The sequence below is a fragment of the Podarcis tiliguerta genome, assembly GCF_965153285.1.
Source record: "Podarcis tiliguerta genome assembly, chromosome: 10".
In the NCBI taxonomy this organism is placed as follows: domain Eukaryota; kingdom Metazoa; phylum Chordata; class Lepidosauria; order Squamata; family Lacertidae; genus Podarcis; species Podarcis tiliguerta.
Genome location: NC_139543.1, coordinates 43,885,395 through 44,354,852, shown reverse-complemented (window position 1 = coordinate 44,354,852; position 469,458 = coordinate 43,885,395). Strand labels below are relative to the sequence as shown.

Genomic DNA, 469,458 nt, shown 5'->3' with positions numbered 1-469,458 from the left:
TCATTTGAAATTAAAAAATCAGCTAGCAAAACCATGCCAGTTCCTAATGAAATTGACATACCCATTGTCAGTCTAAGCAAACAGAAGTAAAATCAGGTGATTCCCACCCCACGCCCAGCACACACAACTAAAGCTTAAATACATACTGCTATGGTCGGATTTGTAATGTTGCTTACCCTTCAGCAGCAAACATGAAAGAAATGTTTTGTTTAGAGAACTTTCCTCCAACAGCAATGACAGTATGTGAGTTATATAAAGTAGATATCTTCAACCTCATCATCCATGGGACTGAAGACCCACTTTAAACCCAAACATGCATTTCAGGACCTATTTCTCCATTTTTTACTATATATTTACATGGTTGCAACCCACCTTGGCTCAGGCCAGACTCACTAGTGAGTCACAACCCACCAACTGAAGACCAGTGACACACAACATATAAGAGCTGAGGGAGTACATGGGAATGAAAGGGAATTTTCCTCACAGGAACGAGATGACAAAAGCTAGTAAGAAAGTGCTAATTCTTTTAATAGTAAGTGAAGGTTTGGTTAAAGCACAGGTTGTTAAGTACTGCTCTCAGCTGGGTTGTTCTTGAGACTACCTTTTTGCCCTTGGAATGACAGAAATCCATACTTTCATTTACAGGGTCCCTGTGGTTAATAAAAAGGAATTAAATGAAAGCTTTAATGTTAAAGGAGACTCCAACGCTATTGTGTGCTGCCAGTAGAGTAATACTTCTCTCACAGTCGGGCACAGGGGGGAAATGGAGTCCTTCTACAGCTTGCTTGCGCTGCTACTGAGCCACAATGCAGGAATGCCAACTTAAATATAAAATATTGGGGGAGGGGGAGGTAGTGCTTTTTTCCTTTAAAAAAACAAGTTTAAGGATTCTCTCATTATGACTCAAGAAAAGTTCAAATGGTGGAAAATAAATACTGCAAATGGACAAAAGTACAAAGATTCACAAAATGTTTAGGGGTATGCGCACCTCTGCGTACCCGCCGGAAAAAAAGCACTGGAGGTAGGTATGCCCTGTCCCGTATAAACAATTACAAGACACAGTGCACACATACACCAGTTGAATGGTAATTCCCATCAACTTTGGGGGACAGCAGGCCCCCTCAAATACTTTATGGGGGCCGTGAGGGGACCTCAGCCCCTAGGAGTTGGCTCCTATGCCACAAACCTGGGCCCTGTGTGCACAATATATTTAAAGCAGTGTCATACCACTTTAAATAGTTATGGCTTCTCCCAAAGAATCCTGGTGCTGAGGGTTATTAGAAGGCCCACATCACCCTTTACGGAACTACAGTTCCCTGGGGAGAGGGATTGGTTGTAAAGAACTCTGAGAATGGAAGCTCTGTGAGGGGAATAGGGGTCCCCTAACAACTCTCAGCACCCTTAACAAACTACAGTTCCCAAGATTCTTTGGGGGAAGAAGTCATGACTGTTTAGAATGGGATAGTACTGCTTTAAACGTGTAGTACAGATGGGGCCTAGGGCATGCCAGTTGTCTCTTCATTCTGGGAGCTTTTTCAATCTGAAGGACCTCATTACCTCACCGGGGGGGGGCAGAGAATATGGTGGGCAGGGTTGGAGCTAAACATGGATGGTTGCATATCTTTCTCTTACAGCCCCACCCTTTCTTGTTCTGCTACCCCACCCCCACCCCCACCCCCACACACCTGCTCACTTGGGGCTGAGGCTAAGGAGGAACATCTGGGCTAGTGAGAGGATCTTGTGTGCTACATGGGAATCCCTCCATGGGCCTGATCTGTCCTATAGGCCAGCAGTTCTCCCCCCCACCTCTGTGAAAGAACCTCTGGGCCCTTCCCATTCCTCCTCAGTGCCGCTGCTGCTTGCTTACTCGCTCTGAGAAGCTGAACCATTAGAGAAATTTACAGAAGGAGCAGTAACTGTAACATAACTTGTCCTATCTGTCTGGAAGTTGGTGCAGTTTTGCCCCAGAGGAACAATTAAGTGAAAGGGCAATGGCAACAGTGTTGGTGAGATCTCACTCAGAGAAGGTGGTGACCATCTTAACCAAGCCCCCCCCCCCCATCCAACTTGGAACTAGCACACAATAGCGTGCTTGATTATTTATTACAAATACACATTTGCTGTGCCAGAAACAGTGTGTTTGCTCTGTATTGCCTGAATCCTTCCACCTATAATTCATTTTGCACAGATGTTGTGTGTTTCACCTGTGGCCCTCCAGATTTTTGCAAAAGGAAATAGGTAGGGTATCACCATGTTATACAATATTTGTCAGAGTGGCAGAGCACTGCCAGCTACTTTCGCTTTCAGAGGAGTCTTTAATGTGACATTTTTTGTGAAGTGGGTTAATTTGCATGAAACATGAAAGATGCCATTTACAGAAATAGAACTGACAACCGGAAAGGGCTGTATATGTAGCTGTCAGCTACTAGTCTGTGGGAAATAGACAAGTGAAGCAATAACTCATGATGAACCCAGTGCAAAGGAAATGTTCAAAGCACATTGTATGTATTAGTGAGAAATCAAAGCCACAAATCTGACAAAGAATGTACTAGAAAAGACGCATGAAGTATTGCAGAAGACAAGTCATGACAACTCTCTGCCTAGTAAACCTTCTATGGTGCCCATCTAAAAGAAAGGTGGAATTTTGCCAGTATGAGACAAAAGAAGTGGAAGGAACAGGAGCTCTGATCCAGATATACCAGGGTTTTTTAAACACTGAGCAAATGCTTCTGAATTTATTCTACCTGTTGCTTCCTTCCAACCCAAGACCAACGGATGATTTTGAGAAGATTCTCATGAGCCGCTGTACACAGACAGACCTGCTATATGCAAGGATTTGTGGATTGAGGTACTACAAATCCAGTGTTTAAGGCCTAGTTGTTGGAGGGAGTTTGACACCATCTGTCTGAGGATCTTTGTTGTTGTTTAGTTGTTTAGTCGTGTTCGACTCTTCGTGACCCCATGGACCAGAGCACGCCAGGCACTCCTGTCTTCCACTGCCTCCCGCAGTTTCGTCAAATTTATGTTGGTAGTTTCGAGAACATTGTCCAACCATCTCGTCCTCTGTTGTCCCCTTCTCCTTGTGCCCTCCATCTTTCCCAACATCAGGGTCTTTTCCAGGGAGTCTTCTCTTCTCATGCGGTGGCCAAAGTATTGGAGCCTCAGCTTCACAATCTGTCCTTCCAATGAGCACTCAGGGCTGATTTCCTTAAGAATGGATAGGTTTGATCTTCTTGCAGTCCATGGGACTCTCAAGAGTCTCCTCCAGCACCATAATTCAAAAGCATCAATTCTTCGGCGATCAGCCTTCTTTATGGTCCAGCTGAGGATCTTACCCTTCCCTTAAACTCCCCCCCACCTTCATGTGCCCTGCATGCATGCCACAAAGCAGGAGGGTGCTGCTCCACAGTTTTACAATTGCTATGCTCTGTGTGCATACATGTGTGAAGCCACTGTTCTGACAAATCTGTGTGAAATATTATGCTTACTGTTGCAGTAAAGATAATAAACTGAATGTCAGTGACCTGTACATCCTGATGATTGGATACTGAAAAGCTGGAATTAGTTTGAACTAATCCCATGATCATGCAGTTAGCGGAATTTAGAAGGAACCATCAGGAAATGAGGGTATATGGTGCTGTGGGAGAGATCTTATCAGAGCCGTATAGCTAGGTGATCTTGCTCCCCTGGCAGAACCATCCAGATTGCGCACCCTAGCCACGAACAAATTAGTGCTTCTTTCCGCCTCTCCTCCAACCCCCCCCAACCCCCTGCACCCATTCAATTCACCCTCTAACCATTTCCAATGAGGCAATAATTGATATTTATATTTATGGACATATTTTTAGCTGATTTTGCACCACCCCCATTGCCTGCACCCCTAATGGGGGCCCACCTCACCACCCCCTAGCTACAGCCCTGGATGTTATGGGGATAATGTTTGGGGGGCATTAGCACCAGGTGGCTTGGGGTTCTGCTAGAATGTCAACTGAACCTGTGGCCTTTGTTTCATATTGTAGGGAGACGTCTTTCGCACAGTTGTTTACAAAGACATTTATCCATGTATCACATATCTCATGTAACAATTATAGCATTTAACTAAGCAGTAGCAAAAGTAGCACAAAATTAGAATAATCATTAATTATTTTTAGCAGTAAATGTCATCAATTATTTTTAGTAAGAAAAGGAGGTGGAAGGAACCTTGCATGAAGAGGAGGAGGCATAAAAAGTGGAGAAAGACAAAGGAAGAGTTAAGTGAGAACAATCTAACACAATTAGCTTCTGTGGTCTTGGTTTAAAATGAGGCGACACTAATGGCACTAAAAAAACCACCCTTGATTCCAGTGTCATCTGTCTGTGCTATGGGGTGAGGTCCTGTCCTGGTCTGACCAGAAGAGGTCTAGTCCTACCTGCAAGAGTGCCTCTCTCCCAACTCTCCAAGCAGTGCATCCAGCAGCAGAGGCCCTACTGGCTTCATGCACACCACACTTCAAAAGCACATGATATCTCCCAAAGAATCCTGTGAATTGTAGTTTGTTAAAGGAAACCTCAGTGCCTAGGACTTGCCGATTGCATGGTCGGCGGTTCGAATCCCCGCGGCGGGGTGCGCTCCCGTCGTTTGGTTCCAGCGCCTGCCAGCCTAGCAGTTTGAAAGCACCCCCGGGTGCAAGTAGATAAATAGGGATCGCTTACCAGTGGGAAGGTAAACGGCGTTCCGTGTGCTGCGCTGGCTCGCCAGATGCAGCTTGTCACGCTGGCCACGTGACCCGGAAGTGTCTGCGGACAGCGCTGGCTCCCGGCCTATAGAGTGAGATGAGCGCACAACCCTAGAGTCTGGCAAGACTGGCCCGTACGGGCAGGGGTACCTTTACCTTAAAGGAATTGTAGCTGGGAATTGTAGCTCCACAGGAGGGGTAAACTACACTTCCCATAATTATTGGGGGGGGGGGAGTAATGTGTTCATATTATTTTTCAGCTAACTTGACCTTCACATAGCCGATTATTCTAGTTGCAGGTCGGTAGCCATGTTGGTCTGCTGTAGTCGAAAGAATATAAAAAAATTCCTTCCAGTAGCACCTTAAAGACCAACTAAGTTTGTTATTGGTATGAGCTTTCGTGTGCACACTTCTTCAGACACTTCTTCAGGTAACACACTCTCTGCATGGAGGAGGAAGATCCCTGCCTTCCCCTTCCCCTGGCCTACGCATTCTCTCCACCAGTGAACAGGGGAGGGGGATTGGCCGGTGCTATGTGCCTCCCCTCCACCTGCAAAATACCCCACCTAGAAATGTGGCTGCCCCACATGTGATTGGTCTACATAACAAAGAAGGCTGGCTACAGGGCTGGACCCCTGGATCAACCCAGTTAAAGCTTGCATCCTGTTTAAAACAGAAAATCAGTCGAAGTCCTTTCATTACATAAAATATGATTGCACTCGGAATCTAAAATGTATAGCTTCTGCATCTCCGTACCCTCCAAATTCAGTTTGCCCAAAAGGTTGCTTGTTTGGGGGTGGGAGAAGGAATTAACAAATGCTCATTAAGATTTTCTGATTGTGCTCCAAACTAGTTCAACCAGAAAGTCTTGTTGCTGATACCCTTTTGGGTTGGGTGCAGCAGCTATCTCTCCTGCTGATCAGTCGGTTAAACCTTCCAATGCTTACGCATCAAAGTCTTGAACACAGCATGAGCAGATTTATAGCCAGAGCCTATCATCTGGAATCTGCATAGTTTTCATTATTCTAAAAGCATTGTTACAACAATGTTCTAATGCTGACTATGAACGTTTCACTATCACTTCTGATGTTAGGCCACAAAAAAATAAGTTGTCAGCTATGGCTGCTTTCTGTTTAGATAAACCATTGAATTGACAAGATAGAAGGCTGCACTGGCTCTTACGGGACAAGAAGTAAACACTTTATACTTTAACTAGGAAAAAAAGAGGTGGATGGAATTAATCTGATGAAAGCAAGTAACTGCTGGTCTAGGAAGTAGGCACTTGAGCATTGTGCAAAAGCATTTTGTAGCATAAACTGATTTTATTTATGTTCCTGCATTTTTATTGTTGATTATATAGTATTCATTTAATTGTGAGTGCATATGGGGAAGTGGGTGTGCCTTGTACATTTCCCCATCTGTTAAAAAAAAGTGGATAATGATACTCAATTACCTTCCTTGCAGGGATGTTACACTGGCAGATGAAGAAGATTCTGTATAATACTGTGTAAATACTGTGGTGGGAAAGTTGTCTTGATTTCACGCTCTCAGCATTTGAAATGTAGCCACTTGTCCAAAAGGGCTAGTGGCCCTTGAGAAACACACACACACCCCTAGTCCAATGTAAATAAAGTAAAGACCGAGGGCGAGGGAATATCTGCTTGTTGGAAGAACAAGTTCTCCAACAGGTGCTGAGAAGATAATAGAGATTGCACCCATCTGATATGCAGTGAGAGGGTGTTCCAAAGGACATGTAGACAAAGGACAAAAGATGCCACACTACTGCAGGTGATGAGCCATAATCTCAATACGGGTCAAACACCTCAGATGTGTCAACTGACAAGAATTATATTAACTCATGCTCAGCAAGTGTTCTCTGTTTCCCTGTTATGGTTATGCCATCAACCACATGCAGTAAAACCACATGCAGACCAATCCTGAACACCTAAAATGAGCACTTGTGTGTTTTAAAACCATTTGGAGTGCAGTGGTCACACGGATGCACAGTGACTGCCTCATTTCACAAAAGTTGCTAAGAAGGGTACCTGCACATTTTGCTTAATAACTTTTTTTTTTAGATGGGCTAGATGATTTGTTTATTTTTATTTTTTAAAGAAAGTTTAGTGTATGGGGCCTGTGGCAACCTATACGTTCTGTTGCTGATGCTTTTGTTGATAATTTGCTTTGGGATGTTTCATGGGAAGTGATTCAGAAAATAAATGCCTAGTTGTTCCACATGTATACCTAAGGAACACAATTTGCATTGTTAGCTTAGGTCATGGTACGCCACAGCAAGAAGTGGTATTTCCTGGAGGGAGAATTAACAACAGGAAAGTCACCTAGAGTTTGGACGGAATGCCAAGTCAAAGCTTTTGGTTTGGTTACAGCTCATGGTTAGTAAGGAGAGAGCATAACCACAAATGCATATTGTTTTCCAGACAAGGTAGTCATTGATTGTTCTTTTGTGTTTTCCCTGCTTCCTCTCCCTCTACACACACACACACACACACACACACACACACAATATGTACCTATTTGTTTGTGGGAAATTATTATTATTATTTTTTTTAAAAGTTATTGTTCAGACCTAAGGTTGCCATATTTCAAAAAGTAAAAACCAGGACCCCCCCCCCAATTGTTGAGTTTTTTTTTATGAAAAAAGATCCCAGACAAACTGCCATATTCTTAAAATCCCCCCCTTCCAGACATCAGTTCCGCCTTTGAAATCCCGGTAACGTATGACAGCCCTAGACAACATGCTAATCAAAATCTTGGGTTAGTCCAGTGCAGTGTAGCACAAAGCATCAGGGAAGATCAAAGTGGATCTTCTCCAGAAGCCTTCGTATTTGCACAATTTGGCTCAGTATCTTGTGTAAACCAGGTCAACAAATTGGAATATAGAGTCCTCAAATACATGGTTTATTATATAAATATGTAAACAAAACACATGTGAAGCTAGACTGGCAATGAATGAGTCAGAGTCATAGAGGAAGCCTATGCCTTGGCAGACCAGGCAGGAACAAATAACAGATGGGAAGTATTTGAGATCAGGGCTTTCCTAGAAAAAATTGTCTTTTATTGAGAAAAATACAATGAAACAGCAATGAAACAACTACCAAGGCATCTTTTCAGATGGAGAGAAGGGTTGTTCCACAGGATGACTTTAGGCTGCCAAGGAGTTGAAACAGAAAAAAGGGAGATTGCAGCATAAGTTGGGGGAAGAGGGCAAATGTAAGGTATGCATTTTTCAGTTAAATATCTGGCACATGGCCAGGCTGCAGAGGTTGGTTGCTACTTCATGCATGGTGCAGGCTTATAGGCTTCATACGAAATAAAAAATGTTGTTTAGTCACTAGCTCAGCTCAGACAATGGAGCAGTGAATCAAGATGCAGGTACCAACTGCAATGCCAAAGTGTGTCCTCCCTAAAAGAGGGCACGTGTTGTGGTGAGACCTGGAGACCGACCTCCTGGTTTTGGGTGGGTCTATTGGATAGCCACAACCCCCCAAATTGGTAGGTCCCTCGGACCTACCAAATTGGTAGGTTCCTCGTTGCTGGGTGTAATCTGACCAATGGGGTAAGCCTAAATGATTTGAGGGACCTATTTAATCCCTTGCATGTGACCCAGAGATTCTCTTTTGGCTCGTGCAAACAGAACACCCCCCCACCTCTCCCTATATTTAGGGTATTTTGCGATTGACCTTGCTATGCTGTTGTGTGTCGTCTGTCATTGGGACAGGGGCACGGCAGGAATTTTCCCCACTTGGCTGATTGGCTGTTGCCATTTGGGTTTTGCCTGCCGCGTAGCAAATCGTCACAACTTGTAAGGTTGCGGATAGGCACTGGTTCAGGTGATAGGGATGGGAGAACGGTCTTGCCATCCCTATGTGAAGGGTATTCTGTTAAAGGAATCCAGGGACTCAGCATGGTTTGGTCAACCCCGAGAGGGGGTTGTGCCTGTGCCTGAGTCCAGGGGAGCATCTGGGAGACTGGACAGAGTCTGTTCCCGGGCTTTCCGCCTACCTCAGGTATTCACCCTTGGTTGACCTATGCTACCTGCAACTGTGTAGGGAGCTAGTCGAACCAGAGCCTATGCAACCACTCACTAATCTGTAATCAATAAAGTTGTGGCCTAAATTCTGCCAAAAACCAAAACTAAAATTTGAGTCAAATGTGTTTTTATTTAGGAGGGAGGTCTCTGGGTCTGAACATGCAAAACAGGTCTGCTAGGAAAACTAACTTGTGGGGGTTGAAGAGAGACACAGGCGTGGAAGGAAACCCTATGGAGAGTATGAGGCAAGAATGGTGTTTCCATTCCAGGCACACACACGCAACAGAGAGAGTTGTTCTCAGAATGACTGACAAGCTGGTGGAGTGGCAGGTGGTTTTTTCCCTTATCTTTTATTTGACAATGGCCTGTTTTTAAGGTGAGGCTTTTCCTCGTACAAACTAAAAGTGAAAGGAATGTAGATGACAGTGGCGGAATTTCCCTCTGCAGGCAATGAGTGCAGAGTGCAAGAGGAGGTTGTGTGTAGCATTTGGGTGGAGTCTCCAAACTTGAATGGGTGTAAGTGCTTTTAATAGAAGCTGCCAGACAACTTGTTTATTGAGCATTCATTGTGATTTGTTTTCAGGGAGGCTAGCTGACATTTATTTATTTCACAAACTTTATGTACCACTTGATGGCAATGAAATCTCAAAGTTGCTTCCAATGAAAACCACTAAACAATAAAATTATCAACAGAAAGTTTAAAAACAATAACAGTATTCAAAACATAATTTAAATCCACAATAAACTAAAAACCAGATTAAAACGTGTGGGTTTTTTTTCTACTGGAGAGCTTCAATAGCACATTTCAATCCTATAAATGCTACTCCCTCCACATGCATGCAATGTAGCTAGCATGTTTAAACAAAACAAGCAAAAGCCTTATGCTCTGGATCACTGAAATAGCATCCACTGATTATGAAAGAAAAACACCACTGTGTACTACTATGTGTGACACATTCCTAGTATAATCATCATATTATATTTGTTCTGCAGTTTATTCCTTAATAAAATGCTGACTCATTCAGGTACTGGTGCCATTTGTTCCAATTTGCCTGTTGCACAAATGTAATTTGCTCTGTAAGCAATTCCAATTGAGGTCAAATAAAAGCCATGTGGCCTATTTAGTTCCCCAACAAATAAAGAGCTTAGGAGAAGAGGGCAAGGCATGCCACATGACTTCCTGAGGTTGAACGCTGCATGAAACCCTGGTCCAGCAGGGCCAGGCCACCCAGGGGGCAAGGTGATCCCAGTGTTTATCTTTATCCCCACCACTACCACCTTGTTCTTGATGCAGAATATGTACGGTGTTGGGATTGTACAGTTAAATATATGCTGTATCCAGTTGATTAGAGGAGCAGACTTTAATCAGTGTTGCTGAGAGTTCATGTTATTTTGCTTCTGGGAAGTTAGAGCAATAGAAAACGAGAAAGGAAATATTAATTAATGTGCATTGCCTCTGTCAGTGAGTGGTAGCTTTCCCTTACTAAATTATAAATCAACCTCATCCTTCATTCAGTATCATAGAAGAGTACCCATATTGAGCTTTCTGATAAATCGGGGCAAATTAATTTAAATTTAATTGATTACAGCAATTTAAATGGCCATGAATGCATTATATGGGTGAAGAATTGGATTTTCCAGGTATAAGATAGTGAACTTTAATTGCTATGGAGACTAGGGTAGAGGATGAGGAAATCAGATATCTCTACTATAATAATTCCATCAACAGCAAGCCGTACAGGGTTGAGACATAACTAGCAGCTATAATCTACAAAAGTAAAATAACTGCTTTGCCCCTAAGGGACAATGGCACCATCCGTACTATACATTTAAAGCAGTATCATACCACTTTAAAGAGTCACGGCGTCCCTCAAATAATACCTGGAACTGTAGTTTAAGAGTGCCAAGAGTTGTTAGGTAACTCCTCTTCAGCTCATAGAGCAACAATTCTCACAGAGATTGACTGTTAAACCGCTCAGGAAGTTGTAAATCTGGGAGGGGAATAGGAGTCTCCTAACAACTTTCAGGGACGCGGGTGGCGCTGTGGGTTAAAGCACAGAGCCTAGGACTTGCCAATCAGAAGGTCAGCGGTTCGAATCCCTACAACGGGGTGAGCTCCCGTTGCTCGGTCCCTGCTCCTGCCAACCTAGCAGTTCGAAAGCACGTCAAAGTGCCAGTAGATAAATAGGTACCACTCTGGTGGGAAGGTAAACGAGTTTCTGTGTGCTGCTCTGGTTCGCCAGAAATGGCTTAGTCATGCTGTCTGCGGATCAACACTGGCTCCCTCGGCCAATAAAGCGAGATGAGCGCCGCAACCCCAGAGTCGTCCACGACTGGACCTAATGGTCAGGGGTCCCTTTACCTTTACCTAACAACTTCCAGCCCTCTTAACAAACTACAGTTCCCAGGATTCTTTGGAGGAAGCCATTATTATTTAAAGTTGTGTGATACTGCTCTAAATGTATAGCATACATGGGATCCCTGCCAGCATTTCTAAACTGTATAGTGCCCTTCTCCAATCAGGTGCCCTCCAGATGTTTTGGATTAGAAATCTTATTAGCCCCAGGCATGTTAGGAAACATTCCCAAATGCCAACAGCTGATATATCTCACAGTTTAACAACAACTGAAACACTGCCATGAGGAAAATAATGAAGAGTTTGTGAAATAAATGAAAAACAAATGTGATTTTATTTATTAGTGCCATAAAGTAACAGTGATGCCTAGAGAAAAAAAATATATCTTGCCTTAATTACCTATACTGAAAACGCTAGAAGAACAAGCAAAAGACCACATACATTCAGACTTATTCCCTGTGGGCGCTATCTCCAATTTAAGAACCTCTAAGAAAAAATTGGCTTGAAAGCCTTTTTTGTTCTTTCTTTTTCCCATTAGAGGACTCCCCAGTCAGATCCACAACTCACCCCTTTGCATAGGAACAGGAGGTGAAGAAAGGGATGAAAAGCCTGGTTTTCCTGGGTCATAGACCGAAAGAGAGAGGTCATGTGAACACATTGTGACTCAACTAGAACAATTTTCCAAATCAGCAGTCTGCTTTTTCTGCCAGAGGCTGAGCAGCAAGACAGGTAGAAAAACATCTGACACTTTTTCTTCCTTCAGTTAAGACCCTGTCAGCCTCTAGCTGTCTTGCCACATAACTATATCCCTTCCCCTTTTTGCTTAGATTAGACCTAGGAGTCTTGAGCTGGGGTGGTGGAACCTCAGGCTTGGTGAGGGCTGAATATGGCCCTCCAAACCACTCTATCTGCCTTAGGGACTCTAGCCATGCTCTCTCCCCAGGCCACACCTCCTGCACATCCTCCTGGAGGGCTATTGTCTGGCTGGGATGTTTTTATGCCTCTTACTTGCCTGGATGAAGGATAGAAGACTATGTGTATTTGTGTAGAAGCCTCCAACTTTTGCAGGGGTGGAATGTAGCGTGCTGTACAAAGGAAAGTCACATCCCTTGTTCCACCCATTTTCCATTTCTGGTCCCAGCCAGTTGATGCCTCTTGCCCTGCTCACCACTGTCATGTGCCCCTTGGAGCATTGCAACAAGAGATTGTGTCTTTGGGGCAGAACATACTGGGGTGCTGGTGGCAGAGGAGCAGAAGAGGATCTTTCATACTTTTCCTTCACTGTACAAATTATGCCAGGTGGGACCAGCATTTCACAGTTGTTGTTTTTTACATCGTTACTGATTATGGCACACACACCCCTTTTTGAAGACGGGGACTACATTTGCCCACCTCCAGTCTTCAGGGACCTCACCTGTTCTCTAATAATTCTCAAAGACAGGGGTCAGCAACCTTTTTCAGCTGTGGGCCGGTCCACCATCCCTCAGACCATGTGGTAGGCCAGACTATATTTTTTTTTGGGGGGGGGGGGGGAATGAACGAATTTCTATGCCCCACAAATAACCCAGAGATGCATTTTAAATAAAAGCACACATTCTACTCATGTAAAAACACACAGATTCCTAGACTGTCCGCAGACCGGATATAGAAGGCGATTGGGCCACATCCAGCCCCCAGGCCTTAGGTTGCCTACCCCTGCTCAAAGAGAAGGGCTCTGATATTACATCCGCAAGGTCCTTTAGTACCCTTGGATGCAGCTCATCAGGCCCTGGAGATTTAAATTCATTTAAAGTAGCTAGGTGTTTCCTTACTACCTCTTTTCCTATCTTGCGCTGCAGCCCCCTCCTTACATCACTTATTCTGTTATCACCAGGTTGGGCATCACTTTCCTTTTGGGTGAAGGCAGAGGTGTTGAGTAGTTCCGCCTTCTCTGTGTCACCCAATAGCATTTCCCCAACATCTCCAAACAGAGGACCTACTGCTTGCTTGTTCTTCCTCTTGCTTTAGACATAGCTGAAGACACATTTGGAATGAGATGTTACAGCACAATTTCATCTATTAATGATTATATACAAGTTCTCTCGTTTCATTGAGGGATTTGCTTTTAAAACACTGCAGGCTATTGAGTAAACAGCTGTGAAACTTCACTAAATACTGCTGTAAATGTGCTGACTGTTCAGCTCTTGCATATGGAAAATCTTCTTAAGAGGCAGCTGCCATACAACCAGTTTAATATATAAGCATCTTTTCACTTTTGGACATAGCTAAGCACTTCAGTCTCTGTTGACCATTTAGCAGATCAAAGGCTTCATGCTGTAATAGGAATACTAACTAAGACACAGTAATGTCTCCACTTATTGGTAATTGCATGCCTGATCCAAAAATTAGACCCGCAAACACCTGCCAGACGGTAATAAAATGGAGTTTCCCTAGGACCAACCAGGCAACAGACTTCCAATGCTCTTAGTTTTCAGCTTGTGCAATAAAATTGAAAATGCAGGGAAAGGGAGCAAAGTGAGTATCATGAGGAAAATACTGGCACCTTTGGTTCCCAAGACACACATTTTTAAATCTCTCAGTATACTAGAACAAGGGAACATAGAAGCAAAGCCATATAATAGCTATGTGTATTTTACATTCCTGACATAGGGTTGGTTGTGTATTAACATAATTAGTCTGTATAACATAGGTTTAAACTTTGCCATTATACTGGCAGCTCCCACATTGCAGAGTGAGCTATCAATTTCCCACCCCTCTTAATTAGTATAAACAAAATGTACAAAATTGCACTAGTGTGCTGACATGCATTCTTTTATCATTGACATGCAAAATAAAAGGGAGCTAAACTGCCAAACACTCCACAGGCTTTCTGCAATTCTTTGGTGGCTAAACTGAACATTCTGACATTTGATTTTGGGGAGCTGGGTCTTGTGGTTGGCAACTGTGGGGAAACATGATGCAAAATTATACAGGCTTCCCTCAAATAATCATGAGAACTTCTTGACACTAAATCTCAGTCTGTGGGATCAGTGTCCCTCTTTTTACAACTACATGTTGATGCCTTTCAAGCAGGGCAGATTCTTTTTATGGTCTCTCAAGGTTAAATTAAACATGTATAGGGTTGGCAGCAGTGGGTCAACTAATAGCTCCTTCATGGGCAGTTCATTTCCTCACATCCACCTCACCTCACATGGAAGAAAATGACAAACCCTTTCCTTTGTTGTTCCAAGTTTGGCACAAGAAACTATAACATCCTTTCTTTCTCCTGTCATCTCTCTCCCTTTTTATCCATCATTTTAAGTGCCTGACAAGTGCACTTTGAATGTCATAATGCACAAAGTGGTCTGTCTTATTTATGAGTCTGTCATTTGCAGGAGGCAAGATTAATGTTTGAGGGCAATGGGTGGGGTTTGTTTAGGTTCAAGGCTGCTGTGGTTATGGGAGAAAGCAGAACCTCTTGGGGTATGAATGCTGTGGACCCCATCATTATAGGCTCAGGTTGCTTATGTGTGAATAAACCATATATCATAAAGACACCACAGTCTTCGCTGTGCCTCATTTTCCAAAGGAAGCAGACCCTGGTTGGTAAGGCGCACTATGAACTCCCTGGAATCTCAAACCACTTGGAGACTGGGGGTGGCAGGTAACAATACTCTGTTGTTGCTTGAAGGGGTCAAGCAATGCTGTGCATTGGCAGAGCTTAAATGAGACGGGGACTTATTGGCAACTCTGATGGACTTGTCTAGACCCTTTGGGAAACAGGTGGTGAAAGAAATCGGGGGAAACTTGATATTGGTCCCCAAGTAATGTTTGTTGTTGGTGTTTGAGAGGAAGAATGTATATTGTGAAGAAAGAGCTAGTAATTTAACTGTTGCAGCTCAATTGGTCATTTCACAGAGCTGGAAAGATTCCTCATAAGTTACTTTGAATACAGGGTATTCAAAGGCATGGTTATTGCCATTTTGGAAACGCTAACCCATCATTTAAAGACTCTCAGAGGCCAGGCAGCCCCAGAGGATTTTGGAACAATTTGGTATTTCCACACATGAACAAACAACCATTTTGGATTTTCATTCAATTAAAGTATGAGTTTATCTGGCCACTTTTGCCTGTCCTTATTATCCTTGCCTCAGCTCAGTGGATATCCCTGTTCTTATCAGATATATTGGAAGTATTTATTATGGCAATTGTTTGGGTCACTCTCTATATATTTATCATATGCACATGCCTTTCTTTCGAAATTAAAAGGGAATAAAGAAAATAAATATTTAAATAACATTTTTGAAATGAAATGAAACGAATGAAATGACAATTAAACATACAAAGAAAAATGGAGCTACACACTGAGGTTGTTGATTGCATTCACAGTCCGTGGGAAGAATAATTATTATTGGTACTGGAGGGTAATAACAGTTTTTAAAAAGTGTTTGTTGTCAACCACGTGGCAAACCATTATTATATATATATATATATAAATGATGACAACAATGTTCAAATGCCTCTGGTGAAATATGCTACTATTTGGAATTCTTAGTAATTCTCCAGCTTCAAAGAGATAATATCACAAGACCTCAAGGGCAATACTGTGATACTCACAAAAAGCAGGGCTCTTATGTTCTTAACCACAACCAAACATTTGACCATAAACTTTTGGGTTACTGCCAAAACATGAGACCAAAGGTATGAACCTCACTGTTCTTCAAGGTCTGCTAGAGATTTGTATCTCATCCTAATCACTATTCACTTTCCTTCTCAAAGCTCGCTTTTATTTGGCATATTGCACCAGTTGTTTTTAGCATGGAAACTGTTTATTGGTGCATTTGAAGTGGAGCGGGGAGCTAGCTGTTAAAGTGAAAAGGCAGCAAATGAGGATTTTGCATTTGAAGAACTGGGTATCAAAAGTTTTATAGCAAGAGTTTGTGACGGAAATTGCTACAAGGAGGAAAAGAAAAGCACCACTAGGGAATTTAACTAAGAATATATCATGAGGCAGGCTATTTAGGGACTAAAATTACACAGGAGAGACTGGCAAGGGACACATACACTAAAGACAAACACAGCTACAATTAAATGTTAAATATAAGGTGTCACATCTTTTATCTAGTAGTACACAACCTGCAAGCCTCTGTAAAGTGAAGTAATTAGGGCCAAGTAACCAGAATATACGTGGGAGGCATTTGGCAGAGGAAGGTTCAAAGCTAAGTAATGAGAAGATTTCAATGAGAGGCCATATTTCTTGAAAGGACATTTTAGTAGCTTTGGGAAATTATCTGGAACCAGGCCAGGAACATAAGCATACAGCCAATAAGATTTGCCTGAGAGAAAACCAGCACATTTAAAGGCATGAAATAGGCCTTCTTTTCTATTATTTACTCCATACATCTCCTGATCCCATTCCTGTTAAAGCCAATGTGATAAAAAGTAGATGGCATGTAAAGAAATGGATCCAATTAAAAATGTAGTAGGAGGGAACAGAATACATTATTTTGCACTTTTCGCACCTTCAGGTTTATTGCCTGCTGAAAAATAAGGTTTAGCTCCATCCCTGTACTGTATTAGATAACTCAGAACAGATGGGTAGAGCCTTCCACTGAACAGAGGGTAAAGCGGAATTAGAAGCATTTTTGCCCGTAAGATTTTAATGGCCACTTCGGAGCCTCTCTCTCACTACTTATGTGCAGCTTTTATTTATGTTAACATGGAATGGAGAGCAGAAGAGACATTTATAACTTACACGTGCATTCTTTTCCATGTATGTTTTACATTCAGATTACAAACTGATTTAGGCAAAAAAATGTTGAAGTCTTGTGCGTAAATGTTGAAGTCTCGTGCGTAAAAAGCCTTGTGCCATGGGAACCGCTCTTCTTTCTTCTTCTTCTTGCCACAGCGTTGTTTGGTGGGACTTGGCATGTTTCATTCACAAAGACCCCGTAAGTCCCAGACTGATTACTGAGATCATATATAGGGAGTCCCTATTAGTGGTTCTCCCACGGACCAGAAGCACAACTCATGTCAATGAGGAATCATGCCTTCATTATAGTGGGTCCAACTCTATGGGACTGTCTCCCATTAGAAATCAGGCAGGCACTATGGTTTTCCGTGTGTGGTTAAAACAATTTTATTTCAGGAGGCTTTGGCACTATGAATGGTTTAATATTTTTATTTCCTGATATTTTGAACTACTGTATGTTGCAAATTTTGTATGCCCTGTATTTTTTTCTTGTAAGCCTCTTTGAGACTGTAGTCCTGTACAGTGTGGCTCATGGGGAAATTGGGGGTCGGAGACAGGCTTCCAATCATCCACAGCTCAGTAGGGAAGCACATGCTGCACATGCAGACGTTTTCCGTTTCAATCCCTGGCAACTCTGGTTGGAGTACCAGGGCTGGGAAAAACACCTGTCTCAAACCAGACATATAATACTGGACTAGACATTCCAATGCAGCTTTCATATATGTTCAAGCTGCCACACATCTGAAGCTTAATGGGAATACTTTTATAAGAAGTGGGAACAGGACAGGTTTTTGCCTTCTGTCTCATTATTTGCATACAATTAATTTATGTGAACAATCCCTCTTAAGTCACTGGGTCTAATTACGTGCAGGCGGTGAAGCACACCTGTATGGAAAACAGAAGCCCAAGGTTTCTGTGAACTTCAAACAACAAAATAGTTAAATTAGCATTGTTACTCAGTCAGAAGGCTGCCATTTTGGTTCATCTCCATTTATTTTTGTTTTAAATTATTAGGGCTTAACCAGATGACTCATTTAAAACATACTTCTGTGGCATCTTTATGGCCTTTATGGACAGTCCAGCAATCCTATATTACAGGGTGAGGTGCAATGTAGGGAGCAAGAAGCAGAGTGTGTTGAAATGCTAGAAAAGGGGAGGAGGAAAAGGCCTATAAAACTAAGCACGGGGAAATGATGACGTATTGAAGGGTGGCTTCTCTGGTTTAGGCAATGGTACAGCAGTCATCCTCTAAAATTTAACAGGAAAACATAGGAAATAGACTATGTAACTCACAAAATGCCATTAGACTTGGAGACAGGAAGAGTTGCATAGTTCATCACTAGTGACAGAGCAGGCATTAGCCAACCAGTGACCTGATACTTGTGCAACTACATTCCACAATGTATTCACAATCCAAACAAACTATATTTCCGTCACAAATGGGAAAGGGGGAAATGCATTTTAACAATGAGTTAAACAATGAGTGTGCCTTGGGTTAATTATTGGAAAAATGATATTTCTGCTGTATGGAAGCCCCTAAGTCACCAAGGGTTTGCAGATTCATTGGCTACCCTCACCTGGTTTAGCTGGCAAGTCAAAGCTGTTTCCTGGGGTGTGGCCACTGTCGCACGTGTACAGCTTCTAGGAGCCACAGGTGAGAGCTGAGTGGAGGGTGGACAAAGGTGGACAAACTACCCCAGGAGCACAGTATGTCCCCCACCAGAGGTACCACCCCTCCTCTAACACCCCATACAACACCACAATACATTATATTTCAAGCAGATGACAACACAAATGTTTGTTTCTTATTGGACAGTATAAAAGAAAATAGAACCATAAGAACAGTTAAAAGCAGCAGTTTTAAAGGCCTGGAGAACAAAAGTAAGGAACAAGATATTGATCTCACTGGCTTTAGTATAAGCAAAAGCTGTTTAAATGCATGCCCGCCCCCCCATCCTGTAGGTCCAATCCGGCATGGTTAAATATGGAATTTCCCTTTTGCATTGGTACAGGCACATCTATTTTATTTTAAAAGGCAGAGATACAAAGTGATGCTCTCTAGTGATCTTGCCATAAAAGTGGACTGTTACGAGATGGCCTAAGTGTACAATGAATGCACATGGCAAATAAGCACACACTGATGCACCAGTGCCATAGCAAACATATTTGACAAACTACAAATCTGTACTATAAATTGATTTATCAAGCACATTTGCCGCCTTACCAACCTTTGCCATGCAATTCATCTACCTCTCGATTTTTCCTCTCTACTGAGCAGCCTGTCAGACAGCCCAGCCATCTAGGTTGTTAAAAATAAAACAAATAAATCCTGGAAGCCAAAATGTTTGCTATTTGCCTCTCTCAATTTTTTCTCATCTTCTCCCAAGAAATATTACTTGTCCGACACATGCAATGAGCAGTTCAGCTCAGACTCCAGTTTGACATGATACTACCCCATCAGAGCATTTTACACTGTAAGATAAAGATAGACTACCTTTTATCCACCCATAGAAGGCAATTCCTCCCACTTCTGGCAACTGTAGTGCCATTAAAAATCGCAGAGCACTTGGGGGGGGGGGGCGGGCAGAGTGCAATCCACCAGGAACTGAGCTCTCCCACACAGCAATACATGCATGGCACTGCTGTACCAGGCGGTACTATTGACACAAGTGACCAAATTGTTCCCTTGTAACTGCAGTGAGACTTACATAGGGAATCCTATAGAATGGCTGTCATAAAAATAACAGGGCAGACATTGATCTATTGGACTGGAGTACTTTTAATAGTAGTTTCTGCTGTTATGCATTTCTTTAAAGAATTCATTAAAGGATGGAATCATAAACAAGAAAAATGTAATAAATAGTAATTATATAGGAGGCGTTATTGTTTTCATTTGTTGTTACAGTATGTATTTTTGTGTTTTTATATTGTAAACCGCCCTGTGATCTTCGGATGAAGGGCACTATAGAAATGTAATAAATAAATAATAAAATAAAGATACGCTTCTACACATGTCTACTCACAAATTACTTCAAATGATTGGGACTTACTCTTGGGTAGGTGGGTACAGGATTGCAGACTAAAGCAAACGCCAGAATATCACCGGCAAAAAGAATTTAAGTTGGGCCCTGGATTTGCTTTTCTCCCTTCCACATCCTTTTTTCCTTTCGTGCTGTGTCCTTTTGACTGCACTAAGCCTGCAGACAGGGACTGTTTTAACGGATTGTATGCCAGTTGCTCTGGATGCCTTTTTGGCTGGCAAGCAGGTTAAAAACACTCTCGGGTCGACAAATAAAATATGAACTGCTTTCATGCGTAACACACCCACCCACTCACCCCACCTCTTAGGACAGAGCTCTCCTAAATTGGCTTAACACAGAACACGTACAAAAATAAAGTACAACTTCACATTACAAGAAAATCCTTTAAGAGAGCAGTAAAAGCAACAGGCCAGATAACAACTGAATATCTGAATTAAATTTTGGTGGTGTGTGGATGTCAGCGTCCCTCTAGTCTTGGCCAAAATAAGAAGTCAGAAGGGGCGAAGTCAGGCTAAAAAAAGCCCTGGAGCGCAGCGGGGCGCGCCTGGCTTCTTCCTTCCCTTTTTGGGTCTTCCCACGCGGAGCAGGAGACGCGCGCCTCAACCCGCGGCCCTTTGCTGACTTCGCAGCTCCCGCGCAGCGCGTTGCTGGAGGCGAGCGCCGGCCCAGGTGAGGCGAGGCGGGACATGCCGGCTCCTCCCCTCCTCGCCGGGCTCCAGGTGTCGTTGGCAGCTCGGCAGTTGAAGGAGCCGTGGCTGCGGGGCGGCGGGAGAATGGCGGACTCTCAGCTGCTGTGCCTGGACGACGCTCACGTGAACGAGCGGGTCAGCGAGCACCACCCGCGCTACTACTACAGCGAGGAGCAGCGGAGGGCGCTGGAAGTCCTGCTGGCCAAGGGGGAGAAGGCGTACAAGGAGCGCCTCAAAAAGGACCAGCTGCGAGACTTCCTCTCCAGCCGGGAGCTGCAGGCCTTGCGGGGCGGTTGGCGCGCTTACGATGCCCACCTCGAGGGGGGCAAGCCGGTCATCGGCCCTTCGGGGAAGCCCCTGTCCTTGGCTTACTGGCCCGAGAGGTCCGACACCGAGATCCCACCGCTGGACATGGGCTGGACCAACACTTTCTACCGGGGAGTCAGCCGCCTCGGGCTGTATACGCACCCGCGCAAGGAAGACAACGCGCCTCACGTCAAGCAAGTGGCGCGCGAAATGATCCAGCAGGCGCAGAAGGTGGGTATCTCGCCTGGGAGACCCTCGGAGGCCGCGAGGGGAAGGCGCGCCTCTTCGGAGGCCTCGACAGCCGCCTGCTTCGTGCCTTTAGAAGCGCGGATTCAGGGGGCCGCGTCACTTCTGAGTGTTTTTAGGTGAAAGGGGACTGAGGCGTCAAGAGGAAACTTCTTACTTAGGGCAACGTTCGTTTTCAGCTCCTCAGGACCCAAGGCCGCTTCTCCTTCCGTAACAAACAAGCACTTGCGCCTTTCTTCTGCTAACAGGCAACTTTTTTAGTTTATTTTCAAGGGTTGCCTTTCTCATAGAATTGTAGAGTTGGAAGGAACCCTGAGGGTCGTCTGGTCCAAGCCCCTGCAAGGCAACGCAGCCCAAGGGACCTCATAGATATGCCTTATTATGGAACGACCCAACTCCACAGGACAAGCCCCAACATGATTTTGTAGTGTCCTGTATTTTGAGTTTTTCATCCAAGAAGTTCCTCCATTATGCCATGTGGATTTCTCCTGCAGAATATATACTGCAATCACATGCCCTCTTCAGAGGAAGGGCACTTGATAATAACCATAAATCTACAATCTGTTGTGCTCTCCTCTTCAGGTCACATTGAAATGAATTACAGGTGTACAAGTACTAACCAGCCATTGTTGTGCCCTTCCCGCTTACTTTGTTTTATGGCACTTTTATCCCTTACTTCCTCTAATGGGTTTTCCCCATTTCCTTAATACCTCACAACACTTTGTTAGGGTGGGCCTAGAAGTGGCGAGTGGCTGAAGATTATTTAGTGAGCCTGGCTGCGTAGAGACTTGATATTAGGTCTTCTAAGTCCTCACATCCTCACCATACATTTAAAACATGCTTTACTATCAGACTATCACACAGTCATGGCTTTCCTGCAAAGAATCCTGGGAACTGTAGTTTATGGGTGCTGTGAAGTGTAGCTCTGTGAGGGGTAAAATATAGCTCCCAGGATTCTTTGGGGAAGAAACTGGATTATTTGGAGTAAATGATACTCCAGCCAATACACCAAGGACTGCTGGGAAAAATAAACAAATATTGGGTGAAAAAAATTGAAAATATAAAATCCAGCAGCTACTCACACATATCTCCACTGCTTTCTCTGTGTTTTAGGATTGTGGTGCATGTATGTCAAGGACTGTATCCTTACTTGTTAGTCTTCTATTGAGCCACAGTCTTAGACACATTTAGGGTAAATAAACTGAGTTTAGTGGACTTTATTTTCTTGTAAATAGGCCTAGCCATGAGCAGTCTAAGTCATAAGACATTGGTCATGAAAGGCATTTTTTTATATAGGGAAAATCCTGGAAGTTTTGAAGAGCACTGAAGTAAAAGACAGTCTGAGGAAGTGTGAAATATAAAATAGGTTCTAGACAGGAAAACTGGCTGAAACGTCCTCTTTAATAGAGGGCAACTAACAACTTTAAGGGCACCCTGCAAATTACTCAGAAGTAAATATTCCTAGACAATTTGCTTATAGTATGTTTAAGAACTTCCTAAAATTATAATCACTGGTACTTAGAGGAGCCAATTTTAATCATTATGACTTCATTTGAAGGCTCTAGATTCTGTTTTGACTTGTATGGCGTTAAAATACCACAAATGAACTTATTATTTCTACTACATTTGTAGTGTTGTTGTTGTTCAAAGTGTCATACATGGTTCTCCCCACCACCTTTGATACTCACAAGAATCCCATGAACTCCACTAGACTTCCTTCCCTAGAGACACCTGAGTAGAGACTACTGCATTCTGTCAGAGATACTGTACAGTAGTTGCAATATTCCTTCATTAAGCAGGGAATTGAACTTTCTGATCTCCAAGGTCCTTCTATTTATTACAATTCTATTCTAAACACAGGGGCGGGGTGGCGCTGTGGGTTAAACCACAGAGCCTAGGACTTGCCGATCAGAAGGTCGGCAGTTCGAATCCCCTCGACGGGGTGAGCTCCCGTTGCTCGGTCCCTGCTCCTGCCAACCTAGCAGTTCAAAAGCACATCCAAGTGCAAGTAGATAAATAGGTACCACTCCAGCGGGAAGGTAAACGGCGTTTCCGTGCATTGCTCTGATTCGCCAGAAGCGGCTTAGTCATGCTGGCCACATGACCCGGAAGCTGTACGCCGGCTCCCTCAGCCAAAAAAGCGAGATGAGTGCCGCAACCCCAGAGTTGGCCACGACTGGACCTAATGGTCAGGGGTCCCTTTACCTTTACCTTTACTTTTTTATTCTAAACACACGAGTGGATTGCACTGGCCCAGGGTCACCCGTTGACATTGATGAGTCTGAGCAGGCATTCAAGTCCTGACCTTCTTGATACTAGGAACATAGGAAGCTGCCTTATACCAAGTCAGAACCATTGGACCATCTAGCCTGTACAGTATTGTCTATACTCACTGGCAGCTCCTCTGCCAAACTTTCAGGCAGGAGTCCTTCCAGCCCTACCTGGAGATTGAACCTGGGATCTTTTGTATGCAAGGCAGAGGTCTACCACTGAGCTGACCCAATATTCTAACCATTACACTACATTTGTGCTACTCATATAGTTAAAATTAAACTGTATTCCATAAAAGTATGAGTACTCTGATGTATGTGTTTTGTGGATAGCAGTCTTAGGCCTAAATACTGAGCATGCACTGCTTACTAAGCTTCACATAAGACAGAGTAGTAACACCTCAGACATCCTTTTCCTGGAGACTGTCAGGATTGTGTAGTAAGTATTCTATTCTAATTACACAATTGTTAGTATAGAGTTCTAGATTAATTAATTCATATGAATTTTAAAGGTGTGATCCAATATGCAATTGTATATACAGTACATAAAAATTACTATTGTATCCACCCTTGTATGTGTAATCTTGTTTTAATTGGTTGGTAGCCAAGCCATATTCAGAGTTGACCCACTGAAATTAATGGACTCAATTTAATCTAATTCCATTCCATTAATCTAATTCCATAACAGAATAAGCAATGGAAGGAGAGAGTTACAGCCCAAGATAGAAAAGAGGTGGTAAGGGGACACCTAAGTACTTTAAAGGAATTCAGATCTCCAGGGTCTGATGGGCTGCACCCAAAGGTACTAAAGGAGCTTGCAGGTGTAATCTCAGAGCTTTTGTCTTTGAGAATTCTTGGAGAATTGGTAAGGTCCCTGCAGACTGGAGGCAGGCACATGTTGTTCCCATCTTCAAAAAGGAGAAAAGATTCCCTTTACAAATATGTTCAAATGAAAGTATTATTCACCTGTGAGCTCCATCATTATTGAGAGTAAAGGTTCTATAAAGTCTTAGATGAGCTATACTTTTGTAGTCATTCGACCTCCAGCCTTTAAATACTTTTAGCTGATGTCAGGGAGGGCAATTTGCCAAACCTTCGAGTACCAGCAATCCAAATGGGTAAGACTGGAGGTCTTACAGTATTTGGCAGTGGAGCCCCAGGCTTAAGAGATAAGTTATTTGCTTTTCAAATCCTGCTGTTTCCATACACAGGTTCAAAAGTGCCAGGTGGAAAGATGGAGCAATAATTTGTTTAGTTATCAAAGAGATCTCAGCAAACACCTTATTCCAAAAATCAGCCAGCCCACATGTGCTTATATGTGCCAACTGCACAGCAGCCCCTCCAACACAGTGAATATGTACCTGGGTGCACAAAGGAGAGCTGTCATTGAGTAAGGTACTAACCATGTACCAACTTGAAAGAGGGCTATTGAGTTTGAGACTACAAACTTCTGTATGTCCCAACTGGATTCCCACCATAACTTTTGTCTCTGGGCCCCAAAAGAGACATTAATAAGGAATTTTATAAGTACAATATAGAGACCAGTGCCTGTGTCATGTCTTTAACAGATTGTTCAAAAGCAGTTCATTACCTAGTGTCATCTCTTTTAGTAGTGGGACTGATGAGAAAGGACCTCAGTTGACAGCCAGGGAAAGGTTTCATATCAGCTCTGTATGGTTTCATATCAGCTATAGAAAGGGATCTGTTTCTGTATAATAACTAATTAAGCAACATAGTTCACAGGATTTCCATGACACAATATCCTAAGATCCTAAGATATCCCTTTTTTCCTAAAGACTGGATAATACTGTAGTGGTTTAAGCAAAGACAAGCCTGGTGCTAATTAATATCATTGCCCATTTAATCCAAACCTGAAAGGTCATTAGAGAAAACATGCTGGTTACCCATGTCAGGATCTAAATTTGTACAAACCTGGCAATGGATATACCATGATCATGACTACAGTGTATTATTAACTAATTAACTAAGGGCAAAGTGGTGGGACCACCATTGCATCTGCAGTCGTGCCGCTCATTGTGGCCATGGCAAAGGGTGGGGTCGGGACCCAATTGCTGCACCAGCTCCTGGCTGGTGTGTGATGAGGCCTGATGCCATTGTGTGGCAGCAGTAAGAGAGTCTCAGGATCCAACAAACCCAAAGCTGGCTTGGCCTTGCTCCCTCCTCACTCTTGGAACATGACAGGGAGAGCAGGGCTGGGAATTCTCAGTACCTTTCTCTCTGCCTTCTGATTATTTTGATCCTTGTTCAGATTTCCTGGCTTCCTTCTCAAGTGTCATTGGAGGCATTTCCAGAGAGCTTTCATTGTCAGGACCTGAGAGTATTGTTCCATACTTGTTTAGACAAGTGAGGTGCTTTTAACTCTTGCTTGTCTCTGCTGGGTCTATAGAGTGGACTGGGGTCAGTGCAGGCTGTGCCAGACATACTTTGGTTTCTCATGCTTGTTGTTGGCCAGAAGAGTGGAGTTACTTTGCCTTTCCCTAGGACACTGCATGCTTCCAGGGGCCTTCTCTGATCTTATAATTGAGACTGAGAAGGCTAGAGTTCCGCTCTGAATGGAAATTCATTTATTGCAGCTAATGCAAAAATAAACAGTATGCCTCAGAAATTTTCAGAAGCCAGTAAATGCAAAGTAAAGTTCATGGAATTAGTTCTTTTCCATTAACTGTGCACTGATGAAGTTTAGTGTTATTAAACCGGTGCTCAGTGAAGCCTCTGTGTATCTCTTGCCACTTCATTAGTAATCAAAATAAACTCGCGATGCCTTACCATGTCACGTAAGTGGTCTATCTGGCTCAGTTTCCTCTGCACTGATTGGTAGTAGCTCTCCAGGGTTTGAGACCAGAAACTTTCCCTCCCCAACCCAGAGGTGCCAGGAGTTGAAGGTGGGACCTCATACATGCAAATCATGTACTTTACCGCTGACATATTTCCCTTCAATGAACTGTGCCATTGCATCTTAAAAATCTGCTTTGTAGCCATAGATACATATATACATATACACTGCACATTGAGATCTTAATCAGAGGATTTCTCGGTGTGTCTGCTTTCGAGGTCTGTGAGGTGGGCATTCACAAGAGAGATGGCATTTTTCAGGGCTGGCCCACCCATGAGGTAATGTGAGGCGACCACCTCAGGCAGCTGCATCCACAGGGGCAGCAGTTATAGCCTCCAAGGACTGTATTGCCCGTTCCAGCTGCTGGTTGGATCTGTCATCTGTTCAGCAGCGCCCGCCCCCCTGCTGCCTCTACAGTGGCCTGTTGGTCAATAGGAGGTGCTGCTGGTCTTCTTCCATCCTTGTTCCTGATGTAGATCTTCACTTAGTACTCCTTTCTCCCTGACTGGGAGGAGGTGGCACCATTTCGTGATTTGCTTCAGGTGCCAAAATGTCTTGGGCTGGCTCTGCCTTTTCTGCACTGGCTTCATGCCTTTGGAACTCCCTTTCAGTAGAACTGCAGTGGGCAGCTATACTTCAGGTTTTAGGGGAGGCCTTGTTATCATAAGTAAACCCCACCTGCGATCACTGGATGGAGACTGGAATATTATGTCTGAGTCTGTTTCCACCTTCTGTGAATGCTGTTTTATTGTTGGCTTTAGTAAGAGTTTTTATATAGATGCTATGGAATTTTAAAATGGAACACATTACCTCTCGGTATACTCAAAGGTTTCCTCTTCAGATTTTTCAGTCTCAGGTCTGCTCATCTGATGCATGACCTTTTGGCTACACAAGTCTCCTGGGAAGCAGACCAGTGGCGAAAAAATGTATAGGATGTATACATGTATGTTACATGAATGTCAGATGCAGCTAAATTTTTCATGGCTTTAAGAATGGATGATTTGTAGATTACAGCCTTAGTGAAATACTTGCAAAGCATTGGGGAATTGCCTAGAGTCAACTTGGATACCAGGAAAGGTTGCATCCTTCCTTCAACTCCATAATTTTTCCAACTCTTCTCAATTTGCCTTCTGTTGGAAATGGGGCTTAATATTTTCCTCTGAATATACCCTGTCATTTGAAAACCAAGCCCTCTTTCCATCCCCATATTGTTTCTGTCTCTTTCTGCCGCCTGCTCTCCCAGTGCTATATAATATCTACCACTGGAGTAATCATACTTGCTTGAGCCATAGCAATGCTTTGCAAGACTGTATATTTCAGCCACCGATACACTGGTTTACAGTGTGTTCATTTTAATAATTTCAAGATTTTTTGCTGGCTTTAAAAAACGGGAAAATCTCCAACCAGCAGTCTGAAGGTGGTTGCGTTTAAGAGAGTAATCGGCTTTCTTAATAGGTTGGCATCTGTTTGTCTCGTGAGACAATGGAAGAGTGCACCTTCAGAAGTGAGGTCAAGCTGTTGGAGAGTTACAGCGCCTGCTCTGGCTGTAGAGACTAATACAGAAGAGACCTGTTTTGTTACAGCTGGGGCAGATGAAGGCGTCCAGTTGTGCTGATGCAGGAGTACTATGGCATTTCTTCTTTCTGCGCTCCTCCCAGCGTTTAAGAGAGCAATCAGCTTTTGTAATAACTGCTCATGTTACCACATCCTAAGGCTCTTCTTTACTCCTCTAGAAGCATTGAGATGTTCGCTGCCATTATCTGTGTTAAAGCGCGAGTCCTATGAGGAAAGTTTGGAGGAGTTGGGTGTGTTTAGCCTGGAGAAGAGATGATTAAGAGGTGATATGGTAGCTTTCTTCAAATTCATTTTCTGTTGCTCCAGAGGGTAGGAGCCAGCAGGTTCAAATTACAAGGGAATTTTAACTCAACATTAGGAAGAACTTCCTTAAGAGTTTGAGCTGCCCTTTAGTGGAAGAGATTGCCATAGAGAGGTGTTCTCTCCCTTGTTAGGGAATTTTAAACAGAGGTGTTGTAGCATTGAATTTCCTTCATTGGCAGGGGGGTTATGCTAGATAACTTGTGAATCTCTTCTACCTCAATGGGTTGTAGCCAGTTCTGTGCAAGGGCATACGGAGTTTCACTCATGCAATGTGACTTCCACTTCCTCTCCTTCCATGCCTCTCCCCCAATCTGCTCTAGAGGGTCCTTGAGCTGATTTTGAGGAAGCGGGGAGGGGTTGGAGAGGATAGGACAGTAGTCTGTTTTGCATTGTTGGAATACAGTCCTATGATTATCTTAAGTACAAATGTTACATCACAGAGTTTGTGGAGATAAAATAACTTGGTCAACACTTGTAGGCATATGCAAGTAATTTTTAATCTGAGCTGTTTTTGGGAATTGAGGTATGTTAAGGAATACCATAACATCTGAATATCCTAAAAGAAAGCCTTGTTTTTACCTGCTGCCATAAACTCACCACAAACAGTCAGGCAGGTGAGATAGAGACCTCCATTCAGATAACCTTCAAAAGAATGTTTTGGAGAATTGGGATTCCGTTCCCTCTGATATAGTGCTAACATGCTGCAGAAGGGTACAGTTCTGCAGTGAAGAGGAAGCTGAGAGAGGGAGTGCTGGATTATTTTCATTTGAAATTTGTCTTCCTCCATTTGCTTTTGTTGATTTATCGTCCAGATTATCTGCCATCCTGTTAAACATACTGATTCTATTATACCTCTTATGAGAGGCATCACCTTTACAAAATGTGTGCTGTTCCACCACCAAGCTCTAGTTAGAGTTGCACATAATCTAGAAAGGCTAAGTAATTTAGCTATGGATGCAGAATAGTACATTGTTTCTCAGTCCTACGCCCAAATACATAAAAAGAGATGGTGGCCTTTGTTGTAAGAATCCAGTGATGCAGGATACATCAAAACCCCCAGAGCAAAGAAAGAGGGATCCTATTTAATAAGCAGTGTCTGGGCTCTATGACGCTTCCAAGTTCCAAGGTAATGCACACCCTCAACAGGTAATGTATGTAGCAGTGCAGATTGGCCTCTAGGTCTGTAGAGCACCTCCCTGTTTCTCACTTGTTCTTTCTGGCCCTCTAGTCTGCTTGTATAGTCCTGTCTTCATTAAGGGGAGTATTTAACAAGTTCCAACCTTTCTGGAACCCAGTTGACCTCCATCAGGATTGGCAGCCCTGCAAGATTTGCACAGGCAAGACTTCCAAAGAAAATGCCTCTAATTTAGAAGGAGAACGCAGCTAATGGCAATCTGCCCCAAAGCAGGACTAATAAGTAGTGTTGCTAGTATTTGAGTTCAAACAGTTTTTGTAACACAAACCTGCACAATGTATTTTAGATATTAAGGAAGGGCCAATATAGCAAAATAGATGCTCATTCAAATAAGTATTACTAATCCAAAAATAGTGTGGTCTATCTGAAAAACAAGTGAGCACTACGCTTGGGTATAAGTCACACTGAATTCCACGGGACCTATGCACACATGTATATAGAACTTGTATAAGAATCCTCTTAATGTTATGTATCACTATCCAAAGATAGGAAAGAAGCAATTTAAAAACCCTTTTGGGGGGCATACTTTAAAATCTCTTTCCACTGCAATATGGAACCAGTGGTATTCATTTTTGAGGCCTCCACAGGAAGTTCAGACTATCTGTCCATCTAGCCCAGTATTGTTTGCTTTGATGAGTAGTGGCTCTCAGTCCAAGTTCTTTCGCATTACATACTACCTAATCCTAGGAATTGAACTTGGGATCTTCTACATGCCCAAGCATGTGCTCTACCACTCAGTTATGAACACCTGCATTGGTGGAGCTCATTATTACCATCAACTGCTAAAATGATCAATTGTAACATTCCACCTCATTGAGAGGGTGAGGACTGTTAAAAAAGGGGGGATATTTTGATTAAATCCTGCATTGGGGGTTGACTATGATTCCTATCAGGTGGGTGAATACTAGATTGGGTTTTTGGGAGTGGGTGGTTACGTCACTTCCAGAAAACGGGTCAAATCATTGTGAGAAGTCAGGTCATGCAGTTAGATGAGAGCAAATACAGTGTTTTTCAGGCACTACTCAACATGGAACACTCAATGAAAACCCTAGGGTGGCTCTGAACAAGAACTAACAAGCTTTCTTGTCTGTTCAGGCAGTAAAAACCACACTGTCAAATAATGTACTCCTGAATATGTTGAAGCATATGTTTTTCATAGCTTGTAGCATGTCATGGGTGTATGTGATAAGCCCTGGTGGCATAAGGACAGAAATCTCTGCCTTATTGCAGTATTGCTTTTTAAAATAACTGCTTGTTCTCTTTCTGTTCGTGGCCAGATCATTGCAGTAGTCATGGACCAGTTCACTGACAGGGACATCTTCCGAGATATCGTAGATGCATCATACAAGCGTCGGATCCCCGTTTATATAATCTTGGACGAAGAAGGCTCTAAATTTTTCCTGGAAATGTGCAAAGGCATGGAGCTGAGTGATTTCTATATCCGGGTGAGCTGATGATGTGCACTGTGATTAATGAGAATCCTAGCTGAGAGGTATCAAAGCACAGTTTTAATATAAATTTTGAGTAGATTGAAGAATTATTGTATTGATAGAGGACTTGATTCTTTCTTCACCTTCTGTTGCCACTGATCACCTAGCCAGGTGTCCCCTCCATCTTCTCTTTGTGCAGTTGGTTCTTCCTGTCTTAAATGTAAAACCTTGCATTTGTCCCTATTGGGATTCATTATTAGTTTCTCCAACTGTTAAGGTCATATTGAATCCCAATTCTGCCTTCTGTGGAATTAGCCATCCCTCCCAGTTTGGTGTCATCGGCAAATTGGATGAGCATCCCTTCAATTCCTTCATCCAAGTCATTTATAAAGATGCTCAATAACAACGGGCCCAGGACAGAAGCCTGTACTTCCCCACGTGTCACTTTTCCATGATGATGAGGAACTATTAATGAGCAGTCTTTTTGTGTGGTTGTTTCACATTTCATGACTTTATGTACATCTTGTTGTTCATGAATTATTACTTATTTATTTATTATGGAATCAGTCAGTGATTTATTGTATGGTCACAGACCCTTTAACTTATTATAGAATTGTTACGTGACTTACATTGTAAGCAGGGTTGAGCACAAGTCACTTCTCCACCTTCGCTGGAACCTTTGTCCTCCAGTGAAGATGCAGGGTGAATTGTTGTAATCTTAATGGGACTCGAGCAAAGGTTGCAACGTTTTCAGATAGTGGAGTACCACTTTATGAGGCAGCCTTTCCACCTTTTCCTTTCCTTTTTAACATGAAAGAAAGGCAAGCTTCTATACTCAGCAGCAGCTGCCAGTTGCTTCTAAAATTGTTTCACAATAGTGCTGGGAACATTGCTAGATGATGGCAGAGTGTGGTTCCCAGCAATTTTGTATGAAAAGAAAGATGGAGGTCCATATGTGCATCAGGATTTATTATCACTGGCCCTTGCTTCTGAATAATTTTCTCAGCATTGCTGCCTTAGCTGCAGTGCTCTGTAATGCTCTGGTATTTGCTTCATTCTCTCTGCAAAAAAAAAGGGGTGCGGATTCTTTCTTTCTTCAGTTTAAACATTCTCTGTAGATTCCCACAAGTTTTATTGCATGAAGAGGTGCTCTTGCTTTCTTCTAAGACTGAATAGCATCTTTGTTCACGGACTTTCACCTTTATAGATCTGGTCAGCCTTTTGCAATGCATGGTCTCTGATCCTCTGTTCCCCCAACTGTTACATTTGAATGTCCATTGTCTACTTTTGCAGAGCTGTTCAGAGGAATGAAGTAAGAACTGTCAAGCACTTTTTATATTCAGCATACTATGGAAATTATTATTGTTGATAATCATCACCACTTTTTTTCAGGTGCAAAGAACCTTCCCTAAATTAGGGTGTTCCTAATCATGAAGGTTCTTATTCTTCACCAGACAACTACTTTTCAAGGCTGAAATAAGTTTACCTTTCTTTCTTTCTTTCTTTCTTTCTTTTTCTTTCTTTCTTTCTTTCTGAAGACGGTTAAGAAACTTCAGCTGGTGCAGAATTTGGCAGCCAGGTTGTTCACTGTTTGGCAAGATTGTTTGAGCTTATTTTACCAATCCTGCCCCAATTGCACTGGCTGCCAATTAGTTTCTGGACCCAATTCAAAGTGCTGGTTTTGATCTATAAAACCTTAAAGGGCTCAGGACCAAAACACTCCAAGGGGCAACTCTCGGCATATGAACCTACCCAGACCCTGAAATCATCATCTGAGGCCCTTCTTTGTGTGGCTCCTCCACAAAGAGCAGAGAGTGGCAACACATGAACAGGCTTTTTCCGCAGTGGCTCCCTTGTTGTGGAATGTGACTTCATAAAATATCTTTAGGCTCCAGGCAAAAACATTTATCTGTAACCAGGCCTTTGGCTGATTAACATTCTATGACCTTTTACATGTGTTTGTCGGAGGGGAGGTTATTGGTTTATTTTAATTTTATTATGTATTTTGGGTTCTCATTTTGTCTTTGTATGTTGTGAACTGCTCTGTGATCTTCAGATGAAGGGTACTATATGATAATAATAATAATAATAATAATAATAATAATAATAATAATACTGTGCTTTTTCTTTCTGTCAGAATATCCGTGTGCGTTGTGTGACTGGAGCTGGGTTCTACATGCCATCAGGGAAGATCCAAGGCAACTTGGCTACACGCTTCCTGATGGTGGATGGTGAAAAAGTTCTTACTGGATCATACAGGTCAGTTGCTAATTCAGGGTGGACGTTCCTTTTACATATATAGCTACGCTTGTAACTTTCCCTCTGATAACTGGGACACAAAACGTGTCCTAATCCTTTCGTAACTTAGCTTAATCATTTGTTCCTAGTTTCACACATGAAGTCAGACCTTTGGTTCATCTAGCCCAGAATTGTTCTCACGTTGCCTATGTTTCTAAGTAAAAATGCACAAGATTGGGAAGAATGACGGCAAAGCGGGATGTAGAAGGAGTAAGAAACACAGAACAAAGGTAGAAAGGAAGAGAAGTATGTGAGCAATATGAAGCAGGATTAAGAGGGGAAGAAGGGACGTAAGAGAAACAATATACACAGAAATGACAAAAATGTTTGACTGTCACCTGTCTATCTTCCCAGTACTTTCTCTGCTATGTGTGTCTACAAATTAACAAATGTACTTGGATAATAAATATGCTTCCTGATTACTGCGACATGTTTTCCTAGATGTGAGAGGGTAACTGTTTCTGACTGCAGTGCTTTAACAACAATATCTCTTGTTTGATAGTTTCACATGGACCTCATCCCACATAGACAGAAACATGGTCTTGTACTTGACCGGGCAGCATGTGGAGATGTTTGATATCGAATTCCGTGAACTCTATGCTATTTCGGAGGAGGTCAACCTCTACAAGGAGCTGAACCTTCCATGCCCTTTCCGCCAAGGTGTCGGGAGAATGGGATTTTCCTCCTCTACAGTGGCCCGGAAGGCCATCAGCCCAAAGTATGGACTGGTAGTGGCAGTTCCCCCAGGGGAGATGATGCGCTGGGCCTCCCGCCAGAGGCACGAGTCACAAGGGACTCAAGAAGCACAGGAAGAAGAAAGTGAGTCCAATAGGCGACTACAGACTTTTCTGAATGACCTTATCACGGTGGAGCAAGTGCTGCCAGATATTGAGCCTCCACTTGAGGACCTGAACAGAGGAAACCGGAGTCCTCAGAAACTATTTTCCCTATTAAAATCCAAATCCAAATCCAGGGAGTCCATCCGTGACCTCAGGAAGGATGATGTAGCCAATGGGGAAGCTGGTTCCAAACCAGTCAAGAGGTTTGGCAGTGGATTTTTCAGACGGGCCAAGCGGCCACCACCCTTCAATGCTGATGCCAGTTCTATTGCCAGTGATATTGCTGAAGACTTTGTGGTTGTGAAGACAGGAAAGGAAAGCCAGGCTAGCCCTCGCCCTGTCAGTGTCCGTAGTAGTGGGGCTAATTCAGGTAAATAATCCTGGGGAAGACTCTTTATTTTTTGTTTTTACCAACAAAATAGTTACTCTTTCAGGATTTTTTTTTCCAGAAAAGCTTGCCCTTCTCTATTCTGCTTTCAGATCCCCAAACTTCTATACTGGGTGATAGACCAGTCAATGTATGGGCAGAGTGAAAGGAGGGCAGCTATATCAAGTATTAGTATAATCCTGAAGTCTGACACTAACCTCATCTGATAGCTTTGTTTCTAGATGAGTTTAATTTAGGGGGCTAATGGGATAAATTCACATTTCTCTCTCTTTCATAAATTAGGTTCGTGAATCAGGTATTTTGATTCCAAGAAGGAAGCAGATTGTCATTCTGTGTTGCGTGAGTGTAATGTAGGTTTATTAGCAAAACTGAGATGCCTCATGCCACTTACCTTTATATGACTGGGAAGAAAGTTGCTTTGACAATCATGGAAGGTATTTGTATTCAAAATGCGCCCCCGGGTGCACCAGCTGAGGCTTAAATAGACTCCTCTTATGTTGTTTGACTCTTTTATGAGACGCCTTGGTACATTTAATTTGCTTTCTTACACTCTGCAAGGGTGAAGGGTGAAATTCTGACGTCTTTGTTTTGTTAATAGCAAAATATTTTATCATGGGGTTAGGAATGAGACATGTCAGAGCAGACAGATCCACTCAGCATCTACCGTGTGTGTGTGTGTGTGTGTGTGTGTGTGTGTGTCCCCATGTGTCCCTATCCTCTGAAGAACAGAACACCAGTAGAACACACTTCCCTTCCCTGGAGCTCTCATTTGCAGTGTGGTTTGGAGAAGGAAACAAGTGTTAAAATGAGACTCCAGGTGGTGTTTTTTTTCTGCATTTTTCATAACCTCGCATAAATGAGGCAGTATCCTGCCTGTCCCCTAAGCCCGCTGTGCATTCTAGAGGGGGAAATGCTAGCAACAACCATTAAAAGGGTCTCTTGTAATAAACTAAGCCAGCATTTGTGGAATCTTTATATGAGGCCTTTTGGAATTCCCTTACAACAATTCTTTCTTGTTTATAATTACTGGCTACAGTATGGCTTGCAGTTGTTTAGTCTTCTTAACTTTGGGGGGGGGGGAACTAACCTGTGGCCCTTCAGATGTTGATGGACTCCGGTTTCCATCCGCTCCAACCAATAAGGCCCAGTGGTCAGAGATGGTGGAAGTTGCAGTGCAACAATTTGACTGATGGTCAGTTTTGTAGCTTTTAATGACCGAAGTCCTGTAGCTATTAACTACTTCCTCTAAAGCAGACATGGCTAACCCATGGGCAGCATCTGTCCCTCAATACATTTTTGTGAGTCTCCTACTGCCCCCGCTCCCCATCGTATGCCAGTTTGGGGATGGAACTGGTTAGTCAAGTTTAAACAACAGCCTTGCTGTGTATGCCAAGTTGATCAGGCTTGACCTGAAACACTCAGTTTGGGAATCTTTTTTTGCACAAGGAATGCAAGGATACCCAGTTGAACAAAACCCCACAACCTGGCATATTCCTTTGCAAGGGAATACAAAAACAAATAACCAGACAAAAAAATTTTCAAAGCTTTTATTGCCTAAAATACTGATTACGCAGCTTGGGACATTTCTTCCCCTGTGAAGAAAATGTCTGGGAAGTGGAGGACTAGAGATTGAAGTGAATGAATTACCCTATTTTAATACACAAAGGAGGAGAAAAATATGTACACAAAAAGAGGATCCTGGCTAGGGAGCCTCAAAAATAGGAAAAACAGGAACGGTAGGAAAACAAAATGCCACCATCACATGTTGTCTTTTGAAATCTCTGCTATTCAATACTTTCCCAATTTGTAATCCTTTTGTGAATTGGTTAATCTCTGCCTTGGCATTGGGGGCTTATCCACACTTACTTTTTGCCCTGGTCTTTCCAGGCACATGTCTGCACTTTAAAGCTCTGTGTCCCAGGACACCCCCCCTTCCCCCCACCCCACCCTGGAGCCTTCCCCACAATTTGGGTTTTCTGCAGATTGCTTTTTGCTCCAATTCAGCTTTGAAGAATGTATTTTTGCAGGGAAAGCTCTGGAGCAATAAAAAGTGTGCTGGAGCTTTAAAACATGCACCGTGCTTGGAAAGCGCATAGGAAAAGTAAGTGTGGATAAAGCCATAAAAGTAAGATATTCTGTAGTCATATATCTCGAGAAGCAAAAGTTCTGTCCCATAGAATCCAGAAATTTGATTGGCTTGTGAAAACATTCTTCTCTGCAAAGATTCAGGTATGAATTGTCACAGTAATGTTCTCTCCATATGCATGGGAATATCCTCCATTTGCGTGGGTACTAAAATTTCTCATAGTAAAATAGCAAAAGTCTGCTTTTTGCCCCCTTGCATCACAGGCCCAACTTGATTGTCTTCATGCTTCCTGTTAGCAAAACCCATTCACACACAAACTTGATGCATGCCTGTGGTTTCCAAGCAACTACTAAAGCTTGTCTATTGTTCTTGAGAAGTAACCACAGCTTCAAGACTGAATATCTTACAAAAGCTAAGCTTCAAACTAGGTTACAAACACAGCTTTGCTAATAATGAAAAGATAGCATTGAATCTGAGAAGTTTTACACATTTTTAAAAAAGTATTATATGTAATAAAGAAAGAATATATCATAAGCATAAATGTGTCTAGCCAGCATTAACTTCCTAGGTTACCAAATACACAAGTTGGCCCTAGTGCGTCTGCTTGTTAGGGTTGCCAAGTTACTAAAACCATGTTTCAAGATGCATTTTAATCATGACACTCCTAATGAGTCATTTGTTTTTTAAAAAATGAGTTTATAATTATTGTTGACTCCAGGGGGGTCTCCTGCTGTGATGGCATGATGCCAGAAGGTTTTTTTGTGGGGGCCCCATATATCCCTGAAATTTCCATTAAAATTAAATAATACTCTTTTAAAATTAAATAAAAGATTTGCTGCCTGCTTCCATATAGTCTCCACAGGTGCTGCTTTGTCGAGTAAAAAAAAATTTTTTTTACTGAATATAGAACAATGAGTGGTGATGAAATGATTTCAAATAATGTAGAATGGCTGATGGTAGTGCTTGGGAAGGCAGTTCTTGCCACGGCTATTTTGACCCTTAGGGTTGACCCTGGGTCAGTGTGGCCCTCAGTCCAAAAAAGATTAGCTACCCCTGCTCTGAAGTTAAATCTGTTCACTGTCTAGCCTATCCTCTAACAGTGGCTGTGTAGGATGAAATAGAAGGAGCTGCAGAACCAGCACAAACTGTGGAAGAGGGGAGAGCTGTGCAGTAGTCAGAAGTTTCTATACACGCCCCCCCTCCACATCTCACAATCTTTCCAGGCAAACAAGAGGCACAGTCACAGTTCAAGTACCCATTCCAGCCACACTTGCCCTCCAGGCCTGAGCTTTCCTACCCCTGGATTAGAGACTTTGGTTTAATATTTGTATTCTGCTTTTCCAACAACAAATGTTGAGCTCAAAGCAGCTCACAATATTCACAGTAGCACTTAAAAAACAAGCATTGCAATCACTAACACCGCAGTATATAAATAAAGCAAACAACCAATTCATCAGAGCAATACAATTCAATAATTGGAATCCCAGAGGTGATACAGTATGTGAAGTTGTCTCAAAATACAATATACACTAAGCCCAACAATTTCAGATACTTCAGTAGGAAGGAACCCACTTAAGGCTGTCGAAACTACTAATCACCACAGTTCAGAATTTGCTCCACTTGCCTCTGCATAAATGTTTTATACTTGCAGCCAGTGCAAGAAAGCACTTTGTCCTTGTGTGTTTATTTCCACCTCACGGGGGTCGGGGGTCCTCGAACCACAATCTATGGCAGCCTGAAAGACCTATGGCATATAGCAAGCTATAGTGAGAAGCCAGCCACATATCATGTATAAAACATTAAGCTGGCCACCAGACCTGGATGGTATTTGAGAAGATGGGAAATTGGGTAACAGGGCATAAGCTGTGCTAATAATATTTCTAGGTATTCAGGTACTGTCTTTTAACACTGAATGGTTATCACTCACAGTAACTAGAGTTTCCCCAATTGGAATATGCATGGGGAGGTTCCCAGCTGTTGAAGAAAGGAAATAGGAAGATGAGGAAACTCTGGTTGGATATCTTGAGGTTTCTGCCATTTTAGCATGGAAGCGATGGTCAGAAGCACCCCCCCCTTTTTTTTTTTAACTGGAGTATGAATTATAACACAGAAAGTTTATTTACATTTCAGCTTAATACATTTTGAGACCCTTCTTGGAGATGGGCAGTCTGTTTCTTTTGCGTTGAAATCTGCATAACACAAGACATGCACAGATTCAAACATTGTGTTTTAATTCACAGCAGAGAAAAAAATCATTTATCATTTGTAACATTTTATTAAAGTTGACCAGAGGGCATGCAGCAACCCCTAGTGATAAAACTAGAAAATAACAGAGGCCTGGATAGGTATATAATCCAAAGTGAAGGTTATTAAGCTTTCTGTATGTTGAAATTTTTCATTCTGTGTATGCAGTGAAAAAAGTTTTAGATTGTAGCAATTAGAGCACAAAAAGAACAGCTCAACTCAGGTGCCAAATGGGCAGGTTGATATAGTGTGTATGGAGGACCAGGGCTGAATCTAAAGCTTAAGTTTTGAACGTGGACCAGTGTCCTGGTACCTATCAACTAGTAATTTTACAGCGGACTATTCAAGTAAATAATGTCTAAATATAAGTCACATGAACAAAGTGGTACATGTCTGCGCATGCAATGCCTGGTGGAGAGCGCTTCCTGGACTGGTTGCCTTTCTGCCTACTCACCCAGTTAGGGGATTCTCACTGGTATTGTCTGTGGCACACGGGGGGGACGGGGACTGGGGACTGCTTTTCGAGGGCACCAGCTAAAGAGGATGAGAATGGCAGGGGGAAGCTAGGTGGGAAAGCCAAGAGAGGCTACTTTCACCCTTAGCATCTGCTGCCTGAGGTGATTACCTCATTCTTCTTAACTACCCTTAATGTAGTTTGCAATTATCTAAATAATTTTACTTTGAACAAGATGCATTTTAAAAAAGGTTTTGTTAATGTTGCGTCTAATAATCCTGAAAAAAATGAATTGGCCTTCTCAATGGCCTTCATTTGATAACTGTATATATAATATGATGCTTAAATACTGAAGTTCTGCTTTATTTACAAGAACTGTTCAAATGCATACAAGTCTATAAAAGTATTAGTAATTAAACATGGTGCCTTGATGGTATCTGCACCTCTGTTAATAAGCTGAAAAGACCATATTTTGTGCCATAACGAAATTTGTAAATTAATTGGGAATAAACAATCGAAATAGTTTGAAAAATGCCTTCACTATGGAAACATTTCTGGAATATGTTTCCTGGGGCTGTAGGTGGGGATCATGAGTTGCAGAAGGGAAAAGGAAAAGTGAGAAGGTATGCCTGAATGTGTGAATTTTCTTTTTTAAAAGCACACTTGAAATCTTTTCATTAGAAACATTTGGTTCATTTTGTTTTTCTGATACAGAAAGAATGAGACCAAGTTCCCCTTCAGGGGACAGAGCCAAACAGTCCAACTGTGTGGTGTCATGATCTGAGGAGAACAGCGACGGGAAAACCGAGAAGCCAAAAAGACAAGTGTGGCTGTGGAATATACAGCTGTGGGCTGATTTCAAACCTACAGTCCCAAGTTCGTCACAATGGTCTGTATCAACACTCTACTGTCAAAGGTCGGAGCTGGTACATCCAGCTAAAGTGCACATGCAGAGTAAAACACATGACATGGAAGATTCCTATGTGGAGAGGTAGCAGCATGAATTAAATAACAGTGATAAGTGGAGTTTGGAGTTTAAATCTGTGCTGACATACATGTAGGGGTGCTTTCTATTTCTATGTGTTGCTTCTTAAATTTGGTTACAGACTTAAGAAGAACACGGTTATATTGTTGATAATTGTACCGTACTGCTGTTGATTTTGTGAGTCAGAAACGCAAATCAGAGTTAAAAGGTAGAATCCAGAGAAGATGGTCAAAGCTGGGGATTTTGTATGTCTGAGGCAGCATTTCTCAAACATCCGAACATCTCCAATCATCTGCACACCTTTAACATTTACTAGATCTTCTGCACCTCCCATAACCTTTTCTGTAATCCTGATGTATGGATAGCCACCATGTGGCACCGGTGCTGGCAGTGACAAAGACAAGAAGGGGCTGTGGAATTGCTAGAGAAGGTCTGGGGGGCTCATGCTCCCGGCTATGGCACAGAGTTGGGCCTATGCTCCTGCTTCCTTCTGCTGAGCTGCACAACTCCCTACCTGGACTAAAACAGTTGTGCTAAGGACCCGGGAGCTGCATGTATATTGTACAGTGGCACTAGTTCAGAACCTCAGGTTCATGGCCCATATGCAACCCTTCAGGCCTCTCCATCTGGGCCAGACCCCTTCACCAGCCACACCCCCTGCCAGACCTGCTTTCCCCCCTCCTTGAGTGTTTTTGTCTGGTTGGAATGATATGTCCTTGAAGCCTGCTGTAACAAACGTAAAATTAACATTCGTTGCTGAGCCCACCAGTGACATGTGGCCTCTGGAAAGTTGCCCAGGAGGTAACGTGTCCCCCTGCCCATCATTAATCTAATGGGACTTGCACACTTATAGAAATGCACTAAATTATATGGGCTGCCCCCACTTCCTCTGATGACTCCTGATTTCCATTGGGGGAGGGGTGGCCTAAGGATTTCTGTACGTGTTTGTTGCTCCTCTTCAGAAATCTATTGAGATTCCTCTAGGCAATGCAGAAAGAGTCAGTGAAATTGATATCCAATTCCTCTTCATTCCATATAGAACTTGACATTTAAGCAAATTTTATGCCCTGTAATGGTTATTTGGATGAAAGCATGGGTCATAATGTCAGGTGATGCTTATTAAGGTGTGCAGGTGAGATTCTACATGATCTCTATTAAAAAAACACAACTTAAAAGAAGCACTGATAAGAGTAACAAGATTGGTATAAATGAAATCATTTAATCTTCCCTTGCATCTTGTTACTTTTGTCCAGATTTATAATGACAAATGATTAAAAGTACCTAATTCAGTTCCTTATTCCAGCGCTTAAAAAGTCAAGGTTGTTAGTGCAGAGTCACACTACTTTATACAAGCCCAGTGGATTAATTCAATATACGGACATTTGTTTTCCAGACAGCTGTCCTATAGTCAGTCTATGGCTTTATGCTGCCTGAAACAGTAGCTTTCAAGCCCTACCAGAGGCTGTCTGCCTTTTTGTATCCAGCCTGTCTGTTACAGAATACTAATCATCAGAGAGTGAGGTGCAGAGTTTGCCTTGTTTAACACACATGCTAGCTCTGTTTGAGAATGTTCAGTAAGAAATACGTCCAAGAGAAAATGTCACACACACTGTGCTGTCGAATTGCCTGCTGTGTCAGCTTTTATAGCAAGGGGTCTTCTAGAAATTGGATTACGTTTGGATGGTTGAGGGGTTACGGGTGGGGGAGCTCATGCCTAGCCAACCATCTATTTATTAGTGCTGTTTAACATTGATTTAATGGTATGCGGGGCATGTGCTGTACTCTGCCTGGAAGCTGTTCATTACAGCGATTTCCCTTCCTCTGTACACATGGCTAGTTAAACTGGATTCCATGGAGATGAACAGTGTATTAAAACCGCAATGGTATTCACCCACTTCTCCATCTATATTCAGATGGCCAACTTTCAGCCAGACGTGGTATATGCACGCAGTACATTTAACTTCCAAGTGGGATGATTGTACTTCAAAAATATATCAATGCAACCATTGTTGTAATAGTCACAGCCTCTGCCTTCACTCTGCTGAACATAAGCAGTTCACTTGTGTCAAAACTGCCTTGAATCCCTTGAAAAAGGTAGTCTGTTTTGATCTGGAGTAGCTCCAATTGAAGAATATGTACATATTAAAACATCCGGGCAAATTTATATTTAAAAGGTAATTTATTTTTAAAAACTAATTCTATATTTTAATTCCATGTGCACTTGCAAGTTTTTACAGGGCTCAATCATGCATTCCAAAAACTATAAATCCAAGTAGGTTTTGTTTTTGTTTTTAGAATAAGTCCCATGAATTGTTTCCATCTATCCCCAGATACTTTTTTTGTGGCTCTTGTATTTGTTCATGATCTTAAAAAGCCACTTGATTTCAAAAGTGTTTCATGATTGTGGGTATGTATTTTTAAATGTGATGATACTTTTGTTGTTGTTGAAATGCAGAAACCACAAAATGAAATGAAACTAAATCTTGAACATCATGTTTTTCTAAAGCCACAGATAATTTGAAGGGACTGAATGATGTGTCTGAATGTTTTAACACCCAGATGAAATTAGAATTGATGTGGTACTGGAATTGTACTTTAGAATGATAGTAATGCCCATTGCATTGCAAAGCAATTCAAAATATGCTTAGGTGCATACAGATATGCATGCAAACAAGGCCTGAATTGTTTCTATTTGACTGCTGAAGCCCAGTTTCCCCTATTTGAAATCAATTTCTGATCTAATAGTCCAGCGTTAGTCAACCCAGTGCCCTTCAAATGTTGGATTCCCCTCCCAGCATCACTGATTAGACATGTTGGCTGGAGCTGGTGGGAGTTGGAATCCAACATCAACTGTGAACCACCCTGTGATCTTATGATGAAGGGTGGTATATAAATCTAATAAACCATCTGGTTGGCACTACATAGCTACCGCTTCAATAGTCAGATCTTGGTTCCCATGTCCACCATTTTAAAATGTACATTTTTAAACTTTGAAATTGCTGCATGTACATAAGCATGTGTACATTCATTCACCCCATGATCAATGTGTGTGTAAACATTGGCAAATTGTTTTGGGGGAGGGGGAGATGAGTTAGTGATGATACCTGTTTAGGGCCAATTAGTACTGTGCTTTTGCTGCAAACGCTAATGGTTTCCTCTGAACTTGACCCAGAAGATAAGTTAGTATATTTTAATAAAAACATGAGTGTGTTTTGATAATGGGTTTACCACTCAGGTTATGGTCATATGTGCACACCCTTCTTTATGGAAAGCTTCGACTGCAATTAAATTCTCCGACAATCAGATCTACACAAGGAGTTTGCACTTTGACAGCGGTATTGGGAACTAGAACTTTCATGAGGAAGATGTACAAGCACATATTGCACAAAAAACCCCAATGCTACACAAATTGCATTTTGGGATAACCATTTCTGAACACATTCTACCAGAGATGTGTTTCAAAGTTCTCCTTAACACTAAGTCAACTAAACTATGCCTGGGGTGAACAAAGTAGCCTGTCATCAGGTATTCTATTCTAGGGTGGTTTAGTTGGGTCACTCTGCCCGAGTCATAACACCCACCATGAACTTTTGGGAAGGGATTGTGACATGGTGTTGGGCTTTGCACCCAGAAGGTCTCAATTTCATTCTCTGGCATCACCAGTTAAAAGGATCTTCGGTAGCAAGTGATGAGATAGACCTCTGCCTGAGAAATTGTGGAGGTGCTGTCAGTCAGAGTGGACTGGACAATACTTGGCTAGAGGAACAAATAGTGTGAATTCATGGAGCAATTCTCTCTGTGTGAGAGAGGGAAGGAGGGTCTGGCTGACTTGGTGAGAGCACAGAACATCTACTTGGTGAAGTTTTTAATGACGTCTGAAGCTGATCTATATTATGCTAGCAAGCAGACCTTGTCATTGCTGAGGCTTTGATATATGCAGGTTATAAATCTACACGTAATAATACGCACCTAAGTTCCATTTAGGTTGGTGTGATTTAAGAGGGCATAAAAGAGATCAAGATTTCAGTGAGAGTTTGCAATTAATTGATGATCATCTTATAAACATCTTAGGACCCATTCGTTCTAGTTACTCCCTGTAATCTGGTAGCATAGTGGAACTGAATTGGCCTAACTCACCCATGTGAATGTTATGCAAATGATGTTTAGTTATTTTATTTGTGCAGCATACTTCTTCTGTAGCTTATACTAAAAGTGTTGTGTATATTTGGAATTTATTTCATTATATTGCACAGGATTGAAGATAAGTGGATCTGGTCATAATTCTAAAATAATGTCTTTGAAAATTCACCACTTTTCTTCAGTCCCTTGAAACTTTCTGTTTTCCATGATGAACAGATTTTGATTAAAAACTGATCTCAGGAGTTTATTAGAAGATTCATCTCATAGCCTGTCGACTTATTGTATACCCATCTTCTGAGTAATTTTCATCAATATTTTTAAAGGTCTTCAATACTTCCTAGTTATCCAGAAATTATTTGCTGCATATTTCCCATTAAGGCTAGGCTTAAAAGGAAATCTTTCAGCTGACTTTCAGCTATTGAATTTAACCCTGTGCTCACATATAAAATTACTGAGTGCTTCCCTGATTATAAAACCTCTTGGTCCACTTCATATACAACATGAAAAAAGAATATGGATTATCAGCTGCCTTTCTATAGGGGGGGAGGAATACTAGTGCAGCCAATATCTATGGAAGGACACGTCTAATTAATTGGATATAGACATAGGTGGATCAATAGTTTTGACGGTATAAAGCAGATTTGTAGGTTAATTTCTGGGGTGCAGTGTGGTCTGTTATGAATGCACAAACCTGCACACATTGTTTACAAGCCTCAGTAAAATAGTTGTGCTGCAGCCTAGGTTCACCTTTTTCTTACACTGAGATTATCTACATGAAGGAAAAATGTCATGTGGAAAGAGGGCTGTACACTAGAGCAATTCCAACTGTGCAGATTCAACATGAAAATATGCTTTACTAGTCCTCCCCTCCCCCCACTTCAGAATCTGCTCTTGAGTGCCTTAATCTTGAACCTCTTCCTAGAATGGATCTTTAGTGGATCTTGAAATTGGTTTCTCTGTGCCTAAGCTACGGCATTTAATCTCAGATCTTATTACACAGTGTTTAGCTTTTTAACATTCCTTTCTACACTATGGGTTTTGTTTAACTTTCGCGACACTTGTTCTCTTATGCCCTAGTAGTCTTTAATACCAATTTTCTGCCTTGACAGCATCAGCTGAAACTTTTTTTTGCTTGTGTTGAAAGCTTGGATTTACTTTTGACTTTCTAGTGTGAAGTTCAGGTCTTTGGAGCATGTAGAAATTTATTGACACATTAAAATGGTGCTGGCAGCTTCCGTGAGACCAGGGATGGGCAACGGTGGTGGTGATGGAAATAATTATGATTTATTTTGGCCAGTGCCATTTATCATGTGTCAGCACTTGAGAAATAATGTGGCAATGGATGTATGGGGCATCTCCCTTGCTAGCAAAGTACGGGAAAGGAAAACGTAAGCCTCAGGGTACATCAGGTCTGCACAGAACACTTGCGGCGCTTCTTGCTGTGGGACTGTAGCACCAGGTTGGAGGCATGAAAAACAAGCGTGGTTTGCCACAAGCAAGCCCTCAGCCTGCACCATAGGTCAGATCATGACAACTTCACATCCTCTGCTGGCTCTAGAAGCACTTTTCTGCAGTGAAAATAAGTGTGTATGTGGTGGTAGAGGAACATTCCAGGCTTGAAACTTTGATATTTGTGAAGGTCTGGTGTACATGACTCCTCAAAAGAAGCCCACCATGATCCAGCATGTTGCATTCCCAGCATTAATTCATTGAGTTGTGGCTTTTGCTCAGGGAAACTTTATTTGAAGTGCCATTGGATAACAATCCCTGCCCCCTTCTTATATCCTTCCTTGGTGGAATAGACTGAGCACATTGCAAAGCAGCAGTGTTGTTCACTTTCCATGGGATAAGGAAGGGATCTGTAGTTCTTTAACCTCTTTCCCTTTTTTGGGCTCGCAGTGCCTGAGTTGATCGTGCCTTGTAGCTATATGGACTAGAATAGTCTACACTGGCTGTTGCTGGCAACAGCAGACCCAGGTTTGGTGGGCAGCCTTTTGACAATATGCCATATTGTTGCGCGTAAACATACTTGTTTGGTGTGTACATGTGCCTTACTGTCATAACAAATGCATTTTATACAACAAATAAATTCAAAACTGTTATAAGTAGCCTTGTGTTTATTGGCATGGTATCATCTAACTGATTGTGATCAATTCTCTCTCTCTAGTTTTGTAATGAATTACGGGCGAACAATGTGGGGCACCTCTGGAAAGATAGGTATTTTGGTGAGCGATACACAGCTCTGCTTACAAAGAAATCAAGAAAGGGCATCAGCCCTCGAGGGAAACTCTTGAGAGGCCAGGCAGTGGCTGGGGATTAGCAGCTGATTAAACTGACTAAAGTTAAGTATCCATACTTCATTATACATAATACTAATTGACACGGCATATTTCTATGAAAGAAAAAAACAAAACCAAAGTAATTATATAACTACTACATATGTCAGGATTATTGTATATTATAACTTAATAAGATTTTTGAGTTTGGGAAGGGGCCTCAAGATTGTGGGCCCTCATGCACCGCACCCCATATGACTGCCATTGTGGACAATAGTAAGGCTGCTCTGCATTGGCTTTTATTTTTTACAATCAACCTTTAATCACAAGGAAAACAAAACTAACTAAGATACAGGGGGAGATAATAAAGGGAATTTCACATTACTAAGGAAGTACATATTATAGAAAGGTGCCCTTACTAGTTGTTTAGCCTGCCTTAATTTCCAGGATAATTTTTAGCTCTGTTTTATCTTTCTGCTTTTCAGAGAAGAGGATGTAAAATGAGAGTGCAACATAGAGGTTATTTAAAATAAAATAAATGGGCATTGAAGACCACCACCCTCTCTAGGGAAGTAATCTGCACACGCCCAAAGGCATTCATTATTGGTATTAGTATTTAGATCTATCTTATCCGAAGATCTCCAGGCAAAATACAACAATTTTTACAGCACTGGGACCTGCCTGAAATTGTCCTAGGCACAGGGGTCAGCAAACTTTTTCACCAGAGGGCCGGTCCACTGTCCCTCAGACCTTGGGGGGGGCCCCGGACTATATTTCTTTTGGGGGGGAATGAATGAATTCCTATGCTCCACAACTAACCTCATGTAAAAACACCAAGCAGGGCCCACAAATAACCCAGAGATGCATTTTAAATAAAAGGACACATTCTACTCATGTAAAAACACGCTGATTCCCAGACCGTCTGCGGACCGGATTTAGAAGGCGAGTGGGCCGCATCCGGCCCACGGGCCTTAGGTTGCCTACCCATGTCCTAAGGCTACCATCAAAAAGGATAGGCAAGCTTTTGGGGGGGGGGGAGACTTATTTGAGGCTTTCTACATGAATAGAGATTTTTATCTTCATGGAGGGTATATATACTTTCCTATATCTTTGACAAGAAAATTGCCCAGTCTTCAAAAAATATTGGCTTAGCTGTTAAAATATTTGACACGCTCTTGAATTCAAGAGAAACAAGCACTTTGTTATCTCCAACCTGCCAGGAACTCTCTCCCATCTGCCAACAATACTTGCACTGAGCACTTGCAATTGAAAGGCAGAGGTTGGGGGGGGGGGGAGCAAGTCTTAAAATGTGATCACTCTTAGCTGTCTTGTTAAGTATGCTGCATTTGTACAGAAAGATCAGTTCTGATTCAGCATGGACATTGCCGACATTGTACTGCTGCTTGAAAGAATGGGAAGATGGCTCTGCCTTAGTGCGCTGAGGGATAACTGCAACAATCATAGGAGAGGGGAAAGCATGGGGGTCATCTTGTCCATTACTTTTCCCCAGTGCCATTATTCTCCTCAGTACATTTTCTGCCAATCTGTAAATGATTCAACCATTTGTATTTCTCAGAAGTCTATTCCCCGCTCTCTTGCCCTGTCAGAAAGTTACAAATAACATTGACTGAATTACTCAGTATATAGAAGCCCTGATAGCTGAAGCAGTGAAAGAAAATGACTGTTTCCCTCCTTCAGCTTACCAAAGTGTCTGCTTTTTATGTCTTCAAGATAGGAGCAGACTAATAAATGCAGAGCAAGGGAAATGAATCCAAGCTAAGGAGCACTTCGACAAATCACAGGATTTCTAGGAAGAAAGGCTGGATGTTTTTTTTTTCTGGACTTTTCCAAACTTTAAATGGCGAAGTTTGGCCAAAATATATTCTTGCTTTCTATTTTTAAATGGACTTAAATAAAGTTCTTGAATAAAGATAACATGCAGTTGCATACATGGGAGCATATTTTCTCTCTCGTACAAAAGCTTGCATGCATTTTCTTGTTGCAGGGGCCATAACTTGGAACAGGGCTCAAATTTGTATATAAATAACACTGCATTCTTATCGCTAATGTTTAGGAACTCTATAGCATAGTTAATTAGTAGTGAGATGAATTTATTTATTTAGAGTATTAATATCCCACCCTTCAATTAATTCTTCTGAGATAGGGGGCAGAGGAGGGGTTAGCTCCACAAGGAAAGAGATCCACAGGTGGGTCTGAGACCTCAACCCCCCCCCCATGCCAATTTATCCTAAGAGCCACTGGCATGAAGATATCCCCCCATTTCATTGCCCCTCCTTTTTGTCTTTCAGCAGTCTTTGAATCCTTCAGCCATTACAGCTTGTGGTATGAGAATGGTTTTTCTGTCTTTCCCAAAGCATGGAATTTAAAGACATGCCACTGTGTGGATGATGCCAATTTATGGATGTATTACTTGTATGTCTAGCCAACTTTTCACCAAAAGGTCCCAGGGAGAGTTATAAAAAATAACACAATTAAAAAACAAATACAAATTACATTAAAATAACAACACACACACACACACCAACAGTAGCGGAAACCTCCTTGTTCCCTCTGAATCGGAAGAGGTCGCTGAGGTGCTAGACCAGTGTTTGCAGGCAGTGGTGGGCTGGATGTGGGACAAGAAACTGAAACTGAATCCTGAAAAGAGGTGGGAAACTGAAACATCATCCTTTAATTGTGGACTTTGTTTGACTTGTGTCCATTTATTATTCTTTTGTACAGAAATTACTTGTTTGTCTTACGTAGACAGAAGAATGGCATTGTTGAAAGGTGCTGTAAGAAATTATTTTTAAAATATTAAGCGGTTTAGAAAATGGCTGTTCAAAATCTTAAATGGTTTTTAAATGCTAGTAAATAAATAAAATGAGCACACTGAACAGACTCACGGTGTAGTCTTGGACTTGTCTACTTATAAGTAATCTCCAGTGAATTCAGTAGTAATTACTTGCCTAGTGGAACAACTATCTACTAGTATAATAGTGACACACAGTGGCTAAAGGAGGCAATGCATTTTCTTCACCTTTAACGAAAAGTAACAGCAAATGGGATGTGGATGGCGCTGTGGGTTAAAACCACTGTGCCACTTGGGCTTGCGATAGTCATGCTGGCCACTTGACCCGGAAAAACTGTCTGCGGAAGCGGACAAACGCCGGCTTCCTCAGCCTTTAAAGCAAGATGAGCGCCGCAACCCCAGAATCATTCGCGACTGGACTTAATTGTCAGGGGTCCCTTTAACAGCAAAGTTAATGAAACAACATTGAGAGTGGGGACATGTTCAGACTTACGTAGGCAATTAAGAATACATCTTTCCACAATAGTTACTTGATTTCTGATCTAAACTTTAAATACGATTTCAGGGGCGGACTTTGGTCTTTCAAATTTTAGCGGCACCCTGTGCAAAGCCAAAATTTGTCATGCCCCTCACCTTCTATTCTCCTCAATTCACTATATCATAAATGTGACACCCTACAGCACCCCTAAGCTCTGCACCTAGTGTGGCAGAACCTATCGGCTGCCCTAAATCTGCTGGAGGACTGCCAAGGAGAGGAGAGAGAAGAGGAAGCTGTGGGAACACAGGGAGGAGTGAGGGGCTGCCAGCTCTGCAGGCAAGGGGTAACATAACTGGGCTTCTGAGGCTTGGGGTGCGTTTTTCCACAGGGAGGGCTGTAGAATGTGGTGGTCAAGGGAGCCATGGACTCAAAAAGGTTGAAAACCTCTGCCCTAACGCTTTTCTTTTCTCAGAGCTTTTTTCTTACATACTAGAGCCAAGCTGATGAGTCCAGCCTAATTCTTCCTGCCATTGTGAATGTCTCTCACCCTCAGAACACTCTCCAGTCCCCACCTCTCTCTCTCTCTCTCTCTCTCTCTCTCTCTCTCTCACACACACACACACACACACACACTCCCCAGATCTCACTCCTCACCGGCCCTGCTTCACATAAGTGCTTTTGCCTGCCTGGACTATGCCCTTCAACTCTGATAATGCTCCTTGCTTGTCTGTCTGGAGGATAGGAGAGGTGTGTGTGTAGACATTAGTCTACTGTAAGAAGGTAAACTGTGCATTCATTGCTCTGCCCACTTTTGCCTCTAGCCTCTCCTACCATGGGTATATGCTGCTGTGAATGTTGCCCAGAAGGGGATGCAGCACAATCCACATCCCCAAACCATAACACCAGGGGAGTAGGGTGGTCCACCCTTGAACAACTCCACCAGCTTTTGCTCACAGAGCTGTTGACACAGAGCTTCCTGTTCTACCCACTGAAAGTGTGTGTGGAGAGACGTATCACCTGTGGAACTGCCCCTTGCAGTATTATTATCATTTATTAAATGATTTGGTGATGAGCTTTCTTTCTTTCTTTCTTTCTTTCTTTCTTTCTTGGGACAAAAATATAGATGAAACCATCGGGAATGAACAGTGAAATGCTCCTAAGCATACGGTTGGTGGAATATACAGTACAAATACCATAATGTATAAGGTACAACATTTATTACAAAATTGTGAAGGGGGGAAATAACTATGACACGTAATATAATAATAATAATTTATTATTTGTACCCTGCCTACCTGGCTGGGTTTCCCCAGCCACTCTGGGCGGCTTCCAACAAAGATTAAAAATACATTAAAATGTCACACATTAAAAACTTCTCTGAACAGGGCTGCCTTCAGATGTCTTCTAAATGTCAGGTAGTTGTTTATCTCTTTGACATCTGATGGGAGTGCGTTCCACAGGGCGGGTGCCACCACCGAGAAGGCCCTCTGCCTGGTTCCCTATAACGTGGCTTCTCGCAGTGAAGGAACTGCCAGAAGGCCCTTGGCACTGGACCTCAATGTTCGGGCAGAATGATGGTGGTGGAGACGCTCCTTCAGGTATACTGGGCCGAGGCCGTAATATTAAAATGTATGCATAATTGTTTATTAAAAACATGGATATAAATAAATATTTACAACCAGGGACTTTTTACAGCATGGGTAGGTAAACTAAGGCCTGGGGACTGGATCTGGCCCAAACGCCTTCTACATCTGGCCCACGGACGGTCCGGGAATCAGCGTGTTTTTACGTGAGTAGAATGTGTCCCTTTATTTAAAATGCATTTCTGGGTTATTTGTGGCGCATAAAAATTTGTTCATTTCCCCCCCCCCCAAAAAAAATATAATCCGGCCCCCTTCAAGGTCTGAGGGACAGTGGACCGGCCCCCTGCTGAAAAAGTTTGCTGGCCCCTGTTTTACAGCATGTTAGATACAAATTGGCTAATGTCTGCCACCAACAATGAAAAGGAAAATGTCACTGGTATTTAACAGGTCCTTTAGCAGAGCGAATGAATGATACATTAATTAATGTGTGCCAACAATGTTCAATAGGACCTCAAAAGGGAAAAGGAAGCTCCAGCTCTACTGGTATCTAGTAATTACCCTGTGTTTTGTTTATTCTTCTCCAGGTGTTCGTTATGACAATTCAGCTGGCATCCCCTGAGTGCCCTATGCATGCTTTCAAACATTTCTTTATTCCAGAAATATATTTGAATAAATCTGAAGCCCCATAGCCCCCTCTAAGTGAACTTCATTCAATTTTAGGGCAGGAGGGATGCTATACAATAATCAAGAGGACCTCTTTTTCTTCTCTTTTTTTGCCATGGTAGCACTGCCATGAAGCACTGGAGCTGTGATGTTTAGATCAGGGGTGGGCAGAATATAGATCTGGCTTGAGTTTTCAGAAGTTTGGGTGATTTTCAGAAGATTGGCAAGGATTTTTGAATCCCAGTGGTTTAATAATAAAAGCAAGAAATGGCATGCACCCCCCTTTAATAACACTGCTAAAGTGAAGAACGCATGGGGGTAACCATGGATAGATGTTAATGTGGCAGCACTTGAAGCTCCATTCACTTCTGATATTTAAAAAGATATTCATGGGAATAATTCTAATTTATGAGTTTAGCCTCTGCTTGGCGGAACTTGGGGGTTCTAGTAAAACAAGCACACACATGAAGTAGATCCTGCAAATCTGAAGTCTGCTCACCCAAATTAAATTGTGAGTCCACTGGGAAGAGAAATTGTTATTGTAAGGAGCCACTGGCCATGGGTGGGGGTTGCCCCCACAACCACAACGCCCAGCTTTTTAAAGACGAAGTTTCTTACATTTGAAGCACTTGACATATGAACAAAACATACATGCACTATTCTATTCTCAGAGAAAATAGCATGCTTCCTTTCAGTGCTTTACTGCCCTTTCAGAAAAAAACCCCAACTTTATGGCAGCACTCCTGCCTGTTGTCTTGTTCTTAGTAAAGTGTCACATACTTTGATTGTTAATAAAATAATAATATACAAGCAAGTGTGTAGTGGTTTGTGTGGCAAACTAAGACTGGAGTGATTTATTGACAGTCATAGCCAATTAGCCGAACTTTCCTCCCAGGTTGCTACCAGGATAAAAAAAATGAGGGAAGAACCACACGTGGCCTTCACCTCACTTGAGGAAAGGCAGGATAAAAATGTAGTTAATAAACCAGGCCAGTTATGGACACTGAGGTGTGATTGATCCTATATTTGGCTGGTTTATGTAAAACCACATTAGAGTTGTTTAGTGACTGAGTGGTCTATAAATGCTGAATAAATACCGTAAATTAAAAATTAAAATATCACGAGGAATTTTACTTCCTCTCCCATCATTGTTCAGCATTCTTAATTGTTGTTAATGCAGGTTATGTGCTAGTTTGGCAGGACTAAGTACTGCACTAAGCGAGGCTGTCCTATGGAGAGGGTGACTGGCACGTAGCTAGTCATCCCCGTGCCAAGGGAGAGCTCCACGGCTGGATACGGGGATTGAAAGAACCAAGCGGACTGAGGCGCCTCACAGATCCGCAGAAAGGCAGCGCGTCACCGCCACCCAAATGGACGCCGGCTGTCACCGTCACGTGGAGGCAGCCCAAGGCCACGTGCGAACACCAGCCTCAAGGACTCACGTGGTACTCCAACTGCGCACAGCGCGGGGCACTGCGGCTGCGCAAACCTGGCTTGTTATTACAGTATTTGCCTCTACCCCCTCCCTAATTCATAAGAAGGCGGGGCTATTCTTGGCAATCTGAGGGACCGTGGCATATTACCCAATCGCATGTCGCCTTCTGAGAAATTAGCCCCACCCCCGTCAAATTGGTCACCTAGGCGACCAATGACGTTTCCAGTCTTGAGGCCAGAGAGGTACGCGACTCGGCTGTACCGAAGGCTTCGAGATCTGCGATTAGCCGGTTTAAGATTGATTGACATATTCAGGAGCGAAGACCAAGCGCACGCGCTGTGAAATATTTATTATTATTTTCGGCTCCGTTTTTACGGCGATGCGAATTCGCTGGCCATGATTGGCCGGCTATAATGACGAAATATGTAGCCAATAGCCTTGCAGTAAGGAACAATATAGGTGGGACAAATGCGTGACTTGACCAGACGAGCTGTGTTTTTGTCCAATTGGAAAAAAGCTAGGGCGGAGAAAGCAGAGGAGTGCAAGTTAAAACAGCATAGGTAGCTGGTTTCACCAATAAGGAGTCGGGTGGTTTGCATGCTGCCCAATTATTATCATAAACTTATGAGGCGGAGCTTTGCTTGATATGCAGCCACTGCGACTAATGCATCTTGAGATGGTTGAAGAGTCGCCCAATGGGAAATGAGGAGGGGGATGGAAAAGGGGGCAGGTCGCCTTGAGACGGCCAGATAACTTTGCCAATCAGTGTTAACATTATTGCGGTGGTAGCCAATGGACGGCCATTGAGGGCGGGACCCGATGTGTTTGGGTTCGTGCTCCTCCAGGGAGTGAGACGGCGGCGACGAGGAAAGTTTATTTTTTGGTGGCGGTTGACCCCCCCTCCCCCCGCCATTTGTTTTGATCTCTGTATCTGGCGGCTGGATTTCCCCGGCGGGTAAAACGGGCGGGAAAAGCTGCTCCCGCAGCAGCGCCCGTGGAAAGGAGGTGGGCTCTCCGTGTGCACCGCTGCGGGCGAAGAGGCGACGGCTGCGGCTCCTCGTAGGTGAGTGGCGAGGCAGGCCTCGGGGGCCCGTGGCGCGCTTCTGCGAGGCTGCTGGAGCGGGTGAACGGCGAGGCCTCTTCGCTCTCCTCGCAGAAGACGCCGCAAATCCCCTCAGAGGGGCCGAACGGCTCCTTCGGGCCCCTCCAGCTGTCTCTCAGCGCCGAGGGTGTCATTGTTGTTAGTATTATTATCATAATAACATGTGTGTTGAGGTAATGATGGTTCCTGGGGATGCCTCTCAGGTTCCAGTTTCGCGGCTGTAGCTGCAGGAGCTCCGTTGGGTAAAAGAATTTGGGGCTGTTTAACATTGGGGCGCCGGTGGGGGCGGGGGCGGGAGGAGGAGAGGGTTTTCCGTCGCTTTCACTTGCGCGTGCGCAGTGGCGCTTCCTTCTCTGAGGGCATCGGCGGTGGAGGAGCAGAAGGGGAGTTTAGTATACAGTATTTGGAGTGGGACGTGAAACTCGCTCCTTGGATAATGACGACCTGAAAGGGTAACGGGGCTTGAGAGTTTTTCTCTCCCGAGCTAATGGTGAGATTATTCTCTCTCTTTTCTCTCCCCTCACACCGTCCAATAACTCGGGATGGAAACTCAGGTTCTGTGGTGCAACCAGTCAAGATCGGGTGGAAACAGCCAAGTACCCCGAGTGTTGCCGTAAAGGCTTATTTATAGCAGCGCTGGTTGTAGCAAGCCCCAGCTCTACCCATGCAGGATGAAAAATGATCCTAAAAGATATAAATAAACACAGCCGACTGGCGGCCTCTTGCTTTCTGCTCTCCTTTGCTTCCGTGAGTGGGGCTCTCTTCCACCCAAGGGGCGATGACCACCTCGAGCGTAACTCGTTTGGCATAATAATATTTGAAGCGGATAAGAAATGTTAGAACTGTTGACTCGCGGTGTAGCGTTGGGTGCCCACTCCTTAGCAGGGTCAGAGCCTTTTAATTGAGAGAGGCCCGTGGGAATAGTTTAACATACAGTGGTACCTCGGGTTACATACGCTTCAGGTTACATACACTTCCAACTCTACAGTGCTATGCTATGCTATGCTATACATATGCTTCAGCTTACAGATTCCGTTAACCCAGAAATAATGCTTCAGGTTAAGAACTTTGCTTCAGGGTGAGAACAGAAATTGTGCTCCGGCGGCAGCAGGAGGCCCCATTAGCTAAAGTGGTGCTTCAGGTTATGAACAGTTTCAGGTTAAGTACAGTCCTCCGGAACGAATCAAGTACGTAACCCGAGGTACCACTGTACAAGGTACTGTCAAGCTACATATTCTGGATTAACATTAGTGTGTAAATAGGTGGCAAGAGAAGGGGGTAGCAGAGTCAGAAATGTTTTTGTTTTTGGTACTAAGTGTTGTGAGGACAGCTCTTTCTAAAGATGAAGGAACAGCTGGTGTTATGCGCCTCTGAGAACCCCATTTCTGGTGCATAACATTTTGCTTTGTGTTTTGTGTTGTGTACTGATCAGGACTGAATTGGAGCTACTGGAAACTTGGAGGCAATGATCTCCTCTTGCCATACCTCCTCTGCCTTTCCAATGCCATGGGTAGTAGAGTAAAACTGGCATTTATTTGCTCTTGTGAAATAACATCAGTGATGGAACTTTGTTTCAAATCCACATTTCAGGGTTAAATCAGGCCATAACCTTTATTCACTGAAGTTATCTAAACTCTTAAGAACATGTTGTTGTGGACATAGAGTGGTAGGGTAGTCTTATTCTCTCATTACTCCAAAGTAATGCTAATTATTTACATTGAGCTTTGTTAGATTCTGTGCAGCACTCTTGTATTTCAGAAGTATTGTAGTGTTAAAAGGAAATGCCTATCTTAGTGTAATTGGGTTTCCTGTACAATTTCCTTCAGAGTCCATATAGCTGCATACCCTTGGTGGGATCCTATTATTTTTAATTAGGTGACCTAGGGATTTTATTATGAAGTAAAACCTTTTTATTTTTCTGTTCTGAATTGGGATAATACATTTGGGGTTCTTTTTTGAATATAAGGAGAGTTTTCTGCAGCATTTGTGCCGGCAATCCAAGTTTTAACTTTATAAAGAGTGCTTTCATCATGTTACTTATGCTTTAAAAATGACATTTCTACTATATCGAAACAAAATATATCATAGTTATTCATTTTAAAATTGTAATGCAGTATTTATTACTTTGGTATATTATCAGCTACTTTGTAGACAATTTCCTCTAAGTGGAGTATAAATCCCATAATTTTTCTTTTTTGCTTTTATATGTGTCATAATGCTACCAAAAAATCTTATTAGTTCAAACTTTTTTATTTGGATTGCTTGCAGTGTACACTATAGGGTAGCCAAGAGCAGTGTCTTCTCTCACCCTGCTAGTTCTGATATGGGGTGGGGAGTGGCAGAATTAGTGGAGGCTGGAAAGGTTTTAATATACCCCCAAACCTTCAGAATTTTCTTCTCCTGCATGTCCATAAAGGCCAGATCAGAATTTTGTGGCTAAGTAATATGGAGTTGATTAGTAAGTTGCTTTTTTCAGATAGTGATGTTGATGTTATCAAGTTCTCTTAATCACAGAATTCTTTTTTGCGAACAAAGCACTTTCATTGCCTAGCATAAGTAGAGCATTGGCTAACAACAATGCGGTGCCTGGTCATTCACAATGGAAGTGGGTTAGCCTCCTTAGTATGAGGGTTAGCCTCGTATGTAGGGGACGCAATTTGCACTGAGGATAGCTCATAGCAATTCAGACAGGGGTCCTGTGAAATCAACATTGGTTAGTGTTAACCATGGTTACAATCTGTACCAAAACATTCCTTAATCGTGGTAAAAGTTGGGGATGGGCTTCTAGTTGACCTAAGTGCTTCATATTGCAGGTGGTAGGCTGGAGAAAGAGAAAAGATTGGATGTTCTTCATGTATCCACTTCTGGTGAGTGCACATAACCTCAGCTAAAAGCTGGTGTGGTATAGTAGTTAAAGTTCTGGATTAGGACTGGGAGACTAAGGTTGAGAACACCATTCAGCCATAAAGCTCATTTGGGTGACCTTTGGCCAGTAACAAGGTTGCTGTGAGGATAAAAGGGAAAGGAAGTGAATATTGTATGCTACATTGATCCGTTTGGAGAAAGGTAGGATATCAACACAGTATAAATAAATACAGGATAAAACTTCAACATAAACTGTGGTTAGTTAAAAAGCTTCCAATTTCCCTGTGACACTGCCAGAGGAGAAGAGACAGTACTTGAGCCTGAGCTGATCAGCCATTGTGGCTTCTACTCCAATTTCCCCCAATTGCTGTGGGGGGAAGGGAAAAGTGAAAAGGTGACTGCAAGCCAGATGGGGTGGTCCTACCTATCAACCAGCAGACAAAGGATTCCCCACCACTTTTAAAAAAATATAATTTGACTTACTCAGGGGGGAGTGCGTGATTTTTCATTTCTGGTAAGCATTCCTAGTACTTCGTATGGGAGTGAAAATACTCACCTTAGCTTATCTGTGTGGATTTGCTGAAGAGGAGACTCAGAAGGATGGTGTGTGTGTGGAAGGACAGTAATGGTGTGTGATTGCTTTTGTCTGGCCTCATCATATGCTGAAATGCCGCTCCCAACACCTTTACAACATGGAAATGTAACTTTGGGTCTGAAAAAAGTTCCCCATCTTTGGTTTAAGTTTTAACCCCCTGTTACTTTGTATAAAGAATAGTGGCTACCATGAGAGAGTGTACCGTTTTGTGTCATCAGCTCCAGTTATTTTGCTGTTTTTAGAGCAGTCATCTTACCAGCCTCTGTGTAAGTTCCTTAGGAAATGCAAAATTTGTTTTTAAATATGCAAATACTTATTTGCATGTATTTTAGTGGATAGAAGGCATTTTGCTGTTCTGAAACAAGTTGTCACCTTGGAAAATATAATGGCATATACCATAAAATTGATTCTGCATTCATCTGTGATAGTGACTACCTGTACAGGCTTGAAAACACTGGACAGTGCTGCAACCACTCTAGTTGCCTTCACTTATCTTTATGCTCCAGTGGCCAGAGGCGTAGGAAGGGGTGTGTGGTGGGTGCGGTCCGCCCCAGGTGTCATGACAGGGGGGTGACAAAATGGCAGGTGAGTGGGCAGCACACCTTGTGCCCGGCGGCAGCAGCCCTCCTCAGCCATGGCGAGGCACACCCGGCGGCGGCAGCTCTGTTGCCGGGTCATGTTTGACCCGGCTGCAGAGAGCAGGAGGAGAGTGAGCAGCAGCTTCCCAGCCCCTCTCCTACCCTGCACTGTGGCACATGGGAGGGCACCTGCTGCGCCCCCTCAGGAGCGCGCCCGCCCTGTGCAACACAGGTATATGCTTTGCCACTGCCAGTGACTAACAAAATGCTGCTGTTGCATTGTATTAGGCAAGAGTATTTGTTTTCCAAACTTTTCTGCAATCATTATAGCTGAACAATTTGCTGTTCTTCGAAAATTAAAATGTTTTAACTCATATGCTATGTTAACATATACCACATGTGCTTGATATTAGTGTGAATCTCATAAAGAAACTATTGCTAGTATGTAATAATGTTAATCTATGTCTGAGCATAATATAAAGGTGAGAACATTCACCTTGAAATAGATCTCCATTTTCATTTCATATTTAAAATCAGAAATCAAGCCACCCAAACCAGCACTGTGGTAGTATGCCTGCATTCTTTTTAATATGGGTTTAACTACACAGAAAGCTTGACTGATGGAAAATCTGAAATGCTTGTCAGCAGTAATCTGCAGCCTCTTTGGTGTAGAGGTTTGAAGTGAAGTCTCTGAATATATATATTCTTTCCCCTGAAACATGTTAACGTTCTTTAATTTGCCATTTCCCTTAACTACCAGCTAATATGTTCCCTTATGCAAATATGTATTTACTGCCAGTCCTCTTTGGAATCAAATGTATGTCAAGGTAACTTTTTGGGAAGAAAAATTTAAACTTACAACTTGATTGATGCTTTCCATTCATGTCAGGGTGCAAAACTGCATGTTAGTGGTTCCTACTATGACTTTCTGGTTACCATCTTTTGGATTCTTTTGGTGATTAGGTGCTGCAGGGTATACCGTATTTTTCGCTCTATAAGACACACCAGACCACAAGACGCGCCTAGTTTTTGGAGGAGGAAAACAAGAAAAAAAATGTTCTGAATCTCAGAAGCCAGAACTGCAAGCGGGATCGCAGCGCAGTGAAAGCAGCAATCCCTCTTGCTGTTCTGACTTCTAGGAGAGCTGCGCAGCCTGCATTCGCTCCATAAGACGCACACACATTTCCCCTTACTTTTTAGGAGGGAAAAAGTGAGTCTTATAGAGCAAAAAATACGGTAATTTAGTACACTACTGAGTATGTGGAAATGTTCGATCTGAACAGCCACAATGCATTTTAGCCAGTTCCATTATTATACAAATTTGTAAGACTGTGTTGGAATGCAATATTTCTTTTCAATTATCAAGTCTAACTACAGACTTTGAATTTTCTGTCATCTTTACCAGGTGTAAAAAAATACCAACTGCAAAAAAGCAACCAGGATTGCTTATGTTGCTTTGTTTCTTGAGAGGAATTTTTGTATGTCATGCTTATGTGCTTTGAATAATAGTATTTTTCTCTCTCTTTTTTTGCAGTGGTTTGACTTTTGCACTGAATGTAGCCGGGATGGGTCCTTTCGGGCTTCAGCAGCCCTGAGAAGCTGTCGAGGTAACTTCTGTTTAAAATACAAGTGCACTATTAGTAGAAGGCAGAGGTGGGTAGAGAAGGTAAAGGTGTACAGAACAGTTGTCATGAAAGTCATGAAAGTCATGAAATTGAGGGAATACATTCTCTCTTTTACAGGGAATTATGATACATTGATTATGGTCTAGAGAAGTCACACAGAATGCCTATTATTAGAGAAGTGTTTTATGTTGTCCTGTTTCATGTGAAGCTTTGTATGTACAGTTTAAGCATGTCATGTTAAGATAAAAAAGAATTTTTTTACTGCCAGTATAAACATACTTTCAGTAATACAGTCATTGATACTTCTGATAATTTTTTGCTCAGCTGAAAAGCTGTGGCATAACTGAATACTGGAGAGAGTTGTATGCATTTGGAGACTTCAGCACAGTAGGCATTAGAGATGGGTTCCTTATCCTCTAGTTTATGGGTTGGCACTCTCCAGCATGGGGGCCTAGTTAGGCCTGGCATGAGTCCTAATTTGGCCTTTGAGGACATTTCCCCCAAACCTTGGCTACCTGTTCTTTCTTAAAACTATTTAATCTGAAATAGCCACATGATTAGCAGATGAGTGAATAACTACTAGCCTTTCCAAAGACTACATCTACCAACTCCAAACTCCTTTATGTGTGTGTTTCTCCCCACTTGCCTGTCTGGGCCCCTTGTGCCTTTACTCCTGAGACATTTGCGCCAGTCACTGAATGTCCCTGATTGCAATCTGGGTGATTTTTTTTTTAATGGCCTAAGAATCCTCAGTATTTACAATGTGCAGTATGACTCATAAAATTTCAGATTCCAACTATTTTATTATAACATCCTTCATTTTATTTATTTTTAGGCAGAATTTCGTGTTTCAGCAGAGTTTTGCACAGATTCTGTTCCCATGCAAACTGATGAGGGAGAAATTTTGTCGGAAGCTGGTTCCAAGGTCAGTAAATTCACAGAATGAGACTAGGGTAAATGTTGATACAATTAACTATTACTGTGAATATGTAGGTTTGAAATATGAACATGGTGATTCCAGATATAATTCATTGTATTGATAAAGATTAAATACATACAAAGTCTTAATTTAGTCCTGTGCTGATATTAACAATACCATAAAATGTGGCAATTAGTACAAGAATATTGTTTCCATGGGAATATTTATATCTTAGAGTCTTTCCTCATCTTTGTGCAGCAATTATTCCTGATAAACATACACATTTCAAATGGGGATGTAAATAGTCACTCACCTGGTTGTTTGTGACAAGAAAATGTTGCCTTTAGGCAATTGGGCAGGGAAGATTTTGTAAACTGGAAAGAGCTGAATGTCCCTTCTAGACCACTGATGAACTGTAAATACTATAGAGCTGTATAGGCTAGACATATTGTATTGGTTAGTAACTTCTGTGGACTGGCTTAAATCAACCTTTTAAGAAGCTTATCTACTGAAGAAGTGTATACTGTATAACTCATTTGAACCAATTCACGTAACACTTAGGGTAACATAAAATATCTTTAGTTTAGCTAGTTTTAGCTAAGTTTCAAATGTCACAAATTATTACTGTTTTCTTGAACAAGTACTTGATGGAAAGTGTATAAAACTCATTCATTACAGCTACTATTTGAATTGGTAACTGTAGCCCATCTTGAAAATGCAGCAGCATAAATCTGTATTCTGAATAAGCCTTTTCAGTCTAGATAAAGGTTGTAGAACAGTTCATATTAGGCTACCAACACAATCACAAAACACTGTTCCCTGATAATTAACAGTAAGTGTTACACTCCTGCTTGCAAATTTTGCAGTGTTCACCTATGCTTCTCTGATAGCCCACTTGTTACCTGTGATATGAAATTAAGTGTTGTGTGATAGTAGTTTTATTTAAGACTAGAGGGGGTGGAGCCTTCACACATTCTTCAGAGGTTTAAAGGCCAGAACACTGAGGCCTGTTAGTGCAGCTGTCATGGTGCTGGTTCCCCAGCTTGGCAAGCATAGTGCTCTGCTTGCAGCCTAGGCATGTGCAATTTGTTTGTGGTATTTACAAGTAATCCTTCTGCTCAAGTGTGTGAGGTGATATGCAAGCATTTATGTATGTGTACATAGCCACTTATCTGAGGATAACTGCTACTTGCTACAGATATCTAGCAAATTGCTTGGCTAAAATTAATATTGGAAGTATGGTATTGGCACTAAACATATGAATCTGCTTTTTATGGAGTCTGAGCACTCATCCATTTGGGCCAGTACCATCCATTCTTGCTTTTACAGCTTTGTTACCTGATCTTATAACTGGAAGTGTTTGAGTACTGTAATTTGTTCAGTGTGTGCTATCACTGAGCTATGGTCTTTCCCACAATCAGATAAACACATTACTACCTTAATTTGGATAACACTGAATGGATTGTGGTACTGAGAGTGCGCAGTGATGGGATGTAGATATTACAGGAGCTAAGCAGTATGCACATGCAAACTGGTTCATCATCCAACCTTTGGCTATCTGAACATGGACTTTTGAATTTCAGTATGCTTTGGAGCTTTTCCTGAGTAATTGCTAATACTTGCTACAGAGACCCAGAGCAGTCAATTATGTTGAATGATTTTAGTATCAGTTGTGCACTCTAAATTATTGCTCAGCAATTTTCTTCAGAGTCTTAGGCAAATTACATTCTGCCCCAGTAAAAGGTAAATTTTTATAATTGGTTATTGAGATGAATGAGGCATAGTTGTACACAGTACTCTTTTTCTAGAAAAAGAGGTGCCGGAACTCACCTCCTTCGTTCTCTTAGAATGGCAACAGTGCCCACATGAGAGGTGCCGGAACTTTGTTCTGGTGAGTTCCTGCTGAAAAGAAGTCCAGATTGTACAACATTTGTTAAAGTAAAAGTGTTGTAGTAATATTTGTTTGAAGTGATCCAATCCAGTTCTTATTTGATTTTATTTGAGATATTCCAAGCTAGCTAACCTCTTGGAATCAGTTGTCAAACTGGCCACTTTACGTTTGGGCTTTGTTTCCTCTGGGCTCACAAGGATGAGTTGGCTTGTGCTTCTTTTGCTCATGCTGGAAAAATGTTTTGTTTCTGTTAGTCTTGTGTTTGTAATGGGAGAGTAAGACAAACACTTTTATGAAACCCTTTAGCTATTAATGCTATTGTGGCTAGTGGAAAGGAAAGAAACTAGGTTGTAAATCCTCTCATTGTTAAAGCATCTCCAAAGATACTGAGCATAGTACATAGGAAGCTGCTTTGCTTCATGACTTCGTTCACATTACCTTGCTCCCCCCCCCCAAACTTTTATAACAGCTATCCCCAAAATTGGCCCCTCCAGATGTTTTGGGACTACAACTCCCATCATCCCTAGCTAACAGAACCAGTGATCAGGGATGCTGGGAATTGTAGTCCCAAAAACATCTGGAGAGCCGAGTTTGGGGATGCCTGTTTTATAAGATCTGTTCTTATCAAACATAAAAAAGACTCAGAGGATGCAGGTTCAAATCTCCAGTTGGCCGTGAATTTCACTAGAGTGACCTTTGGCTAATGACACACACAGAGAGAGAGACAGCTATTGTGAGGATAAAATGGATGGAGGGGAATGGAGAGGGAAGGGGACCATGTGAACCACACTGAACTTGGGGGAAGGGTATGATAACATAAACTAAAATATTGTAGGGTGATGATCTCACAATGTACTTGATAAAGCCTAAAGCAAAACATTTTAATTGTTTTAAAATGTTTTTATGTTGCTGCACACAAGTAATTTATGAAAGGCTGATATATAAATATTTTTATAAGGTAATAAATATAATTTCCTGCTCTTGGGGAAACCATTCTTATGTTATTTGCCTGCCAAATGTGTTGGAGTGGCTCTGTGACAAATCCGAAGCTCATTTTATGGCATACTCTTGGTTTGTATGATATACTGGCCAGGCCTGTTGTGCTTAGCAGTTGCCCCTGGACAAAGTGAGTGTACCGTTGAACTTGCCTAATATGCCCCCCCCCCATGCGCAATTGCATATTGGTAAATAGTAAGCAAATTGCCCAGAAGCTATTCACCTATTACAGTCGTTCCTCGGAAGTCGAACGGAATCCATTCCGGAAGTCCATTTGACTTCCACAATGTTCATGTACCAAGCCGCAACAGACATTCGGGTTCCAAAGAATGTTCACAAACCGGAACAATCACTTTCGGGTTTGCGGCATTTGGGAGCCAAAACGTTTGTCTCGCAAGGCGTTTGACTTCCGAGGAACGACTGTACTAGTTTTCTCAGGAACCCTAGGCCTTTCTACCCCAATAGTCTACCTGAGGCAAGTAAAAACGGGTATTTTTGGAGGGGAAGGAAAAGGTGTAAGTTGTCTGTGAAAGAAGAATGGGAGAACAAATTATAAAAGATAGGTTGAGAGGCATGTGGTTGTGGAAAGGGAAAATCTGTAAGAGCCTCTGGATCAGCATGTTTTGCCTAAAACAGGGAGGCTGTCACAATACCTCCAGAGAAATGTTATGCTTAGCCTGAGTAAAGGTGAGCAGTGGAACTCCTTTCCATGAGGAAATGTGGCAAATAACTTTAGCAATTTCCAAAGATGGGTTAGTTAGCAGGAGAACGCGATGATGTTGGTGCCCTCCCATCAGATGTAAAGGAGATAAGGTAACTGTACAACCTTTAGAAGACATCTGAAGGCAGCCCTGTATAGGGAAGTGTTTTTTTTTTAATGTTGAATATTTTATTATGTTTCTATATATGTTGGAAGCCACCCAGAGTATCTGGGACAACCCAGTCAGGTGGGCAGGATGCTTACCACTACTACTACTACTATTAGTATTATTATTCCAAATTGTACCTCCATCCTTTTTGTGACTAGCAGCCTCTGACATTTTTTACATTCCTCTTCCCTGGTTCTTTTACATTCACTTCTTCCTCCCATAATAGCTTTCCTTATTTAACTCCCTTCCATTGTAGTCCCAGTTTGTTTTCTTATTTATTATTACATGTCAATGTTTATCTTATTTTCTTATTTCCTTTAACACCTCCTCTTTCCTTTTCCCCTCAGAGGAGGGATACCTTCCTTCCTTCCTTCCTTCCTTCCTTCCTTCCTTCCTTCCTTCCTTCCATCCATCCATCCCTCCCTCTCTCTGCCGGAACCGCTCTGTCTTCTGGTCGCCAGCATGCAAGGACCTTCAGGTGGTGGCATTAGTCTGACTAAAAGACTGTGGCAGGGCTAGGGGGCACTGAGCAGGCTATGACACTGAAGCCCACCTGAAAATGACCCAAGCTCTCTTGTTCAAGAAACACTGCCATAGAATGTTGGGGAAAATGGTAGTAACTAAATAAGACACATGCTTAATTTTGGGATTACATAACCATTGCTTAGGTTTTAAGAAGGACCAGTAGAATATCCTCATGGAACATTGTGGTCAAAAGTGGAGTCTCCTACAGTGGTCTGTGTAGATGTGCACATTCCTGAAGTAAATGAATACTATTTGTTGGATAGGAAAGTTGAGTGAATACTGTACTTGCCCATGGCCCTTCATCTGATGCGTAGAGACTTTTAAAACTTGGTTGCACTTTATGGTTCTTTTCACATGTAAGGGAAGTGATAATTTCTGCCACTTTTGTGCCCAAGTGTCAGGTTTGTGCACTCTATCCTCCTCTTGTGAGGGGGCAACCTAAGTACACATCTTTGCATAAATCATTGTATCTTAAACTGGGAAGAGAATTTAACTGCAAACAGAACTGGAAGCCATAGTTTGAATGTAGATAAACTATGGCTTGCAGAACTCAAAACTTTGCCTGTTTCTACAATGAAGTAAGTGAGTGAATTGAAGAATGCAAGGTGGGAGAAGAGTAATTAGCCAGACCATGGTTTGCCATTAAAAGCGTAAAGCAATGCAGTACTGGTGTACACAAAATAATTTATACCCATGTAAGTGAAGGGAAGTAGCCCATTTTGAAATTTTAGACTTCTTACTCTTTGGTGTTCAAAGCAACTTACACAGAAAAATAAAATACTTTTTAAAAGAGAAAGCTGATATGGTGTATTTCATACGCTGCATTACCCCTTGAGATAATAGTCATACAGCCACATTTGTACTCTTAATTTATTCTTTGACCTATGGCAGATTTCTTTCATCTTTATAATAAGTTTTTAAAGTGAATTCAGATAAATTGGATTCTAACATTTGTAAAGCAGCAAGTAATGACAGTCTTCCAATTGGTTATGCAAGACAGGAGTTTAAAATTGGCCAACTCATGTTGCACAACCAAACAGTGGATGTCTGGAGATGATAAGAGCTTATCTCTAAAGCCCAGCAAGGTGTTAGGCTCATACTTAAAGCAGAGGCTCCTGAGTTTTAAGAATTCTGGCAATGCCATTGGGCTGAAGCGGTTAGAGAAATATGGAGAGTAAATAGTTGGTGAAATTTTAAAAGGTAAGGGATTTGTAGAATTTATTAGTCTACTTGGATCAGAAAAGGAGGTGCCTGTTATGAATCATGTATGGCTTGAAGACCAAGAAATATTGTTAACCCTTATTTCCAATAATTCTTTAGTTTTATTCTTTAGTTGTATGCCCTCATGTACCCCATAACTGGTGAGTTTTTTTACCATGTATGTCTTAATTATAGAATCATAGAATTGTAGAGGTGGAAGGGACCCTGAGGGTCATTTAGTTCAACCTCCTGCAATGCAAGAATATTTTGCCCAATGGGGCTTGAACCTACAACCCTGTGATTAAGAGTCAACTAAAGCATCCAAGACAGATGGCCATCCAACCTCTGCTTACAAACCTCCAAGGAAGGAGAGTCCACCACATTCCACTGTTGAACAGATCTTACTGTCAGAAAGTTCTTCCTGATGTTATCTAGGAATCTCCTTTCATGTACCTTGAAGCCATTGGTTTGCGTTGTGCCCTCAGTAGCAGGAGAAAACAAGCTTGCTCTATCTTCCATGTGATATCCCTTTATATATTTGAAGATGGCCATCATACCTCCTTCTTTTTTAAAAAGTAATTCTGTAGCCTTCCTAGAAAGTAGGTTATGGGTAAAGTGATTTATTTGAAATGAGAGGGGTGTAGCTACCTTGTATATTTTTCCTGGTACTGAGTAATGCTCCCTGTTGTTTTGCAGCAGCAGCATCTCTGTGTGTGTGTTCGTTCTCAGTATTCAGAACCAGCAGGACATGGAATAAAATCGTCAGGGATGGTTGTTTCTGTAATTTTGTGTTATAATATGCTCCCCATTGCAACCATTTTGTGAATGGTCCCCCAACTCTCTAAAAATTCAGAGTGTACCCACTAGTGCAAAACATTTGGTGACCTCAAGAGTAAGGGTTTTTTCCCATTTGAAAGTCAGCCTAAATTTGCATCTAAGCATATAAATTAGCATAATACTTTATGCACATGAGTCATGGACCTGTTCCCTTAGTCTTTTAAGTATCTAGCAACACCACTGTTAAGGTACTTCTGGACAGGGTAAAAAGCTGAAATATATGGCCCGGTTTGCTAGAGAAGTGAATTTTGGAATTCTAATAACTTGTACAGGAGTATTGGACATCATACTACCCAGCCCTAGAAGCGGCACATGTAAATAGCTTCAGAAACAACCAAGAAGAAAAATACTTTAAATCTTTTAAGTCACTGGTAGTCACACCCAAGTGATTGGTAATGTTCCAGGTTTTTTTTAGCTGGTGTACTGTATTTCAGCCATTTTTCATCTAATCTCTGGAATTTGGGTAGTACGCACTCATCACCAAAGAGATGCCCCATGATTAAAAAAAATAGTGATGTGACCAATCTCAGTTTTCATAAGGAAAAAATTTGGTAGTTTACTAGAAAATGTGAAATGCCTTAATTATGCAGCTACTCCTGTAGCTCTATATAATGTTAGTGCTAAGGTTTCTAGCTAGTTTCTTACCCACAGGAAATTTTGTTTGTTTGGAGAAGCGTTCAGTTATTTGAGTCTTTATTTGCAGTTTGAAGTGATGTATACCAGACACAGGTTTGCCATCTCAGTAAGAACTAGACATTGGATGCCAGGGCAGGATGTGGCCTTCAGCCACATCATAAGTTGTGGAAGTTCTGCGAATTATTTGCAAAAATAGTGTCAAAAATTCACCCTTTCACAAGAGACCATTTCCACGTCCATATTTTTCTTTCCCCACTAGCTTTTCCTCACACTGTTGCCCAGCCTCTGCTTTCCCATATGCTTTCAGTCTCTGCCTGTGTCCCCAAATCAAGGTTTGTTAAACCCTCACTATTCATACTTGAGCATCTTTCTAATCTATGTATGAGGGGAGTGAATGACAGCAACATTTTAATCTCTCCGGGGGTGACACAGTACCTTGGCCATATCAGTGTGAATCAAATTTCCTGACACCCACTCCTCCACCCATAATGACTGTTGCCACCGAGCATGCGTAATATAGATGTATAGAATGGGAGATGGAAAATCCACAATGGACTTTAAATTCTAAATGAAAGGCAAGCCTTAATAACACATTTAAAGTTTTGAAAGCATCAATCACTTTGGCAGATGTTAAAGCCTTCTTAAAAGAAGATGGGTTATTCTTAGAGGAAAGAATCCTTCTGTCCCCAATGTTTAAATGATACTCATCTGGCTATTGTGTCCAATTAAGTTTGGGAAATTCAGACTCTTCACTGAGGAGAATTCTCTATACCAAATTTAGAATGGTCAGACAAATGTTGATTTTTAATAAAGGAAAAACACATCTCAATGTATATAATCAACTTATACAACTTATGCAGAATAAAAATATGGAAGCCCTTATATGAAAAAGTAAAGAATCTAGGTCCCATATTTACTCATTTCATGTTTCAACATATAAAACTTTCTTCTTCATGTTTTGGCTTATTGTAACTATGAGTGATAACCTTGAGAGTGGCAATATGACCGTGGGGTGTGCATTTGTTAAACTTCAAATGGCAATCTCTTGGTTAGAGCTAACAGTAGAAACTGGTGATAAATTCTGATAGGGAAAAGGGCCACTTTGGACAAAATGTATTTTGCTCCATCAATGCTGACCTGCAATGCTTGCCTTCGCAGATGGAACATGAGGATTTTGTAATGGAAGGGCATGGCAAGACTCCACCTCCTGGTGAAGAAAACAAACAGTGAGTCATGTTTATTTAAAAAGGGCCTTAATCAGTAAATTATACAAAACATGCAGGATAAATGTGTCTGAAGCATTGCTTCCTTTTTAACATATTCACAGTTTTGTTGTTTTACGACTAAATCTTAAGTGGCTAAAATAAGGGTTATAATCCTAAACACACTTACTAGGGAGTAAGCCCAATTGAACACAGTGTGCCAGGTTCAGCTAATGAGCCACACTCATGGAAACCCAGACAAGGACCTGCTAGGGCAGTGCATTTCCCCCTGCCCCCCCCATTGGCTTTGGTGTGTGTGTTGAAAGAACCCCCAGAATAGCACAGGGAAGAGAGGAGAAGAGGGATCGTTCTGTCTGGCAAGCTGAAATGCTTGGGCTGATTGAATGATTGTCATAGTGCTACATTAAATACCTCCCAGTAGAACTTACTTTTGAATTGACATGTGTAGGGTGGCCTTTCCTGGAGAACATAACATATTGCTAGTGGTGTGTGCAACTTTACATCACTTTGCTAGAGAAATCACAGCAGTATGCAAGGTAGGGCCTCCCTATTAAGTTTATGATGTTTATCTTAGAAAGTATCCTTTTTCAAATGTGGGCCTTACCTTTCAAAGGTAAATTTGGATTTTTCACTTCTAATATGCCCAGACATTAACATGTATTCCGGTATGGTAGCATAGTGAATTATTTTTGGCAGTGCGCTCTGATTTTACAGTTTCTGCAGGAGAAAATTGTTTACATGCTCAGTACCACAAGAAGGTATGTGGTTGCATTGATGGATGCATTAGCCTTTTATTCCTCCACCCATTGTTCTTAGATTCCTAGTTCTCATTCCACACGGTCTTCTGTCCCCTTCCAGCTACTCAACTTCTGTACCCTGTCTTCTTTTTCCTCCCTCGTAGGCATGCAGATTGAACTTTCTAGGCCTCAACCCTTTGAGCTGTCCAACGTCCTTGTCTCTGCACTCTGCCCTTTTCCCTCTCAGTGTCCCCCCCCCCCCATTCTTGTATGATATTCTCTGTTCTATCCCTCCTCTACCACACTTTGAATGTTCTTCAGTATTACTGATTCTCACCCCAAAAGAGAGAGGGTGGGTTTACAGGTAATAAACATATTCTTTTATATGCTTATGGATGGGTAACCTGTTCCAGTCAGAGGACCACATTCCCTCATGGACAACTTCTCTGGGGCTTTGCGCCAGCAGTGAGGTGGGTCTAGCTCAGGGATAAGGGAACCTGTTGGGCTCAACTCCTGCCAGCACCAGCAGGCATGGGCAGTGGAAAAGGTTCTCTATTTATCTCACCAGCTCTATTTAATGATTAAAATGTATTCAATTCATTTAAACATTTTTAAAAGAATATCCTCTTCTCTCATGGTAATACAACTGAAACCTATGATTTCCTACACACTGCTGAAATTGAAACCAGACTCAATACAATATCTCACTAAGAGACTCCCAAGAGTGGTCCTCCAAGAGTGGTCCTCCTCGGTGCAATACAATATCCTATGGCTCCCAGAGGCTATGGAATTGCACTCTCAGAAACCCTTGGGCTTTGAAATTGAGGATATTTTATAATAGACAAAACTTTAACTAGTATGTGTAACTTTATCTTTTAAGGTCTCCTACTTTTTGCTGATAGCAGTGTTTTTTTTTACTATTTGCCATTAAAGTATGACAGTTGTTCTGTTTTTTTGGATAAAGTCTAAGGAGCAGGAACTTCTGGATGGGACACAGAACACTCATTACAAATTTGGCAGAAAATAGTAAAATACACACCTGTTTAAAAATGCCCTTAAATTTGTTTGGTTGTCTGCAGTGGATTCCACTCTTAAGTTGCAGCAGTCTAAAGTTGTGCAGGAATAACACAAATGTGCTTTTTTAAGGTTTCAGGAGAGTTAATAAATGTAATTCTTAGGATGTACATGACTATCTAACATAGCCTTTCATAATTTTCTATCTCTCCTACTTTCATAGTCATACTTTAAAATAGCACCTGGAATGAGGCAATGCGGAGACTTGAGTACGCCATCAGCCTTTCCCCATCCTTGTGCTCTTCATATGTTTTAGACTACAGCTCCTATCATGACCATTGGCCATGCTGGCTGTGTCTGATAGGAGTTGGGCCACCTACCACTTGAAAGGCATCAGATTGGGAGAAAGCTGGTTATGTCATTAGTTTTGAACTGGAGGATTTCTCTCCATTTCTGAGTCTTGGTGACTGAATTAAGTTGCATCAGCAGTTGCATTACTATTTTTGTTTCCTCAATTCTTACTCCTCCTTCTTGCAAAAAGAAAAAAAGAACATGAGCAAAGATGATAGCCCTAAATCAAGATTTTTACTTTTACTCTTAAAATTACAAGGGTTATATATATATATATATATGGGTTGCATTGGAAGATGGGTTTTAAGTTTGGATTAGGAGAAACTGGGGTCTGCACTGTTAATCATTTCTATAAGACTGTGGTTTATTTTGTATAATGAACTCTTTAATGACAGTGAAATTAACAATCCTTTTACATAAATTAGGCCACCGAATAAGGCTGTTTAGATGTTTGTTTTCCTCTGCTGGGGAAACAATGGTTTCAGTATTCAGGGTTAGGAGTGACCTCTGTGCAATGGCTATGGTTTTGATGTTCACTTCTACATATTGTGAGGGAACTGAGCGCGGAAGCATGTGAACTGCATGCATGTGTGGGGAGTAGCATCCAGCAACATCTTACTAACTTGCTCAAAGCTGTCATGTGAGTTATAAGGTTAGACCGATTAGTACCTAGGACCTTCTTGTCCCACAGCTGAAGTGATACAGTGCAGGAAAATGTTGAGGTCATCACATGCTGACCCATGATTTGTCTCTGTGTGGAACTGCATTCTGTATCATACTGAGCTTTGAGGTAAGTAGAATAACAGCACAGCGTGGAGGTAGTCTTTGTGGGCAATTGTTGGACTGATTACTCTTGGTATTTTTTTAAAGAATGAAAGACAATAATAATAATAATTTATTTGTACCCTGGGTGGCTTCCAACATACTGGGTTGACTGGGTTACTCTGGGTGGCTTCCAACATATATAAAAGCATAATAAAACATTTAACCTTAAAAAGCTCCCCTATACAGGGCTCCCTTCAGATACTGGGGAAACCCAGCCAGATGGGCGGGGTTTATTATTATTATTATTATTATTATTATTATTATTATACTGCTTTTGAGCTTTTCCATGTCATGCAGAAAGAGTACTGTATTTTACCTGAAATTCCATTTCCCATCAAAGCATTTGCTTTTGAAGTAAATGTGTAAATACAAGCTTTTGATTGTGACTGTACAAATGAAGTAGGCATTCAAATTATAGCCCCTTTATCTAGAAGCGGCAACAGTCATTTACTAAAATAGTCCCTTCATGAGCTTTTGAAGCAGAAGGAAAAATAGGATTCATGATGTCCAGACCTTTTTATATAGGTTCACGCAGCTGGTTATTCCTTCTGTCTCAATGGAGGCAAGAGAAACATCACATAAACAGTAACTATTATAAGGAAGCTCATTAATCAGCTGTGATACCTCAGTACACTGTCAAGTGACCTGGTAACTGCCATGCCACACTATATTAGTAAGAATTTGTGTGTAAATGTCAAGTTATTTAGAAGGCTAGTGTAGCTAAAACAAATGAAAACAAAATTGGGGGCTTGCAATAGTATCTTGTGAAAACAATTAATGTAGCACACCCATGCATTGCTTTTATCATCTCCTTGAATTGAATACTTAAAATGTTTTTTGTGCAAAACATGATAACATGTCCATGCTGCAGGGAACTCCTAAGTAATTCTTGTTATCGCTTTTTGGGGAAGGGGTAATGTGTGTTGTTGATATAATGAGTGAAAGAGCCAAGGTTTTGGATGATGATGATGATGATGTAGATGTAGATGTATAGTCTGATTAGAATGTTCTAATGGAAGAGGGATGGTCTAGTTTGGCTGGCACTGATGTGATGTACTTCACTCAAGTTACCAAAGTTCACTCATGCAAGCACCCCTTTCACTCACAAACATACAGATGCCCGTACCTTTCATTCTCACTTCTCTGGTGTAGTGCTTACTAAGGCATTACAGTAGTACCTTGGGTTACATACGCTTCGGGTTACAGACTCCACTAACCCATAAATAGTACCTCGGGTTAAGAACTTTGCTTCAGGATGAGAACAGAAATCGTGCTCCGGCGGCAGCAGGAGGCCCCGTTAGCTAAAGTGGTGCTTCAGGTTAAGAACAGCTTCAGGTTAAGAACGGACCTCTGGAACGAATTAAGTACTTAACCCGAGGTACCACTGTAGACATATTGAGCTGCAATGTGCTTTTCCTTTTGAGTCATATACGGCTAACAAAATCAGAAGTGCTGCAGGAAAGAGCCTTGGATTTTCCCCAGTTGTTGTTGTTGTTTAGTCGTTTCATCGTGTCCGACTAAAATAGGTAGTTCTGTTCTGTTTTTAACCATTCTATTCCTCTCTGACCCTTATTCATTCTGTTCCTCTATGTACTATACTCTTGAGTTGGTTACTGCCAGCTGATGACTACTAGATAATTGCCTCGTATTTGGAATCAAAGCTTCATGCAATGAGTCATCTGTTCAAGAGGTTTAGGATGAATAGTTCCAAGATGTATGAAGTTGTTTCAGTTAATTAAAAATAGGTCTTCAGGTAGTAGTTGCTGTTTTGAGGTGGGTGGGGGTAGATCTAAGAACTTCCAAATGGCTACAAAATGATTCCAATCCCAATGCTAGGAAGGATTGTGTGTTTAAACTTGAAAAAAGGCTCTAGTTTTTAAGAAATAACTTTTTTTTGTAAAATTCAAGCTCCCATTGTTTAGAGCCATCAGTGGTTTACAGCGGTAAAATACCATACATTCTTAGCTTCTATATATAATTTATTTCTGATAAAGTTCAGAGCTTGCATATACAAATTGATAAGAATTGGTTTATCATTTATTAGTGAGATTTTTTGTTTATAGTTATTACAGATGATAAACCAGATTTAATGTCCCTAGTTATCTAAACTTGCAGTGGTGTTTGCTATACCTGGGACACGTTCTGTTTGTTTTTATGGTATTTTTAATAAGGATTCCCAAAACTGTGGCTAGCGTAGAAGGAAGGCATCTCTCTCTCTCTATCTCACTTTCATCGATTATTGTATGTGAAGGTTTGTCTGCATGAACTAAGTACCACAGTACTTTTTCATAATCTAAATCTGAATATCCATTGATTGAATTTTGACTGTTTAGGGCACATGTAATGATCTTCAAACTTGCTAAGTTTGACATTGCTCCGATACTCATAACCAATAGTCTAGTTGCAAAGCTCCTCTGGCTCAGTTGCTTTAGGCCTGCTCAGGATTCTGATGCTGATTAGACTTTCTAGAAGGAGCAGATAATAATACACAAACTAAAACAGATGCTTTATTTGCATAGCCACTTTCATCACAGAGCTGCTTTTTTTGTGTGAAAGCAAATATCATGCAACTATTGTAGTTCTTGTAGTAGACAAGTGTTCCTTTTGGTCCTGAAATGCAGAATTGTGTGTGAACAATCCACAGTGTAAGTGCATCATATAAATGATGAGGCAGAGTTTAGTTGTAAAGGTCTGCATACCGTACTGTTTACTCATAAGTAGCAAGCTTGGCCTACACAGTTACAACCCAAGCCAAAATCCATGGAAACTGACTCATAGAGGAGCATTCTGTGTTTATATGCTGCCCACACCAACCAATAACTAAACATTTGTTTTCAGTTTCTGTAAAAATGTGATGGTTTCATCTTTCCTTTGCTGTTCCTTGTCTCCTCCCTCCCCTGCCATTCTCACATTGGTGATAAGCTAATTGCCAGCTACACTTTAATTTAAACTGTTTCTTGTAACAGTAGCTACACTTTGGAGATCCTTCATAGATATATTTGCTTTATTTTATTTTGGGTCACAACCTTTGAAATCTTCTCGTATTCTGATATGTTTCTTCAAGATTCTGTGGCTGTTCTAGCATTGTATTTATTGGTGCCTTATTTATTGGTGCCTTATTTATTGGTGCCTAGTACATTGTTGTGTATTCTCACTTTGTAGGTTGCTTTTTGTACATACATACATACATACAAAGATAGAAAGATGTGGGAGAGGGAAGACTTTTTAGAGGGTGAAAATGCATTTATTTTTCTAAAGTTGGAGGAACTACAGTATGAAAAGTGAAATGGTCCCTGTTAAAAACATATAGTGAAAGAAAGCTCCAAAGCAGCAACACTTATAGTTTCCCATGCTGGGCTGACACCACAGTGATCCCTGCCCATCCTGCTGGTGGTGCTGTGGCAGTTTGCCACTGTTTGTTATTTAGCTTTTGCAGTTTAGGGTTGGGTGTATATATCTGTAGGAATCACTCTGTTGCCCTAATTAGTGGTGAAACCTTTCTTTTTGGTCTAGCCAGGTTTAGATTTTTATGTGCCTCTTGACTGGGCTAGATTACTACTGTATTTTATGTTTTTAATATACAAAAGCTATTCAATAGCCTTCTCTACAAATAGCCTGTAGTCTTTTGGGGTGTTGTAGTACAACAGATGCAGATCCATATTTAATCTATATGCTTCATCTTTGTGGCCTTATCTCAAAGTAGCCTCAACTAGCATAGAGATCATGGGGACTGTAGTGCAAAGCATTTGGAGGAACAGGCTTCTTCAGATTGATAATGATATGCTGCATATTTTTGCTTTGGAGCCTGTTGAAGGTTCAGATGACATAGAACTTGACAATAGACCTGCTAACTGTGATACGTTGCTGGAAACATATTACCGTATTTTTCGCCCTATAGGACGCACTTTTCCCCCTCCAAAAGTGAAGGGGAAATGTGTGTGTGTCCTATGGGGCGAATGCAGGCTTTCGCTGAAGCCTGGAGAGCGAGAGGAGTCGGTGCGCACTGACCCCTCTCGCTCTCCAGGCTTCAGGAAGCTCTGCGCAACCCTCGGGAGACCGGTTCCCGCGCAGAGCTGCCTGCAGTCCCGGGCTCAGCACAGCTCTGCACGGCCATCGGGAGCCGGGCGCGAAGTCCCACCCGGCTCCCGATGGCTACGCAGAGCTGCCTGCAGTCCCGGCTCAGCACACTTCTCCCCATCGCCAGCCCCACAAGCTCGTGGGACAGCGGGGAGGCGGAGCGCGCCTTCCCGCTGTTCCCCAACCTGGTTCTTCCAGCTCCGCACCTGGGGGGGGGGGAATATTTTTTTCCTCTATTTCCCTCCCCCCCCAAAAAAAAACTAGGTGCGTCCTATGGGGCGCAAAATACGGTAATACATTTCTAGTTGTCCTGGTATATTTCAAAGTGCTGGCTTTGATCTTTAATGCCCTAAGCTCCTGGGGTAGAAAGTATCTTGCAACAACTTCCTCCCCTGCATCTCCTACAAGTTTAATTTAGTACATTGAGCTGATTTTTAAATGACAAGTAACAATTATCTTTAATTTATACAGCCTGAAAAAGAGTTCTGATGAAGTGGAAAGCTTGCTCACTGCTTATTTAAATTGGTTCTAATGTTGCATTTGTATTTTTCCCAATTGGTCTTCAAACAGACCAACCACTATTTTGGAGTAAGGGGAGTGGAAAGCATTTCCTCAAGGTAGGTTTTAAAAAACAATACAGAAAATGTGTTATTCTTCTGGAGCTAAGAAAGGTTTTTTTTATGGAACAGGATTGTTAATGAACTATTTCACACTTTGAAGTAGTTGTCAATTTCTGGATATGGTGCAAATTTAGAAGCATTTGCAGGTATGTGTGGTGCATTACTTTTTTGCTATTTACTAATAGAGCTTTCACACACACCATACAAAAGTCCTGTGGAATGGAATAGGCTTCAGATACTGTCTGGAAGAGATAGGGAGGAGACCTTCAGGAGCACAGTTAAAAATGTGTTAGGGCAAACATATTTCATAATAATTCTCAACTTTTTCTGTAAACCATTGTTGCAGCTTGCACTATTGTGGCAACAGTGGTTTACAAACTAGGTTGATAACTGTTATTCAGGAGTGCCTCCAAAGCAAGGTTTACTGCTTTCCTGTGCACATGGAAGTCTCCTCCCTATTTCTTCCTGTTGTTAGTGCCTTCCTGTTTGTCATAGGGCCAGGGGGAGAGGTAGTCCTGAGTTTCATGGCTGAAAAGGGATTTGAAGCTAAATCTTCTAGTCCATGTTCATTTGGTCCACCATATCATGGAGAGAACGTAGCCTTCATGGCTATTAATTTTTTATTCCATAAATTTGTCTAACCCTCTTTTAAAGCCATCCAAGTTGATGGCTTTCACTGCCTCCTGTAGATGCAAGTTCCATAGTTTAACTCAAGGGTCAGGAAACTTATTCAGCAGGGGGCTGGTCCACTGTCCCTCAGACCTTCTGGGGGGCCAGACTATATTTTTTTTTGGGGGGGGATAAACAAATTCCTATGCCCTACAAATAACCCAGAGATGCATTCTAAATAAAAGCACACATTCTACTCATGTAAAAACACCAGACAGCCCCCCCCCAATAACCCAAAGATGCATGTTAAATAAAAAGATACATTCTTCTCATGTAAAAACACGCGGATTCCCGGATCATCCGCGGGCCGGATTTAGAAGGCGAATGGGCCGGATCCAGCCCCCGGGCCTTAGTTTGCCTACGCATAGTAACCATATGCTGCATGAAGTTCTTTCACCTTTCCTGAATATTCCAATGTTCAGCGTTATTGATGTCCCTCATTTCTAGTGTTAGTGGGAGAAAACTTTTCTCTGTTTCTTTCATGCAATGCATAATTTTATAAACTTCTGTCATGTCACATTTTCTCTAAACTAAAAGTCCCAACACTGCAGCCTGTACTGATACGGGAATTGCTGCTTCCCCTTGATCATTTTTGTTACCCTTTTCCAGCTCTGAATATCCTTTTTGAGGCAAGGTGGCTGGACCTGCACACAGCATTCCAGATGCAGTCACACCAAAAATTTGTATACTGGCATTGCCATATTGGCAATTGCATCTTCTATTCCTTTCCTAAACATGGGACAGGACCTCCACATTTGAGATCCTCTGCTTGTAGTATTGTACTCTTATCTCTGAATACTACTTGCTGGAAATTGTAATGGGTGGAAGGACTGCTGTTACCCTCAAGACATGCAATGCAGTCTTCCTGTGGGCACTGGGCACAAAGTACTGAACTAGAGGGGCCTCTGGCCTGATCCAGCAGGGCGCTTCTTATGCTCTTTCCCCCCAGGGAAGCTTGCTGGACACCCACTCTGTCATTTGAGTGTCTGATTAAAGATTCACATTTTCCCAGGCTTCTAACTTTTGAGATAGTTTAAGTTTGATTTTATATTTTTTATTATGACTTCACAATTTTCATTTTTAATTTTGTAAACCACTCTAGAAATATTTATACTGAAGGCTGGGTTCCATTAATTATCTCATGTTATGTAGAGCTTGCTTTTGACTTGAAACATAGACTCATTCCACCATGCAGCTCACTAGTGGCTTCTGGCAAGTCACTATATTTCAGCCTAGCCTATCACAGGGGAGTTGTGATGACTAAGGAGTATTTCAAAAAATATTTTGTGCACTGAAATGGACTATAGAATATTCAGCCTTTATGGTTGGTAATAGCAGTAAGTGTAAAGGCTACTGAACAATGGATAAAATGTATGTCCATTCATGTATATGCCACTTCCTTGCCAAAATGTCTTCTTAGACTATATTAGTAAAGGACACAATTTAAGCCACTTTGTGCAGCACTGTATAAAATTTTGCAGTATAGTGTGCCTTCATATATAAGTAGTTACTGAATATGCTAAATTATAAGAATACAAATGAGTAAGGACTACATTGAATAATATTGCAGTCACAGGACTTGTATCGCAGTGCCATAAAGTATCTGATCCCTTTTTCCATACATTTGGAATCTGAATATTGAAGAGTGATTTTGATAAAAATGTTGGTAATTTTAAATTGCAAAGAGTAACTCTTTGAGTTTGTTTGAAAAGCTGGTTTTTAGTTATTAACCACGCAGAGTTTGTTGCCTTTATTGATTGAGCAGCTGACAGAAGTGATGGGGTACAAATTATAACAGTAACAATGTTATTTGGGGTTGTAGTGCTGTTACCAGTTAATTGTAACGCGTGGATTTATATATTTTTGGGTGTTGGTAAGCATTGGTGAGAAATGCAAAGTGAAATTGAGAAGCTTAAAATGATGTCTATCTATCCATCCTCCGATGTGTCCTGGGCGGCGGACGACAAGGACTGCAGCTTTTTACGAGATTATTATTTTAGAATGTGTAATACTGTTGATTATACACTTGAGGAATAGTAGAAAACGTGCGCTGTTGCAGCTTTCACAAACGGGAGCGCGCGAGAGAATGAAAGAACTGCGTTTCCTTTAAGATTCTAGCTTTCCACCCTCCTTCCTGATTGACAGCGTGCGCGAGTCACATGGCCTGCCTCTATTTGAAGGTCACAAAAAGCTGCTTCCTTTATAGAGACGGAGGGGGAGAGCGAGGAAGAGGGAGTGTGTTGTGTGCGCGCGCGCGCGAGCGAGGGAGAGAGGGAGTTCAAGCCAAGATGGCCGACGGAGTCTCTGCTGGCTTTTGAACATTTCAAATTGAAATCATAGAAATATAGCAAAATCATTTTTGAGATCTCTTAACTTCCATTTTTACCCTGTATGCCTCAACTTGCTGGATTTAAGCACTGTTGCACTTTATGAGGTTAGTAGTAGTTCTATCTTTCTTTGTCGCGTATTGATTTTTTCTTTTTTAGGGGGTGCGTTTAGTTTGACGGTTTCGTCTGATAATTGCAGCACGACGTTTGTCTCGCGTAAGCGTCTGTGAATCGCTTTGATCTTAGATCAAGTGCAGTTGCCAGGATTTAAAGAAAAATCTAAAAGAAATACGTGGCATATTTTGGGAGGTTTTAAATGCGTTTAAAATACCTTTGCATAGAAACCAGCTTTATGTGTTAAATCTTTTCTTTTCATAAGGTTCTCAGAGTGCCGTCTACACACACTTGAGGCTTGTAAATCTGCTGCAAAAATTAGCATAAATTAAATCGTCTTGCATTCTTGTTGCTAGGATTGGCATATTATATAAACCTATAGTTCTTAAGAGATTCAGAGGGCAAAAATAATACAGCAGTGTTTTCACGTTTCTTTAAAACACGGCTTTCGAATTAGTATTGAAGCAGTTTGAGATTTTTGAAGATGCCTACGTTCAAAATCTACCATGCATAATGTATAGGAGTGCACATTCTCTTGCGTGCGGATGCACCCCCTCCCCCAGTGTGACTGCATCCCCTCCCCCTTTTCCGTTGCAACCAGATGCATTTTATTTGGATTGCAATTGGAACTAGATGGTCGCGCTCGGTAAACATAGCATGTAGAGTTCAGAAGAGGCAATCTTGCTAGTTAATGTCAGTTGAGAAAATGGTCTCCTGCTTTAGAATCCTTTCTTTTAGCGGCTTTCCCCTCTTCTTTCTGGAAGTTTTAAATCTGGCAATGTTGGCACCAATATTTTTAAAAAACAACAGTGGAATGTGAAATAAGTACTTTGATTTTACATATTTAATGTGTTTGAAATGAGAACTCATGAGAAGAATAAAGATGATACAGTATCTTACATGGATTTAAAATTCTTTCCCTTTAAAACTAAGCCCTGTGTTTCACATCTCTCCAAAGGAAGCAGTTCAGCAATGGGGGATCATTGTAAATCTTGCTTTCTGTGGGCAAGCCCTTCCCCCTGCATTGTGTGAATGTGATGTAATGCACCTCTCTGTGGGGTAGAATTGAATAGGACAATGTGAATTTTGATTGTCATGTATTTTCTCCCTCTTTCTGAAAGGCCTTGTGTTCTGTTTGTATTATGTTTATTTCTATAGCAAGAGGATGGGGCTAGTCTGAATTTCAGTTCTGTAATTGATAAATTACAAGAACATTTAGCTGACTTTATGGACCTCACTGACTTAATATGTTTCTTGCAGCACACAGCACAAGTCAAGTAAAACTTGAAGCATCTCAACAGTTTTTTAACCAGTTTACACAGCTTAATGACACAATTATCAGTATTTTAAGCAATGTTGTTTCAAGCCTAGTTCCATTGAGAGTCTGTTCCCTCCTTGAGCTTGTTATGTACTTGTGTGTGCGTGCACACATGTATGCAAGTGGGTGACCTACTTAAGACAAAGTAACCTTGGCTCAGTTTTGAGGGTTAACTTGATTAAGTATGCATTGCAGCTGGCATGCTTCTGTGTCACATATTTCTGTATCATGTAGAGAAGGGCATAGAATTAACCATTTAAAAAGAAAAAGAAACACTGTCTTTAGAAGTCAGCAAAGATGATGGATACTGTTTGAGCCATGAAGGCCATCATACAGACTTGGTTAATATGAACTGTTTCCTGGGAGAGGGGTGCAGAAAGCTATGGCTAAGGTGACTGAATTTAAATCATCTAGAAAAGAAGACTCTACCATTTTGAAATTCACATTTTCTAAACAAATATGCTGGTTACTATTACAAGTAAATTGCAAGAAAACAAAGACTTTATACAGTCTAAGAGCACAATCTAAAATCTCTGCTCATGCAGCCACATGCAGTGAGAATGATGTTTGCTTAGGAAATGAGGACCGGTATCTTTGTCTGTGTGTGGATCACTTCCTTGGATAGAAGCAGCAAACATATGGACATGGAATTCTGAATAAACATGTGTAAGGCCCTAGGTGTTTAGAACATTTGACATGCAATGGCTAGTGCTTACCGGGCAATGTATTTCTTAATGAGATGGAAGGTTAGATGTACATGCTATCTGGTTAATGGTAAATATTCATATCGTAGTATTTTGCTAAGTTCTTGTAGTGAAGGGCAGAAAGCAGGAGTACAGAATAAGAACATAGCCCTGCTTATTCAGTCCAGAGGCCTGTCTAGTCTAATGTATTGGGAAGACCATAAACATGGCGTTAAAGCAATAGCTCTCCTGCTGTCAGCTACCCCCACAATTGGTATTCTGTTATGTACTGCCCCTGAACATGGGAGATAAAGGACCCCTGACCATTAGGTCCAGTCGTGACTGACTCTGGGGTTGCGGCGCTCATCTCGCTTTATTGGCAGAGGGAGCCGGCGTACAGCTTCCAGGTCATGTGGCCAGCATGACTAAGCCGCTTCTGGAGAACCAGAGCAGCACACGGAAACGCTGTTTACCTTCCCACCAGAGCGGTACCTATTTATCTACTTGCACTTTGACGTGCTTTCGAACTGCTAGGTTGGCAGCAGCAGGGACTGAGCAACCCCGTCACAGGGATTCGAACTGTCCTAGGCTCTGTGGTTTAACCCACAGCGCCACCTGCGTCTCTAACATGGGAGATACCTTTTAGCTATTACTATGGCTGTCGTTCTTTTCCAGCTCACCCATTTCAACCACATTTCCAAGATCACTTATATGGACTCAGTAGGTGGCTGTTCGTCTGATAGGAAACTCCCTGTAATAAATACAGGGGCCAACAACATGGTACCTGCAGATGCATATGCACCCCAGAGACTTCCTCTGGTGCCTACAGGGGTCCCCCCCTGAAATTAGATTTCAAAGGAGCTGGTTGGTACCTACAACTGTTTCTTCTGATTGCAAATGGAATCAAAAAGCTTACTGACTTCTGACTTACTGTCTTGATCATGTTTCACTTCAGTTGAACATTCCTCCTCATAGCAGAGGTTTTCAACATTTTTGAGTCCATGGCTCCCTTAACCAACTACATCTTTCTGTGGCACCCCTGTGGGGCTCAGGAGCCCAGTTATGTCACTGCTTGCCTGGTTTCTCAACCTTTTTTTTGAACACACTCCCTTGTGGAGTGTTCCCCCAGCCTCCTCTCCCCTCTCCCTGGGAGTCCTCTGGGCAGCCACTGCTGCTTCCCTGGTCTCTGAGCTGCCCCCCACCCCCAAGAGAGGTACCATTCACCTGCGGAGGTTATGGCCAGGGCTGCTGCAATAAACAGCTGTGCAAGCCTTTGGAGGCAGAGACGCAAGTGGGCATCAGAGGAGGGAGGTAAGGAAAGAGGGACAGTGGCCAGTGTTGCCCGCATCACCCCTAACCATCAGGACTCAAAATTAGCAGGGCGCCAGGCACATTTTTGCACTTAAAGATTCTCCAAGCACCTCAGAAAGTCTGGGTGCCATTAATTCATGCTTATCAAAATAATAAATAAAAAGTGTTGCCTCCTCTCCTCTCCTCTCCCCTCCCCTCCCACAACCCAGGTCCCAGAAGTCATTTGGCTCCTAGCTGTTCTATCCCAGTTTCTAACACTGCTGACCATCATTCAAGGCACCCCAGGGTGCCACGGCACAGTGGTTGAAAACCATTGCCCTATAGTGCAAAGCAACCTGTAACTGAGTTTTAAGAGGCTATAGCCCCAATCCTTGTGTTATTAGACTTTGGACAAATGTGCCCACATTCTCCTGCCTTTGCTTTGTGATCTGTAATGGGACTTGGGGGTTAGTTAAGCCATACTTTCCCATTGCTTATGAACTGGGAACCTGAATTAATCTTGAACTACAAATGGGGTCTGGTTTTAGAGCTTGGTTTGAAGTCCAAGTTTAAAATACAGTTTCCTGGTTCATATGTAATGAGAGAGAGAGAGGTTTACTAAACCACAGAAGTATTTTATTATGTTTTGTCAGAGAGCAGAATTTAGATCTTAATCAGTGTTTAGGCTTTAACATGTTTTGCTTTATATTGAATTGAGATTTCATTGCACCCCTGGTTTATTTTTAAATTTAAATGCATTTTAAAGTTTAGTCTCAATTAAAACTGTTCATCTATATTTATAGCGGACAATGTATTCATTGGTCTTTGACTAACCCTCATCCTATTAGTTCATCTCCTCATTTTCAGCTGGGTTGATTGGATGCAACTTTCCAATATGAAAAAGGATACGAAATTGAAAACTTCATTCTGTACTCCCACTGGAATGTACCCTATAGAAATGTATAATGGGAGTAGTATTCAACATTAAGCAATTGAAATATAAACTGGTGTGTGTTTTGGTGCTATATTGAATAATACTATGAATCCTGTTGGAAGAGTTGATTAATAACCATTAAACGATCATCCTTGGGAGAATTGGCTTTTCTTTTTCTTTTTGCTCTGATGGCTGTTCCATTGAGAGTACATAATTGAAGGTGAATTGGATTTAGCTTTATGTGCTAAATAGTGAAAATGCTCTGTTACCTTTTCATGACTGGCATCATGTTCTTTGACACAAAAATTTGGAAGAACAAAGGTGTGTGGATTCTCCACAACTACTGCTTTTCAGAGTACACCAGATCTCTTGGTTTTGTCCTTCAGTATCATGGCTTTAAAATCTTCCTATCCCTGACATTTCATAATCTAGTCTGTGCCTTCTATTTCTACTAAGTGGTGGTGTTTCTATAGAGCAATTTATTGCTACTTTCCCTGCAGCATTCAATACTCCCCAAGGACTAGGCACATTTTGCAACTTGGTATGGTCCTATTGTGACCTATTTTAGATGTATGGGCACATGTATTGTGTCTAGGCCCTTTCACTGCTTGGCGTACAAGCGCTGTCCTCCAAGCTCCTAGCAGCGTTGGAAATTAGCCAGTTGCCAGTCACATTTTGCAACTGGTAACCAGCCTTTTGTGTCTGGATGCAGATGTCCAGGTGCCACACTTGGCACCTATCATCACCACTGGTTGCAGTCAGCTGGTCTGCCGGGCACAGCAGCAGCAAAAGGCATGCAACTTTTTCTGTAGTGCTACCCCCACCAAATGCCTGATTTGCCCAGCAACACAGTATCAAAAGACACATCCCCACCCCCGCTGCACTGCTGGGTGAATCAGGTGTTTTGTGGGATAGAACATAGCAAAAGACACGTCTTTTACTGTTGCGTTACCCTGCAGACCCCCTGGTTTACCACCAGCAAAATAAAACAACATTTAAAAATTTGCTCCTACGCTGGCTGGGTGAATCAGGTGTTTGGGTATCAAAAGCCGCTTTTCCCTTCCACTCTATCCTGCAATGTAAGAGTGAATTGGTCAGACTATGAGTGTAATTCTATGCATGCAGCCTTACTCAGCAGGAAATCCCATTGAGCTCAGGTAAAACTTATTTTGAGGTGTGTTGCAAGATTGTGGCCAAAACTACATTAAGTGTGAGGAGTTGTTGTTGTTGCTACTGTTGTTAATTTTGTATATCCCCCTTCATCCAAAGATCCAATGGCTGTTTCATCATATTTTACAGTCTTGACTACTTTTGACTAAGAAAACATGTTAGATGTTTATAGGGCATAAAAATTGCTACGTACCTTTTGTTCACTAAACATAAGGCAAATAAATATTCCAGGTCAGATTCTAAATCTGTTTAAAGCTTTGGGATACTTTTTTTTTATGAATTCTGAAATTTTCTGCTCTTCATTTTTTTAAATGCTGCTTTCTGGATTTTTTTAGAATTGCTTCTTTTTTACTCCCATGACTAAACCAGACTAAGGCAACCTTGGGTGAACTGTAAATCCAACAGTATGAGGGAACCTTTTTCCATTGTTCAATTGCTATAGTTAAAAATAACTTACATATGCTTTCTCTTTCATTGAATAGTTGTTCTCAAGCTCAGTCTTGAGAGGGGTGTGGTTTCAAATGTTCTTAATAGCAACCATTGAAATTCTATCCTATCCTCCTCCTAGTCCCAGTGCTCTACCTGCATGGGTGGTTGCTAAGGAGGCGATAGTAGAATCAACCCTCATTCTCAAATGGGACTTAATAGACATCTTTAAGATATGCTGCTGCCATATTCATAAATACCCTATACCCTCTCCTGGTATAGTCTCCTTATTCACAGATGTCATGTTGCTGCTCTGTTTAAGGCATGAAACATTGGTTTGATAATCAAGTCCTCTTTCCCTTGTTTTCCAGATTGAGTCTGCCACTCTTGTCAAGAAAATAATATTTTTTTCCAGAATGGAGTGGTAATATGTGCAGGGCTAAAAGCATGGCCCTGGCTCTCCGTCAATACTGTTATGCCCTGCATGTGGGGTACACATGAGTACATCATAGTCTTATAATAAATCTTTCTGTTAAATAATAAGGAATTTACTTGGTGCTTTCTGTTTTGAAATGTACGAAGTTCTTACAAATAGGGCACATGCAAATGCGTGCAGGAGATCTCCTATGCCAGCTCACACATTAATCTTCATAGCAGATTATAGGGTTAATATTGCAGGAAAGGGTCGACCTGCTATATTAAACTGCTTGTGACCTCTGTCTGTCTGTCTGCTTTATCTCTGCAGATTAGATGACCATTTCATAGAATAGTCAGGGACTTAACTATCCTGTCTGTTACCTAAAGTACACTTCCTTCAGTGCCTTTAAAGAGCCCTACCATGTTTATTTACAAATTGCAAAATGACTGTGGTGGTGAGTAGAAAGATTATGTTGCTTTCGGAAATTGTGGCCATAAGCATTTCCAGCTAAGATGTAGTGAATGCATTTAGTCTGGCGATTTTTAACTTGCAATTTAGCAAAGAAGATCCTTAAAGTGGCTGACAAACAGATAACATCAGTAGGAAATGCCTTCTAGATTAGAACAACAAAGCTAAGTAATAGCAGTCAACATAGTCTATCACATGTCACCCCTCTCACTGCAGGGCCGAGGAGGTGTTCAGAAGCTTGAGCTTTTGGTTAACTGAAGCTTCTTGTGTTGTCTGGAGACAGAACTATTTTTAAACATAAAACTAAACTTTGTTAAATAAGTCAACTTCAGAAACTGGCAGTTTTGAAATAAAGGCAATTTGTTGGCCTTGAGGCAAATGCTTCTCAGTCAGGGTGGGGTGGGGATAGAGAGTGTAAAGGGAGGGGACAGTAATATTTTATCAGATAATCCCTGCTAATAGTTTTTAAATTTAAAAAGTGGGGAGTGGGGAATTCTTTGGCAGGCTGTAAAATGACAACAAAGCAGATGAAATGCCAAGGGAGCATATTTCATAATTGGAGCACTATCACAAAGAAGACCCTTTCCTTGGTAGCCAGCTACAAAAGACAAAAGGCACCTAGTAGAAAGATCTTAATGTACAAGTGACACAGACAGACAGCCCTTTAAGTACCATGGTCATAAGCTGTAAACAACTAATTCAAGATCAGCAGTGGGGAACTAATTAGGCCAACCAGCCCTCCTTATTTGGCCCATGAGGCTATTTTGGGCCAAGCCACAGCTACCTGCCCTGTACTTGATTCCATTTATGATGTCAGATGTGGAGCAGGAAAAGTCATGTTTTTGTAAGAAGGGTTTGCAGGCACCACTGATAGCATCTGCAAAATGTTGTGCGTAATGCCATGTTCACCTCTTTGCTAGTTCAGTGATCTGCTGATTGCTGATGTTTTGAAGCCCAGATTATCAGCTGATAGTTGGACACTGGAAAGGGCTCCCATTGTCTTGGCTTGCAGAGTAACACTTGAAGGTACAGCTTCAAAGCACTGTGCAGGCTTGTCTGCAAGCATTGATTAGCAGCTGATCATTAGAGCTGTCAGGGACCTTAACAAGCATTTTGTTGCCCTCACAATCAGGTGATAAGGCTTTAAAGTGCTGCTTTGAACTCCTGTAAGCACTGACAGTCAGCTGGTTATTGGAGGTTTAAAGCACCCCATACACAGGCCATTGTGATGTCTGGTGTTTGACAGTTCTGCCTACCTATCAAACTTGGCTCATGAGGAAATTGTTTAATGGTTATCAAATGCAAGCTAGATTTTTTTTTTTAAGAGGGCAGAAAACTGGGTGAGAGGAGGAATAGAGGGGCTAGAACATTTTGTTGGAGATCTCACTTTCTGTACTCATAATGCCCAGTCCTATTTGGTAGTCTAGGTGCTGCACTCACAACTAATTGCAGTTTTAAAACAATTTTGAAAGGCAGCTTCATGTAGAGCAGAGCTTTCCAAACTGTGTTGTGACATTATTTGTGTATTGTGACAGGTTGGTGTTTTGGCTGCAGTGTGTAGGTGTATTGTATGAATGCTTCCATGCTTCTCTTGGGGCTGAGAAGGGGTTTATTTAACCTTTGGTTTGCTAGTAAAACTGAATTACTGCGTTGCAAAATGATGCATGTCTTAAAAGTGTATCACCAAAATGAAAAGTTTGAAAAGCTCTGATGCAGAGTATATTACAGTAGTCTAATGTGAAAATTAGAGCATGGATTGGGACACTAAATGAGTGGAATTAATAAATTGAGATTTTTTAGGGTTATTGTTTTGTTCACTTTCTTTGGAAAAGATTTGTTATATTAGCTTTTGAAACAAATCCATATAAATCTGTGTGAAGGAACAAACAATAGGGACCTTCCTTTCTTGCTTGGTTATGCAGAAGCAAGCGCTAGTCAAGATGTGTTTGGTCTAGTGTTTCCCTGGAAACAGGAATAGACATTGAGCTTACATCCTCTGCTGTGCAATGGTTCAAATAGAAAAGCTGTTGGGACATGTTGACGAAACTAACTTCCTAACTGGCAGGATGCAGTAAATACTTAACTTTCTCCTTTGAGAGAAGTAGCCTCTACATATCACTCATGCAGGCATAAGATTAACAAATAAGTGATAGTTTTTATTATTTTAGAATAAACCAATAACTTTTAGTGGGAAAACTATAATGATATTATGTTCTTGATATGCATGTTATTAGTCCCTGTAATTTTAATTGATCATACACTTGCTGCTTTTTAAGACTAATATGCACTTTTATGTTTAATGCATATTGTACAGTGCTTACCCTGAATTATCACACAATATATTTCCAGTGATCTTGTTTTGGAATGCTATTCAAGCTGTAACAAATAAACAACTACTTGCTTTTTTTCTTTGTAAATGTTTCGTATATTGAAATTAATTTTTGAATTACTTTCTCAGGAAAACTGCTTCCCAGTGTTAGAAAAATTATACCCCCAAAAAACTGAATGGAAAGAAGATGTTCTAAGGTACAGCTCAATGATTAGATGCTAGACTCTGGAAGAAACGCTGATAAATACCTTTACTACAAAGGACCTGAAAGGTTTAAATGGGGACTATGTTTATTGGATCGCAAATTGTCCGATCTTGCTGGATGAATAAAGTTCTTGTCAATCCTCTATTTCTTGTTTTGGAAGAGTAGAAGAAAGATCAATGGCCAAATAACACCCTTCCACTTTAGTTGTTGTCCCAGTATACTTGATTCATGTCTTGAATGTAGCTGACCACCAAATTGTAAGGAAAATATATTGTCTTTGCATGTACAGTGGTACCTTGGGTTACAGACGCCTCAGGTTACATACGCTTCAGGTTACAGACTCCGCTAACCCAGAAATAGTACCTCAGGTTAAGAACTTTGCTTCAGGATGAGAACAGAAATTGTGCAGCAGTGGCACAGCCGCAGCGGGAGGCCCCATTAGCTAAAGTGGTGCTTCAGGTTAAGAACAGTTTCAGTTTAAGAACGGACCTCCAGAACGAATTAAGTTCTTAACCCGAGGTACCACTGTATCCTGAAAGAAAGAAAAAACATGGATTCAAAAGGGGAACATCAAAGCATTCCAGTAGGGAGCTGCAACTGTTGCAGTAGCACCCTATCCCTAAACAGCTGTAACATACCTGGCTCTTTAGAGAAGTTAATAAAATAACATAAATGGAAATGTTAAGGTCTGAGAAAGTACTTCTTCACATAGCACATAATATTTTAATACAGTCTGTGGAATTTGTTCCCCCAGGAGGTAGTGATGGCCACCAACTCTGAATGCTTTGAAAGAGGATCAGATAATTGTGGTGAATAAGGCTATTGGCTACTACTAGCCACAATATCTATGTTTTTCCTCCACCATCTGAGGCAGTATACCTCCGAATGCCTGTTGCTGGGAATCACGAGTGGGAAGAGTGGTGTTGCACTCCCGTTATGCTTGTGGGATTCCAATGGACATCTGGTTGGCCACTTTGAAAACAGGATGCTGGACTAGATACTGGCCTAATCCAGAAAGGCACTTTGTGCTATCTTGTTGTGTTGAGTAGAACTTACTTTGTAGTTGCATGTACGTTAACACTAAAAGGTGGTATTCTCTTTCCCTGAGAACAAGAGCAGACCCACAGAACCACAATATTTAAATTCAAGAGACATTTGATAAGACTATACATACTAGCTGGCTACTGTAACAATTAAATACATCTTGTTTTGCCACTCAGATATCTAAGAAGAGATGGATTTCAATGTGATTCTATCCATGGAATAATACTAAGTAGGATCATTTACTTGAAGCCGATCATAACTGCTGATGATGTGTGCCTGGATCCAGTAGAAAACTTGTATAATAAATGTAGCACATAAATTAAACCATTGGTTTGCATTTGGTTTACAGCAGTGTTCAAAAGCTGAAACACGCCTGAGTAAGGCATGTTCATATCCCCAGTGACCTGTGGTTTAGTTGTTAATGCATGATACTGAAATAATAGGTGCTGCCCTCCTCCCTTGCTGCTGCAAACCCCCCCAAACAAACCATGAGTGGTAAAACAAAGAACAAAATTTGACTTCTGCTTAGGGTTTGTTGTTTTCTCCACACAGTGAGCCCAACATGAGAATCCAGACCATAGCCTTTTCCCTATCTGGACAGGGAGAGGAATGAAGTGCAGTCACATTTATTAGCACATTATGCCATAGTAATAAACTATAAAATATAGTTTAATACGATATGAGAACCAGGTCAGGGTATCAGTCAACCTCAGGCAGATATCCACCTTTAGCCTAATCTGTTTGGATGGTCATTATTCTGTTTTAAGTTAATACGTGTAGACCTTACTATTGCCTGTATTTAAATTTAGGTTTTATTTTAAACCAGGATATTTTAAGAAACATTAATATAACTCAGATGGCAAAAGACAACCTGTTTTGTTGTTTCTTGATCACTGAGATTACTTCCCCATGAAGAAAGCAAACCTTTTGGATTAATATACGTTAAAGAATTCAGACCCAATCCAGCACTGTTAATTGCCTGACAGTAGTGCAATACAGGAGGGTTCTTCAACCTTTGTGCCCAAGATGTTGTTGAACTGCAACTACCATAATCCCTAGCCAGTTTATCTGATGATTGGGGGTGATGGGAGTTGTAGTCCAACATCTGGGTACTGAAGTCTGAAGACAGCTGCATTAAAGGAATACTAGCATTCTGATTTGGGAGTGGAAGATTCCTTCCTGACCCTCATGTTGATGGCTTGAGACTAATAGAATTTGTCCACTAAGTCTTCCTGGGGAAACAAAGTCTGTATTTGTTTACATAAAGTTTTTTAGTGGGTTATTAAATCATATCATATATATATTTGCTCTTTGCTAGTTAGGGCTCTGAGGGAATGCTGTTTTTAAAAAGCTAAGCAAGGCTTAGCATGTCAGGTTGGGAGCAAGATCAGACTCTTACCTTAAAATACGTGGTTTTTTGTTTTTGAGAATGTCTATGATTATCCTTGCTGACACTTTTGAAGAGAGGTAGTATTGCAGCAAAAACAATGAAGAGTTTTGTGGTACATGTATAGGTAAGAGCCAGGTTCAGCTGCTGCAGTTCATCATATGCATCACCTAAGTACACATGCACAGCCTGAGTAGAAAGAGGAGAGAACATTCTCTTCTTTTGAAAATGAGACCAGGAGGTCAGGCTGTGTAAGAGATAGCAATAGTTGTGACAATACTATGCAGAGAATAAATGACTGTGGAATCCAATTCACATGGGTGTGATCAGCTAGTCAGAAATGGGCCACTGCCATATGTATGGGATATTTCATTCATTTGATTGCATTTTCATTGTGTTGTTACACAAGGTACTATTGATATTGAACTACAGTGGTACCTCGGGTTAAGTACTTAATTCGTTTTGGAGGTCCATTCTTAACCTGAAACTGTTCTTAACCTGAAGCACCACTTTAGCTAATGGGGCCTCCTGCTTCCGTTGCGCCTCCGGAGCAAAGTTCTTAACCCGAGGTACTATTTCTGGGTTAGCGGAGTCTATAACCTGAAGCGTATGTAACCCGAGGTACCACTGTATTGATATTTAATGATCCAAGAAATCATATATCTAGTTCTGTATGTGCAAGTTGGTTTTGAGCCTGTTTTTCTTTAGCAGCTTCCCATTCTGCATAGTGAACACCTTTAGAAATGGAGGGTTGCTTCTAAAGCAGCTGGTGTTGGGTGATATATACAGGTTTGTTGCTTAATGAGGAAAGTCAGAAGTCCTGTGGGGTATGTCCCAAATGCTTGACTACACATAAAGTAGCTCTTTGCAGTCTATCTAGCATGTATGTAATATAACAGAAGACATCACTGAATCCTGTGATATTATTATTTCTTTTCTATTGAGAAAAGAGATGAGACACAATTTTCACTGACCTAGAGTGGATAGAAAAGCTTTTCACAATTTTCCTGTGTATTTTTCATAAAGAGAATGTCCTTCTTGAGCACAAGTTGAAATATTGGGAATCACAAAGTATTTCTCAAGGGAGAAATAACTGAAGTAAGAATATGCTCTTGCACATAAACTACATTTAGAGAGTTTTGGTGGTAGAAAAGATACACTCATGTTTTGTATAGCGCCTGAAATATTAGGTTAGTCCAGGGAGTGGTAAAGTCACATTTTGCAAGGCACTTTGAAATGTGTGGTGGTGCTTTACCTCCTCAAGGGGTGCTCCCTGGATTCTGAGGTTTTGAGCAATTATCACCCAGTTGCCCATATTCCTCTTTGGACAAGGTACTTGAGGGAGTTGTGGCCAGGCACTTTGGACACACTTTGATGAAGCAGATTTCCTTGACCCATTTCAATACAGCTTCAGGGTTTGGTTTGGCACTGCAGTGGCTTTGGTCGTTGTGGTTGGTGATGTGTTTTTGGAGAGACATAGCAGTGGTTCCCTGTGGTCACTCATTAATCTGTTAGCAGATTTGATCCTATTAACCATAGCATACATCTGGAGCAGCTGTATGGGTTGGTGACATGATGATACAGTGGTTCTGTTCCTGCTTGCAGGGCTGTTTTCAGAGAACCATAAGAGTGACATGCTTGGATATGTGGCAACTGTGATGCAGGGTTCAATTCTGTCCCCAGTGCTATTTAACATCTATAGGCCATTGGGTGGAATCATTGGGAGTTTGGGACTGAGTTTTATTAACATAATATTCAGTGATATGTTGATGTAGAGCTGGTGTTTAGCGGCAGTAATGGGCTGGATGGGAGCTAGTGAACAGAAGCTTAATTCGGACAAGACAGAGACATTGTTGGGTAGTTCTTGTGTTTGACCTGCTGCAGATGGAGTAGCACTCCCCCTGAAAGAACAAGTTCATAGTCTGGAGATTCTCCTGGATCCATCTCTGCACTGTAGGCTTAGGTGGTTTCTGTGGCAAGGAGAGCCTAGTTCTAGCTATTGGCTGTTCTTCGACACAGATGGGTGATAGTTTAGAACACTCTGATAACCTTCTGTCTCAATTATTATAGTGTGTGCTATGCAGGGTTGCCCTTGAAGATGGTCCAGAAATTGTAGCTTGTGCAGAAAGCAGATGCTAGAGCAGAGGTCAGCAACCTTTTTCAGCCGTGGGCCGGTCCACCATCCCTTAGAGCATGTGGTGGGCCGGACTATATATATATATATTTTTAGGGAGGGGGGGAGAAATGAACAAATTCCTATGCACCATAAATAACTCAGAGATGCATTTTAAATAAAAGGAAACATTCTACTCATGTAAAAACACGCGGATTCCCAGACCGTCCGCAGGCCAGATTGAGAAGGCGATTGGGCTGGAACCAGCCCCCGGGACTACCCATGTGCTAGAGTACTTGTAGTACTTAGGTGTTCCATAGCATCTCTCCATCTTGCAGAACCTATGCTACCTGCCTGTGCCCAGTGTTCAAAACTAACCAGGCACCAGACATGTTTTGCAATTTGTGTGGGTCTAATCGCTACCACATGGAGATCTCCAGAGGCCAGGTTGGCAGTTGACATCTTCATCTGACTGGCCCCTCCATCTTTCTTAAGCAGAATAGCTTATTTATTGCATTTATATCCCAACCTTTCTTCCAAGAAATATATGGTTTACCCCCACTTCAGTTAATTCCTACAACAACCCTGTGAGGTAGGTTCAGAGGCTGTGACTTGCCCAAGGTTACTCAGTGACCTTCATGACTGAGTGGGGATTTGAACCCTGGTTTCCCAGGTCCTAGTCCAACACTCTAACCGCTACACTACACTGGCTTCCTAGAGTACTTCTGCTATGGGGCAGCAGTATAAATAAAGTAGGTAAATAAATATGGGGGAAGCAGGGAAAGATGATGTGTTCTCCACCGATGCGCAAGGTGACCCAGAATATAACCCCCACACTATTGGGGAGTTGCCTGTATATTTATTTTATTATAATAATAAAATTTATATACCATCCCTCATCCGATGATATCGGGGCGGTTCACAAGATAAAAAAATACAGGACAAAAGCGTGCTGATGAAAAGTACGGTTACGTGAGTGCCTTGGCAGAGGGTGTGCTTTAATCTGTTGTAAGCGTTGTAAGCTGAGAGAGATTCTCTATTTGTGGTTTCAAAGGAAATATTTAACTTCCGTAAGGTATTAACTCATTCATTTTGGGTAAACAGAGTATTCTAGAGTATTCAGTGTGGTGAAGTTTTCCATCTACATGGGCATAATGGCAAGCTTGAGGACTTCTGGTGGCTGCAAATCCTTTAACCTCCTCCTCTTCATTATAAGGTAGCCATGCTGCCCCCACCCTTAAAAAAGTGCATAGAGCTGAAGGAAGAGTGGTGTGTTCACACCATTTTCTTTCAGATCTACAGGCTATTTCTAATTGTGTCACTCAGCTGGTGGTAAAGCTTCATTCAACAGAATGAGAGGGAAGCACTGGATCTGTGAAGTGATTTTAAATCGTCAGTCTATCCAATATTGGCTCTAATTTTATGGTGGTACTGGGGTAACTCTTATGTAAAGTCATGGAAATTTAGAGGACTCTATTATTCTACTGGATCTGATTTTTACCCTTATCTCATGGAAAAGCTGTGTGTGTGTCTGTTTGTCTGTCTGTGTGTAGGGGCATGTGCATGCCCTAGCACATTTTCTTTCCGTCTTTGGGGTGTGTGTGAAGCAGTTAGAGAGCATGATGCCAAGGGCACTCTCTCAAAATCCCAAATACACTCATTGATCCAAAGAGATTGGTGCTCTCTCATCTGTATGTTGCATGCTATTGGGTTTTCTTGCCTAAACAATACCTGCATGGTGAACTTTGTGAAAAAAAGAATGAAGCTTATATTAAAACTGGAGCTACCGCTTACAAAGTATGTTTAGAAATGTGTATTGTTCAGGGCTTCACTATTTACAAAGGGCTTTTTTCTAATTGTGTCACCCAGCTGGTGGTAAGGATTGATTCAGCAGAATGAGGGGAAAGCAGTGTTCACCTCTTCCCCTCTGCACCCCTGTATTCTGCTTTGGAGTCCCCCAACACTTCGGAACAGATTGACAAAAATGGCATCCCTCCCAATTGTGCTGAAGGAAACCTTGTCATCTGACTGGTACCATTGGATACAAAGCAGAGGGTTTTAAGTAGATGGAAATTCAGTACTTTATTTTTAACTATTGTGTTCTATATAAAATACTTAAAATGGATGTGAGTACTCTTTTTGACTCTTTAGGCACCACTGCGCTCACAATAAAAATAAAAGTAAATCTCTCTTCCTTTTCTTTTTTAAAGACGTAAGGTTCCAATCCTAAACATAGCACTTAGGATTTCACCACAGTGATGCTTAGTTCTGAGTAAACAACAAATGTTGGATTATGCTGTAAATGTACCTCCTTTTAGCCAAGAAGCTACCAGTATTTTTGTCACCGCAGGATAATGTGGAGCATGTTCTTTAATTAAAGTTAATTTTAAAAATTCCACAAGTCCTCAAAAGTCCATTTTAATATTGTCTGAAATTGATTTTAGATTAAGACATTTCTGATTATACGTTCACACAGTACTTTGTTAGGAACAGTTTTATGGTTAGGAAAGACGTTACTGAAGAATTCGGAATGTTGCATTACCTATTGAAGACATTAAGTAATTCTGACGTGCCAGGTCCTACTTTTTAAAATGAATTATAACATTCACAGATCATTTATTGCTCAAATTATGGTTATTTTAATCTTATGGAAACAAATTTTGTTCATACATACACCCCTAACAGTGAATATCCATTCCCTTAAACATCTATAATTATCCTAAGCATGGATGTTCAAGCCATTTGAGTAAACAAGACAGCATTGTTGCATTAGTTAACTGCTTTTAAATGCATTGTGTTTTACTAGGAGTGCCATATCAGTTGTTCTAGATACACTATATAAAGAAGGCAGACTCCTTGCTGTGATGCTACTTCGGATTTCTGCCAAGAAACAACAAGCATTGCTTGTTGGTGAACAAATCTCTGCCTCTTAGAGTGATTGTTTTAAATTAGTTGGCAGTCCTGATTTAAACATAGCTCTGAAGGATCTTAATTTTCCCTTTGTACACTCTCTGTTACATCTCAGATTGCTTCTCAAATCTCAGAACTCTCATAACCTTAGGGAATTTTTAGCCGCAGAGTAGTGTTCATTTCATGTCTATCTCTCTTTACCCTACAACACAAAGAACTGGGGAAGTATAAAGGGAGATGACCTATTTTAAAAGTATTTGTTTGCCATTATATTTTAGGGCCCCTGCTGTAATACATAGATCCCAAAGGGGCAGTTAGGGAGCTTTTTAGACGTTGAGGAATTCCAAGGAAAAACCCTGTGCAATACACTAAAGTTATAAATCTTGGCCCTCCATAATGTTGGTGTTCTTCAACAGTAGGTGAGATAAGTGAAGACTACGTGGAGAAGTGACTGACAAGAGAGAAGCAAGTTAAGTAGTTCTTGGCTCTGGAGGACTTATAGTGGTTGCCTTTTAAAAAGGCTTAGTAACTGGCTTTTTATATAAAATCTTATCTTTAAACCATTACAGTATACAATTTTGTTTTTGTTGTTAATGCTGAAACATTGTTTGTTTTGTGGAGGTTATTTTTCAATCCATTATAGTTTCTCTCAAATCTGTACATATTTGGTCTTTACCATATTGCACTATGAAATGGCATAACATTACTTTGTGCTTATGTAACATGAGAAATTGTCACCATGGGTTCAGCTCATAAACCTTACATTCAGACTTTAGACTTCTTCCTTGCTCATCTAAAGGTTGATCGTAGCAAAATGCACATAATGACTTGTATTATAGGAATTAATCATGGGAATTAAGCAAGAAACAGTTTATTCCACAGTTTATTGTCTTATTGGAGGCAGTTCTTCTTTCACATGTTGCTAGTTGAATATTTGTTTTATTTGTTTACTTAGGTCTAATGCCTCAGTTGTACCAGTGTATCTGGAAATTTGGTTATGTAGCTACTGTTGGTTAAAAGTGAAATGAGGTTATTCAGTTTTTGCACAGTAAACACAGGAGGGAGATTGGAGTAGAAATGCACAAGGATCTTTTAGCTCCTTTTTAGGGGTTGGTTCACACAGTCATATTCATCACTAAGTACCTGCAGCATCAGTAGTCTGTTTGCCTGTGTGAATGAGTCATCTGATAGTGAAGTGAATGGCCCAGTGCTGACCAGTATGGCAATGAAATAGGCCTTTTCAGAGAGAAGTGGGTAGTTTCTGCATGCCCATAAAACAATCTGGGTATGCAGAAAAACAGTTAGAAAAAACAGAAGGTGAGAAGACTGATGACTTTGCATGCATGTATATTGCAAGCCATTTGTGTGCCCTGTGGCCATTAGGCCAAAGGAAAACATGTGGCTTTCCACTTTCCATTAAGAGCAGTGTGGGGGACACGATGGGCATGTGGCATTCTGCATATCAAGGTCATGAGGTAGAATAGTAGCTTCTCAGTACCAGTTTCTAGGAATCATTATTACTATGAGAGCATTAACAGCCAAAGGATGGTATGTGTGTACATGGTGGAGGGCCATGCATATGGAATTTTCCTTTGAATTTTTGCCTGAGCAAAGAGGCAAACCAACTGTTAAGTTTAAAGATCAGTTTGTATTTTGACTATCAGTAATGGTGAGGTGTAAGCTTAAAGGAAATCAAAAGCTCTGCAAATTCTCCTTCCAGTTTGCTTGCAGTTTTTTGGATTTATGCTGGTATATTAAATAATTTGTGTGGGAATCTAACTCAAAAATTGGATCATACTTTGACTTTAGACCCAAAGCGGACAGCCTGCAATTGATGATCAGGATTTTTTATTGCATTCATTTAATGCAGTCTACAAAATGTCTGTAAGCAACTTACAAATATATAAAATGCTGACTAGCTTTCTTAGTAATTTAAAACCAAATATATAGAATAAAATACAATAGAACAAAAATTTATAAAGGTTTTTATTTAACAAGAATAAAAATGACATATCCTACCCCATCCCACTGAAAGAAGAATATCATGGATATAAATCATACTACACTATGCTCAAAGACTGAAAGCCTAAGCAAGCAGGAAAGCAGACATTGTTGGTGTGAGGTGTGTTTCCCTGGGGAGAATTTCCCACAAATGCGTAGCCTTTCTCTTTTTGCTACCCTCCGTACCCTCCAGTGACAGGCTTCTGGTTGATTTCTATGGGAGGGCTGACTCTTCAAGTTAGGTATTATATGGTGTTTTACACAGTATAGAAGTAGCTAGCATCTCTTTTCTATTGCAGAGGATTTGGCTTTTTTTGTATAAAGCATATATTTAGGAATAACTTTTTAATTTTAAACTTTTAACAGAGAGAAGGAGCAAGAAAAGGAAGAACAGTTAATGGAAGACAAGAGAAGAAAGAAAGAGGATAAGAAAAAGAAGGAATCTACTCAGAAGGTAAGCCAGGTATTTGTTTGATCATACTTTGTAAGGTCATCCATTTATAATAGTGGACCAGTGAGCATCAGGCACTATGATTACTGCAACTACTATATTCTCACTCACCCATCCCAGCAATGCTGCATGTACATCTCAGCTCATCTTCTGTATTTTCTAGTTAGAATCCTTTTCCTTTAAAGCTAGAAGAGGATTTATCTTGAGGTTTGCATGCAATCATCTCAGTCATGCCATATTAAACATAGATCAGTGTTGATCGAGCTGTAAAAGCAGCTGGTTTCCTCTGTGTCGTTTATAACTTGGGTGCTTGTCTGGCAACAATTGCTGCTTTCTCAGACATGCAGGTGAGTAGCAAATTATAAGATTGCTTTAAATAAATCTATTTATGGATCCGAGAAGTGTTCCCAAGATGTATTTTACATTGGTAAGTGCAAGACCCTTTGTGCTTCTATTAGCTTTCTTACTTGAGCACATGAATTGAAACTGCTTGGAGTGGTTCCCAAACTCCTGTGGCTGAGGTCCTGGGATTATTGACTCATACATTGCCTTCATTAAAGCACATGCAGAAACAGCGTTTTGTCTACAGCCCATGTTGAGGGGGGATTATTTTAATTTTTACACTTGTACCCCACATTTAAGAACATAGGAAGAGCCTTCTGGATCAGACTAGTGGCCCATATAGACCAGCATCCTGTTCTCACAGTGGCCAACTCAATGCCTGTGAGTCCAATGGCATTCTCCCCCCTTATGCTTCCCAAAACTGGTAGTCAGAGGTTTGCTGCCACCAGCAATGGAGACAGAATATAATAGTCATCTTGGCTAGTAGCTTTTTATAGCTGTGTCCTCCAGGAATTTATCTAATCCTCTTTTTAAAGCCATCCAAGTTGGTGATCATCACTGCCTTCTATGGGAGCAGATTCCATGGCTTAACTATGCACTTGTGAACAAGTGCTATCTTATTTTTGTTCCAAGTCTTCCAGCATTTGATTCCAATGGATGTTTACGAGTTCTAGTGTTATGAGAGAGAGAGAGAGAGAGAGAACTTTTCTATGCTTTCTCTGCACCATGTATAACTTTATATACCTTTAAACAAAAAAATCCAAAATGTTGTAACCTTTCTTTATAGTAGAGGTGCCCTTTCCTGAACCCTTTCCAACTCTGTAATACACTTTTTGAGGTAAAATGACCCAGAATGGTACACAGTACAGTGGTACCTCGTGTTACAAATGCTTTGGGTTTCAAACACTTTGGGTTACAAACTCTGCTAACCCGGAAGTAGTACCTTGGGTTGAGAACTTTGCCCCAGGATGAGAACGGACATTGCACGCCGGCAGCAGCAGGAGGCCCCATTAGCAGAAGCACGCCTCAGGTTAAGAACAGTTTCGGGTTAAGAACAGATCTCCAGAACGAATTAAGTTCATAACCCGAGGTACCACTGTATTCCAAATGCATCACACTATAGATTTGGATAATGGTATTATGATATTGACACTTTAGTTTTCAACCACTTTTCTGATGATTCCTAGCATAGAATTAACCATTTTCACAGCTGGCACACACACAGTTAGCTGCTTCATCAAATTCTTCATTATGACCCATAGGTCTCGTTTCTGATCAGTCACCAACACTGCATGAACAAACATGTGAAATTTTACACTTGCTTACATTGAAATGTATTTGCCATTTTACTGCCCGTTCACCCAGTTTGGCGATAACTTTTGGAGATCTTCACAATCCTTTTTGTTTTAATCACCTTCAACAATTTAGTATCACCGGTAAAAATGATTACATCACTGCTTGTCCCTAGCTGTAGACTATGATCAAGTTAAATAACACATGTCTCAGTACTTATTCTTGGAGGACTCGATTTTCCACATTTCCATCTTTCTGCTTGATGTTTCTTGTCAGTTACTGATCCATAAAGAGGACCTTGCTTCTTGTTCATGATTGCTAAACGTACCTGAAAGTATCTGTCAAGTACTTTGTCAAAAGCCTTTTGAAAGTCAAAGTTCATAATGTCAGCTGGATCACCTCTATCTATATACTAGTTAACAGTCTCAAATAACTATAAAAGGTTAGCGTGATGGAAGTTAACTTTGCATATGCAGTTTCAGAAAGATTCTAGGGCACTTTCTTTCAAGAAGCTCAAGGCAGCATACACACTCCCCCCCCCCCCCGCCTTAATTTTATCCTTACATTAACCCTGTGAGGTAAGTTAGGCTGGCACAACATAATTTAGTGAACTTCATGGATGAGTGGGGATTTGAACACTCTAGTCACTCTCCCATGCTGTATTTATTACTATTACTGTTTAAATTTGTATAGTATATGGTTCTTCATCTGAAGATCACAGGGTGCTTCATAACATAAAAATGCAAAATGAGAACACAAAATACATAAAAACCAAACAAACCAGTAATTCCAAAGACACATTTAAAAGGCCATATAATGTTTAATCAGCCAGAGGGCTGGTTTTAGAGAAACATTTCCACCTGGCGCCTAAAGATTTGTAATGAAGGTGCCAGGTGAGTTTCCTTGGGAAGCATATTCCACAAATGGGAAGCCACCCTAGAAAAGACCCATTCTTGTGTTGCTACCCTCCAGACCTCTTCTGGAGGGGGCACACAAAAAATGGGCCTTAGATGATGTATCTCTTCAAGCAGCAGAATCTAAAAATTGTTGAGGCTTTTTCTCCTCTTGTTGGTCTACTTCCCCAGGACCTGATACGTCAGAGCAATAGAATCTTCAGCCTTAGAAAAGCACTCATAAAGATTTGTTGTGGCTAATGATGTATATTTGAACAGGGCATCTTAAATTCTGATGAGCAAAGACCTTTAAAGTAAAAATTGATGGCATTTTTACATCTTTTTATGTTGCTCTTTCTGGTTTACTGTACAAAAAACTAGCTCTTAATTCCTCAGACCTATTAAATGTGAAGTTTGACGTAGGCAGGAATATTCAATACTGCCTGAAAAACCACCCATCTTTTTGATCTAGATCTTCTTGATGAGCCAGGAGAGACAGAACATCGATTTAGCACCAACCCATTCTCTTTGAGATGACTGCAGAGACAGGAGGTGATTTCTAAGCACTGTCACCTGGAGGCACAGGCGGGGCAAGGTGTTCCCATTAATAGTGTAATAACAAACCACCTTTTTTGCTGCTCACTGGCCTTCTACATCAGTGCTTTATACTGTGGCTCTTTACAGATGTTAGCTTGCTGGTCCATAGGTACAGTACTCCGTGTATGCAGTGTTGAAAATGGGCTATAGAAGCTTCAAACCATTATTGCGTATTTATCGCGTGGTACCTTAAGTCTTCAGAGATAACAGATCGGAATCAGAGCTTCCATTATGGCAGCTGTCAAAGGCACCTTAAGTCATAGAAGTAATAGAAACTTTTCAGTAACTTAGTGAGTCACTTTCCTGAGTGTCTTGGTGGTACTGGATCATTCCCCCCAGCCCTACTCCCAATCCTATGAAAATACAACACAGAGGATACAGGTACTGATTCTGTTGTCAGCCTTGGGAAATGGCATCTTGATTCTTTATGTTGGATCTTCTTCACCAACCGAGTTTGCACAGCTACTGGGACGATGGAATAAAAGGTTTCCCACAATATCTTTGCTTATCTTTATTTTAAAATAATAATCAAACAGCTGCAAAACACCCCTTCTCACTGCCTTTCCTCAACAGTCCTTAACAGTATTCTATAACAGTATTCCTTAACAGTACACACTACACCATTTGATCAACTTAAATACAGGCTTCCCTCCTTCACCCCCCCCAAACTGATTTTCAGGGTCATGCTGCCTCTGAGCTTGGAGGTGCTATTTAACTGTAGTGACTGATAGCTTCCATTATAATTTTCCTCTAGAAAGGGATTAGACAAATGCATAAAGACATCTAAGCCACTGGCCATCTCTACGTATTATGACAGTGAATTCCATGTAACCTGTACTTTGTGTAAAGCCCTTCTTATTGTCTGCCCATAATCTATTCCCAGTCAGTGGTAAGTGACCTCCCAATTTTAGTGTTATAAGAAAGATGACATTCTTTCCATTTTTCACTGTCTAGTTAATAATTTTATGAATGACAGTCATGTCCCCCCTTAGTCTCTCCCCACCTTTTTAAACCAAAAACCCATGGGATTGATGGGGGGACGGACAGGACAGTAGTGAGAGTCTTAACTCAGTAGTGGGGGGGGGGGCTTGCCCCTTGTGCTTCCTGAGCCACTATGCCACCAACCCAGGTTAAAAATCTGGACAAATCATACTCCCCTGGTAAGAACATGGCCACAGGATCAGGGTTAGCAGCGCCTACTCTTGTCTGGGGTCTCCCTCTGTTCTGAAGTCCTCCTGAGTGAGTGAGTAGATGCCCTTACAGCCATTGTAATGTGAGCTTGCAGTCCCTCCTGCCTTGGGTAGGAAAGTGCAGGGAGGGTGCTGCTTGCCTGCATCCTCTTTTGGACAATTTCTCCCAGTATTGGAGAGGAAAATGTGTTGGCTTCTCAGACGGATTGGCACACTCTGCCCCAACCACTCTCCTGTGACTCTGTTAAATTAAAACAACAACAACACCGTGCCAGCGTCTAGGGCAGGCACACACCAGTTACTGCTGCACAATTTCTTCCCACCGCTCTCTGAGCTTTTCTTTTGACTGCTTGGCCCCTTATGCCCTGTCTTGACTGAGGCCTTCCCACCCCCACCCCCACTTTCCTGTTAAGCAAGCACAGTTGGTGGGTTGGAGTTGGGGCAGCGCAAAGCTGTGAATGGGTTTCCAGTAAAAATAAATAAAATAAAAGCAAAAGTAAAATACAGATTTATGCATCTGCCAAAACTGAGCACTATGTGAGCTCAGGAGAACCACGATTGTTCACTTGTGAGACAGGGCCAGTCTGGGGAGATCCGGATGGTTCCTCCTTCAGGAAGCATCTTAAAGCATCCTGCATAACCCACCAGAGGGGAGGAGCCTTCGTCTTGAGCTATTTGAGGAGCGATGACTAGAACCTGTGTGTTCTCTTCAATACTTGTGCTCAAATTGGCCTCTCAAAGGGTTTTTATTTCTGGATTTGGATCTCATGTCTGCTTGCAGCCTTTTAGGGCCTGCTTCTTGAATGGTAAATAAACAGGAAGCACTCGTTGAAAAATGGGGTCCTATAGCCGTAATCTTTTGCTAACTCTCTTAAGCCCCATTACTAACGTAAATCAGGCAGAGTTGTTTGTGGGCAGTCCTGTATCAAATAATAAGGTGAATTATACTGTGTTTTTCTCAGTTGGAATGATGGACATGGGAAAAGAGGTGTTTTGCATGCACTGGCGGAGGAAGAGGTGCGGGGGGAACACACTGCCCCAGGCTCCCCCCCCCCCCACGCACGCGCTGGGCACCACGCTGCCACAGGCGGCACATCATGCCTCCCGGGACGTGCACCAACCACTCCCCCACCTGCTCTCCGCCCCCAATGCCGGAGCATGAAGCTCCGCCACTGTTTGCATGTGTGTTTATTTTACAAGAGAGATTTGGCTAGGTTGGTGCAAACAATAAACTCACGTTGTACTATACTGCAACACTGCACCAACCACAGTTATTTTAAGAAGAGATAGTTAAAACTCAACTATTTATTTTTCCCCCATTGTTGTGTAAAGTGTTCTTTACCAAAAGGTTCGAAGTTTATAATAACACAGAGTTTAAGGAAACTTCCTAGTCGTAGAAATCTTGAATAATTGTATTCAGAGTCTTGTTTTCTAAGCATTTTATTCACATTGGTTTGACTTACTGAAAAGCTTTTAGTGGCATTGTGTTTACCCTAGTCAGACTTTCAGCACAGTTTGTCCCTGCAACATTTGTTGAGTTGTTGGAAATCTAATAGTGCTAGAATTCCAATGTTTTTTCACTTGTGACCATTCAGTGTTGGAAAGCCGTGGCGTATATGCTGCATTGAGGTAGCCCCTTCAGGTGTTATGTTGCCTTGTATAAGAATCTGTATCCTTGCTCATGTTTACTTACTTGAAATTTGTTAAAGCAGTGGTTCTTCAGATAATCTATTACTGGGAAGAAAATAGGCTTGTGCTTTAAGATGCTCTGTTTCTTAGAACGGGAGAGGTGGGTGGCACTGTGATCTAAACCACTGAGTCTCTTGGACTTGCCAATCGGGAAGTCGGCTCTTCGAATCCATGTGTTGGGGTGAGCTTTGTCCCTGCTTCTGCCAACCTAGCAGTTCGAAAGCACACCAGTGCAAGTAGATAAATAGGTACTGCTGTGGAAGGAGGTAAATGGTGTTTCCGTGTGCCCTGGCTTCTGTCACTGTGTTCCATTGTGCCAGAAGCGGTTTAGTAATGATGGCCACATGACGCGGAAAGCTGTCTGTGGACAAACACCCGCTTCCTCGGCCTGAAGTGAGATGAGCGCCGCACTCCATAGTTGCCTTTGACTGGACTTAACCATCCAGGGGTCCTTTACTTTTACCCTTAGCCATTTCTTACAGTACCGTTGAGCATACACTTCAGTTGTTAGACAAAGTAAATTTTCTTGCCTATCTTGTGTCAAATATTCCTGTTATCTGGGTTCTAGTACATACATTAGTATCAGTTTTCTTTTATCTGCTTACTTGCAAAATGAAAGAAATGCCTAGGTATTTGAAAAGGAGGAAGAATCTTTTGCTAAACAAAATGTATAAATACTGAAAAAGACAAGGTGTTTGACCTTTTTAATATTTGTATATGCCTAAACAGGTTACGTTTAGGCATATACAAATATGCCTAAATGTAACACAAGCTTACCTTTAACACAGGCTTAACTTAGTTAATGTTAATAAGGCTATTTTTATTTATTCTTCTCATTTCACTTACAGGTCACAGATCAAAAAACCAAAGGTAAAAGACTTTTAATTTTTCTAAAATTTACAATAAGTTTTTTTGGTCTTTGAGCAGATCATTTTCCACTTCTTTCTTAAAACAAAGTTCTTCTACCCTTATTAGCTTCATAGGATCAGGGCATGAAATATATTTTAATACTAAAAATGTTTTTTCATAAATAATTTTAAATATAGCTTTTCATATTGTTCAGCTTGCAAAACAATTCAGAACACTTATTTACATATTTTGTTGTAGTGCCCGAAGCGACGAAACCAAGTTTAAGCCAACCAGTGACCGCCAGCCCAATTGGCAGCTCTCCATCGCCACCAGTCAATGGTGGCAACAATGCCAAAAGGGTGGCAGTGCCGAACGGTCAACCGCCAAGCGCCGCCCGCTACATGCCTCGGGAGGTGCCGCCGCGATTCCGTTGCCAGCAGGACCACAAAGTGTTACTGAAACGTGGGCAGCCCCCTCCGCCATCTTGTATGCTCCTTGGGAGTGGAGTAGGGCCACCTCCTTCTCCAGCACCTGGAGTAAATCCAAACAACGCACAACTAGTAACAACAGGAGTGCTGCTGCCATGTGACAGTGGGACTGCAACAGGTAGGAAAGCTTTTGTTATTTCCCTTTGGGTTTGAGTTTGACATTATGTGATCCTAACCCTCTATTTTTTTGCCAAATATCTTCAAGAAAAGGCTAAGGAGTGGAGTTCCTAAGACTGTTGGATGGTAAGCCTCCTGGCAACTCCTGCAGCCAAGCTGGTGCCAAATGTATTGCTCTGCTTTCCTTTAGACCACATCAGCAAGGCTGAGGGTGGGGAGTATTGTTGTCTGGGCAGCCCAGGACCTCCATACACACTGCCCAGGCTTGCGCCCCAGGGAGGTCACTTCAGTGCTGATAACCCCCAGAGGCACACTCCATTGTCTGTTGAGACAGCCGGGTGTCAACAACAACAACATCCTCCTGAATTGTTTCAAGACAGTTTTTGATTGGGTAGATAGGGAGGTAGCCCATATTAAAAAGTGATGTTGTAGGAATAGAAAAGGAAATTAAAATCCTTAAACTTTGGGCACCTTCCTTATATGTGGATAATCTAATGAATTTGGAGTCTAATGAAGGCGAGTGTTACATTTTTTTACAAAACGATGAACGGTGACAAATATGTATAAAGTAATTTTTCTTTAATTATAATGGAAGTTTGCTTCTCCTGATTAAAATTGGTTACCAGAACATTTAGGTCTGACAAAAGGAGGTACTTCAAAGTAGCACATGCAATTAATTAGCATGGAATTCACAACTACAAGATGCTAGGTTCATGGCGTTTAGGTCTCTACAGGTGGTAGCCATGATAGCAAAAAGAAAAACATGTTCACAGTCTGCCTTAAATATCTTTTTATAATATTTTGTTTAAAAAGCATTAGTAGAATTAAAATATATACACATTAAAGATCACATACAATAAAAACATCACAGCCCTAGCCCTTTCCTTAAAAGTAAGTGGCACTAATAAAGAAGAAAGTTCCAAAGTGCAGATTGCAGCAAGCTGCTGATTCTGAAGGTTCATCCTATCTGTACTTAAAAACAGTCATAAAAACAGGAAGAATAAAATTACAAGATAAGAAAATAATAATAGAAAGTTTAAAAGAATGAATTATATAAATATATCTTCTGTATTTTTACCAAGCATACCAAATATTCATGAATGTTGCCAAATAAATGTAGTGGGACTGTGTCAACCATTACGTTGTTTAGTCATATAAATCACAAACGGCCCCCAAGTAGAAGCAGAAGCAGTTTTTTCAGAAATGCACATGACTTTTAAAATAATAAGATGCACTCTTCCACATTAAATATTGGATACTAGGAATAAACAAGGAAAGAGCAGCATGTTTGCCCTTTGCTTCCCAAAGATAACTAGCTAATTCTTCAGACAGATATTGGTTCTAGAAGGCAGTTATTATACTGCTTTCAGATATCTATGGTAAACCTGATTTTTCATTGCCCTTTTACCTTGGAGAGAGGCTTGCATGCTCAAGACTTGAGATGGGCTAAAATTTCTCGCCAGAAGGTACCAAGTGAACAGATCCTCAGTGTGTTTAAAGGGTAACTGAATGTAAATGTTTTAAGGATTATTATTTTTATCTGCAAAAGATGTTATCTTTGGGGAACTCTAAACAAGTACTGTTATTTTGTTTTTTCATCTAATTTGCACCTCTCTCACAAGCTAACCTTGAAAGTTAATAGGTACAATTGATGATGGCCCAGTTATCAATTTGCAGGACTAGGAGGTATTTTATTTGGCCTGATATAGTACTCTTCCTTGCTGAGTATGGCACATAATGCATACAAAATTAAATGTGACATTGTTAAGAACATTAATGTAGCCCTTCTTGATCAAGCCAAGGTCTACCTAGTTCAGCTTTGGACTAGCTCCATGCCTCTGGAAAACCTATAAGCAGGCCTGAAGACTGAAGCCTTCCCATTGTCTGTCCCTATCAATTGGAATTCAAAGCCATACTGCCTCTGAACATCCAGGTGCCATTTAGGCTATGAATTTGTTAAATTCTTTTTAAAAGTCATCTCAGTTAGTGGGCACCATAGATCTTGTGATTGTGAATGTCATAAATGATGGCTTGTAAATACTTTAAAATTCAGAATAATGCAAATAACTGGTATGTGCTGTTTATCGTTCTCCATGTGTTTATGTATAATTATGAATAAGTTTCATTCTTTTAGATTCAACAACTGGAGGTGGTGCTTCTTCAAATTATGCAAATTCCACTTGGGGTCCTGGAGCCTCCTCCAACAGCACCAATGCCAACCCAACTCACGTCTGGGACGCGGTGATTGTAGACAGGTCTGACATGGAAGAGTGGCCTTGTATTGCCAGCAAAGATACGGAGTCTTCTTCCGAGAACACCACAGACAACAACAGTGCCTCGAACCCTGGCTTGGAGAAGAGCACTCTGCCAGGAAGCACCACTAGTAACAAAGGAAAAGGAAAAAACCAGTGCCAGTCTGGAAGCTCTGGTAACGAATGTAATCTTGGGGCCTGGAAATCTGACCCTAAAGCTAAATCTGTTCAATCTTCCAATCCTGCAGCAGAGAGTAATAGTGGTCTAGCAAGCTGGAGGAACTTGAGTGGGCAGGACAGAATTGGCCCCAGTTCTGGCTTCAGCAATTTCAACCCAAATAGCAACCCATCTGCTTGGCCAGCACTAATTCAGGAGGGCAATTCAAGGAAAGGGACTTCAGAATCTGATAATGGTGGCTCCAATGCACAGATTAGTACAGCAGGTCAGACATCTAGGGAACAGCAGTCAAAGATGGAAAATGCGGGTGTTAACTTTGTCTCTGGCAGAGAACAGGCTCAAATTCACAACACTGATGGACCAAAAAATGGAAACACTAACTCCTTGAACTTAAGTTCACCAAACCCAATGGAGAATAAGGGAATGTCCTTTGAAATGGGCTTTGGGAACCCCTCCAGGAACACTGATGCCCCTTCACAAAGCACTGGAGAGAGAAAGACTGGGAGTGTTGGGTCTTGGGGTACAGTTAGGGGGCCTTCTGGAATGGACAGTGTCTCTGGTCAAAGCAATTCTGGAAATCATGGGAACAATGGAAAGGATAGGGAGGACTCGTGGAAGGGAGCTTCTGTTCAAAAATCGAATGGGTCACGAAATGATTCTTGGGATAACAGTAACAGGTCTACGGGTGATGGGTCTTGGACCATTGGCCCTCAACACTCTAGTGAAAACAAATGGAGTGAAGGGAACAAAATGACATCAGGGGTGTCTCAGGGAGAATGGAAACAGCCGTCTGGGTCTGATGAATTGAAGATTGGAGAATGGAGTGGTCCAAACCAACCAAATTCTAGCACTGGAGCATGGGACAATCAAAAGGGCCACCCCCTTCCTGAAAACCAAGGCAATTCCCAGGCTCCCTGTTGGGGTAGATCTTCCAGCTCTACAGGAAGTGAGGTTGGAGGTCAAAGCACTGGAAGCAACCATAAAGCAGGAAGTAGTGACAGTCACAATTCTGGACGTCGATCATATAGGCCTACACATCCTGATTGCCAAGCAGTCTTGCAAACTTTGTTGAGCAGGACTGATTTGGATCCCCGAGTGCTTTCAAATACTGGCTGGGGTCAAACTCAAATCAAGCAAGATACTGTTTGGGACATAGAAGAGATGCCAAGGGCAGAGGGAAAGACTGATAAAGGAACTGAGGGGTGGGAGAGTTCTGCCATTCAGACAAAGAGCTCAGGGGGCTGGGGAGATGCACCCAGCCAAAGCAATCAAATCAAGTCTGGATGGGGTGAACTCTCTACTCCGACAGAGTGGAAAGAGCCCAAAAACACTGGAGGATGGAATGATTTCAAGAACAATTGTTCTAATTGGGGAGGAGGAAGACAAGAAGAAAAGGTGACAACATCTTGGAATGAGAATTCCAACAAAGACCCAGGGTGGAATGGACGACCACCTAATCAAGGGTGGTCTTCTGGAAAGAATGGCTGGGGAGAGGAAGTTGACCAAACAAAAAATAGTAACTGGGAAAGTTCAGGAAACAAGTCGATGTCAGGCTGGGGTGAAGCTGGTCAAAATGAGATTGGGACTTGGGGTAATGGTGCAAATACAAACTGTTCCTCAAAAGGAGGGTGGGATAATAATAATAAAAGAACTCCAGCATGGAATGATTCTGGTAGACAAGCCAATTCCTGGAATAATCAGCAACAGCAACACCATCCGCAGTCAGAAGCACCTGGCTCCTGGGGCCCACCACCACCACAGCCTCCAGGAAATGGGAGGTCACCCAATCCTAACTGGAACAGTGGGCCACAGCCAACTGCCTCAAAGGATGAGGAACCCAGTGGCTGGGAAGAACCATCCCCCCAATCAATTAGTCGAAAAATGGATATTGATGATGGCACCTCAGCGTGGGGAGATCCCAGCAGTTACAACTACAAGAATGTGAACCTGTGGGACAAGAACTCACAAGGTGGACAAGCTTCACGAGAACAGAATCTGCCAACTCCAAGGCCCAGCAAAGTAGCACCCTCAGGTATTCCTTTTATTTGCCTTCTTCATTGTAATGCAAACTAGTAAATGCAGATCTAAATATGGTGAGAGGGTACCTGCATTCTGTAGCTAGGTCTGTGTCATTTGAAATTTTGGAGACACGACTTCATATATCAAAGAGGTGTCTGTTTAATTATGGCTTCATGTGAAATGTTCACTGTTCACAAGTAAGGCTGTTTGCTGTGTCAGGGAACTGGGAGAGGGGATCCCCAATGTGTTTAACTTGTGAAAGGGGGAATAGTGTTAACACAGAACAATCTGCAGCCAGTGGTGCTTGAAACTTCATCTGTATGTCACCACAAGGATCCCATCCATGTGCAGTCTTGATCCTATTACTTAAGCTGAATGTATGTGTATATGTGCAAATACACCTGCTGAAGCTATGCCCTAAAAGGGTGTTTTTGCAAGCTACCAGCTTACTGTCACTAAAATTTTGAATTAAGACACCCACTTGTTACTATCAAGGGGATCTGTGAACAGTAGAAGGCTTCTACAGGGTGAGTCCTTTAAAAGAGGACCTGTGGATATACAAGTTCCACGGGGCCTCTTTTAAAAGACTCAACCTGTATATGTGTATTTCCTGCTGAGCCAGGAACTTTCTGCATGATTCCCATAGCTGGATCCCATTGTTTAACCTCCAGGACCACATGTACTATTTTAGTGCTGAATTGGGGCCTCATCCTGATCACTGTCTTGGGGAATGGTGGTGAAGGGTCTGTGGGCATTGAATTCAGCTCTCTTATCCAGCTGGTGATTGGTGCTTTCAAAGCTGACTGGTATATGCAGTCTGTTGCTGTACACTATTATCTTTGGATTGTGGGTAAGGGGACTTGTCTCTCAAGATGCATCATTACCAGTAATGGTGGTTTTTGTGAGTCAGTTTGCATCCTTGTTTCTTCAGTAGAAATATATAGCTTCATCTACAGGCAGCATTGGGCCTGCAGTTAATTTACAGTAGGGGTAGGGTATCTTTGGCCCGCATGCCAAATTTGACTTGCCCTATCTCTCCATTTGGCCCACCAGGATGTTTTATCCAAGCCATACCCAACTACCCCACCAGTGGGGCAGATAATTATGGGACTTTGTCAGAGGGGGCTGTTGCAAAGTGCTTGGGAAGCACTGAACACAGAAATTGCAAAACTCTTCACATAGCACTTCCAAAACATTCAACGATCACCTGGTTATGACATCAGATGATTTACCGGTGGATGGTCTTGCTTACCTGTCAAAGTTGGAATTGGGGGAGATCAAGATTTGGCCTGCCAGGGCAAACATATTCGCTACCTCTGTTTTAAAGTAACAAATAGGATTAGTTAATGATTCAAATTATCCAATTTTTCTTGAATTACTTTGCTTTCCCTAGAAGTGACAATGTAATTCAGCAGCATTATGTAAAAAGCCATTTTTTTGTTGAATGTTCAACTGCAGTTAGGTGCAGCAAAGCACCCAGGCCCCCTTCTGTGTTGGGAAGGGTGATGTGCATCGAAAAAAGGGAGTGCTTATCCTTCCTTGCCAGTCACCTCCCCTCACCCAGTTTCTCTTACTTTCAACTATTGCAGACCCTTGGTTTTTCTAGCAAACTTCAGGTGTCTGCATATACAGTTTGTTACATTGCAATGTAACATGATTTTCCTCTTATATTACCATTTTTCTGACCTCATTCAGGTATATTTTTAAAACATTTGCTTAAAGTCTTTGCCTTAGCATATAGAACATCTAATTATTGACAGAGCTTGTTTTGCGGATAGGATCAGACTCTCATTTTAGTACAATAATACTACATTATCACACTGTTTGTGTGTTTTTCTTTTACACTAAGAATCATGTGGTGTAAGAGTCAGAACAAACACTAAAGTATGACAGAATGGGGTCAGCAGTATAGAAATATGTAGATTTTTCTCAGTTGATGCTGTGCTGTATGTCAGAAAGCAACTTCAATTCATTAAAAGTGCATAATGAAAACTCTTTCTATATGAAGTCTGGAACAAAAGCACACCTCCTGCTCCAGATAATGGTACAGCTGCTTGGGGTGAACCAAATGAAACCAGCCCTGGATGGGGTGAAGCTGATGATACAGGGGCTTCTACAGGTTGGGGAAATGGACCCTCCACTGCACCAAATGCCATAAAACCTAGTGAGTACTTGCCAGTTGCCATTTCTGTAACAATTTTATGTACTTTTAGATAAAAAAACAAATAGGTTTCTGAATGAGGGTATGGTGCTGCGCCCATGTCTGGTGTTTTTTTCAGCTCTAGCATGGTAATAATAGAGGAAATTTTTACACACCTGATTGGATTAGTACTATATCTTGGGCAAAGATGGCATAGTAGGCAAGGAAGCAATGGAGGACCCCCCCCCCCCTTTGTCAACCTAACACAAGGTAATTAGTCACTAATTGAAGCTCCCTGGTCCCTTGTAAGGTAGATAACAGAGGCAAGGTAAAATGTCAGTATTCATCAGAGTGGACTAGGCTGTTTGCGTCATTAAATGGTCAAGAAGCATGTAGTGCAGGGGTGGGAATCTCTGGCCCTCCAGATGTCAGTTAGACTCCCATCAGCCCCAGCTGATGACTAGCAGTCAGTGATGATGGGAGTTGTAGTCTAGCAGTATTTGGAGGATCACAGATTCCCCATCTCTGATGTAGGCACTCTGTTCTTCTGCTGTGAATCTTACGTGTGTTTGATGATAATTACCATTCCGATATAACAAAGTCTAATATACTTACTCCATGTTAATGCTTTTATCTGCCTGGTCAGATTATTGAAAATAGCACAATAATAATTCTGTTGGAGGGTTATGTGGTTAGGAATTGGAAAATGGCAGTAATCCAGGTGTATCTCTAAATTCAACGTAGCACTAAGGAGATCGTTCCATCAGCACAATCATTTTTGTCTGCCTGAAGGAACTATCTCCCCTCCATGCTCAGTGTTCTGGGGATTCACCCAACCCTCCAGAGGCGGAATTGAAGGAGGCCCAGGGGAGGAGAATTGGGGGGGGGGGTGAGGCCCTTTGCACTAGCAAGAGTCCTTGTGCTAGCTTCTGCTAGCATGGTGGGGTAGTTGAAACCTATCATTCTAATGCACTTTGTCACAAAACGTTGTTCTTTCAACAAAATACAGATCTCGCTAAAACAAAGTCTAAAGGCTATATTGTTAAATGTGAGGAAATGAGGGGAGCATGACAGCTACCCCTTTATGGTTTCTTGAAAAGTAATGCCCTTGGGTGGTCAGAAGTTACAAATTTTATTTTGTGCATATATATATATAGGTGAGTTTTTCCAACTCTAGGAAGCTGAACTTTTAGGGTTACGTATCAGCTTAGTGTTGTATTTCAAGTTTGCTATTGAAGGGCATCTTACAGGATTTTGAATCCTCATTAGTGCATTAATTGGAACACAAAAGTTTAAGCTTTAAGACAAGTGTAGTATAAAAGAAATCTCTAGTGGATGAAATTATTAATACAGTAATACTATTAGGGGCTTTTAAAAGTTACAGTGCCAGTATCGTACCTCTATATTTGCATGACATTAAGCAGAATTAGACTGCAAATTAGCCATTACCTTGATATCTAGTCACTAGTAGTAAGGGCAGTTTTCTAGTGCAGATGCCTGCAACATGGTGCTGTTCAGATATTGTTGGACTTCCAAGCAGTATCTGGAGGGAACCATGTTGTTCACCCCTGTTCTAGGGTTTCTTTGTGGCTACTTGCAAGCTTCTGACCATTCTCCTTTCATGTAGTAGTATATTTCTGTAGAAAAGAGGTTCTCCTTGATAATGCAGCTAAAGGAATATTTTACTTGAAAAAACCCCACAGTTTTTATAACTGCTGCTGTAGAATATGAAACTGAAAACTATTTCTGTTCATTAACACCCAGACCTATGTCTTGTGATATTTGGTGTCTTTTTGTTCGTCTCCTTTATTCCAAATCAAAAAACATTAAGGCTATTATCCTATGCACACATCTTTGAACTAACTCGTATTGAATACAAGGAGACTTAACTTCTCAGCAAATACTGAGGTGGGGGGAATAACTTTGCTGTCTCCATTGTGGCTCCCATGGGCTCACCAAGGAAGCCTTCCCTTCACAATCTTCTGATTTTTTTGCCTTTTTTGAGGGCATTGCCTGTATGTTCATGTTTTGTTTTGTGGTGTGTAGGTGTTCTTCCTATTTGGGGAGTAAAGTTCTGACCATTGTCATTTCTTCTTCTATAACATAGGCATTTTTTTGTGTTGACAGCAGTTTCTTAAACTTGCAAATGTGCCCCAGGGCCATAAAGGTTGAGGTTCTCTGCTGTAACCCCTTGATTTTGCCATGTGGTATAATAAAGTCAAGCGAGTTAATAATTGTGATTAGCTTTTGACAATGTTTTCCTCCCCATCGAAGGTTCCAAACCACCTCAAGATGGTTGGGGGGATAATGATGGGCCAGTATCAGGAACAAGGCATTCCAGCTGGGAAGAAGAGGAGGAAGGAGGAGTCTGGAACACAGCAGGCTCTCAGGGAAGCAGTTCCTCCCATAATTCAACAAGCTGGGGACAAGGAGGAAAGAAACCACAGATTAAGGTGAGAAAATGCTTATATGGTGCAATATTTCTCTAGATACATGAAACATCAAACCTTTTAGGGTAACTGCTAGCAATAAATAATCTTAATTATGCACATCTGTTGGTATTGAATGATGGCACGTGTAATGACTGCTTAACTTAAGAATAGCCCTGCTGAATCAAGTCATTTGGTTCGGTATCCTGTTCTCACAGTGGCTAAGCAGATGCTCTTGGGAAGCCCATAAGCAGGCTTTACTGCTGAATGCAGTTTTACTGGTTTTACTGTTGAATGCAACACATCATTGTTTGTATCTTTTGGGGTTTGCAAAAGTCTTCAGGCGTGGATACTTTTCAATCAGTGTGCCCATTTTGGCAGAAAATGCCCTATGTTGCTTATTTCACTTGCTGACATCAGTCTCAGATATCAGCAAGCTGGGCTACAGGCATCCACTGAAATGTTTCTTAAAGTCTTCTGAGGGGAGTTATACAACATGCAGCCATTTTTTATTAGCAAGGAAGGTGAAGTGTGTCTGGAGTAAGATGGGGAGCAAAGTGCGTTGACATGCTTAATGGGTTGCCCAACTAAAAACTGGTTTCGGTGCAGTACAGCCTTCTCTAGTCTAATACCTTCAGATGTTTGGAACGGCACCTCCCATCAGTGTCAACCACAAAGCCAGTGGTAAGTGGAATAGATTTACAGTCCAAAGGATCTGGATGGCATCATGTTGGGGAAGGCTGGTGTAGTATTAATTACATGCATCACCTGGGAACATTTGTTTCTTCAGCTGTAAGTAACTGAAAGCTTAAAATCAGAGATAATTTCAGTGGCAAAAACACTTTTAGCACTTTTTAGCAAAAGCATAAAACAATGGACATATCAAGGACAAAAACTAGCCCAGTTCTCCCCTGCATCTTAGTTCACTTTCAGAAGGTATGAGAAATAGACACTTACAAAGCTAAAAGAGCTACCTGACAGCTTTGTAAAGTAAGAAAATAATGAAATTGTAGCTTTTTAAAGAAGATAAGCTGAATTTATTTTGAGTTTCTTCAAATGTGTTGAATTTCCTACGTTAGGAAACGTGTGGAAATTGCTCTAGGTAACTGTCCCTTTTTTTACTGCCTGGAGATTGGAGATTGCAGTTGTTTCACTACACACAAGTTATACCCCAGGGCATGATCTGAGGGCACATTTTGCAGCCACCTTGCTGAAACTTAAGCAGCTCTGTGTCTGGTCAGCTACTGAACCCCTTGTACACTGTATTCAGTTCCATGATGGTAGAAAGGCAGGATAAGTGTACTAAATAAATAAATATCTACATACGAAATTATATATTGTTAGACTGATATGTTCATCTTTGAATATGAGAGGTTGGATCCAATGTTGCAGCTCTACTTACGCAACAGACTTCTGTGTGCACAATTGTGCTTCTTTTTCCTCTCCTGTCCCTTCAGCCCCTCATATGACCTCAAAATCAGCTCTGTAGGCTTGGGGGACCCTCAGTAGATTTTGATGATGTTGAAGAGAGAAAGCAGAAGTCCTGTTGTATGAGTGGAGCTGTGCTTGCACAGCACTGGATACAACCCTAAGTGTACTGTTCAGCTGATAGATGGTTTATGGGCCTGGCTAGTGTGATATTCTTTTTAACTAACATGTTTCAGTGCTAAAGTTAAAGGAATCATGCCAACCAGTAAATGCAGGGATTGTTGTCTTTTTGTTTCCTTCCTTGGGGTTTTAAATTGTTCTAATCCTTTATGTTTGTATTTCATGGAGTTATTTCTTAGTGAATTACTTCAAATAATGGGTTCTGATATCTCCTTGGCTCTACTGACATTATGCTAACAGAATAAACCTGTTAAAGAGATTGAAGAGCTTGCAGCAATTTATCATCTGCTCCATTTCCTAAATTCTGTATACCTTAAGTTTCCAAGGAATAATAGTAACAGTATTTGGTAAATCTGCTTAGTATTTTAATAAACCTTCCTAACCAGCCCCCACTGTAAGGTAGGCCCTTTCACTAAAGAAGAGAGAACCAAGGCTTGAGCAGCATGTCTAAAGCTTACTGGGTTTATTTATGACATTTGATACTTGAAACAGGGAATTGCTTTTTTAAGCTTTCATTCTTAGTCACTGCATGGTGAAATAAACTGATAAATTGTTTCTTTGCTTTAGTGTTCGTTAAAAGGAGGAAGCAGTGATTCGTGGATGAATTCTTTATCTGATCAGATGTCAAATATGGGATTACTAGTAAGGCTTTTAAAATGTCATAATTATGTTTTATATAAACTGTTTACTGACCCGTATTTAACAGACTACAAACAGCTATCTGTCCTAGGCACCTCCATGAATAAGTATTGTCTACAGGTGACCAAGCTGGGAAGCTTTTGCCTTCTGGATGAGATACAGGGTGGAATTCAATAAAACACTAAGGAGATAGTTCTGTTGGTCAAGCAGAAATGCTTGCACTGATGGAGCAATATCTTTTCTCCACCTATGGTCTTCTCCGGGACATTGCCCAACCCTCCAGAAAGGATTTGTGGGAACCTTTGCACTGGCTTCTGCTAGTGAAATCGGATAGTTAAATTTGGCCCGAGATCCTCAATTATTTATTTAGTTATTTATATAGTGTTTTATAGGTGCAATCCAGTTGGAAGCAGTGTGTAATATAAATTTAGATCAAACACAGAGTGTATTATGTATACATTCTAAGCTACTGTAACTGAGGAGAACACAGACAAGTTTCTGTGCTGGACTTTGGGGGGGGGGGGGAGTTGGAGAACACACTGCTTGGCATATGGCGTATTTTTTTTAATAGCCAATTAGGAGGGAAGCTATTGTAGTGCTGTGATAATGCTTATGTTACTCCTGAGAGTCACCCAGGGTTTGGTAGCAAATACCATGTCAATCCAAACTCCAGCTCACTGGGTTAAATAGTTGCACCTTTCCAGAGTTACGGGAACATCCTGTCCCATACTGCCAACACAAGGATTACTTGGCAGCACATTTTAAGACTAGATGCATCTTGAGGATGAAGTAACATTCTGGCTGCTGTTCTCAGAATATAATCCCTTGACCACAGAAATGTCAGGATAGAGAGGTTTGTGTCCAGAGCAGCTGTCCAGCTATTTTTCTCTCTGTTTCTCTGTGCTATTGGTTCATACATTTCTGGCTGTATTTTTGGACACACATCACCACCAGCAATTAGAAAAGGCTATGCTCAAGGTTAGTTCAGTATGCTATTTTTAAGCCTGCCAATTCACCTCTTTAATTTATAAAATGCATGCCCCCCCCCCAATACTGGATTTTATATTGAACAGCATAATACATTCTAGTGTTTTTTCTCTTTCTTTTCCAGAATCAAACTGAAGACACTCCGGGCAGTAAAATGGACTTATCAGTAGGTGTGTACCTAATATGGCAATAAGAAAAACTGATTTGGTTCATGAGGCTGAAGTGCTTGGCTTTGAAAATAGTATAATAAAGCAGTATGTGGCCTTTTGCAAAATGATTTTAGAACAGCTTAAGGACCTTTTATATAATTTGGTGTGTAGCTGATGACAATGAAAGAATGAAAGTTTGAGCTAGGATAATGGGAAGGGACTAAGTCTGGTTACTGAGTGCATTAATAAACAGACCGTCCTTGCACAAAGTCCGTTTGTGATAACTGGGTTTCATTCTGTTGAATAGTACATAATGATTCATGGACTTGTAGAGAAAATGTCAAAGACCTACTGTGGAGAAAGAAAAACTGATTTGCTTAGTGGTAGTATGAAGGGAGGTTTGTGTGTGTGTGTTTTTACAGTATTTATAGCCCACTCTTCATTGAATGTTTTCATTCCCAGAGCAGGGAGCAAATGAAAATAAACAGAAAAACAATATAAACAATTTGTATATAAATGAGACCCATAAACAAATTAAAAAAAATTATCTCAAGGCAAACAAGCAAAATTACAACAACATAAATTAATATTTCCCATTTAACAAGTACAAGCCTCACAGTCAGCTGGGCTGTAAGGCAGTGATGTGCAGTTGGGTTTGCTGGCCTCTCCCATCTACCTTCTCTATACTAGCTAGCACAGACGGTATTCGGGGTCCTCCAGGGTCTTGGGAAGAGGGTCTGTGGCCTGAAAGGCAGTCAGTAAACCACAGCTGATGTTTCTCTCCTGCTCAGTACTGGGGAAACTTGCAGGCCTCAAGATCAGTAGGACTGCCAGGTAGTGATGCTTTTAGGATGTTGCTTGTCTGAATGGGTGGAATCATAGTTTTTTTTTTCTGTCAACAGTTTAACTAAATGAAGCTTCCCCGTCTTAGAGAAGATTGTCATGACAGAGCTCTGTAAAATTATAACCACTTGAAGGAGAAACAGACTAATAACTTACCTAAATTGTCAGAACTCATTCTAGAAAGTAGTTATAGAGGACTTATGCTTAGCCCCATGCAGGCATGGGGTCCTGCAAAGTTCCATCTTGCCCCTCATGTGCTTTAATGTCTATTTGTAGCCACTGGGGGACGTATTCAGAAAATGATGTTTCCCAGCATGATTGCAGTGTCAGCAGTATGCTGATGATATCCAGCTCTGTTTCTCATTTTCATTTCAAGTCAGGTGAGGCTATGTGCTAGACCAGTTTCTAGAGGCAGCAATAGTGGGAAATAAAAGAAGGCTGAATCCTGACAAGATAGAAGCCCCGGTTCTTGGGTCTGGGAATTGGGTAGGTGAACGCACCCACAAACAGCAGGTGCAAAGTTAGGGTGTGTATGTGTCAGGATTCAGCCTTCTTTTATTTGCCCCCATTGCTGCCTCTAGACACTGGTCTAGCACATTTTGTGCCCCTCAAGTCCTTGGACCTCCAGTGTGCGAGTGCCTTTTTTTACTCTTGCTGGTTTGCCAGCTATGTCTGTTTCTGGACAGATATCCTGCCAGGGTTACCCACCCCCTAGTAATATTCCATTTAGATTCTAATACACTGTACATGGGCACACCTTTGAAGATGGTCTGGAAGTGACAGTAATACAGAATACATTCTGTCAGAATGTTAGCTCATATCACATAAACTCTGATTCTGAAAGATCTGCATTGGCTGCCTGTATGCTTCCAGATGGAATTTAAGGTACCATTATTCACCTACAAAGCCCTAAATGACTTGACACCCAAATATCTGAAATGCCGTATTTACTCGAGTCTGATATGCCATTGAATCTAATTTGCACCTCAATTTTCAAAACCTTGAAACAAAAAAAAGGATTTTCTGGCAAATGTAAATGTCCCATCAAATCTAATGTGCACCTTAATTTTTGCAACGTAATTTGGCCAAAAAAGTGAGCATTGGATTCGAGTAAATACAGTAATCATTGTCCCTTTATCTAGGAACTAGGCCCCCCCTGCACATCCCACCATCAGGACAAGTATATTCTGAGGTCCGCCCCCCCCCCCATTGCCATTGCCTTGGAAGTATAACTGGCACCAATATGTCTGGTGTTTCAGCAGCAGGTAAAGGCCTACTTGTTTGCCTGAGTCTTTCTTTGCAAAGACATAATGTGTTCTTACCTGCTCCTTTGATTTTATAGGAATTATTATAGCTGAACATTAGATCATATGATGAAGGGTAGGCTAAAAATGTATTTAATACATTTATAATAAGGCCGCTAAGGAATTTTTGTAGTTATTGTAGTATATGAGTATAAGTGGAAAATACTTCATTTAGTAATTTATGTTGCCGCAAACCTATAACAGCCACTCATATGAATGCTTCCACTTCCCACTTTTTCCTTTCAGGTGGTCTCCAAGATAAGAAATTTGATGTGGATAAACGAGGGATGAATCTCGGGGATTTTAATGACATTATGAGAAAGAGTCGGCCAGGTTTTCGTCCTCCTAATTCCAAAGACATGGGAGCCCCAGATAGTGGGCCTTACTTTGAAAAGGTAAGACACATTTTGCTTGTAAAAATCTGCAGCTTATTCCAGATGTAATTTTAACATCCCATCAGATTTCAGCATTGCAACTTAAAGACATTGTTTTATTATGAGACTTTGAGGAGAGAGAAAATGCTTGTTTGGGGCAAATGAGAAGAAGTGGGGTGAACTGAACACATGGGTGATCTTTGGAGTAATTATTACTGTTCTGGAAAAACACTTCAGGAGAGTCCTCAATCGTGTTTGTATGAAAAAAACATACCGTATTTTTCGTCCCATAGGACACACCTAGTTTTTTTGGGGGGGAAATAAAGGAAATTTCCCCCCCCTTTTCCCCCCTCCAAAACCAGGTCGGGGAAACCAAACCAGGTCGGGGAACAGCGGTATGGCAGCGCTGCGCCTCTCCGCTGTCCCCCGAGCTTGTGGGGCTGGCCGATGTCTGCCCAGCGCGCGGGGCGCTCTTCTTCACGGCGCCCTGCGTGCCGGGCGGCAGGCTGCTATCCGCAGCGTAGGGAGCCCTGTGGGAACTCCCGCATGGCTCCTCAGGCTTGCTGATAGCTTCCTGAAGCCTGGGGAGCGAGAGGGGTCAGTGCGCACCGACCCCTCTTGCTCTCCAAGCTTCAGCAAAAGCCTGTATTCGCCCCATAGGACGCACACAGATTTCCCCTTCATTTTTGGAGGGGGAAAAGTGCGTCTTATAGGGCGAAAAATACAGTAACTTTTTATTCTGAATGTATTGTACATTTCCAACATTTGCCCCTAAAAGTTACTGGATGGTTTTGCTAAGACTTGAGTGCCAAATTAAAAAGTACAGCAATGATCAGACAATACTTTTAATACATGTAACAGCCCTTTCCTCAAAAAATAGTTGGTTCCCAAAGTCCTGTTGAAATAGAACTGTCTTCACCTGCCAGCAGAAGGACAGCAAGGGGGAAGTCAGCCTCACTTCTCTAGGAAGGGAGCTCAGGAATCTGAGATAAGCGACTGAGAAGGCCCTTTCCTTCATTCCCACAAAGCATGCTTGTGAGGGTGACACGGGGCTGAAATCTTAATGGCGAGCCCTATCAGGTTCATATGAGGGAATATGGTCTTTCAGATAGCCTGAACCTAAGCTGCCAAACACTGAGTCAACCTCTTCACCCTGCTATCCACTATGATCCTAAGGTCTCATTCCTAGTCAGTCATTCACAGTTCAGACCCCAAGGGTGTGTATGTGAAATTAAGGTTTTCACCCAACATGCATCACTTTATACTTGTTAACACAGAATTGCATTTGCTTTTTTACAGCCCGTTCACTCAGTTCGTAGAGGTCCTTTTGGTCTTTTTAATGACCCTGAACAATTTAGTATCTTCTGCCATGGATTACCCCTAACTCTAGATCATTTATGAACAGGGCAAAAAGCACAGGTCCCAATACTGATCCACTTCCTGCATTTCTTAATTTGAAGAACTGTCCATTTATTCCCATTCTGCTTCCTGCTACTTAAACAATTCCTGATCCAAAAGAGGACCTCTCTTATTCCATGAATGCTAAGCTTACTCAGGAGTCTTAGATGAGGTACCTTTTCGGGGGTAAATTGAAAGTCCAAGTGCACGGTCAGCTGGATCACCTCTGTCTATATGTTTGTTGACACGCTCAAAGAATTCTAATAGTTTTGTGAGAAAGGACTTGGCGTTCCAGAAACTATGCTTATTCAACTTCAGCGAGACTTATTATTCCATATTCTTGATTATTTTATGTTTAGCAATTCTTTCCACCAGTTTTTCTGGGACATAGTTAAGATAACTGGCCTGTAATTTCCAGGATTGGTGTTAAATTAGTTACTTTACGGTCCTCTGGTATGAAAACTTATCTGAGGAATAAGTTACATTTTTTTGTTAGAAGATCTGCAATTTCCCATTTGAGTTATTTGAGAACTCTCAGGTGGATGCCATGTGGACCCAGTGATTTGTCAGTTTTTATTTTGTCTATTAGGCTTACAATTTCATCTCTCATCACCACTGTCTGCCTAAGTTCCTCAGACTTTCCTCCTGCAAAAGTTAGTTGCAGCACTGGACTCTGTCCTATATCCTCCATTGTGAAGACAGATGCAAATAATTAATTTAACTTTGCCACAATATTCTCATCCTCCTTTTGCACACATTTGACTCTCTTGTCATCCAAGGATCCAACCATCTCTTTAGATGATCTCCTGCTACTAATGTATTTAAAGAACTTATTGTTGTTTGTCTTTGTACTTTTAACATAGTGCTCCTCAAATTCTTTTTTACCATCTCTTTATTGTCTGTTTGCCAAAGTTTGTGTTCCTTTTTGTTCTCTACTTTTGGGTAAGACCTCCATTTTTTGAAGGCAGTCTTATCTTCAATAGTTCATGTTATGAAGAAGCAGATTCCACAGGACACATAAATCAGTAATCTGAAGATGATGGAGACAGCAGGTCAGGTAGAGTCCCAACCTGTGATCAAGATCTAAGAGCATAAACATTGGGAAGTAAAAGGCACTACAAGGCAGGCATTAAGCATACATGTAGATCAACAATAACAGCAATAAGATACAGAGTTGTCAGGATCCTGCTCAAGTCACTGAGAGCTGATCGCTTGTTCTCATGGAGTCTCAGTTTTAACCAAGCCCTCACATATATATCCTGGCCCTGATTACCCCTCCCATACTTGGCAGAGGACTGGAGAGCCTTATAGAGGCAGCCCTTGAGCCAAGCACCCCATCACCCCTCCATATGCTCCCATCAGATGTTCTGCTTGTGTTGGTCTGAAAGACTGGTTTTCAAACAGTGCGCCGTGACACCCTGGGATGCCTCAAATGATGGTCAGGGGTGCCGCAGGCAACACAGGCTTCTGTCCCTTTTTCCTTCCTTCCCTCCCTCCCTCTGAAGCCCTCTTGCATCTCTGCCTCCCAAAGGCTTGCACAGCTGTTTGTTGCAGCAGCCCTGGCTACAAGCATCCCAGGCAAATAGTGCCTCTGGGTTGGCCGGGGGTGCTGGTTACCAGGAGCTGAAGTGCCTCACAGACCAGGGGTGGCTGCGGCTACCTGGAGGATTCCCAAGAAGAATGGAGAGGAGAGGAAGCTAAGAGAACACTCTGCAAAGGAGGGTGTTTGAAAAAGGGTGAGAGGCTGCCAGCTCTTCAGGCAAGGGGTGACATAACTGCGTTCCTGAGCCCTATAGGGGTGCCGCAGAAAGAAGTTGGTCAAGGGAGCTGTGGACTCAAAAAGGTTGAAAATCTCTGGACTAAGGAGAATGAGTCAGGCCCTGGTTCCTCTGGGGACTGCAGCTTGGGGCTGCTCTTTCCATTTCCAGCTCAAGGACCTTGTATTCCAGAGTTTCCTGGCTGTCAGATTCAGGCTTGCCATTGAGATTTCAGCTCATTTCCTGTGCCACTAGTTTGCTCAACCTAGCTGGTACCTTTTATCTCTGTCAGAATTCTGGCTGCTGTTCCAGGTCTAGGCCATGACCTCAACTATGGTTCCTTTGTCTGTTTGTACCCTGTTGGAATTCACAATGCAGTATACGCCTATTTCCTGGGACCCTGAACTTACTGAATTAGAGGAGAATCAACTTACATATTCTCAAAGAAGTTCCATCCAAATTTCAGCTTCCATTTTGGTGACAGATTTGAGGATCAGACACTCATTGCTACAACCATACCCTCAGTGCACAGTGGGTTAGAAAAAACACAGTATGGATTTATTTGGAACCTGGACTGCTGGTCAATATATTTCCCTAAAGATTCATTAGAATCATACAAATTGTAGAGTTGGAAGGGACCACAAGGGTCATCTAATCCAGCCTCCTGCAATGCAGGAATATTTTGCCCAACTTGGGGCTGAACCCATGACCCTATAAGAGTCTCACACTCTACAAACTGAGCCATCTCAGACTGGGACAGAGTTAAACTTTTAAAAAGTCCTGCTTCCAATTCCTCTGAATTAAGACATGTGTCATTTGGAATCAAGAAACATACTTCTAGTCAACACAAGTAAGAAACTTCAGAGCCATCAAATTATTTCAGAACTTGGTTATTTTTGTAACCATTTGCAATGGACCCCCTCCACCCAAGGTATCTGCTCTGCTTTTTAATGCCAGAAGATGTATCTCATTTACTTAACACTTAATCACTTAATCACTGGGTCATTTCTTAATACTACAAGAAATAATCAACCCAGCATTGTAATACACTTTTTACCAGTGCCAGATCCTCAAGTTGAGATGGTACCTAGTGTTGTTCTTTTCTGGCTTCTGGTAGGTTTGGTCCTGACATAACAAAACCATAATGTCCTCTGTTTAATTACTTAAAAGAAGAGAAGATCTCAGACCTCTGTTTCTTTGACATCACCTAAAGCTAGGAATTTACCCACAGAAAGAAGGTACCTGATCCATTTCCTTTTGATAGGATTCCAACCAAAATTGCAGTTGCCATAGAATCAAGTGTATAAGGTTATTAATGCTGAAGGACCCTTCAAAATTCTGTACCTATACAATATTACACAAAATAAATTTGCTCAGAGTCATCCCTAAAGTCTTCTAGTGTGAGCAGACAAGAATTTCAGTGTTCAAGTATTGCATCAGGTATACAACTTTAAAAACTTGGAGCACCCTTGTAACTACTTTTCTTGGTTTTTGTCTGCTGTTTGGCCTGGTCTCTGGCTGTTGAAATAATGGGGTTTTTTTCTGTACCTAGCCGTGCTTGTAAAGAACACAGCCAAATTCAAAAGCCCTGTTTGTCACCACTAAGTTTCTGTATTATTTGTTTTTTGGAGAATGACAAAGCCAATGGCTATTATAGAGGTAGCTGAAGCAGAATATCTCAGAAATATAATTTCTAGAAATGAGGAGCATTCAGGGAGCCCCAGAGTTAGGTCTCAAAGAGGGGACTTTGATGGCTGTTTCATATTTTTGCATTTACATAAATAGCACTTCCATGAAACAGAAGCTAAGTTAGCCCTAAGCTGTCTTAAATATGGCTTGATTCTCACATAGGCAGTAGGGAATTGTATTGTCCAGAGTAGCCAGTGTCAACCTCAAGCTGAAAACAACAGCACTTCACCAAAACTGCCTCCATCTTCCTGGGCTATCAGTCTTTCTCTTCTGATCAGGGAGTGAGGAATTTCAGCATTCTACACTGACCTTGCTGGCTGACACTGTGCACCAGAGACAGATAAGGACGTTAACCTGAGAAAATGAATCAGTCAGTGTTTATTTTTTGTGTTTGGTTCTAAAGAGCTTTTGGTAACAAAATACTCCATGCGAGGATGTTCATTCTCTTGCTTTGTAAGAAAGATGGACATACTAGTGTCAGTCGAGTAGTGCTTATAATAATGTACTGGATGGAAGATCTTTAAATTGCCCAAGAACCGAGATATTATTCTGATGAGATTTCTTTATTCTTCACCTGCCTGAATTCTTCTGCTTGCCTCATCTGCTCTAGGTGTTACTCAGTTGTAGATCTCCTGAAAAGAAATAAAATTTTGTCAGCAAATAGAAATATTGCATCTCTTTTATTGAAGATTATCACTTCCACAAGCAGGGCAGCATTAGCTATGGGTAAAGGTTTTTAAGTATTGAATTGATTGTTCTGACTTGTCTCCTTTTAGTCCATATTTCCAAAGTAAGTCGTGTACTTTGTTGGAACATATCCTTTTAATGGTTAAAATCATACTAATTTTGCATAATCTTGGTCATTCATGGTCACTCTCTCTCTTCTTGCATTCTGTTGCTTCACTAACCAACTCCTGCTGATTGGCTACTTATTTCTTCAGCTGACTTTGCCTTTCTCCAATCAAGATGGGTGCCTTGGGGATGAGGCTCCCTGCTCTCCCTTCTCCCCTTCTCCCAACTACAAGCTTTCTCCCTCTGGTTCCACACTACCCGTCTGCCTTGGGGCAATCGGCTCAGGGCTCAACCCCCAAAACTTCGCTGCTAGACAAGTAAGGAGGTCACATTCTTGGTTATATTACTTCTTGGCTGCATCCTATAGTTAATCCTTGTCAGCTTGGTTTTTGCACCCCTTTTTTAAATGTTTTTTTCATGGAAAATGTAGTAAGATAAATCTCAAATTCAGGAACCCACCAGTCTTTATTGCTTCCTTCCAGACATTCAATATGTTGCTTATGTCTGTTACTTTGATCCCTTACTAATACCTCACAACAGTCTGTGAGTTTACTTTCTCAAAGAAAGTAATTAAAAGTCGGGGAATAAACATTTTGGAACCCAGTGCAAGAATAAACACTTTCCCCCTTGCTCTAAAAAACAAATTTGGCACTAAAACTTCATACTACATTTATGCAGTAGTTACTCTGTTTAGATTTGTATGTGTGTTTGCTCTTAACTTATCCTAGAGCAGTTTTGAAACCGAAGAAGAGACTAACAATTCTATCCATTTGGAAATCTCTAGGAATAACAACACAAGCTATAACCACATCTACAAATGTTTTTCTAAGGTTAATATGTATCGTGAATGTATCCCTGCAAAGGGACTAGGTCACTTCTACTGGAATTTGTTTTCAAATTGAATATGCAAGAGACACCTGGCACAAAATGTTGCAGTGTGCTCTGTTCCCTGTTCTGAATTCCATACACCAGTCCACCCCACCACCACCCCACGCCTGTTTTAGAGTCGATTCCCCACACCTCCAAACAGTGTGCATTACACGGCCTCTGAGCATGCTCAGATCCCATTGGGCTGTTTTGGGGTTTCCCTTCCCCTGAGTCTGCTGATACCTCTCTTTTGTATATGATGGTGCTGTTTTGACTGTGTAAGCAGTGGCGCGTTCTCTCTTAGAATATTGGAATTGCTTTACTGTGTATGATTAAATGCAGTTTGAGGACTGCTTAAGACCTTTGAGTAACTTTCCATATTAAATAAAGAAGCAGCTAAAAACAATGAAGTCCATCATATTAGGTAGTTCTTAATATTTTCTTCTGCTATATGTAATAAGTAATAAATACTGCTATCTACAGTATTCAAACACAAAAGACAAATCCCTTTAAATATAAACATTGCTTATCTTTTCTATGCACCTTCTTTTCTCCTCTTTAAAATGTATATGGCATACAATCAAACCTCTTAGAAGGGAATGTGTTTGGAAAAAAATGCCAGGCAAATGAATCAAGATGAAATAAGGATGTCTATCATTGGCATGTTATAAATTCTCATAGTTATATTAACCCCAGGCTCCAGCTAACATATATAAACAACTATACTCACAACCTGATTTGACTTTCATTCATTCATTCATTTTTAGGGTGGCAATCAAGGTCTGTTTGGAAACAGCACAGCACAATCGAGAGGAATGCACCCACCAGTGCAACCGCTAAACCCTTCACCTAATATCCGGGCACAAGTGCCTCCCCAGTTTCTTTCTCCCCAGGTAAACAATTTTTAAAAGTTTCTTTGTAGATGGTTTGTTATAGTCTCTTCTGTTGTTCCACATATGGAGTTGGATTTGAGGACATCTGGTGGAGGGAAGAGGCTTTAGTCATTTTCCCAAACCTACATATTTTGTATGGCTCTTCAGGAGCTAAAGAGCAGATACAGTGTCTTTTTGCAGTCTTCTTTCTAATAGCATAAGCTTTTTCTTCATCTGCATTCGTTGTTTTCTGCTGTTGACTTTTTGATGTTAGAAGTATTTGGTTTCAGTTTGAAACTTGTGACAAGGGAATCCAGATGTGCCATACAAGAGTGAAAGTGCCACCTACTTCCAGTTTGTTTTAATTGGTATTTATGAGAGTGCAGTGGGGGCATGAGATTGATGGGTGCTCTTTGATGAGAGGGAGAAGTCCTTGTAGAGGGGATGTGTGACTTTGAACCTAAGTAAGGGAGAGAGCCTAGTCGGGTGTGGATTGCTATCTTAGAAAGTTTTCTAATAGGTGGGTAGGTGAGCTTTGTTTAATTATGGCTTTACACAAACAAGCAGTGTGCTGGTGCATGCTTCTAAAGGTCTCTGCTTAGCTCCTCTCCTGCTTCATGTTGGGAGCAACAAACTATGATTGGTAGCCAAGATTTGGTTTTGGGGTACCACTTATAGTTCCCTTGAGGAAAACAAACCATGACCCCAAGTCTGCATAACAACAAGCCAAAACATGCATTTTGTTATTTCTGATGCTGCTAATTCATGTTAAATCCATAGGTAAACATCAACTGTGTTTTAACATTATGTATACTGAACCAATGGTGCCCCCACTCCTTAGTTCAGCCTAAAGTGTAAAAAGGATGTAGCTGAGGAGAAGAGGGGCTAGCAAGAACCTCACTCTGTCAGAGCTCTATATAATGTTGTTGCACATTCAGAAAAAGCTCATCTTCCCCAGAGGAACAAGTTGCTCCTTCCTCCTCCTCCTTTGTGCATTGCAGTCTCTGTTATTCTCTTCTCCTTGCACCCCATTTCAAATGGTGTGGGTGGGTGTGTACGTATACATGCACACATTTCTGTATGATGTACTGTTAAAGCTACTCATCCACCAGGGCCCTGCCACAAACTGAAATAGAATGTGTTAACTCCAGAATCATGTTCCATATTAAGCTCAAGCTCTTTTCTTTAAATGTACAAAATGTTTGTGCATTGTTCAAAATTTCAGCCAAACAAAAGCTAGCCAACTCAAGTAATTGATTCCTTTCTGTACTCACATATTGCTATATGTGTTTGTACCATATTCTTTATGTTCACTTTTCATTTGTTGATGTTCAATTTCATTATGATTAAGATCACACACTTTCTGTTTTCAACAGAGACATCTTGCTTTTGCATACAGACCTGCTACAAATGTCTTTGTTGTTCTGTCAGTTTCTGGTTTGACTTGTGTATGCCTTTGCACTTTTTATTAAGGTTTCTGCCTCCATGCTCAAGCAATTTCCTAACAGTGGTCTGAACCCAGGTCTTTTCAACATGAATCCCCAGCTTTCTCCTCAACAGATTGCTATGTTGAGCCAACTTCCGCAGATCCCCCAATTTCAGCTTGTAAGTAACTATCCTACTACAGTAGCTGACTGAATTTTGCATACTCCTGTGACTGTTTTTGCAGCTTTAATCTTTTTGGGAAAATGTTGTACTTCATATCTGTGGAAATATATACTTAGTTGTTGAAAAGGCACAAATAAGTCATATGCAGTTGTGGGAAGGGGACACTTTCTAGCAATGACTTGTACTTACCTTTACAGTAAATCAAGCTTCATACTAGAAGTACTGGGCAGAGGCGCACCATACATTTAAACCACATGACTTTCTCAAAGTATCCTGGGAACTGTCGTTTGTTAAGGGTGCTGGGGATCATAGCTCTGTGAGGGGAAAACTGCAGTTCCCAGGACTCTTTTGGCAGGTGAGTCATGTGCATTAAATGTGCATTAGATGTCCTTTAAGCGCTTGGTGTGGATCATCCCACTATTTCTAATTAGATGTAAAAGGGAAGGCTCATCCATAGTCTAAAATGTTCATGGTAAGTTTTGTTTATTATAAAAAAAAAACTTACAATGCTAGTCATATCTGCTGAACAGTGCTCATTTGCCAGCAGTTAATGCCTATAAATAAAGTCCTTCATTACCTCCTCTACTTGCCTTCCAGGCTTGTCAACTCATCCTCCAGCAACAGCAGCAGCAGCAGCAACAACAACAGCAACAACTGTTACAGAGTCAAAGAAAGATTTCCCAAGTAGTACGACAACAGCAAGAACAGCAGGTACAATATTTATAATCAGCAATGTATGCATGAGGTGTACAATAAAGCCTAGAAATATACCAAGAAGATGTTATTAAAGCTTTATTATTGCTTGAAACTAATGCACTATTCAAAATATAATCACTTGTTTGTACTAAGATAAACAAATTCTTCTTTATTTCATTAACTGCAGATTGCCCGTATGGTGAATGCCTTTCAGCCACAACAGAGGCAACCTGGCATGAAACATTCTCCATCCCATCCAGTTGGGCCTAAACATTTAGACAGCATAGTACCTGGTGGTCTGAATGTGAGTCTCTCAGATATACCAACCAAAGGGCAAATTCCTGGATATAGTTCAGGTAAATACTGTAAATAGCTAAAACCCTGTGATCTGTTTTGATTTCTTAAGCGCTAAGAATCTGTACCAAACCCAAATAGTGAATTTGTTGTTTGTGTCCGTTGAATTGCTGAATCAGTCTTGCTACATAGAACTCTAGCTTCTGTTCTTCTCTGCAGAGTGTACTTCAGCGTTATGTTGACTCACTAGCTTTATTTTCAAACAGCCTTGCTTATTGCAGGATATCATGTTACAAAAAGTATTTGTGCAAAAGCATAAGACAGCCTTGTAGTGATGAGCATTTGTATCATCTCAGCCATCTATATGGTTTAAAAACATAATTATAAAGCAATTTAGCTTAAATCAGGGGTGGGGAAATCCTTGGCCCTCAAGTTGTCATTGGTTTTTCACAGGTTTTGGTTCGAGTGGCATGGATTATGGCATGGTAGGAGGGAAAGAAACTGGAACAGAATCTCGCTTTAAACAATGGACTTCTATGATGGATGGATTGCCATCTGTAGCTTCCCAAGATGCCAATATGCACAAAAATGGTGAGAGATTCTAGCTTACGTTATCAAAAATGATTTTACAAGGTATATTTATATTGCCACTTATTGCCTCTAGTGAAACACTAGGACAGCAGCTTCTCCTGTATTGTTGTTTTGCTGTGAGATTGTTGTATTTTAATTGTTCTAAGCCACTGTTAGCAATGCAAATGCCTTTGGAAAGGTAATATATAAATCTGAACAAATCATAATGGGCTTTTTGTTTTGATAACCTTTTTTTAAAAAGGCCTCTAATTTTGTGTATTGTTTTTCTTACATTATATATATGCTATTTTCTTTCTTACTCTAGTGCAGGGGTTGCCAGTGTGATGCCCTTGGGCACCAGTTTGCCCTTCAGTATTTTCTGTAGCACCCATGAAAGGTCTTGCTAAATATCCCCTCCAAATTCCACAATGCATGAGAGACTGTTCACTCAGTTCCTGTTTGCACTGGTGTGTCCTCTCCTATATGCCTCCATGGCAGCCATTTTGTCTTATGCCACACCTCCATAGCAGTCATTTTGTGACTGCCGTCCACAACACTTTCATAAAATTCCAAACATGCCCACTGGCCCTCAAAAGTTGGTGACCCTTGCTCTAGTGGCTTTATTGTTACAGTGAAACTGGTATGAATTGCCATTCTGCTTTTATGTTAGGTTTGAGCCCTGTTTCAGTTGCTACCATGATGTCCTTTTGTCAAAATATTATTTTTCCTCTTCTTTCCAGGGACGATTGTGCCCCCTGGAAAAGTACGAGGGGCATCGCCCTATAACCAATTTGATATAATCCCTGGCGACCCACTGGGCAGCCACACAGGTCCTGCTGGAGATAGTTGGTTACCTGCCAAATCTCCACCAACAAGTAAGATTGGAAGCAAATCCAGCAATGCCAGTTGGCCTCCAGGTAATTTCAGTGCCCTTGAAAACTGTTCATAAATGTTACATCCCAGCTTATAAAACAAAATTTGTTACTTCTATCAATGTGTCACCGCTGTCAATGGCTTTCTATGCACAGCAGACTGGTGCTGTGCTAACATGCATTGTAAGAGGGTTTTTTTTTCAGATTTTGGACCATTTGCCTGTATGAAGTTGTGTAAAACTTGTTTCAGAGGTGTAAACTCCATTTTAAAGAAACCAAACTTCTTTGGTCTGTATAAATGACATGAACTAAGCACTTTTTTATTTTGTATAATTTATTTTTGGGGGAGGTTTAGGGTTAGGATAAAGTTGCTACACTGAACAGTAATCCCCTACTCTTGACCACTGGGAATGTTATACAGTACCAGAATGGGTTACTTCCAGTTTTGCCGCATGCGCAGAAGCGCAAAGCGCTCCGTACTCAGACGCAGCGCTTTGCCCTGCGTCCTTTTTGGCTAGCAGCCGGGGCTCTGGAACGGATCCAGGCCGCAAAACGAGGTACGACTGTACAGCAATTTATTTATTTATGAGACTTCACCAAGCGTTGTCTCTCTCCCATCATCATCATCATCACCATCACCACCACCCTGAATTTTGAAAATAGGTGTGTTTTAAGTCTACTCTTGAATTGGCATCTTTATTGTTTGTGATTTATATTGTAATGGCAATTGGCTACAGACAATAAAAATGTGACTGATTGACTACATACACACATATAGTAGCAATATTAATTTGTATGCTTTTTAATCAGAATGTAGAATAACATTTTAATTACTATTTTTGAAAGGGTAGGAAGGAATGGAAGAGCTAATAAAGGACTAGGAAACACATGTATGCCTTTAGATTCCTCTAATAACATTATCTGCACTCTCAAACTGATCTCCCAAGACCCCAGAACTAGAAACTTGACACCACACATTCTTGGACACCTCATATTTGTTGGAAGAATTTAACAACTTTTAAGTCTTGAATATTTCATTTGAAATACTGTATGATTATTGTTATGTTTCAGAGTTTCAGCCAGGAGTGCCATGGAAAGGTATTCCAAACATTGACCCTGAATCTGATCCTTATGTGACCCCAGGAAGTGTGCTGGGGGGTACAGCCACATCCCCCATTGTAGATACTGATCACCAACTTCTGCGGGACAACACCACAGGTATATTTATTACATAATGCAATTTCTGTATTGGGAAATTGTATTAAGTTGGGGCAGGGATACATTTGCAGGGGAGAATCAGCAAAATTGAGGGTGGTTAATCTCTCTACATAGCCAATTATTTTTCCTTATAACCTCTTCTGCCAGGCCCCTTTCCCCCCCAGCCAGTCTTAGTTGCAGTTTTAGACTTAACTAGAGGGGGGAAATAGGAAAATATCTATCTGGAGGGTAAGCATTGGTGAACCAAGAGAATGAATTAAAACCCTGTTTGCACTTAGCAATTTCCCCCTGGAAATGCCCCTGTCCTGTATTAATGGCAGTAGGCAAATACAAACAACCCTATTCTGCTCTGTATTCTATTCTAGTTTGAAGATGCAGATGTTGCTATGGTTTAATTTATGTTAAGACTAAATACATGGATCTGCAATAGGTTTCTGCCATTCATTGTCATTGCTAGAAATGTCAGTTGTCAAGTAAATTCTTTATTCATCTATAATGTTTTTCTTTACCTTTCCTTATTATGCCATAGGGTCTAATTCTTCCCTCAACACCTCGCTGCCTTCACCTGGTGCCTGGCCCTACAGTGCCTCTGACAATTCCTTCACAAATGTTCATAGCACTTCAGGTATCTGGTTTCCATTCTCAAGGCACCTAGCTCACATTTTATATTGTAGCTGGAAAACATCGAGATATTTAAGCATATATAGTAATGCTTTGTACAATAGATAGTTGCCTGGGTTTTTTCCTCAGTGTAACTTTTTTTAACGTATTAAATAACTCCCTGGTGAAGTTTTTTCAGATCCGTGTACTATATTGTTGCAAAAGCGTGTAACCTGGATCACATGCAAATATACTTCGACAGACTGTTGGCAAAAACTAAAATTATGATGATCTGTGTTATGTGTATTAACTTTCACTAATTGATTGGCTTTTCCTTTCCTCTGTTGTAGCAAAGTTCAGTGATTACAAATCAACATGGTCCCCAGATCCCATAGGACCCAATCCCCCTCATCTCTCCAACAAGTGGAGAAACAATATTTCCTCAAGAAACACTACAGGGCTACCCCGCCCACCTCCTGGTCTGAGTAATCCCAAACCATCCTCTCCCTGGAGCAGCACAGCACCCCGCTCACTCAGGGGGTGGGGGGCACAGGATTCAAGGCTTGCCTCTGGTGAGTAGAATTTCCTAGCATTCTTATTGCTTGGCCCATGAACAAGTTCCACAGCATTACTAGTCTGGATATGATAAGACCTTTAGGTGAGAGAATGTTATAATTGCTCAATGAGAGAAAAGAGAATGTTCTATCTCTCTCTCTTAAAAGGGCTATGGGATGTTTGTCAGAAACTACTGAGGGAGATACAGCTAGACCCTTCCTGTCAGAAGAGGCCCTTGAAAGTTGACAAGGAACATGTACTGAATAATTTGTGGGTGGGGTCTCAAGAAGATGCAGTTCTTCATATTGTCTGTGCAGATCCACAGACTTCATCCTCACAAAGCAGCATTTAGCACTTTCTTGAAGGGGTTTAGATGGAAAGCTAACCCCCCAACCCTCAGTGTGCACACTCAAAAAAGGTCAATGTGGCTCCCATTTTTTTCTGGTCACTGCAGCAAGAGAAACTTTCACTTACCCCTGAGAGAGCATATGAGCTAGACCCTTCTTTTCCTTCACTTCATCTTTTTCACCTTTTTTTCTCTACAGTGGATTTTTTAAAAAAATGAAAAACCTTTGGGCTAATTCTGCAACAGTGCATGCCTCACTCTCAAGCGGGTGCTTGTGGTGCAACTGGCACTTTTTAAGAGGTGTTCAGTTTGTGGCAGCAGACTACCTCCTTAACTTGGTGAGGGACCTGTAATGCATATGGTTCCAGCTGTCTATGTTTCACTAGGCAGACACACAAAATCACTTGTTTCAGGCACAGGGAATGTTGTTGGAGCAGGCTGTCTTTGCTTTCAGTGCCAAGGTCAGAGTCTCCAAAGCAGCATAAGCTTTGTTCCACTTCAGTTCTGCTCATGTTGTTGATGGCAGGGACGGTATCCTTGAACCGATAGGTCACTTGTGCTATGGAGGTCTTCCATAGCTTGCTTACTACACTGTCCTCTGTGGGAACTGAATTGCCCTTTACATTGACCATGGCTGTTAACCTCTCCAGCCTTCACTTCTGCCTCTGGTTCTGGACTGCTCTCTGCCACAGACTCTGTCTTGCTCACTAAGCCCTGTTTCCTCTTCAGCTTCTGACACCTCCTTCCTGTCTGCTCCCTCTGACCACTCATCATCATCCCACCACCAATCCCTGGGCTCTGAGTCTTGGAGACTCCCCAGCTGGTTCCTCCCACCACTCAACATCCAGTCCATGACACCCAAATGTGTTTTTCTTTTCTAAACTTCAGTCCCTTCTTTTAGAGGAAAATACCAAAATCTTCCTCTGAAAAGAGATAAACTGGTACTCAATGCCTTGTGCATTTAGCATTTTTTTAAGCATTTCGCTATCCCCCAGAAGACTGAGGTCTTTGGCCACTTCTGGACCTTCAGGATGTTTCATAAGTCCAAAGACATGCAGGATGGTAACCCTTGTCAAATTCTTTTAAGTGAAAGCAAGCATCTTTCATGTCAGAGCTTGGTCCACATCCACAGATTTGGAAGATGCTTAGCCTTTCAGCCAAACCTTTGCTGTTTGCCTCACTTTGCTCTGAGTGACTGCAGCTTCTCCATAGGATTGCAAAGTTTTAGAGCTATTTAGAACTGTCATCATTGCACACTTCTGTCAGTTAGGGATTTTGATCTTCCCATAGATAGATGACTGCCTACTTATTGCATCCACTCAGACCAAGTTGCTTTTACACTTTGCGTTCACAGCATCGGGCTTCTGTATCAATGTGGCAAAGTTTCCAATACATCACCCCATGTGCTCTTTTTGATTCTGGTAGAAGTTTATGAATCTCCTGTCCTCTGGCTGAGCTTGAAACCTTATTGCATGATTGAGGCACCTCAGCCCCAGGGGTTGAATTCTGCACTCCAGGCCTTTCTGTCTTTCCCTTGGAACTTTCCCCAGGCAGTAACCTTCACTGGTTGCGCTTAACACCCCAAATGTTTTTGCCAGGCTGCAATGTGTCCTTGAACTCTGCTAATGTCACTTGAATTTCTGGAGGGAGGATAGACAGAATTGTGTGAGTGTGTGTAGAAACTAGCATACTGTACAAAAGCTAAAAAATTGCATTTGTTGCTTCATCCACTTTTGCCTCTGGCCTCACCCCCACTGTCATGTGGCCCTTGGAAGATTGCAGAGAAGGAAATGTCCTCCTTTGACTGAAAAAGGTTCTCCACTCCTGCCTTATTTGGGTGGCTGCTGACACGGCAGTTCAACCTAGATTCTGGGGCCAATGGCCTTGAGAACTGTCATCCACCCATCTGAGAATGTGTCCCCTTTAGTGTTGATTTCTGTATGTGTTCCAGCCAGGAGTCAACTCCCAGGCAAAACATCTCATCTTGTCTTCTCAGTTCTGCATTCCTGTCATGATTTGAGCCTCAGCAGCTATAGTTCCACCTGATACTGTAACTGCAAATGTCATTTTGACCTGCTCTCCGTCTCATGTTTCTTTATATAGCTGCCGCAATAGGAAATTGTTGGGAAGGTAGAAGCCATACTCCTTTGAGTGTGCTCTTATCTTTTGAAAGTTCTGAATGTTACTTTGTGCGACTGCAGAATCCATATGTGTAGCTGCACCAGTGACCACTTGAACAACCCTGTCTTTCATGTTAAATGTGGCAAGTGAAATGGTTTCTATAAAGCACAGAATTCATTCTGGTTTTCTGTTTAAGATAAATTTTGAAGTAGGTTCTCATCCAAATGTATCCTGCTTACTGTTTAATCATTTGCAGCCTCTACCTGGAGTGATGGTGGATCTGTTCGTCCCAGCTACTGGCTGGTTCTTCACAATCTCACTCCGCAGGTATTTCTGTCTTCTGCTTCCTTTTTATTACTGAAACAAGACTATTCTGAATTGTTGATTATTTTAAATAAATATTGTATTTATGTACCAACACAAGCTAACTAGTATGACAGTGTGTTTAGGACATGAGAGACCTACTGTAAACCACATTTTCAGCTTTTTTTTATTGGATTGTGAATTAATTGCAGTGCTTGTTTTAGTTAGGTAAGTAAGCAATTTTGTGAATGCAAAACATAGTGTTTTTTTACAAAACTCCCAGTCTTCAGGATGCTAGGCAGAATGGCTAGTTTTCTCTCTTATGTTTTCATAGCGAAACCACAGAATGTTTCCAGCACTGCAGCCAAAAACAAAGGCCTGTAAGGTTCCTTCAGCTTTTGTTTGTGTCTGCTGAGACACCATGCTTTCTCAGTACAGTCATACCTTGTGTTGCATTAGGTTCATGTTGCGTCTTTTCAGTTTGCGAACGTGGCAAACCCAGAAGCGTATACTTTCAGGTTTTGCCCCGTGCGCGTGCACAGAAGCATTCTGCACACTTAGCACATGTGCAGAAGTGGCGCTCTAGTTACAGACTTTTCAGGGTGCGAACGGCACCCCGGACCAGATCAAGTCCGTAACTAGAGGTACCACTGTATTTTGAGCTTAGTTTATTTCTCTTGTGGCATTTACAGTAATTGCCTGATATTTTTGGTTTGAATATTAACCATACTATTTCAGATATATTTACAAATATATAAACACCCATAAACCTGCTGTTTGTCTTTGTTCTTCCAATCTGTTCTTCACAAGATTGATGGGTCAACTTTGAGGACCATCTGCATGCAGCATGGTCCACTGCTGACATTCCATCTCAACCTGACCCAAGGCACCGCCCTTATCCGATACAGCACCAAGCAGGAGGCAGCCAAGGCCCAGACTGCACTGCACATGTGAGTTACACCAACAACCTTTCATGACCATTTGCAACCTCATTTTGTCGGTAGATGGAAGTCTTGTGTGCAAGAGGTAGCCCAGTAATGTGTTTTGTTTGCCTAGTGCCCAGATTTGAAATGGCATTAAACAGTTTTTTCCGCCAGGGGCTCCTGGAGGGGCAGCATATACACTGGGATGGCTCCTCCCATCTGGCTGGACAGGCAGGGTCAATTAAGGATCCTTGGCTGGGGGAGGCGCCATCCCCACTTTTGCCAGACCTGCCTTGCCTCTCAAGTTGGTCAGACAGGTCTCTAGTGCTGCAAGACTCCTGACCCAGCACATTTTTTCATTCTCATTTATTTTCTTTTAGCTTGCATTTTTCCATTTCTTATTTAATTTCTTTTTCCTTGTAATTTTCTTTCTTTTAATGCCCTTCCCGCCTCTCCTTTTGCCTCCCTGACCAAGGAGGCAGACTTGGCCAGCTCTGAGGAAGAGCTCTGTATTTTTCACGAGGAGGCTCTCCCCCAGAGCCCACAGGAAGGCACCCAGGCAGCTTCTGCTGCCCCAAAGAGCTCAAATGCTCTACACAGTGAAATAGATGCTGGACAACTGATTTGCGCAGTAGTGCAACAGCAACAGTTCCCTGTCTCACAGTTTACTTGTGCGGCAGCAAAAGGAGCTTGTGTGTGCCATTTCTGGCTGGCACTGGAGTTTCTCCTTTAGTCTTCACCTTTCCCTGGACAGGGGAGCCCAGGGGAGAAGCACGGACACCAGGTATGCTAGACTAGATGGTCCGTTCTCTAATCCAACAGGGCTCTTACGCAGTATCTAGAAGGTACAGGCATATTCTGTTATCTGGCTGAACTGTTCTCACCTCCAGGCAAAGTCCATTTTGTGGCCTTCCACTAGTTTGGCAAACTGAAAAAGCAAACAAAAATATTTCAGGTAATGGTGTGCCTCTTTTTAAAAGCTAAATTAGTATTCTCTCTAAAAGCTTTTGAAATCTTTCTGTTAACTTAAAATATTTTAATAAGGATCTCAAAAGGATGTTCAATTAGTACAGTATTCTCATTACTGTATCCAATTACATTTCAGTTTGGTTAACTATTTGAGTGAGAATAGAGAAGAGATTAGATAAGTCAAAGCTTTGATTATGACCTGATTGAGGCATGGCAAAGCATAGTTTGTTGTTACTTACTTGAACTACAGCAAGCCTCAGATTTATATGCTCCCTCTGCTCTTCCTTCTCTCTACTTTGAATGGGAAGGGGCAAGGGAAATTTAAAGCTCTGTCACTTTTTGAAAAAACTGCAGCTTCCATTTTCATCTGAATACAGGAAATTGGTTTATTTAACCGTAGTTAATTAATTAATAAACTAGTATATCAAAGCACCATTTGATCCTGGTTTGATAAAATCAAATCTTGGTTTCCCATATGTAAATAAAAAGGGAAGCATCTGGAAGAGGCATGGTTGTAGTTTAGTTCAGTTACCCCAGGTGGATGAGATCTGGCTATACACCTCTGAAGTTTCACGTTTGCACTTCATCTATTCTGGGCAGACATGTTCTTTACTAGCTTTTCCTTGTCTTCTGTGCTCTTTTGCCCTGTGCTCATGAGTTTCAGCTTCATTTGTTTCTTCTCCCCTCACTCTGGGGAAGAGGGCTGTCTGCTGGGGTAGGGGCCACCACTAGCAGCTGGATGGTAACAGCTCAACAGGATGCTTGCGCTGCCTCTCCCCTCAGGGAGTTTTGAAGGATTATGTGAGAAGCATGAAATTTATGATTCTTGCCTGTAAGTGGCTTTCTTAACCAAAAATTGTGGATGGTATATCTATGCTTGTATTCATCCTGAAAGAAGAAATATTTTTGGTGCATGTTTCATGACAGCATTTACATTTGCAGTTTTTTTGTACACGAAGAACATGCAAATTTTGTTGCTGCCATAAGTTTGTGGGCTCTTGGGGAAAGCAGTGGACTTGCACATTTGTGAGGTGACCATGACGCTGCTTGCAGTGGGCTACAAACTGGGTCTTAACTTGCCTTGCAAAAGTACGCTAATATTTGGACAAATGTTAGGGCCCCAGTATGAATATTTGCGATTCTTACCACTATTCTCAGAAATCTCGTTTGTATATCAGCTTCCAAATTTGGAAAAACTTTTGCAAAAATATGCATACATGCTTAAACCTTTTTTTTTTTTTTCTTTTAAAGTAAAAGAAAACAATATTAATTCTGGAAAACAAATGTAGTATGGATGAGGGCACTATATAAATATTGTTCTGCTGCTCATACTAATTTTCTTTGTTGAACTATATATTCTTTGCAATGTTAAACTGTGGATTTGGCTCATGTTTCTGGGATATATTTTCCTGTTAACTTTTGTTTCTGTTCATTCTACCCTATTTTTTTAGGTGTGTTTTGGGAAACACTACCATCTTGGCTGAGTTTGCCACAGACGAGGAGGTTAGTCGCTTTCTGGCACAAGCTCAGCCTTCTACACCTGCAGCAACACCCAGCACACCTGCAGCAGGCTGGCAGTCTCTAGAGACAGGACAGAATCAGACAGATCCAGTGGGACCTGCTTTGAATCTTTTTGGTGGGTCAACAGGGCTTGGGCAGTGGAGCAGCGGTGGTGGCAGCAGCAGTGGGGGTGACCTTGCTGGTGCTTCATTATGGGCCTCCCCGAATTACTCTTCAAGCTTGTGGGGGGTTCAGAGTGTAGAAGATCCCCACAGGATGGGAAGCCCTGCTCCCTTACTACCTGGAGACCTTCTAGGCGGAGGGTCGGATTCAATCTGAACTTAAAACTTTCAACTCTGACCTCGTGACCTTTTTTGGAACAGCAGCAGCACTAACTTGACCTTTTCTTTTTTTTCAACTTGCAATAAATACATTTTAAAAGGAAAAAAGAAAATGGAGAGAGAAAAAAAGGTGGGTCATTGACAGGACTGTCTGAGCACATAGTTGCCTCCCTTATAACTTCAGTTTTTTCGTTTGGAATATGAATCCAAAAAGAGAACATATCACTCTTGAAATACTTGAATCATGAACGCCAACTTAGAAAGACAATGTGAAGCAAGTACACATACCATTCAAATCTAAACACAAAAATTTAAAAAAATTAGTTTCTAGTTTTTCACTTTTTCATGTTATACGGAAGTTGTTGCTACGAAACATATATACTGAAAAATAGCTTTTTAACTTTGTTTGCACTGGGTGTGTTTCCGTCCTTAGGTCTACTATGTCGGGAAGGGGCAGGGTTCAAAAGAATTGGGGGTGGGGTGGGAGGGGAAGACTTGACGGAGCCTCACTTTAAAAAACAAAAAAAGGAAAAAAAACACTTTGTGATTGGCTGGTTGATATATACCAGTATGTTCTGGCACATGTAACTGCCCCGTGTGTGTGTGTGTTTCTGTGAGAGCGTGTATGTGAGCATGATTGTGTGCGTGTGTGCGCATTTTTGTCTTGGAAAGCTGCATTGCTGTTGGTCAGCAACCTACCTGGCTAGACTCTTAAACTGAATAATGATGGTGCCTGTGACTGGTGCAAAATCAAATTGACCTGTGTTAAAATCTGTCGGTGGTATTTTTATTTTAGCAGGGTATTCAGCGCAGTACAGATCTTGTTCTGACCCTGTCATAGAGCAAAACACTGCCATATCCTAAGGATTTGGTGAGGGGGTGCCCGTGTGGGAGTTCAGGGTTTTGAGGGTGGGGAGGGGGGTGATCTGTTTTGCCTAGAAGTGTATTTGTGTCTCTAATGAGACTTTTTGAGTGAACCCAAGCTTACTTTTTATGACAAGGCCTTTCACCTTTTGGGGGACACCAGGGGGTAATGGGCATCACATTTCTTTGTGACAAAGACCTATGTAATAGTTGAAGCTTCTGCAGTCCTTAAGAACCAAATCCTGTAGCTATTCCTCAAGTCTGCATACTAAGGTTCTTATCCTTTCATGGAAAATCCACCATAATTCAGGCCTAACTGTATTTTCTTAAGTGGTCTGCTGTTTGTGACAAAACTAAAATGTCAGTAGTTTGCTGGCCTATCTTGTATTGTGAAAGCACATGCAGCAACTTTTGTTCTCCTTTCTCCATAGTGAGCGTTACCTGTGCCAGGCCTAGGTGTATTACAGCACCAGACCATCACTGACAGAAACGTTTACTTACGAATGTTCTTAAACCAGTGTGTACTTTGAGCATTTTTTCTCTGTGTATTTCCTGTGTATGTCTTGCTTAGGCTTTGCTTAGGCAGGCATATAACTAGCAAAGACTTCTTTTGTTTATAAAGTATTGCACCTTTATTATTTTTACTTTTCCCTGTACTGTTGCTTTTTATTGTCGGTATTTAAAGAAAGGTTGTATGTTGTTGATGTTGTTGTTGATGATGTTGTTGTTGTTTTATTTTTTTAAACAACAGTGTAGTAGTACTCTGGGCAGGATAGGGGAGACCTATACTTAATTCAGAAGATAGCCAGTGTGTGCACTGGGACAGAATTGCTTGTTGTGAAGAAAGCCGTAGCAAACATTGCCTTTACGCAAAGCAATTTTGAAGATGGGCAGACAGGATAAGAACAGGGAGAAGGAGGCATTATTCTTTGAAGTGTTAGAACTTAGCTCTGGATTTTTGCTAGCTCTGCATTATACTGAATAACAAAAGTGCTGCAATATTCTGTACCAGCAAATACCTACATAACTCCGGTACTTGGAAGTAGCAGATCATAATGTACAGGATCACAACAGAAGATTCTTTCTCCTTCAGCAGTTTCATTTTTTTTAAAAAAAATCAGTGGTGTCTGCTATATAAGTATTGATAGCAAAATTAAAGCAAAAAATTCCTCACATTTATGTAGAAAGGGAGGAGTTGTGAATTCTGTACATGAACTCGGTTTCACAGGAAGACTAAATAAGGGGATTACTGCATTTACATCTGCCTGTTATTTTGCTGTGAAGTTGAGTGGTAAACATAGACAGGTGTTGCGTATTTAACCTTCAGAATCTGCAGCATATGTGGATCTTTTAAGTGTTTCCCTATTTCTCCTTTTGTCATTGTATCTTGTAAGTTGAAGCAAAATGTTCCCCCCCATTCCTGCCAGTTAAGTTTCCCTTGCAGCCCCTACACATGCCTGCTCCTAAAACAGCTGTATTTGTCTCTGGGGCCTCAGTGTTGAAAGCATGCAGGACAAACTATAATAAAAAAAAGCTCTGAGCTGGGAGGACATCGGAATACTGCACCTCATGGCCTAGAAAGCAGCTATGTGCTCCAATATGTGACTTGACACACAAGCAGGTTCACTACTGTGTTATCACTCTCTCCCAACCTGCCCTACGGTCCCTTTGCCTGCACTTTGGATTTGTTGATTTCATTACGATACTACGGTGAAAGCCGGGTGCTAGAGCCCCTCTTGTTTACAAGACATAATGAGGGATATGACATATTTAAAAAATGAAAAGCTAAAATGTTCTTCCATCACAAGCTTAAAGGGAAAAAATTAAAAACTTTTTAAAAAAAGACCAAAAAGTGCGTGTGCATATATAAATATATATATATATATAAGATGAAGACTAACTCTGGGAGCATTTAACAGTGTTTTTGTGTTTTAACATTTATTTTCCTGCTTTAAATTTGCAAGCATTCTCAGGAATTCTAGGGTAGGAAGCCAGTTTTCGAAGATGGTTTATTTAACCTTTACCTTATCCTAGATAGATGGTTGTTTCTTTCGTAAACTTTTACAAGTTCCTGAATCTTCAAAAAGTTTAAAAGTTTTTTTCTTTACAAAAAGCAAAAAATTTGAAAAACAAAATCTAACTAATACAAACTCCAATTGTCAGAACTGGGGATCAAAAAAAATTTAAAGTACAAATTGATTACAAAAGAATTCTCAGTAGCAGCAACACAAATTCATTGTATTCTTAAAAGTCCAAGTTGTGAAAAGATTTATACTTTTAGAGCTTAGTCTCAAGTGGAAGTGCGTGTGCAGATGAGTGGGGGAGAGGATTGCATATGAATGAAAGTATGATCATCTAGTTGTTTCACAGTGAACATAAAATCTTCCTCCAAGCACCTTTTTAAAATAAAAAGTTAAAAAAGAGTAAAAAAATGCATTTTGATTTGACTAAATCAGTCAACCACAGTTAAGAAGAATTGCTGGGAGTACAGGATGGTGCTTCTTGAAACCACTTTTAGATTGACAGTGCTTCAGAGAAGCAAAATCTTTATTGTGACCCAGTAATGGAGCTGTTTTAACTTTTACTAATTTTAAAACAGAAAATAGGGAAAGAGGAATGTGGGAGAAATCAGTGAAGTGTACCTGGGGAAAATGGCTTGGTGTATTTTAATCATTTTGAAGATTTTTTTTGTTTGCTTTTTCCATTTATCAACCAGAGATGTGTAAATGAGAAATTTTGGGAAGTGGGTTGGAGGTGAGATATATTAACTGCTGCTGCCAGCTACTGGGACTCCCATTCTTAAGAACCAGTTTACTGCAGCTTTTTCCTGGGATGGATAGCTCAGAGCTTCCAGCACAAAGAGAGAAGGACTTAATGTGCTTGAAGCATTTTTGTTAGAATGAAAATAACAAGCCGCTTTAGTGCCTTTGTAATACATCCTTGCATCCTACAAAAGACATATGCAGTCTAGTCACTCCAAGGAAACAAATGAACCCATTTTTCTAAAACAAAAAGCATTTCTCTTGAGCATGCTGAATAGAAGCCTCAAAGGCCTGCCGTGCAAAGAGTTACATATAAAATAACATACATGTAAACATTTTTCTTTGAAATCTAAGGGCAATTTTCATGCATTACTACTTTCTTGTTTTGAACTATTCAAATAGAAGTGTGAAGTAATGCCTGGTTTTCTGTGACATCGGTTGTGTGTTCTTTAATTGTGTGTTGCATTGTTTCCCAAATTGCACCTTGAAAAAAAATGCATCAACTGATTCCTAGTGTGATAGGCCAGTGAGAGGAGCCCCCTTTTGTTTTTTTAAAAGAAGTTATTTATCTGAACGCTTTATCAGAGGCTTTGACTTATTTCCCCCTATATATTTTTTTAAGTGGAAAATTACAAAAGCCTGTTACTTGGCTGACAACTGCTGAAGAAGGTAGAAAGGTAAATGTGTAACTCTGTCATATTTAAAGCATCCTTTACCTCTCAACATTTCAACCTATGCATATTGAAGTTTGTCATATTTTTGAAGAAGTGAACTAAAATATCAATCTTGGCAACCTTCCATCCCTGATGAATACCTGGAATGTTTAATCAGCCCTTTGGACCATAGCAATACAGGTTTCCAAACACCTTTTCTGTTTTGAATCTGCTATGTTCTCTGGCCAGTGAGGATGATACTTTTGGGAACTAAGCACTAAACTATACTTGAGAAAATGTTTTCTGCAGCTGTTTTGTGGGTGGTGTTACTATATTTTCATGTATGTTCTACACACACACACAAAAAGGCCAGAGGTCTCATGGGGTGTTGGAGACCTCTTCAGATTGCCAGAGCACCCTGCGCAGCTTGAAGCCACGTGTCAAATTTTTCGTTTTATAAAGTTGCTCCCTTCATGAAAAGGAGAAACAGTCCATATCAATGTTTTGTCCTCCTTTTTAGTTGTATATTTTAAATGCACATGCCCAACTTAAAAAATAGCCCTATTTTGGATCTATTCACTCTTTTAATATATGGCCTATATGAACCTACTGCCAGAACCAGCATCTAATTGGATGGGTCTTGCAATAACACCTTTCCTATAATAGTACTATTCCCAGAAAGCTGCTTATTATGACATGCCGAACCATTCTGGGAAGGTTGCAGTCTTTTCCAGTGCACCCGTATAAAGTGGGTAGAGTGAGCTTTTCCTTCACTCTTGGGTTCCCTTTGTAAAGGAATATGTTAAAAGCATGTTTTCCCTCTGCCACTTAGCCAAAGCAAAACTCTTCACCTTATCTTTGAAAATTTTAAAAATAAATTAGTGAATATAAACAGACAGACATTTCCTGATTGATTTTCAGTGCAGGCATTTGAACTGGCAAGTGTAACAAGTATTAACACCTCTTTCTATTCTGTCCTCCACTGCCGTGGCAAATGTTACCCGATCTTCACTGTCATCCAAATAGTAGTGTTCAAATCACTCACCTTTATTTTTTTATAGTATTAGCTAACTGAGATACTCTGTCCTCCCCTGAGAAGGTTCTGTTTAGTTTAGCTGTATTGTTCCTTCATTATAAATATGCAACAGCAAAAACACTCTGCATATAATACAAATGCTACCCAAAATGCAGTTAAAATGATGCATTCTGAAATGAATACATGCTTTCCGAGGCATGCATTGATTGGAGGGATACTGACTGAAGGAAGATGGATAAAATCTATATTACTGGTTTCCCTAATTTTCCACAAAGCTACAGCTGTTCATTTGAATGCTGATTAGTCTCCATGTTATGATATGCTAATGATATTGGGAGCATTATGTAGATGGATGATTTGGTAGTAACAGTTACACCTGTTGAATACAAGGCTTAATCAGCAAAGATGTAATCTTGTTTATTCTTTATTCCAATAATATTTTGCAGATTTTCCTATGTAGCAATCCCTCTCAAAGGTTTAAAACTTTGCTGATTTTTAAAAAAAGTATATATTGACTCTGATCCATACAATTTGGTCATACAGTTTTGATCTGTTACGAATTAGTAAATTTCTAAGAAAATTCTGTAGTGCTCTTAAGGATGGGTGAAAGGAGTAAAACAAACAAATTTTGTGCTGGAGATAGCTTTTATCCTCCTTCAGAACATTGCTAAAATGTATACAAACAGTCGCCAAATTAAAAGGATTATTCCCCTCTTATGCTACAATAGGGAACAAAATTCTAACCTGATCTTCTGACTGTCAGGCCTCATCAGATGCTAGCAGTTGTCAGACCAACCTAAGTGCCCTTTAACTGTTCTCCATGGCCATGTCAGATACAGATAAGCAGTTTCACATGGCTGAGAGGATATTTAACAGGCACCATAGACGTTACCAAATGTGTGATATGGAACAGTGTCAACATACCTGCTTCTTAAGTTTGTGCAGTATGGCATATATTTACAAATTTCTCAGAGACATGGGCCATAGAAGGATCAAAAGAATCAACCTCAACTAAGAGCCAGTTTCTTCATGTACTTGGCAGTGGTGATAGCTAGAGTTATATATACCCTTGTCTTTTTTTAAAATGCATTTTTTTTTTTAGCCATAGAGTTTGAATGTGTTTTTACTTGAGCCTGACAACCATCCATTTTAACACAAATCCAGGTTATTGAAGTTAAAGCATTGTGCCAGGCAGCCTGTGGGTATATTTTGACATATGATTAGCTGTCCATGGAGCAAAATAAAATAAGAATATGGAGAAATGTTCCATGGGTAAACAACACAGTTGGACAGTGTCGAGCAAGAAGTGGTGGGTTTTTTTTAAGCGCTTAGTGCCTCATCTTAGGTAATAGTATGCCAGTTAATGCATTCAAAGAACTACAGTTCCTCATTTCTTACCATGTTTTAATCAGAGAAAATAAATGCATATTGTCTTTCTGTATTAGAAAATGCAGCGGTTAATTGAGTCCTCCTTATAAAGATTGCTTTGCTTGCTGGATAATAATTTTTGTGGCATGGTTGTGAATATCAAGTGCTTTTCTTCTCCTTCCTTATCCCAGCCAGACTGGCTCACCCTCCTTTTATATTAAGTGCTGAGTGCTTTGAAGTTTGGGTGGGAAGGGGCAGGGCATAAAGGAAACAAAGGGAGCCAAGTTAGAGCAGCCTTACTTTAGGGAGTAGCCTTACAACAGAGCTTTATAGTGAGGGTGTGCTGTATTCCAAATTGTGTAAGCCAAAAATGAAAAAAAAAATCATTTATGCAAAAAGAGGCGTTAACTTCTTAACATAATATGTACCTTCTGAAGGTAGAATAGGGTCTCATGAAGTGATACATTGTGATGCTTCTTGCTGGGTCAGTAGGTATGGGATTTGGGATATAAGCGCTTAACATTCCCTTGTGGGTTTTTTTAGGGTTGTGTTTTGTTTTTAGTTTTGAACAAGCAGTAAGTTAAATGTGGTATCTCTGAATGTGCCTTTGTGAGTATGTGACTGTCAGTCCGAGAAGACTACTTGGGCTTGACAGGGGGGAGATGATAGTCAGTTTATTCTCTCTAAAGGTCAAATGCAAAGATTCCAGCCTGCTGGTACCTTTTGACATACAGTGTCTTTTGGGGCTGGTCTCTAAGCTGCGCAGTATGCAGTTGTGTGTGGCAGATGCATCCAGGTGTGGATGGGTTGTAATTCACATGTTGACATTTTTAGGCTAGTGCTCCGTTGCTGGTTGAATTCGTATATGTATTATGTACCTATTACATTTGTGTATGTGGCTTGCTTTAACTTTTTTTTTTTTTAAGCACTGGAAAATGAAACGCAGTGATGTTTGAGACACATTTATGCATGTAGAGAAGAAGGTATTTTGTAGCTTCTACCATTCTTGGGTGTAGGCACACTTTTGCCCTCTATCAGTGTCCTGATAATAGAAAGAAAAAAATCTACCCTATAACTTCTAGCACACTTATTGTTGCCATTTAAATGAACAGGGTATTACACAAGAAAATAAGATGTTTTTGAAATGGTGAGGAAGAAGTGTTGTTTTTTAATCAAAAAGTAATTCTTTGTTTCTTTGAAGCTGTTTGTAGCTAAACATGGGAATCTGCAGTGTCTACTTTCATTTGTTTTTTTCATATATATTCCACCTCTTCTTCTCCCCACCTCAAATGCAAGGTGTACAAAATCAAGAGCTGCTGTAGCACCTCTCAGCAACCTTCCCAAATGAAAGCTCTAGCAGGCTCTCTTCATCTCCATTCAGGAAGACAAAGGGAGGAGAGATGCTGCAGCTTTCTTGCTTCGCTCTCATTCCTCTCTAATGGCCTTGAAATGTATTATTATGCAAATGTGAATTTTGATACTGAACTTTAAGAAGCGGTTGTTTCTTTTTCAAACAAAAAAAAGGTCCCATATGTGGTCAGCATTGCTTCTTTTTCTTGTAAGTGAATTGTAAACTATGCATTCAGCAAGAGATGGTTTGGGGGAGGAAAAGAGAGTCCTGCGAAACTGTTGAAAATGTTTCTGTGTCCATTGAATTCCAACACTGATGTAGGAGGAAAGAGGTTCATGTCATGGGAGGACTTAATGGAACCCATCTCTTCAGAGAAGTTGACTTATTTGATTGCCAGGCAGATTTGTTTTTGGAGGGAATTAAAATCAACTTCAGAAATGAAGTCATGTCTGCCTGTTTCACAGGACTGTGCTTTCTTGCCATGCAGTGTTAGACCAGAATCAGCAGCATGACACAAAACAGCCCAAGGAGAGAATTTATCTACATAGCACCTCCTCCATTTGTTCAACCTCAGGAAATGGCACCTCATGCACTGTCTTTAAGGATTTACTCTACAACTTGTTCTCCTTTACAACTGCCCTTGTTCCTCAGGAGAATTACAATGTGGCTTTTCCTTGCATGCCTTTCCAAAACTCTGTCCTAAAAGTTTCTACCAATTCCCATCGCAGATGAAACATAAAATAGCAATGCCAGCTTGGAACTGCTGTAGAATATATACTGCACTGGCATTAGTCAATTCCTTGTCTTCTAATGTTCATCAGAACTGTTCAAGGAAGACGGCATGCTAGTCACCATCTGTGACTTCTTTGAGCTAATACTACCACTATTAAAATGGAGGCGAGTGATAGAGACTAGAAGAGGAAATTTATATGGATGCTTTTGCTGGCAAGAAGCTGCTTTGAAAGGAGAAAGATTTCACTTGCTTACGTTCCGAATGTAGAGGCTGCTTCCCATGTTAATGGAGGTGTGTTTCCTTTACAAGTCTCCCTTGGGTGTTGTGAACTGTGGTATCTGCCTCATTTCACCTTGGCATCATCATAGCCAAGAAATTCTCCTACCTATAATTCAGTGTTTTTTTCTCACACAGCAATTTTTTGTTGGTGTTCACAGTACTGTAATGAATAATAAATAGCCTTGACCGCTCATTCTCACATGCATACTTGCCTTGCAGATGTGATCTTATCAGGATTCTTATCTGGTAGATTGCCTTTTTTTGTTGTTGTTTGTTGAAGGGGAAAAGTTTCCAGCTCTTTGTCTCAAAATACCTCGTGGTGCATATTTACCTTTAGCGTTACTGGCCTTGTATATTCTCTTTCATACTTAGTGAGATGATACTGTTCCTACATTTGTCCTAGTGGTTTGAAGACTGGATCATGAGGCTGAAACTCCTGAGTTCTAATCCTGGCCTTTACTCTTCCCTCTTTTTGCCTTAGGCAAGAGTCATTTAACCTTTGCCTCAGTTTCCCCATCTGTAAAATGGGGATAATAATACTTACCTACCTCACAGGGGTTTTGTGAGGATTGACTACAGGTTTTTGTGAAGTGCTTCAAAGAAAAAGTACTTTTTATAAGTATTATTATATGGAGGTGTAACTAGCAGGCTACCTCCTTTCCCAGTCTTAGACGTACATCTCAGGGATGTGCAAAGAGGAAATAGGAGAGGAAACAGTGTATTTTATTTTTTACTTGTTAAGCCATCAAATACTTTAAACTACTTTTAACAAGAAGGAAGGAGCTAAAGAGCTAAACTATTCACAAATCTCCCTCGAGTTCCACATATAGCATACAGAAAAGCCAGTCTTTTAACAGACACATTTTAAAAATAAAGTACACTTCCTCTTGAATTGGAATATGTAAAGTTTGCCATCTTTTGTATGTCCCCCTTTTAATTAGACATGGACTTTTTTGTTAGATTAACAATGGCAGCACATCTGCTGCATTTGGGAAAGGAGACATTGCTGTGTAGTTTATATGAGTTCTGTAAAATGACAATATTTGTCACGTTGTTGGCTTAAAGATGGGGACACTATCCAAACTTGCTTTCCTGTTTGTGTGTTAAACATATGCTGCCTCATTCCCAATATACACAAGCCATTGTATGCCAATAAAACATGGAAACACAGTAATGTTCATTAATAAGAGCTGCTTGTGAATATGCCTTACAGCCTTCTCAAAATCTTTGGGAGGAAGGGTGGAATAAGAGGTTTGGGGTAAATTCCATAGTTAGGGAGTCTTTGCTGCTTCCTCCCTTTTCTGATCTATTATGGACATCATTCTCTCTTCAATCTTAGACGTGCATCTCAGGGATGTGCATATTGAGCCCAGCATTCGGATCTTGGAAAACCTAAGATTTGGTTCCATTCTATATTTGAAGTCTCCATGTTGGACACTCCCTTAATCTTTTTCATCCTTTACTCCCCAAGGAGCAGCTCTGTCCACAACTGTTAGGTGATTAAAAGTTCTACGGTGATCAAATTCAACATGATGCAGGTGTATTTGTATCTGTATCTGTTTGTTTGTGTGTGTGTGTGTAGATACATGCATACATATATGAATGCTCACTCAAGATTCCACCTTCCACTAGTTGGGGCAAGAAAACTGAAGTGCAGATCACCTAACAAAAACAAACAGCAGCTTTGCTCTGCTAATACATATGCACTGCTTTCTTTAAAACAAACTTTTTATTTTTTTGAGGGAGGGATGAAAAAAGCAGTGGAGTTTAGAACTACTTTAGCATCCACTGGTTAGACAGAGACTTGAAATGCTGCTTTAATTTCAGAGCTCCTCTGGGGCTATGTTTACAAAGAACCGATCAGGAAAATGACCAATTGTGGATATCCAACTTAGTGAATTATGCTTCATTTCTGGTGAGCAAGCCATGTAGTGGAAAATGTCTTAACGGAAAACGAAAGAAGTTTAACTCCACCTAGCCTTATTTGTGAAGTAAACAATATTCTATGTCCAAAACATCTTGATTAGAAAAGGCAGCTTTTCTACTTTGCACATAAATAGGTAATACGAAGGTACAGCTGAAATGCTATTGCCTGAAACACTGTCCCTTCCCCCAAGCAGGCATAATAGTGGATACATGTATTGAGGCTCTTTGCAAAGATACCTATTAGTATTTTTTCCTTATACTTGAAATAACGTACCCATCTCTATTTGTCAGTTGGGCATCCAAGAAGGGTGGAATAGTGGAAAATAGGAAAAGGCACAATATGTCTTCATACTAGAGTTTGTTTGGTTCTCTCCCCTCCCCCATAGTGCTTTTATTTCAGCTTACGTTCTATCCTAGGAATTCACATGGACACAGAAACACAGCACTTTATGTGCTCTTGCATGGCATGCTGCCCTCCCCTTCTCCCTCTCTTCTCTATTTTTATTTTAGTATAGTGGTACTTAAAATCACTGTTTCACTTAAAAAGACAATAAAATGTTTAAACGCTACTAATGTACAAATAAGCTGAAATGTTGCATTTATGTGTATTTTGCCATAGCAGGTACTGTATTTCTCATGCTGGATTTCAAACCAACAAAAGGGTGATGTTTTATTGGAGTGTGACAAGTTGAGAGTAATAAGGAATTAAGTCGTCGTCATTTCATTGAAATTGAGAGATGGTGTAATACATATTACGTTTTCTGAAGGTTTTTGTTTTTTTGCTTTTAAGCAGCTTTTGTTTTTATTTTGTTTTTGTTTTTTAAGATATGATTGTATTATGTGCAACTCAGTTGCTTACATTATAACTACAAAATATTTTTGGGTTCCTGGAAAAAGAAAGACTAATAAATGTGTTTGGCTGCTAAGCATTTAATCCTGTGACTCCTTGTCAATTTATTTTTGTTTGTTGATTTGGTCTATAAAATGCAGTTGTTAACTATAATTTCTTGGCTGTGCATTTTCCTTTCAGGAATTCATACTCACTATTTACACAGTCTTGCAGCAATAAACTATTGATAGTTTATTATTTTTATCTTTAGTATCTCCTCAGTCATGTAAATAATTGTGCACACACATTTTTCCTAGGTTTGGAGGCAGCTATTTTTATTGAGAAATGGCATCTTGGCTTAACACAATAGCACATTGTTATTCTGGTATCAGAGAAATTCAAGGGTTCTAGAATCTGATTGAGCTTTACTGGATACCAAGGAAACCAGACAGATGGACGGTTGTCAAACCTACTTGTCTACTCTCAGATATCTGTGCAGGCTGGGCAAACTACAAGCATTATTTAGCAGGAAGATGTGAATCCCCTTGATATCTTTGTTTGTTATATATTGGAGGAGGAGAGCTCAAATCCATACTGGAATCGAAATGAACTGGGAATTCAGCAACACCCAAAATAACTTACTTTAGCTATGTGAGAGCTCCCAAGGTGGCTAGGAAAGCCCCTTCCCCCCTGTCCATGCCACCCACCCTGAAGATGTTTTTCTTGATGGTACATTATAGTATGTTCAGGGTACCATATGGGTTATCATTTCCCTGGTTCTTCAACACAATACACATTGAACATGACAATGCTTGTTTCTTCTAACACAATTATAAAAGGGTTGCATTTCGAAACACTGCTCAAAGCAAGCTATTATTCACCACTGGGGGAAAGTATGCAAAGCTAGTGTGATGTAGTTGCTAGAGTCCAATATAAACCTGCACTCTGATGTGACACTCATTAGGTACTCCTGAGCAAGTCAGATCTGTGACAGCAAAAATTGTTGCTTTAATCTCCTTGGAGAAACAAAAGGTTACAAATCTTATATGACCTTGTTATGTCAACAACAGATTCATCATAAGTGATGTCAGTTGTCAAGGAATGGCCACATCATGAATAGCACACTTTCATAACCCTGGAAACAAAATTACCTAAGATTCAAAATTATGGATACTGTACTGAACTTGCTGAAACTTGAAAATAACTGGCTTATAAAATCACTGGAATCAAAAGTGCAACAGATTTGCAAAGAGACTGTTACACGATAATTCTTTTCCTGTGTCAAACAAAGGTCTGACTTGTCTGGATTTGGTTTTCAGCAGCGACCGACCAGCTGCTTCTGGAAGCTTCCAAGCAAAGCGGGTGATGGGTCATATTTTGTATCTTGTACTCAGAAGTGTAGTGTGTCCACTTACAGACACTTTCTGTATAGCTATAATGGCAAATAACTGATTTGACCTACACACGAATTGTCTCATTCTGCTTTTAAGCCATCTGAGCTAGTAAAGGACCCCTGACAGTTAAGTCCAGTTGCGGATAACTGGGGTTGCGGCACTCATCCAGCGTTACTGGCCGAGAGACTCGATGTTTGTCCACAGTTTTTCTGGGTCATGTCGCCAGCATGACTAAGCCGCTTCTGGCGAAACCAGAGCAGCGCATGGAAATGCCGTTTACCTTCCCACTGGAACGGTACCTATTTATCTACTTGCACCTTGACGTGCTTTTGAACTGCTAGGTTGACAGGAGCTGGGACTGAGCTTACCCCGTCGTGGGGATTCAAACCGCCGACCTTCCGATCAGCAATCCCTAGGCTCAGTGGTTTAGACCACAATGCCACCTGCGTCCCATCTAAGCTAGTAGTCCTCCCCATAACTCATGGCAGTGAATTCCACAAGTTTATTTTGCTATGTGAAGTACTTCCTTTGGCCTTCTGTGAATTTAATGCAAATCTGTTCCTGTAGAGGAATGTCCAAGTTCTACTGTAACGACATTTATGTTATCAGTCCATCCACATTACATATGTTAATAAACATATGCAAAGGCAGCTCATACAGTTACTACTTAAAATCTAATCTCTTGGGCCTTTGCTTACATGGAAGATTGTCTTATTTCTTGCTGATTTTAGCTACCCCCTTATAAATTATTATTATTTATTTGCAAATGTAACAAGGAAAGGAAAAAGGAAGATAAAAGCCAACAAGGTAAATTAAAGTTGAAGAAAAAAGGAAAAAATAGTATACAAATAATACTAATATCTATGGTAGATCACAATTGGTACACAAATCTTAAACATGCAAGTTAATACATAAGTGTTCCAGATATCCACACAAAGTTGGAGCAGTGAGAGCTTAAGACCATTTTGTAATAGACCCATGTCTAATTCTTCCAACTCTACCATAAACTGGGGCAAGCAATATTCAAAGCAGGGCCACACCATACTTTATATTTAAAATAAAATAAAAAATGGAAATGCCAGGCGTTCCCCACTAGTTTATATAAAGGAATCGATGCATTCATTATTCCTAACCATCCCTAACACGGAATATGCGTCCCCTAACCCCACGGCAACAATGGAAGCTATTTTTAGTAAGAAGTTTGCCGAGACCCCTCAAAACTTCTTCGGGAGTTGCAGCCAATAGGGACAATAGTATACGTGGAAAGTTAACTCTGAGGGGAGCGAGGGCTGCAGTGCAGCCTCCCAAGCAGCAGGGGCCGCTGCGACCCCGACCTTGCCCCAGTCCAGTCGCGGCCGAACCGGAAGGGGGCCGGGGATGCCGGAGGTGAGGTTGAGTTGGGGGCGGGCCTGAGGGCGGGACCTCTCCGCTCCCTTTATTACGGTCCTGGGGCAGCTGCCTCCCTTTCGCCTGCGGGTTGCAGCTGCTTCTCTCGACGGTGCCGCTTCCCTGCGCGGGACCTTCTTCACGATGGCCGAGGAGGATCCTTTCTGCCGCTACCGCTCCCCTCTCGTCTCGCGCTACGCCAGCCCCGACATGGCTTTTAACTTCAGCGAGAGGAAGAAGTTCAGCACCTGGCGGCGCCTCTGGCTTTACTTGGCCAAGGCTGAGAAGGTGGGCGAGCGCGGGTTCGTGGCTGTGTCAGACCAGCCCATTAAGTGGAGAGGCCCCTGTCCACACACACCCGCAATTTAATGGGGGTTGTGGCATTTGCAGTTTTACTGACTCTGCCACACATACACAGAGCTAACAGACCTCCTTCTGCGCAACAGGTGAAGGGGCAACATCCTGTTCTGTTTGACGCCACTATTTGCATACTTACATGTCCTTTATACTTCTCTCTGTGTGTGCACATCTGCCCAGTTTTGTTAATAATGCACTAGAACTGGAGAGTCATTCAGTGAAGCTGAATGGTAGGCAGCCAAAATTTATCCCCACCCCCTGCCCCTACTCAGTACAGTGGTACCTCGGGTTACAGACGCTTCAGGTTACAGACTCTGCTAACACAGAAATAGTACCTCGGGTTAAGAACTTTGCTTCAGGATGAGAACAGAAATCGGGCAGCGGGAGGCCCCATTAGCTAAATTGGAACCTCAGGTTAAGAACAGTTTCACGTTATGAACAGACCTCCAGAACGAATTAAGTTCTTAACCCGAGGTACCACTGTACTTAGTTAAACTAGGGAATTTGCTGCCACAAGAAGGTAGTGATGGCTGCCACTTTAGGCAGCTTTAAAAGGGGATTTTACCCATTGGTAAGGGCTATGGCTGTCTGTGTATTCAGGTGATATTGGATGTAATGGCCTAAAGGATCCGATCGGATATAGCACAGCTTCGAATATTGATCCCTGGGAAACAAGAGCAAATGTGTTGTTATGCTCGCATCTTGTTTGTAGGCATCCCAAAGACATCAGGTTGGCTTCTCCAAATTGTCGTGTTTTGTTAATAACGCTTTATATAAGTTTTGGATACTGTTGCACAGTTGTAAGTCTATATTGTGCCTAGCAGCAACAGTTGCTCAGAAACCAATAAAAGGAGCATCACCACTTAGAGAGAACTGTGATCAAGCAGTATACAAATTGCAGAAGTAAAATCGTTGCACTCGACTTCTAAATTTAAATGTTTTTTTACTTTTGTGCAACACTGTAATGTGTGGTACTTAGGTCTAGTAAATGTGCTGTGGTTCTTCATTTCTCATCAGATTCTAGGATCCTATTCACCTGGAAAAGGTATTTGGCTAAGAATTCCAATGTAACTTTTTCATAGGTGTTTGCTCATATTGCAAGTGTCCATTGTTTCATCAGGATCCTTATGCAGAGTTACATTTTTGCCATTCTCATCTGATTACAACAATGTGACAATGGACATTTGCTAATATGGTTTCTAGAAATGTACTCAGAAGCATATTGTCTCTGATCATGGAGGCAGAACATATTCATTGAGGCTAGCAGCTATTGATAGCCTTTACCTCTATGAATTTGTCTAATCCTCTTTTTAAAGCCACCCAAAGACTCTCCTCTTCTGATTACCATTCTCGAGGTCACTGCAGAGGTGGTATGTTGTAAGTGTGTGCATTTCAATGCAATTTATCAGTCACCAAGGGGATGGAAGCAATATTCCAAACATGTTGGTTGCACAAACCTCTGTACGTCACTCTAAACCATACAGAAGATACAAGGTTGTTTGCTTAGCCGTAGGTAACATTTCATATGCCCCATCAGCCCAGAGGGGATTGACCCTGACTATCAAGCAATAGCACTTTATCTCATGTGTATTATACCTCACAAAGTGATTTTGTCAATCAAGAATAAACAAAGTGGATTTTAGCTTCTGATCCAAATGTTAAACTATTACAACTCTTAGTGGGATTCACTTACCCTCAATAAATCTTTAAATGGTACCATGTGGTCCTTAAAGTATCCTGATCCAAGTTTTTCGGAACTTTCTAGATCTTTTTTTTATTTTTATTTATTTCTGACAACCCAAAAGTATTAGTAGCAGGGTGCTACATTGTACCATAAAGAAACAAAGAAAAAGAAATTGTAACACACCAGTATACATTGAGGCATCCATGTTTCCCAGGCTAGCATGGGTGGTGACTATTGCATGTACGTTCAAAGCATAAGAAATAAAATCCTGCCTAATGATGTAGAAGTGTTCTGGATTCTCCCATTACTCTGGAGACACACAATAACAAAAAGTCCATAAGTTCTTATACCACAAAGACCAATGTAGATTTTTTCTAAGCTTTCCATAGCTAGATTATTGAAATCCTAGCACCAGCTAGGATCCATGTCCAGAATTCTTTAGTGTGACAAGCTTTCCTATTATCAGTCCACAAATTCATTAGTGACAGTTGTGGATAAGCCTGAGCAGATGATTTAATTATTTTAAGTATTTCTTTATAAACTTGGGATCAGAATTATGAGAGCAGAGGGCATTCCCGGAGCCCACAGGCCTGCCAGCAATCCTGTATTGATTGCGGTATAATATGAGACATCTGCACAGGTGTACTATTCCATCTGTGCACAACTTTGAGCATTCCTTCACAAATAATGGAACAGATTTGTGAGGCTTAGCTGACCACAGTGATTTCTATTCAAATTCCTCTTTTTGAACATTTAGATCTTTCTCCTAGTAAAGTATAAAGCGAACCAAGGGACGAGTGGTATGCTCTGAAACCTCTTCATAAATAATAGAGACCAGTTCTTTATCTCTGATAATAGAGACCAGGACTTGTGTTGATATATAATCAGCACAATAACTTTGAACCTGGCCCAAGAACATGTGGGAAGCCAGTGCAGATGTTTTAACAAAGGTTGTCACTTGCTGAAGTACAAGATATGATAGTAGCTATGAAGTTATGCCATATAAAGTTTTAGAGTGTGTGATTTACAACAAAGGGCTCATCTATGCTTCTCTCCACTTTTCTATTATTATTATTATTATTTTTTAAAAAATATTAATTTTGTATACCACCCTTCATCTGTAGATCTCAGGATGGTTCACAACATAAATTATAATATAAAAGACACAAAATACATAATAAAAATAAGAACAAAAATACCCCAATATTCCCCCTTGCACAAAAAGGGCATTGGATTTCAAGGCAAAGTTCTCTTTCCAAGCGCTCCCCCCCCCCCCATGCCACTTTCTCTGGGAAAGCCAAATATTTATTGCTATATAACAGCAAACGGCAAATGGGTGAGGGTCTCTAGATCCTTCACCTTACGATTATTTTATTATATAGCAGTGTACATATTGCTTTACCAAGTCACATAAGCAAAAGATAGTTCTCCTATCTAAACAGAACCATGTTTTCAGAAAGCATGGCAGATGTTGTTGTAACATATCTTGTGCTTTAATGTGAGTTGGGGAGCCTGTTATTTTTATCCGTATGTTCACATTCCTGAGGAGTTACAACTCTGGCCTTGATCTTCAGCTGGAAATGGAGAGACAGACACACAGCACCTGTTCGTTTCAACAGGGTTCTGTCAGATTGCTACTAACAATCCCCAATAGATCTCCCTTCAGTCCGACATGGGATATGATTAGATTTCTAGTTGTAGGGGATTCAATGTAGTGAAAAGTGTGTAACATTTATGTGTTGTTTGCCTTTGTTTTTATATAAGCAACATCCCTGCTTGTTTTTTAATTTAAATTGCATTCACTGGGAACAGCAGCAGAAGGTAAACGAGGCGCCTAAGATTCTGCAAGCGGGTTAGGATAATAGATGTGATGTTACATATAAATCATGGAAAGGCAAAGCACAACTTTATTTTTTCTCTGAAAAATTGAAAAAGGTGTAAAAAGACGGTTATGGAGACTTTAGTCGATTACAGTAAATTCTGGGTAGTGTTTTCAGAAAGCCTAGTGGAGTCAAGTACAATGGCTTCCTTTAGAACTCTGAAAAAATACTTTGTACTGTAGGTAGAGCATTGTAGTGCCTTTTCATACAACTGGGTTGACATTCAAGTTTGAGGCAACTCCAGTCTTTTTAGTCTGCTGTCTCTTTCCATTTTTAAAGCTATTTGGGACACTTACTGTCAGAGACAAAACTGAAGTAACTGCTTGAATATAGAAGGTAGAAAATGAAATAAACTCTATAGAAAATCAGCCAAATTCAAAAAGAGACACAGTTCTTTTACGTTTTTATTTAAATCAAATTGTTGTGATCTATAAGAATAACATTTTTTCTAATATTAGTTGCAATGAAGTGTTCCTTTAAAATTAACTCATTCAGAACAGTAATAACCTTGGGACTTTGGATTTTAACCTCAGTAGTTAAAAGCTAATCTTGCATAAACTGGGCTTTGTGTCAACCATCCCTGATTCTGAAAATTGCATAAGAATAAGATCCCAGTCGATTGTGTAAATTCAGTGATCTTACTAGTGGGGGTGTCCTTGAATAGGGGGTCATGTGTTAGTTAACTTCAGGTTTTTCCCTCCTTGTAGTCACTGGGTCTACCCATCACAGATGAGCAAATACAGGAAATGGAAGCAAAACTGGACAGCATAGATTTCAAGATGGCAGCTGAGGAGGAGAAGCGGTTACGTCATGATGTAATGGCCCATGTGCATACATTTGCCCACTGTTGTCCAAAGGCTGCAGGCATAATTCACCTTGGAGCAACTTCCTGCTACGTGGGAGATAATACGGTAAAACAACGTTATGAAATTGTTCTCCATAAGCTGGGCTGAATCACTATACAGTGGTACCTCAAGTTACAAACGCCTCAGGTTACAAACTCTTCAGGTTAAAAACTCTGCTAACCTGGAAGAGTTACCTCAAGTTGAGAACTTTGTTCCAGGATGAGAACGGAAATCTTGTTCCGGCAGCAGCAAGAGGCCCTATTAGCGAACGCACGCTTCTAGTTAAGAACAGTTTTAGGTTAAGAACGGACCTCTGGAACGAATTAAGTTCGTAACTAGAGGTACCACTGTAATGGTTCTTTTCTATCCCTGCTTTACTATCTGAAATACCAAGCTTGTAAAGTATCAGCAATATTTTTTTCTTTATTAAAAAGACGGAGATAAGTGTTGTATAGCTAAAAATTCAAAACCCAGTAAAGTTCTGAGTGAGATAACACACACACACCATTCTCTCGTCTCTTCATTTTCACCCTCTTGGGTGGTATAGAAGTAATGCTGATCCCTTTGAGGCACAAGTGAATTTGAGAGTGACCAAAATAAATGCTTGTGCACAGTAGACTACTTGAGTCCTTGATACACAAAGAGAATGTTAGTCATACCCATTTGCCTTTATGGAAATTGCAAATTACCCTGAAAGGAGAGTGTAGATAAGCACGTGACTATAGAAAAGAATTGTGACTGACTGACTGTTTTATTCCTTTTTCTGTTAGGACTTGATAGTTCTCCGGGATGGATTCAACCTGCTTCTTCCCAAGGTGAGACGCACAGTTTTTAAGAGTTGGGTGCTATTGATTCCAATTGGCTGTCTGCCAGAGTTAACTAGAAACAATTAGGAGCTGGCAAGGCACTGAGAAAAAGGTACCCTATTTTTCGCCCTATAGGACGCACCGGCTCATAGGACGCACCTAGTTTTTTTGGGGGGGGGGAAATCAAGGAAAAACATTTTATTTCCCCCGCAGATTTGCGCAGCCATCCCCAAGCTAGAAGAGGGTGACGGAGTGCTCCGTCTCCCTCTTCTGCCTTCAGGGACAGCCTCTCTAGCCTCCGTGGGGCAGCGGCTTGCCCCGCTGTCCACCGAGCTTGTGGGGCTGGCGATGGGGAGAAGCAAGCTTGCTTCTCCCCCCTGCCAGCCTCCAGACCAGGTCTGGGAATAGCGGGGTGGCGGCGCTCCGTCTCCCCGCTATCCCCCGAGCTTGTGGGGCTGGCGGGGGGGGGAGAGATAAGCTTGCTTCTCCCCCCCCGCCAGCCTCCAGATCAGGTCGGGGAATAGCGGGGTGGCGGTGCTTCTCCCCCCCCCCCCCCGCCAGCCTCCAGATCAGGTCGGTGGCGGCGCTCTGCCTCCCTGCTATTCCCCGAGCTTGTGGGGCTGGCGATGGGGAGAAGCAAGCTTGCCTCTCCCCCCCCCCCCGCCAGCCTCCAGACCAGGTCGGGGAATAGCGGGGTGGCGGCGCTGCACCTCCCCGCTGTCTCCTGAGCTTGTGGGCTGCAGGCTGCTGCCCGCAAGCCTTGCGAGCCCGCGGGACCTCCCGCCGGGCTTGCAAGGCTTGCTGATAGCTTCCTGAAGCCTGGAGAGCGTGAGGGGTCGATGCGCAGCAACCCCTCTCGCTCTCCAAGCTTCAGCGAAAGCCTGCATTCGCCCCATAGGACGCACACACATTTCCCCTTCATTTTTGGAGGGGAAAAAGTGTGTCCTATAGGGCGAAAAATATGGTAGTTATTTTACAAGGCACCTGATCAGTGTTGGATTCCAGTTGTGTTCATACAGAGTTCATAATATAACATGAATTGATTTTATGTACTGTATATGCTGTTGTTTTAAACATTATATATATATATATAGAGAGAGAGAGAGAGAGAGAGTTTTCATGTATTCAGTTGTATTAACTGTTTTATATATGTTCTGTTATAAATCCCTCACTCTGCAAGGGTCACACCTAAATGAAATAACTAATAGTAGTGGTAGCAGTAGTAGTAGTATTATAGAGGCATCATATTAAGTTATATATTTTTCTCTCTAAGCATTTTACAGTTCTTCTTGGAGAATGATTCAGACTTGACTATCAGATTCTTGAAGAACCTTGTATTCTGCCCTACCCTTCTTGTAAGCAAAATTGGATAAAAATGTAAATAATTATTTTGTGACTTCCTTTGTGTTTTCCTTCTTTCATTCAATCTTGCTAGCTTGCCAGGGTGATCAGCCGTCTTGCAGATTTTGCTGAGAAGTATGCTGACTTGCCCACCTTGGGCTTCACTCACTACCAGTAAGTAATTCATACAAATACTCATTTAATTCTGTGGATGCTGCTCCCATTTCTACCCCATTTCTTTTATTCACCCTTAGATCAGCAGCCTTTAATTGCTACTGTGCAAGATTAAACTCCAGAAAACTAAATGAATTACGGCTATAAGATTCTGAAAGAAACTGTGATAGAAATGCTTGCAAAGCATCAAGTGCAAACACGGTATAGTGACATGAATGAAGCTGTACAGGCTTATTCTTGAGTCATATTCTGTGTTCTTTTAGGCCTGCCCAGCTGACTACTGTTGGTAAACGCTGTTGTCTGTGGATCCAAGATCTCTGCATGGACCTCCACAATCTTGAGCGGGCACGAGATGAGTTGAGATTTCGCGGTGTGAAAGGCACCACTGGTACACAGGCCAGCTTCTTGCAGCTCTTTGAAGGAGATCATGATAAAGTAGGTATCCCCAGCAAGTGTCAGTTTTGAATTGCAATTAGTTTGGGGACACTTGACTGCTGTATTATGTGTTGGTAATCACAGGCTGCCATTCAACATAAACATCCTGAGCAGTAGTGGAAGAAATTATTGAAACAGCATCTAAAAACAGCAAAATCCCACAGCAAAACCAGTAAAAAAATAGTTCTAAATCAGCAGTCAGAATATCCATAAAGTGCACCTTATGCCCCAATCAAGAAACTAGCAAAGTTGCTTCCTGGGACATTTCACTCTAGGGTTTTTGCCAATATGAAATTTGCATGAGACCTTCTATTTTTATTTCTGTGGGAAGCAGACAGCAGATTGAGCATAGGGTAATATAGTGATTGCATCAGCAAAACACCTATAGTGCTCAGAATGGTGCAAGAGGCACAATCATTCCCACTTCAGCCACTGCATTCTGAGTGAGGTTCCTATCATATTTTTCCCCTGAGGTGGAGGAGCTGGACAGGCTGGTGACTGCAATGGCGGGATTTAAGCGGTATGTAAAAAAACAAAAAACCCTCTCCTTCCTTGCCTTTACTGCTTTAAGAACACGGAAATCTGCCTTTATACTGAGTCAGACCACTGGTGTTGTCTTGCATTTAGTACTGTCATATCTGCACTAACTGACTGGCAGCATGGTTTTCCAGAGCTTCCAGCCTTACTTGGAGATATCATTGATTGAAGCTGTGATCTTATATGTGCAAAGCCTGCCATTAAATTGAGGCCCTTCCGCATTCTTAAGATGAGCACCTCTGGACCTGTGTATAAATTTGGATTCTGCTCTGCAATTAACATTCCCGCTGTTGCTGCTAACTGCTAGGACCTATTAGGGGAAAGGTTGTGCTTACATAATCTACTCCATGATGTAGGTTTGTAATGGAACTTCCTCCCATCTTAGTCCTTTGCAGTTTTGCTCTTCTCCATGTGAATGCATGTTTCCCTTTTTTTTGCTACCCCTACTGCATGTTAAACTGAATTGTACAGTCACACAAATAATTTCTCTAGATTGTTTCAAACGAATACTGTACCTTCACTGGATCAGGAAGCAGATATAAAATGAGGGACAAGGAACCAGTTGATGTTGTGTGGTATTCATTCCTTGTTGCATGCTCTCTCAATCTCATTTATAGGCTCTGTTAAACTTCATGATGCTTTATCTTTGTGTTTGGTTTCAGCGCTTATATCGTCACAGGGCAGACATACAGTCGCAAAGTGGATATTGAAGTTCTTTCTGTTCTGGCCAGTCTAGGGGCATCTGTACATAAGGTAAGAACTACTTCAAATTCTATATTCAAAGGCACCACTGAGAATTGGGGCTCAATTGGATGCCTTCTTGAATTGCACAGCCACATAATTTTTTTCTTTAGAGGTTTCAAGCTTTTAGAAACTGTGGTCACATTTTGATGTTTTGCTTTTCTCCTGTGTTTAACACAGATTTCTGTAGTATACCGGATATCTAGGAGATATCCTAGCTCTATTGAATTATAGATGTGAAAGTGAGCCAGTCCACCATTCCTGCTGCTGTGCCTGCACTGCCTTGCCTCTCTCTGCCAGTAAGCAGAAGCAATGCACAGTGTTCGGAAGTTGGGAGAGTGACTCAGGGGGCAGACATCTGGGGAAAAAGACTTTGGCAATCCCACCCACCAGTGAACCCAATGTGTTTTCACTACATGTGATTTTGGCTTTATGTGCTATCCCCAGAATATAACCCCAGCATAAGTTGAGTGTCACGTGTATAATAGGCTTGAATTCAAATCTATGTTTTGGGCTGGGCAATATGTTTATATTCAGAATTTCTCCTATTTCCTTTAAAATAAGATGAATTTTTTTAAACTATTTCTTTGTATCGTTGACTCAGTGCTAATTATGAAATCTTGCATGCAGTAAGTCTGTGCCTGCATCTGAACATCTGAAATGAATTAATCTCTTTTTCTCCCCAGTGGTTAGTAAAATGAACCAGCTCCAAGATTTCTGATGGATATTAATGCTGCCCAGAAATAGTGTCTGAACTAATTAGAGTTGTTTTTCTCCAGATATGTACTGATATTCGCCTTCTGGCCAACCTCAAAGAATTAGAGGAACCTTTTGAGAAAGACCAAATTGGTAAGCAATGGCTGTAGAAACAGAATTTTGTTGTTTTTAAATTAACTTGTATTGATCGCCCTTTTGAAGTTGAATGATTGAAATTAGAATAAAAATGGAATATGTGTAAGCATGTCTCAGATTGGATCAGCTGGTACGTTTACATCCCATTTTTATGTACAAGACAGTTAAGGAGTACATGCATGCATACAGTTACCAGCAAATTAAATTTCTGAAGCTACTGCTTTGCTAGCTATCCAACAAGTTGCTGTAAGGAGTCTGAAACTGTGACTCCTCTGAGAAAGTGAGATAATGGGCTGCTTTAGATGTAATTCCAAACCATGCCCTAATGCTATAAACTGAACAATCAAGAAACCTTGGCTTCACACACTACTCTCTGTCTTTGCATGCAGTGATTCCTCATTGCTTGTTCTGAGGCAAAGTGGAAATCTGTATCTTACACTTGTGTTTCAAACAAAGAATTAAAACCATAGTTTGATCCTGGTTTCCAGTCATGGTTTGCAGGCAAAGTACAAGCCACAGTTTGTCTCAAGACTTGTTCTCTGGAGGGCCCCAGACTGAAATACAGTGGTACCTCCACTAACCCAAAAATAGTACCTCGGGTTAAGAACTTTGCTTCAGGATGAGAACAGAAATCGTGTGACGGCGGCAGCAGGAGGCCCATTAGCTAAAGTGGTGCTTCAGGTTAAGAATAGTTTCAGGTTAAGAACGGACCTCTGGAACGAATTAAGTTCTTAACCCGAGGTACCACTGTACTAAGGTCTTTTCAACCCCTTACTGACATTTCTTTTGTTTTCAATACAGCTTTTTAAAAAAATGTGATTAATTTATGTAATATATGGTACAATTGATATTTTCGCCACTGGTTACTTTCAGTCTTCATCGTGATTCTATCTAGTTGGACTGTGCTTTATTGCTTAATTTTTGCCTTGTTCTTGGTACTATTTTGTATCATTTTAATAAAAATCCAAACTGCGGGAGGCAGTGGAAGACAGGAGTGCCTGGCGTGCTCTGGTCCATGGGGTCACGAAGAGTCGGACACGACTAAATGACTAAACAACAACAACAATAAAAATCCCAGTAAAAATTATTGCAACCTCCTCCCAGAAACTACTACTATTATTTTATTGAATTTATATACTGTCCTATACCTGGAGGTCTCAGGGTGGAAACTATGGTTTATTCAAACCAAAATCAGTGTCAACAAGTCAGATTCAAACGATAGTTTCAGATCCCAATTTGCTAGTTAACCTTGGGTAGAACAAACCACAGGTCCCCAAGTTTGAATATAATGTGAAACTCTGGTTTGTTTTAAAGCGAGAGCATGAGTTTTCACTCTTTTCCCTTCTGTGCAAGAGGGGCTAGTGTGCAGGCCAAAAGCTCACTGCAATCTGTTCCCAGTCTACATTGGGGTAGGAAACCTCTGGGCCCCATGATGTTGGTGGACTTCCATCTCCCACCATCCTTGGCCATGCTTAGGTTGATGGGAGTTGCCCAAAACATCTAGAGGGCCGTAGGCTCCCCATGCCTAGCCTTAAGGATAGTAATTTTGGTACAAAAACAGCTGCTAAATTTAACTAAGATTTAGAAGTAGCCTAGCTATGTTGTGCTCTGTCCAACTTACCCCATGGGCCACTAACAGGTGGGAGGCCACCCCTTTTGTCATCTGATGTCACCATGAAGTTAGCCAACCTATTTTCCTTTTCGCCCCAACTTGAACACCTGAATCTATACATTTTTGTGTGCAAGCTCTGCTATCTGTTCAAAATTATTGATACAGTGGTACCTCGGGTTAAGAACTTAATTCGTTCTAGAGGTCTGTTCTTAACCTGAAACCATTCTTAACCTGAAGCACCACTTTAGCTAATGGGGCCTCCTGCTGCTGCCGCGCCACCGGAGCGCGATTTCTGTTCTCATCCTGAAGCAAAGCTCTTAACCCGAGGTAATATTTCTGGGTTAGCGGAGTCTGTAACCTGAAGCGTCTGTAACCTGAAGCGTGTGTAACCCTAGGTACCACTGTATTGTTGAGGATTGTGTTTGCTGATAACCGGAGCAACTTTTGTAGATGGTGAAAGAACTTTAGAAAGGCACACTATGTTTAACATTCTTGTTTTTTATTCTTTCTCCTTCTTATTTGCACACTCTTCCTTCTCCTGTTGCCCATTCCCCTCACCCCTCCCATTGTACAGGTTCAAGCGCTATGGCTTATAAACGGAATCCCATGCGTTCGGAGCGATGTTGCAGTTTAGCTCGTCATCTTATGATTCTGATCCAGGACCCCCTTCAGACAGCATCTGTGCAGTGGTTTGAGCGCACTTTAGACGATAGTGCAAACAGGTACGTTCCTGATTCTTGTCGCTAGGTCATGAAGCAGAGAGATTATTTCTTTGTTTTCAAAATACATTTAGAAACTAACGGATCTTTCTATGATATTGTGAACTGCACCCAAAATATTAAACATACTTACTTGGAAGTGAACCTCTGTGATTTCAGAGGAACCCTTTTTAACAAGTATAAAATGTACAAGGCCACCATTGAAGGATGTGATTTCTGAAAGCTAAGCTGGAGGTGCAGAGGATTCTTGCTCATTTTGCCCCCATTGGATTCATGTGTGACTCAGAACTTTGATTTGTGGATTAAGACACATAATCAATGAACAAATCCATGCCTGCTTCTGTACTGTACTTAGGAGTTTTAACGTTTCTTTAAAACTTGACCAGCTACTTAGAGCAGCCAATATCTCCTCCAAGGCTACACAGTAAAGAATCTGTTTTAAAATGCTCCCATAAAGGAACTGTATATCACAACATGCAGAATTGTACAAAGAAAAAGATGGCTGTTCCCATGCAACAAAGGAAGCGTTCGGTTCCCCAAGTAGCTGTAAAATGTTGACAAAAGGGGCAGCCCTTGGACCATCTCATAAGCAGTTATTTCAGTAAAACGGGGCAGATTTTTAAAATTAAAAACATCTATCCATAAACTGGATGCCATGGAGTTAGTTTTGTGAATACACGAAACTGACACAGTACAGAACTGGGATGATCCATCCACCCCAACAAAATGTTCCTTAAAACATTGCCTAGTGTGGAAAATAGGAAGAGTAAGCAAATTAATGAGGAAAGAAAAAATAGTACGGAAATGTTTAAAAAGTCCTTTCTGTGGGAATGCTGCAACTTCTCCCTCCCTCCAATTCTGGTACTCTTTTTCCACAGGCGTGTGTGTTTACCTGAAGCCTTCCTCACTGCTGACATAATACTTAGCACCCTGCAAAATATCTCTGAGGGTCTTGTGGTATATCCCAAGGTAAGAAGACACAGAGGAAATGTGAGCAGTCTCTTACTCCTGTACTGGCAGTTTTCAAACTGTTTTCTGGGGAAAGCCTGGGGTCCCTTGGAAGTTTTTCAGGGTGTTGTCACCTGAAACACAGCTTGCTTCCTGTTACCAGTCTTCCCTTCATAGCCACTGTGAGTTGAATATGTATTTTTAATGCACACTCAGTTAACACAGGGGTGACAGCTAGGACCAACAACCCTAGCCACAACTCCACGTAACTAAGCATGGGCACACACACACACACACACACACACACAGCAGGGGCTTCCTTCGCAGACATGAGATGAGTACTTTAAGGACAGAAATTTTCAAAAACTCTGCCATAAATCAGCACCCACTTCCAGCCCTGGGCATGTATAAGGAAGGAAATAGCTCAGCTGGTAGAGCATGAGACTAATCTTGGGGTCATGGGTTCGAGCCCCACGTTGGGCAAAAGTTTCCTGCATTGCAGGGGGTTGGACTAGATGGCCCTTGTGTTCCCTTCCAATTCTATAGTTCTATGATTCTAAGCTTTTACAAACAATCTGATTCATGTCAACTGTTAAATTCCATTTAGCTACATAGTGGAGGTTTTACAGATGGGTAGGTCACAGTCACTACGAAGCAAATACCCAGTGCAGGTCCAATCTAATGAATGCTGGGCACAGTTAAGTATGGGAACCTCTACCCAAGGGATTAAGATAGCAGTTTCAGGAGTCTGCAGCAGGTTTCAACTGTGCACAGTTCCAGTGGACTAGCTTTTATAAGAAGAACCCATGCCCTGAATAGTTTTTACTTCTCTTGTAATATTGAAGAAAAAAATCATTTAACACATAACTGTTTAAATTAATAAATGCATGTGTGGCATTTTAAAAAGTAAGAGCAGGCATACAACTCCCTGAAGTATGGTGGTGAGACAAAACTGACAACTTGAAGCATTTTTAAAATTCATTCATTACTATATTATTTTTACTCTGAACAAGAGTGGTAGCTGGCTTGCTCCACAGGAGTGGGGAGAAGTTGTTTTGACTTCCTGTTTTAACATTAAATCTGTGTGCGTCTGTAAGGAGGCAGTATTTTTTTTCTTCAGTTTTAATTAGGAATGAGCTATTAATATTCATGAGGTGTAGCAGAGTTAGGAATGATATAAAATTTGAGGCTAATGAAGGACATGCCATCTAGCAGTAGAAACTGCTTTCTAAATGATGAATCTATTTGTCCTTGTATCCCAGTCTTATCTATTCTGACTGGCAACAAACAGTTCTTCAGGGACTTGGGCAGAGGTCCTTTTAACGTTCTACTAATCTGGGGCCTTCTCTATTCAAAGCATGTACTTTTATTGCTGAGCTGTTATCTCTCCCCTGAATAAATAAAATAATGAAGAGTAACATAGAAACTGAATTTTCCAGTCCATTTTGTAAATACTGTACTTATATTTGATGTTTGATTTAGGTTATTGCGAGACGTATTCAGCAAGAGTTACCTTTCATGTGTACAGAAAATATTATCATGGCTATGGTGAAAGCTGGGGGCAATCGCCAGGTATGTACCTAACTGTAGGCTCTCATTTACAGGCCCTTAAGGGGACTTTTCATGCCAGGAAGTAGAAGGGTTGGAAGAAAGTTGTGACACCAGTATCTTGAACTCTTTGCTGTTTCACAATCTAGCCCTGTTGTTATGCACATCCTCTTTCTCTCATCATGTTGCATATTTCTAAATTTTACAAGTTCAGCTACCAGGGAAGGCATTAGTTTTGTTTTATCACCAGTTTTAGTGTCACTATATTAGTATTTAGAAAGCAGAGATGGAACATTGCAATGTGCCTATCTTTTTCAAATTAATTATTATAATACTGAATGAGGATGCTTTTGGAAATAACTTATAAAATTCAGCACTGACTAAGGTTGTTTAAACTGTGGTTCAGCACTAACTCGTTCACTTCTTTACCCAAGATCCCTGCTGCCTCTAGATTTGTTTTCTTAGTATCATATGAATGTTAGCGATTAGACAAATTGTCACCCTACACATTTTTTTAAAGAGAAGTCTGAAATACTTTTTGTTTGTTGCATTGTTTGCTGCTACTTTTATCTTATTTCTGTACTTGTTATGCTCCCTTGATGCATCTAGAACTGAGAAGTTATTGAGACAATATTCTGCAGTGATCGGCTACACAAAATACTGAAAGTTTCAGAAGAGGATGGAATTTTGCTATTTCTTATTGCAGTTTGTGTGTAATTAAAAAGAGAACTATTATGAATGGACTGAATGATAAAAAGACCCACTGAAGAGAGAATTCAGGCATTGCAACAGTTCTGTCACACACAGTTCAAATGTTGTTCATTTCCAGGTAGCCTAGCTCACCTCTTTTTGATGAGTTCCTGCACTCCATCTTAGGACCAAGACCAATTCAGATTTACTATGGCTTAAATACTAAGCCACTTCCCCCACTACGCTCTTTTCCCTCTTCCTCCCTGACTATATTCTGACATTTTGGTTGGCCTAATAGATACAGCCCTACAATGGATTTTGGATTTTTTTATCGTGAGCCACAACTACATTAGCTTTTTGTAAATCCTGTATATGATACTTAGGATGTTTACCGTGTTTGCTGATGGTTTGTAATGTGGTGTTGACTTCTTTTTCATAGGATTGTCATGAGAAGATAAGGGTTCTGTCCCAGCAGGCAGCTGCTGTTGTGAAGCAAGAAGGGGGTGATAATGACCTCATTGAACGTATTCGTGCAGATCCTTATTTCAGCCCTATTCATGGAGAACTGGAATCTCTTTTGGAACCCAAATCCTTTACTGGACGTGCTTCCCAGCAGGTAAGAACAGGAAAGTTCTTATGAGGTTGCCGTGGACTCTAGTCCACCTAAAGCTTTATGTTCTCTACCTGCAACTGTTTCTTTCTTTGTCTTCCTTTGTAACCTTTCTCACTCCATTTGAAAAAATTCATCTATTACTCCTTGTTTTTGTTTCTTCTGCCATAAGCTTCCCTGCGAATGAACCAGTTTCCCCCTCCTTATTCTATTTAGACGTTTCCTTCATCCATTGCTACCCAACCTTCCTCTAACTACATACTCCTGACTTTTTATTTAATTGCCTGCCTCACCCTGTCTTACTGATTCAGTGCAGATTGTAGTCCAGTAGCCTGTATCAGCCAGTTCTTCATTTACCAGTTAAGCAAAGCCAGGCTTTAACAGGAGCGGTTTGAGAAAGATTCTTGGCATATCTCCCATATCTGGAAGAATTCACTTTCTGTACTTCTAACATTTCCTTTTTGTTGTTAATGGTGTGCTTTGGGTGGGGACAAATCTAGTCTTTGCCTTATCCGGTTCCTGCGTGTTCTGAGTTACAGGGATGTGTACAGAATAGAGTAATTGGTTAATATGCTAAGGCTAAACGAGTATTTGGTCCAAATTATTCTTTTAATGCCTTTTTCCTCCCTTCTTCCATAACAGGTAGCAAGATTCCTAAAAGAAGAGGTCCACCCCGTGCTTACCCCTTATAAGAGCAAGATGGATGTGACAATGGAGTTGTCTCTTTGAATTAGTATTCAATTATTATTTCATCAGGGTATTTGTGGGAAAGATAATAAAATATATTTCAAAACAGACGTGATGTGTGAACTGAGTCTTCGAGGTTTCTGTGGCAAGTCTAGGAAATCTTAAGGACGTGTAACACTTCTGGGAGAAGGATATGCAGTTGAATTAAAGCTAAAACTTGTATTGCAATTGTCATGGGGCGTGGAGTTGGAATTTGCAAAAGCAATTGTTGTTTGAAGTGAGAGATCTGTAGGATAAAGTGTAGAGTTTCTTGGTGTACAGTGTCTTCAGCTTCCTGGCTATAAAATGGGAGTGGCTGGCATACAAAGAGATGAAGCTATTGTATGGTTAGACCGAGCTGCTCTGAAATTATAGAGGTTGGTGCAACTTCAAAGAGTTCATGCACACAAACAAATATTAGACTCTTGTTATAAATCACTCATTTCATTCATGGTTGTTACATTGTTCCTGAGGCAGGAATTTTAGGAATTGTTTTAAGCACAGGGTTGGAATCAGAAAGCAAGGGGGCATTTTACTCCTAGGGTTGCATTGTATAGTAGACGAGGAATGAATGCCTCTTCTCTCTCAGATAGAAGGGAATTCCTGCTGGGATGTGCTGTATGGTTCCCACCTCTCAAAACAAGAAATAATTCATTTCCCCATGAGAACTGTTTTATACAGATTTAATCAATTGAGTTATTGATTCACACAATTATGTATTTTATTGAGTTCGTTTTATAAGGGCCTGCAAGGGGCGCCAGAGTAGCCGGGAACTGCAGTAGGGAAAGGAACTAGAGGAATGGAGGTGCAGAAAAGTAAATAGTCTGTAACATTCTTTGTCAGCAAAGTACGAGAGTAACGCGAGAGACTTATAGGAAGCTTAGAGAAAGAAACTAGTCACACTGCACAGCTGGTTTATTTCCCTTTCTCCTTCATTTTACGCTTTGGGAGGAATAAAAGTACGTCACATTTCCGGAGAGTCACAAGGTGTCTGTATTCATTTGAGCTCCGGCATTGGGCTTGGAAGGAGGTGGGGCCGAGGGCTCGGTTTAACCAGATTTAAGAACATAAAGAGAGCCCTGCTGGTTCAGACTAAAGACTTCTTTGGAACAGCGTCATGCTTCCCTCACTGGCTGAGTAGTTGCCCCTGGGAAGCCCACAAGCAGGACATGAGCACAATAGTCCTCTTTCCTGCTCATGAGCCCCAGCAATTGGCAGGCAGACTAGATTCCTGCATTGTAAAGAGATCCCCTCATCTTCAGATCCCATCACATGACACGAGAACTAAAGTTGTGGGAAACACTAGTATGCAATCTTGGACTATACAGGGCGTGGCTACATTGCAGGGCTGTTGTAAATCAGCAGGTCAGCCTTAGTTCCACCTCCAACTTGCTATTTTAAGAGCATGCTGCATAACAGGGTGTGCTACGCCTCAGTTGCTGAGCTGCCCCAATTTGCAGCATGAGGATAAACAATAGTAGATCACATTGCAATCCACTTGCAATATAGGGATTTGCATTTTCAGCCCAGTCTTTTTTTAATCATAATAAAAAGTTTAACACTGTTGTTGCTATTTATTTTTGAAACGCCTTTCATACGTGTGCATTTTACAACCATAAAATAAAACAACTAAAATAGGTTCAATAACAATACAAATATCAACCTAAAGAAAAATTAACCCAGCTGGGAAAGCTTGTCCAAACAAGGGTGTCTTCCGTTGTTTCAGAAAACGAAAAGTAGCAGGCATGTCTCTTAGGGATGCTGTTTCAACAAGATGGGCAGCCGCACACAAAAGCCCTGCTTTGGGGTGCAATGGAGCAGGCTTATAATTTAGGAAATCCAGGGAGAAGCAATAGCTGCTGTATTATTTTATCATATTAATTTCGGACAAAATAAGGACAGAATTGGAAAACAAAATGAACGCCATTCTTGATTATATATTTTCTCCCTTTGGGTGGAGGGCACCGGACAGAGTGAGCTGCACAGTCACAGTTTAAACGCTGAAATCCTGGATTTTTCCATAGTTCTTTAAGGGCAGTCGTCACTTTTACCCCGCTGACAAGTAGTCCCGTTTTTAAAACAATAAAATCGGCTGCAATCCTAACCGCCTCTTCTCTGAACTAAATCCTGCTAAATCCAAGGAGTTGCTCCCAGGCAAGTGGGGCCAGGGCCAGGATTGCAGGCAGCAGCAGCAGCAGCCTTCGTCCCCTTTGAATACCGATGCTTAGAGTCGAAGATTCTAGCGACTACAGTTCCCGTGATGCTCTGCGGCGTTGGCGTCACGGTCGTGGTGGGGCTTTGGTTGCTGCGCATGCGTCGTGGGCTCGGTAGGCGCTGACGGGAACTAGATGCGGGGAAGAAGTGGGGGAAGGCTGAAGCCGTGGACGAAGGTGAGCGCCGGGAGTCCGTATGGATGGGCGGGCGGGCGCGCAGGCAAGAGGGACGGGTTGCTGGTGGGTGGAGACAAGAGGGGAGCAGGCAAGGGGGTTTGTGTGGAGAGAGGAGGAGGAAGAAGCAGCAGGCGGGGACCCCCGAGAACAGGCGTCCTGTTTGCGTGTGTGGATGGACGGAGTGGCTGAGGGTCAGGCTCCCCCCCCCCATGTGGGTGGCCGACTGAGGGCCGGAGCCTTAAAAGAATTGCCCCTCCCCACGCCCAGGTGAAGGCAGGTGGAAGAGAGGTGGCCATAAACCAGGTGGGGAGGGCGCTGACGGGTCACATGACGTAGATCTGGTTTGGGGAGGCGGTTAGGAATCCCCGCACCTTTCGCCTTTCCTCGCCCCCTGCGAAATTAAGGTCTTGTTCTCGAGCTGGCCGTCGGGGAAACGCTGCCACTGTAAGTAGGAGAGACACTTATTTCGATGAAGCAAACCTGTTATGCCTGATAGCAGATCATCTGGTCTAAATGGAAGCCGACAGAGAGGGTGTCAGCGTTGTATCTGCTTCTTCCTCTTCCAAAACTCAACAGGCTAAGAAGGTGGCCACCAAGGTCTGGACTAGTTTATCCTTTATTGATGAGGCTCACATGTCTTGTCATGCCTTTGTGATGGCCAGCTAAAATTCACAAAGTAGCCAGCAAGCTTTTGCATCCTCCAGAAAAAGTGTTCTTCAGGCTAGCTTTTACCCAAAGTGGACAAGGAAAACGGTGTGAGGGGGGTGGGAAAGACATGATTTTAAAAGCCCCCAAATCTGCAGTTTGTAAGATGGAGGGTCAGGAAGGGTTATGCATGTTTAATTAGATTAGAATGTGTTTTTCAGCTAGGACTTTCTAATCTAATTAAACTCCGAATAATGTTATTAAACTACAATGGATTTTGGATTCCCCCTCTGCAGATCAACAGAGCAATCCATAGGTAAGGGGGTGGGGGGAGACAGTTAAATGTATGACCAGCTATAAATAGGTAACCCAATTTTCCTACTATTGACTTATGTTATCAGTGTATTATACATGCTTCACTTTTGCCCTGCTATTTTAAATAAGTGTGTGCTAACTAGTTTGTATTATTGAGAATATTATGTAGAGGAGACTAGAGTGATATTTTGTATGGGATACTTTTAAACAGAAATGGATTTATAGCATTTCATAAGGGAAATATCTGCTGTTGTAACAAGGGCAGGTGTAATCTATAATAATTCTATTGCATTCACACATTTCCCACTTGATGGCACTGTCAGGTGTCGCTTGACATAGAACATCCTGTGCAGTGCTTTTCTCTTTCCTCTAATTATCTCCCCCCTGTTTCTGATGCTTTTGTGTCCATCTATTAATACTTTCCTCTTCTAACATGTTTATATCCTACCCAATTTTTCTAGAAGGGTGTATGGAGAAACAAGGTTTCAATTAATACAACAGTCCATGAAGCAAAATCTTCTATTCCTTTAGCACTGTTCTGTGCACAGGGCTGTCCCAAATGCATATGCGGATCAGTGTGTACTTGTGCTGTGAGGCAGGTTTTGTTTTGTCTGCCCCTCTCCCAACCAAATTCCTGTTTGTACGTAACTACTTTGCTTGCCTAGGCTTTCCTCCCTTTTTGTGCCCTCCATTCACTATAATGACAATCTGAGATATCACTAATCCTATTACTAGTATGTAGCTTGAGGTTTAGAACTTGCCAGAATTGTACCCACATTATGAATTCTAATCAGTCTACTGGAAGAAAAAAAATCCAGATCAAGGATATTGAATCTCAGAAGCTGTTGCTTCATCTGAGTTTCATTATCTCAAGTTACACTGATTACCTAAACTAATGCCAGGTGCTGTTGTAGATTCCAGTTTCATTTTATAAAAAGGGCATGCTCCTTCATCTGGAGTGATACCAGTATTTTTCAATATTTCATTGAAAGATTAATTGTTGTGCTTTGATGACTCACAGGACCACACTGCAGTTTTCTGACTCATTTTCCCCCCTCAAAGCATTCATGATTAGATTTGTTTGTTTGTTTCCTTGCATGTTCCCTGTTCATTTTTTGTTTCCCTTTCTTTCAACTTTTCTAGTTCTCAGTCCTGTAATGTGATCTGTTTTCTCCTTTGAAGTAGCTGATTGCTTGCAAGTGACCAAATCATGTGATCTTTCAGTTCTAACAGACGGACCCTATGCCTGTTTATCCAGTAATAAGTCCTAGTGAGTTCAGCTGGACTTGCTGTTAAATTAACTGTATCATAACAGCTGTTCTTTATTCTTTGTGACTTACTTCCAAGTAAATGTAGACTTGCTATGCTAACATGCAGCTAGGCTGCAGTCCTAATCCCACTTAAATGGGAGTATGCCCTACTAAATTCAATTGTACTTACTTCTGAGTAGACCTGGTTCGATTTGGGACTAAGCTCATAGAACCTAATAGGATTTATTTTTGAGTAACCATGCATGGGAGTGTTCTGTATTGATGTATTCCTTGCCTTAAGAGCTGCTTACGATAGAATCTAGTGTTGTGCACTCTCACAATGCAACTTGCCCGTCCTCTTTTCTCCACTGCGCCCCCTGCACTAAACTGCTCTGGAGGGTTAGGGGATGCTCTTAAGCAGATTTGGAACTCATAGTGGACTGCAGGGGCAATGGGAGGAAGGGGAGGTGTCTCTTGGCACAAGTGAAGCTTGTTCCACTTGTAAATGCACAGCATTGGGCTCAACTCTGTGCCTTGGATAAGGGTCACTTTCAGGGGTTCCTAGAATTAGAATAAACAAAGGCTTTTATAAAGGTCCTTAAGTAAGAAAACGCATTGGAGTCTGAGGGACACAAACGTCTGAGTTTATATGAGAAAGTTCTTCTGAAGTGGTGTATTTTTGGTATTTCCAAAATACCAAGGGTAGTTGATTTTCAGCAATTGCTGTAGTTTCTTTTGATTACAGAATTACAACTTTCTGTTTAATTATCCTGTTTTGCTTTGCAACAGTCTATTGTAGTGATGTGTGAGGCAATATATTATTGTCCAGGTAACAAGGCAAAAATGTAATGTAATGTTTGGGACTGAACATCCGTGAGTCATTGAAGGTGCCAAAAGTCTCTTTGCAGGAGTTTGGGATGTTTGACTTTCAGCATTTCTCACTTGGGGACATGTTACATGTGGGATTCTGTAGAGTTAAATATGAAAACATGTTCAGCAATCCACATTGGTTGTGTCCCTTTAAAACTGCATACAAAACCCCTTATGCACTGTAACTAGCATGTTGCTTTAATAAACCCTCAGGAAAAAATATTCATTTAACAAATCAAACCACAACAGATGTTCTCCTGATCCTACCCTTACCTCTCTTATCTGTTACTGCCCTGTTGCAGGTGTGTATGCTTTACCTAGAATTGGCATTAATTCTTCAAGTTAATATTTGATTTCTGAATGGGGAGGAGCTCTTCTTAGCTTCTACTAAACAATAGAGAAGTAGACATTCATGACAGATGGGATAAGAATAGGTATAAGGAGTGGCCTTAACACTTCCTTCAGTTGACATAACCTTTCCTTTTTCACCATGCTACGTAGCTTGAGTTTTTACAAATTCCACGTGTCATGTTGAACAGCTTTTATTGCTTGCATGGGCCTAGCTCACTCTAGGAAACACCTAAGACTGAGGGCTATTAAAATGTTAATCTATAGTGAATCAGTTGCTTCCCTCTCATGTCTATATTTTAATACCTTTTTAAGATCTATATGAGGTATTTTTAAGGAAATATTTCATATATCTTTTTTTAAAAAAACTTACTATCCTTAAATCATCTAATAAACTAACTGGAAAATTACATAAAATGGCTACAAAATCTAAACAACCACCAGCTTTATAACATCAATAGTTTTTGCTTTCACAAACATTGTTCGTGTTCTGGTACCCCTGGCATCAGGCAAATCAGTTGTGACTTTATTTCTGTATTTATTGCTCTATTACTAATGCGTTTTATATGTTTGTCTTGGCCATTCTTTCACTAACATTTTTTGGTCACATTTACAAATGTTTGCAAGAATTTTGGATTCTGCTAATAAATTGTCAAGCATTGCTCTTTTAAAAAAATAAAATTTCTTCAATTCTTCAGCAAAATAACCTCTATAGTAAACTCCAAAACATATCTTATACATTCCTTGATAACTCCTGGAAGATATTTCCAATATATTGTATTACTTTGTCACCAAATATATAAGAATTCTGCTAGTATGCAGCGCTAATTTTGTTGCCTTCTAAGATCTCCCCTCCTGCATTCTGAAAGTGTAGCAAGAATGAAAGAACTTAATATTTGGTACTCTTTGCTTAAAATGTGTCTCGAAGTTCTCTTGATTGAAAGGTACTCATCACGTGACAGGGCCTTGTCGGCAGTTTCTGTAGGCAGAGTCCTTGCTGGAGCTCTTGTGATGCCACTTGTTATTCTTTGTTTAATAAACAACGTTGGTTTACCTTGGGTTTACCTCTTGGTTAAATAATATGTTTATAGCAGTAGTGCAGACTAATTATGAGTTGCTCTGGGCGCTTGTTCACCTGAATAAAATGTCATTGCAGAAGTGCATTTAGGTATGTGATGGTGCTTAAATAAGTAGGAACACATTGGGTAATAAATAACCAACTAAGTCATATTTATGTAGACCTAAACTGAGTGATTATCACTAACATTGGATATCACCTGTTGACATTAATGTCCAGCCATGTGAAGGATTTTTAATGGAGTGACCTGATATTTATCTTTGTAGAGCGTTGAGGTAGCATTAATATTGTTCCCTTGTTTTTTCAGCTCTGAAAAGCAGCACTAAATGTTTAATAGACTTATGAAAACCATCAATATTTTTTTTACAGGTAGAAGCTTAATAGAACAGCTCTGCTTGAGAAAGGAGTTTAGTATAAGACTGACACCTTTATTCTATAAACCCTAGATGTCTGGCTTGGTTCCCATAACTTAATCTCCTCCTTCCTTGCATCCCAATTTATGGCCCCTTTCTGGTCACCAGGTGTGATTCATCCACCCTCTTTTGCAACTTTCCTTTAGCAGTGCTGTGTTTGCCTGCATCTCTTCCTCTTTGTCAGGTCTTGAAAGCAGTTGCTAAGGAATGCTCCATAGCAACCAAAGGCAGGAAAAACCTGCCCACCTAGTTCAGTTTATTTAATATTCAGCTATTTATGAATAAGTTTAGTGAGCTGTGCAGGGGTGGGAGGGAATAGGTAGGAGGAGTGGGCTGGTGATCATGCAACACATTAGACATGGCTGCCTATTATTTTAGAGGAGAAAGAAATTCTCACATAACTGCCTTTATTACCTTAGTCTGAAAAGGACCTTGGCAATATGACTTTCTCTGATACATATTGTCTTTCACATTCCATGTTGGAGTACTCTGATGGAGTACTCTTGTCTGTGACAATGGATTTGTTAGTCTGCAATCCTAACTCCACAAACCTGGGAGTAAGCCTCATTGAATTCTGTAAGACTTACTTCTGAGTAGACACCTGAGTAGTGTATCTATTTAGATACACTATCCTCTGCAAAAGTCACAGGGCAGTTTATAACAGGCAAATTGATAACGCAATGCATAAAATCCATAAAATAACACAATCCACATAAGCACATAACAAATCACTGTAGTGCAATTGCTAATAGCAGCAGCAATCAGGTCCTCCCCTCTTCAGGCACCTGCTTAAAAAGGTGCAGCTGAACTATCTGCCAAAGGTGAGGCCAAATGCACCTTGATAGGGAGGGAGCTCAACATAAAAGGAGCTGCCACTGCAAATGCCTTTTTCCACATACCTTGTCCTGAGAAGAGAGCACCATGAGGACTCATCTGCTGATCTTGAAACATGGGCAAGCTATTTTTCAAGAAGGCATTCTTGCAGATATCTGTGTCCCAAGCTGTTTAGAGCTTGCCTGGTGCCCTCATTACATATCTTTATGGGCCAGGCGAAAACATTTCTCTATAACCAGGCCGTTGGCTGATTAACATTCCATGGCCTTTTAAATGTGTGTGTGGGATGGGGATTATGGATTTGTTGTTTGGTTTTTGTTTTATTATGTATTTTGCGCTCTCATTTTGATTTTCTATGCTATGATCTTCAGATGAAAGGCAGTAAACAAATTTTAGTAATAATGATAAGAGATCTTCACAGGAGTGAAAAAGTGTCTCTGTATATGAATATTCCATCTTCCATATTCCAAAAATTTCCATCCAACATTGGTTTAATTTTCTGCAGGTTTTTTAAAAAACTTTTAAAATGATGTTTCCGACAGTCACCTCAAAACTTTAGATAGTTTTCTTCCATGTTCTAGATACTGCTCAGAAACCATGCTGGCAGCCCCAAAATGCAGCAGAGACAGGGATTAGTAGAATGCTGCAAAATTGATTTATGAACATGATAGTCTAGGCAGCCTTGGACTACCATATTATTTATAATAATTTATGTAGTTCTTTGAACATATAGGGTGCTCTAGAATTTTTTTTCTCATTCTTGCCTTGGAATAGTTCCTTGAGATTTCCTGGTCTGAAAAATGGGAATCAAGCCCAAGAGTAACTAGGCCACCGTACAAATCCCTTAGTGACCAAGAGGTCTTCCAGTGTAGCAACATTTTGATATTGTATTCAAGTTGTGAGGAAATGCAACTTCTCAAGAAAGTTGTTTTCACTTCTTGCTGCTACTCAGAGTGAAAGTGACAGGTGAGAAAACTGTATTGAGAAAGTGTGTTCAAGTATCGAGAAACTTGAACAGGTTTTCAAATTTAGAAACAAAATAATTGTCATCGCTCATCTTTGTGAAGGTCTGTTTGACTTCTTTCTTGCAGTAGCCTCCAACGTGGAGATTCTGAACCATTTCAGTCCCGGCAATGTCTGCTTTTGCTTGGGAAAAGCAACAAGCAGTGAACCTCTGAGGCCTACTGTGTCAGGTTTGTATTTATATTTGATAGTAAACACCAGTAATGGGGAACCGTTGGCCCCCCAGGTGATGTAGGACTGCACCTCCCATAATTCCTAGCCATTGGTTGCAGCTGTTGGGCGCTGAAGTCCAGCAGTGTATGGAGGGCCACAGGTTTCCACCCCTGGCATATACCAACTACTAGCTGTCAAGGGAAACTTGTGTAGGGGACATCATGTATTATTTTTACAGAGACAGTCAATGGTGTTAACATTTCTCTGGAAAGGTTGGAGTTGAAAATCTGAAGGCAGCTCTGTATCAGGGAATTTTTAATGTCTAATGTTTTACATTTTTTGTGTGCTGTAAGCCACCCAGAATGGCTGGGGAGACCCAGACAGATGGGCGGGATGATAGTATTATTATTATTATTATTATTATTATTATTATTATTATTATTATGAAATGGACATACAGTGTCATGGTGACTCCCTTAGCTAGACTTGTGTAGCTGAATCGTTAAATTAAATGCTACCGTATCCTGCTTGTCGATACTTCCATCTTCATGTTTTAATTATAGGAAGCTATACTCCTTCTGTTACTTTTAATTTAAAGCTTAACATTTAGACCTGCCCCATAATACTGGAAAACTACACCAGTGTCAGTTTAAGTGCTAGGACAAACATAATGCAAGATCAGACATAATCTGTGCTAGGACAAACATATACATGTAGACCCTGCTATCTGTACACTTGCTATCTTAAAATCACTTATCTGCATATAAAGAATTATGCCCAAACTTCATTATATGCACTGCAGACTCAGATATCCGAACATTTGGCTTCCTTATTTCCTTGTTTGTGCTTTGCTGTCTGGAGGCAGCCTTTTCAGACAGAAACCATGGACAGAGGGAGATGGGAGCAGGAGAGATTGGATAAATTAGTTTGTTTTTATCTGTCTCGCTTTTGCTGATGGGCTGCAGCCATTTCAGGAAGAAACTGTGGAGAGATGGGGGAAGGAGATCATACACATCCTGCATTAGAAATATTTCAAAATAAAAATTAAGATTATAATTTGGAAGACAATTGGACTTTTTTATTTTAGTTTTTTTTTTTATTTGATTTGATATCTTAATTAGATGTTCTTATTGGAAAATTAATAAATGCTTTAAAAAAAAATTCCAAAAGAAATAATGTAAATCGTGGACTTGTTATGCTAACTCTCGCCTAACAAACGGTTTCCCAGGAACACATTGCCTTTGATAAGTAGGGCCTGCATGTATATATTACACTAACCAAGATGTGAACATGCCCAGGATTATTCTGTAAAGATAGCTGAGCAGACATTTGAAGTCCAATACTTCATCTCCTACACTTGAATGGCTTCCTTTATGTGTTGACTCCTGACATAGAGTTACTCTTGGAACATAGAAATAAGTTTATTTGGTAAGGATTGATTTAACTAGTGTTGGCTCTGATTAGAGAGCAGCTAACAGTGAATCAACTATACTTGTTATGCATAGTTTGTTGGTCCCAAGATTAATTGCTTTATTCTTTCTGTATTATGCCTGCATCTATGTTGTAACAGGGCAGTGACCTTCTGAAGAGTAAAATAGCCACCATTGCCCACGTTCCACTGCCACCATGTCAGGTAAGCCCTTAATCAATTATTAGTAATTTTGATACTTTATCAAAATCCTTCCAGTTTTCAGAAAAGACCAAGCCAACCATACCAGTGTTGTTAACTTTATTCCAGTTAGCTACATGTGTCATGTAGTGTTTTGAAACTTCAGAGAGTCAGGCTGCTCATCAGATCGGACAGACAGAATCACAGACATCTTTTCATTTACTTTTCTCTAGCTCTCAGACAGAAAACTCAGTTAACACTACCATATTTACAAGAACAGAATATGTAAATCACTGGCTTGATCCGGATTTTTGAGTGGAAGGCCATTTTCCCCCACCTTTTCCTCCCCATTGCAGTCCCCTTTGCCCCCCAAAGCTGCTCAGGAGGAACGGAGTATGGGAGATTGCAGTAGATGGGGGAATGCACAATGAGGAAGAAGCTTGAATGTGTCAGTGGTTGGATTCTTGCAGTTTCTCTCCCCCCCCCCCCCCCCCGCTGTGTTCTGTACTCCCTCCTGGGCCATTCTGAAGGTATCCCTAACCCTCACAAGCAGCTTTTTGGGATGGGTCGGAAAAGGAAGGGGAACAAAGGCCCCATAGTATGAGTAGCTTTTCTGCTTGCAGAAAGTCTGGGTCTGAGTAAAGATCTCTAGCAAGGCCATGACTGGTTTACAATGCCCCTAACTAATACATTAGGAATACTTTCCTGGTTGTCAATAAAAGAAGGCAATAAGAAGCTGTGCTGAAATAAGTGTGTTTTGAATTTAGCACTTCAAAGGTTTGAGAAGAATTGGGGTTCACATGGTATATTCAGAGGAATTTTCCATCTGTTCCCCCCACCCCTTCTAGAACAATAGTTATTCCCATGCTTGTGAAAAATGAATTTAATCCTACATACATATCTGAGTTACTTGGGCTATCCTGCATAATTTAGTTGCTTTTCCATGTTTCCATGTGTCCACAGTTTCCTTATGGTGATTTCTGGACTTTAGTAGCACAAAACTGGAGACAGAGTCTTGTGAAGTGTTTTAGGATTGGTTAATCACAGAAGTGTTAGTGTGACTTTCCTGTCCCTTGTGTTCCATTGTTGTGTATGTTTGTAATGTTTTTACATATAGGAAGCTGTACCCCTACTGCTGGTGGGCCCTTCTCTGCTCTCACACCCAGCATTTGGCCTCAGGAGATCTTGGCAAAATATGCCCAGGTACTACTATAAGACAAAGTGAAATAATAAATATTGCACCTAATTTCTCTTTCATTGTTGAATAGTAAACAGTAGTGTCATTATGAATGTTTGTATGTGTCTTCAAGTACCCTTCTAGGCATTTGTGGCATTGAATTGCTGGTTCAGCAGCTGCATTCATTCTAGCATGAATGGAGCTCTCAGGTAAATTGGCACTGCTGGCAAAATCTGATATAGAGCCTGATTCTAATAGTTTATTAGCTGGTAACCTAAACACAAATTATGTCTGATCTTGCATTATGTCTTACATTTGGGTAAAGAAGCCAGGGTATAAAATACTTCAGATGGCTGTGTATACCCTTTTAAAAAGACTGGGAAGTGGAAGCCACGCTCTTGAGACCTTGCCAAAGGTTTCACACATGAATAGCCTATAAATTTAATTAGAAGTGCATGTGCCTGGCACAACATATAAAATGAAAAATCAGCTGTGAAACATAGAGTCCATTGGGATAAAGGCTGCCAGTAAGGAACCCTTACACTGATAAAATAAATAGGCAGCTGCTTGCATGATAGGCACTGTTATATGTACACCTGCTTGGTGATGCTCAAAACTCACATTCAAAGACAACAGGGTTAGGCTGACAAATGCTTTCTGGGGTCATATGGATTAACAGCAATCCCCAGGTTGAATCAGGAATTCTGTGGTAGATCTTTACATCCAAAAGAAATTGGGACTGCTTTGGTACTAATCTTAGCATGTTAGAATTTGGAACAATATTGTGCTTAAGTGGTTTAAACAGTACAGAATTCGAAGTATTAATTGTGTCTAGACTAGAAAAGTAGTTGTGACAAGCATTGCTAAGGATGCACACATGGAGAAGCATAATGGGAGCAGTGTTTCCTGTGCATACAGTATATGTACACATAGAATATTATGTAGACTGAGCCAATGAGTGACCAAATCATCAGTCTGTAGGATTTTGATGCCTTTTAAATAATGAGAAGGGGTTAAGGTTGGGAGAAGCAAGGCAAAAAATCTCCAATGGAAATATCTTCCCAACATGTTCTTCCTAGATTTACTGTGGAAGTTATTTATATAGGCTATAAGAGTACAGCACAAATGCATAGAGTGCTCCCAGTTTTATTTTGGATGCCTGCAGTGTGTAAAAGTGTTGTACCACCTAGTGGCAAAGAATGGAAAGCAATTATTTTCTTCGGTTTTCCAGAAAGAAGAATCTGTTGAACAGCCAGAGTTCCGGTATGATGAATTTGGTTTCCGGGTAGACAAAGAAGGCAAGGCCTTTTATTTTTGTGGTGTAACTTGTGACAAGCTCTCCCTGGGGCTCTGCTTCAGAAGTCACTTATTCTCAGCAGTCCCTTTCCAACTCTTGATTCTAGTGGTGCTTTGAAAGCAGTTGACCTCTAAAGAAATTAACTTCAGGCTTTACTAACATGATAACATTCTTGGTAACATGTCATTTAGGAACAGTGCACATGTATGTAAACAGCAGCTTTTCCTTCTTGAAAAGACATGGAGGTGACAACCAGGATAGGATCAGGGTGTTGCTTGTATGTATTTTAAAGCTGCAATCCATCTACATGTTTGTCTGGGCTCAAGTTCTTGAAACCAGCGGAATCTGAAACCCTGGACAGCGGCTGGAGGCCGCCCAGCGTGACTGGGGAAGCACAGCTAGATGGGCGGGGTATAAATAATAAAATTATTATACGTGTACATTGTTTTCAGAAGATTTAGTGGTATAGAAATCTATATGCAAATAATAAATATTAGGACAGCTAGCCACTTTAGGCATTTCATATGAGCCAGAATACAAATGTTCAAATGGAAAAGTAAACACCTTCATTTTCCTGTTTGAATTTCAACTGGCTGGTGCTCATATACCTCATAAGGGACTGTCAGAGTGGATTTTTCAACATCACCAAAGGTGGTGGTCTGTGCATGCTTTGGGATCAGAATTGGAACTTGGTTATACACTTGCCCAAGCATGCACAACTGAATTCTTGACTCTCTAGATTGTAAAGTCCAGCTTTTCAAGGAATTATTATTTTTCAGATGTAGAAGGCTACTTGCTACTTTCTTGCCCACACCTAAAGCTGGTGTTCTTTGCTACAGATGGCGCGGAGCCAAACTCCAGCAAGCTCTTGGGGATCCCACTGGTTGAAGAGCCACAGCACAGGCTGAAATGGCAGGCCCACTTGGAATTCACACACAACCACGACGTGGGGGACCTCACCTGGGACAAGATAGAAGTCACACTTCCACGTTCTGATAAGCTGCGATCATTGGTGTTGGCTGGCATTCCTCATAGCATGAGGCCACAGGTGAGGCATTCCTGGTTAATCATGAAGGGGAGGAGAGCTTGCTGGTGAGGTTTCCTGTCTTAATCATAAAACCTTTTCTTCCTTCATTCACCCAGCTGTGGATGAGACTGTCAGGTGCTCTGCAGAAGAAGCGAAATTCAGAAATGTCATATCGGGAAATTGTGAAAAACAGCTCCAATGATGAAACCATTGCTGCCAAACAAGTGGGTACTTTGCCATGGGTTAGTTCTTGGGGCTCAAGAAAGGGCACTCTATCAGGTGGGCGGAAGAAAGGGAAGACTAAGAGCAGCGATTGAGAGAAGGAGGGGGTTACCCACTCAGTTTCTCGGAGTTGGTAGTGCTGAAAATGAGCTTAGAGGGATTGGCTCACAGCGTTCCTCCTGATATTAGCCAAGAAAGGATTTACTACCACACATCACCTTTGTGGATTTAAAGTTTATGTAGAACAAGGGGGGGGGGGGTGTTGCACACTTGCTGCCATCATGCTAAAAGGAAAAGAATAAAATCTTCAATTGTTAGAAGGTAGGAAGTTTTGAGGTCTAGGTACAGAACTTTGTAAGCATCTCTCTCAGCCAGCACAAATCTTCTTGCCACTCAGCAGAAGCTAATTACCCTTTAGGTGTAGAGTGTGCATAAAATATCATTCTGTTGATGTACTAACATGTATTCATGAGGCGCTTTGCTTAGACTCTTGCTGTTGGATATAAACACTGAACAAAATGTGAAGAACTAGTCTGGAGATTACTATACAAGGTTGTGTGTCTTAAGCTCTAAATAGCACCACTGAGTCCTAACTTTTAATCCTCTGACTCTTAGAGCAGTTCCACACCATACATTTAAAGTACTTCCAACACGCATTTAATGCACATGACTTTCCCCAAAGAATCCTGCGAAGTGTAGTTTCCTCCTCATAGAGGCACAATTTCCAGCATCCTTAACAAACTATAGTTCCCATGAATATTTGGGAAAAGCCATGTGTTTTAAACGTGCATTAGATGTGCTTTAAATATATGAGGTACATCTGCCCTTAGATTAATGTGATTCTCAGCCCATTAAGGGCAAACACCAACAACCTAATGAAGGGGACAGGACTTTGTAAAACTAGTAGGGAAGACGAAGCAACTTTATAAATAAAGCAAAATGGGAGATACCATGTATAGCGCTGTGAGTGCCTCCTTCAGATCTCATACCTTTTGCAAGGTGCATAAAGTTGAGCCTTCCTTCCCCCCATTATAACTAATCTGTCACCAGTCGTTGGAAGGTAAATATTTTTTTGCTTCAAGTAGGCAGGAAGAAAAAGAATCACTGAGTAGAGGCATCCAAGACAGCCTTTGGAACTGGGCAAGGCTTCTGAAGCAAAAGTCAACCCTTAAAGCAGGCTTTGGTAGCCTGGTACCGTCCAGATGTTTTGGACTGCAATTCCTATCATCTCTGGCCATTCTGTTGGGAGCCAAAGTCCAACAACATCAGGAGAGCACCAGGTTGAAGAAACCTGCTAATAGGCCCTCTCACAATGGCACCATTGATACTGTTTGTGGCAGTCAGGGTCTCATCCAGGCTGCTTTAGTAGGGGGAAACTGCTAGAATGTGCATTGGCACATAAAACCCAGTACTATTTGGTACATTTTTATCTTGAGTGTGCAGTAAGAGATGTGCTTCTTACTCACTTTGAGCAGTTCACTTCCGGTTGCAGATGAGGCATTATACTGAATGGATGGAAGTTTGCATGTGCTTTGTGAGGCTTCCATTCTGAGGTGAAATGGCAGCCTCAGACTACAGGCCTACTTTGTGGGGGTGCAAAGAATGTAAGGGCAGCGCAGGGGACTAGAGAAAGAAAAAAGAAGATGGGGAGGATAATTGCTAACTGAGTCTAGAATGCTAATCTGTGATACTTGATTTCTGTTAGATTGAGAAGGATTTGCTCCGCACCATGCCCAGCAATGCCTGCTTTTCCAACATGAATAGTATTGGAGTGCCGCGGCTACGCAGAATTCTCCGGGGACTGGCATGGCTGTATCCCGAAATAGGCTATTGTCAAGGCACTGGCATGGTAAATAAACCTCTCCTATTGTGGTTATATGTGAGTTGTTATTGTTTCCCTTGGGACTCTGCTCACAAGCAGGTGAGAGGGATTCACAGGTACCTGTATAGGCAGCAACATACTTTTTTTTATCCAGTAGAAATAATAAAATAAGTTTACTGCATAGGTAATGGCACCACTAAACATAATATATTACTCCTGCCAGGAGTAGCATGACCATGGTGAGTATTTGCTAACACCCAGCTGTAAGCCATAAAGTCGCCTGTTTCAGGTATAGCCACTGTAACTTGGAGAACCTCCACATCCTCAGAAACAGCCACCAAGAATTGGAAGTAGGGAAATGGAGATTCCTACAGTCATCTGTGCAGTTAGATGTCCTATATGTTTCAGCAGGGGGAATGAAGAATTGTTATACCACATAGGTGCCATTTTCAGCAACATCCCTTTTGCCCATGTAATATTCACTGCAGCTCAAGGTCTTTGTGATGGGGAGAAATGAAGGCCGTTTCAGTGGCAGGGCTCACCAAAGACTCTGGAGCTACCTCTGTATGACTAGCAAAGTTATTAGCACCATAGGTTAGAATCAAAGTTACTTTATGAACTTATGCTACATTGCTCCCTATTCATAACTCTGTTTAGAATTTATTTAAATCATATGTAAGCCAGCCTGTAGCACAAGCTCCCAACTTGGCTCACATTGAGAGAGTGGCCCACAGTTATGCAATGGAAAACTAGCAGACAAGTCAGTCTACAGATAGTAAGCCTTTAGGAAGTGCAAGTAAGGGTGAACTGGAGGCGGTATCACTCTGTACACCTGAGGACATCCATTCCAACAAGCTAGACATATCAAAAGGAGCAGACTGCTCTACAGAATTACCAGGCCCAAGGGTAATTTAATTCTGGGGATGCATCATTGTCTGCCTGACAAAAATGCTCTGGTTATTTATGAGATGGAGAATTAAATCAAAAGCTGCATCCAGTGAGGAAATGTAGTTACGAGTGACTTCAGTTATCCTCACGTAGATTGAATCAGTGTGTGTTCCTGTAACAACAACAAAATACAATTACTAGAAAGGCTAAATGACTGTACCTTAGAGCTGACGGTCATGGAGATGACCCTGCACTTAATTTTAAGTAGTATTCAGGGCCTGTTGTGACATATAAGTGTCGTTAAACTGCACTATAAAATTCAGCATATATATGCGGATGGACAATCCCCCAAAAAGTTTAGCACAGTCATGTTTGATTTTGTAGAGGAAACTTAGGGGCGGGGGAAATAAGACTTCCTTCAGAAAATGGAAGTTTTGTATAAATGAGAACAAAATAAGCACAAACTTAGAAAAAGAAACAATAAGGGCAGCATTCCCTTCTGGTCAACCTTCCAGGGGTGAAATGCCAGTAGTGGACAACCAACTGTGCAGAGCAACGAATGTGCACTGTGCCTTGTGTGGTAAGCTGCTTCCTAGACACACCCCTCTCTACCCAGGCAGGCAAGTATCATAGTTCAAGGACACATTCCAACCAAGCGAAGGGACTTGAGGAGGATGTAAAGCAGGGCTGGTAGGGATGTGGTCTGGGGACTGGAGGGCCATAAGGATCCTTCTCCCTCTTATAGAAGAACTTTGGCAATTAAGCAGTATATTAAGAGCTCAAATAAATAAGTCTTCCTGGAGTCACAGAGGTTTCCTTTATCCCATTATTATCCTTTTACTGAAACTATGAGGCTGCTTTGCATGAAAACATTATAGTATTGCTCATTTGGCCCAAAGGTTCGTCATCTAATATCCTGTTCTCACCATGGCTAATTACTTTCTATCCCTAAAATTTTGCTGCTGTGAGGGAGGCCACCAGTGGGCTGTTACAGATGCTTTTCAGCTTACAGTGGTACCTCGCAAGACGAATGCCTCGGAAGATGAAGAACTTGCAAGACGAAAGAGTTTTTCGTTTTCTGAGTTGCTTCGCAAGACGGATTTCCCTATGGGCTTGCTTCGCAAGACGAAACGTCTTGCGCCTTTTTTTAAAAACCTCCAATGCATTCCTACGGGAAACCGTCAATACACAGTGGTGCTTCGCGAGACGAAAAAACTCGCAGAATGAATTAATTTCGTCTTGCGAGGCACCACTGTATCTCCATGTATTCCTCTTCTGCTAGGTAGTCGCTTCCTTACTTCTTTTCTTGGAAGAGGAAGATGCCTTCTGGATGATGTGTGCTATCATTGAGGACCTGGTGCCGGCCTCCTACTTCAACACTACTCTGATGGGCGTCCAGACTGACCAGCGCGTCTTGCGGCATCTCATTGTGCAGTACTTGCCACAGCTGGACAAACTTCTCCAGGAGCATGACATTGGTGAGAGCCTCCCTTGGGCAGCTGAAGGTTTTGAGCTTCAGGGTACAGCTCTCTTCTGTGAGCCACATTGTTAACACACTGTGCATGTGGCTGCTAAGGGAATTTAGTAGTGCAGATGAGTCAAACATGCTTTTGAGCATGAGTCACTTTAGCTTGGTATTTGGGTTGAAATGGAAGGAAATATATGCTTGTGTGTACATAAGCTCTTGTGCTATTTGAAAATTCTTGTTTTAAGCAGAAATATTATCAGTGGCCTCATTTGCTTGTTATTTGCTTGTTATGGCAAGCTATAGTTAATGGCTTGCTGTGAATGTGCCTATTTGGGCCACTTTTCCTGCATACCAGTAGCAAGCAAACTACAGTCCTTTGCTTAGTATTCTGTCTGAACTAGGAACTAGGTTGTTTTGCTGCAAGCAAACCACAATCTGTAGGCAAGTTTAGTCCTTGGTTTACTGATCATTGTTTATTTTGCTCTGGCTTGACATAGTGAAAAGGACTGAGAAGGGAGCTGTATTTGCCTGCACTGACATGGGTAGATTATTTGGAATAGATGTGAGTGTTCTCTGTTTTATGTTGGAAGTGGAAAGGCAGGAGGGCAGGAGTAGGATGGATTCTTCCTCGTGTGGGTGACTGGTAAACTAGAATGATACACCTTCTTTACTGTCTCCATTCACAGAGCTCTCCTTGATCACCCTGCACTGGTTCCTCACATCATTTGCTAGTGTTGTGCATATCAAGCTGTTGCTACGAATTTGGGACCTCTTTTTCTACCAGGGCTCCATAGTTCTCTTCCAGGTCACACTGGGCATGCTCAGCATGAAGGTAAGCAACATTCCTCCGCTTTCCCCTCATGGAATGAGTTTTTATATACAGGGACCGCTCTCCCGATTCCCCACCCCATCTTAGGTATTTGGGGAATCCTTTATGAGAGGCGGTCTGTGTGTGTAAGGAAAGAAAAACAAAAAATCCCATATATCGTTCTTTTGAAATCTGGGTGTGCAGTAGCTCCTTTTGCCACCCGCTGTTGCCTTTGCTGCTTTTTTGTCTTCTGAATAATGCCAGCGAACTAGCATATAGACTGGGATTGTTGACAATGATTTGTTTCAAGAAACACTTTGAGAAATAACCTCTGCTCTTCTGGTTCTGTGTTGGGCAAATTGATGTGTGGCTGAAATTCAGTGTAGCATTAAGGAATTCCTTTATAGGAAAATAATTGGGTGCAAAGGGAGATTAACGGAAGCATGCATTAATTGTTGTCCTGCATTCACCATGCAAACTTTCATCATGGGAATAGAGTTAGATGCAGATAATGGGGCTGTGAGAATTGCAAGGGTATTCCAGAGCATAACACGCAGAATGCCTTGTTCCTGTTAATGCAGGAAGATGAGTTGATTCAGTCAGAGAACTCTGCCTCCATCTTCAACACACTCTCAGACATCCCCTCTCAAATTGAAGATCCAGACGTGCTCCTGCAGGAAGCCATGCGTGTCGCTGGTTCCCTGACGGACGTGGCAGTGGAGACTCAGAGGTGCAAGCACCTGGCTTACCTCATTGCGGACCAAGGGCAGCTGCTCAATGCAGGGGCTTCTGTCAACTTATCAAAGGTGTGTTTCTAAAGCTCTTGGGAATCACAAGTTAAAAAATATTTCCTTTCTCAGGCTTGGCTTCTGTTGCCTTTGTTGTTCATAGGTAGTGGTAGTGATGTTGAGTCAGTCTTGGATGTATTATTGAAGACGTGCTGCAAGACTTCCCATACTTCCTGCTATGTCCAGGATAGCTTTTCTGGTCACCCATACTTCTCTTTTTCTATCCCCCTTGGGCTGGCATGTTGTTTGAGGGAGAGGTTCTTGCTGTTGGCTTTTTGTAGCTTTATTTTAGATCTTGTTATTTATGTGGAAATTGTTCCGTTTCGTTGTGTATTCTTTGATGTTTTATTTATTGTTTATGACTACTTTCATTATGTTGCAGTTATGTATTATTTTTGTGTTGTAAGCTGCCTTGAGCATGATTTGAACTGTGGAAAGGTGGCATACAAATAAAAATTTGTACGTATGTATGTATGTATGTATGTATGTATGTATGTATGTTTGATGTACGTGACCCACAAGATCTGTTTTATCATACTGAACATAATGTCACTATAGCATTTTTACTATATTCTCTCTTTAATGAGTCTTGGTCTTCTGTCTCTCTCAGATTGTGCGACGCAGGACGCAGCGTAGGAAGTCTGGCATCACCTCTCTGCTTTTTGGTAAGGAGAAATGCATGAGCATATTATTCTTGCCTGCACAGGTTGGAACAGTTGAAAGAGCAAACATGGTAAATGTAGAGGGCAAAACATAGTTGGAGTCTGCAAGATTGGCTGTGTGTTGGCCCTTTACACTCAACCATATTTTATTTATTTATTGTGTACTGGGATGTGTAATGGAATGAGCCAAATAAATCCTCAAGCTTCCTTCCACCCTACCCCCCACCCCGATGCGGAATAAGTGGCTGAGGGTGGGAAAAGGAGTACAGTAGTACCTCGGGTTGCATACGCTTCAGGTTACAGACTCTGCTAACCCAGAAATAGTGCTTCAGGTTAAGAACTTTGCTTCAGGATAAGAACAGAAATCGTGCTCTGGCAACAGTAGGAGGCCCCATTAGCTAAAGTGGTGCTTCAGGTTAAGAACAGTTTCAGGTTAAGAACGGACCTCCGGAACGAATTAAGTACTTAACCCAAGGTACCACTGTACATGAGTCAGAGGCACATTCAGGTTCATTCCAGCTTGTGCACATTGCGCAAAATTATGATTTAGTGCAAACATGGCCATAGATTGTCCTTGCACTATTGTACACTGTACTAAGCACTCTGCTTGCCTTCAGGGTAAGTAAAGAGACACTTCTGTCTGCTGCCTAGATTCATCTTTTTAAAAATTAACCTCTTGGGAGTCATGTCCAAGCTGTTTATTCTGCTGTACGCAGGAGTGTTCCTCTTCAGTGGCTGTGATGGAACCCCAGGTGAAGCCCGTGCTCTTTGTCCTCTTTAAAGGTCCAGAGAAAGAAAGTAATATGAGACACACAAGTAGTATTTACAAGTAGAGAACTGCCCTCCTTACTTATTGATCACTTCTGAAAGGCTGCACTACTTTTGAGACTATTCACTAATAAAGGTCTGTCCCTGGGCAATCCGCTCTGCAGAAACAAACCTGTTTTTTAATCTGTGTAACTGCCATGGGGTTTATAGGCCTTTGAATCCCTCACTGAAGTTGCTTTGTAGGGAGCTCAGGGCAGTTAACTTAGTTTTAAGTTTACACTGTAGGTGTGCCCTTATTTTATTCTAACTTAAGCACACTCTTAGGTTTTTTTTATGTAGCTTTTGAGGAGGCCTGAGAAACTGAACTAGGCTTCAGTCTCTTTTCTGCCAAGAGGCTGGTTATAAAACATATTTATGGGGCTTTGAGATGGGGCATAAGGCACATCTCCAGTTTTTCTCATTTCATGTATTCATGTGGAACACAGATTGGATTTTTTAAAAGAGCTGTTGTAATTAACATCAGTTCAGGAATAGAGCGGCACTAAAAAGTAAAAGGAAAAACACAATTGTTAGGAACTAGGTATGGGTGAAAATAAAGCAGCAAGTATTCCATTGCCCATAAAACTCCTTGAAACACCCTTATGTAGAATAGTGTGTAGAGTTCTGTTGCCCTATCTTAAAAGAAATATCCTGCAGAAAGGCAACTAAAAGTATAAGACTTTAGGAAAAGATATGACTAGTGGAAGTGGATGTGATTGAGACATGAAATGATGGAAAAAATTCATCCTCTCTTGTTATACTAGAAGGGCAATGGCAATGGTCTTATTTGCTCCTTTGTTTAGACCAAGGATTTCTAACCTGTGGTAGCATGACCAGTGGCTAGGGAGTATGGGCGCTGTAGTCCAAACATCAGCATTGGCCAACTTTGGATTAGACAATTGAATAGAAGGGAAGTCTGTCTTTTTGCTATGAGAACAAAATGGAAACTCAGTGTATAGAAGCAGTATGTTTCCAAATAGCAGATGCTTCAGATGAAGAGGGGAAAACTAAGAGAATGATGATGATGGTTTACCCCACGCATCTGACTGGGTTGCCGCCTTGCTCTGCTTGAGTGATTTCCTTATCCTTCCTTTGTTTCTGCCCTCCTTCCAGGGGAAGATGACATGGAGGCACTGAAGGCCAAGAACATTAAGCAGACGGAGCTGGTTGCAGAGTTGCGCGAGGCCATCCTGCAAGTGGCACGGCATTTTCAGTGTGTGGATCCCAAGAGCTGCAGCATAGTGAGTAGGGGATCTCCCACAAGAAAACCTATGCTTCCTGCTACTGAGATGGTTACCACTGTATACCCAATTTACTGAAGGAGGGGCTTGTTGGGTGAGAACTTGCCTCATGAGGGAATATGGGAAGAAACAAAACTGGAAGAATGTCCTCATCCCTTGTTAATCTCTGCCTTCTGCTTGGCATGAATTCAGATTACTCTTGTTTGTCCCCCAACCAGGATTTGACTCCTGATTACACCATGGAGAGCCACCAGCGGGACCATGAAAGCTATGTGGCTTGTTGTCGGAACCATCGGCGACGGGCCAAGGCATTGCTGGATTTTGAGCGCCATGATGATGATGAACTGGGCTTCCGTAAGAATGATATCATCACGGTACGATGGTCGGGACCAACAGAATGGTAGCATCATGTAGGGGGGTGGAGAAATCAGACATTATTTGAATAAGGAACAACAAACAGAGTGAAGTTTTTTTCTGCAGTATACACTAAAAATAATTGGGGGCAACTTCCACTACGTGGGTATCTCAGCTCAGATTCCATATTTGCTCCCATACATTGCTTGCTGCTCCTCTTTTTCCTCCGTATGATCAATTTCCCTCCTTTCAATTGCTGCAGATCATCTCTCAGAAGGATGAGCACTGTTGGGTGGGAGAACTGAATGGCCTGAGAGGTAAGTGCAAATGGGATTTGTGTGAGGGAGGAATCTTTGTCCACCCCCAAACAATAATGTTAAATCTATGGGGGGGGGGCCCCTACCTTCACAGCCTGTGCCACAAATACTGTTTGCTTATATACAGACTGATACCAAGACTAGATTGCTATCCTGATATTTCCCTGCTCTTTATAGGTTGGTTTCCTGCAAAGTTTGTGGAAGTTCTGGATGAACGGAGCAAAGAGGTAATGTTTCCATATTAAATTTATGGTCCTGCTTCCTGCCATTAGTGTCTACTGTTCTCTGGATCCTTGTAAAGGACATGGTGGGGAAGTAGATGCTGAGAAGCAGAGTTTCGGTCTGGGCGAGTGGGAATCACATGCTGCAAAAGTCCATACCTCTTAGTCACCCAATGACAATCTGGGTTACCTGAACACAAAACCATTAAATATAATCTCATTCTGTGGAAGATTTGTGCACTGTATGTTTCAGATTTGGGAAATATGAGATACCGTTATTCCCCTACCCCAGTGGGAGAGGTAGACCATATAGGAATAAGGTGACAAATCCAAGCTCACTCAATAAATCCGTGGCAAAGCCAATAATTTATATTTGGGATGGCTGAAGATAAAACCAGATTTGCCAGCAACCAGTTGGGAGGGGCAGTGAAAGGGATAGTCTAACAGCTTCATTCATATACTTGCTAGCCAGGTGATTGGAGGAGCTTGGTAATGCCAACTGTGAGCTTATTAAACTATTTTGTCATATGGACTTTGCGGTTGCCTAGGCATCCTCCTATGAAATAGCGGGGTGGGCATATGAAACAGCATTCATAAATAGGATGGTAAATATTATAGTATCTACCATATGTGCCTTTCTGTTTGCTGTGGCTTCTCATCCATTAATGGAGGCTGTTCTCTTGTTCCTCTAAGTATTCCATTGCTGGAGATGACTCTGTCACTGAAGGTGTGACGGACTTGGTTCGAGGGACACTCTGCCCAGCCCTCAAAGCCATATTTGAACACGGGCTGAAGAGGCCATCTCTGCTGGGGGGGCCCTGCCACCCCTGGCTCTTCATTGAAGAGGTAAGAGAGGCACTTGGTGTCTGCAGGGTCTTTAGAAATAGTATGGCAAGTACATGACACCTCTGTGCACCTGGCAAGTACAGAGGCTTCTGGGAGAGTGTAGTAATTGCAGGCGGGGGGGGGGGGGGACCTGCTGGTCTGTCCCAATAAGAGACAGCTGTATCAATAACTGTGCTTGTGCGCTCTTCTCTATCTAGGCTGCTGGGCGAGAAGTGGAGCGTGACTTTGACTCTGTGTATTCTCGTCTTGTGCTCTGCAAGACCTACAGGTAAATGTTTCTCTCATCAGTCGAGTGAATTAGATGTTCCCTGTCTGTCATGTACCCTTCCTGCTGATACTTATTTTTCTTGCAATGTTTTCACATATTACCTTGTCAAACAGATAAACAACTGTTTGACATTTGGAAGACCTAAGGCAGCCCTGTTCAGGGAAGTTCTCCACAGTTGATGTTTTATTGTGTTTTTATTATTTTGTTGGGAGCCACCCAGAGTGACTGAGGCAACCCAGTCAGATGGGTGGCATATAAATAATACAATGGTGGTGGTTATAGTCCGGGTTATTGATGTAGGATGGGCTAGCCAGTGGCTGCTGCAGATTTTACTTACCAAATGAGGCTTTCTTCAGAGGGCTACAAGCTTTTAGTGGTGTAGGCTCCTAGCCAAGTGGCCTGTGTTGAAATTTGCAAGGACTACTGAGAATCTTCTTTGAAAGGAACTGTTGCTTCTATCCTGTGTGTGGCACTGGGTAGGGCAAACATCTGACCCTCGCTTGTTTGGTATCAGCTGGATCTGTTAATTTACTGTTCTAGGTTGGATGAAGATGGGAAAGTGCTAACTCCAGAGGAGCTGCTTTATCGGGTAAGCTGTTCTAGTGTTTTAATTGGGTGTGGTGATGTCATGAAGGTGTCTTTATGACGGGACAGTCTGTTTTCAGGGTCTAATGATGAGGACTTGTGCCAAGCCCAGAGGGCTGTGTCTTCCAGCAGGTGGCGATCTAGAGTCCTTTCACTCTCATTGCCTCTAAGGCCCAAATGCTTTGGGTAGAATACCTTTTGCATGCAGTTTGAGCTTTTTGGCTCCCAGGAGAGAAAGGCTGCTGAATAAGAATCCATATAACTCCCTTTCCCCCCTTTGCAGGCGGTGCAGTCTGTCAACATGTCCCATGATGCAGTACATGCCCAGATGGATGTGAAGCTTCGTTCTCTTATCTGCATTGGACTGAAGTGAGTCTTCCAGTTCTTTTTCATACAAGGCTGCTTTTGTTAGCAGAGAACAGGAGCCTAATGGGTGGCTTAGATTGGGCTTCATCAGCAGGGGCTGTGAGCTGGCAGCCAAAGGTGTGATCTGCTCTGCTGCTTCCGAGCCACAAGGTCTTCCACCTTTTATTTTCCCTGGGTTTCCTTATGCAGTGGCAATGGAACATGTGTGTGTGCTAGTAACTTCCCCTGTGCCTTGTTTTTCAGTGAGCAGGTGCTGCATTTGTGGCTTGAGGTGTTGTGCTCTAGCCTGCAGACCGTGGAGAAATGGTTCCATCTCTGGTCATTCTTGCGCAGTCCTGGCTGGGTGCAGATCAAGTGTGAGCTCAGGTAGGTGGAACCTCCTTTTCCCCACTTTATTTTACTGCCCAACTCCACCTCCTGGTAGCTGCAGCCTTATGTAAGTGAATGAAATCATACTTGGCTATGTCATACAGGGAGAGAGGGTATGCTAATTGCTTTCATTGCCCAATCTTAGCCTCCTTGGGAGGAATAGGTCTTTATGTGCAAGGCTAATGGCAGTACATTGTGATGAGCTCATCAGTCATTATCCTAGCAGAATAGGATTTTTTCCCCCTTGCCATCATACACCACCAAACCTTCTTGGTTGCCACAGCCAACATCTCCAGAAAAATAGAAAATAACCAGTTGTCACAGCTCATATGAAGATGCATCAGCCAGGCTGGCTCATGGAAGAGTAAAAGGGCTCATCCATCCTTCTGCTTGCCCCGCCACTTTCCCAATCCCTGTTTGCTGCTGGATTGGGTCAATCTGCAGAAAACGTGATGTTTCAATTCAGTGGCAAATGGGATTTTCCCGGGGGAAACCAGTGGGGCAAGCAGAAGTGTGGACAACTACTAAGAGGGAACTGCTCAGAGTTTCTACATTGAGAAGGCTTTTTGCCTTAGATGATCATGAATGAGAAGGGATAAACACAGGGGAATGGGTACACTTGAGCTTCAGCTGTAGTAGAGCTGAGTAGAAAGCAAACTACAAAGGAGTTTGTGTGCAGCAAAACTAGGAGAAAATGTATTGATTACTGAAGTACCCGAGTTTTGTATTTCTTAAGGACAGTTAGACCTGGAAGCATGCTTCTTCTAAATCATACAACTTGTCTCCTATGTTCTTACACAGCTGTCAATTGTGCCTGTGGCACTGCCAAGTGCTCTAAATAAGGATGCTGGGAATCCTCTTTTTAAAATAAAGTATTGTCTCTTAAATAGATGTGGCAGTATATATTCCACATCAGCTGTGTTAATTGTGAGGTGACAGAACAATTCAGGTCTAGATTTTTCTCAAGGGTTTTTTAAAGAGCCACTTTTAAAAAACACCACCAAGCACCCACGCCTGTTTTCTTTCTTGCTTCTTCACTTCTTTGAAATGTCAGATGTCTTGAAGACTTGATTTGTGGCAGTAGACAGATACAATGTTTTGCAATTCTTGTTTATGGAACAAGCACAATTTTTAATTGTAAGAACAGAATGAAGTAAATGTGTCAGAACTTAATGTGGGTTTCAGTTTGATTACTTTGCCTATAGTGTTTGCATAGCCCTCCTTTTAAGCTCTCTTAATATGTTCTGTTGCAGAGTCCTCAGTAAATTTGCATTCAGCCTTTCTCAGGATTGGGAACTCCCTGTAAAAAGAGAGGTAAGCATGTGTCCCTTTAGTCAATCAACAGCCCATGCATCTGCATCAACCCCAGTTTGGGGTTAGACTGTGTTCTCTCTTATATTTGCATAGGGGGCTGAGGTACAGCAGGCTAATCTTTGCCCCAGCCTGGACCCTTTTGTTTCCCGGGATGGTATGGTGGTGGGCCCTGAAGCACACACACACAGTACATGCATATTAGTGACAGTGGGGAAATGTGAAAAAACCCTTTGCCTTCCTTTTTTAGGAGAAGAAGAAACCACTGAAGGAAGGAGTCCAGGACATGCTTGTGAAGCACCATCTCTTTAGCTGGGACATAGATGGGTGATTCTTTGGCCTCAGTTTGGACTTCTTGGATGACATCAAACCATTGGCATATTCTCCTCCCTCGCAGCCTGTTCCCCCTTCAGTCTGTCCCTCTCACCAACCGTCTTTGCTTGTCAAGAGTTCTCTTGTGGACTGGTATCAGTTTGCTTCACAGGTGGGCAGTAGCATATTGAAGAGAGCAGGGGTTGTGCTGCATTGTTTGAAACTTTGGCTGTCTAGCTTCCCTTTCCCATGGTGTCACTAACTTGATTGTGCAGAGCATGTGCATATTATGGAAGTCATGTACCACTCAGGAGTCTGTGCCCCTTGGATACCAAGCCTGTTCAAGGCCTGCTAGTCTGGGCAAGAGGGAAGACAGTAATGTTAGACAGAAAGTTGTCTAGGTGTGGTGTACAGCAAGAGGGGATTCCCCCAAGGTTAACCAATCTAGCTGTTAAGATTCATTTATGGCAGGGAGAGGAGACCAACAGATTCCAAGTTCCTCCAAGGCTCACTTTATTCATGTTTATTTTCTTACATACGCTAACATGTGAAACACCCCTTATTAGTGTGTGTCTGAAAGAGAAACTGTGATTCATGACTAGTTTTCCCAGGTGCTACAGTGCAGGAATGGCTGGGCTACTGCCACAAAGTGCCTAAAATGGCTAGCTGGTTTAAAACTGCCTTGGGTGGCGCAGCAGGAGCCTAGCCTTTAATTCTGGCTCTTAGCTGAACAGCATCAGTTCATTTTAGCCTGGAACTTTGTAAAAAAAGAGAGAGATTACCAAAAGATGTAAAATGTATCCAGAAATCTCTGTATATTTTGATGTAGCTTAGCAGAAAATGGATTCAGGACCGAGATGGCTCAGGGAGTCAGCTGCAACCTACACTGATGATGATGGTAGAGGCTGCAAGACAGGAGCACAATCACTTGTCATTTTGGTTTCTAAGTAAATTGCACATCTTGTGACTAAGACAGTAATAGGGAAGTAGGACTGCTTTTCAGATGCCTTTAGCCTTATTTCTGTTCTCCTGAGTTATGTGGAAGTATTAGTAGTTGGAAGGAAAAATTGACACTTCTGCGAATGATTCTAGGATTTGAATATTAAGTAAATCAGCCTTGAAATATTGTGTTTCTTATTCAGTGAATAGTACTGTTACAGTCTGGTCAGCTAAAATATACTGACTGTGACCTGGATGAGAATAGACTGCAAGCCCCTTTCCCCATAGCTGCATTCTGTTCTACTACTGGATAATTTGCCACACTTCTTTCAAGGTGCTGTTTTTAGGAAGGAGAAACTGTCACAATGGCGTGAAATGGCTCTTCATCCCTCCACAAATGTTGAATGCCTTTGCTGTCTTTTCACCATGGCACGTATCAGTATCCATTATGCCATGACCAAAGATGAGATGTACAAAGATGTTACAACACAATTTTTTTTAATAAAATGGATTTTTCAAATAACTGAAAAAATAATTTGATTTATCCATAATATTCATTCCATACCCTTTTCCAGTTGCATGTTCACTCCAGGTCCAATACTATAGCACTGCGTAAGCCTCTTGCGGGTGCTGATAACCCCTTTCATTGATGCATAGTGGAATAAGTGTGCGTGCTAATCAAATACAAGCAGTGGTTATCAGCAGAAGAGTGCGTACATTCAAACCAAAGGAAGACCCTTAGACTCTTGTTTTACTTTGGGGATATAAAAGGAGAATTTAGGGAACTTGTTTGCAGACACTGGCAAAAAAGCCCATCTTAATACCAGTCACTTTCTCGTTCCACAAAAGAGTAGTATTCCTACAATGGGCTTAACCCATAGCACTTTTCTTCATAATTTTACACTAGACATGTTTACCCTTTCAAAACCAGGCAGCTGTTGGAGGATAGCACTTTCAGCACAAACTCACTGCTGCTGCTGAAGCAGCCCTGATCTGGCCAACAAGTACTTTCCAGCCTAAACTCCATAACTGCTCTTAGTCTGAAAACAGGTAAGATGATACTACTGAACCAGATCCTCTCCCCACAATAAGTTGGCTTATTCTGCTTTTCTATACTGTGAACAATCCCAAGTCTAGATCCAACCTTCCCAATCAGTGATAGACTGAGTGACAATATTAGTAGTACGTCTTGAAGAGTATACAAGAGATACGCCACCTTCAGCAGCCATTAATCTAATTTCCAAAACAGTCATATTTTACTGAATGAAATAAGACTCACGTGCAGTTGGCCATTTCAGGATAATGGCTAATCACATAACTAATATTCTCTTCAATTCCACTCATCATAAAAGGGGGTGTTTAGGATATGTTATGTAGACTTGATAAAATATAGGAGAAACAGAAGGGGCTCCTGGATCCTGTCAAATGGCAGGACCCTTCTTCCTTCTGCTTTGGGGTGAAAGGCAGTGCCAGCAGACACATTTAACTACGTATTTTCTATGGGAGGGAAAGAGACTAATAGAAATACAATTTCCTTTGAGTGACATGTGCAATAAGGCTAAAGCTGGTAGTCTAAGGACCAAATCCTCTTTCCCACCAAACCACAGGCTAAAATACCAGCTCCCCAACAGTTTACCACACAGTAGGAGCTAAAGGGAAGTAACTACCCCCTAACCAGGTAGATAACTTCATCTGCTTTCCAAAAACAAAACAAGTTTTATAACGGCTATATACAGAAATTTTACCAGCTATAAATGAAACCAGGTATCAAGAGGCAAGACTGTGGTTTCTAACCATTCTCTTAACCACACAGCAGCAGGGACTATGGCTACAGGAAAGTTCCTCTGTGCAATGAAAGACATGCAACTCCTTAGGCAAGCAGCACCAAAAACACTTGCCTCAGAGAGGAGGTTAGTGCTCATGCTCTCGGAGATCAGCTGAACTCTCCAAACGGAAGTGGAGCCACAACCCTTAACCTACAGCCAAGACCAGACATCCCCATGACACCAACCTGCAGATCAGAGAAAGCTATATACTTCATATGCAGGAAAACCCTTGGGATGAGTAGCTGAACTGAAACCCATGAACAGCATAAGCACTAAGAACAGGAGCATAGTGCAGCTCATCTGCTCCAGTGCCAAAGGCCCAAACTTCACAGAGCACCACCACTTTGAATAAGTAAGTTCTAGCCAACTAGGTTTCATAGGCAGGGTTATTAAGAGGAGGTGGCAGAGCTATTACAGGGGGCTAGGAGTATCATCCCCGATGCAGCTGTCTTGATTCATAACCAACTGAGTACCTGAGACAACAATGTCAGGTGAGATACAACAGCTAGGGCATACAGCCGCCTCTTAAGTTTTAGTGGAACAAGGGCTACATGCAGGAATTAGCAAGCCAAAGGAAGATGGCTATTATCTAAGCTGTGGCACATAACCTGGGCTTGGCTTTCTTGCCAGGCAGAAAGCACCTATACTATGGCATTGTTAGGGAAATGCTCTTGGAACAGGATCCTCATCCATATAAGCAGAAACCTCACTAGTCCTGTACTCATCCTCCCACCTCCTCATCTCCAAAGATGGCCAAATTAACTTTTGCCCAGTTAAAAAAAAGCACAGTTGCCTTCTAACAAGGCAGACTGAAGGTCAGGAAGGAATCCTGGTTTCTCCAGTAAGTTCTTCCAAACTGCTTTTGATTCTTGGCTTCGAACTAAATCCTCAACCCCACCCAGAGGCAGCATTCCATTCTGAAAACCTCCAACAAGTCATACAACTGGTACGACCACTGAACATTTGAGGAAAGGACCATGCCTTAGTCCACCAATAGCTATGAGAAGTGTGGTAGCTTGCCTGAGGTTGAATCAGAAGACATCACTGGTACGTGCCCTTGGCTCTAGCTTCATGAAAGCTGGTCAAAATGCAGGGCTCTTAAGAGGCGACTTTCACTTAAGAGCCCATCCATGTCCTACAACCCAGCTGTACCGCTCCCCTGAAGTCTGCATGCTCAGAGAGCTATAAGCAAGAATCCCAGTGCAGCTGTAAATCATGTCCATCAAGGAAGTCTGTGGAGAAGAGGCTAGGTGTTGCAGTACTGAGGGGGGTGAGGCTCATCACTGGCCCTCCTGACAGCTCCAACCAATCCATACTGTCCAAGTTAGCCTCTCCCAGGTCCAAGCTTGGTTCCCCAGTGGACTCAGGGGCAAAGTGCAATTCTGATGTGTCCATAGGTGAAGATGGGTGGTCCAGGATAGCTGAACTGCTTAGCATCTCGCTGTAGAGGTCAATTAGGGACAGAGGCTCAGGTCCATCAGGGCCAGCTGTCAGCAAGGGGAGGCCAGTGCTGCTTACCAAGAAGTCTTCCAGCCTGCCTGCTGGGGTGGGATTAATAGAGCTGGAGTGGCTCATGGGCACCTGCAGGGGGAGCTCTGAGGAATGGTGGCTGTTGGACGGAGAAGGGCATCCTGGGGAAATAGTGGCGCCTTTCCTTCCTGGGGAAGATTGCTCCTTGAATTGAGCTGAAATCTCTGAGAGAGAGAAAAAAAGCACTTAAATCCATGGATGCTTGCAATATTTTTACTGCTCCTAAACATGGCCGCAAGTCTTAGGGCTGTGCAAGTGCTGCACGCACCAACGGCTCAAAGAACCCATGAGCACTGTTGCAGATTAAGCTGCTACATCCTTTTGAAATCTGCTAAGTGGCACAAATGTCTCTTTCAGCACCAAGTGTACACACAAACCTACAAAGGAAATTTGTCCCTTAAACTGGCTTCAAACAAAGGCTCATTAGTGTTCTCTTTCAGATGGCCAGTCTCACTGCTGCAGAAGCCACAGAAGTCCCTAACATAAATACAAATTGTCTACTTACCTCCATGCTCAATTAAGATGTCAAACAGGTCATCCATTTGCTGACTGGAACACCCATTTTCCTGAAAGAGAAGGAACGGGTGCTTATTTAGACATTGCATTCACCAACTATGCAGCAACATTTATCTTCCAATGATCTTCTGGCCAAACTGCACATTCACCAGACTGTCAGTGTCACTTAGCAAAAATGGCACAACCACAGCCTTGGTATGAAGGGTGGACACTTGCAATCTGTGTCCTACCTCAAATAAATGGAAGATGGCTCTAACCCTAGGGAAGCTGTTGCATATTTGATTCCTGAGAATTTTAGGACTGACAAAGTGTGCACTATTTTTGCAAAACAGCACCAACACCAACATGCTTCTGATTCGTCAACACAAAGGAGCTACTCTCACCTCAAGGGGCTTTGGCTGCTGCTTCACGGCCTCTTCATAACCTGGTGGTTCTTTCATCAACACGGAAGAGGCAGGGAGAGGCAAAGGTGGTGGAGTACCAAAGAAGGATGGGTTCTGCTGCTCAAGATCCATTTGGGGTGGAGATGGAGGAGATGGAGATCCTGGTTGCGAGAGAAGCTGTGAAGAAAGAAGAAGAAAAGCAATGAACAATATTCCCAGGTGGGCCATTTGCACACAACCTCAGCATACAAGCCTCCCTTCTCAGATAATTCACAGCGGAGCCTCTGATATTTCCTTTCCTGCTTCCCTCTTCATAGGCATCATAGCTACTTGCACCACGGTCAAGGGTATACAATGCATGACCTCATCTGAGTCAACATTGACTTGCCTGGCTCAGGAAGTACTGCATTTCTGCAACACAGCAATTTTCCTGCAGGCCAGATCCAAGTCCTACATTTTGCAGAGCGCAAAGTTTCTCATGAAACGTTACCCACCAATCCACCCCTGGTTCAGTTCTGCCATTATTTGTCGGTTATGGGAGCAGGAGAGGTCAGGTCCAAGTGCCCTGGACAAGCAAGTACATGTATACATTTCCAAATAACTCCCCTAAACAAAAACAAAATGTTGGAAGCAGCAGCATTTCAGTAGGACACGCATTTCTACAGGCCTGGCCTATGACATCTATTGTCTCATGTTCCTCAACATATTCATCTGAATTGGAGTGAGGCTTGTTGGCAGGGTACCTTTTTGGGCATGCTGGACTGGCCAGTTTTACCACTTGTTTTCATGGGTCCTTTGTGAAAACCATTCACGAAGAAGGGCTGCAGGTTGGGGGGCGAAGAAAAAGACAAGACTGTTTGAGGCAGCTGCCCCGTGACTATCTGCAGGCCTGGCTTCTGAACCTATGGAGAGGCACAAGGGATAGGAAGCAGAAGGAAAAAGTCAGACTCAGGCTGGTCCAAAGAGAAGTACCACATGCCAAGTGTATTCCCAAAGCACCCAGGCAAAGCTGGGCATAATCCTCAGCAAACCTCAGCAGGGAAGTTTTTAATATGTGACATTTTAGTGTATTTTTCATCTTTGTTGGAAGCCGCCCAGAGTGGCTGGGGAAACCCAGCCCGATGGGCGGGGTACAAATAATAAATTATTGTTATTATTATTATTAAACAAGAAGAAAAAAGATTCTATGCTAAAAGAAACATTCTAGATGAGAAGCATGGCAATAACAGTCCCTCTGAAGGAGAAGGTACATAGCTTGGGAGTATGTCTGGACCCATTACTGTCATTTGAGGCTCAACTGGCATCAGTGGTACTAAGTGTCTTCTATCAGCTTCAAGTGGAGGCTCAGCTGTGTCCCTGACTTGTATTGTCTATGCTCTGGTAGCTTCTGGCTGGACTACTGCAGTGCACTGTAAGTGGAGCTGCCTTTGAAGACAGCTTAGAGGTGTCAGGTTATTGACCAAGGTGGGATGGTGTTTGTTCACGACATTTATGTACCATCTTGATCTGTCATGCAGCTCAAAGAGGTGTACATGGTTCTCCTCCTCCCCATTTCATCCTCACAACAACTCTGTGAGGTAGGCTAGGCTAAGAGATGGTGACTGGCCCAAGATCACCCAATGAGCTTCATTATTTTTTATATTATTTATTGAAATTATATACCGCCCTATACACGGAGGTCTCAGGGTGGCTCACAGAACAAAATTCATGGCTGAGTGGGGATTCAAACCCTGTTCTCCCAGGTCCTAGTCCAGCACTCTAATATATAATACCACTTCTGGCACAACTGCGCTGGATACCAATTAGTTTCCAGGCACAATTCAAAGTGTTACTTGCCCTAAAATGCAAAATGTTAGCTGACCACCTGTTTTGTTCCCTACCTTCTTAGTGGGCTCCATTGGCGGTGGCTGCAGAGGCGACTGAGAGTAGCTTACAGGTTGTTGGATAGATGCTTTCACAGGTGGTGAGGACACTCTCTGAGAGAGAAGGATACACAACATTTTAGAGGTTTTTAACACACACCACCCCACACTCAATCTTTAGAGCTAGTTGCTGCAGACACAAATTAAATATGAAATGACATTGACAGAAGTCATGCGCAGGAGTGGAATGGGTGTGGAAGTATTAACTACAGGGGAAGCAGGGTCAGTGTCACAGGGAGCATAAAAGCAGGGCTTGTAAACCCAATGAGATTTCTGGGAGCAGGGGCAGGTGCATTTAATCAAGAATCAACAATTATGGTTGCCACTGTCACCACTGGCACGCAGACTTTAGCATGAAGTGGCAACTAAAAGCCCAAACTGCTGATGTTTTCCTTCACTGTCAGACTAGCTCTTCTGCTGATGAACCAGTAATTCTGCCACACACCCATTTTGTTCATGCTCTCACTGACTCTACACCTCAGGAGGGCCCTTCTCCTGTCTTCTGCTCACTTTACCAGGCCTCATAAACCCCAGAGATGAAATTAAAGAGCTGCTGCTGTTTGGGGGGCCTTTTCTCTCTCCTCACCCCACTAAGATACTTGAGTTTTCTGGGGAAGCTTTAGCTCAGCTCCGACTCACTCTAGCTCTACCCTAGAATAGTGTTTTAATAATATAAACAAAGAACAAAAGAGTTGCTGCGAGGAAAGAAAGTAAAACTGGAAAGGAATTCTGCAGGCAAGATTAGTCTTCTATCCTGGTCTGTTCAGGAACAAATTAGGTCCTGTGTAGAGGTGAGTTCAAAGGACTGAGAACCTGCTCAAGGCAAAGGAGTTGAAAAGATGTGAGAGAAAATACATTTTGAAGAGCCTCTGCACAAGAGCTATGAAAAACCAGGAGTAGTTCCTTTGGTGAGAGAGGCTGTGTTCTTAAATTGTGCAGGCAAGATATTGTGAGTTCGGTTCCAGACCACTGTAATAAATTGAGTATTACAATAAAGCAAGTTACACTTTTTTTTAGTTTTCCAGTGCACATAAAAGTTAAGTTTACACTATACTGTAGTCCAGCCTTCCTGCAGGGAGGGCCGGAGGGGAAAAACCTGGCTCTAGCCTGTGGCCAGAAGAGGGACGGCAGTGACGGGGGGCTTCCTTGAGGCAACTCAGTAATTGTAATCAGCCAATCCATACATTGATGGTACTCCCAAAGAAAATTCCCAGCCATTCTTTGTAGAGATCATTTTGTGCTGACACGACACTTCCATAATTACAAGCACAGCTACAGGAATTAAAACTATTCAATTCTAAAGCAATGTGATTTGAGTCTGTCCATTGTTTGAAAGCCCTCCTCTGGTTAGATAGACAGCCTTGACTCAAGAATCATCACTGCATGTATACCTACCCTCAATGGCAAGGGACGGCTCCCTGCTTTTTCCTGAGGCGAGAGGCCCTGCCTCTCAGCATTCTGATTGGTCACGGTGAGAACTATGTGAGTGCCAGTGGAATCTGTGATGAGGGTGGGGGGAGGGGCTCCTTTGATGAGGTTACTGAAGCCTGCACCTTGCTGGCCAATGAAGAAGCTTGAGGTCTGGCTTGGCGGCTCAGTTTCGGCAGCTGGCACCTCTTGCTTCACCATCACTGCTTTCTTTGGCACTGAACTTTCATCTGAGGTGTCCATTTGGCTAGTGGTCTGTGTGGGTTTTGATTGGTCGGTTTGGCAGTTGGGCTGCCCTGAAGATTGGCAACTCAGAAAGCCCCTTTCACTCTTGACACGGGTGCCAAAAGTGAGCGGCTCGGGGACAGCGGCTGTGCCCTCTTCTCCAACAGACGTGGCAGGCAGGAGCTGCTGAGACCGCTTTTCTTTCTCCAGCTGCAGCTTCAGCATCTCCACCAGCTGCTGCTTCTGTTTCAACATGCGGGTGAGCTCCTCAATCTGCTTATCTTTCTCCTGCAACATCTGGTCTTTATCCTGGACCTCCATGTCTTGCTGACTGTTGTTGCAGCAGAGCTCTGCCTTTGATGTTGAATTAAAGCTGCAAGTGGTGCCTTTGGAGCTCTCTTCCTTCACCAGAAATTGCACGGGAGATGCTTGCAAGGTAAGCTGAGTCAGGGGAGAGGTCACCATCTCCCCAAAGGCATCCCCACTGGTCGAATTCTCATCCCCGGCACTCATCAGGGAGCGCTCTGAGGGGGTGGGCGACACAGGAGGAGTCGAGCCTGTGCTACCAAACTTCATCACACCATTGCCAGCGACTGTGGCCACAACAACTTCGGCTGAAGTAATGCCAGCGCTGACCAGGGCAGGCCCTGTGCTCAGCCTGGCAGCTGGGAAGGCCACCACCACATCCGCAGCCTTGGGGAGGATTGCTGTATTGGGCTTTGGAGCGGCAGCTGCTCGGCCAGCTGCACCGTTCTGCTCCTGATAAGCCTTGAGCCGCTCAATTAGATCCATCTTGGTGCCGGACACAGGCAGTGCTCTTAGCTTCAACTCTTGCTTCAGCTCTGCCACCTAACATAAAACAGCTTGCAGTCAATCAAAAGCTGTATCGGCTAGAACAATCTCATTTACAACACCTACTTCAATTCGTATGCAGCAATGTATACAGTTCCAAAAGAATCTAAAATACTGTAAGAACAATACAAAATAGTAATTAAAATAACTAGCTCATCTTTTAAAAATTTAAACTACTGAACAGGCCTCAATAGGCATAATCATCCTTCTGGAAGCAATGCTGTATTTAGCACAAAGATGGTGAACCTCTGGCCCTCCAGATGTTGAACTGCAGCTGCCATCATTCATGACTAAAGTGGCCAGTGCTCAGGGTTAACACAAGGAGGAGTTCAATGATATCTTGAGGGCTACAGGTTCTCCATCTTGCATTTACCACTTGCCGCCAGGTCCACAACTATCAATCCAAGAGTTTCATCACAAAAGCAGAAAGGCCACTTACTTATTCAACCATATTTTAACAAATTTATATCCTACCTTTCTAAAAGAAAATATGTGCTCACTCTTTCTTGTAACATTTATGCCCTCACTTTCTTCATGAAACACCAAGCTGGCCAATAGATGCTTTGTTTACCTTCATGTCGTCGAGATTAACAGGGAGAGCTCCTGGTTTGCCCACTGGAGTGTTGCTGTTTTGCCGCATCAATCCATTAGAACTGGAAGAAACAGAAGAGGTGCTGCTGACAGCAGTGGAGAGACTACGCATGGGTGGGGCACTACTGCTGCTCTGCTGCTCTCCTGGAGGCCTGAAGGGAGAGGAAAGCGGGAGCTGAACACTGGGCAGCGGAACTGATCACAACACACTGTTCTTCGCCGCTACTAGTGGGAAGCCCAATGGACATCCTTATGATCTCTTGAGAAGGTGGTCAATAGTCTGCCCTCAAGATACAGTGCTACACAAATGACCCTTCCTAGCTCCATGGTTGCTTGGAAATTCAATTTTGGCAGTGTGCTTGCCAACTGTTATTGACTGCCCTTTTTATTCTAATACAGCAGACATATCAGATATCTTGCGTCATTGCCTATATTCTGCTTGTTATGAAAACAGCCAGATATACTTGCAAAATGAAACAACGGTGTATACTGAATTCACATCGAATGAATACTGGTGATCTGATACTGAGTCAATTCTATGCACAAGCTTCCATTTCAAGTTTGAGGTGATGGACAGGACTTAGAAGAACCTTACAAAGTCATACTGCCAACCACACCTGAAATGCTTATCTAAATACTTTAAACACACTGACACTAAACTCTTGAAGAACTTCACAGCTTCTTGACTGTCCGAAGCACCTCTCCCACGTGCACAAAGCAAGCTAGTTCTGAAAGCTGCAAGCACTAACATGTTTGCAATACCTACATAGGCAAGTTACTCTGAGAATGAGGGGACAGTGGATGGTGTACAACTCCCGTTCTTGGGTGGGATTGGTTGGATGGAGAGACAGATGGATACTGCTAACACAGGACCGCCCATGATATGGGGGGGGGGGAGAGAAATAATAGCGTGAAGCAACCCATACTTTGGTGGAGCTGGCAGAATGGTTTGATAGTTGTAGTGCTGCTGCTGCTGCTGATTAAGGATCTGAAGCTGCAAGAAAAGCTGTTGTTGCTGCAGGATTTTGGCATAAGATGAATCCATGGGAGGAGCTCCTTTGTCCTGTTTTTGGTCCGGTGGGATGTATTGGTGATATTTCAACTTCTTGACTTTCGGTTTCGGTTCCTTGGATTTTTTGCTGCGCTGGGACTTCTCGCATGAGGACTTGGACTGGCTTTGCTATTCAAAGTGAAAACACAGATGAATCAAAGGGCGGGAAGGTAAGAATAAAGAGTGCAAATGCAGAAACAGTTATTAGTATTTGCTGTCATGTTCCATATGGCTGGTTCAAGCTACCGGACCTTTCCAGAAAATGTAGAGCTACAAGCCACAGAAGGGGACACACAGTTAGCTTTTGCTGAATTAACTACAAATTCTTCGGGGGGGGGGGCAGGGGCGGAATACATGCCCATTATGTAACAATACAACAGCAAATGGGAGGCTAAATCCCAACTGCTACATGTGGGATAGGGTAGGGGTGCGTTTATGGACACAGCAGTTGGAAAGGACTTTTCTTAAAAAAGGTTCCCTGCTAGCAGTTTAGCATTACAGAAGAACAAGGCCAACAATTCCCACCCAATCTTAAACCCACATCCCATCAATTTAACCCCTTTATAGAAAGGTACCTTTATAAGGGTTGGGAGTGGTTTGGCAGCAGGAGCAACAACACCATTGGTGAGATTAGGAGGCACTGGAGGCGGCAGGGGTGGCAGGGGAGTTGGTGGCTGCTCAGACAGAAAAGGGGTCTCACTGGAGTCTGCACTGATTTTCAACTGACACACGACCTGCAACAGTAAATCCAAGTATGAGATGCACATGCCCATATTTACACCTGAGCGTTTCCCTTTCCAAGATATGGAAGCAGTTTTATGGAGTCGAAATGTGTCGATTACATGCCACTCCCAGAGGAAAGGCAGACAAATCCCATTTTTGCAGATTTGTTGCTTCTCATTTGCAGCTGCATGCAAAGAAACAGTACTGTGAATGGGCTCAATTCAGAGGAAGAGCTACAGCTCAGTAACAGAGCATCTGTTTTGCACGCAGAAGGTCCCAAGTTCGATTCCCTGGCATCTCCCAGGTAGGGCTGGGAATGTCTCTTCTGAAACCACTGCCAGTCAGTCTGGACAATACTGAATGAGATGGACCATTGGTCGCCTTCAGTGTAAGGCAATTTCCTATGCTCCCAGTATCAGCTCCACTGCAGTGAACCCCTTTGGGTTCACATTCAACTATTTTCAGCCCAAAGTAAAGGAATATAGAAGCTTTCGTTAGCATAATTTCAGTATTCAGGTGTTTCTGCTCTAATCCACAAATGACTCCTTTGGAATCCACTCCTTGCAGAGGACTTTTTTGTATCCTCCAGGAAAAGGCACCTATGTGGCTGGTGCAGGCACCAAGGCACACAAGAGCCAAGGCTATAATAATCTCACCTGAGCAGGGGATGCTGTTGTGGGGGTGGGAAGTGACTCGCAAACTCGAGCCTCCATTGGGGATGGCACAGATCCCTGGGATTCATGGCTAGCTGGCTGTTCTGGAGACAGGGCATCACTGCTGTCCTCATCAAAGGAGGAGCTGTCTGCTACTTTTGGGTAGTTCACTTGACCTACTGAAAATAATAAATTTTCATTTATTCACTAAACAAATGGAAAGGGGTCAAGGATGATTAGCAGAAGATGGTTCTGGACATCACAAGAAATCTGAGACAGTGAAAAACCAAACAAGCTTTAGACAATTTTTAAAAAAATCAATGTCACAACCTGAGAAGAAATAGTTAACACCAGGATTAACAAGAATATCATCATCTGCCTCTCTGTAGACAGGTGTAAGGAAAACTGGAGCAAGCTTTGTGTCATCTCCTGCCTGAAGGCTGGAATGAACAGTTGAGATTATGAAAGCAAAAAGGAGCACTGGAGATAGATATTTTGGCAGTTGTCTTTTTTTTTTTAAGAGCATTAGAAGGAATAATCCGTGAGGCCTAACTGCTATAGACACTTGTGTTTATTTACGATTTATATCCTTCACAAAAAATATTCCTGTATTTCTTAACAAGATTTTTTTTCTGTGAAAGGAGGTTGGGAGAAGAGAACCAAAAGCCCACTTTTATGGGTAGAACATGAGAAAAAGGAGAGTTATAAGACTGTATGACGGAGGAGAAAGACAATCCAAACCTCTAGAGTTGCTTTATGTCAGGCTTATTTCCGCTACTCCCTAACACTTCCCAGAAGATTAACGTTTTCTCATTCAAAACTATTTCCCTTTTCTTCTCTGAAGGATGCTACAGCAAAATAGTCTACCTAAACTAACGATGAAGAGACCATACAATGGCGATTCCTCTGGCCAGAGGATGGCACTAGCAGACCACACAGCTGTTCATACTTGTTTTTAAGAAGACCAAACCTTCCAGCTTTCTCTTTTTCTCTTCTTACCCCTCTCGCTTACCAAAGCAGGACCACTCAAATGAATGGCTGTAAACAAGTAGATAGGTTTTTAGGAAGAAAAGCAGAATGTGCAAGCTAAGAGAAGACAACCACCCTACAGCAGCTTTTATAGGCATGGAGATCAACTAGTGTTTTTAATACACTGGGGTTCTGCTTCAAGTCTGCCACATGCGCTGGATAAGGTAAAATGTATACACTGCTTTCCTTGGTCCAGTGGCACAGTGAGAGGTGCTAGCAAACTGCCAGAGGACCCAACACATACATGCAGGCCTCCACCTACCCCACCAGCCTTACCAATGAGAGCTTCCTTCAGGCTTGATTCTACAGGCAGAATGTTCTTCTCCACCAATTCCATGGGACCTGGCCGCTGGGCAATCTTCTCATTGAGGTCATCGGCCAGTCTGGCCCGCTTCAACTTCAGCTGCTTGGCCTGAAGGGAAGGTTCAGCAGAGGTCTCTGCTCAGGGGAACAGCAAAAAATATGATCACCTCTCAAGTACATGACCTCGGTAAAAAGTTGGCAGTTCACCGTCTGCATGGATACATGCCCTCCACTAAGTTCTATTTGTTGGCAGAACACTCTCCTCCATCAAGAGCAAGCTGCATACAATGGAAGTTATGTTTGGTCTGCTCTTTTAGTGTCATGAAATTTATTTATTTATTTAAGTTAGTAGCTCACAGTAAACTCTCTCTTTTTTTCTCAGAAAGAGCTTGAATTGGCCTGTAAAAACCAGCCTCCATTTATTGCAAGTCTCAAGCCCCCACCAAAAGAAAACTGGGCAAATGATGCACAACGGTCAGTGACGTGTAAACAAAATACCTAAGTAAGTTCTAATAATTCTGTTCCTGTGATTTATATTACCTGTTCTTAATTATGAATTTAACATTTTTGTGACTTGCCCTGGGACCCATTGGTGAAGGGCAGGTAACAATGATGATGATGACGACAACAACAAACTGCCCAATCCTGTTCCAACAGCACACTAAACTTCTACTGCCATCCCTTAAAACATTCAGAAATAATTCTCTGGAGAATTTGCTAACCTGCCACCCATCACTCCCCCCCCCCCCCCGCTAAAGAACAGGTATCTTAAATGATATGCAGGGGTTGCACCATGCTCATAGATGCAATGGTGTCCTTGAAGTCTTCCCCTGGTGCCTATGATGTATCTGAGGCCCCACCCCTGCCCAAGTCACAAGGTGAGGAGGATGGTTAGCTTTTTCTTCCTTGAGAAGTACATGGGGCTCAAGGAGAAAGCTGGGACCCACAGCACTTGTTCAAAAATCTATAGCAATTCAAGAATACAAACAGTGTGCCTGGAGGACCTTGATAGCAAAGTACTTTGCTCAATGTTAAAGCACTGACCCGCACCAACAGTACTGGCCCAACCCGCCAGCCAGCCATCCCCAGCTGAATAAGATTAACATATAAGAGCCATGAATGTAAAGTTGTATCTATAGAGGGTGAAAATTTACAAGAGAAGACTGCACGCCAAGAATCATACCTTCCAGAATGTGCATCCTCACTAACTCTGATCTCTCTGGCCGGGACCGGATCTTCCGTTTCAGGTAGTCCTCTGTCTGCAAATATATATATATGGAAAACAGCATGCTGAACCCAAGTAGGAAGACAGGACTGAAGCAAATAACATACACGATTTTTAACAGGGAAATTATCTTGGATTTTTAAGCATATGATGAGATATAACATTCCCACAGATTTTTACTACCCCTGCCATTGCAGCAGGCTAATAACTCCAGAACATTTAAGCAGTAGCAGAGAACCTCAAGCAGAATGGGTCACAGAACTTAAAGCACTAAGCGCTTTGAGATTCTTATGTTGTGGTATGTTAAATTCTCAGGTTGCTTGGGTATAGGGAGAAACACATCTATTGATCAGGAAACTCTGGGAAAGTCAGTTACTTATCTTGAATCCTCAGTCACCTTACAAACTGTATAGCAAATCTGGAGTGATTTTACCCAGGCTCTAATTCTATTAACTTTAAACAAATGTTAAAGGAGAAAGAGAAAGAGAAGATAACAATTCAGCAGCCAGTGCATTCACTTCTCATCCAGCTAACAAGAGGCTCTTTTGGGAATGAACTGAAATACTCCCAAAATGAGACACGGTGCCTGCATTCAGTTTCCTTATTTCTCAAGAATCAACGTTTTCCGCTTAGCTTCTGTATTATCAAGCTCTCAGCTAAAGAGAAAATCAAGCAAAGTCCAAGGTACCTGAAAGGGGCAGACATGTTTATAATTAAGAGAAACTATCACAGGTGGTGTGCAGAATGGAAACACACAAGATGCTCAACAGAGAAGCACTTAGAAGAATATGCAAACAGTTTTGAAAATCACAAACGCAGTAACTCTCTTGAAGCTAACTTGTGGCTTACCCTGGCCCGTTCCAAGCTCCTTCTCTGTTCATGAAATGCAGCTGGACTTTTCAGAGCTGTTGGAAAGATAACAATGAAGGAATTACAAGAGTTGGTCTCACACATTTCTAAACATGCCCATGCTACTTAAGTGTCACCCAATTCAAAGTACAGGTGTTACAATTAAATAATACAAGATGCAGTTTCAACATGGTTTTACTGTGTTGGCAACCGCAATAAATCAGAAGCATCAGGGCCAATTTGACAACCGAGTCAGTCAATGCTTGTTAGAGAAATATATGCTTAGGATATATTCATTCTTTATTATATATAATGATTTCAAAACAGATATCAAACCTCTTATTTCTGTTCTAGCCTTTCATAAAGTCAAGAGTCTAAAAATTTAGCATAATAAAGCCTTGGCGTTCCATTAGCAATAACCTTGGAGATAACAGTTCAAGTCTTAGCCATGTTCTTAGCGACCACATACCAGAAAAAGAGGTAGGGGTGTGTGTGTGTTTTGATTATGGAGGCTAAGAAGAAAGAAGCAGGGTTAAGACTAGAAGATGTGAGGTGTGACGATCAAGTTGGAATCATGATGCATGCAATCTGGACTTTCGCTACTTACTCTTGGGCTATGTAATGAATATTCCTGTGCATGTGAAGAGGACAATATTGAGACAAACCAGGATTTTGGCAATCGATGTGGGTTGCAATGCAACCTTATGACATTCTGGTTCCTGTGCAATGAGACTTGGTTTTCCATTGTATATAAAGACAGCTCTGTCTCAGTGCCAATTCAGAGAAGGCTACACAGCAAACCACCAAAGAAGAAACACTTTGTCTGCAGGCATCTCCTTCCTGGACATTTTCAGCATATGGACCAGATCTTCTATCAATTTGGGATGGTTTGAATCCATACAATGGAGTAAGCTCCCATTGCTCTGTCCTAGCTTCTGCCAACCTAGCAGTTTGAAAGCATCCCAGTGTGAGTAGATAAATAGGTACTGCTGCAATGAGAAGTTTAATGGCATTTCTGTGCGCTCTGGTTTCTGTCACGGTGTTCCCCTGCGCCAGAAGCGGTTTAGTGATGCTGGCCACATGACCCAGAAGAGTGCCAAAAACCCCATAGTAGCCTTTGACTGGCCTTAACCATTCAGGGGTCCTTTACCTTTTTAAACCTTACCTCTGACATTTTAAATTCACACCCTGGTATGCTGTCAACCTAAGCCAGCTGAGGAAGTAGCCATTTTTACAAATTGCTTAGAGGCACTCTAGGTTTATATAAATCACTTAAATAAATGCAACCCCACACTGTTCCTCACAGAAGGCACATGGACAAGAAAGATTTGATGAAGGGATAATATGACTTCACCAAAGAAGTCTCAGTGTAGCTGAAAATTTCGGCACAAGTAGAACTGAGAATGCAAGATGCATGAAGTCTGACATGTCAACACCAACATTACACACAGCCACATACATTAGGATCTGATCATTTACAGCAGGTCCACGTGCAGACAGGAGCAAGGAAGATAGGTCAAGCACACTTGTCTACCAATGCAAAAGTGGTAGAGAATCTAAGGAGTAACGTAAAGAATGAACACCTTCCCCGTCTTTTCTCACCACTGAAGAACTGCCAAGAGAGACCCTATTTTAGGACACTGATCAACTGCTGCTGAGCACTGTACAAGCCTTGGAAGAATCCTTTGGCAGGGCTTTTTCTCTGCCAGATTCCAGTAAGCTCACATTGGCTAGGACTAATAGGACTGCTGTCTGCCAACAAATCTTTTCTCAGCACATTGTGGTAGAGTGCTGGTTGCCAGCTGAGTACTTGTAATGTGGAATGGTAGCTTCAGTTGCATAGAATCCATGGGTCTATTACAGTGAGCAGAAAAATCTGGGACTTAGGTCCTCCAATCTACCACCAGAAGCCATTCAGCTCCAGGTTAGTGGTCATGCTGGAACCAATCACAGAAAATGATACCACACCAATGCTGCCTAAATAATGCATCTGTTAAAGGTGTGGTCCTTAATAGCTGCAATTTCCTGGCATTTTGGAGCTTGAGTGGACATGGGAAGTCTTTAACACAACATGTCAAAGGGTTTTTGTTAATTGAATTCTGTTATTAAGGTGGTCCCTCTATTCTGATTTTGTGTGTGTGTACACACATGGAAGACTAAATAACTTTATGTGGAGCACAGCAGACCTCTAGTAAAAACATTGTCAGCAAATGTAGACACAGGATGCTTTTTCCAGCACACACATCTTTGAGAGGCTTCTTAATAGTGCTGTAGCTGTGTAAGGATAGGGTAACTGAGAAAAGCTCCTAAAAGAATGCTTTCCACTATGTGCTCCCTCAGTCTCAAAGGTATTCAGAAATACAAGGTATAAGGGTAATTTGGTGGTGGCAACAGCAACCTGTTTAAAGAAAAGTCCGATCACCAACAGTAGAGTAGTAACCAGTGCCAAGACGCCTATGATACCTTTGTGATCCATAGCAAGACAACCAGTAAGAGGAGCTTACCTGCTATTTATCTTGCAGTAGTTAAAGGTAAAGGGACCCCTGACCATTAGGCCCAGTCGTGGCCAACTCTGGGGTTGCGGCGCTCATCTCACCTTATTGGCCGAGGGAGCCGGCATACAGCTTCTGGGTCATGTGGCCAGCATGACCAAGCCGCTTCTGGAGAACCAGAGCAGCGCACGGAAACGCAGTTTACCTTCCTGCTGGAGTGGTACCTATTATCTACTTGCACTCTGACGTGCTTTTGAACTGCTAGGTTGGCAGGAGCAGGGACCGAGCAACGGGAGCTCACCTGTCGCGGGGATTCGAACCGCCAACCTTCTGATCGGCAAGTCCTAGGCTCTGTGGTTTAACCCGCACCACACCCCAACAAAAGTCTTTTTTAGTATTCTGAGTGATGAAATTCTATTATTATTATTATTATTACTATTATTATTATTATTATTATTATTATTATTATTATTATTATGAAAAGGAGTAACTAAGAAGCCTGTTAGCTTTCAATTGAATCCCCCCAAAGGGAAATTCTCATTCTCACAGGTATTTCTTTGAAAAACACTTGGCTTGTGCTTCATCCCAATGCTGGCAGTAATGCAAAGAAAAGAATTCCATTCTTGACCTCTGAAAATGCTGAAGGGAACAAGTCTCTACTTCTCCCACAAGATTCTCTTGGAAGAAACCAAAGATCACTGGTATAGTATGTATTATCAGACTCCATCCAAACTAACCAAACAGCGTACATTTTTCTTGGCTACATAAAAAGTACATAACAAATGGCCCAGAACTGTCAAACAACTCTACCATGTCAGTTAGGAGATCGACCTTTTCTAGCATGGCCTTAATATATTGTGTAGCTATAAGTAGCCAAGTTTATGAACTGCAGTAACCCACACTCTAGAGAAATAGACTGTCATTTTCAGATTTCATTTTTAAAAGACTTCCATCCCTCAGGATTGTGAAAAACATGGAAACATAACAGAAATCATTGCTGAAAGCCGTAAGACTAATATCAAGATATGGTCCACAAGACAGCCTTTGCAGATCCAGTTCAAAACCCACCATTGTTCTGGGCTTATTCCATTCCACCCTAATTCAATGCTTTGGGGCGGTATTCAACTACTACTAAAGGATTTCTGCGTGTACAACAGAATTTCCCCTCTCCCACCCAAATCTGCTCCAGAGGGTTGCAGGAACTCATGAAAAAGATATTTTGGTAGGGGGAGCGCACAGGGAAGGTGAAGAGGAGAACATTCCATGTTACATTGCTGAGAGAATGTTTACTTAAACAGTACATTGAACACAACCCTTTATTTCCCAATATGGAGGAGAGAATCTGCCCCAAAATTATCAAAGCTTCATAAAAATAAGAGCAAGGGATATAGTACTGCCAATCAGGGAGAATATACATATTAAATGTGTGCTGTGTATGCACCCAGCTGTTCACTTATTCTAGCCACTATCAAGGAGGAATGGAGCAAGACAGCACCCAGTCCCTCAAGGACTGCAATGTATAAAGAAAGCACTTAAAGAGGTTGCAGAGTCACCTCTGCAAACCCCTAGGTTCCATGTAACAACCTGTATATAGCCAGTCTTAGATGCGTAACTGCACAGGCACCAAGAACCTCACTCACTCCAACCTCTATGCATCAGCAACATGACACAGAAAAGTAGCCATAGACCAGTATTCCTTTCCATACCCTACCTTTGCTATATTTTGAAGATTTCAAAGATCCATAAAGGACATCCATTAAGGTGCTGGCAAGCAAACAGTCTGAAAATTGATTCTAACCCAGAGTAGTTGCCAAACCTAACCATACTATCACACTTATTGATAATCAAGATAATTTAAAACTTACTTGAAAAGGAACAGATTCCAACAGTAGGACTTAAAGTGGGGCCCTTTCAAGTAACACTGGTGCCGCCGCCACCAATGTATCCCTGTTTGATCTGATGAAGTGAGAAGGAGGTACAGTAGTACCTCTGGTTACGTAAACTTCAGGATGCAAAAGAGGCAAACCCGGAAGTATTTGATCAGGTTTCGCCGCACGCATGTGCAGAAGCAGTCCTCAGGTTGCGGAAACCTTGGGATCCGACTGGACCTCCGGAAGAGATCCCATTCACAACCAGAGGTACCACTGTACTTGGAACAGGACTTTCTCTGAGTATTTCAGTGGTAGGCTCATGGCCCAGGCTGTGTTTTCAGAGGCAGTATGCCTCCAAATATCAGCTGCTGGGAATTGCAAGTGGGGAGAGTACTGTTGCCCTCTGATCCTGACTGTGGTCTTCCCATAGGTTGGCCACTGTGATAACAGGATGGGCCACTAATCTGATCCAGCAGGGCTCTTCTGATATTCTATAGGGGGGAAACCCAAGACTTTTAGTTACACCTTAATTTAAGCCCAGTGTTAACAGCAGCAATTAAGACTATTCTCATTTAGAAACTGAAACGCAACCAGGGCCACTACAGGTAAACCAACTCAGTTCCACTAGCCTTTACAAAGGAAGATGCTGGAAAGATAATCAGAATTATCTGCTCTTTTTAGGCGCTAAATCGGAAGAGATTTCATTCCTCGAGTATTATTATTTTAGCACTAGCTGAGAAACAATTCAAAGCTATGAAGCAAGTTGTATGTTTCTATTATGTTCTCTTTTCTTAAAAGATCCAGGTGTCAGTATATTCAAGTGTTGTTCTAGGTAAAACAACTAGAATGAGAAACACTAACCTCACAAGTTCAATATTTTAAAGGAACTTAATGGTATCACTACTCATGTAGATAAAAAGCCCATCTATAGGAGCTTACAACAGCTTACAATGTGTTGCCCTGTAGATGTTGTTGGACTTCAACTCCCATCATCCCTAACCATTGGCCATGCTGGCTGGGGCTGATGGGAATTTTTGTTCAACCTTGGGGTTTCCCCCCGACAAGTGTTTGGGTTCTCCCAAGTCTGCTGAAATCTTCCTCTTGTGCATGGATGATGTCATTTTGTCTACAAAAGGACTGGTAGCCAGAACTGAGATCACTGTAAGTATACAATATGATAATGCTGTAAGGTCGCCATAGCCCTGTGGCCCCAGGCGACAGAGAGGGTTTACACTTGATTTATGGTAGGGTAAACGCACATGCTCATAAATCCAAAAATACTCTTACCACTAAGCAGTTGGGCTGTATCTGAACAACAGACTCAGAACATTGTTTATTTTTTCTAATAGAAAAGCTTTAGCTGCAAAAGAGTTCTTTTTTTCTTGTCATCAAGAGTTCCATTTCGTTTTGCTTTGAGGAATATACACCATTTCTGAAAGCATGTTTAGCTTCAGTGTCATATGCAAATCTGTCCTCAGACAGCACACTGGATCCCAAACAATCAATGCCTTCCAAGGAGAAAATAAACATAGATCACTTGACTCAGTGCTTTGAAAACAGTTTGCATATACCTGTTTTGCAGCAAAGCATGGGAAATGCATGGGGCATGGGTGGCGCTGTGGGTTAAACCACCGAGCCTAGGGCTTGCCGATCAGAAGGTCGGCGGTTCGAATCCCTGCGACGGGGTGAGCTCCCGTTGCTCTGTCCCTGCTCCTGCCAACCTAGCAGTTCGAAAGCACGTCAAAGTGCAAGTAGATAAATAGGTACCGCTCTGGCGGGAAGGTAAACGGCGTTTCCGTGCACTGCTCTGGTTCGCCAGAAGTGGCTTAGTCATGCTGGCCACATTACCTGGAAGCTGTACGCCGGCTCCCTCGGCCAACAAAGTGAGATGAGCGTAGCAACCCCAGAGTCGGTCACAACCGGACCTAATGGTCAGGGGTCCCTTTAACTTTACCTATGGGAAATGCAGCATGGGAAATATTCCTCTGGAGACTCCTTGATGTAGGTGAAGATCTGCACTACAGTGAAACCAATCAAAGAGGCTGTTCATGAGCATGGCACAGGTTTGAAGAGTAAGTATTTGCCACAGAATGAACAGAAAATTATATTAAACACTGTAGATATTATAGTTGCCTTTGTCCATGGAGTTTTCTTGGCAGGGATACTGGAGTGGCTTGCCGGTTCCTGCTCCAGGTGGATCACGTTTGGTCAAAACTCTCCACTATGACCTGTCCATCTTGGGTGGCCCTGCACGGCATAGCTCATAGCTTCTCTGAGTTATTCAAGCCCCTTCGCCATGGCAAGGCAGTGATCCATGGAGATATTATAGTAGCTTGCCAGTATTCCCAGGAAAACAGTGAGACCTGTGCCTTCTCTGTTTTTAAAATTAGGAGCATTAGCTACAATCCAGAGAGTCGGTATAATAAAGGCTTGCGTATACAGTATATCTCATAGCTTCTATTTGTGATGCACGATAAGGGCATGACATTGAAGTAACAACTTCCGAAGCTCTCCCAAATGTGCTTTAGATTTGCAACCTCTGAGTGAGAGAAGAGAGTAGATCAATTTATCTTAATGATGCTTTATAACTTCCCTTCCTTCCTCTGTATCCTTGTTCTTGCAGCACTCTCAGTCATCACAAATATGAAACTAACTCCCTGCAACTGTTGGCACATGCAACCCTGAGGCATGGTGACTGAACCTGGAAGCTCAGTGGATGCAGAAGCTCCCAGGGTTCAATCCCCAATATCTCTAGGTAGGGCTGGGGATGTCTTCTGTTGGAAACACTAGAAAGATGCTGTCAGTTGGTGTAAACAATGCGGACCTAGATGGACCAACGGTCTGACTCCATAGAAGGCAGCTTCCTGTTCCACCAGAGCAAACTTGTATTAAAACAAATGTCTCTCTTTGCCAAAGATCCTGAAGTTCCCTGTATGTGAAGAACACATAGTTCATTAAGTCTGGCATAATTTGTTATGCAGGGTAGCTTTGTAGTTCACATTTAAAGTAAACTACAGTATCTTTCCCATCTAGTTCAAATGGTGAGGAAATGAAGCAGGGCAGAAAAATGTTCCTTTTTAGCGGATTAAAATTATGGGAAAAGGCGAAGCCATTTAGATAGCATTTCCTCATTTTTGCTACTTATTAACTGCTCTTGAAACACACAGAGAACTTAGCTGAAAGCATGACCAACTAAATACCAGGAGCCATGGGAACAAATGGATTAGTTTATACATGAAATGTAGATAATACACTTCCAGAAAAAGTTAAAGCTGTTGATAGCTCTGTTTTGTGTTCTGCAAGGATTTGGTTAAAGCGGACTACTGCATTCTGAACATAGCACCACTTTAAAAAAGCTTCATACAACCACAGAACACTAATTCAACTGAATGCTGTATATTGCTGGTTCAGATTGTTCATCTTATTGACCATTATATTGGTCGCAAAAACAAGAAGTCATTTGCAATCATTCTAGCATCATGGACCAGAAAGTCAGCTTCAACTAGACTACAGCGATGTACCATTTACTCTCTCTCTCCAGTATATTTACTCTGAGCTCCCTTGACCTACCAGTCGATAACATTAACTAGTTGTAATTCTCTTTAAAATGTGTTTTAAGTACTTGTACAATAGTTTTTCATAGTTATTAACTAATCCCAAAATAGAAACATTCCTTCCTATGTTAGACTTCTTACTAATCCCACAAATCAGAAGGAATTCTATTGAGAAAGCTTAATGATTAAAAGACAAACTGGCTGCATTCAGGCAGAATACTTTTGCTTCCATTTTAGATTGACCACAGTTTGCCATTTCATTTCAGACCCAACAAACTTACCGGTAATTCTTAATTACAGATTTTAATTACAGTTTCTTAAAACAAGACATCTTCATAGTTTAAGAAGCTGGGTTTTTTCAACAAACCATAGTTAAGGGTTCAGACATAATGCTGAACTGTGGTTAATCTAACTTAGTAGCTTCTGATCTCTTCCTTGTGGAAGGAGGGGAGAACACATGAGGCCAAGGTTTGCCGCAGTTCATCCTCATAATGATATATCATTGTTTGGTTTAGTGTTACATGTGAATTGGGTCAGTGTATCTAGATTTGGACATTGCAACAATCTGTGGTTAATTTAAAAGGAACCAAAAGGTTTCTACACTCTTCATCATGGCTCCTGAGAAGTGGTGAGAACTCACTGCAGCTCATTGCTATAACTCTGAACCATGATTTAGGATCATGTATGAAAGACAAGTCCATTATTTCTGCAATACCCCAAGCTGGTAACTTGAAGAAATATTGTCATTTGATGCCAGGGACAAATGTGAGTAAAGTTAAAAGATAGGTAATCTTTATAGTCTTTTCAAATTCTTGTTGACAGGGTTCCATCAATGTCATTCCTACACTGATCACAAAGGGGCACTACAGAGCAGCACAAGGGGTCAAGGATGGGGTTCCTGCAGCAATGCCCTCTCCACCGTGCTTGTCTCACAACAAGGAGAGAGAGGCAGAGGTCTATGTAAAGCACTAACCACAAGACCACTGTGCTTGCAAGGCTATATTTTCACAATCAATTTCTGTGGATTTCCTTCCTGCTTGGTGGTTTGGAAGTGTTGACAGTATCCAACAACCTGCAAAATGCATAATGGAAGGAACAGGGCAGATGTCTCCTGTGGTTTCACCACATAATTTTGTTAAACATGCTCTACAATATGGACATTTCTGTCTTGGAAGATAACTGCACTTGAAGCATGTCGGGAGACTAGTAGTCTTTTTTTAGCCTTACATATAAAACTGTTGTGGAGGCCACTACACCTAATGTCTTTTGTATAGGAGGCGGTGCTAGTTGTGGACACACAATTCAAGTACGGTACAATTCTAGTGATGGTTCTTCTCTGTATGGGTTCTGGGCATCTTTTTCTCAACACTTAGGTAAGCTTCACAATTAGGGCATCAAGGTAAAACATAGTGCATGAAGTGGTAACAAGGGCAGGGGTGGGGAACTGAATCCAGCCAGCAGGCCAGATTCATATCCCTCCACCCTTGTGCGCCATGTAACAGGTGGGCAAGACCACACACCACTCAATCCCCTAACATCACAATAGTACCAGGTGACCCATGTGGTACACAACATTTTGAAACATTGCAAAGTCTTTCCAGATGGCGTCTGCATACAAACCCCTTTTTCAAGTCTAGGCACATGCCTAGTGTCATTCATTTTCTATGCGGCCCTTCATCAGAGAGGATCACAAGGCATTTTACAATATAAAAACACAAAAATACATAAAAAGCCAAAGACTGTTTAATTAGCCAAAGGCCTAATTAATATGATGGCAAGTGGATATGCCTTGATCATATCAGCCTTGCAGGCCAAACGATAAGGCCTGGAAGGCCTAACTGGGCCTTAGGGACAGACTAAAAGCAAAATATATCAAGACAATGTTCCCACTGGACAAAATTCTGGTATCTTCTTTACTCTACATTTAAAAGCATGAGTTAGCTAATAATGGTGTTGCAAAGTTTCTGTTTTGTAGCCTATATGCTATACTATTTTTTATTCCTCAAAAAACAACCCCAAACCCTACTCAATGTGAGTTGTCAGCTAATTCTCACAACAACCCTGTGAAGTAGGGTTGGGCTAAGAGACAGTGACTAGTCCAGTAAGATACATGGCTGAATGGGGATTTGAACCCAGATTGGCCTGGTCTCATTAACTACTACATGACACTATTCTCTACCAAATTCATGTGAAAATTTCAAAATATGAAAGTAGGATGCCCAACAGTACCTAATATTCCTCTCTCAGCCTCCCTTTTTGCTGTCATTTGGAGAAGCTAGAAAACAGCTGTACCCTCTCGCACTTGTTCACATTCAAATTTCAGTGCAAATAAGAGCTGTCTCTTTTCCACTTGCCAGAAGGCTCAAGGGAAAGGCTGATCCTCTTCCACTTCCTTTCAAGTCAGAGATTGTGAAGGAGTAGGGAAAGACTCCTATGGTTCCTCATTGTTCCCAAAATACCACAAAGGATAAGAATCCTGCCTTTCCCTCAAGCTCTCATCAAGTATCAGAAGACTCAAGGGAAAGGCAAGGTCTACTCTAGTTTGACCAGGTGTTTGGATAATAAAAGTGTGGGAGAGGCCCCTCCCATTTCTTACTTTTTCCATAATGCAGCACAAATTAGAGAAACCCTTGTCTCTCCCACAAGCCTCCTCGTGCATGCCAGATAACTTAGAGGAGGAGATTGGCAGCAAGCACCAGCAGAAATTGGCCAGTAAACCTCAATGCAGATACAACTAACATAAAAATATGTCGTACACTGATCAATCTACTCAGTATCTGTCTGCAATTGGAGGGGGGAGAATCAGAACCAAGGGACCACTGTAACCCCCCTGACCTCTCTAGTCAATCCTTGAGACTCACCCTAGGACCCATCTCTTACCAGCCCAGTAGACACCTCTGATTTTCATGTAGCTGGAATGTAGAATGTCAGGCTGAACAAATGGGAAAGTCCCAATTTTGCCCATGAAAACAGTGCAGCCCTTGGGCTGAAAAGGGTTTCCCATCCTTGAACTACAATGGCTGGTGGCTGAGGCTCTCCAGCATTTCAGACATAGCTTTTTTTCAAGCCCTACATGGAGATACTGGGAATTAAGCCTGGGATGCCTGCATATATAACACGTGCCACTGAGCTATGGTCTTATCCTTGATATTCTAGTTGAGTTGTGTGTGACAAATACAGTGGTACCTCGGGTTACGGACGCTTCAGGTTACAGACGCTTTAGGTTACAGACTCCGCTAACCCAGAAATTGTACCTCGGGTTAAGAACTTTGCTTCAGGATGAGAACAGAAATCACGCCGCCACAGTGCGGCGGCAGCAGGAGACTCTATTAGCTAAAGTGGTACCTCAGGTTAAGAACAGTTTCAGGTTAAGAACAGACCTTCAGAACGAATTAAGTTCTTAACCCGAGGTACCACTGTATGCTGGCCTTCAAGAAATGAAAAGGTTAACTTCATCTAAAAATGGTGCTTTTAAGTTAGCTGCTTGAGATAGCCACAATGCATTAGGAAATGCTGAACTGTAGAGTATATGCAGGTTTACTAGCTCCCAGTCTGACAAAGCCCATCACGTTTTACAAGTTTACTCAGGGCAAAATAATATTTCACTATTAGCATACCAAGAAAGTTAATGAAGGCACACAATGTGGTTTTAATTCCACTAGTTTAAAAAGTATAAGAAGTAAAAGTACAGCCAACAGCTTGCATTATTCTAAAAGGAGATGGGTTGTTTTGAATGGGTATTTAAGCAAGCTTAAGTGTACTTGAGAAAAATAAATGTAAAAGCTTCCTATTTTTTTCTGCTCCAACCTCAAATGCAGATCTGTTTTGGAACAAACTGCTCTGACCTCAAATCTGTTCTAGGAAGAATGCCCAAAAATGCAAAGATAGGATCCATTTAAGTGAGTAAAATGGGACCTATCAGGTCCTTGACTGCAATCCCTCTCCTCCCTAGGCATTTCACAAGTTGAGTAAGTTCATAAATGAACTATATATCTAGAATATGCAGCCCTCAGCCTTGCCTTATACATACTGAACTGTTTAAATTAAGGAAGTTTAACAAAATACTCATATAATCTGAATGAATGGGATTGGAGGACACAGCAAGCAGAAGCGTCTGGCCTGTTGTGGTTTCTCTAATTTGCAACACTGCCAAGTTAAAATGAACAACTTCTAGAATCTCTCTGAATTGCACACTGGCATTATGGTCAGCTCATACTATTAATAACGCAAGATACCAGACCTCATAATGTAAATTCAGTCCTCTTCCTTCTCACTCTGGTGATTAAAACCTTTATTTTTGTTTATCATGTGCTTGTTTTATGTAAACAATTTTTGGAGGAGAAACCCAGAAGGATGGCTTCCCTCAAATCAAGGTCAAGGAGTGTCACTATAACATACCTGAATATACTTACACTGAACGTGCACAGAGGCAAGGATGGAGGACAATTTATGCATTTCTACTCTTATGGCAGCCACTATTCTATACTAGGACCGGCAAAGGGGCCTTGATTCTAAATTTCCATTAAGATTAGCAATAGTCAATCTCTACGGTTTTATCCCACCAAGATGCAGAATCAGGGCTGAACTATGCAAACATGGGCTAGTTCAGTTCTCCAATGCTTTCATTAGAACAAAGTATGTATGCATAAAGGGACCCCTGCCCATTAGGTCCAGTCGTGGCCAACTCTGGGGTTGCGGCGCTCATCTCGCTTTATTGGCCGAGAGAGCTGGCGTACAGCTTCTGGGTCATGTGGCCAGGATGACTAAGCCGCTTCTGGTGAACCAGAACAGCGCACGGAAATGCCGTTTACCTTCCCACCGGAGCGGTACCTATTTATCTACTAGCACTTCATGCTTTCGAACTGCTAGGTTGGCAGGAGCAGGGACTGAGCAACAGGAGAGCTCACCCCGTCATGGGGATTCAAACCGCCGACCTTCTGATCAGCAAGTCCTAGGCTCGGCGGTTTAGACCACAGCGCCACCCGCGTCCCATGTATGCATATATTTAAGCTATTTATATACCACTTAATCACTGAAGTTTCTAATCTGGTTTCACTCTGGAACATAACGGGAGGTATGGGGTAAAACCTGAGCCTCATCCCTGTCACTGGAATCACTGTGACACTGGAACAAGCCAGGCCTCCATCTCAACTATCTCCTTGTGCCCCTATACTTTATCCCAAAATGGTTTCCAAAAATAAAGCACTGCACCGGGGGCCTAAACCAACCCGCCAACCATAACAACAGGAGGACTGGCCTCCATTAACAAGGCCCTATGTATACAGGGATGCACAGCACCCTACAGCCCCTTCCTCTACATGCATACCTTATTATCAGAGTGATGGGCATTTGATTAAAAGTACAATATGAAGTGTTTTATAGTTTGAAGCAAGCATTCTACACAGAATGCTTACTCTGTTTATCTACGAAAATGATTGGGAAAATGTACACACACCCCTAAAGAAAAATTATGGGGAATGATGGGAGTAGTAGTTCAACATCTGGAGGGCCACAAGGCCCCCATTCCTGATCTATGCTACAGGTAAACCCTGGCAGCCAAGAGACCTGTGCCTGATAAAGTGTAGTCAATAAACAAAAAGAATGCAAATAAGTAGGACTGAAATAAGAACTAACTAATGAACCCAAGTAGTCAATCAAAGTTTTTAATCAACCTCCACTCAACCATAAAGCTCACTGCGTGACTGTGAGCCAGTTACACTTTCCCAGCCTATCCTACCTCAAAGGGTTGTGGTGAAGATAAATTTATGTACGTTGCTTTGAGCTGATTGAAGGAACGGTGGGATAAAATATAATTATTTTGAATGGATATGGCACTTCATTGATCTAGCAATGACTACATATCATAGGAAGGGATGACAAGGGTTGTGTGGACTCCTGACAGAGATCTAAAGCCAAGGTTTTGCTTGCTGTCATCAAGGTGGAAGGCACTGGTGATACTGCTGCCTGCTCCTCCAGTCAAAAGCCTAGCCAACCAGTGGGGAAGACCGGGTTGGGGGTGGGAGGCAGAAAAGGATGGGTACTGGTTCCTAGAAGACCCTCTTGCTGCTTCTCACTGAAGCACAATAGTCTGGGGAAGGGCAGGCAGGCTGTGGGTCCCCAACAGCTCCACCCACTGCTAGAAAGGGAAATCTCCAGCACTTTGGAGTTGCTTCCTCACAGACATGGGTCACCTTCATCTCTCAAATTTCAATATACAAAAAATAGCTGCACACTGACATTTAAAATGAAAATTAGATACATCTTATTAAAACACTATGAACTGAAACCTACTTCTTTTCTTCCACATCCCCTCTCTTCCATTTAACACCCCCCCTCCCGATGCAACAATATAATTCTTTTGTCTAGAACAAATATTTCTTCTGATCTATCCAATGTATCAGAGTTGTATGTGTTTTTCTTTCTGTTTAAAAAAAAAGTCCTAGAGAGTATGCCTGAACATTTAAAAGTGTCCATTAACATTTTAAATCAGAATTTCATGTGCAAGCTTAACTTATCAATAAATAAAGTAAAATTGATGGTTAATTGACTGGAAGTGTTTTAAAATTGAATGGCAGGCCCACAAATGAGACATGAGGATGACAGTGAAGAAAGGAAAAGGTGAGCTAACCCTAGTTTTGCAATAATACATTTTCAACTAATGGTATTTGTTTTATTTGCTATCAATGTATCCTTGACAAGTTTTTTAGACTCTCTCTGCACTAGAGGAATAACATTCACTAATCTGCTTGCCAAATATGTCTGTTTATACTGAAAAGATCAAGTTTTATATTAGTTTTCTGCCTATAATACACCTATTCAAAACACCTGATTGCTCTTAAATTTGTTTACATCTAGTGCCATTGCCAACAAAGCAAGTCAGCATGCATACAGAATCCAGACTCCTGCCTATTGGAACTACAGAGGCAGCAACGGAAATAGCCCAATTAGCTGCTGTAACACTTCAAATGTATCCAAAAACTTCTCAAATCCATTATAAAGAAAGTCACTTGGAAAACAGTCATTCAACATGCAATTGTTGCTGCACATTTTACTACGGTTGTCAATACTGAAATTAAAGATGCTGAACAGGTCAGCATGAGGCACTGGGGAATCTGTTAGAGCACCCTTTACACCGGGGTTCTGTTTGAAACCACTTTACTCACAAAAGGCACAAACAAAGCAGACAATCATGGAACAATTTTTTAGAATTTGACAAATTTTATAAACATGCCAACTAAAATCATATGTCTGAACATGAAGAACAGAAACCAAAAGTGAACGGAATAATTTACTAGTATCGAGATACAGGAAAATATATGTGCAAGAAAGGGCCCTCCAAACTCCTCTTTATTTGCTTTTCAGCTTTTGGAGAGCCAGGAACTTCCCCCAGAAACAACTGTGTACTTCCAACTAATCAACAGACAAAAATGTTTATAGGCCAGCTTCACATAAGGTCCCAGTTGTTATTGCAACAGCTAGGACTTGCAAAAGAAAATGTTGATATATCTGGATGCTGCTTATAACAAGAACAAAGAAAATCCTTCTAACCCAAAATGAGTCGTCTAGTACTCTTGTAGCAAAACAGCAACATGACATTGGTACACTGAGCCGATGCTTGCACAATTCTTAGCAGAGCCAACACCTTTGTAAAGGCTTCAAGGCAAATACACTACAGAGCTTGCAAAAATAATTCAACTGCTTTTCTACCAGCCCTCATGTTACTTCTCCTGATTCATTTGTCTATTTGATCATAACTTTTCATACACTAAAAAGTTATTTTCAAAGCGTTCCTTAGCCCTGCATATATTTGTTTCATCATTGACTTGAGCCACACCTAATGAACAAGCTATTGCAGCACTTGTCACCATGCAACAAAACCTGCTGTCTGAAGGTTACAGTGAAATTCTAAACAGTAGCAAATGCAGAAAAAATCTTTGTTGCATGAACATTTTATAGCCAGGGTACTACTAAGCATGTGTACTGCCACACTCCCAGCTCAATGGCAGGAAGCATGCTAAGAAAATGACTACCATGCACCCAGTTTTTCACATGTTTCTAGCATGGCAACATCTTCCCGTAAGTCCTTCTTTATCAAGTAATACAGCCACATCTTACTCTGTGCAGCAACCAACTTCCAGAAAATAGATGCTAGGGTACCAGTCCTAGAAATTAAAAATGGCACAAGGCTCCACACACCGTACATGGGGACTGAAGTGGAATGGATCTTGGAAGGGCAGATGTTTCAAAGCTCTCTCTCATCTCAAAAAAAGACATTGTGTATTCAAAGAGAAAGAAGAAGTTTAAACAAGTTATACTTACGAGGCATGATCCCTTGGCTAACCAGCTCCTCGCGTGTTCGTCGCTGCTGGAGCTTCAACTGTAGCACTGCAATGAGGCAGACAAAGAATTAAGTGCGGAACAGGTTACTGTGACATGCCACAATGCAGAGCATATTTTTCTCTTCATTTTCTTTTCTTTTAGCTCCAGAACATTAGTGTGTAGGAGAGAAGCCCTGTCATCCCCACCCAATTCTTAACTCTTGCAATTGCAGAAGTGGCCTCAGGCAGCAAGGTTTCCGTATTCTGCTGTAGACAGCGGGGAGAGGAAGTTACAATGCATTTTAGCAGGTTGATAAAAAAATCCACAGAGTATGAAAACAGGGCCTGTTGCTCAACAACTCCTGCAGCACCACAGTCCTTTGCAAATAATGAAAGCATAAAAACACGGGGACCACACAAACAGACTCTGATCCAGTAAAATGCAGAAATTCACATTTACCGAAGTTTTCATTCATGTACACCTACATTTATCATTAACAACTATACTGTCAGTTGCATGGCTTGTCCCTATTTCTTACAACCAACAGGTTGTACCAACACTGTTTCCCAAAAATGAGATTCCAAGAAAAAATCCTTTTAAGGATTTGAAGAGTTCAGCATAAACCATCTACAAGTTTATACTGAAGGGCACATAACATGGACCAGTTTCTTCTGAACCTGAATGTACTTTTAATTACCCTCACAATCCATAGAGTTAGTGATACAAGGTATATTTTATGTACTCTCTCAATGTATGCAATATATGGTATTAAAATATACTAGAAATTGTGAGAACAAAACAGAAATAAATTCTGAGTAGCATATCTGCAGGAAAAGGTATTATTTTATGTGTATCTTTAGACATTTTTCTATGCAGAAATAGGGACAACGATAATGAAGCTGAGTATACCCATAGCTATGCATACACACAATATGAATATTATATATATATGCAAATCATGTTGCAATTATGTGCTTATAGAAGGTGCTGATACAAGTTAGCTGCCCCATTTAACTGAAAAATTATTCTTGATCTGGTCCTCCACACTGTGTTAAGAGGCACCAACTAAAGCTGTTTGGGCTGTTAGGGTTTGAAATTAGCAGGGCACCAGGCACATTTCGCGCCTAAAGATTCTCCATTTGTGAGCACCTCAAAAAATCTGGGTGCCATTTTTTGCGCCTGGCTGACACTCAAGGATTAGTGAAACGTATGTGCTTTGAAGCCTCAAAGTATACACGTTAAGAATAGACAATATGTTAAGGAGATTAACAATAAATAGTGTTTTGAAAACACCAAATTAAACATGTAAAATGTTTAAAGTGTGATATTAACAATGTGTCACTTATGTGAATTGCACATTAATTCATGCTTATCAAAATAATAAATAAAAAGTGTTGAGACCCTCCACACCCCCCCCCCAGTGGCAACTACATTCTTTTGGCGCCCACAACCTAGGTCCCAGAAGCTATTTGGCTCCTAGTTTTCTATCCCAGTTTCTAACACTGGTTATGGTAATATAAAACCCAACTTTTGTGTGGCCTTTTTATGATTGTGCAAGTTTTGATTTCCTAAAGATTGAAATAAGTGGAAGATAGAACTTTTTTTAAAGTGCTTTCATAAGTACAAGGCAATCATTTGTTAACTATTCAAGTGACACCAGTATTACACAAGTAAACTTAAAGTAATTCTGCAAGATGACAACATACAAGCATGTTTGTATCATATCCTGAGTGCCAAAGTTTGCAAAAAAGTTACAATATAAACTGGGATCAAGTCTCTTTAGAAGAAATATAGATCAAACAACTTTAAACATCATAGACACATTCAGAAATAATTTCCAGAGAGGCAAGTTGTTTTAGTGTGTTGCAGAAAAAACAAAAGAATCTTGTGGTTCTATAAAGATTAACACATTAATTATGGCATTAGCTTGTCTGGACTAGTCTCCAAGTATATATCTTTGAGGTATTAAGTACACATTTCTATATAGCCTTCATTTGAGAAAAGCATTAAAAACAATCTTACTGCCAGAACAGTGCAGCAATCAAGTGAAGCCACTGAAGGGTGGGTCAAATTAGTACTGCATGAACCGTTTGAATCGGAAGTGAAAACACCCATTGTAACCAGATGAAAGTATACGAGAGGAACTTAAGGTATGCTGAAAGTAGTTACTCAAGAAGCCTGCTAGAATGTAATGCTGAAAGGCTGCTGTCAAGTAGCATACGCTTTCATGCTGAAGAGAATGTAACAACTCATCTAAAATCGTTAAAGCTCCTACGAGTCTATTGCTAGCTTTCCAAAATCCACTTTCTTTTAAAACATTGTTTTAAAATATTTGCATTGTTGAAGTTTATAAACACTGCCCCAACTCAAAATTCTGTTTGTGCTCTGATATGTGTGTAAACTGGTATGGGGCTACCAGTTCCTGCTACTTCAAGCTTCTAGGTAACAATCCATCTTCCATCCGGCCCACATCCCCACTTCCCACTCTTTCCCCAATCGCCTGCATCACCACCAGGCCACACAAGAGTTTATATCCTGCGCTGAGTGCTTTTGCATCTGATAGCAGGTCTGAACCATTTCCCTTCCACATCCTTTTCGGCAGCTAACTGAAAGCGTTTCTAAACTAAGCCTATAACCCCCGCCCCCACATGGAACTCTCTATGTTTGATTCAAGTAGGCAGTGTCACTTCAGGCTTGCGGGGTGAACCTCAGAGTGAACCCTCTGGCCACCACTGCAGTGGGCAACCCCAGCTCCTCTCTCCTGCTCTAAAGAAGTGTCAGTGGGCCTCTCCACAAATGACAGCAGAGAGGATGAGGAGGTGGCAGCCAAGGCAAATGCAGAGGAGGATGAAGGAGCAGCAGCAGCACAGAGCGAGAAGTGAGCCTCAGCATATCTTTCCGCAGGGCTTGCAAGACAGAGTTGTTCCACCAGGCCTTTGGTCAGGGCACAGCCTGACTCCCTCCTCTGGCAACCTGCACAGAATTTTGCTTAATGGTTGCCATTAATTTGATTTTAATTAATTTTTATAATGAAATGTTTTTAGAATGTTGGATTATTTTATTGTTTGATTATTTGATTGTTGTTAGCCGCCTTGAGCCCGGCTTCAGCTGGGGAGGGCGGGATATAAATAAAATTTATTATTATTATTATTATTATTATTATTATTATTATTATTATATTAAATTAAGTAGGCACTGCCCTTTGGTGATCAAATTCTATTAAGACTACCCATTCTGTTTATACATTGTGCAATTGTGATCATTTTATGTTTTGTAAATTTGCAACATTTAAAATATAATAAATAAATGCAACATTATTTCACCTCAAGAATCATAGAATCATAGAATCATAGAATCATAGAGTTGGAAGAGACCACAAGGGCCATCGAGTCCAACCCCCTGCCAAGCAGGAAACACCATCAGAGCACTCCTGACATATGGTTGTCAAGCCTCTGCTTAAAGACCTCCAAAGAAGGAGACTCCACCACACTCCTTGGCAGCAAATTCCACTGTCGAACAGCTCTTACTGTCAGGAAGTTCTTCCTAATGTTTAGGTGGAATCTTCTTTCTTGTAGTTTGTATCCATTGCTCCGTGTCCGCTTCTCTGGAGCAGCAGAAAACAACCTTTCTCCCTCCTTTCTCCCTCCCAACCTTCCTCCCTCCAAGAGGTAGCTGGGGCTTGTCAAGCTGGGAAGGCAGCCCGTCTCAGAGAAGAAAAACTGATCCTAAACCTCCACTGTTTTTCAGGAGAAGAAAAAGCTAAGGAGGAAACCCTACACAAATCCAGACTGGAGTCCCTAAGACAATTGGATGGTGCCTTATATGCTTCCTTATCGCAACTCCTGCAGCCAAGCTGGTGCCAAACATATTGTTCTGCTTTCCTTTGGACCACCATCAGCGAGGGCAGGGTCTTGTTGTCTGGGCAGCCCAGGACCTCCATACACACTGCCCAGGCTTGCACCCTAAGGTGGTCACTTGGTGCTGCTAACACAATGGTTTGACTTCACCCCCAGAGGCACACTCCATTATTTCTCAAGACAGATGGATGCTAACATCAATTTCAATTCAGCACTAACTGCTAAGATACCAATGCAAATAAGCCATTTAAAGAGCTCAAAACCACCCTCCCATCCCCAATTAATCTGAACTTTATTTGAAAAGGTTATATTCCTTTCTTGCTATGGTGACTCTGACAGCTAGCAACCAACTCTCATGAAATGTTCATATTCCCTTCTGAATCATGAGTGCTCACAAAACATACTCAGCATAGAAGGTATTTGGTTCCAAGTGTGAGACCATTAAGAAATAAAAATTAAGGAGCTTACAGTGAAATTGCTGAAAGCTCAAAGTGCTAACCAGCTTTTAAATGGATTCATGAAATATCATTTGCCAGGTCCAAAAAGAGTAGAATGCGGAAGAGACCCAGAGTTATGCACCACCACCACCACAACAACAACAACAACTTATTTATATGTCACTCATCTGACTACCCCAGCCACTCTGGGCAGCTTCCAACAAAAAACAGTAAAAACACAATACAACATCACACATTAAAAACTTCCCTGAATGCCAATGCTTTCTTGTAGCAAAAATATGAGCTTCGATCTTAGATTGGAGGTGCTTGCAAGCTTATTTAGAGCAGGCTTTTGCCTTGTACACGAAACATGATGCCATTCTAGAGAATAATACTTTAATCCACTGAAGGCTGAGGGGGAATGTGAACTGTCCATGCACTTTGGCAGATTATATAGTTCATAAACATTTAAGTGAAGCAGATTGTACACACCACCTAAAGAGTCATGGCTGTGTATTCCATCAGCTGGAAGAAGATCAGCAATAATTTGTATTACAGTATACCAACTGGAATAAGGGGAAAGAACTTGCACTCATTTCAATTTTACAGTGTATATTATTCCTATGATGTGTATGAACTCTTGAAGAGCTCATCAATCTTAAGCATCGGACAAAACTTATAGAAAACTGTTTGCTTTACTACATCTCACACTCCATTCCTGTTTTTACTTGAGTGCAGGAACTACTGCTGCTGCAAAATGCCAGGAGTTTCTTTTCAGCTTCCTTGGCAACTACAGTAAGGAACAGGAGAACTTGCTGATTTACTCTGTAATATCTTTAGGAGACACTCGGGGCAAGACACCCTATTTATATTCATGTCAAGGGATTAAACCAATGCAAAAATGCTGAGAAAAAACGAACTACTTCCCTTTGGGCTATAAAGGGGTGGCTTACAAAAGCAGATATGAAATGTAGAAAACAGAATCAGTTCCTTTAACTGCATTTTACTCAGTTCCAGTTGGTGGAAGGAAATCTTCACCACCTCAAACCACAGTGATTTAATATTTGCATTTCCAAGCTCCCAGAAATCTTCCTGAGAAACAAAACAGTTTTTTACTTCTGAAAGATTTAAGACAAGCACCAGGCATCTGTTCACATTCTTACAGTGCTGCTGAATACAACTAGAGACACACACTTCAAAAGCATCAAGGGAAACAGATGCACTTCAACAGCCTTCATACCAGATCCCTCTCCCCAATAACTTTTAGAATTTGAGAAATATCTCAAATATATTTTCATCCATTTTCAACAGCCTATTTTGCTCTTTCCCTTGAAGCCGATCTAGTGATAAGGGACTCTTTTACTGAAGGTAAAACAAAAAAGATTCTAAAGAGGAGAACCTGTGAGAAAGTTCCCTAAAGCTCAAGTTTTTGATCCTTATTATGTAGTCAAAACTATACTATCCACAAAAAAGAGGGGGATATCATCAAGCTTGAGTGGAAGTGCAAAAATACAAAAAGGTATTCTATTTTTTAAAAATGTAGGTCCCACTTGCCTTATTCTATCTCCAAAGAAAATTATTCCCTTTGATAAGGGAAAGGAATTCCAACACACAAGTCATTAGTGTGACTAATGAGTTATATGATCTTGTTGACTGTGTGTCATACTGAGTTTTAAAATGATAGATCAGGAATTATCAAGCTTTCTACCCTCTAGGCAAAACCTGAGATGACTGGAAATTCCTGAGGTTCATCATCACACAACGGAAGAAGACTTTGGTACAATCAGCTGGCCGTTACTGACATCATGCTATCTAATCCATCTCTGGATATTGCTAAATTCTTTGCCATGGCATTTTCCTTGTAGCAAGGAGTTCTATAGCTCAGCTTTCCTTAAGCTCAGTACAGACATCTGCTCTGGAGATAAGGTACAACCTCTACATTTGGGGCAAAGTTTGCCGATCCAAAGTCTGATTCAGAGTAGGAGAATGTTTTTTCTTTTGTTTTCCTCCCTTCCCATCCCTACGTGCATCTCAAAGTATTTTACCCATCTCTACAATTTCTTCTCCCATTCTCCTTTCAGACTCAACTTGTACCGTAACCCTACCCCCCCAAAATTACCTGTTTGTTTCATCCAGTGACACTGAGACCCACTGGCTGATCCTGGTCAACTGTTTCAGAAACACTGTTCTGGGTAATCTGTAGATTCTTCAGAACTTTATTTAGCACTGTGGCCTAGGATATTTGTTTATGCCAAGGGTAGGGAACCTTTTCCATTCAGAGGGCCATATTATGGCAAACATTCCAAGGGCCATGAGCCAGTGGTGGGCATGGCCACACACAAACATCAGTCTCCATCCTGGCCAGAAAGAGTTGTTTTCTCAGTTCAATGACATGTTCCAGCAAAGTAAAATCACTAGAGGAGGGTGCGGAGAAGGACCAATGAGGGTGTTTGGCCAGGGCAGAGTCCCAAGGGCCAGGTCAAGAGGGATGCATTTGACCCCTGGACCCAAGATTCCATACACCTGATCTATACTGCTAATATGGTTAGGTAAAGGTAAAGGTACCCCTGCCCGTACGGGCCAGTCTTGACAGACTCTAGGGTTGTGCGCCCATCTCACTCAAGAGGCTGGGGGCCAGCGCTGTCCGGAGACACTTCCGGGCCACGTGGCCAGCGTGACATCGCTGCTCTGGCGAGCCAGAGCCACACATGGAAACGCCGTTTACCTTCCCGCTAGTAAGTGATCCCTATTTATCTACTTGCACCCGGAGGTGCTTTCGAACTGCTAGGTTGGCAGGCGCTGGGACCGAACAACGGGAGCGCACCCCGCCGCGGGGATTCGAACCGCCGACCTTTCGATCGGCAAGCCCTAGGCGCTGAGGCTTTTACCCACAGCGCCACCTGCGTCCCAAGCTAATATGGTTAAGTGGGTAAAATTCTGAACTAAGACTAGAAGTTCAGATTCAAATGCCCACTCAATCATGAAGCCCATAGTGGGCCAGCTGCTCTGTCTCAGCCCAACATACCTCACACAATTGTTGTGAGGGAAAAAGTGGAGAGGGAAAAGAAGACCTTGCATGCCACATTCAGCTCCTTGGGGAAAAGGCAGAATATAAATGTAAAACATGTAAGTTGGTTTTAGCTAAATGTACACTTCCCGAAAATAAATAATACCTTTGTCTTGAAGAGATGCTTTGATCTATTTGAACTGACACTAATTAGTATAGCAAGAACACACTCAGTAGTTCAGCAACTTCAAGAGACATACAATTCCTTTTGTTTTAAATTTGCAAGCCACCCAGAGGACACTGTCCTGGGGGTGGCCTAGAAATCTTTTTAAATACATTAATATTTTTCTGCTGATCATTTGCATTTGATGTTGCTGCAATAACAGAATACAACAAAGCTTGAGGAAGTTAATAAAGCTATTGTGAATGAAATAGAAATCTTACTTTTATACAAGGTTAGGCTTCAAGCTATCACTCTGAGCAGCAACTGTGAATCCTTAATTTGGGATTGCACACTTCTCAAATCATCAAGTCAAAGCTCAATGGTGTGCCTGCACCACATCATGTGATCAATTATGGGGGCGAGACTTACCTGCCCCTCCCTATTTTATTCACGTTAGCTGACTGGAATGAAAAAAAGCCCTTATAATGAAATATTTTCTATTTTGACCTCTCCATCTGAAATGAATGCAATATTGCCAATATAAACACACACACACACACACACACACCTTGAACATCCCCATTAATACTGGGCCACTGCACTGTAATCATGGACAAGCATCCAAAAACTTTCTCAGACACATTAATTGTCCTCTTGGTATGGAAGCAATAAAAGTGTTTAAAGCACAATGGGCTATAATCAATGTTAGTCATATTCCTGAGTAGGCCTATTGATATTAATGGACAAGACCTAAGTTAATCTATAATTTTAAATGGGTCTACTAAGAGAAGACAACTCCATGTGGGTTCTTTTTGGCTGCCAAATTTCTAAATCTATAAATTCAATGACCATTTTAGAAAACAAACTTAGATTGCAGTATGCAAAGCAAGTGTGCCTTAGACAGTGGTCACTAGGTCTAAGGCAGGCATGGCCAAACTTGGCCCTCCAGCTGTTTTGGGACTACAACTCCCATCATCCCTAGCTAACAGGACCAGTGTTCAGGGATGATGGGAATTATAGTCCCAAAACAGCTGGAGGGCCAGGTTTGGCCATGCCTGGTCTAAGGTAACAGCTGTGGCTCATAGGAGCAGTCTGGTAAGCTAGGAGAGTAAACATGTCAAATGTATCCAAAAAGTCTGAACAGAAAGCAGCTGCTTCAGGTATCTATACTCTTCCAAACTTCCTTATCACCTAATTTCATGTAACATTCTAAGTCTACTATTCAGAGGGAGCCTTTCTTCCTGTAATTCCACATCCAGCCTTTATGTGTTCATTAGTTTCAGTTTTCCTGTTTGAATATTTGGTATATTTATGCAGTATGCTTTTAAACTGTGTCATAATTACCCTCATTTATAAAAGCTGAAATGTGCTATCTTTACTAAGGACAAGGCAGAGAACAAGAAAAGAAAAACACCTGATTAGTGCATGGTGCTTACTAGCTGAATGTATGTTCAAGATGAGCACACAGTGGCAGTGCCTTTCAGTCTGACAGGGACCAGTAACTTGGGACTATACACTACAGAACAATAGAGTTACTTTCCTCTGAAAATCAAAATATTAGAGAAATTCTGAACAAAGCCCTTATACCCAGACATAATGCAACAGTAACAATTTGAAGTATGATATGCATCATAGCACAAATGGACCACTATGAAATTAGCTCAGTGCTTGGGACTGGCCCTAACAGTGCAGTAGAGGTTAGCAAATTACCCTAATTAATCAGAACCCATAAAGAAGAAGAAAAGGGTTCATTCAAGTTGTGGCCTCCACTATACATGGTAGCGATAACTGAATAATTATTTGCTTAGCTTCATCAGGCAACACTTTCCCATTAAACCAAAATCTGAAATTTTGGTTTGAAATGAGTTTCCATTTCGGGTTGGAGGGCAAGCACTAACCATTGTTTGCCATTTCAGCTGTCACAGAAAGACTAGAATGCTGACAAAGTTCACAAACAAAAAGGCTTGCAATAGAGGTATTACAGTATGCAAGAGAACTAGACTAAATCCTAACCACTAATATAGAATTCCACATGGCAGAAACCTAGCTAGCGGGTGAGTCAGCTTCAAATGAAAAAAGGTAAGCTTAACTTTTAGATCAAACTCAATGTACGTAGATTTCAGTTTATGTTAAATGAATTACACTTCATAGGTTAAAAAAAGGACCCAGCTGAAAGTTTCAGCCTTCAGTGCGAAGGATATCCTCAACAGCAGGCATGTCCGACCGGTCGATCGCGGGGGGGGGGGGGGGGGGGGTCCCTGGTCGATCGCCATAGTGTTCCAAAACACATACACACAACAAACTTCTGGCAATGAGAATGGGTAGATCACAGCCAGTCTTTTTATAGTGTGAGCAGATCGCAGTCTCTTGGGAGTTGGACATGCCTGCCCTAGAAGGAATACTAATAGTGGCTGGTTTGATAACTGGGGGCATGCATAGCTGGGTGTGTGATGGGTGTGCAGACTGCCTTGTTCGCCCGACACAAAAATTGTGGGTGCTGCACATTGTCTAGATAGCCTGATAGTTTGTGGGAGGAATTAGTGGCTGTGACACCAATGAAGTGAAGAAATGTAAACATGAGGTCCTGGAAGTGAAATTTAGACTGCTAGGTAGGATGTTGAAAGCAAGGACCTTCTGTTTTCTCTGAAATGCTACTCATTCCAAGTGTAAGGCCAGCAAGACAGGCAGGCACAGGATGAGAGTCAGAAGGGGCACATTATAGCAGTACAGAGAAGCTAAAGCATGATAGGCTAAAACACAAACACCAAACACATCTGAATAGAGACACTATATGGAAGTGTTAATGCTAGAAGTCTCTGAGCCAAGGTGGGCAAGCTGGAGTGCTTGGTCTTACAGCATAGACAGAGTAGCAGTAACTGCTACAGTGCAGTGCAGTGCGTTTCCACAGAGCTCACAGCATCTGCCTTTGCAAATACATTACACAAGCACAGCTGGTATAATGGGATTGCAAGTTAAAACAAGCAAGTCAAATGGCGTGCAGCTGGACCATACTGGGCTTGAATAAATTCCAGAGTATATGCCTTGTCTGGGAGCTATCCAGAATTGGAGTGTAAGCTCTGGCAGGAATCCCACCCCATAAGGTCAGTCTTTCATGCTGATTCTTCAAAAACCTGACTGTAAGCTGCACTTCCATTTGCAATATCTCTTTTTTAGCTTCCTCTCCCCCCCACCCCACCCCTAGAGCCTTGCATTAACAAGAGAAGGTTACTGGCTGCTGCTCAAGGCTGTTTCCGTGTGAATACTTTACTTTGTCAAAAGTATCCCAACTGCCTGCTATGGCTGAACCCTGCCTTTCGTCATGTCCAGCATCCTTCTGAGTATCCTAGAATTTTGGAACACTACACAGAAAGCAAATGACCCCATCAACAAATATTCAAAAAACATACCTGCTTTTACTTCCTTCAAGAACCAGTCACAACCTGATACCACACTTCTGCTACATATTTGTTCTCTGCATCTTGAACACAAATTCCAGCTCCCATTCCTGTTGTGGTCTTTTTCCAAATCTTCTGCTTGCATCCCATGGGGCTGGTAACTCACTGATTGCCTTGGCTGGCAAGGTTTTGAATTTACCTACATGTCTCCGACAGATCTTGGCAATGTATACTTGCTTTATAGAAAGGATTCTGGACTTACATGTTTCCAAAAGAAGCAGCTTCACCAAACAGTAAGCATCTTTACACCCCTTTGTGTGGGAGTTGGGGGAAGGAAAAGATGCACTTACCCAACAGATTTGAATGACAGTTTCAAATGACAGTTTCGCTTTGGGGAACAGTTAAGAGAGATAATTGGCAAAAATGTAAGCAGGCAGCCTTTTATCAGGTGGGTTCAGATTATAAACTTAAGGTGTTGGTTGGTTCCAATCCATAAATCACATGGTGCCTAAGGAACAACTTGCACCTTAATATCAGCAAGACAAAGGAGATGGTGTTGGACTTTCGGAGGAAGAGAGGAGAACTAGCCCCGCTGTACATCGGGCAGGGCTGTGTGGAGAGAGTCTCTTCCTTTAAATTCCTAGGAGTTTATCTCAGTGAAGACCTTACTTGAAAAATAAATACAACCCAGGTGGTTAAGAAAGCCCAACGGAGACTCCATCTCCTCAGAGTACTGCAAAAGAATGATGTCAATCAACATTTGATGATCTCCTTCTACCGGTCAGCAATAGAAAGTGTCCTTTCATGATGCATCACGGTGTGGTATGCTGGTTTGACATCAACTGATAGGAAGTGCCTACAGAAGGTGGTGAATACAGCACAAGATATTATGGGCTGTCCCGTGAATCTGCTGGATGAAATAGCAGAAGAATATGGTATTCTCCAGATGTTGTTGGAATTTCTCTGGATCCCGCCAGCACAGCCAATGGTCAGGGACCATGGGAGTTTTAGTCCATCAACAACTGGAGGGCACTTCATTGGTTACACCTGCCCATAAATTCACCTTCAGCCTTTCCATATAATGGCATGCTAGACTTCATTACAGACACCTTCATTATTTCTGCTAACAGGAACCCTTCTGCTGACTGCCTCAATTTCCTCACATCTCCTTCCCTGCCCCAATACTGTCTGTTCTTCAAACAAATCTCCTACAATCCCCCTGCTTACAATAATATTCATTTCTTGGATGTCTCATACCTTAATTCCCCCTGCCCAAATACCTGTTCAAGAACATGGATCAAATATTGATACTGCACTACATGAATATTCATAACCAATTTATATCCTTTTTCTGTCCCTCATAAGCACTCTGTACCACAACTACATGTGCTACCGAGACACTGAGGCCTGCTGAAGACTAAAGTCTCCCACATTTGCTGTAAAAACCAATTAAATTTCTAACAGAATGATTCATACCCTTGCTTACAAGAGACCTTCATAAAATGGAACAAGCAGCAGCTTCCAAGAGAAGCTGAAACACATTCAAGTAAGTAACACTACCAGCACAAACTAATTCATTGGAAAGATCTATGATATACTGGAAGACCATAAGAGATTCAATATGCAAACCATTAAGAACGGTCACAGGAAAATAGGAAAATAGAAATAGCTTACGAACCTTCCCGCAGGCTGTGGTAAGAATCCTGACTCAAGCTTACATTCTTTTGTTCCTTTGACACAATCTCTGCAAATGGCACAATCCCACCATAAGCAGGCTGGAGGGTTTTGGTTTTGTCCAACATGTTGAAGAAAATCCCAAGACCAAAATGTCTCTCAGGCCTCTGGAGAGCTGTATAATCCTCAGGAAGGGACTCGTCAGAATAGGTTGCAAAAAGACGCTCGTGTAGCCTTACTCTCAGATACCAGCCAGTTTCATTAACACGGGATTCAAAAAGAAAAAGCCCTTCCCTCCCCCAAGAAGGGGTGTATGTACATGCACATTGTAAGGAGCTAGGGAGTACTGAGCCTCACTCACGGCTGTGCACATTGACAGATGGATGGATTCCTTCATGAAGCTGCTTGCAGCAACAGCTAACCTCATTCACCCAAAATAGTAAAGCAGTTGGTTTCTCTACTCAGACCTCAAACATTTGTCAGGCAAGCATCATCATGTAATTTAGTTCCTGCCCTCTCCTCCTCATCTCCACCACTGAAGCTTAACTGCTGTGTTCACAAAGATTTTTTTTTTTTGGGGGGGGGGGGGGAAATCTCTGGACCAGTAGGCACTGAGGCATCCATTTAACCAATACTCAATTAGAGTATACCCAGAAAAGGTGCTGATTAACACAAGAGAGAATTCTCTGTGCATTAAAGACCAAAATACAGTCATACCTCAGGTTGAAGTAGCTTCGGGATAAGTATTTTCGGGTTGCGCGCTGCGGCGACCCAGAAGTAACGGAGCGCATTACTTCCGGGTTCCGCCGCTCACACATGCGCAGATGGTCAAAATTACATCCCGCGCATGCGCAGCAGCGAATCGCAACCCATGCAGACGCGGGTTGCGTTCGCTTCTGGATGCGAACGGGGCTCCAGAACGGATCCCGTTCGCATCCAGAGGTACCACTGTAACTGTATCACAAGGAGTGGTTTAGTTTAACCTGTCTGCTCCATTTCTGAAATGTCAGAATAAGGGCAAGACCTTATTCTGGTTTTCAATGGTTAACAACTGTTAAATACTACATTACAGTGGAGCACTGTGTCAGAAAAACATTAAGAGAATGCATCTCCATTTCATAAAAGACTTTCATGAACCTCCAGCTGCTTGCTACCATTCACTGCAGAACTAGAACTTGCAATAATCAAGGAGAAAAGATTTTTCAACTCTTAGCACTTCTTGATCAATTTGATACTGCTTTCCTCAAACAGGCGAGTATGTCCCTCCTAGGAACATTGAAGGCTTTCTTATACAGAGTCAGACACTGGTTCATCTAGTTCTTTCTCTACACTGGTTAGCAGAAGGTATCCAGGGTTTCAGACAGGAATCTCTACCTGGTTATGCTAGGGCTTGAACCTAGCCTTTTTGCATGCAAAGCAAGTATTCTGCCATTGAGCCACAGCCCTTCCCTTCCCTCTTGCCACAGCTAGTGAAATCTGGCGCAAGTTGAAAGAGAGCCATAGGGTCAGGCTAATTCTTGCTCTAATACTAGATACCCTAGATCTAAAGGACATATAATAATGCATCTTCTTGTCTTGAAAATATTCAAGGAAGATCCCGTCTCTTGGTTAGGTCTGATAGAAAAACATTTCAATTTCTTTGCAAAGAAATGTTGCAACGAATAATTATTGCCTTATAGGGCAAAAACAGCTTAATATTTAAAATATTTCACAGATAAAAACATTACAACATGCAGTCCCACAGGAAAGAAAACTGGAATAGCACTCCTAGTCCTACTCCCTGTAGTGAAAGAATTGCACAATTTTCATCCTAGGAATTAAGAGGTCTCTTGGATGTTATTGCTGAGCAAGCTTCAAAAATCTAGAATGAAGTCCACAGAGAAATTCAAGACTTCTTCAAATGACTGCACCCAGATTACTATGGAACACAAAAGGGAATGTAAATTCAAAGGCTTCACTCTAAATCTACCTTTACAGAGATTACATATTTTAGAACAATTTGGTACACAGACTACCCAAACAAAGGGTGTTCCCAAGAAGTCACTTTGTGGCGACAATTACTTTCAGAGCAATTGAGCAAAACTTCAAAGTATGCAGCACATTGTACATGCTGCCCAGAGCATAGAGCTTATCCTTCCAGGCAACTGGCTGCAGCTGCTCAAGCAGCTCAGGAGTTTCCTAGCCATGATGGGCAGAGAAACTTCAGTTGCAGTTTCTCTCAAGCACAGGGAGTCAGCCAGCCTGGGAATCTGGATCCCTGCCCAGCTGCTGAAAGGCCCCAAGGCAGTCCCTGCCCCCACAGTGGACCTGCATACACACAGGATATACTGCCACCCTCACTTTTGACAGAGTTTTAAAATAACATGAACTGTAGATGCAGCAGGAATAGCCGCTGCATGCTGGAAAACCTATCAGATGACGTCAAAGCACATTCTGAGCTCTTTCCACACCTCCAGACCTCCCCACTTCCTTTTCCATATCAGTCTCTCATTACCTCACAAATCCGAGGGCACTGCACTTTAAATATTTCAACTGCCAAACTGTACTCTAAGCACCAAGAACCAGATTACCATTCCCTTTCAACAAATATGAAAACGCATCCAAGATTTAGTTCTGCCTCTGTGGCAAAGTACATCTACTACATTTTTATGTTCCAAATGTGTGTGCCAAGGCAACAAAACCCTTAGCAGATATAAAGACACAAACGTAATTTGAATGCTTCATTTACACAGAAGCAGAGACTACCCTCTTGCCTCCCCGGAGCCTCAATTGACTTATTTCTATAGATGCCCAATACACACTCTGAACTATGCCAACGGTCTTGATTTAGCTATAAATTCAATACCCTCAAGAGAGGGGCTAAAAGGCCAGTTCAAAATTAGGCCCCACGTGGTGGTGCTTTCGGTATTGTAGCACAGGCCTTGTAGCATTTGAACTCTGTGGCTATGTGGCAGCCTGTCCATATGGAAACTGTCTATGTGGCAGTTCTTTGAATTCCCAACAGTTGTTATCACCTGGAGAGTCACGTGGTTTTTAAAAAAATGATTTCAAAGTTACAGCTACAGCAGCCATGCAGATGCCACATTTGGGAAGGAGGGGAAAACATATCAGCCTTCACGTGAATCGACCCTAGTATTAGGGAGACAGTAAACGACTAAACAATAACAAATCTCCTGTTTAAAAATATATCACAAAACATGGAGTAAAGAGCTCTACCAATTTCAAAAGGAAATTTGTCCTCCCTCCCAAATTGCAGTAGAACATGGACAGGCGACCCTTTGGGGATCAAGTGCTACATTCCTGTAGTAGAAAGCAGTCTGGGACTGCATACTAGCAGCAGGTGGAGCTGGAGCCAAAGTGTGTGCGCTTTCTCTCTCTCTCTCTCTCTCTCTCTCTCTCACACACACACACACACACTCCCTCCGTAATCAAGACCACCCAGCACCCTCTCATTACCTTCTTCCCATCTGGCCTCCACTGAGCCCCAAACCTGCCCAGCCCTGTTTCTTCCATCCTGCCACTGAAAAGGAGGGAGATTGTTTCCTGCTAACATCAATGGGCTTCGGGCTTACAAATTCCCTTCCTTCTATTTCACATGTCAAAAGATGACCAAAACTTTGGCTTTGAATTTAAACCAACCATAGTTTTCTGTGACATCAATTTAAGAAACTGAAATTTGTTTAAACTACGGTTAATGGGAACAGTCCAGGTATCAAACTGTGGTTTCCATTCTTGTAGAAGCAAACCACCATTTCTGAGTTTGGTTTGTTTAAAATCAAAAGCAGCAACTTTAGATAGCTTCCTCCTGTATGCAAAACTGGAGAAGGAGCACACAAGCTCCTTGCAGACTTGTTCATGTAGTGGGAAACCATGGATTTTCTTTACATCTGAACCAGGCCAGCAGATTCATCTAAGAAAGCCATAATGACCCAGACTGGGCAGGAACTGAACCACAAATTGTACCAGAAATTGTTACCCACACATAGTGATGCTCTTTATGAAAGCATCATAAAGAAAATAAGCTTGACGAAAGAGAATTCCAGCATCAGACTCCATCTTTACTGAATTTACTGCTTTCAGGAAAGTTTTAAAAGGTGGCAGTTGCACACAATAAATGTTTAAAACTAGTGGGCCAGTTTTAAGGATTTTGTGAAGTACCAACATTTTCTGGAGTACCACCAACATTTCACAGGCCTACAACGTGGAACAAAGTAAACTTTTTTTGCCTCTGTCACTCAATGTCAATAGAAATTTCATCCAGCTAAGCTCCTGTTGATACAAGGACCTTAAAGAGCAGCCAAAGGATGAGGCATCTACAGATCACTGTGACAAGTTTAGTTTGTACTGTTCTACACTGATGAAATCATTCAAATATGATTCATCTTGAAAACTATGATTACTACTGCAGCCACACCAGAGGTATTAGAAGCAGCCAACTGTCATAGCAACTTGGATCAATTTAGTATTGTTTCCCTCAAGGATGTGGAAATAGTATTTGGGATTGTGAAGGATACTGTATGTTCTTTCAGATCCATGCCCATTACAACTTAAAAACGCTACTGAGAAGGTTGCCATATAGATAAAGAACATCTTCAGTGTTCAAGCCAATACCCAGTATCTTAAACTGCTTTACTTTATACAACATTTTAAGTTGCACATCTTCCTCTACAGAATGTTCTATATCCTCCTTCGCTGTATTTCCCTTTTCTTCAAGAATGTTCTTCACCGCATAGTTCCGTAATCTTCAGCTTGATTCTCCTTTGGGTATTACCCACAAGTTTCCTAATTTTATATACCAATAGACTTTCTCATTATGTATAGTAGAATGAGGGAGCTCACTCCTTTGTGTGGATTCGAACCACCGACTTTCCGATTAGCAAGCCCAAGAGGCTCAGTGGTTTAGTGGTTTAGACCACAGCACCACCCACACTCTGTCCCAGCTTCTGCCAACCTAGCTGTTCAAAAGCATACTAGTGCAAGTAGAAAAATAGGTACCACTCCGGCAGGAAGGTAAACGGCATTTCCGTGTGCTCTGGCATTCATCAGAGTGTCCTGTTGCTCCAGAAGCAATTTAGTCATGCTGGCCACATGACCCGGAAAGCTTTCTGTGGTCAAACGCTGGCTCCCTCGGCCTGAAAAGTTAGATGAGCACCACGCCCCATAGTTGCCTTTGACTGGACTTAACCATCCAGGGGTCCTTTACCATTACCTTACCTAGTGACTTCTGCATCTACTAGAGAAGCAGCTCAAGCTACTTGAATTTGAAAGAGATGACAAAACACGGATAACCAATATTGAGCAAATTCTTCCCTTAGTAGTAGCACTCTTCTTCAAATTAATTTTATGTTCCATGTGTAAATGTCTCTAAGTTGTTAGCCTTCACAATCTTAACCATTTGGGCAACAGATACCCCCACACAACATGCAGTGATCTGTCCACATCACCAGTGGACATCATCTTCTTCTACTATGCCATCACTGCAGTGGTACAAAACCAGGCTGAAGCCACGTCTGTGTGCTAAAAAGGCTTGGTAGCAAGTTTTATTTGGTCTGTCACATTTTTACATCCTCCCACCAGTTACCTCACAGCTCAGTTGGCGTTACACAACGGATATTATTATTTTTATTTACTGAATTTGTTAGTCACTTCATCTTGCCCAGGGCAACCCAAAACAAAACCGACAAAAAGTCCCACATAGAAACATTAAAACCAAGAGGGCGGAAAAAACATCCTGGCCACTTCTAAAAGGTCTTGTCAGAGAGGAAAGTTTTTGCCCGGCACCTAAAGATTTATAATGCTAGGTGAGCTTCCTTGGAGAGAGCATTCCACAAATGGGAGCCACCACAGAAAAGACTCCTCATGTTGCCACCCTCCAGACTTCTCATGGATACATGAACATGTTAAATAAGGGGTCCAAGAAAGCACAAAATAAAAAGACTGCCACTTCCCTACACATCTCTCCCACCTCCCTTAAAACATCCTCCCGAATCCATAGTCTTATCAATAGTCTTCTCACATAACCTGCAGCTGCCCCAACAGGTGGTAAAAAATGCCAAGATTCCCACTGAGGCCCTTTCATATTCAAACTAAAGGGTAAGTAGGCCAGCTTGACTAAGGAATGCTTTTAGACTGACTTGATTTCTAGCTTCACTACAAGGCCAAAAAGTCAAATGTTTCTCAGTGACGCAGGCTCCTTCTCCAAGAATCCCAAAGATTCTTCCAAGACTCTAAATCAAAGCATGAGGAAAACAAAAGTCACTACAAAAGATGGGGAGGAGTTTTACAGTGTGTCAGCTAGCAAATATCTGTGCATGAGAGTTAAAGTTTGAAAGGGAAGGAGTGTAAAAAGCTTAAACGCAACATTTTAACTAAGAAATAAGCTTCTGCGGGAACAGCAAGGAGGGTGTTATTTAGGGCAAACCATTTTCCATTTAAGTGAAACATAATGCACTCGTTTTAACTTTAGGCCTCCGATGGATGAACAGTTGTGTTGCATGAAGACAGTCCTAGATTCAATCCTGGCATCTCTAAGCAGGGTTGGGAATATGCTCTGTCAAACCCTGGAGAGCCACTCCCAGTGAATGCAGACAAAACTTCAGCTAGATGGACCAAAGGTCTGACTCAGTATAAAGGCATCTGCCCATGTTTCTTTTTCTAAACAGATGCTGCATTTTATGAAATGGTGATTATGCTGAAGCCAAGCAACCCTGAATGGCAACAAAGGTAAGGACTCCATTGGCTATCTAAATATCACTGGATATATTAGACATGGGGAACCTGCAGTCCCCAGATCAAATCAGACCCGTCAGGGGCCATTTTCTTTCAGTCAAGTCCACGTGTCCCAAACTTTTAATGTTGATGACACACTTTTTAGATATAAATCATTTCATGACATGGTAATTCAGTTTTACTAGCAAACTGGAAGTTAAACTAACCCCTTTCCAGCCTTGGGAGGAGCACAGGGAGCGTTCGCACGACATACTTACACACTGTTGCGACACAGAGTTTGGAAAGCTGTGCCATACATGATGTCATACGACATCAGGGATGAGGCAGGTAACATCAAAGCTCCTAAAGAACCACTGGAGCTCACTTCTTTTAAAATTTCACGTCAAATGCAAGCCTCACTGGAATTGGTTCCACGTGGAGAATTGCATTCACCAGGAATCTTTGAAGCCATGGCATGAATTCAAGCAAGGGTTGCAAAGGAATAAAGAATTGAGAGCCTAAAGAGAAAGCAATTGCTTAGCCTACTATGATCCCACCGGAGAGATAAAAGAAATGTTCCTTGAGCAGGCAGAGGCTTATCTCATCACAGAACTAAGATCAGAGAAAAGTCTCTGCCTGCAGTCTTTTAACGAGTAAGCAGAGGTTTATTGCTGATCTTAAGATGTTAGTGCTGTGGTGCTTAGTGCCAAGACTGAAGATAAGAGATCAGTTGTCTGTTATCTTAGCACTTAGCTCAGAGATCTCCATGTCCAATGAAATCTAAAGTCAGGTGACTTAACAGGTGAGCATGGCTGGTCTAAATTCAATTGTCTGCCTGGTTCCCCACCCATGGACTCAAGTGCTAAGGACATTTGAGTTCAAGTCTATACTCGGCCTTCGGCAAGTCACTGTCAGCTTTTTAAAAATGAGGTTTATTTGGGTATAAATGGGCTAAACCCGAGTACAATCTACTAAACTCCTTTGACAAAACACGGGATATAGCCAAGTTTAATGTTAGTAAACAATCAAATTTGTGCAAACATGGATTTCTAGACACTTTAGCTGAGATTTGTTCCAGGCATATCCTAAAAAGCAAGACAAACCTTACTATGGAAAAGACACACAGTACATTCGGCACAAATGACACTTTTAATAAAATAACATTAGAACAGCAGAGGGTGCTGTAGATCCAAGAGATTTGTGTCAATGTAGCACCAGAAGTGTCAGGTAAGGCTATTCCTGACAAACTGATGGTTGGATACTCTGTAAGGAGAGTTGCTACAGGGCAGAACTATAACCATCTCTTGGAAACTGGAAAAGTCAACCTAGTAGCTACCTCTGCTTTCAACAAATGGCTATTGTGAGACAAAACTGAGGGCTTGTGTGCTACCGGGTTAAATCGAACTTATTAAGCCTGATGATGACCTATTAATGACTGATGCCGAAGGAGAAAGCTCTGACAAACCTATAGAGCCTTAGTCCCAGGTGGGAATCCTAAAGCTGCTTTTTTATTAAAAAGGTCAAAGATAAAATACAAAGCATTCTCAATTATTTTTATTGTACTGAAATAATTTATGAGTCTCCTCCTTTTCATTCATGATCCTGTGTAAGGTTAAGGAGCAGACTTACAAAGAAGCAACACCTCACACAGGAAATGTAAAAAAAAAATAATAATCCTGAAAATGGTAGGTTAACCAGTGGCTGCAAATGGCTTGTGAAACAAACTGGCTGCAAAAACTGTAAAGCAGGAGATGGGAACCTCAGGCTCTAGACTCTCTCTATTTAGCTCCTACAGCACTTTCCCCACCCTCCTGGAGTGTTTTTGCCTAGTTGGGCTGTATTACTGAACTGTGATAATGGGCAATATCCAACTAAGTTATACTGAGAATAGACCTTCTGATTTATTATACAAAATCATTTTTCCTATCAGAATTTCTCCATCTTAGTTAGAGCCACTACACAGTACTAAAAGCCTAACATACTCCTGCATTATACTGAACTTGAAAAGAAGATGTGCAAAGTCAAACATTTTAGTGCCACTGATGCTAAACAGTGTTTGAAGGCTGTAGAGAAAATCTGCTCATATTGCACCCTGTTTTCCCTCTCCGAAGAAAATACAAAGGATGATAAAGGTTTGATGTAGATGACTCTCTCACACCGATACGGCACTCTAATATTCCTAAAAATAAATCTGATAGGCAATGGATGGAAATCTAATAAAGTTGTCAAAAACATAAATTTCACTGTTCAAGTACACTGTGTCCTGTGAAAATATCAGGCATTCAGTCAATAAGGACAGTTACTATACATTACAATAGCTCCAGATTCTTCCAAGAACATTTGGCAACATAAATGCTTACTAAGTAAAAGACACAAAAATATATGTGAAAGGGTAATTAAGATTGACCTTTATTTTAAAAAGCTCTACTTTAAGGCTTTCTAAAAGAGTTCAGGGTAGTTTTGATCTGGGGATCTTCCACTTTGTCCAGTTAAGGTGGTATATACCTTAAGAGCAAAATGCAAAGCCACACCCACAAAACAACTGGTGGCATGGTCGTCTACAGAAAATTAAGTTGTTATTATTAGTGTGCTATTCATTATTCTTGACAACCTGTTTCCTTTTAGACAGTTTTTTATCTCTTGGGGCTGAAGTAGAATGGAATACAAGCTTGCACATGTTCAAGTAACATATCCTCAAAAGTGCATCTAAGTGCCAAGAGAATTGCCTCCTACACATCAACTCACTAGATGGCTTCCAGCAAGCCTTGCTTCTCAGCCATGTACACAACTAGGCACAACTAGGCAAATGGAAGGGTGGGAAAACTACCCTTGTGGGGAGGAGGAAAGTTAATCACCCCTCAAGGTACCACACTTAAGAACATAAAGAAGCCCTGCTGCATCAGACCAAAAGCTCACTTAATCCAGCGTCCTGTTCTCACAGTGGCCAACCAGATACAAGTGGGAATTCCACAAGCAGGACTTCAGTGCAAAAGCATTCACCTTCTACTTGTTCATTCCCAGCAACTGGTATACAGAAGCATAGCGCCTCGAACAGTGAAGGCAGAACATAGTCATTGAGGCTAATAACTATTAATAGACATCCTTCATGAAAACTGGCCCTGGCTATGTTTTGTCAATGTGCATTTATTTCCCTTAACTGCCAGTAATAATAATAATAATAATAATAATAATAATAATAATAATAATAATACCCCACCCATCTGGCTGGGCTTCCCCAGCCACTCTGGGTGGCTTCCAACAAAATACTAAAATACAGTAATCCATCAAACATTAAAAGCTTCCCTAAACAGTAAATACTTCCAATCAGCATGCTCACTTCCCACCATAGCTGCCTACTTTCAGTCTCTCCAATAAAGAATTTGAGGGGGGCCAGCCCCCCCACCAAATTGATGGGCATTACCATTCAAATGCTCTGCATGTGCTGCATCTTGTAATCAATTATGGAGGGTGGGGCTTACCTCCCCCCCCCCCAAAAAATATTTTATTCAAGTTGGCACCCCTGCTGACAGTAAAGAGTACAGTGGTACCTCGGGTTACATATGCTTCGGGTTACATACGCTTCAGGTTACAGACTCCGCTAACCCAGAAATAGTGCTTCAGGTTAAGAACTTTGCTTCAGGATGAGAACAGAAATTGTGCTCCGGCGGCGCGGCAGCAGTAGGAGGCCCCATTAGCTAAAGTGGTGCTTCAGGTTCAGAACAGTTTCAGGTTAAGAATGGACCTCCGGAACGAATTAAGCACTTAACCCGAGGTACCACTGTACTCTATTCCAACCTTAAAAATGGAAAGTGTAATGCTCGTGGTCAACAAAAGTGGTTTAAAGACTCTCTCAAGGCAAATCTAAAATAAGGTAGGAAACACTGGCCTGCAATCGCTCCAATTAGAGAACAGCCTTTACCAAAGGTGTTGTGGACTTTGAAGACACTCGAACTCAGGATGAAAGGGAGAAAACATGCTAAGAGAAAGGCATGTTTGGCAAACCCTCACTGTGATCAACTCCCACCCGGAAACCTATGTCCCCACTGACTGTGGAAGGACGTGTGGATCCAGAGCTGGCCTCCAGAGTCACTTACGGACTCACTGTTAAGACCGTGTTCAGGGAAGACAATCTTACTCTGCTACAAGTGATTGCCAAAGAAGAATAGGTGGGTAGCCCTGACCACTTGTCAAAGTGGCCCATGGGGTGTGGGAAACATCAGAATCCGGCCCGCCAGACCGATCCAGTTCCCCACACCTGTTTTAAGCCATAACTCAAATTGTGATTTTATGCCTATATAAACGCACACACTTCTTTTTTTAAGCAGCAGTGGCCTCATAAGCTACAATGGATGTTGAGTGTGCATCCCACACATCCTATTTTAGAATGCCATGGAAATCCCTCTTCACTATCAGCATTTGCTTTAATCTAAGACAGCTGGAACTGGTTTATGACATCAGCCAAACAGAGTTTGAAAGACAAATCTTAAGTAGTTCTTTTTCTGGGAACCAAGATACTTTAAAAAATAGATGCATCCCAAACACTGGACATGCTAGGAATGTTTTGAAGGGGGAAAACCTCAATTCCAGTTTATCTGCAGAGGAAGCTGCAAACTAGGACAGCACACTCACAAAATGAAAGGAAGTGAACTTAAGAAAAATCCTTGTGTGTGTGTGTGTAGAAGAATCTATTTAAATAACTGGAACTAGTTTCTTTAAAATAGAAAAAAGGAACCTGACACATATGATCACATGCAACAAGGTTTACGGATACTTATCTACTCATATAAACCAAACACTGACAGAGCTACAGCACTCAAGTTGTTTTTTAGTAAAGGCTTTTTTTAAAAAGGCAAGTAGCTTTCAGCAAATATTTAATGCCAAATAATTTCATAAATTGTGTTTCATACACCATCCTATAATAGTGTGCATTAGACTTTAGTGCATTTCCAGTGGAAATGGTTGAGAGAGAGGAGGGCCAGATTCAAAAATTACTTTATATTCTTTTTAAAAATCACTAGTGTTACAGAATTTAAACACACATAGCTTCAAACTATAACTGTATGGCTCTCTTCAGGTTAATGAACCCTGATCAGACACTTGATTGCAAGCAGGAATTAAGCCATAGTTTCCTGGCTCAGGTCGGCCTAGTTAACACATCAAGCTAAGCCAAATTGTGCCTTATTACAATGTGTTAGCATGTGGTCATTTGAGAAGGGGATCACAGCCCCTTCATTCCATCATTCTGTTAAGCTGTCATTGCTTGGTGTGTCCAACAAACTGCAATTCATTGTTTACTTCTCTCCAGACTAACCACAAGCCATATCCAATGTTGGTTCTTGGTTTACAGTTTTTGGTTATTCTGGAGTGAGCTAAACCATGAGGATAGGTTTGGACAACATGTTCAGACAAGCCACGGCTTAGTTTGGGATTGCCAGTGCACCCTCCAGTACATCCTGTGGCACATACAAAAGGTCTTGTTAAAAAATCCTTTAAAAATCCACAATGAATGGCAGACTCTTTGCTATTCCTGCTCCAATCCCTCTCCTACATGCCCCAACAGGAGCCATCAATCCCAACACAGATCAGCACAGTATATCACTCTCTAAAAATTGTCCTTTTGTTCCAAATTTCACTTCCTGTGTTTTAATACTGATCCATAAATGTCTAGAAGGACTAGCCTGGCTGCAGACCCTAACAACTTTTTAGAAAGAACAAAGTAAAGAAAGCAATTCCCCACCCTACCCCAAGCAACTGGGACTTTTATAGTATTCCCACTCTCATCTTTTTTTAAAAAAAGAATGTAGGAATTGTCCAGTTTGCAAGGGATAACAGCTTTCTTAAGGAGTTATCTGAACAAAACATTCCACCAGCACAGAGAGTTGATTCTCTGGACCTCTTGTATACAAGAGAATACTGCAATGCCATTAGACAACACATTAGACAATTAAGAGGGAATGCACTCAGTTTCCACTGCAAGTGTTTTTACAGGAGGAAGGTACTGTATATGTACATCCTTACTTTGTAAAGGTATCAAATCTCTTCATTTCACACAGTTTAATCATATGAGAGTGGATCTTTACAAGAATTTTTACTAACCATGCTGTCATACAATGAAGATAAGCGGAATTTGAAACGTAAGCAAAAAAACAATTTTTGTAGAAGTAAAATTCTATAAAAAACAGAAGCAAATTCCCAAAGATTAGTCCAAGTGCTCCCTGCAGAACTCCTCAAAAGTTAAAACCTGTAGCCTGCATGCTCTCAGCCAGTAATCAGGAGAGAAGTCTTTCCCAGTCAAATTTACTTCATTAAAGAACCTAAGGTTTGGCAGCTATTTGCTTGAAATTCAGAGAAGTGATCTCATTGTTCAAACATTTGAATTTATGGGGGAGGAAATCTCCAAGTTGAAATACATACAACCTTTTTTTATTTAAAAAAAAACCCCACCTCTGCATTCTGTTCCACTCCCCAGATCCTGGTACTGCTTGCACATTAACATTGTTTAACTGAAGGGAAGTTACCTGATTGAACTGCCATCAATATAGTTTCTGGTTCCAGCAGAATCATACCAAATCCTTTTCTCAAGGGAAACTATCCATGAAATGAAAATACAGGAAGGATTGCAGATTCAGACTCATCCGAGACTTTCTTTCTAAAAGCAAATCCTTATAGACTGTCACTAAGAAGTGATATTTTTCTGTGCATTTCCAAGGTTATCCACTCTACCGGTACAATGCAAAATCAAGCTGCAGAAACTCCAAAAGATCCGAGCCGCAGCAAGCAGGGATCCCTTCAGAACTCCCTTCTGTGAACAGCTTCCTTGCACAATCCCTCTTGTTTGAGAAAGGAAGAGGAGGTTGCATGTGAACTCTTAAATTCCCCAGAGGACTATACCAATGAGGGAGTTCTCTTCCAGGAATTAGTACACCCACATGACCCTCTAAACTGAGACATTCACATAGCTTGAAAATTGCAGCCCACAAGAAGTACAATAACTCTGACACATGTTGCATCCAACAATATTTACAGATGAGACAATCAGGCTGAGAAATGTAGTAATGGATTTCACTCCCATTTTACCTGGTCATTATTTCTTGTCTCCAGGATGAAATTTATTTTAAGTTTATTACAACAGCTAATTTAAACATTTAGTATAAAATAAATGTATTAAGGCAACTGCCTCCCCCCCATAGTTCTCCTAGACAAAGCAAGTTATGAACTTAGGTTATAGTATAATACTAACTTTTTAAATGTGCTTTCTTTCTGGAGGAATTTATATCTCATGAATTTAATTTCTTGAAACCATGGACTGCTTTTTTAAAACGACACAAAAACCAAAGAGACATTTGAAACATTTCTAGCATTATGAATGCGTCTCAGAATATTCTGTGCTGTGCACAGCACTTAAAAGAATGCTCTATACTTTTTCAAATAGTGTAGTTGTGATTACTCGATTGCTTTTGTTCCAAGATTCCCCCTCCTCAAACTGACTCTAATATGGACTGTTACTCTTTGCTAAAGTTAAATACAGAAATAATTCTAGCATAAATGTAATTCTAAAGCTATTGCTACCTTCAGAATTGGGGGGCACTAACCAGAACAAACCAAAGAGATCCTGGAATAAATTTGCTATCACACAAGTGACTGCTGCACAATGATACACAGTATCTTGAAAAGGAATTATTGACACTGCACTTAACTATTTATATCACATTTTTAGTCTGTTGCACATTTCATAACATTTGTATTCACCCTTATACAAATCTAACTTGCAAGCTGATATTACACCCATTTTAAATATAACAAATTGAGGCCAAGAGGTTGCAACTGGATCAAAAGCTGGCACAAGCACAGAAGCCAAGATGGGACTTGAGGCCAAGTTTCTCAGATACAAGGTTGAGTGCACTGGGACCAAAATAAGAGCCTCTTAATGGGTCTTCTTCTACACAGAGTGTGTATATTGTCATGGGAGAGCATGAAGCAAGTGTATTTTAACATAAATATAGATATCCAGAAGATACCTTATATTATTGTAGTATCACTTAATGAATCTAAAAGTCAATTAGGCATCAGTCAGATGAAGTATTATTTATTAAAAATTTGACCACTTAAAAATCTCTAGAAAGTTTACATTAAAAATAAAAATAAAACATTCAACAAATTTTCCTTTGAAACAAGATCAACAGAAAATGCAACTGTATTTCACAAATAACGCTGAGCAGTGCACACAAAAAAAGAGTATTATGCCATTACTGTCTTCCTCTCATGAATTATTCAAAGCGGGCATTCCACGTTGGTCATGGAAATGATGAGCAGGAGCTTCTCAGATCTTAAAAAGATTGGCTTTGGCTGCACCAGGGAGAGGCAGTCTGCTAGGCTATCCTTTCTCATGGTGGAAACCAAACAAATGCTACCACAGAAGAGCTGCATTTCCTTCCAGTTCTGAAATCAACATGCTCCAGTTGCCCATTTGTTTATTCAAATATACAAATTAAATTTTGCTCAAGTTCTTATGCTTCTATGTACCCAGTGCTTTTTTTCTGGGGGTACGCATACACCTAAACCTTTTGTGAATCTAAGTTTGGCCTCATTGAGGGGTAGTATTTCAATATGCGTAGGAAAATGAGAGTACCCCTAAACATTTTTTTAAAAAAAGCACAGTATATACCTCTGGATAGACCTCCAAAACTCTGTCAAATGTATTCATTGTCATTCTACCAGCACATTGTTTTATTTGCATAATGTGTCTGGGAAAGGCTGCATGGGCACAAAAAATGCAGGGCAAAGCTATGATCTAATTTCCTTTGGTCTGAACTGAAATGAGAGAGAAAAAACTTGATTTAGATCTGTTGACTTTTGGTGGTGCTGTGGCACAATTATCTGATGATTCAAGCTGAATCAAGGCAACTTCATTATTTGTCAGGCTTCCACAAAGATCCTTGTGGGTTTTTCCAGCATTAAATGCATACTGTTCACATCTGCAAGCAACATTCATGGATCTCTTGAAAACGAATAGCCTGGGGATCAAAGGCTGAAAAAACTATTAGGTATACTAAACACTGACCCTGCACTAGCTATGACAAGTTCCAGTCCCAGAACAATGTGTCCAGAATTTCACAGCATGTTTGAAAGAGCCCCAAACATTGTATAGCTGAGTGGAAACTCTCCATTACCTGAGGCATTAAGTTCATTTCATGAAGTGTCTCAAGACTGAAATTCCGTACATTCCCAACAGCTGAGTTTCTCCAGAATGGGCTCCTTTTCTACACAGTGAAAACTCCTAAGCTATGCATGTCAATGCAGATTAACAAGCTACTGCAAGTTCTACCCAGTCTCTTCTGATCAGTTATGTGACTAACAATGCACAATCTGGAGAGCCGAACAGCCAGGAATGTGAAAGAACCAACACAGACCCAGACTGATACAATCGCAAGCTTTATGGCCTCAGGGCGTATGAAAGATTACAACTTCTGTTGACTAAGGCTATACAAGTGATGAAGCACAGGGAAATGGTGATGTGATCATTTTATTGCAAGTGAAAGCCAAAATTACGAAATAAAAAAATAGCATACAAGAATTATTTTTGAGAGCTGCATGAAGCAAAACCGTTAAGGCTGCAGACCAAACCAAGTCTACCTGAATTCAGCTGGATTAAAGCTCATTCATAGATGGCTTTCGACTTTTTTTTTAAAAAAAAGATATTTATTGACATTTCAACATATTACAAAAATTAGAAAAAATAGGAAAAAAAACTCCTGCCGAGTTATATAAATCAGAACCATTCTTTTATGTGTTAGAGAGGCTGCAAGGACAAAGGCACCTTATATCACTTATGGTGGACTTGTCCTAAGGTGGAAGGTTATTGGGCATTGATTTTTACACATATTAAATTGTACAACAATCCTTAACAGGTGACCCTCTGCTTGCTTTCCTTGCTAATGATCCCTGGCATAGAATTTGTCTTTTTCAAAGCTACTGCATACAGGTTTGACATCTTCATTGAGCTATACAGTACTGACATTCCTGGAGCACAGCTTTCTTTTAGTAACCAAATATATTTTTGCCAATTTTGTTTGTAACACAGAGTTTTGAAATTATATGGTGTTTATTCTCGTTAACATATTGTATGTTTCCAGTCTTGAGGTATTGAACTTACAGCAATATATGATCATACTAGGAAACTAAGAAAATGGAGTTCATACATATTTGTGGAGCCAAGATTGTTCTTCAATTTGCAGAACTACCAGGCACATCAACATTACAAGGAGAACCACATTGCAGACAAATGCAAATGTAATCATTTCAGACTTTGAGGTTGAAATGTATGCATTTCCTAGTAAAAGATTGTGTAAATACATTTTTTCTATAAAAACGTGTGCAATGTAAGGCACACTGAGGGTTAACCTCCTGGGAGGCTACTCAGCACATTAAGTAAACTCAATTCTGACTCAGCAGACTGTGTCTGGAGTTGAGAACAGAAGAATCCTTCAGAAGAATCCTTAACAACAATAACAGTTAACTTTTTCTGCCCCTTTGTAATGACTACCTCATGCCACTGCTAGCATATCCTTTCCATTGCCCAGCATAAGAATTAGTCATACATTCAGCACCAGGTTTACTCCAGAGCCAATTTGATAAGGCTAGGAGTGTTTAAACAATGAACTGCAGCCCACTTACACTGCACTATCAGAGTTACAACTATGGTCAAAATGAGGAGGAAATGATCACACCTAGACAGCAAACATTCATGGCTAAACCTGTGTATGACGTGGCAAATTAAACATTTACCTGTACCTATGCTACTTTGCACATTCCGGTTTAAGAATTCAATAGGGAATTGTAATATAAAAGCACTAATTATCTATTCCTAATTATATAATTTCAGTAAAAATACACTGCTAATTATATATTCCTAAATCTGTAAAGCCAAATGCTTTTTTTTAAAGTAGTATTACATACAGCAGCTTTCATGCTAACTTTGTAACTACATTTTATTTTTATCATACATCCCAAATTACCTGTTGTACAACTGAAGATGAAGACAGATGTAAACTTCGGATATATTATCAGGTCAGTTTTCCCCAAACCAATAATGGCACAGGTGGGCAAACTACAGCCCTCAGGAGCTCTATGTGACCCATAAAATTCATTTCTAAAGTTATTGCAAAATTGCTCCAGATACTAGGTTTCTAAAGATGTGCTTGTGAGATCAGCTTCTGGGGTAGACCAACCCAACGGATCCCACCCTTGCAGGGGGAGTCAGTCACAGCCAAGCCAAATCTCACCAGATCATGATCCATTTATGAAAACCATGTGACACTCACCCCTTCAAACACTTGTTTACTTCCAATCTATTCTGTAGCAAAAACCAGATCTGCAAATACGCTGAGCCCATGATGTATTCAGACAGCCCACTCTATTCTAATGGCAAAGAAGTCCTGAGCCAGACTAGACAAGGCTGACCCAAGCTGGACATTCAAGTCCACCAGAACCCATTGTTCTTGTTCTCCAATATTACACCAAGACTGCCTCTACCAACTGAGAAAGAGAGGCAGCTGGGCAGCAAGTGGGTAAACACCCACAAGATCCCTATTTGTCTCTCTGACCCAACACCAGATACAAACCCTCACATCTGGCTGAGGTGGGTTGGTTCCTCTGTGAGGGAAAGGAATGGAATCCCTTGTCCCCAAACCCTTGAACCTATGCTGTTGCTGCACTGAGTACCAAGACAGGCAAGTAGAGCATGCCCACCCAAGACTGACCCCAGGTCAGTCACCTCCTCTACAATCATATTATGGTTGAGAAGTGTTTGATTTAGACTGACCAGATGTTCAGCAGCAGCAGCAGCGAGAAGGCAAGTTGACATGGCTACTCAAGATCTGCTGACTGAATGGAAGCCCAGAAAGGGAAACAGCATGCAAATGATTCTTAGCTTTTCTCTTGGGATAACATGGTCCAGCCCTCACACTAAATAACCCTAATAATATTTGGCTTTTCTATAGCACTTTGAATACTCCACCACAGCAACAACCCTGCCTTTGCAATAACAAAGCTCAGTGTTAGTAGATCAGCTCTGTAGGTACTAATGGCACTGGGTTTTATATCCCCATCAGATATGGATCTCCAATTACACAACTGCACATCAAAACTACTTGGAGAACTGCCACCATATGCAATTTTATGTTCCTTGGGGGTGAACTATGGAAGGCATTCCCAGTCAGGTTACTTCCAATCCCAATCAACTGCAGCTTGCAGAAAACTGCTGAGTGTAATACATATTACTCGTTTAAGAACTACCCTCTACTGCCCATTGAATAATTTATACAATTTATAGGCAAATTTGACTGTGATTCTTTTGCAGTGGTAAGAATTTAAGCTGCATCACTTCCAAAACCTGTACAAAAACAGCCTGCTTCAATATTTGTAAGACTGTCAGGGACGAAGCACAAAGCATGAACTGTTACTGTTCCACTTACCATTCTTCCTCTCACTTAGTGGAGGAAGGTTAGGGTTCCGGCCAGGATGGAGACCTAGGGTCAGCTCAGGCTGCAGGGACAGCTCCTGCAGCTCATTGGCAACAGCTTCACTCTGGGGGCTTGGTGCCGCCGAAAGAGACACCAACACTGCTTCATCTTCATTCTCGCCGGCCCCTCCTCCGTCCAGCCCATTTGCAGCAGCGACGGAAGGGGGCAGGCACAGCACTCCGGAGAAATCCACTTTGGCTTTCGTGATGGCAACCTGAAGACAGAACATATAAGAGTTGAACAATGGCATATATATATATATATATTATTCTACCTTCCAAGAAGTAGGCCTCTTCTCTAGCTGTAGCTCTTTTGCAGGGTCCCCCACATTGTTTCAAGTTCAAAATAAATAGGCACAAACAATCTGCATACAAAACCTATGAGCATCTACAGCTCAAAGCAGCTAGAAATGTCTTCCTTCTTCCATTTCATACCTCAGAAAAGTCACATTCATAAGAGTAATCTGGATACATTAACTTTATTTAAAGGTGTAATATAATCAAATAAGTCTATATACACAACAAAAGAGGAAACAAGCTACTATTAACAACTAGGAACTGAATGAACTGCTGAGTTTGGCTCTGGAAAAGCTCAGCATATCCTGAAACAAGCTAATTTTGCCCTGCCCAAACTCCACGGCAAATTGCAAAATCCTTATAGAAAACTTTCAAGAGCTCAGAATAGCCTTCAGGCATGCATTACAAGACCTAGTGTAGCTGTGCTGGGCCTCTTCTTACAAACACAGCAGTCTCTGATGTACCGCAGGATCAATGACAATGTTGACCAACTGAGCACTAAAATTGCAAAGCAAGTCCCATCATAGCAGCCCTTACAGTTTAGGTTATTTCTAGACTGGAACCAGAGTCCACCAGCACTGGACAAGGGCTAGGTGACTGGGGTGGATTTTGGTACTATTCTTACTGGTTATCAATTTTATAATTCTAATTTATTAGTTTAATGGAGCTAATAAATTCCCTCAAAAAGCACCAGGAAACAGCCAGCACAAGACCAGGAAACAGCCCACTCTGGTCCTCTTCCCCCACGCCCACCAATTTACAAGATTAATGCTATTTCAGTGCTTTCTCATACGTTATCACAATAATACTTCCTTTATGCCCATTTATCAGCTTGTATGGTCCCACAGCGAGGTGTACGAGCAGGCAGTTCTTACTCGCATGTACTGTTCGGGTAGAAAGTCCCTTCCCTGCCTTGTTCATTGTTTCCTCCATCTCAGAGTTTGTACTAATGGCTCGTGGGTCTTTGCCAGGCTAAGCTTACTGCACTTTTGACTGCATGAGGGGAAAAGACAAATACAGAGATTTTCTTTCCTCTTTCTCTTGGAGCTGGGAGCAAAAGGGAAATGAGTGGAATGAGAGTTGAAGACTAACTAATTTGGGGCTGAATCTGGGTGGGAATGAATTTGGAGAAAATTGATCTGGGGTGTTATGCATTACTGGCTATGATATTCAGTACCCATGACCCCTCTGTTCTTCATTTCAGATGTCCTCACACTTAGCAGCAATGCTTATAAGGCTTATAAGGGACACAGAGCAAGCCTATAATCATATGGCATGTTCTGTAATTTCTATAAAGCTGAACTCTACAAGTGTGTTTCTTACATTTTAAATACATTTCTAACAGGGACTATGCATGAAGAGTAATAACACTCCTGTGATTACTTGTCAGTAATAACTCCAGCTAATTTCAAGGTTTTATCTACAGGAATTAAAAAAGCATCCACCCACAATGATGCCTTGAAACAGTGGACAAACTAAGGCTGTCAACTGATGAAAAGAATTTTTCTTCATTAATCAGTTTATACATTATAAAAATTAGAATATGGATATTCTTTGGAAACAATGAATCATAACATAGCTTGAATTAAGTTGTAAGATATCACTCATCTTTTGGGAGGGGATATATTCGATATTGTTTTGCTCAGTCAACGTAATAGGGACATGCTAGAACCAAAAAAAAGCCTTTAAAATGTTGAATTCATAGCCCCCCATTTAAAACTGGATCACTGATTAAGGTTTGTGACCCCCATATAAACTGCATAATACTTTACAAGTCTGAGGGTGCAGTTGCATTATAAAGCATACTGTCATTCTCCACATATCCCCAGCAATCAAGGTTTCTGTTGTTAGCAAATTATTGTAAGACAGAAAGGTGGGGAAGTAATTCCATTAGCAAACTTGCTATGGACGTTTCTCTCTATTCTTCGTTCCTTTAAGTCAGTTTCTATTTAGGAGTGGTTACCAGGGTAATGGCAATTTCCTACTCATTTAAGAATTGCTAAGCAACCTGCATCAACTAGCAGCAGCAGGTGGCATGCAGAAGTAGGCTATTTTGGGAAGCAGTAACTACTTTTCTTGCATTTAAAAAAAGCCATCTGTTACATGTCTCTGGCAACTGTGATCAGGAGGCCAAAAGAAAATCTAAAGTAATCTTTAGGCAGAGTGGTGTTAAGTGGATCAAGTTTTAAGCTAAACAGAGAAGGAAGAAGCAGTGGTGTTATAGCTGAGGACAACATTCTTTCTAGACAATCCTAATTCAGAAAAGTAGGAAACTGCACCATGTTGTTGATAGTCTACTAATAAGCAGAAAACAATCACCTAAAACTATTTCTGGGTATTTACCCAGAAATATCAGTGCTCCAATCAGTTCTTCAGAGTTTCAGGCACAAGTCTTTCCCTATCCCTGTTACTAATGACACTACACTTGGAAATTCTTAGGATTAAATCTAGGAACAAAATACATTAAAAAATATGCACTGCCTAGAGCCATGGCAGGTCTTTCAGATAACTGAAAAATAAGGCCAGGAAAGTCCAATCAACATAGTTTTCTTTTATTCATTCATTCATTCAATTCCATCTATCCTGCCCTTACTCCCAAAGGAACCCAGATGCATACTATAGACTGTGATCTGCATATTTAGGGAAGTTCTGTTTTATAGAGGGACATCCACCCTGCTACCTGCTATGCTCTTGGATCTTCTCTCTGCAGACAACTATCTGAGTGTGGTCTTTTGAATGATTCTCCAAGTAAGGAACTAAAGTGTGCACTCATTTTCAGTGTACAAAGTGAATGGTATAAGAAGCCACTGCTTTCCCTATTATCCTGTCCCTCCCCAGCAGTGCAAGGAGGGAAACAGTACATCCAGTACTTCTACTGACAGTGCTGAAAATCAATGGTACAAGCACCTGTTTCACAAGGAACTTCTGCATCCCTATGGTTCTTTCCTTGTCAGATTAGATTAGAAATGCCACAGGGACAATGACTTGTCATTCCCCAACCAAAGGCAAACAGCACCAGTCTTAAGGCAAATTCATACCAACTATATTTAAGCACACTAATGTTTTATGTGGTTATGCAATGAAGTTATCTAACATATCTCCATCATATACACAGCACAAACAAAAAATGGGTTCCATACAACATAACTGAACAGTTCACAGAATTACTTGATTACAGCTACTTTACACCTATTTTGCCTTGTGGAAAAGCTGTACATGAACTGGATTTCCTGCATGGAAAGGCTAAATTTTGATTGTAGAACATAGAAACCTGCCAAACTCAACTGGGAAGGCTTCAAGGAAGTTGAGGTAAGTCCTGGTCTACAGAAAATTCAGCGCCTGTTCAGTCTTTAGGTACACACGGATACATAAAAATATGTATTTTAACTTAACAAGGCTTTCCTAGAAACTCTGGGTTAGTCTAACCACAGGTTCAGAGGATGGCACTATCTAGTCAATCAAGTGCCAACAATGCAATCAAATATTGCTAATATTAAAGTTGTATAGCATACTAGCATAGCTACTGTAGATTGTATGACTGGTAATAATTATACTGTTGCTCTTTAAAGTGCACAGTCCAGTAACAGAAGCAGAAGGCAAAAAGAAAATTTTTGTGTCTCTAAGTAACGCCTCCTTTATAGCATATTCAGTAAGTTAGGGGAGAGATAGCACAGAAATGTGGACACCTTGAAACTCCTTTTTCCGAGTTGCAGAAATTTCCACTCCCAAGCTCTAAAAGCATGTGATCACAGAAATAATGTTAAGTGGAAATTGCAACACTGATGTTATTTTATCAGTCCTATAGCTTCTGTTTGTTGTAAGAAGCAACAGATGTTAACTATATATCCATTGATTGAGGAAGTATTCTGCAGGCCCTTGATTGAGAAAGACCAAAACAAGTTTTGCAATCCATGTAGACAGACGAGCAAGTGTGATAAGGATTTGACAGATGGCATGCTGATACAGGAAGGGGGTCTGCAACACTGGACCTTGCCTCTTCATTATTTTCAAAAGGAATAAATAAACAATATGCAATGATCACCTGAAATATCATTGCTGTAATATGAAAGGATGAAGTAATAAAACAAGTTGTGCCCCTGCAAGAAAATCTGAAAAGGCTGTGATCCTATAAACACTTAAGCTTCATTTAAATGACTCGGATTTGGGTTCACCTGCACATACAGTGGTGCCCCGCAAGACGAATGCCTCGCAAGACGGAAAACCCGCAAGACGAAAGGGTTTTCCGTCTGCAGAGGCGCTTCGCAAGACGAATTTCCCTATGGGCTTGCTTCGCAAGACGAAAAATGACAAAAAAATTCGAATTTTTCCCCCGCTCCAAAACCCCTTATTTTGAATCGCTAAGCTGCTAAAAGCATTTTAGCAGCAAAACCGCTAATCTCCCAAGTGTTAAAAAGCAGTGTTTAGCCCTTTTTTAGCCAATAGCGCTAATAGCGCTACTCTGTCAGTGGGCTTGCTTCGCAAGACGAAAAAACCGCAAGACGAAAAGACCCGCGGAACGGATTCTTTTTGTCTTGTGAGGCACCACTGTATTAACAGTATTTATGTCAGCCTACTGTACCAAGTATGTGGACACATACCCAGGAGGGAGGAAATGCATTTATAACTGGAAGCACATTTCCAGATACCATTCCACTAAAAAGCACTGGTTCCCACAATGGCCAGCCAGGTCTCTACAGGAAACCCAAATGCAGGACATAATGACAATGGCCCTCTACAGATGGATCACATGGGTGTGGCTTCAGTGAGAAGTCCATGCAGCCACAGCAATTAGAGCTTCCAAAATTACCAGTGGTGCTTTTTTCCTTAAGCCCAATATAAAATGCTTTTTCTATACCCAGTCCAACCAAATCATAGGTCAGCATTTAGCAAATGATGTTCAGGCATCACTTGCTCAGCACTGATCCACACCCTTCAGGAGCACAGCCGGCACAAAGCTGTTTGACTCACCACTGTATTTCAACAGGAAGTCTATTAACCTGTCATACTCAACCATCCAAAACTCTCCAACCTGCACACAGACTTGGATCTATGAATGAGTATTTTTAAAACATTTAAAGTTGTTCCCCCCAAATTGTGGTAATTTGTTTATTAAGCAAAGGGGGGGGGGGAGACTTTAAAAAGATTTCCCAAGCTCTTAACAATCAACTCTTTCAGAATCTTGCTTAGCTTATCAACCCTCCCCTCCACAAAAAAATATTCTTCTCCATACATCCTACTCCTCTTAAACTGCCATCTGTAGAAACACAGATGTTTTGTCATCTCCATAGGCAAGCTCATACTTTGTGTAGAAATGTTTGCTGACTCATGCTTTGCCATATACACATATAAAGTGTTAGGGACAAACGGGCATCTAACATTTTAACATGGAGCAGACTTGCACCAGGAATCCATTTCTAATCAAGTACTTACTGCAGGTCCCAATGGGGTGATTTATTTAGAGCAGGGTTAGGGGACCTCTGGCTGACAGGTCAAATTGGGACCCATGCTGAACCACAAGCTACAGATTTCCCAAACCTCACTCATCTGCCTTTCACCTGATATTATATGTGACATCAGGTGTGGCGCAGAGATGCAGGGGGTTTGGCTACGCAACAGTTCCCTAAGGGGAACTTGATCACATATCCAATCCCTGAAGAAAGCAGCTTTGCCAACACTTTACTTGGCACCATGAAGCACTTCCCACATGCCAGCTGGCTGTAAGGCATTTGGGAAGCACTTCGCTTAAAAGCTTTGCAAGACTTGTGCTCAGAGTTTCCCTAGTACTGAAGATAAGGCTTCCAAAGCTCCTTGCACTGAGGTTCCCAAGTGCCTGCCAACTAGGTCACTGTTGAGTGCCTGGAAAGTGCTGCACAAACGACTTTGACAGGTGAGTTGGCCTGCCCACCTGTTTAAGTTGGCCTGTGGGCTATAAAGATTCCCCACCCCGAGCTACAGCTTAATGTGAACCCTTGGGCAGGTGGATGATTATGAGAACATGGAGCCCCTGAACTTGAGTTTTCTGGATTATCAGCATCAGTGCCTTTGTCAGGTGAGGCAAGCATGTCTGTGATTCTTTCAAATCACGAGAGGTAGCAACTTAACAAACATATCAGTGATGTGGGATGAAGAATTTTCCACAGCTATGTTTTTCCATGGACCCAAGTACATTTCTAAAGATGAGTTGTTCTGGGGAAGTATTAGTTTGAACACTATAATTAATTATGCAAAAAAAATCTAAGGCACAAAGAAATTTTCCAAAAAAATGTTTTCCTTAAAAAACTTTCTGATTCAAAATTTTCCAGGAAGTTCACATTGCCCATGAAAACCATGGGTTCTGAAATAGCTACCAGATTTTGTGTTTGGTATAAAAATACACAATAGTAATTAATTTTTTACACACAGATCCAAAAAGCTAGTATCAATAAGGTTCCCCTCAACCCCTCTCAACTATAATATGTCAAAGTCAATCTCCTTTGCAGGAGGGCACGGTAGCAGGCTGGCCTCACACTTTCCCGCACTTAGTGGTGGCGTGTCAAGTCCCCCGCATCATCAGGGAGTCGCGGCCCGTGTCACGCCCGCAGCCAGCCAATCCAAGCTGGGAGCTCTTCCTTCTGCTTCCTGCTTCAGCGGATCTCCCGCCCTTTCTTCTTGCATTTGACAACTTAACCTTGCTATGGACCTTGGTTGGTCGCCTGTTGAAGGGGCCTGGTAGGAATTTTTCCACTTGGCAGATTGGCACCAGCCACTTGGTTTTCACCTACCTCGTAGCAAATTGTCACAACTTTGTAAGGTTTGGTGGTTAGGCATTGGAAAAGCTTGGTTGATGGGAGAAGTTGTGGCCATCACCTGCCCCTCTCCCCTTTAAGGGTATTCCGTTAAAAGAATCCAGGGGTCGTGGTTCCTGTCCAAAGCCCAGGGAGAGGCTAGGGCCACGGTACGACCACACCGGTGACCCTGAGGGGAGATCCGAGTTGATGTACATCAACGGTGCTCCCCCTACTGGTGGTTAACCCTTGTGAGACTCCCTGCATGGCAGGCAGGAGCCAGATATAGTCGGTTTGGGTCCAATGCCTAAGCCAATACCATTCACATTCTGTAACCAATAATGTTGTGGCCTTTATTAGACCATTAACCTAAAAGACTGGTGTCCACGTGTCTTATTCATCAAATGGGGGGGGGGGAATACAGGGCCTTGGCATGCAATTAATTTTAAAAGGAAGCAATGCAACTGGAAGATTACAAACCTTATAGTTCCCACAAATCAATCCAGTTCTGTTCCATGCCAGGCGCTCCAATCACTACAAAAGAAACAGAAATCACACAAATCAAATCTCTTCTACAAGACTTAAGCCATGTTACCTACAGATAAAAAAACAAAGCAGCTCCCATCTTGTTGCCACCAAATTTAAGTTGTTTGGCATCCCCTCTAAAGCAATGTCAGGATTCAGAAAGTATTTGAAGGCTACATTCAGATGACACCTCCTCTACCCGTGGTTTGGAGAATCATGAACAATACTCCTCCCTTCACAAGCACAACTTAATAAATTATTTCTTGGTTTAATCCAGTCCTGGTTTGTTTGCATATGCGGATCAAATCCCAGTTGAGACAATCTGTGATTCTTTTAACATCTTACTGGTTAATTTTGAGTGTACAATGTATACAGAAACAGTCTTTATTTACAAATAAAGTTTTTGTAAATTACAAAGTCTTTATTTACAAATACAGTAAATGATGCAGCATACTAAATGCAGGTTAAGCAAGTCTTAAGTGACACAAAGCAGCAACAGTTTTAGATGGGAGTATATACTTGAATATGTCTATGCAATAATGGGACTATCAGATTATCAGATTCTGCTAAGTGGCTACTGCAGCAACATATGGAGTAGTGCACAAATTTAGAATAGCAGTGCACTCTCCATATGCCTTATGTATGAGGAATTACAGTAGTACCTCGGGTTACATACGCTTCAGGTTACAGACACTTCAGGTTACAGACTCCGCTAACCCAGAAATAGTGCTTCAGGTTAAGAACTTTGCTTCAGGATGAAAACAGAAATCGTGCTCCAGCGGCGCGGCGGCAATGGGAGGCCCCATTAGCTAAAGTGGTGCTTCAGGTTAAGAACAGTTTCAGGTTAAGTACGGACCTCCGAAACGAATTAAGTACTTAACCTGAGGTACCACTGTACAATACAAGCCGCTTCATCTGAAAAAAGTATTACCAAAGAGAACTATATCTAAATTTCCTTAACCCTAGACATATCCCACTTTGAACATACCAATAGTGCACCAAATATAGATCATGAGCCAAGCCAGTCATACTCAGGAGTAGATTTGTTTAAATGAATGGACCTTAGTAACTTAGGTATATTAATTTCAATCTACTCTGAGTAAAAGGTAAAGGGACCCCTGACCATTAGGTTCAGCCACGGACGACTCTGGGGTTGCAGCACTCATCTCGCTTTACTGGCAGTGGGAGCCGGCGTACAGCTTCTGGGCCATGTGGCCAACATGACTAAGCCACTTCTAGCGAACCAGAGCAGCACACGGAAACACCATTTACCTTGCCGCCGGAGCAGTACCTATTTATCTACTTGCACTTTGATGTGCTTTCGAACTGCTATCACGGGGATTCGAACCACCGACCTTCTTTTTATTTTATTTTTTATTTTTCAATTTCTGTTCTGCTTTATATTTTTAATAAAAACCTCAAAGTGGTGTATAGCGTATTAAATCAATAAAACAATGGCAGGACGATGTTCCTCTGACCTCTTGAGGAGGTTCTTCAGTAGGGCTGGTGAGTCTGGGCCTCGCTCCGTAGGCCAGGTGGAAAGGTTGTAAATATACAACCCCATATTTATCCCGTTCCAGTAGTGATGTATGGAAGTGAGAGCTGGACCATAAAGAAGGCTGATCGCCGAAGAATTGACGCTTTTGAATTATGGTGCTGGAGGAAACTCTTGAGAGTCCCATGGACTGCAAGAAGATCAAACGCATCCATTCTTAAGGAAATCAGCCCTGAGTGCTCACTGGAAGGACAGATCGTGAAGCTGAGGCTCCAATACTTTGGCCACCTCATGAGAAGAGAAGACTCACTGGAAAAGACCCTGATGTTGGGAAAGATGGAGGGCACAAGGAGAAGGGGACGACAGAGGACGAGATGGTTAGACAGTGTTCTCGAAGCTACAAACATGAATCTGACCAAACTGCGGGTGGCAGTGGAAGACAGGAGTGCCTGGCGTGCTCTGGTCCATGGGGTCACGAAGAGTCGGACACGACTGAACGACTAAACAACAACAATTTATCCCGTTAGCATTTATCTTTTCCAACCTCCATCATGTGGCAGCATTGGTACTCAGGTGACAGCCCAGGTTTTCATGAAAAATAAGGGTATAAACTACTGTAAAGTTGGTAGAACCTGATGGTAATCACCACCAGAACATTTCAGTTTGAAATTTTCATTACATTAATTTGTGTGTGCAAAAGAATGCTTTAATCTTTGAAGAGCAAGAGCTCTCAACTGGAAGAAGCTGCCAGGGACATAATAATAGACTAAGTTTTACTTGCTTCTACAAGTGTGCATTAGCTACAAATCACAAGAATGATATATTTAATGTGATTTTTGCTTCTGCATCTTCATATTCTAGAGCCAGAACTGAACAAATGAGAAACCACATTAAAAGAAAAAAGTATTTAAAAAATAGTTCTAACATTGAATTTTAATGAACACAACTGGATGTGGTCCCTGTACTTTGGTAACATTTTACCACATTTTAGCCTAAATGCCAGTAGCAATCTAAAATGACATGGTTTTTGAGCACCATTCCTTCCTGCCTCTTAACACAACTTAGTTTCTTTCAATAGCTCTAAGCAGTCACAAAAGGTGAAATAGAATCAAAGAATCGTAGAGCTGGAAGGGAGCCTGAGGATCATCTAGTTCAACCCCAATGCAATGCAGGAATATGCAGCTGCCCGTTACGAAGATTGTGCCTGCACTATGCTCTACCCAACTGAGCTATCTAACTTCTCACAATCTTCCAGACAAGGCTGTGCAGTGTACTGCCGCAACCATCAGATTTAATTGACTTCCCTACTGCCAAAGATCACTCAGTCAACTACCATGGAAGTTCCCAGGAATATCCAGAAAGGTGAGGGGTTATGACTACACTACGTACAACCACTTCCTTTATGCCTGTTGGGTAGTCCCACAACAGATAATTAGCAAGCCAGTTTGCCAAGAGGTGGACGTTAAAGGCCTCATGAGAAGATATGCTAAAGCACTTCTTTCCCAATACCTGCTTCTTTTCTGGCATAGACATCTATGCAGTAATACTTAGTAAGTCAATGGCATGCTGCAGCTTTAAAAATCTAGCTTGGGACTCTAACAGAAGGCAATGTAGGAGACACTTTACTGCAGTGAAGGCTTAGCCATTAGTCTTAGCTGCTAAGATAGCCCTTCTGTAAAGCATTTACCGGTATATAAAAGCTCCTTTTCCTTAACTCTTTTCTCCAAAATATGAGGGTCTTGAAATATTGTAAATAGAAATGAGAAATAAAAAAAGGTAAAGCCCTTTAGACCACTTGGGCATACAATGGAAATGAGTAACAACTTAAGTTCCAAATTCCAACAGATCCCAACATATTTTCTGCCTCACCCCAGCTTACATGATTAGTCAATAAACATATGTAAGAAAGCATTTTTTAATCATCTCATGTATTTTATTTTTCTTAATAGTGCCATGTTATGTCCACAGCTCAACTACACAGCTGGTAACAGAACCACTATGAAGTTTTCCCCCACCTCTTTTCCAGCTGTGTGGTATGACTGTACTGTAATAAAATAACTTTCACAAGTCCCCTCCCCCTGAGAAAATAACGTCAACTGTAAGAGATGCAGAAGTCTTGTCTTGCTCATAAACTTATAATTCAGTGGAAAAGTTTATACACCATTGTTTACATGTTCCAGCTAAGCTGTTGGTATTCTAGCAATTACAATGGGTTATCTGCCTTTGCTAGTGGTGACTCAGAGTTTAGTAGTTGAACAACATGGAAATTCTCCAACTGGCATTAAGAAAGAGCCTCTGATCTGAATGCCACAACAGGGGTTTAATTTTCATATCCCTCTTTCTCCCACCAGTTACATATTTAAAAGCTCAAGTAGCTCTCCCTACAACCATCAAGAGTCTAGGATCCTTCATCTAAACTTAACAATCCCAAGTTTCTAATTATGATTTCTGTTGTCTATGTGGAAGGAAGGAAGAGTCCCTCCCTCTATTCCCCATTATGAAAACCACAAAGCAAAGTTGTGAATTCCTGTACAGCAAGAATAATGAACCTCTAGTCCATAAGGCCTCCCTTTCCATCTCAAAGTCTCTGCTCTTGACCCCACCCCTACACTCCCACACTTTTTAAAAAAGCCTGTCACATGGTAGGAACAGCTGGAAAGGAGTTAGCTTTCCCCTCCTAGTTAGGCAAGACACACACAGCAAGTAGGACTTTTTGAAAGCTTCCAGGCACCCAAGTACTGTGGGACCTAAATCTTTAAATGCAGTCATAATTTGTCATCTGTAGACAATGGCAGAATAGACCAAGGAAGAAATGCTTGGCAGCCCTTTTCAAAGCTCAGCAACTCAACATCTCCACCCTGCACAGTCTCCAACTTTAAACATCAAGCCCACTTTGAAGAGGTTTTGTCTGTTTGGGAATAAGAAAATGGGAATACCTCTGACAGCGACAAGGTAATGGAGATGCAAGGTAAAGTAAAAAGCAAATGAAATGTCATCAGATCAAATTCCCTACTTGATTTCTAAACAGCAAATTCAATCAGAAAATAAAATGCCTGTAACTTCTACAATGGCAAGAAAGAAGGTTCTGAGAAAGCAAAGGCTAAAAAGCAAGCAAGCAAAGGCTATCCCACTAACAAAAACAAATTTAAAATGTGCATGTTGGAATGGAGTTCACTGTTGCTACCATAGTTTCTCAAATTACCTGAATCCAAAATGTACATGTGAACTTGAAGGAAGGTTCCTAAGAAAGGTAAGTTTCAGCTGCTCTGTGTAAAACACTAACTGCTGACCTAACTTTCGCATGTTTAATTAGAATTCCAAAATTAAGAAGGCCAGAGGCAGAAAATGAAAGCTGCCTTCTCTATAATTAAAGAATGTCACCAAAGTAGTCACACTGCAAAAACATACTGAGGCGATAGCAGACATCTACCTACCTTCAAAACAAAATGACAAAAGCAAGCATAGCCCAGCGTCAGCAAGCAGTTTCAGCTAGTCCCTGGTAGCGTTGCAAAGTCCTAATGAAGGTGTGCACTGCCCAAAGCTGCACTGAAGTATATACTCTTTTCAGAGTTGCAACTCTTAATTTTAATCACTCCTGTCCAACCATCTGCTATAGGACATAACTGGAATTTTATTTTATTTTTAAAAAAGAATGAAGAATCCTAAACTATTACAACCAAGAAATGTTAGTACACAACAAGCATAGGTTACTAAAGTAACAATAAGCAGAATAAAACCGCAATGGAAGTGCGACAGAAAGAAGCCCAAAAGACTCCTCTTTCTACTCATTAGCCTCACAATGCAGCTCAGTTAGCTTCTTATATCACATTAAAGACCTTTCATTTCGACCTCAAAAATAAAGTTATTAAAACACTTTGCATCTGGGCGTTCTGACAGAGCTTAGATTTTTAAAGCACTTGAAATGCCCACTTTAAACATTTCTCACATCACAAACCCCTCTTTAAAGGGCGCACTTTCTTTGAAACACTATCATGCACACTGAGTGGGCCACTCTGTTGTAAGTGGCATGTGTGCAAAGGGCTGGATTATTATCATCATTTATTAACTATGTATACTGCCCTTCAGGGCGATTCACAGCATAAAAATACAATATAAAAACACAAAAGACATAATAATAATAACACAAACAAAAATGAAACAAAATATAACCCCTCTCCCATAAAGACATTAAAAACCATATAGGATGTCAGTCTGCCAAAGCCCTGGTTGAAGAGGAATGCTTTGCTTTTTGCCTGGCACCTAAAGGTGTATAATGGAGGTGCCAGCTGTACCTCCCTGAGAAAAGCATTCTACAAATGGGGAGCCACTGCAGAAAAGGCCCATTCCTGTGTTGCGACCCTCCAGACCTCTCGTGGAAGAGACACACAAAGAAGTGCCTCACATGATTACCGCAGGGTCCTGGTAGGTTCATATGGAGAGAGGTAGTTCTTGAGTTATTTGTGGTCCTGAGCCATTTAAGGCTTTATAGGTCACAACCAGCACTTTCAATTGGGCCCAGAAACTAACTGGCAGCCAGTGCAGTTGGGATTTCATAACCTTCAGATGTTTTAAACCCTTATGAAATATTCAACATTTTCTATCCATATCAGGGATCTCTAGCATACATTACTGTTTCTAGTGGCTATTCAAGAACCAATAGCTAGAAACCTTATTTCCAAGTTAAAGTTATCTGTGAAAATTATATCCTTGCTTCAATATTTTTTAAACTTAGGTCAACTCTATCCCAACTGCAATTTGTTTCGTATGTTGTTAGTAAGGGAACCCCCTTTAACCTAATCTCACAAGAGACTCCCTTTTCCTATAAGAATGGCTTTTACACTGAATCAAGTTCCCATAATATATCTTCCTTGTTCCTGGGTAATCAGAGACTAGCAAATTACTCCAGTGTATCATATATTACCATGAGTAATCTCTCCCACTACTGAAAACACCCCAGAACCATGGTTACAAAGAATACAAATGCCTCATTAGTGGCAAATAACTACAGATATCTTGTCACTATCCAGTATTCAATCGTCTTCCTTTTTCCACTAATGGATTTATGACAGACACAGCAAAGCAGACAGGTTTTTTTTTTCTTGATTAGCAGCTATTAAAACTAATGAAATTAATGTTTGCATTACTCCAAACCAGGTAAGATCAACAAAACACAATATGAAGCAGCTTTTTAAAAAAACAGAAAAGTGCCACTGGGCAAGGCAAACCAGAATAGTTGGGAAGGCTTAAGGAAGAGAGGTAACACAATTATACTTACAACAGGTCCAAAGCTCATGTAATAAAAGTCTCAAGTGGTACAACATATTTCGGAATTCCTTTGTGAAAGGGAATTTTAATCTCAAGTCATTCTCCCTTATATTCCTGCTGTAACTCCACAAAAGCTTAACTATACTGTATCCAGTTTCAAATTTGTCATAATACCACAAAATTAACAGGAAAACAAGCTATTTACAAGCATCAAGCAAATTCGTAGACCTCTAAAACTATTATATTTAAATTTAAGAACTGATATTCACTACAAGGTTAAAATTGCAAGTTCCAATATACTAGTTAAAACTATTTGCCTTTTTCTAAAATTGTGTCACAAAGATGGTCCTCAAACTATCAATTTTATTTTTCCATAAAGTGCTTATAAAAAGAATTCCACAAAATTTCAAATATTCATACACAGTGAAGTAACTGAAATCTCATTTTGCAAGATTTGTGGCATTTTGTTTAACTAGACACTATTGTATGTCATACCTGAATTATCTTTATTAAATGTATTTCAAGACAACAATCTGGATTTGCATAATAAAAAATTAATATGTAATTTATTACAAGCGGCATGACGCAACATAAGCAGACACTGGAAAGACCTTTCTAGCACAATGGTAGAAAACTGGTACAAAATAGTTTGGAAAACAGCCTTCCTTGAGAGATTAATAAGTAAACTATGGTTGACATGTGGACAGATCAAGAAAGATGGCTTTACCCTCATGTGATTTAATTTCATAACATATGTCAGTATTCCAGAAAATGAACAATCCCCTCCATCAGCATTTGGTTCAATCTGGTTGATCTAAACGTTAATTTAAACATAATTATCTCTACTTTGAACTCCCATGTTCATCAATATATGGTATATTGTTTCAATGGAAACATAAATAGGAAAAATGACTATTACTCATACTTCATCTAAGCACTACCACAAAGATTCCTGATTAGGCATTTAGCTATGTGATGCTGAATGTTATCGGTTAACTCTATTCTATCATGTTTCCCCTTTGTTTTTGTTTAGACCAATTCACGAGCCAAGAACTTACACATGGACCATTAATAATGACCATATGTTGTAGATATTACTGCAAATTGAGAAGACTTGGTCTGTTTATTTGTATCATTTATTATTCCTATGATCCTTGTATAAAACCCAATAAAAAGTTATTTAAAACAAAAACCAAACTAGACACTATTATCCTCTCTATTCCTAAAGACATGAAGTTTGGAAGATGAGTTCATTGCTGAGTAGTCTCCTGAAGTTATACTAATTTGCCCATTCCAAAGTTAGGACCACAGTAAAATGAATTTAACAAGGATTCTTTCTTGTCTCCAGTACTTGAGCAGCAAGCAAGAGGAAACATATTAGAAGTTATACTGCTATTTAAAATCAACACAACTTTCAGTACCACAAATGTGCAATGCAATCCTAGGTATGTCTACTCAGAAGTTATACTGAGCTGAAGTGCTTTATTCCTAGGTAAGGCTGCAACCCAAAACAGTGAGTTAAAATATAAAGAGAGTTTCAACTTATATATACAGCAAAACTAAGAACAAAGGCTGAATTCATCCCTATATTTTCATGTGATTTCTAAAGAGTGGAGACAAGGAAGAAGCAAAGAACTGATGGGATTAAAAGCCTAGGCAGGAAGACACAGCAAAGGACAGATAGCTGTTTGCATACTGACCCCTATGACCAAGTCCTTGTGCATGCAGAATGCTGTACTCACCAATATCAAATTCTGTATCATTCTGACATCTTGCGCACAAACACATAAACACTATGGGAGGAATTCAACATTGTGCTAAAACAGTAAAATGTGCTAAAACAACTGTTTTGGCAGGGAAGCATTTGGGTTTGCCAGACCAAACCAAAGGATCCCCAACCGACCCAGAGCCAATTTTGAGGAAGTGGACGGAGGAGAAAGGAAAAAGACCCATTGCACGCAGTAGTCCTTGTGCAGGGCTTCCACTGACTGGACTTAGTTGAATCCCGACCACTATGCTCTGGAATTGGCTGGTGTGTGCCGAGTATCCCTTTACTTAATTTCCCCATCCTCTTCCAATCTGCATGCTATTTCTATTTTAGTTAAAAACACATGTAGAAACAATAAATTCAGATGTAGAATGTCTCACTGAAATTCAAGCAATCTGGTTTTAACAGAATGATGAATTGAAAGATACTGTAATCTTCAACAGTCATGAAATGCCTATAGGACCTCACCAACACAAAGGAATTAAAGTTTCACTTAAAGTAAATTACAAAAATAGAGAAAAGGGAAATTAAAACAATCAGTAATATCCTTCTGCATTTCTTCATAAGTCGTCTGAATATTTAGGTTAAAAAATATGTTCATGTCTGAGGCTCAATTTGATAAAGGTTTACAAAACTACTAACAGCAAGGAGAAGCAAATAAAAATTCTCAGTACATTTCAGCCAAGAGAACTTAAAGACAACAAACTTGTAGCACGTGATAAGAAAATCCTTCACATAATGTAAAAAAAAATATGGATTTCTTTGTCACAGGTTGTTGTGATGGCCACAAGCAGACACAGATTTTTAAAACAATTCATCAAATTCAAAAAGGACAGTTTTTTACAGCAGCCAATGGTGGGCCAAGCGACAAAGGGCATTATCGCTACCATGCTTCACTTGAGAGTTCTGTGCATATCTGGACTTCACTGGTCTTTCCAAATTCCCAGCTATACACAGGGCAATAAGTTCAGTGATAGAGCATCTGCCTCATAAAGGTAAAGGTAAAGGTACCCCTGCCCGTACGGGCCAGTCTTGACAGACTCTAGGGTTGTGTGCCCATCTCACTCAAAGAGGCCAAGGGCCAGCGCTGTCCGAAGACACTTCCGGGTCACGTGGCCAGCGTGACAAGCTGCATCTGGTGAGCCAGCACAGCACACAGAACGCCGTTTACCTTCCCGCTGGTAAGCGGTCCCTATTTATCTACTTGCACCCGAGAGTGCTTTCGAGCTGCTAGGTTGGCAGGCGCTGGGACCAAACAGCGGGAGCGCACCCCGCCGCGGGGATTCGAACCGCCGACCTTTTGATCGGCAAGCCCTAGGCACTTTAACCCACAGCGCCACCCGTGTCCCTAATCTGCCTCATATGCAGGTTCAATTCCCAGCTTCTCCAGGAAGGGCTGTGAAAAGCTCCTGTCAGAAACCCTGGAAAGCTCAGTCAGTGTAATCAATACTGAGCTAGATGACTAAAGGTCTGACTCAGTACAGTGGTACCTCAGGTTAAGTACTTAATTCGTTCTGGCTGCCGGAGCACGATTTCTGTTCTCATCCTGAAGCAAAGCTCTTAACTCAAGGTAATATTTCTGGGTTAGCGGAGTCTGTAACCTGAAGCATATGTAACCTGAAGCGTATGTAACCTGAGGTACCACTGTATAAGGCAATTTACTAGATTCCTAGCACTACTATTAGTATTCAACATACTGCTAGCATAGCATGTGCTTACAATCTACCACCACCTTAGCTTCCATTTCTCCCTTTAAACTTTCATCATACATTGTATTAACTATTCTACCAACTTGAAGGATTTCTTTACGTGTCCCAATAGACCAAAAACCTGATCATTCATAAGGATAGATGTTAAGAACTATACACTTCAAACTCAACTAAGAATGAAACTCCAAGTTATTCAGCTTTCATAATGACTATAGATGGGCAGTGCAAACTTCCAATAAGTAATATCCCTCAAAAAAATCATTCTGCACTTCCTAGGCACCCACTTTAATTAGCAGAGCAAGTTTTTGCTAAACATATTTCTGTCATGTATGAAGTCAGCTATCCACAGAAAGCAGGAAACAAGCCTGGAAGCAATATCATCAGTGAATTTTTATTTATTACACCAGTTCTATGCTACGTAATACATAAAAAACATATCTATGAAGTATACAGAAAACTGAAACAAACACTAAGTATTACAAAAAAAGTTAACATATAAAAATATTACACTAATACAAATAAGCCGCCTCTCCACTCACAGTTCTTTCTGCAGCCTCTGCCCTATCTTCTCCAGCTGCTTCACTGTCCCATGATCAGGGCTTGCTTTTATGGGCAGGCACCAAAGTGGATGGAGCTTCCTCAGGCTGCCCACACACCTGTGTTCCATTAAGCCACTGTTGCTCAAACTTGGGTCCCCAGCTGTAGTTGAACTACAACTCCCATAATCCAAAGCTAGCAGGACCAGTGGGGAGGGATGATGTGAGGTGTAGTTCAACAACCGTTAGGGACCCAAGTTTGAGAAACACTACATTAAGCAATTAGGTGCACTCTCCACACCCAGCACCAGGTGCACTATGCTTGGCAAGTTTCCCAGGGTATCCCAATGATAGAAAAAGGGCACCCTGCTGATCACAGTTTTTTCAACTTCAGAGCATACTTTGTACCTAGAGGTTATTCATCCTTATATTCTATCTATATACAATGACACCAAAACTGACATTCATTGGTTTTATATTGCATTTTTGTCTTAATTATATTGTTTGTTTCATACTGCACACCATTTGGAGCAATTTTTAAAATACTGTATCAAGCTTGATATTAAAATCAATATTTATACATATACCAACTATTTTTCTACACACCTGAAATATCAATCTTCACATTCTTTTCTGTGTGCCTTAAATAGAGATGAAAAATATGGAGTGCAGTGGAAATTTTGATGTAATTATTTCAACTTTGGATTAAAAATGCCTACCAAATCTTGCATGCTCATGCATTTTCTGCCCACCTATACTCATGTACTGTACTTTTCATTGCACCAAGTTACACAATCCCATGCCATAATTTCATAACTACCATTTTCCCATACTATACTCCTCAAAGCTGGTGAACTGCACTCTTGAGATACTACCCTGGGAAACAAAAAGGGAGGCTCCTGCTCAAGACCTTCACTAGGTCAACAAGTATGCAAATCCCTTGCTACAGAATTAGCTAGGGCAATAAAGACTTACTAACACAGGACTGATCTGACAAGTCACTCCAGTGTTTGAAAACAAGAAGTGTACAAGAAAACTTATGCCATAATAAACGTTTTCGGCCTAAGGGCCACAATGCCTTGCAGGCAACCTTCTAGATCTCGCCTACCAGACACGGCAACACCAGAGGGGAAAAAGTGGGCAAAGCAACAGATGCAATGCTTACATTTGTACATTCAAGCCACACAAAACCCAGAGGTTTCTCAACATTCAAACACCGCTCCCCTCTTCATCCAGGCAAACAAGAAGCATTACTACAGTTCAAGAACAAATTCTTGCCAAGCAAAAGCACTCAAGGAAGGCAAATGGCTGATAAGAGGTGTGGCTTGGGCAGAGCCCCAAGGACTGGCTAGAGAGGCCTAAAAGGATGCATTTGGAAACCACCACCACCCCAGGGCCTGAGGTTCCCTACCCCTGCCTCGAGGTATCATAAGCCTGCTTTTATTGCAACCAGTGAATATGCTCACTCTTCTGCAAGTTCCTACTATGTGATGTCCAGATGCTTTCAAAGTGGGAAACCCAAGAGGAGTCCCATGCCTTTATGCTGTTAAAGAGGATGCATCCTTAACTATGGATGAACTATAAGTGCCAGTGTGATTCTATTCACAAGCTCAGATCGTCGGATGTTAAGCAGCAGGGAAAGTACTAGCAAAGGATATTCTTGCTGGCCTCCAGCCCACAATGAGCCAGCCGCATTCAACCACCCTCCAGCACAGGATTCTGGGAAGCATCAAATGATAATTCATCCTGAATCTATATGCTCAACGCAGATTCCTACATGTGCCAGTGGGTGGGTGTGATCAGCTCAGCCCATATTCTCAAAACAGTCTTCCACACAGATTGCAGATTACAATTCTGAAACTGAATCAGGGACAATCTTGCATTCTTGAAATTACATAGAGAAGGTCCAGTATATTTACATTTCCTTTGCAATTAAAATTTTCTGGGAGGAAAAGAGTCTCAAAGACCAAAAAAAAAAAAAACCAACCCCAAGAATTTTTTGGTGGTGGTGGGTGATGATCCTGGAGGTTTATTCTTGTCGTCCAATAAAAACCCAATAGTTGAAAACAGTGGAAAGGGAGGGATGATAAATCCGTTCGGAAAACGGTGAAATGACACAGCGGAGGGGGGCGTTACGGGGAAAAGCAGAAGCCTGGCTGGCGGCTGATGGAGAAAAAGGATCCCTTCGGTGGCTCTTCTAGGGGAATTATTTGGGGGCTGGGGAGGCGGAACATTCGCCGTTTTACTCACGAGCGCATAGCAAAGGGGCGGGAGGGCCACGCCAGAGTCACGTAGCCCGAAGGAAAGGCCCGGTCGTGGGAAGGGGGCGCTGCAAAGGAGAACGGCGTGGGGCGACGGAGGGGGGGGGCTGCGTGGTTCGTGTGGGACGGGAGAAGGAGGGCGCGGTTCTCCCGCCAGCCTCCGCCGTGGGGCAAAGGAGGAGCGTGAGGCGAGCCAAGGCCAGGCTCTCCCAGCAACCGGGGCAGCCCCGCTTCGTGCTTCCCAGAGGGGCGGTTCCCTGCCCCATACATGGAGGGACATTCCCCCCCTCAGCGGGCGGGCGGGGCGAGGAGCTGCCGGCACGCTCCCTCCCGAAGCCCCGCTTGCACTCACCTGGTCACGACTCCATCCCAGCTGCCCGCACTTGGCCGCCTTCTCCTTCCGCAGCCTCCCACAGAAAACTTCCCCGAGCGCGCAAAAAAAAAGAACCCCGGCCCTCACCACCGCCGGCTCAGCTCCTCTCAGCCGCGGAAGCTCCCGCCCACCAGAACGCAGAGCTACGGGACGAGCAGGCGGCGCGACCAATCCGAAGGCGCGGAGGTGACTGAATGACGCCAGCGCCCGTCAACGGGTGTCGAGTAACTCCGGGTGCTAACGGGCGAGAGGCGGGGTGGGGAAAGGGGCAGGCGGGACAGAGAAAGGTGACTGAAGAAGGAAGCAGCCAATTAGAGGATAGGAATTATGTCATCGGCAGAAGGTGAGGCTGGCGTGCTCGAGCGCCGCGGAGGAGCCGCGAGGAAGGAGGGGGAGGAGCCCTTAAAGGGACAGTGCGCCAGCCTAGGCACGTAGCGGGCTGCTGCTCCTTTGCAGAGGCTTAAAATATCTGCCCCCCACCCCCACATAGGCCCGCCTGTCTCTGACCGTTAATAAATAAATCTTTCACAGGAGCATCCGAAGCACATTGCTGAAAAGACAGAAATAAAGCATTCCCACGCATATTTACTTAGGAAGGAGCCCCTATTAAACTCAGGGGACTTCCTTCCAAATAAACATGCAAATCGTATATTTAAACACGAATTAACTTGCCAGTAAAAGGTTTGGAGAGGGGAAAAACCGGAAGCATTTTTAAAAACAAGTTCTATCAAGCATGCAAAATTTCTGAAACTTCTACCGCTGCTCAGTAGTAGAATAGAATCATAGAGTTGGAAGAGACTACAAGGGCCATGGAGTCCAACCCGCTGCTTTCGCAGGTAAAAGGCCACAGGGTTCCAACCCTGCCTGACACCTCCAGATAGGGCTGGGGCAAACTCGATCCAGGAATGCCAAAAGGACAGTTTCTACAGCTGCAAAGAAAACGTTTTGTGTGTGTTTTAAGTGCAATATACAATGTGACACTAGATGGAAATGGTGAGCCTTATGGAAAATTCAATGTATTTTTTAAAAAACTTTTTTTTAAAAAGGCATTTTCAGAACGGATTTTATGTGTGTATCTACAACCAGATTAATTTTCCACCAGCTAAAGAGACAGTTTGCTTTTTGTGGACTATGTATTTCCCAACTCCTAGAAGAAACTACCTAATTTGGCTTTGGGTTTTTTTAACCTACTAGTACATCACCTAAAACTGATATTCAGCTTTGCTAATATAAAAAATATCTATGTTGTTGTTTACTTCTGCTCTGACCTGGAATTTAAGGCCGATCTGAGTAACTACAGGACTTTCATCCCCCCCTGTTTCACTTACAAAATCCAACTCTACTGATGACTAAAAACATTTGAATTTTATTTTAATGCTGAGATAACATCTCCTACCATACCTTGAGGTAGCATGCTAACTTAAGGGGTGCAGATCAGGTTAGGTTAGGAGGAGCAGTTGGTGGCTCTTGCCACCTCCAATATCTGCTGCCTACATCAAATGCAGGGGCAGACCTGGCTACAGCATTAAGCCAATATGTTCTTGCTTCACCTTCTTCCTAAACTCTGGCTGTATGTAACATCCAGCCTGATGTTCAGAAAAACTCAAAAGCTTGCTCACTATTTTGTGGCACCTTGGTTAGTCCAAATAAATGTATTGCATAACTGTAGATTGCCAAAGGCAGCTTGTTCACAACCACAGCCCCTCTATTCCCCAACACTAATACTACTTCAACTATCTAGCATCAGAGATTACTAAATAAAATTAGGGTGAATTCAGGACAGCCTATTGCTAAAAATATAAGCATTCATGTTAAGGGGCTGTAGAAACAGAGGTGCTGCCTGCTGTTTTCTCTCAGTTTGTAGTTCCAAAACAAATTATACTTCAAGGAGTATGGTTCTCCAAGTGGTCTTCTTCCTGCTTTTCCAAATGGCTGAGGCCCCTTGTACAGAATAAAGAAATTTTACAGTGGAATTAAGGACATCTTTAAAAGAGGGCCGATGCTTTCCCTAAGTGTCACATGCTTGATCTGTCTCCCACATTTTGTAATTATTAAGGCATTTTGTTTAAGCTTTAGATACATACACCACATATTGTTGATCAATGGTACTAGAATGCTTCAGTGATATTCTGCTATTCAATATGTATATTATTTGGTTCCCTAGTTTCCTCTTGTGTAGACCAGATACTTACTCAATGCTTTATTTGCTTCTCCCGGTCTTAGGAGGTCTTCAACATTTTCTCTTTTTTTGACTAACTAATGCTACATAAAGCACAGATTAACACCCTTGTGCTCTATTTTCACCAATCCAAAATAACCACAATCCTGCAATACTGTAATGTTTTCTCAATCACTGCCTAGTGCATAAGATTCCTTTTAATTCCCCAATCATTTGAAAGAATGGAAAAGTTCCCCACTTAACAATACTTAAACGCCTTTCTGTTTAAGGCCAAAACAGGTTAAATAGTGTAAGAAATAACATGGTTTCCGTTAAATTATTCTAAGAATGCAGCCTAAGACCTACTTTGAACACTTCCATTTAAAAATACCTAAGACTGCACATAGCATCATGTATTTCCTTGCATCCTACGACCTCTAGTGGCTGTACCAGATAATAGCATTTCTATGTTAAACTACTGTATACAGATCACTGGAACAAGTTACAGCAGTGGGAAATTGTTTTTAGATATGACTAAATTAACACCATTTGAATATTAAACTCTTTGCAGTTTTATTGTGCCAGAATCTGGTGTGTGTTTACAATAGACTATGAACATAACAAAAATTTCCAACTGCATTTAACGCATAACGAATCTAGTGGCATAACTAGTTTATTGTAACACAGCTAATCTTACTGGAATTGACACTAATTTAAATAGCAAGTTTCTGATCTTACTAATAAATATACCAGGTTTCAGAAGCTTTAAAGCTCAATTAAAAACTCATTCTTGCCTCCCTCGTGATGCTGCCCATGGTCCCAACACAATTAGCACCTGTGCATCTATTCTGGTACCTGGAGAGCACCTTGAGAACAACCAACTCTGCTGGATGCAGAGCCAGCTGAAATGTGAAAGATACTCTTCACACAACTTTTGCCTTATTGAAATCAATTGCAAAGTGCCATTATGCAGTTGAAAAACTGGGTGTCTGAAACCACTGTAACTCTATTAGCCAGTTATAGGTAGATTGTGTCTGTCAGTACCAACTGAGATGCGGAGGATGAACAATGGATTTCTCAAAAATGTTGCAGTAAGTTAAGTTGTAAGAAATAAAGACCAAGTCTGTGATCTGACAGTTATCACTTAAACGCCTTTGTTCAATTACGAATGGTCAACTTGAAGCTGACAAGGACTCAAAATCAACACAAAGCATAATAGGGTTATAAATAACAGGAAATATGTTTGTGGAAAGTTATGGCAGACAAGGGGATAATGCAAAAAAAGACCTATTACTCTTTAAGTGTTTTTGCTGGTAACAGCTAGGCTAGGGTTTCAGAACAGGAAAGTACGCGATAAGATTTCTCTGGACTCATGGTACCTCATGGTATGTAATGTCGCTCAGCTGGAAAAACTGGTGAACCAAGTCCACACACACAAAAGGACAAATGGACTCATGTAATGTAGCAAAATTTTATTACTTACATCAGCAAGGAAGATCCAGAGAAATGGTCTGCACAGATGCAGGGACAGATTTGGAAAGATGAGCTTGGTTGATGCAAGGTATGTAATGAATCTGTAGTTAATAGCTTTCTGATGTGTGTTATGCAGGCCACAAGTTGGCTGAAATAAGTGGCCCAAATCTGAATTGAGCGGCTACCTACTTTTTAATATAAATTTGTTTAAATAAAATAAAATGAAAGATAGATATAGGTACTGGGGTAGGATTAGGGAACATAATTTGTTTGAGGAGAAAGGGATTACCGTAATAGCAAAAGGTATTTGCCCCCCTTAATTGCATTGCCACATCTTTAGATCACTTCTGCCAAGCAAAACACCCACACAGTTTGAAGTTCTCACAGTTCAACCCAACATAACCAAAGACAAAAGGGTGTCATCATAAGCAGAAAGCTGGGATGAAGAAAGCCTATGCAGATCACACCATACCAAATAATGCAATCAATTGAGCCACATCACAGGCCAAATAAAACACACATATATGTTCAGTACATTATTACAAAATACATTATTACAAAATAAAGCATTTACATATAGCATCTGTCCCATTTTATTGCTGAAGAATACAGAGGCAGTGTGAGATAACTGACTCTCACACACAAAAGTTGGTCTGCCCATCACAGGCGTTTATAAACTCTACCAATCTGGGCATGTGTTTATAGCACAAGGTAATGGCTTTGGCTGGCTGGCTAGTTAAGTAGAGTGATTTCAAATATCCAAATAAGTTGTTCTGTGCCATAGGACAAATGGGTGGGCCCTTCACTCGCTCCACTTACTTAGCTGGTACATAGGAGAACAATAACCAGATGTGAAAGGTTGGAAGTGGCTGACAGAGACACATGTCTTGCCTGGTGCTGAGCCTAAGCTGGACTTCAGGGCTTCTCTGGAAACATAAAGAGGTAGCAGAGTCTATGGGGTTTTTTTAATGCTGTGAGCTCCCTCATGCTCAGATTGTATACTGGGAAAGTGTTTGGAACTCCTGTGATCTCTCACTGCTCAGAGACTGGGGTAGCACACAACACAGGTGTGAGAAGTGGGATTTGGGTTTATTAGAGGAGGAACTTGAGTGAGGTGTGCTTGAGTTAGGACAGATGGAGGAACAGCAGCACTCCAAAACAGATGAAGCTGATGTTCTAGCAGCAGAGGCAGCAGTTTGATGAAAAATGGAGCAGCAGACCCAATGGTTCAGAAAGGAATGGCAGCAGCTCCTGGCAGAAATACCAAAAAGCACTACTGCATACTTTCCAGTTTTGCACTGCTTTGAATGCAACAAAAGACTGCCAAATTACAAGCTACAATAATATGGTTGGCGCTTGGTTTTTGTTCTGTCCAACTTTTCTCCTTCAAAATCCAGTTGCAGTTTTAATTCTGTGTCATATTTACACTTATTAAGAAACAAAGCAAATTTCAGCCTAACAGTATACCATTGTTTGTCATGGAAGAATAAAGCATTGGCTCATGCGTTCCATTAACCTCTTCAGCAGCTTTCACTTTACATCTGAACCTTAAATTGTGGTGAAACTTAACTATGGTCTGTTAGAAACAAGTCAGCTTCAATATTCTGTGGTGTGAAGTTAGCTTATTTCAAACAAACAACTATTGAGATTGTTTATTGGGGTGGTTTGTTGGCTTCAGATGAAACCAGTTGCAGTTAGCGAAAAATGGAAGTAAATGTTGCTGCTCTCCTCGTGGCTCCACCTACAAGAGAAGGAGGGGGAAAGTGTGAAAGCCCAAGACTGAACTGTTCCTGTGTTATCAGGAAGCTTGAACCAGCTCACATAGTAATAATAATACCGAGTTGAAGCTGTCATTTCCAAGATGGCCTTTCTGGTGGGTTGGAGGTAAAAAAGGGATACTCCACTCTATTTGATACTGACAGAAACTAGGTTTTAGCCAATGATTCAGATTTTCAGAACCTCAGGTAAAGCATTTTTGAGACTCATGAAAACAGAGTACTAGAATATGAATAAGATGGTTTTGCAGTCTTCAGATTACTACTTGTATAAACTCCCAATTTTCCATTTCAGATCGAATATGTCACAGTGCAGAAGAGAATATAAGGGACTTTTCAATTTCTTAAACTTAAGGAATCTGAATCCGATAAGACCAGTTCTAGCAGGAAACTGATAGACTTTCATCACTGGTGTATACTGAGCATGTGGAACAACTGCCCCATGGGCCAGAATTGGCCTGCAAGGACCTTCTGTTTGCCCTGAAAGACACCTGCCATATTTGCTGCTGGAATTGGTGGTGGCAGCACTGGTGAAAGAAGTGGCTCCACTGCTAAACAAAATGAACAATGCAGATGTGGGGTGAAAATAGTAATGGCAGTGGAGAGTCTCGCAGAGTCCTCCACTCCCAATTTTGTGAGTGTTCAGGAATCTCTGAGTACTTCAAAGGTATTCAGAGAACAACTGAGGAGCACTGATCAACACCTGAAACAAGGTTCCTCTCACAACTTGAAAAATATAATCTTGGGAAGTGAGCCATTTGCATAGGCCACTGAACACTCCTAATGCCCCATTGGGAAATGTGAGAGGCAATGAGGAAGGTGATCTTCTAGTGATTCTCCTGGTGAAGTGCAAATGTGACCCTCTGGCCAAAAAGGTTACCAATTCTTGATATATATTAATAATTTTTACCACAGTGGATGAGACATTGGGATACTAAACAAAGTTGAGCTTAAAGCAATATATTTGCATAGACCTTAGTCTACTGTAGGCAGAAGACTCTACAGGACAGTTCTTTTAGGTCAACTGTGCAAATTAAAAGAAAGCTTATACTAAAAGAATAGTTATTTAATGAAGTCTTTTAATGGGCCAATAATCGATGAGGTTATACAATATCAAACCCGTGAAAAACACTGACAGCAAATGGAGAATGAATTATACACACTGAGTAACTAAAGCTCTCCAATGAGTTCTTTTTCTCAATAGTGAAATTTTATTTTCCAGTTTGCTTCCTAATCAAAATAGCTGCAGAGAAAGATGGTCAAGCCATCATACGGTGACTGACAGTGCAGAGTTCCAGATTACTCTTCAAGCTTCCCTTTCAGGTACATTCTGAAGCTTTGAGAGCAAGAACACAGCAGGAGAGTCCTGTAGCCTTTGAGAGGAAGCTTCCATGGCACCCAGTTGTGTCCCAGCTTGTGTCTTTCTTTCCCCGAGTTTAATGTGTTGTGGAGGCCCAGACTTCAGTTCCTAAGTGAACGTTTTAATCCCATGACTGTGAAAGTAGCAGCAGTAATTTTTTCATAGACCAGGAACATCAGTGCAGCAGTGAGGACTGTTTGGAGCAGCTTTGCTTCAAGGCCTTTGTAGAGACCTACTAATCCAAAACGCCTATCAAGAAAACAGATTTAGCATATGGTAAGAAAGTACTTTCCAAATGTAGGGAAAATGGCATATAATGTCGTCTTCTTCCTGCCGGACATCATAAAGTATGTCTGTTCTTGCCTCCGCCACCAACTATTAAAGCTACCTAGGATTGAAACGTTCTTCCTCCAGGTGCTACTGCTCCTTTTTTCAAAAAGAGTGCCAGCAGGGGGAGCATGATTTTCAGGAGAAAAGTGTCCGACAGAAGAATGCTTAACCCTTCTCTCATCTGCTGCTTTCCCCCAAATCTCAAACTACTGGTAAGTGAAAAGCCTGTTTATTTGTTTAAATTATTTATGTACTATCCATCCTCAAAGCTTCTAGGGTGTTTTATATACCAATATAATACATTTTATATACCAATCTAATACAGTATCAGGTGAGCCTTTCTGTTGAAGGAATTCCACCAACAGGGGGGCACCAATGAGAGGCTCTATCTGTACCTCAGATGGTGGGGGTGCCTGGAAAATAGTATCCAAAATGACCTCTGCTCCAGAGGGGTGGGTGAACCTCCCAAACAAATTTAGTGGGCCTGCGGGGGGAGGGGGGAGGCCTGCTATGCAACTGGAAATCACTCTGCTCGTACAAGGATTTTCCTAGCACTACAATGAATACCCATCAACTTCATTTCATCGTAAGGCTGCTCCAAGTTACATTGTAGTTTTATCATTATAAGCTGCCTAACATGCCTGTTGAGTGCAAATGCAGAGTAGGGAAAAATAGATAAATTAAGTGGTAAACTTAGCAGTGACTATTATATTTGGAAAATAATGACCTGGCTTCCTTAATATTTCCCTCACACTAGATCAAAAAGTCTTCATAAAGAGGATTATTGATCTTGTATGACCCTTTTAGTGTTATAAAAGTCAACTTTTTATTAAACAAAAATTATACAGCTATTTAGGGCAGCTTATCAGGATGTTGATACAGTAGAGGACAATATTAAGATATATATGGATAAAATAAAGACAAAGCTTACTTTATTCTCTGTCGAAGAAGGTAGATAACATTCTTAAGGCTGCCTAGTCTCCTGTTTTCTGGGTTCAGGTGGTGACGTCCAAACTGAAAAGGAGTCAAAATGAATCAATGAGCAACTTTTCCTGCTTTATTTTATCCTAATTTCTATTTACTATGCCTGATCTCAAATCAGTGATCCAGCCCTATATTCAAATCGTTCTCCCATATCCAATTGTTCAGTGCTAAAGAATACATTTCTTGCTCAGGTCAGAGCAGCTTGCAGTCTCCCCTCACCCTAAAATATGTTAAATATTGACCAAACAAAGCCATACACATCAAAATTATGCATTTTCATTATGGCTGGAGTGGTAGCAGTGGTATAATAAAGATGTCCTCTAAGCAAAAGAATATGGGGTTGTCAGACTCTTCCCACAGCTTAACAACATACAATGTCTATGCAGAGAGCCAACTGGGAAATCTAGCCTAAGTGCTAAGTAGTTATGTATTCTAAGAAGTAGGAAAAGTTGCCCAGAGCATCCAATATGGAGAGCATATGCTATGCAGTTGGAACACAAGACACTAAAACAGTTACTCATTTCCCTTGAAAGAAATATACTTTCGTTGACAATCAGAAGTGTAACCTCACATTTGCCGCAGTTTCTTGCCCATTCAGTTAGAGTGATTATGATTCAAGGAGCTTTCTAGACTTAGTTAAGAGAAGATGTGCTCTTCATCCACAGCAACAAATTAAGACGGAATAGATGTTTGTCAATTTGAGTTCTGGAATACTGGCCAAAGGCAACTGTATAAAGAAACAGTAAAATGAAAGTGATCTGTTGCAATGGATACCCACCCGTAAGATGGACTGTACTGTCTGCATAGGGTAAGTGAGGGTAGTAGCGATCGCTTTGGCTATTGCTCCAATAACAAATGCATCTAGTGAAGAAAGCTGTAAGTGTAAATAAAGAAAAGGTTATATGACTGCAGAAAGAAATCTATCAATATAGGAATTTAACAAAGTGAATAAAGGAAAAGGTTTCATAGGACCAACGTTTAAAGTCAGAGTTTAACTGAATTCTTTGCAGGCCTTGGAATCTCACCTGTAGTTGCCTCTTCAGAATCTTCCTCTTAAGCCCTTCATAGAACATGAACTGTATGGCAGGATTGAATACCAGTAGCAGCGAAGGAAAGGTACCATTCCACAAAGCTGAGATTCCTTCATCTCTTATTATCTGATGAAAGGCATCTAAGGGGAAGGATAAAGAAGCAGCAGGAATCTTTTAAGAATATTTAAGATACAGGAATCTTAAATATTCAACAACAGTTTGCATGCAGACTAAGAAACAAATTGCATATTTTGCCTATCAATTTATAATCCAGGGATGAGGAATATTTTTCTTTTCTTTTCTTTGGTCTCTTCTTTTCTATTGGTACGGGGGGGGGGGGAGGGAATCCATCAGGACCAAGATCTGACTATGACAAGGTCCTTTTGGACAGTTTCTTCCCTGCCTTCCTTCCTCTGGGCTTCCCAAAAACCTACCTATCTCCCTTCCTCTCGGCTTCTCCTCTCTTCCCCCACAGACCCTGCCAAAGCTTCATCCTCTAGTGCCTGCAACAGTTATCCAATTGTTACCTCTCTCTCCCCACTCTTCTCACACACGTATGTACAAGAAGGTAACACAGCTTGACCTTTGGCACAAACCACCTGAAGAAAACACACATACACAGTCCATGCGCATTTAAATGTACTGCCTGCCTGGAGAGCCAAGAGTAGGTTCACTTCAAAAAAACTGTTTATATTTTGTTGTTTTTTACAACTATCTTGGTACGAAAAGCAAAGGATGTCCGATATAGTAAAGCAAATAAATACATCAAGCCACATGCACTGGAATTGGCAGTGCTATGCACACTTACTTAGGTAAGCTCTGTTTTAATTGTGACTTACATCAGAGTAAACATGGTATTCTCTCTTCCCAATCACTTTCTGTACCAGAAGCTTGCAGCTGAACCCAATCTTGCACCCTAAGCTATGTCATTTCACATATTCTGCTCATCCTCTTAATCCATCCCAGTCCCCAAGATGTTGCTCTAATGTATTCTCACACAGTTATGGGGACTACCGTATTCATCGCACTATAGGACGCACTTTTTCCCCTCCAAAAATGAAGGGGAAATGTGTGTGCGTCCTATGGGGTGAATGCAGGCTTTCGCTGAAGCCTGGAGAGCGAGACCTGGTGCGCACCGACCCATCTCGCTCTCCAGGCTTCAGGAAGCTATCCGCAAGCCTTGGGAGCCCGGCGGGAGTGCTCGCTGGGCTCCCAAGGCTTGCGGGCAGCAGCCTGCAGTCCGAAGCACGGGGTGCGCTGCGAAGCACACCCCGTGCTTTGGGCAGATATCCGCAAGCCTTGCGCGCCCAGCGGGAGGTCCCGCTGGGCTTGCAAGGCTTGCGGGCGGCAGCCTGTTCTGGGGGCTGGGGTTGGGGGAAGCTCCCCCAACCCCAGCCCCGCAAGCTCCCAGAGGGATGCCGAAGCTGCCCAGCCCCCAGAACAGGTTTCCCCCGCCCCAGCCCCGTGCCGGGGGGGGATAATTCCCCCCCCTTTATTTCCCCTCCCAAAATCTAGGTGCATCCTATGGGCCGGTGCATCCTATAGGGCGAAAAATACGGTAAGTGAAATGATAAGATACTAGGGTGAGCATTTTTATCACACGCAGCAATCACTTAGTTCACCCAGGACATGTTTTGTAATGGAACGTGTTTTGTAATGTAATCATGGCAACGATACCTTCAAAAACTCTGGACACAACAACAGGTAATCTAGGAGTCCTGATTCCAATACTGATTGGCAGTTTTCCCACCAATAAAATACCACCAAGAAACCTCCCTCCCATTTCTAAGCTGTTTTGCAATTTAAACTATCAGGCCTGTATCCTGATTGTCCAGTCCACTCCCTCTCCTCTCTCCACACTCCTCCCCAAATCTTCTCCAGCGAGTTGGGGGAAACCCCAGGACTTATTTGGGGGCCTTCGACTGCATACACAGAGAAGATGAAGTCATTGTGCTACTGGGATCACATTGTTGGAAACCAACCCCATTTCATTAAAAAAAAAACAAGTTGGGGACAGATTACTATTAAATGGATTAATATTTATGTGGCACTTTCTGATTTCATTTTTAAAAGGGGAGAGACTGGATTGAGCATAGGAGAACAGAAAAGAGTGATGGCTGAGTCAGTGTTGGATATGCTGGCACACATGTTTAATTTCAGTTACAGTTAGACTCATCCCATCTCAGAGTAATACACTATAAACTTTCTTACTGTTATATGTCTTTCCTGATAGCTCACTGTTTTAAAAGGGGTTGTATCTATAAACTGAACAGCAAGAGCTGCCCATAGCATCCATTTTGTGAATGAAAGCCTTCAGTCCACAAATCTACTAAAAAGTACCAATGCAAACTAACAGAAATGACAACAAATGCCTACCTGCAACGCCTTTGTAGTTAGTCGGCACAATGTCTTCATTTCTGAATTTGGCCCCCTGGAGTTTCAGACGTGTATTCACTACCCAGAGTGGAGTAGTCAACAATACATTCACAATACCTAAGACAACACAAACAAAAAGTTGAGTAAAAAGAGCCCTAACATTTTAAAAAGCAGGTTTAATCTTCATGTACAAAAATGATCCAATGTACAAAATAATTAAGATATATAGAAAAATACAATGCCCCCCACCCCCAAAAAAACCCCAGAAGACACACAATCTGAAATCTTATACTGAGGATTTTGCTCTAATTTCTGCACCATACTAATAGCTGGCAGAATGCCTTGTGAGGAAACACACAAATTGCTTAAGCAAGCAGGAAAAGCAAGTTTATTTTCATAACAGGTACACACCTTAGTGCTCACAAATAACTTGCCTGGATTGACGCAAGCCTCCCACATTCATCTAGGTCATGGAATCATGTATTTCTTAATGAAGATCAGAAATGCCGAATTATTTTTTAAAAGTAATGCTTCAAGAGGCTGTGCGTCAGGTTTAGATTTTACCTATGTTTTTCTATCCACTACAAGTTACATGCATTTGAGTAATATAAATTATAATAATAAGGTAGCACAGGTAGCATAAAAAGTGCATGCATGGAATGTAATAAATTGGTTCAACCCCTTAAAATCTTAGCAGATTTGTAGCACAACTGATAGGATTCTATTACCTGCAACCACCCCAAGAATCAAGTCTTTTCCTGTGGTTGAATGATGTCCTTTGACCCAAACAGCTTTTAAACTGTTAAATGTATAAAAATAGACGAAGTTGGAACAACAAAGGCTGGAGATGACAGGAAACCACCCTCGATATGGTGCCAGGCTAAGGAACAAGCAATAAAAGCAAAAAGTAACTCTCATGCAATCACCAAATAAGCAAGAAATAAAGCAACAGCATCTGCAGCCTAATCCAGAACCTGGGAAGTCATAGTGTTTGCCTACAAAATAAAATAAGTATTTATAAGCAGGTACAACAAAGTATATTTTAACAATCGGAATCCTACACAAACTTACTTGGGAATAACTTTAAATGAATTCAGTGCTACTTACTTCTGAATAAATGCGCAAATAACTAGAGACGTTTTACTGATGGACAGGATGGGAAGTAACAACAGTACCAGTGTCCCAAGGTTCCCTAGCAGAAATAGTTCCTTGTCATATTATGCATGTTTGTTAAACTGACAGTTACTACAACTGTTCCTTATAATAATTAAGAAAATTATTCAGTTCACACTGAGGGCCTTAAAGATGCCTGCATGTGTCCAGAAGCATCTGGCTGGTTGGGGGAACTGGTTCTGACAGGTGTTTCAGCCCTTTCCAAAGGATGGAACGGTATTGCAGAAGTATTTCCTGCAACGGGAATAGTCGATCCCTTGTTTTTACAGTGTTTTGAATTACAATACAAATATGACATCAACTTGCTTGTACTGTACTTTCTAAGTAATTCCCATTTTTCAACCAGTCATTTTGATTAGGTCACAAAAGGACAAGGATTGAACTCCCTCCTCCCACTTCCAAATTACAATCTGTGGCACCAAGTTTCTAATTAGTATTTGAAAGGACTGGTTTTCAAAAGCATGCCCTTGGTTTCTACACGTTTTATGTGCAACAAGAGTTACAGAGGCTATAGAAAGGCCTGCTATTAATCACTGGACTCTCCCCTTTCTAATGAAGGAATTTGCCTTAAGATGACCCAAAAAGACTTAAGCCTTTGTGACTAAAAAAGATTGCACTCTGTTTTTTTAAAGCTTCGTTGCAAAGGAGCTCATACATTTTAGTGTGAAACTCTATACCCCTCAAATATTGGGCAAATTAAGAAACTACAATATGTGAAGTAGAGGGACAAAGACGTGATGAATGCTCAACATTTGTGAATATTCACATACAGCTTGTTACAAGGTTCTATACTTACATGCCCTCTTCTTTTATTATCTCCAAGAGAACTTTGTGTGTTCTTTTAGATTTGCGTTTTTCATCAACTGGAAAACAATAAGACATTATACACAAAGGGTAAACATAACATATATTTGAATATTAGAGCAAGCAGAACATCACAAAATAGTGTGCAAACTTTTGAGTTCCTCAGAACTTCGTATCAGCTGATTGGCACTGAAAGTGCATCTTCAAAGGAGGTTGTTGCAATAATAATCCATAACCCACTGACTGGCAATTACAGTAACCTCCTTGGAACTTTGACAGTGATGTCACCTGACATCATTATGCTCCCACCCACCCATCAAAAGATGGCATGTATGGGGTGGGGAAGATCCAACTGTTCATCACTGGGTTAGATAGTCAATAGAGTACATGCGAGAGGGGCAAAAAAAGTTGGTTGTTGGTGAAGTCAAGGAGGATGCATCTGGCCAGTCTCAAGACGCTTTGAAGGTGCAGTCTGAAACCTGCAGAGAACCTATCAGAGCTTCATCTGACTATCTGGTTTCTCATCCTACACATCATTTCAAGACTGACCAGACATAGATTCTATAAGCCAACTTCGTTAGCTCCCTCCACTCTACTTTTACTATCTAGCCTGGTTAAAAGTTCTGAAGAAATATTCCACACTATTATTGTTGACCTAATGAAGGCATTGTCCGAATATGGATTTTGACATTTTCTTATGGGCCCAGATGAATATCTTTATTTCTTAGATTACTTAGTACATCTTTGCTTACCTTGAAGTCTTAGTCTAGCTGTATCCAGGGGGAAAAACACAGTCATTGCAGTCACGCTACCCTAAAAAGTTTAAAAATAAAGTTAACTTTACTGTACCACATGGTGTGTTTTTTTCAAATCTGTAATAAAGCTAGAACAATGATTAGCAAATATCTGCACAAACAAGCCTTGAAGTATTTCTGTATTTGAATGAACTTCTTGTTAAAAATGCAGGTTTTTGCAAGATAAACAGTTGAAGTCTTTAAAAATTGACAAGGAAAAGAAAATTCCATTTGATAACTATGAGTTTTACTTTCACTTTGAATTACAATTCTCATCATCCCTGACCACTGGTCATGCTGGCCTGGAGTTGAATGGAGCCCAAAACATCTGGAGGGCACAGCCAGCTTTCCCCTGCACTTGGTTCTGAAAGTAGCCTTAATGCAGGCAAGTGGGACACATTTGTAAATGTGTTTTCTTTATTTGTTTAGGTTAGGCTCCATATGCATACTCCCAAGTTATATTCTTCAAAAATTCAGATCCTTCTCATGTAGAAAGGACTTAGGGGCAGCCCCACCCACAACAATTTGCATTTAACACATATCTAAGCAGCAGCTGTTTGGAGCAGAAAGTACCCTAATTTCTTTATGAATTATCAAGACTTCTCAGACATGGTTAGGGAAGGGCTTGAAATTTGTGTTTTAAATCCTATAAAGTCTTTAAAGAAATTAAAATGTTGCTCTGAAAGCCTCGTCAGTGGGCAAATAAAACAGCTCAACTTCACTCCAATTGCTGCTCCACCTTTACAAGTCTGAACAATGTATTAGTGGGATGGGTAGATGAAGACTAGTAATGATTGACTGCACCTTCAACAAGTTACACAAACTAATTGATCCTCTCAGTACTAAGGCTGCAGGCATCAATGTAAAAGTATTAAGCTGTATATTGAGAACAAGTCGTCCCACAAAGTTTATTATTTACAAATGTATCCTAACCCAGTGATAACAGAATGTTATGGACAAAGTACAGGGGGGAAATCTGCTCAGTTCCAAGAACTACAGTATCTGGTTTTCAATAAAGACTCTGGTGTCTGCTAGAATCCTGAGGATCACATTTCTCAAAGAATGTATAGCCTTTGTGGCTGTGAAGATAATTTCAAGACAAGTAGCAATTTCTGCGAGAGACTTTTTAATCGGTTAAGTAGGAAGCAGCATGCAGGAATAAATTGCCAGTTCTCACAATGGAAAGATGTAAGAAATTGCGCATCCAGGATTTATTGGGGGGGGGGAGGTTTTACGTTGGGGACAGGATTCAAAATTAGCAGGGTGCCAGGTGCATTTTGCGCCTAAAGAGTTTCCATTTGTGAGCACCTCAAAAAGTCTAGGTGCCATTTTTTGTGCCTGGCTTACACTCAAGGATTACTGAAATGTATGTGTTTTGAAGCCACGAAGTATATGTTAAGGATAGACAATATGTTAAGGCGTTTAACAAGAGTAGAGTGTTTTGAAAACTGAAGCTTGGTACCAATATTTTTCGTGTAAACACAAAATTAAACATGTTAAAAATGTGATATTAACAATGTGTCACTAATGTGAACTCTGTATTAGTTCATGCTTATCAAAATAATAAATAAAAAGTGTGGGCAACCCCCTCCCCCCAAAATGGTGACTAGACATTCTGTTTTGGTGCCCTTAACCCAGGTCCCAAGAGCCATTTGGCTCCTAGCTTCTCTATCCCAGCTTCTAACACTGGTTGGGGAGCAGATCCAAGTTATCTGTGATGCAATTAGTCAGTTGGTTAAGTATTCTTATTTACTTACTTGATTGGGGAGGCCAGCTGCCCCCCTGCCATGCCCATGTCCCTCTTGCATGTGTATTGGGACCATTGCTTTACAACTTGTTTATATTTATGAATCTGTGATTTTTGTATCTCATCCATCCTCCCCAAAAAGAGCACAGGACAGGAAACATAAAACAGTATGCCTAGAAGCTAGATAGAGCCTGCTGTTGAGTGAGCCAACAATGCTGACCAAGGGGTTATCAGGCTGGGAGTGGGGGGATATTTACATCTACCCCCAGCTTAAGCTCTAAGCACCCTTCACTGAGAAGGTGACCTTGCATTGAGAGATGTGAGGGAGTGCAACCCTGCTCTTTTTTATTGGGCTTGGTGGCTTGCAACACCATTAATGACGGTATTCTTTGAAGTGGCTCAAGAAGGTGGGGGCTGGGGCACTGTACTTCAGTGATTCTGCCTCTGTCTCCAGGCTATCTGCAGAAAGCAGTTGTAGGGGAATAACTTATAGAAGCTTTGTTGTGGTGTGCCCCAGGATCACATCTTTCCCCCCACTCTACTTAACATTTATATGAACTGTCTTCAATAGTTTTGGAGTGAAGTGTTACCCATATGCAGATGACACCCAGTTCTATCTCCTTGTTAACTCTGAATCAGTAGAGGTGGCCAAGGTAGTAGATGGGTGTTTGAGGGCAGTGATGGGCTGAATGTGGGCCAACAAATCAAAACTGACTCCAGAAAAAACAGAGGTGTCATGTGTTTCAATTCTTAAGTCCAGGAGGTGAAAAGATGACCTGCTCTTGACAGGGTTGCACTCCTATGGAAGGAGGTTTGTAACCTGGGGGTACTCTTGGATTGTCACTTGAGAGCCAGGTGGCTAGGTATGTCTACTTCCAGCTCCATCTTGTTTGCCAGCTATGGTCCTTTTGAACAGAGAGCACCATGGCACTCCATACTCTGGCAACTTCCGCATGTGATTACTGGAATGCACTCTATGTGGGGCAGTTTTTGGCAAATGTTAAGGCACACCTTTTTACCTTGGGCTTTGTTACCAGAGGTGTATGTTTTCAGGAACCAACCTATTATTGCGACAATATGGATAGATACAAAACACAGACTATGAAATATAACATGTAGCTGGAAATGTGGACAATAAGACCCATGGAGGGGATGGGGGGAAGTTGTGAGATTCAGAGAATCTCATTTTATGGATATGTATTTGTAACAAATTTTCATTTGTTTTATCTGTTTTTAATATTGAATTTTAAATTGTTGTAACCTGCCCTGATCTTGTATGAGAGATCTGTGCAGTTGACCTGAGTCAGGTTTGTCGGCTGCATCCAACAGCACTCCAGCCTCAAAGTCACTAGTATCAAAGAAAATATTTACCATTTAGACAGTTGTGGAACAAGAAAAAGCAGGGAAGATAGAAAAAAAAAGATAATCCTGGCATCACAATACAGCACAGAGTGATTGGGTATAAGCAACCTATTTCTAGGTTACTACAAATATTGATCCTGTAGGAACATAAAGGACAATTCCCCAACCCTTTTACACTTTCTGAACACTGTCCCTCTTTGATTTTGCTTCGGCAGCTCAACAGCAAGTTTGGACATTTGATTGTCCCCAGGCAGGTATTTTAATCCCAAGCAGAAAACCCTGGCAGGCGAGTATAGGCAAACAAAGTGATAGCTTAACAACAGAACGTGCACCCGATAGGACAGTTCACCTGTAGCATCCTATTCCAGGGGCGAGGAGAATTACCCCATAACCACACCGTAACAGTAACGATCATAGCAATACACACACCCCAAAAACCGTGAGGGAGACGAATACAGAAGCGGTAAAATCCTCCCCATTCTCATTTAGCACCGACGACGACTATACTAACTGGGGCCACGCAAAATCATACGGTGGCCGTTTGTATTCACTCGGAGCGGCATGGACTAGTTGAGAGGCACCCACTAAAAAAGAAATTGGTGCGAGTGCGGGGGGGGATCTCTGTCCCGAATACATCATCCCCAGGCGACCAGGTGCAGTTTAGCACCTAGGCTAGTATTGCGCGAGAGGCGAGTGAGCCCAGCAGCCCCCGAAGCCCAGCCGTGGAACCCCCACTAACGCACCACCTCCGCTGCAGTAGTCAAACTCACCACAGCCCCCGCCACAGCGTGGACCAAGCTCTCGTAAGACAACACCACGGCCATGGCTGAACCTCCGGCGCCGCGGGAGCCAAGGAAGCGCCGACCAAGGAAGAGCGGGCGTCTCCGTCACCGCCCCGCTCCATGACACTCGGCGTCACGTGGCTCCAGCGCCGCCGCGACGTTGTTTCTGCCAGCTCCGCACCTATCAGGCGGCGGCTCGTAATACCTCGGCGCAGGTGGGAGGGCTCGCCCGGCAGGAGGAGCGCTATTCGCCGGCTGCCGTCCTCCCCCCCCCCCGCAAGGCAGAAAGGGGCGTGTCCTCTTTACTCCCGGCTCAGGCGCGCGGGTTTCGGCTGACGGGGGTTAGGGCCGTTTCGGTTGGCTGAAAAGGGTTCTTCTGTCAACGGCTGGCGCGCAATGAGTGAGGGGGCGGGGAATACGTGAGGGGGGCAGAGCAGCTCGAAGCAGGCTGGTTTGCGGAGGGACAGGCGCAGCCGCGTCAAAAGGGTGTACAGTGGTACCTCGGGTTACATACGCTTCAGGTTACAGACTCCGTTAACCCAGAAATAGTGCTTCAGGTTAAGAACTTTGCTTCAGAAATCGTGCTCCGGCGGCACGGCAGCAGCAGGAGGTCCCATTAGCTGAAGTGGTGCTTCAGGTTAAGAACAGTTTCAGGTTAAGTACGGACCTCTCAAGCAAATTAAGTACTTAACCTGAGGTACCACTGTACAGCGAGGGCAGGCAGTAAAACTTTGCACGGCAAGTCCTGTCAGGCCTGCAGGAGAGAGTGAGCACCCGCAGAAAAGAAGCCTTGGCAGGGAAAGGCAAAAACCGAGTGCGCTGCAGTTTGGCCTTTATCTATTTTAAACTTCTGCGAGATGGCCTTGGGTGTGGCTGCTCGATTGGCACACCTACAAGTGCCACACAATATCGGATCTGCATTTGTAGGAACAAGTGGGGAAAGTTGCACTCAAGCGTCCCATGCTTTCAGGCTTCCCATGAGCCACTTATGTGAAAACTGGACGTTGGACCAGATGGGCCTTTGGGCTCATTCAGCAGGCTCTTGTATTCTGACTTGCCTTAGATTTCCCCTCATCGACAGGATTCTTGACTGCTTCTAGACTGGTGAGATTGTAACTGCTGAGATAACTTAAAAAGAAGCTGCAGAATGAGAAGAATCTTTATTTGCATCAGTTACTAGCCATAGCACTAAAGGGATGACTCACGCCCTGGCCAGCACTTCTTTAATCTCCTACCTTCGGGCAGGAGATACAGAAGTATAGTCAGACGCACTAACAGGTTAAAGAACAGTTTTTATCTGTGGGCTGCTGAATGTGAAAAAATAGTGGTGTAATTGACTTCCGACAAGCACACAGAGTGCGAACAAGACTGAGTGTATGGGGGGGGGCTCGTTTGATTTCACTGCACACAGGTAGTGTGGTGACAATAAAGGTTTGTTGTTATTATTATTAATATTATTATTATTATTATTACTGAAGATAGAGGTAAAAACGTAACTATAGAAAATACATTTTGGGGGGTTTACATCTTATTCTAATTGCCTCCGCTAAAAACATTGCAGTTTTTGCTGTCACCTGATCATCTTGATCTGCTAAAAGAAAAGACACAGTAGCAATGGTTGAGCAACCCAGCATGGACAATAATAGAGGGGTAATAACCCCTCCAACTTAAAACCTGGTATAGCTTCCCATGAATTTGTTTTAAGGCATATATGAGCACCACTTATGCAATAATTAACAAAAAAGATTATTCAAAACCAGTCTTTATTGTTTTTAAAGGCAACTAGAAGTATTTTCAGAACTAATTCTTAAGCAAAAATGGATTCATATTTTTTCATTCAATGAGATTATTATTGTATGAAGAAGGAAAAAAACTTTCTGGAGTTTATTTTTAGAAGTGAGTTCCTAAATCTGTTCAGATTTAAACAAACAGAAAGCATACATCACTTATGGTTTCAGACAAAATTACAAGAGCACAGAACAGGAAACATTCAAAAGCCCTAGAAGAGACCAAGACGTAATTATAACAAGGTTTCCAACATTAAGAGCGGGAATCAAAATTTTAGTAGAGAGAAAATAACAGATTTAATTGTATTAGTTATCAATGAACATTTCAGCAAAGTGTCCAATGAATACACATGCTGTAATTACAGTATACTGAAGATTTGCCATTCCAACAAAGATCTTCCTTCTCTTCCTTTCAACTGAAGCTCCACAAGTATCAATGTGACAGTATGACAAACAACCCCCCGCCCTATAAAAATCAGTATTTGATACTCTAACTAGGTTATATGGAAATAGGGAAGTACTCAGCTGCAAAAGATATGTAAGGTTCTGGCAAAAGATATGTAAGTTCATTAGAGCTTCCATGAAATGAGAATCCAGAACTTCACCAATCTTAAGATCTATGCTGTATATATTCATTCTGAATTATTTAAAGAATGAATACAACCAATTTGTTTTCCTCCTACAATATTAGGAAATTAAACCAAGAATAATGTTCAATAGTTACAGAAAGGCTCCTACCTTTTGAAGTTATTCAGCTGACTAATGTTAATAAAAACATTTGCCCCCTACACAACTTGACAGAGCCAATTAACAAGTTAATTGGCTCAACATTGATTGTATAAGTAGTCCAGCCTCAACAGCATTTGTACCAACATATTAAAAGCCTAACCCACTGCTGCAGGGATCTGATCTGTGAAGAATCTGATTGCAACTATTTAAGTCACCCTTGTGAATATATAAAAAAGAATATTAATTGTGTATTATTCCTTCCAGTTAAAATAAAAAATACTGATCCTCACTTATGTTAGAACTTAAGAATTGTTACAAGCTCTCACAAAGGAGTTCAGTTACTGGGAAGCAGAAACCCAACACTATTACTTAAAAAAAAAAACCACTAAAAAAAAACACGCCCCTCTGAAAACAGCCCCCCCACCCAACACATTTTGGTACAATCTACTGGAAGATTACAATTAATAAAAATTTAAAAGAAACTGCACTACTGTTGAGTAAGACAAACTCCTGGGCAAAGGTGCTGAGAGGGGGAAATGTATTTTTTTGAAATAAAACCTGAATACAATCAAAGTGACTGCCATTTCTGAAGCACGGAGGGAGGAGGAAAAGGGATTCTACCCAAAGCACCCTAATTCTCTTCTGAGAATTATAGGTACAATGGTTTGTGTTATTGCAACATCCCCCACCTCTTGCAATGGAAGGGGATTTTAGGGTTGATTTCCAAATTTGGCTGATAGTTTGCCAATGAGATTCATGACTTTGGGGTTATTCTGGTACTTTGACATGTTTGCTGGGTTCTGTGCAACATCCTGGAAAGCTGCCATGACTTCTGGATCCTGTAAAACAAAAAGGGGGGAAATGGCTTGTACTGTTGTATGAAATTAAGTGGGCTTTCATATCCATGTTAAGGCCACAGTACAATATAAAATCAACTATATGCTAGTTGTTGTTGGCATCCATCTGTCGTGAGAGACAATGGAGTGCATCTCTGGGGGTGAAGTCAAACCTCTGTGTTAGCAGCACTGAAGTGACCTCACCAGGATGCAAACCTCGGCAGTATATATGGAGGTCCTGGGCTGTCCAGATGACAAGACCCCCATCAGCCTTGAGAACAATTATATAATTATATATAATTGTTTTAAAAATATATAAAATTAATATAAAAATATATAAAAACAGTTATATAAAAATTAATATAAAATATATAAAAACAATTATATAAAAATTGTATTCATAGGCTGTTTAGCCACATCAAGTGGTATTTCTTGCAGTTAAGATTCCTCTTGTTAAGAGGTGTCATTTGTTACAAAGGCCACATGTTACCCTGAGGGCATTTTCAAAGCAGAATAAAATGACTGAAAATAAATGAATGTTGGAATAATCAACTATTTAGAGGAAGGTCCTTAGAGAACAAGCACAACTCATATGAAGAATCAGGGCTCCATAAATCTCTCAATCATCATTATTTTACTTGTTCTATGTTCTCACCTGCATGGCTGCAAGAACTTCAGGGTCACTGAGAATTTCATTGAGACCAGGCATGCCCCCCATTCCAGGCATGCCACCAGGCATACCACCAGGCATACCGCCAGGCATGCCACCAGGAAAATTACCTGAAAATGTAAAGCATAGACTTGGAGCAGGGATCAACAATCTTTCTGGACCAGAGGGCACATTTTGAGAAAGTGTTATGGATGCTAATCACAAAATGGCTACCATAGGGTGTGTGGCATAATGCAAAATGGTTGTCATGAGGGGTGTGGCATAACAAAAAAATTAGAGTGAGTACAGTCATTGCTGCTTTCTCCCCAACCCCCTGGACAATCTCATGCTTACCATGAGAAGTCAGCTATGTCCTGCTAGATTTGATTGCACACTATACTGAATACCCATGCACAAACCGGTGATGTTGCTGTCTAGTAATGGGGAGCATTCCGCAGTTCAAGGAAAAATATACAAAGTGGTCACACACACTTTTATGCATGTACATGCACAGAGCACCCAAATAGATCACATATACACATAAATCTCTCTCATACACACATATGCCACGTACTCCCACTCAAACACAACTCTCTCTCTCCCTCTCTCTCTGTCCAAGTGCACCCATTTTTCTGTCTGAGACCACACATTTGTACTTCCTGCCCTCCCACCCTTACAGACTGCACCACATACCTCTTCTCCATCTCCAAAGTGCATCTTAATCACACACACAGATGGAACCCCTACATGGGGTGAACAAGCAACAAGTGCCTGCTGCCAGTTCCACATAGCTGGTGGGCAACAAGCAAACAGGATGGGCCATCCCTGCCACTTCCTAACCCGCCGCTCAAACATCCTGCCAAACCAACCAGAATGCAAGGAAGCAGCCTTTCCAGCTGAAGCAACTGCTCTGCCATTAAAAATCCTCTACAGCCTGCCTCCCCCCCCCCGCCCCAATATCAAGGGAAACCAACCCAGCTCTCACAGGCAGCATGATGCCTGCAGGTGCCAATGAAGGCCTTTGGGGGCTCCATGGCACCTGTGGGTACAAACCCTGCAGCAAAGCATACCCTGCTTTCACATGTGTGTTACATCCTTACATATTACCGTTCTTTGGAAGCCTCCTATAGCCAGGAGAGCAAGGGAACTAAAACTTTTCTTGAACAAAGGTCAAGACTTTATCCTGTGTTCCAATACCCACTCCTATACCCACTTAATCTTCCGGGTCCAAATATGGTTGCTTTCACCTGGAGGTTACCTGTGAAATAGTTATGCTACCTCAAGGCTTTGTCTTATCATAAACAGAGGAATGTTTATTGTCATGGCCTCTTTAGCAAATTGTATGTGAAGGATTACTGCAGCACAGCAAGTTGTACATACTCTATACGATCTTACCAATAAAGCAAAAGACACGAGAGGAGGCTGTATGGGCAAGCAATTCTGCAGTGTACATGATTTCTAAGATTTGCTATTAGCAAGTTTGTTTATCTACCATCCTTCATTAGATTTGGTTCCAGGACGGTTCATAAAATTAAAGGATTAAGAAACAACCAACCACATAAAAAACAACCCGCAGTTTAAACACAGCAAGCAGTTAAGACCGTAAAATGCCTAAAATACAAAAAGAATAAAAACAGGTTCTCTGGTCCCTAAAAGCAGTGAGGTGAGCCTTTCTGGGGATGTGCCTACAGATGGCTGCCATGTGCTTACAGATGGCATGCCATGTCCAGAAAGGCTTTCTCTTTGGTTGCCAAGGAGAGAGAGTGGGGGGGGGGGGCAGGATGATATGGGTGAGGCTCTTCAGGTCTCAATAACATCTCCCTCTTTTCCAGCCCCCAAGTCACTTTCATGGTCTCCTAGGCCACTACAGTGAGTGTTTGTTCCTATGAGTAGTTATGTGTTCCCTTCACATACAGATATTCCCTTCCAACAGCCAAACAACTTTCCCTCTTGCTTAGAAAAACCAAACTTACATAAGTAAAACTTTTCTTTTGCCCCAGTAGCAAGTTAAACAAAATGCTATGACCCAGATCCATTAAGTTACCATCTCTCTGTTGCTATTCATGCTTTGAAATGAACACATACCTGGGAAGCCACCTGGGAAGCCACTAAACGGAGGTCCTCCCGTTTGTCGTCGAGCCTCTTCCTCCTGCAATCAATGAATCATGAGAAAACTTCACATGCTCTCCAACTAATCAAGCTTAGATATAGAAAGCTGAGAAGGCTATTACAACTGGATCCAAAGCCTACTATATAGACCCTACATGCTCTTAGGTTCTGCACTACTGCTTCACTCCAGGATAATACTGAATTTCTAGGCCCCTGGAAGAGTGAGTTTTGAAAAGAAAATAGTTGTGATATTTATTTTAATGCTCAAGTTTGTTGCTGCTCCCTCAGTGTTTATAGCACTGGGCTTCAAACTACAGGTAACTTGCATCTTACGCAGCAGGGGTTATGTTCTTGGCCACTGCACATATAAGCAGCGCAAAGGCATAACGACCCCTACAAAACTGTAAAAATAAATAAATCACTGCACTCATCAGTGGGTGACAAATAAGGCTCTTAGTCTTCCTCCTCCTCTTCCTTGCTAAATGATGCTTTAGGGGATGATATGAGGACATGGGGGGTTGCCAGATAGCCAGAAGAAGTGCTTGGCTGCAGTTCAGATCTAGGGGTGGATTGCATGAGCACAATTGCCACTACTGTCTCTTGAATGCATCAAACATTTCCTTGCATGGTCTCAGTGTCTGTAATCCCACAGATGATCTTGAGGCTGAGTTCCATGAGGGGGTCAAACTCTGCAATCAGATCATTTGTGTGCTTTATGACTTGGAAGAGTTGAGAAAATTTCTGCAGGTTCCAACTTGCTCTCCATCCTCATCCTCACATTCTAAACTTGATCTGACCAGTTTCTCTCTAGCTATTCAGCAGTCAGTACCTGTTGGCCCTCAATTAGTTCTTCTACTTCTTCCTGGATGAGGCCAACAAAGCCATCACCACCTACCTGCCTAGCCATCTGCACAATGCCCTCCACCTCAGTGACCGTGCTTGAAAATCTCTTGAAATCATGCACACATTCCTTCCACAAGTTCCACCAGCATGCATTCACTGTTTCAGGCTTGACTGCATCCACAATGGGTGACGCAATGGGTAACTCTGAAGGACATCCAGCATACCGTGGAGTCAAGAGCTGAATCAGCATCCATTGCATTGATAATCCAGGTGATGAGCTTCGTGTGAGTAGTCTTGGAGCAGTGGATCACACCTTGATGCAGAGGCTAGATGAGGGATGTCCTATGTGGGGGGGCGGGGGCGGGCTACCTTGCTGTGTGTGAAGCAGAGTCCTTCATTGCCCAGCATTGTCCATAAGCATTATCACTTTAAACCACAGTTGTTTCTCTCTGAGGAACTGTCTCACCTCTGGAAAGAAGGAGTTATGGAGGCAGTCTAGAAATGATGATGTCACCCAGGCCTTTTCATTGGATTACCAAAATACCAAAATTACCAAAATACAGGAAGTAGATTCTTCTCCTTGCCTTTTGCACAGGGGTTTTGAGACCTGTACAGCAAGCATGGCTTTATTACGTGTCCAGCTGCATAGCTACAGAGCAGCACAGCTACTCTATCCTTTCCAGCTTTGAAGCCAGGGGTTTGCTTTTCAGCTTTGGCAATGCAAGTCTGCTCAGGTATTTTCTTCCAGAGAAGTCCTGTCTCGTCTAAAGTGAAGACTTGCTCTGGAAGACAGGACTTGTCCAGCAGCTACTTTGATTGTGCAGGGTATGTTTTCACAGTCTCTTTGTCTGCAGATGAAGCCTGCCTTATTGCCTGGACATTCTTCAGGTTGAAACAGATCTTAAAGCTCTTAAGGCAACCTGAGCTGGCTTTAAATTCCTTGCTGATTCCCAACTGTAGTGGAAAGTTTACTGCGGCCACAGGGGCTGAGAGATTTGTGGCACGAGAAGCTGCCATCCACAGCAACATGTTTCTGGTTCTTGCCTTCCAGCCACAAGTTCAGTGCCTTCTTTGTCTTCACCAAAGCCATGTCTTGCACTTGGCTGGTCACCTTTGCAGCCAGGGATGCACTTACTGCCACTCCTCCATGGACCTCATTTTCATGCACCTTGATGGCATGGATGCTGTACTCATTCCGGCCATATTTGTGTGCCACAGCACACACAGACATGCCAGCTCTCAAGCAGCTCAGCACAGCCAACTTCTTTTCCAGTGTGGGAACCATCCTTCACTTATTCTTTCGTTTCTCAGCAGCTGATGATAATGAGGATGCCTTGTGTTTTGTGGCCATTCTGCAGCTCTAACCACCTCATCCACAATCCTCCAAGTGTCCTCCAATGTCTCTCCAAGCCCCTCCACAAGTCCTTCAGACCTCTTCCAACCACCTCTTCCAAACTCCTGTGATGTCTCTCCAACCTCCTTCAATCTCCCTCTCCAACTGCTTCTTCCACACTCCAACCTCCCCCAATGTCTCTCCAAACTTCTCCACAAGTCTCTTTGGTCTCCACCAATCAGCCACTCTAACTCTCTGCTACCTCCTCTGCCTTCTCTTCACACTCTGCAGACTCTTCAACCACACTCAAACACTTTCACAAAGACTACCGGGATCTTTTGCAGTTTCTTCCTGCTCAGCCACCCCTTTCCACCCCGTGCATCACATTTTCATGGTATTTTTAAAAAGAAAATGGTGATGTGCATGAAGCCGTGATCATGATAAGTACGTATAATAAGTGTAAGATGTGAGTTACCTGTACAAAAAATAGTTATCATTTTGAAGTTCTCTGCAACTAAATACAGACTCAGTTAAAGACAGACATTCTAAAATATAGGTTAGCATTTGAAACTGTAGAAGTGCCCCTTTTTTAGCCTATTTCCATGCACATTTTTTGGATAGAGTTATGCTGGGTTATTTTCCTGTTGTACATGCTTTATTAAGCTCTCACCCTTTGAGCTCTCTCATGTTCCTCTCGAGCTTTCTTTACTCTTTCCATCCTTTCCCTGATTTCTTTTTCTTCACGCTTTCGTTCATATTTTCTTCTGTGTTCTGCAATCTTCTGAGCCTGAAGCACAGAGGGTGGGTATTGGTCATATGAATCCAGAGCATCTTTAAAATACCATCTTAGCACTTTACCTACCTCAACTAGTTTTAATTGTTTGGTACTCTGCCAATTCTTTTCTAGTACTGAAAATTAGATATTTAAGACACATACCTTCTCTTCAACAGGCAACTTAAGATTCAATATGTTGCTGGGTCCCACAGGATATGAAGTCAGTATTTCACAAGAGGGCAAAACTTGCAGCCTGAAGCTGCTGATGGTATGAGTGAACATAGTAAAAACAATTATCCAGGCTTTAAAAGTCTGGAAACCTATCTAGGAGTTTATACTACAACTCATGTGTAAAAATATTTTGAGAGGATTGCTTATAGTGTTCTGGCCAAGCCAAGCTAAAGGATGAAGACTGCCACTTAAAAAGTCTTAATCAATAATGGAGTGTCTTAACATTTTTCAGCCTCAGGGCCACATTGGGTTAGGATCCTCCCCTAACCCATCATTGTGGTGGAAAGAATTGACCAACCTTCCTCTTTCTGCAGTGCTTGACCCCTTAGCAATAGAACCATGTTAACTGGTGAACAGGCACTCCTGTGGATGGAGGAGATAAATCAATTTTCCCAAGGGGTGGTAGGTCACCAGAAATGGCTTGGCAGGCCAAGGCTAGCCTGCAAATTTGCCACCCTTGATCTAGACAACATAGCATATTTAGAAGCCAGAAATGCTAAAACCAATGTTCAAAATGTAAAATACCAGGGAGTATACTACACACTTGGCATACAAAACTTTAGGCTCTAGGGATATCACATTTTGGGCCAGTGGTATCAACTAGGCTTCTCAAAACATGATGTATTGAAAGAAACATGCCTTCAGTTGTCATCAGTATTTGGCAGCAAAAGCTCCTAGTATCCATAACACTGCTACTTAAAGAAGCCATTACACTATTTTTCATAGGTTTCAGCTTCCAGATGCTTCTCCAGATATTATAAAGGACGCCTTTCTGCATCTTTTATCAAAAACTTTAAAGAGATTTTCAGTAGTAGGCTCCCAACTAGGTCAAGTCTCAACTATAGCCTAGTCAGCAGAGAATGACACTCTTAATCTCAGGATCATGGGTTCAAGCCTGACTTTGGGCAAATGAGTCCTGCATTGAAGGCGGTTGGACTAGATGACCCTCGTGCTTCTAACTCTACAATTCTAGGATTCTAAGTCTGCCCTGGCTCAGCAGTGCTAGAAACTGGGATAGAAAAGCTAGGAGCCAAATTTTGGCAACACACTTTAGTTATTATTTTGATACACATGAACTAATACACAAATCACATAAGTGACACATTGTTAATATCACATTTTAACAGAAATTGTTAATACGTTTCATTTGGTGCTTACAACAAAAATATTGGTACACCACACCCTACTCTTTACTGTTAAACTCCTTATTAACATTTTGGCTATCCCTGACATATATTTCGAGGCTTCAAAGCATATACATTTCAGAAATCCTTCAGTATCAGCCAGGCACAAAAAATAGCACCTAGACCTTTTGAGCTTTTTGCAAATGGAGAATCTTTGGGCGTGAAATGCACCTGGCACCCTGCTAATTTCAATCCCTGTGGCTGAGACTAGCCTATTTTACTTGGTCCTCTGTCTTGTGAAATTATACTGTTTCAATTAGTTGCTCATGTTTTTATTATCATTCTCTGTGCTGCAGTTTCAATGAGTGGGAGGAGGGAACTGCCCTAAGGCGTCTTCACAGGAGTTGGTCCTGCCCACCTAGCAACAACAGGCATTTCCTAAACATCCCCACTCCTCTTCATGTGGCAAACAATAAAGCAATAGACATGGAGACTGTAACAATGAGTATGGACAGAGCAGAGGCGTTTCCTACAACTCTGAAATGCCTTCTCTTCTTTTCATCTATAAAAGCCATGGAAAAGGGGAGACATATGCCAGTCTTTAGGAGTTGTCAATGAAGTAAAAAGAGTATGTGGAAGACTTAGGCTTCTTGAATCAAATTTTCATTCTATCTGTGGGAAATAATACAGTGGAGAGAGCAGCTCTAGATACCAAGTAGCAGGGAGAGGAAGCAGAAGCCAGGCTGTCACATCAAAGCTTCAGAAATGTTCAATTATACACATGATTATGATATCAAAATTTATGACCTACTTGATGGGTCTTCCTTTTGTACAAGGTTAAGATTTATCCCTTGCTGATGTCAATCCTAAACTTACAGTAGGAAGGTCAAACATTTGGCCCTATGGACACTGCTGAACTAAGACTTCCTTCACCCCTGGCAAGCATGGCCAATGGTCAGGAAGATGGGAGTTTAGTTCAAGATCTGGAGGGCCAAAGGTCTCCACATATGATCTACACAATGCCAGACCAGATGAAACAGTACAGTTAAACAATTATTCAAAAATATTATTTGAATATAAAGGCCAGCTTGCAAAAACAAGGAGTGATTCTCTAGAGACAAGGCTGAACTTAAGATTTTTTTGAACTGTTTGTAATCACAGCTGACAGCACTCCCATGAGGCAATGCTGCAAATCAGTAAAAAAATAATAATATTGCGTTCTAGCCAATGCACTGATCTCGGATGATCCACATTTTATGCAGCAGATGTATCTACAGTTTTCCCACTGTTCCTTTCCCACAAATATTGGGAACACATGCCCATATCATACACACACATTTCCCCTTCAGATGTTATAGGAGCTTACTCAGAGACATGCAGTGGACACATGGCAAACTTGTCTACTTCCAGCAATCGTCTGCAAGTTTGAGGATGGAACCACAGCATCCTTAGTTTTGAACTATGGGGCCATGCATAATTCCAACAGACACCAATTTCTGAAATAAGTTCTGCCTAACACCACAGAAGACAAACCATGAACAAGGCAATAAATTATTGATGTCCCAAGGTACAGCCTGAAGGCACATGAGGCCACCACTCTGTTCAAGCTAAGGAGCTCTGAGGAATCACATATACACTGTGTTCAGGTCCACACAAAAAGAAAGCCAGGACAGAAAATGTAAGAAAATAAATATGTATTCCTGTTGTCACTCACTCTGGGCTGCACTTCCTTCAGCATGGCACTAGCATCTTCATCATAATCCAGTTTACAGGCTAATGCCAGGTCATGTGCAGACTCCTCCCAGTGACCCAACAGCCTGGCAATGACAAGATCCAAGACATTTTAAAATCAGATTTAACCCATGGCATAAAATAGGGGTGGGCATCCTTTAGCGAAACAACTTCTGAAGACCACAACTCCCACCATCCCTGAACACTGATCATGCTGGCTGGGGATTATGGGGGTTTTGAGTCCAAAAACATCCAGAGGGCCGCATGTTCATCATTCTTGGGCTAAAAGAAAACCCATAGATATGCACAGCTTGAAAACCAAACAGAAACTTTCTATTTCATTATTATGGTACAGTCATACCTCGGGTTAAAGTCGCTTTGGGTTAAATCTTTTAAGGTTGCGTCCCGTGGCAACCTGGAGGTAACAGAATGGGTTACTTCCGGGTTTTGCTGCTCGCACATGTGCAGACGCTCAAAATGACGTCACACGCAGGTGCAGAAGCGGCAAATCACGACCCACGCAGACGCAGGTTGTGTTCTGCTCAGGATGCGAATGGGGCTCAGGAACGGATCCCGTTCGCATCCAGAGGTACCACCGTACTTGTATTTTTGCAAATCCAAACTGTCCCTTAATTCCAAGTTTTACATTGAAGAAGCAAAGGAGAATCTACCGTGGTAGCAGAACAGTACAAAAATGTGCATTTATATATGGTTAAGATTATCTTACCTACCCTTCACAATAAGGTCTTGGGGCAGGTTGCAACAATTTACAATTATAAAAACAGACACAAGTTGAATCAATTTAATAAAAAATACCAGCTACGCAACTGGATTATGTTTATGCTATACAGCAAACCAGACCGGAAAGTTTGTATCTTCATTTATCAGAGGAGTACAATGTAAAGAGAGGTTAGTTTCTTTACCTGTGGGCTTTCCCTCGCCATTTGTAAGGCTGTGCTGAATCAGGGTTAATCTGAATAGCTCTATCACAATCTCTGATGGCAGCATTTGGCTTCTGCATTTTCACAAAGACACTGTCGACAACAAGGAAATCAAATATGTTTAAGGAACTATCAGCTGCACATTTTTGGGTACTCAGAATGGAGTTCTGCTACAAGTTACATGATAGTAATGCCTAATCATATTTTTTCCCTTCCACTGTCCCCAAAACTGCAAGCTGCTTCAGTAATTTGGATACATCCTCTTCTAACACGTATGCTGAGCTTTTAATGCTCATTTTAAAAAATTCAATAATAATGTGGTTTAATGGCTTATACACTTTTCTTTTTCTAAGATTGGTATTAATGGCATCAACCACCTATTGCTTCAATTTTTATCTGACAGTGACTTCTATGAAGCAACATTAAGCAGGATCTCAAACTCCAATTTAATTTAGCTAAGTCCTTTAATAAATACACATACTTACTCTGTCTTACTCGGACAAAAATCAAAATTAGGAATATGACATCTAAATTATGTCCAAGTGTGCTAAGAAAAATAAAAATGCTTGCTTTTTCATAAAGTCATTCTGTAATCTGATTTTATGTATACAGGTATGGTAGCATTAAGGACAAGGGAAAGAGAAGAGGTATATGGAAAGGAGAACATGGAACAGGGTCATTAGAAGAAAAGACAACCATGAGCACATAGCAATTTAGAAAACTGACATTTACACTTACTATTCTACAGACCATCTGGTAAATATTTCCACAACCACCAACAGGACTTTTCAGGTGAAAAACAGAACCTCAAAATGTCAAAGACTGTATGGTGGCTTGCAAAGGAGCTAATCAAAATAGATTTAACAAAGAGGCACAAGAGGCTTAACAGTTTTTTTGCAGCCAGGTCAAGGCATAGTCACATTTGTACAATATGTACATTTTACTAACAATCCATTTAGGAAGAGAATTCTGGAGTTAATTAGTCTAGACTAAGCTGTGTTTAGGGACGCGGGTGGCGCTATGGGTAAAAGCCTCAGCGCCTAGGGCTTGCCGATCGAAAGGTCGGCGGTTCGAATCCCCGCGGCGGGGTGTGCTCCCGTCGTTCGGTCCCAGCGCCTGCCAACCTAGCAGTTCGAAAGCACCCTCGGGTACAAGTAGATAAATAGGGACCGCTTACTAGAGGGAAGGTAAACAGCGTTTCCGTGTGCGGCTCTGGCTCGCCAGAGCAGCGATGTCACCCTGGCCACGTGACCCGGAAGTGTCTCCGGACAGTGCTGGCCCCCGGCCTCTTAAGTGAGATGGGCGCACAACCCTAGAGTCTGTCAAGACTGGCCCGTACGGGCAGGGGTACCTTTACCTTTTTAAGCTGTGTTTGGGTATATGTAGTTTGACATCCTCTAATGCACTTGTTTTCAAATTTAAAGTCTCACCTGGCTCGTTTGGCATACAAGATAGCCAGTTGTGGATTCAACTTGATGGCTTCTGTGAACAAATCAATGGCTTTCTGAAGTTCACCTGGAAATATAAATAAGGCTTCAGTTGTACCCCCAAAGAAGACATCTACATGATATGTTGTTGTTGTTTAGTCGTGTCCGACTCTTCGTGACCCCATGGACCAGAGCACGCCAGGCACTTCTGTCTTCTACATGATATACTTGTCTTAATTAGGAGTACTGGACATATGGAATAAAGGGAATGGTACATAGTGCCATCAGTCTTGCCTCATTGGCAAGTTGCAGACATCCTCTTTTGGGACAAGGCACTCAAGTGGATTGCAGCTGTGCAACCCCAGGTATTCGTAGGGTTTTCTAGACAAATTTAACTTGGTTCCAAGTCCTGTTTTGTTGTAGAAACCGCATTGATCACCCTTTGTGATAACCAGTGCCAAGAGAAGAGGAATACAACCTTTTTGATACCCCTAGTATTCTCAGCATCTTTTGATACCGTCAACTGTGGTATCCCCATGGAATGACTATGTGAAATGTATATGGATTGCATTTAGGCAACGGAGCCCAACAACATGCGCTTCCTCCCTTGCCTCGGGGGGGGGGGGGGGGATAGTGGTGGGAGAGCAAAATAGTCTGTGAGAGTGAGGCAGACACACACACACACCTTGGTAGGACCTGCATGGGAGGGGAGCCTGATGAGTGAGAGGCAATTTGCCTGGCCCTCCAGTTTTTTTTACCTGCAGGTCAGTGGCCCATAACATAAAGAAGATTTCCCTTTAACCTTGCTTTAAAGGCTTTTACAGTTTGAAACACTGGTCCCTTAAGGACTACTTCTTCTCTGTCAACCTACATGGGAGCTGAGATTTTCCCATGCAGGTTGACAGAGAAGCCTTTCTCAGAGTTTCACCACCATGAGCAATCAAGTGGTCGGCAATGCTTCTGACATCCTGGTTACTGAATTCCCCTCCCCAGAAAGTGTGTCTAGTCCGCAGGTCTGCAAACTTTTTCAGCAGGGGGCCGGTCCACCATCCCTCAGACCTTATGTAGGGCCAGACTATATTTTGAAGGGGGGGGGGGAATGAACAAATTCCTATGCCCCACAAATAACCCAGAGATGCATTTTAAATAAAAGCACACATTCCACTCATGTAAAAACACCAGGCAGGCCTCACAAATAACCCAGAGATGCATTTTAAATAAAAGGACACATTCTACTCATGTAAAAACACGCTGATTCCCGGACCGTCCGCGGGTGGAATTTAGAAGGCAATTGGACGGGCCTTAATTTGCCTACCCATAGTCTAGTGGCTATAACATCATATTTTAGGTGTCAAGACAAGATGTTTAGTCTCAAGCATTTTAAATAAAATTATTCTTTTTCTGGATCAGATAGGAAATGAAATTATTTTAAAGATTGTCATTCACTGCACTATCTGAATCGAAGTTATGGTGAATTTGGAACAATCCACCCTAAAAAATAGAAGTATACTAGATTACATATTTTGTTTACCTCTAAAAAGCTTGTCAGGCAATTAATTTTCCTTATAAAGAACTCACCTTCACCTAGTGCATTAATAGCTTCCATCTTTTTTTCATTCGCCTGGTCCATCATCTCTTCCGTTACCTAAAGGAGAGAGAAACAAAGTGACTCAAATTCACACAAAGTATTTGGAAAGCATTCTTGATTCTAGAAATTTTAAAAGGTCTAGAGCAGGGGTAGGCAACCTAAGGCCCATGGGCCAGATGCAGCCCAATCGCCTTCTCAATCCAGCCTGCGGATAGTCCGGGAATCAGCGTGTTTTTGCATGAATAGAATGTGTGCTTTTATTTAAAATGCATCTCTGGGTTATTTGTGGGGCCTGCCTGGTGTTTTTACATGAGTAGAATGTGTGCTTTTATTTAAAATGCATCTCTGGGTTATTTGTGGAGCATAGGAATTCGTTCATTTCCCCCCCAAAATATAGTCCGGCCCACCACATAGTCTGAGGGACGGTGGACCAGCCCACAGCTGAAAAGGGTTGCTGATCCCTGGTCTAGAATATCAATATACGACTCAACCGAATCTCAGCAGAGGGACATGTGTTTCAAAACTACTTAAAGGCAATTAGAAAAATATCTATCAACAATAAATTTCTTCTTTTTAAAAAGCCACACAGAGTATGAAGGAGAGTTGAAATTGTCTTAACGTTTTATTTATTTTTCCATCCTTTAGATCAGTGACTATTTAGTTGTGGTAGAACACATCTGGTGCACTGGCAGTCTGCTGGTCTGATCCAGCTCAGCAAGCTCTTCCTGCTAGCCCACTAGCTCCCTGTCTCCATTTCGCAAGCAACAGGACTGCTTTATTTCTTCTGCCTGGCGTATTGCACATGTATGTGATACAGAAGTGTATGTGCAGACATGAGATGGCCAGATCCACCTTTGTTTTGGCCACAACAATCTTTCTAAGATATCAGTTATTTTTCTTAACATTAAAAGGGTAATTTGAAATCCACGCTCTGCATTGGTTTCCTATATATTAGTACAGATTGCATCATGGTGGATTTGTTTAGATAGCTCTTAAATATTGTAAAGCAATTTTCATGCTGTGCAATCCAGAAATGTTGATTGATTGATCGAAAAAGCTACATGAGGTTTTACAAAGAGAGACAGTTCCAATCTCAATTAAGCTTATTACCTCAAGACTTTCATCTCCCATTTCTTGAGGTTCATCACTGTCTGGTTCAATCACTCCTTCATTATCAATTTCTGCGAACAAAATCACCACTAATTAGAAGAATCCTAGTTATTCCACATAAGAGGCTAAATAGGAAAAATGAAGCCAAAACATTGCATCTACAACACAGAAACCATGCAATACAGTACTGAATAACTCACCCACATCACTCTCTTCACTCTCGGGTTCTGATGGCTTTGGCGGTTCCTCTGGCTTCTTTTCTTCTGCTTTTGCCTAATGAAAAGGATATCAAATTATTGCCATGCTCATTTAAAGCTTTGCTTAGGGTGGTATTGTAGCATGTTCAGACAATTCTAGAATAAATTATTTTCAGGGGCTGAATTGGAGAACTGTTGCATTGTTTTTCCAGCTAGAAAGTTTAAAATTTAAAAGGTGAATATCTCAAAAATGTAATTATGATATTTTGGTTATTTAACTTCTGCTTGCTACAGACTACTGGAAAATCTAGACTTTCTACTGTTCTACAATTCACCTGGTAAGATCTGGAAACATATATAAGTATCACTGAAACATAGGGCAAGGGGCCCCATCAGAAAAGGAGCATATCTGACCAACGAAGTATTTGTTAGCAGAGTCTGACAGCAATCATCAGCACCACTACTGCCAGTTGTCAGGATTCAAAGAACTAAGCAACTAACTACACACCCAAGGGAACTTTAGACTTCTGCTTTCCAAAGAACAGAAGCCTTTGCCACATGACAAACCACTTCGGAAGGCATAAAGACTTTTAAAATGCCAACAAACATAATGGGGTGACCTCCTGTTCGGGGGATAGTTACTCCCAAAAAAGTAATGTGTATAACATGTGCAATCTCTCCTGCTCTTACCCTTTCCTCTATGTTGGCTGACCCACGACTAGGGCTGGGCGATATCTGGTTTTCAACATCATAATATATCAGCAGCTAAATATCGTGATATAATGATTTATCACAGTGTCTGAAATGTATCTCAGCTGCTGACAGAGATTTATATAGTGCTTTTGTCCATAAATTGTTCAATTTATCTTCTTCAATGTTCATATCCCTGTTTAATTCCCAGATTTTGTTGCGGGTAAAATTGGTTCTCAACAAGGGTTTCATATAAAAGGGAAATTAATCATTATACTATATCTTCCCAAATGATTTTTCTGCATAGGCTAATGGCCCTTTATGTACTCAAAAAATTATTATCATGGAATCAACAAAGGATGTAGTATCCAACATGCATCTTTAGGTATGCACAAAGAAAGCCTGAGTAATTACTAATGATCTTGTTGACACATGAAGGAGAGACACACACTTGTGTCCAGGGCAGATGTCTATCAGCTCCATCTGGTAAGCCAGCTGAGACCCTACCTGCCTGTACTATGTCTTGCCAGAGTGGTACATGCTCTGGTTATCTCCCACTTGGACTACAGGCAACTCCCCATTTGTGATTTATAAGACAGCATCCATACTATTGCACAAAGTTGAGATGCAGGTCAATTTTTTTTAGATCAAATTGCACCCTACATTAGGAATTGTATGTACAAACATAAAAGCCATAATCCTATCAAGCGCCTCTCTCTTACCTCATGTGTTCCTTCCGCAGCTCCTTCTGCAGCTCCTTCCTGAGAAGTGTTGCATGGAGCTGGTGGTATTTTACCTCCCATACTTTTCAAAAAAAGAAAAAGATTGGTGAGATGCAGAGTTTGACAACATTTGGTTTAAGATAAATGAAAAGTATAAACCACTAAGTAACAGTTAGCAATGAATATTTATTCATGACTAAAGAATAACTGAACAGAAATTCTATTACCTTAAAATTAGTCCCATTTGCTTTTCTGAATTGCTACTCAGGAATGCTTCAGCACAATTTTATGTTATTAAGGTAGAACAACTGAAACCCCTTTAAGCATAGCAATGTCAATTAACTAGCATTTGCTGCCTTCTAATCCAGGAAATTCGGAAAGAAAGAAAAAGCTGTGGAAGGTTAAGCATTTCTAGATTTAACTTGTACTTTCACATGCCGCAGTATGATTCCACAACACTAAGGAAATTACCCTGAACAAAACACTCCATTTTTACCCATACTTTCAAGTCAGAACTGTGATTATGTACAAAGGTTACAAGCAATAACACTAGAAAAAAAATATCTGTAAAGAGGTGGAATGTAGATTATCCCCAGCAACTTTCCTAGAGCAAGGGGTGCAGGTGCTCAGCTTGTTCTACATTGTTCTGTACCTCTGATTCCCAAAGCATGTGCTTTGCACCACAACTGATTTCCCTAAAACTGGTTGATCCAACACATGACTTGAGGGCTACAAGGAGCCTTTGAGACCTTTTTTGAGGGCCCACAACATCATCTTTGTCCCCCCCCCCCTCCTTGCACTGCTTTCCCAAAACTGGGTAAACAAGGTGTGAGGGTTTGGGAAGGAGGCGTCAGGGCTGGGGAGGGCTCAAATTTTGGCCTCCCCCCACAGCACAACAATGCAGGGTGTGGCCTGCGGGTTCCGTGTCAAGTACTCTTGCAGCCCACTTGGTCTGAAAGGTTGGACCTCCCTGCCCTAGAATGTACAGCAAAATGTGGTGGTGGAAATCACACTTCCTGTTTCAATAAATTAATGGTGCACTTTCCAGAAACATTTACAGTATCTGTGAAACACTTCTGAGATGAAAGGAGCATCTCTGACACACTCCTCTAGGAATAATATTAAATGTTAAATCTAACTGAAATAAAATTAACCCAGAAGAGTAACCACCAAATAAGAACTACTAATATTCTCTGGCCACCCTATTTGATTTACAGTTTCACTGCTCACTTTGTTAGGAAGACTTTACCATTCAAAAACTAACTGATACTTTTATATAGCCCAATCGTAGTATGAGTTAGGCATACCTGAGTCCACTGATTACAATGCATGCAAAGCCTCCTAATGCTACAAGACTGTGTTATTAAACAACTATTTGATTCAAAATAAAAACCATTTCACACACAAAGAGATTTCAAATGAACAAGCTCTACCACTCCAGCAGAAAACCTGAAATCTTACTACCCAATAGATAGAGCTACAGGTTACCTTAGAGTAAACACAGCCATGTTTGTTTCTACTCCTCCACAGCATAGCTCTTTCAGCCACAACTCTTTCTACACCCCTCCCTCCACAGCATGAAATGCAAGCTTTTGCACTGTCATGGAACAATACTTTAAGGTCTGTAGCCAAAGCTAGACTGCTTTTCTTCACAGAATCATCAACATTATTACTTGAGGGGTTTTTCCTGGGCTATGAAACAGGACTCCATAATGGTTTTTAATTCATTTAGCTAGAATGTGGTTGGCTGCATAAATGGCACTCTTGGCAATGTAACACTGATTGCTTTCAAGCAGGATCTGAAATCATGGAGGGGATATTAGAGAACCATCTGGAAAATTTTAACAGCCAATTTTACTATTGTACAGATTTCAATAAGTAATCCAGTTAAATGTTTTTAACCATGCTTACAACAATATGAGTTGGTGGGGAGAAAGTAGATTCTTCTAATCTAACCCCTGGATCTAGCAAGTGTTAAAATATAAACCAGGCTAGCTTCCTGTGTTGAGGTGAAAGTCTGGATGATGAGGCATTAAGAGAAGGAGTTCTGTGTGAGAAGGCAAACGGCTGGGGGGGTGCCCCTCCCCCAGCTCTGTTAGTTAAAAGGACAAAGCTGGAGTTTAGAGCTGAGTTGCAATGATGTGACCTAGAAGTAAAGCTGCAAGCTGGTGAGAGAGTCAGAGCAAGGTTTGATTTCTGTTTGAATCCCCTCCATTGTAGGTTCAGGTTGCATATATGTGTAAACAAACCATATATCATAAAAACATATAAAAAAATTGTCCAGTAGCACCTTAGAGACCAACTACGTTTGTTCTTGGTATAAGCTTTTGTGTGCATGCACACTTCTTCAGATGCATGCACATGAAAGCTTACACCAAGAACAAACTTAGTTGGTCTCTAAGGTGCTACTGGACAATTTTTTAATTTTTTAATATGTTTCGACTGTCAGACCAACACAGCTACCTACCTGAATCATATATCATAAATACACTAAAGTATCAGCTGTGCTTCACTCCAGAAGGAAACAAAACCCTGGGCAAGCTCTTGGAACCCCGGAATCCCACCCTGCTCCAAGATTGGAGTGGCATGCAACAATATATTTGCACAATCCAAGGTGCATTGTGGCTTGTGTTGCACACACTTCCACAAAAAGTCGTTTGATAAATACAATCGTTTTTATCCTAAGCAACTCAGTTTCAGGCTACTCCAAAATGCATGCTTTTTTCAACAAAAAAGGAACTTCCAGGTGGAAAGGAAAGCATAGGCAAAAATGTGCTTGGCATGTAGATTATGATGTTTGTTTTTCACTAAATGTGCTCTGGTGCAGCAACTGGGGACAATATTCCAGCATCAAAATACATATAAGAAAGTGCAACACCTGAGTAATCATCATAATGATCTGAAAGCTTTCTCTTATCCTTTCCTCAGGCACGAAACGTTTTCTGTGCAGCAGAAATGTTCGTACACCGAGGGGATTAAAGAGCACATGTTAATTGTAACAGCCTGAAACCCTTTCGTTGCCGAGAAAGGGGGGGGGGAGTGGAGTAACTGGACGTGAGAAGAACAGGTTTCCAATGACACGGCTAGGCCTTCCGTCCAAAGATCCGGCCATCCGTCCCTCAAACAGCCTCGGATTCCAGGGAAAGGATTGAAGACTCAAACCAAAGCAGGCACCTTTCGCAAGGCAAATAAATTATTCTGATGAATTTCCCAGCCCCATACAAGTCCCTGCAACTCCTCCAGCTCCGCGCTTTTCAAGCCCGACTTCTCTCTTATTATCGAGGCCTGATCCAGGGTTCGCCGCCCACCAAACGCCCCCCTCCCGCCAAAAACAAAAACCCAGCAGCCCCCCCCCCAAGCCCTACCGTCCGAAAACTGAGACACTTTCATCACCTGAAAACGGGGGTGAGGGGGAGAGAGGGAGGAAGAAACGGGGATACAGAGGACCCCACTCTACCCCCACCTCCACCTTCTCCAGCGCCGCCCCATGAGGGGCTTCCCCCCCCCCGACTTACCCCTCCACCCAGTCGCGGAAGAAGCGCAGGTCGTCGCTGTGCAGGATGGCCGGGTTCTCCTTGCAGAGTTTGACGAAGGCCCGCAGCTCGCTCACCTTCCGCAGGTCCATGGCTCGCCCGCTTCCCTCCCGCGCGTCCCCCTCGCTGCTGCTGCTACTGCGGTGGTTGCCGCCGCTTGAGCTTCCCTCCAAGCGGAGTAACGAAAGTTCCCAGCCTCCCTCTTCCCTCCCCTCCCGCTCGCTCGGGGGCCCCGCTGCCTGTCACGCGCAATTCAGTTCAGCGCCACGCGCACGCGCTCCCCGCCCCTCCTGCCCCGCCCTCCTGTCAGCTTTTCGCTCCCGGCTGCCGCTCCCGCTGGCCGCCTTCCCCCTTTGCCCACGCCCGAGAGGCTCCTCCCACTGTGCCCTCGCGACCCACCCGCCGTGGCCCTTCGAGCGACGCTCGCGCGGGGCGGACCCGAATTTTCCAGAAATGAAACCCGAGTCGCCCAAGGCGTTTGCCTCTTTCCGTTGTCCCCGCCCGCCCCCGCCATTCCCACTTGGAGAACAACACCGAGTTATTTCACACGCCAGAGAGCAATTACTGAACTTAAACGGCCTCTCTGCGCGCGAATATGGGTCTCCCCGTGTTTGTTTTTACATGCAGGCGTTTTACTTAGTCGCCAAAGTAAAAATTTTCCTAGGAAGGAAGGAAGTGGGATGCAATCTCCGGTCGAAATTGGCGTAATGACGCCATCAAACTTCGACGCAAAGCGGAGAAGGTCCTCTCAACGTGCCTGTGGTCTATTTGAGCTTAGTTTAGGCTGGCATGCTAGGGAGTGGGGACTTGGGAAAGAGAGGAAGAGGGACGCCGGCTTCCCCTCAGAGATCGCCCTGTAGTGGTGGGTGCTGTCCTTGCAGGTTCAGCCATGGTGTTGTTCCTAGCACAGAGACTTATGCAGCCTGTAAGGGGCATGTGCAGCTTTTCAGGTCAGAGACTTTCTTTCCTTCTAAAGATGAGCTTCCTTCGTTCTGGGGAGGGTGGAAGTTCCTTATGCTAGGCACTCGGTTCCACTGTGTGTGCACTTTAGTTTCCACTATGGACAACGGAAACCAGTTTATGTAACTGGGTTATTAATCCAGTTAAAATATATTTCTATGATGAGACACAAAATCTTCAGAAGGTCATATTAGGTTAATCGGAAGACTTCATATAAAGACAAAGGTTCTCGGATGTTTAGGGTCGCTAAAACTTCATCAACTTCTGAATTCAGAACTGAGGTCATAAAAAAAGAGCATGGTTTTCAGACAATGCAATTCATTAAAATCTCAAGATAGGACCAAAATATTATGTAGTAGAAATTCTCATTTAATTTGAAATTCGTTACCTTAATTCATTTCTGGCCATGAATTAGCTGAGTTATATACTCATTTAAATCTCATTGTTCTCAGTTGGAGAAATAATGTGTTTTAACTCTTCCACACAGAGATTAGTGGACTTGTGTTTTCAAGCAAGGCTGGATTTTAGTTTTATGTCTTTTGTGTAGTTTGTGAAACTACCTGGTATAGTTTCTCTTATACTTGCATTTGTTCAAACCTCTTTATTTTGGCCCTTCCATTTGTACATTTCTGATATATTTTTGTGCAATTCTATAAAAGCAAATAAAAATATCCATTGTTTCAAAGTCTTTTGTTTATCTTACTAATTTTGAATTGTTGAATTGGAAAAAAAATAATAAGGTTAAGCTTCCTTGTCAACCTTTGAAACAATCTGTTACACAGTACAGATTAAAAGGACATACATTAAAGGTTTTTAACTGAGAAAGTGAATGCTAAAGATAATCTAGTTCTTTTATATTTTTCATACTATACTGTATGTCACCTTCCAAAATGTGTAAAAAATGAAGATTTATATGATAGGAAAACCTGTATGATCACACTGAGTTTTCTTTAAAAGGAAAATTAAATTTATTTTTAAAAACTTGTTATGCTTGAATTGCTAGTTTATGGTGTAAAATAGAGAATCCAAACCCTCTGGGTAGCTGGATTCTATGCAGTACAAGGTACACTTAACTTTATTGACATCAGCAGGCTTAGGCATGCCCAACTCTGCATAAGATCAGGCTGCAATCCTCTGCAAACACTTATGTGAGCATTAAGTTCCATTGAATTCAGTGGGACTTCTGAGAATGCAATGACTGGATTGGGTCTTAAGTTTGTAGACCTGAGCACCCTTTCTAGGAAGAAAGTTCTACGGAGCTCAGTAGTATTTGCACCTGGGGATGCTGCTGCAAAATGCAAGCGGTGAGGGAGGTTGTATTCATCTGCATGTTTACTAATGGTAGACCCTTTAAATTCTGTTGGATTTATTTCTACATGAAAATGTGGGCAGCCTATTCATACAGTACTTATATTGGAATATGTCCTATTGAGTTTCTGAGTAAACATGCAAAGTATAAAGCTGAAAAGTTGCATTCCTGAGCAGATTTATGAGGGGTAATAATTGGGTAATTCCTTCTAGTAGACAGTCATCACTCTAGTTTCCATTAACTTCAGTGAGTATGTAGTCCAATCTCATGCATATTTACTCGGAAACACCTATTGTGTGCAACTGGGCTTGCTCTTAAGGAAGTGTGTATAGGAGACCCTGAACCTACGCAGGGACTGGGTTCTACAGCTGCAGCCCTCTGCAGAGTTTGGCATCCCCAACCCAACTTAATTCAATGGTTTTTATGCACAGGATTTCAACCTCAGCTACTACTGGTTTTCTCTAGATTGTATTCTTGGTCTGTAATGATGTCTATTAGCAATTTTTATGTACCCACCTAGTTGCCCACTCTTGTGAATGTTAGCAGTTTATTCAAACATAGTATTTTGGCACTTGAATGAAATACTTTGATACCCGCCCCCCTCAAATAAGTCTGATTCTCAATATTTTCAGTATATTCCAAGTGCATATGAATAAAATCTATATTGATAAGAGTGCATTAATAATTGGGCAGATGGTAAAATGTTTTCGTGTCATGTAGTATTCCCTACTCAGTTTCAAGGAAGAGAAACATAAGCATTACAAGGTCTACCAGGGCAGAGGAGAATTAGGACTGTATCCTTACAAAACAAATACTGCTAAAAATACTGTGTTGCACAGGAAGAGATAAAAGGAATACCAGAATGTAACTTGCAATACAGTCACATTCTTACACACACACACACACACACACTTTAATCTCATTGTATGGTTTTGAAAGGATGGTTAGTAGTTAATAGAAGCATCACTGCAATATTTTAGTTATATTGTAGAACAGGTGTGGGGAACCTGTGCCCTCCCTAGAAGTCATTGGATTGCAGCTCCCAGCATCCTTGATCATGGACCATATAGACTTGGGCTGATGGTAGCTGGAGAGCACCAATGTTTGGATAATCACAGGTTTCCTACCCCTCTAGTAGAAGAGTATCAGTTAGCCTTACCCTGGTAAAAGGAGGGTAAGCTCTATGGCTAAGGTATTTGCAGCCTTTGAGATGGAAATAAATATTGAGGACAGACAAACAAAAATCTTAAAAGTGATGTCCTTTCTGAAAGTTAAAGAGAATTTGTGCAATTCTGTTCTGTCACATTTGTAAGTAAATTGAAGATTTAAATCTTTTTGAATCTGCCATCCATAGCTACTTTTTGGAGTAAGTACATGTGAATTCAGTGGGGTTTACATCTGAGTAGACATTTATAGGCTTGCACTGCAGGTTATTCCATGTGGATTTGCCTTAGAAGAAAGGTGAAAAGAACAGTTCTTAAGAATGGCAAGCATGTGACTTGACTGTATTACACCTAGAAAGGTCTTTCAGCTTGACACAATGCAGCTGTTTTCTTTTAGACTGCAAGTTCTGTTTCTTTCGGAATTTGTCCATCCAGCCTGTTGAGCAAAGGAAGATTCCAAACCGGTACCTAGGTCAACCTAGCCCTTTCACACATCCACATCTTCTGAAACCAGGTAAGGATCATTTCAGTACAGTCCTAAGCATATTTACTCAGAGGTAAGAAACACTGTATTCAGTGGGACTTACTCCCTGCCATGTTTGCATAGGATAGCATTCACGGGCACTAGTTTCTAAGCTGTGTCATTAGATTCTTTTTATTTTGCATGAAGAGGAGGAAAGTTGTACATCCTTAGTGGAATTCACCTTCAGAAAGTATTTCCTAAAATTCCAAAGAGGTATCATCCCTGTGTATGCATTTCTCAATCAGTTCAGACAAATTGCTTAAAATAATAGAGGATCCCAATATGAGATAAAACTTGAGATAAATACAGCAAAAGTTTTAAGTATAGAACAGTGAAACGGGAGAATGGAAAGTGTACATGTGTGAGCAAAGGCAATATGTAAACCAAGCAGGTATGGTAAACAAATATTTCCATGACAGCAGCAGCAGAAAAAAAATTCCACATACAGTGGTACCTCGGGTTACAGACGCTTCAGGTTACAGACTCCGCTAACCCAGAAATAGTACCTCGGGTTAAGAACTTTGCTTCAGGATGAGAACAGAAATTGAGCAGCAGCAGGAGGCCCCATTAGCTAAAGTGCTACCTCAGGTTAACAACGGACCTCCGGAATGAATTAAGTTCTTAACCCAAGGTACCACTGTAGTTCTTATGATTGGCAGAACTTACCTCCTTCCCTAGGAACTTTTCTGAACACCAGTTCCATATTTTCCTACCTTCAGAGTTGCAGCAGGTGGGCAGAATGTCAGGTCCTTCCTTATCATAGCACCAAAAATCTGGAATACCTTCCCATGGTAGTCTGGGCCCATATTTATGAGTCTTCAAGTGGACAGGGAAGACAGTTTTGTTTCCAATAGGCCTTTAGGTCATTTTACTGATGTGCTTCTGACAGAAGAGTGGAATAAAAAGTTTGTAAATAAAAAAAACCTCTATGCTTGATTGACATTTGTAAATTAGGCCTGGGACCGTCATTTAATTGTACAGTCATACCTTGGAAGTTGAACGGAATCCATTCTGGAAGTCCATTCAACTTCCAAACGTTCAAAAACCAAAGTGCGGCTTCGGAAGCTGTGGGAGCCCCAGTGGACGTTTGGCTTCCAAAAATTGTTCAAAAACAGGAACACTCACTTCCAGGTTTCGATCGTTGGGGAGCCGATTTATTCGGGAGCCAAGGCATTCGAGATCCAAGGTACGACTGTATAGCTAGCAATCAGTGTTCCAGAAAAGGAATCATTCACCCACACTTGAAACTCATTGTTATTCAACCATGCTTTCTTCCAAAAGTGACAATCCTTTTTCTTTATCTCAAACACCTTTATTTTCCATTTGTATTCTATGATTTGCCTCTCTCTCCAAACATGTATCCTGTTGTCATGCATGTTTAAGTCCCACTGAGTTCAATCAAATTAGTATCGGAATGCACTGTGTGGTTATTTGTGTATTATTTTATACCCTGCCTTTCTACTAGTAAGTTAAAATTACATTACTATGGGCTGGTTCACATGCCATTTTAAGTATGGTTTAAAGGTGAACATATTCTTGCATGTGACTAAAATAACATCCAGTTTATTCTCTTCTCCACTCTTGCTGCTGCTGCTACACTGCCAGAATCTAAGCTATACTTTGGCTTTGCATTGTGTCTGAACCCAGGCTCATGCTATATATGGAAAGAGACAAACCATAAATCTAGGTTCAGACATGATGTGAAGCCAAAGCATGGCTTAGCTCCAAGCAGCATGGCAGTGGCCATGGTGAGGAAGGAGCGAAGCGTCCACATTTATGGTCCCATATTTAGCACGTTGCAAGTATACTAAAGCTTAATTGTGGTTTCAGGTGGTCTGCTAACTAGGACAAAATATTACTGGATTACTATAAAACGGAACCCTTGTTCTTCCATTCCAACATAAGAGAGGCCCTAATGGAACATGTAGTCTAGCAATATGCTTCCCAGTGTCCAAATGTTTCTAGGAAGCCTCCAAACACAACATGAAGAAAACAACCCTTCCCTACTGTATTTCTGCAGCAACTGGAATTCACTGGCATGTTGTCTCTGAGTGTACTTTTCAGTCTGTACTGTACTTTCTTCATTATGGGTTTGATCCAGTGGAGGCACCTGTTTGTGGAAGTGGGAGGCATAATTTTCACCAGTTCTACCTCTTGCCTGCACTACCTCCCATGCTATTCTGGGGGGGGGGGGGTCCTTCAGCAGAGGTGCAGAGGCTGGAATGAGCAGAGGTTGCCTCCACCCCCTTTCATTAGCAGGTGTTGGGAGTGACCTTTCTAGGAGTAGAATGCCACTCATGGGATCATTAGAGGCAACCCAGATTATTGTAAAGGAAAAAATTCTGAATGCAAGGTAGCCATATGAAACAGGTAGCATAAACATCTAGGCAAAGACCTTTGGCTTGAGAACCTCATATAACTGCTTGCAGCATTAGTCTCCTATCATTTTCACTGGGACTTCCTTCCATGTAAGCTTGCTTAGGGATTGTAGCCTAAGGGTGCAGTTCTCACATAAAACGTCCCACTTAACTTCATTAACATGTACGAGTGCAGGATTGTGGTCATAGATTATGCCAAGAGTGTACCTCATTTGCAATCAGCAGCTCTTGTTTCTTCAGTCCAGTTGTGTTAAAAAGACTCTGTACTTTGCATTCTTTGCAGATAAAATGTGGTTGACAGATTAAATCTGCAGTTCCGAGAAAGAGAATTTTTCCTTGGAGCTATTAGGTACATAGCTTATAATACTAAAAATAGTCCGATGATTGTTCACTGTTAGAAGCTTGATAAGTTTTGGAGAAATTTTCGCTGGGTAATCTAATATCTCTTCTGACTTCACCTTAAAGGTTGCACCCAGCACTACCATTGCCTGTTCAATATCCAGAAGCTGAAAAAGTGTAGTATTTCAATTGGGTTAAAGTGTACCTATTTTCTTCCTCCATCATCACCTATTCTCCAATCTAAAAATTAATATCCTTATGTTAGTTTGTGGAATGCCTTGAGAATTAATGTTAGTTAATTTCAAATGGAGCTTTTCTTTCTTACACATGACTGTGAAATACACTGAAAATGTGTACACATTGGAGCAGGGCAGGGGTAGCCAACCTCTAGCCCTCCAGATGTTGCTGGAGTGTAATTCCCATCACCCCAGCCATTGGTTATTCTGGCTGATGCTGATGGGAGCTGGAGTCCAGCAAGTTTCCCACCTTGGAGTAGGGAAAAGAATAGTGATGAGGAGAAAAGAGGGTGTGAGGTAGAAAGGAGAGTCAATTGAGAGGAGCAATGACATGCTAGAGGAGGAAAATTTGCTGCTTAGCAGCATAGCACAGGAAATTAACAGAATGAAGAGGTGTTTTTGAAACAAGAATAGCTATTTTGATTTCTGTTCGCAGGAGAAGTAACACCGGGGTTGTCGCAAGTGGAGTATGCTCTCCGTAGGCACAAGTTGATGGCTCAGATACACAAAGAGGTGCCAGGCATGGACCACACAGTGATTCTGCTATCCAATCCCACCTACTACATGAGCAATGATATTCCATACACCTTCCACCAGGACACTAACTTCCTGTATTTGTGCGGGTTCCAGGAGCCTGACAGCATCTTGGTGTTACAGACTGTGCCTGGCAAACCTTTGCCATCCCACAAAGCTCTGTTGTTTGTCCCACGGCGGGATCCAAGCAGGGAGCTATGGGATGGACCGCGGTCTGGTACAGATGGGGCAGTGGCTCTCACGGGCGTGGATGAAGCATATACCATAGAAGAGTTTAGGCACCTGGTGGCTAAATTGAAAGGTAAGAAGAAGAAGAAACATATAGGAGATGTGGATTGGTAGGAGTTTCGGCAGGGTGTACAAAGCCTTTGGGCAGGTTGCTCACAGGTGGAGAGCATAGTGGAAACATGCAAAGGAATTTTGTGCTCCCAGCTACCTGGTTGTAATTCCCCACCCCCCACCCCTTTAAAAATATTTGAGAAAAGTTACATAATCAACATTTTAGATTCTCCTGCGGCTGTTGGATGGCCTGTGGCTCAGGGATCTTTACTAATATAGTAGAAAAATCACAGAAGTCTTCAGTACTGTGGCAAACATTTGCATTGTCCCTTCAGGATCCCTTTATTTGAATAATGACTATTAGGGAAGAATAATGTGTCCACTTGACAGGCTTGCTTCTTTCTGACATATATCATCCAAAGGCCTGGTTTTCCATAAGATTAGATGACATATTTACATTGAGGAAAGTGGATATCCTATTTACACAGACAATTTTCTGCTGTGAAATATCTATAATTGTATCCTGCATTTTAGATCCTACATTGACCTGGGGGGCGGGGGGGGGCGGGTGTGATGACCTCCAAGGTACCTTCCAACTCTATGATTTTCTCAGCTTATAATTAGCTGGAAGCCTCATACCCAGCATTGCTTGGGAATTTTAAGTATTAAAATAAGTGCAGGTTTGAAAGGTTCAGTCTGCTACCTTGATTCAAAATTGTATTCAAACAGAGATGAAAACTTGATGTTTGATCGTGTAAAACTTGGTTAAGGTACCTTAAGTGTTGTCCTCAGATGCATGGAGAACAGGCAAACTTTCCAAAATAGATAATAGATATAAGTATACAATTTTGTTTCTAAGTGGATGGTACATTAGAATAGAAAGAATAGTTTCAACAATACAGTAGTTCTTGCCAATTCCTTTCAGGCAGATTTTCAAAGTACTGATTTCCCCCAAGATATATAGGGCTAATTAAACTAACGTGTGTTTATATTCTGTTTCACAGATGAATCTAGTATGGTTTGGTATGATTTTGCTAAACCTGTGCATCCACAACTCCATTCTGATTACTTGCTATACCTGGCAGAAGTCAAAGCTAGAAGCAAGAATCGTATCCGAGCAATCAGGCACTTAGTGCAAAACCTACGACTGGTTAAATCTGCTGCAGAGATTGAGAGAATGAAGATTGCTGGCAAGGTGACATCACAGGTACGGGACAAGGCAGTTGTGCCTAACAGGATGTTAACAGAAAATCTGGCATGGTGCAGAAACACTTTTCAAAGGGGAGATGAGATGTGGACAAACTTGGGTTGCTTCTGGTTGGATGGTTCTGGGGACTGTTCTTTTATAAGTGGGTAATCCCAAGGAAAATACATTCTTCAATTTTATGGGAAGGCATTTGTAGACTAAGCTTTCCAATACGGCAAGACCTTTATTGGCTAACACAACAATTAATTTCATACAAAGTAATTCAACAAAACACCAATTAGGTGGGAACCAAATGTACTTGATCTTCTTCGTTATTACTTAGTTTCACAATCTGAGCCAATTCCATCTTGGGTTATTTATCTAGTGACATCCCGTGGTTGGTCTTAGAATGCAGTGTTTTGAAATAAACTTTGAGGGGCATTTTTAAGAAGCAGAACTGGTTTTTGAAAATCCATAATGATCCATTATGGAAATGATTTCTGATGTGGAATAAGATCAATCTCAAATTAAATTTGAAAACATGCACTTTGACTATAGATTTTAATAACAATATATTTAATGATAGTAATTCCTGGTTCGCCTTTTCCAAATGGGACTATTACTAAGAATAAAAAAGAGCTTTTCGGGATCAGACCAAAAGCCCATCTATTCTAGCACCCTGTTCGCACAGTTGCTAGTCAGGTGCCTATAGGAAGCATTCAAACAGGACATCAATGCAACAGTCCTCCCACTTTTGTTTACCTAGCAACTAGTATTCAGAGGCATGGCACCTCAGACACTGCAGGTGGTACACAGCCAGCACAGCTATCAGCAGTTGGTCGTGTTATTCTCCATGAATTATTTTAACCCCTTTTAAAGCTATCCAAATTGATGTTCATAATTATGTATTGTAGTGGTGGATTCCATTTCTCTGTCCAGAATCTTCCAACATTCAGATTTCTTCTCTAGAACAGTGTTTACCAATCTATGGGCTGGGACCCACAAGTAGGTACCAAAGCCTGTGAAAGTGGATCAGGGGCTTTATAAGTAAATCCGACACGATTATTGCTCTTAATCTTACAACTTTTTGTTTTGTTGGCATATACTGTGTTGCTGTGTTGACACTTGTTACCATTGCTTTAGATAAGCTTTGCAACTTTATTTACTCATTAAGGACATTATTTTATTGCATTGTAAAAGAAAACGATGGTTTGATGTCAAGTGACTGAGGATACAGGCTTAATTCGGGCATCACATTAAGCCATAATTACGGAAGATTAATGAAGGTTAAGCATGATTTTTGAAGTAAAGAATCACTACTTTAGATTAGATAGCAGATCAGTATCAGAAACCATGGCTTGTGCTAACTGTGGCTTGGTTTGAATTGATTTGAGTAGTTATGGCTCTCCTTCCAGAGGCTGCTGTACCATAAAGCCAGAAGTGACTGGTCTGGACAGATTGCCTTGAGATCTGTATTGGAGCATGCAATGTGTTTTTCTCCCATGTTTAGCTACCTTGTTTAACTGGGTGTTAGATGTGGGGGACATACCTGACTAATGGTGGTTTTCCCAAAGCCACGAAGAGATCCCAAGCGTTTGGAATCTTGCCACTGTATTTCCCTCCTCAACCAGGATTAGAGTGTATTTACAGCAGTCCTGGCAGATATACATCCAGACCCCGGTGGGTTTTATACCACAGACGCAAACTAACAACTGTTTGAGAAACTGAAAGATGCTGTATATAATTGACTCGGCTTTGTTTCAGACTTCCATGAACAAACCTCTGTCAGCTTTTGAGGGTAATGACAGAAACAGGGGTATGGTTTTGAAAATGTATACAATCCTAACACAAATATTTCCCTCTTTTGTGGTGCAAAAGCCAGCATGGGAAATGGGTGTGGGGAATTGGGGCCAGGTCATTGACATAAAATGTGGCATGTGAAGTCTCTTACCCACAGTCTCTGCTGATATTTAGGATAACTTTCTTAAGCTCATACATTGGTGGTTTTATGTACTGGTTCAAGTGGCCATATTCAGAGTAGTGGTAATGCACTGTGTTGGCTGTGAAATGCTGTGAAAGAGGCAGTTATTGGCACCTCTGGTGGACCTGCCCAGCAGTAAAAGCCTTCTGGGAATAGCTGTAGAGATGAATGTCATCACAGGCCATAGACTGGTTTTGGGTCCTAAGTTATGTTTATTCTGTATTTGACTTTTTGACAGGCATTTGTGGAGACAATGTTTGCAAGCAAATCTCCAGTGGATGAAGCATTTCTGTATGCTAAGGTATGTGCTTTGTAGTATCCTAGAAAGCATCATAATTCTTCATGCAGTTGGGATGGATGGATGGATGGATGGATGGATGGATTGAATTTGTTTACTGCCCTTCATAAGACCTCAGGGTGGTTCACAAGATAAAAATACAGGATAAAAGCACAGATAAATAGAACAAAAACAAAACAATAACATCCCCCTCTTAGTATTGCATTGACCTCTTAGGCAGCAGTTCTATGCACACATACTTCATAGGGGACACGGCTGGTGCTGTGGTCTTGAGCTTGCCAATCAGAAGGTTGGTGGTTCAAATCTATGTGACAGGGTGAGCTCCTGTTACTCTATCCCAGCTTCTGCCAACCTAGCAGTTCAAAAGCATGCCAGTATGAGTAAATAAATAGTTACCACTGCAGCGGGAAGGTAAGCGGCATTTCTGTGCACTCTGGTTTCTATCTTGGTGTTCTGTTGTGCCAAAAGCAGTTTAGTCATGCTGGCCACATGACCCGGAAAGCAGTCTGCGGACAAACATATGCTCCCTCAGCCTGAAGCAAGATGAGTGCCTCACCCCTTTGACTGGACCTAACTGTCCAGGGGTCCTTTACCGTTACCTTACCATACCTTATGAATAAGTCCTATTGGCCTAGCTAAGACTTGCTTCTGAGTAGACATGTGGAGGATTGCACTGTTAGTTTTCCTTCTAAGACAACAATGGGAGCTTAATATAGGCCTTTGCTCTGCCACAACTCATTATGCATCTTTCCCTAAACTTACTTCCTTTCAAAACGATAACAGACATGGGAGTGAGGCTTCAGAGAAGTTTAGGAAAAACCTGACAAACCTTAAGAGGTGTTTACAATTTTGCATTTGTTAGTAAAAAAATTTTTTTTTATTTCATATGCACTCTCATATGAGGGTTTATACCTTCATATCCAAGAATGTGTATTTCTTTCACACAAGCATAATGACTTGAATAGTTCTATATTGTGCATTGTACAGACCTACAAGTCTTTCTTCCCTGCATAAGAAATGAATTGGCTAGGATATGGATTGAGCCTGCCACAGAGAATGTGCTTAATGGAATTAGAAGTGCCTCCTGGTTTTCCACATTTCTTTCAAACATTTCATCCAGTGAGCCCAAATCAGAAGCATCAAGGAGATAAATACAACAAATGGGAGAATTGTCTGAGGCAAAGGGAGTCGTGTAAATCTGTAATTGATTTAGCCACTTAAAAACTACCAGTGAATTCAAGCCCACCATTGTATCCTCTACACCTCATTGGTTTGTTGTCCGATGCACAGGCAGAAAAGGGCTGGGATGTGTACTGTGCAATCCTGAGCTAGAATTAATGGGTTTTCTTATTTCCAACTTAATTATTCCAGTTTGAATTTGAGTGCCGGGCTCGTGGTGCTGATATTTTGGCTTATCCTCCTGTGGTTGCAGGTGGCAACAGATCCAACACCTTGCATTATGTGAAAAACAACCAGCTCATCAAGGTAACCAAATGGATTCTGACACTTCTTACTGCAACCTACTGATAACTTCATCTCTCTCAAGCCTTGCTAAACTATTTGGAGAAGTTTTATTCTGACCCATGTTTGCTGTTTTGTGCACCCCTCAGAGTTGTGACCTCTGCTTCCTGGGTGTGTGTCCATGCCATCTCTTACCGTAGTTAGCTTAACATAGAGGAGAGGGTGTGGTCGGGAGTATGCCTCAGCAAAGCCTGAGCTATGGAGTGACTCTGCAGTGCTTTTTCCTTGTTAGGTTTGCATATCTGACTTGAATCCGAGAAGCTGTAACATTTATCTTGGGTGTTGTCCTCACAGAGTTCACGTGGACTGGTTCCAAAACTACTGTTGTTTGGCAAATCTTCCCATTAAGATCATCAGTTTGACAACTAAACCTTCACTGTTCAATGATAGTAATTGCCTTCAGAGGGTGTCTGCACATAACACATTCTGTGTGTGTGTGTGTGTGTGTGTGTGTGTGTGTGTGTGTGTTAGTAAAGGAGGTTTGCATTCTGCAAGCAAAGAAAGGAGTGATGAAATCTTGGAAGTTGCCAAAACAAGATTTATTTGGCCCAATACATTTTGAAATGTGCAGAATGTCAGAAGCACTCCAAACATACCACTGTGTCCTCAGTGAGCAAATAGTGTTTTGGTCAGATAAGCCTTGTTTCATAAGCCAATATTTCATTCCCTGCCTTTTTTCTGTTAATTGTGATTTCTCTCCAATTTTTTTGCATTCAGCAAGCATCAGTTTTGCCTGTCTCCTACTGGAAGCACCCCTTTCCCAAATGCAAATATTTGAAGAGACAGTGGAACTCCTGGTGCCCAACATTCCACCCCATGTGCAGATTGGCTTATTCTGTGTTGGCATGTCTGGTCTCTTTTATGCTTTAAACTTCACGTCTCATGTTTTAACCGCAAGAGGCAAACATGTCAGGTTTTCACACTTTTCAAAAATTGCTACATGCTGAATTTTGATATGATGGCTGAGTGATTTATTTATGTTGAAGAGTGATTTATAAACAGCTCCATGTATGACAGGAGTGGGGCACCTGTGGCCCAACAAATGTTGCAGGGCTACAACTCTCACCAGCCGGTCCAGTCCATCAGGGGAGATGGCAGCTTTAATGTAGCATCTTCTCGAGAGCCAAAGGTTCCCCATCCCTGCTATATGACTACGTGTGTACTAAACTTAACCTTTTTTGCTAGTGTGGGAGCACATTGATTTTGGAGGTACAATTTGAGTCCCCTATTCTGAATGAGAGCTATACAAACATCACCCTTTCAGATTTTTCTAGTAATCAGCACACTGTGGAAGTGTCCTGCGAATCCAATGTGTCTATACTGTGCTAGAGTCTAGCTACAGCCTAACCCATCCAGATGTTGTTGGACTGCAACTCTCATCATCCATGACCATTGACCTTGCTAGGTGAGGCTGATGGGAGTTGTAGCCCAAAACGCTTGCAGGCCACCAGGTTAAGGGAAGGCTGTTACATTATTTTCTGCTGCGTACCAGTGTCATCGGTTGATTTGTGAAGGGTAGAAGAAAGATGTTGGAGGCCACGAAAATGTGTTTGAAGGCAAAGAGGGTCCTCCAGGGAGCAGAGCCAATTTCCAAGTCAGTGAAGAAAATATCTACCTTAGAGAATATTTTCAAACAGTCATCTTCTGTATCACCCTTTCTTCAACTCTGGTAATTGACTAGATCCCTATTCGGATGTCATAAGCTTGGAGGGTCCCATGTTTGCTGTAAGTTATTGTGGCTCGTATTGCATGAATCAACCCGACTGAATGGTCTGGCTGATGCCATCAACCATCAGGGTTGCTGGCGTAGAAATAATCACACTGTCTGGCCCAATTACACGACTGGTACTTGTATATATTAACCACCATGATGGCAAAGCCTCAAACTCAAGTAGTTTTGCAGCCTGTCCTTGAGGGGCGTGTGATCATTGGCCCATTGAAGAGAGCAGTGAAGAAAGAGCAGGACTAAGACATCTTAAAAAGAGGACTACACAGCCCTGTTCCTGAATGGTTTATTGAGATGCACATTACTAAAGTAAAACCAGCTCTACTCTGTCCCAGGGTATTTCTGCTTACCCTGTATCTAGAGACAGGGACTTCCTCTCGAGAAAGCCAAGTAAAGAACTTCTGGAACATTCTCATACATCTACATCAAACATGATGCTCCTTGTGGGGGGAATAATAAGGGATTATATTTCTGCACACAAAAACTGAACAGATGTAATGCATGTTCTCGTATCTGGATGGTCCCTGCAGAATTCCCCTAACACTGTTTCCCCCTTCTTAGTTTGAATGCAGTGTCACAGAGTCCAGGTCTTGATTATTCAGTCATTTAAGAAAAGTATTTCTTCAGAAGTAGATGTTCTCTTCCTTCCTTTCCTTACAAAGAGACTGGTGAATGGGGCCACATGATGCCTGCCAGTTTCCAAAATTATGATGCTTTTTAACAGGTGACTAATAATTGCTGGGGGAAAGGGAGGCTTTTGACTAAGGAAGGGATTTCGCTGTTCTGATTACTTGGAGGGAGATTGGGGGGATATAGGAATGATAATGAACAGCTGAAGCGCACAAGCACAGGGAGGCCCTCTTGTCGCAGGGCAGCAGGTGGACTCTTTCTAGAGTAGCATATTACTGGTGAGACTCAGTTCTTAAAACGAGGTCTTTTATCTCCACCGTTCCCTTCTGGAACTTAAGAACACTGATCACAGCTGCCCTGAAATGGATTTCGAGGTTTATCAGAACAACAGAATCTTTTGTACGCATTCCATCCAGTTGAGCTGAACTGTCAGGGAGATCACAATAAGGTTTTAATATGCTTCCAGCATGTTATAAAATAATATTATATCAATTCTATTAAAATACATTAATGGTGTGTTTTTTTAAAGACAGTGAGTATGATGATTACGTCTGTCCCATTCAAGTCTCTGCAGGCAGGCCTTATACTGCAAGCAGTCTGTGATTTTAATGAGCCCATCAAAATAGGGTGATCATTTACATTTAGAGGGACTTACATAAGGTAGAGAGCATGAAGTCGGCATCTATGACGAAGATTTTAGTTACTTCAGCTAAATCATGGGCAATGCAAAACATTTCAAACATATTCATTTACCTTTAGGACACAAATGGGGAACCTGTGGCCCTGCATGTCTGGTTCAACTGTTGCTCCCATAATCTCCAGATAGCATGGCCAATGCTCAAAGATTATGGACATTGTAGTCCAACCACATCTGGAAGGTCACAGGTCTGCATTCCTGCATTACCTGCAGTTGGCTTCATGGGTCATTGGAACAATCTGTAACTGTGCATAAACAGCTTTTCCTCTTTTGTATAGCTAAGAATCGCCCATCTGTCTAATCTATTGGCTGGTAGAGTTCTGTGCAACTCAGAATTTTTCTTTAAATCACTGCACTAGGAGAAGCTGATCTGATTAGAAGTTGCTTATTTTGTATCTCATACTGTCTTGAGCAAACATGGCACCAACTTTTAAAAATTGCTTTGGCCTAACCTAGGCAGACAGGATGTTCAGGAAAGGGCAGGACTACAGCTGGAAAACAGCTTCCAACACCCTGGTCTTCCGTCTGATGAAAAAGTAGTAGTAATTTATCCCACCCAGTATTATGCATAAATTCAAGTTCAAAGAGTTCTCTCTTATTTTCTACCTCTGGTTGAGTGAATTGCTTTTTCTTCTGCCCCAGGATGGAGAAATGGTTTTACTGGATGGGGGATGCGAATACTCTGGTTATGTAAGCGACATCACCCGCACTTGGCCCATCAATGGCAGGTAGGTTCTATTCCCAGCAGGAGAATACCGCACTGTTTTTGAGGTCATGAGAGCTGCAGCTTGCAGCCTCCTGAGCATGCCTGCATCTTATCTGTTGGGGAGTTTTGGAAGGGTGTTGGGGAAATGAATCCAGGTACAATTTCAATAAACCTGTGGTAGCTTTGCTCCGCTGAGCTTCCTGAAAAGTGTCTCTGCTTCACCACTGTCCTTTCTCTAGTTTGCTGTGCTTCAGGAGCTTTTCTCCCCTGTTTATACTTGCATGTTCTTTCTCAGTACACAACGATCAGCCTGCTTCACAAACTGCAGCATGCGAGTAATGGCTTACGGTTGTGGTGATGCAGAACTACCCTACTCATTCAGATATTTCGCATGGTTCTGTTCCACTTCAGAATGCAGCTGGGGCTTCTGTTTGGATCATTAGTTTGTATTCATATTTTGTGCATACTTTGTATGTTCTATCTGGAAAACACAGTAAAAGTTACTTTTAAAAAAGACATATATGGGGCACTCATTCCCCTTCCTGGGTGGAAAGCCAGCATTTTAAGCCTTGTCTTCTCCTTAACATACCACATTTTGATGCGTAGAGAGTATTTGATAAGAGGCGAGTATTCAAACCTGCATTCTGATGTGGAACAGTTTCGTTAGGGTCACCTCACATCATTATTTTGTAGCCTGGACAGGCTTTCCTTCCTGTTCAAACCCTGCTTGAAGTGGTTTGCATTTGTCTCTCATTCTCAGGTTCACCAGTCCCCAAGCAGAATTGTACCAGGCTGTACTGGAAGTCCAGAAGTCCTGCCTGAGGCTGTGTTCTCCAGGCGTGAGCCTAGAGAACATTTACAGTCTCATGCTGACCCTCACTGGACAGAAGCTAAAAGATTTGGGGATCCTACAGAAAAGCACCACTGAGAACCACCTCTTCAAGGTACTTTGAGTAGATAATGATGGAAGGAAGCAATCTGCTGCCTTTCTCCATTAAAAAAAAAAAAAGCAAACAGGCACTTCAAAACTGGCCATTGCAATTTTGAAGTGCCAACTTCCTGCCAATGTGGGTGTTTCTGGGATTTCTGGTATTGTTGCAGGTCCAGAAAGGATGTGTCTTGTAAAACCAAGGGTTGGTAGCAGTACCTTTCCCGTGCAGCAGATGGCAGAACATTCAGCTAAGTCAGGCATGCAATAGTTTAATTCCTGACAAGTGTCAGTTGAGTAGGGTGGGACTGTTCTAACTTGTCTGTGATATCATTAAACAGAACTGCCACAGGGGGCAGACGAGGAGAGGGAAATGCTTCATTTTGTGGTAGTGGTGAGTTACGGGAGGTATGCTCACAGAGGGATTTTGTTCTCATAAAAAGTAGGAATCCGACCATTCTGGAAGTGTCTACTAACGAGTCACTTTGATTCTGCTTCGCTGGGTAATGCTGCACACAACAGGTGTGTTTTTCTTGCTTTGTTCTTTGATGGACAGATACAAGCACAAATAGTATTTCAGCACAGGTTATTTCCCTCTTTTGATTGCCACTCCCTGGAATTATTTGAGGGAGATCAGATGTTCACATCTATAGGAAGCTTTTAAAAAAAGTAAAATTCACTTCCCTTTCTATGATACGTTGAAAGATGTTGCAAATTAGAGAGACCCTGTTCAAAGTACAAGCCAATCCTGTGACTTGGATCAGGCTGAATATATCCTTTTATAAATGCACACAGAGGATGAGCCATAAGTCAGCTGCATTCACATACTCCCTGGTTCAATCCCTGACATTGCCAGGTAGAAAAGAACCTGGAGAGTCACTGCAGCTCAGTGACAACAATACTGAGCTAGCACTGCTTTCAGTTTATGAAGGTGAGGCTGAGAATTTGATGTATTAAGAACTTCTTGATATTTCTTTTTTGTGGCAGCCAAACGCATTGTAGCTAGACATTGGAGGTACATTAAATTCCTTTGACAAATGGTAAAAACAGATTAGACCTTAGCCTTGATGGAGAAGTTAACAGAAAAATGTAAAGTGCTTAGAATTCAAACCACTAGTGAAGACCTTTACTCCACATGGCATTCTTTTTTATTTACTGTGCAAAGCAATTATTGTCAGCCACCTGAGAACATGTTGACTTGGAGGAAGATTTTGGCTTGAGGGGCGGGAATTGCAGTATTTTATTTAACACAATTTATATTCCACTTGATTGTAACAAAATCTCTTAAGTGGTGTAAAAGAGATATTAAAACTAAATAAAAACAAGTAATGAAAGACATTTAAAAACAATGAAATGCAAGTGAAAAAGAGATTAAAATGCATCAACATCTACATGTCTGGATTGGCTTGGCAAAACAAAAATGTTCTAAGCTGGTGGGAAATAGAGTACAGCGGTACCTTGGGTTACAGACACTTCAGATTACAGACGCTTCAGGTTACAGACTCCGCTAACCCAGAAATAGTATCTCGGGTTAAGAACTTTGCTTCAGGATGAGAACAGAAATCGCGTGGCGGCAGCAGGAGGCCCCATTAGCTAAAGTTGTACTTCAGGTTAAGAACAGTTTCAGGTTAAGAATGGACCTCCAGAATGAATTAAGTTCTTAACCTGAGGTACCACTGTACAGTGAAAGTGCTTGCGTGATATCAGTGTGCAGAGACTTGCAAAGTATACATGCTACAGTTTGGTTGGAAATCAGACATAGCAACTTTGTGGCAATACTTCCGAATTTGTCCTAGTTTTCTTCTGTTTATACGAAAAAGCAATTAAAATGTACAGAAGCAAATAAACCAAAAAAATGCAGAATGCGCTCCCCACATGCAACAAAAACAAACCCTGGGGACAACCTGCTAGAGAAAGGCACTTGTCTGCTCAAGATGGACAGCAGTCGCTTTGTGTCGTCCTATTCCCCTTCACTGGGAGAAGGCAAGTACTAGGAGCAATTCCAACCACTGGCTATGTTGGCTAGTGGTTGGAAGAAGGTGAAGATCCTGATTCTACACATTGCCCAGTTAAAAAGAGCATTTTGTGAATTAGCTGTTGGGAAATCTGAATGACTGTGGTGAGACAGACAAGTGATCCTTTTAGCTGCAGTACTCCTGCCTTCCAGTGGTAGTCAGGGAGATGTTTCAGGGAGCTTCATGAGCACAGTTTAAGTGCACCTAAGAGGTCAGAGAAAAACTGTATCTCAAAATGGAGGTTGCATTTTTGGCTATTGAAGCTGATTCCTACTGATAGGTCTGCAATTTAATGCAAAACATTTGAAGGTCACTGAGCTAGTTGTAGTCACAACAATACGTTCCTTATATTGTTTGTGTTAGAGGCTTCCTTTTTATCTTCAACCAGCTGCCTGTGAATTTGAACGTTGGGACCAAAGCATTTTTGTTTTGTGTGAGAGGCTCAGGAACAAGAAGGCAAATGAGAGGAATCAAATGATGCTAGTTGTACAGAAGCAAGAACTATGAATTAGTTGCATACTTCCCTTTCAATGTATGTTTCCACTCTCAGCACTGAATGTGTGCATCCCTTCACATTTTGCTTACTTTAGGAACATGTCCTTGTCTTGTAGGCTGTTCGGAAATACTGCCCTCATCATGTAGGACATTATCTGGGAATGGATGTTCACGACACCCCTGATGTATCTCGATCGATCCCCCTCCAGCCAGGCATGGTGATCACCATTGAGCCAGGTAAAAATACACCTTCTCAACAATGCTGGAATAAAGTTTGCAGGACTGTGTGTGCATGTATAGACACTTGTGTATACAAATGCCTACAACTATAAACATACATGTATGTGCATGTATACCATGGGTTCACAGAATTGCCATTCGGTTGGCATATATGGTATTTTCTCCTAACTTGCCATCCTGAGAGTCCTAGTTCTCACATTTCTAAAGTTCTTACATTTCTAGCTTTTAAAGCAACGATGAAAAGCTAGGAGACATGTAGGCAGCATCTGGTAAAACCTAGGACAATAACCTGAGGGCTGAGCAAGACTTGAGCTGCTAGGGGCACTGACACTAAACTAAACACAACAACTTACGTTTTTCCAAAATTCTCTGAGCACATAAAATAGGGTATTATTTCAGTTGAACTTGCAATACTGTTGGTTGGGCCAGGTTAGTTCATTAACATCTGTTAAGGAAAGAGATTCCACAAGCTTTATTCTACTGTGGATGTATCTTAGCTGTGTCTTCTACAAGAAGAAAACACTTGATGCACTTAATGAGAAAACCCCCAGAAAAACCTCTGCATTGGTACGGCCCAGAATCATGGTTATATATTTAGGATCACTGTGTAAGTTCAGAGTTGCTACTGACATTTCATATTCTCCTGCATGGTAGTGCAGCATGTTACTGGTTTTTTTTCTAGCAAGAACAATACAAAGCTGCTTTTAGTTTGAAATCATCTTCCATCAGCAAAAGAGGTTCAGTTGGTGGGAATGGGGGACAGAGCCTTTTCTGTGGCAGGTCCCATTATAAAATTACCTTCCTTAGGGAAGTTAGACTGGCTCTTCCCTGATGACTGTTAGGCAAGCAGTGGAGACTTTTAATAGTTTTTAATTGGAGGCTGTGGGTTTTAATTCTACCCTTTTCGGTTTTCAATGCTCTGCTTTAATTCTGTTACTGTTTAGTTTTCTGAATTTGGTTTTGTAAACTGCCTTGGCAGCCCTTGTTAATAAAAATACCTGTATTAGAAACCAAGATTACTGACCTAGCTGAATAGCCACAGCATTCTACACTGGTGTGACACTGAATGAGCAGTGGCAGATCTCACCTTGCCTAAAGTGTGGGTCAGGATAGGGCTCACAGGAGCATCTCAAGGCCTATCAATCTTCTCAAGGCAAGCAGCTACTCAAGCCAATGGAGAACTGATTTCAATGTGATCCCTCATTAAAAGGCAAATGTATGAATTGGGGCTAAGAACGGGGAGGTTCTTCCTACTGCATAAACTCTCCATTAGGGGTTCCCAAACTGTGGTCCATGAGCCTGCTTCATTCAAGGGTCTGTGACATGTCAATAAAAATTCTATAAGAAATCATACAGCACCTTGCCTAGTGAATTGAAATTGCTACAACAAACAGAAAAAACATTAAGTGATCTGCCAAGACGCTTGGCAATTTGCAAGTGGTCTGAGAGGGGGAAAATGTTTGGGGACCACTACTCTACGCCTTTTCCTCTGTGATTTAAACAAGTTGCACATAAATTTCAGTGGATTTGGTGGCTAAGTGCTCTTCTTCTTCTGACAGCCTTTTTCATATTTGAAAACTATCAGCAAATCTTTTCTTTTTACACTATACAACTGGTCCACACTGTACAGCAGGCATCTGCAGAGACATGAATAACTAACCAATAGACTATGTCACCCACCTCCATCTTGTACCAACGAATGCAATATGCAGAGTTCTGTGTCCTTGTATTGTACCACTACTGGACAAAGCTATTTCTCACAATCTTCTTGCTTGTTTAGAGTCTTTTCTCTAGTGTGAGCCCACATAGCCCTCCTCAGTCCTGTCATATATTTGTATTAGGGTTGAAGATGAGTGCAATTGCAGGACTGGACAGTTGATTCCTTAATCTAAGAAAATGAAGCCTTTACCGTCATACCTTGAAAGTCAAACGGAATCCATTCTGGAAGTCCGTTCGACTTCCAAACATTCGGAAACCAAGGCACGGCTTCCGATTGGTTTCTGATTGCACAGGCGTACCAGAAACAATAGTGGAAGCCACACCAGACGTTCAGCTTCCAAAAAACCATTTGGAAATCTGAACACTCACTTCCGGTTTTTGATTGTTCGGGAGCCGGAACGTTTGACTCCCAAGGTGTCTGGGAGCTGAGGTACGACTGTATTCATGTATCCTGCCTTCTAAATTCTGCTAGTTTTGCTGAAATATGAAGTGGCTTATAAATGTTTTACAATAAATCATTAGTGACATGCTGCATATTTGTGACATAGTTTTTAACCCAGGCCCTTTAGTTTTGGATTGCCACATTTATTTCCAGGCATCTACATCCCCGAGGATGATGTGAGTGCCCCTGAAAGATTTCGCGGCATTGGCATACGCATAGAAGATGATGTTGTAGTGACAGAGAACACACCATTAATCCTGTCTGCAGACTGCCCAAAGGAGATCTATGACATTGAGCAGGTTTGTGACTGCCGCCCTTGACTGTCCTTCACTGCCTTTGACACCTTGCTCAGGTACAGATCAAGAAATATGCTCTCCCAAACATTATATAGTCCTTTACAGACTTTATAGTGTATTTATAGGATTTTTAGAGTGGTGCCGCTGGAAAAATGTTACCTGCAGGGAAATGTGTGTAAATATTCTTGGACAGCATGAACAAAGTATTTAAGTGGGGAAAATGTAGTTCCATGACAAGTCGTCAACTTTGATGCAAATGTTAAGGCAAATCAGGCACAGAAGCTGGATTTCACATCCCACCATCTGGACTATTTATTGCCCCTGTGCAAATCTTGTTTGTCACTTACAGTGATATATTGAATTATGGCATGGTTGTTCCTTAGTTTCTCAGATTGGGTTGTGGGGGCAGAGCTGGATTCCGGCTTCTGATGAGATTGTCCTTTGTATTAATTTCAAAAGCAGGAAAAGAGTGTTCTTTCCTTTTTCTCCCTTGCGAAAGGTGGTCTTCTGAAGGCAGCAGCGCAAATGCTCCAGCTGATGAATAAAAAAACCGAGAGACAAAACCTTAACATTTAAGTAACATTTCTTTCTTTGAAGGCAAAAGAAGAGCTTTAGCTTTAGGAAATGGTGTCAAAGTCATTCTGTGAATAACAACTCACAACCCAATCCTATGAAAATGAGGTGTGCCTAAGAGCATTGATATAGTGAGCTTAAGCAGACCTAACTTTTAGTTCAGTCAGTACAAGGCATACAAATGACAGTTTTAGGTGTATAAGCTAGTTTGGTGGGCTTGCATGTAGTTTCACTGAGGAAGCTTGCCGTGGGGTTTGGGTTACTTTTTTCTGTACGTTTTCTGCCTCTTTTTCCTTGGTTCTTTGAAGAGTCATTAGCAAGGACATTCTGGAACTGTTTGTATTTAGGTGTAGATAACCAAGTACATAATATGTGCATTTTGCATTCAGTATCTTAGAACCTAACTTTCCTTCCCTGAAAAGGGCAAAATTCATTCATGTTCACAGAATGAGATTTTCTGACTCCTTCTATTTACAGCCCACTGAATCCTCCAAAAATCTTCTCTTTAGGGTTGTGGGACTATTGGGAATGTTGTGGGACATGATGCAGAGAGCTGCATTGGGAGTGGGGAATTTGCAGAAATCTCATCACCACCTTTAGAATATAAGCCATGTGTAAGTTTCCTTGGCCAAATACAGAGAGATGGTGACCAGGCAATGATAAATTCTCCACTTCCATATTTTTTCCCTGAGAAATGCAACAATTTAAATGTGACTGCATCATTCTGAACTAATGCAAGGTATCAGTATTTTGTATTTGGGTATTCATACCCAGTGTAAGGCAGGATGCGATCCTTAGATAAATGTGATTTTTTAAAAAGTTGTCTTGCCTGCACAAGATCAAAAAATGAAAACTAATGTGAATGAGATTAAAGCAAAGTTTTGTTTTAGTTAGATCAACAGAAATCTTTTACATTTGAATGTAAAGGAGAAAATGTTACAGAACTATCCAGCAACCAGACTTTGTCTGTAGCACTTTTTGGATCTCTGAATGAGATATTTTATATTTGTAAAGAGTATTATTATAATATATATATTTATATATAATGTACAGAATATTTTATTCTGATGTGAACCAAAAAAAAAAATCTATATCAGTAAAAGGTGTCGTTTAAAAACATTGCTTTAAAACTCTGATTATGTGATTGCCAGTCAGAAGGCATTTTGCCCATCAGTGCTCATCTTCTTGTGATAGCACTACTGAAATTGGGACTTTCTAGTTTTCTACCAATAGCAGAAGGTATATCCTTCTTTTTTAAATATTCTAGACTTAAATGAGTATGTACAGCTATGTATTATTTTTTGAAAAGGACAACAGCATCTAAATTTAAGCATTAGGTTTTGTAAAAGAAAGGACTTAGGATGTACAATTTTTAGCTGCTCCTCTGTGAGGCTGCAGCACAGAAAACGCATACAAGAAGGCACACTTCAGGAATCTTATATGCTTCTGTTCCAGCCGGATGCTAGGCTGATCCTCCCTGAGGTAAAGGCAGCTCATGTTCCTTTTGCCATGATGACTTGTTCAACACCTGCCTGCCGACATGTTTACATTTCACTGGTTGCTGTCCACCTGTGGTGGGTGTGGGGCAGGTAGCAGTGAGGGGAAAAGTGAGCTTTGCCCTCCTTTGAGAACTGGTGGTATAAAGAACTTGTAAAGAAGGTTGCTTGGCTGATTCTCTTTTTGGCCCTTAGGGCATTCACCAACTGGAGGATGAAGTTGGAAGTGTGTGTCTATACTACAGAACATCAGCAGTTAGGTGGGGGGGGGGGGAAATCTTGGCGATAAGGCATTAAGAGGCCCTTTATAAAAAGGATAAATTGGCTGGGCAAAATGTGAGGATATTGCCTAGTAGGGATAAAATAATTTCTACAGAGAAGAAAGATATATCTGGGATCTACATTTTCCCTCTTAGTTCTCTTTGCCCAAAATATTGTATTACTCCTCTTTTGTTGCAAGGCCTTATACACAAGTTACTTTATCTATTGATACACTGACTAGAAAGCTAGACTAAACAGTTTAATTGTATTTGCTGCAGTTTTTACAGAACTGTGGTCAAAAGCTTGAAGTGGTGTTTTCTGTTTGTTGAAGGAAGTATTTAGCAAACTTTAGCCCTCTTATTGGACATTTCAGTCTCTATTTCTACTATTCTCATTGTTTTAAAAGCTGTAAGACAGAATACAGATATAAAGTACTTACATTCTATTTTGTATGTAATGTTTGTAGAATGAATACAGCTTTCATGTAACTTAAATACTGTTACTTTTTGTCAAATACTAGCTGAAGTCCTTAGAGTCTAAAAGATACGTGCTACCAAATAAAAAAATGTTGTAATATCATATTGACTTTGTTTCTTCTAAAATGTGACGCAGCAGCACTCAGGCCTCTAGTTATTAATTCATTTACATGCAGTTAGTCCTAAGCTACACTTGTGCATTATACTGTAATATTTTAGTTAAGGAGGCCAAATAGAAATGGTCAGAGCTCCTGAAACATTCAGGAAAGAGGTCATTTTAGCAGGTGTAGCTTAGAATCATGAGGTATCTGTAATATTTATTTGACCTTGCGAACCTTATTCCTCCACTGGTTCCCTCCCATACCTGGAGTATTAGCCTTATCTTCTATGATAACACTGATACTTTGGCAATCTAAAACTTCATACAAATTAATTATAATCTGGGAAGAGTTTTATTTATTTATTTTAAATCTCCAATTTCCAAATCCCTGAGTATTGTAGGGATTTATTTATTTTAACTATTCCACATTTTAGGCCAGGGCCCCACCAGATGGTTAACATGACCAATTTAAAAACATTCTTGGCTGTTGCAGAAACATTGCATTCTTCTTCCTGTTGTATAAAACTAGATCTACTAAAGTTAGATTTTACAATAATCTTTGCAGGTGTGTTGTGTACCCTAAAACTATGTACATTTTAGACATGTTTTTGGTACCTGGAAAACAGCATCTTAAGTGTAAACACATGGCAAAGGAGAGTTCAAAAGCAACTGTAGGAAGGGTTTGTTAGTACAGTTGTACCTTGGAAGTTGAACAGAATCCGTTCCGGAAGTCCATTCGACTTCCAAAACATTCGGAAACCAAGGCGTGGCTTCTGATTGGCTGCAAGAAGCTCCTGCAACCAATCGGAAGCCGTGCCGGACGTTCAGGTTCCAAAGAACGTTCACAAACCAGAACACTCACTTCTGGGTCTGCTGTGTTCAGGAGCCAAAACGTTTGACTCGCAAGGCATTTGGGATCCAAGCTATGACTACAAGTTAGAATTCAAAATTCTCAACAAGTTTATACTGTACACTAAACAGCTCGCAATTTACAAAGAAAAGAGTTGGAAAAGAGAATATGAGTCTTAAACAATATTCTTAAATGTTTTCTTTATTTCTAGTACAGTGGTACCTCGGATTAAGTACTTAATTCATTCCGGAGGTCCGTACTTAACCTGAAACTGTTCTTAACCTGAAGCACCACTTTAGCTTATGGGGCCTCCTGCTGCTGCCGCGCCGCCAGAGCACGATTTCTGTTCTCATCCAGAAGCAAAGTCCTTAACCTGAAGCACTATTTCTGGGTTAGCAGAGTCTGTAACCTGAAGCCTATGTAACCTTAAGCATATGTAACCCGAGGTACCACTGTACTGTGGTCCTGTTAGTATCCACCGGGAAGAATGCTGTGGCCAACCAGATTAGCCTGGTTCCTGGATTTGAAAAAGTCTCTGTTTGCTGCATATACGCTCTTGTGGACACTGCTAGTGCAGGGGCAAATAAGATCAACCATGCAGGCCAATCGTATTTATATGTACAGAGATAAATCCCACTCAGTTCAATGGCACTTAATTTCAACTAAGTGTACATCTTATTGTAGCTTTTGGAGCATCAGTGTTAAGTGCGATGGTGGCGTTTTCTTGCACTCCGTTTCTCTTTTCCTGATGGGTTGTTGCCAGGGGCCTAGGGAACCTCACCTATTGCTCCCCCAGATATCAAAAGAAGGAAGGCGCATATGGAGTATAAGAAGTGGCTTATAATGCCCTGGTGCAACTTGTTTGAAGTTACCCTAGCTTTCGCAGATATTCCTGGGAGCGGAAGCTGCCCGTGGTGCCCTCACAGCCAAGCCATTTCAGGACTTCATTCAGCGTCAACGCTTTGCCTGGATAGATTGTGCAGAAACGACGATGGTTCAGACGCAAGACCCCTGGAGCTCCGCGGGTCTTTGCTTACAAGTATAAACATGCCCAGGACACATCTGTGTGCGTGCTTCTTCTGCTCTCAAGCGTGGAGCTACTTGGAACCACCACCGTTTGCCTAAAGGGGGGCTTCCTTTCGAGCAGATCTGCTGCTCGGGGGCTTTCGAGCGCGGCGGCTGCCCAGAGGATCCGTCGCAGCCCCGATGCTGCAGAGTCGCGCGGGGGGACTCGAGCTGCATCTCCCTGCTAAAGACAAAAGCGGTGGGGGGGGGAGTGTTGTGGGGGTGGCGCTGTACACAATGCCGGAGGCTAATAATGGATTCTCGAGAGATCAGCTACGCCACTGGTTTAGCAAGGATTAGTCATCCTAATTAGGGCTGCGCGGCAGCAGAGCGGGCGGATGGATGGGCAGCGCCGGGAGGGGAGAGCGGGGCGCCCGGGGGGAGGCAGCGCAGAAACACCCCCTCACGGGGCGAGAACCGATTAATGTGATTTTGCAGACGCCAGAGACTCTCAGCTCCCCTCACTCGGCCTTGGCGCCGAATTCACGTCGGTTTTGGGGGCCCTCTCCGCTCCTGAGGAGCTGACATTGAGTAATTTGCGGGTATCCCTTTAAGCGAGCCTGCGCTTGGGCCCATCCCCTCATCTCCTCCTCCTCCCCCCCGCCCTTGGGTTGGGCAACTCCGCGATGAGCGAAGGCGAAGACGACGCCAGGCCCTGCATAACGGGCTCCGCCCTGACGAGCGCCTTTAAGAGAGACGGGCGGCACGTGACCAGGCCCCTCCTCTCTCTCTCTCCCGCACACACACACACCTGTTTGTAGGAAGGAGGGGGAGGAGGAGGAGGGAGGCGGCCACGGAGGGAGGCAGGGTTAAAAAAAAAAAAAAGCCAAAACAACGCAACGCAGAGGAGAAAATGCCGCGCGGCTTCGTTCCCAAGTCCCGCGCAGGCGCGCTGATAGCATTCTGCCGGGACTGGCTTATCCAAAATGGCTGCCGCGATGGATGTGGACACACCGAGTGGGACCAATAGTGGTGCCGGCAAGAAGCGCTTTGAAGTAAAGAAGGTGAGGGGGCTGTGACGGCCGCCGGGACTCGGGGCCGCGTCAACGGAGAGAGTATTGGTGGCAGGGGCTAGGCCTCATTCTCGCCCGAGACCGGTTTCTCTCCTTTCCTTTTAACGTACTGTATGGGGGGGAAGGCGTGTGAGGGAGGCCCTGCGAGCGACGAGGGTCGCTTTTGGCCCAAGGGCCGAAAGAGGGTTTGTAACAGAAGAAAGCGAGCGCCGGCAGTAAACAGGTGGGTTGTTGTTATCACCTGGTGGCACAGGGAGGCCTAGTTTCCGTGAACTCTACTCGCAAGTCCCATTTGAGAGGGAGCTGTCGTTACTGACCCTTCTCTTCTCTTTGACTTGAGCTACACGTAGTGGAGTAAGTCAACCTTGTGGGGAGGGGGTATGGCGGGATACGCATCTTTATTTTGAAGTTACCAGAGTCATGGAGGAAGTGATGAAAACGCCAGGAAACTGGCTCTTCTATAACTCGGTTATAGTTCACGCCATTGAATAGTTAGCTAGTTCCTAATCTATTTAGTACTAGTTAGTGTAGTTAAAAAGGTAATTATAACACTTCTGGTTCATAAAAGTGGCAGGAGCAAGTTAAACTTGTCATTATGAAGTGTGGCTTACTGTCACTTTACCCAGTTTTGAGATCCGCAGTTATATATGTGAAACCCCCTGTCTCAGTTATAGGGATTACTGCACACAAAAAATCTAGTGATAATTCTGTTGCTAATTCTATGGATGAAAAGTTAATATTTGAATCGGGAGGAATGATTGCAAGGAATGGAGAAAGTCATTTCATTCAAAAATTATTGGTATGCATTTCAGATAAATGTCTTTTATTCTTGTAGTGGAATGCAGTTGCACTCTGGGCTTGGGACATTGTGGTTGACAACTGTGCCATTTGCAGAAACCATATTATGGATCTGTGTAAGTACCTATAGATAGAGGTAGGAGGTAAGCAGTATAACTATGTATGGGCAGGTTCATGGCAAAGTGAATGGAAGTGATGACGGAAATAACTTTGCAGCTGCCCCAGTGACTCTTGATGAATTGTGATGTTAAGTTACAGAGATGGAGTTATGGCAGCAATTACAATTACAACTACATTTGCAATGTAAATTTAAACTAATTGTACTTGTTTCCTCCTAGGAACTCTATTTATTGTGGTGTCATAGGCTTCAGAACTCTCTTCTTTATCCCCAGACCCTCACTGAACTGAACTTCCTTACGTAGTAGCAAAAACCATGACTTCAGAAAAGAAAATATGGTTATAAAATTAATTTAGCCTCTTAGATCTTATAGAAATACCATTCTGGTATGTTAACCGTTGAGTGGTATAGAAATTCCTATAAATAAATCATTAAATTTTAAATCAAGCTCTTCCCCTATTTGAATGGTCTTTGTATACTATAGTGCTTGATTTGATAACAAGTGGCTTCTGTGTCTAGGACAGGGGTCGGCAAAGTTTTTGTGGCTTGGACCGGTTCATGGTCCCGCAGACGCTGCGGTGGGCCAGAGTGTGTGTGCGCGTGCATGCATGTGCAAACACTATTTCCAGCGCTCCTTCTGGCACGGAGGAGGTGTGCGCAGCTTCCCATTGGCTGCAGGAGCTTCCTGCAGCCATTGAAAGCTGGCCAGCGTCGCAGAAGGTGGTCCCTCTCTTCTCCGCGCTGGTTTAATGCGGCGCACGGGAGCCGACTGAGCGGGCAGCGGAGTCCATGGTCCGGTTAAACGACCCCTATGGGCCGCTTGTGGCCCATGTGCCTTAGTTTGCCAACCCCTGGTCTAGGAGAATCCTCTCTGTATCAGACTAAACGTTTCCCATAAACTTGAGAAGCAACCTAACATGGATGCTGATGTGTGAGGTTAGGTGTGTCTATTCACTCCAGTGGGCTCATGCTGCATATGACTAATACTGGATACAACCCTGTGCCTCCAATAATGCTCAACTCATTTTAGACCCATCACAGCTAGTGAGGGTGAGAGATTGTGCTTTGCTACCTTACAGTAGCCTAGTGGAGGACAACTTTATTCCCCAACCTGTGCTGAGCTCACAAGCCCATTCCAGTCCCAGCAGTTGTGGAGGAAGGGAATCTGTTCACCCCACTGTGGCGGACAGTGGGAAAACTTATATCATTTACTGCATACTTAGTTGACTGGCTTTTATAAATTTGTCATGCTGCAGCCATTTCTGTCATGATATAACAAAGATGGAAATTCAAGAGTTTATCTTAATGGGCTTATTGGACTTATTTAAATTGAATGTTCTGTTGTAATTTGGATTGGATTGTATGTTTTCAATATTCACTGATGAAGCTGCATATTAATGTGTGCCTCCTTGGAAAGGCTTCAGTCTTGAAAGGTACCCTAGAAATAATTGAATGAATAAAAAATGTGATACTGAACTTCCCTTGTCAATGTACAGTACTGCTGCCTCTTTTCTGATGTTCTAAAATACCCACATTTGACCGACAACTTACATTGTTTTTCATCTACTAGAGTCACTTGCTATGAATCATGTTAATTCATGTGCACAAATCTTGTTCTCACAGGCATAGAATGTCAAGCTAACCAAGCATCAGCTACCTCCGAAGAATGCACTGTTGCATGGGGTGTCTGCAATGTAAGGATTCTATTCTTCAACTATAACAAAGGCTGACTCTATTCTACTTTCATATCAGTCTAGGAAATTACCTAGAAATATATTTCATCAAGAAGTAAAGTTTATGGTATCAAAGTCATGGAGACTTTGAGAAAGCAAGGGTCAAATGAAATACAAGGCTGAGATGTAAAACAGTAGATAGGGATAGAAGGAAAATAAGAATGAAGAGGGCACATGCACCCTGTCCTCCTTAACTGTCTTTGCAGGAAGGTAATTGGCATTGCTTCTCAAACAATTATGACCTGCAAATTGATCAATCATCACAAAATACATAATGGCTTAACTTACCTGATCCACTTAGATTGTATTTTTAATCGTCAGGAATGAGTTCCCACACTTACATAGGCAAAATGGCAGCACCCATACATAAGAGGGAAGTATCAGCCAACTCAGGACAGGAGAACCATGAGGTTTGCAGAAGTACTGGAAATCTTTACAAGAAGGAACCAGTATAGTCCATTGAGGACTGGGCATGCTCAATGGGCATGGGATTATGGCTGAAAACAACAGAAAACTATGTCAGAGGAAGAATAGAATAGAGTCGCTGGAAAGGAGGAGGGAGTAAGGGACAGATATAAGAAGGGCGATGAGAACAGTCATTGCCTGGATAGGTAATTTCCTGGTTCACAGATGTCCCAGTGTATGGAAATGAAAGCTGCCAATAGAAATAAATGGTGAAAGCCAAGATTTTAAAGGTACTGGGATTGGGCACAAGTGTGTCTACTCCACCACCACCTCCAAAATGCAAAAGTTAACAGCAAAGAGTTCCTGCTTTTTATAACTCAGTTCTTTTTTAGTATGAAACATTTTTAAAAATCCAAAGTCAATGTAGTTCATTGTGCTCATGTTACTGACTGGAATAACCTGTAGACAGGGGAAAGTGGTTTATAATGGCTCTGAAGTGCAATTCACATTGAATGCTACAGTTCAGTGACTTCCAGCAAGCCTGCAATGGTATCCAGTCATATGGGACTCCTATTGCACATATAGTTTTACCCCCACAATATCCTCACATTACAGGATAGACTGAATATAGTAATCAGTGGCCCTGCTGTATCATACCTCTACTGCAGATCAGAAGGCTGTGCTTAAAGAGGGTAGCTTTCCAAACTCCGCAGTGTGATCTACTGTTACTATTGCAGGTCAGAAATGAAGCTGCACTGGTTTGAATTCCCAGAGGAAAAACATTTTATCTACCAGCTTCCAGCAATGGCCAATCTGTTTAAGTGTTATCAGACCACTTATTTGCATGAAGAAGCCTTATGCTCTTTTGACTTGCATGCAGACTGGTTGCACTTTAAAATTACTTATACTATATATGAAGTTAGAGCAGGGAATCTTGTCCTTTGATGCTAGTTTTTGATTTTTTCACCCTCTTCCACGCACACGCACAAGACATTTTATTATGGGGCCCTACTTCTTATAAATTTCACATGGAAGAAGCCCAAATTATGTACATACATTGCAATTTTTTAAGAACTTCAAAGTTTTTTGGAAGGCCATAATCTCCAAAGCAACTCTTAAAGAGTACATGAGGGAACCAGTTGCTCAGATACAGCTTTCTTTATCATTTTCATTGCTGCTGTTTCAGTTATGAGGAAAGCAGATGCTCTGTTTTAAAAGCAGCTTGCCTTGTTGACTGTGAAACCTGAAGCATTGAAAACTGCAAAGAAGGTTCTGTTTGTGCGTGTTCCCATACATATGCTAAAATACCTACTCTAGCTTACAGAAAAGTGGTAAAACGTAAAAAGAATAGAATTAAAAGTAAGTAGATTCATATGACGGAACAAAAACTTATGACTATGAGGAGAGAAGGGTAGATGTAATGTAGGTTACATTTTGTCTGTTTTCACTGTGAAAGCCTTTCTCAGCCCCTTTCTGTTTCCCATCTTTTTTTAAGTCATTCTTTGTTGTTATTTTAAAGCTGCTTTAAGGTAGCCCAAAATTCTGTTGTGTTCAGCAAGCACAAGCTTGTACAGAAAACCAATGTAGTATTTTCCTTTGTGACTAGTTAACATTTATAAATTCCTCTGGTTATTTATATAGTTGTGCTCACTGAAACTGTGTCACATTCTACAGTTCTGGATGTTGAGCGTTTTCTGCGCTCTGCTGTTATCTCATCATTTCCTAATATAACTTACTAAATTGCAGTGCACCCAGATTGCAGCATGCTGTTTGACTAATTTGGGCTTTCTTTTTTCAGCATGCTTTCCACTTCCATTGTATCTCTCGTTGGCTTAAGACTCGGCAGGTGTGTCCATTAGACAATCGAGAATGGGAATTCCAGAAGTAAGTATCTTATGCCTTTTGTTAGCAAGGGGAGTAGAGTTAAGCATCCATGCTATACCCCTTAATTCAAAACAGGCATTCTCAATGTAGTTACAGCTCACCTTGAATCTGAAACAGGAATTTCTGCCTCCCACCACTGCATCTGCCTTACAAAGATGTAGGTGAACAAGTGCAAGTTAGCATAGTTCTTAATATCCCTTTAGACAACAGAGAAAGGTGGCATTGAATGAAAGCATAGTTTACATCGCATTGCATGAGTAGTTTGGGTTTTCAAATCCATTTAAATTGGGCTTCCCTTCTACCAAGGGATCTGTTCAGTGTTCCCTTTTTTTTAAGACACGCTGTTGTTGATCAAGTATATTTTAATAGAAAACTTGGCATGTTGAGCACTGATTTGCTATGAAGAACCAAAGAGCAGCATTAGATTACTGGTCTCTGTCTTAAAGTTCTGACTAGGTTAGCTGGACCTATTACTATTTCTGGCCAAAAGCATGTTATATTAGGTGACATGTGTAAGCTCACTGCTTGTAGTAAGAAGCATGTGGAATTTGTGTAATATCAGGAAATTGTCCACTTTGTCTATGTTACAGTTAACATAACATAACATTTGTGCATTACACAAATACTTATATATAAGGTAGGCTTCGCCTATTAAACATTGCCCCCTAAGCACTTTGAGATATGAATTAATAAGACTGAATCATCTCTTCACTCTGCAAAAGTGACAGGTAAATATAGTTCTGGAGAAGAGTGTTTGCTTGGTAGAGCTGTGGTGGCAAACCTATGGCCCTCTAGCAGTTGTACTCCAGTTCCCATCAGCTCCAGCCGGTATGACTAATGGTCAAGGATGATGGAAGTTGTAGTCCAGCAATATATGGAAGACCAGAGGTTCCCTAGCCCTATGCTAGAGGATATGTGTAGGTCTGCTACACATTTAAATTCTGAGATATGCCCTGTGCGCATACATACACACCCACCCACCCTGATTATATGTTGGGTCAGTTGCAATAGACAATTACCAGATGTGATAGGGGTATGATGTCTGTTTCCTACTAATTCATTGCTTTTTAAATCTGATCACCATCTTTGTAATAGCAGAATAACCAGCCTGTACAGATTAAGTGAACTTAAAGGTGGTATGGGCACATCTCTAACATGTTATCTAGACCCGATGGTCTCCAGATTTGCAGATAGCATTCCATAGATCCTACAGCTAGCCAACTTCAGAGTGTATTTAAAAGCTGATTATGTACTGATAACTGTGGCTGAGTTCTAAAACGAGAATAAATTTCTTTCTAGGTATGGGCACTAGTAGGAGAGAGAAGACCACCAGTTTTATTGTTCTGTCTTCAGATAAGCCTTTCGTCTTTCAAGCAGGTTGATGAAGTCTGTGTAACTTAATAGACATTTACCTTGCTCTTTGTTTTCACTTTAAAATAGTTATTGTGAATAGTAATAAACATGTTTGTCTCCTGTCAGATAATGTTATTCCTTGAGTTTACAAAGTCAAATGAAGAAAGTTCTCATAGTTACTTTCATGTTTTGATTTTTTTGAATTTACACATACATGTACCTTTATAAGACAGTAAAATCTGCAATGCATTTTGGTAAAAATTTCGTTTAGGACATTCTCTTCAAAAGTAGTTGCCTTTATTGAGAAATTGTCTTGAGAAGTGCCCCTGAAGAAGACTTAACCAGAAAAGGTTGGGGATGTCATTATGTTATACAAATGTTTCATTATTTTGTAAAAAAGCATATCTATATATCATTTTGAAGCACTGGCGCTGCTTTTGCTTCAGCCAAAAATGACTGCATATACTTCCAGAGGTGGACTGTTCTAATTAAGAAAGTTATCTGAACTTTTGAACCCAGAAAGAAATTTCACTGTAAAGCTATGTGAACGTTGGTTTTTCTTGTGCCTTTTTATTGATTTAACAGTGGCAGGGACATAGCACTCTTTAGAAGAGAAATAAACGTTTTCTCTTGCATTTTTCAATCCAGCATTAGCAGGGATATTTCATTACTTCAACTTCCAGTTGAAGATGACAACAAGTAAGGCAGCTTGCCCTTGAGCTTCTATGGTCTGCTTTCATTTGGTTTTGTTTTGAATAGTTTTAAAGTCAGTTGGCTCAGCTGTCAATGTTAATTGCAACATAAAGGCAAGGAGCATATCTGTTTTATCTGTTTTAATTTTACTTTTACGTGGGCTTAAAAACCATATATTTTAATTGGATGACAGATGCTGGGAGAGAGCAGCTGTTTTGACTCAGCTGATAAGGAAAGACTAGAAGCTCATCTCCACCAAAGGAGACTCTCTGCAGTTTTAACAGTCTTAATACGGTTACCACATGAGCACAGTCCCATAGTATTTCAGATAAGTTGTCTGGAACTCCACTGCAAAATTTAGTCCAGAAATCTGTGCTGGACTCTTGTCAGTCAGCAGCTGGAGCAATGGATTATATGGGTAAAAATTGTAGGAGAAGGAAATAACAGTGACCTTACTGTGGGTGTCTGCTATAGACCTCCATACAGGCCTGAAGACTTTGATGATGCCTTCCTATAGCTGATTGCCAAACATTCAAAAAGGAGACCTATAGTAGTCGTGGGAGACTTCAACAACCCTGCTATCTGTTGGCACTCAAACTGCCAAGAATGCAAGGTCAAACAATTCATTCTTTCCCATAAGATGGAAGAAGTAACAAAGGGTTCATCTATCTTGCACCTGGTCCTCACCAGCAGGAAGGAACTGATCAACAAAGTGGAATTACTGGGTTTCATGATACAGAGGCAAGGGAAAGCTGAGTGTAGTCGGACATGCATTCTTTAAGAAGGCTGATTTCGAAAAGCTTAAGGAACTACTGGGTAAGATCTCATGGTCCTATTCTCTTCTGAGCATGTTGACAGACTGGAGACCGTACCTCTACTACTACGCCTGTATTTTGTCACAAACAAATTTCTAGTTAGTGGAGTTTGATTCCAAGCTGAAATACTGAAGGCAAACAGTTTAATCCCTTAGCTCCATAACAATACGGAGAGGTGCACCTTTTGAAAAATACTTTTATTGTGGTCACACTGTTAATTCTTTTAAAATATTGCCAGAGGTGGCCAGTCTGTAATAGATGCTGCAGGGTTGTGCACAATACTTTTCACTGAGAGGTGTTCAAATATCCCCCTGCAGGTAAAACAGTTTGCTGTTCTATAATAAAAGGTTGTGATACAAGCATTCAAGTTACACTTAGAATCAGAGAATCGTAGAGTTGAAAAGGACCCTGAGGGTCATCTAGTTCCACCCCCTCCATTGCAGGAATATCAAGTAAAACATCCATGACTGGTGGCCATCCAATACATTTGTAACTATATATACAAAAAACTAGAGGAACATGCAGATACACAGAGGTGCTTAATAAGGTTTGATTCTAAGGGACTTTCAAGTTAGCACTTGGGAATTTCAGTAGTGGGCATCAAGCTATATGAATATGCATACCGATATTGGTGTTACTTAGTACATAAGAATATCAAGTCCAGAAGGAAAATGGTTTTAGGTTCACTACAGGCTGATTAATCAAGAAGGGACAAAAGCCTGTCTTTCCTACACTTCCTGTTCTTCAGGTGCCTGCTCCGTGCAGCACTTTCTTCCCCTACCCACTGGCAATGGCCCGGTTCCAAGGCCTTTGACTGTCTCCATCTTCAGCCAGATAGGTTGCATGCAATTTTACTGGTTGTTCCTGTAAGTCACAGTGAACTATGAATCATCCACTGAGCAGAGATTTAAATGGTCTTAATTTTCCTTGAACAATTACATATCTGATCTTAAATTCAACCCTGAAAAACAAATTTACATATTCATTCTGTCACAATGTTAGAAAGCAGTGCTAAGCATACGCGCTGCTTGAATTGAATAATGAAAATAGGTTGCAAATACAATACAAATGAACTCTCATGAATGGAACTCGGATAAGGAAAGAGAAGAGGGGGGAAATAAAAACACGTAGAGCTACTAAGTGACACAACCTGTCATACCGGTTGCTTTGTACAAAGAGATTATCTGTCATTGATTCACATGCCGGAGTTGTGGAGTGTTACTGTCTTGCCCTTTTTTATTTTCTTCCCTTCTATTCCCCAAATTACAATTTGAGATAAAACAACTGGGTGTGAATGAAAATTAAGCATTTAAAAAACAAACAGTAAAGTAACAGTATTCGCCCACTTTTATATGCTGCTTTTTATTATTAGTTCACAAAGTAGTGTACAATATAAAATTCCAATATAAAAATTAATAAACATGGCATGGATAACCAATGAAAATCAACACAAGCAGCAGAGAATTGTCTTAGGATGCTGCCTTATACTAAGCCAGCCCATTGGTCCAGCGCAGCGCTGGCCACACTGACTGGCAGTGTCTCTCCTGAGTTTCAGATAGAACATTCCCAGCCCTACCAGAAGATGCTTGGGACTGTAGCTGGGACTTTCTCCATGCTAGGTAGGTGCCCTTATCACTGAGCTATGGACAACCAGTCAGCATAAGACAGCATTTTTTACCAAATAGGCCTCAAAAGCTAGAAAAAGGAAGAAAACTTGCTTGCTTCCCAAAGGAAACTGATGAGGAGTGACAGTATTCTTGGGGCAACTATTTCTTAGTTCTTGTTCCGAGTGGATACTAATCTGGCATTCAGAAAGAATACACTGAATAGGCCCTCTCTTGTAAATCGCAGGTAGCAGCTGGAGAATAAATCCCTGAGCCATTTTCAGTCCCTGACCATGTAGAGCTTTAAAGGTCAGAAATCACACTTTTGAGTTGAACTGTGTTGTAGTCAATTCAGTTATGGTACAAATTGACAGAATATGTTCCTGCTGACTTCCAGTCAAAAAAGTGTAGGCTGACAGCATTTTAACGTAAGAGAAGTCTACATGCTTCAAGGGTGGTCACACAGAGTGCATCAGGTTAATCTGGATGTCACCAAGGTATGAATTACAGTGGCTACATACTTACGTTACAATAGTGAATGTATGTAATGAACCAAGCAAATATTAAGGCAACAAATGCCACAGCTATTTGGGGCTGTATAAGCAACACTGCCCAGAAGTGCCCCAAAACGTATTCTTCTGGAAGAGTACAATCCTACCCAAACAAGATATTCTCCAGCTAACCTGTACTGGGGTTTCTTGTGTAACAGCATAATCTGGACTGACTTTACGTTTATTTCAAACCATCTGTTCCTTCAATGATTCCAGGCACCTGTTCAGAGGTGTCACTGCTTCAGCTAGATCTATGGAAAGCCGAAATAGAGCTGGGTAACATGACAAATACGGATGACGATGTACTCCATATTTCCAGATTCCTTGTTGGGCTGAAGATGGTAGTTATATGGGTCATTCAAACATAATGTCAAACCATGCTCTTACAATACAAAACAAGAAGGGTGCTGAACTTCAGGCTTGTTTATTCCATCTTTCTCACTTCTCTTGTACACAACAGTTAGTAACTTCTGATCCTTTGTAGCAAGCCATAGTTTGCCTAGGGTTAGACAGACAAAAGCCAGCTACAGTGGTACCTCGGTTTAAGAACAGCCCTGTTTACGAACAATTCAGTTTACAAACTCCGCAAAACCAGAAGCAGTGGACGGTTTGCGAACTTTACCTCGGTCTAAGAACGGATGCCGAATGGTGGAAGGGCACCAGTGGTGAGAGGTCTCATTAGGGAAAGCACATGTTGGTTTAAGAATGGTTTCGGTTTAAGAACGGACGGACTTCCGGAACTTCGTAAACTGAGGTACCACTGTATTTTGATTGCTGGGGAGAGAGAAGTAAGCTGGATGCTATCACTGCTTACTATTGTAAGTGTTTGCCTTCGACCCCCAGAAAATACTCCAATTCAGAGTTAAAGGGGGAGCATAAGGGATCTGGTGGAAGTCTACTTGATAACTTTTGGCATGACTAGGCTACCCAGACTGGCACATGGTAAAAGGGACTGAAAGGTCTTTAGCCCATTTCTATTACACAAACCTCCTTGGTTGTTAAGATCAGCAGAGGGGGCTCTCTTGGTAGTTCTGCCACGCTCAAAAGTGTAGGGAATGGCAGCTCAGGAGAGGGATTTCTCAGTGGAACTCCCTTTCCACAGAGGTGCTTCTAGCATCTTTAGTTGCTTCAATTATTTTATCATTGTAATGGTGTTCTCCATTTCCATGATTGTATATTCTGTTGTTCTAACTCAGCCTGGGACCTTTTGGTGTTGGTAAAGTTGCCAAGAATTTCAAACCACAGTTATTCAGAGCAGTCTTTAGAAGCAAAAACAAAACAGTCTCTTCTGGCACCCTCTACTAAAAATATTCCTGTTGTCTAAGCTTGTATAGGGCAGAGCCTTCTTCAGTAGATTGATGAAATGTCACTAATGCTGCAGTCCTGTATAATAATAATAATAATAATAATAATAATAATAATAATAATACCCCACCCAACTGGCTGGATTGCCCCAGCCACACTCTGGGCTACTTCCAGCAGAATATAAAAACTTAATAAAATGTCACTGATTAAAAACTTCCCAACACAGGGCTGCCTTCAGATGTTTTCTAAAAGTTGTGTAGTTCTTTATTTCATTGACATCTGATGGGAGGGCGTTCCACGGGGAAGGCTCCACCACCAAGAAGGCCCTCTGTCTGGTTCCCTGTAACTTCACTTCTCACAATGAGGGAACCGCCAGAAGACCCTTGGAGGTGGACCTCAGGGTCAGGGCTGAATGATGGGGAAGTAGGTACCATTAAACGGAATGGGACAACTTTTGAGTAAACATGCATAGGATTGTGTTGTTAAGGGAATAGATATACATAGAATAGAAGGATTTTCCTTGTTTGCTTTTTGTTGTACATGCAATGCTAAAATGTCCAAACAATGCAAGAAATGTCTGCATGTGTATCACAGTATTATGTAGATCACAATACATAATCCATTTGAATTACCAATGTTGTTGCGGTCCTCAGCTCCCTAGTTCAGAATACAAACCTTGACAATTCATAATGCTTGCCTCCAGTCTCAGGTGAGTGTTACAGCCCCATAGTTTTTGTCCAGCTTGGATTGTAATCTGACCCAGAAAAGAATTTATAACTGCCTCCTCCCCAGCTGCTGCAGTGGCAGCAGAGAGAATCTCATGAGAATTCAGACCCCCCTAGCGCTCCCACTGATGTAACTGAAAGTGCAACAGGTTTTTAAAACGTTTGGAATTGGGTTTGAAACAACTGAGCTATTATATGACCTTTAAGGAAAATAGCTCAGTTACCTGAATGAAGTTAGAAAATTAGCCCAGGGAGTTTGCCTCTCACTAATTCAAATGAATGCAAGATCCAGTCAGCCAGAATATAGATCATTTTTATCTAGTGGTCTCTGGGTGTTTAATAGGTATAGCAAGATCAATAATGCAAATGAACATGTCATGAGAAACAATTATTTTCTGTAGTAAGCTACTCCCACAATTCATTCGGACCACTTTCCAAAGTGCAAGATTTGCTAATTCCAATTTGGCATATTTGTATTGGTGTTAAAGTTCTTACCACTTGTCCACAATCTCAAAAGCTCAAAGTACTCAAAAGCATGCTGCCTCTGACAGCGGGGGTCAAACATAGTCATCGTGGCCAGCAGCCACTCATAGCGTTAACTGCCATGGATTTATCTATTCCTCTTTTAAAGCCATCCAAGTTGGAGATCATCACTACCACTTGTGCGATCAAATGCCAGAGTTTAACTACTGTATGTGCTGTGTGAAGAAGTACTTTCTTGTTTCTGTCTTGAATTTTCCAACATTCAACTTCATTAGATGGTCCTGCTGTCTGTATTCTTAGGGGGAATACAGATGACCAGATGTGGGGAAGGTTGCTTGTATTTTAAATGTGTACAGAAATGCAGCAATGTAGGCAATTGCTGCTGTTTGGGGGGGGGGGTATTCCATGATTTCTGTTGCTCCATTCCACGTTACAGACTCTTTTTTACCCCAGACTGAATATCTTCATTCTGCCTATCCCTCCATGCACTGCTGCAGAGTTTTACCACTTTCTGGGTGTTTCTTTACTAAAGGAGATTATTTATTCTGCTCCTACAGGCTTAAAAGCTAACATGCTCACAATGATGCTATATGCATTGGTTTCCAAATATGCATGTAATGTTTAATAATAGCATGGCTTTGTTTATTTTTTAATGAACTCTCCCTAGCTCACATATAAATATCCTTTGCAGAAAAATGATTGAAGTGGGGGGGGGGGGGACAGAGAAAAGCAGGGAAAGCAAGCCATTCCTTAGCTTAGGTCACAACCACACAATACATTTGAAGCACTCATAACTGTCATGGAGAATCTTGGGAACTGTAGTTTCTTAAGAGTGCTGGGAAATTAAGATTCTAGCCTATTTACAATGGCACCTGGCAGTTAATGTATTTTTGTAGGATCTATCGCTTCTGTGTTAATCTATACTGCATTGTACCTCTTTTGAATAGAATTGTTTTGTTTTTATAATTGTATGTAAGATGTTTTTACTTATCTGTTTTTAATTGTCTTGCTATAACCCAACCTAGGACGTTACAAGGGCAGGTAAGAAACTTAACAAATAAAACTATCATTTGAGGAAATATCTACCATATTCAATGTTAGCAGGAATAGCAGGAAGCCAGGAATAGCAGGAAGTCTCACCACAAAGTAAAGACACCACTCTTTGCCACACAAGAATCAATGACTGTAAAATACTGTTTTGTAGTAATATAATGCAGATAACTAAGCAACCATGGGCTAGGATACTCAGCTTACTGCACAGTGGTGGGTTTTCAGTGCTGGCTGTGCCATGTTAGACAGAATCAGGTCCTTGAAAAGGCTCTTAATGACAGTGTGTCCGGGAGTCATTATTTTTTTCATCTATATAAGGTGGTCCAGCCAATGCTCTATTTTTGTTTTAATTTGGTTTTGGTAACTTAGTTATATTGGGGAATGTGAAAACAGAACACTGTCCTTTTCCCCTTTCAAATTAGGAATAGTTCTCAGCTACTCAGTTCACTGTTTGGAGGGTGAGGGTTGCTTCCATAGTAGGTTTGTCAACACTGGAGCAAAATGTGAGTTTCCACCTGCCTGTCTCCCCAATAATGTAGGACTGTTCATATGGCATCCTTCCCATCACTGTGTTGCCCTGGACCTTTTCACCTTTAAATGTGAGGTGGGGGGTTGATTCTTGGAAAGTGTGAAGCAGCCAGATGAAAATCCCCACATTTAAAAGAAGGTAAGGTCCAGACCAATACTGGGAAGAGGAAGATGTCACAGGGACACCTGCACATTAATGGGGAGACAAGCAGGCGCAAATCGATATTTTGCTCTGATGCGGACAAGCCCAGTAGTTCTTTTAAGAGCAAAATTTGCAAAGCGTGCACTGAAAATTATTTTCTGGACAGGCTGCATGTAATCATCTACTTCTGTGTACAATAATCCTAAATGACTTGATATAGGTAGTGTCTAGAAACCTATTTTAATGCCATCTAACAAATGATAGATATATGATCTTTTATCGGACTCTTATCGGACTGCACTACTCTATGTATACAAGCCCTAGATTGTGACGCTTTTCTCCCTCTCAGAAAGGCTGGGGAATTTTGCTCTTGAGCTCTAGAAGGCCAGAATTAAATGAATGCGAGCTTGCCTTCTATTTATTTCCAGGTTAATCTCTTCTTGACAAACAAGAAGCCATGGCTGAGGCAGGAGGTGATGTTTCTCGATTGCCAGAGAGAAGGAACACTAGGCGAAAAGGAACAGATCTTGGCATCCACTAACCTGCAATTAACCAGCTCCCTATGGGAGTTGAAGTGGAGCTTCAGGAATGAATCTGATTGGCCGAGACAGCCATCACCAGTTGTTCCACTGGCTGAGAGTAAAATTGCCTCTAACCTGATTGGCTATCGTCGCAAATGGTAAACTGCATTATCCTTTTCCTTCATGCCTTTCAGGAAGAAGGGGGGGGGGGAGGCCCTGACTGAATAACAATCACATCTGCTCCCCCAGCCTAGCCAGAGTAGTCTCTGAAAGCCAGGGCTCCCGGTCATGGCACATGCATGCAGCACTTTGTGGGTGTACATTAATGTAGATAAGAAAGCTGGGCGAGCACGGTCTGAAGCGAGCTTTCTGATTCACGGGCTGACGAAGCCTCGCCCTGGCCTTCAGTGATTACATAAAAAGAAAGGGGGGGGGGGGGAGAAAGCTAGTCGATTTCTTAAAGGAGCCCTACCAAATGCTACACGCTAAGCATTTGCTTTTTCCATTTCCCGATTTTAAATGTACAGGTTTTGCACAAAGCTTGCCCTCTCTTAACCCAGTATCTTGGGATGTTTTGTCAAAGGTCAGCGAACCTCTCTCTTGCACATTCCCTTGCAACGGGGCAGAAGCAAAGTCACGCCACGGCGGACGCGAAAGTGGAAAGGCTCAGAAAACGAGAGCACATAATGGATAAAAAGACGACGACCTCTCTGCTACTGGGCCGTTTTCTGAAAGGGGCTGGCCCTCCCGTTACAAAACAAAACCAGGTTACTCCGAAAGGCAAGCACGAGAGAAAGCGCAGCCAGTCCGCCCGGAAAGTTGCCTCCTCTGTAGTGGAAGCCTTTTACTCGCACAATCCCGGAAGATCGGGAGCTGCCTATGGAGGGAGAAATGCACGCCCGCCCGCCCGCCCGCTCAGGGCACACCGTCTATTGTTGCTTCACATATGACACGTTTGGCTGAGAGCTGGCAGGGAGCCAGGTTGTAGCATTCAGCCCAGGTGAGCTTTGGGCACGAGAGAAGCCTCGCTTGCCCCCGAGAAGCCTCTCTCTTCGCTGGCCCAGGATGCCTCAGCGTTGCGAGAAGCGCGGGGCGGGGTGAGGGCTGGAGTCAGAGCGGCTCAGACGCAGCTAGCTTCGCCACAAAACAATGTGCTTTTACAGTGCAGTTTTCAAAGACAGTGCCATTTTACTGCCTCGTTATTTCCTACGCTGATTTTTCTCTCATCAACACAAGCTCCAGTGTAGGAAAGAGAGAGTGTGTGTTCGCGCCCTTCCGTGTGAGAGAGATTTTTTACATTTTGCTTTAAGAGTAAAAAAATGACTCAGGGCAGCATTCTGAAAGCTTTTGGGTTACTCATGGAGTGGGTCAAAGGCCCAAATGTGTGTGTTCAGATACTAATTCTGTCACTCTTCCTCACGTTTCCCAACTGAATCCTGGCATTTAGAACTGTTTCCGGGACTGCCTTAAATAAAGCCCCTATGGTCACCTAGCCCTACACAGAACAACACAATCCTATTCGTGTTTCCTCAGAAAAAAGGAGGGCCAAGGCATTAAGTGGGGCTCATTTGCAGGTACACATTCATAAGATCACAGCTTTAACACAGCAAGCACATTTGTGTATCACATATCACAAAGTGTTGTATTGGGCAGATGCTTTGGACAACATGACAAGCATCATTAAAAGAAGGCAAATTTAAAGTTTTTACTTACCTACTAATTAGGATTTTTTATATTTTTGTAGTTGGGGGGGATTTGCATTTTTTGCCTCTTGTACAAAAATATCTGGCCCTTAAAAACTAACTAGCGTGTATTGGCACACGGCTGCACATAAAGCTTGACTTGCTAGATCAGACCAAAGTCCATCTGGCTCAATCAGCAGTGACTGGACAGTCTGTGGGTGCTAAATGATCTTTTTTTTTTTTTTTGTCATTAGAAGTGTAGGTTAGCTTTCAACTTTTATGCTAGCTGCAACCCTACCTGGACAGCAATGTCCTGGCCTCAGTGATTGATGCCATGCTAATCTCCATATTAGACTGCTGTAACATGTTAGACTGTGGAACTGTCTTTGAATTGAGCATGGAGCTGAACTAGGAGCCAGTGCAGTTGGCAAAGCAAGGGCTTACTGTGGTCATAACCTCCAGTCACAGTTAACAACACCACAAATGTATTTTGGACTAATTGTTGTTTCCAAGCCATATTCAAAGTTCTGCCTTCAGTCTTTACAGCCCCTCATGGCATGAGACTGGAATATCTGCAGGACCACATGTCCACACATGTGCCTGCTTGTACTATAAGCCAGCGGTTCCCACAGATCATTTGAAAATTGCTTGAGGGTCTTGGAGAAGCCCTTCTTTTTCTGCCTGCTGTGGCAATTGTAATGTGTTGTGCTAGATGCGATACAGTTTTTAATTGCATTTTGATTGCTTCTTTTATTATATTTTATTGAATTACAATTTGAAATCCATAGAATTCAAATTGTGCTTTTCACAGACACACCACAGACCTCCCAACTGAAGCTCACAGGCTTCATTTGAGGTGGTCCTCAGACCACAGTTTGGGAACGCTTCCTCTAAACTCTTTAATTGAGGCCCTTCTGAGCTACCTCCGCTACCCAAGGTATGTCAGGTGACAGTGGACTTACTTGGTGTGGCAACCTGAATGCAGAATTCTTGTCCCAGGGCAGCTGGGATTTTCCAGCATGGCTGTCTGAAATAAATTAGCAAATCATAGAAAGAAATTAGCAAATCATAGTATCTGAAGAAGTATGCATGCACACGAAAGCTCATACCAATAACAAACTTAGTTGGTCTCTAAGGTGCTACCGGAAGGAATTTTTGTATTTTGTCTTGACACAGAATCAGAGTTGGAAGTGACCCAGAGAGTCAACTAGTCCAACCTCCCTGCAATGCAGGAATATCAACTAATAGATCATGCATGATAGATGGCATCCAACTTTTGCTTAAAAGCCTCCAAGGGAGGACAGTTAACCACCTCTCGTGGGAGTCTTGTTTGATTGTATGTCACTTTGTGTTGCCCTCAGCAAGATAAAGTGGCAGACATATCAAACAAACAAACAGCACTGAAACTTAAAAACCTTTTGCCCCCTCATCATAATGATAAATTCCTCACCCTATCAAAAGTTGCTGGCATTCATCCTCACCCAATGTTGAGGTAGCCTTCACCAGCTGTTTTCAACCTCCCCCCAAAAGCTAACTAAAGCAGCACAACTAATAATTCAACCTTGCTCTAATTTTCCAAGGCTTTTTAATCCTCTGTACAGCTTTTATGCCACTTGAGGTTCATTTATATTCTGCTGCCTGCTTTTCTAGTGCTCTTCTATATTGTGGTGTTTTACCAATTTATTTCGAATTTGTTTTCTTGTACTGTTAACATTTGATAAGCCATCCTGGGTACCCATTGAAGGGCAGGGCATTCATTGTGCAAATTAATAAAACTGCTGGTTTTAAAAGATGTTTTCAAAACAGTAACTGTATTTTATTATGTTTTATATTTCTGATATAAGCTGCTTTGAGTTTCTTTCAGTGGAAAAGCGGTATATGCAATAAATACATAATATATAAATTCTTTTAAATAACACTTTTAACCCCTCCATCCCACACTAAAGCTGAAGAGTGGATAATAAATAAATGGGGTTCACGCCAAGGTAAGTGGATGTAGGATTGCAGCGTAACAGTGCAAGAGAGAGAGACAGTGAAAGATCTCCTCTGGGCCATGTTCTCATCCTAGACAACACTAACAGTAAATGTAAGAAGGCTTAGACAACTCTTGACAATTCCAAAACCATCCCAACAGGGGTGCCGACTTGAATAAAATATGGGGGGGGCAGGTAAGCATAATCAATCACATGACATGGGGGGGGCACGCACACACACAAATGGGAATTCCCCTCAGCTTTGGGAGGGGGCCCTCAACTATTTTATTCGGGGGGGGGGCAAAGGAACCTTGGCCCCTAGGAGTTGGTTCCTATGCATCCTAATGAGTTTCTATAAGGGTTCAACCCCATTCAGACCTTGAACCTGGGGGCCGCTCAAAGGAGGACCAGGGGCAGCAACATCTTCTGGTACCGCCAGAGACCCCGAGGAGCCATTGGCTCCAGACATCCTTGACCCAGGACTGAGGGTCTCCACATCAGTTGCCTGAATTTTTGGTCAGCCCTCAGACGGACACCCACTGCCCCATAACAGGCAGGGGCGGAACTAGGCTTTATTTCACCTGGGTCAAAGACCCAGTTTGGCACACATTTGAGTACACACACTAACAGGCTGGGAGCCTCAATGCTGCCCCTCTGGGGGCTTCACCCAGGGCAAAAAACCTGGCTAGCCCCCTTCCCCAGTAACTATGGCACTAATACCAAGTATAAGATCACAGGGGCAGAGGAGAAGGCTAGCCAGGCAACACTTTCAGGGTGACTGAGAAGTGCCTGGCTAGCTGCAGGTGAGGCTACTCATGAGGAGGGGAAAGTACATGGCTGAGAGTGAAGAAAGGGTGCAGCCTTGAGCTCCTATCTAAGATCTTGGTCTGTACAGCTTTGCTGCTAAAGGAAGAGCTTCAAGTTTCAGTACAAAGCCTTTCAGAATTGGGAGAAATATGGCCTTTTTCAAATATTTCTCTTCCTCAGATATTCCATTAAAAATGTGTCTCTGATAGCACAATATTTCACAGAGGATTATTTTTGTCAGGCTAACATTGCAAGGTAGTTTACGTGAACTAGATAGTTACCAGCCAGCAAAGGATCGGTTTTTAAAAGAAAAGGAAAAAACAATATGTCCTGTGCTTTACACACCTAACTGAATAGCAATAATGGAAATATGGAGAATCCAGAATAATGTCTACTTGAAATAGGTGGACCACAAACAGATTGTTAAAGCTGTGCTCAGTTGCCATAGCAACCAGACTTCCAAAGTGATGCAATGAAGAAATGGCATCAAAGAGTATAGCTAAGTGTACATGACAAAATCAGAAGCAAAGGAGACCGAGTGGAGAGAGCTCTCCGGGCTGCAGAGAACAAAACTGCATTGCCTGGCTTTGCAAGTTAGGTTGTGTACATGCTACCGGTTACTCCAGCTGGAGTACGCTCCCACCACTGGTGTCTGAAGCCACGTACAAGTGACGTTAGCTACAACCCCTATGTACCTTGTAGGTTCTTGAGAAATACTGCTCATTGGTGAGTTTCCCCTCAAACCAGCTTCCATTCAGTTTGAAAGTCTGAAGCATCAGTGAAGCAAATACATTTGAGACAGCCATTGCGCCTGTGCAGATGACAGCTTAACTGAATAGAAGTTCATTGGGAAGCAAATCAGGGAATGTGCATTGGGTAGACATCCCTTCCTGCTCTCCGGTGTGTAGAAATATACAAAGGTGACTTGAAACAAAGCAAAGGGAGGGGGAGAAACAACCCCTCCATGTTTCAATCCACTAATGTGTACATAGCATTAAATGGCCACAGGTGGGGGAGGAAGTCAGCCAGTCCCAGTGGCAAAGCAGAGGTTAATGGACAGATCACCCAATTAAATGGTGATCACTCTATTTTACAAGAGGGATTTAAGCACATTCCAGAACTTTAGGTTTGTGCAGTTAAAGTGGATTAAAGACCTCTACCAGACCCTCCAAATGTCATTTTTTTCCAGGAATAGTCCCGGATTTACAGAAGCCATCCCAGTTTCTGATCTGATCCTGGAATGTCCCAGTTATCCCTAGGACGCCCCTATTTTTAATTGGAGAAATGTTGGAGGGTATGGAGTTACGCAGCCAATGAGCCAAGGAGCTAAGTAACTATACAACCTTTAGAAGACTTCTGAAGGCATCCCTGTATAGGGAAGTTAAAAAATAATAATAATAATTGTTTTTATAAGTGTTGGAAGTTGCCCAGTGGCTGGGGCAACCCAGTCAGATGGGTGGGGTATAAGTATGATGATGATGATGATGACGGATGTCCCTATTTTCATGGGGGAAATGTTGGATGGCATGCTCTATCACCCTAGTGCAATAAATCCACATTAAAAAGAAACAGGCTTTTGTAGTTAGGGAAGTGAGGGGGAGTGAACAAATACAGGAAGAGGTATAAATACCCCACAAGTAAATCAGGATTAATTATCACAGGGCTGAAAAAATGGGGCCAAAAGAGTCTATGATTCTGTGATTCTGATAAATTCCATTGGGGAACAAACATAGGAGAAGTTGTTTCCCAGGAACTAGGTTGCAGATTTGACTCCTACTGATATGGAAAGCTGTGCCTCCACCATCCACTGACACCACTCCAAAGAGACAAGAAACCTTACAACATATTTGCAATGTTTTGATGCTCAAAGGTTAGGGACAGTGGGCCACTATCACAATTCAATGCAGCCCTGAAATCAAGCTTCATTAAGACTCCATGACAACCATCACTTGGTTAGTAATTCAGCCAGGCAGCAATTTGGATCGCACAACCAATGTCTGACTGAGCAAAAGGACAGTCTCAAATTCAGCCTTTTAGATACATTACTAAGCTAGGATTTATATTGATCTTTTGCGTCTGCATATAAAACTGAGAGAAATGTTAAATAAGCCCACTCTGCTCCACTTTTTAAAAGTTTATTTCATCAGTCGAAAAACATTATTCTGGGCCTGCACCCCACACCCAGGATGCAGGTACAGAAGTGATGAATGGCATAGAGTGAGTTTTAAAAAGATCACATTGTTATTGGTTATAGCACACACAAACTACAGTATAGTGTGCCATGGGGTAAACATACCATCATCGAGTGGGCCAATGCCTGGATGATGATGCGGCTCAATACTCAGGCCGCCTGCTGAGGGTTGGTCTCCTTGCAGGCCCACATCAGTGTGGACTGGTCTGGTGGGCCCTTCCAGCAACCTGGGAGCACTGCAACTCAACAGCCCCTGAGCTGCTGGGGCCATGGGTGGAATGAAGCACCCCAATATTTGCTAAGGGGAACTCCCATTGACTCCCCAACAGTAGGCTTGCCCACACACCAATGCGGACAAGTGACACTCTTGCACCCACAAAAGTGGGCTGATCACTTACTCCTGCCTGTGCAGGGCCACAAATTGCGGTCCTTTATATGCATCTTTGTAAACAATGTTTGGATGCAGAAGTTCTTCACAAAATTTAAGATAAGTGCCAATTTTGAAGGATGGCTGTTTCAGTAAGTGTGAATTTGATAGAGTTGCTTTTTAATGCAAACCGAATATAATTTCTCCTTCATCCCTAGCTACTAACCTACGCTGTGTGGGATATGGCTTATTCCCGGTGCATTTTCAAGCTTCTGCTTTTTGCTTGTGTAGTCCTGGAAATTAATAATGACAAAAGTACACCTGGGAAGGAAAACCACTTCTTCATATCACTTTGGCCAGAAGGCTTTCCTAGTCACACCATTCTTGCAGTATGCAAACCCACAACTATGCTGCTTTCAGGCTTGGTTGCTCACCAGAGGATTCCTCTTCCCCTGGAACACATGCTTTTGTTTAAATTACATTCTGTAAAACCATATTAATGGCATCTTTCATAAGATAGAAAAGTAGTAACAGAGTTTACATTCTCTGTTCACATAGTACAGTGGAAATGAAATATCAGAGCAGATTTATGCATTACCATTGTAGCTTCTTCACACACCAGTGTTCCAATTCTGTCTGCAGTCCGTGATCACATGGAGAAGGTGGATCACAAGGGGATGTGGTCCCATCAGACCTGGACTTGGGGGCAGAAGTCAAAGGCAGGGCTCTGGTCAGCTGGATGAGTGCAGAAGAGCTGCCAAATGAAACAGGACTGACTTTCCGCATTTTCCCTTACCATGTAAAGCAAGGTTGGGGAATCTTTTACAACCCAAGGGCCTCATTTCCCTTCTGGCTAACCTTCTGGGGGCCACAGGCTAGTGGAGGGAGGGGGCAGAGACAAGGGTGGGCAGAGCCATGCATGCAAATATTACCTTTGTACAGTAGGCTAGCTTCTGCACACACTCAGACACCTTCTCTGTCCTCCATCCAGGAAAACAAGAGTCATCAGAGTTCAAGGTCAAATGTCAGCCAGGCCCAAATAGGGTTTGGCCAAGAAGGGAGCACGACCTAGAGAGAGTCCTATGGGTCAAATAGAGAAGACTGGAGCACTGTATGTGGCCTCTGGACCTGAGGTCGCTCGCTCCTGATCGAAAGAGAACCCTGCTGCACATGTAAGACTATTAAGACAGAGACTAAAATTAACCACCTGCAAGTGTCCCTATTTTCCAGGGACAGTCCTGAATTTACAGAAGCCACCTCAGGTTCTGATTTGATTCCGTAATGCCCTGCTTTTCCTTAGGACATCCCTATTTTCATTGGAGAAATGGAGTGTGTGGAGTTATCCAACCCTGAGCCATCTGAAGGCAGCTCTGTATAGGGAAGATTTTAAAAGATGTTTAATGTTTTATTATGTTTTTATATGTTTTGGAAGCAGTCCAGAGAGGATGGGTCAACCCAGTTAGATTGGTGGGGTATAAATAGAAAAGTTGTTGTTGTTGTTGTTGAATAGGATGTCTCTATTTTAATCAGAGAAATGTTGGAGGGTATGTAAATGCATCACTGTCAAGTGATAACACCAAACCAGTGCTACAGCAATGACATAGTTCCATCTCCTCTTTCCCCAGTCTACTTGTCCCTCACAATTACTGGACTTAGAATTCACTTAGAGGAGTAGAGAAAGAACCCATAGAGGAGTGACAACTGCCTCTGAAACAACATATAAATCAGCAATTGAATTTCTCTGAGAGCTAAATAACTAAGGTTGTGTCAGTTTGAACATATAGGACATGTCACATCTTTGAGACTCTGTCTCTGTCTACACAATGCCCCAAACCTTCCTAACTCAGCGCATGTGGAAAGTGTTGAAGCATCGCTTCTGGTGGATATACGGTAAGTTGCCCACACGTCTCACTACACTGCTTTATAGTAGTGAGACATGGGCAACTTCCAATGCACCTCAATGCCTTCAATATGTGCTGTATCTGGAAGATTTGGGGCATCACATGACAGGAGACTGTCAAACAACTATATGCTCTCCCAAGCCCACATTCCCAGAATATTCACACTCCTGTCTCAGCAATGTCTATACTGGCTTGGTCATGTTCACAGAATGGAAGGTGGCAGGTTCCACAAGGCTTTTGCTCTACAAAGAGCTGGGTTCAGGCACCAGACTCTGCATTACAAAGATGTCTGCAAACATGACATGAAGGCTGGCAACATTAACCCTGCCATTTGGGAATCCCTTGCAGACGTCTGCAGTGCCTGGAGACAATCAGGTCGTGTATCCACAGCAGTGACCAAAAGAGGACCACTGGGAGGAGCACAGAGAGAAGCAATGACATGGTGCATCTGCAGCAGCAAAACCAGGCACTTCTATTTGCTCCAACTGCAATGAAACATGTCTCTCCTGTATTGGCCTCTACAGCCACAGTAGACGCTGTAACTTCCAACTTTTTGTCTTCCCCCCCTTAAAAGTACACTCTTCCAAGACAGATGCCAACCAAGAATCAAATAATGACTGGAAATATGTAGTTAATTGGATGTTCTTCCTGCCTTTATTGTAATCACTTACAGGGTATTTTATGGGTGAATGACTGCACTGTGCAAGTGAAACATTTAGTAATACAATATCATGCTGCAGAGGTTTTGAATTAGAATGTGTACATCATCATCTAGTCCTATGTTGAATTATGCTTTAAAATGTTATGTGGGCTTTGTGTGTGTGTGTTTTATGTATGTATATATATTAGCCAAGAACACTGGTACTTTCAAAGGACTATAAACTCTGAGATGTAGATTCTGTTTTCAGTTATGCAACTAACAGACTTCATTGTATCAAGGAATTTGCTCCTTCATCTTAAAAAGAAAAGAAGATGTGAAATGAGTATCTGCCGCACAGTTCCACAGTACAGAAGGGAATTTCTCTCTCTTTTTACTAACAAGTAAATTATTTTATATGCGGGAGGCAGTGGAAGACAGAAGTGCCTGGCATATTCTGGTCCATGGGGTCACAAAGAGTCGTACATGACTAAACGACTAAACAACAACAACAAATTATTTTACAAGTTTAAGTAAAACTACCGGTAACCTTTTGTTTAGTGCGCGCGCGCGCGCACACACACACACACACTAGTACTAGTAAGAACTAGTAATTGAAGCTAAGGGGAATTAAGGCCTATTGCTACAGACTAGCAAGTAGAGGCGTAGAACTGTAGAGTTGGAAGAGACCCCAGGTTCTTGTGGGAGGGTTACTCCTCCCCTGCAGTCATTCTGGCTGCCACACAACTCAGTCAGTGGCTTCACAGGCTCTCTGGGCTTTAAACTACCACTCTGCGTATTTGAGCTGGCATTGCTCACATGCCCTCTGATTTTACTGATTCTCATCTTTTACTGATTATCGTTCAAACAGGAACAATTTGTTACACAAAGGCAGATGGCTCGGTGCCTTTTTGCTGTTGAAATTGTAACTTACCCACAATAATGTCAAACTGTCCACTTTTTTTCTATTCAGACCTTCTATCTCTTTATCAAACTGATGCAATGTTTGTTCATCAGTGATGCCATCGGACAGACTTACCTCCCCAAAATATGCGAGGGAAGAACAAAATTGCTTTAAATATAGGCATGCAGAGGGAACAAAACTGGGGCAAAATAGCAGCAGTTTTTAAAAGGTTTCGCAGCAAAAGCTACATGAGAATTAGTAAGGACCGGGCAATAAAAATAAAGTGCTAAGGGAAAATGATTTTTAATCCCGTTATTTGATACTGTCCGCATAGGAATTAATTGGGCTCTGAGCCTAGGTTAATTATTGACTTCTATCTGTGCAGATACTGAGCAGCCATGAAGATATGGATAAAGAGATAAGGAGCAATACAAACTACAGGCAATTGGTAAATCAAAATGACAGCACTACTTGCAGATGATTCTCCACTTTGGATCAATGTCTGACCATTGCATTGTTTTCCTGCAAGTCTTGAGGAAAATATGTTAATAACTCCCAGGACCTCAGAACATATGGACAATGTCAATTCCACCTGACTATCCAACAGGACTAAGGTATAATACAGGTGTGGGAAACCTTTGGCCCACCAGATGTTGCATGGCCAATGATCAGGAGTGATGAGAGTACAAGCCTATGCTTAAGACATGTGCATTTTGGGCCTCTTTATATGCATATGAAAACATTCTTGTGAATATTTATGAGATTTGCTGTTTTCTCATCCCTCTCCCAGAAGAAGAAGGCCACTTTGCAGAATTGTATCCAAATACAAGAAACACATCTTTCTTTCTTTCTTTCTTTCTTTCTTTCTTTCTTTCTTTCTTTCTTTCTTTCTCTTTTGTGGTGTCCCCCATCCTGGCTCCAAGCAGCACTCCATAACGATTGTACAGCAGCAAAACTCTCACAGGCACACAAGGGGAAAACAAACAAGCTGTGCTGCTGCTACTGCTATCGGCGAGGCTCATTCATTGAGAAACTATTGGATAATTTCTTCTCCATCTAGATAAATCTGGCGAAATGGTATACCCCATTTTTTCTGCCCACAAATCAGGTGGAGAATTTTGAGAGGGCATTTGAGCACAACTCTGTAATCAACATATCCATATGTTTTTACTCCTTAAACTGTTCTATGGTCATATGCTGCATACAAAGTAGATGTGAAGATTGGAGCTCCACTACCGAATGGGACATAGTTGTGGGCAGCATGAGGATGCTCCATCCATCCTGGTGCCTGCCCACAAATGAAAGCCCCTCCATAAAAGCATAGGAGAGCAGCTGGAGAAATGGGCAAAAAATGACAGAACGAACTGTGTGTGGAGGAATGTTATTTTCTCCATCTTTGGAACTCACTGAGAAACTCATCAAAGCTGCCGTAACCTGGGACTAGCTGTGGAGAGGGCAGCTAACTGTTGAATGGGACATAGGCTGAGGAAGCTCCATTCACCTTGGTGCCTGCCCATAAAAAAGTACGTCTAGAGTAAGAGATTAGTGTCAGCAGTTTGCAGAATCCTTCTTTTTGATATTTTGTGACTTAGTTGTGAGTTTGTTTGTGTCCTGGGTAAGAGCCAGGAGGCTGAGAGGGGAGATAGGTTAGAAAGGTTAGTAATTATTAATTCTACAGTTGTATATGTTATTATGCAATGCTTAAAAAATAATAATGAAAAAATGGTGCTGGTACTCACCATGAAGTTCTTACAGTAAGTGTCACACATTTTTTAAAAATGTGCCTTTTGAGTACCCCCAGAAAAAAAGCACTGCTGCTATGTATTTTTGTAATACTTATTGCTTTTATCTGTTAAGTGGTATATAAATGGTATAAATAAAAGTATATAGAAATTAATTCACTGGCATGACTGCTGATGTGGTACTATGAAGACCACATCCTACTATGATAGGAGAGGATTTGAATACAGTAAAAAAAAGAGCAAGGTGAGGTGAATGGGTTCCTTGAGAGTTTGGTCTGCAGCATATATTTTGTCCATGGGGTGATTCCTGTCTGCACTAAGTTATGTATTTGAGTGTTTATATTATATACACAGGAAAATTGTGATAATTATGCTATGCGTGAGGAGGGGGAGTTTGAGTAGCACTCCTCTAGTCTTTAACAACAGGCCTGGATTTCTCTTAACTTCAATTTTATATGTTCTTGCTTGTAAGTGTAAGTGTACACACACACAAATGGTAGGTTTTATTTAAACTTATAAAATTAGTAACTAAAATTAGTAAGTCAGATAAATTACCCTCTGTATTGAGGAATTTTAGCACAAATGCTGATCTCACTTTTTTTTTTAAGGTTAAAGTTAAAGAACAATATCGGGAAAATGTGAAGCCTCCCATATTAAATACCTTCTGGAGCATAGGTCAAATGATATTACACTGACCGTGGCAAAGTTTCTTTTGGAGGTCGTAAGAAAAAAAGACCACCATGCCCTAGACATAACAAAACGACTACCTCGGTCTCTTTCGCCTGTTGTTTGGTTGTCTTAACTGTATCTTGTTTTGAAACTGTGGGTCTATGGACCGCAATAAAGATAAAAGGGGGGGGGGAGAGGAAAAAGAACAATGAAGTCTGTAAGTAGCATAACTTAAAAAATAATACAGATCTCAGTTTATACCCCCATTAAAGTGTCTGTTTTCATGGGTAACATACAAAGATACATACATAAAACACATATTTAAGAAGGAACATAACATTTTAAAAGCATAATTCAACACAGGACTAGATTATGATGTACCGGTTTTTCTAATTCAAAATATCTGCAGCAGGATATTGTTCTACCAAATGTTTCTCTCCCACAATGCAGTCATTAACCCATAAAATATACTGCAAGTAATTATAATAAAATTAATAATTAACAATTAACTACATATTTCCAGTCATTACTTGAGTCTGACGTGCCATGGGGTCATACATGTTCAAACTGACTCTAGTTTTTCAACTTGTTTCTTGACTAGAGAAATCCAACTGCTGTTTTATATTTTGTGTCAGAGGGGCAAGTGTCCCTCCTCTATGACTTTTTTCTCTACTCCCCTAGCAATGTCTAAGTACAGCATTTGTGTGGGACAATCTGACTGGGGGAAGGGGAGATGGAGCCATGTCAGTGTTTGAGCACTGGTTTGGTGCTATCCCTTGATGTACTTCCTGACTTAACAAGGGGCTGCAATTTGTGCCCCTGTGCAGGCAGGAGTAAATAATCTCTCTCCTTTTGTGGGTGCAGGAGTGACACTTGGGTCGCATTCGTGTGTGGGCAGGCCTACTAGGCAGAACCAATCTCTTGGGAAATCTAGGGGTGCTGCATTCTGTCCATGGCCCCAGCAGCTGAGGGGGCTGTTGGGTCGTTGTGCTCCCAGGTTGCTGTAAGCAGACCAGTCCACACCGATGTGGGCTGTTAAGGAGACTGACTCACAGCAGATGGTTCAAGCATGGAACCTTGTCCAGGAATTAGTGCACTTAATGATAGGATCTTTGCCCCGTGCCATACTATTGTTGATGCCCACTAACCAATAAAGGTGGTGTATTTTCAAAACCCGTGAGGGACTTTATGCCTTTTTTTTCTTTCCTGCACCCGCACCCTGAACACACGAGGGTGGAGAATGCTGTGCTTTGGTTGGTGAGAGAAACTTTTAAAAAAGTGGAGCAGGGTAGGCTCCTTTAAACCTTTGTAAGATCAGTATAAATCCTATCTTAGTAAATTTTGCAAATGTATTTGAAAGGCTGAATTTGAGACTGTCCTGTTGCTCAGTCAGACATTGGTTGCGGGATCCAAAGTGCTGCCTGTCTGGATTACTAACCAAGTGGTGGTTGTCATGGAGTCTTAATGAAGTTTGATTTCAGGGCTGTATTGAATTGTGGTAGCGACACACTGTTCCTAGCTTTTGAGCATCCAAACATTGCAAGGATGTTTCTTGTCTCTTTGGAGTGGCGTCAGTGGATGGTGGAGGCACAGCTTTCCATTAGCAGCAGGAGTCAAATATGCAACTGGGTTCCTGGGAAACAGCTTCTTCTATGTCCTTTTCCTGTAGAATTTATCAGAAGGTAGATATGGGAATGGTTTTCCCTTGAAAGATTACACGTCTGTTACACAGCTGCCCAGTTGGTCTGACGTGCAGGTTCACAGGCTTGCAGTCTAATAGACATAACAAAAAATGTGAAGAGGATAAATCTCCCTTTAGCTAGATATCCACTTACGCAGGAATTGCTAAAATGTGGCCTTGAAAGGAACAGAGAAGATTAAGAGCAAAGTTAATGGGGTGCTTGGATGAAGAAGTTTAGCAGGACAGGCATATCCACAGCATTAAATACTCACATTGAATTTAACTGTATTTTTATTTCTTGTATTTTTAGCACTTCTTTTATTTATTATATTGGATTTTATTTTATTACAAATTATAATACAATAAAATACAATATAAGAATTAAAAGAAGCAGTAAAAATACATTAAAAAAATCATACAGCATCTGTTAATTACAATTGCTACAACAAGCAGGAGAGCCATTAAGTGGTCTACCAAGACCCTCAGTAATTTTCAAGTGGTCCACAGTGAGAAACGTTTGGGAACCACTGATGTAGATGTTAAAAAACAAGGGAAACAAGATGGAACCCTGAAGTACAGTACCTAACATGCCAGAAGACATGGGATAGGCAAGCAATCTCCCAGCACCACCTTCTGCGACCAATTTTCCAGATAGGAATGAACCACTGGAGAGTAGTACCACATAGCTATAATCTCTAAAAGAACACAATAATACACCAGTCTTTTTATTTAAAAAAAAATCTCAAAAGATTCTAGAGATTTCACTGGAAGCAGATTGATAGATACTGTTAAGATGATGCTTTAGAAGTATTGGAATAGATCAATGAAGAATAATGGAGTGAAGGAGACCTCAAGGCCAAACTCTGTGCACAAGCAGGATTCTCTGCTCTACACTTGAACCTTCCCAACCAACTCTTGCCTCTTTTTAGATGTGGGTTTCACCATTTCCTTCAAGTTGTGACCATTGGCAGGGTTGAGGTCAAACAAGTTGGGAGTCACCACAGCAAAGTGTAGATGTAGCAGGTTGCAGCAACAACAGAATCAGTCCCAACCAACTGACAGGCTGAAAAACTAGATTATCAACCATAATCCACCTAGATTGGGAGCAAGATGCTGTATCTGGGGTATATAAATTAGAACTGGGAGGACAGGTAGGTAGGCATAACTGAGGTGGGACATAACTAAGCAAACATGGGTGGCACAGAGGCACTGCTGCAGAGAGAGATGGAGCCTTGGTACCTCTAAACATTTTGGGAGAGTGCAATACTTTGGTGATAGAAGCTGCTCATGATAACATACACAGATTCCCCAAACCCTTCTTCCTAGTATCTACCATTCCATTGCCATTTTACCTTCTGGAGTTTATCCCAGGCCAGGGGGGGGGGGGACTGCAAGGGAGGCTGAGGAAAAAACATACATTTAGACTGATTCAGTGTAGGGTTATTCAATAAATTCACATATTTTGTTCTGTTGCATGTATAAATTAGATGCATTTCTCTTCTTTTAAGTAATGAATTAAAATACTGAATAGCACTAGACCTGGTAAGACAGATTCCGCCCCCCCCTTGAAGTTTAACAGTGATTTATTAGTTCATCAATTTTACTTGAGGTGTGTGATGTTCCAGCCTATTCACTACACATAATTTATTATTTTTATTTATTTCATAAGATGTATACACTGCTTGATTGTAAGTAAAAAAAAAACATCGAACATGAAAACCAAGAAAAAATTACCACCACACTCAAAAAACATTCAAAAGTTAAAATATTGTCGCACGCCACCCCAATCTCTGAGCACTATGAGATTCCAGGGGTTTCAGGCGCTTACCCAGGGTTCGTGTTTCATTTTGGTAGCACGGCAAAGCAGAGACTATGGTGTCTTTATCATATATTTATACAACCTGAGCATGAGATGGAGGGGTTCACAGCATCGAAACCCCAAGAGGACCTTGCGTCCCCCATTGCCACAGCCTTGGATTCAAACAGAAATCCTGAGGCCCTCCAGACATTGCTGGTACAGCTTCCATTATCCTTGGATATTGGCCATGATAGTGACAACATCTGGAGGGCACTAGTTCCCCATCCCCACCCCAAGCCCAGGTATGGTAGTATTCTTTTACTGTGTCATAACGTACCACTGTTTTCCTGTCTAGTGTGCTAAAGCTTTGTGCAGTTTGGGTGAAGCAGACCAGGTATTATTTTTTTCCTAATGATGAGATCAGTTGAATGCTTCACAGACAGTGGATTACCAAGGGCGCAAATACTTTTTACAAAACTCTCTGATATCCCGACATTCTTCAGAAGAGCATAGGGCTTTGGCAGGAGATATGTTTTCTCAAATCTTTCTATTTGGTACACCCACAAACACATTTCAGGAACTGCCTATGAAGATGGACATTATTTTTTGCATGCAAAATAATTTGAGGAAGAATGGTTCATTTTCCCCTTATTTAAATTTGTTATGCTTTGTAATGAATTGTTTTAATGGTCTTTTCTGTTATCTGGTGCTTATTGTGAGCTGCTTTGGGCACAGTCCACTGTGGAAAAGCAGCAGATACATGAAACGAAACAGAAAATTTAGGAACTGCAAGCTGTACTAGGACTAGACTGAAAGGGAGTGATGTGTCAGTATTCTTCCTTGGGTTTGTTTCTGTATCTCCCCTCCTGCTGAAGATGATTTCCTGGCTCCTGCTTGTGCTGCTCACACATCTCCATCAAAGTTTGAGAGCAACGTAAGTTAAGCTTCACTGAAAATAGGCTTGAGAGAAATAACTGGGATGGGGAAAGAAGCACAGACCAAAGGAGCAAGAGACAGCAGTGGTGTTCCACAATCCTGCTGTCCTTCGGTGTTCTGTATAGTAGCACATACCCGAGGAGAGACGTACCTTCCTGTCCTTTTCAGCAACTAGGTCCGGGCCACAGTTGCTTGGATTTTACACCCCTTCTATGTCACCATATCCTAAGTAATCTTATGGGTCACTTTCAGTAGTCCAGTCCACTACAAGTGTCATATAAAGACCAATTCACACAAGTGGTGGAATGCTCTGATTTGCTCTGTCCTTTTAACCTTAATAAAACAATTATTGTGATGAACGGACTAACAGAACTGTCTGTCGCAAGCACAGACCAGAAAACCCTTGGAAAAGTGAACGTAGCAGGCATTCCATATTACAGTATGTGCGCTGCTCAGGTGAGGCGTTTCCTACAGGCACTTATAAAAAACCAAGCTAGAAGAAGCAAGCCATGTGCCCAGTGGTCTTGTGAACTGATTGTTCACCTCTCCTACGAAGAGGGAAAGGAAAGAACACGGAACCCTCTCGCTTCTCTACGTTTTACAAAGGAATGAATATGTGAGGAAGGTGCTGCTGTTTCTCCCGGGGGTCTGCAGGGAAAGGCTCATGTGTATACACACAACATACCGAACGACGGAAGGCTCTCCTAGTCTATACATTACTTTACTGTGATCCCCATCCCTGCCTTAAGAGAGAATTATGGATTCTTGTACGAAAGAGCGCGGTGGCAAATCACGATAAAAACATAGGCGTAGCGTTATAAACCAGACTCGCGGCATTACAGGGAATACGTATCAGTCCCAGCACAATGCTACCCCACGTCTTTTCGCGTAATAAAGCCCTCCCCCCGCAGTGAATTTTCCTTCTTTACGAGGCACAGACATGGATGTTGGCAGGAAAACGCAATTGTGCAAGATCGCTTGATAAAAAGACCTCTGCGCCTCCACCTTGAGGCTGTGTGATGATTTTGTTCTCATACTATCACAGGTTACGGTTCATGTCCTATGTCTATATGTGCACGTACACCCTGAGTCGTCGTCCTCCTCATCACATCGGTGTGTGTGTGTGCCTGCACCGTACATGAGAAGCTAGAAGGCCGGCCAAACCCTGCTCTCTTCCGCCGCCCCCCCACCAAACACCCCTCGGCTGTGACTCTGGGCCGCTGTCTTTGCAGCAGCAAAGGAGGGAAGTGAGGATCAGGGCCTGTCTTCCTACGGAGGGCTTCCGATGCGTACCGTGGGCAATGCCAGGTCCAGAGTACACAAGCTAAGCGCCCCCCCCTTCCCCCATTACAATAGGCCTGTCCCAAGCAGCAACCTCGCGGTCTATTTTGGCCGACAGAAAACACAAGTAAAGGCGGAGGGAAGCAGGCGAGCAGCTTCTCCTTCCCCTTTAAGAGGCGGAGGCGAGAGAGTTTGCGGAAGGGATCGCTCCGGGAGCGCAAGGCGAGTGGCTGAGCAAGTCTCGTGACCGCAGCTGACCCCGCCTCGGGTTCTCCCCCTCCTCGGCCCTCCGCGTTCCATTGTGTGTGCGAGCTGCGTGCGTCCCCGCCTCTCCTTTTTCTGACCACGCCCCTTTTTTCTCTTGGCTCATTTCCGGCCGCCGCCGCTCGCTTCCCTCTGAGGAATCGGGAGAGTGAAGAAACAACAGCCGCCATTTTGTTTGTGTGTGAGCGACTGAGGGGAGGGAGCGAACGAGAGGGACCGAGCTGGGCGGGTAGAGCCTGGGAGGTGGAAAAGCAACGACAGAGACCGACAGCCGCTCAGGGCCCCTGGCCGGCCAGACCTGAGGGAACCCGAAACCTCCGTGATACACCCCCTACACCAGCCTCGCAGCCAGTAGGGGAGTACGCACTCCCGGCTTCGGCTAGTGACTCGGGACCCCGGGTGGACCCCACCCACAGCCTCTCCTGGCTACTGAGCCCGTTCGCGGGGTCAGGAGGCCGCCTGGCTCCGGTTTGGAAAGCTGTTTCTTTTCTCTGCGCCCCCCCTTCCCTCTTCCCCAGGTCCTACATGGCGGACATGAGACGGAGCCGCTCCAGGAACGCCTGAGGCATCGCGTCTTCGGTTCCGAGGAGAGTCTTGTCCTCTCCGCAGACCAAGCGCTCGCAACCATCCTTATCCCCCAGGGAGGGGGAAGAGGCAGAGAGAAGGGGGGGAGGGGCCGCCGCCGCCGCTGCTTTCTCCTCCTCCTGCTCTGGGATCGATCCCTCCATCTGACCAGAAGGGGGGCACCCTGCTACAGAGAAAGAAAGGAAGAAAAGGTGGGGGCGCGGGGTGCGAGTCCTGAAGCCCACCCTCTCCAGCCCCCATCCCGGGATCTCTGCTGCCTCCATCGGGACAACAACCCCTCCTCCGCCTCCTTGTTCCTGCACAACAAGATGTGAAGCGGAGACTCCTGGGACTTAGCTTCATCCTCCTCCTCCTCCTTACGGCTCCCCTTTCTGCAGCCATTAGTGACTGGCGAGAAAGGCGCAGGGGGAGTTGGGGACCCTCGGCACTCTCCGTCTGTGACCCCCTTCCCCAGTCCCTTTTTCACTAGCAGTGGGCATTCCCCCCCCCCCCCCTGCATTGCAAGCTGGTTTTTGGAAGGAGAGGGAAGGAACTGCGAGCAGAGGAGAGAGATTCTTTCTCCTTTTTTTCTCCTCTCCTCCTTCGCCCGCCTCCTTGTGGCGATGAGGAGGAGGAGGACGACGCCGAGGAGGAAGAGGTTGATGGCGGCGGCGAAGAGGCAGCAGGAGGAGGAGAAGACGACGACCCCCCGGAGGATGAAGATGGTGGTGTTGGCGGCGGCAAGGAAGCACCAGCAGCCCCACAGCCGGATTTAATTCGATTTGTAAACCCACCAACCCCGCATATTTGTGTTTGGAGAAGGGTTTGTTCTGTTCTTTTCATCCTTGTTTTTCCCTGTGGGCCGGAGGAAAGACTGCTTCCACACCCTATTTCCCATCTCTGTTCCCCCTTAGTCGCTGCTACCCAACAGAGATAGATCCCGAGGGGCAGAAAAAGAGGAACTTTGTCCCTTTCTTCTTCAGTTCCTTCTCTTACTGTTGTTCGGTTGATTCCGGATCCAAGAAGAAGGCTGACGACTTTGACGAACCCCATCTTTAATTTGGGCTCTGTTTGTCTAAAAAAGAATTAAAAATGGCCGAGAATGTGGTGGAGTCGGGCCCGCCTTCAGCCAAGAGGCCTAAACTCTCCTCACCGGCGCTCTCTGTCTCTGCAAGCGATGGCACAGGTCAGTCTCTCTTGCTTTTACCTCACTGCATATGGGTCCCTTCCCTTCCTTTCCTCTTAAATGTCCCCATGTTTTGCACAGTCTGTTGTCTAGTACCCTTCTTAGACTGTCTCTTTTTGCCTTTCTGTGTACCTACTTTTCTCTGCACCTTGCTGCATTAATCACATTGGGTGTTTAATTGCTGCTGCTGCCCTTTCATTGAAGGGGCTATAAGCATGTCTGTGTTACTTGCTTGCCCGTTTCACTGTTCTGCAGCAAATGAAACCTTTGTTAAAAAAACACCAACAATCCTAAACTCTAGTTATAGTGTAAATCATTACACAACTGTTATCTACATTTTTGTGCATGTAGAGTCCTGATTTTTGTAAAATCTTGCTTTTTAAAGATGAGGCATTCAGTCTTGAAATATTTTTTTTTTTGCTCTGAGCAGTATTATGATGGATAGTTTGTTTCCTCCACCATTTCTTTCATAACCACAAAGCGTTCTTAAATGCCAACATTTCTGTTTGGTCAAGAGTCGTAATATTAATTGGCGAATAATGTTTGTATTGACATTTTGTTAAATAGTTCACCTGATATGCCTTGAGAAACTATGGAGCCACCTTTTTCTTTTGCATCTTCTACTTCCTTGCTTTGAGACCAAAATGTCTGAAATTCCCATATAGTCTGTCTGCATGTGTGAGGATGAGTACAACTATTCTTAACTCTTCTGTCTGTATTTTAATATGATATTTCTTGAGGTTCGTAAAAGCCAGCTAGTTAGTACTCTAGAACTCCTTAGAAATTATGGATGCAAGTTACAGGTGTTCATTTGGTAACAAACGTTTACTGGTTGTTTTAGAAGTTCAGGGAACTAAATCACTGTAGAATGCAACTGGCTATACAAGTACTGGTATTGCTTTTCTGAAGGTATAGGTATGGGGAGTAAGTAATCAAACAGTGCAGTAGTTCTTAACTTACTTTATTAGAGGAGAGGAGCTCTTCAGCCACATATCTGGGCATTGTGGTTACTGATGGTAGCCAGTTTTGTACATTGAACTTGTTAGCACTACTTCATATATGAAGTCAGGGGGGAAATGGCTGATATTATTTGATGCATAACAAGTTGTTTTCATTTTCTTGTCTTTTAGTTTGAATACTGGTTGGTTTAGCATAATTCAGAAAGCTGTTTTAAGCATTTGGTGCTGAGCAATGTTTTTTTCTTGAATCCACTCTCCTTAAGAGCACTGTAGTAAGTTTAGGAACTGGATTTCAAATGAAGCAGCATTAATTAAACCATTTATTGGGATATTGCACTTACCTGAAAATCAACAGGTTCCAAGCAGAATTAGAAGCTCTGGCCAAAAAGCAAATACTACATAGGTAATGCAGTATATACTCATTTCTGCATACTGTGCTACAGAGTGGTATTTAGATTCATGTCAGGTCATTCTCTTAGACAGAATGAAGCTATGTACTGTAGTTAAATCTTAAAGCCTGCAACCCTATGCACACTGTAAGCGTAGTTTTAATTTTTGAGTGGACATGCCTGTGCTTAAAAGTCAGTGCAATCTTGCACATATTTACTCAGAAGTAAGTCCTATTTTGAGATTCCTAACCATGTCTACTCAGGTCTTATTGAACTAAATGGAGTTTACTCCCAGATTACAGGGGTTAGGATTACAGTGAATATGCTCAAGATTGCATCCTGTATGTAGTTGTGTTCAGTGAATGATTCCTTTGCCTATGAGAATTGCATTACTCTTAATATCCAGTAAGCATATTTTAGTTGTTTTGTTCTTTTATAATATTGGTAAGCTATCGCATATCTTCCTACCTTATTTGAGAAGTATACTAGACAAATCTTAGTGTCTTGTAATGGTTACTTGGTTTGTTTACTAGGCTTGTTACCTCCTTTAAAAAGGTAATTATTGACTAGTAATAAATGATCTAGAATGCCTATTTTGATTGAATCCTCAGTGAAATACTAGTCAACTGGAGATGTTAAGTGTAACATTAATTTAGCCAGGGCTAGTCAAATTTAATCTCCAGAAGTACTTTATCTAGAGGTTAGATTGTACAGATACATTACTTCATATTTAGAATGTGGAAATATGATAGTTACTCTTACTTTATGTGTTCAGAATATGGACATGCAGAGAAGTAATTTAAAATATACTAACATGTGGTATGGTAGTAAACCTCATTTTGGAAACAAACTAGTGGTCTTCCCCCCTATAATGCTGCGTCACAGTGCTGCATCTTTTTCTAGCTAATAGAAGCCCTAGCTGCCTTATTTCTGTGTTCTAGTTCTGATGCCTTAAAACATATTAAATACAAGTTTAAAAGCATATATAGTTGTAGAATACTTCATATTAATGCTGAAATCATTAGAGTATATGGAGATATTAATGTTGGAGAAAAAAGACTGTTGATAAATAGAAACATTTCTAGATATGTCATTGCCATAAGAATAAAGTTGGCAATTTGTGCAGCTTTTCTGTCTGTATGCTGACCATCAGTATTATTGCTTAGAATTCCCACATTGCCTGTATTGACTGCTATCAGAACTCCGGAATACAGTGCTTCCCCCTTTCCTCAAACAAATGAGTTTTGCTATAGTATTATTAATAGCTTTCATATTGAGTGGAAGGAGATGTCTTTTCATTATTTGATTATAACAAAGTTGTGTGGTCCTGTATGAGCTCAGCTGAAAACACAGGTTAGAACACAACACAAGCATGTGCTGCATTGAGAGAGAATACAACTACTGTATGCCATATCCATAAAGTAGTGCATTGTGTTATGAAAGCTCTTATTAAACCCTACAGTATATGTTTTAATTTAGTTGTGTTTTGTGAAATGAAATACACATTTGAGAATTTTAGTTAGTGTAAACCTATAAGGTTGCATTTCAGTTGTCTTTCTGAAGGTTAGGTATGTAAAAAACTCTTGAGTAAAAATTGGAATATCATCCAGATACATACAGTGCTGATGTTGGGAAATGAGGCAGAAAGTAGGTAACGGACCTGCATTTTAAACCTGCTTCTTCTGTTTGGTATGTGACTGATTTTACAGACTATCATTTTACAGAAACAATTTGTTTCTGTCATCTTGGCTACTTTGCAGCAACAGGCAAAACTAAATGTGTGCAGCGTACATTCAGAATAGCTTTGCAGGTACACAGCTATTCAGATTCTATGTCAGGACCCAAATAGGTGCTTTAGGCATACTCAAGGGCTTCATGGAATTTTTTTACTGCACCTATGTGCTTTTGAACTGTCCCTCAGTTTCAAATCGATTTTGGAATGGAGTAGGATCTCCTGTTTGAAAAACACAGAAACCCCTTACCTTTGAGATGTATTAATTCCAGTATCATAAATCCTTGTCTTTAATCTCATTAGCCTTACTTTTCTGTTTGTGCATTAAATTTCTTGTTGTATGCTTATTTCTCTGTCTGTGTACCTAATTAGAATTATTATTCTGATCTTCAAAATGTATAGCATTATACTCAGTCATGTTCAAAGTTGTGCTTTTCTTCTGACAAATAAGCATACTTTCAAATGACTGAAGTATGATTTGTATTTCATACTTAATTTGGTGTATGTGTGCCTAATTTGGAACAAATCACTTCAATCATGCTTTTGATATAAGTTCAGAGGTTATTGGAAACAGTATATCCCAGCTGCAAAATCCATAAGAATGAGCTGGAAAAGGTAGAACAAAATGAGAAAGTTTAGATGACTGCAAAGTATAAGTTATTTAGTATACGTTTTAGCTTTCTCTGTGAAAGATGGGAATAGAAAGCTACTGTAAACTAATAGTTACTATTGTACCACTGGCAACACACTCACACACACAAATAATGGGCTGTAGTGCATTTGCCAACCTTGTGTATAAGGAATAGTTGTTCATCTTTTTCTTTCTCACTCCTTTGGCACCAATGCTGGTAGTTCCCTTCATGTCAGGAGAGTTACGACTGCAGGTAAAGTGGATAGTGGAGGAGACCAATCTCTGTACTCCTCTTTACTTCTCCTGTTGCTTTCACCACATAGTAGGAATACCTTGCCATTGTCCTTGGGATCAGGAACACTGGGGAGAGGTGGCAGAGGGTTCTTGTCTTTCTTCATAGCAAGCAGTTGAGCCTAGAGACCATTTCCCCAGTGGTGAATACCTTTGACCTGGGAGCCCAGCAGAAATGGTGGTAATAAGCCATGGAGCTTTAGTTTCGGACTACAGACATTTGGCCATTGGAAATAGAGCAAGTAGTTCTGGCAGAATTATAGTATTTTTATAAGCAATTTAATGTCCAATGTTCCTTACTGTTTTCTAATGTAGGGAGTTGAAAAATGTAAGCTAGTTTTATAGAGTGTAGCTCTTGATGTCCTTATTTCAGTGTGCATGCATGTATCACTGGATTTTAGCAATTGTATGGTAACTATTAAACAATACAGAAGAATACTAAGTTGCAATCCCTGAAAACTCACATATCTAAGTAAGTGCCAGTGAAATCAGTGGTGCCTTAATGCCAAGTAAATATGATTAAAATAGTGCTTCACAACACTATTAAATTGTGGCACCGTAAATAGTGTATCTACTTCCAAATGGTGGAGTCCCAGTGTGTTTCAAACACTTAAGACTGCTTTTTAAAGCTTTTTACATCATTAGTATCATCAGTACTATCATGTCATCCAAACAAAAGCTAAACAGTTTGCAGATGGGTGCAGACTAATTGTTAACAAGTCACTAGAAATAATATGTTTGACAGACTTTCCTAAACCAATCTCATTTATCACTGATCAATACTAATGCAAAAGTTTATACTAGACCCTGTAGAAAACATATATTTCTAAATATGTTGTAGGAATTGGAAGCATTCAATACTCTAGGTGTAGAAAATCAAACTAGTAGCTGCATAAATAATCAGAGCGATATGCATTGTAGGTGAAGCATCCCTCCAAATAAAATAAAACACTGAGTTTTGGATCACAATGACAATTCATCTGTAGTATGTGTATGATTGAAGAACAAGCTTCTACTTACTAAGTTATATTTAGTGTTAAAGCATTTGTTTTGCAAGGGGGCAGCAAAATTTACTTAGTTGTGGCACCTGAAAGACTAAAGTTGCAATAGCCGCTCAGCACTACATCAGGTGCTGCTGGGCATTGTGATAAATGTTTAAATGGCTCAAACCACTGGGTAAGCTTGTTAGGCAGCCCACCAGAGCTGGTCCTGCTGTAATCCTGAACACATTTGACTGTAAGACATATAATTGCACAGTAAAACCTGTTGTCCCATAGGCTTTTATATATCAGAGCCCACTTTATGAAATGCATGGTATTATCCTTAGTTGTCAGATATGTAGTAGCCCTAGAGATGTAAGAGTAGGACCAGGAGTCTTATCAAATTTCCATGCTGAGTTGAATGTATATGCAAGAAGCTTGCTGATAAGTTAACAGTTTCCTGATTAGCCCTTCATTAGGAGCTTAGCAGTCAATTTATAGTTGATGTAAAAAAGAAGTTTTTGGGGGGGAATCTAGAAAATACAAGTAACCTCTCATTGCTCTATGATTGGGGAGCTTAAAAAAAAACTTGAGAGAGAAGCAATAGGCTTCTGCTTTGTTTTGGTGTAACTTCAGAGGAACATACTGAAAAATCATGTCATTTGCATAGGAGATGCTCGAATCTGGTTTCTGTTCATAGATTCTCAATGACCAAAGGCAAAACAGAATTTTCTGAGGTTTTGCTGTTGACATCCATATCTTTCTCCCCTTAAAGAATAATGTGCAGGACTTTGCTTGAACTCATCCCAAGAACATGAGAAGTTATGGGTCATTTGTACTAGTTTCAATTCACCAGGTAATCATAAGCAGTCTTGTACAGCCTTTGAACAAGCCCCTTATAAAAGTAGTTTCAAGGCTACTTTCTCTTAAGGCAGCTGCAGCTACTGCAGGCAACTAGTTAGGGTTTGGTTCATAGCTTTCTCTGAGTCTCAGCCTCTTGTAAAGGGCAGTGTCTTTGGAAGGAGCTGTTATCTCCTGTTGGTAAAGACTTGCATGCATGGACTGTCTGCAGACTAGTCACTTTCTTAATTTACTGGGACTTGATTAGCAAAAAAGGTACTGACTGCAGAGCTCTCTGCACAACAAAGCAGGAGTCATCTGGTATAAAGTACTAGCTCTAACTTAGTTTGGTTAGCACTGAATTGAACATATCCAGTAGATTTAACTTTTAAAGGAATAAACTCATGCTGAGAAGTGTAATGAAATTTTTTGGTTCTGACTTGGCATCTCATCACTTGGAGGCAGGTCCTAGTCACCACCAGTGGCAGTAACTCACTTTCTGATAACTGGTGTTCACTTGGGGCACATTTAGTGTCTCACATGAACTTGCCCTTTTCTGAGCTTCCCTGCTTTCTGAAATGAGGTTGTTGGCGATTAGGGAAAGGGGCATGTTTTATATGTGCGCTACCATGTATATGTGCATTGCAGAACCCAGAAATGACCCGGAAACATCATAAAGATGTCATTAAAAGGGTGAGGTGGAACGGGTTGTTTGCAGGCTTTGTCAATAGGTTTCAGTTATATGCAACGTGTGCAGTGCCTCAGAATGTAACCCCCCGCATAAACAGTGGACTGCCTGTAAAGCAGTCAAAGTTGCAGGATGGTAATGAAACAGGAAAGTGACCCATAGTTATTAGTTGCATTTCATGGCCTTTTGGCGCTACTATTCACAACTTTTCCTCTCTGGCAATTACGTATAATTGGTATAATTGAGGATAGTGTTTCACGAATCTAATGAAGTAGGCTCTGGTTGTTGGTTGCAACTATGACAGCACTACCACGAAATAATAATAATAATAATAATAATAATAATAATAATAATAATAATAATAATAATAAAAATAATAGTTGTTGTTGTTGTTGTTGTTATTTATACCCCACCCATCTGGCTGGACATCCTCAGCCACTCTGGGCGGCTTCCAACAAAATATTAAAATACAGTAACCTATCAAACATTAAAAGCTTCCTTAACAGGGCTGCCTTCAGATGTCTTCTAAAAGTCTGGTAGTTGTTATTCTCTTTGACATCTGGTGGGAGGGCGTTCCACAGGACAGGTGCCATCACCGAGAAGGTCCTCTGCCTGGTTCCCTGTAACTTGGCTTCTCGCAGTGAGGGAACCGCCAGAAGGCCCTCAGCGCTGGACCTCAGTTTCTGGGTAGAACGATGGGGGTGGAGGCACTCCTTCAGGTATACTGGACCGAGGTCATTTAGGGCCTTAAAGTTCAGCACCAACACTTTGAATTGTGCTTGGAAACATACTGAGAGCCAATGTAGGCCTTTCAAGACTGGTGTTATGTGGTCTCGGTGGCCGCTCCCAGTCACCAGTCTAGCTGCCACATTCTGGATTAGTTGTAGTTTCCGGGTCACCTTCAGAGGTAGCCCTACATAGAGCGCATTGCAGTAGTCTAAGCGAGAGATAACCAGAGTACGCACCACTCTGGCAAGACAGCCTACGGGCAGATAGGGTCTCAGCCTGCGTACCAGATGGAGCTGGTAAACAGCTATCCTGGACACAGAATTGACCTGTGCCTCCATGGACAGCTGTGAGTCTAAAATGACTCCCAGGCTGTGCACCTGGTCCTTCAGGGGCACAGTTACCCCATTCAGGACCAAGGAATCCTCCACACCTGCCTGCCTCCTGTCCCCCCAAAACAGTACTTCTGTCTTGTCAGGATTCAACCTCAATCTGTTAGCTGCCATCCATCCTCCAACCGCCTCCAGACAAATACATGATTACAAAAGAAAGAATTATTGCATCCCCAAATGCTTGTGTGGGCTAGATGTAGATTCTGGGTCTGAAAAGATGGATGACTACTAGCTAGTCAACGTATGCTGCAATAATTTTGTTTCGGTTATTTAGGAACTTTCTGCTATCTTTTACTTTTCTGAAAACCAGCAGTCCTAAAGATTAAGCTTTGTCTGTTAAAAAATAGGCTGAATAAAAACAGCCTGAAAGGAAACTTTGGTCCACATTTTGAATTGCTTCTGCGCTTTAACCAGTTTGCCCCATACCATATTTTCTATCAGAAAGGTGACATTTCTTGGAAGAGATGTGTTGGATGGGTTCAGAGGTGGGAAATATTTCCTGAGAGCACTTCAACTTCTTGTTTGTCTAGCTTCTGTGATTTTTCTTTCATATGATTGTGTCCAAAATAGACCTTGGAAGTACTGTGAAACTGCTAAATACTGTATTTGAAGAGAAATGCAGAATTTTAACCCTTCTGCTTTGCTTGGAAACAGTTAGACTACAGAAATCTAAACTGAATATATTTTACTTTGTCATGCAACATAGCACAGGAATGGCTAGAATTTTGAAATGAGACTCTTTTTGTTGTTTAAGTTCATTTTATTGAAATATAGAATGCTGGAAACAATAGCAAATCTGCAAAAAGTTTATTTTCATGTGATCCTGTGTGTTGTATTGCATTGTAACTAATCAGACTTCATTCTGAAAATTAAGCTCCATTGACAACCATAGGACTTCCAAGTAAATATAATTAGGATTGGATTATTCTATCCTCAGTTGTGTAAGCAACAACTAAATATTCTACCCAAATAACAAATCTGAATGATGTGCCAAATATATTTGCAATTTGTCCATTCCTTTATTCCAAGTTCAACCTGCACTCAGATACCTGAGGTGAATATTTCCTGGGAAATACAGTTGTACCTTGGTTTTCAAACAACTTAGTTCTTGAACGTTTTGGCTCCTGAATGCAAACTGTTCTGTTTGTGAACTCTTTTTGGAAGCCAAATGTTCGACGTGGCTTCCAATTGGCTGCAGGAGCTTCCTGCAGCCAATCAGAAGCCTCGCTTTGGTTTCTGAATGTTTTGGAAGTTGAACAGACTTCTGGAACAGAACCTTTTAAATTGGCATTAAAACACCCTGATTTATTCAGTGGTGGCTATCTAGTCTTTTATATATTTTATGTGTTTGGGTTATCGGTGTATTTGGATGACTTTAAACAATAAAATAATACAAATCATATACTTATCCCAATAAAGGCCAAGAACAACAAATAACAGCTAAATTTAGTGTTTAAAGTTAGTTGTTTAAGTTTTAGCTGTTACTGAACTGAAGCCGGATGGAAATAGGGCTGTAGTTTATTTCCAGTATGATGGTTTTTAGTATTGGGAAGCTCATGCTTTCCACCATTTCATGAATGAAAGAAACATCCTAACCAATATGAGAGTGTTTTCTTCAAGTGTGTGTGAAGAGCCAGAGAAAGCTATTCATGCACATCAAGGATGGGGAACTGGATCCAGATGACTCTTTATCTCCTCTGCCCCTGTGGGTCAAGTTTGCTAGATGGGTGGGATCACCCATCCTTCAGTCACCTGACATCAGTGTCAGGTGACTTGCTTTTGCTATAGTTTGAAATTGAATCTAATGGATTTGGGTGCAGTGCTTTGTGTCAGTGATCAGCTAATCATCTGATGGCTTTGATCACTGGTGCTTGCAAAGTGCTCTGCATGGGGGTTTGCAGGCAGTGCTGATAGGCACTGCCTGCACCCCCCTTCCACCACAGCTTGACCTTTACCTGTTCCAAACTTGAGTTCATATCCAGCAACTGTGGCTTGACTGAAATGGTCTTGCTAGCCTGGGAGGCTTAACTTTGCCTTGGGTCAGTGGTTCCTCACCACAAGTGTACATTAAAGTAAAGAATGTTGACAACATCATTCATTGTGATTTAACATTGCATTAATATTTTTGTGAAGAAGCAACACACCTCAGCAGGTTCTGTTTATTTGAACCTCCATTAAAAAACAACAACAAAAACCCCAAACCCTCGCTGTTCTTGCCTAGAACTAACATGTCCCTAAAAGAGGAAACCATAGCACTGGGAACTAATCGTTTTCAAAATAACTGTTGGCATATAATGGCAACCCTGTAAACTGCTGTCCTCAGTGTAGTTCAGTACTCATCTGGCCTCACAGAAACACACATTCTCCATTCTATTAGAGTGCATGTTTGATATGATCAGTTTAAGGTTAGTTCAACCTAAAAATTCCCACAGTTTTAAAATCAGTTGTAAGAGGGGGGAAAACCAAATCAGGTGAACCAAACATTCATATTGCAGTTTCAGAACACCTGGCAAGTAAATGATAGGTTAAGAATATCATAGGACTCCTGGTTAATTGAATACTAATGAAAGTGTTAAATCTCTAGAAAAAGGTATAACTGTTTCTTATTTTCTAATCCACATTTTATGGATTTTTTTGTTTTTGTTTCTATAGTTCTAAACATGCTGAAAATGTACACTTTCCACTCAGAATGCTATGAGAAGGGCAGCCTCTGTCTATTGTAGTAAGAGGTTTTAAAAAGCCCTCATTGCATTGTGTTTTATAATAGAAGTTCGTATTAGCTTTTCTCTTTCTTCACTTCCAAAATAAATCAGTTGTACTTTAGAGTGAGATATACCTTAGAATGCTGCCTTTAAAAAGTTGCATGACATTGTTGGGTTGCTTGCCTTGCAGTTTCTTTGGGTGTGGCAGATATCATTTGTGTTTTTCTTTATTTCTTCCTTGTTTGCTGAAGGATAGCATAATCCATGCGCTCCATAGTGAGATGTTGCTGCATGTGTGTATGCTGACTCCAAGGACTAGAACCCTTCCGATGTGGTTGAACTACAACTTCCATCAGCCAAGCAAGCATGGCCAATGACCCAGGATAATGAGAGCTGTAGTTTGGCAACATTTGGAGGGCCCAAAATCTGAACGCCACTAGCATTTGCATACTGCTCATAGGGGTTAGCACTTCGTATGGAAAACTCCATCAAGCACGGTCATGTCAAAGCAGGCCACTATGTGGCAAATAGGAGCAGTGGTTTGCAGATAATGCTAAGCCAAATTAACATAGTAAACAATACCATAATCACAGGTGTCCCCACAGATGATCGGGCAAACATTGGCTTGTTTCCCCCCTGCCTCCTTGCCTGCTTTGTGCTCTACCTGATATCCTGAGAAAATGTCTACTGGCATTGCCCAGCTGTGACACCATGCTTCCTTCCATTGGCTGGCTGGAGTGGAAATCTTACTCCATTAAAATCCTTGGCAGTGTAGTTGATTAACCTTTTCCTTCCACAGCTTTGCTTTATTCCCCTACTCACCAGTCACCCATAGTGTTGCTCTGTCACATAATTCCGTTGCTCCTACCTTGGTTAGGACAAATCCTGCCCTCCTTCCTCAAGGAATGAAATGTATCTGAGTGAAAAGACAAAGTTTAACATTTTTGCAAATACTCTTGGACTGGAGTTAGAGAAGAGGGACTAGTTTTCTTTCACAGGCAAGATTCCATGAACTGGACACTTGTCCTCTGGAAGGAAGAATAGGACTTTGTATGTGTGTTGGTGAGTTTTGGTCCAAAGGGAAATCATTGAGTTGCTGCTGCTGGCATTACTTCACCTATCTCATCATTTCCAATGTAGCCTGAAGTGTCCCTCCTCCCCTTTTCCTGCTTAAAATTGGGACTTTCTGATATGCTTAGAATATATCCAAGCTGTAAGCCCCACTAAACTTACTGGAGTTTACTTCTGAGTAGACATGTATAGTAATTTAGATAGGAAACCATAGAATCATAGAAGCAGAGAAGAAAAAAATTAACTGGGGGAGGGGAAGAGTGTCCATAAAATGGCTGCTTGTGGACAGAATCTTAAGATAAATTTATCTATTATTTATTAAATTTGTATACTGCCCTATACCCACAGGTCTCAGGGCGGTTCGCAGGATAAAAACAGAATATAACACCACAAAATGCATAATCAAAACAAAACAACCCAAGGGTAGTTTTCTATGGTAGTTTTCTTTTAAATTAATTTTAAACGCCCCATGCTCACTCGTGCAGGCATGACTTTAGAATGTTAGCAACAGGCTTTTAAGCTTTGTAAACAGTAGACAATGAGTGAAGTGCGGAAAGCTGGTCGTAATGAGAAATAAACACTGTTTAAATTTTTATCTCCACTCCACAACTCTTCTGTGAAGTCATGGTGGGTCAGGGCAGACAAATTTCTGTTAAGGAATGCAATTTTATTAATAGTTGCCATAACACAAATTGCTTTAAGAAATCTGGAGGTGGAAGAATTGTTTGGGGGGAAAGGACCATGTTACCAGGGAGATCTAGCAGTGACATCATTTATACTCTTACTACTGTCTCTGTACCTTTATGTGGAACAAACAACCACACTTAAACCATAGTCAAAAAATTGTCCTGGTCCACATCTCTAAACTAGAGATGCAGAACTGGATGTGGCTGGCAGGTTGGCTCCTCAATTCTCCCACTTCTCACATGCCACCTTTGACAGGTAAGTGGGACCAGTTACAGCAAACCCTTTTGAAGTCCCATTTGCTGGCAAAGTTTGCATTCATACTGCATCTACACATGGACATTTCTCCTCTGGAGACATCAGGTGTGGTTTGCATCCAAGTAGTTCTGCAGATCTCTTGGGGCTGTCAGTAAGCCCCATTTGCAAAGGAACAATTGAAGCCACATACTTTCCTTATACTAGACATAGCATATGATTTCAGTTGTGGGGCAGATAGACATGGTTAGGAGGAAATGGCGTAGAATCAGGACACACTGGGCCTAATCGGCTCATGGGCCAGAGATTTCTCATCCTTGCTCTAAAACATAGTTAATGTCAGGTGGCCAACCATGGCTTATTTTATTTGAGGAACTGGGTCAAGTTCACACATAATACTAAACCATGAACTAATATGTGTGAACCAGGTCATTCTCTCACAGAAATATGGAATATCTTTTACAGTACATACTTTATTGAAATATCAAATTGCTGAACAGTACAGTATGTTGAACATTTGAATTTCATTTTGTATGAAGGTGCTCCAAAGGTGGAGCAGGTTCTTGCAGGTGCATTTTTAGTGGGTGTCTAGGGCTACTTTCTAGCTTGAGTTGGGTGAAACAGGTTTTGAAACTGAAAGTCCATAGTCAATAAAAAGATGCTGTAATTGCTTAGTTGTAGGCACTATCATTCATTTCCTTTGTTGTGTGTCCAAAATGGTTTTGCATAAATAGATGTACGAAGCCTAACATTTGGCAGTTGAGGTTTGTAGCATTTAAAACCTACTCCCCCCCCCCAAAAAAAACACCCCACTGATATTTAAAAGGCTTTTGATCTTTCGATTAAAAAAAAAATCCAAGTATTTTTTCATGATGGAAGGTATGTATGTGTGTAGGCACATCCAGCCACCCTCCATCATGAAAAAATACTTGAATTTTATTTTTTTAAAATCGAAAGATACATGTGTACTTACAGGTGGTGACCATTTTAAGTAAAGGTAAAGGGACTCCTGACAATTAAGTCCAGTCGTGAACGATTCTGGGGTTGTGGCGCTCATCTCGCTTTACAGGCCAAGGGAGCCGGCATTTGTCTGCAGACAGTTTTTCCCGGTCATGTGGCCAGCATGACTAAGCCGCTTCTGGCAAAACCAGAGTAGCGAACGCAAATGCCGTTTACCTTCCTGCCGGAGCGGTACCTATTTATCTACTTGTACTGCGTGCTTTCGAATTGCTAGGCTGGCAGGAGCTGGGACCGCACAACGGGTGCTCACCCCGTCACGGGGATTCGAACCGCCAACCTTTCGATTGGTAAGCCCAAGTGGCACAGTGGTTTAACCCACAGCGCCACCCGCGTCCTGGTGACCATTTTAGGCATGTCCAAATGACATGTGATCACCAACACGTGGGTCCTTTGATACCCAGAAGAAGGCAGAACAGAAGCAGTGTGTGCTTGTATGTGCTCTACTGACATGTATGGGGGGGCCAGGAACAGAACCAAGGTTTCCTGCCTGTATTTCTGTGCTTAAAGCTGTTTTAGGTTTAAGTAGATTGAGCTGATGCAGACTCAATATACTTGTGTGAACGATAGCGTGTTTAAGACTTTTAGTCTAGGCAATTCAGTTGCTGAACGAAAACCAAGAAGGAAGTATTCTTTATAGTGGCACATGAAGAAAACTGGTGTTGCACAGTAAGTTCCTGGTTCATTTCACTTCGGCTGTGAGCTTGCTAGGTGTCTTCATTAGCTACTGTTTCCTTGCCCCCATCTTCAGTATGGTGTAACTACAGACCTACTTTGCAAGGCTATTTGTAAGATTTACCAAATGCATATATGGAGTGCTTTGAACTCTTGGCATATGGCATGGGTGTGAAACCTCTAGCATTATTAGACCTAGCGTTTGACTGCAAGGCTGGCTGCCATAGCCAGCTGCTTGACACCTGAAGTACTGTGTGATGTCATGGATAGGGTAGGCAAGGACGTGGCTCCAAATGAGCTATTGGAAGTTTAAAGTGGGCTTCCAATTGTTTATTTGCAAGCGGGACATGCTGACAGTGTTGATCAGGTGATGTGCATTGACAGTGAGCCCCACTGGGATTAGCCAAGAAGGCACAGTGCTTTACAAGTGCCAACAATCAACTGATCATTGGTGCTTGAGAAATGTTGTGCCTTGCCTTCAGTGGCTTGATTTCAAACTGCATGGACAAAAAGGAAAAGGAGCCATGTGATGTCAGATGATTGATAGATGGTCAGCACTGCCCATCTGTCAAAGCAAACCTGCTGAGGGGTTGCAGAATAGTGGGGGAGTTAGAATCTTGCAGTAGTAAAAGAAATTAAGCCTTGAATATATAAATATGAAGGAATGTGGTATAATTGATATTTTATTTGATTTGCACAGGAGAGCCCTTGGTTTACTTTAAGCCATTGCTAAGCATTGTTCACCTTCGGTCAGTTACTATTGCGCAGCCTGACATATTCTGTAGGGTTGTGGAGGAAAAATGTGAATTTTTAAAAATGATTTTTAATTTCAAGTAACTAAACAAGGAATGCAAAGCTTAGTTGTTGTTGTTTAGTCGTTCAGTCGTGTCCGACTCTTCGTGACCCCATGGACCAGAGCACGCCAGGCACTCCTGTCTTCCACTGCCACCAGCAGTTTGGTCAGACTCATGTTTGTAGCTTCGAGAACACTGTCTAACCATCTCGTCCTCTGTCGTCCCCTGCAAAGCTTAGTAGTTATGCAGAAAAGAAAGAAAAATAGAGGCTGATGGTTGTAGTTTTAGATGTCCCAAGAAAGGCGATCAAATGAAAGTGTTTCTTCATAAGGTTCCATGAGTCAATTGTCTTAACAAAGTCAATAAAAGGATAACTTGTCATATAGAAGGTGTGAGTTTTCCTCCCCCACTCCCATCAATATTCCTTTTGTGAAATGGCTAATCTGACCAGAAGCACAATACCTATGAAATCCAGGCTTCAAAAAGATTGGCATTTAAAGTTTTCCAATTTTTTTGCAGTCACTAATCTAGCTGCAGTTAATAAATGGAGAATCAGGTTTTTATTGGTTATGTTCTTAATCCGAGGAGAAAAATTATTGTAGGGCTGTAGCTATTGTCCCATCATTTGATTGTTTGAAAAACTTTTCCCCGGAAGGGAATAATTTTGGGGCAAAACCACACATGTGCACATCTACAAGTAATGTGCTATCTTTAAAGCATTTTCTCAAGTTCTAATTGAGATTGATCCAAATGGCAGTTTATTACAAATGTGTTCCCAGAATTGTTCCTCGGTTCTCCAAAATCTTTTCCCCATTTTAGTCTTAATGAAGTGAGAAGAAGGGTAGCCAATTGTGTGAGGCTTTTATATAGTTGGAAAAATGTGAAATACTTTTTGAAAAAAACCTGTTTATGCTTCTAGGCTTGCTGCATAGTTAATTAGATAAGAAAAGTGATATTGTGCCAGCATTGAAAAGAGCTAACTTTTATGTGAAATATATTCTCAGTGTTCTAAACCATTTCTTTTGTTTTTTCCTTTCCCTAGATTTTGGATCCCTGTTTGATCTGGAACATGACTTACCAGATGAACTGATCAGCTCCACAGAATTGGGACTTACCAATGGTGGTGACATTAATCAGCTGCAGACTAGTCTTGGTATGGCACAAGATGCTGCTTCAAAACACAAACAGTTGTCTGAACTGTTACGTGCTGGTAGCTCACCAAACCTTAATATGGGAGTTGGTGGGCCAGGTCAGGGCATGGCCAGCCAGCCTCAGCAGAACAATCCAGGAATGGGAATCTTAAACAGTATGGTCAAAAGCCCCATGGCACAGGCAGCATTGACATCTCCAAATTTGGGGATGGGTGCAAGTGGACCAAATCAAGGTCCGTCTACTCAACCCACTGCAGGAATGATGCCAGCAGTGAACAATCCGGTAAATCAGCCTGGAATGGGAATGAATGCAGGAATAAATGCTGGCATGAATCCTGGTATGTTGGCTTCAGGAAATGGACAAGGCATGATGCAGGGGCAAGTTTTGAATGGTTCGATTGGAGCAGGAAGAGGGCGTTCCAACATGTCATACTCGAACCCAGGAATGGGTAATGCTGGTAACTTGTTGGCTGAGACATTGCAGCAAGGTTCTCCGCAGATGGGAGGACAGACAGGCTTGAGGGGTCCACAGCCTGGAGCAATGGGCAAGGTAAGTCAAAGTTTTTCTTGTGATCACAAATAAAGTTTTTGAAGTATAATATTTCAAAATACCTGAGCGTTTCCAGAAAACAGGCTTGTTCACTGCAATTATGAACGATACCTGGGAATATTTAAGCATATTAATACATGATAAGGAGGCATGTAGCATTATATGAAAAGTTGTTTTTCTAAAAAAACCTCATAGTCTTTGTGTCCAGTTACAGTATTGCCATTCAAAATGATGTATTGAGTTTATAGCTTTCAATAGTACCTATGATTGGTGTATTAGTTCTTCAATTGAATTTTTTCCCTAGTATTAAAACTACTAGGAAGGCTAATATTGCTATTCTTAAGTGAAACATTGCTATAATTGTGGGTGGGGTGGGAATATATGTGCATGCAATATTTTCCTTGATTTGTTAAGTAGTGGGTAGGTTTATCACAACTGTTACCCATGATTGATAACTTCAACCTCCAGGTGCAGCATTTCTGAGTACAGATGCTGGTGCCAAACAATGAAGAAGAGTTTGCATGGTGGTTGTAGATATTTTGTAGTCACTTTTACAAATTAGATGGTAGACCTGTAGGTTGGCTCCAGCAGGACTTCTCATATCTCAGTACTTGGAAAAAACAGTACTGTGAGTGTAATAAGGCACCAAGAACAGTATCTTCACTAATTAGAATGAATAACCTAGTGCTTTGTAAGTGGTGGAGCAGAAAAATGCTGTACATTTCATTACTAATCATGTAGCTTTGGTGTAACCTCTGCATGTAGTTGTTTACTACTTCAGGGGAAAGGATAGGAAACAGCTTTTCTCTTACTTATTTTAGTACAGTGTTTAGATTAAGCATCTAAAATGAGTCCTCAATAGGTACTTGCCTAGCAGGTGCTTGTCCTATGGGAAATATGTAGCAAACTGCCAGGTTGCTCTCATTGAGTGGTAGCCAGTGAGAGTTAACACATGATTGTACAGAGCAGCAAGTAGAGGACTTGGGTGCTTTATGTAAAATGGGTGAGGAACTATATCTAGCTGGTGGGCTGTACCCTGGTTTCTCCTGCCGATGGTGCGCCATTTTGACAGGTAGGTGAGCCTCTGCCCACCTGGAAATTACTCTTATGTCACTGTGATGGCAGTTGACACATTTTTACTTGGTAGTGCTACAAAGGAAATTCTAGTTCATTCAAGCCTGACTTGGAAGTTACCATCAAGCTACTGATACAGGCCAACTTCATGCTCTACTTTGAGCAGGGATTTAGTGCATTATGGAGTACTGTATGGGGAACTCCATGGTTCAGCTGATCCCAGCAGGGCTGCTGTCACTGCCAAAACCAGCTGATCAGCAGTGATAACAAGTCTCCCTTGCCAATGAACAATTGGGAGTGTAAGGCTCCCAGTAGATCATGACTGCCATTGCACAATCTGCTCCATACCTGATATCACATGACATCAGTTGTGGGGTAGGTAGGTGTGGTTTTGGGAAAGCAGCCTCACAAGCCAAATTGGGAACAGTGCTAGGTCTAGGTAGGCCCACAAACCAGAGGGTCCTCATGCCTGGTGATAGATGTAGTCAGAAACATATGAAGGGCACACGTTGGTGAGGATTTCTTTAGTAGAATAGATCTGTGCAGTCTTTGCATATAATACCCTTTCACCTGTCTTTTGAAAACTCATTTGCTCTAATGACTAAACATAATAATGTGTTCAGTGTCCGTAGTGTGGCCCTCACTGGCAGGTTCACTACTTAGATGCAGACTGGGTTTGCAAGTTGCTTGGCTGATGAACCTGCTTGCCTTACAGTTCCATCTTTGTGAGCTGTTTAGCTTGTCAAAGAGTGAAGCTTGTAAAGGGGATATAGCAAATTCTGATCTTTGGTTCCTAAGGTCTGCAGAATCTCAGTTGATAGTTCAGACATAAGTCTTGTAAGCAGATTTTAAAGGCAATAACTAGCTCTAAAGTAACAAAGTAGAACAAAGATTTTAAAGTTTGGATGTATATAGGTGCAGTGACAAGATAAGAATAACATTTTATTTTTAGAAAGGTTGTTTTTTTATGGGGAGAATGGACTTCACACTGTCAGTAGCGAGGAAATGGAAGTGTGTGACCAAAAAAATAGTACAGTATGGTGTTCTTTGTTTTTGATTAACTCTGGCAGTGGGAAGGCATGAGAGGCTGGGCTTTAGCAATGAAATGTAACTACTATTGTAGGTGCAGTTGGCTACACACATACTCAAGTGACAAAATATGAATTTCAAATTATCAAAAGTAGTGCCAGATTTTATAGTGAGATGAAATCTGGAATTTCAGAAAAATATGTAGCATCACTGCTTAGCATAACTTGAAACAACACCATCTTATAATATAAAATAAATTTGCCATTGTAAATGTAACACCCCCCTACAAAAATACTTAATGATCCATGTTTTATCAACATGTTTGATTTCTTGTATATTTGGCTGGTAAGTTGAACAGTGTCCTAACCCTGAAAGAGAATGCAAGTGTTTGATTCAGTCTGAGAACTTACTGGAATCTAAATTGAAGAGTAGAGGAATCCTGGCCTCAGATGCAGGGAATTAATCAACATTTTTTGTAGTTGAATTCTTGAAGCAAAAACATTTTTTGCTTGACATGAGAGAGCTTGTTGCTATTGAGGAATGTTTTTGTGACAGGACTGCTACATTACTGTACTTCCATCGCTATTTCTGTGCTTGAGATGGCAGCTTTTTAAAAATAATGTGAATTAGTTGGAATTAGTTGCAGAATGCTTCACTGCCAGTGACTACTGTAGGTACATGTTCACATTTGGAAGTTGGGGAAGTAGAATCACTTCAATTTTGTCTACTAGTGAATGTTTTGGTTTACATGGGAAATGATTTTAGCAAGGTATATGTGAATGAGGTGGACAGTGATACTTGGAAAAGGGAAGTCTTGCAGTCATTGCTGATTTCGGTGGCATCTTGATAGAAGTTGTGGAAGCACTATCTCAGAAACAGGGTTAATATGTGGAGTAAAGAACAAATATGACAGTGAGAAGGCCCTACAATTTGCTAGCCATGCCCTCTCCCTAGCAAGCATCTTTCACCCCACCTCCTCACCTGGTAAGGGGAGCATGCAGGCTTGGGAGCTGCAGCTCAAAGGAAGTGGCATCCAACAACCTTCTCGGCTTCACTGATGTGGTCCAAAGGAAAGGAAAGTTTGGTTGCAGGAGTTGCTGGAAGGAGGTATACAGGGCACCATCCAACCGTCTTAGGGACTCCATTTTGGATTGTGTAGGGTTTACTCCTTAGCCTTTTCTTCACCTGAACATGTCCCACAAAGTAGCGGGTATGGATTTTTTTCTCAGGGTTTACTGGTCAGTTCACCTCCTGTTATATAACTCAGGCTGGGAACAGGTTGTGTTCTATCTCTAAGAGCTACTGAAGTAAAGATGCATTGTGCCCACCTTCTGATCTCCACTATAATGATATCTCCCATTTAATATTACTACTTTGGGGAAGGGTTGCTATTTATGTATTGCCCTTAAAAATAACTGGTGTATTCTGTGGCTTCCAAGATAAAAACCTGTAACACCTCTTTCAACATGGATTTCCTGGAAAAATTTCCGAGAGTGATCTAGTTTGCCATATTTTCTTGTATTTAATAAACAAAACTAAAATCTTTGAAACTATCAAGCTTGCTTAATAGCTGCGTTTGGCATCTTTTCATTTTTGCTAATGAACTTATAAAACAGAAAAATTTTCATGGAAAAATAAAGCTCTGAAAAGTTTTCTGCTGCACATTGCTGAGAAGTCTTGTGCTTTGCATGGACATGAAACACATGAATAGTGGCTCTGGAGTGATACAGTTTCCTTTTCTAAATCTGTGGGGCTTGTATGTTTTGTTTCCCAAAGCACCTAGAATTCTAAGTTGCAAACATTTTTATTTATTACCTGATTATATCAGGCCCTCAAGGTCTCAGCCAGCAGAAATTCTTTTTTGGCTCTTTTTTGGCTCTTTCTTGGTGGCAGTTGTTTAACCTAACCCTGGTTTGGGAAAGGTTTTGAATCTGAGAACAAAACTGGTATGTTTACCTAAAGATGCTTACAGCCAATAAAAAATCAATATAGATTAACAACAAAGTTGCAAAGCAACAACACTGTCTTTCAAATGGATGCAAATATGTATTTGATCAACACAGTTATAGGTGGCATTTTAGAATTTGATTTCATATGGTAGTAGCCTTGCTGTATTGAAAAGTGTTTCTGCTCTCAAGATAGGGAACATACCTTTCACTGATCCCACTACCTTCTGCAGACCTTAGTGCCATATTTCATAGAAGGGCTGGTCAAATAACTAGATTTAAACTGGCTAAACTTAAAGGTGCAAATATAATCCTCATTAATTTATTGATCACCTTCTTAAAAACGTATCTCAAGGTGATGTATAATTAAAAGAAGTTATAACACAAAAATAGCAGATTCATTTAACACAAAAATGAAATCAAGCAAAGTAGACAGTATGATATAGCCCAGTTAATGCTGCTGGTAAAACCTGTTGATACAAACATGTCACTTATTTCAGGAAAGTACAGGTAGAGAGGGTGCCTGTTGTATCTTGACAGGAATTCTATTCCACAGAGTGGTGACAGCCACACACTGCTCCGAGTTACTGCAGAGTGGGCTTCTGAGATCTTTGGAACTTGCAGGAGAAACTTAACTGCAGGCATTTTCAGATAGCCAAATAGCAGTTAGAAAGACAGTGACCCTGCTACCAGATCTAGCTTTGTGACTTGAAGCCCACAAAATGCAGTGCTGCAACCTTTCATCAGCTGAAGCAGCTTCATAATTCTATAATGAGAATTTCAGTTCCTAAAGATTAGTTGGCTTATGTAAACAGATTTTTAGAAAACTATTTCTTTATTACCAAAAGTTCTTAAGAAAAACTGCAGGTGTCAGGCATAATTTGGGGGCATAGTTTTTTTCTTCAGAAAGGCAAATGTTCTTCTAGGATGGTGCCGCCTATAACATAGGCACGAATAATCTGAACACTGAATGTCTTTCCCTTAAACAGTTTCATTCTATGCAGACGTTTACAGAGCTAAATTTTAATGCACTTTTACTCAAAATGCATTTTTTTAGTATTGTGCGTTCTTACTCAAGCAAATCCATTGAACAAAGTAGGACTACTGATAAATGTACATATCATTGCAGGCTTAGTCTGTTGGCTATACCTCACAAGATTGATAAACTCTACTAAGATTTCTTTAATAGTCTGACAACTTTAATAATATAATAATACTTAACATGTGAAGATTCAGTTTAATGAGCATTTGGAGTATACTGTCTTCAAATCCTGAAATTTACTTGAGTGGTAATTGGAGAAGCAAAGAAGATTGTTTAACGTGAATTGTAGATATGGTTTTGCTCTGCTTCTGTCAGTTTTAGCAGAAAGGACACTCTTTTTGGCTTGGACACCCCCATTTGGAATGTATGTTCTTAAGCTAGCTGAAGAGCCTATTAGAGGGAAATCTGAAATGGAGGCTGAGACTCAAGAGTGTATTCAACTGGTTTGGCTGTTGGCAGAGAGCCCAAGTTTCACTTTTTGAGGTGGAGTTGGTACAAGCTGACAACAAGCATGCTTGATCTGTGTTGCTCTCCAACCAGCTGTTGTCGATACCCCACAACCGAGTCTAGAAAAGTAAACTGGGAACAGGAGGTTTTTGAGGGGTCTAAAAATGAAAAGTATTTTGTAGCCTACGTATAGCTGAGCTTCATCTTCAAATGAAATACTTGGCTTCTTTTGTATGGCAAAGCAAAATGGCATGACTGTTGTGCATATCAGGATGAGCATTTTCTTCTACTTTCATGGGGTTGTAATATATAGGTGCTTTATCTGCAGGAAACATTCTTGTCAACTAACACTTTGTTGTACTAAGGTTTGATATTTGTGCTTTTATAAAAGCCCTTATCCTGAATTCTAAATACAGTAGGTGGAAAGCAGTGGTGTGAATTTCCATTTTCTAAAATGGATCTAATTTTCCCCAATGCCCAGTTTAAATCAGCTTTACAAATCTGATTATGATAATTGTTGGACTTAGTCTATACTATATATAGCTGTCTCAAAACTATACCATATAGCACTGCGTACTATAGATGTGGTATAAAATTTAGTGTTATGCACTTTGCTTAAATTTAATGGGGGGGGGGGAGAAAGCACTGAAAATTGTTAACATATGCTAATTTTATCAAGCCCAAACAGCTGTACATGAGAGAGAGAGAATGAACTGTGTTCATTTACGTTGAAGTGACTTAGTTAGATATAACTGACAGTAGTTTGGAATACTCTGGATTTATTTTTGTTGTACTTCTGTTCAGGTGTTCAGTGTTTTGTTTTTTAAAAGAGGTGTGTTTCTATCCATTCATATAAATTGGCCTGTTCTGGCTCTAATTGAGCACAGTACAATGATTCTACAATCTTCTGGTGTTGTTGAATATACTCTAGAACTCTTGCATTTGAGCTGTAATTTAATTTTATTATCTGTGTGAAAAGGTGAGTCACGTTTTCTTAAAGAGCAGTTAAGAATTATGGATTAGTAGTTACTTGGCATATCATTGGTATACATGAGCTACAGTAAATATCATTGATGGGTGTAGAATAACCAGACCTTGATATCTGAACATTATGCAGTCCAAGTGGAATTAAGCAACAACTGCAGTACAAGATCTTGCAGGTAGAACTAGATGAAGTTGGGATGTAACTTGGTGGCAAATTTTTGTTTGTACTTTTATTTATTTTTGAATAATTTCAAAGAACAATTGTACAAGACATAACATAAATATACAACCACATGTGAAAGAGAAATGTCAGGATGAAATTGGGATTAATCTCTGATTAGGTTCACAATAGGAAGTGTGCACAGTTTGAACCTGGGACATCTTGTGCACAACCCCTGGCATTTCTAGGTAGGGCTGGAAAAGGCTACTGTCTGAAATGTTGGAGAACCATTGCCAATCAGACTGTAGATGATAAAGACCTAGCAGCAGCAATGGTCTAAGGCATTTTCCTATGTTCTTGTGCACCATATTAGCAACACCAAGGATGTGGAATGTGTTTTGTTTCAGATGTTGTTGAACTCCGATTCCCTTCAGGCCCAGCCAGCGTGGCTAGTGATCAGAGTTGGTAGGAGTTGGAAGCCCACATAGAGGGTCTCTGGTTCCCAATCCTGGAATTTTTGTGTGGTATAAAGGATATGGTTCAAAAGTTATATGTATGCAAGAACTGACGAAGTCATAATTTAATAGCATAGTTTCTGGGGCTTCAGTAAAAAAAGACATGATATACAGTGGTACCTCTGGATGCGAACGGTATCCATTCCGGAGCCCTGTTCACATCCTGAGTAGAACGTAACACGCGTGTGCATGGGTTGCGTTTCACTGCTTCCGTAATGCACGTGACAGCATTTTGAGCACATGTGCGAGTGGCGAAACCCGGAAGTAACTCGTTCCGTTACTTCCGGGTCGCCGCAGAGCATAACCTGAAAACGCTCAACCTGAAGCATATTTAACCCAAGGTCTGACTGTATTTGATACATAAATGAACTCCAAGAAAGGACACATTTTGATCCATTGATTTACATGTTGGCATTGTCTAACAAGTGTTTTGGCCACTTAAGGATTCAATATGCCACATATTAAAATGAACTGAAAGGTTTGGCTTTGCAATAATAAACCTCCTTAACTCTTGGTAAATACTGAATTTAATTCAAATGTATATGTCTAGGGAAAGTCCATCTTATCTTCTCCTTTATTTTTTCTTGACGATGGTTCACATGTCTTTTCTTAGAGCAAACATGCTAGAGTAGCTTGCAACAGTGTTTGAAATTAGCCAGGCACATTTTGCACCTGGCTATCAGCCACTTGTGACCAAGTAAAGAAGCCTAAGTGTGAGGATGGCACCTGACATTTCCACCATCTGGAGGTGCATGCCTCAGGATCCTTGGATTTTGATTGTTTTCACACACCAATAAGACATCCTGTAGAATTCTATAAGTTTTATTTTATCTACAAAATCAGAATGAATTTCAGGAACCAACATGCTTTATCTGTGCAGCCTGAGCAGGAGCAGTGAACAATGTTATAGTTAATTGTTGTAGCTTCTCTTCACCTACCCCACTTACATTATGAATGGTCTGTGTCACCATTAAGAAAAAGAGGTAAGAATAGGCTTATATGTATGTGTGTCCCTGGATAAAGTGGCTATTCCTCCTTAAGTTCACAAAGTTCTGAGTTTCTAACACTGGTTTATAGTGGGAGTGTGGTCAGTTTGGGCTTTTAAAATGCACATGCTGCAGACTGAATTTAACAGGGGAGGTGGAGTAAATTGCATTCTTGAAACAGAAGTTTCCAGTGCCATCTGCTCTGTTAGCATCTATAGAGAATTTTCCAAATTTGAGTATTTAGAGGATCAGTTTGCTGCCAAGAACGTGTGTGGAGAACCACCCCCTCCCAAATATAGGAGCTTCTACTACTCATTGTTATGTTTCATCGGTGAATGTGAATATTGTCAGTTCCCTGAGCAATGACTGAAGAATAAATACCACAAGTTTATTTTAATTATTGTTCTTGTTTATTAAATTGATATAGTTTTCTTCAACCAAAGATCACAGAGTCGTTCGCAACATAATATGGCCTTAACTGGGATTTAACAATCGGCCTGTAAGAGAGCCAGTGCATTGAACAGATCTTCTCTTCACATCTCAGCCATATTACACTTAATGGTAGTCGGCTATGCTGGTGCCATGACATTGATAATTTAGTTAGTTAGAGGCTTGGAAGAATGGCTCATGAAGATAGTTTAGTTATGAATCCAAATGGGTACACTTTACAAACATTAAACTTAAAATCTCTTGATATTTTGGAATCGTGAGAGTTGCAAGGGACCTTGGTGGTCATAGCATTTTTCTCTTGAGTTTTACTTGTGAATCTAGGGACTGCTGATAGTCCATAGTGAGCTTTCACATGAAATCATGAATGGAAGAGAATGCTAGAGGTTATTCCCAGACCAATCAAATATTAAAAAATAATAGGATTATAACAATTGTGCACAAGCTTTCTCAATTGGATAAATGGGTCTTTGCTGTATCTACTTTATATTATTTGAGTTTTGTTTTAAATGTGTCTGCTCTGTTTTGTGTTTTTAACCGTCTTTTCACTTTTCATTTTTATTATCTTGTGCATAACTTTGAGATGATTGTGCAGAAGGCTACTTAAAAATTAATGACAATAATAGTATAAATTGGCCGCAAAGTTAACAGCCAGCCAAAAATAGTACTCAAAAGAGGGGCTGATGGAAGATGGATAGAATATTTGCCAGCCCCTGCTCTGGGTAAAAAGCAGAGTGAAGAATTCTACAGGCTAGAAACACAGTAGGCACCAAGCCTTTTGTGTTCCTATACAGTGGTACCTTGGTTTGCAACTGCTTTGGATTACAACCATTTTGGATTGCAAACACATCAAACCCGGAAGTGCGTGCCCCTTTTTTTGGGATTCTAACCCCCCTTTTTTTTATTACAACCCATTTTTTGGGGGGAGGCCTCATTTGCGAAAGCGCACCTTGGGTTAGAAAATGTTTTGGCTCACAACCGGACCTCCTGAACGGATTATGGTTATAAACCAAGGTACCACTGTACTTTATGTCTTGAAAATAAAGACTCATTCTGCAAATCCAGCAAACAAAGCAAATGGACTAGTGGCAGAGGCATGAGTCACTCCACACCTCCCTGTTCTTCCTTTTCCTACTTGTAGCATAGAGGTACTACAGGCTGGTGGCAGAGGAATGAAGTGCTCTCTTGCTTTCTAGGATGGACAGGTATTAGGGAGCTTGACCTCTAGAATCCAATATGAAAATTCAGTGGGCTGGCAGTGGTGCGTTGAAATGTTTCATCTCTTTGCCAGCAGTGTACTTGATTCCTGTGCACAGCATACTGAGCATCTTCCCACCTCCTAGGCTCTAGCAAATGAAAACTTTAAACATTCTTTAAAAAGCAATAATAAACTCTAACCAGTCACTCTGAAGTTGGCTACAGCAACTACCAGAGGAGCAACATATTGTGCCTGCCAGTTTATGTATAACTTCATGATCTGTGCTGTCAAGGTGGATCTAAACCTATGTAGTCTTAATTTTCAGGGTTGTCTGTGTGGCATGTTTTGAGGTACACAAAGTGAAGACACAAGGATGACAGAGCAAATGGGATGACTTAGCAAGAGCCGAATAACTTGCAATTGTCTTCTATTCCCCAATAGAAGGATAGTAGAGAGGCTCCGTTCTCCACTGATGATGTAACCAAGCTTGTGTGTTCAGTTATTTTTACATGCTTCTCTATGTTTGAAGCTAAGGAACACAGATTCCCCATTACTACTAGGCCTGGGCGATATATCGCCCAGGACCGGTATGAGGAACAGGCCACAATGTCTGCTTCACTCAGCGGTGTTGCGCTGAGTGAAACAGCCATCCCACTTCTTTCTCATATAACAGAGAGGGAGAAACAAGCTGTATCTGTGAAGTGCATCTTTAAACTGCCCGACTGAGGAGTGTGCTGCTGCCCTTGCATCAGTTGAGCAGTCAAAGGAGCCCCTAGGCTTGCACTAGCAGAGAGCGTGGTTGCTGCTCCTTGCAGCGAGCAGTTAAAGGAGCCCTGATACTCCGCCCACTCACAGGTGTTCCCTCCCCCCAGCTGAGTGGCACAAAGCAGCTCCAATGCTATTGCTGCTCACATTAGAGAGCACGGAGCTGTCTCAGCTGGGGAGGGGGTGAAACTGCCTCAGCTCTGGAGGTGAGAGCAGGGGCAGTTTCACCTGGTGTCTCGCTGGCAGAGGCCAATGCACCTTGTTTTTTCAACATTGTGGTATATCACCAAACTGCGATGTTTGGCTGGCGATACACTGTTATGTTGAAAAGCTGCTGCTGCTAGTGCTGATAAAATAATTTATTATTTATACCCTGCCCATCTAGCTGAGTTTCGCCAGCCACTCTGGGCGGCTCCCAATCGAGTGTTAAAAACAATACAGCATTAAATATTAAAAGATGTCTTTTAAAAATAGGATAGCTGCTTATTTCCTTGACATCTGATGGGAGGGCATTCCACAGTGCGGGCACCACTACTGAGAAGGCCCTCTGCCTGGTTCCCTGTAACTTCACTTCTTGCAATGAGGGAACCTCCAGAAGGCCCTCAGCACTGGATCTCAGTGTCCAGGCTGAACGATGGGGGTGGAGACGCTCCTTCAGGTATCTCCCAGCCCTAATTACTACTACTATACTACAGAATTATGTCTGTTTTATATCCACCTCAACTTACTAGCAGTGTGACCTTTTTAGGGGGTGGCATCAGCTGTCTCTACTGGAGAACAGGGTACTGAGTTGTGTATGTTGATGAGTATTAGATAATGCAAAAGATAATGATATCAGAAAGTTTTGGAAGGGAATTTCCAGTATGTTACAGTAGTGCATAGAATGGACTCTTCCACTCTAGCCATCTAGGTTTATTTAACTGATGCTGGTTTCTTAATTATGTTCGTACCTGCTACTTTGTCTAAACCACAGATTTCCTCTTTTAAAAACAATGTGCTTGTTTTCTCTGCAACTAAAATCTCTGTGTAAAATGGACTGTGGCCAGCAGAGCTTTCTTATAATTTCCAGTAGAGATTTCCTGCTATCTAGGAGCTTTACTAGCAAATAGTATTAAATGAACTTACTTGGACAAGTAGATAAGATCTGAGACATAGAAAATCTTCCTGTATAAAGACCCAATCATTGAAAATTACCTGCTCTGGTAGACCACACTTCTGAAAGAGGCACAGAGATTGTGTATTTTATTTATAATGGGCCAGGGGTCCACCAGCTTGGAGCTGGGGAGAAGGGCAGAGCCTTGTTGCTTCAATCTCAACTGAAAACTCATGCATTTTTTTGATAACTGTTTAAAGATTGTCATGATTTAGACCAGTCCACCATTGTACATAATAATAATAATAATAATACCACCACCACCACCACCATATGGAGGAATTCAGCGTCATGCTGTAATGATTGTTCTGTCAGTGCATGTATTTCTGCTTGTCAGGTAGAACTGTCCCTTCTCCTCACCCCCGTGCAATGTTCTAGGGATTCTCTTGACTCGCCAGAGTAGATTTGGTGGAGCAGGAGAAGCCCCATTGTGCTAGTGGGAGACAATATGCTGGCTTCCACTAGCATGTTAGGTTAGGTGAGTCTAGGGTGTAGTATCCACATATGTCAGGAGAACTGTTGGATTACTATTCAACAGCTAATAGTGAAAAAGTCAATAAATGTAGAAAACATCAATTTAGGCAGCTGCCACATTCAGCTGTGTTTTCCATATATACTCACATGTTCTGCTTATTTTGTGTATATATATGCCCATTTGACAGCTTCAGTCTGGAGCACTGACACTGTTACAGGTGATTCATAATACTCATTCTGCACTTGTAAAAATTTGACATTTAGGAACTATCAATAATTGTATTTTATATTTTTGTAATTTGCTTAGAGGTTTTCTTAGATCAAGTGATATATAATTCTTTGTTAAACAATTAATGGCTCGGGTGTTGCTTTGATATAAAATCTTTAATCTGCCAAACCATTGAGACATTATTTCAAATCTTCAATTTCTTCATGACCTATGATCAGAATCAGGCTCAATATTCAGATTGTAAAATTGAAGCTGTGCCTTTGGATCATAAGCATTCAAGGATAAATTAACTTTTGAGGTGCTCAGTCAATATAATTCAATATGTGGAGGAATATATATATGAAATGCTTGATTTAAAATGAAGGGAAAATGGAAAGTATTGAATGATAGCAAAATTTTATTAATTGTCAGTACAACCAATATTGAATTGGGGTTTGGAAAGAGATGGATAGTATTAAGAGGGTATATGTAGATCAGAATTTGTTAATACTTTGCAGTTTGTTGATATTCCATTCCTTGAACCAAACAGTAGTTAACCATAGTGTATACCATGAAATGAACAGAAGAAAATGAAAATATTCCTTATTTGTCATTCTTTAATTTCTAGATGGGAATGATGAACAACCCCGGTCCTTATGTACCACCATACAGCCAGAATCCTGGACAACCAATTGGAGCCAGTGGACTTGGTCCCCAGATGCAAAATAAGCCTGTATTACCTAACAGTTTACCCCAGTTTCCAATGGACAAGAAGCCAGTGCCTGGTCCAGTAATGCCTAATATGGTAGGTAGTAACTTCTATTTCAAATTATTGTAGAGCTAGTTCAAGATATACCAGTATTTTGTCTTAAAGGGTTCCATATTGTGTCACATCATGAGAAATAAGGGTATTCAACCTAGAAGAAAAAAGCATTTTAGTTGAGTTTTAATTTCTTTTGAATGGCATTTCTATTTGAACCATATCTCCTTGTCTTTTGCATAATTCTCATATCTACTCTTTCATCATCTGAATTCTAGCCTTTTAGGGGGCAGACAGTACTATTTCCATCCATATATTGGAGGACATATAGAAATAACAGTCTGTGATGTATTCTGAAACTGTGTTCATGTGCTTGTTGATAATAAGGGTGGAAGGTTCAAGGGGAAATGGGATATAGGAAGAAATGGATGACATAAAATTACTTTTTATTGAAAACTGACTTTATGTGAGTTTACATAGGTGCATTGTCATAGCAGGATGTAAGATGTATTTGATGAGCAGTGATTGCATCAGTTCATTCATTTGCCAATCTATGCTTTGCAGCCATTGAGCCAACACATTCAGTGGAGCATTGCATCACAGATACACCTCAGCTCCCAATGAGCAGACAGTGTAATGTGCACACACTTAACTTGATTCTTGTTAATCCTGCCTTCCACAGTGCTGAGCTAGTGACACAGCAGTACAAGAGAATCTCTGTGCACATAGAGATTCCATTCCCAGTAACTGTGCATGTCAGTGGGACACACACAAGTCCTTTCTGTCCTGTTCTGCCCCCCTTTGGCACCAAAAATGATGCATGTGTCAGTGGTCGTGTGAGTGGGAAGGTGCCTGTACATGCTCATAAGGTTCTTAGCATCCCTATTCCCTTCCAGATGATGTGTGCCTTATTGGTATTTTTAACAGCAGGTTTTGGGAATGGTGGAGAGGTTGGAGGCAGGGGTATCAAGGAACATAACTCTTCTTACTGGACAATACAGAGGTGGAGGAGGAGGCAGAATGTAGCTGGGTAAGATGTTGGAGGAACCAGGCTGGTCAGAACATGGAGAGTGTGACACTTCCTTGGAGCTTCCAATGTCCCTTTCTCCTTGCTGTGAGCTATGGTGAAGATGGGCAAACTGTGTTACTTGGATTGTGAGGTCTGCAAAAGCCATGCAGAGCTACCACCGCTCTCTGTGTTGGCCTATATTGGCCTTTTTAAGCTTTCAGTGCTCCATTCTCTGGGAAGTAAGGGGGGGCCTGGGCGGTGGGCGATGAAGGCGCCATACTGAAAAGCAGGCTGGAGCTGGGGAGGGGAGCACTGAAAAGGCTGTGTAGAGCTGATTCCTGGGTTGTGTATAGCCTGTCTTAATTTTTCTACCACCCTTGTGGGGGATAGAATTGCAGGTATGCATGCTGTATTACTTATCTCACGTTGCATTGTATGTGTGGCCTGAGTGCATGCATGGAACCATGCTCTTAAAAAGTAGAAAGCTAAGAGTGTAAGTCAGACCCCCAAACATTCTTAGACTGCTGTTTCTGAATGGCTAGCTGTTGCCAGTAATCTTTGTAGCCAAGTGTTGCTCTGTAAAAAGTGGATTTTAAAAAATCTTCGTTCATCATCTTCATCTACTCTGAGCAGCACAGGTGTGTAGCTCTTCACTTATTTCAAGCTAATTCTGATTGCTGACTTTTTTAGAATGTCTTATGCACCTTATGGTCAAATTGTGCATCCCTAGATATTGGCAATTTAAAAGTGAAATAACGCTGTATAGATCCTAATAGAACTGTGCTGAACTTTTGCCTAAAAAATACTGGGAACAAAGAAGATTAGGAGAAGTCAAAACATCTTACAGTGCTCCTCTTTGCTTGCTTCCACTATGAACTGTTCACATTAACTTTTAAGCCATATTCCTGATGTGATCCAAACCAATTGGGAATCAGGTGGGCAGCATGTTGCGCTGCTCATCAGATCAGCATGCCAATAAGCAACAGTTGGTTTGGCTCTCAGATCTAATAGATTCCAATAGTGAACTAGTTCACACAATACATTAAACTAGAGTTTATTTTAAAGTATGTTTTAATGAGTATAGGCAGTATATTCTTCTACTGCTATAACATTCATGTCAATGAATTAGAGTGAGGGCAGAAACATTGGCCTCCCTCAGCACAGGCTTCCTGACACTGGCACACAATGAGAATTGACTAACCTAAAAAATTCAAATGTCAGGTGAATTCTACTTACACTCCCCTGAATGGGTAAATCCCCCCCCCCTTACAGCGTTCGAAATTAGCCAGGCACCATGCTCATTTTGCACCTGGCTATCAGGCACATGCAACTAAGTGAAGATGTCTGGGCGCCAGGATAGCACCTGACATCTCCGCCACTGGCTGGCGTACAGCATCATTGTTGTTTTTTTGCTGCCGTGCTATGGCATGAGTCAGATTTTAGCTGGAGCTGACAGTATACAAAATTCATTTTCAGCTTTGTAATCATGGGGGGGGGGGGTTGGTTGTTGTTGTTTTTTTATAAAGTGCCTAAACATTCCTTTAGTGTGCCCGTAACCTAGGTTTAAGGGGCCATATGACGAATAGCTTTAATATCTCTGTTTCTAACACTGCTCTTCATAGAACTGGTCAAACAGTTACCTCAATGAGAGAGGGGCAGGCACATGCAGGAGTAGGGGAGGAACAAATTATTGTTACTATTATTTATTAAGTTTATATACAACCCTTTATCCGAGGATCACAGCATGGTTTAGAATATAAAAATACATAACATAGTAACAAGCAAAACCAATAACCCACACCCATTCACGGTTTAAAAGGCCATAGGGACTATAGAGTGGGTAGGAGCACACTTTTCATAGTTTAAAATAAACTATGGAGTAATGTTATGTACAAACTGGGCCAGTGTAAACTTGTACACCATAATCCATATAGCATTGGCAAAGAGCACTTTAAAAGCTTCACTGTATGACTATAGATCATGCTAATTAGGTATGTTGTATTACTCTTTATTACTCTAATAAAGAGTAAGTTTATTAGTTGTGATTGAAATACAATTGGTATTGGGTACACCAATTAATTTGAAGAGAGTGAAGCTATCTGTGCGTGCCACAATCCTACCACCTGTATAGGGAAGTTCCATTCATGTCAGTGGGGTTTTACTATGAATCGCCATAATACCCATACATGTGAAGAGTCAAAAGTTCTGGAATTTACAGCATTGCTAAAGGGTAATTCAATTGTAGTATTATGTTGCAGTCAGTTTGGGAAGGATGAAACATGGTTCATATGGAACAGTAATGCAGAGGAAAGCTCATTTCAATTATTAGTGTAACTTTTGTTCAAACTGGAGTTAGCCTTTGCCTATGGTGCCCAGTTAGTTTCAAGCTGTGAAGCTCCAGTATACTTGAAAACAGGCTGGAAGTGAAGAAATCCTTTTACTACTGTATTTGGGTGAAGCTGACATGAAAACTGAATTTCTCCCATGGATGGTACAATGTTAGTTGTGCTGAACTCTCATACCTTGACCCCTTGTTAAAAGAGAAAAACAATAATTATTCCTTCCCAGTTAATGAAGCAAGCCTGAAGATCCTTAAAACCAAATCAAGTTAAGCTCTCTGAAGTTGAATGAAAAGCAATATGGAATAATGCTTGCATTGCCACTTCCAAAGATCAGCCTCAGAAGTGGCGTTGCAAGGTGGTTGCTAAGCAGAATAGGACATATATTTCTAATTATCAACCTCAGCAATATTAGTTTGCTGTGTTGCATTGGTATTGGCTACAATAACTATGTCTCCTGTGCTTGATCTGTCCTTTGCATTGCTCCATATTTAGGGATGGTATGTTTATGCGTTGGCTGCTGGAGGTTAGAAAATATTGATTCATGAAATCATTCCTCATACTCATTATATTAGTAGGCTGTGTTGTATGGCTGCTTTCTTTAGGGACTATATGAGCATTAAGTTGCATTGTGGAACTTTGCTTGAGAATGGGTTTTCTTCAAAGAAAGAAGAGCTTTCTCTGAGAGTTATCTTAAAGTAATTCATATAGCTGCTGCTTCTACAGGTCTAAGCAAACTTTCAAAAGACATGAATAACTTCTTTGTGTTTTGCTGACTTCTAGAGAACTGTCAGGGTTAGACTTCCATTTGTCTTCTTTATTTACCTTTGAAGGGTCAACAGCAGACACCTCCAGTTCAGCAGGCTGGGATGGTGTCAACTGCTCCCCAGGGCATGGGATCAGGAGCACCAACTGCAGACCCAGAAAAGCGCAAGCTCATTCAGCAGCAACTTGTTCTCCTCCTACATGCTCACAAATGTCAGCGGCGGGAACAAGCAAATGGTGAGGTGCGGCAGTGCAACCTCCCTCATTGTCGAACCATGAAGAATGTCCTCAACCACATGACACATTGCCAGGCTGGAAAATCTTGCCAGGGTAAGTATAAAGTTTTTCATCTCATAGAAATCTTTGGTCCTGTTCTTGTCAAGTCAAGTCAAGCCCCTCCGGAAATGTTACCATTGTGACAGTAGGAAGCTAATACTGTCTGAAAAACAATTTTGCAGTAATTTGTGCTCACAAGTTACAAGGTCAGGATGAGAGATACAGATACTGAAGTTTTAGCAATCAACTAATAAGAGATCCAGACTGGGTGACCTATTGCAAAGAGCAGAAAAGCCTTGATCTGTACTTGGGTAAGATAATTTTCAATCAACTAAGATTTCCCTTGACCTATCAGTCAAAAGAAGACTTAAGGGGAAAGTTTTCAATTCTGGAGATATAGATATACGTAGATATATGCAGTCCAATATACTCAGAAGCATGGGTCACACTGTACTCCAAGTAATTGTGCGTAGATTCTGTGCATCAGTAGCACATGTATAGCTGGCTCAAAGAAATTTAAAGTTTTAAGTGTAAAATTGCTTTTTAACCCTCTTTTTAGTGGCTCACTGTGCATCTTCACGACAAATCATATCGCACTGGAAGAATTGTACACGACATGACTGTCCTGTGTGTCTCCCTCTCAAGAATGCTGGGGACAAAAGAAATCAACAATGTAAGTACTCACTAATTTATTTCTTTTTAGGGCATTACAGATTTGCAGTATCACTCCATTTCTCATAATGTTTCTCCTAATACTATTAATGGCTGGTGTGAGAGACAGCTGCAGGATCAAGTTCCTACAGGATAAGCAGTGCTCCTGACAGCAGGGACCCTCGATACACATGGACCCTCTACTCTGGCCTCACTATCATATTGTGATGGCAGTCTTGTCTGCAAATACAGTAGGACGCAGCCATAGCTGCCCAAGTTGTGGTAGGCAGCAGCCTCCATGCTTATCAGGTCAGCAACCGACACAGTTTAATGCCCCAAACCTTATTGGTGTGTTACTAAGGACTTTATAAAAGGGTTGGTGTGTTTTATGTTCATTCTAGTCACTGTTTTTGATCGTTTTCATGTCTTCATTTTTTCTAGCATTACTAGGTGGTGCTGCAGTAGGACTTGGAAATTCTGGCTCTGTAGGGGTTGGTCAGCAGACAACCCCCAACATAAATACTGCTAACCAGATTGATCCCAGTTCGATTGAGAGGGCTTATGCTGCCCTTGGACTGACGTATCAAGGGAATCAGATGCAGACGCAGACACAAGCTCAAGTGAAGAGCCAGCAGCAAGGACAGTCACCGCAGGGACTTCGCCCCATGAATCCTACAAGTATGTTCTTAACTTCATTTTTAAAATGTATATCCCACCTTATTTCAGAAGGCAGCTAACATATGTAATTCTGCATTAAAACAAAAATATGACCATCAGCACCTAAGCTACAACTTATTCAAGTATTTTACTAAAGGCATTTGTGAAGTTTTGCATCCATTGGGAGAATGGGTGATAGTGAGGTGAGGCTTTGTACACGGCAAAAGCAAGTTTTCAAGGTTTCATTGTTCTCTAGTATAACCAAAAAGTTGAACTCAGGGTAGTCTTAGTGAGGGGTTATCTCAGTGATTCCCATTGAGTTCATTTTTAATTTGATGAACAAATTAAACACGCTGCAATCTGAGACTCAGTTCAGGAAGCAAAATCTGCCTCTGCCATCATAAGTGCTCTCTCCCCCCTTGAGCTGCTCCTACACATTCATATGGAGGGAAAGAAGCCGTTTTGTAGTAGGGCCAAAATCTGTTTTGCAGCAATGATAGCAGCATGTGTACCCTAGAATATCTGGAAACAACTTAAGCACCCAAAGCAATTAATCTACAGTAGAGCATATTTTAATTTTTTCTTCCTTTCTTTTGGTCTAGATGCTAATCCTATGGGAGTGAATGGAGGTGTTGGTGTTCAAGCCCAGAGTCTTCTACCTGAATCAATGTTGCATCCAGCTATGAATTCTCAAAAGTAAGTTTATTTTTAATTGTATAGAAAGCAACTTTTGGAATAACACATTGAGGAAAGAATTCACAAAAGTGACAGAGCTACAAAATAGTAACTTTGAACAAGAGGGATTTTTACAAAAGGAAAATATTGTATACTTTAAAATTTTATCTGTGACCTCTGAATAAAGCTCTTTATGATAGAGATGGCTTTTTTGTCTGCCTGATCTAAATCTGAGTTAGCATAGAGATATTCTGTCTGTTCTGCCATAGGGCCTCCACATTTACCTGAAAAACTTTTTTTGTAAAGGTTATAGGTAAAGCAAAATACCTTGCAGTAGCTGCATTGCTTTCATAGTAGATATACATGCGTCTCGTTATTGAATTCTGTAGTGCTGCTACACGCTCTTAGATCGCCGGTTCTATTTTGACTGGAAAGTGTTGGCATTTAAATGTTGTCAGTGAAGTAGTATAGCACATTCTGCTAGTGATACACATGCTATGTAGCACATGTTTTGAACTATGATGTATAATATGAATATATATCATATACTGGGCTAAATAATTAATTCTGTTCCCCAAAAAGGTACATGCTGTGATTGGTAGATATTGTACAAATTAAAGTTGGTTATTGTGCATAATGTTGCTACTGCTGCTCATTGCTTGGGACACAGGTCAAGTGAGGACACTGAAGCTTCAGCTCCTGACCACTGTAAATTATTGTTGGTTAATAACAAGTACTCAGGACTTTCCAGATGCAAGAAATGGCATCTAATGTTCAAAATTGTATTTCTCCATCTATAAAGTGGAAAGTGAATGAATATTGGAGCTCACCTTAATGTAGAGCCTTGCCTGAAAGAAGAGTGCAATATCATCCATATGTATTTTAGCACCAATATTGACTTGCTATTCCTTGGCCCCAAGGTATTAAGCCATTATTTATTTACAGTTGTTTCTTTACATAAAACAGTGTTTCAGAAGTTCATAAGAGCGCGCGCGCGCGCGCACACACACACACACAGGAAAGAAATGTTTATCCACCTATGGCTGAGCAGGAATCTGAGCATGAGTAGGCCACTTTCATATACAATTACTTGCGATGTGTTTTCATATAAGGAAAGTCTCACTTAACGAGGTTTATTGTGTCTTTGATAATCGCCTCTTTCTTTCTTTTTTTAATAGTACCATGATGAATGAAAATGCCAATGTTGCCAGTTTGGGAGCCATGCCAACAGCAACACATCCTTCTGGCATTGGAATTCGGAAACCATGGCATGAAGATATTACTCAGGACCTCAGAAATCACCTTGTTCATAAACTGTAAGTATTGATCACCAAATCTTCAAACTTCTAGATGAAATAATTGAAATGGTGCAATAAAAGTACTTAAACCTTCTAAATGTATCTGCTGCATTCCTTCCATAGGTGATGGATGTAACTCTTCACTTTGTTACCTCGTTAACTTTACTGTTACTGGTATCCCTTGTATGGGAGTAGTGGGAGACTGAGCAGGAGTCTAAAGATCAGACAGAGTTATTAATGAAAGGAGAAAATCAGCCTTATGACCAAAGATGGCAATACTTCCAATTTGCTGCCTAGCTCATTTGGAATCTCTACATTGACCCACATGCCTAAAAGGGTGTTGTAGTTGGAATTCAGAGGAAACAGCCAGTGGGGGCCAAGTAGTGTGATCTGGTTCTAGCATGTCATCCATGTTGTCCTGAGCTAGCTTTTTTTGTCATTAGAGTTTAATTTCTCAGTAATTGTTTCCACACCCTGCTCCTGAAGACACAAGTCATTTCCAGGGCTAAATGGCAATTCTGTGCATGATGTGATGGGTGAACAAACACACAGCAATTGTAACTCTGCCCAAATAAATTATCCTAGGTTACGAGCCATTTTTCGGTACCTTTGCCACATAAACTCCCCCCCCCCCCAGGCATCCATAGGGTAATTGAAATGACTTCCAATAAACCAAAGAGAGATGATCTTGAACATGCCCAGAACATTTTTCTATACTGACTCAATAAGGAACAAGAAATTATTACTGGTTTCGACCAGGAGGCAGACTCATTGTGATAGATTTATTTGGAAGATTTTTATTTAACATCGCTGTTTTCCTCCAAGGTAGCATACTTGGTGTATTGTCCTCTATCCATCTCAGTTACAACAATGACAAGGCCTAGTTTGCATGTCACATTAAGCCATAGTTAAACATTGCTTTAATATGCTGATGCACACCGCTCAAAACTTTCATGTTGCTTCTCCCTTGCTTCTGCTGTGCTAAAGATGAAGCAAATCAGACTCTAGCTTGTCTGGAACAAACCTTGGTTTCAGTCCATAGTCCGTTTGGACAAAATGATCCACAGGCTCGGGTTTGGCTGACAAGCCAGGCCGCTCTGGCTTATTTTGCCCACAGTGTAACATGAGTGTGTGTGGAAGGAGTGCCATGAGAACTTTCGAGCAGCATGTTTCTCTTTCACATTAAATTATAATTTGTTTTAAACTATGGTTCAATGTGATACACACCAGGTTAGTGAGAATTTGAATTTACCTCCCCAGGCTATATGCATTTTCCTTAGCACTGTTCCACTCAGGCTCTTATGCATCAGCTAATTGGAGTGCAATAAGCTGGGGAAAACTTCAGGCTTTAACCGCCCCCCCCCCCAAAAAAACCTAGAAGCTTAAGTTCTGCCAGCAAGAGCCAGAGGAACTATTGGGTGGATATACTTAAAATTCAGAATCTCTTGAGGCTGAACACATTATCAGGCTAATCACAATTTTAGTACCAAAAATTAGCTTACAACCCTTTCACAGAAAAATCAATTCCTGCTAACCCACTCCCTGCCCCCCAAGTTTTCTTTTGAGTAACCCATTTTGCTACTGATAAACTATTTGGAGCCAAACCATTGTGGATCTTCAGCAAATCATCCAGAGATCTACTTTATGCCTACACATGGATTAAGGGGAATGTAATAAGTAGTCCATGTAATCTAGACCAGTTATAGGCAAACTCGGCCCTCCAGATGTTTTGGGACTACAACTCCCATCATATCTAGCTAACCGGACCAGTAGTCAGGGATGATGGGAATTGTAGTTCCAAAACATCTGGAGGGCCGAGTTTGCCTATGCCTGATCTACACCATTGCCATTTCTTCATGATGAGGAAAAACAGTTGAATTGAAAAGAAAAAGCCCAGGCTGTGTTTGCTAGCATGCTTCAGGGGCTTGTTTAGTAGTGCTGTAGGTAACAGTGTTGCTCACACTTTGAGTAAGGGACAGTTCTTAATCATAATTCACATATTGCGCTGCGCTGATTGGATGAGGATTGGTTTTGTTGTCTGTCTTCTGGCCCAGTCAAGACATGTTTTATTGAGACAATAGATGTTTCAGTGTGGCAAACTTTGGTTCTTATTCAGACATCATATTCAAAGAGCGTATGAGTGGAAAGTAGCCTTTTGTTAGGAACGCCTGGACCTAGAACTGAGAACTTTTGGATCTATGCTCTGCTGCCCCTTGTGGTAAGACACTTCATGTTACAGATTGAAAGGTTCAGAAGACTATCATTTCCTCTGAGGCTGTAGGGTGATTCTACTGCATCAGTCGCATTCCCTGAAATAACAAGGTTATAAAAGCTTGTTTTGCCTTGAGAAACGGTTATCATGACTTTCTCTTTCATCCTGCTGTACCAAGCTATACTCTGCTGGATTCTCTTCAATTTCTTATTCCAGGATTTGTTCTGCCTGTGAGCTAGCATCACAACAGCTAATTTCATATTTGTACTGAACACCTATTCCTAATTAAGGCATCTTATGTTTTCTGGATGTTGCAAGCTTTCAGTGAGCTGAATTAGACAATTTGTACCTCTTGGTCCAGTACAGCTACAGAATTCCCATCTATGATTGTTCTTGGCTTTTACCAGAAGTTGACAAAAATTAAGAATAACGTAAACTCTAGCTGTGGGCATTAGATTTTTGGATCCAGAAGTTCAGGAGACAAATAGTTGGTTCAAGGTTTCCCTCTATATTCTTGCAGAGTACAAGCCATATTTCCAACTCCTGACCCTGCAGCACTAAAAGATAGGCGCATGGCAAATCTTGTTTCCTATGCTCGGAAAGTAGAAGGCGACATGTATGAATCAGCAAATAGCAGGGTAAGTTATTTTGTAATTTTCTGGTATCAAAGTATTAATTTATAAATTGATTTGTCTTTTTGTCATTTCTATAATAATGTTGATCAAAAGCCAGTCATGTTCTTTTCCATTGTATGTATATATAATAAGTATTTGGAAGGAATGCTTCAGTAATACTAATGAATCATCATTTGTAGCAAATTCCAATTTTCTCTGAAGCAAGTTCCAAGGATTCAAACATATTCTATTTTAGGAGTAGGAAACATTTTAGGCTTTGCAAGCCAGATCCCTAGTAGATTCTAGCTTTGTGTCTACCCTCCTGTCAATCACTGGATGTCAGAATGGCATCATTGCAAAGAGCCCTGCACAGTGCTTTAAAGTGTTTGAAGCTTTAGCTTTGTAGAGGCAAAGTCTGCTTTCCCTGCCAGGACACAGTCAGTGGCACCCTTTCAGGCTCATAGTTGTGTATCAACAGCTGCATTGACAGCTGCATCTCTACCTACCCCACACCTGATGTCATATATGACATACTTTGGGGGAAACTGCTTTGCAGGCCAAATATGAAACTGTGGTTTGGACTGTGGGCCAGAGGTTCCCCACTGCTGCTATTTTCACCAAGAAACAAGCCAGATTGGGGTGACAAAGCCCTGGTTCTGAGTAGTTCCTGCTATACCTCATATAAATAGGATAGTATTTAGCAAATGTGAGGAATGAAACCTGCTCTGACCAAGAAACTAGCCCCCATTTCAGTAGTTCTCCTGGTTATACTCCTTTGCTTTTGTCCATTTACTCCAGTAATGAAGTGCTGCAGTTGGGACAATGTTGCCTTATGGCCAAACCTGCCCACCATGCCAGACACTGGGTATTTGCATGCAAAGGACAGACTCTGAGACCTTGTATTCTGGGACCTAGTAGAGCGCTGTCTGTCAGTTGAAGCAGGAGGCAGAGGCTGAGTTCCAAAGCTACAAACAAAGAATATTAGCAAAATATCATTCTGGTGTAGGCTCATTCCAGAGATGAGTTACTTGGAATAAGGAGTAAACTTTTGAGGCTAGTATTTTATAGGGCCTGCTGACTAGATACTTGTACTTGTGGTCAGCTGACTGAATGCTCAGGCAACCTAGAACTGCAGCCTAGATGATGCCCTTGAATTACGAAACACAATCTGCCAGACTTGGAAGTGTAAATTGAACAGTTTTGCCATAGGAAGTAAGGCACTGAATCTTGATTTCCTGGGCTTACATGTACAAGACCACTCCCTGGTACTTCAAAGTATCCTGGCCTCTACTGATGGGGACCCCAGTCACATTCTCCCCCTCCCCCTTTCTAGGTCAGTACAATATGAAGGGCAACCTTCTATGTGTGTATACCATCCATCACAAGGATCAGCATTTTACTAGTATGGATTAAAATGAAATTCTAATGAGAATGTGGCCACTATTTTCTGTGCAGGAAAAAAAGATTACAACTTAATATGGTGTAGCTGGAGGATTCCTTTAGTCTCAGGCGGATTGGAAATATACATATTGTAAGCTTTCCTTATGTATGCATCTCATATACTTTTCTCATTGCAGGCAGAGTACTACCACTTATTAGCAGAGAAAATTTATAAGATCCAGAAGGAACTGGAGGAAAAGAGGAGGACCAGGCTACAAAGGCAGAATATGATACCAAATGCCCCAGTCATGCCACCAGCTCCCATCAGTCAGGGGCCCATGGGGCAGCCACAACCCGTGATGACAGCAAGTAAGTCTTGTACCCTTACAAAGTTTGATTTAACAATAACAATGAATTTAACAACAACAATAGACATTTGAATCTGTTTGATTCTTGGGCACTCAAGAATTACAGGGGTGACAGTCATCCTCCAGCTGGGTACAGAGGGAATAACCCATATGATCCTTCACCCCATATAGTTGTGTGATTTGTTCAGAGCCCAGAAGTGCATAGCGTGAAAACATGGCAAAGTAGTTGTGTCTGTGTGAAAGGAGACATTGGACAAGCATGTGTGAAAACGGCTAACTCATTATCAGCATTCTGATATATCTGCATAATTGCAATCATTTGATCATTAAAACGAATAGTTCTACACAAATGACATTACACCCTTTAATCTCTCTTCAGTTATATATTGTTCTGTTTAAGGTTTCCTTTGTTCTGCTTGTGATACATAATCGTCAATTTCAGGGAGGATGCTTGGAGAACTGTGCATGCTTTCACATTCTGTTGAAAGTACCTTCAGAATAATGCCCTTCATCCTGGCATTTCATTTCTAAAGATACATTTGGTTCTTGAAAATAGAACTTGGTTGATCAGCTGCTGAATTTTATAAAGATAGTGCTGCTGTTAGGTTTTTAGCATCCTAGATGTAAAAGTTAATATTCCCCAAATGCTGAAATATGTCCAAGAATTTAAGAATTAAAGTTCCCCTTACCCTAAACTGACTTTTTTTTAAAATGAAAATGTCTGAATTCTTTAATTTTGGTGTTCAACTACATTACAGACGGTCCTCTTCCCGATCCATCTATGATTCGTGCCAATGTGCCAAACCAGATGGTGAATCGAATGCAGACACCATCAGGTAAGAGTTCAGAAAAAGAGAGCTGAACAACTTGGCACTATAGTAGGGACTTTTCATTGTCTCTACCGCTTCCCATGCCAGCTGCAGCATGGTCCCCAACCTGACAGTGCTCCCACTCTATTCGGCTCCCACTTCGGTGCTGCCACAGCATGCCACCACCATCAGTTATTCACCTTCCTCCAGATATGTTTCCTGCATGGCATGCTTTGGAATGGGTGCTGAGCTAGTGCTTAGCAGCTGCCTGCCAATGTAAATTGCCCCAAATGCTATGCTTGACATTGCCCATCATGCAGTGTCCAACATCATTCTAAAATGTCAAGCAGATCAGAGCTGAGCACTGAGTTGGCATAGATTCCAAAGTGCTGGCACATGTTGGGTCAGTATGTCCAGATGTGAGAGGCCGACAGCAGCATTGGGCAGGACATGGCAGTGGAATGGCAGGACACAGCAGCAGCAATGTCAGTTGCCAAAATCTTTCCACATACTTTACAGTGTCTCTAAGAGCCACCATTTTCTTTTTATTGCAACAGGCCATGCCCATATGTAATCATTTCCCCCAAGCTGTGTTTTCTTGATTTTTCTGCATTTCTGGTACATTTTCCTCTCTTGATTTGTTTCAGAATGTCTGTGCTGTAAGTGTCTCTTTCCAGTGCCATGATAAAGTTCCTATTTGCCTTTGCTTCCTGTCTCTATTCATTTTAACTTCAAGTTTCACACTCCCTTGTGTCTCCTTATTCTCTTGCACACAGTCCTGATACTGGTTTGTCCCTGACATCTTCCTCCTTTTTTCTTGCCTATTTAAAAGATTCCCATCCTTCTCTGATTCTTACAAATTTAACTTTTTGTGTGGCATAGTATAAATATTCTGATGAACTCACCAATCTTGTTTAAACATGTAAACTTTCAGGAATGAATCAGTTTGGCCAGATGACCATGCAAATGCAGTCAGTTGGACCCCGGCAAACTCCTCCCCTTCAGCACCCTGGACAGCTAAGCCAGACGGGGACCATGAACCAGGTTGGTTGACTTTGCTTTCCATTGTTGGCTGCTGTGCCCAAACTATATAGGTGCTGTTTGACTCAGGTCCTGCTCAGAGTAGACCTGTTGAAATTAAGAGATCTAACTAGGTCATGTTTATTAATTTTGGTGGATCTACCTTGAATACCACCCTATGTATTTAAATGTGTTGGTAGTCCACTCTCTAAATAGGGAGTACTGTTCATATTTTAACCAGTTCTGTTAACTAAGTTAGACCTGCAACATGCTTCAAATAATGAATTTTATTGGGCTACTGGGCTGAGAATCCAGAGGCAGTACCATTTAAGTCTCTGGCCATGATAGTCCCTGGCAACTTATCTGATAAGAGGGTATCAATAAATTTGCTATGTTAATGTCTGGAAGTACTATGTCATTCTTAACATTGACTATTAGCTTGATACAGTGTTTTATTCATTCATAATGAATACTTTGTTACAGATGGGATTTTCCCCACGTATGCAACAAGGGGTGTCACAACCTTCCAATCAAAGTCAGTTCCTTCAGCAGACCCAATATCCTACATTGTCTCCTGGAATGAATCCAACAAGCACGCCTATGACTCAACCTGGCAATCAGACTCCCACGTCTCAAGTATGTTGAGAGAAGTTCTGTTGGCAGGCTCTTTGGATGTGGATTTGTTTGTGTGTGTGGTAGACCTGAATGAATGATAAAAAGGGAGCAAAATTATTAATACAAGCCAGTTACTGGCACTACTGATTATCTAGTGAGGACCATCTTTCAGGCAAGCGTACTTAGTACTTATCCTTAAGTTCTCTGTGCCCTGCCTTCCATCTTACTCACATTCTCATTGGTTGGCAAGTAGTTCTACAGGAGTGCCACTGAGTGGGAGAAGGAGGAGGATGGGCCAAAGCTCCATCCATTCTCCAATGTGAACTGCCTGCAAGTCACACCACTCCCTCCACATCCTTTTCTCCTTTGTGTTCCAAACTGAGGGAGCAGGAGCTGATGGAGACTAGATCTGCCCCTGGGACTTTCAGTTGTTGATACCCAACATAGTTTATTCAGATACTGACAATTCTTTTTTTTCAACAGGCACAAATGACCAGCTCTTCCTGTCCTGTGACTTCTCCAGTAGTGGCGCCAGGTTCTCAAGGGAGTCATATTCATTGCCCTCCTATTCCACAGTCTACTTTACATCGAAACTCTCCTTCTCCAGTACCAAGTCGTACTCCCACACCTCACCATACACCCCCAGGACTGGTATCCCAGCAGCAGCAGCAGCAGCAGCAGCAGCAGCAGCAACAACCAGCACCACCACAGGCAACAATTGGGTCTGCTCCTGCCACTGTTCCTCAAGCGATGCCACCTGGACCACCGTCACAAACTATGCACCCCCCACAGAGGCAGACCCCAACACCTCCCCAGACACAGCTGACTCCGCAAGTGCAGCCTCCAGTTTCTGTTACCCCTTCTGCAGAGCAGCAGCTGCCACAGCAACCTCTTTCACAACAGAGCACGACTGCATCTGTGCCCACCCCTACAGCAGCACTGCAGCCTCAGCATCCTACAACACCCGTAAGGAAGTTTAAGTTTTCTAGGGCTATTAAGAGTGAAAGTCCAACCTTGGGCAAAATCCTTTTAGGTTGTTATATACAGTATCAAAGGCTAAATGGTTTCTGCTGTCTCAATAGCATGCATTGCATGAAGGTATAGAACAGTATGCTGGACTTTGGAATGCATGCTGTCTTTTGTATAGCAGAGTTTCAAAGAATTAATTCAGCTACAGATGTCTGATAAAAATATGTGTGTGTGATTTCTGGGGAGGAAGGTGCAGAAAGTGGTATAGCTAGACATACAGTGGTGCCCCGCAAGACGAATGCCTCCCAAGACGGAAAACCCGCTAGACGAAAGGGTTTTCCGTTTTGGAGGTGCTTCGCAGGACGAATTTCTCTATGGGCTTGCTTCGCAAGACGAAAATGTCTTGCGATTCCTGGGGGTTTTTTTCCCGCTCCCCACCCCCTTTTTCTAAGGCACTAAGCTGCTAATAGCCTTTTAGCAGCTAATCCACTAATCCCTTAAGCCTTTAATAGCCGCTAAACTGCTAATAGCGCTAATCCGCTAATCCGCTAATGGGCTTGCTTTGCAAGACGGAAAAAACCGCTAGACGAAGAGACTCACGGAACGGATTCTTTTCATCTTGCGAGGCACCACTGTAATTCCGTCGTGGGCTAGTGTTAAGATATTGGGATTTTTTTGTGTAGCACCTCTTCTTATTGAGATGCACATGGCATAAGTTGCGTAAGATACCATCTAGCTTAGAAACACAAAATAAAGCAAAGAATACCATTGCTGCAAAACTGTGTAGCACTACTTAACCTGTAGCTTTACTAGTTTTGTTGCTTTCATTCTGTAGCTTTCACATCCAGGTGCAAACATTGATGGGCAAGTATCAAACCCACCATCCACCAACAGTGCAGATGTGAACTCTCAACAGGCTGCTCCTGAACAGCAGCAGCAGCAGCCTTTGCCTGAAATTAAAATGGAGATTAAAATGGAAGAGGAGGAGTCAGAACAAACAGATCTTCAAATGGAGGAGAAGCCAGAGGTGAGAGTGTGGCATGCACACTGGATATGCCTAGGAATTCATTCATTTGATCACATCTGGATCTTTTTCTTCCAAGAAGAACAGGAGGGATACGGGAAAGGGGGGCTGCAATATATCCACTCAACCCTATGAAGTAGATTAGGCTGAAAAGAGAGTAAGTGGCTCAAGGTCGCCCTGTAAATGTCATGGATTTTAGCCCAGGTCTACCCAAATTGGTACTTTATCTACTATACCAGTCTGACTTGCTGATTAGGAAAGTCAATTTTTAAAACATTTCAGTTTTGGTTTTTTTGATCCAGATCTCCTGTCTCTGTAGTCTCTGATGCATGATACAAGCGGGGTTAGAAGTTTTCTCTCAAGTGATGACCAAGCAGTTTAATTAGTAGCACTTGTGTGGGGAACAGTTTCTGGCCAGCTGGTCAGATTCTGAACCACCCCCATCCTGTGGTCCATTTTAACAGGTGGGTGGGGTCACCTGATGTCTCATTGACACACACTCTTTTTGGTGCAAAAACTCATTGTGACATCAGATGACCCAGACTAAAAAAAATGTTTTATGGTTATAGCGCAAGCCACACCTGCAGAGAACAATAACTTATCTGTGGCTTCTTTTCATTCTGGTGGTGAAATATTTGGCTTTCTGGAAGTGCTGATCCCAGTGGCCTTGCTGTAAATTCATCTGCACTATTAATTTGACAGCACTTGTGTGTGTTGTTGCATGTTCCACCTGGCCTTTGGTTTGGACTTGGTCTGACCCTTATGTTTCCCTCCCCTTATGGTCTTGATTTATCAGCTATTTTAAAATGAGGCTGCATTTAAAATTTTATTTTAACCTGTATTTTAAATTGGTTTCCCCCCCCCTCTTTCCCCCCATTATGTTTTTACTGTGGTTTTATTGGTGTTAGCCGCCCTGAGCCCAGCTCTGGCCGGGGAGGGCGGGATATAAATAAAATTTATTATTATTGTTGTTGTTGTTGTTGTTATTATTATTATATGTGGGGAAGTGTGTGTGTCGGTCTGTTTCTCTCTCTCTGCGGCCCCTTTGGCGCTTCTCTCCCGGGCATTGGAGAACAAGAGAAAAGCAGAGAGGAAACAGACAGACAGACAGACACAAACAGAGGACTCAGCGTGGGACTCGGGAAAACCCGGAGCTGGCTGACCGACCCATTCACCAGGGAAGCTGGAGTCACTCTGTTGGGTTGGGCTTTGGGTGGGCAGGAAGGAGAACTGAGGCTCATTGGCTTCGCAGCGTGCAGGCAGCAAGGTCTCCTGTTGTGAGGTGTCTTCAAGGAGCAGCTTGCCTCCACCCCTTTGCCAACCCCTAGCAACGGCCCTGCTAGGGCTATGGCGCACGTGCCATCAGAGAGGGCTCTAAGTGCCCACTCTGGCATGCGTGCCATAGGTTCGCCGCCACTGTAATGGAGTACATACAGTGTCACCCAGCCGCTTTCTTCATTATTATTCTTGAAGGTGTGATCATTTGTTATTATTGTTATTATTATTATTTGCTTTTTGCTCATAAATGTCTTCCTGCTTTTCCAGGTTAAGGTAGAATCCATGTCTGAGGAATGCAAATCTGAATCAACAGAGCAAGAAGAGAAAAAACCAGAAGTGAAGCAAGAAGTGAAGGAAGAGGAGGAAAGACCTAGTACTCCAGGTACTCAGTCTTCACCAGCTTCAGGACAGTCAAAGAGGAAAAGTAAGTTTACTGTTTCTTTTCAGCTACATAGAGAACCTGTGTAGTTTTCTTAAGTTTGAGACTTGAACTTCACACGTTAACATTTTGGTAACAGGACATCCATAGAAGGATGTGCCTTATCTAACGAAACACTGGTTAGGAGGCAGGCCTATGAAATTTAACTATTAGCCAAACTTTACATTTACTGTGCACATTAGTTCTTGAGTAAAATATTTTTAATTCCTACTGTTGTTCCATATCAGATTCCTGTTCTGACTATTGTAAATTAGTCAATGCCTAACACTTCACCATTGGATGAGTGGGGAAACTGGAAATGAAGCATTGTCTTGATGTTAATCAGATTTCTAATTTTCTTGGTTAATTTAATGTTCTGTGTCTCCTTTCACAAGTTTTCAAGCCAGAAGAGTTGAGGCAGGCACTTATGCCAACTTTGGAGGCACTTTACCGTCAGGACCCAGAGTCCCTTCCCTTCCGACAGCCTGTGGATCCCCAACTACTAGGAATTCCTGTAAGTGTAGTGAAAAGAAACATTTCTCTCAATGCATAACCACTTTTCCAGGGCTTTGGTGTGTAACAACAAAATCTTGTAGCTCCATCTTTTTCCTTTTTCTTTTTTTCAGATTAGTCTCCTTCAGAGCAAAGTTGTCTTCTGTATTGGGCATTTTTAAATTTGTCTGACTGAAAGCAAATTTCTTACCCATTACTTTCTGAGATGGGGCTTCAGGCTTTTGTAGATGAGATAAGCAAAGACATTCCAGGTCAGCATCCAAGGGTTCAGAATTCTTATTTATTTATTTTTCAGGATTACTTTGATATAGTAAAGAACCCCATGGATCTTTCTACAATCAAGAGGAAGCTTGACACAGGACAGTACCAGGAGCCCTGGCAGTATGTCGATGATATTTGGCTCATGTTCAACAATGCCTGGCTTTACAACCGCAAAACATCTAGAGTATATAAGTACTGTTCCAAGCTGGCAGAGGTGTTTGAGCAGGAAATTGATCCAGTTATGCAGAGCCTTGGCTATTGTTGTGGACGAAAGGTAAGGAGAGTCATCTTAAGCTGAATTTCAGGAAATTACTCAAACACTTCAATGTTTAATTTTAAGGATCCCTTAAGTCTGTTTTGAATGCTAATATAGAAATCAAGTATGGTGAACTATTTTAGGATTGTCTTAAATTGTGTTCCGTACTTACTCCAGAGTCTTAATGGTCATCATTAAATACAACATTCAGTTGTTTTCCTACTGCATGTAAGCAATAAAGCAGATGGTCCTCCAAGGCTAAGAAGTTTATTGTTCCTAGTCTACCCCTACATGTAGTTGTGTACAAAATATTTTGGTGGCAAGGTTTTCTTTGGAGTAAACAGCATTCCGAATGGATAAAACTACTGCCGATTAAATCTTATGTTGTACAGGAATCGTCATTAGCACCACAAAATTTGTAGGTTGTGCTCTGATTCCAGGAGCTTGGGGTGGGGTGGACAGTGTTGATATTGAACTACCACCACTGAATCTATAATACTTCATGAATACTTATAAACAAAAACCTGAGGTTTCTGTGCAATCCCAGGTATGGGCTTTCTGCCACTTCAGGACAGTGTCTGGAACCTTCTAGAGCTTATCCATTAGGAAAATTTGGAGCCCAGCCTGCCCTCTGGAAATAGTGTACATGCCGTCATTGGGTGGGATCTGTGCAGTAGCTGCTTTTGGGTTACCAATGTAATAGCAGCTTTTGAAACTTTGCTTTAAAGTGTCTTATTTCTTGGATGCCTTTAAGCAACCTGCGTTCCTCTCTCTTTTCAGTTGGAGTTTTCACCACAGACTTTATGTTGCTATGGCAAACAGTTATGCACAATCCCACGAGATGCTACATATTACAGTTACCAAAACAGGTAAGAAAATGCTTGGGTACAGCATTGCACCTGCTGTGAAAAATTATATTAGATATAGGCAGGCATGCACTTATATTTGTAGCATACTCAGCAGATTACTTCCCATGCAAGCCAAGTGCCTTGTTGCATCAATTGACTTTTACTTCCTGTTTCAGAAATTAGGATGTTAATATAAGCTCTCCGTATGCTTTAGATAAGTTCAAAGCTTTTGCAAGTAAAACCATCATTTTTTCCTCTGTATGAAACAGTGCACAGAAAAGCATGCATGTTTGCATCTTGAGTTCACTGCATCTAACATTCAGTCTTGTCCTAAGGGAGACATATTTCCTGTTTTAGATCACAGTTATTTCAACCAAAGCTGTAGTTGTAAAGCTGTGTTTTGTTTGAGCCGCGTGAAAAGCAGGGTGCCTGCAAGGTCAGGGAGGGGCTGACTTCACTCTGCCATGGCCTCTTACAGTCTCTGTCAGCTAGAATTTCTATGGTAGTAGCGCTCCTGTGTGTGTGCTTGGGATCTCTTAACTATTGAGGCATAACTGTCAAGTGTTCCTGAGTATGTACTCTTGTTTAAGAAGCTAAATCTTGCACCGCATCAGACCAAGATCTACCTGGTCCAGCATCTTTTATGGGAATTTCAGTAAACCAGCAACTTCTCTGTACTCCATTGGATCTGCAGCCTTCAGTTTGTTCTCGATAGCTCTTTTCTGAAGTGGAAATTAACTGAGGAGTGAACTCTGGAGTTGTTTGATTAAATAAGCATCACCGTGCATCTTAATTTTACCACCTGCATGATGATGGCAGTCTTTCTGAAGACTTGCTTTCTGTAATAGCACGGTCCTATGTTCTGCTTTGGGGTCGGAAAACATCTGATAGGAAAAACTGTGTTTGGAGCTCTTTTAAGGGAGGAAGCAAAACTGAGAACACAACTTTTTCACGTTTTTTGGCAGGAGTATTGCTGGAAATCATGCTTTGGGTGGGTTGCTGAAGTAGATAACTAGTTCTTTAACAAATATAAAGCTAAGCTTTCATTTATTTCTATAACTTTACAGCTTCATGCCATAAGTCATTTTTATCACAAATGCCCACTTGAGTAAAGAAATCATCATATGTATACATATGAGCTGGGATCCAAAGAATTGCTGTAGGTGTGTACATGGGCTCTAGGGCATTGCTACTGGATTTTTTTACCTTTAATCAGCAGACTGTTATGCCATATCACAGCTTTTGAAATTAAGAGGCGTTTCAAAATCAATGTGGAATGGAAGGTTGCTGTCCAAGACATGCAAGGCAAAGCCCCCCCCCCCCCAGCAGATAACACTAAGTGGTTCTTTGGACACTGGTCTTTTGAATGTCCAAATCAATGTTTGTCATTGTATCAGTGTAATAAATAAACTAACCTGTTATAGATAGGAAACATAGGTGGTGAAGAAGTGATCCGTTCCTTAGCAATTACATTTCCTCTAATGTTGGTTTTGCTTTGCTTTATAATACTGTCACAGTTTTGTTTTTTGTTTTTGTTTCTTTTTGTTGTATGTTTGCACTCAAATTAACTTGCTTAGCAATGGAAAGGCTGCAGTTTCTGTGCGCTCTTGAGGGGAAAAAAAACATCTTGAGTAAAGCATTCAACATTAATTTAGATGAAGATGAAATCCTTTTAATATGTCAATTATACATCAATTTGGAGGCATGGAACATCAGTACGTCACATATTAAGAACATACATATGCATGGCTGATTGTCAGATGCCTTAAAGCACCTGTCATTTTGGCAGATCATGAACAATTGCATAGAAATTGTTTTGGGGATGGTTACTGCTGCTTTAAACAGATGTTGCAAACAAAAAATGCTTTGAGGGGAAGGACTGGCCTGTCAACATTTGAGCATTCTCAAGATGGATTGTTTTCACCCCTTTCCAGCCCTCTCCTGGCAGATGTTCTTGTGAAAAGAGTTGCTACCCTGATGCAGATGTCAGAGCAGCAATTGCTCTTACCCTTTCTTCATTTTGATTCTCTGCTTTATTGTAGCATTGATTATTGAAATGAGGAGGGCATGGGCATACTAAAATGGAATACTCTTTTTATTTGCTATAATTTGCTGCTTGTGATCCCATTTGAGAGATTTAATGCTAATCTGTGCTTTGCCTTGGCTTTCTGCTTTGTGTTGTCCTGTCTTGCTTCTGTGTTTTTGTTTTTCGTCCTGCAAATCCCTATTTCTTTGTTCGTGTGTGTGTGTTGTTTTTTTATTTCTCCTTCATGCTTGTCGTTGTCTGCACTTGGCTTTGATTGCAAAAAAACCAACCCAAACAAAAAAACAAAACCAAACACAAACTCTGGGTCCCATAAATCTTCATCATTGAATGTCCCTGTCGCCGTTGATGACCTGCTCTCTGCTCCCGCCCCCCTCCTTGGCCTGCTGTGATTGGTGGCTCCGTTGCTTGGCTTGGGCTGTGTTGTGTGGACGGAACAGTTCACCCAAATATGGCCTTCTTGCCGACAGGTATCATTTCTGTGAGAAGTGCTTCAATGAAATCCAAGGAGAGAGCGTTTCTTTGGGGGACGACCCATCACAGCCTCAAACGTGAGTAGCTATCTCCTTTCTAATTATTTTTAAATTTCTTACAACATTTATCATAGCATTAGTCAATCTCATACTCTAAATACTATTAAACAATTTACATCAAATTTATGGTAAAATTCCTTATTTAATGCTGAGGCCTTGTGCAATTATGGGAGGAACAGAGGACAGGAATATTATTTGAAAACAAGACAAACCTTATGTTTCAGAATGAGTTTTAGCTTTTAAAACACATTCATATTTTGATGAGAATATGAAAAACCACTTTTGAAAAGTAGAAGCATTCTTCCAGTTTATATGCTAGATTTAATAAAGACCTAATGTTTAAGAATTCCAGTCCCACCTGAGCCTGCAAAATTTTTTGTTGCTTCTGCTTGTAGAAAAGAGACTTCACAGCTTGCTTTAACTTTTAACTATTTTGTGCATGTGCATACACACACATACACACCATGACTACCTTTAACCTGTTGAGTAGGAGATCCAGTAAGGAATTGTTCAGGCAGGTACCTAACTGAAAGCAGGCCTAAATTTGAAAACACGGGTGACAGATTTTCCTGCTCAAAATAGGGTTCTGTTGGAGCAGAGTGTTCATAGGAATTGTTTGCTGGAGGTTGCAACCATGTTCTGACACTTAGAGTATTTATGGGCCTTTACATATTGGCCATATTTGAACGCCACATCCTCTTCTCCTTAGGCACAGCTACGAGGATGAGATGAGAACTGCATGTTGTCCGAACCCTAAACTGTGACTAACCTTAACTACGGCTTGCAACAACTCAACTTCAAACCATGTGTTATGAAGCAGGCTTGTTTCAAACAACCCATAGTTAATGCTAACCACAGTTTAAGTTAAGTTCAGATGACATGATGTTGCGGTTAATCTAAACCAGAAGTGGAACCATTGGAACTCTCAGGAGGGGAGTGCACAAGCTCAAGGCTTGTTGTGGCTCACCCTTGTCATGCTCAAGTGTGACTTGTCGTGAAATCTGGACTGGGTCAATGTGTAAGGCTCCCTTGCTTCAACTTCAATATTTGTAATGTTGTTCTGATAGTTCCATAATATGTGAAATAGATTACTTAATTGCAGTAAGTGGGGGACTTTTCCTGATGGATTCTGGTTATATGTGAAAATATATAAACAGGGAAGGTTTTAGAAGCAGGAAAGAGCCTGATGCCGAGGATTAAACAAGAAGCGCCTGGAAGGAGACTTAGCTAAATACTTAGTCTTCAGTCATGTCCACCACTAATTTAACCTACAGGAGAAAATATGTAGTAGATTTTTGGAGAATAAGTGCCTAAAATGTTTTTAAATACACTTTTAATGATCTCAAGAGACAAAATTTTAGGTCTGGTTGGATTCTGAGGCAGCAAATGTCTTCCAGAAAAGGAAAGTTTCCTAACCTTCAAAAAGTGAAAGGGAGCTAGCCAGGAAAAGCTTCTCTAGGCAACAATTTCATAACTGGAACATCACCACCAAGAGCATCTAGATGTCCAGATTTTTCCTCTAGTCCAAGAGCACTCTTTGAAATCTGAGAAACTGTTGTAGGCACTACAAAATATCCTTTCATATCCAGGCCAAGTTCAAGGCGTTACTATTGATATATTAATACAAAGCCCTCAACAGCTTGGGATCCATTTACTTATGAGATCACCTTACGTCATTATATGCACATTTGATCTTTGAACATTTTAAAATACCTATTTTAACTTTTTTTTGTTGACATTACATTAACATTATGTCTTGGAAACCACTTAGAGGTTTATTACAATCAAGCAGTATATAAACTTTGTTAAATAAACATCACAGAAGGTTAACAGGTAATGCACACACATACCAAAGCTGGCAGAATACCTCTCCCCCACCAAAAATAAAAATAAAAAATTGCCATTCCCCTGCCCTTCCCCAAACTTGCCATTTATTCATTTTGTATACTGCCCTTCACCCACAGATCTCAGGGCAGTTAGTTCACAACATTAAATTACAATATAAAAACCACAAAATACATAGTAAAAGAGAACAACAACAACAACTTATAGTGAAGGGATTTGAGAAGTGGGGTCCCTAAGAATTTGGGTTAGTACTGGTGCTTTTTAATTTGTTCATAAATCACCTGAAATTAAGCACGAGCAGTATATTAGCCAGTTCTACTGATGATACTGAATTGTTAGGGTGGTAAAACCAAAAGAGTATTGTGAGGAGCTCCAAAAGAATCCAAACTGGATGAATGGGCATTAAAATAGCAAATATTGTTCAGTGTAAGCAAGTATGAAGTAATGTGCAAGAGGGCAAAGCATCCTAACTTCACATATATGCTTATAGAGTCTAACCTGATGGTTACTCATCAGGAATGAAAAAAGTCGTCATTGGTAGCACAGTGAAAATGTTGACTTATGTGTGGCAGCTGAGCAAAAGGCAAATTCCATGTTTGGGATCTTTGGTAAAGAGACTGGGGAAAACTCTCTAAATATCACAATGCAATTATATATATTTGTAGAGTGACCACAACTCCCAATTAAAAGGGGGGGCAGGGGGTCTCGGCTTGTACCAAGGTGGGTGCCTGGGGGCAATGTGATACTTGCAGGTGTCACACTGGGGACCCCAGTCTATATCTTACAGCTGTTGCCCATACCTCTTTGAGAGGATACAGTAATAGCACCACCTCCCAAAATTTCAGTTCCGTATGGGGTACCTATGGTATTCCTTCATGTTATGAGGACCCAGATCAGTTAAGGCCTTAAAAGCAGAAACCAGAAATTGGAGTTGTGGTTGGAAACAAACCAATAATCGATCCTATTAAGTGTAGCATAATTCTTATGGCCAGCAAAAGTCTGCTACATTCTGGATCAACTTCTGAAAAAAAATTCTAAAGCAGCTTTATAGACTGCACACTGCAGTAGTTCAGTGGTAGAAGTTACAAAAGCATGTGCTACAACAGTTAATAATTTCCTAACCTAATTTAATTAGTTTGATATTGTTCTAAAAGGGTGCTTTTCAACAAAGCCTCTCTGGAATGGCTTACCATAGTAGAAAAGAATGAAATAGCCAGCAACATTGTGATAAGCAAAATCATGTATCTGATGAAATGGGCTCTGGTCCATGAAAGCACATGCCATAATAAAATGTGTTGGTCTTTAACATGCCACAAGACTGTTAATTTTGCTGTAACAGACTAACATGGCTACTACCTACAGACTAACTTGGCTAAACCCAAGAAAGCAGCAAGGGGGGGGGATATGACAGTCACTAAAATAATAGATCAGATTGCAGCAGCAATTTGATTAAAAGCCTTGGTAAAAAGGAAATTGAGCTGAATCAAGGTAGCAGGAACTGCCATATTTATGTCTAGAGAGACTATTCAAAGACAAAGCACCATCACTGAATAGATGCTCTCACTAAAAGAGTTGAGGGCACCTGGAAAAGGGTGTTGGAAGGTGGACTGGTGCATATAAGAAAAGGTGGTCCTTCTTAAGTACTCTAGAGTCAAGCTGTTCAGGGCTTTAAAGGTATAAAAATGACACTTTGCATTGAACTTGGAAATATTGGTTAACTTAATACTGCAGAGGTGCTGAAACTAGTGTGTCCTGCTTAACAGTTTATCGGTTGTGTTTGGAACCAGATGAAGTTTCTGAACCAGTTTTAAAGGCAACCCCATATACAACATATAACAGTAGTCAAACTCTGAAATTTCCAGAGGGTGGAAAACTATGTCTAGGCTATCATAGTAAAAGCAAGTATTACAATTGAGAGAGGATAAGGAGGTCTCACTAACCCAAAAGCTAGTCATAAGTTGTATGAATGTCAGTCTTTAAAGATGTGTTTTATAAAATGGGGTTTCATGATACGTCAAACTGTAGAATGTGTTTAAATAGTACGTTCTGTACTTCCTAGTAGCCTCTTTGTGCTTGTCTGCTCCCCAATCTGTGATGGAGGGTTGAATTTGGATGGTTAGAAGCTGCATGGTGACTGCATGGTTCCTGTACCTAGTGAGGAAGAAATTATCTGTAGCTTCTGATGACACTGCTAAGCCCTAAGACTTTCTGGATTTTTAAGCATTTGCAGAGGGGGAGGAGTGCTTAAGTGTGTGGTCACAGGTTATGAATGGCAACTCCGGTGTCTTAAAAGCTTTTAAGTAGCCACTACATTGCCCTAGATATTTGAATTCACCTGTAGTTTTCCTTCCTCTCAAAATTTTTAATTCTTAAGAAGCAGAATGCATATGGAGTCCTATTGGGCTATGTAGCAGGGTTTCCTGTAGGTGCTAGGAAGATTTCTTCTTCTTCTTCTTCTTCTTATTATTATTATTATGAGCAGCTACTTATTTTTGTTACAACTGTGATTATCAATTTTTCTCCTCAGCACAATAAATAAAGACCAGTTTTCTAAAAGGAAAAATGATACACTGGACCCTGAACAGTAAGTCATGCTTGAGCAGCTCAAATCACTTGTCATTTTAAAAATGAAATAAAGTTTTTTTTCAGCATTTATTCATTTATTTATTTTTGCAGGGTGTGGGAGGGGTGAGTGGAAGGCTTTAGCATTATTCTCTTAATTTATCACCTGCAATATTGATGATGTGTTGTACCTTAAGAAAGCAAATCTTTGCCTGCCTAAGTATAGCCACATAATCTGAGTTTGGGGTAGAAAAGCCTTTGATTACTTTAGTCAATATTACAAATTTATATTGAATATATTTGTTTTGAAGTATAAAACATTGACTTCACTTTTTCAAAAGCCTCCCAATCCTCTTTGTAAACATTTAACTGTGCTTTGTCATGTACCTAGTTCTGCCTTCAGACTTAGATGTACAGGAATCTTAGTTGCTGTGAATTCTTTTAGTAGGGGAATGTAAGAAAAGAGAAGCTATATAATGCATAACTAAAATCAATGTAGACCATATGGGGTGTAGTGGTTTGCATTTGGGCATAGTACACGAGACTGTTGCTGAGAAAAGATACATGTACAGCAGATCAACAGGTTTGAAATTGTATAGTTCTGAATAATTTGTACTTGGGCTACATAATCTTCAGTTCCAACACATTTTTTCTAAATCAGTTATCTTCAACAACTTCCTGTGTTGCTTATACTTTGATTCTCTCTTCCAGGTTTGTTGAATGTATAGAATGTGGAAGAAAAATGCATCAGATTTGTGTGCTTCACAATGAGACAATCTGGCCATCTGGGTGGGTTGCTTCCTGCTTTTTCTTTCCTTTTTTCTTACAAAGATGGTAATTTGTTGATGATGTGCTTCTTGTGTACAATTAAAAATGACAAAATGACTACAGTTCTATCTGAAAAGAGTGCTGGTGATCTAATTAAAAACAGCAACCATGCTAGCTTAAAATTGTTTTTCTAAAATGCTTGCCATTAAGTTACTATTTTCAAGTCAGTTGATAAACTTGCCCTCTTAATAGACATTTGTTAACATACTCCTATGTAATATCAATGCTGCCTTTAGAGGGACTTTCTACAACTCAGATCCCAGGAAGCTTGATTTTCTAGTTCCAATAACCTTACTACTGCTGCCACGGATCACAGAATGCACAGAGAGCATCATTTATATGGTCCATGATGCAGTATTTCAGAAGGCAGGCCAACATTCTCCACAGCATCCTCCATTCTGTCCATCTGGTATATTGTCCTAGTTGGGATTTATGCTCTCCTTTGAAGAAAGTGCTGTAGGGAAACTGCTGAAGTGGTAGTATAGTGTACATTAATCACTGGATCAGCTTAAAATTAGTGCTCATCTTAAACCGGAAAAGGGAATTTAATTGATAAAACATATTTTTGGCAATAAGACCATTCAGTGATTTCCTAATTTATTGTTGATACATACTAAAACATTGATCAAATCCAATATGCTATCCTTTTTTAAAAAAAGAAATAATGGTTGAAATAAATACTGGGTACCAGGATGTTAGGAAATATCAAAGGAATATTTTTGTGGAGATTATTCACCTTTTTGTTAAGAATATATTTTGAATTTCTTTTTTCCCCATTTCTATTACAGCTTTGTTTGTGATGGTTGCCTAAAGAAAACTGGGCGAACCCGGAGAGAAAATAAATTTTGTGCTCGAAGTAAGTGAAGATACTCCTTGTCTTCCTCAACCCTTTGGTTGCTTTATTTAAAGCATTTTAATCCTGTCTTTCCTTCAAGATGGCTAACAACAACATTAAAAATCAATACAATAGAGAATTTCAAGTGCAACAAAAATAAAATAGCAAGTTAAAATAACAGTCCCAATTGCCCACTTATAACCTTTTAGCAAAATTAAAACTCTGAAGTCCAAGAGCCTTCATAAAAAGAAGAGTTTCCCTTGGCAGGGAGTTCCAGAGGCTGGACACAGAACCTGAAAAGGTCTCATGCACCCAACAAGATGCATTTCAGGGGTCAGAGCATCCACTTGATGCTCACTTACCAATTAGGAAATAAATCTTACTAATTTCAGAAGATCCTATAGCTAAGTGATTCGTTGAGAACTGTTGTTATTACATTCTGTTTTTTTCACTGAGCCACAGAAATTAACTTGAGGTAGTCTATTGACCAGATCAGGTCCATTTGGGTACTGACAATATTCCTCTATCAGGAACATGATCCTAACGTTACTCCGCCTTTAAGGTGGAATTTTGAATCTTTGGTCATTTTTATAATAAGAAATTAGGCAAGTATAGAAGTCCTTGCCTATCAGTAACCGCCTGGTAACTTGCGCTGACAAGGTGCAATTAGGAGGCCCAGATCTCTGCAAATCCTTGAAATATGGAAGACATTAACTTGCAGCCAAACACTTGGCGTTTTCCCCATTATCCTAAAATGGAAACCAAGCCACTATATGAGCCTGATACTTAAAATCTCAACATCTGTTTGCTTTCCCCCCATAAGTAAAGCTTCCTGGATTTATTGGGATCATTGCTTGAGAATTGGGGTGGGGGTGGGGATGTTGTATTGTGCATGCTATTTGATTTCCAGTTTCTTTCCTAATCATTCCCAATACTGTTTGCCTTTTTTCTATACTGCTGCATGCAGTGTTTTTAGTGAGCTATACACAGATAACTTTTTCCTAAGTAGTCCGTTCAGGAACAATCTTGCTAGTATGGTGGACAGTTTAAGATGCTGGAGATAGATCTTAAAAGAGCTCTAGTGCCCTGCTAGGGACATCGTGACAAGCATATGGTCAAAAAAGTACTGGAATCATGTTTCTAGATGAATTCCATTTTCTTCATTTAGGCGATATATATGCCTGATGCTATCCTCTTCTCTTGGAGAGAACATTATGCAGATGTTAATTACTAGCTTTATTGAAAACTGTTAGCAGGTTAGTTCAGTTCTACATCATTCAGTTGGTAGATTAATAGGCAGAAGTTTTAGATTAACATCAAGGGCAAAAGCGTGCACATTTTAATCAGTGGGTCTCAAGCTAAAGCTATACCTATTTATATTAGGCGATTTTGGTGTTGATGTTTACTGTAATAGTATACTGAGAGTTCTTTGTTTTGAACAGGGTTACCAGCCACAAGACTTGGTACATTCTTAGAGAACAGAGTGAATGAGTTCCTGAGAAGACAGAATCACCCTGAGTCAGGCGAAGTCATAGTTAGGGTGGTTCATACTTCAGAGAAAACTGTAGAGGTAAAGCCAGGGATGAAAGCAAGGTATGTTTTTCCTCAAGTCTTTGAGTTTCCTTATGAATCCTCTAGTTGCACAGTTACTATGTGTGTTAAAGCAATGCATAATATATCATTTTCGTAATCAAAGAGCACTTGGCAATATCTTTGCCATCAATCGTATCTCACATTTATGAGTTTCAATCTGTTATTTCTATGACTTTCCCATTATAACAGGGTTTTTTTAAGTAAGGTGAATTAATTCGAAAATGTTGATCATAGGGATAAAATAGAGTATGGGCTTTTCATAATTTATAGCTAAAAAATAAAATTTAAGGAGTAAAACATAATATTGCAGTAGGCTGTAGATACCCTGAACTGCTAAGTTTTCATTTGCAGGCTAATGTGGTCAAATCTCTTCTAATGTTAAGATATTTCCTCGCTTCCCCACACTCCCCATGGAATGTCATAATGTGAAGTGTTTTTAATGCTGCTATTATAGTATGAATGATTATAACAATTAGGACATTCACTGTTAGTTGCATATCTTGTTACTTAGATTTCATAGAATGAATTGTAAGGGTGAGGAGAATGTTGGGAAAGACTAGGAAATGAAGGGTAGTAAATTAATCACATTAAGGAGACTGAACAGGCATCTCTTATTGTTAAATTCTTATCGGAGATGGCTGTAATTCTCTCCATAGTTACGGGTGTGCTCATTTAGGTTTTGTGTAGTTTATTAATTGGACACGCAGTTATGCTATCAAGACACTTAAAGCTGTTTTCATCATTAAGGTTAAACTACAACAGAACAAGGCAGTTAAAACAAATCCATTATAAAATAAATAGCAGTAGTTACTAATTTTTATTTTGGGTACAATATCTGCATTTTTGAAACTGTACCACATGACTAGAATTTCTGTTACCTTCATTCTGTCGTGCTTGTCTTCAAAGAATGCCTTTACATTTTGCAGGTTTGTAGATAGTGGAGAGATGGCAGAACAGTTCCCTTATCGAACAAAAGCCCTCTTTGCTTTTGAGGAGATTGATGGTGTCGATTTGTGCTTTTTTGGTATGCATGTTCAGGAGTATGGATCAGATTGCCCTCAACCCAATCAGAGGTAAAGAACTACACTGATGAAGTTTTATTATTTTGATGGTAGTTATGTTTGGATTGTTGCTAGATATGCCATTTTGAAGGTTTAAGAGAGGTTGAATTATTTGCCCCAAAGAAAACTGCAAGATTCGTTGTAAATGTCTACAATATAATTGAGAAAGCTATGTAAAGAAAAAAAATGTGAAGGAAGATGAATTACTCAAGTGTTGAAAGTACCTTAATTCAAACACCAACAGACATTTTTTCCTTGGTAATGGGGAAAAAATGGAATGGTGAGGTATTTGAATAATGTTTCTGATTATGGCCTGGATTTATGAATGTTCTCTGTTCTTTATCTAGGAGAGTATACATATCTTACCTTGACAGTGTTCACTTCTTCCGCCCCAAATGCCTGAGGACTGCTGTATATCATGAAATCCTAATAGGATACCTCGAATACGTTAAAAAGTTGGGGTAAGCTTTCTGTTCTTCTGCAATAAACTCCATACTATCCCAAATGATTGAAAATGATAGATCTTCAGAAATAAATTTGTGGGTATAGATGTGCCCACAATTAGTAATTAACCTTAATGAGGAAGAATATACAGTTAGGTTGCTTGTAGCAACCGTACAGTACATTTTTAGTCCCTTCAGTGTATGGGCAGAAGTCAGTATATAGAGAAGTTCCAGCTTGACAAGTCTGATCTGGGTGTTTTTAAAGGAGAACAATTCCTGCAATGCTGACTTACAAAAATAAAGATAGTCTTAAATGTTGTTGTCTTTTATTGTATTGATCAGTGATGTGACAGTCTCTTGTAATTGCTGTCAAATAACCCACCTATGGTGTAAAACTTTTTTTCTGTCTCTACCTTTTCCCTGAATTATTTTCTTTAATGTCTCTTTTTTAAAGTTTGTATATCTGAGGGCAGAGCCTTTGTCTCATTTTATGTAGTGATAGTCACCAGCACTGAGTAGAAATTTTGATGCAGGAGATAATTTGTCTGGGGGGGGGGAGAGAAAAAAACCAGGGTGGATTGATTGAAAATAAATAAAACCAGCATGATGTGAGAGGTCTCATTTAACTAGATTAACCTGAATTAATTTAACCAAATTGTAGACAAAACTAAGTAAATAACAAAGTGAAATAAGCGAGAGGAAGTGGAGTGGATTTGAAGAAAATGTAGAATAATTAGTGATATGCTTATAAAAAGAGGTCCCACAAATATCCCTGTTGTTGTGAAAAAGGTGTCTGATTATACAAATTTTGAAATCTAAGCAAAGGGACAGTCTAAGATCTGTATCAATGGGGTTTCGTTGATTCTCTCTGGTTTTTTTTTAATCATCATTGCTACATAATTCTTGCCTGGGTAAAGTAACCCTTTTCTCTACTTCATTCTTTGCTATCAAATGAAGCAGATAGAAGTTGGCTACCCAAAATAAACTGTCACAGATATATAAGCTGTTGACCGCCACATATTGGTTGTTGAGAAGATAAGCTGTAGAAGACTGAGTAAAGGGTGCATTCTGCCATTAAATTGTAACTATAATGGTAGAAATGGGCTCACAAGCAAAAGCTAAAGTAGAAATTGGCTGATAAAGCAGCCGGAAATATTGGTCAAGTTGCTTCAAGGGGAAGAAGCATAGGCGGTAGATTCTGAACAACTTGACTTCAGGATCTAGCATTTCCTTGAGCACCCCAGAATCTCTTCCCATCTGGGGGAGTCGTAAGTGTTGAAAAGGAGTGGTGGTGGCAGATAGTTCAGGTGCAGCTGGTCTGCCTTACAAGGCTGTTGTGCAGCAGTTGCACCAGGAATTATAGATAAATGGAAGGGATAAAGAACTACCCAGCATCTGGTTGGGGAGGGTATATAGGGCAAAATAGTTTAGAAAGAATGGTGAGCATTCTAAATCTGACCTATTTATCCATCCCCAAAGAAAAGGAGCCTAAATTCAATAAGACAATATTAATAAAACCATTAAAAACTCAGATTTCTCCCAGTTTTGCAAGTATTATTGAGCATAGTCTGTAACTGTTTTCAAACAGAGATTGGGTGGGTAGAGTTGGAAAATAAGCTCTTTCCATTGGCTACTGCATCACGCTTCTCAATCCCTTAGAATAGTTTAAAGGTATATGAATCAGTTCTGTTTCTGAAGGGAAGCAGTTTTGGGTATGACCAGTTATCCTGGATGGGGAGATCATCTGCATCATTTATACATTGCTCCTTGGATGCAATATTTCTAGGCTGACCTTGGCTCTGCTTGGATGTTGTAAAAGAAACTCTTGCTCCTGAAAAGATGGATAAATGAAGTGGGCAACAGGGTGAAACACTATAATGAATAACAGAACTAATGGTATTGGCTTTTTCCTTTAATTCCTATTAGGTATACAACGGGACATATATGGGCCTGCCCACCTAGTGAAGGTGATGATTATATTTTCCATTGCCATCCTCCTGACCAAAAGATACCCAAACCCAAACGACTGCAAGAGTGGTACAAAAAGATGCTGGATAAATCTGTGTCAGAGCGCATAGTGCATGATTACAAGGTTGGTTGTGAATTAGTTTAAATATCACCTTTAGTTCTTGCACCTTATGTATACTGGAACAGGAATTTATTTTGAGAAAAATGTCGAAATATTTTTGAGAATATTGCTTAGCTAACAGTACTTAAAAGGTAATGTCCGAGAAGCATTTGGATCTTATGAAGCATTTCAGATTTGGTGGATAGAAAAAAACTTGCACCATAAACAACAGCACTATTTTTTAAAAATAAGCCTAGAAGAAAAACAACCTAGTCAGATGGGCAGGGTACGGTTTATTATTATTATTATTATTATTATTATTAATGTTCAATAGAGACTAGGATGCCTTCTGCATGAGAATTTCTGCTTTTGCTCCTGTCATCAATGTGATGTGTACTGAGAAACATTTTGTGTTGCAGGATATTTTTAAGCAGGCAACAGAAGACCGTCTGACAAGTGCAAAAGAGCTGCCTTACTTTGAAGGGGACTTCTGGCCTAACGTTTTAGAAGAGAGCATTAAGGAGCTAGAGCAAGAGGAAGAGGAGCGAAAGAGAGAAGAGAACACTAGCAATGAGAGCACTGATGTAAGGAAGTCATGTTTTCCCAACAAATGTCATTCATCACTTTATTTCCTAAAATCTACAACTGGCATATTGAACTGGACCCAGGATCCAGGAATCCTCTCTAGAATTATTTATTAATTTCTAATAGGTTTGTTGGTGGAAAGGAACAAAGAACCAACCCACAACATTTTGTTTTCATTCAGGAATTACTTAAAATTGCCTGAAGAACATTCTAGCTGCCATAGTTTTTTCCTCTTGTGTGGATAAGATCAAGACATGAATATGTGCCTTACCTGGCTTAAGTTGCCACCTTTGCTTTTGGGACTGATGGATAATTGATGTGTTGTAATGACTTCTTGGTGGTTGCTTGTTTACTCTTGGGAACCAAATGTGTCTTGCCATTTTCAAATTAGACTCAATTCTCCATTCACATTGCAGGTCAGCAAAGGAGATAGCAAAAACGCCAAAAAGAAAAATAATAAGAAGACCAGTAAAAATAAGAGCAGCTTGAGTCGTGGTAATAAAAAGAAACCTGGAATGCCTAATGTCTCCAATGACCTTTCCCAGAAACTGTATGCCACTATGGAAAAGCATAAGGAGGTAAGAACAATATTTAAAGTATCTGAATGGCTGCAGCATCTAAGTGCAAGTGAAATATATCCTGTAAAAGTAGGGGGTTTATTACTTCCATGTTGACTGAGGGAACTTCATGACCAAATAATAATCTTCTTTTCATTTGCCACACAAGTTAGACGCATGGTTAATTTAATCCAGTGGTGTGAGGCTTCTGAGGGAATGTATTGAAATGAGCGGCAGACTGCACACATACATGCTCTGTGGAACATTGTGGAAATTAGTTGCATACATGTTTCTATTTGTGTTAAAAAGGTTTTTAAAATCTTATTTCTCCTGGGTATTTAGATAATATACAAAAACAAAATCTTTTCTTATCTAATAAACCTATATAGCTATTTTAAGGTCTGTATTGTAAATTGGAAAGTTGAGCTTTTTTGCCAAATTTTAAGGCACAATGAAGCATAAGGCATACTGTAAACCTATGAGCATGTTATCAAACACATGTGAGAGTAAGGGAAAACTGTGAAAGAAAACAAGTGCTTTTTTTCTAGAAAAATAGGTACCAGTACGCACCATGAAGTTGTTACAGTAAGTGCCACACTTTTTAACAACAACAATAGAGGTGCTGGTACTGCATACCCTTGAGGACCCCCTGGAAAAAAAACACTGAAGAAAGTGCTCAATTGGGTCATGCAATCAGGCTGAGGTTGCATTGTGGCCAAGTGATTTTGGGTTGACTTTGTTGTGGTAAATGAAGTTAAACATACTGATTGGAGCATTATAAACCAAATAATCTGAATTTGATTTGTATAACACAGAGTATTATAACTAGGTGTTTTACTATTTCAGGTATCTTTTAGGGCAGGGGTGGGAAACATTCTAGCCCAGAGAGCCAAATTGTTATCTCTCCAACCCCTTGTAGGCCAAATTTGACAGCTGGTTGTCCCCTAACTTCTTACTCTCGATGCTGCTGGGCCTGGCCCCTGATATGTACAGCAGGGTGGGGCCCAGAGACATTGAGAATAAGGTTGATGGCACTTGTTGCCTAATGCCCAGCTCTTTTCTCTACAACACTGGGCCAAGGAAGTACAGGGGGGCTAGAGTTGCACTGCTGCTGCTGCTGCTGCTGCTGCTGCTGCTGGTCCCATCCTGCAATAAACTTGACAAAATACAGAACAGTTGTGGCTTGTTCCTGATGTTCGGAGCATGTTGACTACTTCAGACTCCACAATGAGACTGAAAGACAGAGAACAGAAGGCATTGTATAGTTAAGGGTGATGAATCAAACCTCTTGGAATAAAGCCTAAAATCCACTACTCTTTTTTTCAGGTATTCTTTGTGATCCGTCTCATTGCTGGTCCTCAAGCCAATTCCCTGCCTCCCATCATTGAACCTGACCCACTCATTCCGTGCGACTTAATGGATGGGCGTGATGCCTTCCTCACCCTTGCTAGAGACAAACACCTTGAGTTTTCCTCACTACGAAGGGCAATGTGGTCAACCATGTGCATGCTGGTAGAGCTTCATACTCAGAGCCAGGATCGTTTTGTTTATACCTGCAATGAGTGCAAACACCACGTGGAAACAAGGTGGCACTGCACAGTCTGTGAGGTATGTCTCGCCACTGGTGAAATAATTTGTTATACAAATATTCAGAGGTTTATATCATGAAGAGGTTTTTGGAACTGAAGTGGAGGGTTTCATTAGTGTTGTCTACTGCAATATTAGGTTTTATTTTAGGACATTTTAAAAGTAAATATACCTTGCTATCCTATTCCAGTGTCTTGATATTTATGTTGTGACTACCAAAATACTTTATAGCTTACGCTTCCATTTTAACATGACTCTGCTTCAGAGTAAAGAGCTTTCTTAGGATATTACAGCCAAAAAAAGTGATGAAAATGTACTCTCCTTAAGGCCCTTTTTGTTAGGGTCCCTGTTTGCCTGAGGCAGGGATCATCAGCCATTTTGGAACAATGGACACATTTCAATTTTTGAGAGGGTTGTGTGTACCAGTGACAAAATGGCAGCCATGGGGGCATGTCATAACACAAGATTAGAGAAAGTACAGTAATTGTGACATTTTCTATAATTATATTTCCTGATGAATTTCTGCCTACCATAAAGCTATTAAAGGCACAACAGTACTCCCCCCCCCCCATTTTTCAACCCTAGACTGAAGCCTAGGCTGCCATCCTATACCAGCTTACCTGGGAGTAAAGCCCACTAAACACAAAGGGACTCAAACCTCTGACTCTTCCATTCTTAGTAGGTGCTTGTTCTTTAGCTCCTGCAAAGCAGAAGACATGCTTAAGCCACTTTGCAAAGATTTCAGATTTTCCTTTTGGAGACAGGGGCATTCTTCAACATCCACCCACATTCGTTGTGTAGTAGTATTTGAGAAAATAACTTCTAGGGATTACCTGATCTCAGATGAATTCACCATAGGAAAGATGCATTATGGTTTCTAGGGAAAAAGAAATGGCAAATTACAGAGATTCCAAGGACTACTAGAAAATAAGCATGAAGAGTGCTCTGAGGGAGAGGGGAAACAACAGCTCTTCAGAACCCAAGTAGTTCTTGTTACCTAACTTACTAATCACAGCTGGCTTCACTTATTGGCTAAAAAATAAAAACATTGATAGGTGGCAGAAGTCAGGCTGACTATTCACAGAAATTGCTTAGCAACATATCTGCACTTTTTCCTCGTTAACTTTCTAGGCTGTCTAGCGATTTCTTTTTAAAAATAAATATATGAAAACTCAGAACTTAGGACCTTTTTATGGGGCTACCAGTCACTGTTTGGTGACTCCTGGCCTGTTTCAAGTCTGCATCTGTCTGAGATGGGAGAAACCTTTCACTTTTGTTGCTCACCATATCAGTCTTGCTGTTCTTCCCCTGAGAACTGACACTTGAGCCACTTTGGCTGATAGTCATTGCATAGTTTTCAGTGAATGCTTGTTTATGCCTTTCCAAGTTTCATTATTATTTTTTTCTTGGACAAGTCATCATTAGCATTTTGAGATTGCATTGTTAATTAAGATGATCTTTTATCAGCTATTTAATTTTTTAGAGATGTGTGCCTCTGTCAGGGAATAAGGCCAGTTATCTGACTGATCATTTCTGTTTTTAGGATTATGACTTATGTATCACCTGCTATAACTCTAAAAACCATGAGCACAAGATGGAGAAACTGGGCCTTGGCATCGACGATGAAAGCAACAACCAACAGACAGCCACTACGCAGAGTCCTGGTGATTCACGTCGCCTGAGCATCCAGCGCTGCATTCAGTCTTTGGTCCATGCCTGCCAGTGCCGCAACGCCAACTGCTCATTGCCGTCTTGTCAGAAGATGAAGAGGGTCGTCCAGCACACCAAAGGTTGCAAGCGCAAAACCAATGGAGGGTGCCCCATTTGCAAGCAGCTCATTGCTCTTTGCTGCTACCATGCTAAGCACTGCCAGGAGAACAAGTGCCCAGTGCCCTTTTGCCTCAACATCAAACACAAGCTTCGTCAGCAGCAGCTTCAGCACCGCCTGCAGCAGGCCCAGATGCTCCGGAGGAGGGTGGCAAGCATGCAGAGGACCGGCATAGTAGGCCAGCAGCAAGGGTTGCCCTCGCCAACACCAGCCACACCAACAACTCCGACAGGCCAGCAGCCACCAACTCCTCAGACCCCACAGCCGCAGCCTCCACCCCAGCATGCCTCGCAGCCACAACCCGTACCTCCCAATAACATGCCTCCATATAGCATGTCAAGAACTCAGCCTCCTGGTGCTGTCTCCCAAGGCAAGGCAGGTGGCCAGGTAACTCCTCCAACAACTCCTCAGGCTACTCAGCCACCTATGCCGGGGCCCCCTGCAGCTGCCGTGGAAATAGCCATGCAGATCCAGCGAGTAGCTGACCACCAGCGGCAGATGGCTCATCCAATTTTCCAGAGGCCAATTCAACACCAGATGCCCCAGATGAATCAAATACAGCCTATGAGTGTAACACCACCTCAGATGGCCAGAGGTCCTGGGGGCCATATAGATCAAGGGATGGGACCATCAGGAATTCAGCAGCAGGCGGCATGGGGCCAGGGAGGCTTGCCTCAACCTCAGCAGATGCAGTCAGGAATGCAGAGACCATCGATGATGTCAATGGCCCAGGCTGGGCAGCAGATGAGTATGTCACCGCAGCAGCCAGGAATGGGTCAGGTCCCTGGCGCTGCTCCGTCAAAGCAAAGCTCTGTGCCCCAGGCAGCCTTACAAAACCTGCTGCGGACTCTCAGGTCCCCCAGCTCTCCCATGCAGCAGCAGCAGGTGCTTAACATCCTGCACTCCAACCCTCAGCTGTTAGCTGCTTTCATCAAGCAGAGGGCTGCCAAGTATGTTGGGAACCAGAATCCACAGGGCATGCCGGGACAGCCTGGAATGCCGCAAGGGCAACCAGGGATGCAGCAGCAGGCCATGCCAGGACAGCAAGGTGTGCATCCCAATCAAGGCATGCAAAATATGAATCCGATGCAAGCAGGTGTCCAGAGGCCCAGCATGCCCCAGCAGTCGCCACCCCAACAGCCACCACCCCAGCAGGCCATGGGCGGGATGAATCCTCAGGCACAGCAAATGAATATGAATCCTGCAGCAACCATGTCTCCCCAGTTTCGGGAAATCCTAATGAGACGGCAGCTGATGGAACAGCAGCGTCAGGGAGGAGGACCAGGGCTGGGGCCTGGCATGGCCAACCATAATCAGTTCCAGCAGCCCCAGGGAGTTGGGTACCCTCAGCAGCAGCAGCAACAGCAACAGCAGCAACAGCGGATGCAGCATCACATGCAGCAAATGCAACAAGGGAATATGGGACAAATGAGCCAGCTTCCACAAGCGATGAGCGCAGAGACGGGATCCAGTTTGCAGCAAGTTTTCCAGCAGAGGTTACTTCAGCAGCAGATGGGATCACCAGCTCAGCCCAATCCTATGAGTCCCCAACAGCACATGCTCCCTAGCCAGGCCCAGTCCCCACACTTACAAGGCCAGCAGATTCCGTCATCGCTCACCAATCAAGTGCGTTCTCCACAGCCTGTCCCTTCACCACGTCCCCAGTCCCAGCCACCCCACTCCAGTCCGTCCCCTAGGATGCAGCCACAACCTTCTCCACATCACGTCTCCCCGCAGACCAGCTCCCCTCATCCAGGACTGGTAGCTGCCCAGGCTAACCCCATGGATCAAGGGCACTTTGCCAGCCCGGACCAGAGTGCAATGCTTTCTCAGCTTGCTAGCAATCCAGGCATGGCAGGCCTCCATGGTGCAAGTGCCACAGAACTGGGACTCGGCTCAGATAATTCAGACTTGAATTCAAACCTTTCACAGAGTACACTAGACATACACTAAGACACACTGTAGCATTTTGGGAGCAAAAAAAAACTTATTTTCTCAAGACTTTTTGTACTGAAGACAATTTTTTTTGAATCTTTCTTAGCAGAACATTTTTCCCTGGAATACATCTGAACTCTGCAGCAGTAGTTTGTGGTTTTAAAAATGAGAAACCAACAAAATGAACCTGAGGGACAATAGAATACAAAGAAAATATATTTTTGTTATGGCTGGGGTCATAACCAGTCCTTTTACTTGTTTTTGTTTTCCCTTCGCGTGCGTTGGGGAGGTGCTTGGGAGGGGATAGTTATTTGGCTGCTGACCAAATGGCTTCCTTCTCTAGCCTCCAATAGGTTTTATTATTTTTTTTAAATTAATGAAAATATGTAATATTGATAGTTATAATTTACTGAGGCAGATGGTTAACTTTTTTCCCTATTCTGGTTTTTCTCATGCCTACTGCAAAAAAGAAAAAAAGAAAAACAGAAAAAACAGAACATTTCCTAAAACTGGAGGACAAAAAGGGTGAATGTTGCTTTAAAATACAGTGCATATATATAAATATATAAAAATATATATTAAAGATAAATACCAATTTTTCCTCTTTGGTTGGAAAGATGTCAATTCTTTTAAAAACTGTAAAAATTATTAAGTAACCCAGTCTCCCTCCTGAAGTCTACTTTTGTCCTCCAAGAATTTTCTATACCAGAGTCTGAGCTTAAACTTCAAGTATTAAAATTTGTACATGTAGAGAGAAGACAACTTTTTGCAAATACACGGGGCAGCTGCCAAATGGATGTAGTATATATATTGTGGTTTTGTTTTCTTGAAAGAATTTTTTTCGTTATTTTTACATCTAACAAAGGAAAAAATAAAGAGGGTAAGAAACTATTCCAAGGGTATAATTTTAACCTGAGAGTAAATCCCTGGGGTTTCTTCTTTATGCTTGCTTTCTCTATCCCTCCCCTCCCATTTCCTCCTCTTCCATTTTCTGTAAAACTTGAAAATAGAAAGCAAAAAACCCTCAAATGTTGTAAATCATGCAATTAAAGTTGATTACTTATAAATATGAACTTTCGATCACTGTATAGACTGTTAATTGATTTCTTATTACCTATTGTTAAATAAACTGTGTGAGACAGACTGATTTTTTTACGCTTCCCTTCTTCTTTTCCCCTTCAATTGGTGCTTATTTTAAACTGGGGAAAGAAGATGGTATGCTTTTGCAAAACAAAAAACTACGGCGATCAATTTGATGTATAGTAACATACCATTATGTGTGTTTTTGAAACATGCGTATTTTGGGCTGTAATGAAGATGATCAATGTCCATTTTGCTGTGACACTATATTTGCTTCTACTTGTGCTATGGAAACTTTTCTTCATATCTAGGTGGGATGCTGTCTGCATGTTTGACCTGGACAGCACTTGATCCTCAAAAGAACCTCCAGAGTCCAGAATACTGCCCAGGGTTTGACTATCAGAACAGAAGCCTCAAGACACCATTCGACAATTCAATGGGTTGGCATGCAAGACGACCTGAGGAATTTGTGGTGATTGCAGGCAACTTATAAGCATGTCAGTCTGCTCTGACACCAGCAGTTCTAATTTAATTAGATGTGTGCTGTGAATACTGAGCCTCCCTCTATAAATGAGTGCCATGCAGGGGCAGCAATTTGGTAGTCTGATTTTGTTCATGCCCACAAGCTTAGATGGAGAAATAGTTAGCTACACATACAGTGTTTCGTGTAGTTAACATTTAACTACTGTAGATTCATCTTTGTTTCTGCTGAACTGGATAGTCCTGAGCGTTTGAGGAAGGTTTTGCATTATTAAGTACTACAGAATTCCTGTCAGTTTGGTGCTTATCTGAGCTACTAAATACAAGGTCTTCTAAATGTTCCTCCACCTGTTATAGCCCTTTCTGGATTGGCTTAGTTTCAAAGTCAGGGTCTAGCCGTAGCTCTGACAAACTCTAGAATAGTAGATAAACAGGGCAATGCAGGTTGGGTGGAAAGTATAGTGAAAGAAGTAAAATTTAATACATACTATCACAGATGATAAAACTCAGAATAATGTACAATTATTTGTGCTGCAAAAATACAATAAAAGTGGCTCATAGAAAATTGTTGTAGGTAATAACGTTGCCAGAGGCTTTAGTTTTAGGATGAACTCTGCATCTACAGTCCTATGAGTATTTAGAGTGTTTCCTATCTGGGTGAAGGTGCAAAGTTGCAATGCGCTCAGTGTGATAAATTTGAAATTGTAGTTCTTCAGTAGATTTTGCAGATACAAAATTCCATTTTTAAATTGCAATTGTTGATGACACATCACCAACTACAGCTTTTATTTTTATCTTCTATGGATTTTCATCATCACTGTGTTTTTGTACTGTCACTCTATGCATCATTCTTTGTCTCCTTGTTAGGTTGTTTTAAATTTATTAACTTAAATCCTTTTCCCACAAGCATGCTCACACACATACATATACCGCACACATACATGTATAAAATGAAATTGCTTTCCAGTTCAAAACTGATGAATTAGAACTAACACTCACATCATTTATAACAGATGCTTGCAAACAAAATATTAAGTATAATGAAATCCAGCCAGGATTTTATAAAAACAGTGAGCAGATTTCTGCATAAGAATTGAAGCGCAGAGTAAAATGACAGAGAAACACAGTGTCCCTAAAGCCATATAGCAGATCCACAGTTCAGTGGATTGAAAAAGATCCCTCTTAATTTTATGATAGAAATTACATCAAGTTTCTATAGACTGACTTGCCTCATCCTTTCTTTTTTAAAAAGGGGGTGAGTTAATCTGACACTCAGTGCATTCTTCTGTAGCGAACTTGCAGTGCCTTTACAGGAAATAAGAGCTTACAGCTCTGCAAATCAGTGGAGGTGTACTGCCATTAAAGAGATACTTTGGGTCTAAATCTTATTAAAACACAACATTCTCATATCTATCTGGTATGTAGATGGGTCTAGCTTTCACAATGTGCAACTTGTCATGTTTTATTTGTAATCCGCAATGATATACACTATTCCAGAATTTAAAATGTTGTGTCCTGTAGTTAGGCAGAATGAGGTTACTATCTCTTAGGCAGAAAAGGGTGAAGAAGTAGGAAGGTGATTACTAAATGTGAAGTTCTTTCTTGGGGGAAAACGAAGCAAAGCCAGAAGCTCACTCCCTGTCTCCAGTATGCACCTCTGACTGACTTCCGCTCTCTTCTTGCCATGCAGAAATATAAAGTGCATTTTCCTTCTCTTCTGCAGTCTTCCCTACCTCAGAAATGCATATGCTTCCACCATAGACATCATCTTGGTCTACAAGCCATTTGACCATACCAAGACTGTTCTTTTCTAATTTTATTGACTTCAACTATTAGCCCCACAAGTATGGCTGATGGGCAGGGATGATGGGAGCTGTAGTTTAGCAACAGCTGGAGGGCCAGAAGGTCCTTTCACCTAGGCTGCAAGCTTGGAAATCTTGAAATTATTCAGCAACGCCTCAGAGAAGCCATGATTAAAAGAAAAGAAAAAAGGCAAACCTACATTGGAGATTGAACTATAGGTGGTTTCTGTAGCAATAACTTCAAATATTAAAAATATATGAAACACAGGCATTTCCCTAATCATCCAGCCTGCCTTAATTCTCATGCTTTTGCTAGTTACCTTGAGCAAAATAACCACAGCTCCTAATCTTGAATTCCCATTGTGTACAAGAATGCAAAATATACTATCCATAATAGGGATATCATAAATTCTCATATGTATGAAAATTATTGTACACCTGGGCTGCAGAACAGGAGTACCACCTCCACCTGGTTTTCAAGGACTCCTTCAACCTTAACTATACCTACTCACATGGACCTCGTGGGAATCGGTGTATTTGACATGCAGAACTGCCATTTTTTAACTTGTTCCAGTTTTCTTGTGATTGGGGGGGGGGGGGTGTACATGTAACAAGAGGCATTCTTTGTATCAGGTTCTTAAAAGGTGAATGAGCAAGGGCAGTACAAAGATGGCAACAATCATGGTCATCGCTTCAAATGTTACCTCTAATTGTTGGTACAAAAAAATGTAGAATGCACTCATTCCTCTTGATAATAGAAGCTTGACATGCAGGAAATAACACAGGAACCTAGGAAGGTGCCTTAAACAGGGTCAGACCATTGTAGCATGAGTTTCAGGTGGGGTCCTCTCCCAGCCCTATCAGTAGATGTTGGGGATTGAAACTGCCTGCATACAAAATGAATGCTCCAATTGAGCTCTGATTCTTCCTAAAGAGCACAAGACAAGGCAGATTTTTTCTTTCTCTTGGTCTGTTGATGATTGTAGGACTACAAAGTTATGACTGACCTGCTCGAGCTATGATGCAATTGAGATACTTGGAGACAAAAGAGAGAGAATAGGATAAACAAAACAAAAACAAAAAACCAGCGCTTACTGGCCCTTAGGGGAAAAAATACCCTAATTTGGATTTAGGAATAACAGAGTACAAAACCGTGAAACTCACATTTTACAAGTTTTGCATTATATGCTCACTTATTTGAAAGTTAACCCTACTAATTGCATTAGGATCATTAAACATAACAGGGTGATTACATGTTACTTTCAATGAGTGTATAATCTCTGTAAATAGCTGGGCGGCATGAATCAACGCAAACACATGTACATGTGTAGACAGACAACTTGTACCTGTGTTTAGGGTACTATGAATAACCTTAATGGGATCAAGTTTCAAAGGCATTCATTTATTGCAAACTTGCATTATAGCCAATGAGACCACTTAGCTGAAGAACCAGCTGTGTTTTGAACTTTAATGCTGCTTGGCAGAGCAATACTGTGCATGTCTTCTCAGTCATAAACTAAATGGGACCGGCAGGGAAGTATATATATATGATTGTAGTCTTCATGGATTACCTTGGAACTAATGGGGATTAAAACAAGGCAAGTAATGTGTAGCCAGAAATATATCATTTGGTTATATCCATGCATTTTGCATAATTTCAGCTGCAATCCCATACAAATTTATATACCTGCAACCGAACTTAGTGAGGCTTCTAAATGGACAAATTTAGGATTGCACTATTCTCACTAGTAAAGTGGAGGGCCTGTCATTTTTAATTTCATTTCATTTTCCCAAATCGGAACTGAAATAGTACTAACAAATGAAAATGCCCCTTTAAACTTGAATTGAGTGCCTCAGCCTCCCTCCTGTGAAAGGAACTGTTTCGTACCCCTCATTAGATGGGGGCGGAAGGGCACAAACAGCCTTCAGACAAAGGTGAGTTCCAGCATCTTTCATTTAGAAATTAATTATGGAATAATTAAATCAAGGCACATTTATTGGAACACACCCATTCAGTGCCAAAAATCAAAACCTTACATGCCAGGAAACACACTTCTCAAAACCAAGGATTGCATTCAGCTTGGTTCTATTCAGAGCAGACTCACTGAAATTGGTTAATATTGTTAATGTAGGTGCATTGATTTTAATGTCTTAAGTAGAAGCTGGAAACAACCTCAAGTCCCTTTCCTCCTCTAAAACCCAAAAAGCTAATTATTTTAGCTCTATAGACAAAATATAGGAGTTTAATTTAAGAGAAAGCCCACCACATCTTAGCAGTGGAACCTATTTTCAACTCAATGGCTCAACCTCAGATATTTGAAGGAAAAAACCAAAAAGTTAGACCGTATGCACCACAAAATAATTACAACCATCCTCCACATATCTAAAATTAGGAATAATGTCTTCCAGATTTTGACACATCAGTCGATGTGACAGGCAAAGCATTTTGAGAGACCATGTTACATATTTTAGAAATCCACTGACAAAATGGGCCCTAAAACAGGATCACAGGCGTTGCTAAGCAAGCTAAAAAGTCTACCTTGCTTGCCATCACTGCAAAAAAGAGTATGTTGAATCACTCCCTACTTGTATTTCCCAACCAGTGAGTCAGAAAACCTGTGGCACCTTTGCATCAGAGGCAAGTTGTAATACTCATTCAAAACAACAACTTGTATGAGCACCTTGTGGTGAACCATCATCAGATCTACCACCAGAGTTAACTAATAGTTTAGCCAAAGGTAATTTGAGTTTGCTTAGCCAACATTTGTCCACAAATTGTCTGCTGAAGAATCAGAAGTGTGAATGTGTGTGAAGCACATTTGCAACTGATATCACAAAGTTGTATTTAGCTGTGTACATACTATACATTTAAGACACATTTACAGCACACACACTACCCCAAAGAATAATAGAAACTACTTTTCTCCTCACAGAGCTATAATTCCCAGCAACCTTAACAAACTACAGTTACCAGGATTCTTTTTGTGAACATGCTTTAAATGTGCTTTAAACTTCTATGGTGTTTGCAGACCCTCTGCAAAAAGGATAACTTCTTGAACTGTCATATGATAGGACACTCAACAATATTTTTTGGGAACTGAAATTAACTGGATGTTGGCTTTATATCACCAAATTACTCACTACGGTGGTACCTCGGGTTAAGTACTTAATTCGTTCCGGAGGTCCATACTTAACCTGAAGCTGTTCTTAACCTGAATCACCACTTTAGCTAATGGGGCCTCCTGCTGCGCCGCCGGAGCCCGATTTCTGTTCTCATCCTGAAGCAAAGTTCTTAACCTGAAGCACTATTTCTAGGTTAGCGGAGTCTGTAACCTGAAGCGTATGTAACCCGAGGTACCACTGTACTGAGTATCCTGAGCTTGCTAATGAAGCAGTACCTTTGCTGCTGCCATTTGGCAGCCAATACCTTTGCTGGAGGTTTTCAAGCAATGACTGCTATGAAGATAACATCTCAGGTCCCACACTGAGTACACATCGGCAAAACGCAAGCTTTAGGGATCCCACCAATACTTGCCAAAACAGACTTGACCATGAATGAAAAGATGACAAACTGAAAATTGTTAATAGTTTCATCTAACACCACTTTGGTATATTTATAGAATACATTTTTATGGCTTACGAAGCAATATTCTGAAGTCATGTCTGGTGTTCTTACATTCTCATAAAAAAAACCTGATTGAATTTGTAAGTACTAAACGTAAATAGTTCAACAATTCCACATTAATGGGGGCATCAAGTACAATTTTTGCTTGGATCGTTATAAAGTCGGCAAAGCTTCACTTAAAATGCATAAAACTGATGTCTGCCAAAGAGCTAAGGTCCAAAATTCATGTGACAATAAATCACTGGGTCAGTAAATACAAAGTAAATTTGGACCTGTGGATCATACCAAAAAGGCTGAAAAGCACTACCCTTCCTCATGCAGTTTTCTGGAAAACTTAAGGAAGCTGGCAAGATACTACTTCTGCTTCCCCCTTCCCTCAAGACACAGTTTAAATAAGAAATTGTAATTAATTATTTTTAAGGAGCATACATAGGTTAGAATTTATCTCAGTACTTTTCCTTCAAGAAAGAGTGAGAATTCGGCTGCTCAGACTACAAAAGAGAGTAGTATCCAAAAAGTACAAAGCCCTGTTATGCAATTCAAACACAGGCTCTTGGGAATGAGAGTCTGAATCAGCCAGAAGTTGGGAACCTTTGACTCTTCAGTTGATGTTAGGGGTACTCTCGTTTTGACTCAAGAAAATCACCATTTTATAGTTCAAATCATGAAAAATAAATACAGTAAATGGATAAAAGTACAAAGATTCACAAAATGTTTAGAGGGTATGCATACCCCTGCAAACCCCCAGAAAAAAGCACTGGGCTACACTGGAAAGAATGATTAAGAGGACGTAATTGTCTTTCAGAGTTCCTCAAACTAAAAATTTTATTTGTTTAAAAGATAAATAATAAATGAAACCAAAAAACATACCTTTAAAACACTTTTGATTTTGTAGTGCTCCACCCTTCTGTCAGTGATCGGCTACCCCAGCCCGCTTTTAGGGTTCTATTTTTCTAAATATTGTTTCTGTTTCTGCAAACCTCCTAGTTTCCTCAGCCCTGATGTTAGCTCCTTGTGTGAGGATAATGCCATTTTGTCTACATAAGGATTCACACTCAAGAGAATGAGTTCACTGTTAGTAATGTAAGATAGTAATATAAGTTAGTAATATATACATATGATATAGATGTATTTGTATAGTAATAGAGATTAGTAATATATGTACAGTATATCATATACTCTGAGCATTTTGCTAAAGCTATCAACAACAAGCGTCCTGTTATACCATTTAGATATTTGTGCAATATCTAATTTGTGCAAACTAGTGTGAGAGCTGTCATTTCTGAGCCCACAGCCCAGGAATTTGTTCTGAGTGTCACTACAGAACGGAACTCGCAGTCCTCCTATACAAAACTCCAGGTTTTCCCCGCACACAGCTTTCTTTCTTATTTCAGTAGATATGTATGTATGTATTTTGGAGGGAGAGAGTAATTTTGTTGCTGCCATTGTTATCAACGAGTCAAAAATCCTTGCGACCTGCTTCAAATCACCCAGAGATCTCTCAGTAAAATCCCGGTCCACTTTCTGCCTAGCTCTGTAGTCGAAGGTGGCCGCTTGCTTGCTTGCAGCCCTTAGAGGCATTTTCCAAATATTACTTGCCAAGGAGACTGAGGAGGAGTTGCTGTCTGCTCTAGCAGTGATCAGCCTCACATTCAAAGGGCTGTGGGAGGCAATATAGAAGGAGACCTGGGCCCTGCTCGCTCGCTCGCTCGCTACGTGCCAGAACGCGAGCGGTCGGGAATGCAAAATGCAGGCGGCGCTTCGCTTTTCAGGCACACTCCTTATAACGCAGGGCGAGCCCGACTGCAGCCTGGCCTTTACTAAGGATTGCCTGGCGGGCAGCTGCTGGCACAGGAGAGCGGGTAGCGTCGAGCGCTCCTTTGCCAAATAATGTTAGCGGGTTGGA

General features: G+C 41.5%; 10 protein-coding genes and 3 long non-coding RNA genes across 43 annotated transcripts; 8 read left to right on the top strand and 5 right to left on the bottom strand.

The window, feature by feature from the left end:
• The first annotated feature begins 16,808 nt into the window (after nt 1–16,808).
• Nucleotides 16,809–46,301, top strand: FAM83F (family with sequence similarity 83 member F). The gene is made up of 5 exons (XM_083400457.1): nt 16,809–21,120; nt 30,610–30,777; nt 32,900–33,021; nt 33,563–34,269; nt 39,786–46,301. Exons 1-5 carry the CDS (start codon nt 20,581–20,583, stop codon nt 39,848–39,850), a joined length of 1,602 nt encoding a protein of 533 aa, XP_083256583.1. The 5' UTR covers nt 16,809–20,580; the 3' UTR covers nt 39,851–46,301.
• A 7,637-nt stretch (nt 46,302–53,938) lies between these two features.
• TNRC6B (trinucleotide repeat containing adaptor 6B) lies at nt 53,939–153,762 on the top strand. Of its 22 annotated transcripts, XM_083400431.1 has the most exons (28): nt 53,940–54,506; nt 57,359–57,412; nt 60,118–60,190; nt 61,044–61,133; nt 69,240–69,307; nt 89,204–89,271; nt 99,101–99,188; nt 106,038–106,059; nt 106,297–106,644; nt 108,778–111,105; nt 113,101–113,256; nt 115,507–115,685; nt 117,837–117,911; nt 119,020–119,065; nt 121,438–121,586; nt 127,351–127,518; nt 128,836–128,961; nt 130,414–130,545; nt 131,146–131,259; nt 131,432–131,600; nt 131,992–132,129; nt 132,849–133,025; nt 134,052–134,198; nt 134,728–134,823; nt 135,149–135,370; nt 138,077–138,147; nt 138,934–139,073; nt 141,467–153,762. In XM_083400431.1, the coding sequence occupies exons 7-28, from the start codon at nt 99,132–99,134 to the stop codon at nt 141,852–141,854; spliced, it is 5,448 nt and encodes a 1,815-aa protein (XP_083256557.1). In that variant the 5' UTR covers nt 53,940–54,506; nt 57,359–57,412; nt 60,118–60,190; nt 61,044–61,133; nt 69,240–69,307; nt 89,204–89,271; nt 99,101–99,131; the 3' UTR covers nt 141,855–153,762. The 22 variants fall into 22 exon arrangements, with proteins under 22 accessions (XP_083256540.1, XP_083256559.1, XP_083256539.1 ...); XM_083400432.1 differs by lacking the exon at nt 57,359–57,412; XM_083400427.1 differs by lacking the exon at nt 69,240–69,307.
• Nucleotides 153,763–156,446: 2,684 nt separating this feature from the next.
• On the top strand, nt 156,447–173,013 carry ADSL (adenylosuccinate lyase). Its single transcript, XM_083400460.1, has 13 exons — nt 156,447–156,725; nt 161,066–161,269; nt 161,974–162,018; nt 163,445–163,524; nt 163,788–163,959; nt 164,433–164,479; nt 165,159–165,249; nt 166,017–166,086; nt 168,276–168,423; nt 169,299–169,389; nt 170,851–170,940; nt 172,046–172,222; nt 172,859–173,013. Exons 1-13 carry the CDS (start codon nt 156,582–156,584, stop codon nt 172,943–172,945), a joined length of 1,446 nt encoding a protein of 481 aa, XP_083256586.1. The 5' UTR covers nt 156,447–156,581; the 3' UTR covers nt 172,946–173,013.
• A 2,210-nt stretch (nt 173,014–175,223) lies between these two features.
• On the top strand, nt 175,224–202,497 carry SGSM3 (small G protein signaling modulator 3). 3 transcript variants are annotated; one of them, XM_083400437.1, is made up of 23 exons: nt 175,224–175,332; nt 182,177–182,278; nt 183,832–183,894; nt 184,988–185,073; nt 186,279–186,345; nt 187,184–187,392; nt 187,488–187,595; nt 189,299–189,442; nt 191,586–191,781; nt 192,458–192,603; nt 193,161–193,385; nt 193,978–194,032; nt 195,950–196,077; nt 196,296–196,451; nt 196,694–196,748; nt 196,926–196,975; nt 197,663–197,815; nt 198,013–198,083; nt 198,624–198,672; nt 198,952–199,037; nt 199,278–199,400; nt 200,657–200,717; nt 200,965–202,497. In XM_083400437.1, exons 3-23 carry the CDS (start codon nt 183,888–183,890, stop codon nt 201,043–201,045), a joined length of 2,256 nt encoding a protein of 751 aa, XP_083256563.1. In that variant the 5' UTR covers nt 175,224–175,332; nt 182,177–182,278; nt 183,832–183,887; the 3' UTR covers nt 201,046–202,497. The 3 variants fall into 3 exon arrangements, with proteins under 3 accessions (XP_083256563.1, XP_083256565.1, XP_083256564.1); XM_083400439.1 differs by lacking the exon at nt 184,988–185,073; XM_083400438.1 differs by lacking the exon at nt 199,278–199,400.
• On the bottom strand, nt 202,447–286,293 carry MRTFA (myocardin related transcription factor A). Of its 3 annotated transcripts, none has more exons than XM_083400436.1 (17): nt 286,041–286,293; nt 272,610–272,663; nt 265,022–265,283; nt 233,308–233,373; nt 217,072–217,127; nt 216,181–216,256; nt 214,971–215,132; nt 213,669–213,844; nt 212,865–213,023; nt 212,165–212,418; nt 211,219–211,300; nt 209,538–210,644; nt 208,101–208,196; nt 206,964–207,122; nt 206,221–206,397; nt 205,827–205,887; nt 202,447–205,485 (listed from the first exon to the last, which is right to left on the bottom strand). In XM_083400436.1, the coding sequence occupies exons 4-17, from the start codon at nt 233,312–233,314 to the stop codon at nt 204,974–204,976; spliced, it is 3,084 nt and encodes a 1,027-aa protein (XP_083256562.1). In that variant the 5' UTR covers nt 233,315–233,373; nt 265,022–265,283; nt 272,610–272,663; nt 286,041–286,293; the 3' UTR covers nt 202,447–204,973. The 3 variants fall into 3 exon arrangements, with proteins under 3 accessions (XP_083256562.1, XP_083256560.1, XP_083256561.1); XM_083400434.1 differs by having other exon boundaries at nt 211,219–211,390; nt 286,041–286,283; XM_083400435.1 differs by lacking the exon at nt 272,610–272,663 and having other exon boundaries at nt 211,219–211,390; nt 286,041–286,133.
• A 56-nt stretch (nt 286,294–286,349) lies between these two features.
• On the top strand, nt 286,350–293,032 carry LOC310658658. The gene is made up of 2 exons (XR_014502410.1): nt 286,350–286,404; nt 291,763–293,032. It is a non-coding gene; the product is annotated as an uncharacterized lncRNA (long non-coding RNA).
• Nucleotides 292,527–304,481, bottom strand: SLC25A17 (solute carrier family 25 member 17). 2 transcript variants are annotated; one of them, XM_083400875.1, is made up of 9 exons: nt 304,199–304,481; nt 300,278–300,338; nt 299,518–299,584; nt 298,277–298,428; nt 297,549–297,665; nt 295,167–295,312; nt 294,920–295,015; nt 294,089–294,171; nt 292,527–293,076 (listed from the first exon to the last, which is right to left on the bottom strand). In XM_083400875.1, the coding sequence occupies exons 1-9, from the start codon at nt 304,250–304,252 to the stop codon at nt 292,929–292,931; spliced, it is 924 nt and encodes a 307-aa protein (XP_083257001.1). In that variant the 5' UTR covers nt 304,253–304,481; the 3' UTR covers nt 292,527–292,928. The 2 variants fall into 2 exon arrangements, with proteins under 2 accessions (XP_083257001.1, XP_083257002.1); XM_083400876.1 differs by having other exon boundaries at nt 304,416–304,438.
• Nucleotides 304,482–305,956: 1,475 nt separating this feature from the next.
• ST13 (ST13 Hsp70 interacting protein) lies at nt 305,957–327,022 on the bottom strand. Of its 2 annotated transcripts, none has more exons than XM_083400873.1 (12): nt 326,548–327,022; nt 323,033–323,114; nt 321,624–321,696; nt 321,424–321,494; nt 320,304–320,370; nt 318,729–318,813; nt 317,281–317,391; nt 316,341–316,443; nt 313,167–313,283; nt 310,297–310,360; nt 308,218–308,342; nt 305,957–307,565 (listed from the first exon to the last, which is right to left on the bottom strand). In XM_083400873.1, exons 1-12 carry the CDS (start codon nt 326,655–326,657, stop codon nt 307,437–307,439), a joined length of 1,137 nt encoding a protein of 378 aa, XP_083256999.1. In that variant the 5' UTR covers nt 326,658–327,022; the 3' UTR covers nt 305,957–307,436. The 2 variants fall into 2 exon arrangements, with proteins under 2 accessions (XP_083256999.1, XP_083257000.1); XM_083400874.1 differs by having other exon boundaries at nt 310,309–310,360; nt 326,548–326,948.
• A 271-nt stretch (nt 327,023–327,293) lies between these two features.
• XPNPEP3 (X-prolyl aminopeptidase 3) lies at nt 327,294–352,075 on the top strand. Of its 3 annotated transcripts, none has more exons than XR_014502407.1 (11): nt 327,294–327,515; nt 330,395–330,511; nt 333,910–334,308; nt 335,291–335,493; nt 337,692–337,754; nt 339,123–339,236; nt 342,968–343,053; nt 343,792–343,975; nt 346,586–346,706; nt 349,024–350,249; nt 350,319–352,075. XR_014502407.1 is itself a non-coding variant. In XM_083400872.1 (11 exons), the coding sequence occupies exons 4-11, from the start codon at nt 333,966–333,968 to the stop codon at nt 349,188–349,190; spliced, it is 1,281 nt and encodes a 426-aa protein (XP_083256998.1). In that variant the 5' UTR covers nt 327,299–327,515; nt 330,395–330,511; nt 333,182–333,247; nt 333,910–333,965; the 3' UTR covers nt 349,191–352,075. The 3 variants fall into 3 exon arrangements, 2 of the variants coding, with proteins under 2 accessions (XP_083256997.1, XP_083256998.1); XM_083400872.1 differs by adding an exon at nt 333,182–333,247 and having other exon boundaries at nt 327,299–327,515; nt 349,024–352,075; XM_083400871.1 differs by having other exon boundaries at nt 349,024–352,075.
• LOC310658656 lies at nt 349,454–354,820 on the bottom strand. The gene is made up of 3 exons (XR_014502408.1): nt 354,739–354,820; nt 353,795–354,171; nt 349,454–349,700 (listed from the first exon to the last, which is right to left on the bottom strand). It is a non-coding gene; the product is annotated as an uncharacterized lncRNA (long non-coding RNA).
• A 40-nt stretch (nt 354,821–354,860) lies between these two features.
• RBX1 (ring-box 1) lies at nt 354,861–361,421 on the top strand (the record flags this gene model as incomplete). Of its 2 annotated transcripts, XM_083400878.1 has the most annotated exons (5): nt 354,861–354,991; nt 355,836–355,914; nt 357,540–357,610; nt 359,853–359,938; nt 361,238–361,421. In XM_083400878.1, exons 1-5 carry the CDS (start codon nt 354,914–354,916, stop codon nt 361,248–361,250), a joined length of 327 nt encoding a protein of 108 aa, XP_083257004.1. In that variant the 5' UTR covers nt 354,861–354,913. The 2 variants fall into 2 exon arrangements, with proteins under 2 accessions (XP_083257004.1, XP_083257003.1); XM_083400877.1 differs by lacking the exon at nt 361,238–361,421 and having other exon boundaries at nt 359,853–359,942.
• Nucleotides 361,422–382,808: 21,387 nt separating this feature from the next.
• LOC310658657 lies at nt 382,809–389,182 on the bottom strand. Its single transcript, XR_014502409.1, has 2 exons — nt 389,067–389,182; nt 382,809–384,354 (listed from the first exon to the last, which is right to left on the bottom strand). It is a non-coding gene; the product is annotated as an uncharacterized lncRNA (long non-coding RNA).
• EP300 (EP300 lysine acetyltransferase) lies at nt 386,171–461,712 on the top strand. The gene is made up of 31 exons (XM_083400870.1): nt 386,171–390,291; nt 406,160–406,818; nt 419,875–420,051; nt 424,188–424,449; nt 424,955–425,068; nt 425,488–425,724; nt 426,306–426,399; nt 427,557–427,694; nt 430,409–430,526; nt 432,080–432,251; nt 433,009–433,086; nt 433,994–434,103; nt 434,563–434,715; nt 435,178–435,660; nt 436,499–436,690; nt 438,233–438,389; nt 438,779–438,897; nt 439,192–439,431; nt 440,194–440,282; nt 442,776–442,856; nt 447,211–447,267; nt 447,957–448,034; nt 448,862–448,929; nt 450,351–450,501; nt 451,428–451,574; nt 451,910–452,023; nt 453,932–454,097; nt 454,493–454,657; nt 455,075–455,236; nt 456,542–456,823; nt 458,346–461,712. The coding sequence occupies exons 1-31, from the start codon at nt 390,198–390,200 to the stop codon at nt 460,581–460,583; spliced, it is 7,395 nt and encodes a 2,464-aa protein (XP_083256996.1). The 5' UTR covers nt 386,171–390,197; the 3' UTR covers nt 460,584–461,712.
• The last annotated feature ends 7,746 nt before the right edge of the window (nt 461,713–469,458 follow it).

Coding starts and splice junctions, on each gene's coding strand:
- SGSM3 (XM_083400437.1), top strand. Junction 194,033..195,949: donor CATCACCTCTCTGCTTTTTG/GTAAGGAGAAAT, acceptor CCCTCCTTCCAG/GGGAAGATGACATGGAGGCA. Junction 196,976..197,662: donor TGGATGAACGGAGCAAAGAG/GTAATGTTTCCA, acceptor TGTTCCTCTAAG/TATTCCATTGCTGGAGATGA.
- SLC25A17 (XM_083400875.1), bottom strand. CDS start 304,252: ATGGCCGTGGTGTTGTCTTACGAGAGCTTGGTCCACGCTGTGGCGGGG. Junction 297,666..298,276: donor GATTCTTGGGGTGGTTGCAG/GTAATAGAATCC, acceptor GTGTTGTCTTAG/GTATTGTGAATGTATTGTTG. Junction 293,077..294,088: donor CTTCTTCGACAGAGAATAAA/GTAAGCTTTGTC, acceptor TTTTCTTGATAG/GCGTTTTGGATTAGTAGGTC.
- MRTFA (XM_083400434.1), bottom strand. Junction 211,391..212,164: donor ATTCTGCCAGCTCCACCAAA/GTATGGGTTGCT, acceptor CTCTCCCTTCAG/GCCTCCAGGAGAGCAGCAGA. Junction 208,197..209,537: donor GCCGTCCCTTGCCATTGAGG/GTAGGTATACAT, acceptor CTTCTCTCTCAG/AGAGTGTCCTCACCACCTGT.
- XPNPEP3 (XM_083400871.1), top strand. CDS start 327,455: ATGGTGTTGTTCCTAGCACAGAGACTTATGCAGCCTGTAAGGGGCATG. Junction 327,516..330,394: donor GGGCATGTGCAGCTTTTCAG/GTCAGAGACTTT, acceptor GTTTTCTTTTAG/ACTGCAAGTTCTGTTTCTTT. Junction 339,237..342,967: donor AAAACAACCAGCTCATCAAG/GTAACCAAATGG, acceptor CTTCTGCCCCAG/GATGGAGAAATGGTTTTACT.
- ST13 (XM_083400873.1), bottom strand. CDS start 326,657: ATGGACCTGCGGAAGGTGAGCGAGCTGCGGGCCTTCGTCAAACTCTGC. Junction 320,371..321,423: donor TGGGAGATGAAAGTCTTGAG/GTAATAAGCTTA, acceptor TCTCTCCTTTAG/GTAACGGAAGAGATGATGGA. Junction 318,814..320,303: donor TATTAATGCACTAGGTGAAG/GTGAGTTCTTTA, acceptor TTATATTTCCAG/GTGAACTTCAGAAAGCCATT.
- ADSL (XM_083400460.1), top strand. CDS start 156,582: ATGGCCGAGGAGGATCCTTTCTGCCGCTACCGCTCCCCTCTCGTCTCG. Junction 169,390..170,850: donor GTCTTGTGGTATATCCCAAG/GTAAGAAGACAC, acceptor TGTTTGATTTAG/GTTATTGCGAGACGTATTCA. Junction 170,941..172,045: donor AAGCTGGGGGCAATCGCCAG/GTATGTACCTAA, acceptor TCTTTTTCATAG/GATTGTCATGAGAAGATAAG.
- TNRC6B (XM_083400423.1), top strand. CDS start 61,089: ATGCAAACTGATGAGGGAGAAATTTTGTCGGAAGCTGGTTCCAAG. Junction 69,308..99,100: donor CCTGGTGAAGAAAACAAACA/GTGAGTCATGTT, acceptor AACTTTTAACAG/AGAGAAGGAGCAAGAAAAGG. Junction 111,106..113,100: donor CAGCAAAGTAGCACCCTCAG/GTATTCCTTTTA, acceptor TTCTATATGAAG/TCTGGAACAAAAGCACACCT.
- EP300 (XM_083400870.1), top strand. CDS start 390,198: ATGGCCGAGAATGTGGTGGAGTCGGGCCCGCCTTCAGCCAAGAGGCCT. Junction 425,069..425,487: donor GGACAAAAGAAATCAACAAT/GTAAGTACTCAC, acceptor CATTTTTTCTAG/CATTACTAGGTGGTGCTGCA. Junction 450,502..451,427: donor AAGCCAGGGATGAAAGCAAG/GTATGTTTTTCC, acceptor TACATTTTGCAG/GTTTGTAGATAGTGGAGAGA.
- FAM83F (XM_083400457.1), top strand. CDS start 20,581: ATGCCGGCTCCTCCCCTCCTCGCCGGGCTCCAGGTGTCGTTGGCAGCT. Junction 21,121..30,609: donor TGATCCAGCAGGCGCAGAAG/GTGGGTATCTCG, acceptor GTTCGTGGCCAG/ATCATTGCAGTAGTCATGGA. Junction 30,778..32,899: donor TGAGTGATTTCTATATCCGG/GTGAGCTGATGA, acceptor TCTTTCTGTCAG/AATATCCGTGTGCGTTGTGT.